General features: G+C 39.9%; 29 protein-coding genes, 1 long non-coding RNA gene and 2 other non-coding genes across 43 annotated transcripts; 19 read left to right on the plus strand and 13 right to left on the minus strand.

The window, feature by feature from the left end:
* Positions 1–261: 261 nt before the first annotated feature.
* On the minus strand, positions 262–58997 carry mybpc2a (myosin binding protein Ca). Of its 2 annotated transcripts, XM_072368813.1 has the most exons (28): positions 35572–35589; positions 33118–33132; positions 32436–32519; positions 32154–32302; positions 30288–30405; positions 30000–30048; positions 23907–23963; positions 23658–23827; positions 23264–23396; positions 20454–20578; positions 17594–17699; positions 15913–16082; positions 13079–13244; positions 12481–12587; positions 12341–12370; positions 10129–10268; positions 9731–9890; positions 9268–9372; positions 8937–9125; positions 8661–8795; positions 8280–8447; positions 7862–7950; positions 6755–6950; positions 5095–5234; positions 3807–3966; positions 1841–1977; positions 916–1102; positions 262–643 (listed from the first exon to the last, which is right to left on the minus strand). In XM_072368813.1, exons 3-28 carry the CDS (start codon positions 32491–32493, stop codon positions 609–611), a joined length of 3279 nt encoding a protein of 1092 aa, XP_072224914.1. In that variant the 5' UTR covers positions 32494–32519; positions 33118–33132; positions 35572–35589; the 3' UTR covers positions 262–608. The 2 variants fall into 2 exon arrangements, with proteins under 2 accessions (XP_072224914.1, XP_072224913.1); XM_072368812.1 differs by lacking the exons at positions 33118–33132; positions 35572–35589 and adding an exon at positions 58884–58997.
* An 8665-nt stretch (positions 58998–67662) lies between these two features.
* emc10 (ER membrane protein complex subunit 10) lies at positions 67663–73359 on the plus strand. 2 transcript variants are annotated; one of them, XM_072369166.1, is made up of 8 exons: positions 67663–67799; positions 67928–67994; positions 68788–68900; positions 69119–69232; positions 69675–69859; positions 70739–70832; positions 71634–71731; positions 73061–73359. In XM_072369166.1, the coding sequence occupies exons 1-7, from the start codon at positions 67707–67709 to the stop codon at positions 71718–71720; spliced, it is 753 nt and encodes a 250-aa protein (XP_072225267.1). In that variant the 5' UTR covers positions 67663–67706; the 3' UTR covers positions 71721–71731; positions 73061–73359. The 2 variants fall into 2 exon arrangements, with proteins under 2 accessions (XP_072225267.1, XP_072225266.1); XM_072369165.1 differs by lacking the exon at positions 71634–71731.
* A 12588-nt stretch (positions 73360–85947) lies between these two features.
* Positions 85948–94003, plus strand: LOC140273254 (tripartite motif-containing protein 16). Its single transcript, XM_072368773.1, has 5 exons — positions 85948–85969; positions 90418–90444; positions 90576–90638; positions 91898–92037; positions 93346–94003. Exons 1-5 carry the CDS (start codon positions 85948–85950, stop codon positions 93748–93750), a joined length of 657 nt encoding a protein of 218 aa, XP_072224874.1. The 3' UTR covers positions 93751–94003.
* Positions 94004–94224: 221 nt separating this feature from the next.
* akt1s1 (AKT1 substrate 1 (proline-rich)) lies at positions 94225–100759 on the minus strand. The gene is made up of 6 exons (XM_072368253.1): positions 100625–100759; positions 99396–100121; positions 99038–99305; positions 98756–98839; positions 98491–98663; positions 94225–96648 (listed from the first exon to the last, which is right to left on the minus strand). The coding sequence occupies exons 2-6, from the start codon at positions 99780–99782 to the stop codon at positions 96511–96513; spliced, it is 1050 nt and encodes a 349-aa protein (XP_072224354.1). The 5' UTR covers positions 99783–100121; positions 100625–100759; the 3' UTR covers positions 94225–96510.
* A 2470-nt stretch (positions 100760–103229) lies between these two features.
* Positions 103230–110875, plus strand: tbc1d17 (TBC1 domain family, member 17). Its single transcript, XM_072368819.1, has 17 exons — positions 103230–103333; positions 104071–104166; positions 104931–105008; positions 105107–105224; positions 105302–105485; positions 105651–105762; positions 105987–106157; positions 106269–106385; positions 106478–106581; positions 106741–106835; positions 106944–107060; positions 107837–107937; positions 108053–108152; positions 108287–108384; positions 108490–108606; positions 108683–108769; positions 110090–110875. Exons 1-17 carry the CDS (start codon positions 103271–103273, stop codon positions 110249–110251), a joined length of 1920 nt encoding a protein of 639 aa, XP_072224920.1. The 5' UTR covers positions 103230–103270; the 3' UTR covers positions 110252–110875.
* A 3905-nt stretch (positions 110876–114780) lies between these two features.
* Positions 114781–116235, plus strand: ccndx (cyclin Dx). The gene is made up of 5 exons (XM_072368010.1): positions 114781–114849; positions 114886–115038; positions 115150–115365; positions 115611–115922; positions 116086–116235. Exons 1-5 carry the CDS (start codon positions 114781–114783, stop codon positions 116233–116235), a joined length of 900 nt encoding a protein of 299 aa, XP_072224111.1.
* A 1998-nt stretch (positions 116236–118233) lies between these two features.
* On the plus strand, positions 118234–124727 carry nucb1 (nucleobindin 1). 2 transcript variants are annotated; one of them, XM_072368898.1, is made up of 13 exons: positions 118234–118316; positions 120249–120372; positions 120458–120565; positions 120653–120785; positions 121142–121245; positions 121381–121566; positions 121652–121742; positions 121828–121886; positions 122073–122165; positions 122249–122338; positions 123826–123996; positions 124113–124221; positions 124336–124727. In XM_072368898.1, exons 2-13 carry the CDS (start codon positions 120253–120255, stop codon positions 124407–124409), a joined length of 1338 nt encoding a protein of 445 aa, XP_072224999.1. In that variant the 5' UTR covers positions 118234–118316; positions 120249–120252; the 3' UTR covers positions 124410–124727. The 2 variants fall into 2 exon arrangements, with proteins under 2 accessions (XP_072224999.1, XP_072225000.1); XM_072368899.1 differs by having other exon boundaries at positions 124113–124215.
* A 1394-nt stretch (positions 124728–126121) lies between these two features.
* On the plus strand, positions 126122–132051 carry LOC140273631 (uncharacterized). Its single transcript, XM_072369252.1, has 8 exons — positions 126122–126442; positions 127545–127604; positions 127675–127758; positions 127853–127912; positions 127989–128066; positions 128156–128215; positions 128834–128890; positions 129010–132051. Exons 1-8 carry the CDS (start codon positions 126221–126223, stop codon positions 131239–131241), a joined length of 2853 nt encoding a protein of 950 aa, XP_072225353.1. The 5' UTR covers positions 126122–126220; the 3' UTR covers positions 131242–132051.
* A 5150-nt stretch (positions 132052–137201) lies between these two features.
* ppfia3 (PTPRF interacting protein alpha 3) lies at positions 137202–169971 on the plus strand. Of its 2 annotated transcripts, XM_072369235.1 has the most exons (31): positions 137202–137330; positions 138302–138981; positions 146647–146748; positions 146906–147133; positions 147218–147277; positions 150629–150757; positions 150876–150968; positions 151571–151623; positions 151714–151807; positions 151992–152126; positions 152893–152976; positions 153237–153368; positions 153986–154048; positions 154137–154216; positions 154728–154896; positions 156105–156298; positions 158049–158286; positions 159247–159371; positions 159462–159616; positions 159739–159838; positions 159923–160004; positions 160095–160295; positions 161562–161627; positions 162076–162102; positions 162270–162445; positions 162724–162821; positions 164377–164552; positions 166458–166526; positions 166620–166782; positions 167178–167239; positions 167483–169971. In XM_072369235.1, the coding sequence occupies exons 2-30, from the start codon at positions 138637–138639 to the stop codon at positions 167228–167230; spliced, it is 3690 nt and encodes a 1229-aa protein (XP_072225336.1). In that variant the 5' UTR covers positions 137202–137330; positions 138302–138636; the 3' UTR covers positions 167231–167239; positions 167483–169971. The 2 variants fall into 2 exon arrangements, with proteins under 2 accessions (XP_072225336.1, XP_072225337.1); XM_072369236.1 differs by lacking the exons at positions 162724–162821; positions 164377–164552; positions 166458–166526; ... (1 more) ...; positions 167178–167239; positions 167483–169971 and having other exon boundaries at positions 161805–162102; positions 162270–162372.
* A 240-nt stretch (positions 169972–170211) lies between these two features.
* Positions 170212–177213, minus strand: LOC140273732 (uncharacterized). Its single transcript, XM_072369383.1, has 2 exons — positions 176738–177213; positions 170212–172453 (listed from the first exon to the last, which is right to left on the minus strand). The coding sequence occupies exon 2, from the start codon at positions 172432–172434 to the stop codon at positions 171004–171006; it is 1431 nt and encodes a 476-aa protein (XP_072225484.1). The 5' UTR covers positions 172435–172453; positions 176738–177213; the 3' UTR covers positions 170212–171003.
* Positions 177214–178649: 1436 nt separating this feature from the next.
* Positions 178650–208060, plus strand: slc1a9 (solute carrier family 1 member 9). The gene is given in 14 exon segments (XM_072368774.1): positions 178650–178739; positions 180279–180340; positions 180342–180398; positions 185349–185359; positions 194278–194436; positions 195046–195198; positions 197025–197278; positions 198665–198770; positions 198895–199021; positions 200291–200524; positions 201276–201470; positions 206512–206646; positions 206788–207217; positions 207501–208060. Coding segments are annotated over 14 exon segments (2268 nt in total). The 3' UTR covers positions 207756–208060.
* Positions 208061–215443: 7383 nt separating this feature from the next.
* On the minus strand, positions 215444–220329 carry LOC140273300 (potassium voltage-gated channel subfamily A member 7-like). The gene is made up of 3 exons (XM_072368823.1): positions 220086–220329; positions 218819–219569; positions 215444–216626 (listed from the first exon to the last, which is right to left on the minus strand). The coding sequence occupies exons 2-3, from the start codon at positions 219518–219520 to the stop codon at positions 215700–215702; spliced, it is 1629 nt and encodes a 542-aa protein (XP_072224924.1). The 5' UTR covers positions 219521–219569; positions 220086–220329; the 3' UTR covers positions 215444–215699.
* A 1244-nt stretch (positions 220330–221573) lies between these two features.
* hsd17b14 (hydroxysteroid (17-beta) dehydrogenase 14) lies at positions 221574–226771 on the plus strand. Its single transcript, XM_072368830.1, has 9 exons — positions 221574–221874; positions 221962–221997; positions 222185–222282; positions 222416–222482; positions 222582–222673; positions 224207–224311; positions 224399–224466; positions 225688–225784; positions 226250–226771. Exons 1-9 carry the CDS (start codon positions 221793–221795, stop codon positions 226394–226396), a joined length of 792 nt encoding a protein of 263 aa, XP_072224931.1. The 5' UTR covers positions 221574–221792; the 3' UTR covers positions 226397–226771.
* Positions 226772–226977: 206 nt separating this feature from the next.
* On the plus strand, positions 226978–237333 carry bcat2 (branched chain amino-acid transaminase 2, mitochondrial). Of its 2 annotated transcripts, none has more exons than XM_072368824.1 (11): positions 226978–227093; positions 228581–228652; positions 229067–229267; positions 229586–229696; positions 230925–231044; positions 231164–231327; positions 233508–233650; positions 233761–233846; positions 234134–234274; positions 235142–235216; positions 237063–237333. In XM_072368824.1, the coding sequence occupies exons 1-11, from the start codon at positions 227076–227078 to the stop codon at positions 237102–237104; spliced, it is 1173 nt and encodes a 390-aa protein (XP_072224925.1). In that variant the 5' UTR covers positions 226978–227075; the 3' UTR covers positions 237105–237333. The 2 variants fall into 2 exon arrangements, with proteins under 2 accessions (XP_072224925.1, XP_072224926.1); XM_072368825.1 differs by lacking the exon at positions 226978–227093 and adding an exon at positions 227139–228427 and having other exon boundaries at positions 228876–229267.
* Positions 237334–239281: 1948 nt separating this feature from the next.
* Positions 239282–243352, minus strand: ifi35 (interferon-induced protein 35). The gene is made up of 10 exons (XM_072368826.1): positions 243287–243352; positions 242937–242963; positions 242705–242782; positions 242092–242250; positions 241884–242000; positions 241665–241809; positions 240438–240547; positions 240173–240356; positions 239942–240048; positions 239282–239844 (listed from the first exon to the last, which is right to left on the minus strand). Exons 2-10 carry the CDS (start codon positions 242949–242951, stop codon positions 239641–239643), a joined length of 1119 nt encoding a protein of 372 aa, XP_072224927.1. The 5' UTR covers positions 242952–242963; positions 243287–243352; the 3' UTR covers positions 239282–239640.
* A 1193-nt stretch (positions 243353–244545) lies between these two features.
* On the minus strand, positions 244546–247271 carry rpl27 (ribosomal protein L27). Its single transcript, XM_072369058.1, has 5 exons — positions 247189–247271; positions 246585–246667; positions 246007–246176; positions 244740–244850; positions 244546–244630 (listed from the first exon to the last, which is right to left on the minus strand). Exons 2-5 carry the CDS (start codon positions 246663–246665, stop codon positions 244582–244584), a joined length of 411 nt encoding a protein of 136 aa, XP_072225159.1. The 5' UTR covers positions 246666–246667; positions 247189–247271; the 3' UTR covers positions 244546–244581.
* A 1243-nt stretch (positions 247272–248514) lies between these two features.
* rundc1 (RUN domain containing 1) lies at positions 248515–254484 on the minus strand. Its single transcript, XM_072368796.1, has 5 exons — positions 253952–254484; positions 252612–252770; positions 251143–251341; positions 250934–251029; positions 248515–250787 (listed from the first exon to the last, which is right to left on the minus strand). Exons 1-5 carry the CDS (start codon positions 254336–254338, stop codon positions 249925–249927), a joined length of 1704 nt encoding a protein of 567 aa, XP_072224897.1. The 5' UTR covers positions 254339–254484; the 3' UTR covers positions 248515–249924.
* An 870-nt stretch (positions 254485–255354) lies between these two features.
* grna (granulin a) lies at positions 255355–265459 on the minus strand. Of its 2 annotated transcripts, XM_072368814.1 has the most exons (16): positions 265350–265458; positions 264618–264758; positions 263415–263552; positions 263204–263332; positions 262346–262427; positions 262145–262251; positions 261781–261934; positions 261565–261699; positions 260178–260275; positions 259849–260091; positions 259498–259740; positions 259153–259389; positions 258310–258663; positions 256954–257190; positions 256555–256812; positions 255355–256245 (listed from the first exon to the last, which is right to left on the minus strand). In XM_072368814.1, the coding sequence occupies exons 2-16, from the start codon at positions 264756–264758 to the stop codon at positions 256102–256104; spliced, it is 2700 nt and encodes an 899-aa protein (XP_072224915.1). In that variant the 5' UTR covers positions 265350–265458; the 3' UTR covers positions 255355–256101. The 2 variants fall into 2 exon arrangements, with proteins under 2 accessions (XP_072224915.1, XP_072224916.1); XM_072368815.1 differs by lacking the exon at positions 259153–259389 and having other exon boundaries at positions 265350–265459.
* Positions 265460–265807: 348 nt separating this feature from the next.
* Positions 265808–273658, plus strand: slc25a39 (solute carrier family 25 member 39). 2 transcript variants are annotated; one of them, XM_072368827.1, is made up of 12 exons: positions 265810–266030; positions 267049–267154; positions 267280–267339; positions 267481–267531; positions 268108–268217; positions 268315–268382; positions 270647–270771; positions 270853–271026; positions 271185–271294; positions 272210–272291; positions 272390–272464; positions 272543–273658. In XM_072368827.1, the coding sequence occupies exons 2-12, from the start codon at positions 267058–267060 to the stop codon at positions 272659–272661; spliced, it is 1071 nt and encodes a 356-aa protein (XP_072224928.1). In that variant the 5' UTR covers positions 265810–266030; positions 267049–267057; the 3' UTR covers positions 272662–273658. The 2 variants fall into 2 exon arrangements, with proteins under 2 accessions (XP_072224929.1, XP_072224928.1); XM_072368828.1 differs by lacking the exon at positions 267481–267531 and having other exon boundaries at positions 265808–266030.
* A 385-nt stretch (positions 273659–274043) lies between these two features.
* Positions 274044–277363, plus strand: rpl3 (ribosomal protein L3). Its single transcript, XM_072368023.1, has 9 exons — positions 274044–274112; positions 274522–274714; positions 274998–275166; positions 275506–275641; positions 275847–276033; positions 276118–276380; positions 276463–276558; positions 276679–276798; positions 277229–277363. Exons 1-9 carry the CDS (start codon positions 274110–274112, stop codon positions 277271–277273), a joined length of 1212 nt encoding a protein of 403 aa, XP_072224124.1. The 5' UTR covers positions 274044–274109; the 3' UTR covers positions 277274–277363.
* LOC140274368 (small nucleolar RNA U83B) lies at positions 275683–275775 on the plus strand. The gene has a single exon (XR_011908324.1). It is a non-coding gene; the product is annotated as a small nucleolar RNA U83B (small nucleolar RNA).
* On the plus strand, positions 277029–277161 carry LOC140274363 (small nucleolar RNA SNORA54). Its single transcript, XR_011908321.1, has one exon. It is a non-coding gene; the product is annotated as a small nucleolar RNA SNORA54 (small nucleolar RNA).
* A 9966-nt stretch (positions 277364–287329) lies between the features above and the next one.
* Positions 287330–354708, minus strand: cacng2a (calcium channel, voltage-dependent, gamma subunit 2a). The gene is made up of 4 exons (XM_072368829.1): positions 352438–354708; positions 312002–312085; positions 292076–292216; positions 287330–289464 (listed from the first exon to the last, which is right to left on the minus strand). Exons 1-4 carry the CDS (start codon positions 352661–352663, stop codon positions 288929–288931), a joined length of 987 nt encoding a protein of 328 aa, XP_072224930.1. The 5' UTR covers positions 352664–354708; the 3' UTR covers positions 287330–288928.
* Positions 354709–362439: 7731 nt separating this feature from the next.
* Positions 362440–368132, plus strand: apol (apolipoprotein L). The gene is made up of 4 exons (XM_072369174.1): positions 362440–362596; positions 365083–365676; positions 365762–365881; positions 366646–368132. The coding sequence occupies exons 1-4, from the start codon at positions 362583–362585 to the stop codon at positions 367592–367594; spliced, it is 1677 nt and encodes a 558-aa protein (XP_072225275.1). The 5' UTR covers positions 362440–362582; the 3' UTR covers positions 367595–368132.
* Positions 368133–373193: 5061 nt separating this feature from the next.
* Positions 373194–374494, plus strand: LOC140273221 (uncharacterized). The gene is made up of 2 exons (XM_072368733.1): positions 373194–373376; positions 373521–374494. Exons 1-2 carry the CDS (start codon positions 373282–373284, stop codon positions 374476–374478), a joined length of 1053 nt encoding a protein of 350 aa, XP_072224834.1. The 5' UTR covers positions 373194–373281; the 3' UTR covers positions 374479–374494.
* A 5151-nt stretch (positions 374495–379645) lies between these two features.
* LOC140273555 (uncharacterized) lies at positions 379646–381681 on the plus strand. The gene is made up of 3 exons (XR_011908042.1): positions 379646–379691; positions 380352–380518; positions 381450–381681. It is a non-coding gene; the product is annotated as an uncharacterized lncRNA (long non-coding RNA).
* A 3772-nt stretch (positions 381682–385453) lies between these two features.
* On the minus strand, positions 385454–393504 carry eif3d (eukaryotic translation initiation factor 3, subunit D). The gene is made up of 16 exons (XM_072368822.1): positions 393413–393504; positions 392213–392338; positions 392081–392126; positions 391747–391883; positions 391556–391641; positions 391368–391440; positions 390433–390554; positions 390215–390347; positions 389019–389166; positions 387376–387506; positions 387207–387292; positions 386999–387128; positions 386218–386360; positions 385950–386142; positions 385776–385869; positions 385454–385561 (listed from the first exon to the last, which is right to left on the minus strand). Exons 2-16 carry the CDS (start codon positions 392333–392335, stop codon positions 385548–385550), a joined length of 1659 nt encoding a protein of 552 aa, XP_072224923.1. The 5' UTR covers positions 392336–392338; positions 393413–393504; the 3' UTR covers positions 385454–385547.
* An 11689-nt stretch (positions 393505–405193) lies between these two features.
* sstr3 (somatostatin receptor 3) lies at positions 405194–428716 on the minus strand. Its single transcript, XM_072369545.1, has 2 exons — positions 428544–428716; positions 405194–410794 (listed from the first exon to the last, which is right to left on the minus strand). The coding sequence occupies exon 2, from the start codon at positions 410735–410737 to the stop codon at positions 409286–409288; it is 1452 nt and encodes a 483-aa protein (XP_072225646.1). The 5' UTR covers positions 410738–410794; positions 428544–428716; the 3' UTR covers positions 405194–409285.
* A 27068-nt stretch (positions 428717–455784) lies between these two features.
* cyth4a (cytohesin 4a) lies at positions 455785–464236 on the plus strand. The gene is made up of 13 exons (XM_072368641.1): positions 455785–455865; positions 456457–456539; positions 456795–456862; positions 457380–457446; positions 459183–459301; positions 459926–460006; positions 460151–460263; positions 460538–460686; positions 462051–462162; positions 462267–462343; positions 462429–462500; positions 462665–462813; positions 463310–464236. The coding sequence occupies exons 1-13, from the start codon at positions 455826–455828 to the stop codon at positions 463392–463394; spliced, it is 1215 nt and encodes a 404-aa protein (XP_072224742.1). The 5' UTR covers positions 455785–455825; the 3' UTR covers positions 463395–464236.
* Positions 461575–480736, minus strand: fam83fa (family with sequence similarity 83 member Fa). 3 transcript variants are annotated; one of them, XR_011908002.1, is made up of 6 exons: positions 480177–480736; positions 473622–473789; positions 471596–471717; positions 468341–469131; positions 468011–468145; positions 461575–461683 (listed from the first exon to the last, which is right to left on the minus strand). XR_011908002.1 is itself a non-coding variant. In XM_072368640.1 (5 exons), the coding sequence occupies exons 1-5, from the start codon at positions 480648–480650 to the stop codon at positions 468096–468098; spliced, it is 1605 nt and encodes a 534-aa protein (XP_072224741.1). In that variant the 5' UTR covers positions 480651–480736; the 3' UTR covers positions 467974–468095. The 3 variants fall into 3 exon arrangements, 1 of the variants encoding a protein (XP_072224741.1); XR_011908001.1 differs by having other exon boundaries at positions 461575–461686; XM_072368640.1 differs by lacking the exon at positions 461575–461683 and having other exon boundaries at positions 467974–468145.
* A 1100-nt stretch (positions 480737–481836) lies between these two features.
* On the minus strand, positions 481837–503399 carry grap2a (GRB2 related adaptor protein 2a). Of its 2 annotated transcripts, XM_072369229.1 has the most exons (8): positions 503174–503399; positions 493116–493277; positions 492936–493027; positions 492510–492629; positions 488059–488245; positions 483723–483815; positions 483243–483359; positions 481844–482720 (listed from the first exon to the last, which is right to left on the minus strand). In XM_072369229.1, exons 2-8 carry the CDS (start codon positions 493191–493193, stop codon positions 482541–482543), a joined length of 867 nt encoding a protein of 288 aa, XP_072225330.1. In that variant the 5' UTR covers positions 493194–493277; positions 503174–503399; the 3' UTR covers positions 481844–482540. The 2 variants fall into 2 exon arrangements, with proteins under 2 accessions (XP_072225331.1, XP_072225330.1); XM_072369230.1 differs by lacking the exon at positions 483723–483815 and having other exon boundaries at positions 481837–482720.
* A 4809-nt stretch (positions 503400–508208) lies between these two features.
* radil2a (Ras association and DIL domains 2a) lies at positions 508209–532945 on the plus strand. Of its 2 annotated transcripts, none has more exons than XM_072369102.1 (16): positions 508209–508838; positions 509715–510053; positions 510486–510721; positions 513280–513608; positions 515698–516393; positions 516538–516575; positions 517845–518014; positions 518098–518210; positions 521106–521325; positions 521642–521814; positions 524183–524327; positions 525369–525550; positions 525661–526039; positions 530962–531074; positions 531214–531353; positions 531443–532945. In XM_072369102.1, the coding sequence occupies exons 1-16, from the start codon at positions 508711–508713 to the stop codon at positions 531543–531545; spliced, it is 3504 nt and encodes a 1167-aa protein (XP_072225203.1). In that variant the 5' UTR covers positions 508209–508710; the 3' UTR covers positions 531546–532945. The 2 variants fall into 2 exon arrangements, with proteins under 2 accessions (XP_072225203.1, XP_072225204.1); XM_072369103.1 differs by having other exon boundaries at positions 525372–525550.
* The last annotated feature ends 24021 nt before the right edge of the window (positions 532946–556966 follow it).

Here is a 556966-nt window from a genome sequence, read left to right on the forward strand (position 1 = left end):
GAACCTCTTTAATCCCAGTTACTCCATGATGTCTTCCATGCCATACTGAATATTGATCCCTCCACTGAACCATCACAGAGTCAAGATGGGCCCCTGGCTCGCAAATATCGCACTTGTAACACAGCAGTGAGGCAGCAGAGGTGTTCAGCAGGTCATTCACACTGCAATGGTTTCAATGCTACAGCTGCATCACAATCATAAATTCATACCAAGCTATAAAAACCTCCAGGACACACAAAAAACAGACAACACAGGGAGCCGTAATGGATGAGAGGCCGGTTTATAAGTGTGTTCAATGGCAGGTCCACTTCACAGATAAGAAGGATCCATCTGTGTGTGGTCACAACAGGGGAGTGCTCCTACACCACTTATGTGGCGTCTCTCAGTAAGGATGTAACAGGGTGGCAGCTTACTAAAAGAATTATGGCATATTCCTGATGTGGCATTCGTCATAGCAGCTATGAAAGGCAAGCATATGGGGACGGGGGCAGTGGCTTTAGAACCTCACCAGTGATCTATTTTAATCATATTTATTCATGACTATCCTGTTATACATAATCCATTACTATTCGTGTTCGACTGTATCCTCTGCTGTTTCGTGCTGTCTCTCATTTCTTCGCTTCCTCTCCTTTCTCCTGTGCAACTGTGGAGAAAAAGAGAAATTTAATACAGCACGAGAGGCTACTAGTAGATCACTCTGTTTAAAGAAGCTACATCATGCAGAGTCATCTGTGGGTTTAAAGCTTTAACTGACAAATACAATAAGGTAATTTAAATGTGGCCCAGAAGAGCTCAAGGAGGAGATGAAGATTTGATATTCTGACATTTGACATTCTTATTGAGACTTGCTCTGACTCCTGTAGGGCTCTACCTAACTACTATGATGGCAAGGGAAGAGAAATTCAGACAGCACACCTCGAACCTCCAGCTTGCATTCCACCTCATCCTCCCCGAGTTCGTTGACGGCCTTGCAGGTGTATCTCCCCCCATCAAACAGACTTGGCTTGCGTATATTCAGAGTCAACACGCCTTGGTTGTTCTGCATCAGGAACTTGGGATCCCCCTCAATCATCATATTATTCTTCATCCAAATGATCTTTGGCTGAGGAACAGTGTTTTGGAGGAGGAGATAACATTGATGGGATGGAGGATAAAAGTGGAGGGGAGGAGGCGGGACGTATAAACAGAATGAATGATGTAGGGCGGGGAGCAGAAGGAGAGGTGAAATTAGGTCAACATTTGGGCTCGACAAATCTTTGCCGATTCAGTGGGATAAAAAAGAAATCTGTTTCTAAAGATCTTTCAGCTGCACCTCTTGTTCTAGCTTCAGACATAAAAATACATTCCTGCTGCAAAGGCATCAGAATCCTTTCATTGTTCTACACTCACTGTTTGACACTCTAAACTTGTACATTCTCTATAAAGGAGACAAAGCATCAAATCTGAGGCGTACCCTTGCAGCACAGCTATCAGGGGCCGATGCAGATAACGTGTATGCGCTGTAGTGCGTAGCATCTGTATTTGCAAGGCACAGTTTGGCATTTACTTCTGTGTATTCAATAATGACAGGAAAGTGTATTGTACTTTTCCTGCCTTAATTCTATCATAGTATTACTCTACTTTACCCTATGTTTAGATAACATTTATTCACTAATATGCTCAGTAAATATTTTGTATGATAATGTTCCAGTTTTCTATTCAATACATGTATTTGTACCTACATCTACATTTAACATGCTAATAGATATACTCTAAAATAAAAAAAAATAAACTAACTAATTGGGAGTGGAAGACAAATATATTGAGCTTAGCATTAACTCCAACTGAGCAAGTTAAATACCTTTGGGTAACCACGGACGGCACAACTTATGGCTGCGGAGTAACCTGCAATCACACTTCTGTCCATCAGAGGAGCTGTGAATTTTGGGGAAGAGCTCATGTCCTTCTCTTTGAACGGTGAACGATTATGAGTCAGACCTAGACAGGAGAAGAAGTCTTTCAGAAAGGACATCCTGCAGGTGCAAACTGCTGTGTGCCGCAATCCAAGTAAACGAAAATAAAATGTTTTACACAACTCTTTGCCATAACACTGTGCCTACTGCACCAGACTTTCAGCAACCTGGCGTGTTTTTCATTATCCTAACTCATGCTTCCTCACACCATCTCTCCTCCTGTGACCCAGAAGATGTTCTCCCTTTGGCATCCGTAAGGATGTTCAAGTCCCTTAGATAAACATTAAGGAGATGAGTACCAAGGAGAGAGAAGGCTTGTGAAGAAGCTCAGAAAAGGGAAACAGAACTCCTTGTATCACAAGGCAGAGAATGAAGTGAGAGAAGCAAGGAGAAATGATAGCACAGTGAAAAGCACCCATCGCCATATACCATGAATGTGAGAGTGGAAAAAATACCCCATTTATTTGCTTGTTTCCACAGTGGATATGAGACCTTATCACTCTTTTATCTATTTTCTGTAGAATATAGTAAAAAGACAAAAGAGGTTCATGTAGCTTATAATAAATGGGAAAAGTTTAGGGATGTATTTTAATTTCCACGTCTAAATTTAAATTTACATGGCCATCTTTCACATTTTGCTTTATTTCGATACTTTCTGGCTCAGTAAAGCACTTTGTGTGATAAAAATACAGTTGAAGCTTTCTAAATGAGAATTTATTGGAGCCAGAGTTGTTTTGGATTCAGCCTTAAGAATCTGCTGGTATTGCACTTTTTCTCAATCTGAACCCTATTTTTCTTTGTATTTCAGTGTGAAAATCTTTGCAGTTTCACCCTTGAGCAAAAGCACCATGAACAGCATCCACTAAACAGCTGCAATGTGCTATAACAGGGCGGATGTCAGCTAAGTCTAAGTTCTTATTTTGCAACGTACAACATAGAGTAGATTTCGGCTTAAGTCCCACTAAAGGAAAAGTCACCCGAGAGGAAGTTTTTACCCATATCATTACATTGTAGCTGTTTTGCAGTTAACACCCAAAGAGCAACACACGAGAATGACTAAATTTATGCCCCCATCTGTTTCTCGATTCAGAACCTGTGGCTACATCCATTTTTTTCTGTACAATCACACAGCAAGTTAAATTTGTACATGAAATGTGTGAAGCTTAATTAGTAACCTACTGTAATCACTCTCTGCTGTTCTGGGTTTGTTTTGCCTTTAACATCCTTTCCACATCCTGCCACAGTGGCAATTTATCTCGATTAGCAAATTGCCCTTTGAATTATCTAGGCAGGGGTCTGACTTTTGTTTTATCCTGAGGTTATGTGGGCACTATGATCAACGATCCTCACAATGTTATGGGCCAGACTGTTGTTGGGAACACAAAAGACAGTGGCTAGTGGTCTGAAAAATGTTCTGGTAGAGTAAGCAATTGCTACAACACAAAAACAGTGGCAACATTTGGCTAGTGGCAGGTGTTAATTTCCCAGACTGGTTGCTTGATCTGCAGCCAGTATTTCACTGCATTTAACACTTTGTCAAACAATATTTTATTTTAGTATAACAAGTGTGCAGTGATTTTACTTCAATATATGTTTGAATAAATAATCTGAATAAAAAAATGTTGTTAGCACATTTTGTGATGAAAGTTTTTTCAATTTTCACCCATTTCTGCAGGTGTTGTGTTAATCAGTACTCCTGACACTTTCCTCCTTTCAGTATCTGTACCATATGCTCGCTTTATGTTTCAATTAAATACAGTGTGGCCTACAGCTCTGCATACATTGTATTTTGCCGACTAGCAAAAGCAATACTATTATGTTACAGCATGCCATGCTCTTCAGGGATTTCATCACCTGTTTTGTTAATGACAGCTGTGTTCTTGCTAATGCCGGGATCGTCGCTGAGGCCACAGATGTTTTCGCTGAACACTCGAAAGGAATACTCGTTCCCCATGACCAGGTCAGACACAGTACAGCTGGGCCTGCGGTTGTGCTCATAAACCGTGAACCAGTCCTGATGTCGGAGAGCGAAAGAGAGAGGAGAAGGAGAGGTTCAAAGAGACTTATAGCTGAGGTTGAGATCTATAAACTTAAAGTATGACTGAAGTAAACCATGCTTTGTGCTCCAGCAGATGTTTGTAAAATGCAACATTTAACTAACCCAGCTCATGTGTTTAACCCTGCAATGAACTTAATCAGTAATTGCCTCAGCTGGCAGAAAAATCTGCCAAAATTTGCATCTCTACAGTGAAAGTAACTGCCTCTAAATTTGGAGAGAGTCCTTATTCTGACCTTTAAAGTAAATCAATTGAGGGCAGAGCAATCTGACATGCAGCTCCTTTCTGTCATTTCCCTGCTTCACATAAACAATCTTTTCAATATAAATGCAGAGAATTTTCAGAAGTTGTGACAAACTTAACTGAATCCAAGGAAACCAACTGTGTCTTAGCTCAAAATACATGTATGAATGTCACTTTAAGGGCAGCTAGTTTGATTACAGAGATTATTTATTTATTCATATATATTTATATTTATCTTTTAGGCCATATAATATTTTTTTCTCTAGATATATCACTCAGTACCATCAAGGTGCCGTTTTAACCTCCAAAGGTTTTCTGCAGCATGACCACAAGCCAGAATATTAATGAATAGAACCGACTTCACACCCACTCACATATGATTGACCTCTGCCTAATTTCATCAAGCACAGGAAGGGTTTCTACAGACAAGAACATTCCTGTGTGATGGGCTCCATGTGGAGGAATTAGAAAGCAGAGGGTTGAGTTTCTTCAACAAGTAACCACTGGTCCAGATGTGTGAATTTTAAAATCAAAGCTCAAGAGAAAGCCTCCACTTTCAGAAAAAAATCTCAACTTTGTGACAGTAACATCACCGCTATAAGGAAGGATATCAGGGGCTACAAAGCTTTTGAACAGTACAATGTACTTCAGTAAGGAAGCTGGAACTCTGAAAGCATTGAGGTTTAGCAGAAAACAACACAAACAGACCTGTACCTACATTTTGTGTCCCTCCAACCAGTTGAACATAAGATGTGAGTTTTGTTGAGTCCCATACCTCTAATTTGGCTGCTTGTGAGTTACTTCAAATTATCACCACCACCTTTACTCTCCTTGATGCATACCTTGGTCTTCTTGTCAGATTTCTGAATGGTGTAGCCGATAATCTCACAGTTGCCATCATCTTTAGGGGGCTTCCACTCCAAAGCAGCATTGAAGCCCCAGATGTCTGTGACATGCACATTGATGGGCGGGCCGGGCTTTTCTAGTAGAATTTGAGGAAGAAAGAGTCAACATAGAGCGGGAGGATTTTTTATGAAACTAGACAGGTTTGTTAGAATGCGTAGCTGGAGCGTGATGGAAAAAGTGTTCTACACACGCAGAGCTATCTTAGATAATGCTCATCCCTGCTTGGATATAAATGCTGCCAAGAGGCTCTTAGAGGTAGAGAAGGGAAGAAAGGTACAAACAGATCTGGAGCAGGAAAATCCCACAGAAAGAAAGACTTCAACACTCGCAGTGGTATAGATTTGACAGATTAGATAGATTGGAAAGATTGACAGATTAGCAAAGCAAAAGACAAAAGATGAATGAAAGGCGTGATAGCTGAATACATTACTCGAAAAACTGTTAGCATAGATCTGACAAAGAGATAGTCCGCTTTTAATAACTGGATTACAGAAAAGAAGAATGCAGTGTGCTCCTCATTGATTGTTCTGCGTGGAACCATGATACAACGTACAGAAATATTGTACAACATAGTCAAGTATTTGTCATCAGTCTTGCTCTGCACACCCTCCTCTGTGGAGTACAGTACCAAGAGTGAGCTGCACAACATTTCTTTTTTTTTATTATTCCTTCAGCTCAAACAGATCAACTGAGAGTGTGGGGGCTGATCAGAGCCTCTCATTAGCTCAACCTCCTCAGTAGCATAAGTGACAGAATAGCCCTCAAAATCCAAACTTAATCTGAGTCTACACACAAATAATCTCAGTGGAGCCCTTCTTAATAATCCACCCAGAACTCCGACCCACGGAGACAAGCCATAAGCTCAGGAATGAGCTGGCGGCCACAGTGGCAGTGCAGGAGCCAGGATTATGTTTGAGAGAGGAACAAGCTCTTTGATGATTTTGGTACTCTGAGCCGCAGATCCCGCGGGAAAATGAAATGAGGAATTATCATCAAATTCAAAAAAGGAAAAAAATCTTGACATGTCACAGATTTGAGCTCAAACCATCATCTATTTCCAAACAGGTTATTAATCATGTCCCCTGTGAGGAACATGAACATGCACAGTGTTTTAATCTTCATGAGAGAACATGCAAAGCAAGTCTTTTTAAGTGAGGATTAAGGCCAATTCATGGTTTCTGTATCCAAAGCTCATACAGGTTAAGTCAGCTCATTCCACATATGAGGTTTAGGAAGGAAAACTGGAAACTTCACAACAGCAGAAAGAGGAGCTCCTGTGCAGAAAAACAAGAAAATAATCTATGTTTTTTGCAGATCTGACCTTTTTACTAATGAATGATGAATTACTGTATCAGGTGAATCTCCTACCACCACCTTTCCTCAAAACAGGCCTCTTATACTCATGAAAAATAATATTCAAGTCACATTTAAAAACTACGGTGTTTTCGCATGCACAGTTGATGTGCTTGAAATCCATTCAGTGCACATGAGCACAAAAGTTACACTTCCCCACAACCTACAAAGTGTGTCCAAACATGCAAATACTGAAACCATGAACTGGCCCTTAGAGGGTGTTGGTATGATGAAGGGACTGACCTACAACCTGGATGTGTATGTCAGCGCTGTCAGACATGTTCTCAATCTGAACATTCAGAGTGTATTTTCCAGAGTGGCTTCTCTCTGCAGAGCGGATGAAGATGATGGTGTCCACCTCACTAGTACGAGTTCCCACGCTTTTGTCCTCCAGGAGAATACCGTCTTTGAACCAGGTCACAACAGGGCGAGGCTTTCCCTGGAGTGATGAGATGCAATCAACATGAATACAATATTCGAAGTATAGTAATGTGAAATGACAGACTAACTTGTAGAGATGCAATAAGTTGAGAAATTGTTCTTATGAAATCTAGTCAGGTTGAATGTGTCCTGAACTTTGGTTTCTCTTTTTCAGTGTGAAAACAGCTGCAAGATCATACTCTGTCCTGCTCTGAGATAAGATGAGAGAGCAGTAGATGTGCTTTTCTCCCAGGAGAACATCATGTCACTACATTTTCTATCTCAGAACCAGCTTTTCATCTTCCTCTTGAGGAAGCAGGGCTATGGCCCACTTTCTATGTTTTTATTTACGACAAGTGGTTCCCTTATGCTACTAGTGGTTAGCTTATTTTCACTAGTTCCATAATTTGCAAGTTGCTGTCAGATCCTATATTTTTCTCCCTGTGTCCTTTAAGCGCTTGTTGTCTCAGTTAAGGGCATCATTTACAAATCTGATTTGCATTCCAGTAGAAGAAAAAGGGATTTGTCAGACTGCAGCCATTGGGGAATCTTGGTACTTGGTTCTTTCACTATCCGAAGCACACAAGCAAAATACATTTTGATGTGTTATATAGACACGGGCAACAAAAACTGGCTATCCATCATTGTAAATGCTCCTATTTTTGGCCCAGTTGAGAATTTATCTCAAATAACTCCACATTTCACATGGAACATGTTTTATGTGGGGCATGACGTGGCTCCTTTGGCCTCTAACACAGGTAGGTTTAAGCAAGCCGGATTTAGCCTCTTAGAACAAGGTCAATATGAAACCCTCCTCAGTAATCTTTAACCATCGTGTCTTATTCTCACTGCTCCTTCAAATATAGTACGGTATATAGAATCAAAAAATCTGCATGAAGCATTGAATAAAAAAGCCATATTCAGACTAACCTGGAAGGGGATGAACAAGTTCACCTTCTCACCCACACGTGCGATGAGTCTAGATCTCAGATTGCGAGGCAGGCGGATCTTTGGATTCTCTGGGTGGTAGACAAAAGAGAGAGCAACACAGAACGGATTAGTGTAATTTGTGAAAGAGTGGGCGATGTGGGGAGGTACAGATATAAAAATATACAGCATGAACAGCTTTTATGTTACGTGTCAAAGATACATATTATCATTATGTAAAGATATAGAGTTGAATAAGTGTGGGTAAGAAATAATCCTAAACCAAAAGGTAACCTTCATGATTAAATTTAGATTATTATTTTTTTTTTTTAAATTCAGGATATTTTTTTTTCCACTGCCATACTGCCAAGGAAATTTATTAGATTAGAAGAGGAGCTTTATGGTAAAAGTTGTCTCTGACCCATGATCTCTCTGATGGTGACGGCCTGTGAAAGAGTGGCGGGGGGGCTTCGTCCAGCAATGTTGACAGCAACCACTCTGAATAGCATCTTCTCCCCTGCTGGGAGACCCTTGACCCTGTACTGGTTCTTTACCACTGGTTCGTCATTAGCCTGCACCCACTGGTCACCTGAAGGATGAGAGATCAGAAAATCACACACAATCTTTTTTAAGAAGTTAATCAGGAATGAAGTATGAATATATATGAATTCCTGCCTAATTGTATCCTCCCAAAAAATACAGCTCCACAAAGTGTTTTTGATGAACTAATAGAGTTAATTACAACTTACAAATCTTGTATAACTCCTTACTAATAATCAACACTTATATCTGATATATTTACTTCCTTCTTTGCAGTACTCAATGATGTAGCCATCGATGCCGCCTGCTCCAATTTTGTCTGGAGGTCTCCACTTGAGTGCACAGGTAGTGTCTGTCACATCTTCCACCATGAGACGAGTGGGCTCACTGGTGGGGGCTGAAAGAGAAAAGACCTAATTAATACGTTAATACTCCCTGTAAACGGTACTGGAAGGTGGGTTAAGCTGCCTCAGAATTGGTATTGTGTAAAAAGGCCTCTGTTAAATAATCATTCTGCTGATGACACGTGGCAACGCACCAATGGGCATGAAGGGTTTTGAGCTTTCACTGGGCTGAGAGATGCCGATGCCGTTGACTGCAAACACTCTCATTTCATAAAGCACTCCTTCAATCATCTTCTTAGCCTCATATGTGGTAGACTCATAAACATCAAAATTTAGCTTTGTCCATCTGGATGAGCCAACCTTCTTCCTTTCCATCAGATACCCTGCAGGAAGCAATATCAGCATACAGTGAAGTGATAAAAACCCATCATTATGGTAATAAACAGAGAAGACTTACAACTGCTGTTTTCTCCTGGGAGGAAGACATCAGATGTGAACATTAGATACTGTGTGTTTCAAAGGTACCTGTAATGGGAACTCCTCCGTCAAATGAAGGAGGGTTCCATGTGATCGTGGCAGTGTCCTCGCCAACTGATGTGCATTTGACATTCTCAGGAGGGTTGGGCACATCTGGAGAGGCAGGTTACAGTTGGAAAAAGAAAGCGATGAATGATGAAGCAGATAAGAAAATTAGAGAAGATGTAGGCATGAGAGCACGAGGAGATGTTCTGAAGTAAAAGAGTTTGCAGATGTGCTCTAAAGATTCACCTCTGATTGAACAATCCAAGAATTTATTGCATTTACTGAATGTCTAAATTTACGACTTTCTGTGGCTGTATCATGCATGGATGTGGGCCTGAAGTTAAACTGACAAAGAAAATATTTTCTGACCATCACTCAGTCTCAGTTTGATGATTTACAACTCTCAGTCTGCTTAAAAAAGAAAATAAGAAGAACTTAAAGAGAAAAGCGGGAAGAAGTCACTGACCCACGATCCTGACAAAGAGCTCAGCCTTATCCTCGCCTGCAGGGTTAGTCACTATGATAGTGTAGTAGCCCTCATCTTGTTTCTCTGCCCCCTCTATCACAAAACTGCTCAGGGTTTTCCTCGTCTCCACGCGGACCCGTCCCTCAGCCTCAGACACCACCTACCACAGGGGGAACGAAATGTAGTAAAAAGGTTACTGAAGAGCATGGTATCACATCACAAAAGCTGCCACAATGATGGGTGATTCAGCCCTCCCACTCTGCAGCACAGAATACGTTTAATTTTTCTTTTGTCCTGTTCGGTTGCTAACGGCTGGACACTCTCACAGAAACATGGAATGTACATGACATGTGTTCAGTTATGTAAGAGGTGAATGATGAGAGCTCATCCTTTCTCACTTGGTCTCCTCTCATCCAGCACACAACAGGAGCCGGATCTCCTGTGATCTCAACGTCAAAGCGAAGTTTGTTTCCAGCCACCACGGTGATGGTGTTCTTGTTGCCAGTGCTGCTGGTGTCCAGGTGGATTTTGGGAGGATCTTTCATGTAATCATTGGAAGAGAAATGGGAACAAAGAGATCATTTTAGTTGGGGTAAATATCCTATAATTCTACATAAAGCCTCTGAGGGGTGACATAAATTAACTTGAAGTTTGCAAATTCATGTCTTAGAATAATTTCAGACTAAAAAACCTTAAGTTTAACATCTGGATCATTTGCATCATATAAAATGAGTAATGCCACGCAAGCAAAGAACAATTAGCATCACCAACCCTAATTTTGACAACCTCAGTACGTTATTTTGCTTGATTATTTTCTTTTCTTCTAATAGGAACAGCACTAAGGGATGTTGCATGTCATGAGCAAAGCACACAGTTTTTAATAGAAATGGTTCTGAGTGACTCTTCAAAGAAGCTGGATTCTCATAACACTCATAAAAAAAATGAGCATGAAAGGATCCATCTTCCCAGCTATGTGTTTGTAGCTTTGGCTCAGTGGTGTCAGACCGATCAACATCCTAAACTATCAGCGAGTGATTCATTTTAGCTGCGACAACAGTCAGTAATGACATCTACTAAAGAGCTGATTATGCTCAATACATCAATCATTGCACCAGGAAATCGTGACATCATCACAGCACAATAACTCTCTACGCCGGCACTTAAAGCTTGCTGGACTCACTCCAGTCTTCATCCTAAAAGCTGGTGCTACTACTGAGAAAATGTTCCCACTACAATGCAGAAGTAGCACTAGTCATACAGGAAGTACATCATAAACATAAGCACCCACTTTTGACTTGCTAACTAAACTTAACTAATCTGGTTTACTTGAAGTAGTAGTTCAATGCTTTTTATAACATTCACAGTAATTGTACCCTCTTGGGTTTTAATGGGTCCTACAGATGCCTATGGAGAAGGACCTACTCACACACTTTTCCCACCAGCCTCTTTCTGTTTTTTAAACTTAAATTATACTAATGCGTCAAGCAGATGAGGTAGTGGAGCAATTTTTGTGCATGCGACAAACTAAACGGAATCAGTTGAATAAAAGATGTGACACATATTTTGTGCCTGGTCACAGCCTGGTTCATTGGCAAGCTGGGAAACAGACGTGACAAAAGATAACAAAACATTGTGCTTTCCGTCTTACCGTCAAGCACAGCTCTCAAAGTTTTTTTAAAATTTCTTTTCCTGCGTGCATCATGTTTGAATCAGACATGACAGGAATGATAACACCTAAAAGCTTTGAAATTTCTAAAATTTAGTGGATGTGATGAGAGAACTGTGCAGATTCTTCATTGTTGACATGAAATATTTGCATTTTTATAAAACTTATTTAAGAGTGCGGACTCTTTCAGTTCCTTGTAAAAGCAGTTGGTTTTCAGCTTAATGCAAACATGCTCTTTCTTTGAATTATGCAATATAGTCTAATCCTTAAAACTAATTTTAAATTTGCCGAATTAATAAGGTTTGTTAAAGAAAAATCATCACAAGCACACAAAATTTGTGCTTCTCAAAGGATCCTTAACAGCTCATGTTTCTAAGATGCCATGTCAATAAATCTCTCCAGAGGACCGTTCCTGCTTCAAGGATCCTTTAAAGGACTTAGTCCTTCATTCTGTGAAATTTGAAAGACGCTTCTGTGTGTCTTCTGTGTTCTCAAAACAGTAACAATCCTTTGCATACATTCAAGATGCCCAGACAGAAGTTGGATCAATGTTGGCACAATATGTACTTTAATACATTTTAGCCTATTTGTTTTCACTTTAAAATTGTTAGTATTGTTATATGCTCCATCAAAGCACAACAAAATATAAACTGCCAATATACAGTATATGGCTGTTAGGTAGCCAGCTAAAAGCAACTAGCTATATGACAGCCGTGTTAATTTTTCAACTGTTGGAAACTGTTCAAAGGTTGGAATTGACAATGGGACCATTGTCATAGTGTTTACCCTCTTGTTAGGGCTGTTATATTATGTGTTTTATGAGTACTGACTCGTGTCTATGAAGGAGCAACCGAAGAAGCATCCTTGATTTTGTGTGTCAGCCCATTCATATAACATTTACCCTAAAAACATTTATATTTTTCCAAAAAACAATTTTTTTTTACCTTGTCTGGGAACATAATCAATCTTGATCTCTGAGAAAGAAAAATACATAAATCAGCGTCATTCAAATGGTTGACATGCTAAGTTTATGACTGAAAAACGCATCAAATGCTTCATATTTTGGTTTGTGCAGTGCCCTTACCCAGGAAGTTGAGTTTGGCAGAAAGAGAAAGTGCATAGCCATCCGGGACAAAGGTGTAATCTCCTGCGTCTGAAGGCTTCACGTCATCAATCATCAGCTTGTGCGTCCTGGAGACGTTACCAGATGTTACCAAGGAGACAACACTTGATATAACCTGCATTTATGCAAAAGACAGTTACCCTGGCAACATGCTCAATGAGGCGATATTGTAGAGTGAGAAACATACTAAATGGCTTTCACCTTGTGTGACCGCAGTTGCCTTGGCATATCTCCTGCCAAAGGCCACTCTGATGGAGGGATTACAGAGAGAAACCCCAAACACCTCGGATGTGTATGGTGCATGTGAGTGTGTTTGTAAGTGTGTGTGGAGAGGTTAGAGCCTTACAGATTGCAGCCTATCTGAAAAATGGGTCAAATAACGAACAAAACCCTCTGGTAATGGTTTGCCAAGCCATGTGGCAGACAGTGCTTAGGATTGTGTGACTGTGTATCTGTGGGTTTGAATGTGTGAAACTGTCCGTGACAGATGGGTGGGCTTAAAACAACAACTTTCCCAAATCAAAACAGAGACCTACAGCAAGCTGATGTGTGGTAATACCTTCCGATGTGCGTCATTTTGATGCGATCACTGGCCTGGACTTCAACACCATCCTTAAACCATTTTCCTGTCACCTTTTCATCAGACACCTCACACTTGAATAAAGCCTGTTCAGCTGCCTTTACTGTCAGGTCAGCTATGTTCTGCAGAACCTGCAGTTCCTTATCTGAAACAAAAACACAGATAAATAAATACTGTGGCGTGCAAATATTTCACACTACAGCTTATTTCAAACGGTGTCCAGTGAAAACATGAAACTTCATTTGATTTAAATTTGAATTCGATGAAGTAATGTATGTCTTCAAATCTCCTTTTGTATTTTGTTGCAGACTAAGATGAGATGACTAACGTCCCTCTCATGTCTGAACACCATTAAAATGGCTACATCATCTGCATACAGTATGCAACTTTTCTTAAGTGCTTGTGTTATATTACTTCATAGTAGGTAACTTTTTTATTATCTTTACAGCACAGATGTGATTTTAACACGATAACAAAAGTTGAACTACTACTGGTAGATCAAATATGCTTGACTGTAAAAGTCCAAAAACAGAGTGTATGTATTTCAGACATACAGGATCTGGTGCTTTTGTGATGGCAATGATTCTTGGAAGATTTACAATTTACTTTCAACACTGAACAAGCCTGAAATGCATGCCATCACATTAACTAACAGACATGCAAAATAATGTGGGTCTTAATCTGACACATCATCTGCTTCTTGGAGGAATATGAAAAATTCTTATATTAAATTAATAGACAGCAGTGCTGATTATTATTATTATTATTATTATTATTATTATTATTATTATTATTATTATTATTATTATTATTATTATTATTATTTACCTGCTTCCACTATCCTGATTTCATATGGACAAAACATGCAGCACTGTGAGGCTCATGTTCTTTAACTTCCCCAGTGTTTCTATTACAATTCAGCCTGCAATGTCACATGATACATTTCAAAATCAGACTTAAGGGTTTTATTTCTAAGGAGGTGGACCTCAGCACATGAGCACTGCAGGGCACTGTATTATCTCAGTTTCTCCTCACTCTGTACACACTTCCAATATAACTCAGAGTCCTGCCATCTCCAGAAATAATTTGATGACTCTGCAGTTGTTGGGTATATCAGTGATGGGTACAGGGAACTGGTTGTGTGGGAACAATCAACTCATCTTGAATGTAAACAAGAAAAAAGAGATGATTGAGGACTACAGATACCTGAGAGTTTACCTGGACAACAGATTATACTGGAAAACCAACACTGAGGCTGTCTACAAGAATGGACAAACGAGACTACAGAAGCAGTTTAGGTTTTTCAGAGTCTGCACCAAGATGTTGCATTTCTTTCTTATTTCAATCTACTTTGCAGCCATCTGTTAGGACGCCAGCATTGCATTGGAGCCTCTGGAGCTGACTGTGGAGAGAAAGATGTTGGAAAGGCTGCTTAACATGAACGGACAATGCTGCACACCTTTGACATAAGGACCAAACAACGAGTACAGTGTATTCAGTTGGAGGCTTCTTTGTGTTCCAGGAGGTCATTCCAGCCCACAGCAATAATTCTAAACAATGTTTTTTTTTTTTTACAGCGACTAATGATTAATAACTGTTTTGATGCTTTTATTCAGTTCAGTTCATCCATCCATCCATTTTCTATACCGACAGTCCGTTAATCGGGTAGCGGGTGGGCTGGAGCCTATCCCAGCAGTCATAGGGCGAAAGGCGGGGTACACCCTGGACAGGTCGCCAGTCCATCACAGCAGTTCAGTTCAATTCAACTGAATTTGGTGCAGATCCTTGCAGGGTATTTTTATTTTCAAGTGTTTGAGCTTCTCTTGCACACATAACAGAGAGGAATATTCTGAGTGCTTATAGCAGCAACTCAGAGCACCTATATTATTGCTTGGATTTAAATCTACCAGCTTTTGGTCATGGCTTGATTTTACCATACAGACAGGTGGATAGTATTCATCTTCAAACTCATCAGACTTTTTACATGACACGAAATAAGCCTATTTTGGCTACTGTCTAACTACTTAATATACTGGTTGTAAGAATACTATGCTTTCATACATTTAGTATAAAGTCTGATAAGAAATAATTGGGTGTTTTTTAAATAAAGATGAAAGCGACACACCCAGTAGGGAATAATCTTAAGGTGTGACCTTGGGACGCACCACATACAGGTAGACTATTTAATCATATAACTGCAATGCAACATTTCTACTAACCGCCAGATTCACAGTCACTGTGGACAACTATGTTATCCGTAATCTTATCATTCAAGTGAGCAGGACAGACAGACATTTTCTCACACTATAATCAATTAGGAGACTCATCTGGCTTGCGAGTATGCAGCGACTAAGACAGCTTGATAGCTGATGCTAGATATCAGTGTTGGAGGTGTAGAAGAAAATTAGTGTGACGAATACTGCGAGGAACTACTGATACAAGGGACTAATTAAGTAATATTAATTATGACATGAGTAATGACTAATTTATTGCTTTTCATGCTTGTCAGAATGGAAAACATCAACATGTGCCGATTAAATTTTATTGAAGGTCCTAACAGGAGAGAATCTGAATTTTAGTAAACTTTAAACAGCAGCTGCATCCTCTGCTGCAGTTTGATTTTACTGTTCGTACTGATAGGATTGACTTCTTTTCTTAACTATTCAAGTCATTTGACATTGCCATTACCATTCATATGAGGCAATGCATAATTTTCATGTATTTTTTTGTTGTTGTTTGTTTCAAGTGCTCCCAAACTTATTTGTGATTAACTTTGTTACACTGGAAATAAGCCCAAGTCAGTTGACACGTACCTTCAACCTCTAGTTCTGCCTTCGACTCGCCACCGTTGGTGAAGACGTGGTACATTCCAATATCCTCTTTTGTTGCTTCAGTGATGATCAAAATGTGCCTCTTTCCATCCTTTTTGAACCTGTACTTTGAACCTGCAGTTTCCCTATTCAGCTCAACTCCATCTTTCATCCTGTGGGGAAAAACACAAGCGCATCAATTAAACATCACAGAGAAGAGAGGGGGAGCTACTGATTGACATGTCAGCAACATTCTACATGGATTCTACGGAGATTAATGGGTACGTTGATCCTAAAGCCTAAGTTTTACATGTCAAGAGGTGGCTCTCTGGCAAGATAATCATGGCTATTTATGCTGAACATATAACCTGCACCAAAGGATACATTAAAGCTGCTATAAAAATACTTTTACGTATTCTTTTACTCCTGATATTCTTTTACTCCTGATAACATGCAAACCTGTTGGGTCTTAATGCCACCAAATTAAGCCACATAGTTACAGTAACACAAACGGTAATGTGCTGTATCATGATGCATTCTGTTGGTGAAGCAAAAGATGCATACAACATAATTTTGTGGTGCTGATTTCCTGTCAACTCCATTTTTTACAGTGCTGTTGCTTTGAGAGTATACATTAAAAAACTGTTAAGCTTGCTGCTATCACAGAAAAAATCTGGTGAGTTAGATTAATTTTACCTAAATGTGATTTCAACATATCCTTTATTACAGTAAAGTTCTGTGATGTGCCGATTATAGCATTATATCATTATATCATATGAGGGGGCGGCCAGTGGTTAGAGTGGGTCGTCCAATAACCAGAAGGTTGGTGGTTCCATTCCCACTCTTGCCACTCAGAAAGATTGGTGAAACTGACAGCTGGAGGTGTCCTTGAGCTAAGCACCGTACCCCCATGCTCCACAGGCACTGTGAATGGCTGCCCACTGCTCTAGTGTATGGCATCTGTATCTATGAGTGTGTGACCCTGTGCACGTGTGTGTCAACAGGTGCCAACCTGCATGGGTTAAAAGCAGAAGACAAATTTCATGTGTATGCATGACGATAAATTTGACCTTAAACTTACAAATAAATGGCAGGCGTTGAGTGCACCAATTGTTAAAACAAATACCCTATGTTAACATACTTATTTGCACGCCGAACAGTTTTCTCTTTCCCTTAATGACCTTTTATATTCTTTACAGTTCTCTATAAAACAACTTCCTCTTGACTGGATCAGACCACACATGACCTGATGCATTTTGTGCAGATGAAGAGTAGAGGGAGTAGTTGTGTACATCAGTGTAAAACAAGAATTTGAAGTTACGGTTGAAACAGACACAGACTACTGCAAAGGTAGGAGGCTCCCTCTGCAAATTTAATATCAGTAATTTAATTCTGTTCAAATGTGACCATTCAGCCTTTCAAAATAAAGTGAAAACACATCCAACTTTAAACCAATTCTGACATCTTTCCATGGCTGTCCATAGTTGTTTTTAAATGTCTCATGAAAGGAGAGACACACGATTTGAGGATGTGAACATTGTTCACAGGTCTGATTGGGGTGTTAGGTTTTACTCTATTTAGACCGGTAACAGTTCAGGCTTGACTGACTACTGAATCTACTGTTTGAATTTCATACTTATATAATCAATGTCAGTGAGCTTACTTTAAGAGCACATGAGCTCACCATTTGACGTTGGCTCCTTCTTCAGACACTTCCACTTCAAACTCCACCTTCTCACCCACCACAGTATGAACATCATCCAGCAGCTTGGTGATGGTGATGGGAGGCTCTGAGGAAAAATAAACAGATATGAATCATTCATTGGCAATGTGTGAATATTATAATGTTCCAATAAGCTTGGAAGAGAATAACATAATTAAGTGATGTTGATATTAGCCATGTAGTACAGCTGCAAGAATGACAGAAAGAAACCGGACAAACCATAATTTGCTCTTGTATGGCACCATATGTTTCTGAAGTCCTTATCAAAGCTCCCAAACACCTCTGTCTTATGGAGGCGCAATGTAGCTCAAGTCTCCTGAGGTGATGGGAGTCACGCTTTGTAACCGCATGGTGTGGTGTTTGATGCTCCACTAGCCTTAGCTATTCGTCATCGTCAGCATCCAGTTCCCCTCCAGACATCACTATTCCCTCAGCTGGTGAGCCCACAAACTCCCTGAGCCAGAGTCACAGCATCAACATGAGCAATGTGACTGCAGGTTACAGAAGTTTGGTGTGATGAGTTTGATGTCTTCAGTGCAATTTATGGTTTGTCCACATAAAAACTGAAAAAAAAAATTTTTTCAGGACTACTCACAAGGAAAGGAAACGAGCAAGGAAAATGAAACTCTTGAGTAGCAAAGCAAGTATTGAGTGTATAAACCATTCCTGAAAGTCCGCTTCGTGGAAAAATTATTTTGGAGAGAAAAAAAACTGGAATATGCTGGGTCAGAATTCAAGTTATTTTAAGGTACTGTAAAGACTGACTGCTCATGCTGGGTCAAAGAGGCAGTCAGTGGTTCACTGGCTGCTTAAGATCTGCTTAGATAACTTTGGTCCAGTTATATTTTCATTATCTTTTTTACATACTTTGTTTTTTTTTCACATGTGCACAATGTCTACCTGCCTTCTGTGCATTTTTTTTAATGTATTTTTTGTCTTTTGGGACACATGCACAAACAACTTTATCTGCCAGCAAACACAGACTTATCAGGAATGAAGGTGGTGTGGCAGATGGATCAAACACATAAACTTTCAGCTATGAGGCCTGTGCTTGACTCCATCAAAAAACTGTTCTTTTCCTTTTATGTCCCTGTTTCAGCTTGTGAGTCCTGCTGTTGGCATTTTTACATTTTTCTGTCACATATGCACGTAAGCCACTTGCGTAAGTTAATTAAATACCTGCTTAAGGTTAAGGAAGTAAATACACGGTGTAAAATACCAACCAAGTAACCAGTAAATAAGGCATGCGTGCATAGCTTTATCAGCTAGAAAATACACACATGGAGATAAGTTTAAAAAAACGTTGGAGGTCTTTTGGCTTTATTTTTCTTTGTCTTTAGCTGCCACACTGCAGATTAATATCTAAACATTTTAATATTGGCTAGCTGGCTACCAACTCATCTTTTCTGTAAACCTGTGTTTTTATCTACCAGAGGAAGTGAGTTAGTTTTCCAATTTTTACACACAGAGGACTGTAAAGATGGAGATTGTTAAAATAAAGCATGGGAAATACATGTATAAATCGAAAAAAAATACAGTGATTTGATTTTATAATATACATTGTGAAGCTTACAGATCTAGCTTTACTTTTAACATACAGGGGTCAGAGTGAAAAGAACAGACACTGAAAGTAAAAAGATTTTCTGATGAGTAAACATACTGACTAATGAGGCTACTGAGGTTTCTACACTGGTTGTTTGAGGCATATAGATTGCACATATGACCTGATTTAACATGACAAAATACAAAATGCCATCACCCAAGTAAATAGTTTAAGAAAAGCAAATCTATGCAAGTTTGTGTATGTAACACAGATATTTACATACATCTACTTGTTGTCATTCATTACACAAAGCTTTGTGAGTGTCAGATTTTGGTGCTTTGTTCACCAGAGAATCATAATTGATGGGCAGCAAAGGCCTGAACTTTGTCCAAGATTTCTGCCTTTTTTCAAAGCAATTTTATTCACTGTCATCTGCCGAACTCCCTACTGCCCTCACTTATGCCAAGATGAATCAGCATTAAACCACTTATTACGTGTTTGCAAGCAGTTGCGTGAATTATTTTTCATAGACACAAACATAGTGCACACATAAAAAGCACACAGTTTTGCTGTATGGGAGCGGTGTCTGTGCTGAAAATTCTACCCTCATGTTTGGTCTCTGATAATGAGCAAACAGGATGGGCAGCAATGAGCACACAGAGTAAAGCATGAGATTAATTTAGAAGCAGAAGACCCAATTACATCTATTAAAAGAGACACTGAAGAGACATGACAGACTTGAAGCAGTTATTTTGATTACATAGTCTCTGCTCAATATAATATAATATAATATAATATAATATAATATAATATAATATAATATAATATAATATAATATAATATAATATAATATAATATAATATAATATAATATAATATAAAACATTTCCCACACTTATAAGCTACGAATATAATTCTACAAGAAACACTGAACAACCTCAAATCTTAGTATGAAATATTGATGTCCAGCACATCACATATCACTCAATTCTAATAAATATGTCAGCACATTAGTACGTGCAACAATGATACATGATAATAAACAAAGCATTAAATAATTCCCTCACCACACTCCCATTAAAAATGAGTGAGCACACAACAGTGCTGCATGATACTGTGTGACATAAAAGCCCTGAAATAAACTGACAACAACACAAACACATAAAGGGAACAGAGCTGACAAGTCTCTCAATGCTCAGATGACAGTATTTGCTAAACCAAGCAGAAAAACCTCCCTCTCCTGAAAGACGGATTCCTCCAAAGACAGTGACTCATATACCTTTGACAAAAACCTCGGTGAAGCTCTTCTCCTCCCCAACCACGCACTCGTATGCTGCGTCATCCGACAGGTTGCACTTGTTTATAGTGAGAGTCCGCTTGTTGCCCACGCTCTCAAATACATACCTGCACACACATGGATGACGGGGGAAGATTATACAACAACAAGGATAAATAATAATGAGAGGGACAGAGACAAAAATGAGTGTAATGAATAGCTGAATCCAACAAACCAGGCATAATCAGATGCACAGGGCCTGACGACAACAGTGACTCAACCTTTACGCTATGTATCCACACATTTTTGTACAGACCTTCAGATTTGTGCTTGTGCTCACACACACATGCATTCAAGTTTCTGTAAAACTATGGTGACAATAATGTAGGGGCTACATTGTCGTCACACGCAATGGAGGGCAGTGAGGGAAGAAAACTACCATGGTTACAAGCCGCCAGCATTCGCATCATCAGACAACCCAAAGTACATGAATAAGTGTAACTTCAATGAACATATCAAACGGTGATCCATTTTCTTTGTTTGACACTTTCTCTATTTTTCTAATTCATAATTAAGCTCCTTTTATTTTTTTTATTTTTTTTTAGCTGTGTAAATATTTCGGTGAATTTGTGACAATCATTGCGGCTGAGTTGTATGCCAGCTCAGCAGTGGGTGAAGTTTTTCTCTTATTCCTAAAATGCTAACCATGTAACATAGTTAACAGTGTGAAATTCCCCCCCAAAGAATTATATTTTCCAGCTTAAAACTCTATTGTTCTTTTTAGTCTGTAAAGTCTGCCAAATGAAATTTAAAATCACTGTCTTTTGATTTCAAACTGGTCTGAAAATCCAGTCTGCTTGATGGAAGTTGGAATAAAAATGACCTCCCTGCTGCTTGACATGAAATGTGCTTTTCGGTTTATAGTTTCTTTCATGCTTATAACACATTTGCACATTTTGCAAATGTATCACGACTTGTGACGCAAGCTGTTGTCATGCATGTACACCAGAGATTTTTCAAGAGAATCTGCAGGTAGTTTTGCAGGAGGCTTTCTCCTGGACATGCACCCACCCAGCCTAAAATACAAGGGAGACGATGTGAAAAAATGAGTGTCTAGAGCATGCAGTGGGCAGCATATGAAGTAGAAATGATTCTGTGGAAATCGCTGTGTTTCCTTAACAACACGTTGAGAATAGCAGTGAGGCTTCTTGTTGTGTTGATATGAGTACTGCATGTACTGCAAATGCTTGCCAGTAAACACAGCAGCAGCAAATGCTTTGGAAAATTTGCCAGAGTATTTGTCAACTTGCCCGGACATGTCTCCCCCACAGAAGTTCCGGAGAGTTTACAAGTAGGCTTCGTGGAAAATCTCTGCAAGAAGTCCGGAGCAACCATTGCAGACATTTGGGTTTTCACATGCATCATTGCATGTGTGAAAATGGCTCAGTAAGACAGAAAAAGGACATTTCTAACTGCTGCAGGTTAGTTAGGGCATTTTCTTAACCCATGCCATGTAGTTTGAAGTGCCTGAACTCAACAGTATGGTTAAGATGCCGAAACTTTATCAAACAGCAAGTGAAAGCAATACTCAAGTTTGAAATTTGGTGTAAAACAGACAATCGGGTGTAATGGATTGTAGCCTTGTGGGTAACATGCGATTTATGCTCAGTTTAATTAAGTAAACACTTCTTTTATGACTGTTTCTTGAACTTCAGTGTAACTTTGTTCTTTTACCTCTTCAACTCCAAAAAGTTTATCATCTGTTTCATGTATGAATGAGAAAGTCGAGCTGACTCCAGAATTATTTTTGTATTCTTTATACTTTACATATCTTCCAAGCTTTAATCAACTTTTCTCACATATTTTCACCTGTAAATGTCTGTTGTTCAGATTGTGCAAGGAATAAACCTATTATCTTGTTCTCACTGTTAGTTGATGAATATGAGCGATTCATATCAAGGTGTCTGCTTCTCTGTATAAGTGTTTTGGTTTTACATTTTAGCCTCAGCAGTCATTTGTTTGAAATGATGCAGAGACTACCAAGATTGTATAAGGCATATCCTAATCCCATTGTAATCTTGTTAGAGCTCAGTGGTCAAAGTGCACTGCCTCAACAGTTCTCCATAGAGGCTTGTTCAAGGCTAAATAAAAGTCTCTTCTTCCATACTAAACTCTTAATCATAACAGCAAGGGGACTGCCTTACTTTCTATGAACAGCATGAAGGTTCTCAAAATAGCAGATGGTGGAGCCATTGAAAAAATTGACACGCAACAGCTGTACCCTCTTCAATAAAACACCAAACGAAGCCTTTGAAGGAGGAGGGGAAAAGAGCATAGCAGAAGGGGATGTAGACACCAGATAAAGCCCGGCAGACTAAATGGGCTCAAAGCTAACATATATCTACTGTTAGACGTGCGCGAAAGTCAGAGTTGTTCCAGTAAAATTTTAATTTAGCCTGTTATAAAGTGACCCGTGCACAATCTCATGCAGGAACTACACTTTCCTGAACAGCTATTGTTGTAAAAATGTACTGCAACGGCTGAACAGTCACCCCTGAGAGCACTTCTTTGTACCCAATATTCAAGCAAACATGGCAAACAAAGAAATATTTTCTAGAGATGCCTGTTCACACATGTTCTGGCACTGCATTGCCTGTGCAATGTACAGTATATTCACATTTGTATATATATTTATATTCAAAAGAACTGGTTTCTTGAACTTCTCCTTTAAATACGAGGTAATACGTCAATTATTATATAAAGTCTGTGATTTAGGTTGACAGGAAAAACATAAATATGAAAAATAGGCTCACTTGGCTGATGGTTTGATTTCCTGTCCATTTTTTAGCCACTTGATTGGAGCGTTGGGGTCAGCCAATTCCACTGACAGCTGAATCTTCTTGCCCTTGTTCACTGAATAGGCTGATTCCAGCTTCGTCAGAAAAGCTGGCAAAAAAGTAGCATGTTAGGGAACCACTGCTTTATTAGCCAAATAATCCATAAGAGCAAACCTGTAGCAATCTAAGCTAATGCACACATTCCACCTGTAGTCCCAGCTATAAATGTTCTCTACCGAAGCCTTCAAGTGCTGTCAATATTTACTAGTGCATTAAAGAGGTCTTGTTTTCGCCCCCTGCTGTCTAACTCCCTATGCACAGTCTGCTTTTGTATTGTAACGTCTCTCCTAACTCTTCCTCTGCTCCTCACCGTCACTCTTCTTGGGCTCGGCCTTCATCTTTTTCAGTCTCTTCAGCAGACCCCTCAGGTCTGTGATGCCATATTGAAAGGCAATCTTCTCATAGTCACAAGGCTTGGCTCCCTTTAATATTTCCCAAACATCTACATCCTCTTTTGGCTCCTCCTGTTTCTTCTCCTTTCTGTAAGAAAGTGTTAAAAAGAGAGGATCAGATTTGAAAGCAATTACATTAGAGGATGCATCTTTAGAAGTGGTCTTACCTTTTCTTGAGCAGCGCACTGAAGTCTAGGTCACCAGCATCCTCACCTGCATCTCCACTGGAGTTCAAAGAGAGGAGAATTGTGGGTTTATTATGGTGTCTTTAATTTGTTTTACTGTATTCACTGTTCACTAATAGAGGTAAATAGGCTAGTGAGGAGACAGTATTAATGAAATATTGTACATTCATTAATACATCGCCTTTGTACAACATTACCACAAACTACAAATAGGCACAGATATTATAAAACACAATAACTACAAAGATAGTACATTTATGTCCAATGAATAAAAGCAATACATTTGTGTCTCTGGTTAAAGCTTACCCATTTTTCATCCTGTGCTCAAACAGACGCAAAAATAGGATGAGTAAGAACATAGAGCAGAAGCGTTTGATGAGGACTACAAGCTACCATCAAGCCCTAAATTCAAGTGACATATAAAAATCACAACAGACAAGCAACATAGAAACAGCAGACATGACATTAATAAGCTACTATATAAGCAGAATAAACATTATTGGTAGTAAAGACACTACATACTGCAGGAAGAGCTACAAAAAATCATTTTGTATAAGGAAAACACAGCAGATGCTTTGTCATAAAAGCAGTTGACTGAGCAAATAACATTGTATTACTGTATTTTATTATCACTGTCTGTAACGTTCATCAGCCAGGGGACACATTTAGTCTCTTTAGTTCATTTATTCATTTTGACTGCTGTGGTTTAAGTAAAAGATCTCAAAACCTCTAAAAGACAGTGATGAAGAAATATTATGATAACAAACAGGTTAGTACTGAATTAGTTAAGGTGATATTATAGGATCTTTGTGCACCTTTTTCCCTTTTTTTGAGGGTGAAATATTGATAGGCACAAAATTCTTTTAATTTCTTCTGAGGGAGAAGAGAAACTGTTAAATAACTGCAATGACATATTCATGATTCAGCTGTTGTTGAGGAGCTCAGTGCACCGTGATTTAAGAAAACAAGCAAACTGCATGGCCATGCTGCAAATTGAGTATCATCATCTTTTTGAGAACATGTAAACCCACGATACTAACAGACAGATATTGAACAAGTAGCACAAACAACAATGGAAGTGTTTTTAGGACAAAAAAAAGGGACAACCCAGATGGAACAGGCTCCTTATCCAACGCTCTGTTACATCTGAAGTGATTGATGATGTGATGTGGAAAAATTAGGTTGCTTTGTTTCATTGGCTGCCCCTAAAGCAGACTATTAGGCTTTAAAAAAATCAGGCATTTCATTTTTCAAACATCTGGAATGACACAAGTGAGACCAGAGGAATCTCAACACAACAAAAAGGAACTATAACAAGCCATATTTCTATGTTTAGCCCATGTTGGGAGTAAATGGGCTAAAATATGTCCCATATAGGACTGTCCGTGGTATCGTATTGGCCCAGTATTAACTGCCCATGTTGGTTTGATGAAAGATAATAGTGGGTGCTACATGGGCCTCGTTCATGTTTCCTCTATCAGTTGTTAAACCCAAACCGGCCCTATTTATGTTACCAATTTTGAGACCCTGCATACCTTTTTCCAGTGGTATTCTGGCTAGAACCTAAGGAGGCCAACTAAGTTGTCCATGTGGACCCTGCTCGGTTCTCCCCAGCAGGCCTTAGATAATGTTGTCATGTACTTATTATCACAATCTGAGTCCGTGACTTGCAAAATCAAGCTCTTCAATTATTTATTTGCCCTGTTGAATGATGTTTTAGCAGTTTGCAGCGATGACACGTTTGCCTTTAAGAAGAAAATGTGTCTGTGACATAATTAACAATGAATGATTTCACACACATTTAAGATTTAATTAGGTCTCACGTGGAGTCATATGATGAGATCAGTGGGGGAAACTATTTCCTTACATAATTCCCATTTGTAAGTGCTTACATGCACATTTACAAGTCTAACATGATGAAAAGAATTGTTACGTGCTGTTGAGTCATGAGTTACTCTCTTGTACTCAACACGGTGATAAATATTGTGTGTGATGACACCAGTAAACATATAAGGGACTGAGTGCCTGCTTTTTTCCAATATGAATGTCTTGGCAGCTTCTTTACAACCCACAGTGTCTTTCTGGCATGCTTGAGGGTCATTGAACTCTTCAGAGGCCAAGATAAATGCCGATAAATTCAAAGCAATTCTGGGTGATCATGCTCATCTTATGTATGAACATTCATTCAAGGATAACATCCATCCAGGTTTCCCTGATAGGAGTAAATTCTCCCAGGGCTATAATGCCTCCATTCATAGGGTACACATAACCACAAAATGGTTGAGTGAGCATGAAAAAAACGTCAGCTGTGTACTGTGTATTGTGTCCTCAACGTCTGAAATATACCAGCCAACTTGGGCTTTCTGGAGCACTGCGACCGAAAACCATCATCATTAAACTCCAAAAATTAATCTACCGCTTATCCGGGGGTCGGGGCAGCAGCGTTAACAGTGAAATCCAGGCGTCCCTGTCCCCGGACACACGTCCAGGAGGCGTCCTAACCAGATGCCCAAACCACCTGATCTGACTCCTCTCAATGCGGAGGAGCAGCGGTTCTACTCCGAGCCCCTCCCGGATGACTGAGCTTCTCACCCTATCTCTAAGGGAGAGCCCAGACACCCTGCGGAGGAAGCCCATTTCGGCCGTTTGTATTCGCGATCTCGTTCTTTCGGTCACTACCTACAACTCGTGACCATAGATGAGGATGGGAACGTGGATTGACCAGTAAATAGAGAGCTTCGCCTTCTGGCTCAGCTGCTTCTTCACAACGACGGGTCGGTGCAGAGCCCGCAACACTGCAGACGCTGCACCGATCCGCCCGTCAATCTCACGCTCCATTCGTCCCTCACTCGTGAACAAGACCCCGAGATACTTGAACTCCTCCACTTGGGGAAGGATCTCATTCCCAACCCGGAGAGAGCATTCCACCCTTTTCCGGCTGAGAACCATAGTCTCAGATTTGGAGGTGCTGATATGAAGCAGGGATGTTTTTCAAAAATATGTTTAAAAACCAGGTTAAAAGTTCACAATCAAAAGGCAGTCGAGCAGTTACTCTGGTGACTGTGTGCAATAGGGAAAAATATCCCAATTCTATGACAAAACTTTCAATTTAAAAATTGCCTCTTGTCAGAATTTAGAATGACAAACACAGATTAAGATTAAGATGCATTTACATTTGTGCAAATGCAAACCTTGAAGGGAACAGAAACACACTCTGTGTGGCTCAAATGTTTTCACTACAAGCTGAAACATCATTTTCTTCCTTGAGTTATGTTGCAGCAATGTAACCACTCTTCCTCAATGAAGTTAATCATCAAGTTAATGCTTTGAATTTCAATTTTCAGTGAATTTTAGCCTTAACTTTGTTCATTGTTTTGTCCTTCGTCTTTGTGTAAAGTTATCATGACATACAGACTAGATACTTAGTAATTATACTAAAAGCACTCCTAGAGTGCAGTGTCCACGTATGGTATGTATTCAAAAGGAAAATACCTTTTGAAGCCCTTTCAGTTGGCCCACCAATCAGTGAAGACACAACAGAGGAAAAAAATAGCATGATAAGCCCATGGCACTTAATGATGAGCATAGGCTATTTTAGACATGAAACAGATGGTAAAATCTGTTAAGTGAAAAAAGTCTACAGAACGCAGTGCTGACAGAGAAAATTCAAACTGTTATGTTTCAGACTCATCTTAAAAGTGTTTCAGTTAACTTTTTTCCTCATCAATTTGTTATATTTGTTTAGCAGAAGCTATGTTTTATCCAGCAAAATAAGTGAGGAACACATTGAGGGCAGTGTGGAGTCTTGTATCTTGACCGAGGACACTGCATGTGAACTGAGGAAGTTGCGGATTAAATCAGCAACCTTCCGGGTGGAGGACAGCCACTTTATCTCTTCAGCTGCAGGCACAGTTCTCTATAGCGCTAGTTTTGTTGCGGAACATCATTTGGCATGTCTGTGTTTTATAAATGTGTGGTTCAACTTTGTTCTGTCATGTGCCTGCACTTCACTCTCATTGGGTTTGTGTGTGTGTAGGAGATAGAGACAGAGTTTGAGTGTTTTCTGTCCTTTGTGACACATGTGGAATTGTGACCCAGGAACTGTTTTGTGTGTCGGCACACCTGTCCATGTGTCATCACACCAAGCAGCTTTGTGTTTTATACACCACAGCCATCACAACTCCAAATTCACAATTTCACTTGTGTTACATGGCTACATGGTATGATATTGCTATTTTTCTGGGACCTCCAGATTTGCAAGTTAAGCACTAGATTTTCCTCACCTGGATAAAAAAAAAAAAGAATAGAACTTCTGAAAAAAAATAGGTGTTCTCTCACATGAGAGATGGAGCGTGAAGGGCAAGGCTGCAAGCAAGCAACTAAAGGGAAAGGCAGAGGTAGAAGTGTTTTGAAATTGTTTTGATCCCTAAAAACTTAATCAGGCAAATGTGTAGAGCTACACGTAAGCCATTTAACGTATGAATGGGTTTAATTTGATCCATCCATTCATTTTCTGCCACTTTTCAGGGCCCAGCTCATTGGGGCAACAGTCGGATCAGAAATGGTGTACAGAAGGCATCCTGACAGGACATCCTAACCACCTCAACTGGATTATTTGAATGCAGAGGAGCAGCAACTCTACTCTGAGCTCCTAGATCACTAACTTGGCTATTTGACCAAGGCTGTAAGTTAGTTGTTTCAAACTTCCTTCTTTTGTGAAGTATGGAGGCTGTAATGCTTTTAGTTGCTTCAATTGCTGCAGAAATCTTCTTGTATACGTCACCAAATCTGTGCCTCGACACAATTCTGACTCACAAGTCCACAGACAACTCTATCAGCCTCGTGGCTGAGTTTTCTCTCTGACATACGCCATCAGCTGTGAGACTTCATATGGGCAGCATGTGCCTTCGAAGTCATATCTAATGAATTTCATTTGGCACATTCAAGGATGCACCAGAGCTCAATTAAACTGTCAAAACAAAGGGTCTGGATTCCTTTGTAAATCAGAAATTTCATTTTGGTTTTTTTATGTTTTTGTTTTGTCACTGTGAGGAATCGTGTGTAGACTGATGAGAGGAAAGTTAATTTAGTCTGAATAAGAAGAGTTTGAAACGATAAAATGCTGAAATCTTAAAAGGGTCTTTAAACTTTTCCATTACAGCTGTAATGAGTAACACAAGTAATGAGTATATTAGAGAGTGCAGTCAGACCTCATGTATTTGGTTGTAATATTGCAACACTTGTTTGGAGAAATATATTAAATATGATCTAATGCATGGCAGGCTGAGCTGCATGACCTCCAAACAATGATATATAGTAATTCAACACACTCATATATTATCTCTCCAGCAACACATTCATATTTTAACTAACATCTCACTTTTCATTTATCACAGCAGCTTCCTTCCCACACCCAACGTCTCTCTTAAATCAGCACTTTGTAAATGAGCACTCTGACATTCTGTCTAAACCATTATATGATGCTGTCTTTTTGCATGTTTCTCCTCTTACCTGCACCTTTCTGCTCGAGCTCCACTGAAGGAGGGAATTTTCTTTTTAAACACAAATTACAAATATAGAACTGACTAGTGTGAAGGTGTTGGGTGATTTACAGTCACACAGCACATATACTTACAGTATAGAAGCTGGGAGGACTTGAAATAAAAATAAAAAGTCACACAGTCACGAGTTGAACACAAAGACTCACTTCACACATGCAGAAGTGGAAGAGATAGGAATAGACAGTGAGATAAACAGGTACATATTGAAAAAAGGCCAAGTCTTTAAAGAGACTGTTGATGAAACATGTGACCAGATAGACAGCATAACCACAAGGGACTCCAGGTAATGTAAAACAGCAAGGCAGCAGACGCATTCAGATGTGACAGAAAGAGAGATATGGCAGTCAGGCTGACTTAAAAAAAGTCTGCTTCCAGTGAGAGATTGACAGACACATGGGCAAAGACACTCGTTGAGACTGACATGTGCCCAGAGGCAGCGATTTACAAAGGGACATATGAGAGACAATGTGACAGGTGACATGTTGAGCAGACCCTCACCAACACTGACACTCACGATCGTTTAAAAGCCTCCAAGATGTTGTCCTGCTGGTCCTCTTGTACAGCTGAAACCAGATAGAAGGAGAAAGGCAGGTGAGAGCTTAGCTAGGTTAATTCATTACACAGCAGGCTTGAGTAGCAAAGGAATAATGGACTGATGACCTCGTGAGGCCACTAAATGATAGGACCTAATGTGTATCGCACTGGCTGAGTTATTGGCTGACAAAGTCAGTTACATAGTAATGGTGGACATGCTGAATGGAAGATGACAATAATGTGATTAAGTGTCTGTCTCCAGACCTACCCTGCACAGAGACTTCAAATGTGCAGCTGTCGCACTTGTCTTTGGAGGTGACCTCGCAGCGGTAGCCACCTGCGTCTCCATCCACTACTTTGATGATACTCATCTCGTACGTGTAGATCTGACAGACACGGGATGATATGCTAAGAAAGCACGCAATTCAATGAACACCCAAGCACACACACCCACATGCACAGATTTGCAGTATGTGCATACAAACACACCTTCACAATTCAGACAATATCGTTATAGTGATATCAGTTTAAAGACAAAGCCATCAGGATGACTTTGGCTTTCATTAAAGTTACTCAATTCTTGGTTTACTGGACTTTATTCAACATTACATTTATCATTTACTATAATTTTGCAAATAGAAACAATGTTTGTTGTTTGTGAGCATATTTCATCATTTGATGATGTTGCTGTGATGTAAAGGATGTGATAGTAATTGCAAAAAGCCAACAGTACTACTGTCAGAGATTGTTGTTTAGAGTTTAACTGACTGCCCAAGCTCACATGTATAAAATAAATGTTGTCATATGGAGAATCTGATTATTTAATGAATGCTTCTGTATCGTTCTACTTTGTGTGCTGTTGATCTTAGCAAATATTGACTGTAATATTCAATAAATGTGGAAAGTATCCTCCTATATTCAATCCTTTTAATTGGATGGCTTCGTTAACTTATGTTATTTTTGTTAATCGCAGGAATTAATCTCTTTATTAAGACAACCAGTTTCTTATTTCATTTTGACAATGTTGCAATCAAATTTGCCTTGCAAATTTGTAACAGACACTTTGAATGAAGACGAGGATGTAAAAGTGGTTTCTGAGATTTAAAAACAAGAGTAAAAGATTAACATTTTTTCATTTGAGACATACCTTCGGCAGGCCAGTAGACTCACAGTCAAATAGCATCAACTCAATTAATGAAATTTTAATTCAATGCATTTTTCCCACATATGATTATGGTGTCATTAGCTAGATTCATAGCGGCTGATAAGTGGTTTGGCGGTCCTTTTGAAAATAGTTCTAAGGTGAACTAGACATTAGGCACCAAAGATTCATATTTTTGTCCAGTTGTTTAAGTATCTCTCTCTGACTTTGCCCAAATATTCCAACTCCAAAAAGACCAAGATGTTGATGACCAAATGCTTAGGTTTTAAAATAAAAATTCACAAACATGGGTCAAGTCATGCTGGCTATGCCCATCTTTATATACAGTTTATGGGTACTACAAGGGATCCTGCATTTAAATTAATGCACTAATACTAAATTTTGATGTTTGCAATGTAACTTTTACTTCTTAAGATAAGTGTACTAGCTTGCAAACACCTTCTGATTAGCACAACTACAGCTAAAGTTCATGGGAACTAAAAATGTGACCTGTTGATGACATTAAAGTAGAGGTCATGCTCATCAAAATTCATCATCTTCAAGATCTGTAGCAGTCATTTGAGCTGTTAAAATGTTAAGTCCATTTGACTTTTGCCGCTAGACAAAAAGTCAAGGAGACTCTTCTTTTTATCATGCTCCTTGTTCCAAGGTAGTCTTGGGCTTCAGTCTAATTTTTTAGTCTTATGACCCTCCTCCACCTCCCCTCCAACCACCTCACGAAGACCACTTTCATAACTGGTTGATGCGTTTGGTCTCGCCAACTAAAGTTATCTTCGAACACTGTTGTCAAAGCCATGGGCTTTGATTACATAGAGAATCTGGGAGTAACAATGGATTGTTGGGAGACCATAACTGTCTTTACAAAATACCTACATCTGCACATCAAATGGCTATCTTTCAACCAATTAAAAGTAAGCTACAGGGCCTTGCAAGTACAGCTAAGCAATAAACACACAAATGATAAACAGGTACCTTGGTGTTCCTGTCATAAGACTCTTTGAACTGCAGGTGTTTTCCAGCTTTGCTAGCCAGGTCAAGCCACTTCCCCTTCAGCCACTTCATGGCCGGTTTCCTAGTCAGGTTTGAGGAGTCCACTTTGGCCACAAATGTGATGTCCTTCCCTGCCATGACCAAAGATGAGAAGCAGTGATTAATTAAAGCAGATTAAACCAACCATACTCCAACTGGATTTTGGTGTGAAGTGACCACTCCTTTCACAGTGGATATGATTTATCATCTGTCATATTGCCATACCTTTTGTTGCTGTGACACTCTCTGGCTTCAACACAAACAGTCCAGTCAACTCAGACATCTGAGGACCCTCTCCTGGTGCATGTTCTGTGACGGGGGATTGATCAGAGAGGACAATTTAAAACAAGAAAACATTATCCTGCCACCACTCTGATAAATATACAGAAATAATAGACAACAACTGGAGACAAAGGGACCAAGCAAACAACAAAATTGTCTTCTTTGATAGGATTTTCTCATTTAAAAATTTATGAGGTCTCAAACCATGAAATTCTCTTCTCTTAGCTTAGTGTTTTATTCCTTTTGCCGAGGTTGTTTGAGGCTGAAAGAAACAGCCCGTTCTCCATTCAGAATGTTTGCATGCCTTTGCTATTACACTGCTTTCACTGTTATTAAGGACCCTCTAAGGAGTCCACTGGATTACACTGGCCTACGGGGAATAAAGAAGCTCCTCAGATCACCTTTGAAGACGTCATATTAAGGCTGACTCTATACAAGCAATCATCTGCCGCCCTGACACAAAGTAAGCTGAATCAGAACAGTCTTATCTTGGCAATAAAAAAATGAGCTGCTCTTTTATCTGCTTACTTATTTCTTTTTCAAATAAATTGATGTAACCTTTGCAAGATGTTTGCTTGTCAGTCGATACACTTTACAGAGATGCTAACATATTAATTTCTCTTACCATCAGGAGGCAACTCTGCACCAGAGGGGGAAAAGGAAAGAAAGAGCAAGGAACACAGCGTCAGTCTGTGCAGAATCTTTGCTGTGCTGTTATACACACGCAATAATTGGCCCAATGATAACCTTGACTTCAGGTGAGGAACACTCACTCATTAAATCAATGTGCTCTTACACTCCAAAAACAAAACTCACCTCTCTGTCTGTCTCCAACGTGACATTAATGAGTTATGTTTATAACACTCAAGTTCAAAAGTCACTTTAACTGTGCTGAAGTTAGGGAGGTTAACAGTACATTACCTACATAAACTCCCTTGTTTCTTTCATGATCTGTGTCAGACATACCGTAAGTTTTAGAGGTAAAGAAAGTTGACAGACAAACAACGAGATAAAAGCACATTGGACCTCCAGTCAAGGAGAGTGAGTAGGGCCCTGTGTGAGCATCCATTGGACAAGACCAGTTACTAAGAGAATGGATCCAGGGTCACGTGTCAAATAAGGTCATGCGCTTCCATAAATTCAGAGAGCCGCGCTGTCTGCGCCTATTCCTCTCTCTCTGCTTTTATGGGCTCAGTTAATTTGATCTTTTAATCAAAAGTACCCCTGAGGACAGATCCAAGTTCAGATGTTCAGAATGATTTAAAAGGTTTCAGTTAGAATGCTAAGTAGGAAGAGCTGATCCTAAAATGGAACCCAGGGGACACTTTTGAATGTTTACACTCTTACACTGTTACACTGGATACTTGCTGCGTTTGAGATGGAGTTTCTCCGTGATGTTAACTCCAGGCACTGTTCTTAGCACGTTGGGGCTTTAACTTTTGGACAAAAGCCTGCCTGGACTTTCATAGGGCCTATTTATACTTTGATCAGTTTATAACACATCTGAAAAGATCGGAAATGCTGTATATCTACACATAATTTCTCAGTCCTCTTGAGATGATCTCACTACTGTCAGTTAGCACCAGCAGTAAAGAAGCAAAGTGTCAGTCCTTCTAAACGCTTCACAACTCAACACGTTTTCTCCCAAACAACAGAACAAGTCAATTTTCAGTGGCTCCCAAAATGTAAGGCATTATTTTGCTGAAATGTGATTTATGAGAACTTCATGAGGTTACATTTGGAGGTAATAGGCATGATAGAGGCTCATGTCACATCAGGTTCAAAAGCTAGAACACTGCATAACATTATTGAATCATGGCCACGGGATTAGTAATACCAGGATGTGGCAATACTGTTTTATATCCATGTCTTAGTTCCTTGTTGCCATGCAGTGAGATATCTTCTACTCAAACTTTTGCAATACTAACTATATTTCAGAAAACAAACTCTTCCTCAATTTTCTCGGTCATGTAGAGTGACGACACTCCCACCTTTCTCATTTTAACACTATAAAAAATGGCCAACGCTCTCTTTTTACCTTTGTGGTTTGGCCTCTGTGAGGAAACTGCCTCTTAACAAGTCCTTAACAATGTTGTATCCACATCACGAAACAGATTCATGCTTCATTTGATAAATAATGTTATCCCGCTGAAACAAGGAAATGTCTGAAAACACCTCTGGAACGGCTCAATTCGCTGAATATTAAATTCACTTAATGAACACCATTTTTCATCCAATTGTACCTAATATCATTAACTGTATACCTGCCGAAAGATAAAAGCAATCCGGTGCAATGCTGCCCGACTAAATATCGGCTGAAAGAGTCTTGGTTATCATTATTATTGTCATTGTTATTATTATTTATCAATTTAAAAAAAGGCTTTAAAAATTGATTAAAAATAACTTTTTAGAACATTTTTTATATACAACTATAATTATTGCAATGTAATATTCTTCGCACACATCACACATACAGAGACAACATATATCCACCAGACATAGAGGTAGGATATATAACTTTTTATGAGTTCATTTCACTTATACAACACTCAAATGTTTGTTCGGATGCTTTGGTGGAAGCAATCTCACGTTGAAATGTCTTTTAATTGTCAGCCATGATAATCTTAACTGTTATCTGTTATATTTATATGTTTTATACTTTTTATAACCACTCCCTCCTTTCATCTGACAGTTTATCAGAATAATTTGCTATGACTTCAATTGTGTCTTTTCATCGTTTTCATACTTTTGATATTGGTTCCTTTATCTATTTTCTGAGGCATTTTGTCACTTTTGTTTGCTACATAAATTGTTATTGTTGTGATTAATATAACACACAATGTCCAGAAATGATCAAGGCAATATTCCCGGAGAGAGAAATAGACCTTTTCATCATTTGATGAAAGAATTGTTTTTATCTTAAGAAGCAATGATGGCCGTCACCAGAGCAATCTCAGGCTTCTGGGAGGAAGCGATTTAGCCTGAGGTCTACTAATTCAAAAAGTGGTTGACACAAAGCAAGCACAAAAAAAGAAAGTACAGGCAGGCTCAGATATACTGTGTTGTGTTGTTTCCTTACCATCCCTAGGCTCATTGTTGGCTAAATGAAAAGAGACAGTTTGTACATGGAAATCAGTTTAGTAGACAATGAGGGGTTAAAACATTTCCTACAATACCGCTCTGTTCTGCTCACTCTGCATAGATGTGTGTGTGGGTGTGTGTAAGTATGAATGAAAAAGATGTTCAACAAAGATCAGATTAAAGACAATGCACTGTGTAAGCCTATTCACTGAGACAACCACAATATCTTCAGTCAGGCCGGAGCTGTGTACTTCCACACACAAACATATACACTCCCACACGCTCACACTAATAATGACAAAGCAAAGCGCTTACCTACAGTAGGCTGGACATCTGTTAATGGAGAATAAGCACAGATTAAGCAGATAAAACAAAACAAATGAGTGATAATGCAGATATAATGTTCTGCAAGCATTCCACACAAAAGCAAAGTGCACCTACAAAATCTTGACATTAGTTATGTTGATAATTCTACATAAATAAACTTTAACTTTAACAGATGAATAAAGCTACAAGATGTACACAAACACATACACAAAACTGTCTGGCCAGGACAGTGCTCACCTCCTACAGCATGTGTACTGGGTTTTGTTTTTGTTTTTCAAAAATCACACAAAGTTACTGCTCTCATCATAGATCGTTCACTCTGAGGAATGTCACAATAACAGATGCCACAACAGATGCTAAAGGTGCTGGAGATATAAGATCATCAACATCAATGCGTGGAAGGTGAAGGTGCAGCAAGAATGCCTCCTATCATGCACCACAAATTACTAGTTATAATCAAATCTTCCCTCCTCATCATATCATGTTGAATTGGGCTATTTGGGGGCCACTGTCTTGGTTTCATGTCATATATTGATTATCCTGCCTGCACCAGGACTGACATTTGTATGAAGGGACCCTGTATACTAACTTTAAGGATCCTCTTTTAAGGTACACACTGTTGAATTAACTTCTAAAATCATGCCTCAATCTGTTTCTACTCCTTATTACTAAATGCTGAATATATCTGCCCAATATAAACAAACAAAAAAATTTTAACCAAGTTCTATGATGTTTTTAATTGAATAAATTAGCCCAAAAAAGGGGTTGAATTCTGATGGCTGTCAGATTTTAGACTGTGAAGTGGATCCACTCTGGCCCACATTGTACTTTTTATGTCCAGTGTTTAGAAATTTCAGCAGATAAACAGTGTTAGCAGTTCAGCGCAGCGTACGGGCACATTTGCATTTGGATTACTGAGAGAAAGTGGACATATGTGGCCAAGACCACCTCTGAATTTGGTGTCAGCTTTCAAATATCAATTGCTGTTCAATCCTTCCAAGGTGCATTCACATCCATGCATTGAGCAATCTAGCTGTGGTTTAATGCATTACATAAAACATTGTGAACAGACCATTGGACCTTACAGACATGCTAATATGTCATGTATACTAATCATCACATGTGAAAAATGTGAAATTAGTTTTGCTTGTTTCTGACTAGTCTCAGATCATTGAACTCAAAAGGAAGATGCTAACAAGCCATGAACACGTTGCTACATCTCTAGCCATTGCATAATGCATTTCTTCACATCTGCAGTACTGCCCCCACCTACAGATAACAACACTGGAGTAAACTGTCTTGCATCAAGCGTCACTGAGTACATGTTCTCTTCCTATGTGGGCTGCTTTAGCTGAATATCTATCAAATCAAATCCAACATTTTAGCTCTAACTGGAGCCAAACCCATAACTTGCTTTGTGACCCAGTAGCCCTGATCATCAGAAGATAACGCTAACATTACATCATATAGGTCAGAGTCAATTTCTCTGATCTACGTTGTTCTGCCAGCACTACAGTCAAATAAAGGCTGAATTCAGGCCAACAAAGCAGCAGAATTTTTTCAGGCCAGATCAGATGGAAATGACAACAGGCATTCTTGAAACACTGGTCGCAACAGAACAAGTACGGAGGGGAAATTAATAACTCACACTTAGTTTCACACTTTCAGCTGAATGTATAATCCTCCTGTGGATTACATTTGAAAGGTTAAACTTTTCAGACAACTTGGGAGCTAAAGTGGGAGGAATAATCTGCTGTTCTCGATCTGTCTAATGTTTCTCAAAACCGCATCATTTTGCAATCGACAGCATGCTGAAAAACACACTGACACTCTAATAACTAATTACAGCTGGAGTAGAAATCAGACGTGCTCAAATGAGCACAACCATTCGAGCACCACTGTACATCAGCGGTTTTAGGATCATTGTAGCTACTTAGTGTATTTCAAGTACTTCAGGGAATTAAACAAACTATGGTACTTACTAAATTTAGAAGGAAACGAGATTTTGCAGATTTTCATAGGAATTAAATATTGATTCACTGATCATAAATTATTGAAGACTTTATGTAGCTATATTACATTGATAAAATGCAACGTGTGTATCTGCATCCAAATGTCATATATCTGCAGGATCAGCTGCCTGCAGCTGAATGCTTAAGAAACCAATTAATTAATTTGAGGTTTAACGATTAAGTAGTGTTTCATGGTGTCACATTGGCATGGCATTGTATGAAAAGATTGATTTCATCATGAATTTTAATTACTAACATTAGATTAGGTACAAAAGAGTCAATATATATGCTGTCTACATTTTGAAAATCTGTTATTGATGTTCAGGTAAGAGGTTTCCTGAACATCGGTCCATTTTCACTCACATGATGTTACTGTTTTTCAGGATCCTCTGGTGTCACAGATAAAACAGGGAGTATTCTTCAGTATCAGATTTTTAGCCACCATTTCAGCTTTGTGAAACAATGCAGTTTAATCTAAAATGTATCATCTGTCCCTACCCGGATCAGAACAAGAAGAACAAGTGAAGACGAGATGGAAAAAGAACATAAGGAATTGGGAAGAAAACAAATTAGATCCCAGAAGGTCTTAGTTTCAGGTCTCACAATCGTGAGTCAGTTCCTGAGATTTTCGCTGCATTTGATAAACCACAGAAATGGGAAGTTTGACCTTGGCATTAGATCCTTTATGACGTCCACAAGTTCAGTGCACAAGGTGGGAAAAATCTTGGCTGTTATCATGTCTTGACTTCCATACTGGTAAACAGTTTCACTTAATTCAGTAAAAGAAATGAGAACAAAATTATGTAAACTACTTTGACTAATGTTTGATTACCATTAGATACTACAGTGAACAGTGGGCTACTCTTACATGAAATGTTGATAAAATACTCCAAATCAGTTCTTATCCCAGGGGATCAAACATCACTTAAAGCCGATGGCTTCACAGACAAGCAAACGAGGTGTACTTTAGTGTTGTAGAACTGATGCAGAAGCTGCAGCACCATTTGACTCTAAAAAGCTAAAGTGTCAATGTCATGCTGGCATTGTAATCAATAAGCGCATAAGGAGTTTTGAAGAGGGGCGGTGCAATAATGTTGCATTTGAAGGCAACAGAACAACAAAAGTCAAGAAAACCAATCAATGACATGTTAAAGATGTTGATAAAAAGGTCTCTTTCGACCAAGAATTACTGGTCAGTTGTAGATATTCTTTTGTTTTTTGAGTGCTTTTTTTTCCACATCCTGTTGTAAATTACAGTGATTTTTTTTCTCTTTTTCTGTTTGTTCAGTTTTCACCTGAGTTGGTCGAACACAGAAACTTTTATTGTAAGGTGACCAGACTTCCCCGATTTCCGGGAACAGTCCCGTTTTCAGTGTCCCTGGACAAAGCTGTCCCCGAAAATGTCCCCGATTTTGAGACTAAATTGGGGGGAAATGCGCGCAGACTCAAAGTAACACCAGTTATTACGGTAGCCATTTATCACGTCGCTCAAGAAGACGTCGTATGACGTATAAACACAGCAGCGTCAACAACAACAATCTAGAGGCGGCAAAAAGGAAAGAAAAGGAAACCAGCGGCCGCGATAAATGGTATGTTGTGTATTAACTTATTTATTTTGTGTGAACTGGCAGGGTTTTTTTGTTTGTTTGAGTTTTTTTTTTCACATTTTTCACCGCCTCATTGAAAATGTCCCCGATTTTCATTTCAGAAACCTTATTTTATTGTCAACCAGGTCTGTATCAGAATTACAGAATGACACATCAAGTCTGGAGAGATCTTTCAAGCCCAAATCTGTAGATTTTCTGTCTCATGTTTCCATCCAAAAGCGATTTCAAATCATTGGAAAATGCGCATTTAAAGAAATTTGAATCATGTGTGTTTCCATCAAAAGTACGACTTTGGTGAGTTTTTTAATTCTCGCGAGTTTTCCGCAGATTGGCATGACAACCAGCCTGTAAACGTTTTACCGGCTTCCCGACCCGGAGTGTATCACCGTGGAGAGAGGACTTGAATCTTTATTAAGAATCGGGCAAGTGGTGTTGGAGCTGTCAGCCCAGTTAGTCCTGGCGATTAGAGGGGCTGTCATGAGGAGAAGACTGCTAGAGGTGTTACTTAATGCCCTTAATTGCCCAAGCAGAGATCAGGGTGAAAGTGCACAACCTCAGACTTGATGCGAACACAGCTGTTTCCATCCCTTTCGAACCAACTAAAACCCGGCGCTAGTGAGGGTATTTTCATTTGTGCGAATCAGGGGATTTTAATTCGAATTATGGCATTTCCATCATAATTTTCCGATGCGATACTTCTCAATGCGCAATCCGGAATCCGCTTTAGAGTTGGCTGATATGAAGGGAGCAGGCTGCATGTACCAGTCTAACTCGGATACAAATAGAAACAGAAGATTTAGTCTCCAATTTTTATAATGAAAAACATAAAAAATGCTTAAAAACCTCAGGGGTGCACAATACCTAAGACTGCATTTACATTAATTTACCTATAGGCTAACCAGTCCCACATGTCAGGCTCAGAGAAACTAAATTAAATGATTTCAAAAAGACAAACTAATTAAGTTCTATTGGCTTTAAACGAAGGATGGAAGAATTTGGATCGTGGACACTCGTTTTCTTTGCACTAAAATTAGATGTAGGCCCACCTACCTCAAAGTGCTTCTACAGTGAATCAAACATCACAACAAATAGTTGGAAAAGATTACTTGTGCCACGATTACAAGCTTTAACTTCCATGTGTGATTTTTTTTGTGGCTTAGGAAAGCAGCAGCCAGTCTTTCTCATCACAAGGGAAATCATTTGAGCACACTCAAGACACAGGTCAGGAACATGGCAGCACAGGTCCTGTGGCTGCAGACTGTCTTTAAAATATAAGCAGAAATACTGAAAGCATTGTTTGATGCCACATTACAAACACATGACATTGACACTTGACACATTAACTGATCAATCTTTTTCTTTGATATGATGGCAAACCAAAAGGAAAAGAAACTATAAAAATGAAGTATATGGTTAATCAACCATTCCCACAAAGTTCATGCTACATTTTGTTCATCTTTGTAACTGCCTTTAATTGAACTGGGAATTGTACTGTCTAAAGACCTTAGCTGTTGTCTACGCCCACATGATTTAGCATTGCTCATTAAATTTTTTTTACAATGGTAGATGAAGGACAAATGTGAAAGATTAATTTGCATTCACTGTATGCATTAGCAGAATTAAGTATAGCAGAACTAAAATAGTTAAGTTAAATACACTGACAGACTCACATAGTGCCTGTTTGCCTATATACAGTGTGAGACTTACTCATAAATTAAACACCTTCTGCACTGCCTCTGATTTTAAAAGCTGATTTAATTTATGGAGCTAAAAATGAACTCTTGATGCTAAAGAGTTTATAGAAACAATGAGCAGTCACTCCTACAGTGTGTGTGCTTTTGTGACTTTGTGTGTGATGCATTAGCAGCAACACAGCGAGGATCATGCATCTCCACGCTCAGTCGTTTTACCACAGAAGTTTACTGCTTCTGTGTTTGTGTCATCTTTAAATCTTACCCTCCTCCTCTGCGGGCTTCTCTGAATGAGTGGAAATAAACACTTTATTTGGGTGTTGAGGATCATGATGATTGGAATGATAAGGACAATGAGTGTGTTTTCCTCACCCTTCTTGTCTGAAAATGAGAGAAACAAGAAAATACATTAGGAAGTTTCTATATCAGAATATATGTTTTCAGTAATCACTCTAGCTGATCCCACAGTAGCTCGTTACTATCTGCATAACTCAAACTTAAACAGGATCCTGGAGCACAGCTAGGTTCAGATTCAATGCCATGAAGGCACTTACCAGCAGGGGCTGCTGCAGCATTATCGCCTTCGGCTGCTGCAATGAAACAACAGTTATGTTAATTAATTTTTGTTTCCTCATTATTTCATATCATACAGCACCAGCAGCGCAGTGTTTGCACCAGCACTGCTTTAAAAGGCTGAGACTCAGCAAACTGTAAAGAGCCACATCTTGTGATCTGAATCCTCAAGAGACAATAACTGATAATCATTTCTTTACATAACTGAGGGGGTTAGTTTATTGCTCTGTGTATCTAAAATACTAGATATAATATATAAATGCTGTATATTTTTTCAGCTGTGCGTTGTGTACACATTCTTTCAGATGGGTTTCAGGAACCATGCTGCAAGCAGGTAAACACTCTGAATCTCCACAAATAGAGATCAGAAATGATTATTGATTCATCAAAGAGCTAAACTGTTTAATTTCAAGACCATAAACACACATTCACAAGATCCTGTTGAGGGAGCGCACATTGAGGCAACCCTGCTTGGTGCAGCTCTTCTTGATTTCTGTAGGGACCGCCTCTGGCACAAGAGAATATTAGATTTCAACAAGGGAATGCTGCATGATCCAAATAAGCCAGGTTTATACAGACAGTGAGGCTGAGATAAATATAAGTGAGTTTTTCTGAGATCATGGGGAATAATTGAGCTTTAAATTTTCTGAAAGGGGCAGCCTCAAGACAAATGTGCTTTTGATAGGATAAGTACATCAAAGTTCCAGGATCCCAAATATAGTTTACTTTAGAAGCTCAAGGGTGTCTAATGAGATGGCAGATTAGGAATGACTTTCTGTCTGCTAGACAAACTAAAGCACGCAGCTGCACAGTAATTATTTAGCTTTGGCAGCATTCACTCCTGTACAATCTATTTCAATAATTTCTCAAGTCTGTTCCCCTTATTGAGGCCATGTTTAAATGTTTAAATGTTTAAAATGTTCTCAGGGCCCTACTTTGCCAGGGATGTACAATTAAGACAGCAAATTATATTAAAAGGCTGAGCCACAAAAATGGATGAGGACATCATCTTGACAGCTATCATCTCTCCAAACCACCACCAACAAGCCACAACTGGAGCTGACGACCATCCCAGGAGTCTACTTAACAGTGGGTCTAAGATATCACAGCTTGGCCTTGGCATCCTTCTTGAGATCTGGGTCGGCACACTAAGTCTGGCACACTGGTGGGGAGGCAACACTTCTATTTTGGATAAGGTTTGTTTTTCAGACCACAATCTCTTAATGCCCCTGTCAGCACCTCAATCCAAGAGAGGATCTGTGACTCACCAGGCAGTAAAAAACTTTCCTTAGGTTCCTGCTGAACCATCTATTCCACGTCTTATTGAAAGCGAGAGGAAGGTCGTCACCAAAAGTCCGGTTATTTTTCTGGTCCTCGGTTTTTCAGAGCTGTTGATGTCAATGCTAGCAGGATTAGATTTCTTACTCAATGTTATACAGCAGAAGACAGAAGGAGGGTTTGTTTTTGAAAAACAATCCTCATCCTGCCAGACAACTGAGCCATTGAATAAATGTCATAAAATCACCATGGAAGCAACCCCCTGCTGCTTTCACATGTGTTTGATCAATAATGCAACCATTTTGCCAAAGACATCAAACATCTGAAATACAAAAAGTATCCGCTGCAGAGGCATCCCACTAGTGCCGCACTAATCCGAAAGGAATAAAACTGGAAAATTACATATCAAAGACAGCTCATAAATGCTAATAAAGCTTCTTAGCATTATATGAAAGTACAATAAAGTATATCTGCTCAAATCTCAATCTCTTGTCTCCAAAATGCTGCTACCTCTTACTGAAACTTGTCACTTTTTAAGTTTATTTAATTTTTTTTCGATGTGGAAAATGGTAGAACGGTGTGAGGACTATTTGGTGTCTTTCACTGAGCACATCCTTTCATCTCCTGTTACCCAGCACATACACATGTAATGACACTAATAAAACTAGGATGAATGAGGAAAGAATGATAGAGATGAATCTGAGATATATTCTTGGATTTTTCAACTGTTATAATAATCTGCACAATTTAATTCATTAGAAGTGAAAATGCTGCACATCATTGTAGGATTTCAAGTTAGAAATTTGGTGGTGGAGGGCTGATGATTTGGGCATGTTCTGCAGCCACAGGACCTGGACATATTGCAGTCATTGAGTCCACCATGAACTCCTCTGGATACCAAAGTATTCTAGAGTCAAATGTGAGGCCATCTGTCCCACAGCTAAAGCTTGGCTGAAACTGGGTCACCAACAGGACAATGATCCCAAACACAGCAGCAGATCTACAACAGAATGTCTGAAAAAGAAAAGAATCGAGGTGTTGCAATGATCCAGTCAAAGTCCAGACGTCCAGACGATAGAAATGCTGTGGTGGGACCTTAAGAGAGCTGTGCATGAACCACTGCTGCAAACCTCAATGAACTGAAGCAACGTTTGGGGCCAAAAGTCCTCCACTATGATGTGAGACTGATAACATCATACAGAAAATGATTACTTAAAGCTATTGCTGCCAAAGGTGTTTCCACAAGCAGATGAATCATGGGGTGAGCTTAGCTTTTGAAACGCTGCCTTTTTTCTCAGTTTTTGTTAAATAAATAATGATATGGTGTAACATGTCATGTGCTGTTGTTCATCTGAAATAGTTTCCCCCTTTTAAAACCTGGTAAGGACCAGATATTCTTTTTTTTATCTTGTCCTGATACATAAAAGTTAGAATTGAAAGAGGATTCACTTTTTTTTCACATGACTGTAGGTGGTGTGGCGACTTGCACAGCTATGGCTGATGCAAATCCTACTGTCTCAGTAATTAGTTGAAGCTTTCCTGCTCAGTATATGAACAAAGCAAATGTTTTGGTCACAAGTCAAACTAGTAATGCACATTTGAACTGACAACCTTTATCCTTACACCATAACCTGAAAATGATAAAACATCATAAGCTGGCTTTAGGATAAAAAAAAGCTCTCTCTACCCTGCAGGCGAGAGCTGTCAGACTGCAAAGGGGTGAGAGAGACTCTCTGCAATCAGAGCACATTTTCCTTCATTACTTCAAGCAGCTTTCTTTGTGCAGTAAAATGATTTCCCACAAAATAATTTGCAGACCTTCAAGGTCACTGCTACCTCATTTATGCATGGGTATGCAGAATGTGTATTTTTTCATGTTATCAGGGTTTGAATTTATATCTAATCTATAAGCTTCTGTACTCTCTATTGCTTGTTTCTTCCCATTTAGGTAGTTTGCAGTGACCTGAGTGTCTGGCAAATGCTTTTAGTATGTTCCAAAATATACCACAAGATCAACAATACCACACAAAGAAAATATTTATGGCTGTTCAAGGCATATTAGCAGCACCAACTATGAGAGATAAATATTTGAAAAAAATTATCATTTGAATACCTCAGAGAATGACGAGCAAATGACATCTAAAGCATTTTTATTTATAAAAGGGTGGCAAAGCGAGAGAAGTTAAAAGTCTCACGGGTTGGTGAATTGTGAAAGACATGCTTTAGGTGCTTTTTGTTGGATTATAGCTACATAACTTAAAGGGGAAGTTTGGTTTTTTAAACATGGACCTTATTTCTGGCATAAAATACATTCACCTACTCACCAATAACAGTTTGCTGAAAGTCGTGAGAGAACAGGGCAGAGACAATACACCCTCTAAATAAGGCATTATCTGTCTTTATTTCACCAATACTTTAAGACGAATGAATGAATGAATGTGTACTATTGCACTGTTTGTTCATAGCTGCCTTGTTGTTGTTATCGGGGGCTTATGGGGGCTTTCTACACAAGCGTTTACTGGAATGACGTCATCAACGCGCGCTGCTGCATCCTCCTTTCCAGGAGCTCCTCATCCATATACTCTGGCTCAAAACAGTAAGGACGTCCGTCGTACTCAAAGTCGTCCTCCACATTGCCAAAATCTGATAAGTGTTCTGCAATGTTGCAAAAAAACTAACAGTAGCAAACTCTGTGTGAAAGAAGAAAGCTGACCGTCACAGAGCATTGAGTAAATAAGCTTTGCATCGATTGAGTGATCTAAATAGCATCCAAAGGACACCGACTTTGACCAAACTGTTATCGGTGAGTACATGAACGTATTTTATGCCAGAGATAAGGTCCAAGGTTAAAAAAAAAAAACTTCCCCTTTAAGACAAAACATCTGTATCAAACTATTACAATTCTATCTCTGTGAGTCTGTACTTAGATGTTGATGCCTTGTAAAGATTTTTTTTTTTTTTTAATTTTTATGCAAATTATGGGAATCAAGGTATGCTTGAGCCCCTCTTTTCATTATTATAGAGACATTTCTCCGCAGTATCTTCAACAGATTAACAATCAACACTTTTTCTCTCCCAGCTGATACAGATTAATCACATTTCAACACACTGGGTACCCTTTCCTGTCATTTTTTTTTCACATGAAGGGTTGTAGGAGCTTTCATTATCATCTTACATGGTGAGGATTTCATGGAGTGGATTAAGTCATTCCAATATAGATAGTAAGATTTTGAAATGAGCTCTGCTTATCATACTGACAGGTCCACAACACTTGAACTAAAAATTGTACAACTTCATATGTCTGTCATTCTGTCCATCAGAAACAATGTTTAAAGCTGACCTTGCTGCTGTATCATGATGTACTTGGTACAGAATGAGGGATGATGTCTGCTGTAAATTCTCCAGACAGTCACCTGCTATATTTGCTCATGATTTCATGTGGAGATTGTCCAGTTTTAGCACTACTTATTCACTGGGTTAACTCCACAAAAAGATAAGTGTCTTCCTGGAATGCTTGTGTTCTGAAATGCAGCCCCTATAGAAAATGTCTAGAATATTGAAGGATTGCAGTACGTGTGCGAGTATGGCCAATAATCAATGATCCGTGAGCTACTTCAGAGCAGACGTGTTAAAAATCTGGACCAAAGAGATGAACCACGTGGCAAGCCTGTCTGTCAAGAATAAAGCTAAACTAAAAGTATATTAGCAGATTACATAAGCTATACATTGTTACAAAGAAATAGATGAATAAGGAAAGTAAAATGCTGAATTAAGATAAATAAAATCATTGATAAATCGATTGATAAATCTGTAGCATCTTAGTGAGTGATTGTTATTGCTGTTCTCTGTTGTAGCCTTACTTTGAAATGAATGCTTGTAAAATATATTCTCAAAAAAGAAAGATATATATCATGAAAAAGCCAAGTGTACCTGTAAAAAAGATTTCATCCTCCTCTAATTATCAACCACTTGTTGATAACCTGTTTCTCCTGTTTGAGATCTTCTCTGGGGTTGTTGTTAGCACTTCCTCCATCACAGGCCTGTTCATCCTTCTCTGTGAAAGCTGAGTGCAAGCTGCTAATTCTCCAGCAGGGCAACTGTGACCCTTGAACCCTCCGTGCTAATGCTGAAGGTAATGCACAGCTGATGAACACTCTGTCTGTGAGGATCCATCTTTGCTCTCATTATCGTCCACGCTTCGTTGACGGTCCTCTCTGGCCTAAATAATTTCACTCAGCAGCCGTCTGTTTCCTTGTCTTCCAGCTATCTGTTAAATGGTTAATGTCTCTTCCTTTTCATTTAATGCAAATCCTAACTCTCAGCGCTTTTGGTCCCACCATTTCTTTGTCCTGCTTTAATCTGATTCCTCTGTCCTCTGAGGAAAAAAAGAGCCAAATGGAGAGTAAAGAGGTGAAGATAGGAGAGAGAAGAACAATAAGCCGGGCCAACAGGGTTCAAGGAGTTGGAGGATTGGCTTCTTTCTTGGAGGAGATGAGATATAGGCTACACTATTTATATCTAATAACTACTGTGTATGATGGTAGTTGACGGAGATCATTTTTTTTAGTCACTTTTCACTGACCCCGTGACTGTCAATACTTTCTTTAAAAACACTCATTAATTCATCCTCAGTGCATCTATGATTCTAAACTTTTATTTTTTCTGTTTCTGAAAGCTTATTACTGGCATAATTTTAAACTCCCAGGGACTGTAATATGGCTCTGGCCATAAACTGATTAAGTAATAAGACTGAAGTCAAGACATAGAGGGAATATTTAAGCTTGGATAGCACAAAAAAGTACCGACAGAGGAAAGCAGCAGGCTCAGGGATTTGTTTCCCACCGCTGATACTAAAAAATATATGCGTATGTATTTGCTTCTTCATGGGGCTTTAGGTAAAAGAGTCCACTAAATAACATGTAATGTCCCATATATGGCACATTGTACATATTTTATTCACAGTTCTGCACTTAAAATGAGTGTAGTCTTCTGCTGTGACTCATGTACTGATAATGGCATAATACAAACTTCTCTAGATCTTCTTACACCTGGAATAACTGAAGCTTTTGGCAGGCAGTTACTTATTCAATGATCTACTGCACATTAGAACTCATTCATTTAGCTACCTTGCCAATATAATTCCCGAATAACTCCTTTTACCTCAGATTTCTGGCTACTTTTGTGGAAGTTAAGTCCACAGTGTTCACCAACCACTTACTAGAGCAGTGAGACTGAGCCAAAACAGAAGATGTGTGTGCTGAAAGCTAAAAATATAACATGAACAGTATCAATAAAAGCTCTCCAGAGTTGATGCAATGCACTCGATTAAAATTCTCCTCCACATCAATTGTAGTCATGGCAGCTATTGTCAATGTTAAAGATTAGCTGTTTTGGCCATTTCTATGACATTTTGGTGCCACAAGATTTTGTTTTGGTGAAAGCTCATGAATTCAGTAATGACTCCATACAAGTCTCTCAGATCAGAGTCTTAAGACAACAGTTTAAACTCAAATATAAGTTGCTCTGAATAACATTAGTACAGTACACAAATATGAATCCCACCAAAATCAGTGTATTTGGTGGTAGCTTTTTTCGCTCTTTTTTTTAATTCAGTGATTTCTTTGACATGATGAATTGATAGAAAGAAGAAAGCTTCAATCTCAAGAAACCACTCTTAGGAGTGTGTTTTTTTTAAGTCAGTATTTTAGAACAATCCATGATTTTCTCATCAAGGGTCTTGTTTACACATGGCGCTGTGTAAATATGAGTCAAATGGGTGCCCATATATTCCAATGAGGATCTTTGGGATATCGCTAAGTGTGTGAAACCCTTCATTCTATTTTTTCTATCCCAGAATTTGCCTTGGATCATTTTGACTTTGAGACATAGAATTGGCAAAGACTGCACTCTCTGCCAGGATGTTGGTTTGATTGGCTTGATTTTAACAGATGGGTGCTTTTAAGTTTATTTCACAAAACGTCTAAAGTCCGTTAATTGAGTTGAGAACCTGTGTGATTTGATATGTGTGAAAACAGATTTTTCTCACCCAGAATAGACTCCACGTTTGTTGAAAATTTTGAATTGAGAGGCCATACTGAGTGCCAGGAAGTTTGAAGGTCACAATATTGGTACTTTTTATGCTTTAGGCATTAACTTCACTCTTACCTTCCAGTGTTATGCAAACTGTAACAGGTAAAACCTGCCTTTTGTAAGTTGCTTTAACCTTCTTCAGACAGTTTAAATAAACCTTCATAAACTGGGCAGAATCAATATTTCTCAAATAGTAAAATCTTTTAATCTGCGTTACATTACTGCAAAGACTTAAATTTCAATATCACCAAAAAAACTTTAATGATGTTTTTGGACTCTCTGAAAACATATATCAGTATCTGTTTATAATTCAGAAAACAAGTAGATTAACAGCACACTGCTCTCTCTGGTTTGCTCTCTGTCTGTTTTTCCTTTGCTCTCTCCTCCCAACTTGCTTTTGAAGGGTAACCTCTGTGGAATGTGCTTCGTTAATCTCTCTTGACATTTCCCTGTCTTCCTCTGCTGCGTACGTCTCCTGCTTGTTCAGGCAGTTAAGCCAAAGGAGTCAGGCCAAGCAAACATTGAATCTTGAAATCTTTCTCTCTCATCACTGAACAAAGCTAAAAAGGGCACAAATTCCTCATGTGCATTAGTCTAAATGTGTGTTTTGATGCCAGATGCTGAACAGCTGTCACTTTAAACTCAGAGACTGATTTATCTATCACTGCTGCTGAAGAAAACGCTTCTTACTTGGTTTTGTTTCTGCTCGAGCTTAATGTTGAAGGACTGCAGGATACATTAAGTCACTTAAGCATGTCTACAACCATAAGCTATGACTAGAGCAGATGTGTTAACTACTGGGGCCAATGAGGCCTCCTCTTTGGCTGAGCATAACGCTAATTTGTAGCAATATATTCCGCAGCACGTGCTCCGTTAATGTAGCCTGCTGCCCTACACAAAGTAAGGCAGGAGAACTACTCCACATTTGACAGGTGTGTCAGTGAAAACTGAAGTTTTAGTTACCATGAGTGTTTGCGATAGTGTAAATGTATACACAGCAGATTCACTAAGTTCTAACTTACTTTTTGGAGTCAAGCTTCCTTTAAAGGAAAAGTTGTTTGAATTAAACCTGCCCAGAGAACCACAATATCTGTTACGATATATTTATGTACAGTGCATATAAAAAAGTCTAAATTCCCCCTTTTGAAATGGTAGGTTCTTTTTTATGTTTTCAAAAATATTAAAAATAGACCAATGATAAACCTTTTCCAAATTATAGGATATGTATAGATTAGATTCTGTATAGATTAGAGTAGCTATAGGTGGGCACTTTGTGACTTGGCAATATTCCCCCACTCATCCAAGGAAGAGTTATCTAGATCTGTAATAATGTGCCATAATTTAGAAGCTATTCATGAAGCTATTCATGAATCCCTCCACCTGCCACCACCACACTCCAACCTAAAGAAGGCGTCTTAGCTTGTTTGTTTTCATGCCATCAGTTCATAGCACATTTTCCACATTGTTTTGAAAGGTTGGATGTGTATTTCTGATTTTTTTTTACCCATTAAATCATGACCCAAACTTACAAGGACCACAGGAAATTATTGCACGTAGTGAGCAGCCGCAAAGCACTGCTGCACCTTTAAAGGGTGTCTTTTCATCAGTATTGAGGAGGCATCCTATTTTTAGGCAGCATCATGTCAGATGTTCTCCAACTGTCCATAAATCTAATTCCTTGATAATTATTTTTTAACTCTCTTGATTGATTTCTTTCTGTGAACTGAAATTTGTCGGTGAACCGTAGCTTTTGCAACCAGAAGCAACCAAGAAGTTACCAGGATCCCCTTGGAGTCTGATTAATTTATTGCAGGAGTAAGACTGCATTTTACCAGTTGATTCTGAACACAGCTACATCTGTGCACGGGGTGTGCACTTCTATGCAAAAAGAAGACTGTAACCATCTAAATTAGTTTTCCTCAGACAGTTTCTGTTTTGCTCTCACTTTCTTTGTATCGGTTACAATTTACACAAAACATGGGGGAAAAGGAAAAGTTCTTACACGAATGATCTTGTTTTCATATCGCAGTGTTAAAAGTTAATTCGTCAGCAGATGTTGATTCAGAAATCTTGTATGGCTAAAAACAAAAATGCAGATCTCAGTCATGCAGGAATTGTAACATCTGTGCATTTTCACAGATTTCACAATATCAAACCATCTCACATCAGTCAGAGCTCATTTTTTATAAAGTTTACACTTTCTAACGTGAGTTTGGAGGTTTTTCAACTTTAGGATCTTAGAAATTATTTTCATCTGATTATTCTTTAATGAAAGAGAAGACATGATGTGAGCACTTGTATGGCACATAGATATAAGACTGGTTATCATGCTGGGAACTGAGCTAACTATAAGATATCTTAAATAAATCACACGCATGCTTTCATGAGGGTTAGCTGAGAAAAAGCAACCATTATAACATGGGGTTTAGGCTGTCAGGCTATTTTGATGGGATACTGGTATCACTTTACATACCATATGTGGAGCAAACTTAGCCATGCATGATCCCTGTTTTAATTCGTAAATTGTCACTGTAAAGTGGAAATGTTGTGTATGAAAACTATCATAAAATGTAAAAAGAAAGTAAAATTATTGAATGCCACTTTGTTAAAGTTGATGTGCACTGAGATGACATCTTCACATTTCACCTTGAGCTCTGACATCGGTGCATTTCTTCACAGTGCAAATCATAGCAAAGATCATGTTTACCATATTTTGAGGAGGTTTACGAACTTTAATGTTTGCTGACTCTTTTAATTGATTAGTTTTAGGTAATAAAAAGCGTGGTTGTGGATAGCCATCACACCACGTGAACACAGGCCCGTACAAAGCAACTGACAAAATAAAGCTTGCAATTGTACAGCCTTTCATGTGACACTTCTACATGAAAAGATGTTGTTATTACACAATCTGAAGTGAGACTGGGTTGCACAGACAGAAATGATTTACCAATAGCATTGATTCATGAAAAAAAGGACTCAATTTGAATACAAGTCTGAGAGTGACATAATGGGATTTACTACTCATTTTAATAATGAATTCAGAGCTTGAGATTTAACTCAACCAGAAAGGTTACTTCTGCTTCTGAGTGTTTTTACAACTAAGACTCCACTCCTCCAGTATCTAGGCTACACAAAATATACATGTTATTCAACAGCAAATCTCTCAGTGCCTGTGAAGCACCTTAATCCTACTTTAAAATCAATTCACTTCACCATCACACATCATCATCACATAAGGCAGAGCCTTTGCATCTGTATTCAAACCGCATGATGGTGCAACTGAGAGTATTTCTGCGTTCGCATCCACATCTAGATATTTCAAAAACGCTGGATATTGGCAGAGGAGTATTTAAAAAGGAAGATTAATAGTCTATTAACAGTCTATTTTTAAACCTGAGTGTTTGCATGAGTATCAATGGTATTATCTGCATTTTGGCTTGCGTCCATGCTGGGGGCAGAGTGTGACTGATGGAGTTTCACCATTTTATGATGAGGATGGAGAACGATGCTGGCGGCAGAATCAGGGTACACTTAAGCCTCTGTCCTCCCTATTACTCAGTCATCTGCCAAGTTAATGTGACAGTTTTGATGATCTTACCAACATCTGTATAATGAACTGACTGTAGTGTCATTTCTTCCTGGAGGAGGAGTTCAAATTATCCATCCTTAGCAGTAGCTGAATGGTTGCTTAACATGCAGGCAGCAATGGAGTTTGGAAAAAATTAAATAAATATTCTATTGATTTCAGTGGTGAAAATGATCATCACATGCTGCAATGGAGCTTTCCATTAGAATTAATTCTAAATTAGGTCATCTTACATTTTTAATTTTTTCACTTATGATCATGTAACATATTATGTTAGTGATTCATTATTCTGGCACATTGTCTCAAATGAGTAAATCCCATAGACCATATCTTATTATTTCATTTCTTCTATACCACCTCCAGTAGTTTTTGGAGTGGATGGATGAAATGACACATCAGGAAGCGAGTTATTCTTCATGACAAACAGGAGCTCAGAGTTTTTAGTGGGCTGATTTGAACAAGAGAGGTCTCTGCAAATTCGGTTGACCTACTTTTTGTTTGTGGCTGCTGTGCTTCAGCTTAAAAAAAAGAGAATATTTTTAATATTTTAAATGGATATTTTTTTATTTATTTTCACCAGATTTTGTACAAGTTACTTTTCGAAGACAACATGTTTAACCCCAGACTGTCTCCTCAATCTTGTGCAGCTTAAATTCAAATTTTTGTTTTTGATTCCTTATTATAATTGCTTTAACAATCAGACATAGATTCATTACAGAGAACAGGAGCTCACTTCGTGAAGGTTTTAAGAGGTTCAGATGATTAATCGTGATGACATAAACTCACATTAGAGAACGTATTCCACAATTTGAGCAATGATAGTTGACAAATGAGGCTAAATAAATCTGCCACCAACCCCTCAGATATTCCCCTGGGTCAAAGATTCAGTCTTGAAATTGTTTTGCTTTCATTTTTTCAACAGACTTTGATTTATGTCTTGATTTATCATCACATGAACCTATTAAATTTCACATTTTCTTCTTACTCTTTAGTTCATCTTGACCTTAGAAGGCAGAATTGAGCTTTATATATATACTTTATAAGTTGATAAACCTGTGAAGGTGCAGACATTCCTGTGTTATTTAATGTTTATGCAAGCTGTAATGGTCATGCATTATGCCTGTTGCGGGTGAGGACCGAGGGATTAGGCACACAAGCACGTGGAAGGAATATGAGAGATGGAACGGCTGTATATAACACCGAGTGATGGTGATGATGATGAGAATTATGACTTGTTTGGATTCCAGGGGTGATGTCTTTCTGCCCCTCCCCTCCACTCTCTGCCACGCGTGAGGATGAAGATTTATGGTTGAATGAGGGAGGAGAAAGGAAAGGATTTGGTAATGGAGTTGAAAGAGGAATAAAGGAGGTGTGAAACTGAAGGTTAGATTTCATAGCAATGCTATAAACTTTTCTGACAATTTGAATGAATGGTCATTATGGAAAGAAAAGTGGCTAAGAAAACAATCGCTAAGTGCACTTGTAGTTTAGGAATGAGGAGTGTATAGTGTTCAGTAAACAAGGGCAGCTTTAAATTTTATATTAAGCTGTCATCCACTTCAGCTTTTCAGATTCCTTTTGTCTTCCAGCTCACGTCGACATAGCCTGTTCTCCAATTAGGCCAAGGGCTCTCTCAGATCACAGGCAAAGCTCTAAGAAATATCCGATCAATCCTGGTTGTGTGTCTACTGCACATCACATGGCTCAGGCTGCGTTTAGAGAGTCTTTGTTAATGCTATATCGGTTAACTTTTCACTCTCATTGTAGGACCTCATGGCACAGTTGCTTGACTCTGCATCTGTCTGTAATCCATCACACAGCGGGTGCATACCTGTGGGGACTTGATGATGGCCTTGGTATGAAGTAATGTTACACTGGGTCAGTTGTGATACAGATTTTCTTCTACACTGCAGCCTATAGGGGAGTTTTAACCTTTCACTAAACAACTGCTACTCTGTAAAAACAAGAGGATGCACTTGTAGATGCCCAGATTTTCTGGGGCCACTGCTAAACATCTAAATTTATCCATTGCGTGCATCTTGTTACAGCAGCTCTTGACTATATAAAGTAGGACATATTTGCACTGAATTCTCATAATATGAGTGAGCTCTGAGTAAGAGCATTTTAACTCCTATCACTCAGTAAAGAGTCTTTATTTTCTGGAAAAGCTGTTACAAAAAAAGTGAATGTCAATAACTGTTAACGTAGAGTCAGGCCTCTTGGAGCATTTTAAGCCAAGTCGGCTTGCTCCAAGTCTAATACAGAGGTATGTTTTCATGGCAGCGAGTAATGAGCGACTAATGAGCGAGTGATGAGAGCGCAGTTAGCTTTTGAAAATGCACAGCAGGGAGGACTGTTGTTTTCATTTGTCCAAGTAGCTTCACTCGGTCTAACTGAAGAGTTTAGCCGAAGTCATTAAGGAGATAAGAGCAAGAGGGAAACGACTGGATGATGTAACTTAGTCTCCCAGTTTTTAAGGAGTCTGGAAACACCCAGAAAACTGAAAGTCACACCTGAGAACTTACCAGCTTTATGTCACAGATATGTTTGTATGTAGTGTACAGATGTGAATGCACCCCTGTGAAATATCACAAGTCAAATAATTTGCATTTATTACCTCTAAGCTGAGTACTGTAAAGTCATAACATCTTTATCGTAATAATTTCATGAATTCTTTGCAGAAATTTCTGGAGAGATCTTCAGCTGTTCCTCAGCTACTCTTTGCTGGAGGCTTTGTGCTGCTTTCTCCTCCCCTTAAAAATATCCCAAAGGGTTCTGGATTTCAGGAAGGATTTGCAGCAGACAACCAGGCCAACTCGTTGTTTGCATTTTTATCTTCTGCGGAAACTCGTCTTATTTTACAAGTGTGATTTGGATAGTTATCATGCTGGGATATTCTTCTTCTGCCAAACTTGTGGAGACTGTGAGTCATCTTGTCACCCAATCTTTTAGTAATTCACGGCACTATCTATAAATATTATGTCCTCAACACATTTTGCACCCTTGCATTTTGCAGCCCATTAACATTACACGGCCACACCCATGCTCCACTGTTTGGAGTATGCATTCTCTGTGGCAGAGCTGGTCCACTCGCATAAAACATGCTGGAGCCTACCTTAATCTGTCTTGGTCTCATGTGAACACTGGAAGTTCATTAGGATTCCTTTCGTGTTCTCCAGCAAATTCTTGTGCTGAAAAGCATGCAAGGATTTTTTTTTTGACTGAACACCGCCGACAGAGGTTAACGTTATGCAGTGTCTTTTGCACTTTCTGAGCTGTCGCACTCACTCTGATTTCCACTGATAACCCCTATGCCAAGTCTGGAGCACATGGCCATCTGTTTTTTAGAGCTGGATTGTGCATTCATTTTAGGAGAATAGTCATTACGACTCTGGGCTCTGGGGCTCATTCTGTACCTCTGTATCTCCTGGGTAGTGCTCCAACTGTGTTTACTTTGGTTTTTAGTTGATTATTATGGATGCTCACAGATGCAGTTCACGCAGTTAGGTTATCTAGAATTAACAGATGTACTCAGAGTTGTTAGAATAATTATGTTTTTCTCACTCTGTATTTACTTTTCTTACACTACATTTCTGCATTGGGGCCTGTTTTTTTTATGTATAGTATTTCTAATGCAATTGCTCCTCATTAGTTAAATCTAAGCCTGCCTGTATGAAGGTGGCCCCTGCTCTGCTCCTTCCGAACAGAGGAGGGAGGGGTGTTTGGGTAGAGATGCTGACCTCTAGCAGTGTGAATGGTAATTAAAAATTAGGTTGTTATTTCTGCATCGCCAGCAAGCAGCCATCCTACAACTATTAGCACCAGCTCTGGTGCATATGGTCTAATTATTCTATGACTGGCCTGATCTAACACACCCATCATTTTATGAGATAAAACATCCCATAGTTTTCATTAGAAAGAATAAGTCTGGCTGGTTTTTCAGTTTGTGTGTATGAATTTTCACCCCTTTCTTTGGGTTAACCAGGGTCAAACCAGATGTCCCTCTCCAGAGACGTCTCTCCTTTTGTGGATCTGCAAGGCCACCACCGTCTCCTCACACTTGAGATCTATTCTTGTGACTGTTTATTGGGATACGTGCCTCCTCCGGATCACCATGGCTTCTAGAGTCCCAGGCAGCATTTCCTGTGATGAGCAAGATATGGCTGTGGGAGTCACACCAGCTATAACCAGCTGCTCGACAGGGGCAGAGGGACTCCAAAGCCGAGAAAGTGTGATGAAGTTCAATACAGGGGCAGCAATTTGGGATGGGTGGATACACAAGAACAAGAGGAGCCTGAGAGAAGTTAGTAATATGGTGTTAGGAATATAATATGTGTGATGTCAGGACACCAGACTGGCAACACATTGGTATGATATAATGAAATGCAGGGATGGAATTACTGTAGGGAAAAGCCGAAAGCATCTTTAGAGGGAAGAGACATCAAATCAAATGCATTCTATCATGCATCAGCAAAGACATGCATCTATAAATATGGGCTGTCTGGGTTTTTTTTAGCAAAGTACCTTTTTTGGCTTCATCCTTTTGGCTTTGCTAGAGCTCATAAACAAAAGAGATCTCTGAATTTTTATCAACTCAAACTGAAGAATTCTAAATCAAATTCAAGAAAAAAACTGGAGTTCTACCTTTCACTGATGGTGATATGAGGAACAGCATGCAGATTGGCTAGCAGAGATGGATACCAGCCGGGGTCAGATAGATTAGGTGTCTGAGGTGCAGAGATACCACGCAACGTAGTTACACCTGACTTGGCACAGGTCTCTCTAACAAATCATCCCGCTCATCTCTCCGCTTTTATCTGGTACCGACTCCTTTCCTCCCGTTCTCTTTTCCCACCTTGGCTCATGCTTTCTCTCATTCATTTCAAGTCACCAGATGATTTATGATACTTTGAGGTTGTTGTTGACAAAGGCAGCAGAGCATATTTCAGAACCAATGACTGATAGAAACATTGCAGCCTGTACAGTTTAATGTCACATACCACGGAGCGATGTGGTTGGATGATGTTTCAGTGCAGAGATTATTGAATGTTGAGCCGTATGTATTGTAATATCATACCACATTACTGGAATCACACACATGCAGTTTATGGTGCAATGAAAGGGCTTATTATCAGTGCTGAGGGAAGTAATTATTTTATTTTCATTTAACACCTCAGTATTCCTGTGATGTATACTTTGTATCTTAATGAAAGACAATAAATTAATAACAAATAATAGAAATACGCCCTCAGCTTAACTTTGAACCTTTTATCAGATATTACTGTAAGTGTACGGATTTTTGCCCAGTCAACATTCCTGCTTTTGTTCACTTAATGAACCTCAAGTACTGCAGAGGATTCCCTCTCAAACAACAAATTTGTTCCAATAAAAGCTTGTAGATCCATTATAACTACCATTAGGGGCTCCCTTCTCAAGCATTTCTATATGTATCTTTCAACCTCTCCTCATTTTGTCTCATTCTATTATTGATTACCTGCATTTAGTCAAATAAAAGCTGCCTACAATGAGCAATACAACCAATTTCATTATATTTCACTCTGAAAACATTATAAATGTTGACTATTAAAACAGATAAATCAAAGGCATGGCTATTTTTATTATGCGGTCAATGATATGTGTGGCATGTCTGAGCTTATTTGTTAAAAACAGCCAAGTTTGCCCCACATTAAAGACAAAGATACTTTAAGTCTGTACCGCAAGGAAATTGTCAAGGAAAGAGAAAGCAACACAGAAGTGATGAATAAAGAAATGAGCTTACAAGAAACAAACAAAAAGCCTAAACTTAGATTATTGAATAATATTGGGGTCAACTGCTTTGAGTAACATTAATCGTCTTTCTTTCTTTCTTTACACGAAACTGTGACACGATTTCCCTGAAAAACCTTAACATTACCTTTTTTTTGGTTTTTTTGTATTGAAAGAAATCAGTTACCATTATAACCCAAGCTGTGATGTATCATGATGCAATAACACCTTCTTTTATGCAGCACTCCAGCACTTTACCAAGAATCCTTTACAATAGGGGCTCCTTTTTCACATACTTAAACATTAACATTGAATCGTCAGCTTCCACTTTCTGATCAGTGGACTTTCCTATCATAATACCACAGGATGGACCGGCTTACCTGGCTTCTTGGGCTCAGGCATTTCTTTGTCTGTTTACAGAGATTCCTATGAAAGTGTCCTCCTTTCTGCCTCTCAGTGGATCTGCCTGTTTGTCTCTTCATCCCCTTTTATGACCTCACCCCCACCACCGCTACCACTGTCATCCTCCCCCAATTGGAACAAGAAAGGAGGAGAGCGGCAGAATGGCTGTCACTTGAAACCTTGGCAGGAGTTGCAAGACTTTGAGGAGGAGGAGGAAGACACCATTAGGGTAAAAGTGGTTTAGAGCCTTAAAGAAAAGTCCGGCCCTCAGGAAAACCTGCCAACTGATTAACTCATTAGGCCCCGAAAGCAGAACATTAACAAACTAACTGATGCTTATATGCTCTTCACAGTTTGACTAAGGTGTGCGACACACACCTGACTGCACAGACATGTTTACTGTTTGGAGAGAAGAGAATAAGTCTTTTCATTTGTGCCTACAAGCTATAAAACTAAACTAGAGTTTCTTGGTGGGGGAGGAACTGACCAGATACAACAGAACAGTTTATAAAAACAAGATGCATGAATCATAAAAAGCATGTTTAAGATAACAATTATGTTTCATGGATCTCGAGCAGGTCTACTATGCCAAATATGAAAATGGATCTAATGGGAAGATTAAATGTATCATGTAAAGTTAAGCTGATATATTGCTCATGTTCAGCTCAAATAAGAGTTTGTTTTGTATCACTTGGCTATGATTTACTCTACATCTAATGTGATCTGTAGATCATTGTTCCGTTAACGTATTTGAAATTTGGCTTAAGTAACAAGATTAGTGAAAAGAAGTTTCCAGCATTTTTCAAATATCCCTAATCCTTCACAGGGTGTTGCATTACTATAAAAGTTCAACCCTTCTGCCCAAACTAGAGGGGCTAAAATGAATTAATCAAAATGACAGCAAAGCAGCATCAGCTATGTAGTTCTATAGAAAAGGCTCTAACAATCCCATTTGCTCTTCGGATGCCACAGCTGTCGACACAGTGGAGTTTATGAGACGGTGAGCTCACACTCAGAGATGAGAGGAGCAAGGTCTAAGACATTAGAAGGAGGCTGTTGAACTTACGAGTTCCTGTAGACGCATAAACTTCCCGAAGCATGGCTGCAAACTTCCTCAGGGGTTTGTACAGTGGATGTGAGGGGTCTGCAACAAAGCAAGTTCAACACAGCCAGGCTTTTTTTGACAAAACTTAAAGCCAATCAACAGGCACTACAACTGTGGTTCTAATCTTTTTTTGGTAACACTGGCTCTGCTCTTCAGGCTGTGTTCTCACTCACGTAAAAGGGGGCATGATTTGACACTTCTGCACAAAATGAACTGATCACCAGATATTTCATTCAGTAAGACAAGTAGGTTGTTTGAATGGAGAGCTCTGAATGATATAAAAATTATTACAGCAAAACACTGATGCTAGTGAAAGCTTTTCGCAGAAAAAGGTTAATGGCACAAATTTGTAAATTAAATAAATAAAAGTAAATAAACCTGCTCCTTGTGTTTAACGTAACAGCTGTGAGTATGAATATTAAACTTTTTAACGTAATGCACAACAATAGCATTTAGCTCTGATATGGTCTCATACTGAAATGTAAGTGGAAATCTCTTTAGTTTCTGACCAAATCTAAATTAAATTCATTTTACTGCTTGGACACTTTCCTATCTTTTACCAGATCCAGTATTTTTAGTCTAAAACAGACCTATTCTTGTTCTGGTGGCAAGAGCATGTCGCCTGTCAATCAGAAGGTTAGCGGTTCGACTCCCGGCTTCCCCGGGCCGCATGTCGAAGCGTCCTTGACAAGATGCTGAACCCCACATTTCCTACGACTGCATCCATTGGTGTATGAATGTGCAAGATAGAGCAAAAAGCACTGTGGGGCCTGTAAAACCGTATAGACTAAAACATGCTGTATGAGTGTGTGAGTGCACTAGACTAGAACAGCTCTATATAAATGGTAGTACCAACTATTTAGAAGTCAGCTGAATTATCACTGACTGAAAATCTGACAATGATTTATCATTGAGCATAACAGGTTTCACTGCAAGACATCAGTATACATTCATTGCCTCACAACATTTGAATATTGTTGCAATCTAATATTGCTATCTGTCATATTGTCAGGAAAACAGTAAGTAAAAGTTTGGCGCTTTTTTCCTATTTGACGAGAGAGGAAGAAGTTATACATACAGCTTCAGTTACCATGGTAATCTAATCAGGTTAAAAGAGGCTCAATATTACTCACAAACCCATTAATCTCATTTCAAAGTCCAAAACATGACAACAAAGAAGATTAACAACAACATTTCAGCATTTCAGAAAACACAATAAACTGTAAAACATATTTTCTTTGTTGTCATTTTTTCTGAAATCAAACGTAGTTGTGTTTTTGTTCTTGGTGTTGTGGTTTGTCTCATATTGATGTGTTTTGCACTTCTATAAGTTCACCATATATAGAAAAATATATTATTTTCCTTGCAAAAGACCAAAAAGTGGCCTTTATACTCCTGCTGATTCTGAATGGCAATGCCATCCGCATACGGAAATGATAAACATCAGTGTTAAATTATGCATTTAATAATCTTTTCACTTTCCATTTATTCATCTATGTGTCCTTTTTCTGTATTCTGCACTCGCTGTCTTGTTGCCTAAATTGCCGAGGCAGCCATAACCTTGGCAATAACAATAAACATTCTTTTAGACTTTAATTTTACGAGAGAACATAAGTCAGAGAGAGAGGCAGAGATTGAGGAACAGCTATTTAAGGCAAGTGCAACTTGAGATTTGGATGTCCAAGGAGAACAAAATACCCTCGAGGAAGATTATGGAGAGCTGTTCGAATAGGACATAAAAGGTCCTTGAGTCATTACACTTACTGTACATCCTGTACAACTTTACATTTTTAAACTGAATTACCTTTAATAAATCCTTCTGATGCATGCACAGCTCATCAGTTGTGATTAATACTCTAACAAAAGCCTTTGAATTGATTCATATTAATCATATATTATGGATTTAAAGTGGATATAGGAGACTAACTATAGGTGTCCTTTATGATCCAGTGATCTGCTGTGGAGGATGACATCAAAGTTATTTAACGCTTTCATTAGTTAAGCCTCACTGAAGTGCACTCAAAGCCAACTGAAGCAGGTCCCCTCCACCCTCACAGCTGCTTTCCCGTGACACTTGCACACCTGTTTAGAAATGAAACCTGTGAATGGGCAATATTGAGCATCAACATGTAATATTATGAACTGAATTTATGAATGTTATGAGTTTGACTTTTTTCAAAACTACTGAGTCAACATAAGATTTTATGGATTGTGGAAGTGAAAAGAAAGAGAGAAATTCTGACAGTCCATTGTTATGGTGCAACAAAAGAGACACTTTGTCTTGAGTAAACAGTCGGGACTGATTTGGGCCAGTGGCATGCAGGCCTGGGAATATTTGCGTCTCGAGTGTCACCAAGTTGGTTTTGATGCCGTGTATCAAGAAAACACACAGACAGGATGTTAGAATGGAATTTTTCTTCCTCAGGGTGATACAGCACAGTGCAGAGTGTCTTTTACTTAGTGTTTACTGTCCCACTTATAGTGGTTTGCAAAGTTTTTTCAGAATTAAAACTGAAACTCTGTCTCTTCTTAAGCATATTTGAACATACGCAGGGTTTACCTCAAAGCAACTAAAATGAACCAATTCATAGTATGAAAAGATTAAAGGACAGTCCTCGTTTTGGATGTTGCAACATCAGTATCGGTATCAGAATCAGTACTCACAAAGATCTTGATATTAAAAGAATTACATATCAACATTGTATCTATAATACACATGATAATATTGCTGTATATGGAGTTTTAGTTTTTTTTTTTTTTTTTACTAATTTTGGTTTCTCTTTTCAGGTTTGTGTTCATTGCTCAAATCAGCATCACTTTTGAACACAGAAGGTAGAGGGTGTGAATGAACAGTGTATGTTGACATTACTTCCTGTGCACTAAACGACAATCAGTGTAATCTGTGGAACAGTGAGCAGCAAAATGAGCACAAAAAAAAGCTAAAAAGAGAGTGAATGTTGGACTAACATACAAAGACACCAAATCCAATGATAATGTTGCATCATATCTGTTAGATATTTCTATTGGCTAATATATTCACTACATGAACTAATTGAAGGTATTAGAGGCTGCTTGATAGTGAAGCTGCTTTTAACTTGTGTGCAAAAGTATTTTACTGTACCTGATGAAAATATATTTTGAACAATTTCGTGCGACAAACAATTTGTTTTCGTCAAACAGAAAAATCATTTTAAGTCCTTCTCAATAAACAAAAAAAACAAGTACATTTTCAATAAATGGTTGCTTTTTTATTCTGTGGCAGAAGCTACGTTAAAGCTACGTTTATTGTTATTTGCAATACAGCACAGGGTTGTGATGACCTACTGTTAATTAAACAAATAAAGGTTCCTAATTTTATTTGGGCGTCTAAAAGGATTGGTTTACAGGCTTTATTGTCAAAAAAACAACATTATCTTTCTTATACTGTACATTCCAGCCTCACCTCTTGGTCAGCTGAAAGGCTATTCTCTTCAAGATGTGCTAAACTGAACTTATATTCTTTTGCCTCAAATCTTCTGATTCTCTTCTCTTCACTTTATATCAACCCTCTATGACCAGCCCTAACCACCTTTTCTTTCAACTTGACCACTGTGAAGGAATGTTCATGCGATGACCTTTGTGTGGTGCATATGTGAAGGCTGGTTGTTGCTTAGTGCTCATACAGTGACATCATCATGCATAAAGCTCTCGCCGTTCCCTGAGGGAGAATCACCATGGATATACTTACATATATGACGATGACAACAGCAACTCTCACACCAAAATAAATGGCTTTACTTAACACACAGAGGACAAATGTGACAGCTGACATTTGTCACGCTTCTATTTGTTGTTGTAGCTGTTGTTGTTAAAAAAGCATGTGTTAATACATTGTATTCATATGAGTGATATTTTTTTAAAACATAACAGTTTTATCATGTTTTTAGCTACTATTCCTAAGCCACTCAACTCAAAGCAAGACTTGTAAGTAACCTTGAGATAAATGTTGTCTTTACTTAAAAATTTCAATGAATACAAGTGGGAGCTCCCTTCCAGCCTCTCTGCTGTGCTTCAGCTCAGCATCAAGACTTCTGCTTGACTTTCATGTATGTGCAGGCTAGTAAGAATCAAGAAAAACCAAAAATATGATGATTAAAATGATCATTATTCAGCCAGATGCTGTATCCACAGCAGTTCAGTTGTGACAGTAACTGACACCAGTCCACCTCAGGCATGGCAGATTCTTGCAAATCACATTAAAAGAAGGAGGATCCAGAGGAATGAGATTGACTGCTTCACGTATTACTATAAGGACAATTATCGCAAATATTACAAAACATCATTATTTCCATTCAAGAAACCAAAGCAGGTTTCTCCCAGGGGAGGTTTTTCTGAGATTCAGTTGTCACTGGAAGTTTTAGGAGGAAGCTCTCTAACACTAATAATGTATGAAAGAATCTTTCCTCACATCCTTTAATTGATTTAGTTCTTTATATTGTAACTAGGCTCATTCTGCTTGATAAGACAAAACTTCAATTTGATATATACATTTCCATTCAGAAATGTGGACACTCCAACTCATTCAAAGTAGATGTGTGTGTTCAAACGATTGACTGGCATTTTATGTGGAAATACTGAAAACAATCATTTCATCTTTATCCCTGTTCTTGTATGATTTATAGGATCAGATAGTAACCCTACAATATTAATGCATCATAATCAAAGACCATCTACACTGCACAGGCACAGGAGAAAGTGATTTTTCAGTCTATGTGAAACTCTGGACATGTTTTTTAAACATTTAATCAATTCTCTTCCTCAGTTTTCACACGACTCCACTTTAACAACAGAAACACAGACAGGACATGATAAAGTGAAAGCCCTGCTGTCATTTCACATCAACACATGGGCTTTCGTTTTTGACTAAGAATAGTAAGGTGACACTGTTGTTTAGGGTGGTGACAGAGAGTAATGGGCTGTCCCAGTAAGAGGGAACAGATACAGTTTAGGCCTGCATAGTTTGAGAGGCAGAGCCTGGGGGAATCACATGCCTCGGTTGCCATATGCTCCTTTCAAAGATCTGCCACCTTTACAAGAAGAAGGGACCCAGATTAATTCCATCAACATCATTTTATGTGGTGCTGTCTAATGATCAGTATTGTAATAAACACACAGCATATACATATGTCACTGGGTTATTGTTGACAGAATCTCAAGACAAGAAAGAGAAAATACTTTCCTTTATTTGAGAAAAGAAAACTCAGCCAGCAGTTATTTTGTATAACTGATGAATGACGTCGCCGTTTGTTTTAAAATCTTATTCATAGTTCAGGAGTCAAATTTTCTACTTGCCTCATTTCTTTTCTGTGTTTTGACTTACTCTATGACACTGCTGTCACTGTCAAATGTGTTTGCATTTTTACAAGTGATCTGTTAATATGAGCTAAACTGTCATTCTCACAACTAGCAGGACAGAAATCCCAGACGATAACTTTGACGAGAGTTCTGTGAACAAAAGAGAACAAAAGAGAGGTTAGAGCAAGTGGGTCTCCAAAAATAGTCTTCACCTCTTGATATTCCAAACTTTCACAGAATATTACTGTATTCAAAACTCCTTTTCAGCACTTTGATGCTGAAATACTGGCATTAGAAAAGATGGATGCCTTTCACTTCTATCCACAGTGAATTTATTGCACGTCAGCAGAATAACTCAGCCAAGAATAAGCATTGAGAAATAATTCACATCAATCACATTTGGCAGAGAGCAGAGGATGAGTTCTCTTCTCTCTGGTTTGATACCATTAGCTGACCCAAACTCTTTGACGGCATCTTCAGACCTAGTTAAATGAGCTGCTAGGGCCCAGCATCAATGCATGCAGGTCAGGAAAAGGAGAATGATCCATGAATTCTGGCTTGGAGGTGCCACATATCATAGTCTGTGTTCAATGAACCTGTTGAGTTGATGGAATGCTGCTAACAAACCAATGACCTTCAAATAATTTCAATTCAATTTAAAGACTGTTTAGTGGATTCATCCTGGAAACAACATTTTTCCCAGTTTGATGACAAAATGTTGAAGTTGTGCAGCTTTTAATACTGTTGTGATTGAGCCCAAACACCAATAAGAAAAGTCTGGAATTAATTTTCTATTCAGACAAAGTAGGAGTGTTGAACAGGGGCATTTGAAAAATGATAAGAAGAGAAGGGGCCAGCTAGGGCTCAAACTGGGGCATTTAATGGTATCTCAACCTCCTATATGCCATTAAAATATCCCTGCTGATATACTCTTTTACAAGCTTCTCTGCAACACTTGGGTGCAACAGTTGCGGCTACAGTATGTTAAACAATATATACAATGTTGAGGAGTCAGACACAAAGCATCAAATAACCCAATTTTCTTTTATTAATCAATCAATTAATTAATTGATGTTTCCCATAGATAAAAAATAAATTTTAGTTTGTCAAGAAAAGTAATCACAAACAGTCATTTGAGACTCATGCCAGATGTGAACAGCTGTCCACTGCAGCTTAACTTTGTTACATTCCCGTTAGAAAAAAAATCTGGGTCTTGAGAGAGCGGTGCAGTTTGTGTGATTCAGTACAGACTTTCTCCTTAAAAGGACATGTAGCTGAATAAAATCATGGATGAAGTAAAGCATCAAATGCTGACTAATGGATTTAAAAATATGAATTACTTTTTTCATCACAGCACATAAATATTTAGTATTCAGCTGATAAAAGTGGCACATTTAAGGGCTTTTGGAACAGTGCTGGGGTGAGAGAAAGGTTGATGCCTTTTCTGGTCTGTTGGCAGCCTCTGCTGGCTCTGGTTGTGTCAGTGCATACCGACATCGCATGGACGCCCATGTTTGAACTGATAGATATTAAACCACTGCTATTAAACTATCCATCCTATACATATGGAATGCTTAGCTTACGGATTCATTTTGACTCAATTTGTCTTGAAAGTAAATAATTCATGTTTCAACGTAAAACAGAATAAGAAGCAATGCTCAAGAGTTGACAGCCAAATATAGAAGTTAGGTTCTGTTGATATTTTCCAGGAAAATAAATTGCTGCTGACATGTCATTAGACAGCAGTGCAAATACAGGCCTAGTTAATTAGTTGCATTCTGTCAAGAGACGAGGAAACTTCAGTAAATATCAAAATGCTAAAAATATGAATTCAAAGGCAGAACACAAGACCTAAGCAGTGACAATGATACAGCAGGAGGTGACACGTTCAAAAACACACCTTGGTGAAAAGTAAGGCAAGCTGATGCTGTATTGTGAAGTATGCTTTGATAACATGCACACAAGTAGGTCAACATGTTCAACTCAATTCTGTCAGCGTGTGAGTGTGTCTGGGCTTTGTGTATTTTTTCTTTGTTACCTATATTATCTACACAAGTGACATAAATAAAGAGGTGCTAAGGGGTGTCTGGTGACAGCATCACTCATCACAAAAGAAATAATCTTGAATGATTAAGGTCAGAAAAAATTACTAATGAAGCCTAAATTAATCTTTTTTTTAATCAAATGTTAGATGAAAGGTGATGTTTATTAACAACCATATTTCTCAGTAAAAACACAAACATTGACAGAAGAAAAGCAGCCTAATTATTATTTTTAGACGTCTTTATTATGAAAAGAACCGGAAGTGCCATTGTCGTGGCGGTACTGCAGACGCTGACATCCGGTGCCGATTTCTGTCAAAATGGCACGTCTACTAACATTTGAAATTGCTGCTATTGTCACTGTTTTATTCTTCATGTGCGAGAATTTTGTGTATTGTAATAACGGCCGAAGGGTAAGAGTGTTATATTAAATTTAGCGTGTTAAATTCATCGAAGTGGAAGCTTTACCTGTTGGCTAAGTGCTTAGCATTAGCCTTTTTTGACGGGCTACAGACTAACTGTAAATTGATTCTATCCCCAGGTTGGCGATGCTTTGGAGACAGAATTGAGTGGTTTCTCTGTGCCTCTTGAGCATTCATTTGAAATCGGTGAGAAAATATTATCACGATGTGTCCATATATCTTGTTCTTGCTAATGCCCATAAGCTAACTGAGCACCTGGTGCGCATACAGTAGGATAACGCCATATCCGAATGGAATTACTTACAAGCCAAACTCTACACGGTTTCAAATTAAACTGCAAATTGTTCATAGCCACGTCAAATGTAGGAGCATAGTAGATTTTTATTTAATCAATAGGTTCTCTCTGGTCTTGCTCCCTTTGAGTGTTGCTTGTGATTGTCTTGTTAGAAGCTCATTCTGTAGACTCCATGATGTGACTCTCCAGAATCTTAGTGGGAATTATTATAATCAATCAAAAGATATGCCTTGCTTGTGTTTGTCCAATCTTGCACATATGAAAGATGTTGCATGCACACTGTGTCAGGCATGTCTGAATAAAGCTTTGAATAAATTACAAAAGTGATCAAGGACTGCATCCCGTCACCATAAACGTCTCATGAAGCAATATATTTTCCATATTTCATGTTTGGAAAGGGTATATGATTGACAGGTACTTATTTATTGGAATGTGACTGCCCTTTTCCAAACAATCTGGGAGAATTCCTTGAATTGCTCTATGAAACAAACTATCTGCAGCGTCAGGTGATCAGCCAATGGCATCAGTCTCATTTAAGTCCATAGAGGGAACTTAAGACCTGTCAACCAACCTCCAATACCTGAAGATTTTCTCAAAAAAGAAGTGGTCTGCAATCAAAAACATATGACTGTAGTGCTTCCTCTCCAGTCGTTCAGTGCTGTTTATTCTGTTTTCTATTTTCAGATGATGTCGCACAGTTTCAGGTGCGTGGAGCGCTGGTGTTGAAAGCTGGCAGGGAGCAGGGCTTCTCACTAACTCAGAACCAACTGTCAGAAGAGGAAAGAACCAAACTTAAGGTGAACCATGATCAACGGGTCAAGATATATTATTACTAGTGATTCATCCTGTTTGTATTTGTGGACACTTTCTCCCGGGACTATAAAAACACTGCTGCAAAGAGTTCTCCACAAATGTTGGAAGCATATTAGCACGCATTGGTGATATTTAGTCATTGATAAAGATTGTAGAGAAGATTTTATTATGGTTGAATTAACAGCGTGGTTTTTCTCTTCAGGAAGTAGCAGCAGTTGATGGTCTCTACAGAATTCGAGTGCCTCGTGTTTTTCTTCAAGCAGACAGACAGGCAGAGTGGCATATGGAAGGTTACCTCACAGCATTTGTTAGAGCGGTGTGTATTAACTCCTCATTTCTTATTGCAAGACCAAGTTATTGTTTTTAAAGGCAAACTGTAAAGACAACTTTTAAGCTAACAAAGAGGAACTCTAGGTCAAATCTTATCCAAATTTTTATATTTTTATCATTTTTTTTAAATACTTCTACCAAAATGAAAGTTAATTTAAGAGTATCCAGTGTATGCACAAAGACTCTTTTTAAAGGTAATGTGTAACAAAACAGCACTACTCCTCTTACTTGTATTACAGAAGAGGAAAATTATATTCAGACTCCAAGAATCTCAGATATTTCACTAGTTTTATTTCAGAGTTGCGGACTCTAATTCAGTGCAATCAGCATGAAGTGTGAATATTTCTAAGCAATGAACTCCGTCATATGATTCAGAGATGAAATAGTTTTAATGTTGGTGTGAACATGTATTCTCATGTGATCCTCAGTGTGCCATGGTTGAGTCCCACCTGAGCGACGTGATCACACTTCACACTGACGTCTCTGGATACCTCATCGGTGTCTCCATAGTGACACTCCCTGGAGCCTGCAGGGGCACTGAGGTTGAGGATGAAGTTGATCTTGAGGTTTTCAACACCACACTCAGCGTGATGGCTCCTGTCAATGCACCTGGGTCAGTTCAATTATCTGCTGCTTTGCTGCTATTATAAAGCCTTATATGATTAGTTTTCTAAATAAATGATGATAAATTTACACATGTAGGTGCTTAGTTATGGGAATGCACCCAGCAGATTTACCATGTGACTTGCTTTGACATGTGACCTGTAGATGAGACTGAAAAAAAATAGTAATATTTTATTATTATTTCGAACACAGTACCACAGATCACTGTTGCCAAAGTGGTGGCTTTACTTCTTTTGTATGGTGGTTTAAAAGCATGTTAACATCTTGTGTTTGAGACTTGCGTCCAGCACGGGATAAATGAGAACACGACAGCAGGGTCGGCGTACTACATTTTCAATGATGCTGCTGTCAGGGCTGCAGGAGTGGGCACAGCTCACCTTTTCTTTACAGGAACACACGTTCCTGCATCCGTTCCGTATCAACAGTATCGTCTATCAGAGATGCCCTGAAACTGATAGCAACAGCCCATTTTCTGTTCCTTAGTATGGGCTGATGTCCGGTCAAAAATAATAACTGTGGGTTGATTATCTCAGAGAGGTGTGCAGGTTACAGTGTAAAGCCCTTCGTTCGTGTTCTTGTGGTTCCAGTAAAATTGGAATTGGCAGTTCATGCCTATTGGAAAAAGAAAAGAGAAGAAAACTGCATTTGGTGAATCTCCACTTAGAAAGTTACCGTCCATATCTGTTGCCATGTTAGTATTTGTCAAATCCTATTTTGTGTGTGAGAGCAGCTTTTTCAAAAGCCTTTGATTTGGTGCTCTTGGTGATCTCTGTGCACCTTTGCTGCCTTTAAGGTGCACTTTCTGTTGTTGGGTTTGTTAACAAAATAAATTAATTAATTAACAGATTGATTGTTGTCTTTCTTCCAGACCTGAGACGGCTCGGTACGTTGAAATGATGGAACAAGAATCTGAGAAGAAGGGGAAGAATCCACAAGAGCAGAAATCGTTCTTTGCTAAATATGTAAGTGCTGATCGTGCGAACTGCTGGTACGGCTTGCAGGGTGTACAAAATGATCTGTTCTGCCATTAGTAATATGTGCTGTGTTTGGAATAACCTGTGTAGTCAGCAGGTTGAATGTCTCTTCCCAAACTCACCGTGGCTTTCTTAATGCATATAGCATGCATTAAGATACAGTAGGCACACTGTGCCAACATTTGTGGCCAACATGTAAAAATGTCCTCAAAAATTCAAAGTGCTCTTTCCTTGCCTTCTGTTTTGAACTCACTATACTAGTCTTTTCCATTCAAGGGTTCTTTTACCCATATAGTTTGGTTCATCTGTCTCACACTCAAGCAAAGGGATTGCCTTTTCAGACTGTCTTGCCCCCTTCTTTTTTATACTAGCCCAAACCCGGAGTCACCTGAACCAAACGGATTAGTTGTGAGTCTTTGTGATGGGTTTCAGACTCAGTTCTGTGCTGCCACGCTTCCCTGCGTGACATTTCCTTCAGTACAACTAGTCATGCAATATTAATCTTTTTACAAAGTTCACTTTTATACTTGAATAACAAAAAATGAGTCATCTCTTAATACCAGAGTCGAGATTTTGTTTGTCTTCTGACATTTCGAGTTGTCATTTGGTGTAAAACCGTTTCCATTCGAGACATATTTTTGGAGACATTTCCAGAGACAACCTGGTCCCGTGTCCTGTCGCTTGGCTCATCTGAGCTCTTTATGATCTCTCTGTCTTGTTTTGTTCTGTGGTGTGTGCCTTGCTGTGTTCAGTGACAGTGTGTTGACTTGGTGCTGTGCTGTGTTCCAGTGGTATTTGATTCTGGGAGGTGCAATCTTCCTCATGGTCTCCAATTCGGCACAGCCCCCAGCAGGGGGAGGCAGAGAGCAGAGCTGATTCCCACTGAAGTACAGTTTTCTTACTTGTGGCTCATTCTGTCCCCCTTTCTCCCTCCTCTGTCTGTTTGTCTTTAACCTTTGAGAAATGTGACTAACTGAAGCACATCCCTCGATCTTCGATTTGTTCTTACTTTTTCACTCGGGTGCTACCCTTCAGGTCCAATGCCAAATACTTTTCCAGCTGATGAATGCAGAGATCAAATTTAATTAAATCAGAAGTACCTCTTTTAGAAATTCGGCAGTATAGGTTAAATCAGTTCGGATATGTTTCGAATGTGTTTGGTGTCTGACCATGCGATCGCTACTCTCTTTCACCTATTTGAGTATTTTACTTTTTCTTGTGTTCTTCTGTTTTAATTTTAAAAAGTAACCTAATCTGGGAGCAAAACTTTTTGAAAGTGCAGCCATACGGAAGAGAAAGTACACCCTCTCTCAGCTCTAAAGTTTCATGTTAGAGGACATAATAAAAAAATCATCTGGTCCTCAGCAGGTCCCAGTTGAGTGTTCACAACCTCAGATAACAACACATGACTTATTACAGGGCATCATTATTGATTTAACAGAAAGCAGTGCGTGAAAAACTAAGTTCACCCCAAGATTAAACCGCTTGTTGAACCACCTTTAGCTGTAATAAGTTGAAGTAATTGTTTTCTGTATGATGTCATCAGTCTCACGTCGTTGTGGAGGACCTTTGGCCCATTCTTCTCTCCAGCGTTGCTTCAGCTCATTGAGGTTTGCAGCAGTGGTTTCTGCACAGCTCTCTTAAGGTCCTACCACAGCATTTCTATCAGACTGAGGTCTGGACTTTGACTGGACCATTACAACACCTCGATTCTTTTCTTTTTCATGCATTCTGTTGTAGATTATGACCAAACATCTCCACTTTGCTCTGGTCTGTCCAAAGGACATTGTTCCAGAAGTCTTGTGCTTTGTTCAGATGTAACTTTTCAAACCTAAGCTGTGCTGCCATGTTCTTCTTAGAGAGAAGAGGCTTTCTGCTGCAGCCCTTCCAAACAAACTATACTTATTCAGCCTTCAGAGCACCTGAATGCTCCAGACCAGCAAACCAAACAAAAATGTTGCTTTTATGGACTATCGTGGACCATTCTAATGGAGACCCAGTGTATTATGGCATGTGTTGTGATATTTATCTAATTCTGAGACCTGATAAGGGCCAAATGATTGATTTATTTTCATATATAGTTAATGTATGTGTTTAAAGAGGGTGTTCTTTATTTTTCTCATGACTGGACATGTCTGTGATGACAGATAATTTGTTATCTTTAAAACAAACATGTTATTGTAATTACATCGCCTTCTCTTCTTCTTCTCCTGCAGTGGATGTACATTGTGCCTCTTGTTCTCTTCTTGATGATGTCGGGCGCTCAGGACCAATCAGGAGGAGGTGGTGGTGGAGCTGCCAACGGAGGGGGCCGATGATAAACAAGCCAACAGTTTTTCTGGTGAACGTTCAGCGAATAATAATTCTCTTAGACAGTTTTTAAAGGCTGTACATAATGCAATACAGAGAAAGATAAACACGGCTTACACCTGTACAGTATAGAGTAGAGATTGTGACCCCCTGAAGACTGCATTTTTAATACTAATGTGAAAATAAAGTATTTATTACTTGAGAAGTCTTTTTCTCTTTGTCATTTTGATTTAGAGCTACGGATCTGTTTCCTCAGTCACATTTAGTTGTTGCAGTAGAACGGTGAAAAACGGTGTACTTCCTCCATCAAGCAGAAAAGAAAGATCCTGAGAGGCAACTCTCACAAAATTATAACCTAATTTCTTCTTCTTCTGAGTAGGATTTTCAAAGGTAAATGATATAATAACATGTTTGGTGCATTCTCTTTTTAACAGTGTTTAAAAAGTCTGTTTCATTATCGCAGGTGAATGTGTGAAATATGGAAAATCAAACCACTTTATGGCTTCAGTGAGTTTAGTTTAGTTCACATAGCAGCCAAGCACAAAGCTGATAGCAACAGCTGTCGTTCTGCGAACATGTAAATGCAAACAATACTTCTCAATGAAAACCATCAACCCTCAGAAAATCAATGGCTGTGTTCCAGATACCTGACAGCATTTACCACAGCACTTCCTGTCACCCTGTTCAACAACTGAAAGTCGATGTTGGGAGCTTATCAAGACACATAATGACAGATCATTAAAGCCATCTCTTCTGGAATGCATTTATTTTCCAACCGGGTTCTGTTCTGCTCTTCTGTGTCCCTCCAGCTGAGGCACAGACCACGACTCACTCCTCTCCCACAACAGCTCCGTCTCAATCAGGCCTGATCTTAAAGCGAGAGCCCCAACTGGTAACAGAACATCCTGATCACCCTAGTTTTGATTATAGTCCTTTTTTTTTGTCTGTGAGTCATCATTTTGAGATAATTTCTCATTCCAGAGACTTGCAGGATGTTTTTATTCCACATTTCAGCTGAAAAGCCTCTGATCAGCCCTTTAACCCTTTATAATTCAGCCTCAGGTTTATTAGAGCAGCAGCTGCCATCCCCCAGCCAGTGTCAGCTGTTGTTTAAATTAATTACTCATGCAGATTATTATATAGATATTTCAGTGGTTCCCTTCAAAATGTTTCAGTATGTTTCATGTGAGTGTTTGTATAAACTGCTTCCTGTTCTCAAGAGACTTATTTTTTTACTTTCTTCTGTGTTTAGAAGAGGTTTAATTACTAGGATAAGTGTATTTGAACACAATGGACTTCATCTCAGTGTCAGTGCTAAATTGTTTCTATGTGAAAGATGACTTGTTCTGAACATTTCTTTACATTTAAAAGTATTCATTGACACATTAAATATTAGAAATTTTAACCGAGACATTTTGTGATTTGTCTCATCAACTTAATTTAATTTATTTGTATATATACATTCTTGCATTTTGAGACCTGTAATGTATTGCAATTGGAAAGGGGCAATGTGTCAAACAGAATCGGTGCTAATAATGAGGTTGTTTTTTTTTTTTTTTACATATTCACAACACAATGAACAAAGATGGGTAAAAGCATCTTCATAATAAAACCATGCAAATGTTTTAAATCAATGTTCCTCAAAGAAATATTGGAAGAGATTTACATATTCTATCCCTCTGCAGTGCACACTGTCATTAAACCATTCAAGCAATCAGAAGGAATTTCAGTGTGTAAGGGCAAGAATCACACTCGTGATCTTCAGGCGCTGATCCAGAACTGTCTTTCATCAGTTGCCTACTTAAGCACATGGGCAAGGCATTACTGTGGGAAACCTTTGTCAAGCACTGCAATAAGGAGTAGCATTCATAAATGCAAATTAAAACTCACACAGAGTGGAAATGTGTACTGTGGTCAGACTGAGAAGGGATGGATGCCATGTGCTCCAGATCATAGAAAGGAGGATCCAGATTGCTATCGGTAACAATTTGAAAAAGCCAAACTATGACAGCATGGAGTTGTATCAGTGCTCCTTGGAAAGCTGATTTGTACTTCCAGTTTGGCAGCATTAGAACAGAATAAAGAGATTTTAGAGCAAAGGGCTGCCTTCAAGATGATGTTTTTTTCAGAAACAGAATGTATTTTCCAACAAGACGACACAGAACCACATTCTGCACACATTAAGATAAGATGAGACTCTATTGGTCCCACAATGGGGAAATATAAGTGAACCACCATGGCTGAGGAAGATGAGGGCACAGGGACTGGACTGCAGGACAGTCCTGACCTGTCACCAGTAGAGAATAAAAACAACCCCATTCCGCTGCACACCTTAGGATGTGTTAGCTGGAAAAATTAGACAAAACAACAGTTGAAAAGCTTCATCACTTGGTGCAAGAATGACTTTAAAGTGCTGTGAAAAGGACTGGCAACATCACAAAGTGATAAAAGTTGTTGTCTCCCAACTTTTTTGGGAATATGTTGCAGGCCTGAAATTAAAAAATTTGCACATCAACAAATGAACCGAAGCTGATGAGATAAAACATGAAACATGTTGCGTTCATACTGTCTGCAATTAATGAAAAGCCAATGTGAGAATCACTGTTGTTTTTTCAGTTTACATTTTCTATATTGTTTAAACTTTTTCTGATTTGTGGCTGTATTTGGAACCTTTTACAGCTTAACATTTTAAAGAGCAGATCAACTACGTGTATGCAAGCAGTCCTGACTCTGGATATTATTAGAAGAGAGCTCATGTAAACTTTTTCCTCTCATCTATCTCTGTATTTTTATGTATGAGTCAGGGAGCAAGATCCCAGCCTCAAAACAACATGGCCTTAAAAACAGAATGTCCCAAAATCCCTGTGTCAACATTGCCACTCCTCATCCTCATGTCAGTCATTGAGTCTGGCTGTTTTTAGTCAGCACCTCTGACTGTGAGGAATATCCTCTTACTGTGGGAGGCTGAGTGTTGAGCTTCAACTCTAAAGTGAACCTCGTCCATTCACCTGCAAGATCAGAATGACACACCCTGTCCTGCTCTCTGACTGTAATCATTCATCATTGTGCTGTCTCGTTGAAAAACATGAGGGATAAGATGGTGATAACAGCTGAGAGAAAGTAGAGATGGACTGAAATGAGCCGCACAACGAGTCATCTGAATGTAAAAAGATCTGCTCCTGTCAGGTGGGGGCAGAAGCTTGTGGATACATGTGATATCATCAGTAACACAATTAGCTGTGATTATTCACACTGAAATATTTCCTAACCACCAAGCTACTTGTTCCATCAAAGATCCCTGCCAAAGCTAATTCAACATTTTTTCATTTAAAGGTATTATTCATTTAATAGAGGCGAGCTGAAAACTCGCCGTGGCCATCGTCATAGTGATTATAGCAGATACTAATTTGCATTTACATTAAAACGATAAAATAAAAAGAGAAAAAGCTGAAAATAAACTCAGTCAAGGAAAATATTTAAAAGCTTGACATGTGCACAAGTTTGTAGCTGTAGTAACCGGAGCTTAACAGGTGTCTTACAAAGCTTTGTGTTCCAGATCTCTGCTCCTTTCACAGAAAGGCTATCTGAGCAGAAAATTCTCTACAAAATGAGACCTTACAGTTGCCACATGAAGCAGCTGTAGTAAATATACGGCTGTTCCGTAGGTCTTTAATACATTCACAGAGAGGTGGGGGAGCGTGTACATGTGTGCCAGTGAACCACGGGAGGCCTGTCAGCATCGAGGGTAATGTACGTCAGTCAGCCACGAAGCAGGGGAGCACTGAGACCACACATAAGCATGAGCTGCTTTCCACATGTGCATAACAGTAAGAAGAAAGTTCTATCACGTGTAGATTTGGAGTCATTCAGGCCTAAATCCTAAAAGCTTGAATAAGGGTAACTGGAGTTCTTTTTCTTGATTCTTGAAGACGTTGCACCCGTCATCCAAAAGGCTTCTTCAGTTCTAGACCAGTCGCTGGGGAGTTTAGGTTTATAAGTAGCTGAAAGACCAGTTACCCTTGGCGGATCATCAAGGTCATGTTTGTGTCATTTACTCACTTGACCATTGTGTGGGTTAAAGACGGCTACCCTGAGAGCTTGAATAAGGGCAGCTGGACTTCTATTTCATTTTTGCAGATGTTTCACCTCTCATCTGACAGGTCTCTGTAGCTCTAAACTAGTTGGTGGTAATACCTGAGCATCCATTAGGAATTCACTGGAACTTTGAAATGATTTTCCTGGGCATTAGGAATACCTACAGAACTACTTTCTTGTCACTGATGGGCCACATGCTGGTGTGCAAATGCAAAAATCCATTTTGATTAGTTGGGGACTAACCAAATCTTGTTATTGTCAAAGTTAAGAACCCCTCGAGGAAAAGATCAGTTTATTATTTTATGTAAGCACCCTTGCTCGACTCTACCCAGACTGACTTTATAATCTTGAGACTGTCTTGCTGCTAATGAGGCATACTCTCCACAAAGAATAAGCATGCTGCCTCCCACGTTGCTATTTTTGACAAATCAGCTGACCAGAAAAGAGTTTCAGGCAGTCTGAAAAGAGATATTGCAGCCATGTACAGTTAGGAAAAAATATTTATGACGAGCAAAATGTGAAAACCTACTCTCGTAGGTCCTCAACATAATATAGAGCGTTTGAATAAGTATGACTTGGGCTCTATGAAAATTAGCTTGTGGCTTTTCATGAGCCAGCCCATGGCTCATGTAAAAATTTAGCTATGAACGAACGTGGGTTTCCTTCATCTCACAATGTTCATAGGTTTTCCAAAATGTATCATGTATAAGATGTACAGAAAGCAATTAGTAGGTAAACAATATCAAATCCTACATCTGTGAGTTGTTGTTTCCATAGTAGAGTGTCCTGTTCCTCCTTTTTGTACAGCTTTTAGTCCTGAAACACTGAAGCTAAGATGTGAGTAAAGTCTGAGGGCTCATTGTTTAGGCGTTTGGTTGTTAAACTGGAACTAGGCCAAGATCAGATATCTGAGTCCCGAAACACTGAGCCTGGTCATTTGGAAGTTACATGACTTTAAATTACAATGAAACTTCCAGACAATAATTTAATCTAAATGTACAAAATTAATATAATCTTAAAGATACATTTAGATCCCTGATAAAACACAGATGTGATTTGAGAGGGACGTTGGCTTAAATAGACAACATAGAAGCTTTGTTCATATCATTAGCATTATTATCATCATGTGTTTCCCAGTATCAAACTGTTATCAAACAGGAGGAAACTTAATCTTTATTCATGTGTCTCATCTTCAACTTTACTGCAAGAATGAGAAACTTTCAGACTGTAAATCATTTTACAAATTATTTATTTATGTTTTTATTTTGTTTGTTTCAGACCTGGAAAAGTTCATTGGCACGTACACAATTTCAATAGCATGAAATAATAAAAGGTAAATAATGTGACATTAGTGCTGCAGAAGAAAAAAAACACGAGGGTAGAAAGGGGACACATGCAGGCTATAGCTTGCTTAGCAGTTCAAAACTCATAAATCTCTGTTGCTTTGAGACCAATGTCACCATGAGACTGTATGTCAGGCAAGACGTATCCTCTTCCTTTGACAGATCAAGATTTACTGACTGTTGCAAGGTTTATGTTGTGCTGAATATGTTGGGGGGACGGATTGGGACGCTGTAAATCTGCTCACTTTAAACCATGCACGCTCTATTAACTGCTCAGATGTTAACCGTGAGTGAAATGTGCAGCTTGCACACGGAGTCAAATTGTCCACTTGATAAAAGCAGCGTCTTCAGACTTGCTTTGCCTTCATTAAGGGAAGAATAGTCAGTGGTGGAAAGTAATTAAGTGTGATTACTCAAGTGTTGTGCTTGAGTTCTTCCTGTGCGGAAAACCAGGGCCATCACCATTTACCGTGTCAACAAAGAGCCCTTTGAATAACATTTTAACTGAATTTATGCAGCATTGTTGTACTTCAATTCAATTCAAGTATGCAGTTTTAAAAAGGGAAGAAGCAAAAATGTACATTTTTCCTGAGTTTATCTCTACATCTCACCGGCCCACTGATGTAGATAATGACACGTGTTTTTATAGAATCCTCCCAATTATCTTGCACAACCCCACTTCCAAAAAGGTTGGACATTGTTTAAAATGTATATCAAAACAGATTACAATGATTTACAAAAATGTCATAAACCAATATTTTATTCACAATTGAACATAAAACATATAGAAATTTAAAGTGAAATATTTGACTACTTCATTAGCCCATCCTGAATTTGATGGCAGCAACATGGCATCCGTTCTTCTACCGTCTGTAGATGTCTGGGAACTGACAACGCCAGTTACTGGGCCTTTGGGAAAGGAACATTGTCCCATTCTTGTCTGATATAAGATTATAGCTGCTTGACATCCTGATGAGCCAAATGTTTTCAGTCTGTGAAAGGTCTGGACAGCAGGCAGGACCAGTCCAGCACCAGAGTCTTCTACTATTAGGTCATGCTGTTCTAATAGATTTAGTATGCAGTTTAGCATTGTCTTGCTGAGATATGCAAAACCTTCCCTGGAAAAGATATATTCTGGATGGGAGCATGTCACTCTAAAACATGTATGTACATGTCAGCAGTGATGTGCAAATTTCCAGTTTCATAGACACAGTTGCACCCTTATAGCATCAGAGATGCAGGCTTTTGAATTGAGCAATCATGACAACCCAGATAGATCCTCTCCTCTTTATTGCTGAGACCACAACATTAAAGTGTTCAACTTCGCTTCACTTCGCTTCGTCCAGTGAAGACGACAGTGTTTCTGGATCATGTTCACATATGTCTTCTTCTTTGCATGATAGAGCTTTAATCTGTATTTGTAGATGGCACGATGAACTATGTTCACAGACTGTGATTTAAGGAAGTGTTCCTGAGCCCGTGCAGTGATTTTCAGGACAGAATCATGTCTGTTTTTAATGAAGTGCTGCCCGAGGGCCTAAAGATCAAGGACATCCAGAAATTATTTTCATCTATGTCCCTCGTACACAGAGATATCTCCAGATTTTTTCTTTTAATGATATTATGTATTGTAGATGACAAAATATAAGTCTTTGCATTAAGGAACAATATTCTGAAATTTCTTGTAGATTTTAGAACCTGTGCCCATTTTTACTTCAGAGAGACTCGGCCTCTTTCAGGTGTTCTTTTTATACCCAGCCATGTTACATGCCTGATGCCAATTATCTTAATTAGTTGCTCCAGCAGTTTCTTTTTAGTACCAAAAAAAACTGTACCGAAATTCAAATGTTCCATTTTTTGCAGATTTAGCAGATTCTTAATATTACACCTTCTTATTAGTCATCTCAATTTAAATGTTAGCATAGTTATGTTGGTTCGCAGCACAAAATGTTGCAGTTTAACAATGAATGCTCAAATATTGTGCAGCTAATACATTTCCTGACTATCTACCCTACATAATTTCAATTTGTTTGATTAGTCAGTATGTTGATGTTGTATATCTTGCAATATCTCTACTCATCCTCCATCACGTTTTACACATTGCACAATGCTACTTTTAGTTCCCTACTTTTCTACAGTGCTGTCACTCAGAAACCATTGGAGAAGTTAGAGTTAACACACCTGGCTAGGTCTGCATGTTATAAAATTCACGGTCAGACTTGTAAAAGTCAACATTGCTATGACTGATTGAGTGATTCTTATCATATCACTTGAACGCTGCCCACAAAAAAAAAAAAGTTGAGAGATATTTTGCATCTTACAATTTACATCCATGGAATGTGACACTAGTACATTTGGGAGAAGTGAACAAACATACGTATTAGCCTGGTTGTTTGCTTGTCAGCTGTTTCTTCATAATCTTCATAATAATAAAAAAATTTCTATATTCATTTATGTGGGTTTTTTTAAACTAAGACTTTAAGAGCGACCTGACATTCTGCCACAGGATGACTCGCAGACTCTAAAATGATCCCTCAGTCTCTATGTGACAAACATACTACGTAGACCTCACACTGAGAGCTACATACACAAGGAGAACACTGAGAAACAAGTGAGAAGATAGAAGCAGCTGCCCTGCCAATCATAGGAAAGCTAAGAAACCTAAAGGGGGTGACCTAACAGTCCCAGCAGGTCTTCGTAGATTACAGCCTTGCACATACTGTATCCTCTGCAGCTAACCATGCTGTACATTTCACCATTGTCCCTACAAGTTTGCATGTAATGAAGTAACATGATATGGCATTTAACAGCTAAACTGGGCAGTAACGTACACTAGCATTACATTGTGATCGATGGGTGCATAATTTAGCACCCACAAATGCACTCGGAGGTCATAGTACAATACCATTTAACCCTAGTCATGATAGCACTAAGCAGCAGGTGTTGAAATGTGTTTTCATGCCTCATACCGAGTGTATGTGGTAATACTGTGGCCGGCGCTAAGCGGGTAGTTACGCTTCATTAAAATTCTTCCTCTAATAACAGTGAGACACTTTCTCATGACAGGCAGTTATTTTCCATTAAGTTGTAACAATCAAGATGAGCCAAGAAAAAGTGTGGAGTTCCTCATGATTAGGCCACCACTGTAATTCAATTCAAAATGTTAAGTACACAGTAATGTCCTGCGGAGTGATACAAAGGGGCTTTCTGCCTGACAAATACTATATCCTCAGAGAGGAATTTGTACATTTTGTTGTTATTTCACTGATGATACACAGATTCCCACACAGTGTGAATGCAAATCTTACACTTACAACAGGGTTTATATTATTAGGGTCTTACTGCCTGAAATTCAATTAATCATTCTGTTTGCTCTTCTCAGGGTTTAATCATTTTCACATATCAGCAAGTGTTGCATTTTTAAGTTCTTACAAGTGAGATTTGTTGGATTGATGGAAAGATTGTGGATTAAGACATGCATGCAAGAGAATATTTAGTGTTTTTATTTTAGTGTTTTACTGAACTCTGAGTTATGGAGTCTCGGATATAGATTTTGGGGGGGGCGCAGATCTTACATTATATCGAGTAAATAAAAGCAAGTGAGGAAAAGAATGTGTTTATTTCACTCCCATCATAACCAAAGATCATGCTTTAATGAAGGAAGGAAACACATACGAATTCAGTTACATACAAGGTTTGACAAAATTTTACATCATGTTATATAAAAAAAGACCCCCCGCTGGTTGTGTCCCTCTTCCAAAAGTCAGATTATAATAGATGATTTCAAGTGTATGTTTGGCCAATAAAGCTGATAGAACATGAAGTTGTTGCCATGAGAGAATATAATGCTTCAAATATGGATGTTGCTGCAAAGCTACAAATTTTAAAATGACAAAGCTTGACACACATCTTCAACCTGACCAAGTTTCTTACACAAATATCACATATAATACATATTCTGGCATATGATTAAAAAATTAAAGGAGCAAGTCAAACTCCATTATTTGTAGTATAAATAAAAACTTTATTATTAAACTAACAGCTGCAGGCCATTGGTCTAACAACAACACACTGGTCTGACTGTAAAACTGTTCGATATTCTACAAGTGTTACTGGAGGTTTGACAATCCCAACCTCACATATATTCAGTCCTGACTGTTTATGGTTGACGCCAAAAGTTTGTTGCAATTCTTCATCCAACCAAATGTGAAATGTGATGACTATCTGTCTTTCTGTTTCTTAGTTATGGTGTTGAATAATAAACATTTTACACGAGGCATATGTGTAAAAAATGACTTTCAGTTCATCTGTAAGTCCATCGAAACATTTAGGCCACATTTAAAGTCTGTGTAAAGCATTAATAAACGTGTCTGTGACGCCACTAAAAAATAAGTTTTAATGATTGAAAATAATTCATATTTTTTCAAAAAGATGGCAAAAATACAAAATTTAGTTCCAGAAATCTCTGCTCTGAAATGTAGGCAGCAGATCTGCTGAAGACACTGATCAATGGATTCCAAACCAGCTCAAATAAACAGTAACACCAGGCAAACAGGACAAAATACTTTGTTTTCAATTAACCCAATAGATTAGATGAGAAAATACAAAATATCTTTATCATTTTCCAGCAGTGGACTTCAGCCCTGCTGGCCATGTTCATCAGTAGCAGTTGTTTATCCGGTAAACCCTATGGGTTCCAATGAAAGTTTGTAAAACATCAGGTTTAAAAGGATTGCTGCAAAGGCAAGCGTTAGTGGGTTTTTTTTTTTTCAGCTCTCCATCAATGTGGTTCTTCACAAAATCAATCCAGAAAGGGAAATCTGACTCTTTGAGAAAGGGAGTAGTCTGGAAACAATCATAGTACTGCTCACCAGATTGTCTCCTCACAAAATGAATCCATTTTCCTTTAATTTGTTCATTCAGAGGTCATTTTAACAAAGGCCTTGAGCTGTTCTGCAAATTTTAGCATCCAGGAAAGATGTGTTAGCATGAAAAAAACTAAAAGATTAGCTAACTAGATGTCAGGTCCATATCTTGACATAGTCAACATGCTAGACTAATGCCTTTAATATTGAATTGAATGCATTGACTCAATAAATACTTTATGAACCTCCTGTACTTTACCTCCTGCAGTGTAGCTGCAGAAGCCTCAGACTGAACACTTTGGGTTTTTTTTTTTTATCACTATGTTGTGTCGAAGGTGTGAAGCATTTTCCATGTTCCATGTTAAGTAGCTTTTGCAACATTCTTCATTGCATAATCATCTCCAGGGTTTCCAAAACAGAGCCAGACTTCTTTATCAGTTTGTTCAGTTTCTTTGAGTAACTGGTACTTCTGTTGCTGCTCCAACAGCTTATGGCTCTCCTAAAATCCACAATCATTTCCTTTGGGCTTGTTTATGTTCAAGATGAGGTGATTGTCCCCACACCGTGCCATGAAGTGGTGAAACCATTTCCCTGTGCTGAGCCTCTAATCCATCACTGACACACCCAACAACTGCACAGTCATCAGAGTATTTCTTCAGATGACTCTGAGTTGTTCTGGAAGTCTGAGGTGTACAGAGTGGAGAGAAATAGTGAGAGTACAGTCCTCTGATGTCCTCCTCTGCTGCTGAGCACCATCCCAGAAACATAACCTTTCATTTTCACAAACTGTTGTCTATTTCTCAGATGAGAGTGGGCTGGTTGAAGCAGGTAGATGATGGCATCTTCAACAATAAACTTAGGACAATAAGAAAACTGTAGATGGGTCCTAATAGATATTCACTTGCATACTTAGGTGAGCCAGTAACAGCTCTTTAGGACTTTCACAATGTGTGACATTAGGGTAAGTGGTCTGTCATCGCTGAGGGCAGATGGATGAGATTTTTTTAGATACCAGAACAAGGATTTCCACAGCACTGGAATCTTCTGCTGACTCAGGATAAGGTTGAGGAGGTGTTGTCGAATCCCCATAGGCCTTCAGGACCCTGGGGCTGATACCATGTGGATCTGCAGCCTTGTTGTGGTCCAGTCCCTACGACTGCTTCTTCACTGCTGGAGACGGATAATCTGGAGGGGGAGGAAGAAGAGGTCTGAATGTGCCCCGGTGTTGTGGGGTGTTGGTGAGGCTGTGTTAAGATCCATGACTCAACTGCAGATGACACTGTCGAGGTGTGACAGGGGAGCTCTGGGATCAGAGAGGGTGTGTAGCTGGAGGCATGGGATAAGAATGCTGAGCATTGCAGTGAGCTTTTTGTAAGATACAGTGTTAGGACAAGGTCATTTTTAAATGCAATCTCCACCTCACTATAGTGTCGTAATTCTGATCTGTCCAAAAAATGCCAAGCAGAAAAACTTTGTTTTAAAGATATTGCATCAAAGTCTCCAGGTGCGTCAAAGTCTCCGTTTCTGGTATCTATGACAATAAAGTAGTGGCAGAGATGTCGTTTCCTGAAAAAAATGTTGATTACGTAACCTGCACTTGGGGTTGCATACTTATTTTACAGCTAATTAAATACTTCTCTTGAATTTAAGCAGAGCTGATGCAGAATCACAAACAATGCCTGATCAGGTCAGTGCACGAATCAGTGCAGACTGGGCTTTTTTTGGGGGGAGAGGTGCTAATTTTGCCTTTTAATGGGGACTTTAAAGCAGTCTGAAACAATCGGAAATATGGACAGAAATAAGCTTCAGTGTAAGAACTTTAAAGCATCCATGGCTACATTAAAGTAAGAAAATCCAAGCAAGATTAAATGAATTTACTTGAGACAGCTGAACAGTCACAGTGGTAACATCTGCTGACATTTTGGTGACACGCCTTCAGCCTTGCACATGCAGTTTAGTACACTTTGCCCCCAGTTCCTTACACCAGCAGCTACTGATGGATGGGATCTCAGGTTGATGACAGCTCCCTGGTGAGAATCTGGCAGCGATCTCACATATTCATGGAACACACAGTCCATACAGAAAATAACACCTATCGCTTGTTTTGGGGACAGTGTAAAAATTATTGCTATTCATTCTGAATTCATAGAACCTCAAAGGACATTATAAAGTTTCATGTGAATATGCTGAATGATCTGTGCTGTGTACCCAGTGCACATGCTCAGTCCATGTTTATGCAAATATGTGTGCATACTTTGGATATACCGGGTACTGTCTGCATCAATCTGATCCCTTGAGGGGATCACGCGCTTCATGTGGCAGGACCGTCCATTTGGGTAGCTGTTCCACCCGAGCCGACCAAAACTTGTACATGTTCCCCCCTCCCCACTCATTTGGAAGTTAATAAAAGTGGCTTTCTGAGGACTACAGAGCACTAGCACAAGAACACCTCGTCTGATGCCAAACAGCACCGCAAACACAAAGAAAATCATGCCTGTGCCCAAGAAAGCAGGTAAGAAAGCATCACCATCTGAGGCGTTACTGGCACCTTTGAGGGAAATCATGCCCTGACCCCACTGTGTCAGAAGAATCAACATATTGTAATGTAACTTATTGGGATTTTATCAATTTAATTGATATTCTCTACTTCAGATAATTCAATAACATGTAAACATGTGTTTTTTTTCCTTCTGTCTCCCTCTGTAATGTCATCTGTGCAACTGCACCAGTTTCAGAGCCTAAAATTCATATTACACCATTATTATATCACCACTAATCACAGAGATGTAGTTGCTGTATTATTTCTCACTCACAACCTGTCACTGCTAAGCAGCTAAAACGTAACTGACTGCTTGTCACAGTGTTTTATTACTAGTTTATTATGTGCTTCCAATGTTGTTTATTTGATGTTGTCAAGTGTTCTCATGCTGACCATCCCTGTAAGTCAGCTCTGAGCCAAACATCCTTCCACACCTTGGGTTCTGCCAGATTTCTCAGGCCTATTAATCATGTCAACAAAGTGCACGAATGAACATCTCTCTGACAGTCTCAGTGCCACAGTCAGTTTCAGAGCACATATTTCTGTCTGTCTTCATAGTTTTTTGTTCTTTTTGGACAGAATTTGGGGCCTTTGGCTGTGCATGTGTTGCGTCATTTTTCAACTGTCTTACGGGTAGATAAATACGTTATTTTTGCTGATTCTTTAGGATATTTTTTACTCTGTGTATAACAGCTTACATGCCCAGGACATCACCATCCCCAGTTGTTGCTAATCCCTCCTCTGGCTGCCACAGTAATGAAGTGTGAAATGCTGCACATTTATTTAAGTACCAAAACGTAAAATCTCATATTGGTGTTATTTATGGCTGTTTGATTGTGGCATTTTGTAACAGAGCACCTCCGGTCTCAGCACAAGTCCCCTTGAGTAAATTATTGCATCAAAAGTTTAATTTGTCTGCAATGAATGTATGCAAAAATTTGGCAAATCTAATAAATTAAAGAGATCATCTGATGCATGATGCATGAAAATACACTGAAAAATTGAATTTGGAAACTTGCTGCTGAAGCCCACAGAAGTCAAAGCCAGCCTGCTCTCTGCTTGTTAACCATTTTAAAGGCCCCTGAATTCTACCTTTTTCCAGAGTCCTTTGCCCATCTTCCATGCCGTTTATACCCCTTGCATCTCTTGTATGTTCATCATTTGCTGGGCTTCCAGCCAGGAAGACTTGACGCTTGACAGGAACAAGGGGGATGAATATGGATCTCCCTCTCATCTTCTGATCTTGCTGTCTCAGTGGGATGTCTTGAACTTGATCTGCTCAGATAATGTCGCTCTGTCCTACTGAGAGAGGAATCAGGGAAAGGAAAGTCTGCCTTGTGACTGTCCAAAACAAACAGGTCTCATGAAGCATTCAGAGATCCATTGCTGACCTTTCAGCTGGACTGTGCTGAGCTGTTCACTTCTTTGAAGTTGCAACATGTCACCATAACAAAGATCTATGAGACAAGATGATATATCAACAAAAGCTATGTTACTCTTCAACCCAAATCATCTGTTCTTATACCCTGAAATTAGCCATTCATGTACATTTCACAGCAGGTTTTTCTGCACAAGCGAACAGCTATATTACAGCTACAAAATGACAAAGAGGAAGAGTACTGTTCTGAGGGCCACAAAGAAAAAGAACGTGGAAGAATTAATAGTGTTGTATGCTGTATCGTGAAAAGGTTTAGGGTACACATTGGAGAATTGAAGAATACTTATTATGTGTGACCTTGTCATAGGAGCAAACACATGAAGAGGCAAATTTAGGATAGCTGAGTGGCATTTACTCTGATATTGAAGAAAAACTAATGTTTGACGAGAGACAGAGTGTCCTGAAGGCCTGATCATAACTAATGATATGCCACAGTTGTTTTTTTCTCAACAGATAATTTAGCCTGCTGATGTGGATGCAGTTGGCATTTGTACTATCTAACTTGACCACTCGATATCAGCAATACTGTTCCTTTAAACATACAGATGACTGTTGTTGTTATTATTTAAGTTATTCTTAAATGTTGTTGAGTTACTTGCTGAAATACCCTCTAAGAAATGGCTTCATCCAGACATTCATCCATTATTCCTGACTTGATTCATGTGGTGTCTTGTCATGGACCTCCTGCCCTTGGATATTTCTTTGCTTCATACTTCAGTCTCACACCCCACTGTGTCCTCAATGTCTCTATTGCTGTGATGTCAAGTCATCAGTCTTTTTGAGTTTATCCCTGCGGGCTTTTACTGTTTATCCAGCTGGGCGTGGATGGCCATCCACAGGGGGTTGAACTGAAATATTTTCAGTCACCCAACTTACCAGCTTGATATCTCTCTCCAAATGTACCTAATGTGTTCACTCCTTTCCCTAGACATAGACACCAGAGATGTCTTACAGATTTGTGGTTTAACCACAGTCTTGGATGTCTCCAAATATCTTCCTCTAATCTGAATAATTCATGAACCTTGTACACTCCTGAGGGTTTTTCTTTTATCATGTCCCTCTTTCACCTGCTGTCTTCCTTGATTAAAAAGATCAGAGGTGAAGGGGAAGAAAGACTGATGAAGTGATCTGTCACCAGTGGCTCTCTGCTTGCCCATTTTCCAATGACGGCATCATAACCTTCATTCTATCCCTCTTCACCCTGCCAAATCTTTCCTCTTCGCCCCATTTGCTGTTTGCATTATGTACATGATGTAACACGTCTGAGCACTTCCTTCTGAACTTAAAATCAGTGATCAATATAGACATGAACCAAGCTTATGTCCAAACTCAGATTTAATCTTTAGTGAGATCCTATTATTGTCTGCAAACTCAGTCAATTCATCATATTTTCTGGTCTTAGTGACTTCAGTTGTACTTCTATGTGTCCTATTGGTTGTCCTGCTGCTGGCATCCTCCCAGCTGAGGGTCATTGAGGCTGGAGAGGTTACATTTCCTCTGGCTGGGACATGTCACTGGCCCTCCTCAGGCACATGCAGAGCCAGTAATGCTGAGATCAAAGACAAACTGTCATGTTTTGTAAAAAGGGAGGCTTTCATTAGAAATGCATACATTCATATTCATGTTTTAAAAATTCAGTTACAGCCACATATAAACAAAGCTTGTGAACTTTGTATTTGATCATTTCAAAGATCTAGTTGCATAATGTTGTGAAACATCCCATAGATAGCATACTTGTATGCTATTTATTGTAAATACGGACACGCTTAAATACAAATACATAAATATAACAAAACAATTTAAATTCATATACCAACAGTGATTTTAATAATGAAAAGTACAGTAATAAATGCCTAAATTGAGGTAATCTTAAATCTGAGTACATTCAAATATATGCTCTATTTGTCAGTTATGTTTACAGAAGATGCACAATGATTGTCTAATAAATGAACATTGACAGGCAGTTAAGGTTAGATTTGCCTTAGTTGTGGCAAGTCTCTGTTAAAAGATCATCCAAGCCTGTTAGAGGTATAGAAAATATATGGATAATTTTAATAATTAAATTAGGTCTGAACATTGTGTAAGATTTAAAACCCAGAAATGCTTCCTGCACTAAATCTAAAACAGCCTGAAGAGGACAATGTTTGGAATATAAGAGGGAAAATTATATATTTAACATAAAAAGCTAATATCATAGTTAATTATAGGGCCATATATCTCATTTTAAGAAGAGGAAGCCCATTCATACACCCAGTAATGCATTTACTTCCCAGACATGCCCACAGTTTGAAGCCATTTTATATAGAACAAGAAGAAGATCAAGTGACCGCAGCAATGTGACTGTCTGATGGGTGAACAAGAACAATATGGGTAATAATTCCTTGTGTGACATCTGAACCGGTAACTCAAGCACGGGTGATCAACGCAGACAGGTGACTGATGACGACCTGTAAGGAATCACAGCTTTCTCCAAATATCGACGAGAAGATGACATGACTCATACACTGGAGGAGGAACAAAGGAGCAGATTACACACCATCCCTCAGCATAACAAACACTCCCTCTGCGGCATTGCAACAGCATCTTATAGAAAGTATATTCTTAGAATGAGACCCCTGCTGTCAGTGTGTGTTATTAACAAATGTGGGCTCTGGCCTCCGGATTTCTTATGCTGAAACCCGAAGCTTGGAGGGCTTCGTGAATCAGTGCTGAGCTGACGTTGCACACATGCACACTCAATATGTTGAGAGCAGCAGGTGATTTACTGCAGATGAGTGGTGGTGGCAGGACCTTTGATGAGTGAGGAGCCTACAGAGAAAGATGAAAAGGTTCAGAGTAACCAGCAGTGCCACCCTGAGTGTTGTGCATTTCACTTCTTTGTTATCTAAGCTGATGTGAGCGGATTCTCTGAGCCGAAGCTGTGATTCTATGCACAGTATCTGCAGTAGATAGCAGTGAAATGACACTTCTTTTTCTTTTCCAGGGAGGAAAGGCAGCAATGCTCAAGAAGGTAAAGACCAGCATTGAGCATTTCTATGGAGAAGTCTTTGTAAATTGCTGAACAATGAGACCATCCAGGATGTCATCTTAATTACTGATAAAGCACTCTTGTTTAATGCATTTACTCACATCTCTCTTTAGAAAAACTGCCACCATATGAGCCAAATATCCCTGAGCCAACCACCAGGGCTGACTTCATGAAATGTAAGACTGTTTTACCTTCTTAGATTTTTAAATACATCATATAGTGTTTGATTTTACTGTGCGTTAATTACCCCACTGCAATAATTACAACAGCAAACATGTTTAAAACAGAAAATATGGCTTATTCCTAAAAAAAATGCAGTTCTAGACTGAATCTGGACTGACTAGAGCAACCAGCCAGCTGCTGTTTTATATTTTATTTTTTGTACATTTTATTTGATTGTAAAGTATTTTTGTCAGCTTATTAAATGTTTTCAAATGTGCTCTATAAATAAATTGGGCCTTGACTTCGAATTCTTGAAACCGAGAGTCTCAGTTAAATGCAAACATAACTTGTATTTAAGGCCAAAAATCAAACAAGATTCCCCATTTTTGCAAGTTCCAAACTATAAAGAAAATTCTTGGATTTTTCAAGATGGGCTCTGTTTTTCTTTATATTTATGTATAAAATGCTGATATTCAGAATAATCCTTTAGAAAAAAACATTATTTGTTGTATTTACAACTGACAGGTTCAAACTGTTATCATGAGATAACATTTAGTAAAGAAAGTTGAGGACTTCAAAGTTTTGCTTCCTCCAGTCTCAGTAATGCCACACCTTTCCTTTGCCTTGTTTTTCCACAGGGAGGTATGTTATATGATGGTTAGAAAAAGGAAAAGTCACACTGTTGCTAATCAGACCTGACATATTTTAGTTGTACCTTATGACAGAGGGGAACTGCTCACATTTATTTATTTGCCCATGACAGAGTGGAATATGTAGCTTATTTTTGACTGTTTGGATTAAGCATTTGAATTTGATGGCTATTCTCATTTATTTGTGCCAGATTATACAAAGCACAGCTCCAATAAAGTATAGAGAGGATGAGAAGGAATTTAAACTCCAAATAGTAGCTTTACACAGTCTTCAGCACATCTCTGCTCTTGAAACAGATTTTTGAGATTTCCCTTCCTTTAAACCATTCCATTATGCTGTCCTATAATCTGACTCTGTCAGTGACAAACACAAGTACTTTGATGTGGATGTTGATCCTATAATTTTTTCTTTCATGCTGAACAATGAGCACATTGTGAACATCTGAAACTTTTAAAGTCAGCTACCACTTTACATCGAGGTGAGCTCTGTTCTGAGTGTCCCTACCTTGACTATCTTGGTCACATTCAGTTATTTCAACAGAACCTTATTCTAGATTCTTGATCTAAAGTGTCTTTTTAAGACCATCAGTCTCCTGTTTGTATATCCCAAACAATGTTCTCAGACTGGTTCCCCCTCTCTCTGGATGATAAAACGGCCCAGAAGCTGTTGTGGATTTCTGAGGGTGGCTCCAAGGTGGCCCGTACGACTGATGCAGTCTGCCCATATCCCAACAGGCCTGAGAGATATGAAGACTCCCCACAGGTAGGCCTACGACTGGAGGAAAAGGCCCACTTACAGAGATTTGGACACATGATTAGTTTAGTTGTATGTGTTAGAATGAAATGAAGACCAAACCAGAGCTTTTCAGTGAAGAAAAAATGCTTCTGTGGCTGATTTATCACTATCACTTATCTCAGCGGTTGAGAAATTCACAGGTGTAACATGCTAAATGGCAGAAAAAAGGAGAAAAAACAAGTAAATTTGTATCTGAATATTTAATTTTTATCTCCTTTTTCAACGTTGAATCATTTTACCTTGAACTCATAGTTATGACACAATAAGTATCAATCCAAGACACGGCTTTTATCATAGTCAATCATTTCAACTATGCATTATGAGCTTCTTAAGACATTATAGTGAATAAAGTCTGGATTCAAGCTGGAATGTTTCTAGTAATAGATACTTGATATAACTGACTACATAACTGAGTAAAAACAAATGTTGAAAGAAACACGAAATGTTTAGGATTTGAAGCAAGAGGAGGAATTAAAGTTTTCAAGTGAAGGTAAAGGTACCATCATTTTAACTCGAGTACACATTCGTCCACCTATATATAATTTTCTGAGGTTGTTATATTTTTTTTAGAATGCGTAACTAGGCTACTAGGTTACAACTAGGTTAGGCTACAACTAATAGTTCTTTGCCTTATCTTTAACTTATCTGTGCTTATTATGTTAGCGACCAATCATTTCATTCCTTATATGAATACCTGTTATCTTACTGCAGTCTTTCAGACTTAAAACCTGATGATGTCTTGTTTTATCTGAGTAACACCAAACCTAAAGCATTACTCATCTTTCACTGTGACATGACTCAGCTTTTAGAAGCCAGAAAAAGAATCAAACGTGTTTTTGTTTGAGAAACTGCTTAAAAGATTCAGTGTGTAGGATGTAGTGACATCTTGTGGCATAAATTGCACATAGCAACCAAACACAAAGGAAAATGCTTAAGAGCTAGTGTGTGGTTTGTCCTTTCTGGACTGCTGTCTGAGTGTGATCTGCAGTGTCTTTTGATATAAATTACTCAAATTCCATGAAACCACACTGCCAAAAAACATAGTTATGTATTTTAGATTTAATTTCTGACTATAAATCCTTGTAAATGTCACATACAAAACAGATTCCTTCAGGAAGCCTTCCGACAACCTGTAGGTCACCTTGAAAACTCCAGTTGACCTCATTTTTAGTATTATTCACATTCATTTTATTATTCACATATATTCACATTAAGTGACTTTAAACTGTTGCTAGTTAACACTATTGTGTTGCTGTGCCACGTCACACCTTTCAGGTGCTGTGTAAGGAAGGGTTGCTGGGTTGTCGAGGCTACTGGGAGGTCGACTATGATGGCTGGGTGGTGATCGGGGTGGTCCTGGAAAGCACACCCCGGAAGAGCCAGGACGGAGCCTGCGGCTTAGGGGAAAATAGCAGCTCCTGGGGCGTCGGCTGGTCTGGCTCCTGCTACCAAATCTGGCACAACAGCGAGAACATAGAGTTCCAGCTCCCCTCGTCCTCCACCATCGGTGTCTACGTCGACCAGCCTGCTGGCATCATTAAGTTTCTCTTGGTGGAGGGGGAAGATGAGAAGGAGGTGCGACTGATTCACAAATTTAAAGTCAGCTTGGAGGAAAAGGTTCTTCCCGGGTTCTGGATTGGCTCAAATTCCTTCTGTCTTATTCATAAAAATGGGCAGTGACTCAGAAGAAGGATTAGCACAAGTGGGGAAAAACAGAAGGGTGAAATGTTTGGAACAAGTGTGGGAGGTGTGAAGCAGAACTGAAGCTTGTGGTGGCATCTTTATAGATTTTGTCTGCTTTCTATGAATATATGGAGGAAGCTTATTAAGTTTATATCAAACCCCAAATCCCTAAATATTTTACTAAATGTTGCCTACATGGAAATGTGCATGCAAGGTAGAAAAACATGTTAAGTATAGGGTCTATTTATTGCATATAGGACTTTGAATTAGCTGGAGTGCTTGTAGCCTGTATCTTTTTTATGTGCTGAATGTTGTCAGTAATTTCTGTTTTTTGTGCAATTAGACTGACAAAACTGAATTAATGTGTGGTGCCATGTTATTCTCCACTCACGGAGGCTGCTGAGACCCTCTAGAGGTCTATAATAATATTGCATCCTGAAACATATGCCAAAATGAGCACACAGAAGACTCTTCTCTTGGTGTTGCTTCTTTATTTAAAACATGAAAGTACTGAACTGAACATTTATTTTTATTTCTTTTTATGTCAGAGATGGACACGTTGCCTTTCAACTCAATTCCATCTTTGTCTCATTCACACACACTCACACACAGTCGCTTTCTCATCCATTCAATAATTTCAATGACAGAGCAAGAGAAAAGAAGAAAAAAAACAATACCATCCCCTAGAACTCATTATTGATATACAATCATTCTATCATTCACTCATTCATTGGCAAAATTAAAAACAGGCATGTAATGAGGAGGTGCTGGTGTCCTCTGCTCACATTTTGAAAAGCCTTAAGCTTCATGTTAAATCAACCTGGTTCCTACCCCTGCATAAAAAGGAATAGACCTGTTGGCCATTCATCTCACCTGGTACATGATGCAAGTTAACAGTTCAAAGTGACCTCATGATTCGTCTCTTAAAGCACATGTGACACAAATGTCATTTTTGGAGTAATGGTACATGGTCTCCTGCTAATCAAATCTGGACTCTGTCTGATACTTTCAAACATTCAAAGAACATTTTGGAAATTAGTTTTCTCTCCAACAGAATGATGAAAACAAGGATACTGCCGGCTGCGACATCTTTGCTTTATGTACGGATCCAAAGGGCTTTGGGCCAAGATGATTTTCTCCACACTGGGTTCTCATTTATAGAACAGTCTTAGGTAATTGATTTAGAAAAAATAACAGTTCTAACACCTTAATTTGATGTCGAAATGATCTCATATCTAAGGAAAGTCTTGGCTTTCGTGTCATTTTTCTGCTTGTTATATGAAGGTAACACAGGTTGGGTTACATAGAAATTTAAGCCTGTGGTGAAAGTTTGTATTTCTCTTCTTGGTTGTGGCATTTCTCTCTTACACCCTTTGTGCTGGTTTCTTTGAGGGGATATCAAAGCAGGTGCAGTCAAAATAAGACTAATGAGTATAGATTTTTTATGAATTGGATGGAAAGCACACCATCCGAAACAATCTTATAGACCATTTTATAAAGGGGAAACCCCTGCTCTGAGTGTTTTACAGTTTCTTGCTCCAACATGATGGATTCAGATGAATGAGTCTTTTGTAGAACTTGATGATGAGCAGACGCATTCAGCTGAATCAGGTGTGTAAGATCAGGGAGACATCTGAAACATGCAAGATGGACAGTGGGGCCTCAGGACCTGGACTTGGACTTGAGGGTTGGCTCAAGGGAAAAAACGCAATCCTCCAATTTCTGGCAGCAGCATCTTGGCCTTTCACAGTTTTTTAAGTTGAAAAAAAACAGAGAAACGCCATGTCTCCCACACCATTTCATCATCTGTGACCTGTGCTCAAGCTTGTTTAAAGCAGCCATCTGTTTATCTCATGTCGACTGCGCTTTGATAAGCATCTTTTTACAATGACTGTTTAACAGAATCACTGTGGAAAATTTGGATTTAGAACAGAAAAAAGGGAGATCAATTATTTATAGCAAAATGATGGCACTAATGCCACTAATATTATACTAACAGGGGCATAAAGAGACATCTGTGGCTACAACCAAGCTCCAAAAGTGCCAATTAATCAGCTTTAAGGATAATGATGTGTGTTTTTAAGTGAATGAAACCCAGTTTTCTTTGACCTTATTGATTCTAACATCCCATTTAACAAAGTTGGGGGCGACATCAATCTTTGGATTCAACAACTGAGAAGAAAGAAAATACATTTTTAACAAAAATCTTGCACTATTGCCACACATCTCTTGAAATTATGTAGCATTTAGCTTTCAAACAAGCATTCACTCAAGCAGTGTCTGCTGGAGCCATCAATGAAACCAGTACTGCTGTTTTTCCCAAAGATCTAATCACTTCACAGGTATGTTGACCAAAGGACAAACCTCTCAAAACTACTATACACACCGTTACAGAGTCCCCGTTGTTCGGTGCTGTGGGTCGCTATGCAGACATATTGATGCCCAATCCAAATGTAGTGTTGTTGTCCGTGTAGTAGCTATCAATGTGAGATGTTTCGTGACAAAGCGTGGGGGTAGTAGTGTTGAGAATGTCATTAGTGTTGATAACATTTCTTCACGACAGTTACTCCTGAAAGCATGTGTCGTTAATTTAGGTTAGTGAAAGATAAATGGAGGTACGAGCTTTCACACGGTTCCACTAACTGTACGTCACGTTTGCCAGAAAATCCAGGTCTCCACTCCTCATGGCAACTTCTCTCCAACTCTCTGCCTCTATCCCTTTCTGTTTCTCTCTCCTCTCTCATCGTTATCTCCCTCTCAGTGCTTGAGAGAGAAGTCCCCTGTGTTGAGACGGGGTCGTGGCAGAGCCCCGAACATCTCCGTCCCGTCAGTGGCTCCGGGGGCCAGCAGGGCTTTCATACTGGCAGCGATGTGCTCCAGGTCGGCACAGCCCACCTAAGAGTCAAACGCAGAGGAGACTTCGTTTTAAACCTTAAAACAAAGATTGTCTTTTTAGTCTGACATTCTGAAACGTTACTTGCCTCGAATGACCTCAGACACTTTTACGGTCACATGAACCGAAGAAGCCGCTGTGGCTGTTAGCTGGTGGATCAGTCGTGAGAACTGAATAGCGTCTTTGTCTTTGGACAGAATGAAATATGTCAGGATCAACTGACGCCTAAAAACAACAGTTTCCTGAAATAATTTTTTTCCGAGGACGTCAGTTTTTCAACTAAGTTAATAGACACACATTTTCCTTCTCTCAGGAGGATGTGTTTTTGTTAGATGTGTTCTTAAGAACCTCTGCCAATCTGACAAAGCATGTAACAACTCATCAGAATAAGTATGTTACCAGACCAGATCTGCAGCTCTTCTACTGATCTTACCAGCTATCGTGGATTATAATAGACTTCTTGCCTACTTGCGTAAACAGTTACCAACAGTTAACACCTACCTTTATAGGTGCTGGAAGTTTCTACTTTTAAATTGCTCCAGAAATGATTTCACAACAGGTCAGACTTATTAAATGACAGAAATCTGATAAAAGACATTAAGCTGGGCTCATGTTTCCATGCACTCCAGGTTCACCAGCTGTCACAAAGTCAGTGTAACTTGGTGTAGCTGTCTTTAGGTTGCCTGAAGATTATAGTCCAGATATGAAAGGGGCACATGGGCATATAATGGCAAAAGATGAAACCATGATTAAAATAATCCACACAACAGTTGAATCTCCAATAGTAAGGAGCAGAGGAAACACTAGTTGTAATATTCATCTCAACTAAGGTGAGGAATATTTTTCTTTAATAGTTCAAATGTTTTTAGTGTTCATGGATCTAAATAGATGTTGTCAAAAAACACAGAAACTAAACATGCTCTATGCAAGAAACGCCCAGAAGAAAATAACTGTACATTTAGCTCTATTTGTTTGAATAAAATATATATAGACATCATCTAATTGAATCCCAAACTCTGGTCATCATCAGGCACAGTGTGCTTTGACCGTAGCTGTTTCCATCCAGTTGTGAAGCAAATTTGATGCAAACTTTTGAACATTTTGCTTCGCCATCAGACTCATATCCATTACCGGGTTTAAATAAAAATAGGTTGGGTAGTGATGTTGGCAGGTGGCAACACAGGCTACATGAACAGAGTAGCCAGGCACAAAACTTCAAAGCAGAAGACAAACAGAAGTGGACAAGGGACATTTTTTCAGGGATTCTTTCACCTGTCGTAGTTTCATGTGCAAGAATCGGCCATGTTTACTGTCCAGAAGCAGAAAGAGATGATTTCATGTGGATGGTGTGTTCAGTCGAGTGAGTTTCATGTTCTGTGCGTCAGCATTTCCATCTCACATGATACACCACAACTCTTTATCAAAGAAAGTAGAAACCAAATCAACTGAGTGTGACAACCTTTTTGTTTGATGTCCAAATTTAGCGGTTTCCATCAACTTTCTCTAATGTGCGACTTCTAAAATGCCAATCAAAAGACATTGATGGAAACTATTGTTTTCAAGCCATTCTATGTCTGTGACATCTGATTCATACAAGTGCCCATACAGGCTCTTCATTTTCATTTCATGTCAGCATTTGCTTGCTCTGTCAGGATCCTGTGCATGATCTCATCTTCAAACAGTAGACCGAAGATGTCCTGACCTAAGCTGATTCACTGAACTGGGTTTGCAGCACAGTAAAAAGGTTAGCATGGCACTTTCCCATTTAAAAGACAAGGTAGTCCACTAATCTCACTTTGTAAAGCAGACACTGTGCAATCCTTCTGGAAACAACTTGTGCTCACCCGTTCACCACTGTTGCTGTCTCCCTGAGCTCTGCTGCCTTTGCAGCCCCACACAGGCACAGAAACGGGTAGAGAGCGGGCCAGAGCCATGGGGTGAGCGTGGCGGGCCGAGAACGCCGGCTGACCCATAGCCATGCCACGTGATGGCGGAGGGGCATCCTCGCTCAATGACCCTGGCGTAGATGGAAAAAGGAATGTGGAAATCCTCAAATATATATTTGTGCATCTTATAAATGAAACTTTCAGTTAGCGGCAAAACTCTTACCATCGGTGCTTTCCTCTTCTCCATCAGACTCAAAGAACGGCTCACAGTCCCGAGAAAGAGAGTCCTCGTCCATCGAGAAAACCCCTGAAACAACATCATAATCGAGACATAATATACTCGAATGTTTCCTGTAAGCCACCTCTCCCCTGTGTGCTGCATTGTAGGAGAACAGTGCCCACCAACAACAAACAAAAATCCCTGTGAGAACACGCTAAAACACTAAAAAATACTCACTTATTTCAATTTTGGATCACGTGAACAATTTACTATTCTATTCCTCACCAGCACTTTCATTGCCGTAGGGTCGTCTCTCATCCATATCGTCCTCCTCTTCCTCATCTTCACATTCTTCTTCCAAATCCACGATCCCAGACCTCTGTCTCCCGCGCTCAGCCTCCAGGGCACTCCTCTCCCGCTCCCTCTCTCCGTTACCGTTCTGCCCGCCACCCTGCCCACTCATAGCTCCTGAGCTGTAGATCGACGGGTAGCTTTGGGAGTACAGTCTACTATTGGGACTGACGCCACCCACACCACTGTCACCCGTAAAGCTCTGTAACGTCAACAGAGAACCAAACACATTATGCACGCAAACTTTCTGAGTGAATATCTCAGTGTGGCGTGCATTACAAGCAGTCCTCACCTCCCTGTGTCCGGGGTCAGAGGTCAAGTCAACCACAAGCTTGGTTCCTCCCTCTTCTCCGGCTTGGCGTGTGTGCTTTTGGGTTGTCAGCATGGTCGTGGAGTGCAGCACGCCAATGTCATCCATGTACCGACGTGCCGACTCAGCCAGAAATCCCTGACCCCACACGTTATATGAAAAGTCACACTCCCTTGGAAAGGCAGCGCTGCTCTCCCGTTTCTTCACTCCTTCTCCAGTCAACAACCGGAACTTCTTACAGGCTGTGAGTATGGCCAGGTCGCAGCCAGACTTTTGGCAATACGTCTCCGCAGCAGAGAGCAGCGCCAGCCAGCTCTCTTTGTGGTTGTCTGGGATCTCAGGCTCGGACATCTGCGTTATGGAGGCCATAATGGTGCTAAGTACTGTTTACAGAATCTTTAACTGGACTGGCTTGATGAGATAACTGAGTAATGCTGATGAAGTCTTTTGAGGATTAGACCCAGATAATGTCTGAATCGGGCACCAAACTTAAAGTACTGACTTTGGTAGGTGTGATGTGTCTGACTTGTTAGTTTCTTGCTGGTGTAGTTTGCAGACAGTTTTTGCACTAATGAAGATGCAGAGGAAATTAGGAACTTATCAGGTAAAGAGGCACTAGGTGACTTTAAGATATGGTACTTTGGGCGGTGTCCTTACACACTGGAGAGCCAGGGGAGAGAAGAGATGTTGCCAAGTTGCTGGTGATATCTGGAAAAATAATGCAAAATAAAACAAAAATAACGTCAACTGTGAGACTTTAAAATGTCAGAACCTTTCACTGAGTGCTTCTTCGTTGTGTAAGTTATGCTTATGGATCGGTAGACCGATTGCACACGTTTACATTTGTGTAGATAAACATATAAACCGTCTGTGTAGTGTCTGTCGCAGCCCCCACCTCCTCTGCAAAACACCAACTAATGCTAACAACTGTAGCTTCTGCAACGTTAGCGCTTTGTAGGGGCTTTATTCTCTACTGACTCCCTTCACTGCCGTCTTTTAAATCACATCAACCTCATTTAAAACTGCATGCTTTAGATTTATCAGCACGGCTGCTAACGCTGCTGCAGCTGTTGTTGTTTATCTTGTTGTTTGTTCAGTGTTGTGTGCAACCTCCTCATGATGGAACCACATTTCACCTCCATTTTCAGGCTTTAACAAAAACCGAGACACGGCACTAAAGATCACAGAAACGAAGGAGGATCTTCACTCACCCTTTCAGTTTCTTTCTTTCACGTTGCCAGATGATAATCGAGGCTAATCTTCTTTTAGTCATACGTATACTGCCCTCACCCACGGTTTCTCTCCCCTAGCTAGGCTTGACACCAGCGACAGCAAGCTAGATTGCAACAGTTATGGCGTTTCCGGGTGGAACTTTCAAAATAAAAGCACAATTTGACGCTGCTTTCTTTCTCTCTCTCTCTCTTTTGAATAAATGTTTTGCTCTGGTTTGTATTTAGATAAGAACTTTATTATGGATTAATCATTGTTTGATAATGAAATTGTCGTAAATATGGGATACTATTACTTAAAGTCAAATCTATTGATTCCAGATAGTTGCAAGCAATACTAATTCATGAGCCAGAGGGTCACTTGTATTAGTAAAAAAAAACGCTTCTAATGCGTGTCAAAAGACAAATGAAACGAGTTACTATTATTAAAATGTTTGTTTTCTGTGTAATTATTCAATAAAATAAATATCTGCTTTATCCGGTTTTGTCTCTAGCTTGACGTCGCTCTAACGTTGCCTGTTTACTGACCCACAATCAGACGCACGTCGTACACGTGATCAGAGTCTGTTGACGGGCACGTACTTGCCATGTCTTCGTGCACGTGTGGCTGACTGTTCGCTTATAAATTGTCTTTCAGGAAGCACACACCATAATGTTCCCTTTTATTGATCAAGTAAAGTCTTAATCTGAAAAAAAACAAGTTGCCTCAGCCCTAAGGTACATGTGGTGGAAAATCCTGTTGGATACAACTATAAGGTACTTATATTTAGGACTCATATCCTGGCGCTAATGTTAACGTATGAATAACAACTTGAATAACACTGATACTGTGATTTGTCCAATAAACCAATTAACAGCCCTGCCATGAATGTATTACCTATGTGAACTGCTGACTCATTAGAGATAAGTTTGACCAAGTTTTTGTGAGACACAAATAGTATGTTTTTAAGTGATGGGTAGATAGATAGATAGATAGATAGATAGATAGATAGATAGATAGATAGATAGATAGATAGATAGATAGATAGATAGATAGATAGATAGATAGATAGATAGATAGATAGATAGATAGATAGATAGATAGATAGATAGATAGATGGTCTGAACTGTAGTTAAAAATACAAGTTGAAAATATATTTCAACTCTTTTTTTATTTTTGAAAATGTGTATTGCATATATCATTAGGTTACTATCCAGAATGTTCATTCTATCGAGAAAGAATGCAATTGTGGGCATCTGAAAATGAAAACCCAACACATGTGAATGGGAAATGACAGGAGTCACAGCCTGTCTGCCAGAAACTCAGTCAAAGATATCAGTCAATACTTATTAAAAGAGTCCAAGAGAGGATTTCCACCTGATGTAAACATGCATCCAGAGTAACAACTTGTGATTGATGTTACTTTCTGACCTGAACAATATAATTACATTCAGATGCTCCTGAGGTTTTTAGATTCTCTGCAGTTTTCATCCTGAACCATCAGGTATGTAAAGACAAGCCCGAAAGCTTGTAAGCCCACCTGCTCACTCTAAAAAGTAACTGCACTGTAACTTCCTGTAATGCATCTAAGCGCCTCCCTCTGCCATCCTAACCTTTGGATCTGTGCGCTAATCCGTTCTGTTTATCGTCTCTACAGAATTTAACACAAACTAGAAGTGATGGGTTTTCTGTTCATGATACACCGTACATATTTGGATCATGCCAACAGAGAGTAAATTATTTTCTTAAAGACACTGTACTTACATGAAACCAGCATAGCAGAACCTTGTCACATGTGTGAAACAATTTCCTGTGACAGACTACCTCCGAATATGGTCTGAGCTATCTGAGTTTTTTCACTCCTCTACTAACATCTGTCCACTTGGGACCGGGTCATGCAGGACATCATGTTAATATCAAGTATAGGCAACGCCTAACTAAAAGTGCCAAACTAAAAGATTTAGAAATTATACTTATACTTTAATTTCTTTGTTTCTTTCTTTCCACAGGCTGCAGCAGAATGTCAACACAAGAGACACATTATCGTCAAGCAAATATGTAGCAATTAATCTAGACTCAAGTTTTTTTCAGCCGGCAAAGTTTCTCCATTTCTGACCATGCAAAATCTATAGAAGCGGGGGAGGGGGGGGGGACTGGTACAGTATACAATCATCTTATGTTACAAGTCACAAGTACTTAAATTATCACAAATAATATCACTTCTATAGCATCCAATTTGTTTCGGTGGTTATTGAAATAAACGTGACTAATGTAATTGTGACATTGATGGTGGTTATTAAGTACAACTTGAGCAATGTCACTGGCTGTAAAAGATTTATTCTAATGTAATAAAACAATATGAGTAATGTTAGCACGAGAGTTATGTCTTTGAAAGAATCTGAGAGAAAGTTTTCTGACAAATATTGGTCAATATACATTACTTGATAAATACTCAAGTTCGAAATACTGATCACTACTTTAAAGATGACAATTATATTAACTGTATAACAAAGTTTTCCTGAGTGAGAATTATCATGAAAAATCAACCAAACAGAATATATCCTGCAGTCTGATTGGCTGTTTTGTGGCGTTACGTTTCTTAGTGGGCGGGACTTTGCATTTACCGGAAGTATGACGTAACATTTGTTATGGAAAAACGGAGCAGCCACACAAGCGAAAGAAAAATGGAGGAAATCACAGAGGAATACAAGGTATTCTCATTTCTATGTTTCATTTTCAGTTTTAACTCGGACTGTTTTTGTTCCTAAGTGTTGGTCACCTGACGGTGGAATTTAGAGATAAACTTCTCCAGCTTGCTGTTAGCTGATGCTAAAGCTAGTTTTCGGTTGTCAATAACGTTCAATACAGTAAATCAGTACATTGTCCGCTTTACGTTGTCATCTGGCTGCATATAAGAAGTCAGATTCTGTCGTGTATACCTATATGTGTTGTCGTATATACACAATAGCTTGTTGACAAAGTAGTTAGATCAATATATAAAAGTCTTCATAAGTTTCCCAGTCGGATAGATAGACTCGTTTTCACCCACCGATCTGATCAACGAGTCACCCCATAATCATGTGATACGACGGTGTCATTGTCTCTTTGTCCTGTGACCATACCTGTTGCAGCTACAAGTTAGCCGTCTGAGGGGACATTGTATGCTCAGACCTGTTATATCTTTTGTTGCCGTTCATGCAAAAGTCGAGACGTAAAAAGTTAATAACAGAGTCAGTATGACCAGATGAAATCCCTCTGATGAAGTATTACTATGTTGTTTCTAGCTTTGTCATCTGTCAGTTTGAAATCATTCTTGGCATTTTCACTGTTTTCCGAAATGTATGGATGAAAATATCGAGAAAATAGTCGTCAACAGAAACCCTACAGTTATTACAAATGATATCTTAATTTTGGCTTCTTCGTGTGCGTGGGATTATTTTCTTCTCAGCTCATATTTGAGAAGGAGGGGGTGTATCTCCACACAAACGCCAAGAGGAACAACCAGGACACTTCCATCCCAGGGTTCATCCGAGTTGTGGAGCGGGTAAGCAGATTTGTGCTCGCTCGGTCTGCTCAAACACAAATAATAAGAAAAAAATCATAAACTCTAAGGAGTAGCTGTCAGATCAACCGAAGTTCACTTATAAAGCACATTTAAAACAACCAGAGTTGATCAAAGTGTAGTACACAACGTTATCACACAACAAACAATGCAGGATGGGCAATGATATGATGATTATATCTGTCATAGGACAGCAGAGAATGATAACAAATAGAGTAAAGCCTTGTGGTGAAATTAGTTCCTAAAATAAATGAAAGGCAAAAATGCTTCATTCACTAAACCCATTGAATTTAGTTAAAAGCCAATGAGAACAAATATGTCTTCAGTTGAGAAGTATTACACAGCTTTGAATCCACTTCTGAAAAGACATGATTTGCCTCACTAACTAATGTTGATCAGGGAACAGCCGAATACCGTTAATGAGAGCATCCAAGAGGTTCAGGAAATGTCCTCATGTGTCACCCTTGAAAACCTTTGAAAATGAAAGAATTTTAGAATCAGTTTTGCATTTAACTGGAAGCCAGTTTGGAGATGTTAGAACAGAGGTAAAACTATTCCTTTCTGCTACAGTTGGGAGTTTGGCTGCAGATCAGACAACAGAGACAAAAGTAACAAAAATCCAGCCTTGAGGTGAAGAAGGTTGTGATAACTGCCTTCATGTCATTGCCAGAAAGGATGGATTTCAGAAAAAACACCTTATCACCACAGAGTTTCACTGTTCGTCAAGCTAACCATGTATTTTTCAGGCTGGGCTGCCAGCTTTAGAGTGGAGCCCACTGGAGGATGACGGTCACAGTGCTCCTGCTGTACTCTACACCAAAAAGGTTGACAAACATTTGCTTATGACTTGCAAAACAAAACAGTATTTGTGTTTATTATGAAGCGAAATGTGCTTCTCACTGATTGATTTCTTCCCGATTAGGATGGTGAAGGAGGGGAGGAGGACACAAATTTTGACCCTGGATATGAACCGGACTGGGCGGTTATCAGCACTGTGAAGAAAGATCGTGAGCACATCCCTGTGAAAGATTCAAGTGCAGGTCAGGCTTCAAACTGTTTTGGAAAACATTTACATGCAGAAAAGATGTGAAACCAAATATCTTGTTTTCTCTTGCAGGTCAGTGGGCTTTCAGTCTGCCTCTGTCAGAGCTCTACTCTCTTCGGAGGGCCCGCTTCTCCTTGGGCCGAAACTTTTTAGTGCTGACCAGCAGAGGTGGGCACCCACTGCCTCCCCTGCACTTCCACAGAGGAGGAACCAGGGAACTGCTCAGGGCACTGCAGCGTTACATCATCCTGGACCAGTGAGTGTGACAGATTTTAGTAGCAGTTTGTGGCACTTTGTCACTGTAAGCATGTCAGAATACATCTCATGGTGGCTGATGTTACTGTAATTGTAAAGTTTGCATCTTTGTTTACGCATAAGACGAGAGGCAAAGACATCACAAGGTGTCTGTTGTTCTCATCAGGTCACCAGTTGATGGGCGGCTCTTCCTTGCTTACCCTCATGACTCAGGTGCTCTCTCTCAGTCCTTCGATAAGCTGCAACTCCTTGATGACGGAGGCTCGGATCTTGTCTCGGTAATTTTAGAAAATAGGGATGTTTTGACTAATTATTCATTTTTAAACTTCATTAGCTTCATGAAATATGAATTTTGGAGCTGTTTTTAACTTTTTGGTATAAATATGTACCTCTATCTACCCACCAGTACAGTGAAAGTAAATGGAATTTGGATCAACACTAATAATAGTTAGAGAAAAATAGTATTCACGTTTGTAATTCTGCTTTTGTCCAACTTGAATAGAGATTTATTCAGGACCCATATGCAACAACATTTGGTGGATTCTCTAAGGTCACTAACTTCTTCAAGGCAGCACTTCGACCTCCTGATTCCCCGGCCCACTCACGGACTGCTCAGGATCCCAGTCTGCACTCACAGCCTGATGATGAGCCTGGATTTGAAGTCATCACCTGTGTAAGTAAATTAAAAGAGAATGGCTTTGAGAGCACAGTGGTGTCTAATAGATGGAGCTTACAGATGGTTTTTGTTAATATCTGAGATTGTTTTTCCTCTCTGGGCATGTAGCTTGGTCCCCGACCAGATGTAACCAGGGGACAGCCTCTGAACAAATGGGAAGAGTTTCTGGATTCAGAGGGCCGAGTGAAGAACAAAGAGAAGATCAACGAACTTGTGTTCAGAGGGGTAGGATTGTAAAAAGAGAAATAGTACATCCTCTTTGTGGAACACCTGCACTCTCTAACGTGCATTTTTTATGCTAATCTTGTGCCTTGCAGGGCATCACACCACCACTAAGGAAAGAAATATGGAAGTTTCTCCTTGGTTTTTATCCATGGAACAGCACAGCAAAGGAAAGAGAAGACATTCTTCGGGTCAAAACGTAACTGTTTTATTTAATTATTATTCCCACACAAAGTTTGCTCACTTTCTCGCTTGTTGACTTTGGCAGCTAACTCTCAGCAGGAGTGCATGTTTTTCCTAAAATGTTGGACAACTCTTTTAAGCTAGCCAGCAGCTGTATTCTCCTCTGTGTCCACAGTGATGAGTACTTCAGAATGAAAGTGCAGTGGAAGTCAGTCAGTGAAGAACAAGAGATGAGGAACTCCCTCCTCAGGGGATACAGGAGCCTGATTGGTCAGTTTTGCAATCTGTTAAAAAACACGAGATCTGTTCATCATTTCAGTTTTCATGCTGCGTGTCAGATCTGCAGCACGTTGAACTGTCTTTGTTCTGTCGCGACAGAGAGGGACGTCAGCAGGACGGACAGAAACAACACATTCTTCTCTGGAAACGACAATCCAGGGTTGACTCTGCTTCATGATGTGCTGATGACCTACTGCATGTACAACTTTGATCTTGGTGCGTATGTACGAAATGCAAAAGCTGCATTTTAGAGTAATCAGTGCATTTGTATAGTTTACTTTTCATGACATCCTGCGCAGTTTCTGAAACAGGATGTAAAAAGAAATGAGTGAGACAATAACAGTCAGCAAATGCATAAATTATTCAATAATCTTCATGAAGTTGCAGTTGTGCATGAAGCTTAACATTAAGGTTTAATAATGTAGGGTTTGTCAAAAACAGAGAAAACGGAGCGTTCAGGATATTTGTGCACTTCACATGTACATAAAACGGCTTTAATCCACGCATAAATACTCGCATGTTGACAAATTTCTCTGAAAATGATGAAGTAATGTACTTTTCAGAAGCCATTCTGAGAGAGGAAAAGCATTAACCAGCAACAATTTGAGATTTATGTCACTATTTTAGATTTCTGATGTAAGAAACTAGTTGATCTGTCAGACTGTCAGATCAGTCATTGCAAACAAATGATTTCCCTTTCATTATACATGTGAGCAGGTTCCAACGTGGCCTTGTCAGTGTGTATGCAGATGCATGAGACCACAGCAGATACACACATGAGTACAGTGTGCCGCAGCAAAGACCTGCAGTACAAACCTGTATCATAACATTTGGTGAAGTTCTACAACTTTCTAGCTGTTTCATTCCATCACAGCAACTGAAGTTGATCTTAGTTTCTTTTATTTTAATTACGTTTTTTCTCCTATGCGCTCCGAGTGGATAAAGACGCAGACATCATCTCTGACACTTTGTGTCCTTTTCCTTTGGTCCAGGTTATGTTCAGGGGATGAGTGACCTCCTTTCTCCAATCCTGTTTGTTACCCAGAATGAAGTCGAGTCCTTCTGGTGTCTGACAGGCTTCATGGAGCTGGTGGTTAGTAAAAAGTTGTCTGTTCGCCATAAATCTATAAAGTAGGATATCTTGGGGCAGCAGTAAATTAAAAACTATAATAAACAAGTCATTTTTTCTCTCCAATTTCTCTCTGCAGCATCAGAACTTTGAAGAGTCCCAGGAGGCCATGAAGCAGCAGCTCCTTCAACTCAGCGCCTTGCTGAAGGCTCTGGACCCAGAGCTATGTGACTTCCTGGGTTAGTCAGCTTATATTTAGCCAGTCAGACTGAATGAGAGTAAAATAAACCCTGATGAGCCCTGAGGCAAAGCTGGGCATCCACAGGCTTCTATATATTCCTAAATATAAAACTTCTTTTTTTGTTTGGTGCAGACTCACAGGACAGCGGTTCACTCTGCTTCTGTTTCCGCTGGCTGCTCATCTGGTTCAAGAGAGAGTTTTCCTTTGAGGACATCCTCATCTTGTGGGAGGTTTGTGCTTTTTTAGTGCTTGGACGCTGTATTCTAAAAGCTGACATTCAGCGTTGTTTTTGGCTTCGTGATGAACAGATGTTTTCCTCCTGTTTTCTGCCACAGGTCCTCTGGACTCGTCTTCCTTGTGACAACTTCCATCTGCTGATCGCCTGTTCAATTCTCCAATCCCAGAGAGGGGAGCTGATTGGCTCAGACCACGACTTCAACACTATTCTGAAGGTATGTGCACGTGTGACATGACTCTTTATAGGTAAACATACCCATTTTAATCTTCTTCATCCTGACTGATCTGCAGCACATCAACGAGTTGACAATGAGACTGGACCTGCAGAGTATTCTGCGTGGGGCCGAGGCCATCTACCTGCAGCTGGTTCAATGCAAGGTAAGTCCTGCTTCACACCTCATGATTCAGCTTTGAATGTGTGGAATATTTCAGCCTAAAAAGTTGTGCATCCTTCCTGCACGTTTAAATAATAATCTCCAAACCCTTATTGGCACCAATTTCCCAAACAATAAATAACACTTTGACTTCATTAAAGAAGTAACAGGCCATGCATCTGTTTTTAGGACTCATTGTAGACTGAATGCATCATCAAGATATTCCATTTTAATCAAAAACTAACAGTCAGATATTTGTAGCTCTCTATGTGCGACAGATATGCATCATTCTCACACAAACTTTTTTTTTAAATCATTTTATACATCCAATCTCTTTGGCCACTGCTGTAATGTATACTTGATCAACTGCATATATTTCTTACTCGTTTTTCATATTTAAAACCCAGCGTGGGAAATCTGATACGAGATTTTAGGATATTTTAGATGACAGTTTGCAGCTGAGACGTTGCTGGGTTTTCCCTGATATTACAGAGCTTTTACTTTGGCAACACAGCCAGTTAAAGAGTGTTTGAAGTGTGTTTTAGGGATGGCTCTGCTTTAAAAAGTGCAGCATAAATGAGAATAGCTTCTTTATTCACGAAGCCCCTCAGTGTCAGTTTGGCTTATGTGGGAAGTGAAGCATTTTTATTTTACTGCCAGCTGGTGATCGTGGAAAACTTTGTCTGGTGATGGCATCACATATCTGAGGAGTCAGAATGAGAAACATGAAAGAATTACGTTTCTGTGCCAGTTTATGCCGTGTTTTATCAGATATTTGTACCTGGAAGGCGAGATCAACTTGTAAAGTTTCTTCAGACCGCTTTTTGTGGCTCTTTATTCTTTGTCTGAGTTCAGATCGTTTTTCACCTGAAATATTGTTTTAAGCCTATATAAATGATGTCTTTGATACAAGTCTGGCAAACTGATACGGGATTGTGTTGCAGAGCTTTTTCTTTTTTCCTCTTCCGCTTTCACGTGAAACTAACTGAAAACAGAGGAAGACGTCAGTTCCTGGGTTGTTGTTTTGTTGTGTTATATTAGAGTCAGTTTTTGGAAAGCCACTTAGTGGTAATTATTTACGAGCCTTTGATTTGTCAGTGCATAGTCCTTACCTCTTTGTTCTTTTATGTTCTCATAAAATAACTTTCACTTAGATCTGTGCTTTATGTTAAACCCAAAACAACTGCCCAAACAGGATGGAAACTAAAGTTCTCTGGTGATAAAGAACGTCATCCCCAGCACCTTGATTAAGCAGCAGATCTTGTGTAAATGTAGCTGTGTAACGTGATACTTTAGTCTCTCTGCCCTCCGCTGTCCGCCACAGGAGCTTCCTCTCCAAGTGCAGCGGGTTCTCGGCCTCTACGTCCCGTCCAGCTCCGAGGAGGACAGCCCAGACTCGCAGACCAGTGAGATGCAACGCCTCCCTGGCCGGTCACAGGCAGGAGCTGCTTCTTCAGATTTAACACATGTTCCCAGCTATCCTTAAATCTGTAGGTCAGCTGGTTGAGTGACAGTTATCATGAAATGTATTGAAGATATTTATAAATGAAGTGTATCCAAAAAAGGAATGGAATTTGGTGAAGACTGTTGTTCTGACTTTTCAGAGGCAGGGGGCACCGTTGAGGTTGTTTTTCTTTTAATGTAAGTCCATGAATGTTAAAGTCCAGGATGTCTGAACAGTATAGCCGTACTTGCAGTGGTGTTTGTCTGTGTGTATCCTCCTTTATCCTCACAGCTTGGCTTTTGTTTACCCGACCCGTGTCTCTGCCATTCTTCTCTTCTGCATCCTCCCTTTGCTGCTGCTGTTTTACTAATTATTAAACTGTAATCCCCTGTTTGTCACTGGCATACTATCAGTGGGTTTTTTTGTCTGTTTGTTCATGGTCATACCTCTCCACTGTATCTGAAAGGGAAGGAGATGAAGGATAAACTCATTGGCAGCGCCATGTTAGTACTTTATGATGCCATTCCAGCCCTATGCAAAGTTTTTGCATGCCTTATAGTTTTTACATGCTGCGCAGTAACGTTTTATGCCTTGTATTTATCTGTATTATGTAAAAGCATTTTCATCTTCAAATGATTATCAAATAAATGTATAAATCTTACCAAATCATGTATTCAAATGTGTACATCTCTTACTCATCTTTTGTTTTAGAAATGACACATCTAGTCTTTTTCAGTAACGGCTGTTTGTTTAATAGGAAGTAGCATTTTATTACACAAATGTACAGTTTTGATATATTTAACAAAACCAAAGATTGGAGAAGCATCAGAACTATGTAGCAGAAGTTTTTTTATTGTTTCATCACAGGTTTCGTCAATTTTCCTACAACTCCCAGATTTTTTTGTGGGAACCCTGGTGTAATGTAGATAAGTTCCTCTTACATCAGTAAAAGCTGCTCACAGTATTAACAGTCTAATACTATCACCTGGGCCTAGTATTTAATTTTTATTTTTTTGTACTTTAAGCACAGTTTCTTGACAATACACAAGTACTTACAGTCATTTTCAAATTATTGAGTGAGAATCTTTGGTGAGAATTTGAACATTTCTTCTGTGTCAAAAAGTACCTACAAGTGTTGAATAACTAATGGAAGTCCAGGTGTAATACCGCAGAATGTTAAAAGCCTGAAGTAGATGTTACTTTCCAGTAAGGACATGGACTTTGTAGATAAAATAAAACATTCTGTTTGATCAGTTAACACGAGATGAGATATGTAAAAATCAACTTAAGTTGTTAAGAGATATACAAGGCCTAAAATCCTTGATCGCTCTTATTGGACACCATCTTGTTTAGGCCCTAAAATACAGCAGACTGTCAGGACTTAGAGGGTGTATTACTCCAAGTTCTGTCAGGACAAGAAGGTTCATGGAAACGAGTTTGCATCTGTGTAAAGAAGATCGCTTGTATGTATTTTATTATGTATCTATATATCTGCTTGAGATTTTCCAATGAACATTTTCCTGTGAAAAAGAAAAAAATGTTTCTGAAACTATTTTCTTCACTGGTTTGGATGCTGTGATCCTGGAAAAATGTCTGCTATAAAGTATGTTATGATGCATAACCATGGCAACAGGAAAGGTTTTTGCATTTTAGCGCTGCGGATTGAGCTTTCCAAAGCCAAAGTTTTATTTTTTACATATTTTTATTAGTCATGTGATTTGCATGAGTCTTTTTTTTTTATTAGTGTTTATTATATTTTACTACTCAGGGAATGCTGCAACATCCTTAGTTATTTCAGTTACTTTATTAATAACTAGGATGACTTTGCAAGACTCTGAAATTAGATATGATTAAAAGAAAGCTGAAGAAGGAAAACTGTAATCTGTAATCACACCCCGAGAAAGTAATTCTTACAGTAACACCAACTTGTTGATATAGTGTCTTAACTTGTGAACTGGTTAAACTTTGGCCTCTCGCCCCTCCTCCCCCACCAGCCAGCAGGTGTCTGTGTAAGGGGAATGGTTGAGGGGAAAATAGGACCTCTGTTCTCCACCATCCAGGGAAATGAGCTGGAAAATGAGGGGCGGGCAGCCACACCTCCTTCTCAGGACCCGCTGCACTCCTCCTTTGGCTCGTCAGTGTCTCCTTCCCTCTCGATGCATGTTGTTTGAATACAGCTGCGGTGTATGAATTTAGCAGGCTGCTTAAACAGGCTGACGATCTGTCACTCTGTTTCTCCTTCACCCCCGCGCCCTCCCTCCCTGGCCACCCCAACCTGACCTCACTTGACTGGTAGAGCCAAACTCACTCACTCCCTCATTCAAACTCAATCTGCTTTCAGCTCCTTTCAAAGCCTGTTTTATGGCCGAAAGCCTTGTCGACAGCTTTAAACCCAATATTCTCTCACTAATGCAACAATCGACGAGGATTATGCTCTTCATATTGTCATCATGCAGAAAGCTGTTATCTGCATCATAGCTCTCCTCGCTGTGACACCTTGAGATTTCAATCTGTGATACTTCATAAAAAATGCTGATTTTACGTTTTATTTTCATTAATTCCACTTTTAAGTCACCCATACATCTCACTGTTTTATATTTTGCTCAAGTTTCAATCAAATAGTCAGAAAAAAATTAATTGTTTCCACTTATTTCAATCACAAACGAATTTCACCAAACTTTTTGGCAAAACTAACAACTGTGTGTATTTTAAACGAGGAACCAAAGAGTTTTATCACACATGGATGGATGGATGGATGGATGGATGGATGGATGGATTCAGAAGATCAAGACAAATCTCTGTACATATAAGAGACTGATAAATAAATGGAGCTCTATGAAATGGAAAATGTGACAAAGGAAGCCCCAAACTTTTACAGCAGAAGTTCTCTATCAAACGAAAATGGGAAAACTTTTCAAACTGATTTTTTTTATTGTATTCATTGTCACAAACAGAAACATTTCAAAATAACTTTATAAGTTGCTTTTTTTTTTTTTTAGTTAAGTTGGAAAAACTGGGTGTCATTTTTTTGATGAACAGAATGAATAATTGATGCTCATCTGAAAACAAGTACTGGGTATCACAGCATGGTGTCGACGCAGCCGTCCATTTAACTCCCATTTGAAACCCAACCTGCTATTGTAGTCCTAAATGTGTGAAAAGCCACCTGTAATGACTGTCAAATACAATCTGTATCTCCACTGGTGAGTGCGACCCTATTGTGACCATCACAGGGTTCCCTGGGGAGTATGTGAAAAGTGTGTCTGCCCCATGAATGCGTGAAGTGTGTGTTTGTGTGAGGAGCCAGCAAGCAGGCAGAAGGCCAGGGCCTGCTGTCTGACACTGATTTGTAAAGGGAGACAATACGGCTCATTGACCTGCCCGGCTCCACTGTCTGTTGCACATACCTCGCCCAGCCCTCTTTAAACACGGGCAGCAGATTGCCACAGGCACAGGGAGGAGAGGCTGACGGGACACAGGTTGCTTTGACAATGAGAAAAGACAGAGAGAGCCAAAACTTTGATGAACACATTCACAGACTAAAGTGTTTGCATTTTGGCAGCTTAGAGTTAGGATCATTCATGTTTCCATCTAATTTGATCAAAAAGGGTGAAAAGCTCACGTTTCTAAAATATGTAGGTAAACAAAGTCTGTTAGTGTCCTTCAGTCATCAGTTACCAATTAACCTGTAAACTTCTATTTCATTCATAAACTGACCAAGTTATTGTTCAGTTAATCCTGCACCCACAAAAGTTTTATATAATGCTGTTGAAGATTGTTCTGTACTGTTTTTCATATGAAATGACAGAAATGGTAAAGTATGCCTCATTTAAAAAACACAAGTAATGTCTTTGAAAAGCTTTTTTTTTGCCTGCACTCAAAATATTTTGCCAGCTGAATGTTAAAGTTATTTATTGGGAAAATAACGAAAAAATTTGATGCTGAAGATATTTCTCTAATACGAGTAAGGATGAATACAAGTATTTGACGTGTTTCCTTCCATGCTCACGTTGTAAACAAACACTCTCATCCCTTTGTCATCCATGCCCATTGTCAGACTCTGGAGATGACCTTTTCTCTCTTCTCCCTTCGCTGTCTTTTCTTTTCCTCCCTTCTCTTTTTCACTGCCGAAGACAAGCTGTTGCTCCGTCCCTGAGGGCCACTCCTTCTCTTGTCTGCTCCTCTTCGCTCCTCCCTGCCTCCTTCTCTCCCCTCTCCATCTTTCTCCCTCTCCCCACCTGTTGAAGCAATTGTTTTGCAGACCTTATTGTTTGTCTTCGTGTTATTTTGTGCCGCTCATGAGGCCCCCGCCCCCTTTCTGTGGCTTTTCCCCTTCCCTCTTGGTCACTCCCTCTTTCGCTCTCTGCTAAGTATAAAACTCTGAGCGAAGAATGAGGAGTGATATTCAGCTGAGCGCCTCATGAAGAAAAGCAGGGATCTGCAGGGATTATCCATCTTGCACTTACCTGGAAAACATACAGCATCCTCAAGAGACAGAGGGACGAAATCTTTTCCTTTTATTTCCCACTTGGACTAAAATATCCCAGCAGGCTGTGCAGATGGACAGAGGAATGTCTGTATCTCTTTGGTGTGAGGAGGTGGAGGACGACCAGAGCCAGGACCAGGAACAGAATGCACAAGTACAAGCACAAGGCCATATCAGGGGCTCTCCTCAGCTGAAAGCTGCCTGGGACCCCAGCGTATCGGGGCATCGAGTGATCCAGAGGCTGCTTCAGATGGAGGAGAGGTACATGCCCTCCCTGCTGTACGTCACTCTCATCCAGCGGGATCCAGAGCGCAGGGAGGAGCTCGCCAAATGGGCGCTGGAGGTACCAAACTCCCACTTGTTTTAGCATCTTGGTTTTTATCACAGTTCTGGGAGGATTATGTCATCACGGCAGCTGCATTGCTGATGTCTTCCTTCTTTTTTGTCTCTCCAGGTGTGCTGTGACTGTGGTTGTGATGAGACAGTCTTCCCCCTGTCTGTCTCTCTGATGGACAGGTTTCTGTCTGCATCTCTGTCTACACCTGTCTCACTGTACTGCCTGGCTGCCAGCTGCATTCTGATCGCCTCAAAACTCACAGAATGTGACTCTGTCACTGCTGACACTCTCTGTGCGGCAGCTGAATACAGCTTCCAGTCTTCGAACCTGCGGGTGAGTTTATTTCACAGCATCTTCTGACAGGTGTAGTTAACAGACAGCTTAGTTTTAAAATCAATGGGGTATTCCCAGGGGTCTTTTCCAAATGTGGGCTTCAGTTTTAGCACTAACTTTAATGCGTATGTAGCATTAAAGGGTAATCTAGATGAGCATATTTGTGTTTTTGTTTCCTTTTCCATGCTATTACTTCACAAGTTTTTGTCTTAAGTGTATTATTGTGTTTCCTGTCCCTCCACCAGGAAATGGAGCGTGTTATACTGGCCACCCTCCGGTGGGACACAGCAGCGGTCACTTCGCAGGACTTCCTCCCACATTTTCTTGCTACTATGGAGGAGACGTGGGACTCAGAGCGGGAGCTCTTCTCCACCCTTCGGCGACACAGTGACACACTGGCTGCTTTATGTGTGTGTGACTCCCGTTTTCTCGGAGCTCCACCTTCACTTGTTGCTGCAGCGGCACTTAACTGTGCTTTGCGGGGTCTTGGCAACAAGGGGTCTACTCAGCTGGCTTTCATGGGTGAAGCACTGGCAGAGTTATGCCAGACAGACGTGGTGAGTCTAAGTTGACTTTAAATGGTTTAAATCCAATTTATTGTTTAAAGTTCATGAGTTTTAAGATGATTTGAAGGCGCTTTTACTGTAAACTGATGCTAAATGCAAGGATATTGTTATATATATTCCAAAACTCATTTATTGTGTCTGTCTTGCTTCCCAGGCAGTGCTGCAGTGCTACAGTGAGATGATCGAATATGCCCTCAAACAGCGGCTGAGGAGTGGGCTGCAGCAAGGCCCCACAGAGAAGGAGGAAGAGGTGGAGAATGAAAGGCCTGGAACACCAACAGACATGAGAGAGATTGATTTCTAAACACTAAATCAACTGTATTGAAAGTGTAAATCAATCAATACCCTTTAAGTTCATCAGTAAAACTGATATAAATTGATTATGACCTCAACATGCAATGACATGTACTTATATAACTTTAATTATTTTATTGAGTAACTGTTAATTTATTTTTGTTTTATTTATTTGTGAAATTGTGTGCTCCATGTGCCATACTTGATTATCTATTTGAGTTATCGTTATTGTAGGCCGAGATGTTGTTTTGATACATTATATTTATATCCTTATTTATGACCACGTGCAATTGTTCTCTCTTTTGATGTTAATTTATTACAGAAAGCCATGATTTTGTTTTGTGAGCTAAATTAAAGATACAACAAATCTATTTTTCAAAGCAATTAAAAACATTAAATCATACTTGTACAGGTTTGTGTCCATGTTTTATTTGGACAGAGGATACCTTCAGGAGCTCATCATATACGTACTTCCCAAATCAGCATGATGGGCTACATCTTTAACACAAGTTTCTTGATAAATAATAAAAGAAAAAAGGTGAAATTTGAATACATTAATAAACTTGTACATGTTTATCATGGGTTTACATAACCTCAGCAATAACAATACATCGAGTTTGACATGCTTAGGGACAGCTAACTGGATTAGATACGTTACGTAGCTCTGTACTTTTCAGAGGCGTGGAGTCGAGATTCTATTTCAAGGAAGCATTCCCCAAGAAAAGTACAGTGAAATATAAGAACTATAAACACTAAAAGATTTCTAGAAATGGGTGCTAGCAGAGCAAATAGTTATGATAGTTCACAGTGTGAATTATGATACTATAAATAGAAATTTTATGAAATTCAGAGATCCAAATAAATAAAAAATTCTACAGAGCGCAAAAGTGGTAACTAGAACCAGGTCATTGGTATCTTTTTTGACAGCATAGTGTCCATGGCATAGTTGTTGGCAGCATCCTCCTTGCCAGTGGTCAGCTGCTGTGGCTGGTGGTAGGTCCTGTTGCTCACCTCATCTCGAGAAGAGAGGAAAAAAAGAAAAACAAAGACAGATATTGATTTCCTTATTACTAAAATTTATACACTACATTTTTCTTAAACCAGAGAAAATTATGAATGTGATGAATGTCTAACTGTTGTTGGCTTTTAAACATGCTTTGTGACTACAACTAGGCAGGACAAAAAAGGTACAAGCACAGTAATTATTGTCAGTAAATCTTGCACTAACAGATTAAAATACTTAAGAATTAGGTGCTTCAGCCTGTAACAGTCATTCAGCTTTTCAAAAGGCAACACAGACACCAACCAATTAAATCCGCTCACTGATTGCATGTTGGATCTCATGGGTAAATGTCCTACCTGGTAATAGCTAGGACATAGTAGGGCCCTAGTCTCTGCCAGAACAAGGGAAAATTTGAATGGAACTGATCATGACTGCTAACAACACTCTGTATAACAATAAAGCATGGTGCATTGATAGATTGATGAAATATAAGCATTGCCGACAGCCGTCGTTGCTTCCCAGCAAACATGCCCATTTAGGCCCACCATTCTAAATGTATTAAGCATACTTAAACAAATAAACTGTATTAATGTATTTCACAAAATTTTGTACTTTGTATTGCTGAAAGCACTCGTGAATTTTTTTTAATTATGTTTCATATGATAAACATAATCTCTGAAATATATATATGTATATATATATATATATTCACAATTTTATTATATTTTAAAGAAAGCAATAGAATGAGTCTGCAGTACAAGACCATACTTTCTCTGTTACCATGGACATAATGTCAGGTATATTTGCCTGTTGTGTATTTTTGATACTGGGAGAATCAGCCGTAAAATACAGAAATTGAGCTCAAACAGACAACGCGGCCTCCAGCTGCCATATTTTACAGACAATCACCTTTTGGCACAATACCTGTTGCCTGTTATTGTTAAGAAACACCGCACATTTATTTCCGAGTGTTCATGAAAGCAGCACAGTGAAAAAAAAGTACTGCATTGTGGTGACGTCATTTTTATCCGACGCATAAACAGATTTGTACTCAGCACATTGGATCAGAGTTTAAAAACCTACGTGCGGTAAGAAACGATGTATTTGAAAAGTGTTTCCAGTGTTTTGACGCATTTTGTTAGTGAGTTTAACATCGGCCAATATTTGACATGGATTTATTGAAAAATTTGGGGGTTAAATGGAGGCAACGTAGGCAGAATCGTGCTAGATTTTTCTATAGATGTTATATCACCTGTAAAAGGGCGTTTGTAAGATAAATGTGTCGTATAAGGTTGAAAAACCGAACATTTTTTCATACTTTACTCTTACAGACCTCTTACAGACAGTCTATACTATGCAAACATCCGTATATGTGCTAAATCCTCCTCACGCCTTTTTCCACATCCGCGTCCTTGCTGAGCTTCTTAAACCATTAGACATATAAGCAAAAAACGAATAACGCCAAAATCTAGATATTTTATTATACTCTTAGTCGTATCAACGAATAAGAAAGCTGAAATATACGCTAGATGAAAAGTGGAATATGATCAGGGTTGCTATCTCAGATGTGCTTTAAACTGGAGTTGTACCCCATCTACAGACACTTTGGGAGGCATATGACTGTTGCAATTATTTATATTTTTAGCAGCATGCATTAACTTTCAGAGAGCGTCTCCAGAAGGTTTCAAATCCTGTGGCCCTTAATAAACGTTTGGGGAAAGTTCACTAAAAGTTTAACCTCCAGGGAACCCCCGGGATCGTTTCCATGGATAATTTGACCTCAGCCATCACTATTTGGGCTCCCTCCCGTGCTCATTGTACACAAGTGACTGGATTTCACATTCCCAGAGTGTGAGGTTGTTCAAATTTGCCGATAGCATCACAGGAGTGGGTTTGATCTCTGAGAATGATGAAACTGCTATCAGCAGGGAGATTTTATTCCTGGTGGATCCGTGCCACTTAAACAACCTGGAGCAGAACGTTGATTTAAAAAAAATAAATAAATAAAGGTGATAATTGTAGATGTGAGAAGTTGGGAAGCCTATCTTCCCTGTATTGTCAACAAGAGAGTCATAGAAAAGGTGACTGGCTTCAAATGGGGATGACAGTCTTGTTTTGACACTGTTTCATTCAGTTGTGGAGAGCATCTTCACTTTTACAAAAACACTCTGGTTTGGAAATTTGTTAGTACTGAATGAGAACTAGTTTAACAAGGTGGTTAAACTAGTTTAACCGAGTTGGACCTACCACCTGTAGCAGAACTCTATAAAGCTAGACTTCAACTAAAAGACCTGAAGGTTTTAACAGACTCTTCTTACCCAGCTACAGGAACTGCCTTTTTTTCTCCCATCTCACGTCACATTTAAATGTAATTAAGATAAACACAACCAGATTTCAACAAAGCACGTATGTCAATGCTTTTTGCTTCCTTAATTATCTCAATCTTGCAGTTGAGGCTACTTATTATTGTTTTGATGCTATGTTAGCTTGCTATATAAGTCTTTCACTCTTTGTATCTGAAGCACCTTATTCAGATTATATTGGCACAGTTTCTAAACCCATCTTAGCGCCTTAAGAGTGTTTGGTTTTTTTGATGGTTTAATTTTAAACTTGTATGTTATTGTTTTTATGTATCTGATTTTACCATCTGTCACATTCTTTTATGCATTTTATATATTTTATGAGTGAGTGGTTAGCTCACCACAACAGATTCCATTAAACTGTGTTGACATGGCAGTAAAGTATTGAATCAGATGAGATGGTATTGATATTGAGTGCACTTAGTGGCCCGTGTGCATGTGAAATATTCCAAGGTGCAGTTGCTTTAAGTGAAAAGTCAGATTGGAGTTTTGTATTGGTCCTTTTTAATGGAACGAAGTGCAACTCGGTGCTTTAATTGGTTCACATGGATTTCTCAAAGGTCCTGATTGACATACTCATACAAAACTTGTATACCCTGCATTTATCACTGAGCCACAGAGTTGGAGAAGTGATTTGTTTCACTGATGTTCATATTGCAGGAGGATGAACTTAAATCCTGGTGTGCTGCTGCTCCTGTTCATCTCTGCTGGGGTGAGGTCAGTGCCCATCGATCGCAATGTAGGCAACCAGGAGCCTAAACAGGAGGTGCAGGAGGAGAACATGGTAAGCATGTGAAATGCTGTCTTGATATTAGATTTAGCTGAGAGTCAGTTTGTTATAACCTGTACTTTTCAACGCATGTTTTCAGGACACCGGCCTGTACTACGACAGGTATCTCAGAGAGGTGATTGAGGTTTTGGAGACTGATCCTCACTTCAAAGAGAAACTGCAGACAGCAAACACAGAGGATATCAAGGTTAGCTCCTACTTGTGCTGCAGCATGACTGTCACAGTTCTGTGATCTCTCATTAAACTCACCTGGTCATCTTGTGTTTGTCACCAGAACGGGCGTCTCAGTAAAGAGCTGGATCTGGTCGGTCATCATGTCAGGACCCGGCTGGATGAGCTGAAGCGTCAGGAGGTTTCTCGCCTCAGGATGCTGCTGAAGGCCAAACTGGACAGCACCAACACACAGAGTGAGTGGGCATGTTTTCCAACAGGCCACAGAGCACTATTCAGAATTGTTTTATCACTATACAAAGCCATAACTCAGTAACAAAGGTGAAACTGTGACTATGTTTTGCATTTGTTCACGTGGTGAACTTGAATCATGAATGGTAACTATAACTTGACATGCTGGCAGAAACCAGGGAGCTGTTAATCAAGCTGGCTTTTGAAATTTTTTATGATACATATTAATACATAATATTATTCAGTATAAATTCATGTGGATTTTTAGTGAATGCAGAGTTGTGCATGTGTGTTGGGTAAGGTATGCAGAACATAATATAAGTGCAGCATATGGTTTCTAATTAATGCATCTCCTTTGCAGGCCTTCAGATGGACCACGCCTCGCTGCTGAAGCAGTTTGAACATCTGGATCCACACAATCAAAACACCTTTGAGGCCAAAGACCTCGAGCTGCTGATTTCTACGGTAAGATGCCACAACAGTTAATGGATAAATCTCCATATGAAGATTTACATTTTGCCACAACTGACCTTGACTTTCACTTAAAGTCTTTAAAGTATTTTGAGAAAACAGCATTTGTCTCATCGACTCTTCATCTAGGCCACTAAGGACCTGGAAAATTATGACGCTGAGAGACATGAGGAGTTCAAGCGTTACGAGATGCTGAAGGAGCATGAGAGGCGGGAGTACCTGAAGGGTCTGGACCAGGAGAAAAGGGAGAAAGAGGAGAAAAGGATGCAGGAGCTGAAGGAGAAACACCGCCAGCATCCTAAAATTAACTCTCCTGTAGGCAACAGATCATGTTGAATTTATTGTAAAACAAAAATGAGATCATGTTTTAATTCTTTATTTTGCATTTTCTAAATCTCAGGGCAGCGTTGCTCAGCTGCGGGAAGTCTGGGAAGAGACAGATGGACTGGATCCTCAGGAGTTTAACCCTAAAACCTTCTTCAAATTGCATGGTGGGTAAAAACTCTGTTGTTTGTCACTTCATTGAGATGTGTTTTATATGACAAAAGTTTATTATTTCTTCTTTGCTTTTTGTAGATACGAATGAAGATGGTGTTTTAGATGAGCAGGAATTGGAGGCACTCTTCACAAAGGAGGTATTCGGTCCTTGGTTTTGCTATAACTGAGGGTTTAACAAACCCTGATGAGACCATCCTGGATGGATGGTCTGTTTAGAAATACAGTTGTTTTGTCTGTGTTAATCAGTTTCTGTAGAAATGAGGACAATGTTGACCTGATTGAACTGGAATAGCTTCTAACATCTGCTGTTGTCCGTGCTCCAGCTGGAGAAGGTTTATGATCCAAAGAATGAGGAGGATGATATGATGGAGATGGAGGAAGAAAGACTGAGGATGAGGGAGCATGTCATGAACAATGTAAGTCTTGGATATTTCACTTTGCTCTTGCACATTTTCCTTAGATTTGCTTTGTCTGATACAGATTCCCGCTCTGTTTAAAGGTGGATACAAACAAAGACCGGCTCGTCAGCCTGGAGGAGTTCCTCAAATCCACAGAGAAGAAGGAGTTCAACAGTCCGAAAGAGTGGGAGGTAAATGGCTCAGGAGTGGCCGGATGTGTGTTAGTAACAGGATAGTCTGTGGTTCAAGTCCCAGGATAACCACAGTGAAGTTAGATTAATGCTATCAGCTCTGACTTTAATTGGTTTAAATTTGTTTGGTTAAGTGAGGGTCTGTGAAAATCAGGATTCATTAGAAAGTAATGGGAATGTTTTCAGGGTGACACTGAAATGTACCCACACCCAATCCCTTCTTACTAGGATTGCTGGAGCGGTAACATTCCAACAAAGTGAGATTATCCATTCTTATCCTTGAATGTGTAGCTCACTTGTCAAAAGTAGGTCCTAGTTCCCCAACATCTGACACGGACATTGGGTGATGTCCGAGCTGGCATGGCTTCATTTCTGTGTCACAAGGTTGCTGGAGGTATGCCCTGACCGGGAATCAAACCACCGATGCTCTGTTCCACAGGCAGCAACAATAGAATTTGAATGCTGGTCAAAGAAGTCTTCGTGACGTTCCAGCAAATAATAGTGGAATGCAAGATGCAGACAGGTACAGCATACGTGGAACACCATATAATGGACAGGAACATCTGTGCCGAGTATGTGTTGGAAGTTCCAAAGTCAAAATGGAAGATGCCTCCAAAGGTGGTGGAGAACAACAGAGCTAAGATCCTGTTGGACTTCCTAATAGCAATTCCAAGTGACAGCAACACGAAGAAGAGGAAACACAATGCTCAAGAATGAACAAGGGCTGAAAGAGATGAAGTTGAAAAGATGTGCAAAGGGAAGGGAACATTGGTGCCAGTGGTAATCTGAGCACTCAGGATCGTGATGTCCAAACTGGGAGAGTGGCTCTAACAGATCCCAGGACCAGCATCAGAGATCTCTGTCCACAAAACCACAGTTCTAGGAACAGATAAAATACCATGTGGAACTCTGAAGCTCCCAGGCCTCGGTAGAAGACCAAAGCTTGAAAGGGCGTCCTCCCACTGGAGGGGCGAGTGCAGTTTTTGCATCTGCTATTCCAATAAGTTTTGCCTTTGGTACAAGTGCCATGGTTGACATGAAGAGAAACGTGAACACTTGAGAGTTTACCAGTTGTTAAGTCAAAAGACTATTTAAAGGAGTAAGCAGCATTGAAAACAGCCATTTAATTCTGTCAATATACCAACATTGGGTTTCTGCTACAGTACTCTTATGAGCACAAATTCCCCTTTAATACCATCAAATTCCAAAATTAAAGAAAATCATCATCATAACAAGTATTGATATATTTATTTTTTAATGCATCTGATATACTGATGCTAAAGTGTAAGGTGTACTGCTGCTTGTATGAAGTTAAGATATATATTTGTTATATATTTTGGCAGGTTTTTTTTTTTTGTTTTTTTTTTTTTTACTGCTTTCCTGATGCTTGCCTTATATGTGAGAAAAAAGCATGCAACCAAAAAGTATTTTCAGGCCGTCAATAGGGGTGGTAATCTGTGTATTACATACATGCCCCCGTTTCCCAGACTCTGGATGCCAACCCAGTGTACACAGAGGAAGAGCTGCAGCGATTTGAAGCCGAGCTCAGGGACAAAGAGGAGGAGCTGAAGAGGAAGGCAGAGACTCTTCGTCAGGAGCAGGAGCTGCTGAAGGAGAGAGGAAAAGCCCTGGAGGCCCAGAGGAGAGAGTACCAGCAGGTAACTGTTCCACATTACTGACAAACAAAAAGAAATTGGATTCTTTCAGTTTCATCAGGTTTCAAATTTAATCATTGTGTATGGATAGAGCCTAAGTGATTTTTATGTAATTCCAGGCTGTGCTAGAAATGTCTCAGAGGCAGAAAGAACAGCAGGCGGCAGATGGACAACCTCCTGCGGGTCCTAATGGAGAACTTCAGTTTCAACCACAGGCTGAAGGTAAAGGTGAACCATCTGAGCTGGAACCATCAAGCACTGTTGTTATGTTTGTTTCTATTAAGTGAATCTTCCCCTCTCTCTCTCTCTCTCTCTCTCTCTCTCTCTTTCTTTCTCTCTCAGTGGCTAAAGCCCCAGTTGAAGCCCAGAACAATCTGCCTGCTGAACCTCCACAGAATCTGCCCATACACACTTAATGCAGCACCCTCTGACAGCCTTAACACACAAATACACCCACGCACACACACAGGCTCGCACATTTTACCTTGCACTGAAACAGATGGGTTCTGCAAACTGAACGAGATGAACTGTGTGAATAAACTGACAGGACGGCTTGTTTATCGTTACATATTTTGCTGTGTGTTCATCTCTGTGGTCTATATTAGATTAAAGGTTTCCAAACACCAGCTGTTCGTACATGTTTGTTCAGGTGTCTTCAGTTTCATTGAAGCTTTCATTCATGCAGTGTCTTCAGTGTGAAATCACAAATAAAGTCCTAATTGAAAACCTCTGAACCAGACTTCTTGAGCTCAAATTATTTTTGGGAACTGATCAGGGAAACGTTTTTCCTTTCCTCCTCCTGCTTCTCATTCTACCCATTTATTTCTAGGGTTTAGGTTCAAGTTGCATGCACAATTGGAAAGATTTTAGAAGAAGACAATTATTTTACACCATGACTATGACTGGCTGGTTCCACTGTGCAGATATCCGTCAGAGTATCGTTTATAAATCAGCTCAGATATTTTCTAAATTGCATTTAAAGCTCAAGCATGAACAGCAGATATAACTGTACTTAATCATTCCTACTATAACCAACTGGTGCAAAACAGGTGGCATCTCTTAATTTAGATGTAGTATTCAGTATACAACCATTTTCTGTTTATTGTTACTGTATCCATTATCAGATGTACCAGAAATCTGAAAATAACTCAATATTAAGATTTACTGTTGAGCTTAGACATTTCCCCACATTGAACCGGAGAAAGGTTTAGTTTACTGTTGTTTTTACTTTTCATTAAACTGCACAAAAAAGAATAAAAAGAAAATCCTTTTTTTGTTTTTATTATTGAGCTGTTGTCATAAAAAGGTTATTATATTTCACTCTTTCTTATAGTCTTTTTTTTGTTGTTGATTGGCCAAACTTAGAACACTTTTAGGTGTAAGTTTTTGGTTTGTGACATATTTAATCGTTTCAAGTTGTGACTGAACCCTTCTCGAATGTGAGGTGAAACATGAATCAAGAAAAAAGAAGAATAGTTGCCCTTATTCAAGGTCTTAGAATGACGATAATACAGATTTCTTTCTTTTACTCTTTGAATATTGATATGTACAGTACGTCTCTGTATAATTATCATATTTTGGGCTTCTACTGGCCCAACTGAGCCATAAGAGCCAAATGTATACATGGATTAGGCCTGAATGTGTTGGGGTTCTAGCCTTTTGGTTCTTGACTATTGTAAGTAGGCTGTATAATATTAAGATCGATCAATATAAAATATCATTAACAAATCATAGAAAAATAGTTGTTTACAGATTATGGCAACTTGCCAAAAGACAATGGTAGTTAAGAATGAGGTTTTTGTTTTATTAAAAGACACTAAACTATTCTAATTTAAATTTCTAACTCAGCTTTTGTTATTTTCATTAAATTCCAGCTACATAAACTGAGATAGTCAAAAGAAAAAGCCAAATTAACCAAGTTTCAAATAGACATTTTTGTCAAGCTTAAAAAAAAAAGAACGGCTAAATAAAAAAATAATTGAAAATCGTAAAATTGTAGACCGACTGTTTCGATATATTTGTTGTATGAAATATTATGTAAGTAGTGTTCTCTGGACTCATGTTTGTATTTTGTAAAGCAACTGTATTCAGTAAAGTTTATGTATAAAAAACTCCAACTTCCGGTGCAGACCGGAAGTGAAAATAACGGTGTCGGAGTGCTTCCTTGTTGCTAAAAAAAACAACAAACAATAATAAATGTTTGGAGATATTAAAGGGTAGCGTTATAATGCCTCGCAGAAATGAGATCCCACAAGGTATCCGATCGACAGTTGTGGACTTGCACATGGCCGGAAAGGGCTATAAAGTGATTTCAAAGAGTTTAGATATTCATCATTCTACAGTTAGACAAATTATCTACAAATGGAAGCGGTTTAATACTGTGGCTACGCTGCCTCGAAGCGGGCGTCCCTCTAAGAAGACTCCAAAAACACAACGGAACCCCGGTGAGGTGAGAAACAGCAGAAAGCTTCATGGAAACACAGCTTCAGAACATCTCTGTCAGTCTGTCAAACTCAGCAGAGCTCTGCACACAAAACGGAGCTCTGCACACATGTCAGCGATGCTCATGAGCATGATGATCCGGTGCTAACATATCTGCAGATACAGTATGTTAGCACTGGATTTGTTTTTCAGATATGTTCATTTTCTCCTATTTGTTCTCTTCCTGTGTTGCCTTAAATATGTTTGCCATTTGCCCTTTTTCATGACCCTATTATTCACACAGTGATATCTCAGAATGTCTCTTCTTTGATATTAGTTTCATATGTTATTTAAGATGGGTTCTTTCTTTTTTAATAAATCCAAACCTTTTATTGGAGCACATGGCTCAAAGCTGGTAACAAAACTGAACGACCAGATGAACAACCAGCTATTATGACGGTATCGATAGGTGGATTTTGGTATTTTAGCTCCATCTGGTTTTCTGTCCTGTCATTTGAACAGGCACCCAGTCCAGAGGATTTTTGAATGTGCATGTCTACTCTTTGGTTTTCTGATGTTGCAAAGAAAACCCTGAGGCTCGCCTCATGTCTCCTCTGTCCTCCATCCTCCTGTCTGTGACCTGAAAATCAATCCAAGCTCAGAGTTTTGAAGGTTCTGTTGATTTGTCTTTATGTATGACCAAGATAACATCAAATGTGCAAGCTTTCTTGTATTTTCTTTAAGGATTCTTCAGGAATAGTTCTCCAGGCTTCTTGAAGGACATCCCAAAGCTCTTCTTTAGATGTTGGCTGCCTTTTGTTCCGTTCTCTGACATGATGATCCCCCACTGCTTCAACAATGTTGAGGTCCAGGTTCAGATTCATAGGTCCGTGTTAAGTAGCTTTACAAAAAAAAAAAAGGCATTCCTCTGAAAATAGTCAGGTACAGAGACTGGAGTGAGAAAACAATAGTTTTGATGATGCATCGGTGTCACACATTACATTTAGCCAACATCTGTTTAGCATCACAGATGATCATTTTATTTATTGCCTTTGTTAAAAATCTGCCTACGGTGAAGTTAGTACAAGTCATGCCTGAATAATTCTGATTCATGATTTTCCATCTCTTAGCCTGATGATGCCTCAGCTGGGCCAGCAGATGACAGAGGAGGAGATTTGGACCATGAAATGGTAAAATGTCTTCACTCAAGGATTTCTTAACTGAAGAAATTTCACTGATTGTTTTCCTGTTGAAATGCAGCAATATCGCAATGTCGTACCTGAAGCTGCCAAGAATGTTGGTTCTTCCATATCTGATACTGAAGCCTCAGATAAAGATCCGACGGTGTGTGAGCTAATCAAACATTTAAAACAAGTAGTTCCAGATACTATAAGGACCACAGAAAGATCCTAAAAACTGATCATCTGCTACCTCTTAGGCTGTTCGCGTGTCTGCTGGACCAGCTCATGTCAAAGAGGAAGACCCACACCCCGACACGGTAAAATATGTTCATGCAGGGATGGTTTAACTTCAGTCGGGGAAAATGTCCTCACTGTTTTCATGTTGAAATCCAGAGTGACTACAACATTGTCTCCGAAGTTGGTGAGAACGCAGAGTCCCCCTCATCTGATATTGATGAAGAAGATCCCATGGTGTGTGAGCTTCTTCTACACGAAACAGATTTTTTACAGATATTCAAATGTTTATGTCAAGATTCTTATCAGATTTATCTGTCTCTTAGGCCAGTTATCTGTCTGGGAGGCCAGCAGACAATACAGGGGGAGATCCAGACCCTGACAAGGTAAAACACAGTCGTGTGCATAGTATTTCCGACTAAATAATCTCTTGATCATAACAGCTAAAGATTATACATAAAGTTGTGTAGTTCTTGAGGTGTCATCATGCCAGGACCAGAGGAGCTCTTTGCCTTTAATGTCACCTTCATTAAAGGCAGATTTGAACACAAGCGCTTTATAGAAGAACTGATACTTTCTTATCCAGTGAGGGGAATGGAAGATGGCTTGGATAAAACACATGGATAAAGCAGCGCCTGCTTTGAGTTTTTTGAGTCGGTCTCTCGTGAATCACGGGGATCACTTGATGGATGTGTTGACATTTTATCCAAGAAGACTATAGGAGCTGATGGAATTTGTAAACTTGTTGGTGATTGCTTTTCTTTTCTCACCCTTCTATAGATCCTATCCCAAAGCATAATTTTGGTTCTTTATAGGACAATAAAGTCTGATTTCTCATGGCGAGGAGCTGAAATCATCCTCGACATTATATTTGTACTGTTTGAGTACATGTTATTTATCACCATGGTAAAGTGCTGCAATCCTGGCTTGGTGTAGAAAGGTCTTTGACTAACAGACTGGGGGTGCTCACCTGTCTGTCTGTCTGTCTGTTTCTTCTGTTACAGCGTAGAGGAGAGAGTGGCTCGGCTTCATCTGATGACGACACCACAGAAGATCCAATGGTTTGTTTTTCATTCAGGATATTCTTTCAATTGTTTATTTGGAGTAAGTTGATTTGAGTGTATCGTCATGGTTACTTTGTAAAACATATTTCTGCTCTGTAATGTGTCACCTGGAGCAGCTCTTTGACCCAAACTTTGACGGGGAGAGGAAGATATACGCTGGTTCTGCAGTCACTGTGGGTGCTCTCCTCCTCTTCCTCTTGACGTTCGTCCTAAAGCATGGCCTCTCAAAAGCAGCAACCAAAGACCTCCTGGACCTCCTAAATTTTGCGGTGCCTGGATGTGTTCCCAAGTCCCTGCGGTGTTTAAAGAAACACTTGACTGATTATAACGACAAGACAGAAATTCACTTGTATTGTCCCAAGTGTGCAAACTACCTTGGTGTTGAGCCTGGTAATGAGTGCGGAGTGTGTCAGCAGCGCTTGAGCAAAAAAGTTCTACTTGAGAAGGCTTATTACTTCCTTGTAATGCCACTCGAAATTCAGCTAAGAAACATTCTTGCACATGTCCACTCAAAGCTAGGGAAGCATTTCACAAAGAACTCTTCCGTTTCTGATGTTAACACTGGAAGCGCGTACAAGCATGATAAACAGGCCAACAGTATTACTCTCACCTTCAGATGTGATGGCTCCCCTCTGCTCAACACACCCAAGTTTTCTGTTTGGCCCATCCTGTGCACCATCAACGAGCTGCCGTATGTGGAGCGGTGTAAAAATGTTCTGTTGAACACGTTGTGGTTCGGCAGAGGAAAGCCACAGGTTCAGAGCTTTTTCACCCCGTTCATTAATGAACTTCATAAACTCTCTGGCGAGGGGTTCATTTGGAAAGATGAGACTGGCTCAGAACATCACACCCGAGTAAAAGCTAAAATATGCGTGTGTAATTCAGTAGCAAGGCCAATGGTGCAGAACTTTCAGCCATTTAATAGGGAGTTTGGTTGTGGGTTTTGCTACCACAGAGGTGAGATGGTTCAAAAGGGTCGGGGTTACACCAGAGTTTATCCCATACAGATTGACGGGTGTGACCTGCGACATATGGCTGAAACAGAGCAGCTGGCTGAGTTGGTGTTAGAAAATAGTTATGAACAAGGCCAGATGGGTGTGAAAGGTCCGAGTCCACTGCTCCTGTTGCCATCATTTGACATTATCAAAGGTTTTATACCAGATTATATGCATTGTTTTTGTCTCGGTGTTGTCCCTGAATTTGTCAATCTTTGGTTTAACCCTCTATATACCAGCAAGCGCTTCCATCTGACACCTCAGCATTTGAAAGACCTGGACAAAGCTCTCTGTGCCATTCAACCACCTAATGAAGTTAAACAAAGCCCTAGGCGTCTCAGTGAGAGGATGTATTGGAAAGCGTCTGAGTGGAGAGCTTTTGCTCTCCTCTATTCTCCAGTAATACTGAAGAATGCTTTACCAAAGTTGTACTACGAACACTGGATGCTTCTTATTTGTGCATTTCACTTCCTCCTCTCCCAGTTTGCTACTCAGGATGAACTCAGTTATGCAGAGTTATGTCTGGGTCAGTTTGTAGCACAAGTGCCTTCTCTGTACGGGCTTGAGCACTGTTCATTTAACTGCCATTTGTTGACGCATCTTACTGAGAGCGTCCGTAACTGGGGTCTGTTATGGGCCAACTCAGCCTTCGTTTTTGAGGGCACAAACAGCAGACTCTTGCAGATGTACTCCGGCACACAGTCTCTCTCCTCGCAGATTTTCACGCAGCTCTTTTCTTTTGAGGAGGTTATCAGAAAAGGAGGTGCTGTACTTCAGAATTCAAGCACAGAAATGAAAGACTTCTTTTGTTCTATGACCAGTTTTGATACTGTTTCTAAGTCATCAAATTACACAGGAGAACATGTGGTGACTTTAGGATGTGGATCCCAAAGATCTTTAACCTCAAGAGAAATAACTGCATTGCAGAGCAATGACACAAAATACCAGCAAAATCAGGGTTACGTCACTGAATACAAGTGTTTTGTTTGCAGTAACATGTTAGTCACCACTGTGGATTACAGTGTCACATGCAAGAGGAACAACTCTGCCATAGAAACAACCAGTGGCTTTGCTATCGTGGAGTCTGTGGTAGTTATACCAAAACCCTGCAGCTGTGAGGAAGCCTCCAACTGCTCCTGCAGACAAGTCGTTGCTTTCTGCAGAAAACTGCTGCGAACAAGCAGCCAGCCAACTATCTACGACACACAGATCAACACGAACGTAGCAAAATTCCTCATAAGAGTAAGGAGCTCAAATGAGCTGTGTGCGGTGGCGTGTGGAGACATTGTTGCTAAATGTTGTGTGATTGAGCAGGAGGGTCGGTTGTATGTGATGAGAATGCCTGTGTTTTAGACACCAAGTGTCTGTCTTTCTTACTGCATCTGGTTTATGTCCACTTTCACACAGCAGGATTGTGTGACACTGTATTCTGTAGGATGATAAAAACTTTTGTAAATTTCACCGTCCGGTTCATGTATTTTTTTTAGCCACTTTGGATTAAACTGAAAACCATCACTTATGTCTTCTTTATCACACTCTAACTTACCTCTGTATGATTTAAGTTTCCGAGTGTACTTTTCTGTTTTGCATTGGTTGTAAAGTGGGCTCAAAACGTCAACACTGATGAAACTCCCTTTTCACATTTGTTGAGCGGTAAGTTGTGGAAATTGAAACTCAGAATCTTTGGATTTAGCTGCTCTCCTCTTTCGGCAGTGACAGCAGCCGTAAATGTACTGTGGGTTTGAGGTTGGGTGGGTCTGTGACGGTTGGCCCTTCTTGGTGGTTAAGTGCTCATCCTTTGAGGCATGTTTGTTCTTAATATCTTGCATGGTGCAATATTTCCTTTTGAAATATTTGTGTCCTTTTGAAGAAGTTTTTTTCTCATAAGAAATGTGCCTTTTGTATTCTGGTTCAATTGCATTTCATGTCATGAAAAAATAAAAAAGCCTAATATTCTCACAGTGCCCTCCAAATGTTAATAAATATTCCCCGGTACTGCCTGTTGTACAGTCATATCTTGTACATACTGTGAATAGTCCACATAACTGCTCAGAAACAGTTGTAGGTATTGCTGTACCACAAGTACCATGTAATACCTTACGTATATCTCTGTATATAATAAGATATTTCATGTTGATAATAATAAAATTTTACAAATGAGAAGTATGTTACAGGCAGCCTCATGATTTGGAGGGAAGTTGAAATGAGACAGATCTGTCAGTCTCAGGAAAAACACATCAGTCAGGGAGTTTTTTTTAACTACAGAACAGAATATTTTCAGTGAAGGACAATAACCTGCTGTTGACATTTGTTCAACAGCAAGGTAAGACAGATATCTATCCAGCTGATCATTTCAACAGTTTAGATGGCTAAACAGATCAATGGCTAAATATGTACATTTAATTTTGGGGTGAGCTTTTCTTTTAATGTGCATTGAATCTGGTATAATCCAGTTTATGACTTAATGTACTGTTGTATGCTTGTATACATAACACATTGTGTTCTGATCCTGTTCACGTGTTTTTGTAAACCCAGCCGCCTCCTCCTCTCCTCCTCTAGCTCCCCGAGAGTCTCTGCAGACATTGGGTCTGTTGTCCACTGCCACAGCTCCCAGAGGACCTCCTCATCCTCCTTGTTGTCCGTCTGACAAGTTGCACCACCGGCTCTCAGGGCATTCTCAGGGCATTCCACTCACCCAACGACCTGTCATGACCCTGCAGGGCCCCTCCCCTCCTGGTGTCCATGCAGCTGCCACTACTCAGTCACGAGTGTCACTTCAGCCAAATATAGACATCTCAAGAAAGTTCTCTGGAGTTTTCATGTTTAGTGTGTGTAAATGCATTTGTTCTATCAAGTAACAGAGGATCAGCATGAATACTAGGGATGAACAAGGATGCTTTTAGGAAATATTTAAATGCAAAATGTTTTCATTTTTTAGCCAATTGTTCTGCACATATTCCCCAGTTAGTCAGATATCTTTTATTTGCTTTATTAAACCTTAGGTAAACTAATTCAAAATAATTAGACAACCAAGTCAAGTTGTTGAAAGTGTTGAAAACAGGAAATGCAGGAAGAAATCATCAACGTCGTGAAAACTAAAGTGGATGTAAATGTATTCAAGTATATTTAGACAAAAAAAAAAGGAAAGGTCTACGTCATGCGGCTGTCTGTTTGTTAATGTTTTAATGAACCTTTGTGTTGTCTCTGTTTGTCTGTAGAGGACATCTCACACACAGCAGCAGATCTGAGGTTAATCCAAAGCTTTCTGAGCAGAGGCAGCACTGAAGCTGTCGACACCCTGTCAGCAAGTCCGGTTAGTTAAGACGTCAGGGTCGGACGTCATCTGGGGTGTCACTTCACTCAGGTAGTATGAAATACCGTTACTGCACGATGCTGTGACACCTCACAATATATTTTACAACACTTAAACACAGTCACTAATTGTTACTTTGCTGAGCAATTTGAATGACCCATTCATACAAATTCTAATTAAATGTATAATAACGGCTCTTTAACTTTTAATACTTAAAGTAGATTCTTTTGGCAATGTTGTGTTTTATAGAGTTGCAAATGCTTGATATGAGATGTAATTTAAAAGCTGTAAGAATTGGATTTATAGTAATGTATGCTGTGTCTTTGATGGTATACTCTGATGTTAGCTGAATTTTTGTAACGCAGAGAGAAATAGTGCCAACCTGCAGGAGCTTCAGACTGTTCATGTCCAGACTGTCTTATGAAATGTCTGGTGAACAAACTGAATATATGTTATGCATATGTGTGTGTTTTTATGTGCAGGAAATAATTAAAAAAGATAAAGTATCTGAGCAGTTAAAGTATGGGGCTGTCAGTGTCCGTGGCATTACTTCATCTGTGTGATGGTACCACTGATCCAGAGGTGTGTATGGAAATTTTGGAAAGACATTTGCTGCCATCAATGTGGTGTCTGGTCCCGGGAGGTCTGTGGTTATTTCAGCAGGACAATGCCAGGCTTCATTCTGCCCCACTTCCAGCAGCGTGGCTTCATAAGCACAGAGTGTGTGTGTTTGACTGGCTTGCCTGCAGTCCAAAGTATTGGAGCATCATGAAGAGGAGAACCAGACAACAACCACAGACTATTGAGCAGCTGAACTCTTGGATTCAGCATGAATGGACACAGATTCCTCCTAAAAACTGCAACTCAGTTCCCAATGATCTAAAGTGAAGGATCACAATTACAAGCATGACTCTATAAAACCTTTTTTGTTTGTTTTACGAGTGTATTGTTGGCATCAAACTTTAAATTTGTTTAGATTTTCTAAATACAATTAAGTTGGTCATTGCAGATGCTGAAATAATTTATTTGCACTTAACTTGGAATGAATAAATTACAGATTTTATTGCATTTTAGAAAACGTTTAACTTGTGTGAAAGAATATCTAAATCATATCTGATTTGCTTGAACAAATTTACATACAGCACTTGAGATGCAGGGCTTTGACTTGTAACAGAGTAATTGTATAATGCAGTACCAATACTTCTACTTAAGTAAATTACCTGAAAACTTCCCCCAATGTTGCCTTTAAGAAAATTTTCAGGATCTGCATTGATGTCTATAGCAACATACAGGTCCTGAGTATTTCTGCCCTAACCCATCATCATGGTGCAATCCCCTGAAGAGGTACCGACACTGTAATTCTGTAAATGGAGACTCCTCCTGCTGCTGTTGTGCTGAGCTTTTAGTAACAGATCTCACTGAGGTGGTGTTGCCAAATCACAGTCTGCCTCTTCATCCATTTCTCTGCTGTCTTTCTTCCTCTTATGCTTTTACATTCTCAGGCAAAATCACATAAAGTTGTCATTCAAGGCTAATTTTCCTCTCGTGCTTACAGATCATGTTGAATTCTTTACAAAATAATTAAATTCTTAAGACTAAATCATCTCTCAGGTGGCTCTGATCAGTTTGATCAGTGATCTATTGGATTAAGACATGAGGCTTTTACAAACAAAAGCTCACATGTGCTTTTAACCACTATCTAGACAGGGAGTCAGATCTTGAAATCTTATCATCTGTATGTCTGATTTTGTTCTTTGCTTCCAGATTTGCAAACCGTGTCCGTGATATATGACCGCTGGTATGGAGATCTATTAATACTATTGTAAACAATATCGGGGAAAAAAAGTATCAAATCCTCTTTGTACTTTTGGTCTTTACTCAAATCTCATCTTTTCCCCCTTCCGTCTTTTAAAAAATACATTTTCAGATTTAATCTGGCTTCACTTTGAGATTTCTGTAGAGGCCATTACATCATCTCCACCACCTCCTCCCACATTATTACCTGGATGTTTACCCCCCAGCATGGGATGGGAGAACTTACAGAGAAAAAAGGTAAGAAATTGTCTAAGTACTTTAAATTAAACTTTTGATTATCTACAAAGATCCCACCAAAAAAAAGAGAAATAAAAAGAAAATAAACTCTGCAATTGTTAAAGGTTTTGACATTTTTTTAAAAAGTTGTTTAATACTAATTCCCACTTTTTAAGAGCTGCTTGTGTGACAAAAGTAATAATGGTTACCTGAAAACCTCGTAGGGAGCAGAGTGCTGCAGGTATCCGATTTAAACGCTAGAGGGTGGAATTGATCAATGGTGTTGGTAAGTTTGTAATATCACAGAAACAGAATAAACTGCTAATAAAATATTATACGTGACAGTTCTGATAAAGGGCTTTAGATGTGCAGCTGAATACAGAAAAAAGCTGCAAAAAAGGATCTGGAGGTGTGTATGAGGATGGGAGGTGAAAGCCGGTTATAGAGTTTTGTTTCTTTAAGACGCAGCATCTTCAAGAGGAAGAGAAAAAAAACGACTGGAAGTCGTAAAGTTACGCAGAAACCTGAGATACGCAGGCGGAAACAGCAGTGTTAACCTACAAAACAAAGTTTCTCCTCAGTCGTGTTGTTTCATCTGTTTTCCATGAGAAATTATATTTATTATGTACATATGTAAATAAAGGGCTTTACCTAGAAACTTTTAGTTTTTTTTTTTTAGATCTAGTTCATTCACATTAGGGACATTTGGAAGCTCATCAACAGTCACAAAATGAACAGTATAGAATAGCAATAATAAAATCAAATACACAACTATAATACTCTATAGAAAATACAGAAATAAACATTGAATAAGAGACTTATAATACTCAAGATAAGTTACAAAAAGACAACAACTTTATACATAGATTTGAAAGATTTGTCATGGGATTTTTGGAACTACATTTATTTCTAATTTTTGTTTTATTTGTTTTCTTGTTTGCTTTGGTTTTGTTGACACTAGTTACATGTATTGACAGTGTAGAGAAGAAAGAAAAGTGGACAGAGAGAAGGGGATGACATGCAACAAGAGCCACAGACCGTGACTCAAACCTGTGCCTACGGCGACAAGGATTTACTGCCTCTGTCCATGGGGCACCCGCTCAACCCAATGACCTATCCAGCACCCCTGAGTTACGTTTTGGTCCTTTAATAACAGTCCTGACTTTTTGAGACATTTTTACATTTTCCTAACATATGACTGCTGCAGTAAAACATGTCCATGTTGATTTTTTTTCCAGATTTAACGGCTTAATTCGACACAAAATACACATATAGATTTACAACATGAAGAAGTATCATATCACTACAATATCATCTGTAAGCTCCAATTGTACCTTGCTGTACCATGTTTTGGATCATTTAACATCTTTGTGGTCCTATTCTTTTCCCACTGTGTAAATTTGAGCTCACTTTACATTTTTTATTTCCATTGATTGTCTTATATAGGCCATTTTGTATCTTTTTCGTCATTCTTCAGTCCTTGGTGGCGTTTTTTTTTTTTTGTCTCTGTGGTTGTTTACATCTGAGTCCCTTTGGGGTAATATTTCATCATAACTGAGTCACTTTGGCTACAAGGAGAGGCAACACGAACAAAAATAGGTACGTTCTTTGCGTTATGATGGTGATTTGACATTTGCTCTTTTTACTCCTCCTTTTATTTTTCTTTTGTGTCTCATTCTAGAATATACATTATCTGTAACTGTTAAAAACAAGGCGTTGCTTGACTCCTTGAGCCCTGGGCCTATCGATCCGTCCAAACCGGGCGGATAATCTCAGGGGGGTTGATGTGAAACACAGTCACAGATGAAATGTGGTCCGTTGAGAAATGTATGGACAACAGCTGGTGTGAAAATTGTACTTTTCTGCAGCTGTTTATTCTGAAGTCATGGCCGGATGTAGTCCGTGCTCCCTACGCACATCTTGACGCAGCAGCTGATCCGTGCCGTCGCTCCCACAGCAGAGGGAGGGAGGGGACGGGGAAGGCTGGTAACCGGGCTGTAACGGGGATAACCTGCAGCCTCCGTCTCTCAGACGCTCTTATGGAGTGAACCGGGAAACGATGAGCGTTTATTTCCTCCCTCTGTCGATCATGGAAAGGGTAAGACACACAAGTGGTTTGGTGGCGATGGTAATCTGCAGCTAGTGCGGCACGCGCGGATATGTAGCCGTGCGTTAGACAGTCCAGCTGTTTTTATGGGTGGGGGCGGTGGGGGGCAGCGGGGTGTTGATAGGAAATAGACGCCTTACTGTCGGAATAAAGACAGAGCCGCGCATCGTTTGGCACCATTTAGGTTCAAAATACCACATGAAATAATCCAATTGTGTAACATCTTATGGTGTAATCTTGTTAATTAGGCTTGCATCATTTACAGGATGATTGGCACCTCCCACCATGATGTGATAGCGGTGTGAGGCTATCCTGTACAGCCGTCAATGTACTGAAACAGGCTGTTTTTCTCCGTTTGGGCCCTTTATTTTTTCAAGACAGCAATTAATTCTCTGACTCAACACCCCGAAGACAATAAACATTTTGAAATTTTTTATAGATGGGTTCCGGAGACGTTAAAAAGAAGCATGTCTTCTCTTGATACAGCCAGTAATTACAATTCATGATGACACCCTTTTTTCCCCTCCACATAAATGTAAGAAACCGCGCTGCATCCTTCTCCAACCTCCAGGCCTTGAGAATTCTTCTGTGTTTGCGTGACGGCGTTTTGTTGGCAGAAGCTGCTCTCATTTCCGTACATCATGCGCATTTATCGTTACCATTATGAGTGTGAACGCTCGGATACATAAAGCCGTGACATGCACATATTGATGAATTACTCCAGAGTATCGCGATGCAAGTCGGTGTGGTTATTTTTCCTGTGAGAATTGGAAAAATGCCCGAGAAAAGTGTATATTCCGTCGGTGCATGTATCTGGGGGATCCACATGAGTGAGGACAGAGAAGAGATCACAACCTGGAGGGCAGCACAGACTTCTGGCATCCATGCTCCCACAGCTGATCTTCTTACCATGTCTGGTTTGCTTAAAAACAAGACTTCTTATCTTCTTCTCCTCCCTCCAGGTTCATCTGGCTGCTCTGTGAAGCTTGGACCGAGGGGTCAGAGGTCACCCACCAAACCTGCACTTCTCCCTCTTATCCCTGCACCCCACTTCACCCCCTTCCCCAATCCCTGATCCATACACTGTTTCCCCAAAACCTCTTAGAACTGTCATCTTATTCCCAGTTTTCCCTCACAAACACCTGCCCTTTGCCTGTGAATCTCACCAAGTCATCTTGAGAGGAAACACCCCCAACAAACAAAATACTGGTTGTACTTTTCATGACGAGAGACCAGCTGCTCACCAGAGCCTCCTAGTCATCTCCTCAGATAACGCCTCTGACAGCCAGGCGTCAAGATGATGTGCGAGGTGATGCCCACCATCTCAGAGGATGGGCGCGGCGGAGGAGGAGGTGGCTCGTCTTCCCCGGCGAGTGGTGGAGGAGGCATGGGTGGCGGGATGGGAGGCATAGGGGGCTATGGTGGCCGGGATTCCCGCGGTGGTGTTGGAGGAGGGGGCGATGAAGGGGGAAGCACGGGCAACCTGGAGTCGCTGATGGTGAACATGCTGACAGAGAGGGAGAGGCTGCTGGAGAGCCTGAGGGAGACACAGGATAGTCTGGGGACGGCACACCTTCGCCTGCGAGAGCTGGGCCACGAGAAAGAGTCTCTGCAGAGGCAGCTGTCCATCGCCCTGCCACAGGTATGAAGACTAAGTGTCATTATGAAAGCAACAGCATGCATGCATTCTTCCAAAAGTATCGTTTTTATCCTGCATTGGATGTTAGACAAAAGACAGACTCAGGCTTAAGCTGGTTGCAACCAGAAGTGCAACGTTTTTGTTCAGTCATGACATTGTTGACACTGGTTCTCACACCACAGTAAAGTACAAGCTCACAGTGTGCGGCACACATGGGAGACAAATGGGTGAGACATAGTCTTGTCTATTTACAGTTGTTCTATATTTAGCTAACATTAGCTTTAGCTTTGATAATCATAGAGACTCTTGAGATGCACATGTTGTGTCTCTGTATGCTGATTTCACTCAGTCACTACGTTTACATTCGCAGTTAAGTCGTGGCATAGCTTGACTCGGCCATTTAATTGGACCACTGTCCTTCTGTCTCAGAAAACTGAGTGAAATCAGCTTATTCACTGAAGTATGATAGTTGCTGATATGGACCTGTTCCGTATGTTAGTATTGGGCTTTTTCTGGTTAACCTACGATGTCACAGACTACATCGATTGAGCTGGCAGCAAATGGGTACCGTGTTGAACTGTGATTTGTATGATTTATTTAGAAGAAAACTAAAATGCAGAGTATGTCTTTAACTATAACTGTGCAAGTGGGGTAATAAAGATCTATGAAACCTAGATACTGGTTACATATTTGGTTATTATCGGTTGGTTAATAGAGCTTATCACACATGAAGCTGTGACTGCTTAGTAGGTTTGTTATATCCGTCCACAGTGACTAAATTTGAGTTTTTTAAATATACATATCAGCATGATATAACATTTTCCATGTTTTTAACTTACAAAATTGAATGAAAATCAGTAAGTAAATTAAGCGAGTTACGCTTGATTTTGGAAATGTGGACGCGCTGCTGCGGTGTACATCAGCAGACAAAGAAGCATCTCGGTTTTCTATACTTATGCTGTGTTAGAGGGTTTAGTTCACTGTAGCACACGCACAAGTCTTATCTGAGCTTGCACCAGCAGTCAGAGGCTATATAAGGGGCCACATTTACAAAAAGAGGGGTCAGATCGTCCAGGTAGCAACATTGTCCAGGTTGCTTTGAAGCACTGTCTGGATTGCTACCCACTCCATGTAACTATTGGATGCAGAACTAAAGTAATGTAGATAGCCACTGTACAGTGTTCATTTGAATCCCTATGAAATTTTTTAGGTTTGAGTTGTATTAGTTTGTGAAAAATTAGCTTTTTTGTGGCCCGTTCTGTGTAGCTTTTAGCTTAAGGTCACTTGTCGGTAAAGCTTTGGCTTCTGATTGAATAAATTTTGAAATTATATATTTGCTGTAGCTACTTTTAATTCAATTTATTATCGAGGATCAATGTGCTCCTTCAGAAGTCATGCCTGCCAAAAAAAAATCTTTCACAAAGGATTGGTGTGACACTGGTGTATCCTTACTTGCTTCCTGTCTCCTCATTCCTCTCTCCTTTGGGAATTGAGATATCCTTGAAAATATTTGGCTGTGAAGGATTTCTGGGTCACAGGCAGGAGGAGACAAGGAGGCTGATTTAGATCCATGAGATGAACCTCAGGTCGCAACACTTACTGACTTCTTCTTCGACTTCTTCTTCGTGTATATTCTTTCTAGCTCACACCTCAACAGGGGAGCCTGTGCAGTGCCTCCGTCACTTTGAGGCTCAGTGATTTGGAATCAGAGAAAAAAAAATCATACAAGTTCTAAAGATTAGAATATGGTGATCGTAAAATGTGTACATAAAGGCGACAATTTTCTATCTCATGCATTCTAGCTAATGATATGTTGTACAGACTTAACACTGATAAAACACATGAACGCTGAGTATAGCAGGCATAGCTACATTAGAAAGGGAGCTAATTAGAAAGGGTACTTAAATACATACAATCACCAATAAAATCATTAAAAAAAAGACTTGTGTGAGTGATCGGTTATTGCGAGAAGGACCTTGTAACATAAGTAATGTTGAGGTTTAGCTATGTATTGCCTTGTTGCATGCTTTATTTAGCTGTTGAGGTATTTAACTTAAAAACAGTCTGAATAAATGTTATCCTACTTGACTGTAACAGATGAGTTGATCACTTATGAGTCAGATGACAGGATTGATCAGCATGGATAATCTTTGTGTGTTCTTTCTCTCCTATGACATAAGACTGCATAGCATTGGGTTTTTGGATGAATCAAGGTATCTATAGACATTGTAATAGACATTTAACATTATTTCATTACATACAGACCAAAATATGAATTAATCCAGAAAGTACATTGCTGATTTTAGGTTGAGATATTTCACAACCTTATCCCATTTCACATGTAATGTTTTAGCTAAAAAAAAACTTTACTCTAATATAGTTTCTTGGAAGAATTCTTGTAGAAAAGGTCTCTTTTAGCAATCTGAACCAAGCTGTTTTAATTGTTTTACAAGCCTCGAATTTAAAATTTGAGAAAAGATTGAGAATATTTTTAAACTGACAAACAGATGGAATATTTTGTCATCCAGATGGATAAAAAAAAGTCTTTCAGGATTCTGAAAATAGCTTTGAAGCTGCACAAAGTGTTAGCAGACCTTCCTGGATTTTTCAAAACGAAACGTTGAGGCCCAAACTGGAGCTACCTAAAACCTGGAGATGAGGGGCGAAATGCTGCATTCACCCCTGTAGAGCTAAAGCCAATATGATCCCACATCCCAGCACCAGAGAGCTAATCATGTTGTAATTCCACTCAGAATAGAAGGACTTAATTTTTATTTCCAGGCAGGAGTCATTGTCGGGTGCCTCAGGACACGATGATGCCGCTCCCATTATTTGTACCTATTTTTCGCCTAAAATATCAAAATGAAACAATCGGTGTAGCGGCAGTGCACGTCCTAACAGAGAGTGACCGGGCATTAAAGGGCTGTATTGCCTCTGTGAGAGGAGATCAATATGGCATGCACATCTGCTGAAACACACACGCACACACAGCAATGAGGGAACACATGGATTGCTGTAATACATAGATGAGTTCACTGAGTTTTCTGTGTGTCGATGCTGCCAAGAGAGGAAAACAGGAGAGAAGGATGGAGAGAGCGACAGCATGGCACTGAGAGAAAAAAACCTGGTGATATGAAACACACACAGACTAACAAATCAAGACCATTTGCATATTGCTGCATATTAATAAAGTGGCTTCTAGAGTCTGTTTCAGATGTTTGTAATGACAGGGGAAGATTAAAATGGAGGATTTCTGTGTAGAAGAAGAAAAGTGTACTGAACCGAAATTATGGCGACTGGAGGAGAGGAAAGTGTGTGTTTTCTGTGCTCTATCTCACATCTTTTACCAGAATTAATCCCAGTATTATGATATCCTTCGGGCCCAGAACAGGCCATCTGTACACAGCAACTTCCCTTTTAAAACAAGCGCCGTCCTTTCACTTCTCTTCACATCAGCTTAGACTGTACATGCTGTACTTTTTCATGCATTTTGGCTGAAAGAGGGTGTGAGCTCAGGCGCCTGTTTGCTGCCGTGTGGAGTAAACTGATCACTGTTAGCACAGAGCAAAGATAGCAGCAGCAGCGCCCCGCATGCATCAGTGCCCTTTAATGGCTCGTTTGCATAACTGCTTTTGAAAACACGCATGATGAGACACACGCGTGTTGGAGGATGTGCGCTGTCTCATATGTGCATCATGCCGTAATCGCACGCGAGTTGAAACAGGACAGTCACTGCGCTGTGTCCATAATTTGATTACAGAATCTCAGCAAAGCAGACAGCTGAAAGTTAAATTCAGTTCAACATAGTTGATCATGTCTTTGTTGATGTGTTGCTATAGATACCATTTAGTTAAAAGCAATAGATTTTAATTGTAACAATCATGTTGCTAAGCTCCCAATTAGACATGATTTGAGTAAATGACACAAAATCAGTTCAGCTGGACGACTTTCAGTTGTAAATAGAAGACATTACGATGCACTGGTCTGACTTCCATTATTCTCATGATTGTTTAACCTCCAGGTTTTAATGATGGACAACAGACCGCTGTGCTTATTGTACAATTATAGCAAATTCAGGTGCAACACATGCACCAAACACATTGTATAATTTTATATAAAGGCCTGGTTTAAGACTTCTGAATATGGCACTTATGGCACAGATTGTCCCGTAAGTGCTGGCAGGCAGCTTTACAGTGACTGGATTCAAGTGTGTTTAATGGAGGGAAGTCTGTGAGACTCATTTTGCTAAAGATTTGTCAAATTGTTTGCTATACTTAAATATGCTGTGGGTTCAGGGTAAATATTGGAAATATTTGTTTTTTGATGTTTTGGTGTTAATGAAAAGTTAGAAAAGCTTTAACATTGGAACCACCTCACTAATATTGTGAAGCACACCCTTCTGCTGCCAGAGTAGCTTTGACATGTTGTTGCGTCGGGACCTCCTGGGGGATTCTGTGGTGTCTGGCAGCGGGATGCTGGTAGCTGATTCTTTCGGCCCTGCAGGGTGGGGTCTCCGAGAGTCGGGCTTATTCTGGTGCACCCCACAGATACTCTGGGATCTGGGGAGTCTGGATTATTTCCCTCCAGTTGTTGCTGAGCAGTTTTAGTGAAATGGCAGGGTGCATATTCCAGCTGGGGGAGACTGTCGTCGTCATGGAGCGCTGTTGCCTTGTTTTTCAACAAATCTTCTCAAAAGTTTCCTACCAAAACGTTGCACCATAACTAAATGATCAGTGTTTTCCACTTCACCTCTCATTGCACCTGTTTCACTTCTGTTGGAGCTTGTAAACAGGTTTAGGTTTAGGTTGCTTTTGGGGGAGAAATCTGTTCAAGTAGAAATTCAAATATCAGTCCAATAAAGTTTTGCCTGAAACTTTCACTCCCATGTTGATCTTGAATAGTTGAACTAACCAGATTAACCAAATTAATACAGTAGTCTGGTGGTTTTCAGAAGGTATGCTTAAATCCAATCAAATCAATGAAAGCTGAAGCAGACCTGACAAGTTTAAGGAAACAAACAAAGAGCTAAACTAATGCTGAATGCTTAATCATTCTTGTTGAATCAAGATTTGTCTAGTTGTCCACAGATGTTAGTAGCATCTGAATCTGAACGAAAACAGTAAGGGCATTGTGGAATATTTTTTATTTTCTTAATTAAGGGTGTTTTTATTGTTATTAGTAATAGCTGGCTAAAGTTTAAGCGCTACAGTAACATCATGCTCACATATTTGCAAACAGATTACATCTGAGTTTGTTCAAATCTTCTGTAATCATGATTACCTCCAAGATGAAAATAAATTTCTTTATCATGATAGAACGCAGGATTCTTTAATGAAATTTTACTCCACATCACAAATGAGGATTTTTGCTTCCAGGAATGTTCAGGGTATATCTTCCTCTGTTGAAGATGCTGCCATGCTGTTGGGAATTATATGAAACGGCTCTTAAGGTCTCTTAAAAGTCTTTTCAAAATTCATTGTTTAATAAAAATACCCTGTTGTTTTGACATGTGATGTCAGTTAATTTTATGCCATTTCTGTAGGACTTTCATAGAGTTTCCATTTTGAGAAATGTAAACAGCAACAAAAAAGAATCTGAACACCAAAAAAGTAGGCATCCAGTAAAAAGAAATGTCCATAGCAGCAAAAAGTATTCCTCCCTTCAGCTTACCAGACAAATTTAGAAGATGCTGTAAGAATTCACTCTTCAAGGACGTTCATTCAGCTGTTTTATATAGTTTAAAAAAAATCTAACTCAGATATAACCCAAAACTATTTATATAACTTCTAAACATCCTGGATTTGTTAAACATACCTCAAATAGATATAAAAATAAAATATTTCTAAACAATGGCAGGGGTTTTTTTTTAGATCAAGTAGAGAGAAAAAAATGGAATTACTTAATTGAGAAAAAATAAATTGCAATCACCTTCAAATTTGCATTTCTAAAACAAATACCTGCATAAGCCTAAATATGCAAATGAGTCTGCAGTTAAAACAAAGTGCTTGTAAAGCTTAACAAGCTGCTGCACCTGGCTGATTGACAGGAAACGTGTCCCCAACTACAGAGCTGTCAGTGGAAACTGTGGAAAGGATAATAAAACTCCTTCAAGAAGGTAATTCAACACTGAGTGTGGCAAAGGATGTTGGCTGCTCCCAGTCATCAAATTTGGAGCAAGTACAAACAAAATGGGAAGGCTGTAAAAAGGAAACGTACAGGTCGACCAAGGAAGACTTCAGGATGGAAAAATCAAGGCAGAGTGCCTGAAAATAGAAAATGTACAACAAAAGAAATGGAAAACATGTGGGGAAAAACAGGAGTGAATGTTTGTGACCAAACTGTAAGAAACAGACTGAAGGAAATAGGATTCCCATCAAGAAAAGCCCAGTGTAAAGCATCATTAACACCAGAACATAAGAAAACAAGGTTACAGTGGGCTGAAGAGAGTCATGGACTGTTGATGATTAGATGAAAGTGATATATAATGATTAATCACCAGTCTGCATTGGACAAGGAGATGATGTACAGTGAGGATGAAGCACATTTCCACAATCACTGATGCTATGAGGTTGATGTCAGGTAAAGAACCAAGGAAGATGGCAGTCATTACTTCAACAGTAAATGTACAGGTGGACATTGAAAATATGGACATTTTTCTCATTCCATCGGTTTGGTGATGCTGAGGTCATTTTTCAGGATGATAATGCATCTTGCAACAGAGCATGAAGTGTTCAGATTTTTCCTCAAGAAAGATATTAACTTAAAGTAATGACCGGCAAATAGTCCGGGTCTCAATCTGAGTTTAGACTTACGGTGGAAATTGAAAATAATGGTTTATGACAAAGCTCCATACCGCCCAGCTGATCTGTCAACTGCTGTACAAGAAAGTTTGTACCTGACTGATGAAGAAAATGTATTTTTTATTAGCTATGTCCTCAAATAATTAAAGCTGTCATGAAAGCCAGAGGAGCTGTAACAAAGGTCTACTTTTTGGTTAATGATTTAGTTTTTGCCCACACTTTTCATGATCTGCTTTTAAATAAATATAAATAGTTTGTGCATAGACAGTGCTGTAGTCTGAAGTATGCTGGGCAGAGAAATAGTCAACAGTCCAAACTGAATCAATGTACTCTTATCTAGACTCAGTTGCTCCACTTGTGTTTGGTCCAGCTATACTTGGAGCTGGAAGGGTCTGAATCTCTGCCTTAGCTTTTATAACATTGATGAGTGTGCTTTTGTCTTATGTAATTACAAGTACTGTTAAAGTAAAGATTGCCTCACAAATGAAAATTTAAAAGAAAAAACGGAAAAATTGAGGCAACTATCTACCCCTGCATCTGCATTTCATACAGGAGCAATGTAATGAAGCCTTGAGATGTAAGATAGAGAAACCTACCCTCTACTGTTAGCTCCTTACTAATCCCTCCTTATATATAACCAGCCAGTAAATCAAACTATAATCACTCTGGTAAACAAAGTAGTTGGGAAATAAGGGATAAAGCAGTTAAAGTCTGTTTAGGGATCATACAGCACCTCAGTTCAGCAGGGACGGATGCAGTAACCATTACAATTTGATGAATGTGTGTGATCAGTGTGGATAAACAGTGCTTATGACCTCATGTACCAGCAGCACTCTGGCAATAACAGCACCCTCTTGTGACCCTGCAGGAGTTTGCAGTGCTGACCAAAGAGCTGAACCTCTGCCGGGAACAGCTGCTGGAGAGGGAGGAGGAGATATCAGAGCTGAAGGCCGAGAGGAACAACACACGAGTCAGTACCCCTTTATCTCTGTTCATGATAAATGTTCCACCCTCATTTTGGTGAGCATGTTCTTAAAGACCCCACATATGAAAGTGTAATCATCTGAGACAGTTCAGAGGCACATCTTGGAGGCGTTTTACAGCATGTGAACCACATATGTTGACAGCTGCTGCTTGAACATCTGGAGTGCCTGGTGTCCCGCCACGAGCGCAGCCTGAGGATGACCGTGATGAAGAGGCAGCCCGGGGTCTCCAGTGAGGTGGAGGTCCTGAAAGCCCTTAAGTCCTTATTTGAGCATCACAAAGCTCTGGATGAGAAGGTGCGGGAAAGGCTACGGGTGGCCTTAGAGCGCGTGTCGGCCCTGGAGGAGGAGCTGCAGTCGTCTTCCCAAGAGGTGAGTTCCTACTTCTGCTTATTTTTCTACAGAAAAAAACAGATGAAAGTTACAGCTGATTGATTCTTTTCTGCACTGCTACAGGTTGTGTCTTTAAGGGAACAAATCAAACGACGGCAACAAGGACTGGACAATGGCAAAGAGGTAATGGACAGCATTGGTGTCACCGTGAAAAATCCTCAACTTTTACAGCTGACATGTATCTGATGAGCGCAGATACATTTTCTAAATTTAGAAAAACTAGAAGTCTGAAAATACAAAACCTTTGCCACAGAAAAGGTGAACTTCTGAAGCATCATCCATAGGTAACAAGTCCGCAAGAGTTAAAATATTTCCTTATGTTCATTAACACAAAGTCTGACTATCACCAAATTCAATGGTAATCCGCTGAGGTAATTTCCTTCTTTTGGCAGCATAAATGTGAAAATGTTGTGCCTATCATTCCAAAATTTGTTACATATCAGGTATTATTGGGACCAAATTGTGGGACCCGCCAACTAAAAGCACAACTTGCTTCCATAGATGAAGGATGATTTCCATTTGTCAGTACAACGCATATGAACTCCAAAATGCTGCAGAGTTCTGTCTTCACTCTGCAGCTGGAACGCTGATCAGAGGCCACCGATTGCCAGAAGCTATTGCAGCTTTTCCTACAGTCTGCTGTATATTCCTGGATCAGTTGTGTTGCCATATGGCTTTCAGCCATCAGTGTCATTCAGCGAGGAGGAAGTTATGCACCGTCTTCTATTTTTATGGGCTTAGATGAAAACTTCAAACTTCAATCAGTTAGAGTGCATTGTGTTTTTGTCTTTTACATCCACCTGACTTGTGTTTATTTTTTATGCTACCTCAGTTTTAGCTGTTTTATATTTATTTGGAATTCTGTCATGAAGAGACGAGTGAGCACTAAAATGTGTCGTTCAGTCGGGTAACTCAGAGCTTAATATACAACATTTTGAACCTCAAAACAGGATAAAAAAAAACTGGTTGATATCTGTAGACTACAAAGTGTAGTGATTCTTAGCAGAGAGTGCATCACTCTGTGTGTGGGTGTGTGTGTTGTTATCCGAGCAGCTGGGTTCTGTGTTTTGGCTGCCGATCTGGTCACATGTGTATGTGTTTTTATGCGAGTCCCTGTAGCGTTCAGTGGACCAACTTCAGGTTTTTCACCACTGAGTGAACCACATGCTCCGCCTAAGAAACGATAATAAGATGAGATAGACAGGTCTACGAGCTGCTTGAAGGATCCAAAAAAGGCTCCCTTTCTGATTTGTCTCTGTTTGTGTTGGATTCTACTGCCCATACTAGTACAGTAGTCCTCAGTGATTTTACATGAGAGCCACACTGCTGAGACAAAAAATCAGTAGAGCTACCTTTACCACAAAACACAAACTACTCAGCATTCCTAACATATGTAATGCATCTCCTCTAATCTCGCTTTTTCTATCATTACATTAACAAGACGTTAACCATCAGCTGTCTTTGAATAGAAATAGATACATTTCTGTTGTTTGTGTCTTTAATGCTAGATAGCCTAGCATGCGAGGCTGCAATGGCTGAACAACATATGCACAAGTATGCTGTGTTGCTAGGTTGCTGGCAGTTTTTACCCATTGCAACATTAATTAGTTTCTGAAGCGGCCCAATTGTTTACAGGAAATAGTTGCATCCTTCAGCTGTAGAGCTTTGTACTATATACAGTACTGTACAAAAGTCTTGAGCTAAGCCTTATTTCTTTACATATAACTATTTCTGTCATTTCTTTAAATAGTCTTCAGGAATAGTTCTCCAGGCTTCTCGAAGGACATCCCAAAGCTCTTCTTTGGATGTTGGCTGCCTTTTGCTCCGTTCTCTGTCAAGATGAAGACTCTAGGCTCTGGAGAGGATTCATCCCTCCATAAGACCTGCTGCCACTGATTTTAAGTCCACTTCTTGTGTCATTTGGCATAGCTCAGCCTTTTCTCCCTGTTTCCCTTCCTTAAGAATAGCTTCTTGACAGTCATCTTTCCGTGGAGACCATTTCTGATGAGGTTTCAGTAGAAGGAGGCAGATGGCCACCGTTTCTGAATCCGGTTCTACAGGGGGTTTTGTCTTCCTGTTAAAAGGGAGTTTTCTTATCCACCATCGCCTCATGCATGCTCAGAGTGGAAGAGAAGATTCTCTGCGATTCATTGGTTTTGTTAGTGAATTTGCTTTTTATGAGTTAAACTAATTAGGCCTAACACTTCTTCTTTGTCCTTCATCTGCACACCATACTGAGATATGCCAGGTTTCCAGCTAACAGCCTCTTGGGAATCATCTGTCTGTTAAACTGTGTTTGACATTTCTTTAGATACAACTAAAGAAAAGAAAACAGTGTCTGAAGATACCATTTCAAATTGTATCTTTGCTAAGTTACACGTAGACAAAACACTGGTTCATCCCTTGAGTTAGGTGCCTTTCATACTGGAATCATACATAGGTCAGTGTTAAGTGGCTTCAGTAAAATACACATTCCTTTGAAAATGACTAGGTACAAGAACTGGACTGAAAATGAGTGAAAAAGCATCAAATGTTCAAAGAAAAACTTTGAAAAACCTTCAGAAAGTCTGCAGAGGTATTGATCAAGACCACTTTAAAAGATTACAAGATAGTCTTGCTGCTTGGAAACAAAACATAAAGAAATCGCCGTTATGGTGCTCCTATGAAGGCCACAGCAACTTTTACGCTTGAGTAGATCTGAGCAGGCTGTAACAGTTCCAGGTTTGTAATCTATACTGCCACCTTGTGTATGAACAGCATCGCTGCTTTGAATATTTTCAACAGGATTTTCGTATAATGATTTGCTTGAAAATTAAGCGTAAATTAAGACTTGGCAGGCAGCGTGACATTTCCAGCTATGCAACAAGTGGTTTTCTAGAGGTGTATATTTAATGTTTCACTGCGATTATTTTCTATGTGCAATAAGCCTTGGTGTGAAAAAATTCAAATCTAAAAGTAGCCATTGTTAACCATGCTAATTTAACAGTGAATGAGTGAATTTTTACAAAATAAAATCCTGTATTTAAAGGTTGTAACTAAATTAACATACCATAAAGCCTACCAATATCATGATGGCCACTGGGAGATGCACACATAAAATATTTATTTAAATGTACAGATTGTAAGCATGTAAAATATTCTTTATTAGTTTTTTATATGATATAATTGTGCATCCTCATATTATTCTATGGCTTTGTTTTATTTATAAGATGGGTCATTTCATTTTTAAGTTGCTATCTGCAAAGTAACTAGTTTAGCCCAACAAAAATGCATGTTGCACAGTAAAAAGTACAGCACTTACATTTTAGTTGTTTGGAGATGGACGAAGAGAGAAATGTTACGGGCCAGACAAATAATTGTAATCCTTTATTGAACTGAAAACACAGTCCTCAAACAAAGTACAACGAGTCTGTCACCAGAGACCCTCAAAGTACATTTTTTGCTCTATTAAATTGTGTAAATATTGTCACTCAGCGGCTTCCAAACGGACCATCCTCCATCTTGGATGACGGTGACATCGACCGGCAGAGAGAGGGCGAGATTGAGCGACAGAGGTCAGAGCTGGGGCAGCTGAAAGAGAGACTGGCCCTCATGTGCCGACAGGTACATCATTCAGTGGCTCTCATAGTCTAATGCTATCAGCAAAACAAATACCCCAGGCAGAAAATGACCTGTCCATGGTTCTCTGAGCCTTGTTTGCCACACTCTCATTTACTGTCAGGTTGGGGAGATTGAGGAGCAGCTGACATCCGCCAGGAGGGAGCTGGCCCGATCTGAAGAGACCAACCAGAAACTACAGAGGGATTTAAAAGAGGTGAGACTCTCTGAGTTGTTGACTGACAATTAACCAACACTACATGTGTCTAACACAGTGGCACAATAAGTCAGTTTTGTTCATGAGCAGAAATATTTAATCGTCTGCCTTTGATAACTATGCATTTGCCCACTTGGCAGCGGCAGCTGCTACTGTAAACTAAAGAGCCTCTACACTGTAGCCATGGTGATACTCAACAGTGGAGCTGCGGGTGTTTCTCCCATGATTCGGGCCCTTTTTGTGCTGGCAGCTGGTTGAAGGTTGTGTGGGGTGTTTTTGGATGAGTCAAGCCATTTTGCATAGCAAACCTTTTTCCCTCTGCATGTTTGCCATTCCTGACAGTTTCACCTCACTTCCTGCCCTTTTATCTTCTTCCACCCTCCATAGCTGTGTAAGAGGGTGCTTCTGAAATCTGTCAACAGCAGCTATTAACTAGTAATTATCATTCTTCAGCTAATAGCAGTTGAAGCCCAGTGAACACCCATTGAATACCAGCTTTTTGTAATCTTAATATTTGCCCTTTCCCTGCTCTTGTGTCCTGTCTTTCCGATTTCTGCCTTGAAGTCTTCACATACAGCTTCTTTGCCTCTTAATTCTCTCAGGCACTCTGTCAAAGGGAGGACATGGAGGAGAGAATCACCACATTAGAGCGCAGGTTTGTATTATTTCTCTGTGAGATTGTGTTATTTCAAAATGCTCTACTCATAGTGCTTCATCTTCCCTTTTTTTTAATTCTGGTTTGCAGGTACCTGAGTGCCCAGAGGGAGGCGACGTCTCTCCATGATATAAAAGATAAACTGGAAAACGAGCTGGCCAGCAAGGAGTCTTTACACAGACAGGTGGGAAAAGCCTCTTCTTCCCGAATTTTCTACTTCTGATTAGCATCTTGGCTATGCTTCACATTTGCACTCAGTGTGCTATCAATGCATCATTTTCCCTTGGTGGCTTTAATCATGTCAGCTGCTCTGGGCAGTCTTTGCTTTCAGTTTCAACTACACCTCCTGTCATCCCGTCTTCTTGCAGAGCGAAGAAAAGAACCGGCAGCTTCAGGAACGTCTGGATGATGCCAAACAGAAGCTGCAGCAAACCTTGCAGAGGGCCGAAACGCTGCCTGAGATCGAAGCCCAGCTCGCACAGAGAGTGGCGGCACTCAACAAGGTGTGTGTGTGTGTGTGTATGGGAAGGGCATCGTACAATCACTGTTGGTGCATCTATGAGTAGCAAAAGTGTCACACACCTCTTTGTCCTCATGTAAAATGGAAATACTTTCACAGAACAGCAGAATTATGAGCATGCAGCTGCTCTTAGACTGAACCCCTGTGCAGAGACATAATTGCATGTGTGTGTGTGTGTGTGTGTGTGTGTGTGGGTGAGCACGTAGGCAGGTGCAAGCATGAACATATGTGATTTTGTGTGTAAATGTGTGTGATTACATGCATGAGTGACACAAAACACAAGATGTCAAATGACAGATGAATACCATGTGCTTATATCAAACTGAAATCAGTAAATCATACGCATACAATCTAAGATGAAAGCGAGCTGAGAACAAACACTCACAGCTATTTTCTCCTTGGGCTCACAACATGTCAAGAACTGCTCTCCTCATAAATTCCACATTCAATTGTCAACCATTCCTGTAAGTAGGTAGTTTTTCCTCATGCCAAACTGCAAAATATTCACTCCCCTCCCATTAGTCAAACTTCTCACATTGCCATAGTTTCTCCTTACATGTTCAAACTGGATGGGATCTGTGGCAAGATTGTATTAGTGCTCTATAGTCAACTGTCCTGTTACACGGTGATCTGTACAGGCATGTAGCTAATTAGTCGACTCAGTCAACAAGCTTTTTCCTTTGTATTAATTTGAAGTAGTGTTGCAACATGGCGAGCACTCTAACCCTGCTTCCGCTCCCATCATTCAGGCAGAGGAGCGTCATGGCAACTTTGAGGAGCGGCTGCGACAGATGGAGGCGCAACTGGAGGAGAAGAACCAAGAGCTACAAAGAGTGAGTCATGCTTTCTTTTTCTTTCTCTTTTTCCATCCTCCCCCTTTTGTGCCATTTCTTTTGTCAAGATTTACTCAGCACAAAGCGCACTAATTTTCTAAACCCTCTATTTGACCGTTTGCATTCAGATAGAAATCTTTGTCTTGCACTTGCAGTCAAGCATAGTGCTTGTTATTAACTCTCCTCCCACTCTCCCTTCTCCCCCCTCCCTGTGTTGTTTTAATATCTCTCCCTGACTCGTCTCGCTGTCTCCCCTTCAGGCGAGGCAGAGGGAGAGGATGAATGATGAACACAACAAGCGGCTCTCCGACACTGTGGACAAACTGCTGTCTGAGTCCAATGAGAGGCTGCAGCTCCATCTGAAGGAGAGGATGGCCGCCCTGGAGGAAAAGGTGACCTGCTCAGTCCAAAGCAAGACTTTCTAACAACCCCATTTCCTAGCCTAAACTTGGGAAACTTTAATGAACAAGACCATGAAAGAAATTACACTTTGTCCAAATAAACCCCTTGTGTGTTTATTTGCCTCGTCTGTGTGTGAGGTGACCACTCGATTAAATTCTCAAGCCCTTGGTTTTCAGCTCGTCTGTGCCCTCATGAGTATAAATATAGAGTTTTATCATTTTTGAACACTTTCCACACACAAAAAAATGGTGAAAATCCTTTCAAAGTTAGACCCTTAATTGTGATTTGTCACCAGAAGCATTTCCTTAACATCGGGAAAAGAGGCTTAAACCAGTGTTTCAATAAAGTAAAGATTGAAATGATGAACTTCAGTTACGCTTTCATTTACAATAACAGCGTTGTTGTAACTCAGTAGTTCAAAGTTAAATACTCTTTTTATTGACTTTTTGCAGAATTGAATAGGTAACTTTGATAGTTATGGATAGTTTATTTGATTTCTGTAAGTTGCTCTGTCTTGACAAAGTTTTCTTTTTCATTTAACTGCATCATTTAAACCATCATTGCATGCATAGTTTGCCAGCTCCCTAAATGTATTCTTTCTGTGCAGAATGCCCTGTCTGAGGAACTGTCAAACATGAAGAAGCTCCAGGATGATCTGTTGGCAAACAAGGTGATCACTACTCCAGGCCTCTTTCTTAGCTGAGGCCAGCAGACCTATCTTCTCTTTTTCACCTACTCTGTCTCTTTTACACTTCCAGGACCAGCTGATAGCAGAGCTGGAGCGTATTCAGCTAGAGTTAGATCAGCTGAGAGCGAGGCCCGGGGGCTCTTATTCCAGGTTGGTACCATTCAGACAACAGTGCCACAGAATCCATTGTCTTTAAGACTCCTGCACGACTTTACTAAACTTTTATTGTCAGATTTTAAATTAAATCACTTAACATGGTATTTGCTTAACACTGTCAGCCTCAGTAAGTATTTTGATATGCATTCATGCTCACACCATAAACTCATAAGTGAACCATTAAGTGTCACTAACTAACATTAACATTAACTATGACTGGATGTCATAACATCAAAGAGAACCTCTTATGCATCCGTTCATGTGAATATGTTTTAATGTTAACCAACTGTTCTTAATCTATTTATAGTTTTTTGATAAATAGCACCTGTCCAATTGTATTTGTATATCTTTTCTTCTTAAGTTTATTGTTGTTATTTCAGCATTCTTCACTTTATTTCCAATATATTTGTTTTTGTCGTTGCCAGAAGCTTCCATAACCTCAGTCACCAGAGGGGTAGTTACTATTTCATTTAAGGTGGAGCTGTCTTTACTTTTATCTCTGCAGCCGCTCCCTGCCTGGCAGCGCCCTTGAGTTGAGGTATTCCCATGGAAGTGGGTCCCTCCCAGCAGGCTCCACCACTCACCTGGATCCCTTTGGTAATGCTTCTGCCGGGGGCATGGTCAGGCGAGGCCACCGGGCTCGCTGGAGCTCCGCCCGTGAAGACTCCAGCAAGGTAGACCGCCATAAAACACACAGTTTACAGACATTTGAAACAAATAGTTTTTTTTTTGTTAAGTGGTTTTGAATAAATTATACATGTTTTCTTTTTTTGTCGTGATGAAATCTTGTCTTCGGTAGAAGGTTATACAGCAAAGAGGAATAAGCTAAACGCTTTTAATAAGATCTATTTAGTGCTGGTTTGGGCCAATTTGTTGACTATGAGAAAAATAAACAAATGACCAAAGTTATACCTCATCAACGATTTGATTGCACTTGAATTAAGTTGCTCATTAGCCAGATCTAAGATCTGTACCATGCAAATACAGCCCCCAAAGTGATTAACATCGAACAAGCTGCTATAAAGTCAGATTAGAAATCTCTAAGTGCTACTGAAAAGAAAAAGAGTGTCTTACAATCTCATTTTGAGTTTTTATAACAGCCAAGCGCACAATTATAAAGGCATTAAAAAATTATTTTAGCCGTTTCTTTCACTCCTTGTTCTTGCTTGTTATTTAAGCGAGAGAGAAGATTCACTCTTTATATAAGGCACTTAAAAGTTTGCGTGTATATAGATATACGTAAACATATTTATCTATCTATCTATCTATCTATCTATCTATCTATCTATCTATCTATCTATCTATCTATCTATCTATCTATCTATCTATCTATCTATCTATCTAATCTATCTAATCTATCTAATCTATGCTACCAAACATGCATATTTTGAGTCTGAATAGGGTGAAAACAGACAACTATGGCTGTCATTCTATTATATATTTTACTATGCATTAATGTCAAAGCAGGATTCTAGTGATTCTAATAAATGGTATAAATTGATAAATCCTTTTCAGAAAAAAACCCAGCAAAATCTTTATTTGTAAAGTAACTGCTATCTAAAGCGCTCAGATAGATAAATTCATGCATCCCAAATTTATTCTATACTTCCGTGCTAGCATAAATATACTTTGCAATGCTAACCACTAACCCCAGTTACACTGGAATTTCATAGGTTTTGTGGATATTTGGTCACAAACCAAAAATGAAGAAATCAAAATTCAGCTTTAGTGTTGATGGTAGTTGTTTGAATTCACCACGAGGGGAACTTGAATGTACATACAGAACTTCAATGCCATCTGTGTGGTAAAAGTCGAGATTTTTCACTTTGGACAAAAGTGGCAGACAGTGTAGAAATTCCTCTGCTTTGCTCTTTGTGTGTAGTACCCAGACTATGAGAGTGGGGCTCTGCTCGTGACCGGGTACGAGCCAGGCCTGGACGTGGGCTGTTCTGATGATGAAGATGACGGAGAGCATCGTTTTACCTCAGAGCTTCTTTCCCCCAGTGGGCAGACAGACGTGCAGACCCTAGCAATCATGCTGCAGGAACAGCTGGAGGCCATCAACAAAGAGATCAAGTACGTAGGGAGGCGACAGTATAAGAAACACCTCACGTCACACTGAAGCCTGTAACACACCATCACCTACTAGAGTTTAGAGTTAGGTTTACAAGATTAACCTGAGAGGTCATTGGATGATTGAGGGCAGGAGAGGAACCTAATCTTCTTTTATTTAGTTTTTTTAACCTTTAATCTGGATTTTATCTCTATGGACTTGAGCCGGTTATTATAAATAACTTTCAGATTGGAAATCTGGTGGGCTCAACAGCTCACATCTAAAACGCAAGAAAGGGACCAAATAGACACTTCTTTTTGTGAGGGATAACAAGTCAGAGTTATTAAAACTCCTAGTTTGACTTGTGAACAAATTCCCATAATACTACTGTATTCTCTGAGCCCAAGCTCTTATACGATGGACTGGGGTGAAGTGGAAAACTCTCCTGTACTCTGACCAGTCAAAATCAAAAAATCTTTTAGATGAATAATGATCACTGCATCCTCTGACCTTAAGAGAACTGGGGCCATCCAGATTGTTCTCAGCACACTCTTACAAGCCAGCATTCATGATGATGTTGAGGTACATGAGTGCAAATCATATGTGCATCTTGAACATCTGTGAAGGCATAATTTATGTAAAGTAATTTATTGGTTTAGCATTGAGATTTTGGAACAACAAATACTGTGATCAAGATTTCTTTTGCAGGGCAGACTTTGCTCATTTCAGCAAGATAAATCGCATTAATTAAAGAGTCCAAACTGATGTTAAACTGATCTGCCTGCGGTCCAGACATGTCACCTACTGAAAACATTTGTAGCATTATACAACAAAAAGTTCAACAAAAACAGACGCTGAAATCTAATATCCAGCAAAAATGGGAAACATCTCACTTTTACTTTGGAAGTTGGTTTGATCAATTAAAAATCTGAAATTCGTACTTAATTTAAGAACTTGAACTAATTCTGCATGAGATAAAGAACATAGATCCATAAAATGGACTGGATAACTGGCCCTGATGCACTACAATCCACTCATTGCAAACTACTGTACATTTTTGGACTGAGTGAATGTACTTTGTCTGAGTTTAAAAGTTGCAAATATGAGGACAGGCTCTGCAAATTAGCTTTGGCTATAAATACAGTGGTGTGCAGTATTTGCTAATGCTAACACATGTCCCTATACAACTAAAGAACAAGCAACCAACAAACAAATCCAAGGAGATTCACAAGCAGTTTTTTGTACAGGCAAAACTGAAAAAAAAAATAATCTGATTTTGGCAAATCAGATTCCCTGCTAAATCTGAACTGCCTTTTTGACCTATTAAATAACGTAAACCAATTACTCGTTATACCATTTCCTATATCTATATATAGATATCTATATATAGATATATATATAAACCCAAATATTCAAAATTCAAAATTTGTTCTCTTATTGAGAGTTCAATCACAAGACTCTGTTGAGTCAGAGAAACTGCCATTCTCTGACTCAACATGTAATTAGTACGTTTATTAGTAGAGTTTCAGAGATGCTAAAAGGTGGATTTTATTACCTTTCAGTAAATCAAGAGGAGTTGTTTAACTTAATAATTGTGCTTTATGCTAAGCTAACTTGATGACATTTGTTTATATATTGTGCAGGTGTGAGAGTAATACATTTTTCATCTGGAAGAACACTTTTCACCAAACTCTCGAGCTTGAAATACTTAAGTGGAATGTTTCCTCTTTCTTATACAATGAAAATGTTGTTGTTTTTTTTTTTTTAATCCAGGCTGATTCAAGAGGAGAAAGAGAACACAGAGTTGCGGGCAGAGGAAATTGAGAGCCGAGTCAGCGTGGCTTTGGACAGTCCGCCCATTCCTCCCTCCTCTCTGGGGAGAGACAGCACAGGACGGGGCTTCATCCCCTCATCCATCACCTCCTCTACCCTTGCCTCTCCCTCTCCCCCCAGCTCTGGAACCTCCACTCCACGTCTGCCTCACTCCCCGGCCCGTGAGACTGATAGACAGGTAATGCTGGCTTGCAGAGACGAGCTCCTGTTTAACTTTACCTCACCTTGGTATCAGCCTCCCTGTTTATGCAAACAGCTCCTCCAGACAGACACAGTCACATAAAATAAGCACAAGTAAATCACATCGACAGAGGCCACAGCATGTTGGGCAAGATCAACTCAAAGGAATGTTTACATGTTGCAGAAATGGGTACCTCCTCTTTTTCACAAACTCAAATCTATCAGTTCAAACTTTATTTGAACTCATAGTTGAGAATGCCTCCAGTGAGAAAACAGACTTTGAGCCAAAGAAAAGAACGGGTAATGGAGCTCAAAGACGTAGTTACTGGAAACTTCTGAAACAAAAAGGTGAGGTGAAAGTTGGCATGTAGCCACTGTTATAATTAGAGAGCTAAGTGGGATAAGACACAGAATCCTGGTTTGTTTACTTCTAGTTTTAATGACTTGTACATGTGCTGGGAAATTCATTTTAATATTTGACAGGGCCAAGTTAGTGGTTTCCCTCTGTCTCTGATTGTGTTATGATAAGCTCAACTACTGTTTGCTATAACTGTTGACAGATACATGAGAAGCATCAACCTGAGTCCATTTTTCCCCATTACACATTCTACATTTAATATTTGGTTAAAAGCACAATAATAACCTTAATCAAAAAAAAAATTCAGTTTAAATTTTTTGGGCCAGATAAGAAATATAAATCTAAACCATCCTTGTCTATTTATTTATTTTGTTTGTCATTTTGACATCTTAAGAGATTGAACAGATGATAATACTGCTAAAATAATACATTTTCTACCAGGATAATGTTTCAAAAGGAAGAGCAATTCAAGTGAATCTCTAAGATCCGAAATCCAAGAATGATGTTTCATAAATGTCATGGGGTTCAAAACATAAGTGAAACAAATGACAATAAGAAAAATGGATGCATCTAATAATATGTTTACATTTCACATTTCAGAACAACAAAGAGGATGATCGATCCCTTGCTCTTCTTGACGCTACGCCTCCTCGTGCGCTACGATTGGACAGAATGACCCTCACCCATCCGGGGGCGATGCTGGATGATCCCCGGGAGTTTCGCAGGTAAAGCAGCCACCCAACAGATTCTCCACATGTAATGCTTCTGTGTGTATTTTTCTTTGTATGCCCTCTGATTTCTTTTGTCTTCTCCAGTCTTTCTGCAGATGGCAGTAGCTCCAACAGCAGCCAGGATTCCCTCCACAAATCCAGTAAGAAGAAAAGCATCAAGTCTTCCATTGGTCGGCTTTTTGGAAAGAAGGAGAAAGGAAGAATGGGCCAACCTGGGCGCGATGGATCTGCTTCTCTTGGTAAGCCGATGGGGAATAAGAGAGGAATAACACTGTGTGTGTGTGCTTGTGTTCGAACATGTTTCTCTGGTTCTGATTAGCCTTAGTTCCAGTAACATATGACCGTTCTGTGTCATTCTTAGCATCTACACCGTCTGAGGACCTATCCTCTGGAGATGCAATGGGAATGAACAAGACAGGAACTCTTGGTCCAGCGGATAAAGACCGTCGCAGCAAGAAGAAGTTGGTGGATTATATACTGTTTTTTTTTCCTTTTTTAACTCTCTTTAGTTCCACTAAATAATTAATGGTTGCTTGTCTTGTCAGGCATGAGCTACTGGAAGAAGCTTGTCGCCAAGGACTTCCTTTTGCATCCTGGGACGGACCTACTGTTGTGTCTTGGTTGGAGGTAGGCAACACTGATTAAGAAACAAAACCTGGATCAAAATGAAATTTTTAAATCTCCAACTATTCTTTATTTACTCTTGGTTCCTTTTAGCTGTGGGTGGGAATGCCCGCTTGGTATGTTGCAGCATGTCGTGCTAACGTGAAAAGTGGCGCCATCATGGCCAACCTGTCTGATACTGAGATCCAGAGGGAGATCGGCATCAGTAACCCACTGCACCGCCTCAAACTGCGGCTGGCCATCCAGGAGATGGTGTCCTTAACCAGCCCGTCTGCTCCGGCCAGCACTCGATCTGTGAGGCTCTTTGACTGCAACATACATTTAACATATTCATTCACCATGAAGAATGAATATGTACTCGTGCTATTTCAAAGAATATCACTTTAGAAACCTTAAACAGCTTCATATGTAGCACTTTCTTTGGGTGTTGATTCTAGGACCAAAGTGTTCTTCATGTTGTACATAGACTTTTTGCTGGAACTTCACAAATGTTGCATTCAAAATTTTTTGAATTAGCCGCAAAAACTAGTCACAAGGCATGAAAAAAGAATAAAAATATAATTGTGTATCGATGATATGAAATAGGGATAATGTAAAATAAATTGCAGGATGTGTTAAGTGGAATTTACAAGAGAAAAGGATGATAATTGTGCAATGTAATCGTGATATAGAAAGTAGAAGAATCAAAAGAAAAGAGAAAAATAAGAAATGCTGAAGAACACGTATTCTTCATGTAGTATGTGTCAAAATTATTAAAAGTATAAAGTCAATAAACTCCACTGGTACTGATAAAGTTCCACCTATTTTACCTAGAAAAAAGCAACAAAAATCTGCTTTGTTTTGATGTTGGAAAAAAAAGTATAGCATTAAGAAGGCTTTGCCACTGTTCTAGATGCCTCTGGCTTAATGTGCACATATAAGGGCAGGGAGATGAAAAAGATAGCTTTCAGGAAAGATAACTTTCTGCAAACAGAAAAAAAAAAATCAATCTTTCTGTCTGTCCAAACTGCTGCCAAAGACTGCTATGCTCCTGAGTTCCTTAAAGACAAACCTACAAATAGCTGAAAAAATTAATTTTAACCATTTTTGATGTGGAGTTTGGAACAAAAGCTACATTGTGGTTTGCCTTGGCATCCCTCTACATCAGGGATATCCACATCCATTCCTTGAGGGCCGCTGTCCTGCAGGTTTTAGATGTTTCCCTGCTTCAACACACCTGATTCAGTTCAATGCATCATTAAAAGGCCTGCGCAGAACTTAACAATCTTTTGAAGAGATCCATTTCATCTGAACCAGACATGTTGAAGCAGGGAAACATGTAAAACCTGCAGGACAGCTTGAACATATGTAATAGTTATCAGCGCACAGAAACCGGTTGAATCTCTTGTTCCTGGAAACAAAAGCCCTTTGCTTGCTGACAGCTCTTTATGTTGCTTTTCTTGGCAAAGGAAAAATACACAAATGTGTTTGTGCTTGGGACATGCAAGGAAGGATGTGGTGTTTTTTTATTCATTTTCCCTATGTCTCACAGCCTTGTTTCTTGTGTTTGATTCATTGCAGTCTACCAGTAATGTGTGGATGACCCACGCAGAAATGGAGTCTTTGAATGCTGCCACCAAACCTCCGGTTAGTGCCCCATTGTCCTGTCCTATGTCTCATGAATCCCTTTTTATGATTATTTCAGTCAGTTTTAAATAATGTTGAGCGTCTTGTCTGGTCTGAATCATGTTGACAAGTCTCTCCCCTTCCTCCCCTTCTCTTTCTGTATTTTCTTTTTATATGTCTGTCTCTCTGTGGGCCCAGGCCATAGTGTTGAGCATCTTCTCTCCCTGTGGTTGCTGTTTCAGTGTGAACTGCTTCCAACTAATTACCCGTTCACTAACACACTGTTCCTCACTTTTGTCCTCTTTTCCTGCTGCTGCTGTTGTTTCTCCCCCCTTTGCTTCTCCACAATCATCTCTCCATCCATCCACCCTGCCTTTGACCCCTGCTTCCCTTTCCCCCACCACCTCCACTTCACTCTCTCCGGCTCCGTCTTTCTCTTTCTACCTCTTCTTTTCTCTCTGCATTCCAGGAGTTAAAAGAATTCAGCTGGGATCAGGTAAGGATCAACTACACCTTTGAAAAGTCACATTAACACAACATGCTACATATTTATCTGTAATTTAATCTACAGTGAGACTATTTGCACTGAGTCATGAGTAGTCAGACATCAGATATCAAGCCAAGCGTGAATCAGTGTTGTTCATCTGTGCTTTTCCCCTCCAGATACTTGCCTATGGTGATATGAATCATGAGTGGGTGGGCAATGACTGGCTGCCCAGCCTAGGTCTGCCACAGTATCGCAGCTATTTCATGGAGTCCCTGGTGGATGCCCGCATGCTGGACCACCTGACCAAGAAGGAGCTGAGAGGACAGCTAAAAATGGTGGATAGCTTCCACAGGTAGAACTCTGCCTGCTCATAAAACTCAATGCTGTTTGTCAACTCATGTGTATTGTCTCTCATTCTTTACTTTTGTTTGTGTGATGTATGGAGATGTTACAAGACATTTTTGACACAAACTGATAACCTGTGTTTATCCAGGCCCTCTCTTGGCTTTCTTTTTGAAGACTCGTGTGGTTCAGAAATGTTTAATTGTTCTGAGTGCATAAAAAATGAAAACCCAGCCTCAGTCAATCTGCTTAAACTTTTTGACCCTCTGGCTTTTTGACCTCTCCCAGGGTCAGTTTGCATTACGGCATCATGTGCCTAAAGCGCCTGAATTACGATCGCAAGGAGCTGGAGAGGAAGAGAGAGGAGAGCGCCCACCAGAACAAAGGTGACCTCTTCTTTTTCTGCCATTTTCTCATCATTCCTGTTCTGTATGTCACACAATATTGTGCAGTTCATGTAGGGCCATTGTCTTACTCAGAGCATACTGTAGTGATTACTATATGCATCTTTCAATATGTATCTAGGACATTGATTTATGTAGTTTCTGTACGCAAAAAGAAAATGGCAGAGCCAGGATGAGGGGGTAATGTTCCTGTAGAAATGAATAAGAATGAATGAATAAGAATCATGAAGTTAGAAATTTGCCCAAAAGAAATATGGTTTGCATATCACCATTGTGTTGTTGCTCCTCTTGCACAAAAGCTCAGCATAATGTTTTCCACTCCGTAAGCCTGACTACCATTAATGTTTGTCAAGGTGTTGATGATTAGGATGATATAGTTGTTATGGGCTAAAAATAAATGTACATCTATGACTAAATCCAGTTAAATGATTTCATTGTGGTACCATCATCAATTCGAAGAGGGCAAAATATTTCTTACACAAACTTATGAATTTTTTAACACTTTGGGCTTTAGTTTATTACATCATTGTAATTTCACTTCCTTTTTCACTTTCCATGTGTTGAGACAATGTTAGGAACATACAATGGACTTAATCTTGAATTTTAATTAAATTAGTAAGCAAAATCGGTTGCCATTATAGAGGCCTGTGTTTTTGTTAAAGGATATTTCTATAAAAATAATATAGAAACTACTCAATAAGCCTAAATAACTCCTCTAAGTCATTCCTGTGACTCCATAGAAATGTGCGGTAGTGTATTTTACTGCAAAAATACTCCTTGTGGTTTTCTTTGCTTCTTCCTACTCTGCTGTCTTTTGGCTATTTTTGAGGTGCAATCTGTAGATAACAGTACAAAGCTGTTACAACTAAGAAAACATGATGGTCAGTTCAAGTTCACTGATCAGTTCATTGTCTGATCTGCTGTTAATTTGTGCTGTTGAACATGATGAGTATGATGGGTTTGTTTGGCTGTCATGTCAGTTAATGGAAATCAGGATGACAGTCATGTAATAGAGTGGACAGGAAATAAAAGTAGTTATATAAACAAGAAAGGAGAATACACAAATGTGTATTCTATGTATCTGTATGTATAGATATATATATATATAGATATAGATATATCCATCCCTTTAAGACCACAGTGTACATCTTCTGATGGCTACTTCCAGCAGGATAAGGCACCATGTCACGAAGCTCATATCTTCTCAAACTGGTTTCTTGAACATGACAATGAGTTCACTGTACTCCAATGGCCTCCACAGTCACCAGATCTCAGTCCAATAGACAATACGCATGTTATGCAAGCACTATGGGTAATCTTGGGGCATCAAAAAGCACAATCAGCAACATTGCACTGTTTATCTTGATCACTCATCACTACTGAAGGGCGTGTGTAGCCTGTTGTGATGAAAATTAATAGCACTAAAGAGACCTTCATGTTTATTCAACTTGAAATTGACCACAGCATTAAGAAAGCTTTATAATAACTGTTAACTGACGAATGCTTTCCCTGTCCCCTTCTTCTCTTTTCCTCCAAGATGTAATGGTGTGGTCCAACGAGCGCGTGATGTGCTGGGTGCAGACCATCGGTCTCAAGGAGTACGCCGACAACCTCCGTGAAAGTGGCGTCCACGGGGCTCTGCTTGCCTTAGATGACACATTTGACTACACTGACCTGGCCCTGCTGCTGCAGATACCCAATCAGAACACACAGGTAATGGACTGACTGTCAGTGACTTCTGATGAAAACCCTTTTCTGTTTCTGCTTACTGTTAAAAGAACCACCAGCGACACAATAAGCTATGTAAATTAGTATTAAAGAGCAAATGTTTTGGGCTTATTTTACTGTATATGTCACCTTGTCTTTTTGACAAGGGCCTTGTAAATATTTGCTGTTTTTGAAACCACTTACAATTTAAGCACTAATTTGTGCAATAATATTGATTTCAATGTCATGATCAATTGGACAGGTGGTCTGCCTTGTTTAGTCCACGATGCAAAGTGCTGCAACATTTATAACAGATGACGTCACAGTGATCAACCAAAAAAACCCCAAAACATTACCATTAAAGTAACAAGAGTTTCCCAGGAGAAGTTGAAGAAGTTGCTGAAATGATGCAGCAAAATGCAACTAAACAAGGATTCCTCCAAGTCCGATTGTTGTTAATATCTCCCAAATATAATCTACATTTACATTTATCAGTTAAACATGCCCTAATATCCTGTAAAATTAGTCAATTTTTCAATCTGGAACCAGTTTTAATTTGTATTTGGGTACTAGAATATTGATAGACACAACAATCTTTGCAATTGGACTAATGTTGAGCAGGCATATTGATGTTTGCCTTTAGGTTCTCCCTATATTCTGTACTTGTCCTTGGCCCGATACATTAAAACAGTTCCTGGCATGTAGGGAGCAGCAGTGAACGTCTGTGTCACACTCTGTGGTAGAGGGGCATGATGAGAGCTCGAGGACCCAAATGCAGAACGCCATGAGATGTCACAACTAACATTTTATTTAGAAATAAATTAAATGTGTCACAGATGTATCCAAGCAACCTGATAATCATAACACTAGATTGGCAGACCCTGGGCAGCCACGATGGCAAACTTAATACAGGGCTTAATTCAGGGGTCTGGCACTGAACAAAGGAAAGCAAGTGGTATATTTATACTGAGGGAGCTAATGTATAACAAAAGGCAGGCGGCGGCCATTTGTGAAATGAATCCAGGTCTAAACAAGAACAGGATGTAAGCTCAACAGAAACCACAATTCAATTCAATTCAATTCAATTTTATTTATATAGCGCCAGATTACAACAATTGTCATCTCAAGGCACTTAAGTAATATAGTCCAATTCAAGCCAATTGGAATTCAATTCATTGTAATCATAATCCAATTAATTCATATAGAGCCAATTCAAAAAATTAATATCCTAGCTAAGGAAACCAACAGATTGCACCGAAGCGTGTCTTCAGTCCAATCTCCCGTCCTGAGCGTGCCTGTGGCGACTGTGGAAAGGAACGACTCCCTTTTAACAGGAAGAAACCTCTGGCAGAATCAGACTCAGGAAGGGTGGCCATCCGCCTAGACCAGCTGGGGTTCGAGAAGACAGAAAAGAGGGAAAAGAGGGGGGAAAAACACCATAACGCCATTCAAAGGATATCTGTTGGAACAGGGAAACATACGTTAATAATCACAATAATGTCACATGTACATAAAATCAATTTTGAAATTAAACAGGGGGGGAAAGAGAGCAAAGTGAGGAAAGGTGTGACAGATGAGGTCCCCCAGCAGTCTAAGCCTATAGCTCAAGTCGGGCCAAATTTGATACGTATCCAAAAATGTTAAAAGGGACATGTTAGGGTTTAACTTCAGAAGTTAAAGGTGATTCACATCATATGTGGTTTGAGTCCAGATTATGAGCTCTGTCGTATCTCTCGGCTTCACTTGTTGTCACCTCTTTGCTGTCTGTAATAAATGTTTAACAAGTCCTTGATTAAAACAAATCTACTGTGGTATCCAAACCAAAACTAATGAGTCCAAGCAAAGCAGACTGAACATGTATCACCTGAGTTCAAATTAACATCACCGCTCTACATCACCCTTCTCCTGCAGGCCAGGCAGCTCCTGGAGCAAGAGTACAACTCCCTCATCTCCATGGGAACAGAGAGACGACCCGATGAGGTCAGCATGCTAATCTTTTTGAAAAAATAAAAAGCACAGTTTTGACACGGGAAGCCTTGTTTTGGTTCACACATGCACTGTCGTGTCTGTCAGGACGGAAGTAAGACGTTCACCCGCTCACCCTCCTGGAGGAAGATGTTTAGGGAGAAAGACCTTCGGGGCGTGACCTCTGACTCTGCCGAGACCCTGCCCGCTAACTTCCGTGCCTCAGCCATCTCCACACCCTCCGTCACCTTGACAAAGATTCAGAGTGATGGTGAGCCCAACCTGTCACCTATCTGACTTTGGCTCTCATCTTCACATATTCAGCTCCTTTGAGGCTGATGTGTGAAAATTTGCACTCTTATACACCATTGCTCACACGAAAAGCATCACAGGAACAAGGGCAAAAGTTTACCAGTATAGGGTGTGTGTTAGATAAGATGTAGCAAGTGAATCATAATCATAGGGTAGATGGTAGCTTGTTTGCATTCCACTGTAAGATTAGTTTGTCTGTTTCTTTTAACAGAGGAACTGCCAATAACAAGATTCAAGCTGTTTAAAGTACAGGGGAACACTATTAACCCTCATTACAATTATTATTACCTCTAGAAAGGTCAGCACTGTTGCGATAATAACCTGTCTGCGTCTGTTTCTCTGTCTCCAACGCAGCCAGCTCTGGTGCCCGGGGTGAATCTGCCTCAGTGAGGACGTACTCCTGTTGAGTGACTGAGGTGAGAATCCATCAATTATACTGTCTGGTTGTGTTCCACCCATGTGTGGGATTTTGCTTCTGTGCTGATGGCTTCCACATGTGCACATTTTCTTTCAACCTTGTTTGTTGTAGTGCATTGGTTTGAGTCTAGGATTTTAGTAGGTCCCCTGAGGTCTTAAAAAAGGTTGGTAGGGGATTTGGCTGCATTGAAATAAGGCCAACTGGCTCAGTGACGTGGCGGTAATACTGTTTCTCTTCTCAGGGCACAAACTGGATTGGGACAAGAGGATCCTGTCGCTCATCCACGGAGAAAGAGGCAATGAATATAACCTTTTCACGTAAAAATAAATCTATCCGTCTGACCATTCTGCAATAACAGAAGCAAAGGAATAAAGGGGAAAATGACTTGAAGAATGTATGAATGTATTCTCAGACTTGGAGGGTTGAATGGGATCAGCTGTTTTCTTTCTCTGTCTCCCTCTTCCTGTCCTTCTGTCTTTTCTCTCTAAGTATAACTGTGCTGTGGGGTGAGTAAAGGACGATGCCGGTATTGGTTAGGTCGGTGCCGGTTGTGCGGGATTCCTGTCTCTGTCTGCACACAGTCAGCAGAGTTTGCAATATCAGGGCTCATTTTCCTACCTTCAGAGGAAACCTCTTGCTGCCATTTATCGTCTTACAGTTTGAAAACAACTAAATGCGTCGCCTTACAACTTCTGCTCAACAATTTGTGCATTTCACAAGGGCCGCGGCAGAAGTTAACCTCATTATGGTTGGATTTAAAAACAAGAGGGCTGAGAGGGCGTCAACATTGTAAAGTGATTTGGAGTGATAGATAGACATGTCTTCTTCTTTCTGATGAAGAGTGGGGTCCAGTGTCAGCCATTGTGGCCCTATTGTTGACTTCTATAGTCCTGTCAGGGGTGTCCAGTGTCCCCAATAGGCTGGGGTGGTGTAGTAAAACATGTCCGAATTCAGTCCACTATTTAGCCCGACCACATCAGAGGGACCCTCCTCATGCTACATCTATTAGCACCTTGAAAGCTGATAGGCTGAGTAGTCTCTTTTGAAAGGAGTCCGTTATAGAGATCAAAGGCAAAGGGCTGGATGGGACGGGGTGGAGCAAGGCCACAGAGGTATTGGGTTCAGGGACTTCATGATGTCAGTGGCAGGAAATCATTTAAGATACTTTGTAATAAGGTGTCCCTAACAAGATTCTTTGTAAGTTTTGATTTTAGAAATGTTAAAAGGGTGCTTCAGGGATATTATTCCCTTCAAATAACTCATCGTGATGAGTACGACTCAGCCTGTCAAAACAGTTCCGCAAGAGGTCTGTGATTCTGGTTCTGATGGGAGCGTTTGAAAATAGAGCCGTGATTATGATGCTGTACTGAGGTGGTCTGGCTTGAAAATTCTGAATGGGAATTCAGCATTTTGGATGCAACACCCACACTGCCTTTTATGTGCAAATTCACCCCTCAATAATACTAAATAGTTGGAGCGATAGTTCAAATATATTTTATTTATGCTTTATTGATCAGGAAAGAGACGTTTTGGGCTGCATTGTTGTAAAAAAAATATGTTTTCCTTTTTTTTTAAGATTTTAACTACAGATCTGGTGGCTTAGTAGAAGATACGATCTAATGAGTTCCAACTTAGATAAGTTATCAAGTAAGTGGTTCAAACTAAAGTTTTTTTTCGTCTAAAGTATTTCTATATAAATATAAATATTTCCAGTGAGTTAAAGCACTAAAACAAAACAAAAGCTACAAATTTATTTTTAGAATCTTGCAACCCAAAAGTTCATGTGAACAGATAAGATTATCACTGGCTTATAAATTGTTCATAAACAGTGTTTGACAATAAAATGATTTCCAAATGATATTCCCTGTAAAAAGTATGTCTAACTAGCACGTTTTAAGCCTGTTAAGTAGGACACATTACTAAAGCCAGACTCAAACTCCTCAAGATACCTCCGCGAAGTCATAATTTCTGGTTCGTGATCATCAGCTCAGGGTCTTTGCTAATCCTGACGAGGGCAGAGCAGACAGAGAGACGAAACAACAGCTCCCAGGGAGGAAAGAAAAAACTAAAAGGATGGACAGAAGCCGGTCATTTTACTGCACACACAAGCCATAACAGAAACTAAGAGCTCTCTGAGGGGGAAGATTACTGCAAGGCAGCAAAAGAGGGCAGCCAGAGGAAGCCCAGGAAACAAAACCTTTAGCCTCTGTGTTTACGATGCATGTCACATAAACGACAATGACCTAAAAACATTTTTTTGGTAGTGACGATGATATGAGGTGTCGTTTAAAAAAAAAAAATATATATATATATATATATATATATATATATCTGTATGATAAACCTACATGGGGGAGCCTGGGGATCAATTTGTAAAATGTGTGTATTTTTTTCAGTTGTATTTCTTATTTTTTACGATAACTATTTATTTTCTTCAGGTATGTATTGGATAAATGTATGTACATGTTCCGTTCCTTCTTTACTTCATTTGAACTAATTTTAAAAGTAAATATGAAACGTACAAAAAAAGAAAAAAAAAAGGTAATTCAAATACGCTACTGTATGTGTACATTTTGAGAACAAATTGTGCAATGATTTAACAGATTTCCATGACTCAAGTGATAGTAATATAAACTGAAAATATCATCTGGAAAATAAATAATGATGGTGATGAAAATGGTGATGTAAAAGGGAAAAAAATAAAGCAATCCAGGCAGATCTGCTAATCATCAGAAACTTTCTGCTTTCTTCTTTTGAACTAAAATGTAACTTTCACATCGATGCAGGTCCAAATATTGTTTTTTGATGCTCAACTGCATTCATTTCAAAGCTCTATTACTTAAAAGAACTGAAGGCTCCTTCCATTGTTGACATTTATGTTTCTTCTAACTTCTTTTTACCAGCAGACTACAGCAGTGCGATACAGAACATTCTCTGTTGGGCTTTGAGAATGCAATTCATGAGAAAAAATGAATACAAAGATCCTTTATTACCATGCTTGGCAGGCCAGCCGAACAAACCGGAAGATGATAGCCTCTTTGGGTGTTTTATAATTTACACAGCACATGGTTTTACATTCATGACCCACATTTAGCAAAGTATCCTGCAACAAATCATCAGCCTGACTGACGTTGTGCTAAAATGTGCCCATGCTGTAATTTGTGTATGGGATACTGTTGCAACATTCATCCATACATTAAGAGTTGGGAGCAGTAAAAATAAAGCTCAGTAGGTGGCGCTCCTTGCTTTTACAACTCGAGCGGACCACAGGCTGGAATTATCATCAGACACTGGAGAGACCTACTACTGCATGAAGACGTCTTCTATAAATACACACTGATATACATAGCTTCATACATAAAGGTATACTGGTGTCATATTGAACACACATATAAAGGAATATATTAATATCAAAGACATACACATGCTTACATACTAATCAAAAATAACTTAGATTATGAAAGATAAATCATACAAAAACAGTACTTCTTAATGTAAAATCTCTATATGACAATTTTCCCTAAGATCTAGTATTGAGGTCTTCTTGTTTTTTGCAAAAGTCATCTGAAGCTGTGGTGGGGGGAGGGATAGAAAAACGAGAGGCATGTGAAGAAGACTGGACAAAGGCAGAGATAACTTCCACCATGTTTCAGGAGATGCCGCAAGCAGTGGAAAGTGCACACAGAAGGATGTCACAGCTGCTCTGCTCTGTGTTACTTTTTACTTATTGAAATCTTTCACAGCCTTCCCCCGCTTCCCGTCTCAGCCTCTCCCCCTTCTCGTCAAGACCTCCCTCCCCTGATTTGTTCTGGACAGCAGCACGCAGACACAAGACGAGTCTATTCGAATCCACCTCCATCCAGTTCTGTTGTTTGCATCTTTGGTGAGTGCTCGAACAAACGACTGCTTGGCCTTGCATTCGCTCTGCCACTGTTTTTTGTCCACGCCCAGGCATCCAGCCCCAGCTACACCTGTCCCCGTGGATCTCACGGCTGAGCCCTTCGTTCTGCCGGTGTTGAAGTGCTGCTCAGCCTCGCGGCATCGGGTCTCATAAAAGTACTGCTTAAGAGGCCCTGTTTGCGTCTGGATTTCCTGTAAGATGGTGACGTTATGTCCGTACGAGTCGATGGCAGTCTTTTTGTCAGTAACCCAAACATTTACTGCCTCGCACACCGACTTCTCCCCTCTCCTTCTGTCAACCAAGTGTGAGCGTTTATCTCTTTTAACAGGACGGACAGCCTTCTTACCAGTTACTTTGGAGTAGTCTGCCCAACTCAGTGTGGGGCTCCTGTCGATGGCCCGGTCGCCATGACCTTCTATGCGTCCGTCTGCATCCTCCTGATCCTCTACATCCCCATCTTCATCCAGTAGACCACTCTCCAGCATGAGCGGGAGGGGTGGGTGTTCTGGAGCCGATGGGGAGGGTGAGAACAGAACTCGGGGATGTGCATCCAAAAACATCTCATCTCCTTCCAGAAAGCTGTCCAGCCCTGCCCCCAGCCCCAAACCTTCCTCCATGATCAGACCCCCCTCAGTTGGACCTGCTGTCTTCCCCAGTGTCTGCTTGCTCCCAGTCCTTATTGTCGGTGCATCTCTCAGCTGCTCTGAGGAAGCAGTTGGTTCTGGTCCTCTTTGACCCTTCAGAGTAGTAGCAGGACTGACAAAATAGTGGTTTTCCACTGTGGAAACCTGTAATGGTGTATCTGTAGATTTCTGGAGTGTGTCCATAGAAAACTCCTCAAAACTGGAGTGATCTTGCCTGCTGCTGCTCTCCACTTTGTAGTCCTTTGGTAAAGAATTATCCTCGGAAATGTCCTCAGTCCTGAGAGTTCCTCTTTCAGAAGGAACACCCAAACTGTCGCTGGTTTTGTCATCACTGCCTGAGTTGCTATGTGATTGGTATGTTACTTGATTATCCAGTTTGAATGTGGAAGTCTTTACATAATCCTTATGGTTCTGTCTGTTGTTGTGCTGGCTAAGAGCCGCAGCTGTGCTGTAGTCCGTTTGTGAGGCATTTCCTCTGAGGCTGTAGTCCACAGGAGGAGCTGCGGGTCGAGAGGCTGGGTCACGACGGTGCTCTCTGTGGTTGTCGGAGCCAGGCTGTGCGGTTGTAGTAGCAATCCTGGACACGGGGTTGTGAGGGAAAGGCAGGGCCGAGGCAATCACCATGGCAACCAGGGGAAGCCAGTGCATCACTCCCAAGACTTATCAGCTGGTGTTTCAAAGGGAGCAGAAACACAGAGGAGAAACAATGTTATTTTAAACAATGCAAATTGTGGCTTTTATAGTCAAACAAAGTACCCCAATTAGAGTGTAAAATGAGCAGTTTTACTGGTGGCCTGCAGCTTTATGACGGTGGAGCTTTAACTGCTGAGGTATAGCTTTAAAATCTTGGCAGAACTCGTGGAAAAATGGAACCAATTACAGTAAGGTTTGCCCTGCTTCTTCACGTGGAGTTCAGCAATGAATGCTGCAGAGTCTGCTGTCTGAGGAGCTGACCTTCAAATGGAGACACTGACAAGCTGGTATGTATGCAAGTCCGAAATTATAACAACTAAAGAAAGTGGATTACAAAGATGTTGTGGTCTTGATCTGAGAATCTCTTTAAATCAATTGTAATTTGCATTATATGTATCAGTGAAAAGGGCACTCATTCACACACTCATTACAGGAAGGTATGTTTAGACAACATCAGGTAATCTTTCTGGTGAATTTTCTTTTCCTTTGAAAGATAATAATAACTGGTTGAATCTCACATAGTTACAGTTATAGAGTGATGACAACTGTCAACACTTTCCTGCCAAAACAAGCAGGCACCAAGCTTCCACTGGCTGTAACAGAATTAGAAGTTGTTTTTGGGCTGTAAAAAATAATGAATCATAGACTGAGGATAATTCCTTAAAGGGCTCAAAATGAACAGTAGGTTTGCAAAAGCAGATGACACTTAGGTTCTCAGAGGAAGGACACTTTATTACTAAAAATTTGTTGAAAATGTTAGTAAAAGGTCATTAAAAGTGTATCTAATCTATTATCTGACCTACACGTTTGACAAATTCCAAATGTTTTTAAGCAAAGATATCAAATATTTCCTATTTTCAGCCTACCGGATGGTTGATTTACTGAGGGGAAAAAAATAAACATTACTAGCTAGTTAAAGTTCTTATATATTAATCTAAAACAATTGAATTGAAGTAAAAAATTATTCAGACACAAACTGTACTTTTCTGGTTTTCAGAGTGATGACTGAAAGGTCGTGATAACACTTACACAACTACACAAAAATGTAAATATTTCCTGCCGTCCAAAAGTCTTTTCAGCTGAATCATTCGTATCATCTCTGACACTGCGTAACTACAAAGTAATGAGGTGAACATTGATGATTCAACTGTGTTTCACCATGAGGTTTCCCTCTGACTAACAGGACACATAAACCAATCGCCTGTCCCGGTGGTGGGTACAGTGGACCGGCTCATAGAAGCCTCAATAGCAGATATAAGTTTAGAATTTGTTTGAAAGCCAGGAGGGTGTTACTTGGAAACAGTTAAAATAAGAGGAATGATCAGAATGTCAGTGATGCAACATTACTGCTGAGGCTCCTTCAGGCTTTCTTCAGACAGTGAAAATAAAATCTGATCACAAAAGAGTGGCTGTGCACGCTTTTTTTGCTCATGTCAGTCTGTGTTTGTCTCCGCGGGTGTGTTAGGGGTGACTGAGCGGATGTATCATCAGTGAATATCATCAAGTGTGTTTGAACAAAAAAATCCCCTCTGACAGGAGCTGTACTCAACAGGGCCACACCCTGGACACAATGCAGCTGGCAAGGAGCGAGAAGGTTTGGTCGACACATCATTCATGCAGTCACCTCGAGTGCATTTTATTGCAGACGATAAACCGCATCAAAGTGTGCAGCATCCTGTTAGTTCAGGCTACCGATTCCTGCACAGAGTCTGTTTTAGTGAAAAAGGCTAAATTGCATGGTAAATCTGACTGCTTACGTGACACTAAATTAAGACAATCTCACAAATGAAAGCTGAAACAAGGTCAGCAGTTAACAGGAGAAGAGCATTTAAAGCTGAAGAACTGTGAGGAGGAGGTGGAAAATTCTGACATGTGAATGCTTTCTGGAGCATTCAAACATCTGATGGGAGATAGGCAGGCAGACGCTCCACAGTAAGTGGTGTTTTTGTAAAAGCGCAGCAGGAGCAGCACTTTGTCGCCATGCTCCATTTGATACAATGACATGCATCATTTGCCAGCAAGGCCAGAAGAGGACCGCGACATCCTTCTGCCCTCTGGACCAGACCTAAGCACCCTCGATAAACCCACAGACATAACCCGGCCTCTATGAAAAGTAAAACTCCACTCAACTCTACACACTTGTAATCCTAATCTCCGTATCCTGAAATTCTTCCAAATGAGAGCAGAAACAATACCCTAAAACCACAGGACAGGGCCTAAACAAACAGATGGAAACCAAACACCTCATCAAGCAAAACTCCATGAATAAACAGATTAAACTATGACACCAACCAAAAGGCCTCCGTGAACTACAACACTGATGATGACTACGTGTTAATAAGGTCGCTCAGATGCTTTGTGAAATTTTATTTTATTTCAACATTTAAAACCTTTTCTGTCTTTTCAATAATTCCTTATTAGACCTAGAAAATAAATCAATTCTAAACAGCAAGCCTAGGGCTACATTTTGGATAAACTGTGCATATAAAATTTGTAAAGGCTGAAATTAATTTCCATTTTTAAGCTATCGATTCATCTACTGTTTCTTTTGGAGTTATTCAAATAAACTTTGGTGAATAAACCAACAGAAAATAGAGGAATAAAAAAAGCAGTTTCCTAAATCCTGAGGTACAAGGAAATATAATTAAATATCTAGTTTTGTTAGACCAACTCTATTGTAATGTGAGACTTTTTTAGCTTTAGAAATTACAATAAAGTAGCCTCTCTAAAGCAGTTCTTCTTTTCTTGATAAAAACAAATAACTGTTAGTGTTTCACTTCAAATTTACATGAAAACAAATCCATCCGTTCTGTGTAGCTATGGCAGTGGCCTTACTAAAAGCCACAGAAGAACTTGAACGTACCGTACACCATAAACAATGAAGGCAAGCATTTCTTTATTAAATTCAGCACCTGGCGAAGGTCCGACTCCAGTTCTCAGAGCTGTCAGTGTGAACAACAGGGATTCAATCCAGATGAGAAGAAAGAGCTGAAGGGATTATCGTGTGTCTTACTTCAAGTCCCCCCTTACAGGAAACAGATGCCATAAAGCAGCTCCACACCTGGCAGTGGCTACTGTGCTATTAGCCTGTTTACAAAGTAATCCCCTCCTCATGCGTGGCTAATGTCAGGCATGTCAACCTGACAGAGAGATAATGGATTCCAATACTGTTAGAACTGTGCCCCGTCCCGTCTTAATCTGGCTTCTTTGAAGTTGTACAACAGGAGTGGAAGATCTCTGGAGGCAGGTTGACAGCAGGTTTCCCTAAAAACTTTGCACCTCCATTTGTATCTTTGGATGACAAGTTTGGTCTAGTCAAGAGGTTGGTGACATCATGTTACATGGAAAAAGTATCCAGGTGAATATTTGTCCTCCTCTGTGGAGGTAATGTGCAAGCCTAGGCCTCCCATGTGCTCATTTGCAACAGCCTTGCTTTCCCACTGTGCAAACAGCCCATTAATTCCAGCCCTGTGATTGTTTCCTACCATGCTAGGCCTGCAAGATTAAGCCCCCACCTCTGAAACTTTGGCTGTGTGAAGGGCTCTATCTGTAACACCGCTCATATAAATTGTATATTTCCCTTCCAGTGAAGAAGAAACTTCTAATGAAGTAGTCCATGACAGCCGAGAAGACTATTTTTGGGAGGTCTTCGCTTGCATTTTTGCCAAAATACCTCCCATACCCATCCAGTCCCTTAATCTGCTAACAATATCGACGTAAGAGATCAGTAGCAGATATGTTTAAAATGTTGTGATCTACCTGCGGGTTTATTTTGCTGTTCTCACCACACCTGAGTGGCTGCCAAGGAAAACAAAGTGTGAATGAAACAGCCTACAAGTGCCAGGCAATCCTGCTAAATGCACAACCAAAGAGGAATATGTGTGTGTGTGTGTGTGTGTGTGTAAAGTGTCTTTAGCCAGGAGTGACAAAAAGATAGTTTTAAAATCTGCATGAAATATGATCAAATTGATTAGGAAAAAAAAGGATCCATAAAATAACTAGCAGGCTATTCTAGCTGTCTACATGAATGAATGCAAGTTAATAAGTGAAAAGAGAAATCCTTGAAATTCATACAAAATAAGTAACATTTCCGTCGCCAAACTGGTTCATAACCTGACCTAATTATTGTTATTCTCGTTATCGAAAAGGCTGCATGTCTTCCCGAGTAAATGCATCAATTAATCCGTGCATATATCAATGTAGAAATACCAAAACAGCATTTATTGTGCACAGTTCGAGGCCTACATGTGTGATTTACCGTTTAGGTGAGATCCGGACCCCGCGTCCTTCCAGCTGACACCACATTGATTATAGAGTCCTGTCGCCAGTTGCTCAACTGGTTTAAAGAAATAAACGCAAAAAAAAAATAACAAAAATATACCCGTTCACACATCAAACACAAAACTAATCAAAAACATTTCTTTTTTTTTTTAACAGTCCGTGACATCGCATGTGCCCCGAAGAAACCGACGAGTAGGGAAGGGGGAGAAGAGAAGCTAAAGTGGTTACAAACCAGAAAACTATCTCCTGTCCGGGGAGCGCTTCCACTGGGAGAAAAATGCTGCGTAAAATAAGCCAAGAAAACGTTCACAGACTAACAGTGCTTCAAAATATAGATATTCCATGAGTTGGTGGACCAGGGAAAGTGTAACTCCGTCCAAATATGTGAACGAGTGGAAGGCTGAAGAAGTTTGCCAAATGTTTTATGTTCTGAACTCCGCCTGAAACGCGTAAAGTCGCGCTGTGTCAAGCTCACGTGAATCGGAAATAAAACTTCCGGTTACGACTTTCAAGATAAAGCTCACTTGCCAAATCTACCCCGCAACGGAAGGTTGAAGGAGTAACAATGCTTTCATTTTGAGGACAAATAGGATACCTATAGCGCACTCTCTTGTTAGCTTACGTCAGTTTGACACGTCTATGAACTCCGGTTTCTCATGGGAAGCGCAGGAACAAGGCGAGGTTAGAAGAGATATATAACATTAAACAAGAAATATTGATAGGACTCGTTGTACAAAAGACTTGCCTTTAAACAGAAACGTATTATATAAAAAGGGCAGGTAGACTTCTTTGAGCGAAATTAGCCAAAAACTCATATTTACTTTCTAGAAATAATTGGAATATTCAATTTAATGTGCAAGACGGAGATATTTTTAAAAGCAATCTGCCCCCCTTTTTAAAACCTCTGCCGCACACCCAAAAACGTCAGAAATGGGTGGCAAAGTGGTGCTGGCACGGATCTATGTTCTCATCTGTTTATTATGGGCTTGTTATCTTTGCAAAAATATTACAGGCAAATCTGTGGCGAAGCTGAATGGCGTAGTTCTTCAAGGTCCTCATCTGCAAGTGCAAAGAAGTGCAACATGACCCGGTTTGGCACAATCAAACCGGAGGCTGTAACCTTCAGTTTTAGTGCCAAATGTGAGACTGATTGCAGATTGCTTCCTGTTTGCTCGTGCCAGATTTTCTTTTGGTATGTAGATTTTTGTACGTGGTAAACGTGACGTCTTGTTTTTACAGACATACACCAGGACACATAGATGGGACATGAGATACAGATTTAGGACCAATAGAAGGACATTGTGTACTCTGACAAAGTTGTAGAACAACTTTGAATACACAGATCACATCAAATCCTGATTTGATGCTTTGATTTTAACAGGGATGGACTGCAAGATTGTGGGGCCCTTGGTGGTGGTTGACCCCCTGACTCCCAGCCCTGACCCATGTTAGTACAGCGGTGTGTAATAACCACGTAGACAACACACTTTTCAGTTGTAGCCTTGGATAAAACGTGTTTATATACAATTAAATTTGTTTTTAAGAATTTAAATAAGCAAAACATGCACGCATTAACCAAATAATTTCCAAATGTAAAATTAGATTTAAAAATCATTAAAGAACTGGCAGTGTTTTCCACTTTGAAATGCTTGGGAGGTGTCCTCCTCCAACACTGATTTGCAGAGCTCAAATCAACCACACTGATGGCTCAAACAGAACAGAGCTTGTTTTAACAGAGAAAAACTACTTTGATATGAAATCAGAGATGCACACAGCAGGTATTAGATATTTCTGTCACCCTCCAGCTCCAGCTGTGGACTAACTTATTAGCGTTGAATTGTTGAACTTGTGTTCCCAGGTGTGCATGTACTACTGACGATGCAGTCGAGATGTCGTCTGGTATGGCACACAAAGCAGAAGTTGAAGGCAGTCAATCAGGCTATGATCAACTCTGGCAGCAGTTCCTGCCAGCAACTCTGGTATTGACCTCAGCAGTATATAGTGAAAGCTGTGATACTTTCCATTTCCCTCAATCCACCAAGTAACCATCTGAAATTCTGCGCTGGTGTGTGGCCTCTCCAACATGTGCATCTCCAACATCTTTTTCATTATAATTGCTTGTCAGTTTAAGTCGACAGCCCAAGTTTTGCCACTTCTGGTGTCCAGGCATTTCTGTGAAGACAAAGCACATAGCTGGCTAGTTGGATGGTGCGAGACTGAAGGCATTGTTTTAGGCCTCTTTATATCATTACAGTGTTAGGGGCAGGGTTAATCTTTGCTTGCCTTGAATTATCTGGAACCTAAATATCAGAACTGGAAAAAATATTTCAACCCCAAATTCATTGCAACATTGTTCTCAGTTTTGAACATGTTTTAAGCAGCCACATGTGACATATATCTCTTCTGTCCTCTGAGGCTGGTGGTAGATCCAAGATCAGTACAGTACAGTTGACAACAGAACATTTCCACTCGTAGCTGGCTTCATCGGTCTAGAAAGATGGATGCAAGTGGGCAGGGTTCGGAGGTCGAGGCTTAGCAGAGGAGGTGGAGTGAACTTGATAAGCCACATCATTTCGCAATGAAAATCAGAACGTCTCTTTTAATGAGGAATTTTTAAATGAGGGGTCACTTAAAAGAATACCAGGGTTGTTTTACACTTGCTGGTGACTTCAAACACCAAATATATGTTCACAGAAAAAGGTGATTTTTTTCCATAATATGTCACCTTTAAAGGAAAGTAGCTTGTCTGGCATATCCATACACAGTCTAAAATGTGAATCAGCAAGCGGTCTATTTGATTTTTTTTTTTTTCATTTAAAGGGGCATAATCACCGAGCACCAGCAGGAATGCCTCTGGACGAAGCTGGAGTCAGACCAAGGGAATATTTGATGTTGCAAAACATGATGCCTCAGGGGCGCTATTGTCATCTTTTCTAACCTACGTCATTTTTATGTAAATGGTTGCCCAGCGAGGTTGTTTTTAAAATTTTGGAAGGAGAGTAGCGCTGCATTCTGTCGGATATAATTAAACATGAGCTTCCAGAATCATCTGGTTACCAGGCTGTGAAATGTTACTCTGCCAGAAAAGCTTTATGGGGATATTTTAAGAATTTCATGCAAATGTAAGTGTGCTAGGTCTCATCCCAAAAACCAACAGCCATGATTTATTATCTGCCATATAATCAATTATGAGGTACTTTGTTTTAAAAAAAGTGAAACTATGTGAGACTGCAGGCAACATGTTTGTACATTGCAGCACGTTCTCATCACACTGTGCATCTGCACTTGCTTTATTCCCATAAGTATGAGTTATGTGTGTGTGTGTGTATTTTTTTACACGTGTGTTTCCGCTATAACAACTAACATGGTCTAAACTTTCTTTTATGTTTACAGGCATCTCCACCATTAGTGTCGGTGGTGAATCACTGCAGTGTTATTTGGTTTGATCAAAAGTCTGCACAGATTAACAAGTTAGTCGGGTAAGTGCCGACAGGTCGGTACTACTTTAAAGTTAAAAGGTTGGACCTGGTGACTGGCTGCTCTGTGCACCCGCAGGTCTTTGGGGGAAAGTCAGTGAAGGAGACAGAGGAGAGGTCTGTGGAGGACACACAGGCCGGCAGACAGTTCAACGATCCTCGGTGCAGCAAACACCAGACGAGGGTTCACTGCTATTGACCCACGAGAATAGAGCGTCCACTGAGCCTCCCCACCTTGAATGGTCTTGTTGAAAAGGAGAGCCATAAACTGGCGGATGAGCAGAGAGGGGGTGAGACTCTGCCTCCCACTCCTCCTGCCTTCCCCCTTTCTCTCTCACTCTCTCACATGCTATCTCTTTCTTTCCTTTACCAAGTAGTGGTTTCCATCTCACCAAAACCTCTTTTCCCCTGAATGTTTAAAAAGATGAAAGGATAAGGAAAAGAATGGAGACAAAAGAGTGCAGGGTTGTGTTACAACCCTGCCCCTGAGAGACTGCTCATGAAAGAGTTTGGGGATGGGAGAGATAGGGACCAGAGAGGAGACACAGAAAGAGACGTGGAATCATGAAAAGAGGTTTTTCAAGCCGTTAAAACGGGTCACTTCTGTATTGAGAGACAGACTAAAGTGAAGTCTTCACTTTGGGACGGAGACATTTAACACTGTCAATACCCTCAGATGGAAGGAAGCGTTGATATACTTGCACTCACTGACTGATTGCACAAACACACACAATCACACACTCTCTGTGTCTCCTTTGCAGGATTATTCCTCCTGGCATTCACTGGCAGTCACTTGAAATCCTTGCAACCCTCCAGCCATTCTCCCTATCTCCTTCTTTGTCTGAACTTGCCCTGTGTGCACCTAAATATTTCTGCCTCAGGGTGCATCAATGAAAGTTTAGGTGAAAGACAGAGAGCAGGGGAGAGTTGTTGGCTTCATGAGGGCAGGAATGAGAGATGGCGATTAAAAGGGCAGGGATGTGTTTTCTTAGGCTATAAAGCTTCAGCTCTCCTCTCACTGTGTGAGCATAATTTAGCTATGCAAAAGTAACCACAACCATTTCACAATCAACGAGATGAAAGGTTATTTTTAAGAGAGCTGTTCACAGAACAAGTTTTACTTTATACTGAGACAGTAACACGCCACATTTAATGATTTCTTAAATCCTCCGGTAAAAGTCACAATGCATGGCAGGCTACGAACAGAACACAGTCCCTTTCTGTTTCCCATGACCTAAACAGACTTTTAGACTCAATAAAAAGTATTTTTAGAGCACAGACCAAGCATTAAAGGTTCCAGTGTAAAAAAACAGAGCAGACCTATGGCTTTTTTGCTAAAATAAATTAAATTGCTTAAATTGGCACGCAGCGGAAAACACTCATTATCAGGGATGGTGAGCTAGGACTTTTACTTTTGAATCACTGCATGGGTCAGAAGAAGTTGAACGTTTTCAGACTGAATCTGCATTTTTGTATCTTTTAAAGTTTTTACACAATTCTACCTCAAGTCTTAATATTCAGCACAAGATTTTGCCACTCGTGGTTTTAGAATATTTTTAATACGTCTTAAGGCTTCATTCAGTGCAGTTCAATTCAATTCAGTTTATTTATATAGCGCCAAATTACAACAGTTGTCATCTCAAGGCACTTAAATACTATAGTCCAGTTCAAGCCAATTGGAATTCAATTAATTGTAATCATAATCCAATGAAATCCAATTAATTAATTTAAAAATAATCCAATTCATATATATAGAGCCAATTCAAAAACAATATCCTAGTTAAGGAAACCAACAGATTGCACCGAAACTTGTCTTCAGTCCAATCTCCCATCCTGAGTGTGCCTGAGGCGACTGTGGAAAGGAAGAAACCTCTGGCAGAACCAGACTCAGGAAGGGTGGCCATCCGCCTCAACCAGCTGGGGTTTGAGAAGACAGAAAAGAGGGGGGGGGGGCGACGACAACACCATAACACCATTCAAAGGATACCTGTTGGAACAGGGAAACACAAGTCAATAACCACCATAATGTCACATGTACATAATATCATTTGGAAAATGTCTTCCTTGTCTGCCCCTTATCATCTCAACCCCCCCTTTGGCCCTGTATAATCCAAGAAATTGTTTAATCTCTCATCAGAATTTGGCAATCTCAAATTCTGGATTTTAAAGGACTAAAATGAAAGCAATTTTTATTTTGATAAGAACCCCCTGAAACTGAAACAGGAAATTACCAAAAATGTAAAGAAATTAGAATGATTTTTTTTTTTCACTATGAAAATACAAGCTCACAGATACTCTAATATGTTGAACAAGAACTCTGAAAGACCATTGTTTTTCAATAAACTATCCCTTAGCTAACCCCTGGAGCTTAGTTGTTTCATGTTAGATTTTTAAAATGAAAGTTTTGTTAAAGGATTATTAGAGCGGTGTCCATAAAAGTTAAATATCTCAACAGGCAGTTGCTGCAGTGGTGGATTTGGGATTTTTCCATGTTGAGGGCCATATAGGGGATACATTTTAAAAAAAAGAAGCTCAAGCATATGCTCAGTGTCCATTTCTTCAGCGGGGTGTATACATTTCGCTACCCTTTCATTTACTGCTTGCCTTATTTTCTACAAGATACAAACACTGCATGGCTATAGCTGAAACATGGCTTTTTAGCACTGCAGTTTGACATTTGTACTCGTCTGTAAAGAGTCAAGTCCGCCAGTGGCTGGACAGAGGAATGTTTTGGGCCAGTCAGATTTCAGCTGGGGTCAATGTCCCTCTAGCACAAACCTCCTGAATCCGCCTATGTTAGCTGCACTGGCATCCTTCAAAGTGCTTCAGAAATATTCTAGTTTCTATCATACAATACTGCCTTGTACGTTAGAAACTGCAGTCTCACTGGAATAACCAGATTAATCCACCTTTTGGACCGCCTCAGATGGCTCTTATTTCTCAATAAGAAAAAATACACACGAGCATTTTGAAGTTTCCAGATGTCACTTTTACTCCCACCGGACCCTCTGATGAAATCTTTCCCACAGTGAGTGCCATCATCCATCAACTTGTTGTTTTTGCACTGGACATCCTCCTTCAATTGAAACTGGGAACTGAGTGTAATTGGAAGGCAGCTATTATGCCAATTATTGCAAATAGTTGAGCTGAACTGTCAGAGTGAGACTAACAGTGTGTCAGTAACAGAGCCACCAAGTCAGACCTCAGTTATAGATCCCTTACCTCTCTAAGGTACCTGCTGACAGTCCTTCATCGTCTCCTCTTCCATCTTCACATCTCTCTGTCTGTCCTCTCTTTACTGTCTCCACTTGTTCCTTGTATTTTCAGACCTTTTCATTGTTCCCAATATAACTCTCCTCACTCACTAAACTCCACTTGTTCCACCTCTTCACCTCCAAAACAACTCTCTCCAGTGAAATTTGCACTGCCACCATTACCACAAACACACTGAGGTATAGCTCCATATGTTTCCAATTTCAGACGTAATGCTACTCTCTGCGCAATCTGACCCAATTAGCCCAAGTCCTCTGGAAATGCCACAGTCGCCAGACCTGGTGGCAAAGAGGTAAAGGGTCAGAGGTGAGGCCGTTCAATCGGGGGGGATCAGACTCTCTGATGAATGCGTCACCTCCTGTTTGCCTGTCTGTCTGGCTCTGAGTCTATCTTAGACATCGCCGGCTGCCGTGCTTTAGCTGCTGTCCAACTCACCCACAGACATGTTTGGCACAGGTGTGGGATTGTGCAGAAAAAGGAACCCAAGCCTGAAATTAAATTTCACAGCTTACTAAATGTCAAAGAGGATGAGTGGAGTTATGGGATCTGGAGCCAGACCACACATAAACACACATGCGCACTGAAGAAAAAGTATGCATACATATTCACGTGCACATACCGACACACGCTGCTCTGACAAACAAACAGCACATGCGCCTACAAGTCTTTCCTGCGTAAAACTGAAATTAGCATGTGGAATGTTCAACTTCGAGAAAATGGTTTGTGGTGGGGTGGGGTGGGGTGGGGGCATGTTATGAGCATTAGAGCTACAAAGCCCTCATTAGGGGAAGGAAGGATTTAGCTTGGTAATTTAATTTTGATGGTTTACTAGAAACAGGTTGGAATGGGTGAAATTCTGCCCTATTTTAAGTCTGTCTGTTTAGATTTTAAAATATGTGACATATATGTGACGCTGTCAGACACTGTCAGTTTCTGAAACAGCTTCAGCATGCACACACTTTGCACGTCTTGTTTACATCGTCTGCTCCGCTGTTCCCTCTCCTCTTACAGCACTTCACTCTTTCTCTCCCCAGATTACCTCTCAATCACTCCTCCTTGCGCCTTATCTGTCCCTCCACGGTGTCTCGTTGCAGGGCTCGGTCCACCTACAGCGGCTACACTTTCATTCACTCGCCGCAGATTTGTTGCACTCTACACACCCCCAACAGTAGACATGCAGCCTAAATGGTGAATGATCTATTTACAGTTATGTCTTCCATGTTGCCAGCACGGTCCACACCTTCCTGTGTTTCTCAGCATTTTTGCACTTATCCACCCCTGTGTCCCCTCACCTCCTCCTCCTTAAGCCACGTTTGTCTCTTTTCTTGCCAGGGAGGAAAATGTTACACATTGTAAACTTTACTCACTGTACAACACCCGCAAGATTGGATTTCAGAGGCAGACTTTGTGTTTGAACTGCTCTGGCAATTAGTAGGGGATAGACTTACAGCGCACCTACTGCACAATGGAGGCACCGGCTCCGTTGTACAAGCCCCTGTTCCCATTTTGCCCCTCTCCATCTGTCACTCCTGTGGGACCATGTGTGAGCTAGTGTGTGTGCATGGAGTTGAATGTTTGAATTCTTGTTTGCATATGTTTGTATGGAAGTTTGTGAGTATTTGTGCAGCAGTTAGCCAAATTCAAGTCCCCTAGCGCAGAATTTTAACCAATATAATAATAGCAATTAATGAATATGACATTTACAGGTGACTGTTGTTATGAGCAGGTATTTTTCTCATAACAATTTGAAATGCTATTTTCTTATAGGAGAATTGGTAAAGAATTTCAATTATTTTTTTGTGTATTTTCTTTGTTAAAATCTGCTTATACAGTCTTTAGAAAACAGGGAAGTTAAAGTAAAATATTCTGGTACTATAAATATTCTGTAAATATGTTCAGTCTGCCTAACTAAAATTAGGATGAACTCCGCAACCAGTGATCAGAATCTCACTCAGAAGGGGAGAGGGTGGGGGTCTTTTTTTAGTCTTTGTTACCAATATGCCAGTTTTCAGTTAATTTCATCCAGCTTAGTTTCATATTTCTGCCACACCAGCAAGAAGAAGGAAGTTACATATGAAGGAATGTTTTCTTAGCAGCATGCCCACATACCACATCATATATGACAGTTGAGACTTTGTGCCCATAAATCAATTGTGACTTAGTCACGAAGCCGATACACCTGCAGCTTTTATGACATATGTCTATGACATAGCCAAAACTCCTCAGGGCCTTTGTCTGTTTATTTCAAACTCTGTGTACTGATGAAGATGCTGTAATTGAAAATGCGAGAAACTTGTATGCCCAGTATATAACTGCTCTGCCCTTGGGCCTCCGAGCACTTTGAGGCCTCATGACTGACACTGATATCTGTCAGAGTACACCTCAGTGGGGAGCCTCTGTGCAGATTTCTCCTCACAGTACAGAGTCATAGCTCCCTCCTGTGGAAGGGAGGGTACTCATGCCCCCCCCCCGCACCAATACAAAAATATAACACACACATATTCTTGTTAAGTTTGTGCATGAAGTGAGTCTCTAAAGTCATCTGAAAGCTGCATTTCTCATCTCTCTCCTGACTTGCTGGAAGTGATTATCACTTTTCCTCAATCATCTACATTTTCTGAGTGAAATAGAGTGAAAGAAAGGGAGGGGAGGAGGGTGAGATGCAGAGGAGGGTGGGGGGCTCAGAACACCAAGCTGTTGTATTAATCTGCAAATTTTCTCAGATGACGCAAGGACTGTGACTTTGCCTCCTGTCCCCTCTGCCTCTTCATCTCCACAACCCTGCACTGTGGGTCTCTCCCGATGCCTCGCTCTTGTTGGACGGGAGACAGCAACACACAGCAGGTAAGCCTTTATTATTTGTTCACCTCAGTGTGCTGCCATTCATTCACTGCTTGTGCATGCACTTTACTCACACCACTTGCCCTCTTTGACAGAGTTGTTTTGATTTGATTGATGAATGATATGTCTTGTTTTGTTTTGTCTGAGACACTTATGATCATAAGCTCCCCAGCGGAAGGGGATATAATGCGTTAGAGATGCTATTTATGTGTGATCTGCAGTAATTCTGAGAGAGAGAGCATTAAAGATTGCAAACACGTGGAACCTGCACCGTTTTATCACTTATGAGCATCATACTTGGAGAAGAGTATGAGAGAGGTTTAAAGCAGGAATAAGGAGTTTCCAGAATGTCTGCTTGCCAAACGAGAAGATGTATTTACTGTACGGTGGAAATGAACTGTATGAAATTCAGTCCTGCTGTACTGAGGAGCAATAGAGAAATTGCGGCAACAGATCAAAACCGAAAAATGGGAAAAAGAGAGGTTATATATAGCAGGGCTTTACAAGGGTGAGGAGAGCAGATGTGATAGACAGTCTGTGCTTAAGGAGTTCAAACAACAGATTAATACACTGAGATTATCATCCCTGAGAGAGGAGGGGAGGGCTGTGTGAGTATTTGACATGTGTCACACACATGCAGACTCAATCATGCACACAAGCTCAATTGTTTTCTTGCACTCTCACTGCATTTCCATCCAATCTCAAATCTTAACACACACACACTCAAAAGTCCTTTTCCTGAGGGTATCTGGTAGCAGCGTCCTTGAGATTCTCTCTCAACGTCCACATTAATGAAAAGCGTAATGGATGAATCAATTAGTTAATCTCCCCCCAAAAAAGAATTGAATAAAGTCACAGGAGATTAAACACCTTTGTGGTTGGTTGCAAAAGATAAGTACTGGAAAGACCCAACAACACATTATTATAAAAAAGAATATCGCGATTATTCTCACCCACAGCTCCTATCTCTGAAGGTCTCTGGCTGCATCTTGATCTCTAATTCTCATCAGATCTTCATTTAATCCTAAAGGTAATGCTGATTAATTGATTTAGGGAGCTACATTAACATGCTTTGATGATTTTTTAAGGGTTTCATGTAATTTTCAGGTACAAACACCAAAGATTATATAATTATCTTTGAGATTTGGATAAAAATATATATGAGGACGTCACAGTGACTTTGGGCAAATAAAAACCAGGCCAAATTAAAGAAATATATTGAGAGGTTAATTTTGCATTTGGTCATTATCAAGTTTCAGCTAGTAAGATGTTGAGAGTGATAACTGATCTGCTATAATAGGATATTTGAAGACATCAAAATGAGCTTTGTGAAGTTGTGATGTGTATTTTTGACTCCACAGTTATTTCTTCACAATAATTAGTTGCAGCTTCATATCCTTTAGAGAGTAAGCCTACATCATTAAATAGCAGTTCCAGACAGGAAGGTTTGTGTCGCGGCTGTAGAGCAGTTGTCCACCAGTCAGAAGTCAGAGAAGCCATTGATTTCTCCATCCATACGTTCAACTGTTCTTGAGCAGTTTACTGAACTCCACATTGCCCCAGATGTGCTAATCCACTAGTGTTTGATAGAGGAAATTGTTGCATGAATGCAGAGTGAATGGGAATGTGGAATTGTAAAGTGCTTTGTTTGTTAAACAAAACTCAATGACTTGAAAAGCATTGTATGAACCAAGTTCTTTTGCCATCTGGTTTCACTCAGGCAACCAAAGCTAGCAGACACAAGTAAGATGTTTCCACGTCACAAAGGTTTTTGATCCATTAACTATACTTGCACATGCTGAACCTGTAGAGGGTCACAGGAGGCTGGAGCCTGTCCCAGCTAACTATGGGCGACAGACAGTGTACACCCTGGAAAGGTCAACAGTCCATCGCAGGCATATGACAAAGAAACAGACAACAACACAGCTTCAGTATATATAGAACGCTCAATTAGCCGTACATCCATGTCTTGGACTGTAGGAGGAAACCGGAGAGCCTGCCAAAAACCCAGCAGGAACAGAGAGAACATGCAAACGCTAAAGTTATTTATGTAACCCTAAAACAAACATCAGAAACTCTACAGGACGACTCAAATCCCATGTAGCCTAAAAGGGGTTAAAACAAGTTCAGAAGCTTGCTGACCTATGTGTGGTCATATCCAGTCTCTTGAGTGCAGACCTGATCTGATTGACACTGACAGTTACTGACAGAGTTAATATATACCATTTAACCCTCCAGCTGTAGTGATCTGGTAAAGCCATATGCCAGACACATGTTTGAATGCAGTTGTGCATATGTTGAAGGAATTAGTTGCTGCTGTGCTTTGAAGTGCAGATGTGTTTGTATGACGTATCCATACCACAGTGGTTAGGGTTCGACATCAGTCCCTGTAAGATTTAGTTAATTTTAAAAGCTTTAATTTACATAAGCTTAAAAAATTATTGCATATTTTGTAATCATGGCTCAGGTTTAGCTAAGGGACTACCTTAAAGTTTTCTACATTGTCTTACTATTTCAAAGGGAGTTTTACTATTTAAAATTTGATGAGAGATTTCATGAAATTAGATTTGGTAGTAGTCGTTGTTTCCCTGCTGCACTGTTGATGAATTCCAACTAGAGCCGAAATGATTTGCTGATTAATTGATTAGCTGAGCAATAAAAAGTGACTGTCTAACTAATTGTCTGTCTAAAAAAGAAAATGCATACTCTCAAAATAAAGCTTCTGAAATATATACATTTGCCACAATTTAGATTTTTATATAGAAATCTGAATATTTTTATGATTTTTGTCTGCTGTGGAGATTACATATTTAACAGTTCAAGTAGTTTGGGCTGATTTTCCACCATTTTCTGCTCTCACATGTGTAAAATGACCAATTGACTAATTGTAAAAAAAAACTGGCAGACTAAACAATAATAAAATATATATATATATATATATATATATATATATATATATATATTTATGTCAGTGGATGATTTATCACTAATATTGCATATCGATGGTAATACCAGTCGCCATGTTTTTTCACTCCTAGCTAGTGGTGTGTAGAGTTGTAGTGCATCTCTGCAGTGCAGCAGTGACCATCCTCTTTTCCTCTGTTGAACGAGAGCTGTGGAGGGGCGGGGTTAGGATTATATCTCGATCCCTTTGCAAAGCTCACACCAAACAATCAACTACTGGAAATAATCCTCTAAGACACAGACACCGGTACACACCCGTACTTACAAACAAACACGCATACAGATGTCTCCTAAACAATCTATTGCAACATACTGTATATTAATAGAACACATACAGACACGTGAGAGGGAATCTGCACATTGTGGCAACTTGTTTGTGCTGTTCACTGTGATCTTTGTAATTATGAACAACTCTAACGTTGGTGTAAATCAAAAAGGTTCCACTCACTGCATTTTAATGGGCGTTGAGCAACACTAAGACCGAAGTAGAAGGAAATGTGTGCGGTTGATTTATGGTTGATTCAACTAATTACTGTTATCACAACGTACATGAATATCAAACCCTGACTGGTCACAGCATTCTAAAGTATATGTTAAAAAAGACAACCAACAACCCTCCCATGTAAGATTCTGGAAATAGACTTTTAGCTTGAAAAATGACTGGAAATACTCGTTCATTTTCAAAATAGTTGCACAATTCATGTCTTGATCAGTCTCTGGAATCTACAGTCAAGCTCTTATATTGATTTTTAGAACAAATAACTTGTGTTGAGACTTGGCTGGAGACCTGGTTGGTTCTGTAATGCTGAAGACATGTAGTAGACACGCAGAGTGGGCTCTGAGGAGGAGTCCTGTTCTGATGGTCCGTGCAGCCTTGGCTCATTTATAGTAATCAAAACCTGCTCCTCTGGGAGATTAACTCTGTCAGTGACTGCAGCCTGTCGTCATGGAAACCAATTACAATTAAGGAGATGTGCCTTAAGAACATGGCCATGTGGAGCCTTATGGTGAAGGTTGTCACGCATTGTCTTTTATCACACACTGGATGAACTTCTTCTGTCTTTGCTCTTCTGCTGAAGCTGTCATTAGTAAAATGTGTTTCTAGAACTCTTGTAAATAATCAAAGGTATTCCCCCTTCATATTAAAAATAACCTCATGGTCCAGAATCTGCCTGGTAGAGTTGTAACATTACTGTCATGTTTGGACAAAATCCAGGATTTAAGGTAAGCTGCCTGACCGATCTTAACCTGCTGATTTTAACTGTATTGTATTACGGTTACAAAACTGTAATATGATATCACAGGACTGTCATTTCTATCCTGGGTATTCCTCTGACATTCTTAACAGCGTCTGTTTCTTCTTTTTTGTCGAAAACTTTTCAGGCAAAGAAACTTAAGAAGTCAAATAGTTTTCCTCATTTGAGCTGAGCCAACAGGACAGCAGACTAAGGACTGATTCCTCGAGGCCAGCTATGTTATGTCTTAAGCCAGCTCTAACATTTCCTGGAGCAGGAAAATAATCTGTCTGTTGGGGAATGAAGACAGATTTGCAGCACAGCTTCAGGTCTTTGAGTGTGTCCTTGGAGCTTACAGCCCTCATCATCAACCTCTTCAGTGAATGTATGCTGTTGCTTCACTCTTTCAGGGACTCAGTCTGCCTTGACAGTAAAAATACAGGCGCCTTTATTCTGACTTGTGTTCTTTAAGGACAAAACACCATGGACTATCCTGCAACCAGCAACACCCCAAAGTTGCTGTTTTGTGCCCAACTAGGCTCTTTTATGACTCCTCTGTGTTTATTTCTGCCTAAATCTTATCTGTCAATTATGATCTTAACAAACAACAGAAACAAGAGTCAAATCCATCATCTGACCACCTTTAATATATTTCATGAAAACAGCCTGTGCCCCTCAGATTTGTGTAAATATGACCATGTGGCCAACTGACATTACCAACCAGTGTTCATGCTAAGAATGATGTAAAGATTTAAAAGAGGATTTATGAAGACTATAACAGTGGAACCCCTCCCCCTCCTGTCCTCGGTACTCCATTCACTGAGGATTATATCTCTGCGATTGAAACTTGGCAGGACATTCTCCGCCCCTAAAATATAAGATTTTTCTGATCACACGGGCAGTCTGACTTCCTGTGCCTGGGGTAGCATCTGTTGCAGAGAGTAGAGAGGGCAGACATGGCCACAGGCAGCAGGAGATGAGAGGGTGGAGATGAATCCTTGAAAGCGAATAAACCAGTAGGTGACATTTTTTCGTGTTTCCCTCTTTTATTGTATTTTTGGTGAACGTGCACAACTGTACAGTACGGCTTTACTGCTTCAGACCATTAACTAAGCTGATTGATTATAATCATTTCTGATTGCGTGTCCGACTGTTAGTAAATTTACATTTGTACTTGTGACAAGGATTTGGCGTGACTGCTCTGCTTCCCAGATGTGTTTATGTATGATTGATGTTTAGAGATGGTGTTGTGCAGTTGAAGTGTCTCAGTTGAGAGGACAAGTGTGGTGTTACAAGGCAGCAGACAAATTCTTCTTGACCCTTTCTTTTGCCTTGGAGGGAAATTTGATTGCTTCCATAGCCATCCTGTGTTGATGCTCAGAGGGTAAAGACAGTGATAGTTATTGGTCGACAGGTGTTAGGTGAAGAGTTTGGATTTGCATATGGACTTTATCATTTTACACATTTAGCTGACTATTTATCACCACTTACTTGCATTCATTTATACACGGATTTCAAAATTTCAGAATAAATAATCAGATTTTTTAGCAACACTGCGTCACTTTGCTTAGCCTCTTTTGAATGGTTTGTCATGACTACACATGCAGAGGATGAGGCCTACTTGTTCAGGTGATTTCCCCTTTTCATTATTTTTCCACCATTTCAATCCTGTTTTTGATCTTTTTTAGGAAGTATCGAAACAACAGTGCAATTCTACTTATCAACAGATTAATCCGATCCATCCTCTGACGTTCTCTGTAGCAAAACCAGCAGCTTAAACTTTTACTTATCCAACAAGATATTTGTGGAGGCAGTCAGAGTTTCCAGAATTCTCAGTCCCAGTTAATTTGGTGAGCTGCGAGGCTCACCAAGTGAATTACTGCCCATTATTAAATAGGATGAACTTTGGGCACATGGCCCCTCGAGATGAACTGTAAAAACGTCCCAATCACCACCAGCAAATCAAAATTGTAATTTTGTCCGACAGTTTTGTTTATTATCTAATTCCTCCATGAGTAATATAATTTATGCCCACCCAGCTGTGTTTAGTATTAATAAGCAAATGAGTACATGAGGTGGGAAACAATGAAACCAGAGAGCTCAGAGCAATACAGGGAGCCCAATCAGTCATACCTCTGAAGAATTAAAATCATATAAATCACAAGTTATCTGCTGCTAAATGACTGATTGTAAATGTTTTCTCCTTGCACAGTGCCATTAGCTTCCATGTATCTGCAGATTTCACGTTCAAACAGATGTTAGGGAGTCTGTCCCCTTTGTCAACAAACGTCTTCAAGTGCAGAATGAGTCATGAACATTTTAAAATGATTTTCCAGGAAATTACAAAGTATAAAGTACAACACCAGAGGAAGATATTGTGCATCTTGTCTAATTTTTCCATTTTGTTACTTATACACTCAATAGTAAAAAGTATAAACATATAACATGGTAGAGCAGTCTCAAATTAAAAATGTGGATAATGATGACAACATTTGATCACAATCTACTTTGTGATCCGTTGTTGCAACATTTGACAGTTGACAAATGAACTCTTAACTAATAAATATAGAGCTGTTTCTTCATTGAATAAATTGACTCTCTATCTTGCCGTAGTAATCAATGCCCAAAAATTGTTTGTGATTGTTCCTTTTGATTCTATATTGATTCTATAAGAACAAACATGAAATAAGAGTCACAACCACATGTGTAAGGTGTCAAAAAGTTCACAATTTGTGTTCTGAAATAACTTCAACTTACAAACCATGGGTGAGCTTCCCACCTGGATGATTCTCTCTGAAGCTTTGAGTCACACAAATTATATTTAAGACAGATCTATCGCTATTTGAAAAAAATAGAAATAACTCTAAAGTATAACTTTTATTTGTATGGTGAGTTATCGGTGGCAACTGTAGAGGCCTGTTTAAAAACTGGTTGGAGGTTCATCTTCTTCTTTAATGCAGTCATGATGGTGACCATTAAAGTTGGGAAGATTCCAGTACTGCATTATGTGCAGATAGCACACTTGATGGTGGCATAGTTGAGTCAATAGCAAATGTAAGTGTATAAATATGCAAATTGATACATGTAAATAGATTCAGAGTTAAAAAAAGAAACACAATTCTATCTATACGGAGTTGCCATCAATCCTTTTACTCTTCTACTACTCTGTTATTATGGATTTAGCATAATTTACTGAAGCCTATGCCCAAGTAAAAAAAAAAAACAGTCCTATTATGTCACACAATGAAATAGCTCATAACTGACTCATCTTGATTACACTTATCTGCAAAACTTTTTCATCTCTCACCTCACAGCAAGTTTCTGCATTTTCCATTTAAATGGATGCACAGATCTCCTGAGTTGTTTCTTCATGTCTTGGTTTGCCAATGCCTGTTGTGTTTGGGTTTCCTTCAGTCATGCGTTTTTACTTCCCTCCGGAAGCTGAACCAAAATAATCAAAGTTAATTCATGTTGAGCCATAGCTGCCTTGGCTTTCCTAATCCAACTTCAAGAACAGAGACAGTTCACTACAGGAAAAGATTACTTTGCAAACCATACAAGCCACCGGTGCATCTTTAATGTTGCTGAATTGTATTTATTTTATAGGAAAAACTAATAGCACATATCACAACTTCAGAGTCTAACCTGCACCACGTTTGCAAGATGTTGACTTCTGGAAGGTGAATTAATCCAGTAGTAAACCCATCTCTCTCCCTCTTCCTTCACAGGCAGGATGACAAACCAGCCAACAGCCAACCAATCCAACACAAAAAAGGAGAAGGAGAAAGAAGAAACCCTGCAAGATGACAACAAAGACCTTGCATTTAAAGATGCTGAACACTGCAGCCACAGTAGCCACAACCTGCTACTGGGACTCACTGTTCTCGGTATACAGTGACTGAGAAGCGCAGGCTATGCTCTGAAGGTTTTCTGTGTTCAAGAAAAAAGCCTTGACTTTTGCATCTCTAATCCCCACATTCCCACTGATTAAATTTAAGAACAAGTTTATTGTTTTAGGAATGAAAAAAAATGCTGCAAATGTCGCCACACAGAAACCCAAATGTACACACTCCACGATCACTTTCCCATGAGACATCGTCGGCTTGTTGTTGTCTTTAGTCTGCTTCTGTAAACACTTTGGTATGTTTCACCATAGCAGTGTTCTTTGTCAAAGTTAAGAAGTGGGTTATTTTTGTCTGTAATTTGTCATTAAGATTTAAACTCAGATATGAAGCCGTTTACATTACAGTAGATGGCTATCATTAGTCAGAGTTCCACTACATGTCAGATGTAAAACAGCAGGCCTGTTAGTGCACTCAAAGACTATAAACTGAATATCAGTTTTTTCTGCTAAACATGTACATATAGTTGTGGGCGATGAGATCAAAACTTAAAAATTAACTTGATGTTATTTTAAGTGCATCTTTCTCAAACTAAGGATTGTAGTTTATGTTTGCACAAAGCACTTGAAGGATTTAACTATGTCTCCTTCTCAGGTGTTGTTATGGGGGCAGTGTTTGGGATGATGCTGCGGTACATGATGGTGAAAGACGGCTCTACCCTCACTATGGTTTCCTTTCCTGGAGACATTCTTATGAGGATGCTAAAAATGCTCATCCTGCCTCTAATCATTTCCAGCCTTATCACAGGTGAGTCACTTTGCAGTGGTGTGTCTGGTAGATTATGCAGTGAGGTAATCATCGTATAGTTTACATGATGAGTAGTACCAGATGGCTGCTTGTCTCTGGGAGTTATTCTGCATAAATATAACAGAGACGGCCCACTCACGATCCATTTCCTGTGTTGTGGGGTTTTTGCCTCTGACTCACCCTTTCAGAAGGCTATCAGCACGCCTGAATCTACTGATTCCAATGTACAAAGAATGTGAATGCTGAATGAGTCAGTTTTTATCCTGTTGTTGGTGATGCCTGCAACAGATGCAAACAAAATGCAACTTTTTGGAGAGGCTTTGATATTATAAGCAAAGCCTACAGTTGCGTCATGCTTCCCAATCAATTATCAACCATTTTTGGCAGTCCTTCACGTCTGCTATATGGAGATTCTTTATCATCAGGCTCTTTCAGGCTCTAGCAAATCCTCCCAGGATACACTGAACCCTTTTCTGGAAGTAAAGTTTTTGGTACTAAAATGCTCACGATTAGCTTTTAACTAATCTTAATAATCAGTTTATAACAATCTGATGACATGTGACTTGTTTTTTATTAATGATAATAATTCAATAATAGTTGAAAACATTAAAGGACCCAAGCTTCCTTAAGAAGTACAGAGTGTTCTGTCCCTTGTTGTAGACAGCCTCAATTCTACATTTCCAGTACAATCTGTTGTCCAGGTAAACTCCCATGTATCTGTAATCCTCTACAACCTCAACCTCTTCCTCCAGGATAGATAGATTTAGTGTTTGGCATATTCCTGGTCTGGCTACAATCCACAATCACCTCATATGTCTCGTTATTGTTAAAGCAATCATGGGAGCAATCATTTCACCTTTAACAATAATTAAAGGTGAAATGATTTCTACCACACCATGTCGCAATTTTATTGACCTGTTCCTGTCCTCAGCCTCTTGTCCATCTCTGATTCACCCCACACCTGCAGTCATCTGAGTATTTCTGGATATGGTATTATGTATAGATAATGGTTATATGATTCAAGCATTTGCATGTTGAGTGCTGTTTTGAACCAAACATCTTGTATACATTTCAGATACTGTACCATTTAACTGCTATTATAACTGAAAAAGGAAAAATAACTTTTTATGGCAGATCTATCCAAAGGATGAGCTGAAATGTGAGATTTTATAGAAGTCATGATTCTACCTCAACTTTGATTTCAAGTTCCTGCTACATGGGAAAGAGTCGTTGCTGTGATTCTCAGTTAGATTCAGCCCTTACTTGTAGTCGAGGCTTTCAAACAGTTGTCTTGATGAAGTCCAGTGGCCTCATTTATAAAACAGACTTATGCAGAAAAGATAAGATAAGACAGACTTTTATTCATCCCTCAATGGAAAATTCCAAACAAGGGGAGATTCCAAAATTCGAATTTATATATCATAAGAAAATTATTTATAAATAGTTTATATAAAATCTTATTTTAGCATGAAAATGATCTAACTGAAAATGTGTAAACATGACAGGGATTTTCTTTTGAAGGATTGTAGTTTGGGACATATCCAAGTACATCCAACCCCAGACTTTGCTCTTTAGTTTTACTGACAATTTATGGTCAGTTTAAGGTGTGAGGAATTAGTCAACTGACAGTTAAGAAAGTTAGACATTATTCTAAATTTAGAGAGACAATGCAAGCATTATGAAAAGGAACACTAAAAGGCAAGTGCCTTAATCTAAGTTGACTTTAGATGGAGCGCAGTGGATTTAGGATAACGTGGATTTCTGTGAATCCACTTTAATCAGCTGTGTGAGCATATCATTTCAAATCTGGCGTCTGTCTCCTTCAGGCCTCGCTGGTCTTGACGCCCGCTCCAGTGGCAGGATGGGAAGTAGAGCCATGGTGTACTACATGTCCACCACCATCATCGCTGCCATCCTGGGGGTCATCCTGGTGCTGGGAATCCATCCGGGGAACCCCAAACTGAGGGGAAACACTGCATCCACAGCACCCAGGAGCCAGGAGGTCAGCAGCATGGACGCCTTCCTCGACCTGATTAGAAACCTGTTCCCTGAGAACCTGGTGCAGGCCTGCTTCCAACAGGTATCTGCCTATTTGAACCCCTTGAACAGAATTGTTGTGATGTTACTCTGGCTGTTCATTTAATCTGTGTTGCTCTTAATTATTTATTATTTACTAAATTAAAATCTTGTTGGAATGTGGTTAATTAGGCAACAAATTATGTGAAAAGCTGGACAATTTGCTCAAAAATTCCAACAATTTTGTTTTTATTTGTCATTTGATGTATTATTTTTAGATATGCTCCCTTTATGTTTTTTTCCAGCTTATGCTCATGTTAGTTTGTGCTTCCTACGGGCATTGAGAAAAATATTTGATTCAGATCTCAGAGACTGGTCACCAGAAGGGTTTCCTGTTTGTTGATTAGCTAAAATTAAGAGATTCATCGTCTGAGATTTAAATCTCCATAATGGCTAACAAATGCACTTCAAGTTGGGGTTTTATGTAAAATATTGTAAATATTTGTTTGTGCTTTCAGTCACAGTTTAAATCATTACTATGTGTGTGTATAATGTATCACTGAGCAGTTTGATTTAAGGAAGGAAGAACAGTTGTTAACAACTGGTGGGTAACAACTGGTGTCCTCAAAAGCTCATACACAGGGCTCCGCGTGAAAGCCTAGTTTGATTCAAAGTATCTTGGAAAATTTGAATGAATACGTGTAAAACAGAGCTCCTCAAATAGTCTTTATTGATAGTCTTTGAGCAATATCCTTGTTTTGAACTGCAATGAAAAGATTGTTGGTATTTTTGCATATGAGGTAACAGTCAGTTTGTTAATGCTGGGAGTAGTGCGTGGAAAACTGTGGATTAATGTAAGTCTCAGTCATGATGCAACAGTGGCTTGTTGTCTGTCAGTATCCTGTTTTTTCCTCCTCTTTTTGTGCCATGCGTGTGTCTGAATGATTAGAAGTACTTGTATGTGTGCGTTTAACTGGGTGAGGGGTGAGGTCAACCTTTCTGCTACTGCTAATCTCCTTTACATCTGCACTGCTACATCTGCATTTAAAACAGTAAGGTATCTGCTGGTAAACATGACATTACAGACATGTTTGCTCTCTTCTTCTCCCTGTGGTGTTCCATCAGTTTTTTTCCCTTTTTTTATTATGCCTCTCTTCACATCTCAGCTTTACTGATTCTTTTGTTTGTACCCATTAGGGATTCATTGAAGTCATAAAAGATTAAAATGTTTTAACAGGAAGGAAACGTACTTCCCTCTTTCAACCTTTCTGTCTCTTTGTTGTTTTTATGTGAGAATATCTTGTTCCCTTGGTTAATTTTCCAGCTGCCAAGTCTTTGTTTGGTGAGGAACTGCAATCGTTGAAAAAGCAGAGTTTTGCTGTGTTGTTTGTTTTGTCACAGCACCCCTACACAACTGATCAATCTGATTGTCGGTCTGTGCTCATTTTAGGTTCAGACTGTGTTGAAAAAGGTGCCAGTGGCTGCACCCAATCAAACTGAGCCCTTAATAGTTAACAGAAAAAAATTGGAATACAAATGGGGCATGAACGTCCTTGGTAAGTGTAATATGTTTTGTGTCTTTTCATCTCATCATGTTTATTTCACTTTGTTTTTTGCTTGTGTTTTACTCCACTGCATGTTGGAGTGTATGCTGTCAAACTGCTTTGTGTCTTTGTGAAGGCTTGATTGGCTTCTTCATCACCTTTGGGATCTGCATGGGCAGGATGGGCGAGCGGGGGAAGGTCATGTGCGACTTCTTCAATGTCCTAAATGAAATCATCATGACGATGGTTTCAATGATCATGTGGTCAGTGTTTTGTATTCCCAGTGTGTATTTGTGTGTGCATGCACAACATGTGTCTCTGATTTTGCTCTTGGTCGCTAACGGCTGCATTGCTCAGACATTCTGGAGATACCACACACAAAGGCCAGCGACAGTGATGAATAAGGCGCAGCCTGTACACAGACAAATTGTGGGAACAGGCAACAGGGTTGAATAGCAAAGACTGAAAAGGAAAGAAAGAAGGAGGAAGAGGGAGAAAGTGTTAGTGAAGGACACAGACAGATGGAGAGAGAGAGCAGGTTTCCCTGAGACATGCTGGAGTCTGTGGTATGCTGGGGAGTAGCAGGAGCCGAGGCCCGGAACAATCTTGTTGACTCCCTGGGGAGCTGGGGTGGAAGAACTCCAAAATGTAATGTATCTGCCAATGAGAGAGGAGTCGCTTGGCAGCAGAGCAAAAAGCAGATGCGCACAGGAGCGATGTGGAAAGATGCGTGTGAGAGCATGCCTTCAGATTGCAGCGCATGCCTTGATGCCTCACAGGATCCCGAGTAGTTGTGCAGAGAAAGGAACTGTGGTGACACCCAGAGCAGGGATGGAAGGAAGTAGGGGGCGCTGGGCAGGCGGTTGGAACAGAAACAGCAAGATGCTTGTCTCATAGGTCTCCTAGGCCATCTACATGTGCAGCTGGGCACCAAAGAAATTGTGTCCTGATCGCATCACTCACTCAATGTAAACATATTACTCAGGGGGCCTATGCTATGGAGTTAGCCAAACATAAAGTCAAGTGTATACAGACACACACAGAAGTACATTAATCAAATCATATACACTACACACTCCACCAAACAACTGTCAGAGAGTGTCAGCCTCGGGCTGACCTAGAGGAGCAGGCTGCTGTCATGATGGGACAAACAAGGAGGTGGGGCTTATAAGGGAGCACTGCTTCAGTTCAGATCTCCAAACAGAGCAGTCTGTATTCAGGAATGCGAACAACTGCACTATAAAGCAGAGAACCAGAGATCAAGGAATGTGTCATTTGAGTAAAGATTGATCATGTATTGTCACAGAACGTTAATCTGATATCTCACTTTTAAACAAAATAAACGAACGACAAGCATGTCTTACAAATATAAAGAGTTGTGGTCACTTTTTTGGCACCTTAGATTTAAAAAATAAATAAATGGGATGTCACACAAGGGGGTTTGTGAATCAGGTTTATTTTAAATATACAGAATACATTTAATGTCAGTCTTAAAAAAAATCTAAATCATTATCTGTTAACTTTGTGTGCAGGTACTCTCCTGTTGGTATTGCCTCTCTGATAGCAGGCAAGATTGCAGCCATCGGAGACCTGGAGGTGGTGGCCAGGCAGCTGGGCATGTACATGGTGACTGTTATTGTGGGTCTGGCGATCCACGGTGGCTTAATCCTTCCTGCTATATTCTTCGCTATCACCAGAAAAAGCCCCTTAGTTTTTTACACTGGAATCTTCCAGGCATGGATCACAGCTCTGGGCACCGCCAGCAGGTACGTCCCCATATAGGTGTTTTATGCATTTGTGTGTGTGTACGCCCAAGTTTTCTGTTTGGTCAGGTGTTACCACATGTGTGTCACTTTTTACACTATCAATTCCTCGAGCAGCTGCTGATTACAGTGATGAACCGGCACCGCTTGCTACTTGCTGTCAGTTATTTTGGTTGAATCTAAAAGTCCTGATTTCAAAATTCTGTTCATGAAACTGCAGTGACAAATCAGGACCGCATAGCCAAATGTATGAGTGCTGGCTATCATTGACAAGTCCATGTCAGACAGATCCCAAGTCGTAAATGTGTAAGCCTTTGGATTTGTAGTCACTAGCCAAACCAGCCCCATTGTATCCTGCCTGGCTTGGCTTGGCTCAGCCTGTCAGGGATTCTGTTGAAACCAACTGTCATTTTGGCACATCACTGGGGCTTTAGTGAAAACGGGTAATCCCATCAACGTTTCACTAATTATATTATGACCCGAGTTTAACATGGCTAGGAATCAAATTCCTTTAATTCACATATTGGAAGACTGAAACAGTGGCCTACGCCAGCTGTTAGAGAAGGCTGTTGAACGTCTCAAATTTCTGCTGCCTTTTATTTGTGTCCTTTACCCCTTCACCTTCCTCCCAACCTCCACACTTATGTCTCTCACCAACTGTTTGCCTATTTCATATCCTGAAATAGACACTTTACTTCAGTGGACATCTGCATCCTTTTTATCTTACCTGCATCTTGTGTGGCCTTTGTTTCAGTGCAGGGACATTACCAGTGACCTTCCGCTGTCTGGAGGAAAATCTGAAGATTGATAAACGTGTGACACGCTTCGTGCTGCCCATAGGTGCCACCATCAACATGGACGGCACCGCCCTGTATGAGGCTGTGGCTGCCATCTTTATCGCCCAGATGAACGACATCTCCCTGGACGGTGGACAGATTATCACTGTCAGGTATGTGTATAAGCAATTAACAATGTTCTTTTATGCCTATCTGGTGCTGTTCTTTTTGAGCATTAGTGACCCTCGTCTTTCCAGATATGAAGGCGCCAGTGTACTTCCTCCCTACACATCTTTCCAAGAACGGATTTGTTTGATCTGTTTCAGTTTCTGTAGCTTTCACAAACCAGCAGTCCAACTTTTACACCCACTTAACACCATGTTTGGCCAGCTGTGCTGAGGCAAGAATGGAGCCAGAGTTAAAACTTTTCTCTCAAGCGATCTTTGTTAATTCTTCTCTCAACTTTTACTTTTACTTTTGGGCTTTAACAACTCATTTTCAAAGTTTGATTTTTTTTTAGAACCTACTAAAAGTGTTCCATTATTTACTAATTTTAACGGCTTGCCATTATTCAGTCAAGACTGATCAATCCATCTGCAGTTATCGTTTACTGTATAAAATTTTGGCCCCTCCACAAGGAATGCCTGAGGCAGAAAGCAGCAAAGACTCCACACATAACAATTCCACATTAATCAGCTGATGTGAGCTGGTGTTGAGAGTCAAAGATAAACAGAAATGTGGTTGAGCTTGGCTGTGTGTTCTGCCTGAATTGATACTATGCTTAGTGTGTGGCCATTTTGATTCAGTTTAATCACCCAGTGATACAGTATTGTCTTTGTCACAAAAGAAACACATATTCAGTTGTCAAAGATATAAATAAAAGGTTAAAGCATACATACAAAAAAGATTAAAATAACTATTTTTTTAAATCGCTTTTAATCACATTTTTTCCCATAGTTAACTCACAATTCATCTCTATATTAGAAATATAGAGTTAGAATCAAATATACACAAAAAAATATCTTTTATCTTTTATTTCTTCTTTCAAATAAAAAAGTGCATCGTAGACCCACTTGACATGTCTATTTGAAAAACACAGCACATAAAATGCCACAACAATGTGGTCTTAAAACTGAAGAGGTAGTAGACAACAAACGACAAATAGAACAGGGCCTGATGACAGTTAAATGAATGAAAAAATTCATTAGACACATTAGATTCAGAAGTCTGAACTCTTAGTGACTTTTCTCCTATTTATTAAGACAATTGCAAAGGTCGCAATTAACAGCGATCAAAAAAAAATAACGTGTTCATTTTTTAATTAATTGCATCGCGGTTAACGCATTAACTATGACAGCCCTACTTTTTTCACAAACCAATCCTGACTACATCAGGGGTGGTGCTGTACAGTTATACTGAGTGAACTGTGTGAACTCGGATCATGTTAATGGTCGTAGTTCACACCATTGGAAGTTCTGAAGTAAGTTCACAGTTCCAAAATAAACTAGTTCATGTTCATTTCTCACTTTTTATGACTTCCTGAATTCTCCTCTTTGTATGCAACATAATGCTATTGAGTGCTATGAGGTGCAGGAACATGTGTTCCACAGGCCTCTGAGCAGGTGTCTGCACATCTCTGCATTTATCTATTTTATTAATAGCCATCAAGATATCAAAATCAAACTGATTTAAAAGAAAACAAAGAATCATGTTTTAAGTGCATGGCCCAGTGATCAGCGCTTCAGCCTCTCAGTTATCGTCACATTAACACAAGGCAGCAAGTGAAAAACAATGCAAAAACTTACGGCAAAAGTAGAATGTCACATGCCTGCAATAAACTAAAGAAAACCGGCAAGCAGCTGTGTGACTAAATCCTTTGTGGAAGCAAACTTGAATTACTGCAGTTGAATTCTTGTTATTGTATATATTGTATTCATGTCTGTGAATGGTGTAGAAATCACTGCAGGGGTGCATGCAAACACAATTCAGCATGTCTTATTCATTGTCGACAAAGTCGTTGTTTATTTCCACAAAAGAGCTGTTCTCACCTCATGTTCCTGAGTTAAAAACTGCCTTGTTAAGTTAAAACATTTGTAGAAAATATAAACAGCACTCACAAAGACCTCCATTATTGCGTTCATACAAAGTATTGATTAGTTAGAAGGTTGCTTTGCTATGACTGCAGGAGGTAGTTTAACTAAGTCTACCAAGCACTTTCCTGGGAATGAGTATGAGGGACCTTCTGGAGTCGCAAGCTCCTGATCAAACATGTAGCTCCCAGCCAAAAGATCCCCCCGGCTCTGGAGATCCAGGGTCTTCACTGGGAGATAGCTTAGCTTTTCTATGACGTGAATACATTACTACTCTTATTTTTCCTCTTGCATGTGATCTTCGATACTTTGTCTTCCTCTTATTGGGATTAGCCCTCTGTTTCAAATTATTACGGTTGCATAACTGCAATATAAGCTAAATTAAGCAAAGAATAAAAGTAAACAGGAATGGCCACTTTCAGTTTCAGCTGATGGCAAGCAGAGATTTAGGTAGGGTTGATTAGCATGTACTGAATGACGTAAAAGCTAAGAGTTTGTTTGTTTGTTTTTTCAATTCAAATTGAGGGACATAAATCAGTTTTTATAGGAATTCACAAGTGCTGGAATGGGACTTGGTTAGTCTTTTTTCTTATTTCCTTTCAAGCCTGTCAACAAAACAGTACTGAATTTAATTTCTTTTTACATATCAAGAGCTTGAGAATGTAACAAAACATCTGCATGTGTATGATATTCCTTTCCCTTTTAGCTAACCAACACAAATGGAAACAGTTTAGGGATTTCTAAAAAGGAACCATGACTTTCTTTCATTTGACAAAATTCTTCAAACAAAGTCAATCCAAATTGTAAATAAAGACTTAAATCTTATTAACCATCACCAAGACCTGGACTTCCATGATAGTTTCTAATCTTTCTAAACTTCTCCGTCTGACAAGCTGTTTATTATTGGGGTTTTTTTTGTATTATTGTTGTTTACACCATAATTCAATTGTATAAAGGAGGTCTTAAGGTTCACTCAGATCAAAATGTGCCTGAAGAAATGTACTTGCATGCTGGGACCAAAAGCAGAAGGGAACAGGAAACTCTGTGGGTAGGGCTGTAAACACAAACAGCTGGACCAAGCATGACTCGCGGACTAACAACAACAATGCACAAGGTTGTAAATTATACAAATTACTCAGTTTTATCAAACATTTTACTCACTGTCCTTATCATCATTGCAACAAACAGCATCTCTCCTTATCCCCTTCATCTGGGAGGTCAGTTTTCTTCTCCCAAACTGGTAGGACATTGAAGAACCTCTTGATTTTGTGTCTAAGATCACTCAAATAAGCAAATTTGACCCCATAAACAGCAACCAACCCCAGATCACATTGTATATAAGTTTTTGAATGTATGTTGAATGTAGATCATATTTATTTTGCTGATTTTAACTGCTCATATATACAAACTATATTGTAGCTTATAAGTTTAATTTGCATCTACGACGTGCCACATGTAACATTGCCCTGATTGTGAATATGCACTAAATGTAGACAACAGTGTGTCGTGATATATAAAAAATAATGGGAGAAAGTGACTCTAAAACAAATGCAATGCAGAGGTAATTTTCCCATGTCTGCGGTTTTAGCGAAACATTAAGTCTAATTGGAAGCAGTCTACTTGGTTCAGACTCAGCTTGTTATTGCTGTGGGTTACAAATGATGTTCAGCACTTTAAAATTGTTTATTGTATGTCTTTCATCAGTGGATTTTTACCACCAAATTCCAAAATCTAATTTTCAAAACGTGCTGTATGACCATGGTATCTTACAACAGTAAATCTGTTGTCAAATATAATCCATATATAGTTTGTAAATCCCTTGAATCCCATTTAATTTCCCAGTCATAACAAGGGTAATAATTAGGCTGCAGATTATCAAAAGTAATTAACATGTAATGCAGAGCTCTGAGATTAGATGTACAGCATCACGGTCCAGAAGAGCATCCAAACTGCCCTGCAGTTACATGTGGGACCGACATGAATTGATAATTTCTTTAATTGCAGACATGTCATGACTAGCAGCATTCCTACATGTTTTGTTGTGTACAGAAAAACTGCGTCGTCTGTGTTACATTTTTAGAGGAGGAAAATAGAAACACAGATGCCAGGTTGTTAGGGCACTGTATGAGTTTTCATTGAAATGCAGAGGAGACATATTGTACCTTTTTTTTCCACAAGATGAAACAGTTTCCAGGATGTGCGTCTTTTAAGAGCTGCCCCACAGCTTTGAGCTGCCATGCAAAATGTAGATTAGGACACATTTACATTCAGTATTCTTTAAATATGCTATTACCATATGACAGAGAATACAGCACAGAACTAACTTCTTGAGAGTCAGTTTTATCCTCATATGCACACTTTTCCCTCGTCTGCAGGTCAACCACGGACAGTTCCATAAAACCCTTCTGGCTTCTGTCCCTCAGTGTATTTGTGCTTTAGTGTTTCACATACTCTCAGAAGTCTTTTTGGTAGTATTTAACTTCCAACTGGGAAACTCAAAGAATACCCCAACAATAAAAACTAAATCTGTCAAATAGAGTGGAATTTAAAATAGAAATATATGCATACTATGACTACTATTATCAGTGTTCAACTTTGTGATGCTGAAAATGTAAAATACCTATGATCTTAAAGTACTCCATACACTCAGCTCAACAGCAAACTTCATATGGTATTCAGTACCTTTATGGCTCCACTAATAGGGCTTTTTTAGCACCTACTCAGCTGAGCAAACATGCTGAATCAACAGCTAAGGCTCTCACAAGTTCAGTAATTTCCACTATTAAATGTGGTTTAACCTCTGCCTTATCTGGTGTTGCTGTTTCTTGAAATCCCTGAATATGATTTTTATATGGTGACTTTCTCGCATTCTTTTTTTTTTTGTCATAATGCAAAAAATGACCTCTTCACAACACCATTGCAGAAGAATTGTTTTTTTTTCTTGACCGGACACAAGTATTAAATTGTGACTTTAAGCTGTAGTCTTTGTTTAAGACCAACTTTTACCTGAAAACAGAAGTCACATTGGGAGACAAACCACTCCACCACATGACCTAAGTGTCAGTTAGTCAACCAACCAAACATCTGTCATTGCAGTGATTGAAATACGCCTTTTCCTCCATAGTATGACTGCCACCCTGGCCAGTGTTGGAGCTGCCAGTATTCCCAGTGCTGGACTAGTGACCATGCTGTTGATCCTGACGGCAGTCGGCCTGCCCACCCAGGACATCAGTTTGCTGATCGCTGTCGACTGGCTGCTGTGAGTCAGGTGTCTGATGAGCAGGGATAAGACATCACTGCTCTGCTGTCTATGTTGGGGTGTTATAATCTATGAGAGTGGTTGTAAAAATATTGGTAAAGTCTTCTTACTACCTGACACTTACTCTGTTTGTCCAATCAGTGATAGAATGCGTACTTCCATCAACGTGGTAGGCGACTCTTTTGGTGCCGGAATTGTGGATCACTTGTCAAAGGCGGAGCTTGCAGAACTTGATGCAGAGGTACAAATGCTCCAACCAGAGGAAGAGCTGGATTTCATCCCGCCGCCACCGATCCTCACAGAGATGGACCTGATCGATCCTTTTAAACCGCCTGAGCTGCCGCCCCGCTCACCACGCCCCCAAAAACTAAACCACCACAGCCACGTTGCCTCCCAGCCCATCACTTACTCCCCATCCCGTTCGGTCCGATCTCCATCACCACGCTCCGTCCGATCTCCCTCTCCACGCTCTGTCTGCTCCCATTCCCCCCGACCTTTCCGTACTCATTCGCCACGCTTCCTCCGCAGGACGGAGCCGGGCTATTGCGCCCTGCCCAGCCATGATAATCAGGTATCTACCCTTAGCTTCTTCTTGTACTGTAATGCCAAAGCATTCCTTTATGTTTTTCTGTGATAGAGCAATAACTTTGTGATCTTGATTTGTGATACTAAAAAGATGTAAGTTATCTACCTTTAATATAAGTTGGATTTTGCTCAGTTTTATTGTATATTGTGTGGTAAAACAACCAGTGTCCACTGCTGCAAACCCTACTTCTATTCCTTTAACATCTGAGAATGTTGAACAGTCAGCGAATGTAGTCTGCCTGATCTCATATCCTTTTCTTTGCACTCAGATTTCCACACTGCCACGCACTTACAGAGAGCGGGACAGAGAACGGGACAGAGAACGGGACAGAGAACGGGACAGAGAGCGGGACAGAGAACGGGACAGGGAACGGAACAGGGAACGGGAGCGACTGAGGCGAGAAAGTGAAACAGAGGAAGAGGAAGAGAGAGAAAGGGTTTTGTGTGAAGTGAGTGATGGCGAGGAGAGTGACGACACGGCTTATGATCGGAGGCACACCATCCCACCTTGCGACCTGCCGTGATAGTATTTTACCAGCAAAAAGCTTTAGTTAGTTTGTTTCCGTTTTATGACAGATTTTTCCTAGTTTCAGCTTTACTGTTTAGCAAGACTCCACTAAAGGGTCCGGACTGGATTTCTAGCTGGTTGCGCTGCTAATTTCTGACTGACCAGTAAGCTCACACAGAGTTCAACATAGATATTAAATATTGTAACAACAGCATATGAACCACCTCTGAGAACGCCCCTTTAAAACTCAGCCTGAGACTTGTGCTCAGTTTTATTCAGCAGTGAGCTGAAAGAGTTGTACCCCCCACCCCCCCACATCCATCGCTGTCTTGATTTTCTATTTCTAAACTTAAACCAAACCTTAAATGCTCCTGATCTGACTGCCTGAACTTCCTTGAATTTGACCAATGCCAGAGAACTGTGAGTCTGCCATTAATGATAAAAGCTGTTTAGCATGTTTCTTGGTGTTATTGCTGGCTTTTTAACGCACAAACAGATGTTATTAGCTACTTCATTTCTTGTCATAATCTCATTGTGGTCCTGTTTTACTTTTTCAGGAAATTTGATTCTTTTACATTTAAAAGAATAATTTGATTTTTTTTTTTTTTTGCAGGACATGTTAGATTAGCTTGGTACAAATGAAGCCTGGTTCTGTCCAAAGTTGATAAAATCCACCCTAAAGCCTCAAGGTTTAAATGACATGGAATCAAAGTGTTTTTATATGGTATGTCTTCCACTTCACATCTCTATTATTTCTCCATATGTCTGACAACAAAGTATTTTTGTAATTTTAAAGGTTGAAATTTCCACAAAAATTCTTCGAACATGTTGATGATTCATCATGCACCCGAGGGCGTAAACTAGTTGGTGCCTTCTCAGGCCAATCAGAGCAAAGTGAGAACCTGTTGAAGGAGCGCCCCCAGTGTTGTCAACTTGAGAAGTTTTCACACTTGGTTACCGGTAATGTTCAGGGGAATGTGCGGACAATTTGCTCCAGTCCTTTTCCGCAGTTGTTGTTCACACAAACACATCGCAGCAGGAGAAGAAGTGACTGGCAAAACGATTAGCTGTTTTTAAGATAATCATCCCCACTTCTGCCTTGAATGAGCAATATCTCTCCTGTTGCAGGAACAACTCTCTCTTTAACGTCCACTCTATTTGTTTAGTGGCTAAGAGGAGCAGCAGCACCTCTGGGCTGCTTACATACATGCAGCATTCTCCTTGTGGCGCATTAGGGGGCTGTGAACTGTGTGAGAAATCATTTTACATGATAATATAGATTAAATCGCAGCACGGCTTTTGTCATATGTGAATGATGGGTTTGCCAGATAATGCCAAGCTTATAAAATCTCAGTTTTTATCAGAACACAGCTACAATCTCAAATTGCTTTGATAGGGATTAACATGTTTTATGTCTTCATGGACCGCTTTTCAGTCACAATTGACAAAACTGTGATTGAGAATAGCTTTATTCAATATTAGACTGGATTAGCAAAGAGACTAGGAGTTATGCAGATAGATTTAAAGGGCTGGCACAAACAAGAGTGTAATGTCGTAAATATGCTAATTAGTGTCTAGCTTCATTCAGTATCTTTTGTTCAGCATCCTGAAGTCATATTTCTTTGCAAAAGCAAACATTAGGGTCAAGGCTGCTAACTGTTTCAGTTGGCATTTGTTCTACCTTTTTTGTTTTTCATATAAGTTTTTCATATAAGCTGAAGTGACACTTTTCCCATTCAATGGATGTTTTGCACTTGACTATGCTGAAAGCAATAACTTAACATCACTGGTTCTATCGTTGTTGGTCTCAGGTTACAAGGTTACAAATGTTTATTCTACACTTACAATTTTGTCTCAATTAATCAAAAACAAAAGTGGGGTTTGTTGGCAGATTTACCTCCTATTGGACAGAGTCAGGTTAGTGTTAATGCTATGCTAAGCTAAGCTAAGCTAACCAGCTTCTTGTTGCTGCCATACATATATGAGAGATTTTCTGTGGAAAATACATGTATTTTTTCAGTGTTAAACTTCCCCTTTAAATGACTTCAAGATAACAAGCACATTGTAAATGTAAATGGCATAAATATGAAATAAAGGCTACAACCACTAGGGATTAATTTTATACGCTTTTCTACCCTCTTTCACCTCTTTATTTTCATCCTTGGTGCTCTTCTTCCTCTCCCCCTGACAGAAACCACTGTTGATGTTAATATTGTCTATATTATTTATGGTTTGTATTTTCTTGTTGTGATCTGGTGTGTGGTATGATGAATATTAAGCAAGATGCTGTTTTAACTTTGTTGTAGGTTTTAAATTTTTTAGAAATTTTACTCTAATATGTAATTTTAACTTCTTAATTGCTGTAAAATAACTTTATCAGCCTCCTCTGTCCCACTGAATTGCCTTTCATTTGGAACTGAAGTCTATCAACTGCCTCCCTAAATCCTTAAGTCTTAATTCAAATTCACAGGTCCAGGTTGTGTGTATATTGTATGTAATAAAATCTTAGAGATTTATTTAAAGATACTGCAATTTGTCTGTTTTTTATCTGCTGCTTAAGTAACTTGTACAATCTGTGGAAGGATTTTCTGTCAAAAGGGGTCACGCGTCAGTGTTTGTGACTAAAGACAGCTGAAAATTCCTGCAGACAGAGATATTAGTGGATGGAGAATTTCAACAAACACAAAATGCACACATTACACACTAGTCTGCGCTTGCACATTGATGAGACAAAGACTCACAGAGATACAAACGCTCTTAATCCTCTCAAAGAATAGTTAGAGATGGGCGAGGCAGGCGAGAGTGATGGATGGGAGAGGAATCGTAGGGCAGCAGATGGCCAGAAAGACGTCAATCCTTTTCATTCTTCCCAGACAGCATAAGGGCACTGTGGGTAATTGCAAGCAGGGCTGACGTTAGCTTCAGGTCCCTGCGCCTTAGAGAGGAGAGCTGAGGTGGAGAGAAAGAGTGAGGCAATGGGTGAAATTCAGCAAGTTAGAAAATCTAAACTTGTGTTAAAAAAATTCCAATTTTGGATGATTGATTGGATGTGGCAGGCTGATGGTGTCATGAACGCAATGGAGCACTAATCTGCTGTGCAGCATGAAAAAAAGCTGGTCCTCCAACACATGACGTGGGGATATCTGAGGTCACAGGGGGTCACGAATTTAATCATTGCAGGCATCATTGCTGAGCGGAGTGTGGGTGTGTGTGTGTGTGTGTGTGTGTGTGAACATCATCTGCTCTAAAACCCTATACTTCAGCTCATTCAAGCATATTCTCAAGTCTTCGGTTATCATAAAAAGTGAACTGGAAAACAGTACAAGCTACAACTAAATAACTGGATAGCCTAGTTTTTATATAGGTAATATCTGCGTAATATTATATTGCATTAACTCTCTTCACCAAATTCTTTGGTCTGGTTCTAGTGTCATGATAATTTTACACCTGAAACCCCCCCCCATGAGCAGCATAAATTGTTAATCTATAAAATTGTGTAGGTGTTTGACGTTCCTGTGTCCTTTTCCTGTGGTCTACCAGTCTCTCATGAAAAAGTGTGTTATTTGTAGGAATTGTGACTTGGTAATAATTCCACATTAGTTTTGTATAGTGTAGCATTCATGCAATGTGATTCTGTCTATGTTTCCATGTATTTATTAACATTTAAGCCTAACCATGCATTTTTTTATCCGAAACCATGACTTTGTATTTATTGATATCTAACCCTAAACAGTCTTGAGTCGGATGGAGATCGAGCTCAGTTCTCTGTCATAACGGTGTCAAGTTTTAGCCATGCTACCTCCTCATAAGCACTTTCAAGCATGTTATAGTTGTGCATTGATACATTTAAGATTTATTTCTGTCGTGGAAAACAATATCTGAAAACTTGTACAGAAAAACATTGGTATGTAATGTTTTGGGATGCTGAAAATTTCAGTAATTTTACCATTTTTTGAGCCTCCATAGTGAAACCATTGTGCTTTGCGCAGTGGAAGAAAAAGTGTTCCACTGCGCAGAATATCATTTGCTAAGTAACACTGACTCTTGCAGTTACACTTCTGAATTGCAGATAACCCCCCCCCCCCAAAAAAAAATTAATAAATAAATAAATTCTTTCTAAAAAAGCTGTTAATCATCTGCTTATAAATGTCCTTTTATGCCATTGGAATGCCCCTGCGTACAGTATACAGGTGTTTTTCCAATGCAGTTTGCAGAATTGCGTCAAAGTGGAGCATATTTCTGTGCATAATGTGACAGCTAATACATTGGACTATACAGTTCCATCAGAACCCTGTTTCAGACTGAATGGAAAACCTAAAAATGTCTCATCCCCTGTCTGCTCTCTGTTCCGTTAATTTAATCTTTGTTCTCTTTAGCTTTGATTTAAAATTCCCCTAATTAGTGCAGACAGTATGAAAACTGTTAAATTTAAAGAGATAAAGCACCTTACAGCTCTTTCCACTGTTCATTAAAATGACAGTTATGTTTGATTGATTATTTGACACATTATTTCCAAAAGTAATCAACAAAATTCACAAGAGTGTCCCGGAGCATGAAACATTCAACTGCCTTGATGTACAGGTCATAACATGAACATATTCCATTTAAAATGGCTAGTACATTTTTTTTATGATTTATCAGTTGATTGATTGTTTTATAGCCCATTTAGAAGCTTCAGAGAGCAAAAGCAGGATTCTGGAATCCTCAACTTCTAAAGGAGCATCATGGCTTCACATAATGTTTCAAACATGATAAAAGGGTTCCTTCCAGCCCCAGAAACTAAATCTTTTTTGAACAATGAAAGTCACTGAGGATAAATCCTCTTAGTCATATGTTTTAAATGAGCAGGATCATTTCAAGATGACAGATGTTGTGTTTGGATACTCTGAAGTCTTTTGTGTCATTTTACTGTAAATCAAACCCACTGACAGCAGGAGTGAGACAGACATCCTGGTTTATGCTGTGCAGTCATTTTACAACCCAGTCTGACACCTGGGGGCAGGCTCAGTCATCACATGCAGTAGAGAGCAGTGGAACTGCATGTAATCTCACTTCTCTGAGCCGAGATTTCCAAACTTTTCTGATCAGAAAATGCCAAGAACCAGACACATACAGTTTCCATTATGCATCTGCCTCTGGCTTCATGACTTATGATGCTTTTTAAAAGCTGTTTAGATTTAAGTACACATCATCAGATTCTCCCAGAGTCACTGCACAGAGAGTCATGTGAAAGGAATTGAGAAATCCATGACATGAATGATAAAACATGATCTTTATTAAATAAAGAACATATACATAGCCACATCTGCCCTCAGTATCCAGGCCACACAACATCCACACAGTCAAACATGTTTATCCTTTAAAAGTTTCTTCAATGACTTTATAAGGTTCTCTTCTATTTTAAGACTTAACAATTTCTTCTTTAAGACTGAAAAATCTCTCTTAAAGGCTGCAATCATCTTGTAAATAAAATTATGACAAATGTCTTTCTAAAAAAGCACTCTATCAAACAGTCTTTGCATCTTGCAGAGATATTTTTAACAGAATGGGGATGAATAAGTTGTGCCACATTGTGCAAATGACCTCCTTAAAACCCTGAAGCTCTACCTGAATATATGAATAAATTAAAATGTACAAGAATCACATATGTGTCATAATATATTGTGCTTTTTTTAGATGAAAATTAATGAAAATGTCTGTGTTTTATCATTGTTTAGAGTATCACATGTATAAAAATGAACAACACTGAAGCAGATTATGTTGCAGGACTGGTCTAAGAATAGCTCTTCTGTGAAATCATGTCACTGGAATTCCTTGTGATGGATATTTTAATCGGAGACATATACTGTAAATCTCTGATCTGCTGTATTATTGCCATACAGCGACATACCGTAACGTCATGTAGGAAGAAGGTGCCATTATTTACACAGTAAACGTTGGACAGTGTGAGAAGGTGAAGGAAAAGGGTTTGATTTAAACTCAAGATCTTTTTATTACACTGGAAAAGTTTAATTTTGCAGCTTGAATTTTAGTTTGAGTTCTGGAGCATTATTGTTGCCTGTAATTATCAGAAACAATAGTCATCGTAGTTGTAGTGGTGGTTGTAGCGTGAATCTAAATCCAAGAAACATACTATAGATTCAAATATGGTTAAATATTGTAAACATATTGTAATTTCCTGACAAAACTGACATTATTATGCCCCTATACATTTACAAAATGACAGTAGTAACCTTTGTTAAATGATTAATAAATAAGTCTCAAATACAGAAAGAAAGTGTCACAGTGGACATTAAAGGATTAAGTAACAGTTTCACTGATCCAATAAACACCTACATGAACATTAAGTCAGTTGAAATCAATATAATAACTTAATGATTGTTTGATTTGTTTTTGTTTTTTGTTGATGATTGAATATTTTTAGCACAAATTTCAAGACATATGCAACTTGTAGATGTTCCAAAAAAAAAAAAACTGTCATTGATGAAATAGATTAAATAACTGGATGGTAACGAAAATTACTTAATTTCTGCCAATGTTGTGCCATATTCAAGCTTTTTTCGTTTGAACAAGTTCAGTCCTGAAGATTGTGAATGTTTGGGTAAAGAAACGGATTCGGGCTTCATTTAAATAACACATGCAGAGGTTGGCCAAGAAAGTTTTCAGTGATGAAAATGCTGGGATGTGTGTTCACACTAAAACTACTGTGAGTAGTTACAGCAGTAAAAGCTTCTGATTGTTTGTTTTTTGTGATTGTTGCATCAGCCTGAGGTAGTTTTGTCCTCACCTCTTTGAAATGTCAAGCAGTCCTGTCCTGAGATCAGCTTTTGCCCTACGCCTCTCTAAGCTGTATCAGTTTCACTGCGTAAGTGAGTCACACACAAACTGGCTCTGGACCAACCACATCAACTGTGTCTGCACCACCACCAGCTGATGAGCGCTCGCTTTGTTGTCCACGTCAGCGTGAGATTATGGCGCCACATTTCTGCCATAACTGTGACAAGAGCAGCATCAACACCCATTGCACAATTAGCTGCTGGGCAAGCACAGAATTGATCTTGTTGTGTATCTAACTTCCACAGATAGATACATAGCACCTCAAGTTGCAGCATCAGCAATCATTACAGTGTTTCCCAAGTGTCTCATTGTTTTCTCTCATGTCTTTTTAAATTTGAGACTTTTTCTTCTATTCATGTACGAAAATAATTACTAACTAATCAGTAAGAGACACGTGTGTTTTCCACAGTGAAAGAATTCTCACAAAAATCTCACAGCTTGAAATCATTTCCAGATACATCAGACCTTCTTCTGTTTACCTGGAGAGAAACACACTTTCAACTACTACCAACAGTGATGGGGGACAAAAATAAAACTTCTTGTGACACATTTCTAAATGTGACACTTTGTAATGTTATTTTTCACAATTTTAAATTTTGAAAATAGAAACAACTGTCAACCTTCCCAAGATGTTAATTATGTCGCATGATTTCATGCTTATTTGCATCTAAATTCAAAATGTGGGCATACTTGAGACATACATAAGAACTGGACAGAAAATGTGTGAAAAAGCAGCCAGTGTCCAAAGAAAAACTTTAAACAGGCCTTCAGAAAGCCTGGAGAATTATTGCTCAAGACCACTTTAATAGATTACAAGAAAATCTGACTGTTGGAAGAAAATATAAAGAAATGAGGGGTAGCTCAAGACTTCAGAACAGTAGTATAAGTTATATGAAAGTTCAGCTTATTTGTTGGGAAAGACAAAGCTTACTGTATAACTGTAAAATACAATCACACAAAAGCCTCAAATATTGAAACCACGGTCACAAACCTGGTTTGTTATGGTGCACTTTGTGTTTTCTTCTGTACCCAGTTGATCTTCGTTTCCTCCTTTTTTACATCTCAGCAGTATCGTCTTTCTTGATTTGTGGCAGTGTTTGAGTCAAAACCTGTCTGCTGTCCATCACACCTGAGTGACCAGAGGTTCTTGGAGATAAAATCTCTGATCACCTGCTGGCTGTCCTGCACAAAGCCCAGCTGGAAGAGTCCCATTGAGCGGAGGACACACAGGCCTGTTTTGCCCATACAGCGGAGCATAATCCCCTATGTATTCAGGATCTTCATCCATCCCATCCTCCTCATCGTCTTCTTCATCCTCATCTCCATCCTTTTCCCAGAGTGATGTGGCGACATGGTGGTACTCCCTGGTGTCCTCACACTCCATCTCTCGGTGGTAGAAGTAGCTGAAATTGGACACAATAACAGGTACAGGCAAAGAGATAGTGAGCACTCCGGCGATGGCGCACATTGAGCCCACCAGCTTTCCCCCAACCGTCCCTGGGCACATGTCCCCATAGCCAACTGTCGTCATGGACACCACTGCCCACCAAAAGGCCTCAGGTATGCTGGTGAAAAGCGTGCCAGGACTGTCCACCTCAGCAAAGTAGACAGCACTAGAAAAGAGTATGACCCCGATGAAGAGGAAGAAGATGAGCAGGGCGAGCTCTCGCAGGCTGGCTTTCAGAGTCTGGCCCAGGATCTGGAGGCCTTTGGAGTGACGAGAAAGCTTGAAGATCCTGAATACTCTCACCAGCCTAATGACCCTGATTAGGGCCAGCGACACGGAGGGCTGCGTGCCTTTGTCCTTGGCGAGCTCTGTTCCCACTGTAACAAAATAAGGCATTATAGCCAAGAAGTCTATGATGTTCATGATGTCTTTGAAGAAGTGCACCTTATTCGGAGCGCTGATGAAGCGCATGATGAGTTCAAAGGAGAACCAGCAGATGCAGATAGTCTCTACTATAAAGAAAGGGTCCTGGAAGGGAGTGAATTTAGGGGGGATCAAGATGGTTTCATTTGGGTTGGTGGGGTGAGGCATGGAGGTGTATTGCTGTAAGACAAATAATGAAGCACAGTTGGTCACACTCATATTTACAACTTATTTTCTGTTTGTCAAACGTGAGCTAGAAAGAGAAATATGAGAATAAAGGGGAAAGGTAGTGTGATAGTAAATAGCACCATGGAGACGATGTTGTAAACAGAGAAAACAAGGATGGGGCAAATGGGAGGGGGCGCAAGCAAGATTGTAATCAAAAGTTGTCCTCAGCACATTTCAAGTATGACATCTGTCATCAGGATCCTGTGAGCTGTGTGATACTGTGCTAACTTTTCTCTCCTCTCCTTTTTCACTCTCCCAGCTTTAATTTTTTCCACAGACTTTTATATAAATCACTTTCTCTATATTTAAACACAAATAAACATTAAGTTCATGTGACACTGGCTTGTGTTACAGGCATCTGATACTCCGTTTAACCCAGCTGTTTGCTTTTTTCTCAGACGAAGGCGCAGGTTTGAAATAACTGGGCATTCGTGTCTTTTAACAAGTTAGATAAAGTTACTGTGAGCGTTTGATGGCTTTGCAGCACATATTGTCCTTGTACGTACACACGGTTTCAATTTCATAAGTGGACCCTGGCTGAAAATGAATGTAGTTTAATAGAAAGATAGATATAACGTTGTGGCTCAGACTGTTAGAGAGGTGTGGATTAAACTCTGTGACCATTTTCAAGCTTGTGGGGTTTTTGTGGAGTGGGGTGGGGTGGGGGGGTTGCAATTCATAGATATTTTTATTACTGGCTCACCTTCAGATATAGGATGAACAAAATAATGAGAACTACATGTTCCAAAATGACCATAGAGCTGAACAAACATCTCCCTTTTCAACTCACATTATGACTGTCATGAGAGGAGGATTTATTGCGGGTCTTGTGTATTAAATTACATTAGTTTCAGCTGTATGGACCAATAAACTAGAAAAAGCGCTTACTTTTAATGTTACTTTTGTGTTCTTGAGTCTGTTTCTTTTTTAAAGTCTGGAGGCCTTTCTAACTTTTTTTTTAAATGAAGTTTAAGACAAACAGTGCTCACAGGGGTGGCCTGATTCGTATGATTTTTATTTTCCTGCTGTTTAGATTTGTTTTAGGATCTCTGAGATATCTGACTCTTGGATACTTTTAGTTGGACATCACAGCTCCAATAGCTCTAATGCTGACTTGGTCTTTTTACCCTGATCCAGACTGAAATGTCACATAAAATCAATAGCATGTATCCATCAAGAACAACCGTTTGTGCGTCACTTGGTCTGATCATCTACAAAATGGTCATATCTGAGTATATAATGCAGTATAAAACATCGGTACTATCTTCTCTGTTCCCTGAACTCGCAGAATCCGTCTCGTCTCTGGGCTACATGAGGCTAATTTCATTCTGTGGCTGTCATCAGAAAAGTTGATCTGCCACCATCTTTTCCATACCGTTCCCAGTGCCTGTGAGTCACAGCGTTTATTAATATGGACTTTGGTTTATGTGTTGATGCACTCTAAGGGTTGTCCTTCTATTTATAGCCCTCTAGGTCTCCAAGGTGTAACATGAGACAAGCTCTCTTTCCTTGCCTTCACACTTGCTTCTCCACTTCTAAGCCCCTTCATTCAGTCTCACATCTCACTAACCTTAAAGTATCTACTGCATCTAAATATTCTTGTTAGTCTGGCAGGTCTCAGTGAGTGGTCAGAGAGACATAGCATCTCCATGTGTCCCTCCTCTAAAAGTAAACCTCCATCCAACCTACTTTGACGGCTCTCCTCTCTCCTCTTGTTTTTAACTGCTCTCCTCATCCCTTCCATTCCTTTCCCTCAGTCTGACTGGATCAGATTTAATGACAAGTCCAAAATAATCTCAAGAAAACCTCACTCTTGCTTCGTCTCTCCGCTGCCTTTGCTTCCTCCTCCTTCAGTCTTGGTTCAAAGCACTTCGCTGACCTCCTATTTTACCCTCCATTTATCACTCAGTGCTGATAGAGAAGATAAAGATGTTTTCACCTTGTCCCATAGCAGCTGGTTGATGTCATGCAAGGTGACACCTGTCAGCACTGGTTGTCATCCTCTGCTCACCTCCTCACTTTATTGCAGTGTTAACCTTTGTTCTCTCTGCACCCCATAAGTGGCCTGATTGTTTCTTAACTCATCTGATTGTCTCCCTGTGAACCCTGGCTTTAGAAGGTGTCACCATGTAACCCATCCTCACCTCCCTCCGTTCCTTCTCATTTCTGAACTCAGGCAGAGTCTCCAGGCAGAATATGAGAATAGAGAGGATAATGACCATGACGCTGATGATGGCGATGATCCTTGCTCCACCAGAAGACTCCGGATACTCAAACAGCATCCAGATGCTCTGCTGCCACTTTTTGGCAGGTAAAGGTCGCTCCTCCTCCTTAGGGAAGCCTTCATCTTCTTTGAAGCGGTCAATGATAACCTCTCCAAGCTCATAGAAGCGCAGCTCCTCCATGAACATGTCCAGGGGGATGTTGGCAGGCCTCCTCAGCCTTCCACCTGATTGGTAGAAGTACAGGATGGCGTCAAAGCAGGTGCGGTTTCTGTCCAAGAAGAGTTCATTACGCAGGGGGTCGAAGTAGCGTAGGCGCCGCAGGGGGTCACCCAGCAGGGAGTCAGGGAACTGAGCGAGGGTTCGGAGCTGGGTCTCATAACGCATCCCTGACACGTTGATGGCGAGGCGTTCGGTCAGAGCACACCCGTTCCTCCAGTGACTGGGGCGCCGGTTCTCCCTCCTGGACCCGTCCCTCGGTTCCTTCTCGCTGCTCTCCCTCTCCAGTTTGTTCAGCTTGTCTTTGCTCTGTTTTTGTTCGTCGGCGACCTCCTCAGCTTTTTGTTTTTCTTTTGTCTGCTCTCCTCCTCCATCCGTACCTCCTCCCCTGTCTTGATTAAGCATTTCTCAGCCTTGGGTATTTTTCTTTCTTGCTACTTTTGTTGTGTTTATTCTGGAGGAGGAAAAAATCAAGGTTAAACCCACCATGAAGATACAACAGAACACAAAAGCATGCATAGATACAAATAAAAAAGTAAAAAATAATCAATGCCAGGCTAGTGATGCTCATATTTAGCCAAAATCCTGGAAATACAGTGTGTTTTACTCACATGCATGTCAGATATAAACACAGGAGCCAGGTTAATTTGTCCACAGCATCAAACAGGATAGGCTTTACAGGAGAAACAAAACCGTCGAGCACATCAAGCTGCTTAAACTAAATATTTCTCACAAAGGGAAGATTTATTGCATCATTAGTTTCAGTCAAGTGCATCCTATAAACTCTACGTTTATGAAAAACAAAATCTCACCTAAGGTCTCAATGCCACGAAACCAGGACAAGGTCTTTACCTTTTTACATTTTTTTCCCCTGGGTCTTCCATATTTTCATGTAAATTTAATCATATCAACACATATGCAAAACATCTCAGTACTTCACTGGAAGGCCACTTCAGACAAGACTTCTCACCTGTCTGCCTGCCAGCTCCCCTAATTCCAACTAATCACACCTCCAGAGAGAGACCATGACTCTCCTGCTGTACCTCCACCTCCAGGTGCCTCTTGTGCTGACTCTTACGTCCGTCTGCAAAACTTTCTGTATCAGTCCCCTCATCACGATGTCCAGGAAAGCCCTCCCAATTGTCCCTCCTTCATGAGCAGCAGGGAGGAGGCAGATGGCTCCTTCAGGGGCCACTGTGGTGTTAATCTGCAGCCCTGGGTGAAGTTTAGCCTGCTTGTAGGTCACTCACTGTCTTGACTTGCACCCTTGCGCTCTCTCTCTCACGCTTAGCGCGCCACCCAGGGAATGCTGCGGGGCCGAAATTCAATCTTTGACCCTCTCCTGCTCCAAGAGCGCTGCTGCCTCTTCTCCACCTTTTTTTTCTGTCCCCAACAAGCGGTCCTGCCTAAAAATGTCAACCTCTTCACCCCCCCACTCTTTCTTAAACATACTGTACATGTTTGCATGCATGTGCGCGCTTCAGTGTGAACTATCATGTATCACAAGTAGGAACATTTAAGAAATGAAAGATTATGATAAAAAATTAAAATACATTGCAGAATGGTGATGATTTACAGCTGAAATTGTACTGTATGTCTTTTTGCTGAATTATCAACTCATGGCTTTCCTCATTTCAATATTAAAATAAATGGCTGTGGTTATTCTGGACACACAGTGACATGCCTCCATGTGTGATAAAACTACAATTCCCAGAAGAGGCCATTCTAGCATTTTATAAACGTTGCCTTCATGTCCTCCGTGTCTGCTCCAGCTTTTTATGTTATGACTCTGCTAAATTCAATTCATTGTGTTTTAGATGTGTCATAGTTGAGAGTCTTACTGTAAACTTTTCGGATTATTGTCAGTGTTCTGTGCTTTATTTCAAAAGAACACCCCTCTTCTGTGTGGTATGATATTTTACTTCCTGGGTTTGTCTTGCTCGAGATCTTTGTCTTTGTCTGATTGCCTTGATTGTTTGCACTCGTCTTATTACCCCATCCCTCCGTCTTCTCTTTGTCTCTCCAGCACTGTTTTTCCCAGGAACATGTTCCAGGAATCTGTCTCCAGATCTACTTGTTTTTGTTATTTATTAAAGTAAGTTTTTGTTATTCTGTGTGATACATGTGTCTACTTTGAGCTCCCCTGTGATTTAAAAAGACTGGGCTGTGTGTAGATGTTTGTTTTTGATGATGAATATTTCAAATATATGGTAGCCTATTGTTCAAAGGTCAAAAGAAATTTCAAAACCCTTTATATTTCACCAGCATTTTCCCGATATAACATTTCCCAAGTAAATTGTGAGCATCAAATGCCATCAATTGAATTGAAATGCAGGTATATTCACATAGCCGTACTAAAAACCTGTACTTTTGAAATTACATTTTAAAACGCTCTGCTTTGTGGACAGTTTTACGGTTCACTGTGATTTCCAGTCGTCCTGACAGCACGTGAACGCAGCTAAACAAACTCCCTATTTGAACCTCTCAAACAAACTGCGGTGACATAAGGTGGTTTTTTGACAAAGTGGGATTGACAGAAACCTGCTGTGAGAACTCCGAGACTTAAATATGGAATAAGTAATCGCTCCTGACTGACTGGCGTGCGGTCAGGTCGCGCTGTTTGACAGCAGCGCAGCTTTGCGGGGTTTTCGACCAGATCAGCACATCCACCAACAAAATGTCCCTCCGCTACCACAACAAAGTTGTTATTGTCACTGGAGGATCCAAAGGCATTGGCAGAGGGATTGTCAAAACATTTGGTATGGTAATTATTCATATCTACAGTAAGCTGTAAACTTGTTTGATTGCAGCAAGAAGTGGAGCACTAAAACTTTTCTTTTTTTTAGTGGAAAATGGAGCCAACGTCGTGTTTTGTGCAAGAGGTCAGTCATATGGATTTAAATCCTGTTTCTTTATCATTTACTGTGGCTGAAAATGATGTAACGTCGAATTCAGTCAATTAAATCCAAAGAACAGATTATATTGACACTGTATTTTCTACAGTACATGCAACAAATGTGGCCTTTTAAAAATGCTGTACATTTCACTTAAATCATGCATGTCTTTTAGGAGCAGCTGGTGAGGCTCTGGAGGTGCAGCTTAACACAAGTGGACCAGGTTCATGCAAATTTGTCAGGTGTGATGTCTCCAAGGAAGAAGACATCAAGGTAAAGTGTAAATCTGGTGCTCATGCCTGCCTGGGGTGTGCATGGTTTACAGTTTGCTGATATTAACAAGACCTGTGGACTTCAGTGATTTAAGCTGGATCAGAGTTTGTTTTAATTAGTATTTCTGTGTCAGAAACTGATCACAGTCACGGTGGAGCACTATGGTCACATCGACTGTCTGGTCAACAATGCAGGCTGGCGTGAGTTTTGCACTTCTCTTCCTCCTGCAGATATAGGGTCATAAGGATTCAACTGCTGCTTAATTTAGCTTTTTTTTTTTTTTAAATCTTCTTCTTCAGACCCTCCTCATAAACCCACTGATGACACCACAGCAGAGGAGTTCAGAGATCTGCTCAATCTCAATCTTGTCAGCTACTTTTTGGCTTCAAAAGTAGGTTGGTGTACTTTGTGTGTGTGTGTGCAAATGATTTAAAGATGTATTTCTTCAGTTAATGTTGCCTCTAGAAAACACAAATCTGACTCAGTCAGACCATCCTGTAAACGTTTAAAGTGGTTTTCTTGGTTTTCTGTTTTCAGAGGAATGTGTTTTTTTGTTGTTGTTTTTATTGAAGCCACTTAAATTTTACCTATGACTGTTTCCAATATCAAAAAGCCACCTAACTCCAAGGATGACTCAGTGTTGCTTACACACAAGGCAGCTTGGCAAAGAACCCATTTTAAGGTGTATCTTTAGGACTTTACTAGCAGCCTGTCACAAAGACACAGCGTTTGTTCTTTCTTTAATTTAGTTCTACATAAGCAGATGAACAGTGTCTGAAAGTGATGTCCTTAAGAAAAAGGACAAAATCCAGCAAAGACCTGACACAGGACCTGAGAGATGCATGTGGACCTTCAGCTGATCCATCTACTGTTGGCCCAAGCCTCATCAGAAATGGTCTCCATGGAAGGGTGGCTGTCAAGAAGCCGTTCTTAAGGAAGGGAAACAGGGAGAAAAGGCTGAGCTGTGCCAAATGACACAAGAAGTGGACTGAAAATCGGTGGCAACAGGTCTTATGGAGGGATAAATCCTCCCCAGAGCCCGGACCTCAACATTACTGAAGCAGTGTGGGATCATCTGACAGAGAACGGAACAAAAGGCAGCCAACATCCAAAGAAGAGCTTTGGGATATCCTTCAAGAAGCCTGGAGAACTATTCCTGAAGACTCCTTAAAGAAATGACAGAAAGCTTGTCCCAGAGGGTTCAGACTGTGTTGAAGAATAGAGGTGCTCAGACCAAATATTCACTTTCAAGCTTATTAGATTTGTTCAAACTGTTTTTGCCTCATAAACAGGCAAATGTCTGCACATGTTGAATAAATAACTGCATCTGTTTCCTGTTTTCTTGGCAGTATACAAAGAAACAAGGGTTGGTTCAGGACTGTGCACAGTACAATACAATGTAAATGCAGCATCACTTCAATGTTAGGTGATTCAGATGTATCACCTTCCAGATGGAGGAGAATCACTGACCAAAGAAGAACGTTAATATAGCTGTAATTAGGCATTATAGAGACAGTATAGTACCATGAATCAGAGCTGAAGGGACCATACCGTTAAATTAATGTCCCTGATAGTTTGCTGTTTGCACAGTCTGCCTCTAAAGTAAAGATAAGGAAGTGCCTCAGACTTGGGATTGATAAAAGATGGCACACATGGTGTCCATGTCTGGTATAAACCTGGACAGAAATGTAACTGTGAATGCAGAGTCCTGACAGAGAAGCACAAAGAGAGGAGTGTGAGATGGGGCTGCATGAATGCACTAGGTTTGAGTCTGTCATTAAAAACAAAGTTTTGGAAAAATGTAATCAAACTAAAAAAATAAAAGCCTGAAAAGGAAGTTATTACAGGATGTTTTTTATTTGATACCACAGACTTTCTCCTCGTGCTCATCAACACTGTATTTCCAACCTTTGTCTTTCTACAGTTTGCATTACCATATCTGCGACAGCGTCAGGGAAACATCATAAATATTTCCAGTCTTGTTGGCACCATCGGTCAGAGAGATGCTGCACCTTACGTTGCTACTAAAGTAGGTAAATGTCAATGTAACATGTTTAATAGTTTCTTTAATATTAGCCCGAGAAAGACTCCTGTAATGTGATATTCTCTCCACCAGGGGGCGATCATTTCCATGACAAAGGCAATGGCTGTTGATGAGAGTCGATACAGAGTCAGAGTAAACTGGTAAGGAAGACTAGTTACTTTTTCTCTGGTTTCTTCAGTTTCACAACACTAAGAAAGAAAAAAGACATTGCATACAAATTATCTCTGCTGACATTGATTTCACCACATGTACAGTTTGTTTTTGTACACAGTGGAAATACATTCTTATGGTTCAAACAGGTTCAGGCTGTGAGAAGAGTAAAGATGCTCACATTGAATATTAACGCTCAAGCTCATTAGTGCTGTATAAACTGTTTTTCTTCTCTATATACTGTATTTTTATATCTGTTTCTACATGTTACAAGAAATCACGGCACCTATTTCCCTTTTTTCTTGCCAGTAAATGAATAAATGAGGATTGGTTCATGACTTTTGCACAGAATAGTATTTAATTACTGTTGTTCTTTGAGTTTTCCTTTAAATCTAAGCTTTTTACTTTCACCTGTTACAGCTCAACACAGATATCCATACTTTCGTGTTTAAATGAAGAGGCTTGTTACTTTAATTTTACTGTTTTTGATGAAAATTATGCGCTTTTCTAACATGAAGTTTGGTTGTGATTTACACGGATGGTGCCCACGGCTGACTGCCCTGTCTGTATTTTTTAATTATAATTTTCTTTTCTTTCAAATCAAAAAGGTTGGATATTCTTTATATGTTATTATGATGTTAGGCTCAGATAGCTCTGCATTGAAACAGCTGGAGGATTTCTCTTTCCAAAGGTTACTTTTTACTTTTTATGCTTATTTCAGAGCTTGTATTTTTTTCACTTTCACTTGAGTTCTTGACTTTTATTTTCTAAGTACTTTTCTTAAGTTTTTGAGTAAAGATTCTGTACTTCTTCAACAACTGGAGAGGTAGAAAGAAAAAATGACACAATTGTTTAGATTCACATTTTGACTTCATGTTTTCTCACATCTTTGCTTCTACAAATGTCCATCTTTAAAGATTCTGAAGTTTAGAATTAAAAATTAAACAATATAAGCCAAACTCATAAGCCAAAAAGATAGATACAACTAGTTTAGTCCATGGAAATGTTCTGTATATTATCTGCTGATGGGTCGATGGTCATATAAAACTTTGAAATGTGTCTGTTTCAATTGGATAAATGTCATATAAAAAAAAAAATACAAATTCTTTTTCTGAATATGGAGATCAGAAATGACATACCAACACTCTATGCCTTGTGCTTTTAATGCACTAACACTTTCTTTGGCTGATGATGTCTGACATCTGTTGCAGCATCTCTCCGGGTAACGTGATGACCCCTCTGTGGGAAGAACTCGCAGGACAGACGCCGGATGCTGCAGCCGCCATCAGAATGGGAGAAAATGCTCAGGTGAGCTCAGGAAAGTTTACAAGTAGAACAAAAAAACGTTAGAAACTATGAATTAGTCAAGAGTTTAGCAGCAGCGAGATGCCCTTGATGATCATGGGAAATTATCTTATAATCAGGTCTGTGTCTACAGGTGAGTTTTGAGTAGAGCTGAGTAAACAAAGCTGAGCAGCTAAACTGGAATGAAACAAGTCGTTATAGACTGCCGGTCGTTATCAGGCTACAGTTCTTACTGCGTTGTTGAACAAGAAAATATGGAAAATGTGGACCCTAATTTTATGCCTACATTGAATGAAGTAGTGTGTAGTCTTCTCATGTAGTAGTATGTAGGTTTGAGTAACATGAGAGCCAAGCTGGCTTTATGACTTAGCAGCTGTGAGAACAGCTGCATGCGTATGAACATGTGCGCACACACAAACACAAGAAAGTTACCAAACCAGTCACATGTGTTGTTTTTGCCTCAAACAGTTAATGGGTCGAATGGGGACAGAAGTTGAGTGTGGACTGGCTGCATTGTATCTGGCTGCTGACGCAACCTTCTGCACCGGCATCGACTTGCTGCTCAGCGGAGGAGCTGAACTCAACTACGGCTTCAAGAGCCAGATCCCAACCTGACTGTCCCGCTCTCCATAGTTTCCCCTTGGCTGTGGAGTAGCTGCTGTAACACATAGATGTGTCTAACACGGACATATGTGCTTGTTACATCACAAAAACACTAAATGCTTTTAAAAACTTGGAGATTACTCTTGTTGTATATTTAAGTGCTGTTTAATTTATTTAGTTATCCAAATTGCTCAGCTGGGGTAACATTTTGACATCTAGGCCAAATGCAACAGGATCTGCACCCTCCCCACTGATCAACCAATCAACATCAACCACTTTGACCTACAATAACCTCTTTTTCTCCTGGCCAGTCAGATACAAGGCTTTTGACACGCCTCGAGTGACTTCCTGAATAAGACTACTGGTTAATAAAACCGGTCAATCTAAGTAGACAACTATTTATTTATTTAAATCTCTTTTTTATGCTCTTTCCACCCACCCTTCTTGTCTTTGCACAGAACAATCAAAGTCATTTTAAAATTTAAACCAGAAGTTTTTTCAAAACAGTCACATATTATTTGAGAAGGATTATTAAGTAACTTTGTCAAGTATTTATGTGATTTTCCTGAAGGGAATTTTGTGTTCTCGTGGTTTCTAACTTCGCAGCAGCTGAGCGGAACTCGAGTTTACTGTGAGTGTTTGTTTCCACACGAACAAATAATCTCGGTTTTATCAGCACTACGTTGAGGAGATGGCAGCCCTCCGGACGGTGAGTTCATTGACAGAGTGTCTGCTGTTTATCATCTGTTTACACTGATTGTCCAAGTTAATCATTCACGTAACTTGTCGATAAATGTGCCTCTAATGAGGAAAAAAAGATAACGTCTCCTCCATCGACTGGTTCACGCACCCGGAGTCTGTCCCGCCAGCACGACTGGAAAAACATTACAGCATGGGAGGGACAGTAAACCGAACCTAATACAGAATTATGACATTAAAAATAGTTTATTTCGTACTGGCGAAAATTTACAATCCTAAAAGACCCAAAAATGCAGTAAATAAAACCTAAAGAGCTTTTAATATATTCTACTGGCCTGTAAAGTAAATACTTTTTTTAAATTCACGATTGATTGAATTTAAAGTTTTATGCGTGATACATCTCACCAACCTCCGGAGTCAGTAGTGTCAAACTAACATGTTTAATTTGTGTTTTTTAAGTGCATGTGAATGTGCCGAAGTGGAGAAAACATGCCACTGATAATGGCTCAGTCATGACTGTTTCTATGACCAAACAATTGGTCCTTATATTGACCTTCTACAGTGTTTCAACTGGTTTCAAATGTGTACAAGTAAAGCTAAGCGTATGCTTACTATATATTTAGATGTGTACTATATGTAACGAAAGAGGTTAGCAATGTCCCTCCTGGACCAGATGTTAGCCACGAATGCTAGCATTTGCTGATGCAATTTTGCTCCATTCCACTCCGTTAATCCACGGGTAGAAAACGGGATAACACGTCACTCATCGGCTTTATAAAAGCATGCCACATAGGTCACATGACAGAGGGTTAGAGCACACAGTGATATTAGCAGGAAAAACTAAACTTGCCTAATCTAATCCACAAACTGGACACATAGGCTGCGACAGCAGTCTGCAGCTTTTTATAGGTGATAATTATACTGTTCAAGCAAGCACATTCAAGCTATTCTTCTATATGACCTAAAGTTAGACTGGAAACACTGGCAATATAAATTCAGCTTATGACGCACGAAACATCTAATAATCACAAGACTCCTCACACAAAACCTGTTTCTGAAAAGCTTTCATATGATGCCACCGTAAATACCATCTGTTGCAGAATACCTTGAAACTAGCCAAACTGGTGGCATCAACAAACTGCTTTCCTTTCTCAACAGTCATTGTGTATTTGTTAGCTGTTACACGTCTGATTTTCTTGCTCTTTGTCAACAAGTGTCTCAACTTGCATCCCTCCTCCTGCAAAATAGCCTGCTTGATTCTATTTAGAGGACAACACTTAGCACCGGCTGCGTCCTACAGACGTGTTCAGTCAGGCATACGATGACGTGCAGACCAAACGATTGGTACAGAGTCACACACACCCACAGACCCATTGTTGAACATTATGTGCCCATGTCTTCATAGATAATTGTCAGCTGAAATTAACTTGTAGCTCCCTGTCGCCTGGCAACGTTTAAACTTTGGTCACATGTACAACTGTTTGGGTTTTTTTGCAGGCACTCCATGCACGACTTGTTCAAGCCCTCCCATTTTCCTTTGGCTCCCTGCGGTTCGCCAGCTCCTTCAAGGTAATGAGGAAACTGTTGAATTTTTGTCTTTCCTGGTCAGAACTGTATTATAGCCAGTCAATGTGTACTCTGACTGTATGTGCCTTGTTTTGTAGAGCACAAGATGTTTATAAAGCACCATGGAAAGAAGGAAGTAATATTCGTACAAGTTGGCTTGTATTTAAAGTCTCTTTCCTCCTTTTTCTTTCTCTTATTCTCTTTCTGTTGTAATTATTCAACTCAGTTTAATTGAACCTGATTAATTGACCAGACAAGTCAACATCTCAACTGTCTCTTTGTAACACCCCACTAAATGTGCTGAAGCATGCTCTGTCAATATCTATGATTTAAAAACAATCACTGTATTCGTGGCCTGCTCTGCACTCGTCTCCTCCACTTTTGTCTCTCCGGCTCGCTTGTCCGTCTCCACCTCAGGCAACAGATCTCACCATTGAACGCAGCTCAGCATGCAAGCCGAAGCCCGACCCCTCCACCTTATTGTTTGGCAAGCAGTTCTCCGACCACATGTTGACCATCTGCTGGTCAGAGAAGGACGGCTGGGAGGCTCCGCAGATCAAACCTTTCCAGAACCTGTCGCTGCACCCAGCCTCCTCTGCCCTGCACTACTCCATAGAGGTATGGGAGGCATCTACTGTGGCATCTTTTTCATCAGATGCAACGACTCTTTCTTTTCCAGTGCCACCGATAACTGAATTTTAGATAATACAGCTAAAGTTTAGTAGTAGGGATGACTGCGTTGTCACTGTGACACACACTCACAAGATGGACATTTGACAACCCAAAGAATAAATAAGCACAAACATCTTCTCAAGATATATTTTTAAATAATGCAAAATGTGACTGACAAATGTTGGTGAAGCATAAAAAAAACAATGCTTTTGTGAATGGTTGATCACTTTTTGCCGTATTGTGTATTTTACGGCATCTTTCCAGCTGTTTGAGGGCATGAAGGCGTTTCGTGGAGTCGACAACCACATCCGTCTGTTCAGACCTATGCTGAACATGGCGAGGATGCATCGGAGTGCGGACAGAAGCTGCCTTCCTGTGAGTTTTTCACGCCAAACCACATTGTACCATTGTGATCAGAGTGATAACGCGTCTGAAAGAAGCTTTTCGATCACGATGAAACAGCAAGGGCTTGTTCAGCATGTCAAAATGCAGCTGCCTCATTCATCTGAGTCACTGCATCAGTGCTGCCAAGTAGACTCGGATTTAAAAAAAAAAAAAAAAAAAGCTGATCCAGACAGAACTTTTACTGTAATACAATACAAATTATTCTGCAAGAGCCACTTGGGTGTATGTATGTGCTTGAATCATTTTAAAATCCTGTCTTGGAATATTACAGACCTCTTGGCAGCCTCTTAATTCTCACAAATCTGTCCCTCAAACTGGACTTACTGGATTATGTTTCATTCTGTCACTGGAGCATGAAACAACAGTGCCCCACCTATGCATGGAGATTCCCAGTAACACGAACAGGGAAATATATTCCACACGAAACCACTTGTTGTTCTATTCAACATCACTTTACTAGGCCTGCCGCTATTATTGCACAACTATTTAACTGTGATTGTATTAGATAAGTGTGATCTGCGCAGTCTTCTTCATTCACCTGTATGAAAACAGCAACGTGGAACAAACAGAAGTGTTAATGACTGATAGCCAACGCCTTTAAAGGCTTCAGCTTGTTGCACCTTCCCTCTGTTTAGATACCCTTAAAGATAAACGGTAAACTTTATTCATGTTTCCACTATTGATTTCCAACAATAGGTGAATTATGTGAATAATTAAGGAGGCTTATACTACAGTGGAGGCATAAAATGACCAAGTGGTGAAATCCAGTTGTTTGTAAGATAATCGTTAATTAATCTCACAATCATGGCAGCCCTACATTGATCTGGGGAATGCATTGGCATTTGGCCTGTTCAACATCACAGTAACAACTTTAACAGCAGTGAAAATATCAGATATTTTGCAGCTGTTAATAAGTGAAGATTATTCTTGCTGAAGAAGTAAATAAAGATGAGATTTGCTTGTCATGAATGGATCTATGGTAGTTAAATGTTTCTTTAGGGTACCGCATGCCCAGTCATTTTCACTTCAAATTCAGTGTGCACGAACATTCAGCTCTGGAGGAAAGTACCAGACTGTGTCTGCATATTCAACAAAGATGTATCTCAGTTGGAATGATATTTAAGATGTCAGACCATGAAATGGAAAAATCTCATATTGCACAAAATGAGATAACATAAGAAATATATTTTCCTTGCAGCTGTTTGAGAAAGTTGAACTCGTGGAGTGTATCAAGAAGCTGGTGGAGATCGACCAAGAGTGGGTCCCGTACTCCCAGGACGCCAGCCTCTACATCAGACCCACCTTCATAGGAACCGAGGTGAGCATCAGCCACATGACCCGTGCAGCTTCCCGCCAAAGCTGAGTCGATGAAATGATGGATACTTCTGTAGTGTTGCGCTGATTCCTTGCTCTCCGTCCCTCTCACCCCTCATCCAGCCATCTCTCGGCGTCTCTCGACCCAGTAAAGCGATGATCTTTGTCATCATCGGCCCAGTGGGACCCTACTTTACCACAGGATCCTTCAACCCGGTTTCTCTGCTGGCCGACCCGTCGTTTGTCAGAGCTTGGAAAGGAGGTGTGGGGGCGTACAAGATGGGAGGGTGAGTGGATCTCAGTTCAGCTCCTATGCATGGGCCGTTTGATTAAAATCACATCGCCCACTGATGATGGATTTTTTTTATCCTGCGTTTCTTCTGTTTGGCATCAAGTCCTAATGTCCATCAGTCAAAAACAGAGCTGATGTAGCTGTATCTGGGAACCCAAGTGGAAAGGGGAGGTGAACTATGTGTTAATTTTTGCTTTCAGCTTAATTTCTGTGTATGTATCCAACTGCAGATGCATGATCAGGGGCTTTAGTAGCTCCCCTGCGTGGGTGCAGACCTTTATGTTGTCGGTCACTATCAGAAGTTCTGTTTAAATCTTTACTATTGTCGTCTGTAAAGGTTGTACACACAAGAACTGGAACTATAAAAAGAGTATTGCTCTAATTCAAAGCAGATGAAGAAGGCCACATCACAGCGTAACAACAAGGAGGTGACAAATGATAACGTTGGAATTGTTTATGGACCAGTTTGGTAAATGATAAAGAATAAAACTCACATCCAGTCAAAACACAGCCAAGGTGACGTCCCCCTTTCCGCTGAAAGATGGACGGCTCCAGGTCTTTGCTTTACACGTTTCCTCATTTAGGTTCTATCCAGTGAGTGAAAACGTAGATCATCGTTGGCACGGATGAGAACATTTAGCTGAAGCAGATCAACGTACAAATGTTAACATGTTAGTCTGAGCAAAATCGGGTGAAATCGAGCTTTTCAAACCCAAATTAAGACGCCAAGATAATGCGGGAGGGGTGTCGGTCCACCTCCTTGTCATGGTGGAGGTGCCCTTGAGCAAGGCACTGTACCCCATGCTCTCCGGGGGCTGTGAATGGCTGCCCCCCCCCCCGCTCCAGTGTACGGCATCAGTCTCCACGAGTGTGTGACCCTGTGCGTGTGTGTGTTCAACAGGTGCCAACCTGGATGGGCTAAAAGCGGAGGAGAAATCTCGTGCATCACTGTATGCATGACAATAAAATCTGATCTTAATCTTAAAGTGATTTATCAGGAAGTGGTTAATGTTATGGGTCTCAGTTGTTGTAAATCTGAGTTTTTAACCACAGAGGTTGTTCAGCATCATTGATTTGACTTGTTCAACTCGGATGCATTAAAGGATCTGAGCTTGTTTTAATCAGATATTCTCTTCATCTTGAGCTGTTTTTCAGCCCGTTGGATGTAAAGATAATCCAACGATCAGGTGCAGAAACACTAAAGAAACCGCAGTAGCAGGGGAAGTGTGAATGAATAACACTAATAGCTGTTTGCACCACAGACTCTGACGCTCTGCTGTAATCTAATCAGCCATGATTCATTAGCTCCTGTGTCATTGGATCATCTCAATGAACACCCACTTAGATCACGAAGCCAAAAATGTGCCCTCCAAAGACGAGGAAACACTTCAACTTTGAAGCCTGATTTAGCAGCAGTAGTCAGGAGGAGAGTCATTCAGAGCAGCCGTTGGTTTGTTTGGGACTGCTGCACTAAGATGTTTATTTAATGTGCGTTTGTCTGTTAAAGCACACTGTTGCTGTTTGCTGCTTACATTTGACTTTTTGAAAGAAGTGATTTTGGAAGGAACCCCTGTTAAAAGGAATGTGACTTGAATATGTAACAGGTGTCCGCAGGTGTTGCCTGGCAGGACACCTGCCTAATTTCTCTGGAAGTTCGGTGCAGACTGACCACAGTGATCTGTTGACACTGATCAGACTTATCTGCAGGATTCTTCCCCCAATGCGTGAACATTTTTCTGTTGGTACATAAGACGGAAAACCACTTCTTTACTCTTCTGAAATACTTGTATTTCTGTGATGTTTTTCTTGGCTGTAGCCCTAAAGAAGTTAGCTGCCCAGCTGTGGTTACCAGCTTCAGAAATGTTGCTTGTGTCATAAATTCCATGAGTGGTTGTAAAGTAGAGTGGCGCTGAGAGGTGAAACAACAGGAAATGCGTGGATAAAACGAAAAATGTGGCAACAAGAAACACGTTTAAAGTTCAAAAAGAATTACATTTAAACACCACACGCAACTGAGAGCACACTGTTTTGCATCTGAAATACAATAAAATGTCAACTTTAACCTCCTGAAACCTGCTGATTGCTCTCATCAGAAAGACACCAAAGATAAGGCAGATAGATAGACAATAACGCTAGTATTTGTCTGTAGTGTATCTAACTGTCTTTTGTCTTCAGTAACTACGGGCCAACAATAGCAGTGCAGAACGAGGCATCGAAACAAGGCTGTCAGCAGGTCCTGTGGCTCTATGGAGAGAAAGAGGAGATCACAGAAGTCGGCACCATGAATCTCTTCATCTACTGGACCAATGAGAAAGGAGGTCAGACTTTTAGTTGCTCTCCGTTGGGTTTGTTAAAGGTCTTTTGTGTTTGTCCTGGTAGAAACACCTTTGTCTTTCGGTGCAGGTCAAAGTATTTTATGTGTTTGCAGAGAGGGAGTTGGTGACTCCTCCTCTGGACGGGATTATTCTCCCAGGAGTGACCAGACAGTCCCTGCTGGACCTGGGCAGAGCCTGGGTAAGACGACTGAACCAACCTCCACACAGTGATGCGTGCAAGTTCCAATTTAAGAAAAGGAGCCCCACATTTCTCTCTCCAGTGCAGCAGCTGTGAGCAGTGGCTTCGCAGAATGAGCACTAAGCTATTTATTAGTCCACTTACTGCATTTATCTGTGAAATGCTGGAGAATGTTACATATTCATCCCTCCACTCTGAATTCCTTGATGTGTTCTACCAGGACTCATTAACGGCTATAAGAGGTCATGTTCTCCTCTCCAAGTCCTTCTCTGTCTGTGTTCTTCCAGGGTGAGTTTAAAGTGACGGAGCGCACGATGGACATGAAGGAGCTGCTCGGGGCCCTGGATGCTGGAAGAGTCCTGGAGGTGTTTGGAGCAGGGACGGCCTGCGTCGTCTGTCCAGTCGGCAGCCTCCTCTACAGAGGAAAGGTAGCACCTCTGCCTTTTGGTCGTGTATCTAGATTGCGTAAATAAGATCCGCTGTTTTTCATCACTGCGAGATGCACTTTGTGTGAAAATCTACGTCACTACTTTGATTAAGCAGACACTTTAATCCAAATCGATTTATAAGTGAGGAGTGAAGAGTCGGGTTTGAATAGCTTTTGGGAGATATTAACAATGACTGAGAGCCACGGAGCTCTGCTCCTGTCAGCAGAGAAACAAAGATTGACCTGCAGAGTGATCCATACCTGTGCTTAATAAACATGTTTCACTTCAGTGTTTCCTTGTCACCATATAGTTTAGACTCGGCTTGTACAGAATCTCTGCTGAGGTAGTATCCAAAAAGTGTTTGAAGAATAAAAAAGGTGATCCGTGTCTGTATGGTACCGCGTATTGGAAAAGAGGCAACACTGGAGAGGCTGCATGCACCTGTCAGTGCAATTTGCTGCTTGTTGGAAGTGTCTGACCAAGGAGGAATAACCTGATGCAAAGATGGTTTGATATGCAAAGAGCTGACGGAAAGCTGGTTCCAGATCAGCTCCACCTCTTTGCTGGTTTATAGCCAAGAGCCATTAATATCAGGGTCAAAGATTTGGATCACATGATGCTAATACCAAAACTAAAACTTTGAGCACCATTTAGAAATAAAGTGTCTGGCATACAGTGAGCCTCATTCAAAGAACTGAAATTGAACTTTGTAATGTGTTACCTTGCCAGGGTGTGATTAGAGAGCTGATTCCAACGCGTGCATAGAAGGATGGATGAGAGTTTGATATATTATTCTCACGGTCTTTTATTTTTACGACATCTCGAACACTGTTGACCGTAAGTTCTCTCCGTTTTCTTTTTACTCAGACGTACCAAATCCCGACCATGCAGCACGGTCCAGATCTGGCAAAGAGGTTCTACAAAGAGCTTACTGATATTCAGGTGAGAGCACCGTGGTTCACTCTGCAGCACCTTACACTGAACGTCACAGCTTGCTTGAGTCTACGTTAACAGAATTTCAGTTCTGGTTGCTCAGATTGGCGGTAGAAGGGAAGTGACTGGATTATAGTCCCTGGTCATTTTTATCTTCAGCTTTTGAATAGTGACTTACAGCTTTTTATACGGAGAAAACCAAACACACCCGACAGAATAAAGATGTGATGTTGATGTCGATGACATGAGACTGTGTTTCATGTCCGTTTTGTATTTTCTTTTTCTTTCCAAAATCACAACACATTCAGCTTTCTGTTATGTACAACTGTGAAGCAGAAAAACACAACCTGGAGCTTAGAGGAGAAGTTTGTTCTTTTTAAACCAGGACCTTATTTCTGGCATAAAATACGTTCATCTAGTCACCGTTTGGTGAATGTCGGCGTCCTTCGGATGCTATTTAGATCACTCGAGATCCGAAACTTCACACGGAGTTTGCTACTGTTAGTTTTGTGCAACATGGCAGGATGTTTCTTAGATTTTGACGACTTTGCAGCTCGCATCGATGAAGTCATCCCACTGAAGTAACATAGCAATAGTACACGTTCATTCATTCATTTGTCTTAAAGTATTGGTGAAATAAAGACAGATGATGCCTTATTTAGAGGCTGCATTGTCTCTGCCCTGTTCTCTCCTGTTATATGGATAAATGCGGATCTCGAGTGATCTAAATATCTTCCAAAGGATGCCGACTTTCACCAAACTGTTCTGGGTGAGCAGATGAACGTGTTTTATGCCAGAGATAAAAAAAAAAAAAACTGAAGTGGTGTCATAGATGAACTATCTTGAGAAAATAATGAAGTCAAATGAGATTTTGGTTCATTTGATGAGTGTCAGGAAGGATGCATGAGTACACACTAAGGTCCTGTCCAAAACTAACGTTTTCTTCTGTGTTTGCACAGAAAAACGTAGACTTTTAAACACATTTTCCATAATAAAGATTTTTAAACTCACGGCATCTGTGTGTACAAGACAAACAGAGCTTTTGGGCGTCTCTGCTTACTTTGCACTTGCTCACTGTTGCTTCGTGTGAAGATCGTACTCCTGGAAACCGTAACAACGGTGACACCTACATGCCGTTTTTTCCAGTGTTCTCTTTGGCTTTTGTCACTTCACACTGTGAATCAACTTAGTCTGTCCCCACCAATAAAAAGCATCCTTTCGCCAACTGAAAGTGCAGGTGACTGGGCACCGACAGTATGTTCGTTCTCATCCAGACGAACATTCTTCTCTGATGGAAGGAAGAATAAGAAATATCTCATGAGAGGAAATCCCTGCTTCTCCTCACGATGATGAAAATAATTAAAGTCTGAGTAAATCTGCGTTTTGAGTTTAACACCAAAGAAAAATGCTCATTCTGTTGCTCGGGGTGGTCTCGCTGTCATGACTCTGCAGCATCATGACGTTGGGATCACACACCTGAAGTCTCTCCATTAACATGTTTTAAGCGGTAAAACGTGATTTTAGCTGACATTACAAGCTAATCTTCGACTTTTCTTTACTCAGACTTTAACCAGTTAAATCACAACAAGCCGCCTTATGTCAGGTTAATGAATAATGTTAAGCTTGGCTGTTCGAGCCTTAAAATAATAAATCAATATAATGAGATGGTTTCTGATTATATTGGCTTGCATAAGCTTTTGTTTTTCATCACTGTGGTGAAAACAGGCCTCTGTATACAGTAAATGCCAGCTGGATTTTTATGGTAAAGCTTCTTTCAGTGCTGCTTTAACTTTCCCACATTTTCTGCCTCTTGACTGATTTATATTCTCTTCTCTTGTTCCTGTGCTTCACCCAGTATGGACGCAAACCCAGCGAATGGGCACCACTGGTTGTTTAAACAGCCATTTTTGCACATGTTTCAGCAGTAGCCCAGTAATTCCAGTTCGGACGACCAGCAGCACCACCCCTCCCTCTCAGCCCACTAATGCACTCCTGCTGAACTCACCGGCCCGAGGAGACGGACGGCTGTCCCCGTCGGTCTGCTCGGGCAGCTTTAACAGACGTCCCCTTCTGTGGGGACTCGTAGAAAACCACTTAGTGGTTTGAATGCTTGCTTTGGAAAGCAATGTTAACAACTATATGCAATGTTCTAACACGTCAAGCAGGAGAGAAAATTAGCAAATCCAAGAAACTAGATGATGAAATTTGAAGAAAACATAAACCTCTAACTTTTAAGGCATTCAAATGTTATTAACTATGAGCAGCTCCTTCTGTGGAATGCGCTCGTTAACAGCACAAAGCTTCTTTCTCATCATTCTGACATTTAAGTCGGCGTAAGCAGATGTATCTCCGGTGATGTAAGTGGGATATTTACAAAGCAGCTACATATTTGGTGTTTAGGACTTTGATATTAGACAGTTAGCCTCTTGGCAGCATGCACCTTAAGTACTGTTTCTCATCAACAAATGTATTCAAATGTGTCTCACAGCAAGAAAATTAATAATGAACTGTAGAACAACTTGTTTTATCCAAAACTTGTAACTGTTACATGTAAGTAGACGTTGAATAGGAAACCCGTGTGGATGTTTCGTTACTGTTGTGTACATAATGACCAGAGCGAGTACTGCTGGAGATCTCATGGGGCCACGTCAGTTGACACCAGACTTTGCACTGACCTCGGTTAATGTTGGCTTTGTTGGAGAGGAGAAACGAACGGCTTTTACGTTTGACGGTTTTGTTTATGACGAACGCACAAAAACTAAAACTACACCTTGGAAAGTGAACGGCAGCGCGCACAAATGGTAGGACGGGAAGCCTACACGCTGTGGAAGAGAAATGACTGTTAGATGCCAGGAGTTACTGCACTAGTTTGTGTAATATCATGAGAACAATGTATAGTAACAGATGAAGTGTGTTATTTTAGAGGCTTTTAAATTATTTTATCCCTGTGTTGATGTGGAATTTGGCCAACTGTCTTCCAAAGTACTTGTCACCAGTGTTTTGCTTTATTTTCACTTTATGTCCTCTTCTCACTCTCTCTTTTCTCCTGTCTTTGAATGTATTTTATTGGTGCACCCACTGTACATCTATCTATCCCTTATCTAAGTGCCTGACCTGTCTGTTAGCTCGTCCTTCTGTGGATAAACACACAAATGTGTTTGTTCCAGTTTGTGCACTAGCTGATATAGCTGGATATGAGAAACGGTTTAGAATTGTTGTTTTTTTTTCTATTTTGAACGTAATGTTACTTTTATTCGTTTTACCGTTACGTTTTTACAATAAATCTGATCTGAGTTAAGTGTCGCTTTGAGTTTTTTTTTTTTTTTTAGCTCCTCACACCCTGTTTGGTGCCAGACGGGCTGGTCTGAGTGTGCCAGAGACTGCTGATCTACTGGGATTTTCATGCACAACCATCTCTGGGGTTTACAGAGAACGGTCCCAAAAAAGAGAAAATATCCAGTGAAAATGGTCAGAGGAGAATGGGCAGACTGGTTCCAGATGATCGGAAGGCAACAGCAACTCAAATAAGCACTCGTTACAACCAAAGGATGCAGAATACCATCTCTGAACACACAACATGTGGAACCTTGAAGGAGATGGGCTGCAGCAGCAGAAGACCACACCGGGTGCCACTCCTGTCAGCTAACAACAGGAAACTGAGACAACAGTTCGCACAGGCTCTGGACAATAGAAGATTGGAAGATTGGTTGCCTGGTCTGACGAGTCTCGATTTCGAATTAGTGGCATAAACAGAACGGAATGGAAATTAAATTTCCACTAGTTCCATTAACGGGTTAATCTGCGGTAATTTTGAGTGTCTGCACCAGTTAACGGAAATTTAACCTTTTAACGCAAAATCAACTTTTTAGGCGAGATTAACGTGCACACGTTCTATAAATATGTCAAATTTAATGCATATATTCAAAGATTTGTAAGATATATATATATATATATATATATATAGTTACAGAGATGAATACCTGGATATATGAAATAAAAAGCTGAACTGGAGAGTTAAACCATAAAGTCATTAGGAAAATGTACCAGGTTCACAAATGAAATGAGAAACCATAGCCTTGTGTCATTTTATTTTCCCGTGATAAGTTAATGTTACAGCAGATCATTGGTTTGTATTTTCTTCATTAAACTATCAGTTTTCTCAAGATATACGTGTTGAACACACCAATATTAACTGAGGTAAAGGCCTCACACTCAGGTTAAAGACTTCCCTCATCCAAAAACATTTTTCTTTTATCAAAATTGATTTTGTTAAAGAAAAATCACCCACCAATTTACAGATGCCAAAACAAGGTTAAGTATCTTTTCTGCTGAGTTTTACTGACATCAGTAAGAGAAAGTTTTCTAGATTTTTTTGCAGCATGGCTGCTGCATTCGCTTTTCTCAGTTTTTATTGAGCAGAGATGAAACCTCAGCTACTCCTCTGTGTTCGGGGATGTGCCGCCAAACACGGCCTCGGCGTGCTGACCCAGAGGGTTGTACAGGAAGGCTTCGATCTCTCCTCCGCCATTGCCGTTTTTCTGGAAGTGGATTTCTAGTATATCCTGCAAAGTTTCCTGTTCCATGATCTCTGGTATTCCCGTCAGCAGCACCGTCCGCGGACACATCGACATCTTGGTCTGATGAGGAAAAGCCAAAGACAAAAATCTGACTTCCAGAGCAGACGTCACAGATTTTAAAAAGTGGGACTTTTTGTCTCCTGAGAAGTGCGCTCACCTGTAGCTTTGTGATATTTCCATTCAGAAACGGAGTCACTCTCACTCTGTGCTTTGTTTGCTGTAGCTTCACTTCATGATACTCTGTTTTTGTCAAACCTTCGGCAACTGATGGGAGAAAAACACAGAAACATCCGTTAAATATTCACAAATGTTTCATGAAGCACAAACCCAGGTATCAACTTAAAAAGAAGCTGTGGGCCTACAGTAGATTAGTAACTCTAATGCTCACCGTTATTCTCCAAAAACGAAATGACCACAGTCCCAGAGTCGGACAGGAATTCACAGGTGTCCACCTCCCCGCCTCCGTTCTTCCTCTTGGAGAAGTGGATCTCCAGCTTGTTCACCAGGGTGTCCATGTCCATCTTGGGCAGGTTGGAGATTAAAACTCGGCGAGAACAAACCTCGGAGTCGATCTGCAGGACGGGGAGCAGCACAGATCACTTACAGGCTGCACTTGAAAGCTTGATTTCACACATTAGTTTGTGTTGCTTTACCTCTACCAGACTGGGAACCATCAGGTGCACTGGCCTGGCCTCCACAGTGATCCTGCACTCTTCTCCCAGATCCAGTTTATGTGTCTCCATCTTCAGAATATTACTCGCAACTGATGACGAAACACAAGCATAATAAACCATTTCCACTTTGATGAGGACAACAACCAAAGTGAAACTCAATGAACAGGCACGTTCACATTTCAATGGAAACATCAGAGCAGTGATGTCTGCAGAGGCTGAAACGTTTAGCTCATTTTGCCCTCTAGTGGCTTGTTCTGACAGTGCAACAAAACATTTCAAACAAAACAGTCTGTTTATGTGTTTTAGTAAAAGAAATAAGTTAACACACCAGCAAATTTAGACAAGAATAAAACCGGCGGCACTAAAAAATATTTTGAACATACACGTACGGTTCTATGGTTGAAAAGGAGTGCTGAAATTTAAGAATAAATTTGAGATAAATGTCCTATTATTTGTATTTCCTGTTACAAATCTATGAGTAATGAGAAGGGGCGGTGACTTTCTTTTAATCACAACAAATAATAATAAGAGGCTGGCCCAGCACTTCCTGACTTTAGGTATCGGTGAGGTCTTCATTGGGTGAAACCAAGTGCAGGCTTTTTCTCTGAGTAGTAATTTGTTTTGTGTGTTTGATTTCTTTTGAAGTTAAGTGTTAGAACTGGCTGTCTTTTTTTTTTCAACCATTTGATTTGTGTATGAGTTTTTGCTTTGGCGTGCCGTTTGATTTGTCTGAGTTAAGACAGCTTTTTTGGTTTATGGAACAGACTAAAGCAGAACAGGTGTTCTCCCAGTTCTGCATAAAGGCTGTTGGATTTTTGGACTCTGGGGGCTTGAGAGTTGACATCATGCTTCGCCATCTCTATATTGTGACCAACGTTCAATTGAAAAGGTCAACTCAAAGACTGCTGAGTTTGCCTTCTTACCATCTTTCTTCTTACTTGACACCAAGTCATAAGAATTCAATTCAAAATGAGAAAATGTTGAAGTTTCTCAGTATCAACATGTTCTTTTTGTACTACTTTAAATGAAATATTTGTTTTAAATGATTTGCAAAGAGTTGAATTCGGCTTTTGTTAAAATGTCATGTCAGCATCCCGACCCGTTTGATAGGTTGTTTGTAATTCTTATCCTTAAATCTCGTCTTAGTTTTTATGCAGCTGTAAATAAAAAGCTCACTTGCTCATCCATGCCCGAACACAAACTCACCTTCCTCCTCCTCAAACGTGATCAGTGCCGTTCCTCCTTCCATCGGGTAAGTTATGTGCGGCTTCATTTCAAAAGTCCTCCAGTCGTCTGCGTCTCCCGTCAGACCTTTGAAGACAAACTTCCTCTCCGGCATGGCGGAGAACACCTGAAATCCACAGACACGGGGTTCAGCAGGGAAATGCGATGGATGTGGGGGTGCGAGCTCTCTGATTAACGTACGTCCGTCTGTGCTCTCAGGAAGGCGTTCTGGTCCTCCTCTTCCTTCATAGCAGCCTTGATTTTCTGGATCTCCCTCGTCAGATCGCTCTCTTCCTGCTTCAGCACACCAAGCCTCTTCTAGAAACCCAAAACCAAAACAGCTGGATAACATCAGCTCAAATGTCCACTGTTCACACAGTGAGGCTCAAACATCAGAGAGAACACACACCTCTCCATCTGCAGTCTGCTCTCTGTACATGCGCTCATCCTCTTTCAGATTCTGGGTAATTTTCTCAGTTCGCTGCCTGAACTGCTTGATCATGTCCAGTTGGTCATTTTTGCTGTCGATCAGCTCCTTGTGCTCCCCCAGCAGCAGCTCATACTGTTTCTGTGGATGCAGCAGAGGAGCAGCATCAGAGGACTGTTTTTTCATCCAGCTCTCCGTTTTTCTACTTATTTTAATCTATCGAGAGTTGTTCCAGCAGCCTAAAACCTTAAAATATTTACAGCTGTGGGGAAAATAGTCTGCTACTTTTTCTTTTTGACTTTAAAAGAAAGTGCTGCTCCTTAAAAACATTTTAACAATTAATTTTGTATTTTTACACGTAAAAGCATCGCATTTTACTTCTCGTTTTGTTCCAAGGTTTTATCTAAAGCACGCACTGAGGTTTAAACTTTTAATATCACGATAAAGGGTTCATGGTGGCATTTTGAGGTAAATCTTTACAGTATTTTAGTGCATTTTCTTACCAGAAGAGCGGGATTTTAATCACTGTACAAATGTAGATCAATGACATTTAACTGTTATAGATTGTGTGGATTATGGAAGTGTTTTAGTGCACCTTGCAGGTGTTAATCAAAGCACTGACTCCCTCCAAGGTGTCCTCCGAGGCCTTGGTGTCTGTCACCAGAGAGAAATCCTGACACACAAGTTGACAAACATTCAGATGGAGAAATAAAACCCATTAATTCAAAGGCGCTGATATTTTTCTATTAGAATATGTGATTATCTGATTGAGTGAAAGTTGCGCAAAACAAATGAAAACAACAGGAAGAAGGATAACGACGTCTCACCTCGTCTGATGACATAGTGAAAGTGACCTGAAATGTTTAGGAAAACATAACCGCTTTAGCTTGTTGTCAGTCAACAAGTAATAAACCAAATTATATCAAACACTCGGTGTCAACAAGAAAAAACACAGCTAAAGAAAACTTTAGAACAATAAATCTGTCGAGGGCCTGGTCTCAGGTTCAGGCACAGCCCAACAAACTCTTATATAACGAAAGCTAATTTATTTTTTTAAAAATGGGGGGAAGCTGCGATATGTCTGATTTTAAATCAAAATTTTTAATTTAACGCAATGACTTAAGTTTCTTGGTAAAAAAAAAAAAAAGTTTTAAAAAGCAACTCAGAGAGGACTTACGTGTTATCTTCGATGTGCTCTGAAGTGATATGTATTCTTTCAGTTTCTTTTTTCAGCAAACGTTCTACGTCAAGAGGCGTTCAGGTGCTGTCGGAAATCTGTCTATTTCCGTGAAAACATGCTCGAAGCACCGCGGGAGAAAAATTATTAATAATACCATCTTAAGACAGTGTCTATCACGCTTGTTATGTTTCAGTTTAGTCATATATTCTGTATTTAATGCTATGTGATTGTTCTAACTACTTGATATTAACTAATTCTAGCTATTTGTTTGTGATTATGTAGCTACTACAACCTTTTCCTATATTTAAGTCAACGGTTATGACTACATTCAGTCTTTGGCTACAGCGAATCATCCCACTATCCATCCCACTCTGTCCCTTACATCCTCTTCTGTCACACCAACGCTCTGCCTGTCCTCCTTCACCACATCCATGAAGCCCCTCTGACGTCTTCTTCTTTTCCTCCAGCCTGGTAGCTCCATCTTCAACATCATTTGTCCAATACATCCACTATCCCTGCACATGTCCCAATCATCTCAAACTTTGTTTCCAAACCGCTCAACCTGAACTGTCCTTATGTAATCATTTCTAATCTTTTAATTATTTGGGTTGTATTTGAATGTAAATTTTTTTCAGAGCAAGCAAGTAATTTAGCTCAAAAGTCATACAAGATTTACTTCAATAGAAGCAACACTTTTTGTTATGTTGCGTTTATGTATTTAGCAGACGCTTTTATCCAAAGCGACTTTTTCTGTACAAGTACTACAGAAGTCCACCATGTAAATAATATGCCTGCACACATCTGATATATATGCAGTAATATAGATACTTAGGCCATGGCCGATCACAGTGGAAACTTAACTGCAGTTTATAGCAAATATTTGATCATTTTTGTGAATTTATAGTTTAAAGCACAAGTGACTCAAATTATAGTGAACTATTTTAAAACTGTACTCTTATTCAACTATTCACTTGATCTTTCCTCTTGATTTTTTGCATCGCTTTCATTCATCTTATATAATATGATGACCCACAAACCTGTTTGAAAAGAAAATATTCTTCACTACTTAAATCAAAATTAGTCATGCCAAGAGCAAGTTGTGTACGTAGAAATGAACAAAAATGTCAGCTTTTAAGGTTCCAGTTTTGGAAATCTGTTTTAAGACTTTACAAAGACCCCAATTAATGTTAAAAGGAAGCAGTTCCCTCATCACCTTAATCAAAATGAAACAAGAAGAAGTCAACAACCAAAATAACTCATTTTTAAACATTTATTTGTGAAACCGAGTGAAGTTAGAATCTGAGCTTCTGGAAGAACCACTTGTTCTTGCCCGTCTTGTACCTGAAAAGACAACAGACAGAATATCAGCACATTTTTTATTCAAACCCAAATTAATTTTGACAAGCAGCAGATAGTCTAAGCTCAATTATTTTTACATCAAGAGACTCACCTCTCCTCAAACTTGACCTTTGCCTCCCGCCTGGCTTTGCGTTTGAGAGCAGGATCCCTGAAGACATCCTTGTTGACAACAGTTTTGTCCAGAGGAATATCCACAGAGTATCTGCGGGTGAAGCAGCAAAGCAATGAAAATGTTTTTCAACAAACAAGGCGATGAGATGAGCTTTACTTTTAACAAATTCTTAACCGGACTGGCCATCTACCAGTTCTAAACTGATGTCAACATCCACTTTAGGTGTTTCAGAGACAAACATTTTCATGTTGGCAACAAACTCAGTGAAACAGAGACGCATTTTTGCTCCACAAACACTGAGGCAGCATATTTAGGTGAGAAGCCAATGATTGACCCAGGTTCTGTTTACTAAACATGCTTCAATTTTTTTTTTAAAATTCCACCTCAACAGCACAATATAGTAAGCGATAGATGAATACCACAAATAGTGTGATTGTCTGAGAAAAATGTAATTTATCCAAATGGTTTTGAGAAATATTATGGTCATTAAGACTCAAAACAACAAAAAAAGGGGAATTTTTAGTGTTTAATAGACTAAATCAGGGATGTCCACATCCTGCAGGTTTTAGATGTTTCCCTGCTTCAACACACCTGATTCAGATCAATGCATCATCAGCAGGCTTGTGCTGAACTCAATCTTTGGAAGAGATCCATTTTGTCTGAATCAGTTGTGTTGAAGCAGGGAAACATCTAAAACCTGCAGGAAAGCGGCCCTCAAGGACAGACTTTGGACATCCCTGGACTAAATGGTTCATGTAAGAACTAAATAAGTAAGTAAAATGGAGCTAAGTCAACACACTTTAAATCTAAACTGCATTCAGAGTATGTTTCCACTCGAGCAGTGGCAGATTCTAATCAATCTGTATATTTTAGCACCTGATGGACACCACATGGCTGTCTATACAATGTAATTTCCCCAAAACAAAGAGCAGAAGGGAAAACTGCTGACAACTGAAAGGAAAAAGTCAAACTAAAACAGGGTGATGAAACAACTCCAGAAATACTTCAAAGATTTGTAGGCACCTGTTACAACCAACTATGTATAATTTACACCTTAATTGTCACGCAGCCCACAGTGTTGCTCATGTAATTACCTATAAACTATGTCAAAACTGTTGCTCTGCCTGTCTGATAGAGCCTTACTTTAATCATTTCCTTAAAAAGTGAAGGAATTGATGTTGCCAGGCCTTCAATAGAGAAGGTCTCTCCCACAGAGGTACATGAGATGTGGATAAATGACACTGACCTGGTGGGCATGAGGTGGTTGTAGTTGAAGACCTTCACAAAGGCCTTGATCTTAGACCTCTTAGCAATCTTCTTCTTGCCCATGGTGGTGGTCACCTTACGAGGATAGCGGTCGATGCCTGCGACCAGAGCGTGGCTGTAAGGGCGGTCAGCAGTGCCATCGTCAATGTTCTGTAGAGAGATGAATGGAAATGACATCAGGTTGGAGATGGGTTTGTACCACAGCAACCTAATACACTTTTGTAAACAAGTATTTTCCTCTATTTTTCCACTGCAGGGACCTGAACAAGAGTTCAGCAGCAGTTTCAGAAGCTAGACTTAAAGTTGTTTAATATTGAAGTGATCAACATCTTTAAAGGAAACATTGCTTAACACAGCTATAAATCTAATTTCAAAGAGTCTTCGCTTGTGCTGCATTAGATGACGTTGAGAAGCTCCAAATACTGCATGTAAGTGGCTAACAAACATTAGATAAGCAACTGTGAGTATTACAGAATGTGTGCCGTTTTCGGTAGATTGAATACCATAAATCCAGCTGCATTAGCAGGATATAGTAGTCGCTCAGAGGCCGCTTTTTACCTTGACGATGACAGCTTTGCGCCCGGCGTAGCGTCCAGCTAGGACCATCACCACCTTCCCAGGCTTCATGAACTTGCCCATTTCTGATAAATAGAAAGGAATACACACGTTTAGTCGGCTCCCCTGTCATTATACCAAATTCAGAGACAAAACCAACCATACAAATGTTACTTCACACGAGTCAAACGCCTATAGTTTCGAGTTTTACCCTTGTTGCTGCATTAGCTTCCGGCTAAGGAGCAACTACAACAATAACAGTCTTTTACACACATTCAACTCTCATGTATGCTCGGTACATTTCAAACACTCATTAGGTTATAATGGAAAAAAAGGCTCGATATGTAGTACGAATGTGTAACCCTAAGCCTACGGAGAAGGTTCAAAGGCAGACTGCGCGTCTACATTAAGGGAGCTGCCATGTTGAAATCAGCACAGCGCAGACTTAACTGCTCGTTTTAATCAAATAATCATTCACAAATTTACAAAATAACAGACACCGTTTACAAAGGGGAAATATTGTCATCGATGTGTTTTGATAAAATCAACAGATTAAGGCATATTTGTAGTGATGGATGAAGATTGTTCGAAGGGAAATCTCACTCACTGATGCTGTTCTACGGCCACCGCTAACAGGAAAGGAAGTCAAGAAGGTTTTCGTCACCTTTGACCCCCACGTTTCTATACGTCACTTCCGTAATAAATCCTCTGCTTTGACACGTCGTGATAATCTTCAAATATCTTTATTATTCAGTATATTTATTTTATGTTGGAAAATAAAAACGCCAACACGAGCAGTTGTTTATACTTATTTATATTCATTTTGCATTTTGACTGTTTTCACGGGAAAAAACCCAACTCTTTTGCTTGAATGTCAGTTTTTTTTAAATCTCAATCAAAAAACAGTATCATTATTATATAATTTTTTGATCCTTATGTAAAGCTGTGAAGAAAATGAAAAGGAACACATAATGAATTGTATTTGGTAAAGTCACGTCATCAAACCTTAATCTCTCCTCTACTTAAAAACAAAATGTGATTATTAAATCTGTGAATTAAGTTTCTTTTGTCGTTAGAAAGTTTTCCACTTTATTATTCTGACAGGTAAAATAGCACAATCTTTGGAACCGTTTAGTTTGATATCAGTTGTTTGAGTTGCAAGTCAATGATTATGTTCATACTAGAGATAGTGATGGCACTATTAATATATATATATGTGTGTGTGTGTGTGTGTGTGTGTGTATAGATTACAAAAACCTCCAGTTCAAAACTGATTTCCTGCATCTTTAAACCTCCTGACCTCTTGGCTAATGTAAGTATTATTCCAGATTAGTTAAAAGTGAAGATGTTATGACAACCTGGAATACATCAAGAACGGTCTATGATGTTTAGATGAGGAAATTCTCAGTTAAAACACTTATTTATTCAGGTGAAATGTTATCTTATCAAAGCAATTTGTACCCTTTTAATGACAATTAAAAAAATGAAATAATTAGTTAATTATCCAAATATTATGATGAACACTAAGATTTAAGGGCTACTTTCTCAACACTCCAACACTAAGGTTGGCTCCAAAGTCAAATAAATCCAACAAAGTACCAACAATCTAGATGGATGAACCTACAGCTACGAGCTCTCAAACCCACCTGTTAACTTCACCATCTAAAACTTGTTAGCTTTCCTCAACAGAAAGGAAAAAAGACTCCTGTTTATTTTGCTTCCCAAGCCTTAAATGACCATGTTTATGTATGTACATATATTTGTACCCTATATCAATCCTGTCATTTTCTGTAGACCGCTCTAAGTGTGTGTGAAGAAAAGTTGTTAATGAAAGAATGTTAACAGTTTAAAAAAATGCTAATCTCCATTTTTAATTTTCTAACTTACTGCATTCTCAAAAACTAAAGAAATAAAGAAGCATAAGCAGCACAGCCATTCTTTCAGGGTTTAATTTGTTTGCAGGTACACCTTAAATATAATAAAAACCAAACACAGTTCATACATCCCAATATATCATCTTTGATTTATGATTAAATAAGAATAACATAAATATGATCATCTAAATGATCGAGTGAGTCTTGTTCCCCAAAAAACTGCTCCAGTTACAGCACAGCAGCTACTTTTAGCATGTTGATGTGTTTCACTTGCTTCACCAATAAGCTATTAAAATAAATAAACAACCGAACAAAACACAACAGGGAAAATATGACATTACACATTCTAAATGTAACCCAACAGAACAGAGGTTTGACAAAATACACTACAAAGGAATCAGGTTTTCATCACAGGAAATACAAATACAGCCAGTGGTTTGATACATACGTGTTGGTCACAGGAATACTGAGGGTTCAACGCCATAAACGGTAAGAAAACCTACAGCAGATATAAACTAACCTCAGTTAAACAGCATCTATGGTTTATACATTCAGTTGTTAAGGGTACGATCGGTGCCGTTTCTGGAAGATAAAAAGAAAATCTGGAATAAAACTTTTACATCCATGTTGAGTATGAGATATATTCGTATTAGATCACTCCTGAAAGAGGAGGAAAGCAGCAGCTCATACAGGGTCAAAATGCTCACACACCTGAAACACAACAACAGCTTTGATGGTTTAAAACAGAGTCAAGACAGAAGCCGAAAGCTGCATATTTGTAGGAAATCTTTCGCAACACCCTGACCTGTGGATACTAAAAGCTACTTTTCAACTTGACCTGAGTGCTTTTGTTTAGCTTTGCGATCAACCAACTTGCTACACACGATTTACCGGCTGAATAATTCCTTCTGTAACAGCAGTCAGTGCATTTTCTCCCTCAGCTCCTGGTTACTGTGTAAAAGCCACAGTAGTTGTACAGTTTCTGCTCACTTGTTTTCTTCTCGTACCATCCAAGAGAAAACACTTCCAATGCCGACTACTGTACGAGTCTTGCTTCTCCCACAGTGTTTGGTGCATAGGTCAGAGCACGATCAGGTACAACAGAGGATGATACTGTATGCTGGGCACAGGTCAGAAAGATCAGGAAGGCTTTACTAGAGGTGAGGTAATCTCAGTGTCCACTATAAGGCATGTTTACAGTACAAGTAGCGCTGTTTTCTTGTCAGTTTGGCATTTTTTTAAAACGTGTTGCGATATGCTGACGAACACAACATCCATGCATGTACTGCTGACATCACATACTTGCACTTCACTTCAAATGGGTCGACGCTTAAATAACCGTTGAACGGTTACATACTCAGAGACTTTGGTCCTGAATGCTAACAGGTAACAGCAGTGTGGTTTAAACTGATAAAATGCTTTAACGCTGAGATTCGTGTTTGTTTAATTTTCGCTGAATTCTTTCCTCTTCAGAACGCATCCTTAATGTTCTTGAGCTGCCGAACAGCCAGGTCCACTGGGAGGTTGAATCTAAGATGGCTGATGCGACCCAGGATGCGAAGCGCTCCTTCAAAGCCCGTCTGGGCCATGTAGCTCCAGGCCTGGTAGTGTGGGTGTATCAGAGTCCCAGACTTGCACAGCAGGTTGAGCCACGACACCAGGCGCTGCTCGTTCAGAGCCATACACACCAGAGCTTTGAACTCTGTGTCCGGTCCTCGCTTGTAGCGTCCATGCTCCTTCAGCACATGGTGAATGGCCCACAGCAGAGACTGCTTTGGGGTGATGGTCACCGGACCGCCGCCAACATGCAGACTGAAGGACTGTGAAAGCTGGCGGGCCGGTGACTCCACAAAGGCCTTCCCGTTTTTGGAGTGGTAGTACTTGATGAAAAGTTCCCATGGGTGCATTGTTTGTGGGGCTGGTCTGTAAGGCAGAAGGCAGGAGATGGGTGCCAGCACCAGGCTCATGGTCTGTGAGGGTGAAAAGAGGCCGTGAGACAACAAGTCTTTCAGAGCAATGGCCAGCTCTTTCCTCACAGCCATTGTCAGCTCGTCTCGGGCCCCGAGCATGGATGTGCTCGTGTAGCTGACCACATGATCAACAGAGGGATGTCTGCGTGAGCCCAACACTCGCACTTTCTCTACAGCTGCCTCCAGATGCTGCAGTAGCAGCCCATAGTCCTGCCCGCCCGACTCCTGAGGCCACATGCTCTGGGGGACGTGGCCGGTTGCGCAGCCAAACTGGCTGGCAGCAAAGATCTGCAGCACGGCGAGGGCCTTCTGGATCAGCTGCAGGCCGGTCTCTCGCATCCTCTGGGCCTGCTCTGGATCCACTGCAAGGCGAGGAGTAAAATCAGAAGATGGGGAAAGATTTAGAAACCCACGTTTGCAGAAGATGGACCATTTCAGAGCATATTCTATACAAAGAAAGGCATTAGGCAGTTTAATCAAAATAACCATTTGTTATAAAGTGACTGACTTCTCTTTTTCACACCAGGAGCTCTGGCATTGATCCCTGCTGCCTGTGGCTGCTGACTGTGTCCACCATCAGACAGCAGGGGGTTCCCCACCTCATCTTTCAGAAGAAATTAAAAAAAAAATATGAACAGACGGTCAAGCAAGCAGGCAGACACCGCATAAACAGTTCAGCTCTTAGCCTCTTCCACAACATCTCAGACGCCTACTTACCCTGGATGAAGTTGATGAACATCTCCAGGTCCCTGATCTGGGTTTTCAGCTGTTCCACCAGCTGCTCTTTGACTCTGGCTGGGTTGACTATCTGAGCAATGGCAGAGTCCACTCTCTGCCTCAGCTCCTCGGGCGACAAGTTCCCGATGTCCTCGTTCAGATTCACATCCAACTTCTTGATCAACTCATCAATGATAACCTGGAATATGTGACACAGACTGAAGGTAAAAGCTCTTGTTGGCGATTTCACTGCTCCTTTAAAGTAGTAGGAGCTTTCAGTCAGTGAAGGATTTTTATACAGTAACTGAGAAATGCAGTGTCCATTGAAGGAGAGCTTATTTTCCTCCAGAAAATGGAAGTAGCAAAGTTTATACTGTTTAAGGAGAATTTTCTGCTACTAGATTTGAATACAAACAGACGTGCTTTGAAGTCCTTTCCAATATAGACATGTTACTTTAACATATTTGGAAATTATCACAATTTATTATTATAGTTACACATTTGGGACAATAACATATAGGAAAAAAAACACCTCAGTGTACCCATAAGCACACGAGAAACGTAACAAGATGTGACAACACAGCATGAGTAAGCAGTTAAGAGCGAAACTGGGATGTACTGTCTGTGTCAGTAACTAGAAACATGGATCAAAGTGAGGTAGACAGAGCAGATTCAGACAGCAAGTTATTCAAAAACAGCAATGGACACTAATGAGAGCAGTAAGAGTGGAACAGAGCAGTAAAGTTGTGAGCAGCACAGCTACACAATGAGCTGTCACTCACTGTTAAGCGAACAGGAGCTCCAAAATAAGATGATAATTGTCTCTCGGGTCCATCCCTAACACTTTTCTTTATTTTCACACCATAAAAATCCAATTACAACCTCTTTAATGTGCTTGTGGAATTATCTGCTAGATCTAATTATGTGTCACACTCTTGAAGCGCACCACTTCCTGATCCTCAGTGTGTATCTAGAACGAGCTGTAAATTACGGTCAAACAACTGAGTGTCACACAACAAATCAGAGATTCCACAAGATGATGAAGTTGAACTTCCTTGAAAGCAATCTTCAGTTATGCAAACAAGGAAGTGTTGCTTGGTGCCAGGAAGAGTTTAAACATATATATATACACACATGCTACAACTTCTGCAGTTCACAAGCTAACTTATAGGAGGAGAGTAAAGATGAGACAGTGTCCAGCCAAGCTAGAAAAAGCAGGAATAAAAGAAACAAAGGAGGAAGCATTAATAAGGAATTCTAAAAAGAGATGTTTGACTTGTTACACCTGATCTAAAACAGTAAAAAAAAAAAAAAACACTTCAGGGGTTTCTGTAGCTTATAGTAGATGCGTTCTTTTAACATTAACAACACGTGATCACTGCTGGCTGACCAAAACCTGAAACTTTAATATTGTGCGTCGACATGTGACGGGACCGAAGTGTCGCATTTTTGCTTTTCTACACTCCCACCTTCTGTCTCTCCATGACGACAGACTGCGGCAGCGAGTCGTAGCTGCCCTCCTGATAGGCGAAGCGCTCGAGATCGTCCAGCTGCGTCTTCAGCTGGAAAATGAGATCCTTTTGTTTTTCCCTCTGAGCCTCCAGACGCTCCCTCTTCTCCCTTTCACTCTGACAAGAGACACACACACAGGGATTGTAATTTATGCAGACAGCGAGTGAGGAGTACCCACAATGAATATATTAAGACTGCAGGGGTGTCACGGTTGCTTCTAAAACAAATGTTCCCAGCAAAATAGATTGTTCCTGAGGATCAGGAGCTGGATACGTCATACTCACCAAATCACCCTGCAAGTGAAGCATGTGACAAGGGAGAAATAAGAACACACAGTGAGCTCTAATGCCGCGTTTCCTGCAGTTAATAATGACATGAGGCTGAAACTTCACTTCTGTGAGAACAACAATGTGAACAAAGCAGGGTGCTTCAACATCTCTGTGTACACAGAAGCCTTCATTACGCAGATAGTAATCTGCTGGAGGCGTTTACATTAGGCTGTGAGTCACACACACAAAGGCAACATTTTCCACCAAAGATAAGGAAACTCTGGGAACAAAGCACAGGTCGGTGAAGCAGCCCAGAGAGTGACGCAACAAGTGCACTACCCATTTAAATTAGACCGCTCACAACCACTGAATCGCTCTTGTTAATCTGCCTGTAACACTCACAGCATGCATCTAAATGAAAGCATTAACATCCTCCCTGATGACATTATAACGCTCATTTTCAGTAAGGTAGACATAAATCACACAACACATTGTTTTGATTATTTCATTTACAACCCAAATCTTTGTCTTAACACACAGACTTGTACTGTAAATTCCAGACTGTTGAAGAGAAATAAACCCAAAATAACTAAAGTTGACATGTGGATGGCATCTTTTGTTGTGTCAAAAAGGAGGCAAATCTTATATGTGTATGTGACTGCGTTATGTGACTGAGGATGTGTGAAGAAACTAAATTTAGTTAAGCTACAGATCTAACCTGATGGTCGAGTTTAAACCAGGAAATTGGTTTAAGAGCTAAAAATGTGACATTAATCATCAGATGTAAGGAGGCTGGAAATATAACTAAAATTATAACTTCATAGAATATTATACTATTGCCTCAAAACTGAGTAAATACAGGAAGTTTATTGACCTGACACCTGTAGCACTACTTTGAATCACTGCACCGTAGTTCTACATATATTTAAATTTCTAATATGTCCCCGGCATTTACACAGAATGTGTGAAGGATAACTGTACGATCGCGGTGTTTATATATTACGTGACAGCGGAACCAAAAAGCTCACCGAGTTCTCCAGCTGTGTGGCATCCTGAGCTCTGCAGCCCACGACGTGCGGGCAGCCCCTGAAGGCGAACTCCTCCAGCTCGGCCAGCATCCTCTCCTTCTCTTCGCTCTGAGCGTGAACTATCTGCTTTAGTCTGAACTGAACCTGAGCAAAGTGAGAGGTGAGGGCAAGCAGAGAGGAGTTCAGCAAATCCTGCTCCTCCTCAAGCTTCTTCAGCCGGACAGACATCACCTCCTCGGTGGCCGACGACGAGCCTTTCTGCCTTGTCTGACCGCCGCTCCCGGGTTCATCTTCTGGACTTGCTACGGCGCCCACCGGTGCCCATCGCTCTCCTGCGCCGGCGAGCACAGCCTCGCTATCCGAAGCTGACAGCTCCTCTGTGGACATTTTGGACGACAAGATTCACTCCAGTTCTTTAATAACTGTCTCCAGTTTACAAACACTGAGTTCCAGGTGGTTAATACCCTAATGTTGCGCAGATAACAAGAAAGGTAATCGCCAGACAAATAGATGCATCGCCATTTTGGGAAGGATGATTCATACGTCAGGGTGCGTAAGGACGTAAAGTTAATCAGACGTAAAGGAGAAGTACCGGAAGTTTAGAACGTTTGCCTTCAAAATTAAAGCGTTAAATCCATCTGAAAGGAAGTGTTAGTTGCAGAAAAATATTACATACTACTATAATCATTCTTCAAAACCTATTGTTGATTATGACTCTATATCTCTATGAGTATACAGTAAACATTTCAAGATTATCAGTTCAGCACCACTCACCACCTAAGCTTTAAGGTATCTAATACAACTGATTTATATTGTGTGATATTTTGTATTCATATACACCTTGCATCTTTTTTACTGTCTTATTATTATTTTTTTTACCTGCTCCTATACTCCTCTTTCACATAAATTTCACTCTCAGGAAGAAGTCCTACTGTTTTCTGTCTTATGTTCAATCACGAATAGGACAACGTTGCCCCTCGTACAGGTTTTTTTTATTTTAAAATAAGTAAGTTTAATAAGTAAATAAGTTTATTTCAGCACCTATCAACTGATACAAACCAAAACTGTCACTATTACTGTTACAATTAAAATGTCAGCATTTAAAATAAAAAAGGGGGAAAAAACCTAGCAAGCATAAGGAAGTAAACAATATATTGCCACATGACGTCTTTAACTGCTTTTTACTCTACAAATTCACCACTTCCTGAATGTAACAGATGTTCTCTTCTCAGCTTTATGACTAGAGCCTATTGTTCTATACAACCTTGGAATAGACAGAACTATATTCATGAAAAAAAATACATGTATGTTTTATTTAATATTGTATAAAAACCGCCAGTTTAAACAGCTCTGAAGACCTGGTGTTAAGTAAAGGCTGTTTTCTGTGACAGGAACTTCAGGGAGTGATGTGATACTTTTTAATGTTGTCATTTTCTGTATAATTTCTTCAATTGAAAACACAGAAACCTCTTCAGTCCTGAGAGGTTAAGTGGCACCAAACAGGCAATAATGGTACAATGAATACCATAAAATTACAGGTAGATGATTTATTAACAGACTAGAAATGATACCACAAGCAGATTCCCACATTCAAACCAAGTGATGTGGTTTTAGCAATGGATAAAGGTCTAACATTCAACATGAAATAGAATAAGACAGCGGTCGAAGTTTGTCACATTCAAAATCATAATAGTATGTTATTTATACCAGAAGATAGGAGTAATCATTGATTAAGAAGTGCATTTTTTAAACACAGGGCAGCTGCAGCAGTACACACAGATACAGATTATTGACAGTGGGTAAAATAATATTGCCTCTGGAGCGTTTCAGTTGTAGTCTTCTTGACGGAGTAGAGTTTCAAGTAACAAACTGTGTGTTTACAATGACAAGGATCTATCTTGATTTTAAAATGATTTACCTTCATGTTAACTAATGACAGATGTGAATGCATGTAGATAGAAACATACATCTGTTGTTCTCAACAGAACAACATTTGCCCCTTAAGTGCAATTCAGTTTTACAGTGTTGCCATTTACCACACATCTCTAAGAACAAATAATTTAAAAACATTTTTCCCTTATCAATCCCTTATCTTAACCCCTATTAGTACATTGCATTAAAAAAATTATGATAATGCATCGGGGTTATTTTCACACAATTAGAGCTCTTTTCTTGTTGGCGAGGAACACGTGCCAGTTGTGCCAGTTAAGCCCCATGTTCTGGGTGCAGGAGCCAGCGTCGGTGCAGGAGTAGCCGGTGGGACAGCAGTGCTTCATGTCGCTGCAGCACACCGCCTACAGGAAGGACAGAGGGAGCTTTAGTTATCCACTCACAACTCACCTGCACATTCTGAATGGTTATTAAAGGCTGAACCCTATGGTGGAAATCATTGTAGAACAGCTGCAGCAACAAATCCTAACTTTATAATAAGAATGTAAAAAAAAAGAAGTGTGGAGGTGTGTTTTCCTTTTCTGTTGTCAGACTTACTTGTTCATTTAGACACATTTACATTTACAACTGTAGCATATAGTTAAATAACTTTCATTAGGAAGGATGTAGCTGGAGGGAGTACACTGGACTTATCACTGTACTATATGACATACATTAGGAGATGGACAGCAGCCCCAGGTAGTGTCAGACGTTTTGCAGCAGGTTTCATCATCACTGCAACTAAACTGGTCATCACACTTGATCTCTCTGTTCTTTAATGGAGTGAAGGAAGGCTTGTAATCGGGTAGATACACTGGCGTCAGTGGGACCGTCTCCAGCTGCAACATGATGAGCTTGTGACATGACATGGAGGCAATGTCACAGGTGTAACCCTGCGGGCAGCAGTGCTCCTTATCTGGGCAGCACACAGCCTGCACACAACGAATGACACCTCTTATTTTACATAGGTAAATCCTGATGAAGCTAATGTAAACTGATAGAGCACCTTATATTTTCATGTCAGAGCTTCTTTGTCTAATCTCCCGCACACAAAAAACCCACACAGCACTCACATTTTGCAGCGGGCAGCAGCCCCACTGGCCCGTGAACAGTCTGCAGCAAGAGGTGTGTTCAGGACAACGATTCACGTTGTCGCACTGCACAGAGCTGGAATCAGCCTGGACGCTCGTGGTAGCTGTAATCTTGGTGTACCATGGAATCACCACTTCTCCTTTGATGCACGAGGTCTGTTTCTCATCACACTTGTAGTTGGTGGGACAACAGTGGTCTCCATCAGCACAGCACACCGCCTGAGGAGAAATGGGAGAGGAAGTGTTACTTTCACTTCATTCATTCTGTTTTCAGTTCTGCTTTTATCTGTTATGAAGCGCAAAAGTTAGTTACAGAAAAAACTAGATCAGTCGCAGACCATAACTGTTGCACAAATTTTCAAAGTGCCAACAAAAGGATGCACATTCTCTTGGGTGATTGCAGCCTGTAGTTGATTGATTTTGATGTTAACAACAGAAATGAGAGTTGAGATGCTAAATAATGAAGTGTGATGTAATGCAAAGTAGGGTCAAAACTGATTTCCAATTAATCCTCTGGGGCTTAAGAAGCATATAATTAGCTGTTTGCAGCTGACTACATAAATGTGTGACTACAGTGTGGGTGGGTTTTTTCCAATCAAGTAGAAACAGAATTGAAAGAACCTTTAAAAGACACAAATGTCAGCTGGCTATCTAACTGCTGAGATATCTGTGTGGTTTTGTCCCCATGCATAAGAACTAACTTCTTTTGTAGGAAAGAACAGTTAGTTTAGTTTTGCCTCTTGTGTGTTGTTTGTGTGCAGAAGAGCTTTCTGTCAACCATGTCATTAAAGTGCGCCACATTTCTTCTCATCTATTCTCCTCATTTTGTACTTTAATGTGTTTCTCCAGATTGAAATGTAACTGTTGTTATTTTTTGTGTCTCTTCTTTGAATAGAACCAGTTTGGATCCATATGTCAATAGAAAGTGTGAGACAAACGCTTTTCTCCGGCTACATAATCATCCCTCAAATGCATGCCTCAGGTTGTTGTAACCTGTGACAATACTGTGAGGCCAGATTGTCAGAAATTATCAAAATAATATCCGTATGTGCTATATTTGCGTTTTTTTGGAATATCAGTAAACTGGATCACAACTATGGAGCACAATGTTGCATATCGTATGTTTGTGGTAATGTGATAGTGAAGCTCCTGGGTCAAGAGAAACAATACAACTAATACTAAGACACTTCAATGAAAAACATCCCAAAAATCTATTTTCATTTTGAAATTTAGCTGAAATCACACACACAACCTGTATCGTTCTACAGACAATCCAACAAAACACTTCGGTGATAGAAGAGTGACTGCAGGTCAGTAAGGCTGTGAGGAAGAGCGCACCTTCGGCAGTGGACAACAGCCCCACTTTTTGGACGAGGCCATGAAGCAGCAGGTGGTGTGCTGAGGGCAGCTGGTGTGGGCATCACACTGAATCCTGCCCTCTACTTCTGTATTCTTCTCATCCTCCTCCTCATCAACATCTTCTTCCTCCTGGTCATTATCTGCCTCCTGTGCTGTCATCTCTTCACCCTCATCAGTCTTCTCTGTCTCCACTGTAGCAGTTTCATCAGAGGGAAACGCAGGAATCTTCTGTTGCATGGGCGTTGAGCCTGACGCGCCATTACAGGTGAGGGTGGCCAGGTCACAGGTGGTGCCAGTTGGGCAGCAGTGTTCATGGTCGTCGCAACAGACCGCCTTTTATACAAAATGACAGCAAAGCTTTCAATCACAAACATTAAGAGACATTTACAGCATCTATAAGTATCTGTAAAGCTCACATGTTTATTGAATCTAAACCAATAGAAAAAGCCACGTTTCCACTATTTGTATTCAGCTAAGATAGCTCCTGGTGCTAAGCTTTGCTGAATGACATCAGCTGACAGCATCATATCAATAAAATACACGACGGATGCCAATCGTTTCATTTGTCATTCTACTTCCTTAAATGTGACGCAGTTCCTTTAAAAGAGTGAAGTATGACAGTTTATTATGGACTTAAAACAAAACATTTTGTCATTCTAAACATTTAACACTTCATCTGTCTGTAAGATTCTTGTTGAGAGGGTTTGTTGGGTGTCTGGAGTATATTTAGTGCAAATTGTAAAAGAAATCAAACCGAATAAATCTGGGGAATGTTGTCTACAAACTGTCTCAACCATCAGTGGTGCATGTTGGTTTGTTAACCTCAGGCAGAGGACAGCAGGCCCAGCGACCATCTTTGGTTTTACAGCAGGTGGTGCCATCAGGACAAGAAGAGCTGCTGTCACATGACACATTCTGCATCTGTGCTCCCACCCTGGGGATTGACGGGATCTTTTCCACCCAGGGCAGAGAGAGCAGGCCGTCCTCACATTTCTGTGCCGCCAGGTTACATTTTTTACCTTTTGGACAGCAGTGTGTAAAGTCTTCACAACAAACAGCCTGGGGATGATAAGATTGGAGAGTTGGACACCATTAATACATTATTAGCACCTTTAACTCAAAAGTTTTAAACAGTGTAATTAGAACTCATTGCATTCATTATCTCACTTCTGGTAGAGGACAACAGGCCCAGCCGCCCTCTTTGGTTTTACAGCAGGTGGTGCCATCAGGACAGGCGACGGTGTCGTCACAGGGAACATCCTTTAGTTGAACCTGAACACTCTGCCTGGAGAATGGAGGTATCTTTTCCACCCAGGGCAGAGAGAGCAGGCCATCTTCACATTTCTGTGCAGCCACGTTACATTTTTTACCTTTTGGACAGCAGTGTGTAAAGTCTTCACAACAAACAGCCTGGGGATGATAAGATTGGACAGTTGGACACCATTAATACACTATTAGCACCTTTAACTCAAAAGTTTTAAACAGTGTAATTAGAACTCATTGCATTCATTATCTCACTTCTGGTAGAGGACAACAGGCCCAGCCGCCCTCTTTGGTTTTACAGCAGGTGGTGCCATCAGGACAGGCGACGGTGTCGTCACAGGGAACATCCTTTAGTTGAACCTGAACACCTTGCCTCGGTATTGTCTGTACTTTCTCTACCCATGGGATGGAGCATGTGTTGTCATCACAGGTCTGTTCAGCCAGGTTACATGTTTTACCTTTTGGACAGCAGTGTGTAAAGTCTTCACAACAAACAGCCTGGGGATGCATCAGATGGGAAACCATAAGAGCTTTACAGATTAAAAGAGGGATTTATTTTTTTATGGAAGATGGCGAATATGTACCTCAGGTAGAGGACAGCATTCCCAACTACCCTCTTTGGTTTTACAGCAGGTGGTGCCATCAGTACAGGCAGCTGTATCATTGCAAGGAACGTCATTGACTGGAAGAAAAACCAACAGGAAAAAAAACCTTAGTTTCACTGGGAAAAAAATTAACAGTTTCTTCCTTTTATGAGAAAAAGCAAAACGGAAGTAAAGATTTTGAAATATTAAAGTACCAGGGCATGATAATAATGCAACTTAATGGTCAATTTTTGTGGAGTAACACATTTCACTGAAATATTTAATCATTGGCTACATTTAGTGTATTTGGTCAAGAACAGGTGAGCAAGTGCATGTCTGGGCCAATAGTGCTGTACACTGTGGCTTCTGGGAGGGCTGGATCAGGGCTAAGGACCTGAAGAAAGACTGTTGTCTTTCATTTAAACCTCAACAGACCATCTCTGCAGCATCAGTTTAGTCTTAAGAGGAAATACTGTAACTTGTAACAACTTTAAGATGAGCCATTTCATCATGTATGCACTGACACAGCAACAAATTGTACAACATAAAACCCTTGACTTCTGCACAGAAGGGATCTGGTGTGGCTTTGTTATTCTTCAGGTGGACATTGGTTTGGGTCCTAAAGGAAAAGGACACCATAAATCAACACAAAGTTGTAATAAGTAGTAATCAACTTTATCTCAAGATGAAACATTTATATCCTTAAGGGAGTGGTCTCTTCTGGGATGACCACATTCACAACACATTTGGGGTCCCTGAGAAGTTTAATAATGTAAATCGTATATTGTGGCCCTCGCAGTCATAGAACTCAGCCTTATGACATATCTATGGGAGATGGTGGAGTGGAGCTCTGTCACACCAGGAAATGTGTAAGCGTGTTTGTCAACATCTCCTCAATGTAGCTGAACTAAAGCCTCATCAGAAATGGTCTCCATGGAAGGGTGGCTGTCAAGAAGCCATTCTTAAGGAAGGGTAGGAAGGGTAGAAAGGCAGCCGACATCCAAAGAAGAGCTTTGGGATGTCCTTCAAGAAGCCTGGAGAACTATTCCTGAAGACTTCTTAAAGAAATACAAAAAAAGTTCAAGAGGGTTCAGACTGTGTTGAAGAATAAAGGTGATCAGACCAATTATTATTTTTAGAAATGTGCCAACCTTATGCCTTTACTATATTCACAAGCATTTGTGGCCAGATCGACCGTGTGGAATATGTAAAGTATATTATCATGTAACTGATATAGCGAGATGTCGAGTTGGTAACTTTGTGCCTTAAACTTTGAGAAACTACTTCAAAATGTTGTGGTGGATAAACATGACATTGTGATATAAATTGTCCTTTTTATTTTTATGTATGCTTGTTCAAATACTGTGATGCATGACTGTGATCTAACCTGCTTCTGCCTCAGCAACAGATGACACTGGTACTTCCTCCTTGGGGAGAGGAACTGTATTGGCTGTTGTGACCTCTGGGTTTTTTCCTTTTTCGGTATCCTCTGCTGCTTTAGAAATCACTTCTGTCTCACCACCTTCAGTACATGAGTTTTAGACAATGATTGCTCAGTATGAGGAAGTATTTTGGGTTTTATGAGCACCACAAACAGGCTGACCTTTCTGGTTCTCCCAGTCTTCTCTTATCCTGGCAGGGAACTTGGCCCACATTGGCAATTCTTTTTTGGTAGATGGGGAAACACATTTCATGTGTCCAATGTCACATGTAGTGCCTTCATGGCAGCAGTGTAGCTTATCATTGCAGCACACAGCCTATTTAGACAATAAAGTCACATGGAGTATCACCTCAGAACCGTGCAGGATAAGACACAATAAAGACATAACTGCACTCAGAGACACCACATGCAAATCCACCATTTGACTTTTACCTAATAATCTCATTTATGATTAGAGTTGTATTAGCATGTAAATCTGTCTGATATGTATGTGTGTAGGACAAGAAAAAGATCAACCATTCTGTACCTTTGGCATTGGACAGCATCCCCACTTGCCTTCAAGAGTTTCACAGCAAGTTGTATCATCAGGACACTCCGACACTCCGTCATTGCACAGAACTGTAGTCACAAGCTCTGTCACAATATAACAGGAACATAAACTTTTAAAAAACTTGACAAATAGTGATTGTAAGGGAGTTTAAGATGAAAAAACTTGTAGGATTTCAACCTTTCTTGATGCAGGAACGGCTGTCAATGCTGCACTGGTGGCCCTCAGGACAGCAGTGTTTTCCATCAGAACAGGAGACTCCCTGACGAAATTATAAGAAAGAAAGTAAGTGAAAATGTATGGGTGTATTCAGTGATGTGAAACAAACAAAAACACTTTCAGACAGGAACTATGTAACATCTAACTGCATGAACAAAAGGTTGAAAGGTCTTGTGCTTATTAGTCAGGAAATTCAAACCTAAATGTAAAGCTGGTCTGCACTTATGTTAGACAGAAGTGGTGAAATTTTATGGTTTTTGAAGCCAGAGGCTTCTTCAATAATCTAATATACCTGTCAAACCGATAATAATGCATTACTTAATATTTCAATCTCATTCGAAAGTGTGAGATACACCACTGTGCACCGTGTAGAGCCACCCCTCATCGCTTAACATATTGCCAGGAAAACAGGAAATAGGCACAAACATGTGCAAACATAAATGGAAATAAAGTATATAAGGCTATATTTTGGCAGTGTATCATTTATACGTTTGGCATATTGGTGTGATTTCAAATGTACCTCAAGGCTAAAAGATGTTGGCAAAAGTGGAGGGTTTCCACATTCAGATTCTGGTTGTAAATATGTTTAAGGAAATTTTGAAAATACTTCAAATCTGGTAGAAAATATCACTTGTTGGGAGAGATACTATGGCCGTTCAAAAAAGAATGAAACAATATAGTTCTTGAATATAACTGGTTCAGTAAAATGCAACAACAAAATTCTTCAGGTTTCTGTGATCATCGTCTCAGCAACAACATGTTAAACTTAGGCAATACTCCCTGAAAGGCTGCATGTCAAATAAGCGCTGGTTAGGTTACCTTGGCTAGAGGGCAACAGCCAAACTTTGTCAAAGCCTTCAAGCAGGAAAACTCAGCAGGGCAACGTGACAGATCGGGACAGATGTTATCATCATCCTCACCCATGTATGTCTTGATCATCCTGAAAGACTGCAGGAATGAAGAATGATAGACAATCTGAATATTTAATCTTGGTTCATGAACTGTTTGGTACTCTGTCTGTCACGCTTACTTTGGAGACAGTGGGTTCATCAGCAGAGATCCTTTCCATCCATGGGATGGACACAGTGGCATTCACACAGCTGGACGTGGCTGTATTACATAGTGTGTCTGCAGGACAGCAATGGATGTGATCCTCACAGCACTCAGCCTGTGGAGGCAGCAGTAGTAGAGACACTTTGACTACCAAAGTTTCTGAAGGACTATCACACAAGCTGAATGGGGCTTGTGCTTTTATCTGGTTTGTAAAGTAGAAAAACACTACTGACAATGAATAGCACAATTGTTAGATAACTTTTCATTTAGAGTACGAGAGAATGGTTATCTTAGATGTCAATTTTACTATGATATGACTGAGGAACAATTAACACGCTGAAGCTAAAGTCTATAAGGACACAACAGCTGAACAACTTGGTTTATGATTAATAATAATAATAAACTAAAATCTAAAGTAATCTAAATTAAACTAAATGCAGCTGGCACACACATTCACAACTGAATTATTCTTAAAAATCTAATCTGATCCCAGCTAGTTTCCTTTTTAGCGGACTAATAGTTTTAGCTCTCTATAGTTTGTATGACTGAACGTATCTATGTTTGTGGAAATAATAATCAGTAATCAATAATTTAAGTATCTAAATAAAAACACTCTTTTAGTAAAAAAAAAAATTAGGTTACTTTAGCTATAGTTGATGCAAGCTGCAACTATTTCAAGCTAACTTTAGCTAGATTTGGTTCTGTAATAGCTCAGTATTAGACTGTTAGTTTGAAGCTATTTCAAGCTTCAAGTGCTGATTGGTATTTATATTTCTTTGAATAAACATGGCAGAATAAATGTTGTAAAGATCCTGGTATAATTAGTAGGGACTTCTTTTTTGGTTTTGTATGAAAATCTGCTTCAGTAAAGTTAAAAAGAAGCAAACCAACTGTATTCAAAACACCGGATACATTTTCTGAGATCAATAGATCTAGAGGTTCTGTTTTAAACAAACTTAACAAGATGATGCACATTTACTCATGAAAATGCACCCTGCTCCAGTTTTGTACAGGAAACAGGTGTACATATAAAACAACTAAGCATAATAGCACCATTCCAGCTTGCCTGAAGAATCAACTTGACCCTGGTACAGTGACAGTGAAACTTACAACAGGTATTTATGATTTCTTTGTAGAGAAAAATAACCACGGAATTTGGGTTGTGTGCGGTGGCATCTACCTGATCAAATGGGCAACAACCATAGCCATTTGTTGGGCTGTTGCAGCAGGTGTGTCCTTCTTGACATCTCCCTCCATCTGGACACTCTTCAGCACCCACCAGGGCCAGGAGAGCCCAACAGATCACAACCCACCTCTGCATCTGCAGGCAGGAACCACACACATGCAGAGGGTGTTAAAAATGGAAAGTGAAACCTATGCATGAGTAATCCCACCTTTCTACATATCTAACATAAAAAATGATGTTTTTTTCCTCATAAAGAAACTTTTGAATTCATAGAGCAACAACGATGCTATGGTATTTTCACAAGCCAACGGATAATTCTTGACCTTGGCACTGTGGCTACATAAAAATTTTGGCTTTGTTATAACATTAAGAGGGACAAACAAAAAACCAACACAAACACTGTCTTGCACCAACACGTTTTGTTTATTTCCTGGTAGACGAACAGTTCCTTTAATGAATGAATAAGCAAACACAATAAGGGTTAATATAAAATAACTTTCACTTTCGTTTAGTTTACACTTAGATTCAGAATAAACTGGATATTTGTCAAAAGAAACCTATTAGACACCATAAAGATTAAACCACCGTAATGACAGCAAGTTCAGATTTAACACTGTTGTTCAAATGTGTGAATCATCAAGTTTTAATAGTTCAGTGACGTGTATTCTTTATTTAGAAAACATTTTGGCAGTTAAGGGTAAAAGAACAAGATCAGATTGGTCTTACCTTTGTGAAGGACTAAAGAGCTGTTGTGAGCTGCCAGGTGTTTCACAAATGTCTCACCGCTACTCAGCCAAAGTGGTAGATTTACGTTGGCTTTAACCCGCCCCCGAATGGGAGGGTTAGGAAATAGGTGGTTTCCAGCTACCCTAAGAAGCCAAACGTCCTGCTTTACGTTTGATCTCTCCTATGAATTTAAGTTTCTAATTATAAGACTAGTTTGCATGACTTGTCTAAATTATAAGACTTGTCTAAATACGATTTATTTAGTGTCTACGGAGAAGCTCCGTGCTTCATTATAAAACAGAGGACACTTGTTTACACGCTGCAGCGCACTGCAGCTTCGTCTCCACTAGGCGGCACCACTGCAAAGCAGCGACCAAAGCAAATCGAATCCAAGCGCTGATCTACAAAGCATATGCACAGGCCGCTTCCGGCCATTCGTGACAGCCATCTTCGGCCGTCTTGGGGTGCACATGTTTGTGAAATCCGTTTCAATAGTACGTCAGCCTTTTGTGACATATTCCCCTGAACAGCCTTGGCTGCAAGTTTAGGCCGACTCCGATAACATATTGACGGGCTCTCTGTTATGAGACGCCCGAAAAAGCTGAGGCACAGCAGACTGGCTCCGAATAACATGGGTGAAGACACCTGTGTTTCACAAAGAGTCTGGCAGCCAAAGTAGAGGTGAGTGATGTTAGCTTAAAAAGGGGAAGTGGAGCACGAAAACAGCCCGCTAGTTTGTCAGCTAAACTGGGTTCTAATGCTGACAGTTTAAAGACTTTTTAACGACTTTGATCAATTAGACGTTTTTGTTTGAAGTCAATTGTTCCTGCTCACCCCTAGTGTGGCCTAAAATGTTCACGTTTTATTAAAAATTGGAGTTAGCAAGCTAACACTGAAAAAGAACACAGTGTACCAACGCTGGATTTCCTGCACCGTCTTTAGGCTGTGAGGTGTTTTCAAACTTAAAGCCTTAATCTAATATAAACTGAAGATAGCCTTTGTGTATTCTCATTTTATCGTGTATCCGGTCTCCATGAGTATCATGTTTGTTCGGGGTTACGTGACAACCTTCCCTGAGGCTTTGTGTAACGATGAAGGACCTTCTCATGTGAGGGCGCACGCTCACAGACGCATGTTCCTGGCTAACCCTGAGGGCCATGTGGCTGTAACTGCCACACTAAACTGTAATAAACTCCTGAAACTGGACACGTCAGGGGAATCAAAATGCAACCACACTGTCAGGACGACTAGTTTGAGGCGGTTGATCGTTGTTGAAGAAGTGGATCAGGAGGCGAGGCTGTCACTGGCTGCGTGGTGAGATTGGAGACCTGCATGGAAAAGATAAGCTATCAGAACATTTCAAGGACCTAGCTTTACCAACTCCACCTTGACACATCCCGTTCAGTTCAACTAGAGTCAGGCTTACTCCTCCAGCTTTGCCTAATGTCCTTTGGCACTAATTTGGGCATTTATGCGGCAGGTATCACTCACCTTTGATACATAACAGGACTTTGACTCAGCCACAAACTTGGTGTAAGGTTGCTCAGCCTTTGGGACACCGTCACGCCTCTTGAATTTTCTTTTACACAACAGTGGGACTCGGATACTGTTGACAGGATCAGAAGACGCCTCTGTGAAGTTTAGTGACTGTGCATGACATTCTCGGCGTGACCTGCTGTATTTTTCTTTGGTCTGACAGGTGGGCAGGATGGGGGAGCGGACCGTTGGCGGCCCTGTGGCTGCGATCTCTCCAGTGCAGCAGATGCTGGCCTCTGGCACTGGAGCCCTCCTCACATCTCTATTTGGTTAGATCATAGAAAAAAAAATTGGATTTTTTTTTCTTTTAAACAGAACTTTTAGTGTTTTTTGTTTTGTTTTTCCCATTTTGCTTGTTGTTATGCAGCTTGTTTACAGTTAAATCTGTTTTCAGTCACACCGCTGGACGTTGTGAAGATAAGGCTGCAGGCTCAGCAGACTCCCTTTAACCAAGGTAGGAAACCATGTCCTCTGTGTAATCACTGAGTTTGCTTCTATCTCAATGCTTTGCTCTTGATACTAACCTCACTTCACCTCTCTGCTCGGTCTTTATGCCCTGTCCGTCACCTGGCCCCCCTTTTGCTTCGTGCCCCAGCTTTAGCCCGTGAATCTGCACCATGGGGTGGTGTGAGCCGTGCTTCCAAGTGTGAGTATTGACCGGCCGCTGCAGTTCGCTGAAACAGCACTATTTTCTGTGCGTGGCCATATGCTAGATTAACAAACAGAAGAAGAAGAAAAAAAAAGTCCCTTCTTCATAACGATGATCAGAAACACAGACAGTGTAGCCCGAGCTTTTCTTTTGCGAGCTCTATCACTCACTTGTGATCCTGACCTCATATAAATGTTTTCTATGTGTAAAACCTGTAGGGGTGGTTGGGAAATGATTCTTTTTTTAGTCTTTTCAATAGTTAGTCAATCATCAGCCTTAAATAAGTAAACAGAGTAAGCAGTAACAAGGATGGCCCTGATGTTATCTTCTGAGTGGCTCTGCGGTCAGTGCCTCTGCCTGTATTATTAATGACTTTCCTCTCCCTTTTGTGAAGGCTTGTATACCTTAGTTTGCCGGCTCATATTCGTACTGTCAGACACAAATTGTCTGAAAAATATCTTTATTCATAGATAAACAGCTGGAAATCTTGGTCAGCTGGGGTTCATACAGTCGCTGCCTGCTTAGCGTTGGGTGTTATCTGCTTCTTTGACCGCTGTTTGTCCTCCTGTACAGGGAAGTGCTTCCTGTATTGCAATGGACTGATGGACCACATCTATGTTTGTCAGAATGGAACCAGTTGCACCAGCTGGTACAAAACACCAACACATTTCAGCGGGACTCTTGTGAGTGGCACCACATTTGCGGTTTTGTTGTTGTGTCAGTCTTTTACCCCAAAAGAAAATGATCCAGGATGTCTTTCTTGTTTTATTTGTGCGACAGGATGCGTTTGTGAAAATCACACGCCATGAAGGAGTCCGGTCTCTGTGGAGTGGGCTGCCACCAACACTGTGAGTGTCACCTGGAAAATGCATAACTTATAACACAGAGGGCATCGAAGCGGCAGTCTTTATAAGAGGTGGTAGATTTATCTGAGTACTAAGGAAAGCAGCTTCAGTGCTTCCTTTCCCATCTGAAAAACCAGAAAAAAACACACTGACGTTCACCATTCGTTTCATCTGCAGCACTCAAAGCTGCACTGACTTATATCTTACTGCCTTGGTAATAAAGTAATATTTTTACTCAAAGTTCCACCATGAGATCAGCATTGCAGCCTTGTGTGAGTGCAGTTAAATACGAACACACTGAACACATCTTTTCCCAGTTTCCTTGACTTCATAACAGTTTCCACCAAGGTCAAAGGAAAAAATGTAAAAGAAAACATAAGAAGTATCGTTTTTTGACTACTCAGTGGTGCCCTTGGTGTAACATACAAGGAGCAGAAGATGAGAGGCGTGTCAATCAAAACAAAATATTTCTTACAGTCGCAAACATCCTGCGAGTTAAAGCAACACCTGCCAGATGCTCATGAACAGATCTCTGCGTATGAATGACAAAAATGTATCCATGTACACGGTCGTGTGTAGAGCAAAACACACATTGGCTGAAATTAAAAGTCTGAAACCTTTGGTCTGTTTTTCTCCTTTACAATCTTATTTATTTATGAAGCCTACAAATATGACTGTTGCCCTCAGATCAGAGTCTTCAGTCTGAGACCGTCGGCCTCCATTCAGATCAAGTTTGGGGGGAAAAAGTCACCACAGCCTTGCTTTCTGGATGCTGTAATAATCAAGATTTTGTTGTTTAATCCCAGACATGCTTTGAAAGTGAGCCAAAACAACAACAAAATATTTGTGTTTAACATTTCCAGACCACACAAAATGCATAAAAGAAAAGTCAATTATCTTAAAACTAATGTATCAGACTCTTCTCTTGGTTTGACTGCCTGGACATGTATATTTATGCATTAACCCTCTGGGGTCTGAGCCCATTTTGGTCGTTTTTCAATACTTTTGCCTTTATATACCACAAAAAAATTGTTTGGCATACCCATGCTTGGTATCTTTTTTTTTTTCAACACAACTTCATCTATCTATCTATCTAATAGTTATTTTTTCACTTTGACTTACTTTATTAACACATTGAGCCCAAAAATACACAGAAATGATCAAATCCGAATTTAAAAAACATACTATTTATTACAATAAAAGACACAAACATGCTCAATGAACTGTTTTGGAACTTGAAAAGGGTAACATAGGTTGCAAATATGAACAAATAAATGTAAAATTTAAATAAAGTAATGTTCTTCTGTCTTCTTTCTTCTCCTCAAAAACATCCGCCGCTAACTGCCGCGGTTGGCTTCCGGTTCAGCGATTTTTGGCGCTCCCCGCATCCCGTGATCGATGTAAGATGTCTCTGGTACATTGGTTATGTAGAGTAGTATTAACAGATTCGACCACTTTTTCCCGTTTTCTAAAATCACAAAAAATGATGAAGACATGGAAACAAATGCAAGCCCTGCCCCTTTTTTAACGATCGGATAAATATTTTTTTACGACCAAATTGAAACCATCATATCTCCGGTTTTACGCGGTGTATCAAAGTCAAATAAAAACTAGGAGATAGTTTCAAATCTGTACTTTTGAATAAAGTTGATGACAGTGCTCTAGGTGACCTAGTTTGTTTTCTATTACGCCACAATGACGTCATGCGATCTGATCACGCCGGCGTGATCATAGACCTCAGAGGGTTAAGCAGACGCTTTTATCCAAAGTGACTATACTGGTAGGCAGTTAGGGTAGACCCCCTTACCTTGCCTCAGGTCCCCTACTGGAGGTGGTACCTTTCACACAGGGGACATGAACCCAGGTCACCCACATGAAAGGTGGCAATCTCACCACTACACTATCCAGTCCTCACATGCCTGACTCTGTCTTTCCCGCTTGTTTCTACCACCACTATCAAAAAGAAAAATGTCAAGAATTCACTACATTAAAAAAAAATCAACCCACATTTCAACAACATTTCCTCAAGTTCTTTAAAGTAATTAATGCAAGTACACTTCCAAAAATAACCGGACAGAGATGACGCCTGACGAATGTGGTTTTTCTGCAGGTTTTAGAGCAGAGAAAATGTGTTGAACACTTCTGACTGTGGAGTATTTAGTTATTTTTATTCAAAGAGCAGTTTATGTTTTTCCATTTTAAAGCTTTGCAGCACTCGCTGATTTCCAACACTGTTCATTTGTTTCTGCGTGTGTTTGTGTGCGCAGGGTCATGGCCGTACCAGCCACAGTCATCTACTTCACCTGCTACGACCAGCTGCGGGACTTCCTGAGGTTCGGTCTGGGACTCCAGGGCAGCCACGTCCCTCTTCTTGCTGGCGGCCTCGCCAGATGTAAGTGCATGAAAATCCCACACCAACCCCCGCTGTATTATGTGAGCAGTTTTCTGTAACTCGTGTTTGGGTTTATTGCAGTGGGGGCTGTGACGGTGATCAGCCCTCTGGAGCTGGTTCGGACCAAGATGCAGTCCAGACGTTTGACGTACAGCGAGCTGCGGGTGTGCATCCGCTCTGCGGTGGCCCAGGATGGCCTGCTGTCGCTGTGGAGGGGCTGGGGACCCACTGTTCTCAGAGATGTGCCCTTTTCTGGTGAGATACGTGAACATGTCGAAGGAAAATATACTTAAGGGCTGTTGTAGAGACACAAAGTCAATCCAGTCTATTGACCCAAACGGGCTGTTGTTTCTTCTTGATTAGCAAAGCAACAAGTTAGATTCCCAACTATCCCTGTTTGTGTGTATCTGCAGCTTTGTACTGGTATAACTATGAACTGGTGAAGGCCCAGCTCTGTGAACAGCATGGAATGCCTCAGGCCAACTTTTCCATCAGCTTTACTGCAGGAGCCATCTCTGGAGCTGTGAGTACTCATCAGCAACGCTAACACACACTTATCCTCTGTTGCTGCAATGAAGCAATGCTTAAAGTAGCATGTTTTCATAATAAGTCACTTACTAGATTTCCATCCAAAATGTATTCTAAAATCTAACGTTTGCATGTGTGCGTCCACGACTGTTCCACTAACCCAGTGTTTCTCAATTCCGGTCCTCATGACCCACTGCCCTGCATGTTTTCGATGTTTCCCTCCTCCACCACACCTGATTCAAATGATCAGCTCATCATCAAGCTCTGCTGTGGCCTGATAAGCAGCCATTCATTTGAATCAGGTGTGGTGGAGGAGGGAAACATCGAAAACATGCAGGGCGGTGGGTCATGAGGACCGGAATTGAGAAACACTGCACTAACCCAATTTTTTTGTTAGGAGATGAGTTATCAAGATAAGTTAAAGTTGATCCAATGTGTTTTTCCACAGTTGTTTGTGCAGTGTTGAAGAAGAGCTGTAGAACAGGGTAAAGGATGCAAATGAGTGCCAGTCAAAGCATGAACAAAGGGGAAAAAAATGAATGTGATGGAACGTCTGGTGACAGGGAACTGAAACTGAATAAATAAAACTGTACTGGAATGATGACAGCTAAGTGATCTGGCTCAACCCTTAGGATTTTTAAGGTTATTAAGGGACTGGGAAGCTCCTTTGTGAAAATGGAGGTTGTTCCATAGATTTAGTGCCGCCTGTGTTTATGACCTCAGCTTATCTGATATCAAGATCTTGAACAATGTGTTAAAATCACGAATGTGTGTTAATTAGGACAGAGTTTGACGCACATTCTGGTTGTAATGTTCGAGCAATAATTAAACAGCATTCTTATATAATATTGGGGGTTTTGAAGTGTAACTCATTGTATTGCTCGGGTAATGAGTGTCCTTGTCTGTTTAGATTGCTGCAGTCCTGACGCTGCCATTTGATGTTGTAAAGACTCGCAGGCAGATCCAGCTTGGAGAGATGGATACTCTTGGAGGTCTGTGCTTGTATATAAACTTAATTTAGACATATATGTTGTAGGAATGTGCTTACAGTGACTCATCATTATTCCTTTTTGTTATTACTCGCTTTCAGTAAAGAAGACCGCATCCACCTGGCACATAATGAAGGATATCTGGGCCGAGTTGGGCTACAGGGGCCTCTTTGCAGGTACGCTTCTATTCTGACTTATGTTCAAAAAAACATGCTGTTTTATTATGCAAAAAAGTGAAATTATGTTTTTTCCAGGTTTCATGCCCAGGGTGATCAAAGTGGCCCCGGCCTGTGCTGTTATGATAAGCAGCTATGAGTTTGGGAAGGCCTTCTTCCAAAAAATGAACCTTGATCAAGAGCAGCTGGCAACCTGAAGGCTGCCAGTGTGGCACTGGTTGTTGTCAGTTTGGAAAACATGAGGGTTTTATTATGAGGACAGCTGAAGATTAAGATTAAAACTTTGAGGATGGACTTATGCTTCTCCATGCAGATTTGCTCTCATGAAATGGTAACAAGAAAGACTTTGGACAAGCCTACAACCACAGCCACAAAAAGGAGCCTCAGCAAACCTGAACACTGAGGGACCACAGACTTTTATGTGTGTTTGACCTGACCTTCACAGGTTTAAAAGCAGAATTAAGTGTGTACGTGAAGGAACTCGCACTGACTTATTCCAAAAGTGATGAAGTCACAGATTCAGTCTGACCACAATCACCCATGATGACAAACCTGAGCCCACTCACCCGCTGTGCATGACAGTGTTGGAAGCTTAATGACTGCAACTTCATCTGTACTGTGGCATGAATTGTAGACGTTTCAGTCCTCCTTACAGACTCAAGATAAGCTGCTACCACTTGCATCACTGCATAAACTGAAAGGAATAAAGCATGACAATTTATGGTGATTATCTGCTATGTAGATGACTTAAAAATTTGTTTTTGTATGCAGGATAGATATGTTTTGATTTTGAGTTGCAACAGGAGAGCTGTGAAATTAAATGACAACAATAGTTTCTTGTGTTTTGTGGAATATGCCTCTGCTTTGTGGTCCTAGATCTCGTAGAAAGACATTTTACGACCACTTTACATGTCTTCATGTGTGCACGATGCATTTAGCAGTTAATACTACAGTTACATCAATTTCTGTGAAAAATCAGGATTTGCTATGAAGACTCAGGTAATGGTTGATGGACAAAAACAAAGGGTTTTCAAAAATGTACCGAGTGGCATTCTGGTGACAGTGCTTTAATGTTCCTATCCACACACAAAATGATCAAACTTAAAAACACTGGATCATAAAACAAGTTATTTCTGCCTTAATTTGACTGATGTAAATGTGTGTCTTGTTTTATATGAATAAAATCATATTAAACGGTGCCATAACCTGATTTTTTTTTTTTACTAAAGAAATCACATATTTAATAAGTATGCTGGTTTAAATGACCAAAATTTAAAAAAAAAAAGCAAACATCAGTTGCTTACATTAGTCATGACAGCAACATGGATTTGATATGTGACATTAAAAATTAAAAATGTACACTAATTTAAATTTGGTTTTAAAAGTTATGTTCAAGTCAAACTAAAGAAGATGCAAATAAGAGAGTCATAATTATTCTATTATAAAAAGTTATGTGTTGTACGGTATTTAAGTTACAAGCGGACAGCGACATCTAGTGGTTACAACGTTTAATATCGCTACGACCGGAAATATAATGGGCGGGACTTCTCAGGCGATAATTACGCCGGCTCTCGCGATATTTGCTCAAGTATATATTAACAGTTAGCCCGGTAGACGCTCTCTTTTCAATCGGACTGGAGACAAAATGGTGAGCTCACTTATCTTTAGCGTAGGAATCCTCTTATCATCTCTGACATCCGCCACGATTTGCTGTTTACGATTAAACAGATTGTGTTTATCAAGTGTTCTGATTATATTTATTTAAATATTTCCCAGATATTTCAGTCTGAAATGGCAGATTTCGTGGTGCATGCGTAGCCATACCGGCAACTGGTAGTCCAAAATGGCTGCTTGTCGAAGGCCGATACGCAAGTTTTTATTAAATTGCAATGCTAAATCATTACGAGCACATTACTTTTAACATTATGTGCAATTAATGGTTTAAACTGTAAACGTTAAAGTTCTCATTTTGTATCAACGAATGGCGAGAGGCACATTTACATTCACGGAGGTTGGCTTGCTAACGCTTTTACTCAAGCGGGTGGTTTTCTTTACAGTCCCACCGAAAATTTTCGGCTCCACGTCACGGATCTCTAGGCTTCTTGCCCCGCAAGAGAAGTCGCCGTCACCGTGGAAAGGTCAAGAGCTTCCCCAAGGATGACCCCAGCAAGCCCGTTCACCTGACTGCCTTCCTTGGCTACAAGGCTGGCATGACACACATTGTCCGTGAGGTTGACAGACCTGGCTCAAGTAAGCGGAAGTTCCTTAAATAAAATCATAGCAAATTCCTTCTGTAATATGGATTATTATGATGATAGATGTGAGTAGTTGCTTTTAGAGAGCAATATACAAGCTATTATTTTAAAACGTGGTGTTCTGCCTGTGATGAGACACTCGACGGGCGGACAGAATGGGTTTATACCCCTTGCTGAATGTCGAGCACTGAGCGCAGTCTAATCTATGAGTTCAGTCAATCATGCAGGATAAAATGCAGTGACAAGTTGGATAACCTGAACATGTGGTGTTGTGTCAGAGGTGAACAAGAAGGAGGTGGTTGAGGCTGTGACCATCGTGGAGACTCCTCCCATGATCGTGGTTGGAGTTGTGGGATACGTCAACACCCCCCGCGGCCTTCGTTCATTCAAGACCATCTTTGCTGAGCACATCAGTGACGAGTGCAAGCGCAGATTCTACAAGAACTGGTGAGTTAAAATTGAAAATCATACCAGATGTAGTTGAAGCAGATGTTAGTTGCCAGTGGAAATTAAAACAATGTTTTCACTGAGCGAGTCTAACATCACGGTGGCCCCTGTGGCAGCTCCTCTCAGGTGCTGCCTGCCCTGATGAGCTCCGGGCTCCTCTGGCCAGTGGAAAGTGCTTCTTAGAAACTGTGCCATGAGCCAAAATCTTCTTTAGCTGATACAGCCCTCCTTACCCTCATGAGAGGAGAGATGGCTGGCAGCTATGCACTGTGTTCTTCCGCTGGCCCTTTGGGGTTATGAAGGACCTGTGCCAACCATTTTGTCACTTCATGCTTGTAGGTACAAGTCCAAGAAGAAGGCTTTCACCAAATACTGCAAGAAATGGCAGGATGATGATGGCAAAAAGCAGCTGGAGAAGGATTTTGCTGCCATGAAGAAGTACTGCCAGGTCATCCGTATCATCACTCACACACAGGTCAGTATATTACATTCCTCAGATAAGAATTTGTCGTCATGTTCTGTCAGTGATGAGACCACGGAACCTGCGTCAGGCATGGCGCCCGATAGTTATGAGGATATCTTCCATGCTGCCTTCCTTCTGAGACTAGAGATCTGAAATGGTTATTTATCTGATGTGGGTTTCACTTGTGTTCGGTCCTGACCTGGTTTCTTCTTTACAGATGCGTCTGCTGCCTGTGAGGCAGAAGAAGTCCCACCTCATGGAGGTGCAGCTGAATGGCGGCACCATCTCTGACAAGGTGGATTGGGCTCGTGAGAAGCTTGAGCAGCTTGTGCCGGTCGGCAACGTTTTCTCCCAGGACGAGATGATCGATGTCATTGGCGTTACCAAGGGACACGGATACAAGGGTATGATCGCTAATGTAGTCCTGAACTCACAAAAGCAGCTTCAAGGGCACAATTGACTCTTACAAAGCATGTCTCAACTTTCAGGTGTGACCAGCCGTTGGCACACAAAGAAGCTTCCTCGCAAAACCCATCGTGGTCTGCGTAAGGTTGCCTGTATCGGTGCCTGGCATCCTGCCCGTGTGGCTTTCTCTGTGGCCCGTGCTGGTCAGAAAGGTTACCACCACCGCACAGAAATCAACAAGAAGATCTACAAGATCGGCCAGGGCTACCACACCAAGGATGGCAAGGTGGTTAAGAGTAACGCCTCCACGGAGTACGATCTGTCCAACAAGAGCATCAACCCCCTGGTGAGTGTCATTTGTGCAGATTAAAAACCATTAATGGTTCAACGGGGCAGCAGAGGTGACTCATCTCTTCTTGTAATTACAGGGTGGATTTGTTCACTATGGAGAGGTGACCAATGACTTTGTCATGGTGAAGGGCTGCGTCGTGGGGACCAAGAAGAGGGTGCTGACTCTGCGCAAGGTCGGTTCAAAATGCAACAATTTGTCTGTCATCCAGTAACTATTCTAACCTTTATTTTCAGTCTGTTTAAATTGACCTCTGAGCCACAATTTGTAAAACTTCTTTTTATTCCTTCTGCAGTCTCTGTTGGTGCAGAGCAGCCGTCGTGCTTTGGAGAAGATCGACCTCAAGTTCATCGACACCACCTCCAAGTTTGGCCATGGCCGCTTCCAGACCGTGGAGGAAAAGAAGGCATTCATGGTAAGGCGTGTTAAAAATGAAAGCTTGAGTCTCTCACTCTTTAAGGATAAATGGATTAATCTGTTCCAAACCTGGAACATGAATAAAGCTAATATTTCACCGTTTCTTTTATCTACTGATCTGAACCTGAGGCTTTGACTTAAGCAATTTCATGGGTACAAAAAAAACCTTCACGTGTAGTCAGTGCAGCTACAATTGTCCCTCAGCGGATGTCATAAGTTGCTGTTTCCCTGCACTGTTCGTAACCTGGTTCAGCTCTCAGTATGAACTTTGGGTTCCATTCCAGTGCCACAGTGATCTCCAGTGAGGCAGGGGAGCAGTGCCCATTTGTGCTAGCTCCCTGTTCACTCTCTGGAAACACCTGCTTTCCTCTGCTAAAAGCAGACCATTGGGTGTTGTCGTAAAACTCATCATGTTCTCTCTTCCACAGGGACCGCTCAAGAAGGACCGCATCGTCAAGGAAGAGACTGCATAAAGCCCCTGACTACAGATGTTGTCTCTGCAGTGTTAAAGATCACCATTGCTACAGTTGTGCAGAGTTGTTTAATAAAACTAAAAACCAAAACATGTCCTTGTATCAGTTTATTTGATATGGTGGTTGAGTGGAGTGACTTTTTAGGCTTTATGCTACAGTGAAGTTGATTAGAGGAAGAAGTGGACAAGTCCTTATTGGGAGCACTGGTAAAATACCTCATTTAGTCACTTGAAAGCTCACTATTAATGGAAAATGTAACTAAAAGTTGAGGCAGAGTTCTCAAAATCAGATAAATGCAGACGGTATGGTTGAGAAGGAGTCCTGGCATGTTCTGTTAAAGTATAAAATTACAGCCTCTATTAGATTTGGTTGCATTGAGCTAAACCTAAAAGCCTCCAGTTCTGCACCACAACTGAAAAGGTTGACATCAGCTGGAGGGAGGGCTGCCACCTACACACAACTGATGGACAGCAAGTCGCCACATTTAGCCAACATTGCATGTTTTTAACTGGCTATGTGTCCTTGAGCTGTAAGGTTTGCATTTGGCTGACAGAGCTCCAGCAGTCGCAGGATGGTAATTAAGCCCAAGCATAGTCTATTCTGACTCATCAGTGCCAAAACTAAGACCTTGGCTTCAGCGGGTAATGAGGAAGACCCTGAGAGGGCTCTGCAGACCGCTTAGATATCCTGTGAAACACCTGAGACATCTGCATAATATTCAGCTCTCTTAGCAGAAATGTGGATTTACAGTAAGGCTTTTCAAGGTCCCACCCAGCACACCTGGAGTTGCGGGGGTTGAAGGACAGCTGTTCTCTGTGGAGCAGCATTTTAAGTATTGGATATTTTCTCCACCAAAGCAGTTCTGCAATCAAGATATTCTCTAATATGCTGGTGCTAAAAGTGAGCTTGCTGCCCATGTTGAGGAAGCAGGGGGAGGCCTGTGGCTGGAGGACAGTCATGGGGATGGTTTTGCTGTTACTTAATCACCTCCAGAGGCTTTGACCCCTGACCCTCTGCGCACAAGCAGAGCTCGGCTTTACATAACACCCCCTTCCCTTCCCAATTAATGTGGCCATTAATTGCTCCCTCGGTCCCGTTAAGGTGAGGTGCATCTGCTCAAAAAGCATCTTTGTGAACCTTTCATGTGAGCCCATCTGCACCATTTCAGCCTGTTAGTCTGGTCGTCCATCATCCGTTGAGCTCTCAGAATCAGGCTGATGAAGGAATGACTTATGAGGAGGGGACAGATTTAAAGATGGGGGTTTGGATGATTATCTAGAAATATTTTAATACGTGTTAAGTGTCAGTTTGTGGTTACTTTGCACGAACTTGTTAAGTTTAACAGATCTTTATCCCTTTTTAGTTCTTGTGCATTAGTTTGTGGCCCTAATATATCTCAATATGTATTAATTGGTAGTTCTGCCTCCCCTTTGTGCCTCACTTTTTAGTTGTCTTGTGTTTTGTTGTCATTTTCTTCGGCTTTTCGATCTTTTGCATCAGTTTGTGGCTGTTTTGATTGTCTGTGGTAGTGGTTTTGTATTGATTTGTGATTTTGTCTTTTTTTAAACCTTAAAAAAACCTGCTGACTTGTTGGGTTATTTTGAGTAATTTCTATTGACCATTTCGTAAATGCTCATTTTGTGGGAATTATCGTTGCTTTGAATGAATTCATTCATCATTCACGAATGCCATTTCCAGGTTGTTTGTGCTGCACGCTTTACTTTTCAATCATTTTGCATTGATGAAGCTGCTGAAGGTATTTGTGCGGTTTTTGATTGTTTACCAGATTTTTGTGTATGTTTTGCATGTATTTATGGTAATTTTGTGACACCTTTTTAGTTATTTTGTGCATTTGTGGTTATTTTGCATGGCATGCGTTCCCCTTTGTTTTGCTTTGTTATTGCTGTTACACTTTCGTACATCTTAGTTAACATTCACTGTCTGTATTTACCTTTTGTCTTACTTTGTGGTCACATTACAATACGTTTGGTTATTCTATTTCCTGAACCAACGGAGGTTCAACACCACCTGTTGCCAGTCACATGGCTCTGCACCTGATGATTTATCATTTCAAATGACTTCTCTTAAAGGACAGCAAAAAGGATTCTGTATTGTTTGTGGCTCTTTAAAAAAAAAAAAAAAAAGTATAAGTCAGTCCATGTGCATGTATGTGTGCTACCATGCAGTGGAACCTCCAGTGCAGTGCTGTGGTAGCAGCTGTTGTTAGTGGGACAGCAGCCAGGTAACCAGAGTGCATGCTGGGACAGCAGAGCGGATGGCCAAGCGTTTGATTTATGTGAGTATGTGTGAGTGTGCACTTGCCTGCACATGTATGTAGGTGTGTGCATCTGTGTGTTGGTGTTCTTCCTGGCATTGTCGACATCCGGCTGGCACAGAGTCAGCAGCGTACCGTCCTGCTGAGTGAGGGTAGTGGCTGCGTGGTGCCGTGGCGTGGAGTCTGACAGGAGGACAGACTGTTGGAGGGGACGACCACACACTCAGGACCATTATTACACACGAAGGAGGCCACAGGCGACAACTGGTCCAACAGTGACCATCTCACAGCTTGACAAGTGTAAGGGACAGTTTTGTGGCTAAAATACCAGAAATTTAGATCTGAAATAATTTTCCCTTCAGGATGTAGTTTATCTACAACAAGTTTGTTCACTGAATAATCATTTAGATTAAAAAAAACTACATTTTCAGTCAGAATGAGGGCAATGTGCAGTAATGATGCAAACTGTAAGTTTTTGTTTCACAACATTTGAGATGACATTGAGTCTGACAATGATGAGTAATTAGTCGTAGGTCCATTGAAGTTTTTACAAGATAACCTGACTATTTTCAGATAAATTTGTGTTTGTAAAGCAACTTAACACTGACCTATGAATCATTCAGGCATACAAAAGGCACCTAACTTACACCCAACTTAGCAAAGAACCCATTTTAAATTGTATCTTGAGGCACTTTGTTACCAGCAGCCTGTTACAAAGACACATCATTTGTTCACATTTCTTTAGTTGTACTTTGAAAAATTCTAAGGATAACGGTCTGGCAGAAATAAGACAATTTTGCATATCTCAGCATGGTGTGCAGTGTGTCCTTAAAACATTTTATGAAACTGGTCAAGTGGAGGACAAAAGAAGAAGTGTCAAATCTAAAAAGCTATCTACAGCAGATGAACAGTATCTGAAAGACCTGACACAGGACCTGAGAGATGCATGTGGACCTTCAGCTGATCCATCTACTGTTGGCCCAAGCCTCATCAGAAATGGTCTCCATGGAAGGGTGGCTGTCAAGAAGCCATTCTTAAGGAAGGGAAACAGGGAGAAAAGGCTGAGCTATGCCAAATGACACAAGAAGTGGACTGAAAATCAGTGGCAACAGGTCTTATGGAGGGATGAATCCTCCCCAGAGCCCGGACCTCAACATTACTGAAGCAGTGTGGGATCATCTGACAGAGAACGGGACAAAAGGCAGCCGACATCCAAATAAGAGCTTTGGGATGTCCTTCAAGAAGCCTGGAGAACTATTCCTGAAGACTCCTTAAAGAAATGACAGAAAGCTTGTCTCAGAGGGTTCAGGCTGTGTTGAAGAATAATTCATTAATTCATCAACCCTGTTTTTACTTTTACTATATTTGCATTTATGTCTGCATGTTTTAAAAATGTTCTGTACCTATATCCTGTTTTTCTGGTAATACACAGTATATATCTATTAATACATATTTGTATATAGAGTATATGTATATTTATACCCCCTTAAGTTGCATTTATCAAAATGGCCAGGATGTCTGCCTTTCACATAGCCTAAGAATGGGTTCTTGAAGCTTGTATTTATCACACCTCTCTTGGCTAAACTCCCAGCATGAAAAATGTATCTATATTTCATGCTTCTTTTAGTGTGAAGAAGTCAAGACGTAATAAGTTAGATTTACTTGCGTATGATTTCTTTTCTTCCTGCCAGACTTGATAAAATTTTGGTGGAAATGTCTTCATCCATCTTTGTAACATTCATGCACCTCACTGACAAAATCTTCATGGCTTTACAAGTCAGTAGTTCTCTTTCTTTTCTTCTCATTCTGTGTCTGTGCAGGTGACACTGAATCTGAGTCTGGGGCCTTACAGACTGCAGCTCCTGCACCGTGGCATCAGTATTCCAGGCCCGTTCATGGACACAGCGTTCCCTGAGCTGAAGGAGGCAGCAGCAGCCCCGCAACTCATCTCCCATCACACCAGCAGAGGGCAGAGCATGGCTCCATTTGCTTCAAGCATCCAAGAGCACTTTGTGTGCTGTTGCTTTGGTTCCTCCTGGTTATTTCTCTTTTTAAACCGTCCTCCACTCAAAGCTGGATCTTAAAGTTTCATATGATTTAAAACAGCAATGACACAGCCCAGACTGTTCTCTGGTCCATAAAGATTCTTATGCAGGAAATGATAACACTTCTTTGCTGCTTGTATCAACAATAGTGATGATGCAAATATGTCGTTTGACTATTTTTGCTGAAAGATCTTTTTTTTCTTTTTCAGCTGGAGGACTGAGCTTATAGCTCTCTGTTGCCACTCCACTTTACATGACCCAAATATAACCTGCAGTGAGCGCAGTCAGCAACTGTTCTGGTCAGCAGAAACAACAGGCAGACACTCGGGCTTGCACATGCAGATTCAGTGTTTGCATGAACAGGAAAGAAAAAAAAAACTTCTGCACAGATGTCCTCATACACGCACATTTCAGGTTGCATTTGGTTTCCAGAGCTATCATCCTCAGGGAGTGAATGTTGGGGTCTGTAGCCTCTTCTTACCAACATAAAGTTGGCGGTGGATTTGGAGGCACAGCACCCGCAGGTTCCAGCCTCTCTGGCCCAAAACCTTGTCCAGTAAGGTCACAGAGAGGGCACTGGAAGGTTTGATGTGAGGTTATGTAACCTTGCAGCCTGCCAGAGGTGCAAAGCCAGGCTTTGGCAGTGACAGAGCCTGTGTGTTTTCTACTAGTATCCCCAACCGAGGCAGCGGGGGAGGCCTCATCTCCTCACTGCCTCGTCTTGATAACCCCCCATCTGTCTCTGGTTACAAAGCACTGTAGAGACACTTCGATTTCCACAGCAGGAACAGCAGAAAGGTAGGGAGGGATGGAGAATAACGTGGCTTAAATGCTGAAGAGACCTGATGATGTAGGCTAATTAGCAATCTAAGTTATAAAGGGAGGTCAAATTTGAGGAAGTTTTAATAACTTTGTCTTTTCTTTGCAGATATTTTGGACAAAAAAAATTTTTGGGACCAATTTGTGCAAAATCCTTGTCAAATTATTCATTTGCTACTATATTTGGATCGGCAGACCTGCAAGTTGAGGTTCAGTATTGATTTTATGGCTATGGCCATTGCTTCCAACAGTTATCATATGGTAACAACCTAAAGTTTAGCTGAATTATTTAAACTAACTTAAATAACCTACCTCTGACGATCGATACTGCGCTCCAGCAAATCTAGCTAATATGGTCTCACTGTACACCTCACTTCTCAGTCCCCTTATGTGACCTCATCCATCAGGTAGCTGCGCTCTGAGTCAATCAAACTTAAGTAAAACATAAGTAAACAGATTTGGCTATAGGTACAGACTAAACTTATTTCACTCTACAATCACTGAAGCACATCCTGATTAACGTAACATCTTTCCGCCTTTATTCAGCATCACCTACAATGCAAACTTTTTCAAGTGTAACGTTAAACAAAGCTGTGAAGTTGCAGTAGTAAGATAAAGCACATAAATTATGTATATATATGTTTTTCTAGAGGCAGGCAGAACGCTGCAGCAGCTCCGAACATACTGTGGGTTGTTTGCATCTTCTTGAGATTTTCTACTGCTCTTTTCTGTGAAAACACAGATTTCTGAAACATTTTATGCTGGCAATTTTTTGATGTCTATAATGCAGAGTAGGAACAAAATGGAGAAAAACATCATCGCTGGAAATATGAGATCACCGGAAGAAAATGTGGACAAACTTGGATCCCTGATGAGGACACAGCAGGAATATCAGGAAAGCAATATTCTTTTTTCTCTATCGAGAAATGGGAGCAGGAATAACTCCAACATTGTTCTACTCAGTCTTAAGACTATATGACAGACAGAGACTGCAGACAGAGATGTAAACGTGAAGGAGGGATTACAGAGCTTGTTAACAACAGATGGTGTAATCTTAGATATGATACTGAGAGGGAGCATCTCTGCCCCCCAGCTGATGATCTGTTGGCTGTGAGATCCTCTCCATGTTGCCTCCTGAGAGAGTTCATCTGTGTTACCTGCCAATGCTGCATGTGCACTCATCAGCTAAGTTTTTGGCAAGCTTCAAAGCTACTGTTTTTATATTTGGGACATATATATATGAATAGTTAAATTATAATATTTGGCCTTGTGCACATGTAAGATAGTAAAACTATTCAAAGTGCATCAACACAGACAGCTGTGACTCAAACAGTAGCCACTGTTAACTGGGCACTAATCCAAAATGCTGGATACAAAGGTTTGTGTTTGATATCCTTATGTGCTCATATTTAGTCTGCAAATATGGCCACACAACCCAGAATGCAGTAAGCCATAGCATAGCTTCCCAGTCTTCATGGTACTATGATAAGTGCCTCTCCATCAATCTGAACAGGACACAACATCAGTCCTAAATGTAGTACATTCCATGATAATATCTTAGGTATTGTGATAATCTGCCTACCATTGTGAGTTACACTTTTGTTTTATAGTGCCATATCTATTCAGGCTGCTATAAAAAACCTGAGAATACTAACATAAAAGCATAAAGTCATGAGATAGCATTTAACCATCTAATGGTTGATACAACTAATCTTTTTTTAATTACATATATACTGTATTACTGTAAGTGGTAGATCATGTACAAGTCACACACTGAGCCTTTTAAAGGCATTTTTGTCAGAAATTGAATCATGCTAACATGACATCTCAAGGAATTGTAACATTAGCATAAGATTAGTCTAGCCGTCTCTAACTGCTACAACACCAATACAGTCTAATGGCAGCTTGTTAAACAGTCACAAAACCTTCACAAAACATATTCTTGTTGATTTGTGTCATTGGATACGCTTCCTTTTACAGAGAGAAATGCAGTTTTAGCATTCCAAAAACATTCATAACATGAGTTTTTACCTGTTTCAACAGCTGAAAGAGTCAATATATGGAAGTTGGAGGAGTGTTGTTCATGTGCCTCAAGTTTGTTTTACTAAAAGTGAATTTATTACTTCTAAAGTTGTGCTCGAATAAAATAACTTTAGTTTTATGCCTATTACATAATTTGCCGTGAGCAGTTTTTGTCTAAGAAGATTAAGTCCACTATTTGCTAGAAACCTGAGATGGAAACCAGCTTTTATTTGTCTGTGTGAAAGTGAAGACCTACTTTAAATAAAAAAACTACTGACAATTTTAGAAGCCAAGGCTTTCATGGAGGCCTTGTCAGGACAGAAGTGTTACTTCTGACATATTATAGGTCAGTCCATTCAAAATTAACAATTCAGTATCATGTGTCAAAAGGAAAGTACTCTTTTAAAAAAATCACATCTGACAGTCTTGTTCCCTATATTAGAAATGGGGTTTTGAAACGCTTGTCACCCCTGAACCTGTGATGCCCATGAGTGTTTCTCTGACATTTGCAGCTGTCCACCTGCTGTCTGGAAATTCAATCTTACAGCAAACGTGCAACACGACAAGATATTTCCCTTGTAAAAGTGTAAGTCAGAGAAGACAGCAAGACAAAATGGAGATGGTATTCCTAAGAGAAGGTGAACATCAGACAGAAAAAAGAGAGAGACTTATTCAGTCTGAGAACACATTAAAAATGTGACATTCAAACAGCTGCACTGAGGCAGCTGCTGCTTTGTGAGGAAGCCAGTATCTCTGAGCCTTACCTCAAACACACGCACACTTTCTCTTTAATGCAGTCCAGGCCTGTAAAATGACTTCTGCTTATGAATTCTGAATAAGGAGGGCTATACATAATAAAAATCCGTATTCATTTAGACTGCTACGTTAACACATTTTCCCCTCAACTTTATGGAGAGTGTCAGTTTGTGTCCGTGAACCTGGAGAGTGACAAATAGGATCATCTTCCCAGATCATTCGCTGTGCAGTTTATAAATATATCCACAAGAGTTTTGTAGATTTTTCTGGGATTACCTCTCTGCTCACTGCACTTCCTTAACCACATATACTCGAAACACATTGTGACCTTTTTGTCTCACTTTGTCTATCAGCATACAGTATGTCAGTGTGAAGTCAGATGTAAAGTCCTGAAAGCAATGCTTTTAGTATGGTGGAGTAGAAAGGAGTTGGACATTCTCTTTGCAGGTGAACCTCCAGTAGAAAACAAAACTAGCAGTGTTATTACGAAAGCCACGTCCAAGCAAGATGTCACTATGGTGGGGGTCTTCCATTAAGCCTTCTCTGAGACTTTTCAGCGAGGTAGAGAAATAAAATATCCTCACTGGTTTAAAGAGTAGCTGTACTTTGGCACCAATGTCAAAACTACCATGAAGCGTCTTCTGCAGACATAAATTTTAATACATTTTTAGCTTGAGCTGCTTTCTATTAAGTAGAAGCACAAATATTCTCATTCGGCACATGTAGTAAACTGAGATATTTGATGGCCAGTACTGATATTTTTGGATTACAACTCCCAGTGGTCGATTACAGCGTGTTATCACCATTTTACAACAGCAAGCTGAAGCTGTGATTTCAGCAGAGCACACAAGGTTTTATGTCTGACAGCTCAGCTATTATTTTTATGGGTGTATGAAGGCTGATGCCAATATCTTTTGGAATGAACTCGCCAAATAGCCAATATTTTGTGTTGACATCCAGTGTCTGAAAAATAAGCCTTTTTCAAAACTCTAAGAGCCTCTCCTCTCTCAATGTCCTTGTCTGGATTCAATACACTCAGTATTTGTTGGATTTAACAAAAATAACCACGATAACACATGTTTGAAGTTTCCTAATATGACGTTTGAATGGGTGCATATATGACCTTCAGAAGAAAAAAATGGCTTACCATCTCATAAATGTGAGAGAGGCTCTCATAATTATGAAATCTGTATTGACAAAGTACAAGTAAAGAAATTAAAATGCTTTAAAACTGTGTAAAAATACTTAACTGACATTTTGCAGGCTTAAAAATGTTAATAGAAAATGTAAAAACTGTTGATAACATCTATGCCTGCCAGATCCAGGACCCCCATGAGTGCCACTGTTCTCATCCACGAAGCGTATACATTTATCCCACAAAGAGGCGCACACACACACACACAAAAAGTTGATGCATAAGAGACGTGAAATGTTTACAACATGACAAAAAGCCAACAAATAAGACAAAGCAATCAAAACGTAAAGTAAAGCAGCAACTAAAAAATCCCTTCAAAGATGAGGAAACTCACCAGAATAATGCACACAGTGACCTAAATGATCTTAAAAGGGACCGAGTGGCCAACAACCAAAAACAGATGCAATGTATAAGACCATAGAGTGGTTGACATTACAACCCAAAAGAGATAATTAAATGCAAAACAAACAGAGATGTAAAACAACTAAAACTGGCCCATCAAAATGCAGCAAAAAACAACCTTAAAGAGACGGAAAATGAGCACAAATCCAATTTGCATGGTTTGTGGTTGTCTTTTTCAGTGTGGATGACATAGGCTTTGTTTACATACAGCTATGTTTGATGTCCATAATATGCAGTCTGTGCTATCCATGTGCTTCAGCTATGCTGTGCTGAGCATCACTTCATCAATAAAAACATAAGGAAAATGATTTATGTCCATTTGTTCATAACATGGCTAAACCTTATGAGATGGGAGAAAAAAATGGACAATAGTTTCCTCCCTGTTTTTGTTATTTGACCCGTCCGGAGTTGGAAGGAGCCTTGCAGATATGAGGGTGTAACAGACAGACAGTGTTAGTACCGAACACTGACAAACAGGAAGGTGTTGTTGGGTAAAGTGTGTTAGAGACACGCAGTGAAACATGGTGATTTGTTCCCCCTAGGGTTCGTATTTTATTCATCAAGACTTGATGCATCCAAGTATAGGATCATTCGGTTTTGGCACCTTTAAAGATTTCATTTTCAATTTGAACAACACATTAAAAATCAACAGAAACAAAGAAATGACTAAGGCTGTGTGAGTTTTAAAAACAAAATAAATCACATACAGACATATATTTATATATTTATAAAGAAATCAACCAAACTGTTTAAAAAAGCAGTTTTGTTCAATGTAGATTGTTTGGTTTTGTCTCACAAATGTAATAAGATAAGATCAGCTAAATAAAAAAGAGAGAAACATAAGAAAAACACACATGAAAACGTTAATACTTTAAACTCTAGCGTTTTTGCTTTTTTCCCCTTATAATTATTAACCTTTAAAACTTAAGTTTTTCAAGAGCAGATTTGCTGTAATTTTATAGCATGCATTAATTTCTGAAATTGTGAGTCACTTAGCTTTTCTTGTTCTATTTAATTTTTAACATGTTTTTGTTTTTGTGTCTGGCGTCCTCTTCTTTTCCTTCCCCTCTGCTCCTTCCTTTTTATTTCGCAGAAGTCATGTTTGGAGTCTTTGCTTGGCGAGCTGTGACCCCTTTGCTTGGCTCTTTCTTCTGAGGGGTTCAACTCTCCTGTTACGACCCCCCCCCCCCCCACCACCAAAAAAAGAAAGAGAACAGAGACTGAGAAAAAGACGAGAAGGTTCTGTTAAAAGAATAGATATTATTCTACTGTTGACTGTCTGCGTCTGCCTCTGGTGGCAACAGTTACTGTACTGCTGCAACCTACAGGACCTTCTCTTGTTCTTGACCTTCAAATGAACAGATACTAAAAGAGTCTTTTCTCATGTTACCAAACAGCACTTGGTTTTGTTAACTTATTTCTTTTTTTTTTTTTTGCTCAGGTAAAGTCTGTTATCTCTTGATTATTAATGTAATAATTTATTTATAAAAGTAATATATATGTATACATATGCATACATATATATATATATACATATGCATACATATATATATACATACATATATATATGTATACATATATATATATGTATATATATATATTTAGTACCTTTGTTAGAGATTACAGATTGGGGTAATTCTTACTAAATCCCAAACTGTAACAATTCACAGTTTTAATGCAAAAAAATTAACAAATGAGTCAATAAATAAAAGAGGTGTATGTCTGAGTAGTGGGCTGGCTGAGGGGGAGCTTGACCTGTTGCTCCAACCAAATTTGTGGGGCAAAACTGTCAAACCAAAGGGCGATGAAATCATGGAGTCGATGATTTATCTCATAAATGCCCACCCCTTCCATCCCCCCTTTCAGTGCCCTGAACCTCATAAACAACCCCCTGGGCAAAAAAATGACAGATCTCCCTCTCAGGACAACCTGACCCATTCTCACTGTTCTGCCATTCAGTCCAGGAACACAGCAGACTTGTTGAAACTCTCAACAATGGTAATGGAAAAGTCATGCAGTCAAACAAAAAGAACAAATGTCTATAAACATGGAAATCCAGCTTCTCCTGGGGCGTACTGCACCCACAGGGGTTCCCGTGTCTCCTGATCTCCGCGGAGCTTGCCAGGCCTGTTTCGACTCCCTCATACAGGCGTGGTGCGGCGGTTCGCTGTGTTGGTGTGGCTTGAGTCTTTCAGGTCCTTCTGGATGCAGTTGTGGACTTGAAGGAAGTTGTGGTCCCTCTCAGAGTTGTAGGTGGCGGTGGGCGTACCAGAAGACTTGAGGGTGTCCCGGGGGAGCGTGTACATGGAGATCTCTGTGGATGGCAGCGCACTGAAGCCCTTTAGGCCCACCGGCGAGTTGTCGCGGGAATGTGATGGGTCTGTGGAGCGAGAAGAGGAGCGCGAACGGCGCCTGTAGCGGTAGCGGTAGCTAGGGATCCGCGTTATGGCTGAGCCTTGGAGGTAGTCAGCTGCACGTGCCCCTATTCGCAGCTGTCGATGGCGGTCGATGAACATGTGCACGGCCAAGACGCCCACCATCTCAGCCATTATGAAGGAGAGGGCACCAAAGTAGAAGGACCAGCCGTATGAGTAGCTATTTTTCTTCGAGTCGCTTTTTGAAGGGTCCCCTGAATTGGCTGATATGTACACGATGATCCCGATAATGTTGCTTAAACCTTGGAAGATGCACGGTGGTGGCATACAAGAGAAGAGTGTAGGATAAAGTATCCAGGGGAAAAGAAGATGGAGGAAAAGGACAAAGAGAAAATACATAAGTATCAGTTGAGATGAACCCATAGCAGTATATATTTTCTTATTATACAGTATCTGTATCAGTATCAGTAATCCTGTCCAGCTCTCCATCCAACATGACAGTAGACTTAATCTTTGCCCTTGCAACAAGAAAACAGGGCAGCTACATGTCTTGTTGCAGATCATTTGGGACAAGGCATAAAGTAATCCAAAACTGTGTTCTGTGTTAGAGCTCATCATACACATACAGCACACACTGTAGGCTTTGACTTGTTAGTTTAGTCACACACAGAGAAATTTTGTGTCATAGCATATCTTGAAAGATGGATCATAGGGAAAGTGTGTCAGGGACACCATATTTTTAGAGTTAAATCCCAATGGGTGACTTTTAGCCCAGCAACAGGATCAAGAGAAAAGACAAAAGAACAAGTGGCTTATGGGAGATATATCTGCAGCGTTCAATCTGAACAATACATTACACAACACAGGCTTTAAAGCTAGTTAAGACTGTTTTAGACGTTTTAATTTATCATGTGCTATATTTTTATTCTTACAGCAGTGGGAAGGATAACTACTTAGGGGATTACTTCAACATTGTGAGAGGAGGTTGAGGCTATTAAAGCACTTAGAGAGCAGTAAATATGAAGATCATGTTTGTCAGATTGAGGCTCATTCTATCTCCTGTTTCAAGCCTTCTGCTGAGTTAAAAAGTTTGAGGCTGTAACTTTATTGTGCTTCAGAAATGAGAGTGGCATATTTTTTATTTCCTAGTCTATGTCTCCAACAGAAATGATAAATCAATCATATAATTCTTACGTAACAAATGAAGACAATAGACCTGTACATTGCAAAGAAGTTTTTTGTTTGTTTTAGGTAAAAACACTGACATAATGTTTATTAGGCCATGTAATAACTCACTTAGAAATATGACATCTAGCTCAGTCTGGGACAGTGGCTGGAACTTATTACATTGTTAGCTAGTGCCGCATAGTTTGTTTTGATAAATCCATCATCATGCACTGCTTCAGTATTTCACTTCAGTTTGTAAAGAGACAACAAAGAAACCCTCATGAAAATATGTTGAGATATTGAGATCCTCACACTATTCTCGACTGAGGTGTCTTGTATAGTGTAATTGAAAAATTGAAAAAACATTGAAAAATCAAGCAACGTCATTCAGAAATGTTGTCAACTTAAATTGTCCACTAGTCTATATTAAAACTTTGAACTATAAAATAGCATTTTATGATTGATTAGTTAATCATTGTGTCAACAACAGTTTACAAATGATGAAAATGCATGTTTATTGCAAAAGTTAATTACAATGTTATAACTGCCAACCACGATTTTGCCATCTGAATGCGAATGCATCCAATAATTTTTGTATACAAGAAACCTGTCTATAGGTAGGGGAAGGCTGACTAAACTGAATGTCCCTGGTTTATTCTGGCCATGGGTACAAGCATGCTAAATGGTGACCAAGATCAGAACATACCTGTTAACATGTTTGCCAGCATGATAGTAAGATTAGTCATCATTGTTCTTATGCTTTGTGTTTCTGCTACCTATTCACCTTTAGGTATTCGGATTGTATCGATATGTTTATTAATACAATGTTCTTTGAGTTGCTTGTGCAAATTAGCCATGAGCTAATTGGGGCATTCTAGTCTTATGAAAGCTGATATGGTTAAATTGTCCCAGCCTTGTGCACCATGCTACATGTTAGCAAGTCTCTTTGCAGGGCATAAAGAGCACTCTCCCTTGTTCTGAAGGTCTGTGTTTGTGCTGTCAGGTTTTTGATATTCACATATTGAAATGTTTAATTATCATTGTACTTTGTGTTACTTATGTTAATTAGTCTTGAGCTAATTGGAGCATGCTAGACTGGTGAAAGCCGAAGGTACAGGCTCTGTAAGCACAAGTAAAGCTTTTATTCACACTACAGTTATCATACCTACGGCAAAAGCTAATGCCCTCCCATAAACCAAACAGCCAAAATAAAGAAAAAACAAACAAACAAAGCTGTCAAAAATCAACTTCTGAACCTTTGGAGTAGCGTTACATTTAAGGTTGCTGAATTAATTTCAGAATCCCTTGTTTTGGCCACTCCAACAACAATTGCAATTTGGCCGACTGCACAGATCGACCCACTAATGTTGTGGTTGAGAGTCAAAGAAATTTTGACACAAGTCTGTTTTTTATTCACATCAGAAAAGGCTAATGTAAAGTATTTAAAATCAAAATATCTTGAAAATAAATAAATGTTTAGTTGTGTTAATTTTTTTCTTGTGTCTTAAATTAAATGGGAAGATTGGAATAAAGGAGAATATAGTGACCTGTGACTTAAAAGAATATGCTACAGAGTCCTAAAGTGGGAGTGCCAATGGCCCTTTGGCCTTCCTTATTCTGGCACCATTGGTCGACAGCCCTAATAGAAAGGCACCCATTACCTTACATTACATTTTAAATGATTGTCTCTGATAAGTAGCAAATGTTGAAAGAGGTGGTAAAATTAAAAACTTGTGTTTGACTCACCTGCAGACACAAAGAAGATCCCTGCACTGAGGATGATGTTGTGGCGTGACTTGTAGAACTCACTGGCAGCTATACACAGGCCTCCCATGAAGAGAAGGATGACACTGAGGATGGGGAAGATGCTGGAGGCTCGCACCGCACCTGGAAGTCAGTGGAGAACATGAACCATGAATAAAAAGGAGGGAAGGAGGTGATGGAAGAATGGGATGTGATTGGGTGTACACACAGAAAGGACAGCCAAAGGGGCAACAAAGAAAGAGGGGAAATGAGAGGGAGTGACAAAGACAGAAAAGCACATTAGGATCCATTTCAGCATCTGGTCCTTGTGGGTGAGCATATCCTAATCAACACCCCATCAGGCCAGTGAAAGACTCCATCAACACTGTCTGTTGAGTGTGTATCCCCACAGCGAGCCTGATACCCAAACTTATGTAATCACACTGTTTGACTGTATCTCTGTCTTTGCGCTGATCACTAATCAGAAGTAACTTGCTTTACTTTACTTCATGTGACAAGCAGTCAACAAAAGTGCTTTAATGCTCTGGAGTGTGTATTAGCCTGGCTGCAGTGCAGAGAGAAGCTGTCAGTGTCCTTGAAACAAAACAACATTCTCACAGCCAATTATCAATAATCAGAAACTTTAAGTGGGGTATGATGTTACTGCCGAGGTCAAGTCAGGGTCAGAGAAAGGCTGCTCGGCACCCCGAGGTGTCAGGTGAAATTAGTCATGTCAGAATAGTCATGTCAGAAGTACGAAAAAGACCGTTGTTTGGGCCATGCAGGAGAAACAATGAGAAAATCTCCAAAAACAGTCAGCCCCTGCCATCCTGCAGACTTCCTCCCCCCCCAGTCTCTTCTATTTAACATGCACACTTAAACTTTCATCAGGCTGGTTAAATTTTCACCACTTCACCTCATCTCCCCAAGTGGTTGCCATCTCAGCACTTTTCCCCACTTTCTCCCCAAAGTGCTGACACCAGGTTGGGTGTCTCTCTGCTGAACTTGGCTGCCTGTACCTCCACAGGGACCGTCCGGGGGTCCCAGCGGCCCATCTGCCTGCCTACGTGCTGCCATTCATCATTGCCCTCACCCCCTTGCTCTCTATCCTGCATTCGTTTATCCCTAACACCTTAAGGCGGCTGGATGGCTCGGAAAGTCACCCTGAGCCAACAGGCAAACTGAAAGGCAGCTGTTAACAGCTGCTATGACAACCAGTAGCCACAGCTGGCTGGATGCTCAACTCTCTATTAGGCAGTCACCATAAACAAAATTAGTGACTGATGAGGCTTTGATGCTGCTTGGTGCCTCATGCACTGATATATGACATACAACAGCTATACAATAGCTACCATAGCTATTAGTCTGTGTTGCGGCATCCTCTGCTACATGAAGGGACTGTGGAGGCAGAACTGAAGCACAGCAGAGAGGGAAGTGGAGGGATGTGTAAGTTCTATTCATTCAAATTATCTGCATAATTCCACCTTCTTTTTATGGTTGCTAAGTGCTGCTTTATGGCAGTATCAAACGGTGTATGAAGCCAACGAGAACTGACAGTTAAAATGTTTCATAATGCTTATAATCTTTTATACTTTTGGAATAGGACGTTCAGGATGTCTTGGTTCCTCAGGTTATAAACCTGCTGGCTGGAGGGAAGTACTTAAAAGGGCTTAAAAAGCTTCACAGTATTATTATTTTTACAGGTTGCCTGGTGACCTTTTGATTGATTAACAAAAAGCTTGAAGCATAAGCCTCATAACGAGAAAGGGTTAAAAATGTGATAAAATTGCCCTGCTGCTAATAGATTGTTTTTCTTTTTTGAGACCTCAATGAACAATATTTGTTTAGTGCCTTTTTGTGTTCGATACTAACCATAAGTTAACTTAAACTCATGGTGGGCCTATTACATCGCAGCAGGAGCACCAGTTAATTACACCCCCCAGCCATACAAACATTGCAGCAGAAAGTGAGTTGAGCTCAATGAGGTCCTTTACTGATCTGTGTTTGTTGGAAAGCGTATAGCCAACAGAATCAGGGGTAATTCAGACCGTGACCTCACTACAAATAATGATGGTGTGACAATGCAAAATGAAATATGAAAAAAATTCAACAATATGCAGTTGAAGAAATGTTGGATATAAATATGTCTGCATTATCCCCCTAAAAATATTTTTCATCTGGTTCCACATCATCATATTCTATGTTTGAAAGACTTAAAGCAGGGAGGCTGCTTGTAGAAAAAGTAAAAACACATGAAGTAACACACACATCGCACTGGCAGCACATAAGAGGAGGAACATTATATGAACAATAGTGTCAGCTTGTTTGTCCGGTACTTCCTGTTTGAAGCAGATATTTTAACCACTAGTGTCCAGATTACCTTGGAATTTAGTGACGTATGGTCCACAGAGGGTGGATGATAATGATGTTGTTGACCCAATGACCCCATGACCTTTTTGCCATCATCAGTTCAAAAGCTTTCACTTGGACAGAAGAACATATTGAAATTTAATGTGACCACACAAAATCCTGAAAGGATCTTGACACTTAATATGTCTGTATAACATCTTCTTCTAGCATTCAAAAGAAGTTTAAATTATTTGAAAGATTCTCCCCCTTCCACCTCATGCTCTCTTCTTCCCACAGCTCCTACTCTTAGCTTAAGTATTTTATTCAGATGTAAAAATGAAGGCAATAAACAGTAAATTGCTTACCCCAAACTATCCAGTGCTAACTGTCAATGTGCATCTTTAGTTAATGTTGTTGTCAGTATTTAATGTCAAAACAGACGTTTTGTGGTGGGTGTAAAATGTTAATAAAAAATCTCTCTTTGATACCATTCGGCTGCATTTATCTACTCTGAGTGACATTCTGATATCCTTGCTGAATATCCTGGTTAGGTGGCATCTCTGTTTAATCCTAGCATACAACTTGATGTCATCCACATAGTGGAAAAGGCTTATGCTTGCTGCGTTTGTAGGCAATAGCAATGACCACTTGTAATGGTGATGTGGCTGAGGGGGTTCAAGCTGATCCCGAACATCACAGTTGATGGAGTCTCTCCTTGGTAGATGCTCCACTTGATGGTAATTTGTGCAACTGGCTTTGAATTTGCTTCTAGGGTTTAGTTCTGCAGTCCCATTGACCTGTCGATCAGGTTCCTGGTGTCCTATTGATATTGTTGAGTTCCAACCATTCCAGTATCCACGTATATGGCACTGAGTTGTAGGCTTTCTTATAGTCAGTAAAGGCGGTGCACAGATTTGTATGTCTGATCGTAATTTTTGTGGTGACAGGTTTGTTTAATAGTAGCTTGTATTTAGCTTCTCTGGTGTTGCATCCTGTTCCCTATGGGCTCAGCTCATGTTTTGAGCCATCTTATTTGCTATAATGCCTGGCAGGAGCCTCCATGTTTTACAAAGCAGGCTGATTATTAGCCAGAAGTTGGATGAAATTCCCCACTTCATGATAACGACTTTCTGACCTTGAATTAACCATTCTGGGTGGGTTCTGCTTGGCATTCAAAATTGGTGTTGTGTGATGCTTTTTTTTTCTCCTATATGGTCTTTCAGTATTATTCAGTTTCAGTCCTGGGTCTATTCTTATCTTATCAGCCTACCACTGAGAGTACACGTTGGATGGTTTGGTGGAGTACATCCTATTTATTCTCCCAGCATGTGGGTAGCCAGAGTTTTTTAAGATAATAATGCAACAATCATGGGCACATTTGTTAATGTATTGATCAGACACAAGAATTTCTCTTCCTGTCTACCTATATTTATTATGTCATTGAGACAGCCTGACCACTGAGCTCAAATATGCGATGAAGAAGACTTTAATGATGCTTTTCACCACCTCCTATTTTTCTTTCACCTGTCTGTTTCTGTCTATTGCACATAATCGCCTCACTGCTTGTGTCACCCATCGAACACACCCCAAATCCACTGTCTGTCATTTTTTTCACCTCTCACTTAATTCCCACTCAATCAAAGACAGTTTAAAAGATAAAGTGTCATCTTACCCTCCTGTCCTCATTTCCCCCTTGTCTCCTTGCTTGTCCAGTGGGAATTGTGGGGTTTAGGGTTACCAGGGAGGGGAGTTGATTAAATATTAAGTTGTCCTAAGAGTTGACCCTGCTCCTGTGTCCTGGTACAAACCCTCCAAATATCCTATGTTTTGCCTTTTTCTGTGCATCCTGTTAATTGCTAAAGTATTGACATGGCCATTCACAACACATTATGTGGGAGAGGGCACGAGGACTCGTTTTCATCCATCAGCTTCATATGCTGAGACAAAAGAAGGATAGAGGGCCAGCTAAATTTATTGATTGTTGACAGTGGGGTTGTTTAATTGTGCAGAATGTCAAGGTGACATGAAAGTTGGAGAAAGAGGCTTAGATGCAGACAAACTTAAAAAACACAAGGAAGGGGATTTTCTGTTCCACTGCTCAATTCCGTTACACTATATTGTCATAATGAGTAGGCTTAAAGACTGTTTTTGATTTAGAACTAAATGACAATAAGTGTTAGAATCTTCCTACAATCCTACAAGTTTCAAAAAAGCTTAGAAGGCCATATTTCTTGCTCTTAGGATTTACTCTTGGTATCTGCTCCCAAAGCCTGTACTGATCTGAGGAAAAAGGCATTTAAATCTACTGCTTTCTTTGGTTGGAATCAGGATCAAAACTGAGTTCAAATAAGCTAATCTCATAGTGAGAACTGAAAGCAACTCTATGTAACTTAGAGGTAGACACTTTCAGATTTAAATGTGATATAGATTAAGACTTTTTAAAGATGTATTAATTTATTTTACCATTCTCTATTTTGTGTAAAATTGTATGTTTGTCGCAAGTTGTTATGGTTATATTTAGGGATGCACCAACACCAACGTTGAAAATAATCATTTGGCTGATAACAGAAAGTATATAGCCAATAAAGATTGTTTTAGCCATTTTTTCTTCCTTTAATATAATTGAAACAATAAACTATACATTATGAAAAATAATGGACCAGTTAGTATTTCAGCCCTTTCATACAAATGTATTAACAAAACCTTTATTATAGCCTTTCACATGAGAAAAATAATTTTCAAACAGTTTCAAATGCCATTTGTTTTTGTTGAGCTATCACCTGCTCAGTGACTTTTCAGTACTTGTTTAGTCAAACAAAATGTGCTTTTGACAAATAAATTCTTACTGTCAAATTAGGTTGCCACTTATTGGATATTTGATGAATCTGCAGCTGCAAGCCAATCTTGTCAGTTTAAGGGCAAAGTCAGTGCAATATCAGATAAACCTTTCAACTTCAAATCATTCATTGATCCTCTTTAAAACTTATAAATGAGTTCATTAACGACATGCTTGTATGTGTAAAAGTGTGGTATTATATCTGTATTATTTAAACCAATTAACTTCATCAAATATGAGGCACCATGACACAGAAAGCTTGGCTCAGAAATTAGTTTACTTTCGGAGATGAAACAAGATAGAATGTATGGTAGCTCATACTTTATCATGGAGATCCACTTTGACACTCTCGAAACTTATAGCAAGTTTATTGATGATCTTGTCATGCCGGCCTGCGTCTAGTACAGAAATCATCACAAGGTCTAAGTCAACATTACACAAATCATTCTAGACAAGGATGCTTCCAAATGTTGCAAGAGAGACTAACACTCACCTCCCGTTCATGAGTTAACAACAGACTCATCAGGTCAAAATGAATAGAAAATATGTGACATTTATGCACAAGTCTGATAGCACAGTTATCTTAAAATTTCAGGGAAATATTGAAAGCAATGAAAGGAATATGATGCTGTAGCTTTCTAAGATGAGAAGATCCGACTGATTTGCATGGCTTAAAGCCTTAGCTAGTCTGCAGTGCTTTTTCAGTCCAAACCGTTCTCTGCATTAACATCTATGTGTAGCAGCGCACTGAAGAGTGCAGTGACCTTCACAGTGACCTCCCAGCATGCAGCTTGCCTTCACCGGGATCGGGCTGCATTTTGCTGCGCCAACATGCCCCTGGGTTTGGCTGACCACGCTCTCCCTCAAAAGGAAAGGCTGAAGTCCCTGTAGATTTTTCATGCCAAGATGCACTCTGTTCTCCTGCATAATACCAAGTGTGTCAGTACTCACTTAACGTTTGATGAAGCTCAGAGAGCCGTGTCTCCAAGCAGCTTTCTGCCTGCAGCGAAGGCAGAGGTTGGGAACTGTTGTGGGACAACAGAGCAATAACTATCCCCTAAGGCAGTGAGGCCAACTATTTACAATCAGTTGCTCTTCACCGCCTTCCAAAGGTTACACATCCTCACGTTCTATCTTTTTAGAACTGGCCCTGTCAAAGATTTGGATCCTGCCTGGAGGGATGTTTAAGCATCGCAGCATCCCTGGGGGGAGGCAGGTAGAGACACTGACAAGCTGACACAAAGTCTGGGACAAGTTCCTGCTGTGCAGAATAAAAGCAGGACAACAATGCACCATTTTCTTGGTCCCTTTTTTTAATGTTGCCAAGTTATGTCAGACATCATTTCTCACTTATCAGAGATGCTTAAAAATGTAGTTTTTCAAAACGAATTATACTCATGATAACTTCAAATTTAGAGTGAAGTAAATCCCATTAAAAGCAAAAGAAAAAAACTTTCAGAAAACTTTTGGGTTGTCAAGGCAACTTTGGTGAAGGTTAAATTCACCCAAGTCATTTCACAAATTTCTCATTCAGCATTACAACCTGCAATAGGTAATACTTCCCTGCTTGTTTTGGCCACATTTGTCAAATTAATTGCTTTTTCTTAATAGCAGACAAATTTCGATCCTTTCCTGAAGTACTCCAAAAGGAAATCATTAATATTAGTAAAAACTACTTAGAATATCAAATTTAACTGTACTTGTAAGACCCCTAAAAGCCACATATCTCTAAATGACATCATGACACTGCATAATGTCATTTCTAACGATGCTGATGCGCTAATGCAGTGGAAGTTTACTGCAGCAAAAAAGCAAGGTGAATATATAAGTACTTTAAGTCTTATTCAAACAAAGGAAGGTTAATGCCAACTTCTGCTTATTGTTTTTTGTGCATTTTAACCAGAGGACTAAATTGCCATGAACATCACGTCATCAACCTCTCAGAACAACTGTGATGCTCATTAGCTGTACATCTGTTACAACTTCACAGTGTACGAAGGAGTCCTGCTGAACAGCTATTATCTCCACCAGGGTGACATTATTTTGACAGAAGGTGGCTGGGATGGCTACAGTCCTGGGACACAGTGATAATGTATGGTAAAATGCTGTCAATCTCTGGCTACTAGAAAACAAAATGAAAGCTTTGACCTCCGTCTTAATAGCTAATGACAGCAGCAACCTTCACAGCATCTTGTGTTTTTCAAAGGCAGCGCTTCAGCCCACATGAAAGGATGCTCTTGGGAGGCCTGTGATTAGCACTGAGGTCACTGATTTGATTTGGGCTGAGTTCACAGTAACACACATTGGGTAATCTTCAGTTTTTCCACCCCACAACTGACACATTCATGTGAGACAGGGTTGGGGAATGTTTCTGGAGCTGAACACGCAACAGCTAATATTCTGGGCACTGTTACTTGTTTGTCATAGGACGTACCATGTCAATATTGTTAGAATGATGGCCTAAAAATGCATTGATTTAGTTTTTTTCATTGCAGAAGTTGACACTGTTTTTATGGGAGTCTATGGCAGCCAGTTTTGGAACTTTTGCCTGTCAGTTGTATAGCACCATAATGCATTGCTGCACTTCTAATTCCTGGTAGCTATGTCTGTTTTTTTTTCTGTTTCTTTTGCTTGTTTTATCGTTAGCTACCAGATGACAGGAATTCTGAATTTTGTTTCACAGACTGGATGTGGATCGTCCGCAGTAGAAACAGTTTATAAAGTAGAAAATTACTTCTTGATTTGATGAATCATCATCATCTGCCAAAGTCACGAGTAAACTGAGGCCACATATGGAAAACTTGGTAAGATGGATTTTCATATGACTGTATAGAGAAGAAGAGAAGAGTGTTGTTTCCATGGACTAAGTTTCTTAGCCTGTGCAACAATAAATATTCATCTACATGTATTGTTTATCTACATCACTGAAATTCCACTTAGGTCTGAGTTTATTGTACGTATGATATGGGATATCCCACCCATAAGTGTCCTGGGCATGATATTCCATACTATATATGTACTTCTTGTTCCTCACCCTCAGGGAACAGAAGTTATAAAAAACATTTTTTGTTAGCCAATGAAAAGCAAACATTTGCATTTTTCTTAAATTCTCGCTCCTCTTTTCACTGACTGGTGACTGTTTACCTTTGCAATGAATGACGCTTTGCGGTTTCCTAACACTATCACTGGTTGTTTTCCTGGCACATACAGTAAATTTACTTTTCCCAGATGGAGTAAACCTCACAAATTTTGAGTTTATAGAGCCAGAATGCTGAATTTAATTACTATTTGGTTCCCCTGATCCCTCTTATTTGCAAGTGTGGCAATGCAAAAGTAGGCTAAAGAGGAGTGTGAAATTACACCACAGTAATGAGTCATATTAATTATCCCATGCATTGAGTAACACTGGCTGCGGTGTGCCTTTTCTCTTTCTTGCTTTGCCCAGCCTGTTGGCGGCTGCATCAGGACGGGAGTGATGGAGGCTGGTTAGCTCGACCCGTCCTCGCCGTCCTGCAACCATGCGTGCCAACCTGCTCACAGAGACACAGGGTGGGAGCGGATACTGTGTGTACTGTATTGATTGGCACGGCTGCAGCTCAGGCTGGTGTCCGCGCGCTGGCACTCCTCTGCGCTGGCTGACAAACAACTTAATGAGACTCAACACCCACGCAGGCTCTTGGCTTGGTGTCAACGGGACCTGCTTAAACGGAACGGTGGGCTTCACACATGCAACTTTGTACAAATGGTAAAGACATATAAATATCTAGAGCTCATGAGCAGCAATGTTAAAAGTTAGTTTCTAATAAACTCACCCAGTCCTTACCACATCTCTGAACACTGTGTCATTATCAACTTTACAAAAAGTAAAACAACATGCAGAAGCAGTGTGTGAAAAACCTGCCTCTTACTGATCCAAAAGGAATTAGGGGATAAGTAGCAGTCAGGTGCTGCTAATCAGATGCACTGATTAATTGATCATCAGTAAGTGTGAGAACCTCTATAAAAGCAGAAGTTTTGTGTGGTCTGGAGCATTCAGTTATGTGTTAATCCATGCCAAGGAGGAAATACATCATTGATGCTGAACATCAATCTGGGAAGGGCTATAAGGCCATCATTCTACAGTAAGAAAGATTATTCACATGTGGAAAATATTGAAGACAATCATCCCAGAAGCAGACATCCCAGCAAGTTCCCCCCAAAGTCAGAAAAACAAAGTTCAAGACTTCTGGAGCAATGTCCTTTGGACAGATGAGGCCAAAGTGGAGATGTTTGGTCATGATGCACAGCAACACGTTTGGAGAAAACCAAACACAGCATATCAGCACAAACACCTCATACCAGCTGTCAAGCACGGTGGTGGAGGGCTGATGATGTGGGCTTGTTCTGCAGCCACAGGACCTGGGCACCTTGCAGTCAGTGAGTCCACCATGAACTTCTCTGGATACCAAAGTATTCTAGAGTCAAATGTGAGGCCATCTGTCCGACAGCTAAAGCTGGGCTGAAACTGGGTCATCAACAGGACAATGATCCCAAACACAGCAGCAGATCTACAACAGAATGTGTGAAAAATAGAAGAACCTCAACCTGATTGAAATGCTGTGGTGGGACCTTAAGAGAGCTGTGCATAAACCAATGCTGCAAACCTCCATGACCTGAAGCAACGTTGTAAAGAGTGAAACGTTGTAAATTCCTCCACAACAACGTGAGAGACTGATAACGTCATTCAGAAAACGATAACTTCAAGTTATTGCTGCTGAAAGTGGTTCTACAGGCTGTTGAATCATGGAATCATGGAACACACTGCTTCTGCATTTTGTCTGTTTTTGTTCAGTAAGTCATGACACAGTTTAATGTGTCATGTGTTGTTGTTCATCCAAGGTTGCATGTGCCTCATTTTAGAACATAATGCTGCTTTTAAAATTGTATTTTGATACGTAAAGCCTTGAACAAGGGTTTACTTACTTTTTCACATAACTGTACATGAGCATACTGTAAACATGTAGAAAATCCTCGTCATAAAGGCCTCTGTCTTTACCTTCCATCCTTTCCCTCTTTCTGCATCCCTTACGCCATCCCTCTTTCCTTCATTGACAGCACTGAGAGGAAATTAGCATTGGCTCTTAATCAGCCTCCCCCAGCCCTGAATGTGCTGATGTGCAGGACGGGGTCATGCTAATCAGGTGCCTCAGCTCCCAGGCACATTGATTTAATACTACAAACGCTTATTAATCCCCTCCACACCTCCTCCCTTTCCTTAAGACAGAGCCCTTGCACTGTCCTCGAGGATGGCCAAGAGGATTGTTGCCCCTCTCACCCCTCCCCATCATACTGGCATCAAACAACACACATTTAAAAGAAAACGAAAAAAGCTGCAGGAGTGTCAAAACACACAGTGTGAAACAATGTGCAAAGACAATGGAAATTAGCTTTGGTGGCTAAATTTAAAATGTGCAAGAATGCTCATGCTGCTTTTTGAACAAATCAAAAAGCTTATGACAACACAGCTTGCAAGCAGAATCCTCTGTGACTCAAGCTGATTGGAAAATAAATGAAGCTTTCACTCACTGGCATTTATAAAGTAGCACAGGAGCAAGAGCTGAGATGTTTAGATTGGACGTTTAAGACACCTCTAGTAAAACTCTGATGTTTACTAAACTGAAAAGGATTATCAATGTTTAATTAGTTAATCTGATGTTTACTTTTTCTACTTGATTCCTTTAAACAAAACCACCAACCCCTCATTTGTAAATATTTGCATATTTTGCAACTAGTTCTCAATATAGATTTAATTAGCAAGCAGTGAATGTATATTCACTGGAATATATCAATAAATGTCACAATAGGCTCATATAAAGGGCTCACAGAACAATATGTATATTCAACAAGTTATTGTTCACCGTGAATGTTGATTTTGTCTGTAATGGATGTGTAAAAAGGTTCCTTCTTAAAGGGATTTTCCTGCATGCAATGGGTTTGTTCGCTGCCATTTACCCGCTCTTGTGATGAACAAAAACTGAATAGAAGTCCATTGTAGACCATGTGGGTCCCTCATATGTAGTCAGGGACAAGCAAACATCAAGGTTTTCCTGCATGTAATAAACCACATTCTTTGGCCAAAAAGAGGTTACATGCATTTGTTGCACATTTAAAAAAAGATGCTAACACACTCTGGAGATGTTCACAGCTGTTGTAATTACAAAATGAAATCATTTAACATGCAGTTTTTTTTATCTTGATCGTCCATAAGCATATAAACTAAGTACACAATCGTTCTGTCAAGCTTGTGGTGTGTTTGACGAGCACTTTTTTTCAGATTTTGCATAAAAATTCATTAAAATAGATAAATTCAGTTTTACAGTTTTTAGAGTGGCCAAAGTGGCACATCAAGTTCTCCAGGTATGTAGATAAAAATAAGGTAAAACCAGGGAAGAGGACACACCCGATAATAAAATCTGTAAGTGCGGCTTACAGATTTTGGAAGCCATCAAAGATCTTACACATACAAATAACTGACTGTCAGTTCTCTGACTGATCCTGAGCTGTCATATCAACATCACATCACACAGAGATGGGTCAGTGGTACACTATAAGTGTAAAATCACCTTAGATGAAAGGTCTGCTTACATAGTTAAACTTCCCTCCACAGAACACATTTCAATTACTGTAATTACACTCCAGTTCACTGCTGTCCCCACAGATCATGCTGAATCTGTGTCTGACAGCAGCTCACTCGGAGCTTAGCGGGACCAACAGCACACACCAGCAGGGAAGAACATAATACTCAGGTGATAACAGCTAATTGATAAATATCATTGTTGCTTTTCTTTACCCGAGTCACGTCCTTGAAAAACATGCATAAATATGAACTTTGGCCATAATTCACACTAATATACAGGCTGTTCCTTGTAGTTTACAATGTAAGATGAACTTCACAGTAGCAATGAGAAAAGCTAATGTTAACAATTTAGCATGCAGTTTTATGGAATATGTGCATTGTATTATCGCACCTGAATGAGACTGATAATCCAAGGGCAGAGGCCAGTCAAGAGAGAATGATCTGCTTGGATTTTTATGACAGATGTTAACAGACATTTTTGTGCTTTGTATGTGACACAACTGCCTTCATCCTTTTAATGACAATGCTGACAAATACAACAATGACATGTGTTCAAGACACAGTTAATAAACAGAGAACCTCAGACAAACAAATTACAGACAAAATAATAAGTGTTTAAATAATATGATTAAAATGGCTAAATCAGTAAAGGAAATTGATGATTAAATGGCAAAATATTCGCATGAAAGTAAATGAATATGAATTTGTTGGCGTATTAATTTATTCATTGAGTTATTTATATATTTTCTATTTATTTTAGATTATGGCTGTTTCAAGCTTCCATAGGTACCGACACATTCAGTGAGCTGTACAGACTGTGTGAGTTGTGGTGAGGGAGGGACCAGCAGGTGAATGAAATTAAATGACTTTAAACCACTTTATCAACAACTTTCTTGGGGAAAACTTTCATCAGTGTAATGCTAACCTAGCAGCCTACAGGGCTTAAGCATTTGGGAAATTTGGTTGGATACTAGTGCTTTCTTAGCTCAGTGCAGCATCTCTGAATCAGTTAAACATAAAGAAGTGCACACACATTTTCAATTGAATTGAAAATCATACCTTTCTAAATACTCTAGTATACCGTGCTGCCACCCTAGCCTGCCTTCTAGCAATACCATTGGTCAAAAACTCCACAGGGAGCTTAAAGATGACTTGTATTCCACTCATGTAAGACCAAACTGATGTATCACAGACAACTAGCACAGAGTAGGCCCACTGGTGAACAACAAACAGTGGCTCAAACTGAATTGCTTGAAAGTATTCTACAATGTGGACAAATTGGAGAAAATCAAAACACAAAAATCTTTTATCCCTAAAATAAGTCAGTCTGCGACCTTGAAAGCAAATTTCTGTAACGAATCTCAAACAGAATTTATTCCTTGAAAATGAGACCTCTTTGTTTGAATGTGGATCTACTCTCCCTTTGGCTTGCAACACTCAAATTGTTCTTGCTTTGATTATGTTTTTGCACAAAAAAACAGCAAACTGTCAAACTTGGCTCTTTACGCTTTGAGATAAAAAGGACACAAGTTCATCATTTTCTCTCAGTGCTGGGATTTTTCAGGCTCACAGCTTTTGAATAAATGCATGCATGTTAAACAGGTTAGATTGTGCCCCAGTGACAGCCATACACTGCGGCTTGTCCTGTATATTCTAATCTCACTTTAATATGAGGACAAACTCCCTTAGCTCTATGTTTCCCGAGCCGTGCTGCCTCTTTTTTTCCCCTTAATATGATATAAAGTTAGACGACTGGCGTTCACTCGGTCAATCAGGGCAAAAATGATTAGCTTTTAATTCACTGGCCCACGTCTGTGTTTTATTTCATCAGTCAATGGATTCCTTATTTGTAGCTGTGGATAATGCTTCAATTACATGATGGCCAAGGTCACTATGCGGTGAGCAAACAGGTCATTTACTGAAGCAAATGCTGAGCTGGTAGTTAACTTCGATGCCAAGTGTTAACACATCATATACTCCTGACAGCCTCCTCCCAGTCATGTGATCCCACCCATCACCCTCCTGACGCACACTCTATGTTACTAGAAACTCAATGCATTGGTCGGGTAGCTGGTTTTGTTGCCACCCCCTGCCTCTGCCCTACAAGCCCTTGCCCCAGACCCATTGATTTTATCGGGTGACACCAAAGCCAGCTCAGGCCGGCGTCCAGTCTGCCGCGAGGCCCCAGGGTGTCACAGGCTGTGGCAGGCCGGCCTCATCAGTGTCAGTGACTACTCTCAGTTCAACTCATGCAAACAGCACAGACGCAGCAGAAAATTTCAAGAGACAGATAATTGGAGCTAAGAATGAGAATCATTTTACTTTTGCATTTCACTTTTTCTGCACTGACTCGACATTCTGAACCTTCTTGCCTGTGGGCCGCTGTGAATATGTGACTGCTACGTTCACACTGAGGTGCACATGAATGTGGGGTTCATCATTAATAAGGTGATATGTGGCAAAAATAAAGATGCTGCTCAAGGAAGTGAAAATTACAACACACGAAATGCTAATTAAACTGAGCTAAATAAAACTGAAAATAAATGTTACTCTCAATTGTTTAGTTTTAACTTGTTTAAGCTAATGTTTTGTCCACTTTGTGGGCAAAAGAAAGAATCTGTGAAACGGATACGGCAAACATTTCAGTGAAAAGATGCTTAATTGCACCTCCAGTGACAATATCATTGTCAGATTTATTTAATTTTCTATGTAACTCCAACTGCTTTTGGACTTTTAGAGTCTGCCTCCTCAAATTGCTGTGCGGGCTGATAAGTTATTTCACATCCAGATATTCAAAAGAACCATAATTTGATATAATTTACTAACAGGTAATCTAAACATTAGCATTTTTTTTGTTGTAAAAAAACAGTAACTGAACTGATTAAAAAAAAAAGTCTACTATATGAGCTGCCAAACCGTTGTTTACACTAATGTTCAAATTTAGTGTGTTCTTGTGTCGGCCTATGGTATGGAACTGGGACACAGTGGGGGGACAGGGGGATTACAGTAGGCTGCTGGCGGAGAAGAACAAAGTGGCTTTTGATGTGTAGCAAGCAAATATGCCGCCTGAAGCGGTAGAAAATATCGGTGCAATGTTGCCAGGAGTACGAAAAAATGCAAACCTCACAAAAAACTATTGCTAAAAACACAAGACAGCGAATCTGCCACACAAGGTTAAGACCAGAATCTGACTTTTTGACCCCAATGAAAAAAATGATTACATAATCAAATGTTTATATTTAGTCACCAAGCAGCATGGAAATGAGCAAGAACTAAACAAAGAAGGCTGAATTTCTAAAAGGTCCCGCAGATTTTAGAACCTTTTCTTGTTTCCTAAAATAGATAATGAGCTTAGATTGGTTTTGTATTATACTGTCTATATACAGTCTATGTAGTAAATATTAAAAGCCTGTCTTTGGTAAAATTCACATGATTAAAACCCATTTACAATCCACTGAAGTCGCATATTAGTCAAACTGCAGCTCTAGAGAGCTACTTTAGTAAATACTAAATGTACTTGGTTAAGGTTCATAAGACATCATGGTTAGGCGTTAAAATATGCAATCAAATCATTTCATGGCACCAATGGTGCTTTTCTTTTATGGAAAAGTGGAGGATTCATGGGAAGGTTTTCTTTCTTGGGTTAACTGTGTTTTGTATCTCTGAATGTAAAAACAACTGGATAAAGACCCAAAACTGCCTCTACAGTTTATAAAGAAAACAATTAGAAATAGAATTAGGAACCTGTTAGTTCCAGACAGGAGATTAACTAACAAGTAATATTTAAAAATTGATAAAAACCACTAAAGTTCATATCAAAAGAATGAAATGTCTGCATGTAAGTAATCAGCGCTCATCTATGGAAATCAGATCCATATTGCCTGACACGGCCTTCTCATCTCCATACCAAAGTGAAGTCATGTCTTGCATTTTTAGTCTTAGCAGCTTGCATAACTGGGCGTTTTCTTCTCTCTCAGCTGCTTAGCGCCCAGTAGAGCAGTGGATGATGGGAGCTCCAGCACGGCATGATCTAAAAACCCACTGGCGCTTTAGTGTGCCTCAGCTGGCTTATATAACCCAGTGTAGATGTGAAAACTGCCTTGCTGTTGGGAGAGCTGAGGACACACAAAGCACACACACAATCACACAAACACTCAAAGAGCAGCTACTGATATGTGGTGTGTTTGTATTTATAATTGTGTGGATGTTTGGCATGAGGACAGCTTGTCAGTGTTTGTGTGGTGTAGCAGGGCTGCACGCCTTGTAGAATAAAGTTGAATTTGTGTCTTTTTCTGCTTGGCAACCACATCACCACATATCCTTTTCTTCCTTGGTACGCTTTCTGATGACATCACGAGTGAGTCCCCTCAGATTTGAACTGCCAAGCTCCCCAGTGATGTCACTTCCGCTGGGTCTTTACCTGAAGTGACATAATTTCTGTTGCATAACTCTCCGTTGCCTGCATGTTAGAGCAGATTTTCTCTGGTCTCTGTCCACCCAGAGGCACCGTGTAACTCCTCATTATGGAAATACCAGGTGTGTCCGTGATAAAGAAAAAAATCACCCAGCAAGATGCTGCATCCCTTGTGATCTCAACATGCACCCGGGGACAAATGTTTAAGAAGTGTAATGCACTGAATCATCGTGGCTGAGATGACAATCAGTGCTGTACAACTCCTGACATGCAATAATACGGGTGTGAGGGTGAAGAGATGCAGAGAAAGACGGCAATCAAGAGAGGCCTGACCTATATAAGAAGGAGGCTGAAATATTTATGGATGTGAATGTCCTAATTGGCAAGCCACTGGGAGCACTGCGGCCTTCTCTTCCAATCACAGCATGAGAAGGGATTAAAACACACTCAAAAACACACATGTGGAGACGAGTGGCAATGGTGCGACGGCCAGAGTGTGACCTCTACCCCTCAACTGTCATCCCCAGCCTGAAAGATGCCTCATTATGAATCTGATCTGCCTTCACCTTGGCTTCGACATAGTTAGAATCATTAGCAGAGCAGTTATCATAACCGTTCTCTGTGGCACAGACGGACGGGAACAACCGCTCAGAGCGCTGAGTCAAACACAGCCTAATTGGCTGGGCTTAATCTTCAGCACTGGCACGCACTACTCAGCTCTCTGAGAGCTCTCGATTGTTGTCCCCCACAGACGGTGATGAGGAGATGGACAGTTTCTGATCACTTTGCTCTGCAGCGGGGCAGGGCAGAAAGGAGTCAACTAGGACTCAGGACATCAATGGGTTAAAACTGGAAGCTAACATGGCTCTTTATCTAATAAATGATGAAATCGATGTAATAACATTTACGTGACTTATTTCCAAATTTCACATGACGGATTTCTGCCAGTCTTTTGATTTGATATGGTGCTGAATGACCTGCTAAGTGTTCACTAATACCCTAACCATATTAAAATTACAGGGTCTTCTCCAAATAAAGTGACTCCAACAGCAGCACCACGGGTATCTTGTGGTCCCCGGTTCAATTCTATACCTGTAGACCTCTACTGTATGACATACCCTTATATTATCACCCTTGTTTTCCTGTTTGTTTCTCCGCACTGTCTTATAAAGAAAAGATATGTTTAGAGACAATCTGAAGATCCATTTCCCACGGAACAAGAAAAAAGGTCACTGATACCCAGTCATTTTGTCTTCTGTGGTAACAAATAAAACATACCTATACGTTTCTGCCCTGATCAATGGTTTTCTGAATGGGACCTGGGGCTGCGTGAGTAAGCAAGATAAGGTCTAAAACCACATGTTTATCTGCTGAAGAAGGATCTTCTACGAATGATAAAAGTCTTGGATAAACAGAGATGAATTGGATCCATTTCACCAGTTTACACCATGGCAGGCAGCTTAAACCCTGTCCTTAAGATGTACAAGTTTGAAATGATTATAAGCATACAAATTTGAAAATGAAGAACATAATTTGCGTGTGTGGAGTTAAAAAGAGGTGATTTCTTATCGCTGCTTAAATCTTCAAGCTACACTGGTTGGGCAAATCTCTGAGAGTTGCATCAAGTTGCTTTGTGTGTAAAGGTAGACACCAGGCTTTCACAAAAAAAAAAATCTAGGTGGACTCTAAATGTGTTAATGCAAAAAAATACATAGATATACAGTTTGAAGAGGTCTGGGCTGGGTGTGATTACAGTATTGTAGCAGTGTGACCAGGAATGTGTCCTGTGACATAACAATGTACAGCATTATCAACTGATATGCCTCCTTTGAGCAAAAAACTACACATTTTCAGGAATCAGGTGTCATTAGCCATCTACATAACACTGTTGCCAAACTTTGTAGATAAAAATAGGAAAGCACTTTAAAATGAGAGCTGTGCAGCCTATATGTTTAATCACAGGTTGGGTTACAGGAACTATAGTAACTGGGTCACTTCTGGTGATGATGAGGGTTTCCAAAAATAGTTATGTGCAAGACTGTGTTTCTTTGTCTTACTTGCATATTGAGAGGGGAAGTGAGGTCTACTGGCAAGGCATGTGAAGACACTTTCTAATGCTCTCAGGCAATCTTTCAAAGGTCTTAACAATATTTCTCCAGGCTTTCTGAATGTTTTTTAAAGTTTTCCTTTGGGCATTTGCTGCTTTTTTATATATATATACATACATATATATATATATATATACACTTATTTTCAGTCCAGTCCTTGTACCTGACCATTTACAGAGGAATGTGTTTGTGTTTTTGTTTGTCAAACAACCTAACACTGACTTATGAATCATTCAAGGCTAAAAAGGCCCTTAACTCAAGGGATGATCAGTGTTTTGTCGACACATAACAGACAACTTAGCAAAGCCCCTATTTTAAATTGTATCATTTAGCACTTTGTTACCAGCAGCCTGTCACAAAGACACAACGTTTGTTCCCATTTCTTCAGTTGCATCTATGAAAAATGCCAGAGATAACACAGTTTGACAGACCTTAACTGGTATTTTTGCACCAACAAATAACTGATATTTCTCTTCATGATGTGCGGTGTGTCCTTACAATCTTTGAGGCAACTGGACAAGTGGAGGACAAAAGAAGAAGTGTCAGGCCTAAAAAACAATCTACAGCAGATGAACAGTATCTGAAAGTGATGTCCTTAAAAAAGAAGAAAAAAATCCAGCAAAGACCCGACACAGGACCTAAGAGATGCATCTGGACCTTCAGCTGATCCATCTACTGTTGGCCCAAGCCTCATCAGAAATGGTCTCCATGGAAGGGTGGCTGTCAAAAAGCTGTTCTTAAGGAAGGGAAACGGGGAGAAAAGGCTGAGCTATGCCAAATGACACAAGTAGTGGACTGAAAATCAGTAGCAACAGATCTTATGGAGGGATGAATCAGAGAACAGAACAAAAGGCAGCCAACATCCAAAGAAGAGCTTTGGGATGTCCTTCAAGAAGCCTGGAGAACTATTCCTGTTGAAAAGTTGTAAGTATTTATAAGTGGTTTCAAGTTTCTGAATCATATTTCTGTTTCCCTGTAAGATATACAACATGAGAGCAGAGCTGTAACCATAGAAACTTATTCAACTTACATAAGTTGATACACTCTGACAATGGCCATAGAAACGACAGTCTCCACCATCATAGTGTCATAAATGAAGATAACTATTCATTGAAGGGACTGTTAACAATCGAAAGCGACATTCAGTAAAAAAAAAGAACACCAACTGTCTGTTATTCACAGAACTCACAACTCAGACACATGAACTGAAATATTGACCAAACCATAGTAACAGTACATGATGAGCTCCGAGTCATTGTTGTGATTTTTAGGATTAGTAAGCAAATGGGTTTGACAAGCATCTCCATCTTGCTTGCACAAAGGAAAAGGGAGCAGAAATCAATGGGCTGTGTTTACAGGGTACACAGTCAACTGTAACACTGCACGTTATGTTACACACAGCCAAGCAGTAAAAACAGACGAGCTGCTTGGCAAGGCTCAGCCTGGACCGCCTCGTGCTAAAATCAGGCAGGAACAGCACTGACACGCGGTCCAAGAGCAGCTATTGGCAACACGCTCCAGTCTGAGCAAAAAGTGGGACAAATATCCCAAAGAAAATTGTGACATGATTTTTTTTACTTAGAAAGTAAAGAGGGATTATACTCACGTAAGAAGTACTCAGATGGGTCAGCTTCATAATCTGTTTCCTCTGGAAAGTGGTCTATCTGTTTACACATCCCTTTGAAGTTTCCTGGAGGGAAAAACAGAGTTTGTGTAGGATGACACTAATAAGGCAAACAGTCAACCTATAAATGTCCTCCTTATAGGAGCTGGAAAGATTGATAAGTCAGTTAATAGACAGAAAATAACTTATCATACATGAAGTGATTGGTCACAGAAATTCAGAAGTTACAACCCATAAAAGTGAATATTTTCTGTTTTAACTGTTTTTTTGCTCTTTGTGGGCGTGGTCTGAATATTTTCAGGTTCAATAATTTCAATGAATCATTCTGGAGGCAGCAGTTTCTTTAACAGTCAGCACAGACAGTATCAAAACCGTTGTCTTTGTTCAGAGAGAAGACATGCAGCAGTTGGCGGCTTGTAAACAAGAGCGGTGCAGCTGGTGCGACCTGGAGCCACTCCAGCTGGTGTGCACAGGGAACCTCATCTCTTAATGCTTGTTCATTTGGCTGACACCTTGCCGTCCAGATTCTCCGTCCATTCAGGAAGCAGCACCCTCTCCCCCCTCCTTCCTCTCACTATCTACCCTCCAATGTGAGGAGTTCTGGATCTGATGAGGTCAGTCAAGGTGGCGTTGGCAGGGGAGGTGCCCATAAGGCAGCCATTACTGTGACCTGCTGCTGCGGCAAGCGGGCAGATGCCAGGGCGTTTGATTGGACCAGATTAGCGTTTCATTAACTTTTTCATCTTATCTCCCTCCAGTATCCCTCTAATTAGGGGAACAGGTGTTGGTTACCATGGTGCCAGGTGTTTGAGTGGAGGTTTTGGCACAGAGGCATGATGGGCACAGCAGGGTGCAGTTATTACTTTGTGAACGAGCCACATGCAGCTTAGAGGGGGAGACCCTGCGGTGCAGACCACTCAGACATTAGAAAGAGTGACACCTGAAATAAAAAAGGCATCAAAGCTCTGCTCTCCCACAGATGTTCAGAGTTCATGTACCGATCTGTGGGCTTGTGACTGCTATTACCTGTTACAAGACATAGACTGGGGAGTATTTGTTCTACTTTCTTAAAGTAGATTTTCCATTTTCTATCTTAATGGTGTGCACATTTTTACTGAGCATAAAATAAATGTTTCTATATTTTACTAATTGCCCTGAGCAATATAATAGCTTTTTGAAAAAATATTAATCTGAAATTTGATCCCAGTTATACATTTCACCTCACCTATTCGCAGGTTTATGAACTGAAAAGAGTAACTGCTTTTCTTTTGAAAGTGAGATACTTTCACATTGTTAATACAGGATTTCAGCTGCTCAAACAGTGCAAAGTCTCTTTTATTTTTAATCTCATAATGTGGTCTGGGCTGCAGGCAGGCCAGTTTAGCATTCAACTCTTTTAGTACAAGGTTGTACAGTTATAATACGAGCAGATAGTAGTTTATCTTTGTTTTGCTGAAAAAAGCAAGCACTCTTCCTGAGAATGCAATGTACACTACTGTGGTACGTCATACTGACTTTTGAACTGTGCGGTGGTCCCTCTGTTCTTTAGCATGGGAGATGGATCCACCATGATTTCCGAATTAAAGATTCTATGAAACTTTAGGCTCTGCAGGTAATTTTGATATTTTATGTGTATCCATCCATGCATTTTCTGCTCCTAATCTGGGTCCAGGTCGTGGAGGTAACAGTCTAAGCAGAAATCTCAAGACCTCTATCCCTAGCCAGCTACTATGGGGGGGACATCGAATCGATCCCAGGCCAACCGAGAGATATTGTCTCTCAAGCAGTTTATGAGGCCCAGAGGCCTTCTTTTGGTGGGACCTGTCCGAAGCACATCCTGACCAGATGCCAGAACCACCTCAACTGGCTCCTTTCGATGTGGAGGAGCAGCGACTCTACTGAGCACCTCGCCTTATTCCTAAGGGTAAGCCTAGCCACCCTTCAGAAGAAGTTATATTCTGCTTTTTGTATTTGTATTGTCATTCTTTTGGTCGCTGCCCACAGTTCATGGCCATAGGTGAGGGTTGGAACGTAAATTGAGTGATAAATTGACAGCTTTGCTTTGTGATTCAACTCTCACCACAATAGACCGTTACAACATCCAAGTCACTGCAGACGCTGCCCCAATCCATCTGTGTAACATTCTGCTTAAGTTACTCAGCTATTTCTACAAGCAATCTTTGACAGAGTGATGGACATTTACACATATTTACTTCTGATAGACTCAGCCTCTCTGAAATGTTTTTATATCCATCATGTTATTACCTGCTGACATTTAACCTACGGTAATTAGTTGTTTGATGTTTATCAAGGTGTTTTTCTTTTGGTATTATTCATAGTCTTTTGTTGCCCAGTTCCAACTGTTTTTTATAACATGTTCCTGCCATTTTTCTCATTTTCAACATATTTTCTTTAAACTGTTTCATATTAGGTAAAGAGCTTAAATGTTTCCAAAATAGTTGCATTCTGCTTTTGTTTACAATCTACAACAGCATGTAATTGATTTAGGAAATAGTGTTGTGATTGATTTGCCACCTTTTTCAAATGTAGGCCTACAAATTATGAAAATTTGAGTTATTTTTCAACACACTTGCTGAGTTCAGGATGGGAAACAGCATTTTAGGATGAGTGTGGGAACCTTTGCTCAAATATACCCACTAATCCTCCTTAGACACAATCCAATGTACCTCTCATTTTTGCTACTGACTCAGCTCTGGCACATAATCAAAAAAACATTGATTTCCATCAACAGATTCTGTGGCAATTAGAACAATTGTGAGGGAAAGATAAAAAGAGATAATCATTGAGAAAGTCAAGGTAATGAGAACAAGAGGTAAATGTACAAAGGGTTGGTAACAGAGGTTTTGAAGGACAGCAAGAAGGAAGATGGAATAATAGGTGAGCTGAGAAAAAAACTAGTTTTAACTTGTTGCTCTGATAGAAGTTCCTCTTTCAGAGGCAGACTGGAGATTGGAAGTTTTTTCCAGTCAGCTGGAAGGTGATCTCTGTTCACTAAAGCTAACTAAAGCTCAGCGCACATAATCCTCCTCAGCTTTGTTCGCTAACTGTTTCTTGGCAGTTTTCAGGAGTGAGCTGGTGTATACTGTAGGTGTAACCCCTCTGCCTCCTGCCACAACTCCTTCAAGACTGCTGCTGGAAATAACAATTTGCTCCTCTTCAACTTGCCTGCTTAAGTCAACTTTAAATAAGTTGCATCTCCAGGAGAGAAAGGAGGGGAATGCACCCTTGTGTCTGCTCTCATAGCATATTTCCTGAAAGATGACTTGTGTTTACATACGACTACGTTACACACTCCCAGTGGAGCTGTCTGGGCAAAATAGCAGCAGCAATCCACAGAACACCATGTGTGTGTCTTAACAACATTATCAAGCTGGTGTAAGATTTGGTTTGCAGCTGGCCGACCCATCCACACTTGTGCAATTTGTAATACCAGCTTTGGAGAGGGGCCCATTGGGGGGATCTCTTCAATTAGCGTGCTGGAAGATTTATGTGACACTTAATGGCTCCAAACGGTTCTTTTCTTGTATGACATGTAAGCTTAGCAGGCTAGTAAATGTTTTATAATAGAATTTTCATTTCAGAGACCTCCCCACTTGAGCATGAATGCAGGGGCATGGAGTGAAGAGATCTGTTTGGCTATTAAGAGCTCTGGCAGGCAGGAAAATGTTGACTGAAGAGGTGTTACTGAAGGCTCAGGTGTGCAGTTGGTTAAAGCACTTGTCACTAAAAGAAAAACACCTGTGTGTGCCGAGCAGTACACTGAACTACAAAAGAAAAACTCAGTTATTTCTGAGTTGGTAGGATTCTTTCTCCGAAGCAGGATAAAGAAGCTTTCAAAAGACCCCAAATGATTCTTAGCTTTGCATTATAGAAATATTTAAAAATGTACTAAATAAAAATTATTTCTGAGTTTGCTGTTGATACAGATGGTGCTAGCGCAACGCCTCAGAAAACAGTGCTAAATTTTAGGAGAAGCTCATCTTTGTGAAGGTTAATCACAACAGATTTTCAAAGATGGCATTGACTGACAACCAAAGTCACAACATATGTTGGTGCACCGTAAATAAAGTTGCAATACAGAACGTCAGAAAAAACACTGGGCATATCACTACAGGAGCAGTGGTATGATCTTAAGTCTGATCTTAAGATACATACAAAAATTTGTAGCAATATCATAACAAAGGTTTAGAAATTGTACAATATTTTTTCCTGATCATGTCCTGATGATTACTTACTTTTCTACTTCGCTCTCATCCACTAAAGGTTGGGGTTAGGAGTTACAAGTAAGTGGTTAGAGTTAGAGCTAATGTACGGTACATAATTAGCTTTAGATGTTAAATACATGAGGAACAGTGACACACACTACGTAGTTTAAAAATCATTGGTTGCAGTTCCCAAACACCTGCCATCCAAAACATTGTCCTAACACCATTTTCGGTCCACATTGTGAAACTGCTACATACTGGACATGGGGACAAATGTTCTTATTTCACAGTTTCTAGAGAGACTGGCATTAGAAACTAAAAACAAACTCTGGTTGACTCTGTTCTCTTTGCTTGCTCTGTCCATGACATGTGTCAGTTAGAAACTTGTACGGAAAACCAGCACTCACTGACATATTGTCCAGTTTAATAAGGGACAACTTATTAAATAAATAAATAAATAAGGGGAAAATAAGTGAAACTTGAACATTTGTATTAATGAGTTAACAGCTTAGAGTGCAATAGGACAAAGATCGTGCCACTTAATTATCTAATGAGTGTCATGTGTATAAGTTTATCATGTTTTAGGTTTCTGTTTAGTCTTTACTTTTGTCATGTTTTTTTCTCTCAGTCACTCTTGCCCTGGTTCATCAGCTTCACTCACATCACCTGTGCTTTTCCCCTCAGATGCACTCACTCACCAATCACCTTCCCTTTGTATTTGGTCTCCAGGTTTTTCCATGTTCCATTGCCAGATCCTCACTGTCATCCATGTAATTGTCACTCATTTTATCAGGTTTGTCCTTGTTATCCATGTCAGGTTTTTCACAGTTCTAGTCAGGTTTTTGTTTTTCATAGTTAAGTTTTTGTATACTGGCTTACCTGTGTTTTTTGTTGGACTGTTTAAATAAATCAAGTTTTCACCCCCATCCAGTATGACAGGAAGGATGAACGAAGATGAGAAAATGTTTTACATTTCTTAGACAGCTGGGCCTATTATTGTAGCTTTTAATCACTGTTTTAATCTCAAACAATTTCATAACACATACAACTTAACACAACAAATATAAATTAAACCAAATCAAGAACAGAGTTCAGTCTATCCAGACAGTATCCACATCCTGCTCTACCTGAATGAATTGTATAAATCAAGTGGTTTCCATGCTGGGATCAAACTATCTCCAAATTTCCCAAACCCTTAGCTGGTGTCCGGTTATGTGTTATAGGGTAGTTTTATCCAGACTTACTCAGTCAGCCCAGCTGCCACAGGCCAATGTGCCCCTATGTTGTAAGAATGAGCTATGGGCTAGCTCCATGCCCCCTGCGTCCCCTCCTGTCCTCTGCAGCCATAAAGTACTTCATTACCACAGGGCCTGGAGAGAGAATCACTCAAGAGTGGAGTGCAGTGGAGAGGACAGCTTGTTGTGGCAAAGAAAGGGGAGGTTAGATTTATGGTGGCCCAACACAGCAAGGCTCTTGGTCTGGTCCGGAGGGAGCAGGGTTTATTTGATCAGCCCATTTTCAAACTCCTCTGGCACAAACACACAACCACAAGGATAAACTTTTCCCGGCCTGGTGATGTCACTGTGTTTCTCTTTATTCATGTTCTTGAAAAGTAAGCTTTCGCCGAGCTGTTAAGTTAAGTGCAGCTTTAAGATCAGCTTCAGCCGAGGTAGAGCTCTGCGTAATGTGGAGGTTTTCCAAGGTTTTGGTGTTGACTGGTTAAAAGAGGCCTGTGTTGCTGCTGAGAATCTTTTTCTGATAATACCCTGGCCCTTGGTCAGAAAGAGCAGGAAAAGAAAATGCTCATTTTGTCTCATCCCATCTTTCTCTGGGAAAGCGGACAGTTTTCTGGCCTTTTGCAGATGAATTTCTGCAACCTTTAAGGCAGAAATTATTAATCTCTGACATGAGTACCAGTGAATTTCCACCTAACTACCATTATAATCAAAGTAATAGATTTGCGTAATATTTTCCTTGACTTTTTTCCCCTAAATTTAATGATTTCTAAAGACTGTAGTTTCTTGAGATGACTTAAAATTTGATAGCTGACCTCAGAAGACCAGTGAAGATTACAACCAACATATTTCACTGTAGACTTTTTGCAGACTACTGAACCTCTGCCCATCTTTACTTCTGAGGGACTCTGCCTGTCTACGTTGCTCTTTTTATACAAAATAATGTTACTGACCTGTTGCCCGTTAATTAGTTGCAATATGTTCCTTCACTTGTTTCTTTTAAGTACAACTTACATTTCCAGCTTTTTGTTGCCCTCCTTCCAAACTTTTGGGTCTTGAAACTTTTTAGAAATAAGATATTGGTTTATAAGATTGGTTGCATTTAGTTTTCATCTATATTTTACACTGCATCACAACTTTTTTTGGATTTGGGGTTGTATTAGACATAATCAACAGGATATAAGGATGTAAGGAATAGATTCCGGCTATAAAAACTTCTTGTTTAACTTAAGAAAATGATTTAAGTTATTTGCTGTACGCTGCCTCTGTTTCACCTTTGTACTGACTTGCAGTGCCACTGTCACAGAGAGCCTTTTATTCAGGCACAGTGCATAAACAACTCTAACACTAACATTGTATTCATAGTGGTTATCATCAGACTGCCCATATCTGCAAGCAGGAAACAAGCAAAACCAGCCAGTTTCTTTGTGGATGCTAGAAGAGAGAAACATCCGGGTCAACTTGCCCACACATGACACCCTCTAACAGTGATCAAATGGGCTTGCAGCTGCCACAGCTCTGCAGACAGAGACAAAGGTTTGAAGAGACACAAACATGTAGGAGGTCCACGGTGGAAAGGGGAGGGTTGAGCGATAGGAGGCTAGAGAAGGTCAGGAGGACTTGACTGAGTAGGAGGTGCAGTTTAAAAGAGAAAGAGTTAGAGACAGAGATTCAAGCCCACTTTTGATTCGTCTGTGGGCGACATTCTCGAAAACTTTCCAGGCAGCCACTCAGTGCGTCAGCATCCATAAAACCCCCACCTCCCTGCTCTCCCCAAGTCCTACTCCCACCTTCATTCTCAGTCCCAACATCCGCCGTTGCCATGTGGACATCAGAGCTGTTCACTTCGGTTGCCATGGATATAGCTATCTGGGCCTCTACAAGGGGGAGGATCACATGGACAGAGCTGGTGATGTGTCTTTAACCCCTGGACACACAACAGCTTCAGTGACACAGCATGCAGTGTTAGTCAGCAGCTGTTACCGTACCAGCACGGCAGTCTGTAAGCTGGTGTTAACTCAGATATGCACTCAGAAACCTAAAAAGGAAGTTAGGTATGCTGGCAGTCGTCTGGGTCAGACAGTATAGCCACAATACACCCCCAGGTGAAGGAGATTTATTGCCAACATGGGTCATTTAACTGCAGAAATGAACACAAATGGTCACCTCTGGTCAGGAGCTTTACTGTTGCAGCTTCCCAGCATGCATACATGCACAGGTGTTTGCATATAAATCCCTTGTGGATGGAAAGGTAATGGGCTCATGTATGTTATACGATGACAACTTCTCCCTCCTAATGAACGGCCACCCCAAAGGAAGTGACAAAAGGCCTAATCGCCTTATTCATCTTCATAATCACACCTTATTCATCCTTGTAATCACGATATTCATCTTAGTAATGACCCTGTGAAGGCAGGGAGGCCCTTATGCACCATTGCTCTTATCATACACATAACAAAGATACAGGGGAGCCTTTTTTTGGCTGTCGAATTTTTGATCATCGAGGTCAGACACACTGAAGGACAGTTGGAGCATCTTGAGCTTTAATAATGGGACACATTTTAAAGTGGGTAGAACATGTGAACTGGGTAGTTGAAGTCATGGAGAAATGGTGAAGCGATTTGAGAACTAGAAAGTAGGCTGGACTTCAAATCTCGATTAAACCATCTATTCAGCTGTGTAGGCCTTTTTGCATCCACCCACACCACCATCACCCACACTGCACTTCAACTACAACCATTACAGAAGTTAAAAAAGGCTTTTGCTGAGATATAAAACCCACACCTCCAGCCAATGTGGAAACTTTAAACATAGAAGGTTTTATGGAGAGACTGACATAATTTCCTGTATGGCTTCTGTTCCTGTAAATGAGTTTATGGGGTTTACTTTTGATATTTGATATCCCTTTTCTGACTGGTTAAAAAACCCACAAGCATCAGCTAACACCCAGCTTTTGTGAGCAGTGGGAAAGTGTTTAATATGCATCCATTACAACATCAGATGGCTCTGCAGTAGTCGAAGGTACTTATTGGTTCCGGGTCCAATTAGCATTGATGGAAATGCAATACTCAGGTGTACACACTAAATTTCAATGAGGGTTCTGTGCTCAGGGCTGCACTTTTTCTTTACAGAAACACATTTGCCAGCTCTAACTTCTCCTATCGAGGCTCTGAAACTGACAGCAAAAACTCACAAATAAAAAGAGAAGAGGTCGATCAGTTTTACCTGACAGCTGCAATCTCATTTAGTCTTCTTGTGTTGGGCTGACATCCATGGTCCAATAAAAATTAATAATGTAGCCTCTAGAAACTCTTTTCTGATTATTTTCTGGCTTGTCCCCTGAAAGATCGTTGTGTTTACTGGACTGATTCTGTATACACTCTATTCCCAGAGCACTGATGGTAAGCGTGCAACTGCTGATAATTGGAAAGGATTTAACTGGCTTGTTTTCACAAGTGTGTTTAAAAAATTAAAAACTGAAAGCTTTGTAAGTTTTACAGCTTAAAACAAGACAGCATCTCTGAGTCAAATAGAAAACAATTGGTTGTGGAATCTTCCATTAAATATGGAGAAAATGGAGAGGAATTTGATTAAAAAGAAAAGGAAAACATGTACCACAAGACAAATTAAAGTCGGGTCTCTACTTGAAAGGAGCAAACTATGAAATAGGAGCAAAGCAGTATGAGCCACCTGGCAAATAAAGTAGCATCTTACGGGCTAAAAAGTGGGCAGGTATGTAACACAGCGACTGGCTGCAAACGATTGTGGGAGGCAGACAAATGGAGGCAGCGAGGTGCCGTCAGGTTTTGGCTCATTGGAGGATGACTGACAGATGTTAGACAGTCATTTGACCTCCCACGACTCGGCTCTGAGCACTTTCCAAACAAAGACGCTCCTCTCTGCTCTAAGCGGAGGGATGTGTGCTGTTTCTGATCTCAAATGCCACATCTGAGTCTTTCTGAGAGTGACTGCAACCCTGTGTTGGTCTGTTTATTCATGAACTGATGTGTTAACGGAAAAAAGGAGATGTGAGACTCTAGCATAGGAGCAACAAAGGCATACATGGACAAAGGCAGACTCTGTCCATCATACTTGCTTTTCCACGGTGCTTTTTTTTCTAACACCTCATCCTGTGGACCTTTTGCATGAAAATAACTTAACATGTGCTCTTAGATTCTGCTTTTGTTTCCACTGTAGTATTATGCAGGACATGAAACACAATAGATTTTCTTTTATCAATTATTCATCATAATAAGTTCCAAATAGGCCCCTCATTAACTAATTTTTGGAAGTTAAGTGGTGTAATACAAAATCTCAGTGCTTAAGTGTCAAAAGGTTTTGAAAGGCTGTATTTTATACCAAAGCATGATCTTTACCTAACACGAACTCAGAAGTTTTGGTGCCAACCAGCTTTAGCTTAAGTGCTGAAAATGAACTGAAAATGTGCCATTACGAGCATTTTCAAGAGGTTAAACCAAATTTTATGTTTATTGTCACTCAAATCCAGAAAGGAAAACATTTCATTTAAATGTTTTAGCCAGTTTAAAAAGTTCAGAACCTTCAAAACTGGGTGTGACCACATAAAGGACTAGCATATGTACAATAAAATTAAAAGAGACTTGTCTAAAGACATAACTTACCCGGCATTTGTGCTATATGTGTCCTTAGATAATTATCTATATTCAAAGAATGCTAAATACGTCTGACGCTTCCTAAATTTAAAGTTGAAACAAAAGGTGTGCTTTCATTTGTTGTTTCGATTTCCGGTCTTGGCCAGTGCAAAGGTTTAGTCCTGGTTCACTTTGTGTTTTGCTTTGTTTTTTTGGGCAACTTCTTTATGTTAAACCAACAGATACATAATAATAGACAAATGGGTAAGGTCACAACCTGATTTGAAGGCTTCTTTGAGGTATGTGTGTGTCAGGATAAAGGTGCTCAATGGATTTGTATAGGCTATATGTCGTAGTACTTCCTCTTCCTCAGATGATATAGGCAACGGTACCAGAGTTTGTTTAACTATACCTGTCAAGTGTAAATGCATCTTAAGTTAAGCAAACATCACATACTTGAGTCAAACCCCAGACTCCTGGATGTATGTCCAATGATCTATTTCACTGCCACCTCTCCAACCTCCAAATGTGAGGTTGTTTGCTGACTGACACGGATAGTGCAGGATGAAGTATGTTCATATTACCAGAGGGTTTGTTAAGAGACTGAAAGATGAAATATAACTTTGGTTTCTCGAAGTCTAAAATCACAAAATTCCCCAGGTTGGGAGGAGATCAGGGTGTATGGAAGGGCTAACAACACGTTGGACTCCTGAGAACGATGTTTGCTTCCCAGTTCCAACCAACAGTCTCTTTTTTTTAAATTTACTCATTTATTATTCTAAACAAGATAATAAAGATGCCTTAAATTTAACTTTTTTTTTCTTACTAAAGCTAGACAATATTAAGCAAACTATCAAGTCTAAATGATTTAGTACCAACACTGTAGTGACAGACAAATTATGTCATCCTGCAGTTAGATTGGAGCATTTTTATAAGTTTATCCTTTGGGTCATCTGGTTTGTCCATGAAGTCAAAATATTTCACATCAGACTTTCTGCCTCTGCTGTACTGAAAGCAAAAATGAGATGAGAACCACTACCCTGAGCTGGGGACACGTCTCAGAGAGTGGGAGGGATTTCTCCTGCCTGTGGTCCATCTGTGCGTCTCAGCTAAGACGTGTGGAAACACAAGGACATGTGAGGTCCCCAAGCAGTGCAGGGACCACAACAGAGGAGAGGATGAGATTTCACAGATCCCGGAACAGGAGCACCAGTGAGTCACTGGCGCCACAGTGGAGTGCGTCATGGCCTTCTGGTCAGTTCTCTCAAGAAACCCTAAGCAGCACCCACAGGGAGAGGCATTCCCAGAATGTAAACATATAAAGAAAATAACAGCCGCAATCAATCTACAACGATCATGTAATCTGACCACACTGGTTTGCATCCAGTGATCCTTTGGCAACGCTCAGATTGATTGACATGAATTCAGCGTCAAGATAGAGGAGTTTGAGTAAAAAAAATAACAAAAATAAGCTCAAATTCAATCAGAGAAGAAGAGCGCTTTTTGAGTGCTTAGCGTTGTGAGAAAACACATTTGGAAGCAGAAAAAAATGCATGACCTGGTAACAGAGCAATGCTTTTGCTGCAGGAAGTGTGCCGTTTTGCTGATGGAGTAAAATTAGTCAAACTGGAAGTGAAGACAGTTTAAGTCTCAACTGTGAAAACTGCCTATTAACTACAGGCAGGTATGTGCTTAGTACACTGAGCACAGGAAAGCAAAGGCACACTTGTACAAACAGACTAGTAAACATGATCATACATTTCTTATTCAACGCCAAATGGCAGAGCTGTGTGTAAAATTGAGAAAATTCAGTGTCAGAATGAAATTAAGATGCTCTGACCAGGCCTGCACTGACTCATTCAATGCTGATGACATGCAAATTCCTAAAGATATCATCAGTTTCAACAATTAGTCTCAACACCATGTTCTTTGTCCAGCACCTCATCAATCAGTCGAATTCCAAACTCAACCTTAGTTTGTTTTAAAGATTAAACATGTTTGTCTCTCTGGCCTCAGCTGCTTTTTGACTAAGTTTTCTTAAACCAGACATAGAATGATCTCTCTTTTTCTTATTTGGCACCTTTTGGGCATAAACACATTTAAACTTTGTGTTTAAACACCACATGGGAAACTGCTCTTAGCTGCATATTTAGCAATTATCCATCAGCAGCAGTAACTGATGCTCCAATAATATTCTATATCGTTTGCTTATCAAAAAAACAATGCATACCACATGAGAGGTCAGAGGAGAGGAGGGAGATAGTTGACTGAGTCTCAAGGATGGAACTAGTGTTCGAGACCAACCTTCAGAGATCTAATTTTCACTTCTTTCTTTTAATTAATTTTCGCTGCCGTTGGTCTATTGTGCATTAACATACTTCATCGAGGTTAGGCATGTTAAAATACACAATGTCATAAATTTGACTATCGAAAGCTTTACCAACCATTTTCATGCTGCCATGGCGACTCATATTATGATTATTATTACTTATTGTAACATGATTGTTACTTGATCCTGACCAAGCATTGCTATCCCCCTCCTGTCCGCTCTGGTGGCTTTTATGAGCGTTATCCATTACCTTCGATCCTGTAAAGCAGGTAGGACACAATCCAAATCTCAATCCCCTCCTGTGAATCATCTCACAGACGTATTGCTATTTCTGGCAACAAAATACAAGACTGATAAGAAAGGCATAGAACTATCTGTTTTAACATAATTAAGCCTATTTCATTTTGACATAAAATGAGCATGAAGCCACAATTAGAAAATAATATATGTTTCATTAGCCTTATTAAAATCAGCAATAAAAGTAAGTAAAAAGTATACTGGCAGTAAAACAGCACGCATCAACAGCTATGGATGCACATTAACATGAGACAAAATGGTAGTAAAGTCTAAAAGCATGTAACACATGAGGGTTTCAGTTAGTGTCAGGCTGCATTTATGCAAATGTCCACTGACTTTTTAAAAAGCAGCATGATCCGTACATGAGACATCTATCTTGAGAAATCAGAACACATTTTGTGCTTTATTCTGTCAGTTAAACAATTCAGCCCAGAATTTTTTTCTACATCAGTGGTATGATACATGTGCATATGACTGTAGCAGTAAATGTTAGTTATTGTCATATCAGATCATGAGAAAACTCAACCAAAAAACAATGTCCCGAGCCAAAACTGATTGAATTGTGAGCCATTATGGACTGATGAAAATTGTTCCAGGTCTTTTTCTCACACAGTGTAAACAAGCAGGACACACACAGTAGCAAATCTCTCAGAGCTCTTGTTGAACTTAAGCAAAAAAGGGCTGAAGGGTTTGTTTGTGCAGTAGGCAGTGCTATGAAACAAGAGTTAAACTCACCATCAGGTGTACTTGCCATGCCGCTTTAGGACCTAAAGAGTCCTGCCTGCAGCACAGCGCTGCAGCACAACAAACTGTTGCCTAATCCCTCAGATCGGAATTAATGGACCGGCATGAGCTTAAAATTTCATCCAGTCGAGTCCATAACAACATGCTAACAGGCTAAAAGACTCCACTTTACGTTTCAAATCATATCTGAACACCGCATGATTATTCTTTATAAAGCAATGATATGCTGCAAATGTATGACTGCTGGTGCTGGACAAGAGGGTGGTTCAATGCCAAATAAAAAATAAGCTTTGTTTATTCATTACATTACGAGCAGTGGAATAAAGGGGGAAAGACGGGGAATGACAGATAACTAATCAATTACTAATCAGAAAAAATGCTGAGGATGAAACATAGGAGGAGCAGAAACATAACTGAGAAAAAGGAGGAAGTTTAAATAATCACTTTCCTTGTTGATCATGGGAAGTGTGAGATCTCTGGTGGATAAAATGGACATACCTACACACCTGATCAGGGTTTAACAGGAATATCAGGAGGGCAGTATTATTTTTTTCTGAGACATGGCTGCAATAACAAGTCTAACACATCTCTACTCAACTTTAAGACAATATGGACAGACAGAGAGGTAAAAGAGAAGGAGGAAGAATTACAGTGCTTATTAACAACAGATGATGTAATCTTGGACGGGTCACTGAGAAGGAGTGTGTCTGCACCTCAGTTGTTGAACTGTTGGCTGTGAGTTCCTCTCCATGTTGTCTAAAGAGAGAGTTCACCTGTGATACCTCTCCATGCTGTGCATGCACTCAGCAGATAACTTCTTAATGGGGATCTCTCACGATTTCCACCACACGTCTCTCTGCTTTACTTCAACTTTCTGAATGTTTGTCAACTGATTTTTATTCAATTAAATTTAATTTTATTCTTATTTTGTTATCATGTCAGTTAAATCTGAACACTGTGCCTTTAATCCCCATGAAACCAATTTCCTAATTTAGGTTTAGAAACAGATGTATAGGTGTAAAGAAGAGCATGTATTAAAAATCTAAAACATTGTATCATCTTCCGTGTTGTACACTTGCACAAACCGGCTCCAGCTGCAACAAATGACATGTGATAGAGGCACTCTACAGAAGATCTTAATACATGCTTACATCTATGCTCAGATCAAGATGCAGCACACAAAGAAAAACAAGCTAAGACTAACAAGATTGCTCTGAACAAACCACCAGAAGAGAATCAGTATCGCTCTTTGAGCATTTTAAATTTCCAGCTGAAGATTACCGGTTAGTAAGTTAGTGTTGCACTGAAACAAAGGTGATGTAATGCTTTTTGTCCGTTTGAAGTTCTCTTACTTTGTCAGCAGTGAGGCTTACAGCTATGCAGGAGAACAAAGCGTCCTTTAAACTTTCTCACCTCGGGTTTATACCCACAGCCTGGAAAACGTCACACTCAATTCAGCTCAGTTTAATACATTGGCAGCAGCACTGAGGTATCTCCCCGTGCTAGTGATGATGATGTTGTAGCTGATGCTCTTTGGCTGTAATGAAATCCTAAATGATTTGACCCGCTGCTGCCCTTTTTCTGTGATTTACACCGTACTCCCTGGAAGTGAGCTCACGGTATCAGCGCAAAATCTGCACACTGAGCACAGCAGGATGGTTGCTGGCTGTTATAAATTCCCTCTTAAAACAGCTGCCCATTGATCTTACAAACGTGCCACACTTTTATTTAAATCAACTGGATTCCCGACCGCCATTAATAACAGCAGGAACTCTATGGGATGGATCTAAGGGGTGGGGGTTACTTTTACTGGTGACTATAAAAGATCGCAAATCAAAGGCAGTCGATGCAGCTGTTTCAGTAGATTATAATGATTACTTTATGAGTAGTGAGCCACATACTGAGACCTGGGAGGAATAACAAAGAGCTGCTGCTGTTAGTGTTAGTGCTGTTAGTGTCCCTATTTTAACACAAAGCAATAACCAACTGTGCATCAGAATAACATCTCTGTAAAGAAGACAAAATATCATCACATGCATTTAATCAGAGCATCCCATACAGTCATCATGTCATGGGAATGTTACTCTAAACTGTTCTTTTTTATAGGAAAAAAAAGGTGTTGTGTTCAAGTTTTAATTTGTTTCTATTTCTTATCAATGTAGACGATTAAGATGATCAAATGATCAAGATTAGCTGCTGTTGGTAGCTTCTCGAATAAGATGGACAGATCAAAGATCAATGACTCAACAACCTCACTGGAGAGAAGAGGGTCAAAGATTTACTCAAGTCAGGAATCATCTGTAGGTAGTATTGTGAGGAGTAGCCACCCTTCCAAGGTGTGGGAGACAACCTTAAATGTCACCCTCACCTGAGAGGAAGCTGGTTCGATGGTCAGAAACAACTGAGAAACCACCGTGGCACAGAAAAACAGTGTTGCAGTCTACAGGTAACTATAAGGGCTCCAAAATAAAGACTTGGACTTGGACATGGACAAAGAAAAATCCTACTGAAGAAACCTCAAGTGAAAGGCACTTGACACTTAGCCTCAACCATACAGAAAATATGCAGACTGTCCTTTACATTCAGTTATGTTCCAGGTAACTAACTAGGTAACTAGGGTCATAGTCCATAAGCACGGCAGTAAAATCAAACATGTGATCCTGATGGTGGCGCTAGAGAAAGTGTCAGAGGATCACTGATGTCCATAAGATTGATCATCTTCAAATTTGGAGAGATTTCAATCACACCAAAGACTTGGACAAAAACCAGAAGCATATTCTGACATGTGAATGGCTCTGCATGTATGTGTCTTGTTTACAGTATATTATCATGCTGCAGGCTTGTTTGTACTGTGTTGAAATGATCAGGACTGTGGCCGATAGCACAGACTGACTCACTTGTGTGTTTGCAGGACGTTTGGGGCCCTGATTGCGCTCCCAGACTGTGAAATGCTTTTCAGAGATGTTCGTGGGAACGCACATGCAGTCTCTGTCTTTATAAAATAATTTTTTAATACAGTGTAGAGTAACAGGTACACCACACCTGCATGAAAAACACCGTATTCAATAGTTTTCTATCTATTACACGTCAGAAACAATTTAAACAAAGAGGATGTCCAATCCTTTTTCCTCAGTAACGATGCATCCAATCACATCCAGCTGTCAGCTGGATGTGATTTTCAGCGGCATCCCTGAACTGTAAACATACACAGCTGTGCTCGGGAACACAAGCACCAGTTGCACCAGCAGTGCATCAGGTTATAACTACACAGCAGCCACAGCAACACCACCTGATAGGACTTCAGGACACAGAAGATGGTTTGCTGTTGTTTTTGTCAGATAACACATCTCTTCACTTATTTAAAAACATAAAAAAATCAGATAGAGCAGAAAAGCACTGAAACATCATCTCTGCTGGTGCCGTGGTGTGTGTTTAGGTGAGCTGTAAATGCTCTGCAGCCCGTCCGAGCATCAATCCATGATTCCAGCCTGAATATCAGAACCATGATCATATTCATTGAGAGGGGGAGTGAGAGATACTTTTTACAGTTGGCTGCTTTTACAGTGAGTATGACTCACTTCGTGTTCATATGTCTTTCTTTGCAGTGAAAACAGGATGTTTTATGTTCCATTTCTTGCTAATAACACAATGATCATCATTAGGAAAAGGTGCAGTTACACCACATACTCGCAACTTGGAGGGATAGCAGTATGATCAGCGAACTCATGCAAGATTTTCAAAGTTCTCTGTCTGTTTATGGGCTAAGTGGCAGAAGAAACAAACAAATCTGTTGGAATACAGCGAGGAAGACTTCAGCGCCTCAAACAAACACTGGCACAAGAACAGATTCCTTAGTATTTGACAAATTCAATATATTGAACTATTTTATTGGAATATTTACTGCCAGCTTTGTGTGACTTTAGTTCTTGGCAACTGACCATTTTGGCATTTTGACGATTTTGGATAATTGCAGAAAACAAAGCTCTCCCCTCTCTAACTTTTCTTGACTTTCAATTTTCAGTTTTGCGTCAGAGCTTTATAAGGTCACCTCTTATGCATCTGTCTTTCTGCAGGAGTTTACTGGAGGATCAGAAAGGCAGACCAAAAAACGCTGTTGTGTTGTAATTAGTTATGCAAAAATTATACTTTCAGTCAGGGACATACTGACCTCCAACAACTTGAGCAGGGGATCATTGTGTAAGTGCAGCCAAATTCATCTCACAGATGCCATCTTTAAGTTACCTGACTGGTTATTTTGTCCGATGATGTTGCAGTCCTAAAATCAGGATTTTATTAGAAGAGAGAGACATACTGGAAATACTTTAGGCGCCTGCAGGTAGACACATAGAACTAATACTAACGGGCTGATTTTCAGACACTCGTTTTTATGTTTCATTAAAAAATATCTCATTAAAAAATATATAACAAAAATATTTGAATGGGAGCAGTTTTCTTGGGAATTCATTTGTATTATCATACACATGCGCTTTACTGGTTTTACAAAAAAATTGAACAGCACCAAGTTCCATTTGAGTGTAGTTGAGTACATACATGTAGGAGTGAGTGGACTCCCAAACTGGACTCAGAGTTGCTCAGATCCTTATGTTTGTGCATTTTACTGCTTAAAATTTCATGAACTGATTCTTCATTTAGTGCCCCTCAGCTTAACAGGTGCCATTATAACTCTAAGATATTCCCTTCACTTTTTTTTTTATTGTAGCTCACTGATTTCTGGTGTTTGTAACAAACTAGGAACCTGGAAAATCAAATTGACAATCAGCTGTATATATCAGTTGTATATTTTTCCAGTTGTGGATAGATCGTCTGTCCTGACACATTCATCTGAAGGCACAGCAGCACCATAACAAAGTGGCAACAGCACTTCTAAGGCAATCTGGACCTCTTTATGATTTCAAAGCCTAATGTGCTGTAAATTTTTGAAATTTGCTAAAGATTTTCAGTGATGAAGTGAGAAACTTCTGCCTCGTCCTTCCAGAGGCTGCTGATTTCGTTTAGGCTCCTAAGAATTTGTGTCTCTGCTCTCTTTGCTTCCACCTGGTCGCTGATCTCCGCACAGCATTTGATTTTTATCTTAACGACCTTCGCTCTCATCTCTTATGCAAAATGCCCTCACCTCTTTTTCTGTTTTCTGGTCTGGTTTCCAACCACCGCTGACTGTGTGAGTAAAGGATTTGCCTCAAGCATACAAAGTACTTGTCTTTTTAAACCGAATGAGAACTGTTAGATGACGCTCCCTTATCAACACATGCTTAAGGTTTAGCCAACAGTTTGAATTGTTTAGTACTACTCGGTATTTAGAAGAACCACTTATCCATTGCTTTCAGCAGATTGTTTTAAACTGCTTGGTGACTAGTTCTTATGCACTGTCACACCTTTTGGTGTCGTTGAAAATGACATCTAACTCAATTTTTGCATTTTCTTTTCATCAGATAATTTCTTCTGAGATGCATTCAGCAACTTCATCTTTTCTCACGCTTGTCTCTCAGGAAAGGATTTCAAAAGATTTTTCACTCAATTTGAATAATTCCATCAGCGTCCTCTTGTTCCTGAAACTGCAGTCATCAGCAGTAGCAAGCAGATAAGGCTATTGAGGAAAGATAACAAAGTCTGCAAAAATACAAGTGGCAAAAAAGCCAAACTCACAGCAGTAATTTCCAGTAAAAATGAGGTGAGATGAATGCTGTCCCGTGTGAGTAGGGTGAATATGATGTCAGGAGTTCAGGCAGCTATAGAGTTGACTAATTCTGATTTACTGTAAACGCAAAAGGCCTATCACATGCCCATCTTACACATTTTGAGATGTCCTGGATATTTCTCAAGTGGATACATTACTCAGTTTACAAATTCACATGATTCCCATGGACTTGGAAAGGCTGATCAATATTTGTGATCATGAACCCCTCTCACTGTGAGCCAGGGAGTTTGATATGTCATCAAACTGGAGCTGTTCCAGCGGCAGCAAATGCCACACTGACTTTGATGATTCTTCCAAAGGATATCGGAGCTTTTCCACTGAAGCCAAGCTCCAATTTAAAAGCTGAGATAACGGTTAGGAATCAGAAAATGCATGCTCACACTGTCAAAGTCACCTTTCCCATCTCTGCCAATTACAATAAGTTGTCTGAGGTAGCTCAGCCCGACATCACACATCAGCAGGAGAGACAAATTCCAGCACAACGAGACAGCTGCTTTCTGCCTGGGATAACAAATTGAATTGTCTGACAATATATCTGCACACTAAAATGCAGACTTGTTCACTTTTGTTTTATGAAGTCTCAGCCCTCATTTTAAAACAAATCAAATGCTGTGTCATAAAGTAGAAGTGCTTTGGAAAAACAAAAATGAAAAGTGACTTATGTGCTTCTACCAGCCTTGAGAGCTTGAGGGGTTTTTGTTTCACATGTCATTGTTGTTCCAAAATTACCTCCAATGTCCCTCATTTGGTTTGTGCGGAGGACATTGGTGGTGTGCTCAATACTAGTCCCAGCCTGCTTTGTCTCAACATGCTAAGCTGCTGGATCACACATGTTACATGTACTGAAGATTGTGTTGAACTAACTGAATTATTTTTACTGTAGAAGTGGGTGAAGGAAGCAGATGGTTTAAAAAATTATCCTGAATTTAAGTCAATGAATGCTAATGTTCGCTATGTAAACACTGTACACCAAAACAAGGGCATTTTGATAGCTTCAGATTCTCACCTACTGCTCACATCCAAACTCAGGTTTGGGTTCTGAAACCAAACTCTAACAGGGTTCTTCATAGATTTTCACTGTTACGTTTAGTTGTGGACTGGTTTGCGACATCATATTGTGCAACACCATCTTTTTGGTTTAATGTGAAAATATTAACCAATCTCTCCTTTGTCTACATGGCAATGGCAGACCAAGCCAAGATAGTGCTGGTGCAATCCTTGCTAACAAGACTTTTTACGTGTATTCACAAAAATCTACAGTTACTTGCTGACTATGTTAAGAAACAGATGCATCAGTTGTGGAGTACATAAAACCAACATCCAGCAACACGCAACCTGATGCTAACATTTTGATTTTGGACCAGACCAAGTCCGACCTCAAATTTGTTGGACAACAAGCTGATTTTTGCTCATAAGTGGAGAGAGACATTGCTGTTGCTTTGGACTGAACTGCTTCATCCCAACATTGAACAGTAGAAACTCTCAGTCGTGTCAAAAAAGTTGCATTCTCACTATAGTTCTTATCTTCAATTGTTTTTGTGTTTTAGAAAGTTAGGAGTTGTTAGGAGTTAAAATGCATAACAAATGATATTTCAATAAGGAAAGCTTGGCCAATATACTTTTCCATGCTGCCATGATAACATGGCCAATAACCGTCATAGTATCGGCTAAGTCCAAAAGCGATGCTTCAAGGTTTGTGTTCAGAACCAATGCAGTGGACTCAAGCATCAAAATGTGATGAATTGGGAGGGTACTGTGAATCACCCCATAACTAATCTTTAGTATACAGCATCTGTACACTACATTTGGTGTACCACATGACTAGTTTGTCGTGCACTATAAAGTAGATAACAGTTGAAAGTTTTACCCCGAAATAAAGATATATGGATAATAGGGTGACACTGGGCAGAGCTTAAAACTTGATTGGACAAAATGTCCAATGTAGAATTTATTTCACAACAACAAGTGGTCAGAAAATGTAGTTAGCCAAAGACTCCATAATGAATTGTAAGGAAATCTTTACTTTTTTTTGTTCAGGAGATAAGATGGGGGTTAATGAGGAGTTTACGTGAGTTTGAGATGCCTTTTTAGCCCTAGTGGCTGTCAGTGGTATGACACCCCGAGGCACTTCTTTAACGGCTTTACCATCATCAGCTATGTCCATTTTTTACATGCAGTCTATGGTCCTATTAAAATTTGTGACCCTTGAACTTTCACTGTACCTACTATTAAATCAAAAATATTACTTTTAGTAACCTGGCACCAGGCCGGACATAAAAAATCTCCCTTGATTTAATGATTTAAATCTCACCCTTGACAGTTAAATTGTTTCAAACACATGTTCAGAGCTCTGTTGATTTGGTTTATTTGCTCCTAGTGCAGTGCGTATATGTAGTACCAAAACCAAATTTTCTTAAAATCTTGAGAAATGTCCCTTAATACCTTTCTATAGCTCTCTACCCCCCCCCCCCCCATTAAACAACCTCCTCTCTTGGTCTGCCCATAGCAGAATGATTAATTTGTGGCTATTGATTTCTCCTCCTGTGAGGGAGACAGAGATCGAGAGGGAGGGAGAGGGTGAGGTGGTGTGAGAGAGGGTCAGAGACGCAAGAGGGTGAGGAGGAGAGGTGTATGTGTGTTGAGTAAGGAGAGGGGGGGGCACATCCCGTATTCAGTGTAGTGCCTCTCTGCAGTTCTTTTTTTCTAATCTTTAATGTAGAAAAAAAAAAGCCAATGGTTGCAGTCGGGATGCGTCAAACCACCCCTCTCTCGGTGGCGATTGGCAATTCACTGAGTGTCCACATGTCATCTCTTGCCCTGCTGCAGCGGCGAGCAGCACAGCATGCTGGGAGGAGGATGGGGAGGAAAAGCGGGAAAGGCGGCAAGGGAGGACAGGCAAGATGGCTAGATGGATGGAGGCAGGCGTTCATCCATTTCCCTGTTTCATTACATCTATGTAAATGCTGCTGGGTAAATGTGCGTGTGTTTACAACCCACTCCCACACCTCACCTCCCTCCACCTCTCTTCATCTCACAGCCTGATATAAGACAAACATCGCCCTGCACACCGTTTTCGCCACCACCGATTCTTCACTGCCTCTTTCGATACCTCCTCCAATCCTTCCTTACGTCTTCCTCTTCAGTTAAATCCCACGCAGCCACTGCTAACAAAACTTAATACTGTGGCCTCTGCGAAGCAATTGAAGGGGGTCGGGTTGGAGAAGATGACAGGCTGTCTGATCAGTAGTTAATTCTGTTGGGTAATCATTTTAATGAAGCTTGTATGTGGCCTGTTCGTGGTTAGAGTTTGCACTGACGAGCCTGTCTCTCTGCTCACTACAAGCACATTTCTGACAGATGACGTTTGGAGATGAGTGTGACCTACATTTCCTGTTTGAGAATCACACACACAGCACGTCTGATTCCAAAGTGAGAGCAATGAAATATGTACAACGATCAGCAAATGTCAATTTTCGGCAAGTGATATTTCAAGGACATGTAAACAGCAGCGGGGTCAGACAATAAAATCAAAGAAGCACAAGCAAAAATGCTCTGTTGTAAATATTTGCTTTTGTTCCAGTTTACAAACCTTAAATGTACCATCAATTATATCATGGCCCACAATGACAAATTACTGTAAAACAAAATACTGAGTTGAAAAATCCCCTGAAATAACCCCAAAACAACCCCAAAACAGGCACTTTTGACAGCAACGGTGTCCAATCAAATCTGCGCTGTACTGAAGGATAAAATAGGAGAATGAAGTACAAATCAATAAGTGGTGGCTGTTGTAAATTTAGTGAATTTAAGAATGGAAAGTGAGTCAAAGGCATTGTGTCATAATGGTCAAAATTAATTAAAGTGAGCCACTTTTAACATCCAGCTGTTGTGCACTGCATACTTTGATGCTTGAGGTCCGTTCATTATCAAAAAAGGCCACTAGAGACAAAGAAAATTGTAACAGCTCCTAAAATTAGAAGCCAAACTGCTTGGGAGGATTTTGAAATGATTTTTTCCTTGTTACCTTGATGCTCGAGATGGTATAATTCTCACAGTCTTGGAAGTCTTATATCACGAGCCAAACCATGGGGCCTGTCATTGAAAAGGAGCTGCTTTAGCTGACTGTCATAATATCTAAAACCTGCCAGTAGCTTTCAGTTCAAGACACAGATTGGTGAATGTCCAACAATTTTGAAACTTCCTCATCTCTTTCATATCACAATCTATGCGTTTTGTCACTTTAGTCCAAGCATATTATGAAAATGATAGCTCTTGTTCCCATGTTTCAAATGTTTCATCAAAAACTGTCGACTTGTGAATGAACATTTTGTATCCAAAGCCGCAAACTGCCACCCTCGTCTCTCATCTATTCCATGTCCCTATAGCAGCCCGTAAGGACAAACCAAACATCAAATTTCTTTTTTTTAACCCTTCAACACTCCAACAATTCCATTTCCATAAAAAGATAGAAGCAGCCCAGAGGGGCAGAATACACAACATTTCAAAAGTCATATTTTCTGTTTTGTTGCTGCTTTGTCCCAAATTATTGAGTTTTATATGCTAATATGTTCCTTTTTTCTGTCTTAGTTTTCTCTACTTTCTGTTTGTATTCGGTTGAGTTTTACCTACTGCCTCTCCACCTGAGTTAAATGCCTAACAGCCCTGCACCTGCGTTTCATCAGCTGATTATCTATGCCAGCATGTAGGCCCCCTTTAAAAATGTTTTCCAGTTCACTGCCAGATCAACTTAGTGTACGTCATCCCGTTAGTTTGTTCCTGTTCTGTTCTGCTTGCACCACAGTTTGGATTTAAGTTGGATTTGCAATTTGAACCAAACTTTGACTATCACGCCCTGCTGTATATGTCATTATAGATGACAGAAATAATATTTTGCAGCCTAAAGACATTTATAAAAGGTTAACTGTTTAAAATGGTGCTCTCGAGTGTTTAAACAACAAGCCACATTCATCTTTTCACATATGTATGTTCACAGTGTTTTTTTTGGTTATATTACACTGTATATTGAGTGACTATCTTTACCCCACACACACACTCTGCTGAACACATCAGAGGCAATGTTGGGTTTAGTATCTCGCCTGAAGGCACTTTGACATGTGCACTAGGGAAACCAGGGATCGAATCACTGACCTTCCGATTAGTGGGTAATCACTTTACTTCCTGAACGAACTGTAGCAGTGTTATGATAGAGCGTGACAACTTGAATAAAAAAACTTTTGTCATGTTTCCTGAAACTGTCACTGTCCCTGAATAAAAAAAGAAAGGATAAAAAATAAAAAAGGAGACCATCACTGATAAAAATCTGCTTTCTCTGGCTCCTCCCAACTGTTCTAAAGCAATTTGCAAGAATCCACAGTGAAAACAGCCAGTCAGTGCCAGGATGAGTCTCCATCCAGTGTTAATCTCTGCTACTTTTACAGCTGCCATGGTTACTCGCCTCTGAGCACACGATAGCCCTCTCTGTCGAGAAGGGTTTCTAAGTCAGAGCTTAAGCATGGCCAAGAGAGAGGGAGATGCCACAAAATGCCTTGTGCTTGAATTCAAAAAGCTACCAGACCACCCTCAAAACACAACAAACATTTTCACAAAAACGTGTCAACACTCTGTGGAATAGGACTCCCAAAAGTCTCATATTAATATAAATTTACAAAGATTTCAAATGATATCCACCCTTGTGTTCAGCTTCTTCTTTTAATTTCTTAGTAATCTTTCTTTCTCACCACATACGACCAACATGGAACCTTCATTTCACTGTGTGTGCACTTTTTTACCTAATGTAACCAGGCCGATTAGCTAATTCTCCTCATTTTGTTGTCTTTATTAAACTCAAACCAACATGAATCCATAAAAGACAAATACAATTAGATTTTATTCAGTTATCAATTCACTCATGTGGTTTGGAAATGGACCCCTTTCGACTATATTATTTCAGTTTTCAGATGTGCGGCCTTCAACGCTAAAGCATTCTGGGATCACTTTATGGCCGAGCTGCCCTGGAGTGAGTGGTATGAGGGACACTGTGGGGAAATAAAAGATTCAGTTTTGCAACTTGTCCATGCAGTCATCCAAAGGACCGGCACAGTGTAGGTCCTCATGGTGGTGATGTAATGGCGCGAGACACACACACACAATACAAGACCGCTTACAGACACACAGCTGCGAGCATCAGTGTCACTCAGACCAACACTGCAGAAAAGAAAGTTGAAAAATATGTGTGTGCACTCAACATCTGCATGACATCTGCAGTCATTTCCAGGTGAAAGTGTGTTTGTGCGTGAATGTGTGTGACTTTTTCTCGCCACGCGCTGCCTGTGTGCATGCTGCTATGATCATGAGAGACACCCTGTCCTGGAAAGCGATCTGAGAGAGCAAAGAGATGCCACGCTGCTATTCATTAAAAATTCATCCTGTTCCTCACTGCTCTCAAAGATCCAGAGACATGAAGGTGAGCGCTCACATACATGCCTACACACACATTCTCTCACACACACACACACACACACACACACACACACACACACACACACACAGAAACAGGGCAGAAAGGGGGTGGAGGGAAGCAGCATGCTCCACTGGAAATTACATCATCCTCCTCAGTGGACTTAGCAACACCTTATCCTCGCCCACATCAGGATGTAATAGCAGCAACTTCATTTTGACAAATTCCCCGATTCGCTCAGATCAGTAGATTAGCGAGGCGTTGTCTTTCATTTTTTTCTTTCCCAGCAAAAATCAGCAGCGGCGTCAGCAGTTCGGCTGAGGCTTTGTCTAACAGTCAGGGTACGCTCCGCCACAGACATGAATAATCGAGTGTCAGCCTTTCCCCGACACTGGGTTTACATCATTTCCTGTAGGAAGCCTATTAAATCATCATCCTTCAGGTTAAGCACCCAAGTCACTTCATCACGCTGCTCAGGCTGGACATGTGAGTGATAGAACAAACAGTATCTAAATCAATTAGATACATTCAACATCCATTCAAAATGCACCAAAATACGTCAAAGCAAAATGTCAAAGGTGAAATGCTCTTGGATTAACCTCATCAATGAGCGCACCTCCCTAACTGAACAACCTTTAGCCTTTTTCTTCCCCTTTGCATCCTCTAGTGTTTTGGGCTGAAGCGGTTTTCAGCAGTCTCATTGACAGATACAGTCTCATTACAACTGTTTGTTTTCCCAACAGCACCATTTGCTGTGACAGTGGGGTCTGCCAGGCCTGTCGACTGCAGTAAATATTCACTCTGGAGCACAGTAAACATGGCCATCTGAGCAGCGTTACACTGACAGGCGGTTCTGACGTCCCCAGAATCACAAAGGCCAGAGTGGTGCCAAGGGGGTTACGCTTGAACATGGACACCAAAGGACATGAAGACAATGACCCTGCAGTTCACCACTGAATTATTATTAGAAGTGCTCATATCCTGCTGATTTACAAATCTTACTTTGGAGTTCTACTAGAATAGATTTATATGCTTTAAAGTTAACAAACTTTAGCAAGCTGTTGAAATGACCCACTTTAGCACCTGACTCCTGAGGCTCAGTCTGCTTGGGAACTGAACGTGCAACTGAGCCACTCATTCTGTGTTTAAGGCATGCTACACGTTTTATGGAAATATGTTTTATGGTGATGTACATACAATATAACATGTTTTGATCAATGTCACAAAAAATGTAGATCAGTACCATTTCCTTTAAATTAGATTAAATTAAACTATAAATTGTATAAAGCAGACAAATTAAAAGTTATTCATTGTTATAATGCTGCACGTCGATGTCATCCTTTATTCATTAGAGTATGTTGATATTAGCAAGATTATCTAACTATAAAGCTTCAGCAATGTTGACAAATAAAAAAAATTTATTTTATGATTTGACATCAAAATAGCACTCTATTAAGCTCTCACAAGGTGAAATTTCACTGCATTTTGTGCCCACTAGAGTATTTAATCAACTTAATGGGAGCTTTTGTTTCCAATTTTCTTTTTTATTCTACAGTTTATATTTTCCTAATGGAAACTTTGAGTTGCCTGAACTGAGGCCATGCAGTATGTAACAAAAACACAGCTTGTTGCTCATTCAAGAGCAAGTAGAGGCTTCCTGGTAGAAATCTGATTTTTAATGGACGCAGCATTGTTGTGCTCTATTTCTACTCCATGAAATTTGTTACAGTTGTCCTCGAGAATTTTTAGAACAAGTTCAGTTACGTCAGTGCTCAATGAGTCATTGTTATATGTGCCAGTTATTCACTCACTAATTTACATAAGTAAAAATGTCACTTTTAGCTGCTTCTTGATGCAGGTTTTCAAATTCCTTTTTGGCCTGGTAAAAAAGACACGGTTGTTGTGTTTCTGAATTCTCCTACGTGTTCATGATCCTTAGTCAAAGGTTGTTTATTTTTGGATTTCAGGATCTTTTCTTAGGATGATTAGATTCAGTCTTTGTGATATTATTATTATTTTGTTCATAGTGAGCTACAGAATGAAGTCACAAGCCAATAAGAGCAAGACACAACCTGTTACTGTCTCTGTCCTGTTGTGCCGCTCTGTCCAACTGTTTCAGTTCAGTCTGTCTGAAAGTACAACACAGTCTGGTTTCTTTGCATTATTGCACAGAAAATAAATTATTCATATATGACAATCAAACGCTGAAGATGTCTGATATCAAACCCAAAAGAAGCCTTGTATTTTCCTTTCAAATGCAGTAACATATATGCAATTGTGGTCCATTTTAATCAGACAACCTCCATCCTTTCTCATCTCTAACATCACTGTAGCGCTACAGCATGCTATCTGCTGCCTTCCTACTCTTTATTAGCCCCTTGTTCACTTCTCCATCTGTCACACTCTGACTCTGCCCTGCTGGCACTACCTCCAGCCGCCCTCCTCTGTCCTCCACCCGGCTCTGAGTGGTGACCCGGGAACCTCCACTCCCCCGCTCGCCTCAGTCCAGGCCTGGGACTCTTAGTCTGGAGCTGTTTTTGGCCTCCACAATGATCACAGAGCTGTCAGCAGCTCTCCCACTGGGTGCTAAGAGGGCTTTGCAGAGGTGGGAACATCTCTGTCCCCTCTTTTCAGTTCTGGTCTGTTTTTTTTTGCTTATCGAGAACAGCATCGCAGCAGTTGTTTATTCCAGGGTATCAATAAAATCTTCACGTGTTGACTATACAAATCAAAGTAACTCTATCTAGAATTACAGTACATCACATTTACAACATTCCTAGATTTTAGTTAGTTCAAAGGAAATGATCAGTTCATGACTTGTCTGATCATACAAAATTTGACAATTGCCCTAAATTTACTACATCATACTACATGATGAAAAAAGAATAGTTAGAGAAATTATTTAAAATGAGTTGTTTGGGTTTGGATTTTGTTCTTTGGTTTCTTGAGTTTATGTCTGTTTCCCGGTTAGGTTAAGTCTTAGTTTCCTGTCTTTTCTTCCTTGTGCAATCCAGATAGTTTTTCTCCTTCCTGTTCTGAATTTGATTGATGAATCCATGGTTCAGCATCTTGCACACCTTGTCATCTGTCATCAGCGTTTGTCATCGCCTCATTATACTCCTTGGTATAATTTGTCGAATGCTAGCTCATTGTTGTCACCACCCCTTCGGTTCCTGCTCATTATTCCTCATGTTGGATTTAAGTGCTTTCCTGTGTAATCACTGTTGTTCCTGCTCAGCAGTGTTTTTCTCTCTTCTTCACATCAATAAGTCATGATAGATTATGATAGATTATGTTTGCGTTTTAATTTGCTGCCTTTCCGTCCTGTGTCCACCACCTTTAACCTTTCACCTTGCTCTGTCATGGGTCATGACACTAGTCATATCTACTGCAGGTAATTTGACAGAAAAAAATTGTGACATCAAAATGTCATAACAAGACAAAATTTTGAATCCTTACAGATGATTTTCTTTCAGGTTATCAATGATCTTTATTCAGAAAAAGGCAAAAACTAGTGAAAAATACAATATTACAGAAGTTATATTTATCTTGTCAGACCAACATCCCGTAAATGTTGTAATAGGTCAGTGATCCATCTGTTGCAAATATTTTATTATTGTATTATTATTATGTTCTGGTATCCACATCAGTGTCCTAATAATTATGTTTTATTGGGTCTGATTCCATTCAAATCAGACAACAATTGTCACAGAGGTAACCATTGCGGGGCGTCCAAAACTGCCCATATGTCAGTTTTTGAGATTTTAGTGAGCTGTCCCTTTAAACGTGACTCATGAAAGTACAAATCAGCTTTAAAGTAGAATCCTAACTGCCCACATATTGTAGATTCATTTCATAGTCATTACTGTTATGGTGATAGTTATTACATTAATATCCGTATCAGCAGGCACATCCAACTCTCTGTGGTGAAGCCGCCAAACAGACCCTAACTCTGCCTCGTGCCTTACCCCAACTCTGAGATGATGCAGTGTGTTTGGGCTGCATTCTGACACAAAGCAAATACACTGTAATAGATTGCAAATGAACTGCGCCAGGGACACCACCAATTAATCAAAAGGCAGATTGCCGAGCTTTCTCTGTGCCATTGCAGAAAAAAAAGTGAATCGCACCTCCTTAAAATGAATGGATTGTATCTGCAGTTAATTATCATTTACCACAGGGTCTCTTTGGGATGTTTCCACAGTTTAAGGATATGCCCGGCGAGGTGGAACGGAGAGGAGCTCTGCTGCGATGGAGTCAGAGATTGGCCTGCTGATAATTACACTTTCATTGTGAGGGGATCAATTCTATGTAATCAAGAGTGCAAACGCACTGAAAATCGAGTGGTTATTCAAGCCACTTTAACATGGAAAATTTACATTTTCAAGGGGACAGTATGTGTTGGATAAACAGTTGCTGAGAGAAAATACAGAACAGGTGTTGTGGTTTGACTGTGTTGGAAACTGATGAGCTTTTTCACTAATTATGCTCTTGATCCCCAAATGCCTTTGATATTTGTTTGGAAGGAAATTGAAAATGACTTCTGAATATTTTTGCTAATTTTCCTCATCACAGAATATAAATGAAACTCATATTTTTCCCTTTAGACCATGTACACCCCTTTGTGGCATCTATATTCTCTGGCAGTCACTCATTTAGTAGCATGACACTGAACACAATGTATACACTCTAAGGGTGGTTTAAGGAACACAAGTTAATGTTGGTTTGACCTCCAACTTCTCCAGAATTCAGTTTGTCGAATCAGTGGAGGTCCCTTCTGTCAGCTTAAAGGCAAAACCCCCTCTGACCAGAGCAGAGATCAGTGCAGAGGTTGCCCACTTCATCACAATCTCACAAGAGAGCTGTCGTAAGTTTGTCCTCACATTCAAAACTAAGGATCGTCACAATAAAGAAAATAGCGAGATGGAAATGTTTTTCATTGCATGTTCTATAAAGGGCAGCTTTCTGGCAGCATGATGCAAATCCTGTTTAAGCCTAAATCGAACCTTTCATCTTATTCTTTTAAACCAACTGACAGTGAAGTCAAAGTTAGACGATACTAGGTCAGATGGGACTAAAACTTGGTTGTTTTGTGTGACAGAGTGTGGTGCATGACCCTTCCCCTTCCAATAACTGTTTTTGAACATGTAACAGTTGTGCAATATAACATTTGTGACAGTTTTACATAACGCAAAACAGAAGCATGCCACAATATGCAAGTAAAAAAGACGTGATGCTTTTAGAGCCTTGAAAAAGTAATGATGTTACAATTTTCGAGCATGTGTGACAGTGTTATGGAATGTAAAATGCAAACATGTTGTGATTTTAAAAAGCAGACGCAAGCATAACTATTTTGTAGCTAACATAGACCGACCTAACCATTACACATTCTTAGTATCAGATTTCAGTGCAGGTATTCAACCAAACCAATGTAGCTCTTCATATTTACTGTACAGTCTCCTCGAGAAAGCAAATAAGCACAACCTCTTGACCCTGTCTGCTTGCTACTTAAATCTTCACTGGGATTTTAATTATCATTATTTACATCTTCTCCTTTAAAATGTGTTTAACTTCTCTTAGAATACACCTCACAGAGTAATATACCAAGCTTAAGCTTGTCACTTCCTTTTTTTAACCCTTAGATTTAATAAAGAAATATGTTGTTTAACAAACAGCCACATAATTGCCTGGCATCAAAACATTCAAATTCTTTTCAGAGCTATGAGCCGTATATCAATAACATAGATATTTATTTGCAGCTGCATGTATCCAAGCTGCATTCTTTAATGTAATTAAGTTGAGCTAGAAGCATGATAACATGAAAACATGTTCATATACTGCAGGCATTCAGCAGTTTCTATCATGCTCTGGTGAGTTGTTGTGCCACACTGTACGCTTATACAAATATTGGCCCAGGGTATGTTTCGTATTGATTTGTTCTCTGGTCATGTAGGATAAAGATAGACCCCACCCAACAGGACCAACTACAGCTAAAAATAACACGAGTAAATCAAGGCTGGAGCAGCACAAATACACACACATGCAGTCCTGCTCTGCTGGCTGGGATGATGAGAAGGTGTCAAAGTTCGGAGCAGGCAGTTTTCTAGAATGTAAGTATCTTTTCTTTGATGCATGCCCCATCATTAAAGCTTTGCTTTTCATTTTTGTGATTCTTATATACAGCCAAGACCCTTATTCTTTGGTGGGGGTCATTTATGACATTTATGAGAAAGCACCACCGAAGTTTACAACCCTCTACCATTGATCGAAGCCGTCAGAAGCATAAATCATACACTAAACCAATTACCATGCCATCACACTCCTCTGCTGTCCCTCTAATCTCAGACTGTCAAGAGAGCCAGACACCACTTCATAAAGCTATAGGGCAGGACTACTAATATACAAGCGAGGAGTCATATCTACTGTGCACTTTAAACCTCCATTGTCATGTCAATGTTGGCCTCTGAGTATGACGGGAGATGTAAAACTATTGACTGGTCTCGTCTTAGGCACAGTTGATGTGCCTTCATGCCTTCCAAATCCTTTTACCTTTTTCCAAATAAGAAATCAAACCTTCAAAACACCTTCAGATTCAGCCTGCAGCAGCAGCTCAACTGTTAGATTAACATAAGCAATCTTAGCTTTTGAGAAAGACAAAGGTTTCTTATCAGCAGATCAGAGGGAAATATGGAGAACTCAAACTGATGTTTTTATTAAGATTGTAAATGTGAATCTAATAATTCAATCCCACACAGTGCTCTTAATGCATCCGTGAAAAACAACCAGTAATGGTGTATTTAGACCAAACTCAAAGTGAAATGCATGCACATTGCAATTACAACTAAAGACAGTGGAAGAACGCGGACGGGCGTTGCATCAGGAAGTACAAGTGGACACGAATACACGGTAAAAGTCTTTAGCAAACATTAAGCTGATTATTTGTTGCAACAGCCTATCAGCATTCAGATTCTTCTTTCTTCACCAGAAGCGAGAATCAGTAAAGTTATGATGGATGTGTAGCACCACCAGGTAAACTATAAAATGATGTATCTTTTACTTGGTTTCAGGTATCGGTTATACTTTATCACAAGCCAGCGTAGGACTAGAATCAACTAGACATGATGGTGTTTTTCGCAATTTGTGGATTTCAATAGTAGGTATGAGGCTGTAACAGAAGTTAATGGTGAAAATAATCATTGATGATGCATGGCATTTATTGAGGTAGCTCCTTTCCCTCCTCTCCGAAGGGCAAATATTAGCTTGTTGCAACAAGCAATCCAGTGGCAAGTAATATGAGGCAAACATTAATTTCACATTTGGAGGCTTTGGAGGCAGAGCAGAAGCATAGCAGAGAGGGAGGTGGAGGGGCCTCCATAATGTGTCATTAGATTTCTGATCTGCACTCAGTTCCTGTCATCAGTGCTGCTCCTGAATACTGTACATCTTGCTATAAAGCTCTAAATAAACAGACAAATGTAGAGTAGTCTCCAGGAATTATTTTCGGCTGGACATATTGTGATAGTTTTATATCACTGGATTAGAGTACTGGCCATGTCTATGGAGATCAGTTGTAAAAGTTTAATGTTTGCTGAGTCAGAAAATGTTCTTTATTTCCACTGCTTAGTTAAGTTGGACATTTACCTTTTAACAATGACCACAAATGTGTAGAATGTGCAATATTTTATTTATTATTTTAAACACATTTAAAACACAAGAGACATACTTTAGAATGAATATAGATGTAACACAACATACTGCGTGGGTCTAATAGGCAACAATACAAACTTGAAGCTGCTCTCAGATTAAATCAATGAACTTTATACTGATACCTGAGTCTGTTTGCTGTGGCTGAAAGAATGATAACAAATGGCAGCTTCACCAGCAACACGACCAAAGGCCAGAGTCCTGCACTGATCTTAGTGTCTCTTGCTTGTGCTTAATTCTGTAATGGCTGGTCTGTAATTTGGCCTTAGTGGGCAATAGAGGGGGCAAAGTGGAGAGCAATAAAGCAGTCATGTTCGGCAGCGACTGTGTGCAGTCTCAGTTGAGCCCCAGTGGAGGCAGATGAGGGCAAAATGAATCCCATCCATCGCGGGCTGCAGGGCAAAGTGACAGTGCAGTGTAATGGAGCTCAGTCACTTTACTCAGGCTGTTATCAGATGAAGGAAGAGGCAGCCCTGAGGACTGATACTGACACAGGAGACGAGTCTCCGTTTCTTCTCCAACAAGTAGCCTTGACTTTGTTTTCCATCCATGTTGCCTTAAACTAGTAACTGTAATCCGGCCTGTGGAGCTGGATGTACAGTGGATCCGTGTCATAATACAGTGTAATGCCACTTTAGGGCTGGGACATTAGCCTGGGTGGGCGAGCTCCAGCTGGGTAATCCTTATCTGATTGGACTATGAGACTAATCCTGCTCTTTTCTGCCGCTTTGCTCTGCTATCTGCTTTTATCTCATTCCGCCTTTCTCACCCTTCAAACATGCGCACAACATACTCCCACGTGTATTTTCTCATGCATGAGAGAACACTATATTGTTGCTCCCACATGCTTATACATAAAATCATGAGGCAGGATGCACGAACTGGGATGTGTGGTGATCAACAGTAGCTATTTGAGGCCATAATGAAGTCATAGCCATTTCGTTTAGCCGAGGAGGGTTCGTTTTCTAAATCAGCATTTCTTTTTCTTAGAAGAAACTAATGGGAAAAGACCTGCCTTAAAACTTAGAGGATATCTAATGAGTGAGTTATTGACATCAAACAGGCAAGCATTCTTCATTTGTTATTACATTTAGGTGCAAAATCACTAAAATATCTCAGAGCTGTGCCCTCTCTACAAAAGTAACAGATGAAAGAAACCACAGAATGGGAAAGAAAGGCAGATATATCCACCTGAGTTGCATTTCTCTCTTAAGAGAACTCTAAAACCGAAGGCAACATATAGATTGGTAGACAACCAGCCATGACCAAATATATTACTTGCATCTGTAAATTATTTGAATTATTTTAATGATTATATAATATAGAAACATTGCTTCATAAAAGACATCAGATGCCTCTGTGGCCCGTCCTTCATCAAGTAGTCCACCATTTCTCTCCAGCACATCCTATTCAATGATGAAGCCTGAGGGTGGGGCTGTAATGAAGATGAATGTCTCAGCTTAGCAGAGCAGCACACCTGGGGGGGGCATGGTGGTGGCATCTCAGATTGGACGGAGGAGGGACAGCCTCTGTGGGCCAATTCATCCGCAGCACACATGTTTACTGTGTTCCCTGCTCATGCCTCATCAGCTGAAGCTCTCTCTGCACCCACTGTGGGTGCAGCCACATCTGTACTTGTGGAACAGAGTCTCTGAAGTTTTAATACCGGTTCAAGGATCCAAGGCTGAGCAGCAGAGGACCGTTATGTGTTTAAATAGTAAAAGCTACCTTCAAGATAAGTTTGTAAAAATGATACCAAGAGGAAAGCCCACACAGAGCAAATAAAGATGTAAGCTTGTGCAGCAAAGCCGCTCAAAACATGACCACATTATGTGATCAAGGGCCATAATTAATGATTATTTTCATAGCTAATTATTCTACTGGATTTTTTCAGGAGGAATAGTTCACAAAATGCAGTAAAATATTCGATTTTCACAGAAAGCAAGATACCATCTTCAAATATCTCGACCAAACACCCCAAAAACAGACTTTTTAAAGGGGTGTCTGATCTCAAAATATGATCACTCAAGCCCACATTTACTTTCTTCATTGTAATAGTTCAGTCTATGGATAGCTCACATTTAAAAAAGAAAAGATAAGTAAATTCTAATTGTCTAAGGCCATCTTCGAATGTGAGTTTAAATCTGATCGGCAGCCTTAAGTGACACAAAATAAAGAACCCGCTCTTGGTTAAAAAATAATAATTAAACTAATGTTACAAATCATTGCAGCTTGTAAGAGGACATAATAGATAATTGAGCAGTAATGTGGCGGATAGTTATGACATTGCTCCTGTTTAAATGGTCTCCTTATGGGCTCCTATAAAAATCATCTAATATTGTTGTAGCCAATCAGGAATCTTGGGACAAATGGTCCCTCAGAGCTTTTTTCTGAGTGATTCATGCCAATGTACCCTTCTCCTTTGTGTCTGTATGACTGTTTGATAAAGTTAATATTACTAAAAGACTAAATGTATTTTGTAACTATTAAAGCAAATTAAGTAACTTATTTGATGTTTGATGCTCATTTAAGTGGCAAAACACTGATGTTTTTTTTGCTATGCCACTAAAAGTGCATCTGCATTTTAGACTGTTGAGAAAACTTAAATAAGATCTCTGAACAGTGAGATGTGAAAATAAGTTTGTATTTCTGAAAAGCTCACTTTTATTAACACCTCTTACAAAGAGGTTATGTGGCTGGTGGGGTGTGATTGCTGGCTTTTCTGTCTATGTTTGTTAGGAAGATTATTTCCAAAATTATGTTTTATCTAAACTTAGAGTTGGCAGATTTCCAGAGGTGAGATCAAAAGTGAATGTATATCATGTATTAATTATATGACAAACCATGAATATATTATATGACTAACTCTACAGTATACCTGTGGTTTACACTGTAAGGAATAACACGAAAACTGTGTAGTTACACAGAGGTGAGATTAGTTTGTTGCTCTGAAATGCAGTGAATGAAGTGAAGGTCACAGTGTTGAAGCATCAAGTGTGGGTATTCCTATTTTGCTGTTTCACAGGTTCTCCGCTCTGGTAGCTGGTTACACAAACACAAAGCATCGCCCACCTGTGTCCACTCTGCGAGCAGGATGTGTGGGCCTGCACTGTCAAACACACAGTCTGTTCTCAGTGCTGAACGACCGTTTCATCCGTTTGCAGCCTTAATCTGCAGCCTGATGACCAGAAAGAGTTAATTTAAGAAGAGCCGGGGGAGAGATGAATACTAGTCATCCTAGCACTTGGAATTAATAGGACTGAGCTGCAAACTGGAGCCTAATTAACATCTGAAATGTTAAACTTGATATGACTCTCTATGAGCTGAAACAAGGCAGGGTTTGCAGCAAAGCAGCTTGCTTATCACTGCTTTACTCCAGCTGCATCCGCTCCTCTGTACTTTTTTCAATTTGTGGTTTAAAATGTTCAAACTACCTATAATTAAATGTACTCGCTTCTTAAGACCCAATTTCCTGAGCAGGAAGTCATTTGAATGAGAATTTAAATGAATCTGACCCCGGTAAGTAAATGCAGTGCCCCCGTTTTTCCACTCCCTTGCCTCCTCTGGGCTGAGGATCATTCATGAATCACAAATGACAAATCTGGGTTTATTTCCTGCCATTTGGATCCTCGATTCAAAGGGAGAGGTTCATTGTACTGATACAAAAGCAGCACATAAACACACCAAGCTGAAAGTGTGAAGTGTTTTGATGTCATCTTGACTCTGTCCTGTTTTGTTTGCCAATTAAATAACGGCCTGGCAAGGATAAGAGCCAGTCACTGTCACAATTACACCCCAGCTGTGATTAATCCTATGTAAAAGAGCTCAGTCACCCCTCCCTGATGGATAAGAGAACAACACTGAATTCTGATCGAGTGCTGCAGTTATTACAACATCTAGTGTTGTTCTTTTATCCATCAGGGAGGGTTTTTTTCCCCCTGTAATAGCTGCAGCACTCGATCAGCATTCAGTGTTATTCTCTTATCCATCAGGGAGGGGTGACTGAGCTATTTTCCCAGAAACACACTCATTTGAAGCCTGCCAGGTGAAGTCACACTTTTCTGTTGTTGGCACCTGAGCAGCTTCTCAGGTACAGCTGAGGTGTAACTGCTGTGATCAGACTGCTAATAAAGCTGTTCTGTTACAGGTGCTGATGTGATTTTTTTTCTCTTTGCCTACTTTGAACATTTGTATCTGATAAAGTGATACATTTGACTGAATTTAAAAGAAATTCAAATCATCCTATAAGTTACTTCTCATTCACAGAGACAATATTCTTTTTGTTGAAAACACCATCCACCATTTCAGTATGCATCTACTTTAGCATGCCCTCACAAATATGTACTACTTTCAACTACTGCCAACAAGCCTAATCATTGCATCATTTTGGCATTTGTAAATCATTTTACATCAACAGCTGGCAGTGATAATGTCAGCCGAGGACTTCATTCATCAACTTGCTGCTCACTACTGAGGGAACTATTGATTATCCATAGGGGATAGGAACTGAGTGAAAGCATTTAAAGCCAATTCTTGGTACTGTAGCAGCATGTCCTACAGTAGATTGTTTTTTCCCCATCCTGTCACAGGACCTATAAGCAGGAAATATGCCACAAACTGTTAAAAAACAATATCATGATTTCCGTTCAAAGTAGTTTGTTAAGGTTAAAAGACCTTCATTGCCATGATTACAACAATAAATATAATCATGGTGAAAAAAACATGCCGACTATCAGCTTGAAACAGAAAATATTCATCAGTCTTTAAGTTCAGTGTTTTGTCAGCCCATTCATCCCCCACCCCACGACTCCTCCGTATATGACTTTGTAGCTCTAAGACACTGAAGTTTCACATATCCTGACTCATCTCTATAGCACTCTGTCATAGGTGGACATGTACAACCTCAATATTTTGGTGCAGGGGACGAAAATGCTTTCGATCAGTTGCATTTCTATTAATCAATCCCAATCCTCCGGGGAACGGTGTGCTAAAATCCTAAAGCAGCAGATGCTTTGGTCAACAGAGCCACTTTAGAGGTCCCTTATGGAAGTCAGTTGGGTAGGCACTTCAAAAAATATACTGGATGAGGCGTCTGTGTATCACCAGCACAAAGGAACCAATCAACAGTCAGTGAATAGGAGTTGTGGTTGTCTAAAGTCATCACATTAAAACCCAGCTGTGGCAGTCCAGTATGAGACTCTGTTTGGTCTGAGCTTTTGTGCACAAGTAAAAAAAAAAAAAGAATAGATAGTTCGGAGGCCAGTGAAATTTAATCAAAGTCAGGATGCCTTGCAAGGTAACTGCACAAAGCCCGTGATTTACTGATAGTTACCAGCAAAAAAGTTTTTTTTTAAAAAAGCTTATTGTCTGAAAACAGCCTGACTGTGATTGGACCCCACAGCTAAACAACGAGGCGATATACAGATTAGAGCTTTCCAAAGTCTTTTTTTAAATTTTTAAATCATAGTTATTAGAGAAATATTGTTAAAAGCTATGTTAAATTTTCTATTTAAAGTCAGTTATCAAGCTTTGAACAGAGAGAGCGATCCTGCTTATCACAGGAGCCTCGGCAGCATAAAGTCAGACACTGCAGCCTTTCAGGATCGTGGCTAAGACGGCGAGCAGATTTGCAACGCTCTGCGCCCTCGCAAGGTTACAGCGCCTCCTTCTAAATCAGCACCCAATGCCTCCACTGGGGCATGACAGGAAACACACTGCCAGCGTCTGACAGGGACGACACCAGAGGTCGTTTAGAAACCTAGGCTCAGGACGTAAGGCTGTTTGGCATCTCAGAGAGTACAGAGCACAGACAGGTCAGAGGTCACAGCGCTGCCACCTTCAGGGTTGGCAGGCGGGTCAAGGTGGCTGGCAGACAACTGCACTTCTACCTTGTCTTAACTTTTGGGTTTTCACACACTGTCCAACCTGCTGGCGTGGAGTCACATTCCCTTTAAAGGTACTGATCACCTGCAGCTTCCCTTGGTTAGAGATAGTCAATATATCAGGTTCATATATGATAACAGTCCCCCCCCACAATAGCGTTTGTATGTGTTAAAGTTTTACTATTGAAATTCAAATGTCTGACTAAACAAACTCCTCCGGATTGGTGTGGGGGACGTTTATGCAACCAGACTCCTTCACACCTTCTAAACATCTAAAATTAACTTAATCAGGTTTTAAGCGTAGTCAGTCTTCTCTTTGTTTTGCCTGTTTTTGTTTGTTTATTTGTCTTGTGAAAAAATAAAAAATAAATAAAATAAAAAGTATTTTCTTTGTCAAATTGTGTCATTAGAGCTTTGAAGAAGTACAACCATGTACTGTTTATTAAAGAAAATAAAGAAGATGTGACAAAACTTAGAAGACTTCATCTAAGCTGTTTGAAGAAGTAGAACTTTTCTTCTTTCCGATGAGCTTCAGAAGCTTCTGGTCTGTTAGATTTGACTTTGACGAACGAGACGACAACTTAAGTCAGAATTTGTACACAAAGTTTATTCTTGTTTATCTACATCTAATTTTTGCTGGCATTGTGAGTCCTTGAAATGAAGCAGTCTTCCTGCTTCAACCTCATCACAAGTTGCATGCATCATATCAACCAGACATGATGGTTCTTTCTTCATTAATTCACTAAAGGCTCAAAAGAGTAAGATAAGTATTGAACAAAAGAAAAGATTAGATGAGAGAGCAGTAAAATATAATGAATATTTGGCTTAAACATTTTCTTCTGGTGAGTTTGGTAAATGTAAAACTTAACTTGGGGACCATCTCAAAGATTTAGATTTAGATTATTTCATTAAAGGAAGAGAAAAGCTCTCAAAAGTTTTGAGTCCTTTGATGGGGGTCCAAAACAGACACCTGAAGGACAACACCAGCTAACTAAACTTGAAAAGTATCAGTCAGAGCAGATATGACGAACCACTTCATATAACACCTACTCTTTTTACTTAAAACGCTAGTTTTCAGTATTTCATTTACATGGAAGCATGGACTTGAAAAGTACACAAGTGTTGGTCCATCAACACGTGTTTTGAAGTAATTCTGACGCCTGTCAGCTTCAAACGAAACCATGTTGGGAAAGTTTGAGCAGTTTGAGCTCCTCTTACCTTCCAAGCAGCACGTCCTCCACAGGCCCGAGTGGGTCATCACCTCCTCGTTCTTCTTGCTGGTCTCGTTCTCGCTCATGGACTTGCTCCTGCAGACGCCGCGGGAGTACAGCCAGTAGTCCGTGCCGACCGCGATGGTCATGAGGCTGAAGGCCGCGAAGGCGCCCACCGTGGTCAGCAGCATCTGGACTCCGCGGTCGAACAGACCCATGTTTCCGCATTCCATGAAAGGGGGACCCCCTTTCCTCTTGATGTACAGGAAGTAAATATTTGAAAATTTGCGGGACCAAACCAAACCGAAAAAACGGGATATACTCGAGCGGAAGGAGAGGGAAGAAGGAGAAGGAGGATGCGGTAGGAACCTTATGGTTGCGTTTGGGTGAGGACCACAACAAGAGAAAAACTGGGGATGAAAGGCAGTTTTTGGAGCGGGAAGAGGCAGAGACAGGAATGTCTCTCCTCTTTGTTTGCTTTTACTTTTCCACCAAAAGGAAACAAAAAATGAAAATAAATCAGGGATGCAGAGGATAGCAGCACCTCAGCAGGCCTGTAGCTGCAGATGTAGCCCACACTACAGCCACTTGCAGCAAGGAAAGCTACTAATGTGAATAAAACACTGAGCTATCAAGGATCAGTTCAAGCCTGAAGAGGCTGGGCTGAGCCTTAAAATGGACGTGGGATTCACTCTTTAAAACAACCTGTTTGTTAAAGGTTAGGGTCATACACAGAGCTGAATTTACATGAGCTCAGATAGAGCAAAGAGGGGGCTGAGGGGTAGCGATGTTAGAGTAATGGCAGGCTTACAGTTCAATATGTCTAGTTACTTTAATCAGAGGTTACACCGCGTTTACTTTTTTACTAGAATCCAGGAGTATAGCTATATCCAAGGCTATTCTAACAACTAGTATTATTAGGCTGTTATTATTCTAGAAGGTTTCATTAGTTAAAAAGGGGAAAAGCCTGTAGACTGTAAATTGGAGAGGAAAACGAAATACAGCAGGGAAATCTATCATCTTAACAGAAGAGAGTAAACAAATGGACCGATTCAAGTCCTGCGGCGAGGAAGTAAAACCTATTCTCTGGGTGTTTTATAAGCCTACTGTGAGGTTAAAAGAAAATCTTAACGCTGGTTTCTCACAAATCAACCTGGTGGAATGGGGAAATAAAGGCTCAACGATTAAATTAATTAATTAGCAGGTGAAAAAAAATTCTCTCTCTCGCTCAAAAAAAAGAGACAGAACCCGCTTAAAAGAATGCAGAAAATCAAATCAACAGCTTAGATTTTCCTTTTTCCTAAAATTTTGATCCCCAGTTTCCATATGTAGCCCTATAGCTCTGGGAAGGTTTCCGCCGAAAATGGGGGTCTGCGGTGAGAGGAGATTCGGTCGACGATCCGGAGAGAGCGGGGAGCATCCAGCAAGGCAAGCCGACCATCACTCGACATAGAGCCGGCAGGAGCAGGACGAGGAGTCGGTGTGGGCGCCTTCGGAGCCGAGGATTCTTCTTCGGGGGCTGGAGGAGGAGGATGGTGCTGATGCTGCCGCCGCCGCCGCTGCCGCTGTATCCAAATTCACCGAGGCAGTATCACACCCAGGACGGTCCCGTTTGTAAATTAGCCCTTGCGCCATGTAATAGGAAGAAAAATGAAATCAGATGAAAGATGCAATGCCCCTGTTTTCCCCTCCTCCTCCGCTTCCTCTGCTCCTTCCTCTCCCTGCGCTCTCGGATGCAGGTTTAGCAGCTTTGCAGGAAGAAAAAAAAATCTTTATTACACAATCAGGAGAGCGAGTCGCACAGATCCACAGACAGCGCTGGTGTTGTCACGATTTCAGAGTGAGTGGAGCCGTACATGCATACGTCCACTCCAGCCTTCCTCTGCCTTTACACGGATGCTGAGTGATGTGAGTGTAAAGAAGCTGCTCTTAGTTCTACGGCTTAGTTTTCTTCTTCCTCCTCCTCGTCTCTGGCGGCGTTTAAAGGCCCCGCAGTGTATGTGTGACTATGTGTGTGTGTAAGTGTGTGTGTGCTCGGCGCTGCAGTAATGGAGGTTTGTTGCTGGAAAGATATTAAAGATTTTTAAATTCCGTTTCTCAGTGGTGGAGGGGGCGGAACGAGGAGGGTGTTGCGATGGTGGACTGTGCCTTGCTCTCTTTTCTTAAATGTTGGATTACTAAATTGCACTTCTGTGCACAGGGTGAGATTTATACATTTATGGCTCGTTATTATTGACTGATCCAATTGTTGCAGCCTCTCCAGTCTCCCCTGCACTCCTCCCTGAAATAGTTCCACTGAATATCCGACTTCACTTACGTTCTTTTAGCTCGTTCTCGTCTTGAAAATCTGGGATTTTTAAAAAATGTTTACAGCTTACAGCTTTAAAAGCAGACATCCCTGCTCTGAATGGACGATTCTCCATGAATGACAGTCAGCAGCGAGGATGGACGACGCTGGACAGACTCCAGTAGTTCAAGCCCAAGGTTGGGTTTAATCACGTTGAGGGGTTTGACTATCTGATGTCAGCTTTAGATTATGATACATCTTTAAATGACAGACTCCTGTGTAATTATGTGCTGTATTAGCACAGAGAGGAGTGTGAGGCTGTGGTGCTGAAAAGACAGCTCCCTCCAGCGCTTCTCGGCCTCAGTGGAGTTTGTCTCCCCCTAGTGTTCAAACGAATTGATTGCAGCTAGTAAAAACTCCGTTTCTGAACACAGCCAACGTCTCTGCACCTTTGAATGCACTTTTTTTAACAGTAGTTAAGCAAAGATGCAAACACCTCAACCGCTCAATACAAGATGCTTTGAATAATTCTGTGTTCTGCCACTCTCTGTGTTTTTACAGTAGAAATGTCCCAGTTAATGTCAAAGTGGGTTTTAAAAAGCTTTTTTTGTGGGGTTGAGACCCCAATGTCAGCTCCAATAATGGGGATGAAAAGTATCTTTCAGCTGCTCACATGTTCAGGCCTCCTAGTGGAAAAAGCCACCACCATATTTCTCTCAGGCTTCAGGCCCACATGTCAAATATTGGATGAACAGATTAATATAAATGAGCCCCTAAGTAGCTGCATGTTGAAGCATGGATGAGACTTCAAATGAACAGTGAGAAGAATGTTTGATAAAAAGGGCTGAAAGAAGTTCTCAAAATAATTAATTTGACTGCAATACAAATGAGTATCCATTCAAAACATCTAAGAAGAGGGGTAGAGTCCAAATGCGGATGCAAAAATGTTATTGTTTTTTGTTCCCAAATGGGTTTGGACTGGTTTAGAGTTTCAACAGACACGGGTTACAGGTCATGTTAAGTGAAACAGCAGGCCACAAATTATGGGAAAGCATCCAACTGATGGAACAGAAAGTGGACGTAATACATCGTATACACTGGTCACCAACTGCCAAGATTAAGGAGAAGAGATTTGGAATAAGGTATGAAAAAATACATCCTATATTCTTTTTTTCATTTTAAAACATCATGAGGTGTCATAATCCACGGTTTTCATGATTCATTATTTTTGTATTTTGATTTTTCCTTGTCTTATCTCTGGTGTAATCATTTCTTATTCTTGCGGTTCTGTGTTCTTAGTTGACCTTTATACTTTGTTGTAGATTCTTGTTGTGGTCATCACCCCTAGTATCCTCAGTTCCCCTGTTTGGGCGTCATCTCCACTTTCACACCCGTTTTCACTCAATCAGACACAGCTGCAGCCACTTCCTCATTGTTTCCCCTCAGTATATATACTCCTTTGTGACACTCACTCCTTGTCACATCCGTACTGCTGTTTATTCATCTCTGTTTTCTGGTTCCTCACTGCTCTTGATTTTTTCCCCTCCCCTCCCGTCAGGTGTTTATCACTTAGTCTTTCGTGTTCTAAGTTTTTTTTTTCCTGTTTGTTTTATGATGAAGGAATTATAATCATCCGTTGCCTTTGGACTGCTGCTCTCCACATTTGGGTCCTCCAAACCATTTACCTCGGATATTGTGACATGAGGTCAAGAAAAGATGGTAATGATGGGAATTTGTAAGAACTGAGATAAAGACAATCGTGCTACAGCAAGGATCCACCTGCACTTATTTTAAGTTGTAATGTGGGTTTGCTGAGATCTGAATACAGCAGTTGAAACAAAACATTTGACAAAAAGAACATCAGATACCTAATTCTACTCTGGTCTTATCCTGTTGTTTCACTATGAGGCTATGTTATATAAAGTTTAATATTCATTAAGATTTTACTTAATCACTGAGTTTTGGAATTTACAAAAGGAAAGAAAATGTCATAAAAGTGAAAGATATCAAGCACACTGACAGGACACTTAAAAAAAAAAAAAAAAAAAAGAAAAGTTGTGTAAAATGTATGTCAACAACTGAACACACACAGAAAATGCAGTTGGGGGGGGTCACATCACTCTTAAATGTAAATACTCAGCGATATTCAAATGGACCTGGGCGACCCGATCCATCTTTTTGTAGAAATAGTCAAATTTAAGTGTATTTTAATACAGCCAAATTCCTAAATGAAGCTGTTCTAATTCACATATTTTCTGTTTGTTTTGTCAGTCAGCCTGTCGCTCTGCAACCTCTTCTGACAAAATCTTACTTCTGAATGACCCATTCATGATATTGTTAAACCAATAAGTTGTGACTTGTTTCTGCGCTTCTTTCTTTTTAATACTTGCTTCTCCAGACTTTTGCTCTGTTGCTCGTGTCTTTTTTTTAAGATGTGCTGCTGCCATCGAATTCAAGATAAGCTGATATTTTTCATGAAACTGTAAAATGTCTCTCTTGCAGCATTTGGTATATTTTCTATGTTCTGTTGTGAATAAATTATTGATTTGTGAGATTTGTAAATCATTCCATGCTTATGATTCACATTCTACACAGCGTCCCAGCTTTTCTTTGGAAATAGTAAATATTTATTATATAAAACCTTAAAGGAAAACAATATAAATGGGTTATGCAATCAGATATGACCTGGTCTCAAAACAGGAACCTCTAGGTTGAGTTATTTAACGCCGCTCTTTCGTTCTACAGTAGAAAACGGTAAACTCTGAGAGCAGCAGAGCTTCTCCTGCAGATTCCATCACTTTTCCCTAAAGAGAGACCTTGAGCTCTGACTAAAGACCTCTCTGATTCTTCTTCTCTGCCTGGATTTGGGACACTGTTCGCTTTCATTAAACAATTATCACTGACAGGCGAAGAGGGTGCTCAAATCAGGTCCCAGGACTGTAGCTGCGATGGTCCACGTGGACTCTTTATGCCAATCTGACATTCACCCAGCAGGCTGTAAATCCAGCCCTAATTGTGGGCTTGTTAGCACGCCCCTTGCGCTTTGGCTCAGGGAGTGTTTTTATATGCTCTGGAGTAAAAGAAGGGGGGGGGGGGTCTTTCTTAAAGGTGGTCGGACTTTGAACATTTTTCTTCTGTTTTCAGTAATTGAACCTGATTAGAGGGATTTCTGGGAGAAGAAGCACCCATGGGCACTCTGGTCTCTGGAGTTGAAACATCTCTTTCAATCATGAAGGCAAATCCGACAGCACAGTTCGAAGGGGTAGAAGTTCAGAAATTTCTGAAAATATTTTAAAGGACAACTAAAGAAAGTATTAAAACGTGTACAATTTCAGTTATAATCTGTGAAATATGATCTCTAATGTGTATAAAATTTACAAATGCTGAGAGATACTGAAAGGATTCATTGTTTATTACCTAGATAACTAGTTTATAACTAAACTTACCTAATTTACCTTGTACTTCCCTAAACCCTCTATCTCTGCACTTTATCTTTCAGTACTTTCCTCTATCCTCTATCCTCTATCTCTATTCTGTCACCTCTGACAGAGTCGGACTAGTGAGTTCCTTCTATGTAGTTTATTGTTAGCTTTTTATATAGCTTGTTATATCTTCATTTGTAAGTGGCTTTGGATAAAAGCATCTGCTAAATGCATAAACATAACTAGCCTTAAAAGTGTTGGTGAAAGCAGCCACTCCACTCTACATTGCCCAAAGATTAATATAAAAAAATGTATTGATGGCTCATTTATGACTGAAGCGTTTGCCAATTCAAGATCCCGGTTAACTCTGAATCCTGGTTTGCATTTCCATAGTAACACTCACTGACACCTGCTGTCCAAAATGAAGTTGGTATGACTCTGTACGTGGCATGTTGATAAGATGATGTAATGGGCTACATTTTCCCAATAAAACATTCAAAGTAACTCCTAGTTAATCTCTACTGACTTAATACACGGCAAAAACTACACACTCACCGTCCACTTTATTAGGTACACCTTGCGAGTAAAAGGTTGGTCGCCCTTTTGCCTTCAGAACTGCCTCAATTATTTGTGGCATACTTTCAACAAGGTGTTGGAAACATTCCTCAGAGATTTTGGTCCATATTGACATGATAGCATCACACAGTTGCTGCAGATTTGTTGGCTGCACCTCTATTTGAATTCCCCCCACTGAGGGATGAATAAAGTTTTTTTTTGTTTGTTTGTTTTCCATTCTATGACGCCAATTTCCCGTTTCACCACATACCACATGCTCTGTTAGATTGAGATCTGGTGACTGTCATTGGAGTACAGTGAACTCATTTTCATGTTCAAGGAACCAGTTTGAGAAGATATGAGCTTTGTGACATGATGTATTATCCTGCTGGAAGTAGCCATCATAAAGGGATGTATATATCTATATATATATATATATATATATGTATATACAAGGGCTGTCAAAAATGAATTCATTTATTGTAAATATTTATATACACACACACATATAGATAAATAGATCTAGATCTATATAGCCGTTAACGCATTAAATTTGACACATTTACAGAAGGTGCGCACATATAGAACGTGCACACATTAATCTTGCCTAAAAAGCTAATTTTGTGTTAGAAGGTTACATTTCGGTTAATTTGCTTTAATCAAGAGACCCTGAAGGGGTTAGATTATTCACTGATATAACTGTTTTAGTGCTTATTTGAGTTACTGTCTGGCACCGACAACAATGCCACGTTCAAAGTCAAAGTCACTTAACCTGTGTGACTGACAGAGATGTGGCAAAAGGTGCTTATGAACACAATTAGAGATCTGGATTCTGTACTGAGTCTGAACCTTCCCTTTGAGATAATTACAAATAGTGTCAGAGATTAATTGGAATGTGTATAGCATCTCAGAAAGATAGCCCATGAATACCCTTGAATTGATGAAATATCTCAATCCACACGATCCCTCATAATCATTTTTTTAAATCATAATTTATGATTAATCTGAATCATATTATTAATAAAAATGCATGAAGCAGATGCAGGGAAAATTCAATTTCAGTCACAAAATTGTTGCAGGAAGAGGTGTGAAGTAGCATGAAAAGATCTCAAAGCTACACCTTAGTTATGCACTAAGTTACTTTCCTCCGGTGCGGCTGTGTGTTCTGCCGATGTTTCACAGCGTCTCGTGTGTGAGGACACTGCCGTGTCAGCAGCGTTTCCGCCCTGATCCCCGGGTGTCTATGCTGAGCTGAGTGCAGCTGAGTGAGCATTTTGACATGAATGTCCCTGTGCTGCCAGCACACACACACACGCACACACACGCACACATACACACACTCTCAGTCCTTCGTCCAGCTCCACTACATGCATGCTGCAGCTGCTCCTTAAAGATGACAGCCCCTGGGTTCAGTTCTGGTTCAGTTTCCGCGTGCTTTTCTGACAGTCTCAGCAAAAAGCTCTGAGAGAAGCTCACCTTGCTTCAGGTAGAACTGCATTACCTGTGTTTTAACATGCATTTTTAATTCTGCGTGTGTGATAATGCACATGTAATAATTTTGACATCTGTAGCCACTCTTTCATGCACTTTTTTCAGTTACAAATAGTTTTTTTTCTCCTGTTTTGCCCCTTTTTGATAACCCCACAACAGTTCCACGATGTTTTAAATCTGAGCCATTCAATCACCCTCCATTTCTTCTTTTTGAACCACTTTTGGTGGATTTGTTAGTTTGCTGAAGGTCCTGTTAAAAGCTCCGCCTTCAGTTCAACTCCAACCTTCAGACGGCTGGTCCCAGATTATCTCCAGTCACTCTTTATTTTAATTCAAGGTTGAATTAAAAAAAGTCCAAACATTAATAATACTGGTACTGTGGAGTGACGTTCTTACCATAAAAAATAAAAAATTATGTATAAAATTTGTGAGGCCTTAGTCAAACAGCTCTATCAGTGAATAATCTAACCACAGTACATTCCTCCAAAAGGCTTCGTCTTGGCCTCTATGTTCTACTGTTCAGCTTAAACGCTATTTTGACACAGGAAAGACTTCTCCTGGCATGCAGGTCAAAATGATGCACTTTTGCACCAACAGCTGAGAAGTGCTGGCAGATCCTATAAGACTTTTTTAGGAAATTTTCTGCTCTTAGTCCTGATTTTGCCGAAGTGGAGAATCCTCAATGAACGGCCAGGTTTTGAAAATGAAAACATTTCTGGACAACTTTCCTTGCAATGGAATGATTTTCTTTTTACATGTATTCAAATCGCTTATTAGACTTATAAGGTTCCATCTCTCTTCTTATGGCCTTAGGGAGCTCTTAAGATCATGGCATGATGAAACCACATGTACAAAGAGACCAGCAGCTCAAAATAGTTTAAGAAGAATTTACAGTTCTTCTCAGCTCTTTGGAGCTTTAAGGTGAATTTCAGCCTGCTGGTTAGTTGTCCAGCTACAAGTTTGCTGTTTCTTTCATTTTTATAGCTCCCTTACTGTTGTTTTAAGTGTTTTCTTTTTTATAGAAATACCACTGTAAGATCTCGGTACACAAGCTGCTCAGCACCAAATGAAACACAGACACAGTTGAGACTCTTTGGTGATAAACATATTGTGCATGGATGACCTCAAGAGATGGTAGAGACCAAAGTACGAGTGATAGAGATATATCTTCATCCTGTGGACGCAAGAAGGAAGTAGTTTAAGAACTTTTGTTGAGCCACATGGTTATAAGCTGAGTTTCTGAGGGGAGTCTTAGCTCCGGTTCCAAAGGGAAGGCTTCTTATAGGTGCTGAACAGGCAGTATGCTGAACAGGCTGAGCAGACGGCTGTATTGTCCTCAGGGCACAAACACACACAGGTACCTTCTGTGAGTGTGACTGAAAGCATCAATCACAGCTGATTTTAATGTCACTGTCACACTGCTTTCGTTTTGTTTGTTTCTTTATCACTTTGTACTGATTTTTTTTGTTTGCTTTACTTCCCTGACTTTCAGCACTATGTATATTTTCTTTTTCTTTTAGGTCCTTTTCGCTCTCATGTTTGCTTTTAGCTTTTAATCCTTTCTGCTGTCATTTTACACTCCCTTGCCTCCATTTCATTGTATTGCGTTTTGATCATTTTGTATATTCAGTTGTTTTTTTGTCTCTTTCGTTGCTAATTGTCTCTTTTCTTGTCTCTTTCTAAGCGAATCAATTTACACAGAGGAAACAAAATGCTTTCAGATAAACTGTACATAATTACGTTTAGAAAAAAGGTAAATAAAGCAGAGTAAAATGTACAGTAAACTGAAGGAAATTAATCACAGTCCCTCATTTTAATTCAATAAATCAAATGCAGTGGCAGGTGTACGGTGTACAAAGGGGACAGATGCTTTTTGTCGTATTTCAGCGGCGGCATCCCTACAGAAATATAAACAAAGTGAGTTTTTCCTACAGCCCGTGAATGCATTTTCAGGAAACCGGCACTGAAAAAATGACAGCGCGTTGCTGTTGACGTTGTAATAGATCGGTTGAACTGAGGAAGTGAGAGGAATGCTCTGTAGTGATTGGTTGTCTGAGATGTGGCAGCTCGGATGATTGGTGTTTAGGGCTTAGAAAGGTTGGGATGTTCCGCACAGCTGATGGAATCTGCGCTGTTTACGCCACCAAGCTGCTAAACAAACAAAACTCAACTGACTATGAAGGCATTCCTGTGAAAAAATGGGTGTGGTGCAGCTGGTCGATGTAGGGAAATGGAAAAACGAAACTAAACTTTCTCACTGGACGTTCAGACCGAAGTTTCCAACACAGCAATACATCGACTGTCCATCGAGTATCCCTTCTTTATTATTTTATCATATTAATATTATAATAAACTTTTCCAGGTAAAGGTGAGGTCCCGGAGCAGCTGAGGACAGACATGTCTGCAACAAGGTAAAACCTGAATGTGTTCACCTGCTCAGTAAAAGAAAGGTGCGGAAACGGTCTGAACTTCGATAAATAACAGAGGCTGTTACTTTCAGATTGTAGTATTTAGCTCTTGATTCCATCTGCTTTTCCTTTCTGAGCTCGCGCATAAAAATGAAAAACTGGTCCTCTTTAATCCTTTTGTCTTCGTAGGTATTCCAGGCCAAATAGGCGTGAAACATAAAAGCCCAGATATGTAGAATATATTGCAACTCATACAGATTTGTGTGCAGTAACTTTGCCTCACAGAGTTCCGGCTTCGATTCCCGACCGCGGCCTTTCTGTGTGGAGTTTGCATTTTCTCCCCGTGTATGCAACAGATTAAACAGTTATTGCTACACATGCAAATTCATGTAAATGATCAGGCTGTGCATTATAATCAGTCACTCAGGAACAATCTTATGTGGGCATTTGTGCTTTGGTGATGCCTGCAGGTCAAATCAGAGAACTGCTGCAACAAAAATCTAAAAAGCAGTGATAGGATATCTGTTCTGAGCAGATGATATGATTTGTAAAGCTAAGCAGCGTGTGACTAATGCAAATTAAAGACGGCTGCAGGGTCTTCATGTGTGCTTCTCCACCTGCAACAGTTTGAACCTAAAACAAAATAAGTTGTTGGCTTGTAAATACTGATAAGAGTCTGCTTGTAGGTAAATCTTTCAGCATTAAAACTGAATGTTGTCAGTCAAAATGGCGTTCATGACATGTCTTTCAGTGTGTTTCAACATCAGATACAAAAAGAAAGATACCATCTGCAGCAGGATGCAAAACAAGAACGACACCACACAAAATGCTGTGTCATCTTCATGTACCTACCTGTTCAAAACAGGAAAGGAGGATTGCTTTTAACTTTTAAGGCTCTGCCATGAAGCTGAAACTTGGTGCAAACCTGATGCTGCTGGTTTAAATAATGAACATGATCCAGTTGAGATCTCTGCAGTGGAGAGTTGTGCGTCCCATCAGTAAGAAATAATATGAGGCTGTAGTTTAAAATAACATGCAATGGAGGACTGAGACTGATATGATCTGAAATAGATGGGAAAATGTATAAATGGCTTAATTAATATGTTTGTAGTATGAGAAATGCTACTGAAATCAAGTTAAACATTTATTTATGTGATAGTAGTTGTATAGAGCGTTAATTTTTCATTTTCATTTTCAACTGCATTCATCATTTAAGCTTTATTCATAACTGTAAGTAAATAAACAGCATTAACACAAACTTTAATTGATACACTTGAAAAGCAAGGTGGAAAAATTAATATCTGTGGCATAAATGATTTTCTTACTTGTATTATTTTCTTAAATGTATTAATTTAGCTGTTAATATGTCTTCGTATCTACTTCAGATTATAGAAGTTTCAGTACTCCGTATTTACAGGCGTGCTGTTGTCTCAGGAGTGCCTTTAATGCCATTGTATCTGCATATGTACAGCGGGATTCAGTGTGCAGGACCGTGCTACATGAAATTAACTCAGAATAGATATCTTTCTGTATATGAAAAAAGTACTGCATGACGCAGAACGTGCACTTGGGAATCCTCAGATCCATCACTGAGCAAAGGAGCTTGTACGTGTATGGAGTTGTGATTCTAAAGTGTAGCATTAGCGGGTAGTTGCTTTATGATTAACATTGGGGTAAAACACACGGGGTACTCATTTAAAACCTAATCTCGAAGTCTGTGCTGTGCAGCAGATGTTCCAGAGGTTTATTGGAGGCTCCTCAGTCTGACAGCGTGGGCTCTGGTGCACCAATAGCCCCATCTGTTGGAAAAGGTGGTGCCAGGACGGAGTAGGTTTTATAGCTGAACAGGTGAGTTTTACTTTATCCAGCAAACTTCCTGTTGGCAGTCTGTAACGTCCAGGAACTTGACACTTGACACAGTTTATCTCCAGAGAGAAAGCTGCTTGTTCTGGCTGGCGTTCAACTCTCTGTTAATCTTTGTGTTCAGGGTGTGTAAGAATGGTCAGAAAGGCAGGTAGCGTCCACTGTGGATCTGTTTGTGTGACATGTATTCTCGTGGGCATCAAGAATAGCATCATGGTGATCGAAGTAGCTGAACCTGGGGGCAACATCCTCTGCTCTCAGTGGATTCTGGACTTTATTGTTAATTCAGGCTGGAAAAGCATTTGTTTGGGTCTCTTTGTTTCAGTTTTTTACCCGTTTGTCAGAAGTTGTTTTCTTTATGGAAGTAAGTCATTGTATGTGTGTTGTGAACTGTGTCTTTCTACAGTTGTTTGTCTCTAGTCATGACTGGTGTTTAACTCGCACTGGAGATGAAGAGAGGCTTTGTGTTTGCTTTTTGCGTCTTCCTTCCACAGCAGATCTACTCTTTCTCTCCTCTTTACAGACATTGTGCCAAATAGTACAGAACACATTACAAAAGTGTCACAGGAGGCATCGAAGAATGTTCTTTTTTTTATCTCACCACTGTGTGATGCTCCGTTTTACAGAGCAGAACTGCAGGACGCCCTGCGCCGCTACACTTCAGATACCCTCTCCTACATCCACACAGTGAGGGGTTTCTGTGAGATGTTCTCTAAATGGATGCTCTGGAGGGAGACCGAGTTGGAGATGATGATGGACATCAAAGACAGGGTTGACCAGCTCAACCTCAACATTAGTGAGGTTACCAAGTCAGAGAACAAAGGTACAGCCTTATGGAAATATGTGAAGAACATGTTCGCCCAGCCAACAGCAGACAGCAGGCGTGCAGAGCTGGAGAAGGAGCTGGATGAAGTGTTAAATGACACTCTGGAAGGTTTGGAGAAGCTCGACTGCTTCCTGGATGCGGTGGAAAAGCTGGCTGTCACCTCTCTGCATGTGTTCACTGAGAACCAGGTATTATCCCTGCCCGAAGAGATCAGCCACGATTACGTTCAGGCTGTCATCACAGCTGCACGAAACATCTGTCCACTTCTTCTGGAGTTTAAAAGGGAAGCAAAAGCCTTCTTCCTTCCCAGACTTCAGAATGTGGAGGTGCTGGCACATCAGCTGGACAAATACATTCAGACCTCTAAGAACATCTGTGAAAAGATGGAGAAAAGGTAAAACTGACATGAGGTTAACAAAATAACATGCGTCATTGCAGAAATAGAGTGTCCTGTATAATGAATTCTGTGTCTTTCACAGCTGCTTCAGTGACTTTTGCCTGAAGATTACCAGTGAAGCTGTGATAGAACTCAGTGTGGATTTGTCTGAAAATGACATACAAAGAATGTTTGATCACATTAATCAGCTTGATGAAATCAGGTGAGTTTTACCAAGGTATGGGACTGAGAGAAAGTCTTAGTCACCCCCTCATTTCTTTATATTTTGTTACCATGGAGCCACACTTGATTGTAACCTTTAAAAGTGGTCTTGAGCAATAGTTCTGTAGGCTTCCTGAAGGTCTGTCAAAAGTTTGCTACTTTCTCACTCGTTTTCAGTTCAGTCCCGCTTCACTCTGACTTATGAGTCATTCAAGCATATAAAAGGCACCTAAGTCAATGCATGAACCAGCAACAGGGAACCATATTTTCCTGGTAACATGTAAAAACATGAGTGGTGGCTCAAGGTTTTACAGCACTGTAAGTGTTTGACTATATGTCTTAGAGTGACTGACACATGAAACAACATACATTTGCTGGTTTTAAAAAGCAAATCTTGGATGGATTTCCATTCAGCACAGATATGCTTTGTTACCAGATGATAAACTACTGACTCAGAAGATCACCTGTCTTTTCTTGTTGTGACATTTAGGCCCAATTCTAATTCTTCCTTATCCCTCAGTTTTGCAGGGACGGGGTGCCCATTTTCTTTTGGGATATTGGTCATTAAACTATCCAGATGGTATCCAGTTTATCACTGCTCCTTGATCCCTAAAAGAAAAGCGGCACCATATCCATGTGAAATGGAGGGGAAAGCTGTTGGTGCAGGGGGTGGCAATGGGATTTAGAGATTTAAGCGAAATGCCTCATCGTATAATCATTGAAATATTGCAGCTATAGAAAAAACTTCCTCTTTTATCCTCTCAGGATGGATCCACACTTCCGGATGGTGTTCTTGTTCCAGGAGGAATCCTGCTCTGATTTCATTAAAGAGTTTGATGAGCGACAACCCAGAATGCTAGAGTTTCTCAACCAGCTGGAGGAGACTGCTGTTCAGCTGGACAGGATGAATAAAGGGGCAAAGATCTCCAGTGTAGCTGGGAGCTCAGTGGGGGCAGTTGGAGGTGTGCTCTCCATTGTTGGTTTGGCACTAATTCCTTTTACAGCAGGAGTGTCTGTGGCTCTGACGATGACTGGTGTTGGGCTGGGAGTTACCAGCGGAGTCAACAGCATCGTCACCACTGCCACAGAGGTTGGGGTCAATCGTACACAGCAAAATAAAGCCAGTGAAGTCTTCCAAAGCTTCATGGAGGACGTGACGAAACTCCAGGATTGTCTGGAGGAGGTGACCAGACAAACAGTTGCCAAAATGGAAGACAATAACATAGGTATGGCCGTGGGAATAGGCAAGGCGCTTTGTAAAGTTGGCACTGTTGGAAAAGGCATCGATTCACTTGTTGATCTGACTTCGGCTGCTAAGCTGTTAAAAACTGAAGAGGTCGTTGCAAGTGCTGGTAAAGTCATCGCTCAGGAAGGAAAAGCTTTACGCAACATACCCAGGGTGGCTTCGGATATCCCAGATGTTGGTCAAGCCGCAGTTAGAGGGTCTCTGGCTGCCTCCAAGTCAGCCAGAGCTGGTTTTATCGCTCTCAATGCTCTCTTCCTCGGCATGGATATCTTCTTCATCTGTAAAGACAGCATCAGTCTGGCCAAAGGAAGCGAGACCGAGGTCTCACAGTTCATCAGAGCCAGAGCTGCACTCTGGAGCTCTGAGATCGACTCATGGAGGAAGAGCCGTGACTCTCTGAATGAAGGCCTGCAGACATCAGAGAAAAGGGAAGCTGTCATGGAGACGCCATTTTATCTGGATAGTTAGATGGAAAAACACACTGAAATCAGATAAGACATGTATTTTAAGTGGTTGAACCACAAATACAAATTTGCCTCAGCTTTTTGTGCTTTCTCTTCAACTTTGACAATCTGTGTGTGTGTGTGTGTGTGTGTGTATTCATGAATAAACATTTTGTACAAAGCCAATTTTAAAATGTAACTGATCACTAGCATCATTATGTCGAGTATTTCAAAACTGATAATGCGGTACGAAAAAGCAAGATAAATCGAATCCCTGTGGTCATAATCACTGCTTTATGTAAATAACAAAGAAATCGTGCAACATAGTTTTATGTTTTTTTTACAGAATCTGATATACATGTGTCCCTTTTGCACTATGATTGTACAAAAACAAAGTATATTACCAATTACATGCAGTTCCATCATGTGCTGGCATTATATTGCTTTCCTTCTGATTTTGCTGCTATTCAAATCACTGACATCTTCAAGGTTTTGCACATTCGTCATTTTTACTTTAGTCGTAACGTTTTATACATTTGATCTTTTTTGCCTAACATTTTTTGAAACGCTTTTCAACTGTACTCCATTTTTGCACTTCTGTGGATCAATAAAGACTTCAGTCAGCATGTGTTGTAATGCATTCTTCAAATACTTATTTTACAAATAGATATGAGACGACACTTAACTTTTCACAAAATAGCTCTTTATTCAGCAATTATCTGTAGGTGTTTTAAGCATCTGTGGGGCAGTTGTTACTCCTCACTGCCTATACAGACCGCTCTGCTGTTAGGCATCCTGCACACATTTGATGGAAAGCTGGAAACAAACGTCGCACTGAACTTTTGGTTATACGACATCTTCAGTCACAAACTTTAAATTATTTTGTTATTATCTGTTTATAATGTACATGTAAAGTTGAAATATCTAAATAATTACATGTCAAACCACATAAAATTAACCTATTTTACTAGAAAAGACAGAAGTTCCCTCTTCCAACTCTATTGAAGAAAGAAGAAACTTGATGATCTGAAGTATGTCGAAAGAAATATGAAACTTCCCCATATTTACAAGAGTACTTAGATATGATCTGACGTGTAAACTAAAACAAAATAATAAACACAGCTCTTTTCAGAGAGCTAATTCTGTCTCTGGCGAAGGGAAAATGTAGCAGTAAAATGGTTCCTGGTTTGAGTCCTCGCTCGGGCCTTCCTGTGTGGTGTGGTTCCTTATATGTGACTTCTCTCTTTGTGTTCTACTTTTGGTTTCTTAGCTTGATACCTTGTTTTGATTAGATTCTCTGGCTTTCATTTTGTGATTAACTCGGCTGATTTTCTTTGAATAGTTCAGTTGCCTTTGTGTTTTTAGGTAGTTATCTGCTTTACCTTTTCTGGATCGTGTCTTCATCGTCCTTCATGCTCCTTGGCTGTCATTGTTCTTTGCCAGACCTTCAGAGTCAGATTCTTGTCTATCCTGCCTTAGTTTGCTGTCATAGCTCAACCCATCAGTCAAGTCAGTGCTGTTTTTTTCTCCTGAGTTTGTTTCTTGTTACTTTTGAGTGTAGTACTTTGTTATTCCTGCCATGGCATGGCTTTTTGATTGACTATAATAAATCCACTGGTTTTTTTTGGGTCCAAATCTCTCCATATTCACAGGAGTAATTAAGCATAATTTCACATATGTGTAAAATAAAGCATGATTTTTTTTTTAAAACACTGCTTTAAAGTAATGGAATCAAACAAAATGTGACTCAAATAGTAACCCTGACAAAAACTTCAACATTTTTACAAGAATTTATCTGAATTATGTGCAAAATAGGGCTGCACGGCGGTGTGGTGGTTAGCACCGCCTCACAGCGAGAGCGAGAGGGTTCCAGGTTCAACTCCCAGCTGGGGCCTTTCTGTGTGGAGTTTGCATGTTCTCTCCATGTAAGCGTGGGTTCTTTCCAGGTGCTCCGGCTTCCTCCCACCATCCAAAAGCAGGTTAGGTTAATTAGTGACTTGTCCTTAGGAATGAGTGTGAGTGAGTGTGTGTGGTTGTTTGTCTCTGTGTGGCCCTGTAACGGACTGGCGACCTGTCCAGGGTGTATCCCGCCTCTCGCCCAGCCCCCTCTCAACCCAACTGACGGATATAAGGGAGTATAGAAAACGGATGGATGGATGTGCAAAATAAAGCATGTGATGTTTGAAAAAAAATATTGCACATCATAGAGAAAGAATAGTAATTATGTCAGAGTATAACTTTTAAAACTGACCACATTTCCACCAGGATGTGTTCCCCCTGCATTAATGGGTGGAAAGAAGACATGTATTTATTGTGAGGGAAAAAGTTATGTTTTAAGTGATTAAGATAATACCTTAAAACCTGTGTAAAAATTATCTCATTCTACAATTCAGATTTTATCTTGAAATTCTAATTCTTACAACATATCAGCTGAAAAAGAAATAAACGACATATGATTAGGAACAAGGCTGATATATTTAGCCAGGACAAAATGTATTTGTATGAGTATACATTTCCCCATTAAGTCTGCGCTCAAAGTGAAAACTTTTCTTTTTTCTTTAACAAATCTTTATTGACAATTAAAGAACATTACAATCATGAGGTCAGACAAAAAGGAATTGATTTCATGAAATAAATGTCATGACACCAAGAACTAAATAGTAAAAAAAAAGTTAAAATAAGTTAAATAAATAAAAAATAGAAATAAAAATAAAAGGTACATACATTGGTCACGCAGAGAATACGAAGTACATAGTGCATTCACTGATAATAATAAAAAAAAAATCATATAGTTATTAGATATTAAGGTTATACATTCATCAGGCTGTCATAATATTGAAGAAAAACTTATCCATAAACTTTGATAGCATTGCATTGCAAGGGTAGATTTTGTGTTAAATGTTAAAGTGTATTTCTTTAATCTTACTAGAGATACAAAATTTATAAGGCAGCAACCATGCTTTTTTCCAGTTAACATCATCAATTAACTCATCCCAGTAGAATTTCCCTTGCGGAAAACAAAATGTTGTATAAAGATTTTAACAGTTTCATTATTATTAACCATAACACTTCCGAAAGATTTTGTATCCACAGAGGCGTTCGACAGGGATGCCCCATTTCTGCTTTTCTTTTTATTCTGGTGGTGGAGCTGATGTCTATTGGTATTCTGAATGACACCCTTATGAAAGGCATCTCCATTTTTAATAAGGAAATTAGAATCTCTCAGCTTGCTGATGACACTACACTGTTTTTGAAAGATAAAGACCAAATTCCTTTTGCTCTTAAATCCATTGAATATTTTTCACAAGCCTCTGGTCTATAATTAAACTTGAAAAAATGTGAAATTCTCTGTCTTCATAAATCAAATGACCAAATCATACGTGGTATACCTGTTAAAGATTCTGTCAAATATTTAGGTATTCACATCTGTAAAAACCAAATTACATGCCAAAATCTTAATTTTCTTCGTAGGTTAAACTTAACAAAGAGTATTCTCAACAACTGGCTTCAAAGAGATCATTGGCAGAGTTCTTCTCTCTAAAGCAGAAGGTCTCTCTCGTTTTGTATATCCAGCTTTATCTTTGTACTCTTAAGAGTCCACCTGTAAAGCTATTAATGACAACTTTACATGGCGTAAAAAACAGTATAGATTAAAAAAAATCCGTTCTTTCAAATAATAGGTCTGAAGGGGGTCTTGAAGTCATCAACTTCATTGACATCAATAACACCTTCAAAATTAATTGGTTGAGAAGATGTTTGCTTAATGGTGAAGATTCTTTATGGTATTTCATTCCCTGCAATATCTTTAAAAAATGCGGTGGTTTACAGTTTCTCTTAAAATGTAATTATTCTCCCTCTACATTACAATAAAAAACAAATCCATCTTTCTTCCTTCCTGGCATTCAAAGGGCATATCTTTCATTATTGACTTATTTGATAAACATGGTAACCCGCTTTCTTATAATGATTTTATAAGTTCTTTTGAATTTCCTATCAGATTTAAAGAATTTAGTCTTGTATGCCAGGCAATTTCTTCTGGTACCATACAGTTGATGAAATATCATCTTTCACACAGCACAAGTGCAAAAAATTTACTCCAAACTAATTATTGATGGCTGTCCTCTCCTGGATAAAAAATGTGATAATAAATTCATAAGGAATGCTATCCATGCTAAAAGTGTTGTGTACCTACGTCACATTATCTGTCACCGCTAAAGACAGCAGTTTGCTCAGAATATTCAATTAAGAAAATCTTTCACAGAGTTTTCAGTCTGCTTTCATGTTCTTAAAAAGAAAAAGCTGTTGAAAACAAGCTCTGGCTTGCACACTTGCCGACGTAGGGCCGTGGTTCCGGCGCAGTACGTCGGGAACGACTTTTCAGCGAGCGCGCGCATCTTACGCAGCGCGACGCGTCTCGACGAAAGACTTCAATTTCTAGACTTGCTCCTACTTAGAGGCAGAAACCGCAAAGACATGTCAAAGTAAGTGAAGTTGTTATGTTTTAGATTAATTTTAAAGGCTAACATAGATAGCGTGCACGAGGACATCAGTTTTGGCACACATGGAACTTGTTTTGAGTTTTAACGGTAAATGACGTAAAACCAGAACACGGACCTGGACACAGCACAAGAGGAGAAAGGCTTGACTATCATAACACCAATTTCTGCTTCACACCTTCACACTATCTATTTACATGGCAGTTTGAAGCATTTTGAATGGGAGAAATAAATGGGAGCGGTATAAGGAAACTGCTAGAAAGTAAAAGGCAACCAAATATGTGAAAACGAAAGTAAGATGTTCTTCATTTTTCAGGAGGACAAAAGGAGCACCGAATTGGTTAATAGCCTAGAGATAAAAAATAGAAATATGAGTTTTGTAATCCTGGAATGTCACAATGACAGCATGTTTTTTTTTAATAATATATTATATATATAATATATATATATATGGCAAGTCAGACATGGAAGATGCAATCTTAAGTTGTCCCAGTGGTAATAATTGGCTGTGAGTTCAGTAGATGTCAAGTACAATATCTGAGGTCTCTGTCCAGAAGACACCAGTCCCAGGAACAGATAAGATATTGAGCAGAACTTGATTTGTTCGGACAAAAACATTTTGACAATTTTATTTGTGTTACAGAGAAATGTTCCAGACAGCGATGTGCACATACGTCACAGATACCTTTGGTCACATCAACACAGTGAGAGAATTCTGTGAAAAGTTCCCGACATGGAAGAAGGAAAGGAAGATGGAGTTGGGAAAGTTAAGAAAAAAAGAGAAGGTGGATGAAGTGTTGAGGGACACTCTGGGAGGTTTGGAGAAACTCGACTGTTTCCTGGCTGCAGTGGAGAAACTGGCTGTCACCTCACTGCACGTGTTCAATGAGAACCAGGTGTTAGACCTGTCCAAAGAAATCAACCTTGAGAAAGTTCAGGTTGTCATAATTGCTTCACGACTGCTCTGTCCTCTCCTCCTGGTGTTTAAAAGAGATGCAAAAGTCTTCTTCCTTCCCAAACTTCAGAATGTGGAGGTACTGGCACGTCAGCTGGACAAATATATACAGACCACCAAGACCATCTTTAAAATGTTTGAGAAAAGGTAAAACTGTTTTGTTTTCACTGAAATGCAAAATAAACTATTGTTTTTATTTCCAGTAAAAAAAATAACCCAAACTGTGTCATTAACAGCCATATCAGAGATTTAAGCAAGAAGATGAACAAAGACGTTCTGGTAAACCTAAACATGAGTTTTCCTGAAGGTGATGTACAAAAGATGCTTTGCCACCTTAACCAGCTTGATGAAATCAGGTGGGAATCTCTTTTTGGGTCATTATTAAAACATCCAAAACAGGACTTTGTCAGACAAGCTCTTTCTAAAACATATTTTGAAATATGAGGCTGTTCTATGGAAGTCGGCTTAGATTCTATCTTTAAATCTTCCCTCTTTATCAGGAATAACCAGCACTTCCGGATGGTGTTCTTGTTCCAAGAAGAATCCTGTTCAAGCTTTATCAACGACTTCAACAAGCGACAGCCCAAAATGCTTCAGTTTCTGAATGAGATGGAGGAGTGTGCCGTTCAGCTAGTCAAGATGAAAAAGGGGGCACTGATTTCCAGCGTGGCAGGCAGCTCGGTGGGAGCAGTTGGAAGTGGTCTGTCCATTGCTGGTTTGGCCTTAATTCCATTCACAGCAGGGTTGTCTTTGGGTCTGACGATAGGTGGTACAGTGATGGGAATCACCAGCGGAGTCAACAGTGCTGTCACCACATTCACAGAGATGGGGGTTAATAGTAAATACAGAAACAAAGCCGATGACATCATCAAGAATTTAATGAATGAAATGCAGAATCTTCAAAAGTGTCTGGAGCAGGTGATCAGTCAACCAGTTACTCAGATAGAGGTGAGTTATTTCCTTTCAAAGGCTACGTTCAAAGGCGTCACAAATGTTTTATCAGTTGCATGGAGCTTCCGTTCACTTTCCAAAGATGTTTCTGATATTAAGTTGATCAAAAATGGGAACGTGATCATACGTGAAGGAAAAGTGGTGGCAAAAGAAGGAAAAGCGTTGCGCAACATAGCTGAGGTGGCCACTGAGGTGGCCACAGATGGAAAAGACGTTGGTCAAGCAACAGTTAAAGGGACTCTGGCTACCTCCAAGTCAGCCAGAGCTGGTTTTATCGCTGTCAATGCTCTCTGTCTCGGCATGGATATCTTCTTCATCTGTAAAGACAGCATCAGTCTGGCCAAAGGAAGCGAGACCGAGGTCTCACAGTTCATCAGAGCCAGAGCTGCACTCTGGAGCTCTGAGATCGACTCATGGAGGAAGATTCGTGACTCTCTGAATGAAGGCCTGCAGACATCAGAGAAAAGGAAAGCTGTCCTGGAGACACCATTTTATCTGGATGGTTAGATGGAAAAACACATTGAAATCAAATAATAGATGTATTTTAAGTGATTGAACCACAAATACAAATTTGCCTCAGCTTAGTGCAGAATGCTTTTGGCTGTAAATCTCCTGATTTAACAAGTTAATTTTTCCTTTTTTCCCTTGGATTGTGTGTATGTATTGTTCTTTTTTAATTAAAGCATTTGTTCTATTTTAGTTAAAAGTTGACATTGTTAGGATTTTGCTTAAACATGAGCCCATTCTACATGATTTGTAGAATGCTGTTAACAAGCATCTAACTGAGTTAAGCGAAATAAACTGATCTCTTCAGTCCCCAGACTGGAAAACTACAAGCCAAGTTAACATCCACGCCCTGAGAGCTTTGAGGTGCCTCCAGTGCTGAATTATGGTAACAGCGCCCTCTTGTGGTGGCCTATCTGCAGCACTTTGGACTGTAGTCTATATTTTTCCAGTATGTTTGTTGTTGTGACTTGAATGTAAAGATAACTATATATATATAACTACATATGTTAACTTTGGGTATGTGTTTTTGTTTTGATTATTTCAGCTTGTATATGTTAAACTTAATCAAGTAAATAAAATAAAAATGATAAAATCATTCAGCTTTTAGCTTTTAGAAGTGCAGTGTCCTAATATGACCAGAAGAGGGGGCAACTATGTGTGTGAATGTTCAGCTTTGGAAAGGCCTGAAACTGAACAACTGCCTAATTTATTTTGTTTAATCTTTTTTTTGTTGCACAAAATATTTGTGTATCGAGGAAGAGCTGACATTTAATCTGGCAAAGGGATTATCATAACCTTAAATCACTGCCTTATTGATTTTGAGGTCTTTGTGGATGTACTTGAGTGTGAATTAGAAGCATATGATTAAGCACTTTGTAGAGCCACCTGAGAATGAAAGGCTTTATTTAGGAGCAAACCATTTCCAAGGACAGTTGTGTTGTTGTTGTGCTGCAGTGTTTTAATAACTTCCAGGTTCCCCAAATTTCTGACATTCTTTTTCTATGTGAAGCATAACAGGAAATATATATATATATATACCTCGGCCCGCTCTTACATAGTCAGAAATCAGATCAAATAAAGTTTAATTAAAATGCACACTTAAAAATGCCACAGCGGACTAAAGGTCTATACACAATATTAATGCACAATGGAAGCAAAGCAAATCAGCAGAATAAAAGCATGAAAAAGCAAAAAGAGAGAATGTAAAACATAACCAAGTAATAAACTGATTTCTTAAAAGAATAAATGGTTAGAAGAAAATATAATACTGACAGCATTAAAAGCAATTAAAAGCCAAGTATAAGGCTGTTTCACTGCTTTGGAGCTGACACTACAAAGGCACAATCTCCCTGACTAAGTTTGATCAAAGAACAGCTAAAAGCAGATGTTGAGTGGATCTAAGAGGTCAGCAGTCAGTCTAAGGGACATCTTATAACTACAATGGACAATCTTTATTGTTTAAGCACGTGATTTCACTACATTGCAAAACAGATCTTTGTCCACTTTGACATTTTCTTTTGCACAGCAGAACAAAGCGAAGGGACCAACAACAGCATCAACATGACTAAAAGCAGCCCACAGCTCTGATTACTCCACCCATTTATGTCTGTGTCAGAAAAGTGTCCCAAGCGTCAGAAAAAGGCTATAACATGTGGTCATGTGTTTGCGAGGCACCAGCAGAGAGCGTACAGGGAACTATATTCTATAGTATATATTATATTATATTATATAGTATATATTATTCTATAGTATATAGTATCTGTTTGTCAAATTTCAGATCAGAATCAAAGATGTCACCCAGAGTTCTGGCATGAGCCCTAAAAGGCTTGCTAATGCCTCTGAGTTATAAAAATATCCAATATCAAACCTTTTTATGACTCATCTCACCTCCCGAAGGCAGTTTTGGGTGGAAGATACAGGTGTGCCTTTTCAGGATTAAAGGACAGGTGGATTTGAGTATCATCAGCAGAGCAGTAGAATGAAATGTTTTGACCTATGGAAGATAAGGTCCAAAGGAAACATAGAATCTGAATGAAAATGACCCCAAAAATGGATCATTGAGGAACTCTGCAAGCAGCTGGGGGTGAGAAGAAATTCCCCATTTGAAAAGAGAAAGATTTGTTTGTTAGATAGCAGCTAAACCACTGGTGGACAGTGACCTAAATCCCAACCTGGTCCCTGAGAACATTGGAGGAATTTTGAGGTCAACCACATCAAAACCTTACCTTTGCAGCAGATTCTGTGCCTAAGAAAGACAGAAGCTATGCATAGATATATTTTTTCATTGACACAAATCTTTGACACAAGCAGGAGTTGGAGAGCAGTTCTGTAGTTTTTCAGGTCTGATTTATCTGGACTGGACTTGAAGGGGAGGGTTATTCGGTACTGAAAACAAGATGGTGTTGCGGCAGATCCAGTTTTACATGATTCAGGTGTGACATGTTCATACAATCTGCTCATCAAACAGCTGGGAACAGTTTGGACAATAATAGCATGAGTATAAAGTGCACGGCATCATTATCAATGAAATCACCTCCGAAGCGTCCAGTTCATACTGACGCGAAGGTTTTTTGTTCAACTGTAAATATTTAGAATTGATTCTGCGTTGCAGGAGTTAATATAAATAAAATACCAAACAACTCTTAAGTTGTAAACCAAAAATACACTGCAGATGCTTTTCATTTATAATGTATTGTTTGTTTTTCTGTCAGTGGCAAAGACAGCTTGTTCTGTCTTCTTGTATCAACATTTTTTACTTGTGAAGGGCTTGCAAAGAAAAAAAATCCCTAAAACTGTACGAAGTGCAAAAGCAATGGCAGTGGTTGTGTGCTTTCACAGTCTGTGGCAAGAAGGAAGAATTTAATCTAATCTAAAAATCAGGATGGAAAAGAAACAAGTCTGATGAGATTTACTGTAAAAAATGAGTCCAGCCATGGTTGATGAAAATTAGGAATTAATTAAATGTAGGCAACTTGTTTTATCAATGAGCTTTATATTTAATCTATCAAAGTGTTTGTGTGTGAGTGCTTTGGTTTACAGGCTCCTTGTGGAAGATTGTATATGTTTAACTATTTTTGTGATTACAGCGTCATCGCTAAAGTTAGCACACAAAGAGCTTCAGTATTCAAGGATCAAACTGATTCATGAAATGAATCTGCAGAATCTGACAGAAAACCAGTCTGATGACTGGCTCCTCCCAGAATAGTCACAGAGTACAGTAAGACATGAGGAAATCAATCCTCTTTCCTGGAGCTACTGCAGACAAAAAGAACAGTAGGTGTGGCTTACACTTAGTGGACGGGCAGAGAAAATGCTGTGAATCAAAGTAAAGCAATGTGCTTCATGTGAAAAACATTATAGAAACAGAACTGAACTACAGTGATGCATGATGATACATTGTATTCTAAAAAAATGGTCTCAAACAGTCACAAATTTACACCCACAGGACCCAAGGAACACATGAGTGACTAGAGATCTCAGAGATGGAAAAACAAAGTTACATCAACTGTGTGGGAAGATGGAGGTGTTCTTCTGCAGTCTGTGCTCAGGGTCTTTTATGGTGCAGCCAGAACACATTTTGCCTCCCATTAAATGAAGAAAGGGAGACACCAACCTCTTGTGTAGGAAGGTCCATTGACATTTATGTTTTATAACTGCAAATTAAATCATTCAAGTTGTAGGAAAGGATGCTACAGTTCTTCATGGTAACACATGGTCTTCATTGGGATGTCAAGCGATTTAGACAATTTAGTTAATCAAGTTGAGCTGTGAAGAATCCAGTCTGAAACACTTGGAAATCCATTCTTGTTCACGAAAAGATCACAGAAAGTCTAAGAAAGGCTTGTAGAAAATGAAGGAGGAGGAAATGGAGTTTGAAAGAAACAATCAGCAACACATCTGTTACTTCCTGCATGCCAAAACTGCTCTGGACAACAGGAATTTCACAGATGACGCATTAATTAAGGTTTAAAGGTTTATTTTTACTATTTAGCTTTATTAACTAAAGGCACAGGGGGTGAAAGTACCAAACCTCGTCAGATCAAACTAGTAAAAGTCCAAAATACAAAAAACTGAGTTGCTGAGGTGGAAGAACTACAACCGAGTTTAAGAAGGACAGGGATGGAATATGCTGACAGAAGATATCTTGTCCACCCCATCAGAGTACTATAATATTATCTGAACTACAAAAACCATCCATCCATAAGCAATCTATAATTCATATAAAATAAAACATAAATACGAAACTAAGTCACAGCAGAGTTACAAATGAATGTCTTAAACTCAGATTGTATCAATACTCAATCAGTGTTTTATATGAAACTGTCAATCAAATGAAATGTGATCATTTTTATCACACTATACAGTTTATGGTGGTTGGTTTGGCACATTATGAAAGAATACATTTGAAAAATATGCTGGTTAATAGCAGTAAAACGTTGAAAAGATAAATGGGAAACCACTGTATATGTCTTTGTAGGATATGCTAATCTTAAAGTGAAGTTTATGGAAACCAAACTGGTTCTGCTGGAACTTGAGATCATTTTCATTGTTACCTTTCTGCTGCAGACTTCCTGGAATTAACATGTGTGGTATCTATTCACTGTTGGCACATTACGTTTAGATTATGACACAGCAAAAAAATCAAAAACCCAGACAAACTATTTAGCCTCTCTGCCAGCAATTGTTTGCAAGTATGTTTGCGCAATAAGTTAAAAAGTTGTTTTTTCTCTATCGTTGTTTGCAGTATTTACTGCTCCCGCTCCATCAAAGAGCACCTGTTGAATCAGCCATCCAACCCACACAATGGGGCCTCCCTTCTTGTTGTTTTATATGATTGCAAGTGTTTTGTCAGCTGTTTTTAAGCACAGGGAAACACTGAGGCTGAACTTAACAATGTTAATAGCTTGGTTCATTTACAGGACATTTTGTGTGACTGCAGAACCAAATGAATAAAATCAGTCTGCCATGTTTTACACAGACTTACATAGTGTGTAACATACAATACTGGGGTCTTTGATACTTTTGTGGTTTCTTTTAAAACAATGAAAATAGCTTAGTGCATTGCTTTGTCCACTTTTAAAATGTCCTTCTTCCGTAGAGGAAGGAATGCAGAAGCTATGACGATAGTAAAACTGGTTGGTCCATTGGCTGATGTCATGATATAAGGCTGTGAAGACCTGATTTCCCATCAGTCTATCAAGTGGACGGACGAGGTAGGACTCTTCATTTTATTACTGTCATCATTATTAGCATAATTAGTATTTTGCCAGTGCTGCTGTTATTATAGTTAAGGGCAATGTGGTTGTTTGTTAAACAGCTTGTTTGAGCATTTGAGTTTTCCTGATTAAATTGTACAAACTGATAATCAAATTTGCAAAAATATTTAAAATTCAACTTATTTTTCGACCTTTTTTTCCAACTAACAAAAAGAAGAAAACTCTTGTTTTTCTTTCTTTCACAAATTTTGCAGGAATTATTATAATTGTATTAGAGCAGAACAGAAATCACTACCACAGCCACACATTAAACATATTTTACATGTTTTAACTTGAACTGAAATTAAGTAGACATCATAAATACATATTACCAGAAATAATTCTTCAGTCTTAAAACACAGTATAAATCGATAACTCTCGGAATAAGATGCTTGTTTTACAGTGTTAGCAGCGTAGTAACATCTTTTTTTTTTTTTAATAAAAACTGATGCCTTATGGTCCTTATATACTGTGCAAAACACCGAGGTCAACCAGGACAAGCACAAAAATCTTTTACAATGTCAATCAGCCTATCAGTACTTCCTACTATTTTCAGATTAAACCACTTCCAATCGTTCTTCTTTGATCACAGCAATGGTTGTATTTTCCTACAGATAGTGTTGACATGAAGCTGGGGTTGCTGGTAGTGTTGGCTGTGGCAGTTGTGCTGCCCAGCATCTCTGAGAGCCGGACTGTCACCAGATGTGAGCTAAGAGAGAAGCTCATGAAAACCATCAGGCTGCCCAGAAGGTTGGCAAGATTCAGGGAGGAGGTTGTGGCAATAGGTGGGTCTGACTAAGTCATACACATGAACCATATAAATCAAGGGACTTTACATTACAACAACTCTGACGTATCTAACTACTGATTTGCACTTTAACTCTACTAATACAGTATTTAGGGACAAATAGTGCACTTTTTACTCCGCTGTATCTGTTTGATAACTTCTGATACAGTCAGCTTTGAGGCTGAATATCCCATGAATAAACGTAAAATAATTTCAAGAATTCATTTATGAGGGCATGGTAGCAGTGTGGAAATTGAATCATCATCAACTGTATCAACTATAACTTTAAAGTGATGTGCACATTAAAGGACACCTTAACCATTTTTGGGCAGAGTGCAACAAATACTCTAATGAACAGATTTAATTTCTGTTATGTTACGTATATTCTAATGACAGCAAAAGAAATCTAATGCTTTACTTTTACTTGTAACAACTATCCTGTGCCATAGTTACCTTTTATCATCTATAATTTAAACGGTGTAGTTTCTATTTCTCCAAACATGCAAAAGCAGTATGAAGCAGTTTTATTTTCCCAAAATCAGAACAAAATTTGGTCCACTTGGTAGAATATTCTTTTTTTTAATACTTTGATGTGATAAATCACTTTAAAATATTGTTATGTTCATCATGATCACTACTTTCTTGTAATTCTTATTCTGGATGATTCTGCATCGAACAAGTGATGTCACATCCCATCACAACCCAGTAAGCAAGGATTACTTCAGGGACATTAATTCTGAGAACCCACAATGTACTAAAAAGCTACTCAAAAATTAAAAGAAAGGAAAGAAAAGCACTTGTCTTACACTACGTTCTGGATGTTAAAGAAAGGCAGTGGCTCACATTGTTTGGATGCTGATCTTTTGATCTTGCTCTTGTTTTTCCTTGTTGGCTCTCTGCCCTTTGCTTGCATAACTGGTTTGCTGCAGTCACCTGTGAAGTTGCGAGGAGATCCCGTTTGGACACCAACCGGGTCAAGATTTTTGGTAAACGCAAACTTACAACCACAGCCAAGCCAACAATTCCAACAACAGCTGCAGGAAATGAAACACAGTCACCTGACGTAGCCACCACTGTATCAAAGACCAAAGCACCAACTACCACCACCACCACTACAACTACCACCACCAAAGCACCAACTACCACCACCAAAGCACCAACTACCACCACCAAAGCACCAACTACCACCACCACTACTACAACCACCACCACCAAAGCACCAACTACCACCACCACCACTACAACTACTACCACCAAAGCACCAACTACCACCACCAAAGCACCAACTACCACCACCACCACTACAACCACCACCACCAAAGCACCAACTACCACCACCAAAGCACCAACTACCACCACCACCTCTACAACTACTACCATCAAAGCACCAACTACCACCACACCAACAGCTACTACTGCAAGAGCTCCTACTTCTCAATCAGTGACCAGAAATTCAAACAGCACAGTTGATGGCGGCAGGAAAAAACGGGCGGCTTCTTCAAGCAAAAACAACATGGAGTTAGACATGTCCCTGGAGCAGATGCTGAACGAGGAAGAAACCAAGTTTAACGAGGAGGAGATGGTAGAAGATGATGATCACCTGGAAAGCGATGAAAACAGCAGCGAGGAAGACACAGAATCCCCATACATGGATGGTAGACGTAACAGACGATCACCTCATCGGCGGAGGTCCAAAAAGAGGGTTTTTTGGTCCCTGGGCTTCTATGGGCTCTTCCAGCTGTCTGACAGCCACTTCTGCAACTCAGGTTATCGCTGGTCCAGAAATGTGTGCCGTAAAAGCTGCTCAGGTGAGCTCTTGCAAAAAATTATTAACAGCAGAAATACTAATCGCCGATCATCAACTGATGGAGATATTCTGCATGTTTTTAATGATTCTTCCCCCCCCCTGCAGCCTTTGTTGATGATGACATCACTGATGATGTAGCTTGTGTCGCAAGGAGTGGTTACTGGAGGTAAGTCCCAGTCAAAAATCAAATCATTGAAATGATGAATAAATATTGTGTTTTATCTTTGACTGATTTGATTGTTTATATGTGTGTAAAGACGACGTACACTGAGCCAGCAGGGATGCAAACACCCCCACCTCCTGGTGACAATGATGCAGTGTTAGTAGACTTAGTTCACTTCCATTATGGAGCCAATTCAAGTATCTATTTGCAGATACTTCTACATCTTCACTTGATTTATATGTACAAACAGCTCAGACGAACAGGGTCACACAGTTGTGTTTCTACAGTATCCCTGCAGGGACAAACCAAACACTGGCTTTACAGGCTCCACAGTTTCTTCCACTTGCTGGAAAGTAAAGGTGAGGCAGGGAGTGTTCAGTTTGTTGCAGTCTGCAACATCTCCATTAGAATCACAAATTCTTAAGCACAGCTCCTTTAAAAAATTAACAATACTAAAAGTGAGGAGAACAATCTGGTGGTATGCTGAGCCTCTTCTATTCAGCAGAAGTGTTATCTGCTTCTTTATCCACCTTATTTGTATTGATCTGGATAAATATTACAAACAGCTCCCAACATAAGGGAAAAAAAGTTCAATAGAAAGACAAATGACTGACTTTGCAGTTGAATGAACACTTCTTTAAAGCCATCTTTTCTGCCTTCCATAAATGTTTCCTGTTCTCAGTGAACATGCAAACACATGCACTTGATAACTAATGACTGCTTTTTAAAGAGAAAATGCATTTTTTCACTCAACAGATATTTACTGAGGGTGGCCCCTCGCCGTTGTTATCGTACAATGAGGACCTACTTTAATGAATGTAAATGAGCGGCTGCAAGATCACAATCTCTACCTACAGAAGCTCATCGATCACCATCATCAGCTATCTATCTTCTAAGCCCAATGAAGCATTGCTATGTTTTTCAAAATTTTTTGAAAATTCGATTTCCTTTCTAAAATCATTTTATTGAAATTAATTTGAAGGCATTTTTGCTTTCCAAAATCACCAGAGCTGTCATTTGAATCGTTTTGTTTTGATGGTTTCTAAACTTTACAGTGATGGTATTGTTGACAATAAATAGTAATCCTATAATTCTATGAAAATATCCTTCTGTCTGTGATCTCTCAATAAATATGTAGCGCTTACCTGTGTCTTAGTGAACATGTTTTCAAAGTAACACAGACTGAACAACGACAAATAAGAGAACATGACAAGGTTTCCGAAAACTCACAAATATACCTAGTTTTTTAAAGATTGGGAAACAGTTAGCAACAACAGTTCCTGTGATTAGCCAAAACACAAGTGCCTTGCAATGGGTCGATGCAATTTTTCACTTTTTTCAATGTTCTTTGTAAATGTGGACTATCATCTGTCACCCTCGACAAAGAACACTTGCAGCTTTTCTTAAGTCTTTTACATCACTGCCACTACACACACTTCCAAAACCAGTTTCCAAGAAGGTAACATCCTTGTAAAGTGTTTTAATGACACTGCCTTGCTGTCTCATTTTTGGTTCAGGTAATATGTTTTAGATCTGAGACAACAAAATAGAAGAACTGTCAGAATCTTTCTTCTGTGTGTGGCAGAATATCAACTTGAGAAGACTTTTGATGGCTCTAATCTGGACTGAGGTTATGATTTGTTTTGGCCCAGATCAACCTTGTATATCTAAATCCATTGATGTATCCATGGATGGATGTATCCATGTACGTATGTATCCATGGATTGATTGATGTGTGCATGCATCTATGTATGTATGCATGGATGGATGTATGGATTGATGGATGTATAGATTGATGTATCCATGTATGGATAGGGAGTTGAGAGAGGGTGTTGAATGCCCTGACAGTCTCTCAGTTGGCTGGTCCTGGTACGGAGACTCTGCAGTCTCCTCCCTGACGGCAGCAGGTTGAAGAGGCTGTGATGGGTGGAATTTCCCACAATACTGATGGCTTTGCTGGTGAGGCAGGCTTTGTACAGTTTTTGGATTGGATTTGGGGGGGGGGGGGGGTAGAGAGGTGCCTATAACCTTTTCTGCTACTGTCACGATGTGTTGGAGGGACCGTTTCTACATATATTCATAGATATATCCATACACTAAATAATATATTCATACATTTTTAGATGCATTGCTATATACAAACACCATTACATGCATTTATACAGACATTCGTTACACCCGTTCATAGATACATAAAGAAGCATACAATAGAACTCCTTAATAACGTTAATCCACAGGTTAACGTACTAGCACCAGCAGCAGAACCACTATATGACGTCAAGCCAGGTGAATGGCCAGGTTCCCATCTGAAGTTGTGAAAGTCGTGCATGTCACATCAAGATGATGTTACCATCCCATGATCTCCATCTGCATGTGCATGATGAGGGCCAAAGAGGGTGAACAGTTAAGCAAAGCACTCCATCCCAACTGGGTGAAAAGGCAATTAGAAGAATTCATTCAAACAAGTGGCCGGCAAACTTTCAGCAATCTATTGCCTTTAAACACTGTCAAGAACATTTATCTGAATTTATCTCCTGAATTGTTCTAAAATTAGATTAATTAGGGAAAAGGGGGTGGTAAAGACCCCTTTAAGGAAGTGAAGTGCTTGCAACCTCTCCTTCCTAGCTCACTCTTGTGTTACAGGCTGCTGAACTGATGTTCAGCCAGATGAAGAACAGTAACCTACTTGCAACAGGATTGGACTGGAAGAGATTGATTTTCTTATTTCTCTTTGAGAAATACTTAATGAGATCATATGTTCATACAAATGTGTAAGGGTTCAATGTTGTGTATTGTTTAGCATTTTATGTTTCTTCCATTCATCTGTCAATCTGGGAGGCTGTAAGATAAATCCAACTGCTCTTTTTTTTTCTTCACAACACACACCTGCAAGAAACAATCTACAGTTTCTTAAAAGATAAATCTGAGAAAAGTTTAGACTGAGAAAATTATACACGCACAAACACCTTGTCCAATCTGTTCTTTATTGAATGTCAAAAGGATTAACATCGTGTTTCTTCCAAGTATGTTGAGGGCTTTGGTCACCAACTTCACACTTCAGTTCTCTTCATCTAAAATAAAAGCAAGGAGAAGACAACAAGAGAACAGGATTAAGATGGAAGCTGTCAACAGAAAACAAGTTTAGGTCCAGTTTCATTCAACAGGAGTTTCTGCTTTTTTGAACTGACATGCTGCTTCAGAGCCTCTGAAGCAGATCTTCAGTAGTTTAAGGCTGTGACATGTGTTTAAACGTGGAGAAACTAGCAGCTGACAACCTAATCATACCTTCTTCCTCCTCATCCTCTTCATCTTCCTCTTCCTCCTCCTCTTCATCAGAGCTGAAAGTCCCATCAGGCAGGCTGTACACCCGAATCACTTGCTGTTTACAAGAAAAGAGAGTATTAACCCACCGGCCCCAACAACTAAACAGCTGCCTCTGGTTCTTCTGTGACGGCTCACCTTGTTGGGGTCCTTGAGGATCAGGTACTTGCCCTCGTCCAGTTTGCGGCAGATATCGATGACACAGCGCAGGATTCCCCAGGCGTTCTCCATGCTCAGGTTGATCTGGCTGGCGAACTCGTTGGGTTTGAACTGCTGAGTTCCCAAGATGACGTGGCGAGCAGAGTCCTTCACGTGATACCGAGACACATAGCTGAAGAGCACGCAGTCTTATGGTTAATCCATCTCCTTCCACAAACGGAGTATAATGATGGGTTGTGCTACTCACCCCAGTTTGAGGTACTCTGATCCAGCTAACATGGCACAGCAGGTCCAGCGGGCCAGTTTGTAGCTGTTGTTCTTCAGCTCAGTGGCCAGGACGGCTCCTCTCTGAGAGTCCAGCTTCTGACGCCAGTCCACTCCATTACAATACTGACAAATAAAGCACAGCAACAACCATTTCATATCTTAGTAGATATTTAAGGGTTAGGTGCCGCTAACAAAATGAGTTGATATCTCCTGTTGTGATGTCAAACCAATCAGACGCTGCAAGCTAAAACCCTGAATACTCCGTACACATGGACACATTACAGTCTGAGTCAGTGAAAATCTCCACCCTGGAAGTAGTTTCCCTCAGAACTTCAGTGGTCACCATAATCCCACATCCAGTTTTATTACAAAAGTGGTTGACGATGTTTAATTTCATAGCTTATAAAAATATTTCATGACTTCACTGTCTGATAAAAAGGTGAACGCCAACTCAGCGGCCTCATCTGGTTGACAACTAGATTCCCTGCATCTTCATTTAGAGGTGTATCATTGCTATATTTGTGTGTTAAAGGTTAAAAAAAAAAGTTTGAGAACCATGGCTTCCTCTAGTGGAAATAAAGGCCTATGACCAAAGATTGTTGCTAAGCTCAATGTAAAACTTTTCTTGAATTGTCTTGAAGTTCCCGATAACGAAATGACGCAAATATCTGGTGTTTTTATTGACTCAAACAATAACTAATCAAGTAGCCGTTAATTATACATTTGTAGCAATGGACATTTTAATTATAAAAGCCACTCACCCTGGAATCCCACTCGTTCAGGGTCTTGATGTTGACGAAGGACACTTCTCCGTTGGCGCCGGTCATCACTCCATCATGCTCACAGCGGATAATCAGATCAATGTCCTCCCCAAGCTTCCAGTGACGGTACCTGAAACGAACAACTCATGAGCTGCAGAGGAAGCAGTTTCAATATCCAGCAGCACCAACAGATGGTTGTGTATCCTACCTGTAGGCTACAGATGCCACCTCACTCTTGTCCATATCTTCCTCCACAAATGGGTTGGGGTTTGGAAACTTGTGCCGCTCCGCACCCTGAATCGAAGACGACATGACTTGACACATCCTGGAGGAGAGCCACTAATCTGGATGGTGTGTACTCATGTGCGTTTGCTTACCATGCGTAAACACTGCTGGCTGAAGTTGTGGTTTATATAAGTGGCCTCCATTGCAAGATTGCGAGGAGAGTTGAAGGAGTTGCCTTCATCCTGGGGAGGCTCGTTGGCTGTCTCACTCACAGTTAGCAAATCTGAGGACAACGGTCACAATGAGTTGAACAAATAAAGAATTATACCCAGAAATCTGGATTTAGTTGTTCTAAAGTCTTAATTTCCACTGTATGTCACCAGGACTTCCATAAATGTCATGTTTACTTTCCTTTGAAGACCGACTGACACACTTTAACTGTATCATAATGTTGTGCTTCTGCTGCAGTTATGACTGGAGAACAAACACCACATGAGCAGGCGGAAAGGCACTAATATATGAGTTCAATGTTTTACACCTCTGGTTCTGCCTCATGGTTAAGTCTTAGATTAGTTTTGGTCTTTTTACTAAACTGTAAATGCTCAAGTCGGTCACCATAATGCCACTTCCAGCCCCTGGTAAACTGTTCTAACAGACAGAAAAGCAAAGACTTGATGCTGCTGTGGAACCAGATGCAGAGAACTGGTTCGACATTAAGCCTCGGCTCTGATCCAACACTGGAACCACGTTAGCCTAAACCTGCATGTTAACACCTAATGTGAACATCTGTGATAGAATCAACAGAATGCTGACTGGCTTCTAACAAGCAGAGCAGAATATTTAACTTCTCAGTTTAAATCAGCAGCCGACGTCTGTAAAAATGTTTTGTCCTCTTTACAGTACAGACGAAAGTAGAGATAAAACCAAAAATCTCACCAGTCAAAAAATAAAAGTTTCATAGAAGCATATATTTATGCTTTTATGAAATCCTCTCGATCAGTTTATAAACTGTTAGTTGAAACTTATTACTATAATCTGTCAAAGCAAAAAACAGAACGACGGAAACCCATCCTAAGCACCAAAGTGGGTTCTTTAAAGGTTGTGTCATCCTTGAAAGACGGGTTTTATGAATTCATTTAAAATCATGCTGATGACACAGCACACCGTACTTGCAGAAGCATCACAGTAGGTTTTGTCACCTATAATAATTGGACAAATCTGTTGAAATTGGACCAACATATCAGTCATCACACAGTCAGCAGAGCAACAGATAGATACACTTCAGACTGCTAAACAACTGCTGTGGCCTGTTCTGAGTGCATTCACACCTCTGTTAACTCATGTCCACTCCTGATTGGTTCACTCAGGACAAATCCTGATGCCAAATGTAAACAAGGCCTAAAAGGGGTATCATTCACAGGAGATGTGGGTAAATTAAATCCTTTTTCACATCAACTGCTCGACTGACATTTTCTTGGTAAACGTATTCATAAGAGTAAGACATTACAAACACCGTCCAGCAAACATGCAGCAGTTCTGAGACAGTTGGGATTGTCGGGGAATCAGAAGCTTTCAAATTAAATCAACCGATGACGTCCTAACTGCTGCAGATTTCCAACAGGCCACCGCACTCAAACAGCTCATCAGTAGTTGCCCTACGACATAACCTGCGACTGTGGCGCTCAACTTATTTCATAATTTAAAAAAAATCAAATCATTAACTTAACAATTAGTCTTCGGTCATTAAAGTGCAGCTCAAATGTGTTGGTGAAATCAGCCCAACTCTCAGACTCACCGAAGTCAGAGTTGTCTCTCTTGTCGAAGAACAGCTTGTTGCCCACTCTCTGCACAATGATGTCCCAGGAGTTGACTGAGCGTGTGCAGCACATCAGGGTGGCCAAGATGGCATCGGTGGCGAACACATTGCCCTGGGTCTTAGCCAGCTGGGGAGACAGAAAATTAGACTGTTGATACAGGGTTCCTACTGGTTTCTTCAAGTCAAATTCAAGTCTTTTTAAGACCTTTTATATAAAAACTTGATACCTATTTCACAGACCTACCGGCAAAGAATTATTTTTTTAATTTGTTCATTTATTTCTCAAACAAATGTTAAAATGTGGACAAAAAAAAGTTTAAGCAGGCCACACAAAAGTTTGACTAACACAGTTCAGTTCTTTTTTAACATTTGTTACATCAGCTAGCTACTTATTCCATGCTGGGAATATGGGGAGTAGAGAGAGTCCTGAACAATTGAATCCACACCAACGATGAAATGAAACTTTCATGTGGAGCCAAAAGCTGCGCACAGATCCACTCTAGTTGCGGTGGCTGGGGGGGCTGTAGCGCTAGCAGCTAGCTGGTTTACGTTAGCTGCTTCAGGCACATTAGCAGCTAGTTGGCTAAAGTTAGCAGGTTGAAATACTCCAGCAATGGAAGGAGTTTGATACTTCCCTTTGGTTGACTTGATGTGCTTGGACGACTTGGCATGAGACTCTAAAGCCTTCATGTCCACCGTACCAAGCTGACTGATTTTTTTGCATACAGTGCAAAAAGCCTGGACTACATTGTTGTCCACCGGTTTTAACCAGTGACAAAATGCTTGCATTTCTCACCAAGGGTCGTTAAATTTACATTTCCCCATAAAACATGAAATGGGTAAACTAACGCTTCTGCTCGGCTTGTTGCCTGTGGTCCGTGTCTGTGTGGTGGCCCGTGCTGTCGCAAAGTGACGTGTTCAGACCCGGAGCAGCTGCATTCTCAATTATTGGTTCCACCGCTCTTTATTTAGCCTAGTTACATACTGCACAAGTTTTAAGACCCATATATAAAAATTCAAGACATTTTCAAGTCTTTTTAAGGTATTATTTCCAAATTCATAAATTCAATGCTTTTAAGACTTTTTAAGACCCCGCGGGAACCCTGTTATAAGAAATCGCCCTGCGACAGCAATGCTTCTGACTGGAAGATCTTGTTTTGTGAAGAACTTTCTACCTTGCGGATGACTGGATCATCGGTGGTGGTAACAGTGTGGAAGATCCTCTTGATGCTTTTCAGCTGCTTTTCGTTGCGGGTGGTGATCCGATCAAAAGCCTTATCGTAGTACTCCAAAGCGCCACAGCATTCGCTGCAGGAAACAGGTAAGAAATGTTCACTGACGTCTGGATTTCCCTCTGCTGACTGATATCTAACTGCAGGTCAGCTTCACTTACATGTCAACGGGGTCAGACACCTCCATGTATCTCATCTTCATCAGTCTGGGGAAGTCCATCTCCTCCTTCACCTCCCAGTCACTCCTCACCTCCACAGAGGAGTCCCTGGGCTTCAGCTGGGCCTGTGATGAACAGAGAGAACACATGTCACCAGAAACCCTCTGACAAAAGCTCATCTTACAGCCTTTATTTCTCTTTTTAAATTCCGATGCATTACAAGTTAAGACAACAGATATAAAATGAAAAAAAAAAAAGGTGAAGTAAAGCCGGTCACTTTTACAGTTAATAACGGGAATGAAAATTAAAGCAGTGAAAATGATAGTTTAGGCAAAGAGAGACTACAACTATAAGAAGAAAGTTGGTTCAGAGCAGACAGACAGTTCAGTGTTTGTCCCATTTTCCTGCAAACCGATGCTTTCACCTCACCAGTCTAGTTATTTTAAGACTTTGTAAAAAGCAGTCTGTATTGTCGAAAGCTCTTTGTTACACCACTTATCAATGAAGATGTAAGCGAGACCTGTGAACACCGGGTGGGGACATTAAAACACCCACGTGGCTTTAAACACTTCTGAAGTCAATGGAAAATATTAAGCTCGTGGAAACCAAGAACATTCACGTTCTTGCACTGCAGAATGACACTCTACTTTAAACCAGCACCTGCTTGAAAAGGTTTTAAATTTTTATTTATTTATTTTTTAAAAAGAGTCGCTAATTACAGCCAACTGAGGACCCCCGACCACGGTGCCCATAACAAAGCACACTGCTGTTTGTTTTGTCCCTTTATAAAATGTAATGATCAACATAAGTGTGAACTGTCATCACATTTCATGAGGGAAAACATCCAAATTGTTTTGCTTTAAAAATTGCTTTATCAATAATAAACAGATATTTTTTCCCTTTAAACGGCCAACTGATTAATCAACTATAAAAAATACCTGAGATTTCTGGTCCCACTTCTGACGGACACCAAACTGCTTTTGGAACTTCTTCTGCAGTCGCATACGATCCCTACAAAAACAAACAAAAAATTACATTAAGCCAAATCTTTAGTTGTCGGTGCGTAATGTGCAGATCTATTCTCCAGCTGGGATCCTTCCTCTCGAGCTCAGAACAAGGATCTCACCTCTCCTTCTGCTTGGCGCTCTTCGGGAGCGTCTGCATGTTAAACTGAGTGAGGTTCCTGCGGTCCTTGTCCCTGCGGAGGTTCCTCTGTGGAAACAAAGCCCCAATTTCAAACAGCACTAATGACAGTATGATGCACAACATTCCCATGTAAACACAGCTGGCTCTGAGTTCTTCGATGATCTTCTGTACCTGAGCAAACCTCATGCGGTTCCTCTGGTAGGCCGTCTTCTGAGTCTTGGCGGTATCCACCAGCTGGAAGCTCGTCTCATCCTCCTCATGGAAGTAGGCATACTGACTGCCACCTCCGAACTGAGAGGAATACTTATCTGAAGAAAAAAAATGACATAATAATCATGACATAAGATATAAGTAAGAAAAATCAGAAATTTTCTAAAAACCTACTAATGGCTTCTATACGTAAAATAATTTACATACAAAAAATTATTTCAAGCATATTTTCTTAACATTCTGAGTGAGTCCCACCAAAATAAATGCACTCAGAAGGCACAGCTTTCTCACTCACTTGTGTATCTCTTGTCTTGGTAAGTTGCTCCGGTCCAGTCAGCAACCTGTCAGAACCAACATGCACAAAATTAGGAAACCGTCTCCACACAACTTGGATCTGTTCATGTGGGACTTGTTTGAGAGAACAAACCTTTCCCAGTCGGTCTCCTTTACTGAAAGGCTGATAGGGCATGTCTTTGAACTTCTCTGGGACCGCACACGGACCCCATCCAGACGGGTTGTCCTGGATTACAGGGGCGTTAAACTTCGCCATGACCTGAGGTTGGAGTGGAATAGAGATCAAACATTACAGCGTCGGTACATCCAGATCCAGGAGAAGCAGTGTCTTAGTTGCAGATTTCTGCTTTATGCACAGGGTCTCAGGCAAAAAGCAGCACTGATCTCTCCAGCAATGCACTCATAGAAATGGGCATTGATCAGCTTGCGCAGTGGGCTAATCATCACAGACCCCTGAATCACATATTGGTACAACTCCATATCTTAAAGCTTTGGCCACAAATTACTGTCAAAGCTGATTCAGCTGGAATTTACTTTATTATTTACAAATAAAACAAGAGCAAAGCAGGAAATGACCACATCTCAGACAGTACTGACAGTAATTCAAAATATATCCGCTTCAGCTGACTGACAAATCAGTAATTAAGCATATAAGCTACAAACTGGATTTATAAACACAAGGACATCTTTGTGGATTTAATAACTGTCCTCCTGACTGAGACCCATGAAAATAGGGAGGCACAAATGGAAGTAAAAACATTAAAACATTAAACTTCATTTAAAAAAAAGTTTTTACTCATATTAAGGTTGTTTACAGCAGGGTCGAATTTAGATGACTAACAAACATGGTCGGAAAGTTGTCTGTCCAATACTGTATTGGATTGACACATTATTCTGTAGGTTTTGATAACTTTTTGGCACGCAGACATTGTACTATCTGCGCGTTTCTAACACATACTTAACGCTGGGGCTACATCAGCTAACAATAGCGTACAAACCTTCACTAGCTAAATATCAAGCTAACAGACGCTGCTAATATCAGACCAATCCTTACCGAGAAATGTCACTTCACATGTACTGGAATTTAACATTTGATGTTCTTAAAATATGGTCAACTAACGTAGTAATAAGCTTACACATTTCTTGTCTACTTTGACTCTTTCAATCGCAGCTGCTAACACGAGTCATCCTGCCAGGTGGCCGCGTTAGCAAGGCTAAGCTAACTAGTCTACAAGCTTCTAACAAGTACACAAGTTTATCTTCGATTTATCTTATATGACAAGATGACGCAGATGCGTTTTACAAGTCGGTATACATTTTATTGTAACCTTACCTTGATTGATGTGATTCTCCGTCGAGTTTTTAATTCCAAACGGTGTTTCTACGATGTAACGCCCCGACGGAGCGCCGGTAAGAGAGGAAGTGACGAATGTCGCTAGGACGGAAATTACATAAAAATGAACATTATTTGCGCTATAGTCTCATTTCTCTTTTCCCTCTCTAATTTTATCGCACATGCTCATGTTAAATGTTTAATCTTGTCTCTTAACCCGGTAAAAGGCATCACTTGCCATTTTAAATATTGCATAGATGAAATGTGGTGAATTTATCATCTCCAGGCAGCAGATAAGTATAATTCAAAGTTAGACACCGTCTTTCTATTAATGAAAAAAGTTTTCTCTCCCTTTAGACAAAAACTGCTAAATCAACATGTCTGATCAGAAAGAACACATCAACCTAGACAACTCTAGTCACTCTTGAAAGAAGAAGCTAATAAATTATATTTGATCTTAATTATTTTTCCATTTCAAGAGTCAAATGAGTGAGACATGAGGTACAAATTCTTGTCCAACATAAATTGTACATTCAAGGTACAAATGCCAGTACAATTAAGTTCCAGTAGTCAATTTTGCAACTGAATTTATTTTCATAAATACAAAAATATAGCCAGACAATACAGAGCCCTGCATGTGCCAGCAGGAGTGAAAAAAAGAAAGAAAAAAGTGCAAAACCGTGCACATATCACTATTAAACAGTACTGACGGATTATTAAACTGTCCCGCATAGGCGTAGGAGCTGGGGTTTGATTCCAGCAACAGCTAACGTTAGCTTACAAGTCTTTCTCGTTAGTTGTCTGTTGACTGTTATGTGACTATTTTCGGCTTCCAATTAAGCTTTTTTAAAACTGAACATATTTTCAAAACCATAACTCAACATTAATTGCCATGCATACATAGAAATACACGCATTTGTCAGTGGTGAGTGAGGGTAATGAAGGAATTCAAGCTCTGTCTGGATATAACTTTCACAAAACAGCTGTAGATTTTTTTTATTGTTGCTAGAGAGTACATATGTATTTTTTTTAACATGGTTTGTATTAATCTTTCAAACAAATTTGTAAATGTGTAAAATGTCACATACTTTAAGTCAGCATTTGGATAAAGATTTACAATAATAAAAATAGAAGAATAAATAAAATAGGTCTGATAACCAAAACCTGCTTCTGTTATGTGCCAATGAAACTTTCTTTTTTCAATCTCCTGACACAGCATGGTTGAAAATTAGAGCACAGCACATGTCCAGTCCGATACTTGTGACTCTGTTATGTATTTCAGGAAAGATTTATGATGTTCTATGGGCTGTCAGACATGTATGAATACGTTATCTAATAGAAAGGCCCAGTGTATAGGTCTGTTGCTAAAAATAAGAACAGTTAGTAATGGACAATTTTTTAGGAATTGCAATTTAACAAAAAAAAAATATTACAACAAACGTACGATTTGACTCAGCGACACAAACATATTCGTGCATCATAACTTTTAGTCGAATACATTTATTGTTGATTTGGGTGTTTTCAACAGCTTAAGTAAGAAATTCAGAATTCGATACCTTCTATTGTAATAAACATTGTAATAACAAGCTAATAAATGGAAAAAGTAATGATTTATTTGCAATAAATAGCTCAAGATTATGTATTGTTGGTTATTGTATTTTATTGTTCTACAGTGATATTAATCATGTTTAGCCATGGAACTTTGCATACCGTGTGTGACAACAGTCTGCTCTGTTGTTGCACACTCAGTGCATGTAAAGCTTCTTTTACAGTAGAATTTAATTGTGTAGAACCAAAGGTTATTTTTTTTTAATTGAATCAAGTATGTACTGTTGAGTGTGTAGTAAAAGCTAATTGTAGTACGGTGAGTGTTTTCACTTCTCTGACAAATAGCTCCAGGAATGGATGGAAATCGGAGGTCTCTAATAATTACCTGCTACTCTAACCACATTTCGTAGTCCGTACTTTAGGAAATGCTGTACTCACCAGTTTGTGTGTTGGAGTCTAAGTGGGTAGCAGAGCTTTTGACATCTTTTTATGTTCCAGATATGTTTTTGTTTGAATTGGTTCAAACTTCAACTCCTTGTCCTGCGTTCTGAAGAGGCTGTTTAAACTCCTCCATACGCCATCAGGACAAGCTAGTAGAAGTTTGAAGTTTTCTAGCCTAACATTGTTGCAACGCTGTTGCGCTCATGATACCGTCTAATGTAACGGGTCTGCTTCGTGGACATTCTGGGCAAAGGTTGATTTGTTTGTGAGCAGTTGTAACCCTGGTCCATATTGTCTAAAACAATAACATTTCCTCTATTCCTTCTTTCTAAAATATCTGCAGTCTTGAAGCCGGCACTTGAGAGAAGTTCAGTCTGAATGCTTTGCTGGACTTGTCTGTCTCTCTCTGCGGACTGTCCTGTAGTCTTTACTGCAGCCCACTGCTGGTCCTTTTTCTTCTGCTCAGCATGTTTGGCCAGAAAAAAATTGGTGTTGACAACTTTGATTTCATTTTCCATTTTTTTCTCAGCTTTTTCCTTCTCTCGCATGGCACTCAATAATTCAGACTTTCTATTGGCCTCAATAAATTCCAGGTCTCTCCTCTTCTCTTTGATCTTCTCCTCTTCCTTCCTCTTTATCTGGATCTCCCAATATTCAGAAAGCCCGTGCCTTGTAACTCTTTTATCCTTTTTCTCGCTCTGCAGCTTTTCCACCAGGGATTCTACCTCATTTTTCTTCTCTCTTAGAGATAGCATGGCAGCCTTTTCCTTGTGAATGGCTTCTAATTTCTGTGCCACTAAATCCGAACGACGCTGACGCAGTTGTATCCTTTCATGTGAGTTGCTTGATCTTTTGTATTGTTCTATGCCTTGCTGAAGACATTTTATGTGTTCGTCCTCAGCTTTTTGGCTTTTCTTTTCCATTTCTTTCTGAAGCCGATTTTGAGAAATATCCTCAAGATTTTGCAATAAGTTTCTTCTCTTTTTATCTGCATTTATTGCAGCTTGTTTTTTCATGTCAAGCATCTGTTGTTGGGCCAGAAATCTTTGTTTCTCATCTTCCTTCTTCTCTTCTTGTTTTTGCATTTCCATTTGTACCTTCTTCTTTCTGATCTGCTCAGTCATGTCTTTACAAATAGCCTTTTCTTTAAGTTTGCGCTGTTGAGCCTTCTCCAGCTGCCTCTTTTCAAATTCAGCCAGGATGCAATATGTAGACGCATCAGCCTGTCTGTTGTATTCTTGAATTCTTCTTTCTTTTTCTCTTTTGAAGGCAATCATTGCTTCATTTTCATGGTGGACTTGTGCCACATGGATCATGTGGCTTAATTGTCTACCATTTTTAATGATATTGTCATACGCATTCTGCTGTTGTCTCATCGCCAGTTTCTCTGCAGCCAGTTTGTCAAAATATTCCTCTGTTTTTTTTACTGAGTACCAATTTGATAGTTTAGGTTCCATGATTTTTCTCTTTTTGAGCTAAATAATCATATCCAAGGCAAAAACAGTAACAGTAGTATTATCCTGAGTAGTTATCCTGATCTATTTTTATCCTGACAGATGCCAGAGGCAAGAATCTTGAGTGATGATGTCAGTATGATGTCACAAAGGAAAATGGCATCATCAAATATGTCGGCGGGGTGGAGATTAAGTCAATGGGGCGGGGTCAGTAGTTTAAGCCCCACCCTCTTTAGCAACAGTAAGGGTTTGTTTCTAACCTAAAACAATACAGGGATTTGAGATCTCTTTACATCTCTGGGTCCTTCCTTAAAGTATTTTTCTATTCTATTCTATTCTATTCATAATGTGGTTCCACTACTTCTAATTCTAGAACCTCCTTCAAAAATTCTGATTCCGATACTGCAGCTCACTGCTCTTTTCACAAACCTTTGGTGTTGCCAAGCAACATAGGCTATCTAGGCCCTGTCTTATCCCAGAAAGTAGGAGAACCCTTGCCAACATTTGCAAATAGCTTTGAGAAATAATAACTGTTTTCTTGTCCAGAAATTCATCTCTTGTCCCGTTTTTTACGCTTTGGGTAATTGTGACAAAATGTCATCTGTTCTCTTGTGCATTGCTTGTGTTTTTGTGAAAACCTACACACATCACTGGTAAAGAAGGCAAACAATTTGGCAAAAGTAAGAGGAAGTGATGGTGGTCCAACAGACAGGATTAGGTGCCTAACTTTTCAAACCAGTTTATCTTTTTAATTCTCAATATTTCTAGAAAAGAAGAAGGAAAAAACCCCAAAACAATGACAAACATGACTGACCCCTCACAGTCATGTCTAATAACCTATTAGAAGTGTTTAGTGGTGTTTTTTACCTTTGAATGTTGGCATGTGCTGTGAACAAATGGGCTGGAGGCAAATTTCAGTATTGAAATATCCTATTTAAGTTGCAATGTACTTTTACATTTTTTTCCACTGACTTTGTCACAGACACTGGTCTGCCCATTACCTTCAAACAGGTTCCACGTCTTATTCTGTATACTGGGTCTTTCTGAGACTTCTGTTAAAGAAACTACTCACCGTCTTTATTCAAGACAATATATTGATGTATTTTGCATATGGTTTGGCTAGTTTGACCATGTTCTCGGGCCCAATCAGTTTCATATTGTAGTAACTGACACCCTATTTTCAGGGATTTAGGGACTCATTTCCTGTTGACATCTGCTGCCTCACAGACACTGTGGAGGATGCAGCAGGCTTGAAGAGAGAGATAATGGCATGGTGCCTGTTGAATCTTTCCTCCATGTGGCCTGTCCACAACAAACTGGAAATGTTTGACTCACAGGAACCGATGTAACAACGTGTAACAATGTGACTGTAGGTAAAATGACCAGTAGATAATTACTTTCTTGCTATGATTTGGGGTAACTATGCAGACAGGGTGCTGTAGGGAAGGGTACCCTCCCATCTGTCAACAGAGAAAAGCTTGCTCATGGATCCAGGGCCTGTTTATACATTGGTGAGCGTCTCAGGACAAATGCATCTTGCACAGAACCTGCATTTCCTACATACACATCAAGAAAGGCTCCTTGGCCATCACAGACACTCTACTGTCTGATTGAGGGGAAAAAGCTTCCTGTTGATATATGATTTCTTCTGTGAATCTGCTGGAGGAAGAATGCGGATGTGGCATCTGTTACTGGCACCAGCAGAACGGCAGAAGCCCTCAGGGCCATCAAGGCATCCAGAGTAATCACCCACCCACCTCCATATCTCCTTTTTTGGGGAAATGAATGGAGGATGTTCATCATTTCCTTCACAACATTGCGGGCAGTCCTGCAGACAGCGGCAGTTAGGGTTAGGGTTCTTGTGCTTAACATTACAGGGCATTTAAGACAGATATTCAGATATTAAAAACAGAACTAGACCGAGCATTGCTGACTATTTTATTGAAAATATTTTATTTTATTGTGAGGTTACAGGTAAAGATAAAGATAACATAATAATAACATGATAGCCGAGTTTAGCTTTGACATCATCAAGTACGCTGCTGTCTCAAATGCAGAATAACTGTACTGCGTCCTCACCGTCCCAAGCTTGTCATGTACGTACTACCTGGACCACGTACTTTGTATTGAGAAACGGTTGAATAGCTTATCACACATATTCATGTTAAATGCTCACTCCTGTCTCTTTACTCCCTTTCATAGACTTAAGTAGAAATTTGTGAAACAGTTTCTAAATTCTAAGTTTCGACAGCAATTCTGAAAGGATTTACTAAAGTTCTTCTAAACAGTCTCATCAATCCCATTGTGTTGCAGGTCTCATCTGCGGCCACAAGAGGGTACTAAAGAGCTGCTCTTCTATTTAGTTGCTCAATAACACAAACTACAGATAGTACTTGGGTTTAAAAAATGATGTCAGAATGAGAAATTACAACAATTTGTTCACTGGTTTAAAGTGGCATTGTGTGACCACAAGGCAGCACAGAGTGACGTTCAGTCACATGTCTGGGATTAACCTTTAAGATAAGATAGATACCTAAACTAAGGTATATATTAGAAATGATGGTCATCATCAGCTGTCATTGGACGAGAGGCAGGGTACACCCTGGACAGGTCGCCAGTCCATCACAGAGCCACACAGAGACAAACCAGACAAACAACCATGCATGCTCACACTCACTCCTCCGGTCAATTAACCTGACATGCATGTTTATGGACGGTGGGAGGAAGCCAGAGTAATTTTGGTGTCGATTTATTACAAAGATTGCTGCTGCCATGAAAACTCAGATGAACAGTCTATTTTCTGTTTTTGCGTTTGTTGGCAAACACGTTTGAAACTGATGGTTAAACCATAAACAATTCAACAATGAAACTACAAAAAAAACATGAAAATGGCTGAAACCAGTTAACTAATTCTTACCTTTAATTTTCAGCTTATTGTGTTCACATTCATTACATTTTGTGGGACATATTGGACACTTTACTGCTCTGCTTTTATCAGAGAGTTGCAGTTCTTTTGTTATTTTGTAGATTATATCTACTTAACTGAGAAAAACATGCAAATGGCTGAAAAACTCAAAGCGTTGCTTTGGATGGAATACATTTTTCCAACCTTATTTGGCTTGTGGCCTTAAGGTGCCCATCTGAAGTATGTTGCAAAGTCTTTGAACTGTTGGCAGTATCTACTTTTCCAGATGTTTTACTTGTCATTTTATAATGTCCTTCTATCACACTGGTTTCCAAGTCTTATCCACCAGATATTTCAACTTAGTGAGCCTTTAACATACATTTGTTTACATGTTCAAAAGATATATCACTGTCTGGGTATTTTAAACCTGGCTCCACTTTCCCTTCCTTCCACTTGTTTTACACAGCAGGTATAAAGACTCATCGAAGCTTCATAGTCAGTCTGATAATAAATGAATGCTGAGTTCTGTAGGTATCCAACTAAATCTCAGACACATTTCTATCGACAAAGTTTTAGAAATGTAAATCAGAGACAAGTTTGCTTTCTAAATGAATCTAAGTGATAATCACTTGCTCGCTGCAGGGTCAGGAAGTCTACAGATGCATCACTCTGGTGATGAATGACGCTGCCATCATTGCACATCTGGCATTTCCCACGTCTCTGCTAATGTAAATTGCATTTGATCAAGTCAGAACAAACCATAGATCCTCTCTGTATATAAGACAGAAACAACATCAAATAGAAATCAGATATTTTTCATGTCTTCTCTGCTGTATCACCGCCTGGCAGCCGGGCTGTGAGTCATATCAAACATGTCGTCTTTCAGGGATTTCAGGACAGCAGATGGTCTGCACAGTGTGTGCTCAGTGATCTTTATTAAGCATCTTAATGGGGATATGACTGCGACTGATTGTTTCTGTAGACTAAACAGAATCGTTTTCACACTCTCACACTGAGGTGAACATGAACAGGTGGAGAGCATGGTGACTGCTTTGGTGATCCTGACTGTCCCTGTAGTGCCACCTCCATGTTGACTTTGTGATTTTGAGCAATCTGCTAATAATATTTTTTGTTTTTAACAGATCTGTGACACATTATAAACAGGATTTTTAGACTTTTCTTCATCCGTCTTTCCTCACAGCACAGATTATCTTCTATCTTTAATCCGTCTGTTTCAAAAATGCTTTTTAATGTGCTGATGTTCTGAAGCTGTGAATCTTTCATCCAGTTATCATCGTTTTGGACTTTTTGGAGGCATACAGGATGTGCAATGAGTGGCTCTGACAGCGAACCTGAGAGCAATCTACACGGAGTTGCAGCCATGATATTTGCCCGTCATCCAAAGCAGCCAAAGCTACAATAATGCAAAGCTGTTGTCGGGTTTGATAATACAGTCTCTGCTACTTTCAAACCTAAGACCAGAGCCCCATGGCACAGTATTATCCCCTTCTTTTTAAACTACTACGGACTACAGACCCATAGGATTCTTGTTTGATGCAGAAATACTCAGATGACAAAGACCGGTGGCTTTTCTTAAAAAGGGAAATGAGTCTTTGTTAACAGATGTGAGGGGGAAAAAAAGTGAATTGATAGATTTTAGGCAGAAAAGAGATGATGTGTTGGAAGACAAAAACAGGGTCAATGAGTTGATCAAGAAGACTGGCTCAATCAGAGCCATGTCGACATGGATTGCCAGAACTTTCAGGAGCTGCGTCTTCTTCAACTTCCTTTACTGTGGACTTGGGAATTTAAACTTACAGAATACTCTAAGGCTTAGCTTTCATGCACCACTTCCCAGTGCTTAAGATGGTTGCCAGACTTGACTTTCTGCCATTTAGGATATTTAATTAATCCTCTGGAAGTACATGGAAAGACTTTTATCCCGTTTTGCTCACCACAAGCTACAGTACAAAAACTGATAACAGATTTTACATACATTATGTGTTTAGAGAAGCATCAGTGATGGCGAACATTTGGGAGTTTCCTGTCCAAGACCGGCCGACTTCTTTTCAAAGTGGAAAGATTTTATTACTGAATAAACAACAGTTCTTAGTTTCCTCTGGTTTTCATTTGTAAACCGTCACTGATATTTGACAACAGCTTTATTTATTACTGTTTTGTTGTTAGTAGACAAAAATGAAACATCAAAAGTTAAGTGCAGAATAATTACGGTAGTTTATATATTAGAAAAACTAAAAATGATCAAACTGACTCCAACAGACCTCTGTCATTTGTATCTAAAAGGTGCAACCGATATGTGAAAGAAGCAAGTACAATCATGCCCTTCTTGCTGTGGTGACTCATATATACTTCATCTTCATCTCAAGGCTGACAAATTCTGCCCTAACCTTCCTTTCATGTTTGGATAAATACACATGTGGTTATCTTGTGTGATGTAGAAATTGGCAGCATGTCCTTCAGAAAGGAATTGAAAAATATTTAACGTTATAGTGGGACGAAATAGAAGAAATAGAACTGAGTAAATTTACACCACAACAGAGACACACAACAATCTGAAGGATTTCCATGTGGTTCAGACACTCACATTTCACCCTGGATAAACTCTATGTATGTTAAATTCCAACAAAACAATTATTTCTTCTTAGTTCCAGCTGATTTTGAGCTGATTGTTTTTCAAATCATTAAAAAAAAAGAATGATGTGGTAAAATTGGTTGGGAAAAGTGAATGTCTTCTTACATTCAAGGACAGTGCATAAGGGCCATAAGATAGTTTATGTCATCATCAAATATTCTTAATTTAGAGCAACAGAGTGTTTGTCCAAAGTAAGTGTTGCTTTATTAGTTATTTGTAGGCTTAATTTCACACTAACAAGTGTTTCAGGCTGTTTGTAGCGAACCATTCATCCCTGACAGTCTTCGGTTATCCCGATTAAACAAGCAGCAGCCTCGGAATGCTCCTGTAACCTGTTTTGCTGCCACAAAGGAAATTAGTTTCCACCTGAATGCTGTGGAAACATGGCTGCCACTGAGAACATTTTGATAATGGCACATTTCCAGAAAGTCTCTTTTGCAAGGAGGTTACAGTGCCATCAAATGTTTCTCCCAGCTAACCACAGAAACTGAGGACGACTTTTTTCTTGCATCTGGTTTGATATGTAAAACATTTTGTCATCGTAAACATCATTTTGCATCTTTTAAACATGCAAAAAAAAAAGCGAGGAGCTGTACTCACCATTTAATATATTCATCAAAGTAACATCAGACAAGTGATAAAGTGGCTCCATTATCTCAGCCAATTATGGAGGGTAGTCACAGGTGAGTTTAACGATTTAATAATCAAACGTAGTCACATTTGAAGATATTGATTAGTTTCCTTCTTTCTCTCTATGTGAAGCGCTTCAGCAATAAGTCTTAACTGTCAGCAGCACTGACACATGTTGCTGTGATTAGTGCTAATTATGAGAGCAGAACAAATTGAGGTTTTCTCCATTAGCTTTCCCGATGTGCTTGTCAGACAAAGCTGGAAGATTTGTGTCTAAATATTTTATTGATGTTCACAGAAGGCAGACGGCTGCATGGAAGGAATACTGAACAGGCTTGTTGGGCACAGGTTCAGGGAGCCAAGAAACTATTAACATTTCTTGTTGGAAGGTTAATCAAAGGGCCAGGACACAGGTACCATAGACAAGGAGATGCCAATTAAACAGCAGGCAATAAATAATGAGCAAAAAAGGACAGGCCAAATTATCACAAAAACAAAAATAGACCACAGAGACATGCAAGATGATCACAGAGACACAAAGACAAATAGTTGTGAGGAGACTCAATGATCACAGACACAAAAGAAGATACCGAGACGTGAGGGGTCATGTGTTCAGTCGGCACTGTCACATGCAGGCTGGGGAAGCTGGGGATCGAACCAGTGGCGCTTCAGCCACTTCTAAAAGGATGGAAAGATTTCCATCAAAAGGCACAAACCATTTCATAACCATTTGAGGGACTCAAAAGAACTATGACAACCATAAAATGAACTGAACAAATTCAAAACGTCCAAAATGACAACCGAATATCTACAGGATTTCAATGACAGTCAAAGCATCTATGACAAGACTAAATAAATAAATAAAAGACTGAAAACAACTGCAAAAGTCTTAAAATAATCAGAAATAGTCTAAAAATGAAAACAAACGGATTGAAAATAACAACAGAAACAACCACAAAGAGTGTTCTTTTTGTTGTTATGCTAAACTATTACACAAAGAGTCAAAGCAACCATTTGTTATTGTAATTATTCTATTAAGAAACTATTAAGAATGCAACCACATAAGACCCAAACTTAACAACAAGAGATGCAAAATGATCACTAACTGATGCAATACACACTGAACAGACTTCAAACAGAGCTGGGAGATGGAGTTTACCTTCCAGCAAGCGCTGCAAGAAAATTAAAATTACCATAAAAACGAAGCCTGAAAAAAACCGCGATGCGACTTAAAACAAACAGATTAAAAAAGACCACAAACAGAAGCAAGATTCACCACAAATGCATGAAAAATGACTGATTCTCAAACATGTAACTGTGCTTACCGGACTTCTTTCTGGAGTCTTCAGTCGGACAGAGCAATCATGGGCAACTGATATCTTGACTCAACAAAGATATGAGTAGCTATAGCCGAATTTATGATATCAGGCCACCGCGGGCGACAGCTTCCATCAGGCCAGAGCTTAGTCCGAGCCAAAAAAATCTCTGTATTTCAACTTTGTGCCTTGAGATGACATTTGTTGTGATTTGGCGCTCCATAAATAAAACTGTGTTTACCTACCCACAATATAGTGCGGCATTGTGCACGCCACTGTTCTGTGTGGGTCTGTGAAAAGGGTCATTTATGTACCCAGACCAGTCGCCACTCGTCAGATCAAAACACTGTGACACGAATTGGAGGTTTTTAGTCCCAGATACTGAGGTTTTTATCCAGTGAAAGCTCAAGTTGTTTAAATTAAGATATTCTTGGGGAGAGGGATGTGAACATGCGTCATAATGAACCTACCACGCAGTAAAGATGGCGTTGCACACTGCTGAGTAGAATACAAAACAGATATCTTAGCATGACATGTCAGCATCCTGTGGCTCTACAAAACAGGTGCACACAAAGCTGAAATATAAGACCAGCTACCACTAACTGCAGCATATTCTTATTTTATTTAATTTTTGGTTTTAGACACAAACATTCAGTCTAATCATTAAGTTGAAAAACAAATCAGGTGCAGAAAAGTCAGTGACTGATTCTGGTGGCTGAGCCACGTCCCAGGTGGTCTGTCCACCTTTGACTACTGACTACAGAAATCCAGAGTTCTGTGTCAGTAATCCCTTCTTGCACTATAATTATGACAGAAGTCAACAGTTTGACAAAAACTTATCTTTTATTTAATCATTGCTGAGGTTCTAAGTAATATGATCAACAACAGAGCTGGCATTAAAAACACTGAAGCTGCAGCAGCACAACTAGAAAACAACAAATACAATGTGCAATATACAAAATCTACACCAGCAGGCCTCCAGTAGAAATATGTGACCCCTGATGGTGCCATGCAATCTGCTGAGAAAAGATGCAAAACGTGACACTACTGCAGCTACGTTTGTATCGCACTTGGAATCTATTCCTGCACTTAAATCAACACTGCAGCTACAGCAAGGGTTTATTTCTGAATATATAAAGCAATGAAGACTCCCACGCAGTTTGCATTAGCAGCAAGATGATTTTAAAAGCCTCTGCGCGTTAAGATCACACTCTGGCACAGATGGAAAATGCATGTATTATTCTACAGACAGAGTTGTTTCAAATTTGCGGCAGAAGAAGCTTGTTTAACTGAGATGTGTCTGTTCATGAGTGGACCTTGTTGTACCCATCTACTTGAGCTGATGGCAGTGTTTGCTCCAAGTATCTCCTGCCAAAAAAACTGAATAACAACCAATAACAGTTAACTCAAGACTTGGTCCATATCGTATGTGGGTGAGAGTCTGTAGGCAGACGATCACAGTTCATAGCAAAGCCACCAGCAGTCCCATCATCTGTTTATCACCTCTCTGTGGACGGTAAGGACAGGTGGGAAGCCCCAGTAAGCATATATATATATATATATACATATATATATACGGTATTCATAGTCAAATGCACACACAGAACACGCAGTAGTAAACAGTTTACTCACAGACACACACAGCCCTTGCCAGCTCTACTTGGCCTGAACAAATCTCTGCTTCTCATCAAACTGCAAGCTTCAGGAGTCTAACAAATAAAGTATGAGGAAGGCAAATCCCTTTTTAATGTGCCTTTAATGACGGCTCAGTGCTCCTCGGTGGATCGCTGCAGAGGGGTGTGTGTAGGCGTGTGGGCGGAGGCCCACTGAGCAGTAGCAGCATCACTCCAACATCAAGCACAAGTATTGTTTCACTGTATTTACAGGCAGCTAAATATAACATGCTATTGGAGAATGTAGTGTGTTTGCACTCATGAATGAACAGCAGGATGGGGACATTTTGATGAATGAATGATGTAGAGCTGTCTCATTGGAGTTATTAAATAAAATCACAAAAGAGCCTAAATACCGATAGACTGAGGCATCAGCGCTGCCTGCAGTGACTTCACGCAGTTATCTGTTAACACAAAGAAAGTGTTGAAAAGTTGTCACAAATAACAAGGGGATGAGGAATGTCCCACGTTTAAAATGTATGTCTTATTTATAGCCTGACAAACAGATAACTTTCCCTCTTTCAAGCCTCAGTTAAACTTGCAGCTTCGTGCCATTTCAACACACACACTCTGAACAGAGTTTAGCTGATGTCATTAAAGTCATGACTGATCAGGAAGTGCAGGGTTATCAATTAAGGTTCATTAGCTGTTTTGTGCATTGAAGACTAATTATTGTGTGTGGACTTAGTCACACTGTGTGCGACAATAAACTATGAAATCTTTTTTAATGATAAACAAAAGTGGAAACCAACCTGGACACACACACATATACGTATAGAAAACAGAGTAAAAAAATGTCATAATCTGTACAGCTTTTGAACCAGCAACATTTTGGACTAATGTAAACTGACTCAATCTCTTTATACTGGACTGGACAAGTATACTGGACTATTAGCAGCCCTCAGAGTGCCCAAATTTAAAAATATACAGAAGTCACAATAAGTCCAATGATTTTGTCACAATTTCTATATCGGCTTTCTAACTAAGGGATGCCTATTCCTGAATATATTCAAAGAACTGCTGGCATCCACTGATGGGTTGCACTGTCGCCTCACAGCGAGAAGGTTCCATGTTCATGTCCATGTTCTCCCTGTGCATTCATGTTTTTTTTTTCCAGGAACTCCAGCTTCCTCCATCAGCCCAAAACATGCATATTAGGTTAATTGATGATTCTAAAATTGACCTTCAAAGTGAGTGTAGATAAGCTGACAACCAGTCCAGTGGCTCTTGCCTGATGGTAGCTGGGATAGACTCCAGCTCCCCACCAGCCCCGGGGTATGGAAAATCAAAGTATGTGTGAACCTCTCCTTTTGACAACAATTACTTTCTGAGCTAAGAAAATGAAGACCAGTGTAGTAATGTAGATGTTTTTATGTGTGCCCATTTAAGTTTTTGCCAACAGTGACATGTGTTTGTAATTCATGGCTGCTCAGTCTTTGAATATGCTGAGGTTTGACTGCGTAACAATGTCAGTCACGTGTGTTGGTTTTTATTCTATAAGGAAATTAAACACAAAATTGCTAGATTTGCACATTCCTGAAAAGGTGTATCGCCTGTGTGAATAGTTAACTTTACAGTTACAGCTAGAGTTTGTAAGAGAAAATTTAGTTTCAGTTTATGCAGTTGCTGTTGTAATGTTAAAAAATTGTTATGTCTTGTTTTTATGGACGAAACATCAGGCAGAACATGAGTTCATAATCTAATATGATCAGTAATGTTGTCACGAAACTGAGCCAAAATAACACATTCTCAAAGGCCAAAATATCAGCTGCAGCAAAGATAAATTTCAAATAACACTCGTTTAAAAATCCATCAACAATCTTTGTGTTTATCAGATGTGAAATCATGCAACTCCGTCTTTAAGCAGTGATGTTATCTGCTATGGCAAAGAGGTTCTGATGGAAACCTGATATAGCCTGATAAAACAAGTCTGCTTAAACTGCCAACACACAGACAACAGAGTTAAAGAGGCTTTAAGGATTAAAAAAACAAATATTAATTCCATTTTTACAAAGTGGATGTGGATGAAAAGCTGTTATCTGTTTCTTTCAAGAACTGTAGCTTCAAAAGAAGCTAATTCAGCCAATTCATAATATCTTTTTTCTTTTTTTTTGCTGAATTTGAACGTACTCCAGTGGAGCATCTGTAATATGTTTCACTGCTTGAATTAAGCTGCGCAGCCTGAACTCAAAGCCTGAACAAGAGAGGAGGTATGTGATTGTTGCTGTCTGTTTGATATTAAGATGGAGTTCATGAAACTTGTTGAAGAGTTGGACCGATGGGTGAAAGTTTCATGCAGATTAGGATTACATTGATGAGTGTTTATTTGTTTGTTAGTGGGATCACTCAAAAAGCTAAAGTTATGAATAAGTGTTCTACCAATAAATGTTACACATTGGAAATACATATAAATGATGTATGATTGAAATAAACATCTATTTAAATATTAGTTATATTTATACACATTTAGGTTGATATCTAATCTGTGTTAACAGATTTACAAGCAGAATATCAATGGAAAAGGTTATTTACACAATGCACTTTGATTTATCTGAGGTGCTATGTCGTCACAATCAGAAGAGTCACATCAGGAGACGACTGGGATGAAAAAACAGATAGCAGATGAAAAAGATGGAAAAATGGAAAGTGGGCTATGCAATTATTCACTGTAGGATTAGTTTATATATATATATACAGACATATGTGGGTGTCTTAAAGTTGTTTTGTTACAGTGCAAAAAATTGTGGTGGCCATTACCTCAGATTTGGTGTGTACCTACCCTGCCTACATTTATTTATGCAATATGTATCTGAATATCTGAATCCAGTGTATATTGAAGTGCTGCTCTGGAATAGATCAGCAGCTGCCTGCCCCTATATCCTACAGAGTCATCTAAAAAGTGAATATTATACATTAGATGAGTGAGGGAATGACAATCAAAACACAGCCTTGGAGATGGAGTTGCATGCATTTGATTTGAATCAAAAATAATATTATACCATTAGTGTCATTTTAAGACAGTGACTGAAGCTTGAACACAGCCAAAGCAGCCTGAGCAGATGACTGGCACATTACTGAATACTGGGAAACCAATATGAGTTACAATTAAATAAAGGCTTGAATTTGTACATTCAGATATACACATTTACACACATTATAAACAGCCATACTTTTCAGTACACTGATCAGGCCCGCTAGAATTTTTTTTAAAGTGTATATTGGTGGGTTTTTAGGTTTATGTCCATGTTTTACACTACAAATAACTGATCTCTAAGGAGGTGCTCTGTTCCATATTTTCCTCGGGTAGAGTTTTGACGCTCCCATTCTTGGCACCATTGAGAAGCAGCGGAACAGTCAGTGAGGACCCAGTGACGGGATCTTTCCCTTTTGTGTCCCCAACTTTCCTGTCAGGGGACGATAGCTCTGTTGCTCCCGGCGTGGCTCCTTTCTCAGAGAACAGCGGCTGTGAGCTCTGCGCCTGGAAGCTATTGTTTCCATTCTGGGTGATTCTGTAGATCTCAGTCATTTCAGAAACATCTTCCTCATCGTCATCCTCTTCCACCCTGATGGCTCGTCTCAGGCTCTCCCTGGGCATGAGCGCCCTCCTCCCCTCCTCCTGTTGCTGCGGGTGCTCAACGGGGTCTTGGTTCTCCACCCTCCTCGTGGAGCGGCAGAGGGCTTTACGGAAACCTCTCTTGAAGTTGTCTGACAAGAAGCCATAGACGATGGGGTTAGCGCAGCTGTTGGCGTAGCTAAGTACCACAACAAAATAATAAAGGCCCTGGTACTCTGAAGGCAGGGAAACCAGAAGGTTGATGATGTTGAGGGCGTAGAAAGGCAGCCAGCAGAAAACAAACACAGCAACAACAATCACAACCATTCGTGTCACCTTCCGTTCTGACTTCCTTCGCTTGGTAGAGGTGGCATGGACCTTTTTGCCTGAGCTGCGGATCTTGAAGACGATGAGCAGATAACAGAGGCAGATGATAAGCAGAGGGCAGAAGAATCCAACTGTGGAGGTGTAAATGATGAAAGCAGCTCTCCAGATGTTAGCTGGCTTGGGCCAGGCGATGTTGCAAGTTCCTCCTGCCTTCTGGATGTTTGCAAAGATCACCACTGGCAGAACAACAAGAAAGGAGAGAGCCCACACAGTGCCATTCACCATTTTGGCCACCTGAGGGCGACGCCACTTAGAGGAGCGAATGGGGTGGACCACAGCGAGGTAGCGGTCGATGCTCATCACAGTCAGGCAGAAGATGCTGGTAAACTGGTTGATGGAGTCAACAGTCATGACCAGGCGGCACATGAAGAATCCAAAGGGCCATGACTGGAGAGTGTTCTGAACCGCCAGGAAAGGCAGGCCAAGCATGAAGAGCTCGTCCGCAATGGCCAAGTTAAGGATGTAGATGTTGGTCACTGACTCTATCTTTGAGTAGTGCAACACAATGTGAATTACCAAAGTGTTTCCACCCAGGCCGATGACACAAACAATGATGTATATGAGTGGGATGAGGACTCCAGCCACGCTGGGGCCTGAGGAGACTTCTGGGAAGGTGGAGTTGGTGGTGTTGAACAGCGTCTCATTCAGATCTGTGTCGTTGAACATGAACAGGAACAGAGGGACACCAGGCGAGGGGCTGGCCATGCTGCCATTCTCCCACGCCTCAGCCGACATCTCCACACCAGGAAGCAGGATGTCAGCCATAGATGTGCTCTTCCTGTTGCTTTGTCCTTCTGCTGTTTCAGCTCCCACCCATCTGTTCTGTTGGAGGGGGGAAACAAGTCATTAAACTGAATAGCTGACAGTTTCATGTTCACATTATTTCTGAGGAGACTGCAAAGAAAAGACAGGAAAAGCAAGACATCTTGGTTTTCTGAGGACACAAGAAAGCTTTTTTAAACAATAGTTTTCATCAGGTCTTTATGTGCACAAGGCTTCAAAAGAGTGTTGGTTTCTTTGTTGGAAAAAAACTCATCACTCAGCTTTACAGTGTTTGAGATCCTTTTGGCTGAAATTATATTAATGCAATAATCTGTTCAAATTACAAACACAAACCTGGTCTTATTATGACAGAAATGGGCAAAATCACCACGCTTAAACAGGATTTCCTCTGCCTTCATTTAAAGGATCATTTATATAATTTCTTGGCTTGTTTTCTCTTTGTATCCTGTTGAGATTTGCAGAAAAAACCTGCAAAAACTTTTCCAAGCCTTTCTTTTACAAGAAATAAGAAACCTTTCTTATCTAATAATTGCAACATTGCTCAGCACGCTGCTGGATTTTAACGACTTCACATCAAAATCAAATAATCTACTATCCTGAAAAACAATAACTACATACAATTCATGCTGACATCTGTGTATGATGTTGAATAAGAATCCTTTTTAACTCCAGTAAATTCTACATTTTCACAAAATGATGCAGCTTTTTATAATTTAAAATAACAATAAGCTTATGTGCAGGTAAATGTGAATACATAGAAGCGTTTTAATGGGAGTCGAAAACGAACTGTGATGTTGAGGTGTTCATTTGCAAACCCGACATGAAAAACACTGATTTTAAAAAACGAAAGCCGATGGGTTCGACGATGTTAGCAGATGAGTCACACAGGAAACCATTAAAACGAGGCTGAGGATGGATATTTTCAGGGAGATTGATTTCACCACAGCAGATACGTTTGGTTCTTTTGACTGAGCACAGCAGGCATTCCCACATGTAGATAATGATGATAATTGGCGTTTAATTTGCAACTCAACAGCACTCTGATTAACATGAATTGTGAACATACAAGGAAGAGAGAATCTGCTTGAAGTCTGTGAAGTTTGGAAGTAGTTAAACAAAACTGACCAACTACTTGAGTGAAAACAGCTGCTTGCTCCTCTCACCCACGCAGACTCACACTCACGTTCGCTCAGAAATGACATAGAAACAAAAAGATTAAATACTGTTCAGGTGGACATTGTCCTGTTAGTTAGTCCAAACTAAACTGATTTATTGAAGTGTAAGGAAGAGTGGGTAAGTTGACTCAATTTTTATTAGTCAAAGTAAAATTCTGACATATCAGATGTAACAGCTGATCACTCATTTGCACTGGTTTACTGGTTGTTGCTGTTGATTTGGGTCCAAAAGGAGAAATAAGGACATTCAACTTTGGCTGAATCATGCCAATGTCATTATGGGCGGCAGTTTTTGAATTAGTTTTAGACTAAAATGTTTATTAGTTTCAGTGACATTTATTTACTCATTGTTCTTCCGTATTTATCTGATTTTATTCAACAATCTCTCTTTTTTTGGATAGATTTACAACTGTAACGGAATCCTTTTGTTAGATTTGTGCTAAGTTGTCTTTAAGAAAAGAAATACGACTATTTCTAAAATAAAAATACAACAGTAAGATGAAAGCTGTGTTTAAAGTTTGTCATGGGTTTGATTTAATTTTAATTAGATGGACAATTTACCCCCAGATGGTGCAACTCACCCCTAACCTGAGGCAAATTCAGCCACACGACCACTTTTTCATAAGGAGTCATATTCTTAAAAGTCTTTCTGTCATTGATCCATTCTTATTAATTGGTTTAATAAGACACATCTTAAAATTTGGTTGGAGGCGTTATTTAATTGCAGCCTTATTATCTCTTTTCTTGATGGCCACATGAGTAAAAAAAAGGACCAAAGCACCAACTTCACATAAAAGAGAGGACAAGTCATTATATATGCCCCAGTGAGCCCCAGAGTCTGGAGATCATTTGGATTTTTTAAGAAGGAAGGGACATTGGAGAAAACCTTTAGAGCATTGATTCAGGTACAGGGTCAGCACTTTTACAGATTCATTATTTTTGTGGCTGTCCTTTAATGATATAGTTAGCATGTTAAAAAGCTAAAAGCCACAGTCACAGTGTCTTTGTTAGCCTTGGCTTTGTTTGATTAATTTCATCCATAACAGGCTCTGCCCTGGCTGACACACCAAAACAGTGTATTCCTACAGACAAACAGAAAATTAAACACACCTTTGCTTGTGGTGCTGAGAAATGTAGAAGTAGACAAAACAATGTGACTGTTTTCCACGTATACCAAACAACAATTTACCAAACCACGGGGAGTAGATTCTGCTAATCTGAAATACAATGGATATGTGAAACTCCCCCATAACCAGATGGTGGCAACTGAGACCGGTGATGGAGGAGCCACCTCCAGCACTGCCGACAGCGACGAGGCACGACTAGGATTCAAAGTGAACAAGCTGGCCAATTCACATAACCAGTGACCGATGATGGGGGGGGGGCTGGAGCCTTTCCCTGCTGTCATTGGGCGAGAGGCGGGGTGCACCCTGGACAGGTTGCCAGTCCATCACAGGGCTGCAGCAGTCATGAGTAGGAGGCAAACCACTTATTACTTTTTCAGCAATTGTGATTTCTCTCCCCTGCTTGGCTTGCTCTCTCCTTTTTCTCTACCTCTCCTGTTTGCAATCAATGCCTTTAAAGGAACCGTTGAGGCTACCGATATGTCACCTGAAGCCTTACTTATGCCACTGTTAATTGCATGATAGTAGTTGCAGAGAAGGGCAAGGCTTTTCCTCATTGCAAACCAAAAATGGCCAAAGAAAATGTCTGTTTTAGTGGACAATTCTACTTTGAGCAGGACGAAACAAATACACCTTCATAACTAACTTAGTTCCTGCAAAAACACTAAATATGACCGTTGTTGTTATCATTAAACTTATAGTTGTAATAATGTCTAACAAATTTTCAGGATGAATAAATAGCATCAAATATCTGCTTGGAAGCATAAAATATACTTATTTTTGTTGGCCAGCCTATATTTTTCCAGGCTTCATGTTGGAAACGCATCTTCAACAGTTAATGTGTTACCTCAGCAACCAGCTGCTTGAATTAGCTTCATATTTTAAATATATCGATATGAGATATGAGGGATTTATTCATATTTCATCAATATGAAGCAAGAAAATATCAAACTCAAATTCCCCAAAATGCATTTTTAAGATGATACACGTAAACAGATGTTGCAAAATCAACATGAAACATAATGAAATGCCTATGAGGCTTGAAGTTCAATTTCACTCTTCATTAACTGCACAGCTGTACCACGCGGTATTCAACATCATATAAAAACAGAAGGTTTGTGAGCATCATCACACAGAAAACCATCTCAAACGTCTTTCCTTGCTTTTTGAAAACCAACAGTAAGAACAGCACAGATGTGCTCTGAGCTTCTGAGTTCATCAAATAAACAGACTGAGGGGTTATTGTTGCATCCGGGACGACAGCTGTAGAGCCCATAGAAAAGGTCTTTTTGGTGTAATTTGAAAGAAACAAAAGGAAAACACAATTAGACATGAGAAAAACAAGAAAAACAAAGCAAATAAACTGTGAATACATAGAAGACTTGAGTAGTTCTTTTGATTTTGAGCACATTGTCACATTAATCATTTTTCAATATCTCCAATTCCTTGTGACGACGGACATTTCACGTTAAATTTGCCAAATTTGGGTGCCATGGAAACCAGAGAAGGAGAGAGCCTTGGGATCAGGATCGTAAATCACACAGAACCAAATTAAATTTGGATGGATTTCTTTTTTCTTTTTCCTCCCCCAGCAAAACTGGTTCAAAGAGAAAAAGAAAAAGTGCTGTTCTTCTGGGATTTGGTGATGAGAAACAAATAAATAAATAAAATCCAACACTATGAAGAGCTCATGATCAGCCTGAGCCTGGTGCTTTCTGCTGCCGATGAAAGGCCGTATATACTTCAGGTTAGATCCACACCCAATCAACCACCATATTAAAACCACTTCCGATGGGTTTTTGGGAGTTTAGAGGCCGGTTGAACACTTCAGACTCTTTATTATGTTTTTTAGCTCCTCCTAAGCAGGATGCCCCCACTTTCCTGCTACTGTAGGGGAGTGTTGCTGCCATGCCTGGGTCGGGTAGGTAAGCAGAAATGTTTCAAAGTAAGTGTCAAAGTAACTTTCAGGACAATGCTTGGATGCAGGTTTCCCATCTGAACAAGATGAGCAGTGTTACTTATGCTACCTGTCAGTGGTTTTAATGTTGTGGATGATTGGTGTATATTGGCTTCACAGCACATTGAACTGATAATGTTCTCTAATAAATCTGAGATATTGACTGAATTCAGTGACTTTAAAAAGAAAAAAAATGTTCTCCCCCGCTGTTTTTGCCATCTTGCCCCCACGGGGCTATGTTGACTCACTACCAATGTGTCCCTCTGGTCTCGTTATCTGTCAGGATGTTTGCCACATCCTCTCTGGTCACTAGATCATCATTAACCAACAATGAAGATAAAGCTTTTTTAATATAGCTAACTGCTTTGTTTTTGGCTGCATTTGATTGCACAGAGGTGTTGTAATATTTATGTATTCTGTCACTACTTTGAGTGAACCGTACAGCTGTATCGTGTTCAGCTTAAAACACCTTTTTACTGTAATATACAACCACAGCAATCCTGTTGCTTTCTTTGTTTGTAAGATTATCTTCAATCAAATATCCTCTAATTATTACTTTAAATTTTCTAATAAAATGCCTGACAAATAAAGTACATGACAGCTGAGGCAATTCGTCAGCTCACATCTCAAACTGACACTCTTTCCTCCAACATTTTCCTCCATCATTCCAGCTTTTTTTACTCTCATCAACCATTCTTAAAAGAGGACAGCATGTTCCGTGCAGTTTTGGGGTAGGTGGGGGTAGTTTACCCACCCCATGTATCTGCAACCGTGCACTTTTACTGTCATTCAATCATTCATTGAGGACATCTCTGTCAGACTACAAAACAAGAAGCACAGGGGAGGAGTGATAGGCACCGATGTTCTATTTTTGGCTTGTTAAAGTTCAGTTTTAACATGGCTGCCACATTAAAGCCAATTTAACCAGGCCTAAGAGTTTATGTTGAATATTGGTGATTTGCTAAAGTATTAGCCCAAACCATTTTCTCTCCATTGTGATAGATATGGGCGAACTGAGCCAGGCTGGAGAGAAGAACTCACATTTCACCTTGACCTTGATGAATGGAGTGTTTTACAGTCATTTGAACTCTTAAAGCTGTAGCCATTGGTTTGTATGCAATGCACAGAAGTGAATAAGCTTCCATTCAGTCTTATTCAACAAACTCTGTTTAGGTTGTTTGTGGGAAGGTTCCAACTTTAGTGTTTCACAGATTTTAGAAATGCAGACAGGTACTAATATTCAAAGTTAATTTGTTTAGTTTTATGTTGATTCAGCTAAATTTAAGGAAAGAAATATGAGTATTTGTAAAAGGAAAATTGATAGTTAAATCAAATTCAAAGTTCAAATGAGTTTGAGGCAGATTGAAAGAGATGTTCAGGTCTGGCTCTAACAAAACAAGCTATTTAAAGATGTTACCTTGGGCTCTGTGAGCTAGTGAATATGCATGCTGTAAGATTTAATGGACTGAAAGCTGATAACTGCAGGTAATGACTAGGTAAAGAAAACCTTTTCAAACTCTAACTGTTTTGCAGCTGTAGCATCATTTTGCATTTCTTTAAGAGCAGGATCCCTAAAGAAAATCAATTTAAGTTGCCTGTCATATCTCTCAACTAAAGCACCGTGAAATCTCCCTAATATCTGCTTTGTATTTGTCATATTTCATTCTGCCTCATTAATCTTTGCTCCAAACGCCTCCAGGACCTTTCAGGTCTTTCAAACTTCCCTGAAACGGAAACCCATTCATGTTGTAAACTGAGGTTCACACAGGAGCGAGACATCCTGTCTTTTTTTCCTTTTAATGACACCAGGTGAGTCGCTGTGCTTTTATCACACCCAATCATAAGACATCGTGTGTAAATTCAGTTGGTAATCATAAGCTTTCTGCTGCAAGACTTTCAGAAGATAAAAACACTGAAAAAAGGCTAAGATGACGTGATTTTTTTAATCATTTGATTTCTACAGCCTGGACGGCCTAGCCAGTATCGAGGACTGATCGCTTGTGGTCATGCTGGGGACACATTTTTAGTAAAAATGTAATGTGGCCTGGTGACCTTTATCAGGTACTTAGCACTTCTTGTAGACAGTTCCTGCTCCTTAATAGTAACAACTGGTGGTGTGTTTTGTAAGCAGTTTGCTTTCAAGGTAGCATGAAGAAATTTAAATAAACGACTGGGTATTTCTGTTTTGCTTGATGACAATTTATCGTTTAGGGCATTTAAAATCTTCAGTAACAAGTGAAAAGCTGCAGAAGTTGTGTGAAGACTGCAACTCTTTTATGGCGTCATATCAAGTAACATGAGAAAAAGACTAATTACTGTGTTAGTCAGACCAAGAACAAATGTTGTCCAGACCAGAATTTCACAAAATCCAACTACGGAAAGCCTGACAAACATAGATAATGTTGTTGAGAGTCGATATACTCCTGCATGTATTCGCTAAACTAGACCAAAGCTGGCTTGTTCCACAGTTACTTCCTCTATTGTTATAGATTTATGGCATCTTAGTGGAGCGTTAGAGCCACAAACTGTTACTTTTGAGGCAGTTTACTTCTAATATTCCCATTTATGGGTTCATTTTGGTTTTAACCCAAATACAAAAGTTTTGTTTTTAAGGCACTAATATCACTAATATTAACAATACTCTTTAGGATTATACTTTAATGCTGGCACAGCATTCCCTGAAAAGACAAATTTTTCAACATGATCTGTATGGGTGGTGATTCTACACTAATTTTCCTTCTCACCAGATCCTGGCAGTCATATTCTTCTATATCTACTCGTGTAGAGTTGAAACATAGTTGAAGGGGGAACCCATTACATGTTGGAGCCAACTGAAATCACTGACATGACAGACAAGGGTTTTCCAAGTACACTTCTAGTTTTAAAGCTCCAATGTGCAACATTTAGGGCAATCTACTGGCAGAAATATGATATAACATTAATACTTATATTTCTATTAGAGTAGAATTGCACAAAGATTAGATATGTTAGAACAAGTCATTTATATCCCAAACTGCTGGTATAAAAGGGACGAACCAAACACTAGAGGTTCTAGATGAGCATTTCATGTTTTTTTTCCAGCCACTATAGTATCAAGATGGGGATGATTATACGGAGGTCGAATGAAAAGGATTAAATGCAGGATGTCTCTATCTCCAAAAAGTTGGCATTACTGTCCTCTAGACAAGATAGATTAGATAATCCCTAAAAATAGTCCCATTTACCATGAATAAATACAAAAACTTTAGCAGGAAGTTTTGAAATAGATATTTGAACTCCTGAGAGTAATAATACATTTCATCCTCTCAGCATTAGTTGTATGAATCAATATAAAGGCAGCCTGTTATCAGATTATGGCTTTAGTTGGAGAAGGCAGATACATACAGAACCATATGTAGGGAAACCGAGTGCTGCTTTGTCTGCCATTGTTATTTTGATGCCGTTATTTAGAGTTTTCTGCTTTTGTCAAAAGACTGAAGCTCTTTTTCTCCTGTTCACAAGTTAATTTACTCATTTAATTATAATAATTCTGACAAAAAAAGCTTGAGATCACAAGCTGATTATCATCACTGCCGTGATAGTTGGGGGAGGATCTATAACATTAAGCCAAAGTATGCACGTGTAACACTGTTTAGTAACTGTCTGCATTTGAGCGCAGACAATGGTGTCTGTGGGTGTAGATAATGGAAAACAAACCTCACCACACCAAACTAGCACAATATATCAACACGTTATCACGACAAAACAATCCTTGTTATTGCAAGATAATTACCTAATTAACTGGTTATCCCTACAAAACGAGCTTCTTTATTTATAGATAATGAGGTAATTAACCTGTGATCTTGTAATAATGATGTCAGAAAAATGTTCAAGCATGGTCCCGCTCAGCTTCCATATTTATCATCTTCTTTAGAATCCATATTGTACGCATGTGCTGGAATAATATTGCTTATTGCTTTACACTGGAGATTACAATCAATCATAGACCATGCAAAGGAACTCTGCCATGATTTACACCCAACTAACCCTCAGGTAATTAACCTGCGCTTTAAATAAGAAAATAACAAGCCTGCAGCTTTCAGAGTTAAATTTCCTGAAACACAAATTACAGGTAACATGATACGGTTTAACAAAGGGTTCTGTTTGTGCTGGAGGCATTATGCACACACCATCGTGATAGAACATTGAAATACATATTTACAACTTACAATGAGGAGCTACTTTGAATGAGGAGTTGAAGCTGAAATCGATTTTTACAGTCTAGAAAAGGAAAGAAAAGGCAGTACAGTGTCCAAAAATATTTGGTAAATGTGATTTACATCATAATATTTTACATTTTGTTTCTTAAATTTAATGTTGAGGGATAGAGATGAGGGAGTAACAAAGCCGAATGATAAGAATTAAGAATTTAATCAAACTCATATCTGTAATCTTCTAACGCCACCCACCTAAAGTAAAACAGCATTGCACTGCCTGTATGCTTTGGTGCAGATACATACAAACATAGAAACAAACAACATGTTATCTAGTGATCATTTTCTTTATCTTACAGTGTGTCCAACATTTTAACCGTGGGCAGCGTTGAACCTGAAGCATGTGTTTTAGAGTAATCCATCTTTTAGGAGAAGTTGCTTCTTTAAAGGAGACAGCAGCAGTGAGAGCTTCACAGCTTTGACCTACTAGAATGAAAACAAACAGGCAGAATGAAAAACGGATGTGTAAAATTAACTGAAAAGGTGTCACACACACATGCTGATTTCACACAGCTGCAGTATTTGCTCTGCATTGATGTTGCTCTGCATTGAGCCATTTTCTGGATTAGTCCCGTGTGTTTTTGCTTTAATGAGTACGTAATACACAAATAAATTCCTTATGGCATTCATCAACAACTTTGTTGTTGTTGTTTACATATATTAGATCTTCAGTGTGGTACTAACTAATACAATTCTTGTTCTCTTTTTATCAAATTTTCCTCTCCACTGAAATATTTTTTCCTTTATCTGTATTTCCTTTAGAAAATAAACTTGGTTTCTTGGTACTTTGAAGTACCAGTGGGAAAGAAAATGTCTCTCTGCTGCACACAAGTCTACAAAAAACCATGTAGCAACAAAATGTCCTTGTTTCCAAGCTGAAGTCAAACAGAGGTTCTTTTTTTCCCTTCTTGCCTCTCACTGCAGAGGGTTGAACTGCAGCTCTGTGCAGGAACAAATACCAACAGTTGTAGCTGTTGAATGCTGCTGCACTGCTGAGCTGAACTGAGTTGAGCATCCATCAAAAAGGTCAGAGTCTGACAACTGGAGAACTTTAAAGGTTCTGAGTGTTTCAGGGAGGAGAGTCGTCATCCTGACAGCTGAACAGCAACAGCACCAATCAACAGAAGCCGTCAGGTACACTGAGTGCACAAGGTGGACCCATTTGGCTCCAGATGTGCACAAATATGACTTTAAATTCCTCTTTATGCAAGTTCTCCACGACAATTCAAAGCAACATAACTGTTTTCTTCTACCCGACAACATATCAAAGCCTCAGAAAAGCCTAAATTATTATTAATCAACCCAGTAAATCTAGTTAAAATGCTCAAGGCAACTAGAGGGGATAGATGTTGTTGACTCATGACATGAATAATTAATTTAAAAAAACATAAAGGTGTATCTGCAGTAGAACCACTGTACATTCAGCCCAGTACAAACACCAGTTCAGTTTTATCATTTAAGCCCAAGCTGGTCTGAGTTTATTTAGCTGAACATTTCTTCTACAATCCCAAAGAGCTGGGATGTTTTGTAAAGTGCAAATAAAAACAAAATGCAATTTATTCTGATAAAGTAAATAGTACAGGTGTTAGCTTCACTTCAAGCCGACATTTATGATTCTACAGATCATTCTGATAAGGTGGATTTTAAAGAAATTTAAGCTTACTAATGTGTTCAATGATCAACTTGGAATCTCATGTCCTACTTTTTGTCAATGCTAACTTATAAATAAGTTTAGATACAAGTTGAACGTTCCAAAAACGCTTATGACTTTGATCATGATTCAATACTATGACCACAGACCTACATACCTCTCAAAAGCTCCTGGTAACTTAACGCAAGCAACAAGGCCAGCATGAATACATCTCTGAAACCATTATAATTACAATAAGTCATGAGCTGATGTTAGCGACAAAGACCTGAGAAGTATTTTGATCTAATTAAAGCCAGGATGTGGAGAGCAGCTTTTAATAATTGAGCTGTTTACCACATGCAAGCACAAAGGTAATCCAACATTTTTATCAGTGGCAGATGTTCTTGATATGATGCATCTGTAAACCTAGTTTAAGTCAGCACGTTAAGGTAGATTTATCTGCAGGTAACCATAGCAACCCTAAGCGTGGGATAACAGCAGATTGAAGGATCTTCCCTGTCTATAAATGGCTCTTGCAGCCGATTCGTGTGATTAGCTGAACACATGTACACCGACAGTGAATGCTGAGATATTTGGGGTCATCACAGTCAAGAGTCACACCCTTCGACAGAAATTATTCAGTGTGAGTGCAACAGTCTGGAGGTACAGCTAAAAAAAAAGAAGAAGAATCCACCAGTAAGTGCACGCTTGCTCATGATTGAAATGATTAAACTACATGATGTCTGTCAGCAGCATAAGAGGAGATGTATCCTTTAATCACAAGTGTGAAAACTTTTAATTTCTTAAAAGTGCTTTCTAATATAACAACTCAGTTGTGAGCGCATGCACAGATGAGATCTGTATAAAACTGAACATAACTGCTTGAGTCAACCACGGACCAACTGCTTTCTCTCCTTGCACGTCATGCTGTGTGCAGATTTGCTTTGTGCTTTTTTAAAATCATACATCTGTGCTCAGATATGCTGCAGCTTGCACAGATTTCAGACGCTCCAACTTAAACCTTCCTCCTTGCTCTCAACTTACTTCTGTTGTCAGTTCTCAGATCGGATCATATCATACCATAAGGACACATGGCCCAGAGCAGTGAGCCCTCAGTTCATTTGTGATGGGCAGATGTGACTAGCAAAGTGCATCTTGAGACAGTGTATGGAGACAGACACCACTATGAAGCTTATTCTCATTTCCTGGGTCTATATTTATATGGCACTGATCATATATACACAGCTGCACGAGAGACAACAATACAGTAACTGTTCCAGTGAAACTGACACTAATCTAAACAACGCTGAGTTCAGTGCCATTATGAAACAGGTACCAGGTAGTATTGTATGCTTATTTCAAGGGGGTGGAGGCGTTAGGGTTGTTTATTTGTTTGTTTGTTTATACTGGACCGATTGCAGCCCGATGGTTGGAGACTTCTGACCTACACAACAACATTTATCTTTTCAAAAGTTATATCTTAAAGCCGTTTCCAATCACCAAGAACAGGCTGCTGTGGTCCAAAGAGTAATATGAGGACATGTTGCCTGATGATAAATCATATTGGCGTAAATAAATACATTTTTCATTTCTAACGCAAATCTACATCATGTGTTCATTGATTGTAATGGGACAATCCAGCCTGAAGCTTTGAGGGAAATCATCCCCCAAAAATCCAGATCAGAGCACCTTTAATATAAACCAGTAAAAATCTTCTATTCCACATTCAAGAAGCTGTCTTGGGAATCAGTTGACATTTGCGCTCAAAAATGAATTAATTAACAAAACTATCGGTGGTTCATTTTCAGTTTGAGGTTCCATCTCAGCTCCATAGCACAGTCTTAGTCAACCCCCCTGCTGTTGTCACAAAAACATGCACTTTCTATAGGTCTGCATGTGTGACCACAGAGTCTATATCTGCGTGGGAGGTGCTTGTCAACACGTCGAAAAAAGAAAAATCAAAGTTGTTCGCAGACTTTGTGTTGTTTGGGCAGTTTGTGTGTGGGCTCTTTGCTGCGGATTACTGGTGAGTCTCTTCCTGCTTATAATGAGCAGTGCTTGAATAAATTGGGAGCTCATGCCTCTGCACATTGATCAATGAATATTTAACGGTGATGTCCTTGAGGTTTTTCGTGTGTGCTCTCTTTTTTTAACTCAGCAGGAGGCCCTGAGGATGCTGCTGCTGCCACCTCTCTGAGGCTTAAGAGGTATGAGGAGGCTTCTCCTCTGGGCTCGGTGAGTCACACGTACTTAATACACTTGGAAAATTCACATGCAGCCTGACTTCCAATTTTGCATTTACTTTTAAGCTCAGCTGACCTTTTTATGCCTTATCTAGGTGCCAATTTTAGCTACTAAAAGTAAAAAATAAAAGCTCAGAGCAAAAGAATACATTTCCCTGGCAAGCTGTTCAGAATAGACAATAAAATCTATTGTTTTAATAAAAGATATCACACTTTCACATATTGGACTTTCATGTAAATAAGTCAGTAATAAACTAACATTTACACAAGCCCACTATTGTTTTAAAATATAAAACTTTTAAGTTTGCAATAAAAAATGTCAGAAACTATTCACACGGTACACTTTGAAATTAGATATTTTTTTTATTAAGTGTATCATGACAGTGAGAGGCTTTGTCTTGAATTCATGATCCAGGATTTTAATCATTTTTATATATCCCAATTTTATAACCACAAAGTCTCTGCACACAAAAGTCTAACACTGCAGCTGTGCTGGAAGTTTGACTTAATTTAGAAATTAAAATTCACTCAGAGAAAATTGAAAATAAAATGTCTTAATTTTCTCTCTCACACAACTTAGGTCTGAACAAGTGTACACAACCCCCCTCATGGGTGTTGTTGTTCACTCCCCACTATGACTGACTCAAAGAAATATGGAAAAAAAAGCACAAACTCTTGATGTGTCGCTGCGCGTGGTGGTGACGCCTTATGTGTTGAGATGACACGCTGGCACTTCAAAAGCAAAAGCATATAAAGTCAAACAGCAGATATATGATGGTGGATATATAATAGTTGTTGGTGGTGAAATATGAATTCCCTCTCTCAATCAAAGGAATATTAAGACCTATAGCAAGACCTATTAAGACCTATTAAGACCTATAGCGAGGTAGGACTTGGTGAGACTTGGTTTGGGGGGGGGGGGTTAACAAGGTTGACAAATCTAATACCATGCAGTGTGGCAGAGATGAGGAACCAAACTAAAAGACGGGGGGCAGTAAGTTAGGAGAAACCTTTGAATCTTAATAGCTTTTTGAACTGAGGCAAAAAATTACAAGTACTGCTGGAACATGGAAAACAATGCAATCTGTAAAAAGGGAAATGGTTTGCAGTCCTACAAGTTTCCAAAACTACAAGCCAGACACAAGAAGCAGGAACCACAAGAAACAAAGGAACATGTGCAAAATATACACTGAAAGAACTAATGACTAATGAAAAAAAAAAACAGGCATGTCATTCAGAAACTGAAACCCAGGGTCCAGACAAATAGTCAAAGAAAAAATGACCGCCTATCATCTTTTCCTAAGCTCTTCTTCTTGATTTTACTGGACGACGTCAGTGGTAAAGGAAAGGTGGTCAGAAAAAATCTTAAGGACTCTTAATGAAAAGACTGCCAGGTTGCTATGAGAATTCAAGCGCACTCACACTAAGCTGCGTTGTGGCTCTGCGGCACTGAAAGATGAAAGACTGGATGAAATACTAGACTATATCCTATTAGTATGAGAGGATATATCACTTTGTTCTTAAGGACTGAATTGTAAAAAGGAAAGAAAAAGACACAAATGTTAAAGATGTTGTTGCTGCCGGCTGTTCAGACTCACCCTCCTGTCCTCATATTTACCCACACAAATCACAATATCAGTGGATCGAAATAATTGACTGTTGGTTTGAAAGTTGCAGCTGTAAGGAATTATCTCCTTTGGTAAAAGAAGGTCCTGTTTTCTAAGCTAAAGGATATAATCAGAGATGCACTGAAGCTCCTTTTCTTGGTATTTATAGAATTCAAAGAGCTATTATAATGGCTCCTGCTCAGATACTTTCAAGTTATTTGAATTGCCAGGAACCTTCCTAAGTAAAAAAAGGCTGACAGGACTCCAGGTGTATGGCAAGTTAGATGAACTGTAATTAAACAAAGGAACAGGGTCTACTAAATAAAACAGGGTTTGAAACTCAACACGAGGAAAATACTAACTAAACCCAGAACAGGGTCTTGACTCAAGGAATCAACACAAAACCAAGAAAACCAAGATGAATCTAACAAAATCAGCAACAAAACCCACAGGCAATGACATCTAGCAGATATAAACCCAACCCACAAATAATCAAACAGCTGAATGTTCAGAAGCTGTCACAGGAGATGAAGATGGACCCAAACGCAGGCCCAATGAGCAGCACGGGGGCAGCCAAAGACAAACATAAAGCCCTGCAGTAGCAGGAGATCCAAGAATCGAAAGAATACACAACTTAATGACAAAAAGAAGCTACAACAGCAAACTAAGGCATGATTGACAAGGCCCTGGCACTGAACATAGAAACACCTGGAGAATTTATACTGGGGGAGATGATTTAAACATGGGATCAGGAGTGGCAATCGGTAAGTGAAAACCAGGTGTGAAATGGTTCAAACATGCCAAAAAGTCTGTCCAATCTGAAAGCCTCAGATGCCAAGAGAAAGGAACAAAGTTTGTAAGCTGATTCAGTTTTATCATCAAAGCTGTACTATTGGATATCAGAGTAGCACTGGACACAGCAGCAGACCCCAAAACAGTCCAAACCAAAAGTGTCTCCTCAGTTGGATCCCATATGATACCTCAGTGTCTTTGGAAGAACCGACTTCTGTGGACTTAGTTTTTACTGTGGTAAGAATATCAATACATTACTGCATCATCACATGGCAAGTAGGAAGGGAAAAGAGCCACAATTGTCTCTAAATTGTTGTAGAGAAGGATAAAGTAGCAGAAGATCAAACACTTGGAGTGCAACTAACGTTAACCTTCTCCACTTCTGGTCTCTGTTGTGAAAAAGTCCTCCGTTATTTATATACGAAGCAGAAATACACACAAGAATTCAAAGTCAGAGACAGAGAACCGTAAAAGTTACTGTACTCCAATGGCCTCCACAGTCACCAGATCTCAATCCAACAGAGCACCTTTGGGATGGGGTGGAACGGGAGATTTGCTGAACAAATCTGCAGCAACTGCATGATGCTATGTCAAAATGGACCGAAATCTCAAAAAATGAGGAATGTTTCTTGTGTTCTTCGGCCGTGTTTCTCGTATTTTTATTCCTCAAGAGTAACTGTTACAAAACTATTTCCTCCTCAGGGATTACTAAAGTTGGTTTATAGTCTCAAACACCATCATTTTGATGAAACTAGTAATCTTAACATTCCACAGCTGAAAACAACACGAGGCCAAATAAATCACTAGGATCTCTGATGAGGTACACTAAATACGATGTTTTCTTTCAATAGAGAAGCAAATTGTGAGATGTAACAGATTCTCCCTCTTAAAAGGCAGCTCTACCTGAAATTCTGCTATGGGTTTGCTGATTAATCCAGTGGAAACGGTGTGTGTGGGTGAGTGTTTAAATGTGTGTGTGATTCCCATTAAATAGATGGACAGATGATAGCATCATTAACCATTAAAGTGTGAATCCATTACAGTTAACTTCCAGGATCACACACTGAATATAATGAGCCTCTTACCCCTTTAAATGTCAAATAGAAAAAAAAATTAAATGTTTAAAAAATGCAGCGTTTTAAATTCTAAGTGGTTTCTCGTGGAGTTGTTTTCTTCCTCCGAACTGAACGGAACAAATCAAGTCAACTTGTAATCAGGCACAGACTTTGATAAACACAATGAGGAACTCTTTTCCTCAGTTCTCAGAGAAGGATACTGTGAGCATGAATAAATTCTACCATATGAATCCAGAACAAAACCAGTTAGACTGCTCTGGTCAAACAGAAGTTACTGTGATGCGTGTTATAGAGATGTTGACTGTGCTCTAATTATCCATCTCTGGTGGGATGGTGCCATGTTCAAGACTTTACTCCAAAATCAGCGTGAAACATTAAAACAGAAATATAGCTGTGATCTTTTAGATAAGCTTCTTGTTTTGTTTGCTGTCATAATGTATAAGAAATTAAACATTCTCCTGGTTGTTGTCCTCAAATCAGCCGTTTTAATGCTTTGCTGTTAACAGCATCGTTCCTAAAATATGTGAAAATGAACTGTAAATATATACAGTTCAGGTACAGCGTTAAAGCCACTGGCAGATGTAGCAAATAACCATGGAAACGATGGGTCCTGGCATTCACATGCACATTTCTTCGACGTGCACCACACACCTATATATTGTTGCAAAGACATGTCACCGACACCTGCTGCTGGCAGAAATAGGGCACTGAGTCTGCGGCAGTTCAGGCTCCTGTGCTTGACTTGTAACCTTATAAATGACATCACCAGTCCAGCAGAGCGCCTGTGACTGTGGGAGGATGCAAAATACTGGAAAAGGTGGGACTACTGGGCCTATCATAGGGCCACTTTGCCTCTTATGCGTTATTACATACATATTTAAAAAAAAAAAAAAAAAAGGTCAGCCACTGCCGGCCCATTATTGACCGGCCCGCTGGGAAAACTCCCTGTACTCCCTATGGCCTATCCACCCCTGTGACAAGCAAAAGGCCAAACACGAGGTATCACATTAGTAATCTACCAACAAAAGAGTAACATCACAATGACACCAAATTTAATTGAAACAGACGACAGATATAATTCAGATGGACCAAAGACCTTAGATTCCTTCTGCTTTTCTATTATTTTAAGTAATGAGGTACTTGTCAAAGAAAAACACATTCAGCTGGAACCTCTCTCCTAAGACGGGTTTTATCTATTTATTTAGGCAAACTTTAGAAGAAAAAAAACCCGGAGACCACTTAATTATCCAAAGGGTTTATAAGTTATAAGTAATGGCTAATTGATTGATAGTTAATTAATCAGCCACAAACGGCAAAAACGAGTCTTTGGTTGCCGCGTTGCAAAAAAGACAAAATGACTATATATGGACAAAAGAAAAAGACTAAAGAAGAACTAATGAAAAAGATTAAAGAAATCCAAAATGACAAAAAAAAAAAAGAACAGCTGAATGCTAAAACAACAAGAAAGAGACACACAACCAAAAAAACTATGCAAAAAAAACCCAGACACAGAAAGTCCACATTAAACACACACAAAGAAGTCACAAAACAGCAAAAAGAAAAAGAAAGGGACAGATTATGTGTTATAATCTCATGTGTCTTTGAGTCTGGGGTGTTGGTCCTCCGTAGGGGTGGAGACCTGCTGTGTATCCATGTCGACTCTGGAGATATTTAAATCAATTTATATCAGAACATTTAAAGTTATTTTGCATTCTCTAATTAGTAATGTTCAAAGTGATGTTAAAACACAGTTTTATTCACTGCAGGAATGCGTCTCCTTCTTTGAATCAGTGCTCATCCTTCAGAAGTTTCTAAATCATGTGCAAATGATCTTTTAGTTTTGGCTGAGATGAGCAACAGCACAAACAACCTCTCATCGTCCTCACAAACACTGCTTACTCTAAAACGAAACTACAGTTCATCCAACTCACCTTTTAAGGATATAATCAAAGAAATTAGACTTTTCAGACCGCGACCCTCCCGAACTCGTGGGTCCGGAGTTTAGGATTTATGAAGGAACGCGAGAGAAGCGGCTGCACTTCTATTATGCAGCCAAGCTGCATTTCATCGTCATCCTGCGCCGTGAAAGCAGCCCGCTGCGCTCCTCCGCCTGCTCCCAGAATGACTGATGCTCTCACCGCAGCAACATTATAACAGAAGCGCAGGTCGCTCAGACTCCAGCTTGTAACTAGGTAACAGCTCCGATGCTGCACACGGTCAAGTAGGAGGTGTTAAAGAATCCTTTGGTGTGTGAGGCTCCCAGGCTGTGCCTCCGTATGATACTCTGCCTCTCAGGTGGTAATACTGACTGAAGCCTGCAGCATATAGTACCCCCCTTCCTTTATTTTCATCCAGCTACATGGAAAACATCAAATCAATTTGTCCGCTTACTGGAGTCTGAAAACTGGGAAAAACTTTTGCAGAACATAGCTCATTAACTATCAAATTGCACCCTTTTAACAGAAAAGGGAATAAACTATTTCCTAAAATGTCCTAAAGTAAAGATCTATTGTTGCTGGGCTATCGCTATATACCTTCATTTTCAGATTATGTAGGCTACAGTCAGGGCAGACAGCTCTCAAACTGCATCCATCCATCCATCCAGTATCTTCTACTTACCTGAGGTTGGGTTGCAGAGGCAGTAGATCCTGGAGGGAAACTCAGACATTCCTCTCCTCAGCCAAACTCTTCGGCTCCTCCTGGGGAATCCTGAGTTGTTCCCAGGCCATGTGGGATATGTAATCAAGACAAAGGGTTAAAGAAAGATGATCGTGGGAAATTACGAGGATGTGAAAAACCACCATTTCCACCTGTACTTAAACTCAGTCATGATATTAGTCTGTTGATTGAAAGATAAAAGCAATAAGGACATTAGATACTTCTCTCTGTGCAGTGTTGTTGGATTTAGGCTACTCATGTGGACAAATCAGTGACGTATACCTTCATCTAAAACAGTAAAAAAAAAGAGAAGGAAGTGAAACAATAAGATAAGATAAGATAAACTTTATTGATGCCACAGTTCACTGTTACAACAGCTCAAAGAGACAGGGGTATAATGATAGTTTAGATTTTAAATGATATATACAATATAACTGTACAAAACAAAATATGTAATACAAAAATGATGCAAAAAAAGACATTTCAACATGAAGTTTGAACAGATTATTGCATGTTTGTATGGTTAGAGTGCAGCATCATACAGTCTGATTGAGATGGAATGAAGTGGAAAACACTCCTTCTTACACTTGGGGTGTAACAGTCTGTTGCTGAAGGCACTGCTTAAAGCACTCACAGTCTGATGCAGAGGGTAGGAGGTGTTGTTCATGATGGCGGACAGTTTGGCCAGAGCTCTCCTTTCCCCCACCACCTCGATAGAGTCCAGGGGACAGCCACAGACTGAGCTGGCTCTTTTTAACAGTCTGTTGAGTCTGTTCTTATCCTGCTCGGAACACCCCCTCTTCAGCAAGCCACAGATGCCACCACAGTGTAGTAGAAGGTCCTCAGAAACATTGCTCACATGCACGCTCCTGTCCTCTGTGCTGAACAGAACTGTAGCGTCACATTATATTCTTTCCCTCCATAACAGATGATCGATTGGTTACTTTGCTAAAGGAAATAACAAAGGAAGCTCCTCTCCTTTAGATTTATAGAGTTCCACCTGCTCTTTACATGTCAGCAGCTTACACATGACGCTTCCAGGTAATTTCACTCAACAAGGAATCTTTCAAAGCAAAAATAATAAATAAAAAATACATAATACCCTAACCCAGGAGTCTTTACGTGGTGTGTTAATTGTCTTAACTATCTGCACCTGTGAAGATGATGAAATGTCACAGGTGCCACAGGTGTGCAGGTCTCCAGCTATTGCATCTGCAGCTCAGCATGCACATTTAGCATCATCTTTGTTTTCTCTTTTCAAGTACAAACCACTTGTTCCTCGAAAATCTGTGTCAAGTCTGTGCTTTATGCTGTTGCCAGTGTATCTTCAATGCAATAAACACCTGAAAGTGTCATATATTACCTGGGAGATGTCTCTGTTTGCTGCATTTATAGGCATGCAGTGCCATCGAAATTGCCTTTTAGAGATATTAAAACGACAATTTCCATCCATCCATTAGAGAAAACAGTCTCAGAGCAGAGATCCACAGTTCTTCTAATACTCTGTTACTCAAAGGCATAGTCTACCAATATATTAAACAAAGCTGTCCTTAACCAAAGTCCCTTAATGGAATGTCTGTGCAGAAACATCAACAGCATCATTGCCTGCTGGATGTTATGTTTACATAGGCTTTTACCAATTCATACAAAGAGATCTAATTACACAGCAGCTTCAGGGGACACAACAAACACACCAATATAATACATTTCCCGGAAGCTTTTCCAGGTAACATCAAAGCACATGCCATAAAAACAGAACCTCTGACTTTAATCAGCCATTGCTGCCTATGACACCAAATATTTCAAATAACACCAGAAAAATTGGTTCGGTGAAATCTGGATTTTCTCGCTTAACTAATTTGGTACTCTAGTTATTTGTCATCATCTGAAAAAAGAAAAACATCTATTGGAGGGTGGTTATGAATTTAGAATTGCTGATGTGACACCAAATCCAAGCACAGCAATTACACAAAGGTGCTGAAAGCAAGACATGAAGCAGCTGATGAGCCATAACAAATCGAAAACCCCTCACCTGATTCGTCATGTTCCAGGCTTTCCAGACACCAGATAGAGTGACTTCATTGACCATAGCAAGCTGCACGCATTCATTTAGAATTTCAGATGAGAGCTCATTACACTTTATTGGACTTAATGAGTTGTATTGATTTCAGAGGAACTCAGGTGTTTTCTGAGGGAACACATCTATAATGTGAACATTATGCAGCACACATTTTAATGATCTGTTGGAAGAGTTTCAGGACACTTTGCCTACACACAAAAATATGTTTTTGCATTTATTTACACATTTAGATGTACTCATTTGTCATAAAATTGTGTTCTTTATTAGTATACCTCAACCTTTTCTAACTAATTCGGCACATTGACCATTGGCCCAAATTTACTGACCACATTAATGCCTAATAACAAAATTTGAAAAAGGGGAAAATTGTGTTTTCAGTCCAGCATGGAAGAATAGATGTGGCATCTTTCCTGCTGGAACCTGGAAATCTATGAATTCATTTGGTAATCAATTAAGAATTATATCTTCGTACAAAATGTATCCAGCAAAACAAATAAGTCCATGTGAAGATCAGTTCTAGGCCACAAGAGTCAGATTTCCACAGAGACCTAGAAAGACCTAGTTTTCAGCATCACTCTTGCCTTTATGCAGACGGAACAGAAATTCTGTGAAGAGTTAACCTGTGGAGATGCAGGAGTAATTGTTTTTAAATATAATTACAAATGGTTTACGGGACATGTTGAGCCCTTTTTACACTCCTTTTAAACTCCTTTTGTCACATTACAGAAAAATGTGTGATCAAGCATCCAATCAAACATGAAAAATTAAAACAATCATCAACCAAATAAAATAAGTTTAAGATTATCTTAAAAAGCAGGATACTAACGAACAGATCTCAGATCAGCTCAAATGAACCGCACTGATGGGGCGAACTGAGCATTGTTTGTTTTAACTGAATCAAACTGCTTAGACCTGAAATCACAAAGGTACAAAGCAGATGTTAAATATTCTGGTCACCTTTCAGCTGTGAAATAAGCTGCCAACATTGTTAAATTGTGCAGCTTTCAGTCTCATGGCAGGCTGATGAAGCAGCCAAGTCGTTGGCCACAGTGAACAGTGGATCACGGAGCTACTATCGCTGTGGCTCTGCACAGCATCAGCCCACTGAGTGTCCACTGACTGTAGTTACTTCTGTGTGCTTATCAGACCTCAATGGTGCAGCGTTGGCTTTTAGCAAAAGTATTTCACAGTGTCAAACTACAGGAAATGCACATTACTCTTCCTTTAGTCCACCGAGCGGAAATTTAATTCTATGAGCTGACGTCCGTACTGCCTTGTTTGAGTTTGTCTCTACACCAAATTAATCCTAATAAAATTATTCTTCATCTTGATATTACTTGGCAAGTTAAGTAGACAGTGTAACTTCTGGAAAATCTGGCATCCAGGTAACACAGGTTTTTATTCTGAAGGCAGTCTAACTGATACAGGTGGCATGGTTTGCTACTCTGAGGTGTTGTCCCTACTTAAATTCTCTTATTCAGCCCTGATGTGAACTGCCTTAAAAATCCTTATTTGGATACAATTTTTTTTTCTAAAGGTTAAACCATCCAATACCATGATTCAGTTCAACATAATTCTATTGTCGCTACATATAACATGTTTTATTGCTTATCTCTGGTTTGCTTTTTGAAGTTTTTTTTTTAACCTTAAAACTATGAACTTCCGATTTGTTTTGAAGTACACTGACTTTTGTTATGTACATTCCTGGGTGTGAAACTGCCCTAAAGCGCCCAGGGGCTGAGATACCGCAGTTCACTTTGGTTCCCATCCCAAACCTTTTTTTTGCTTTAACGTTGCTTGTGTATGGCTGTACATTTGCAGGACTCACACAGGGATGACAGTGATGTTAAATCATTGTAAGGGGAACCAAAGAGCAACAATTTGCCAAATTCTCTAGATTTATCATATTTGTTATGCATATAAACTACTCTATACTACATAACTGCTATCATAAGTATATTCTTTCCAAATACACTGCATCAAATCCACTTAATCTGGACTATCAGAAATATTTTAGTTCTGCCACAATGGACCTTTTACAGTACATGGACAAGTTGTAAAGATTTATCAAACTCTCATCTTTAGACACTTGTTATCTATGTTTAAGCCAAACGCTTTGTGTTCCTTTCTCCGGAGAGAAGCCGATTCTGGTCAGCTTGCGTAGGTCTTTATTGCTTACATGTATTGTGTAGCTAAACACGCTCCAATAAGTCCAAACAGCTGAAGACGACAGTGATCATAAGCAGTAAAACTCGAATCTGCGGGCAGTTTAGTGTTAACAGAAAGACTTTTTTATGACCCTAAACAGTTTTAGGCACATAAACTAATTTCTTTTACCAAATCTATCCGGCTGAATTAGGTTTAAACTAGTGTTACATAATGGTCCTTTTGACTTTAAGAAGAAGCAAAACAAAACTGATTTCTATAAATGCTGCCTTGAGGACAAACCTTCCCAATCAGGTCATATTAGATTGTGATATTTGTCCTTTTCAACAGCGCCTGTTGTCACTGATGATCTTTATCTTGCTTATTGAAAATGCAATACATTTTAGATATAAAACTGAATTTAGCCCTTGTGATATATTTGTGATATATATTTATTTGGTTCTCCTCTTTTTTTTCCTGCAGACTGCAGCTTTGTGGCTCAGTCTGATTAGTGCCATGCGGCTCACGTAGCAGATGTTCGTCTCAGGTGCTGGATTGAGAAACTGGGATGCAACAGATCAGTAGATTGTTATGCCAAATGCGACAGATTACGGTAACACTTTTTCTGAGACACTGTTATCACGCCTCTCATGCTTTCACAAAGAGGCTGTTCCGTGCTGTAAAGAACCTTTGCTGTTTCTGTGTTTAAATGGTCATGCCAACAGGGATGATAAGCCCATCTGTTGCTGCAACAGTGTATGAATGTGATTGTGGTCAAAACAGACGGCGATTCACATTTTACTGACATTTGATATTCCATAATTCATATCGTCTGCAATATCCTCTGTAAACAAAAGAGGAGAAACTGTGTTTCTTTGCACACAGGGAGAAATTATTAAGGTTCAGAAATCAGAACTATAGATTTATTATTTTTTGCCTGAGCAGAAAAAAGACCTTCATGACCGGCTGATTAACATGATTTTACAAGATGAAGGATTAGATTCGGTTCCTCGACATTATTCTGACAATGCGTTGTATGAATATAAAAACAAACCCACTGAATAATACAGTGGCACAAAAGGGACACTGCAGGGCTTTATTTTTTTAATTTTTTTTTTTTAAATCAAAGGCAGTTGGATGCTTGTGATGTTTAAGCCTTTACAGAACGTAACATTTTCCAAAAACTATACAACCAGTAACTACATACTCTGAAGAAGTAAGGTGGCTAATTCAGTTCAAAATAGGTGAACTTTGTCCATGACCTTCACCACGGACAAAGTGGACACGAGAGTGAGTGCATGAAAAAAACATTGCAAATTCAGATATGCAGCAAACAGAATAACACATTTGTGCAGGATGGGGGACTGAATAAAGGCGAAACTTTGATGTAATCAGTTGGTTTCCCTTGCCAGGCTACTTTTTATGAACTGGACTAAATTGGATTACACTGAATTGTACTGCATTGCACTGTAGCTTCTTAGTGGCTTGAGATGACCTTTGTTGTTAAATGGCACTCTGTGAATAAAACTAAATCGAATTGAATATTGAAAATGTATCTAAATAAAGAGAGTTCAAGTCAAGACAACTGCCTCAGTAGGTGAGTTTTCCCCTCTCTGATACAAGGTGATTAGCAGTATGAGCTAAACCTGAGTCCTTTCTTGTAGTGTAGTGTGTCTGCCCATGTAGATTGGATATCAGCTCACCACATAAACCTTCAAGCATCCCCACATAACTTACACTACTGATACTAATTTCCATATGTTAACATTATATTTAGTAGTAGTTAATTAGATTAAGTAGATAATATTTTCCACTCATATTTGCCTTCCCTTACTATTGCAGTTTTTTATCCAGGATGTAATAAAGCCCGGTGATTAGAATCTAATTAATCATTATGACTGATCTGTTTTATGAACAAAGGAAAAGGACAGGGTAGGTCTCTCTGGAGTCTACACATTGATGGTGATAGAAGAGTTAGCAAGAGGCTGAGATTTTTGGATGAGACTCTTGAGTTATTATGAAGAGGTGGAGATGAGGAGGAGGAGGGTTTCACAAAAAACACTCTGAGGAAGTATGACAGAATGAAGATGAGATGTAAAAACAAGGATCAGGTGGAAGGGATCATACAAAAGCTGGCAAAAAGATTGTTGGACAAAATTAGCCCGATCAGAATTATGAATGAGGGCGAGATTAACATCGTGGGAAAAGTTATCAAAGCCTGGGTTAGGAGCATGTGAAATGAATAAGATCTTTAGTTTAAACCAGTTTAACAAAATTATCTGCTCCCCATTTATTTCAGAATGACCAGTCAACATCTGCTGAACATTTGGACAATCAAAGACGTGTAGTTAGAGAGGTGTAGAAGAACTATTCTTTCTGCAGATATCATGACATAAACTGACTTCATATCACTCCATAACACCATGTTCCATATAAAGAGGAGCATTCACTGTCAATTCAAGTTTATTTCTATAGCATCTTTAAAAACAATTAGAGTTGTTCAAAGGGCTTGACAATCAATGAAATGAACAGCCAATAAAAAAGTAATTTATACAATATAAAAACTATAAAGCACAATAGATAGAAATTAAAAGGAGATTAAAGCACAATAGAACATAAAAGAGGAGATGCCAGGGAGAAGAGATGAGATTTAAGCAGTGATTTAAATTGATCTACAACCTGTATATGGAAAGGTAGATTGGCTGCCACTGCAACAGCTCTGTGTATTAATCTGGATCTTAGAACATTTAAGAGAAACTGGCTGGTTGACTGCAGCCCTTGTAGTTCTAACAAGGGTGTTGAGAAAACCTGTTGAATAAGATGGTGATAATCCATTTAAAACTTTAAAGTAAGCAATAAAATCTTAAAATCAATCCAGAAATGTACAGTGAGCCAGTGAATCGGAGGTATGAGCTCATGCCTCTTCGAACCAGTTAAAAGATGAGCTGCTGCATTCTGAACAAGTTATAAAGATTTGCAAAGAAGACTGATCTGGACTGATATACAATGCATTATAGTGGTCAAATCAAGGGGTGATAAAAGCATGAATAACTTTTTCCAGGTCTTTAAGCGAGAGGCAAGGCTTTACTGTGGCAATCACACTAAGTTGGAAAAACCTAAGCTGCTAAGAGCTGTCAAAAGTCATCAAACAGCAGGCTTAGTAATGCTTGCAGTGGATTGCTGCTGCCTAACTTGACAGGCAAGTAGACCTGAATGCTTGTGAATAACAAGCCACTACCCAATAAATGAGCCCATGTTTCATGTTTCTCAGTCAGGTCCTTTACTTACTTTCAACTTCCAGTTTCAAGAACTGCAGCTTTGGCACTTCTGCTTTAACTTCTTTTTTCAACTCCACCAATTTGCTGCTTTGATAAGAAAAAAAAATCTAAAATTGTAAACCCAATAACAATAGAAACAATATGTAATCAGGATAATTTAAGCCCCAGTGAGACTCACTGCAGTTTACAGGATTAAACTACATGTCGCTGAATGAAGACAATAATAAGAGAAAAATTAATTATATCAAAGCAGATAAAAATAGTTATTTGGAGTAGATCTAATAATCAATCTGTCATTATTTTCACAGTTCCTGTTTTTCAGGAACTCACACAAAAAGCTGAATTAAGGCCATCCAACCATTCATTTGGTTATGAATCAGCTAAATAGATAACATTACAGTAGATGTCGTGTTCCATTCGGTTTATTACATGAGTTGTTTACCACCGGTGTGTAGACTGGGAGCCGCACAATGCCACAGGGAATGGACTCCCACAGCTTCAGAAAGGTCACAAACACTGCCCACATCCTTCCTGTCAGTTTCATCGATACAAATAACATCGTCGTAAATGGCAAAACACGTTCCCTAAAGGATATATAAAAAACAAACAGTGGCTCCAGATGAAAGTGTTAGATTAAACCATCCTGTGAATGCCGTCCTAACGAGAATGTCACATTCATTGTTTCATTCGGGCTCATCACCACATGAGATGTGCAGGCATGCAGGATGTATGTGAGAGTTTTGGATTTAATAATATTCGTTAACAATGCATCACTCTGACATATAAAGCATCATGCATAAGAGTGGGAGAGAATTTTTGACTTTTTGCCATTCGGCCATTTGTTTGAAAGCTTTGCAAAGACTTTGATGAGTCAGAAATGAAAGATGATTGTGGGTGAATACAGCGCCCAAACAAAGAGGTCTTAATAAGATTCCTGCAACGTCCATTTGAACTATTTAATGGTTTTCAAGGCTGCAGCAATCTGTGAGCTGTTTTTCACACTTTCTACAATTCAGTAAAACAAAGGTAAAGAGAAATGCAAAAGCTTCTTCTCAGAGGTGGAAAAAGGCTACTGTAGTTAAAAGTCTCTTTCATAGATGCAGAATTTGTGAAATGACAACTTAGAAACATTAGGATTGTAATAAAGTAGTTTCTGGGAGTGACGAAGGTGAAGAAGATCAACTGCTGAACAGGCAGCGCCATTTGGCATTGATTTCTGCATGCTTAAACCCAAAATAGAAAGTAAGGCTTGTCTGATATCAGATCACATTTTGAGCTTGTTACACTACGTTTCCAGCTCCAGTCTGATACTGCTCCCACTCAAACCGAGTTCTGTGTGGGTGGGTGTTCTTCTTCCGCTAACCCGTCACAAGAGACCATCTGCCTGAATCCAACGTCATTTCACTGTAAGTAGACAAAGATGCATGTGCATGTCAATATATGTTGACATATGAAAAAGAAAGAATGTTGCCCAATTAAAAATTGCCTAGCTTGACAAGGGTTAGTCCCACCCATGGCAGCGATTGGTTAATTGTTAGTGTTCGAGGAAACTCTGTGGAGCGACAGAGGTCTGAACCCAGGCAACAGTGAGGCACGAATCACACAAAGCAATCTTATTGAAGTGACACAACAGCTTATTTGTTGGTTTAATGCAAGAGAAAACTTCCAGTTTTGAAGCAGCAACAGTGCAGGAACCAGCTGGCCAAACAACACGGTTGATATTGTGAATGATCATTGCTATATCCCACAGAACTCAAGCATAAGTGAAACGTCATTCCAAGGATGCGCGAGGAGTGTTGAGAGTTAATTTAGTTCAGTAACAAGCATTCTTTAATGTGAGAACCAAGTATTTGACATTTGCAACAACCCAAACCACCTGCCTCCACGGAAGTGTTGGAGAAGAGTTTTAAAAAAAATATGTCTGAAACATTCTTTGTTGTAAAGCAAGATTTACAAAGAAGCTTCTTCCAAGTGCTCAGACATCTCTGAAAGACAACGGGAAAGTGTCTCAAATGAGAGTTGCCACTGTATCAAATGTTGCATTCACTGACCACAGGGAATGTTTTAGATCATCCAAACTCAGACAGGAGGAAGTCCAATTTTAAACTCAGCAATGTGGTTACGGTTAGTCAACCTTAACTTCCGTATTTTCATCAACTTCATATAAATCATGAATAGATAATTAAATGACAGCGGTAACAAACGCCTGGAAAAGTACCGTAAGTAGTACAAAAAACACCTAGAGAAACCTTTTGCAACTAATCATGTTGACAGGCAACAGGTGAGTAACACTACTGGGTACAGAAAGAGCACCTTAGAGAGAAAGACTATCAGAAGGAAGGATGGGCAGAGGTTCTGCAATCTGCACAAAACACTTTATCTGGAGGATTTTCAGAATAATGTTCCCATACATGAAATTGCAAAGAATATTTCATCATTAACTAGACATAATGTCATCAAATAAAACAGCATGGCTTCACAGTAGAAGAGTCCAGGCACTGGCCTCGCCTTTCACCAGGTGAAAGCATTTGCCAAAGGATATTTGCCAATCATTGCATGAACAACAAAACTGAACATTTGATGTTTGTATCAAAGCAACAAAGCTAACTTTGAGGCAGTCGTGCTATTTTCCCCACTATGTAAAAATTACATAATATTTTTTTTCAACTTCCCTCATCTGTGGGACCTTTGGAATGCAGCATGAGATACAGCTAGATCAAACTATTATGGGAATTAAGAGGGATCCACACTTTTTAGAACGGACCCTAACCCCTGCAAGCCTTTGTTTCCCTTTGTGAATAGAACACATAGTTTCAACCTGTATGAGACCAGTCAAATTCTGCAACATGCTGCTATTTGTTGTTAAAAAAAAAAACACTTCTTGCAAACCTCACAGCACTAAAGACGCAGGTGAAAATCATAAAGAATTGAACAGATGTTAATTATTAGTGAGAATGCATGAAAATAAAAATAGTTGTGATTTCATCACATTAGAAGAAGCATTTTTGTTGCTCCAAAAACTAATTAAGATATATAACAAATCCATTTGTTTTCTATCTTGAGTTATTATCACTTGTTGTTGACCAAATATGTGTAAATAATATGCATTTATAAAAAATAGTGTAAAGTAATCCGTTTACAAATCAATACAAAAAATAGAATGCACCAGATGTTGTCATTAACATGCATCATTAACAGTAGGATGTTCCAGTATGGAATAAGGACAAATTCATGGGAACATTGAACATATACAGAAAATGTGATATACAAAGACCGTGATCCTGAGCACCGTAAGAAGTCATGTATGGTACACCCCGTGTACAAAGGGTTTTTAATTGCTTTTTACCTAATTGAAGAGATACTTCTTCAGCAGCTGAGCAGAAAGTGCAGCAGAGAGCACTTCAATTTAAAGTCTGCTGAGGAAAGCTGGAACAACAGGCTGCATCCTTGACCTCTCTATGAGAAGAGGAATGAGAGAAGAAGACACTTGATTTGACATTCAAGGTGTGAGTTGTCTTCTCTCCGAGTATCTGAATGAACCCTCCAATGACAAAAACCGGCATTCAGTAAATCCTGCAGACTGGGAGGAAAACAAAAGAAAGTGTGAAACTAAGGAAAGTCAATTATAATTAGATTTAATTAAATATCATGCCCTTTGTCCCAGAGAAGAATAACAGCAAAAAGAAATAATACAAAGCCATTTTTGTTTGGTGTGCCTTTTTCCATCTCCTCGTCTAATGGATTTTTTCCTCAATTCAAAGAATAACAATAACCTGAGGAAAGCCTTTAAGATTGACCAAAATGCAACCTTGTACTCTCTGAGGCATCAGAGCTTCGTATCTTTCCTCATTTTGGCAAGAGGTAACTGGCCTGGCCATGTATTAGTGAAAACAATGTCAAAGTTTCATGATTCTGTTCCACTACCAATTTATAACTTTGTAGTTCTTGACTGAGGGATTTTTTCAAACTTGTTCAAATCATGGTATTGCAGCTTATATATGTAGAGCTAGTTCAAAATATGAGTCATCTCAGAGCACTTTACCTGGTTAGGTCAAAACTGTAATATCAAGAGGATTATTTTACAGAAAGCACTGACATTAGTGACATACTGACTCAGCTGCACCATTAAGAGCCAGTTATGGCTTTAATGATGTGTAAATCTATAATCTAAATGTATAATTTCCTTTTGGGATAAATAAAGTATTTTTCATTTGTTCATTTCATTCATCTGTTGCTGGGAGACCATATTCAACACTTTCTTTGCCATCAAGTTTTGTGAAACTTTGGAGTTGGTATTTTTTGGATAATTGTGACCTAAAACATCACTACACTCACACACAAGTCCCAGGAGAAGATAAAAAGAAACCAAATGAACGAAAGAGACAGAAATGTTAGAATTAGTCATTTATTTGCTCACAAAACTGTCAGTATCTGATATAGCCCTTTGTTCAGCAACAGCCACAACTCGTCTTTTCCACTGTTTGTCAGTCCAGCTCTTTAAAGGGAAGTTGGTCTATACTTCTGTGCAAAACAGCATCAGCTCTGGCATGTTAATGAGTTTCCTCATTTCTAACGGAATATGATCAGGGGCTTGGTGCATAAAACTGTGTCTAGATTCATGACTAAAGCTATATGTAAGGTTTTCTTTAAAGTGGACATGACATGATCATTTCCAAGCATTTAGTTATTAATCTTGGGTTCCTTTAGGTATGTTGCAATTAGGTCAGAATAAAGGAGAGCTTTCTCTTCGAGGAGACCCCCTTTTGAGAACCAGAGGATCTGGATAAAGTGTCTGCTGGAGGTTTGTCGAGCGGGCAGTGAAGGAGATGACAGTGACTCATGAACGTGCACCAGCTGCTGGTGAGGAAGCTGTGACAACACATTATCAAGATAACACTTTGAGAAACATGCAACGTTTTCAAGCATGACAACGCATAAGATTCAGAAGTATCCAGAATTGATTCAGAACCGTCACGACAAAGATGTGTCTGATAAATAAGCTCTGTTCCTGCAGTTGTGCAAATTGCTTGCATTAAAAACTCTGTGTTTCTGATTGGTTGTAGTGGCAAGTGGAGGCCAAACTACTTACTGTTTTCAGCTGTGTATTATTTTATCAAGATAAAGTACCGTTAGTCTCCTTGTCTTCCTTTTCACTCAATGTAAACGAGATGTTTGAACTAAAATGTGTTCATACGTCTAATGCCGACACAGCAGAGAGCTCTGAGACGGTTTTACTCAACACTCGAGGTTCAGACTCGTGCCCTGTTTGTATTGGAGCAGCCTCGACTTTTAGCTTCAGTTTCCCCATTAAGTCAGCGCCAAACTGGGCCTTATTCATAAAACTGTAACACATGAAGTGCAGCAAACACATCCAAACCTCTTCCCAACTGTGTTGCTGGCCAGGAAAAACAAACCACTGAACCAAGACTGCCAGGTCTCTGGGGAAGCTGGTGAGGGTCACTTGTCCCCCAAAAAACATATTTTTTAAGGACATCTCTGAAGAAAAAAGAAAGTACCGTGCTCTTAAAAGTTCAAGTGGATTACTCGCTCCCTGGGGCTTGATAACTTCCACTTTTAAAATGCTCCCGGTGGAGAAATTTTACCTCAAATCCTGGCTTTCAGTCACTGTAATGTATAAGTGAAAAGGTTAGACATGTTCCTTCTCCATAAAAATACTAAAACATGAGTATACCTCTTTGGATGATGCTTCTGGTGATAATACATCATTTTCAACACTGTAGATAAGCCAGTAAACATGGAAAAGCATGCCATGGAACCTTTAATAAATTTCAGTCAACGATAAACTATATGAACAATATTCTGATTTTTAGCCATGAATTTAGAACACACACTTATTTATCATTTGCAGTCAAGACATAGTTTGCGCCACAACCATACAATCATGATATTGAATGCAACAATAAGAAAGAAGCACTGTTTTACCGATTATAAAGAGGCACAGTTGATTTTAAAACTGTGACACGGGATCTCTGTTCCAACAAGACAAAAAACTGGATTAGAAAAGCGTAACAAGGAATCAGCTCTGTATGTTCAGAGCAAAGAAACCTACAAAGGTAAAAAGAAAGGGTCCGATTATAATCAGAGGAAATCATTCCAGACTGTGTGGAGATTATCAAAAGGGATACACAGACAGTCAAAATGATCACTAAATATTAATTTTCCTTTTAAATTCACATTAGAGAAGTCCTCCACTGCCATTACACATGACACAGTTATTTATGACATGCAAAAATGCTGTTAATAAGAATATATAGGGAAATGAATGAGAAGAAAATCACAAAATCATATTCATAAATCTCTACTACTCTCTCCATGATATGTCTCCACAAATTTCTTGTGAAGACCAGACTCTGAAACATCCTTTTTCCTTGGAAAAAACAGGGCTCCCACTCACACCAAACTGTCAGGACACTGACTAAAATTTAGAAAGATTTACATGCAGCCCAGTAGATTAGCTCTCAAACACAGAAAGGAGCAAGTTGATGATTTGGTCTCTCCGGATATCTCCCAGAGCCATTTCCTTCTGGGAGGAGGCCTCAGGGTATACTCCATGCTTATTGTTTTTGGGCTCCCCAATTTCTGCTAAGGCTACTGCCCCCGAGACCTGGATAAGACCTGGATAAGACCTGGATAAGACATGGATAAGACATTGATATGACCTGGATAAGATCTGGATAAGACCTGGATGAGACCTGGATAAGACATGGGTAAGTGGCAGATGATGGATAATAAATATAGCACTTACATACTGAACATGAAGTTATCATGAAATGAGGCTTTGCAAAAGTAGAGGTCATGGCAGAGATGTGGTATGAAATTCCATCAGATTTCACAGGTGTTCAGGTAAAGCCGATGGTGTGCGTGTCTATCACATTTTCTGTTAGATAATTTGATTCCAGTAGTATATCAGCCTTAAAAAATCACAGCCTCTTCATGGTTGAAAACAAAATCAGAGCTCCATTATGTGTGTGTGTTGAGGTGTGGCGGCGGCCTGTGCTGAGTGCTTATCACTCGCTGCTCTAAATGAAAAATTGAAGCAGCTTCCCATGTTCCTCTTACCCACTCTGACAGAAACCAGCTGCTACTCTGATTAGATAAGTGCTTTCTTTTCAGGCTGTCACCTTCACAGAGCTGCTTCTGAGTTTAATTTGATTCCTGCATTCTCGTTAATTTCTCTTTGGACAAACCCTCTGCTGCTCTGGCAGCTCCGAGGAGTTCAAAGTCTCGAGATGAAGTTCCACAGAGAAAAACAAAATTAGCGGATTGCTATAAATCGTGTAGGTTAATTGGATTTTACTTCCATTTTATCCTCAAAACGCAGTGAAGCCGATTTCACATATTCAGACTTTCATCAATCAATATTTAATACGTCTAGATGGATTCATGTTGATGCTCTTAATGAGTAATACGTCTTTAAAAATGATTATTTGTGACTGTTTTTCCATGAAAAAGCTAAAACAGAACAAAACAAAAAATCTAATTGTATTAATTTCTTCACTGCAGAGATGATTAGGTGTGTTTCTCTGTAATTCAGACAGCACTATGAGGGGGTTGGGTCATCTTCCTCTCGACCCAAACAGCCGGCTGAATTGCAAAAAGTGTCAGAGAGACACGTTCTCACTTTTATGCCCCTGTTATCATGACTTTATTAGCAATGCAAAGGTGGAATTACCATCTTGTGGCTATCCACGAAGCAGACCGGTCTGCTTTGCATGTTTTATCCCAATCAAAGTAACATCAGGTGTCGTGGCTGAGCTCAGGCTTTATGTATTCTCATGAGTGCAACTTCTCTCTATGAAGCAGAGCAACTCTGTTACTTTTTCTATTATCAACACATCCTAAACTCCAAAGTAAAGGCTGCTGCAACAAAGCAGCTTAAACCAATGTTTACGGGCAATTTAAGATATTCCAAGACATATGTTATATTTCTTTTGCGGGTTTTTCTTTTTTTAAACATATAATATAACACAGAACTTTGCCAGAAGATAATGTGAAAACATCCTGGTAGTGTTTCTCTCGGATGAAAGTCCTTTATCTGAGCTGTACCACCACACCAGCTGGTTCTTCTTTTTTTTCTAAATTTAATTTTCTCACCCCCGCAGCGATATTAAATGATGAAAGTGAATACTGTAAATGTCATTATGTAATGTTTACTTGTATTTTGTCATTCAATCAAAATAGGGGGAATGGGATGACTATATCCTTCTATATGACTGAAATAAGGCCAAAAAGCACAATAAAAGACATTTCTGACATGATTTTAGTGATCACACATAGCCAAATTAATTTTTTCTTTCTTTACTCTGATTTGAGGCAAACTGTTATTGTATGACTATGAGCTATTTTCTTTTTATTGTTGGGGTTTAATGTTGCAAATGTTTGGGGTTAGATACAGTTAATCAGCTTCAAATATTTAATGTTCTAGTTGTGTTTTCCATGATAGTTTTGTCATTGTGCATTACAGCTTCTGCCTTCTTTTATTTCCACGTGTTGCATCAGTTAAATCAGTTCATTAGCATCACTCAGCTGCTATACGCCCCGGTTCTTTCTGAGCTTTTTATCTTCACAATCAAGCTTTCTTTCCATGATTGGTTCTCTCTTTTCTTTTCATGGAACTTTCCATGTTTCTGTCTAAAACAAGCTTTATTGTATCATGTTTCTATCTATCAATGTGGCTCTCTTTGCATTCAGAGTTAACAGAGTGAAGGATTGTGAGAATTAAGCCAATGCAGAGGCGATGGACAGGTTGCATGAAGTCCTAAAAGCTGATGTTGGTGTGTTGGTGGGTGTAAATGCTGGTTGCTCAAGTTAACTTGAACTAATATAAAGTCTATTTCACCATAAAGAGGAGGAAACATAGAAAATAATTACTAATGAAGAAATACAGTAAAAGGCTGAACTGGGCATTTATTTTTAACACAGTTTCACTCAGTAAATATGATTTCTGTGTGTCCATGGCAGAAACACAGCAGTCCACATTTCAAGTTGTCAGAACTCAGAACCACGCAGTGACCCCAAAAATCCACATGCGGATTTGTCGATACTGTTTATTACACTGACTGCCTCTTAGTGTCTTCACTGGATTTTTGGACTGCAACCCTGCCTCTTGTGTTGTGCATGTTACGCTACCATTAAGATTTACACAGACCTGGACTTTTATGTAGCCTCAAACGTCACCAATTGGTGAAAAGAGATCAGCTTTAATGTGTTGTCAATATTTCCCATAGATCATTTGGCCTCTGCCATCTTAGTAATGATTAATCTATTGCATTAAGTATCACACTCAAGGGTCCTTTAGCTTGGAGAGCAAAACAAACAAAAACAGACATTTATGTAATAACGTTTAACAGACTATGTTGTGTACGTGTGTTTGAACATAAGATTAAAGGTTGAGTGAGAACCTAATGAACACAGTGACTACACACTAATGTTTAATTCTGCAAAAAATGCATTGCCATGACTCTGCATAGTCTTCACTTAATCCCTGAAACACCACAAATTAAAGATACAGACACAGATATGTCTGTATCTACACAACTCAACACTGTAAACAGTTCAACAAAAAATTCTGGGTAGGTAATTTGAGCTGTCTGACTGATGGTATAACAAGTCAACTCCTAATGCAAGATAGTTAAAGGGGGCCATCACAGAGCATCACAATATTAATGCTTTGATCCATGGTAGAGGTGTAGATGCAAACAGGCCAAAGACAAACTATTGGTGAACTAGAGAAATCGTTCATGATAATGAAAGATAATTCTTTCTGAACTGGTACGTCTACAACCTTGTGAACAGCTGACTGATGCATATAAAAACAGCACAGCTTGTGGACGCATACTTTTATCTACAATGAGTACACAGAGATGGGAAAACGTCAAACAGGGAGCCACAAGTTTCCATCACAGGTGAAACAGTCTGTGCCCCTATTATGCACCGATTTGCACACTGACATTCAGCAATATGAGCATGAACTTCTACGTTTTCACCTGTAAAAAATATAGTGCTTTGCTCTGTCATTGACAAATTTTCCAGGATGAAAAAAAGCTGAATTATCCTTTAAATGGTAATACCAAATACACCTGTAAGTTTTTAAGCTTTCCTCACTAAAGACACAAACTATGGAGTGGTGTTCAACTCCAACAGTGTTCAACTTTGCCCTTGGCTTTTTTTAACAACCAGAGGGTTTTAAATTTCCAATTCTATCTTGATAAACTCCCTTTTTCTGAAAAAGAAAAAAAGGATAACAGGCCAAACTGTAAACAAGGACACGGGAAGAGTCGATCAGACAAAACACAAATGTGCTCCCAAAGTTTTGTGTCTTTTATACACAGTGGTTTGCTCGTTTCTGGAGGGGACAGCTGAATACCCACAGCTTTGACAGTGCTGAATCATTTATTATGAGTTGTGTAGCATTTCAGCGACTTCAGAGGCAGTAAACTATCTCTATCATCAGAATATTATTTCAGATTGCCTGTAAATTACGTTGAATATCTTGTCTTGGTTGTCGATACAGACAACAAATTGTGCCAATTCTTTAAAGATATTCAAGATTATGTAATTAAACATAAACATAAAGCTCAATTTGGGCACAGGCCCTTCATCACCCAAATAACATTTCATAAGCATATGAAATGTGCAAATTGACATGTTATATTAACTTCTCTTGCTATTAGTTCCTATAGTTTCACCTCTGGGATGTGGTCTCAGCTTTTGTCTTGTTTTGTTCTGAGAGTTCAACTTCTTCTCCTCCTTGTCCTCCAGCTTTGGATGAATAATGACTAATTGGCTATGTGTCATCACATTGTTCTTGGAGATGGATGAATTCAATGTTGTTGAAGATACATAGGAGAGTTTTTCTTAATCATCCAACATTGAGCGCAGAATAAACACACATAGTACATCTGTTAGAGGAATGGGAGCTGATCAGAAAATAATTTTATTGGTTGAGTTTAATGTCAACCGGGGTGGACACATGCGGCTGATGTTACTTGTTGCTAAAGCCTGTGATCTAAACATCCATATACCTGAAGGTCATTATCCTTAAACTCTGATTCAACAGTAACTGAGGTACTAAAATCATGGTGTGAGCTGAAATAAGTACTCTTATTGGGGTATCAATTCAGTTAATATAAGATACTGAATATATAAAGTCTGACATTTTGTCACAAGTATCAGACCAAGAGAACTCATGGCGAAGTCAGTTTAATTAACTCTCACCGGGAAAAAATCCAAGCTCTTTCTACCAGGCAGATATAAAGTGCTTCAGATAATAGTATGAAAAAAAACATGGAAGTATGATGACAGGTAAAGAGTCAATAATCACAGGCTGTTTTAATATGCACACTCAGCCAGTTAATTATCCAGACACTATCCAGTGTTTATAGATGACCAGATTTAAGATTCAAGTACTTCTTACTGGAGTGGTCGGTCTCAGTAGGTTAGAATGGTCCTCCTGGGAGGTTGGTAGTTCAATCCTCAGCATGTCAATGTGTTGAGCAAGAGGCTGAACATTGCCTCCAATATGATATTCTGTGTGTGACTGTAGAGATAAGCTGCAGCAAACTGCCTACAGAGAACATACACAGTATCTAATAAGGGAAAAAAGACGTCAAAGTCGTCATAGTTTCAGAGTTCATTGCAGGTTAGTTGATATCTCAGGCTTCAGTGGATCAGTTTGAATGATAATATCTGATCCTATTTGATTTTACAGTGTCCCACTGGTTGTAAAATGAATCTTGTACAGCGAAAAACTTATATTTGTTATGATACTCCCAAAATAACATTAAATTGTCCCAAACCAAGCTATGCTAATAGTGGAAAAACAATTTTTTGTACTTTAGTTCTTATTGGAGGCATTGTATAATAATTTAAATGTGAAAAAATGTTGCTGCCTGGTAAGAATGATTGTAAATTTACCTACGACCTCATCCTTATGGAATAGATTATGCAAATATGTTTCACTGCAAGTCTTTTAATAGAAAAATACCACATTATTGTAACTAGACTATACTGAAATAAGTTTATGTCTCACTGGAACATGACATGATTTACAGTCATGGATCTAAAGAAAAGGTTTTCATTTATTTCGCTCTACATATATACTGTGGTGTTGTTGACATTTGTGTGAAGTTTCTGCAGGTTCTTTCCCACATGTAATGGCAGCGTTACAAGCTGTTGCTTTCGGTGCAGATTGTTTATCTTAGATAAAATGTTGCTTCAAAAGGAAGGTCCCTCCCTGTGCATATACTTTACTGATATACTGTCAGAGACCTTCCAGCATTGTGAGAATGAATAATGTATGCATGACCAGGCACATCTAAACATAAATCCTGCTCTATCTGCACACTGCCCACATTTCCCTGCTGTAAATAGACCTGCATGTCTTACCGAAAGCTCTCTAATCTTACAAAGCAACATTTGCATTATGGATAGCAGGTTACCATAGCAACTGAACAAAACACCAGGACCTCAAATCACTCACTAGATGCTTGTTACAAACCAAACTTTCCCAGAGGAAGTGTGCCAGGCTTTGGTCGAGTGAGGAGGAAAGTCGCTGCTATTAGACACCTGATGATGAATCAAAACACTTAGTACACCTGGTTGAGCAAGCGGAGAGATCCGAAATGACTTAAATTGGAATAGATGGCACCTCAATAACTGAAAATATCAAGGACAATTTTGCCTCTTCTCGGTCTCAACGTGCGCACCTGGATACCACAGCTGCCGGAACATTTGCTTTCTCAGAGTCTTTACCTGCAAACTGCTTAAACTTCTGTGTGAAACACTGACGCTGACGTCATGACAGTGCTGCTTGTCACAGGCATTTTGTTGGTTTTGTGCCTGTTGTGTCTCTGAAGTACAATCTGTCTCTTTGTGGACCTATTGTGAAGTAATTTGAATATCTCTGGTTGGTTTGAATGCCTTTGTAATCTAGTGAGCCAGCTTGTTGCAACATGAAATCGGGACTGAACAAAGTAGTTCAGAAAAAGCAAGGGTCATGATTTCTTATTTATGCATCTTCACAAGTGCAATTAATGAAGCATAATGGAACTTTTAAGGCCTGACACCACCAAGATTACCAAGAGTAATCACTTTCACAGTACATGACACCAGAAAAACATTAGTATTGGTATCAGCATTAGCTACCAGTGGTATGAAGTGCTGATTTTAAAGCTTTCGTGCTTGTTTTTAAGCCATTAATTGGCCATTCCCCAAACTTATTTGTCAACTTTTTCATCCCTTATGCCCTCTTAGATCTGCAGATCAGCTGCTGCTCATTGTCCCCAGGGCAGGGCTGGAGACAGAGGGCAGCAGAGCATTTACAGTCGCAGCTCCAGATCTGTGGAATAATCTTCCACTGAGAATTAGACAAGCTACTTATAATTAGACACGCAGTCTCTGCCTCATCTTTTAAAAACTCATGTTGTACTTTACTGTATTTGATTTTTAGTTGTCACTCTCTGTTCCAGGGAATGCATGTTTTTATGACTGTAAAGACATTTGTAAACTTTGTATAGTTTGTAAAGTGTATATCAACACAGCTGAAGTCTGTATAAAGCTACTGTCATTTACATGTTCTTCTGTTTCTTTTGGCCAAAAACCCAGCCCTTAAAGAAGTTCCAGACTGTCGCTCTGCTCTAATAAAAGTCAACATTCAAGTAACTTAAAGTCGACGTCAGTGCAGAGAATTCAGCTGTACTTACATGTGCGATGATCTCCCACAGAGAAAGTTAGAAGAGGCAGGGTGTTTCGAATGTTTCTCACACAGTCTACAGCATCATAGCTTCGGACATACTTCAGTCAGTAACTGGACACTGCTCCCATGCGTGTGAACAGGAACAAGGACGGTGGTGCAGTTACAGTGAACGGCCAAGTCGAGCTGTAACTGTATAGTTTTCCAAACACTTAGAACAAAAATGTAAGACATGACCAACAGAAATACTTCCTGCCATTTCCATTCAAAGAAAATTCAAAAGCCAATTCTAACTAATTCTATGTCTATGTTTTGTTTATCGTCATTTGATAGACTTTGTGTTTTTATTTATGTTTTTTTATGTTGTTGTACATCTCATGTTGCTCATTTTGCATAAGTTTGCATTTGTTTTGCGATTGTTTTGGTTATTTCCCATCTCTGTGATCAATTTGCATCTCTTTGCATCAACTTAGTGTAGCTTTGGGACTGGTATGTGTCTCATTGGTGTAATATTGTGACTATACCCATCATTTTGTGTCACTATTTGGTCACTTAGTTATCATACATCACTTAAAAGTCATGGTGTATCTCTTTGTGCATATTTTGAATCTTTTTGTGGATGTTACGTGTTTCATTGTAGTTTTGTGGGTTACTCCAGTTCTGACATGTTCACACTGACATTAAGACCCTAGTCTCTTGACCCCCTGGGTTCTCGAGGATATATATAGATATATATCCAGATTTTGTAGCAACTGGCTGATATTTTAAAAAACCTTTCTTTTTACAAACTTTCTTCCTAAACATGGAACTGTGAGAACAAAGCATTGTCATTATGTACCAGAGAATACAACGACAGAAACCATTAACGCTGGATCAAAGCCTAGCACACAGAACAGGCTGCAGCTGGCAGATTACCACATCTTATAACAAACCCTCCTGATGATTGGCAGCAGGTAGGAATGAGCTTAATTTGACAAAGGTCAACTCTGAACAATCCGTCTGAGAACACGTCGACAGGAGTATTTATGCCAGCTGCCCTTTTCATATCTGCAATGAAGTTCTTTGTGTCTTCAAGTTGGAGACAAGTTGTTTCTGTCCCTCTAATTTTAAAGTAATATCACTCATGCTGTGGCATTCAATGTATTAACCATGCAGGGCATTAAGTGGCCTAAAATGTCCAGGCACCTACATAATTACTCTACCTGCAGTAGCCTGGACTGTTGACAGGTTTGTATCACAGTTTCAAGCAGACTGTGCCAAATTGGTTCCTCAGCAGAAAGAGAGGTTCATCAGACCAGTTTTGGTTGGCACAGTCCCTCTGTAGCCTCAGCAGTAAACTGACTAACAGGTGTGGAACTGGCATAGTCTTTTTCAGTCCATCCACCTCAAAGTTGTTGCTTGTTGAGCTGCGTTTCTGCAAAGCACAGGTGGATAACTTATGATCGCCTTTCTGTCAGTTTAAACCAGCCAAGTGTCAGATTTTTCTTCAGAAAGAGATATTTGTCTGTGGCTCAGTGGTATTAGGGTCTGGCAGTTGCCTCCCTTTCCTTATGTTCCAGTTTCCCTTTTTCCCTTTGTTTCCTGTGAATCCTTTTTGCTATTTTTAGCATTTTTGTCTTCTTCTCCTCCCAGGATTATGACCACTGAAGTCAATTTTATTCACCAGCTTTTACTCACCTAAACAACTTGCAGCCTGCCTCAGATTCCTGCACATGGGAACTCAGTAACTTACCACTTCAGAAATCTCTCCCACAGGGAAACAATCACCACCCTGATCATCCCACCAGAAGAATCCAGAGGATTCTGTTCATGACTACTCACAGTCAGTTGAAGAATCCTTTCTTTCCTGGTGAACTGACCTGTCACTGTCACCTGTTGAGATTTGCCCACAGAGCCTCGAAATAGCTTTGGGAAATGCTTGAATCTAATGAATAAACCTTTTGAAACTACTTGCTGTGAGAGTCTCTGCTTTAAGGGTCCAATCTCTGTCTCACACCATAACAAATGGATGCGTTTTGTTCCTCATGTTTCTAAATTATTCTGATCAAACTTTAGAAACTTGTGTGATGAGAATAAATTAGATCGGCAAAGTCAGAAATTCTAATGATATCTGGAGTATTTAATATATGGCACTACTGCCGTTTGATTGGATGAGTTGTTTTTCCTAATGAGTGTTTGGTTAGGGTCTAAACATAGAAAACTGGGCTGGTAATTACAATGTATTTATTGTGAAGTGAAGCAAAAAAAGACATAACCTATACTCCTACAAAGTGAGTCAGAGTAAAAACACACATACTTGCTTATAAAGTTTAAAAATATCTGAACTATTACATGGAACAAACCCCCATACGCGCATGATTGATGACTTGCTTTGCCAAAAATCTATTTAAAACGTAAAAATGTGTTTCTTTAGTTTAATCCCCTAAAAGCTTTGCAGTCTTTATGTCCAAAGTCATGGCAGTCTTTGTAAGCTGCTGAATGCAGACAAACAGTAAAATTGAATGACCTCTTGATTGCTACTGATTGAACTGTCATGATTACAGATCAGTTAATTAGACTATCGTTCCATAAAGAACATCCTATAAATACTTTAAGGGATATGTTGTAAGTTTTCTACCATTTTTTATTTTTTATAATATTCACACACAGTTGTCTGTTTGCAGACTTCACGAATAAGTAAAACATCAGTGTAAAATAGATAAAACACAGTGATTATGTATCCTAAAGGTAGCATTATAAACTAAATAATGGGTTCAGTAACTAACCCTGAGGTATCCCACATTGTATTTAATTTATTAATTATCTTCACTAAGTCTACAAGACTAAAAGCAGGAAGTAGTAATTTGATTGAAATGACACCTAAACACTAAATTCACGGTTACTATTCCTTTCATCACCTCCACAGCCTGATTTAGTGTATTTCATCCGTTTATCCAGTAACAAACTATTTCAGCTGTAAATAAACTGAACTACTGCGTCTTTAATCCTGAGACTGTTAAGAGCTCCACTGCTGTCTAAAGAGTCTCAAAAACTGAGTCAAACTGACCTTTATTACCACAAACACACACTCATGCACAGCGTTTTGTTTCGACTCATTTGACAACAGGAAATCAACCGAGCACTAAATCAGCTGGCTTCACTTCCTCTGATCTGATTTAGTTTAAAACAACAGAGTCGGCAGTTGTTTTTGTAAATGAGCTTCTTTCTAAAAAATGTGAGCAGCTTTCATAACCGATAAGAGAACGACAGACTTGGAGCTGAGAGATGCTGACAAACCTGGCAGAGTCTCAAAGCAATTCTATAGACTAATAGACTAATTGTATAAACAAAAATCAGCATATGACTGCACAATAGGCTGAATGATACCCACAAACACAGCCGGACTGTTTCACTTGTACAAATATGAAATAAATGTACAAATTAACACAGCATAACAACAACAACGGTCTCTGTGTGCCCCACTAGGTGGGGCCTCATATTCAGAAATCCAATCTGACAACACTATGCAACCTGTTTTATTAACCAAACCAGCTGAGGTAATCTGTATCAAAAGGATTAAAAAAAAGGAACAGTTATAAGATAATTTGACCGATAATAACTAAGGGGAGGATTCTTTGAAATTATTCTCTCTTCAGAAGTACAGAAAGACACAATCAAAGCTTTAAATGGAGCTTTATTCATGCAAGAGCAATTCTACCCTGTCACGGACCACATGGACACAGGACACAGATGCGGGGTCGATTTCAAGGCAAGAAGGTTTATTTGAAATAAACAAGTTGAGGATCTCCAGACAGAGCAAAAACAAGGGCCTGTGAAAATCCTAACCACTCTCCTCAATAACCATATATGAGGATGGTGCAGCTATGAAAGTTATCAAAACAAAACTCCCTCTAGGAGGAAAACAGAACAGGCTATGAACGATTACAAATAAACACTCACGCTCTCCTAATGAGGCGGACTAAAACAAAAGACGCTCACCTGATAAACGGGGCAAAAATACTCAAGAACAGAAATCGCTCCATGAAGGGAGGCTCTATCAAACTTTAACAATTATCACTAAACTCTCCTTTAACGGAGGCAAACAGGATATACTAAAACTCAAACACAAATTCACTCCACTAGAGGAGGAACTATGAAACTTAAATGCTTAATCGACGCAACACTCCTCTAACGGAGGTTTCTATGAAAAATTGACTAATCAAAATCACTCCAAAAAACGGAGGAACAAAACAGAAATAATAAGAAATCTTATCAAGGCTACACTAAGGCTATGGAAAAGCTTACAACAAAAGTTAGCACTATAGGAGGATGCTCAACTACAGGCTCGTGGGTTCAAGGCTGTGGATACTGTGGGACAAGGACGCTCAAGACAGGTTACAACATGGGGAACAGGTGGAAACACTTTGGAATCAGGGAGGACACTTTACACAGGAGGAAGAGCCAGGTACCTGAAACAAGAGGGAGGTTATTATTTCAAAATAAAACAGGAAATTACGAGACAAGACACGAATCAAAACCTAAAACGTGACATACACAGAGCTGAACAAACATCCTCCAAGCATATAGGGTTGCAAATCAATCACATGGCTTTCATATGTGGTTAAGGTTTTTATGCCCGACTCGTCTTCCTTATTGAATAACACTGACCAGACTTATTTTAAATAACTAGCTACCATATATCGGCTCAGTTCCTTTTATACATTCACAAGTTCACACAGACTCTGCACCAGTTGTTGCTGCCCTCTATTATTGCTGTAGCGGCATTTACATGCATTATAGTACAGTTTCATTATAACAATAATCTCAACTGTAATTAGGACATATTTTCTTGCAACTGTCAAGCTCTCCAGATCCTGTATTTTGAACTCTTATAACAGTGAGATCTTTTCTTCCACCTCTTGAACCACCTCTTGGGCTGTTTAGGAGTATTATTCAGTCGTATGATCACAATCAACATGTCATGACCAAGTTCTCACATCTGATGGTATGATTACAGCTCGAATTTAAGTAAAAATGTTCTATTGCTTTAATAATTGTTGTAGCACTGATACTGGTTGTAACAGATCTATTTAACTGGACGTGAACTGAATGAATTACTTTTTGTGATCTGGTTATATACTGTATTGATAAACTGAATTCTACTAGTTGTGGCAATGTTTGACATTTTGCCTTTTTTAACATCATCAGAAGTGTTGAAAGCAGTGCTGAGCTGTTTGGTGAACTCGGAGTGTGTCAAATGTCACATTCGTGTCTCAGAATGGCAGCGCCGGCCCTTTTTTCACTCTGACACTCAGTTTGTTTCCTGTGCAGCCGTCAGTCGCTCTGCACCATCAACAACATGGCCGTGCGAAGGAAAGACAGCTTCCTCTGGGGGAGAGGTATGCATATGAGTTCTTCACTCTTAATCTTTAAATAGTTAAGAACAAAAAGTAGAAAACAAAGTTAATTCAAGGTGATCTAGAGAATTTTGTGATTACTGTTCGTGCGATTTTGTCTGGGCCTCATTTAAACTGCTGCTGCTGACTCTTGCTGATGTGGTTTTCTGTAGAAATATAATGAAATGTGGGGTTGCAATTCTGTTATTCACCTTTTCATAATTTTAGTCATGTCATTCGTGGTGTAGTATATGAAGATGTGTTTACTGAATAGTGAAACTGAGCTTCATACACTCTATGACATCTTCCTGGACAAAATCCTCCACAAATGAGGACGAAATGTGCTTTAATGGCTTGAAGGGCGCTATAAATCAACCCGACTTATTAAAAAGAGGAAGAGACAGAGGTATTTTTAGCTTCATTCATTGACATTCATTGTTTCATTGAAAACTGATCTGTGAGTTCGAGCATCGGTGTGAGGGAGCTTGTCAAGACACTGCACAGTGCTGTACATGCCCTAATCAGTATGAAGTGTTACGTCAGTACTCTCAATTATTACTGCCCTGCATGCTGAGGCTTTATTTTACCCCACAGCTCCACTGAAACTCCCCAAATCTGAGAAGAAGCAGGGCGACAACTTGAAGACACGCAAGTTTGAGCTGCTAGATGATATTCAGGTACTGTGGTGAAGCTATCCTGCCAAGGTCTTCCAGCAAAATACCTCGTTATTCTCCTACATTCACCCACTGCTGCAACAGCACACAAAAGGCCTTTTATTCCCAAACTTTTGATTGCAATATAAAGGATTTGAAGGTTATTTTCTAACAGTAGTGGAAAAATTGTCTCTGAGTCACCGACTCTGTGGTTAGCTGTGATGTAACTCCGAACCTTGGTCCCTCACTAACATCATCTCTCTCCACCTCCCCTAATAGAAGCTGAGGCTGGAGATCAGTCACGTCATGCCTGATATCCACAACCCTGAACTGAAGCAGAAGAGCATGTGAGTATGGGCACATTTTTAGGGCGGCTCCTCTGTGATCAAGCACAATTTTTTCCTTTTGCTTCTCTGACACTTTGATGCTGTTCGGCCTCCCACACCGCACATAATGCCCAGTTTGCCCAGTTATGCATGTTTGTTCAGATTTTTGTTGAAATTAGTTAAAAGTTAGTTGATGCCTCTGCTTCATCATCATCATCATCATTAGTTAAGTACCACAATCCAAAAGCTGTCAAATCCAATCGTCAAGGTACATTTCCAGTGTAATTATCACTTTAAACTTCAATAATTTTTTTATCATGTCTACAAAAGGTGTAACTCTGACCGGCCGTACAGTTATATACATGAATAGTTAATGCTGGTTAACAAGGATCAAGACCACAGTGCAAATATGTCAAAATATATCTAAAATGTATCTAAAACAGAAATATAGCTTAGCTAAAGTATTGTTGCTCACAAATATCAAGAGCAAACACAGAGGGGTATATTTTCATGATTTTGTGTCTTTCTTTTGCTGCAGAAAGAATTCTGTGAGGAACAGAAGATTCCTACGTGGGAAAAAGAAATTTAATATGGACCCAAATTTGGTGAGCTTATGTTGCGTTTTTGTGTGCACCCACCGTAAGGGTACATTAATATTGACCTCGCATTTAGAAAGACGACTTTCTCTTTTCTTAAACACTAGCTTTTCGTCAGTCGGTGAGTCTGAGAGAGACGCAAAACTTCTGGTTTTGCATCAGTGCCCCGATACCCCAGTAACAGCAATGTTCACAGAAGATGCTCTGACACCATCCTGGAGTGTTTGTTAACCAAAAAACTTAAAAGTCCTTTAAAAAAGGCCTCAGAGAAGATTCTACGCCCTTTCTTGCAGGGCGGAGAATCTCGACATCTCGGTGCACTGTTTGCATTTAACTTTTATTCATTTATAAGCAACGACCTAAGGTGAACTTGGGTGAGACACTGAACCTAACATTGCCCCTAATTTTGTAACCTGGGGAAACCAGGGATCAGACCAGTGACTTTCCAACTGATGGATGACTAACTCTTCCTCCTGACATCTGTTTACTATTGGTTTCATTGGGTTTTCTGTATTAAAACTACATGCTTTGTTCCAAAAAAGTTGGGACACCATATAAAATATTAATCAAAACAGAACACAGCTATTGTAGATCTCATAAATCAATATTTTATTTATATTTTAATATTTTAAACGTTTCAAATGTTTTACATTTCATGAAGAGGCACAAGCTTATGTTGAATTTGATGAGATGCACTTGCACTTGGTCACACATCCACCAGAGGTCATATCCTGCAATATTTGTATAGGTCATTCAACAAACCCTGTTATTTAGGGGTCTAAGTTAGCAAATAGAGTTCTGAATGGCTGGCTGAATGGATCAACAAATCATTTGTGAGAATGAAGATACTTCAACCCTTACAATTTTTTTTATTTAAGCAAACCTCATCTTTTTTGTGCATATACCTATATACAACAGTTACTTTTGATTTTATCCATGTCGTATAAAGCAGACTCCAGTGCATAATACCAAACGGGAAGAAGAGAAGCTTTCTTACAGTATTATATAATCGTTTAGATTGGAGAACTTGATCTGTGTACAGTTTACATTAAAACAGCTTGGAGGCACAGTTGTGAAATTTGAGCTCATTTGGATGTGATGGTCAGCAACTAGATAACAGCACAGACAACTCCAAACACACAGCAGATGTAAATTTGAGAGAAGTGTATGATGATGCTTGGAAGTGCAACCTGTGCAAGCACAGACACATATGCAGAGGATGAGCAAGAGCAAGAAAAACCACATCCTGTTCGCTGAAGTGATGCAGAGGCGTCACTTTACCACACTGACCTCGGTTTTTTTTCGATCCTTCCTCTCTGGCTCCTCGATTGAGACAGAGTCCCTCAGTCTGTGACCGCTCTGCATTGAGGCCTGAGAATAAGTGGGCGGATGTGAAGATGCAAGACTTCTCGGAGTTAAGGGTCTTTTAGTGGAATTGATTTGAGGAACTGCTTCGTAGTTGCTCTTGCAGATTAAGAGTCATATTTTGAAGAAGGGCCTTTGAGATGAAGCGGTGTTAGAATTCAAAATGACCTGAATACTTCACATCTTATGTGCTGCTGAAAGATGACACCAGTGACTCAAAAGGAGAAGAAAAAAACCTTATATGTATGATAAAAATTTGCAGTGCTGATAAGACCCAAGTTGTGACCAATTTTTAACATAAAGGACTAAATGTGTCCTCTGAGGAGAAAACACAGATAAAACAGATAAAAGTCTGACTTCCCTCTCTTCTTCTACTGCAGGGTATCCATTACCTAGTTGAAAATGGCCTTCTTGAGTGGGAAGCAGAGCCGGTGGCAGAGTTTCTATACAAGGAGGAGGGGCTAAATAAGACCGCTATCGGCAATTTCTTGGGAGAAAGGTACAGTATGTGGGATTAACTGAGCTGGGATCAGACAGCAGGGCGGGATGGGATGGAAATTGTAGCTATATTGGATTGAAAATTGAAAACACAACACTAGAAGCTAGTTAGGTTAGCGTAGCACAAAAGAAAGAAAGAGAAATGGTGAGCTTGGCTCTGTCCAACCGAGAACAAAATGAGACTGTAAGCAAAATGTAAATATCAACAAACAACACACCTTTCCACTTTTATGAATGTATATGCAGAGTAAAGTGAAAAGAGGTAAAAATGTGGGAAGTAGTAAACAATTATCCTTTGCCCTCAATCTTCACCTTTTAAATTGAGTGCAGTTAAGATGGATTTGGGTCATCGAGATAAAGTTGGACGCTAAGAGTTATTTGTAATAAAAAGGCAAATGACCGGGTAGCATTCCAGTGAAAGCATTTTGTAATAACTGAATCCACTTTTTAAGATTTCTTCTTCAATTTGTTCAAAATTACAAAAAACATATAACACTGTACAGAAACTTTCATTTGGTGCAAGCTGTCTGTATTTAACTTAATAAATCTTAAGTCGGGATGCACTGACTGTCTGTTTATCTATTATTTTTGTATCTTATGGCCCATATTCCTAACTGTCCCACAGGGAGGAAATGCATCTGGAGGTACTGAAATCGTTCGTGGACCTGCACGAGTTCTCTGACCTGAATCTGGTGCAGGCACTGAGGTCTGTCAAAGTCAACATGAATTCTTCAGGCACCTTTACTCTAGTTTCTCTGAGGATATGGAAATCCTCTTCCTCCCTAACAGCATGTGCTCTACTTTAAGTGTTTGGTTGTGATTTTTATTTTACATCTCTGCTTTCTGACAGGCAGTTTCTGTGGAGCTTTCGCCTCCCAGGAGAAGCTCAGAAGATTGACAGGATGATGGAGGCGTTTGCAACTCGCTACTGTGACTGTAACCCAGGGGTCTTCCAATCCACAGGTAAGAGGCGGATTCAGTCTCTCATACAGTCCAATTAAATAGCAATCCTGCTTCTTTGATTACACAGCTCTGTACAAGACACATTACAGCAAGATGAAAGCCACGGAAATGCTTCATTTCTCCTTCTCTGGCCAGGGCAAACTGGTTGTTCAGTTTTTCCTCCTGCAGCGTTCTCACAAACGTATTATTCTTAATTGATGCAGTTACACAGCTGAGGCAGGGATAACAATGCTCAGCTGAAAGTGAAAGACTAAGCTGTGTTTTTATGTAACAGACACCTGCTACATCCTGTCTTTTGCCATCATCATGCTCAACACAAGCCTCCATAACCCCAACGTGAAAGACAAACCCAGTCTGCAGCGGTTTGTTTCCATGAACAGAGGCATCAACAACGGCGAGGACCTGCCCATCGAGCTGCTCACGGTCAGCTGGTTTTCATTTTTAAGGCTGAATCAAGCCAAACATCTTGTTCAGTTTGCATCTTATGGTGGCTAAAAACAAGCAAACAGTGACAGCATTAGAAATGACTTCAATACTTTTGTGTCTTTTGTTATCCTGGGCTTTTGGAGTATCTTGGAAAGGTTATGAAAAATGTTATTGAAATTAAAAGCAATATGAAGTTTTTTAGGCCCTTTTAATACTTTCAAACTAATACCTCAAACAAAAAAGGAGGCTGATTGTTAGAAGTTTCATTTTCTTGTTATCAGGAAAACATTAATAAATCTAAAGACGTCAAAGCAGTTTCCAAAGATCTGGAAACCTTGGGTTTCAAAATGAGAAATGTTATCAAGAGGTTTCACAGTCTTAAACAATGATGACGCCTCCAGGATGTGGTGCTAAGTGATTGCAGAGGATTGAGGTATGGTCTGAAGCAAGCCGTGTGTGGTTCAGCCTGTACCACCTCACTGAAATGGCCAAGGAAAGGAGGAAGGGACAGATGGATGAGGGAGAGGGAGGGTGGAGTTAAGAGAACAAGACAAACAGGTGCTGAATGCGTTTGCCAGGTATAAGCTTTTCTAGGCGTGACCCTGCCCCTAAACACAAGTTAACAACCTAACATCATTAGTTGCTGTGATTAAATTAATTAATTAAATTCAGTTCAGTTTATTTTTAAAGCGCTAAATCACAACAAATCTCAAGGTACTTCAACGCAATTAAAGCCAATTATAATCCACTTCCTTCTAATCTCATTATAATCCAATAAAATCAAATTGATTCAATTCCAAAATAAGTCCAATTCATTAAATATCAATTTAAAAAAAAAAAGGTTGCCTTGCTAAAGACACCAACAGGTAACTTCTTTCTCCCTCCTGAGCGTGCACAACGTGATGGTGGAAACAGCCATCTGCCTCAACCGGCTGGGGGTTGAGAGGACAGGAAAGAGGGAACAACAAGCACCATAACACCAGGCCAAGGATACCTGCTGAGACAGAGAAACACAAGTTGATGACAACAATAATGTCATGTGTACATGGAGAGTATAAGAGGAGGTAGGAGAGATGCATCATGGGAGGTCCCACAGCAGGCTGGGCCTATAGCAGCACAACTATGGGATGTTTCAGGGTCACCTGAGCATCCCTAACAATAAGCTTCATCAAAAAGGAAAGTTTTAAGCCTAATCTTAGAATTAGGAGATGCCTGCTTCGTGAACTCAAACTGGCAGCTGGTTCCACAAAAAGGGCCTGAAAACTGAAGGCTCATAGTCTCATTTTTTTTCACACCCTTAAAGGCATTTCAAACTTCTGAAGATGAACCAGACTTTGCTTTTGTTCTCAAATGTATTCCAGAAACTGTATGCGAGCATCCGCAGCGAGCCATTCAAAATCCCAGAAGATGATGGGAACGACCTCACGCTGACGTTTTTCAATCCAGACCGAGAGGGCTGGCTCCTAAAAATGGGTGAGCTGAAGATGTTAACACCGCACAGCAAACACTGAGTTGACCGTGGGTCATCACAGTGTTTCTCTGTACTTGTTTGAAAGTTCTCTTCATCCTTGTTGAAGGTGGTCGGATTAAAACCTGGAAGAGGAGGTGGTTCATTCTCACAGATAGCTGCCTGTACTACTTTGAATATACCACAGTAAGTTTCCTTCTCTGTGCCGCTACATGACAAAGGGAACATCAAACATCCTCAGTCTGTTTTTGACGTCCGTTTGATCTTACAGGATAAAGATCCAATTGGGATTATTCCCCTGGAGAACCTTAGTATCAGGCAGCTACACGACTCAAACAAACAGGTAGAGTTTCATTAATTCTTTCATTCATTCATGACTTTAATGAATCTTACAACAGCTGCTATATTTCTAACACAAGTGGTCAAAATATTGAGTCAGATGTCTATCAGAGGGCTAATAAAATAAACAGGAACATCCACTCTGTGTGTCTGCTTTTGTTTGAACAGTACTGTTTGGAGTTATATAACCCCAAAGGACAAAAGATTAAAGCCTGCAAGACAGAGAACAAAGGCAGAGTGGTGCAGGGTAAACACCAGTCATACAAGCTCAGCGCAGCCACCGCAGAGGAGCGGGACGACTGGATCGACGCAATCAGGTGAGGGTTGCTGGTGCTGTGGGGAAAACTGGAGGCCACATCATCTGGGCCTTTTGTAATCTCCACTTGAACTCTGCAGCTTGATCATACATGAGCTTATGTACAGAACTGAACAATGGTTTCCTGTGGTCTCAAATGGGTGCCTAGCAACCATTCAGAGCCAAGATATGGTCTGAAATGTGAACGATAACTAGTCGTTGTGACACCTTTGTGTTAATGAAGCTTTACGGTTAACAGGCTGTTGAAGATTCTGATCAAATGATTAGAAGTTAATATTAAGTTAAGGGAAGGACACATCCCTTCAACATGTTCTGGTTTCTATTGAAATCAAACAATTTGAAGACCTTGGGTGCCAGCAAAATATGAGAAATTCTTCACTATTAAACAATACTTTTTGATGCAAGGATCCACACCAGGGTACAAAACAAAAGAAAGAAGAAGAAAAAAAACAGGCTATTCTTGAAGGCTTCAAACTGAATCTTAATTGTTTTCTCAGGGCGAGCATCACCAAGGACCCTTTTTATGACCTGGTGTCTCTACGCAAGAGGAAGGTCACGAGCAACGTTTCCTCAAAGGATTGAAACAGCTGATGTCAGTGCATCTTGGATGAGCTATTAATAACCGCTCGCATAACAAAAAGTCGATCACATAGCATTTTCACATAAATGTACAAACTGGGAAGTGATACTTGCTCTGTAAAAAGCTCTTCGCATTACTTCTTCAACTTGCACCCACTACTGCTCAGACTTCTGGGGCTGGTAATTCCTACTGACAAACATCTGCTGTGGGGTGGGAAGATGAAGGTTACAGGTCGATGGTTTGTAAGGATCTTGAGGGATTTATTGAGCTGGCATAACATATGACTTTAAAACTCCCTGGGAAGTGACTGAAGTGATAGATTGTGCTGATTGGTCCTGCTGAATGATCACAAACAGAAGCAAAGTGACCAAAAAAAAAAAAAAAGAGTACAACCCTGGAAATGCCACACGATTAAAATGGGATGCAAAACAACTACAAAAATACACACAAACTGAGACAAAATAATCATAAAGAGAAGAAAAAAAGGAACTACAAAGGCACAAAAATAAAAACTGCATTAAAACCATAAAGAGACGCTAAATTATTAGTATAGAACCACCACAAATAGGTAACAAATGGAAGCAAAATGACTAAATAAACCCAAAAATACCACAAAGAGATACAGAATTACCGAAGAGACAAAAAAAACCCAAAATGAACAGTGAGAAGCGGAAACAATCACAAAGACGCAAAAAAAGGACATGAAAAATGCAAAACAGCTAAGAGGAGACATGAATTATCAACAAAGAAAGACTGTCCAGAAAGAAACACAAAATAACCATAAATACAAGTTAAAACATATACAGAATGAGAACAGAAACAAAACGATAGCAACAGAAACTCATATGAGTTAGACTCATAAGACTATGGCTGCAGTTCATTTGTTGCTCATTTTTAATAACTGAATATTTAAAGTTGTTTGTTTGAACTCACAGTGTAACAATGACAACTGGAGTTTATCAGTCAGAGAGAAATATGTAGCATTTTTCTTTCCTGCTTGTAGATAGTGTTACAGAATGGTTTTATTACTGATAAAAAGGTGTTCAAATATTTTGTCTGTTTTAACTTATGAATCTTTGCAACTGTACAGTATATTCTATTTGTCTGTTTGTTTATGCGTGAATAATTTAATGACTTATGTGATAACTACTTGTACAATAAACTACCTTTTCTTCTTTGCTGAGAGTTTGTGTTGCTCTTTCTCCAGCAGATGGCGCTACATTACTGCATGTTGTTGACCAGTTAACTTGTGATCACGAGTTTTAATTGACATTATTACTGGAATCATGATGTGAACTTAGAAGCTGTGAGAAAGTCTTGCCTTGTTGTTTTTTCAGTAGTGTAATCATCAGATTAACTATCTGGTATCTGGTGTGCTAAGGCTTTTCCTGTGCAGTTCCTGTATTTGCGAGGCTGTGATAGTGAGTTGTGGTTTCCTGGAGGCACAGAGCCGCAACACTTCTCCATTTCACACGTGCACCTGAAGAAACAAACCTCTTCAGATCTCTTTTTAGGTAGAACCAGACAGATTTGACCTGTGCACTTTCTTATATTAGCTTTGCCTCCTGATTGACTGTTTTACCCCTCATATTTCACAGCTATTTTTATTTATAGGGCAGCTCAGCTCACACTCCTCTCTGAGTTTAGATGGACGGATGAGGTATCTGCTGCAATTTTGGCGGGAGCCTTTTTCACTGACGTGGTAAATGATTCAAACGTTAAGACTAGCTGGGGTATTACTGGATTCCTAAGTAAGAAAATTATTGCAAAGCAACTTTCCTGTTTACAGTGAAAATATGTGAGAGTTGAATTCTCTCTCTCTCATGTGATTTCCATGCTCTGGTTCTGCTTGTAAATGATGATTCCTGAATGGTATAAAAACTGATCCTTCACCCCATAAACCATCATGAAATTGGGACAACTACCAAGTAAATATGTAACAATGTCATTTGTCGCTAAATTGAAAATGCACATCAGGCATATTTAACCTAAAGGCATATTTCATGTATTTACTTTTCAAAGTGGAAGTCGTGTGACGCATTTGAAGCCTTCAGAGCGCTCTCAGTTTGGAGATGCGGGGAGACGTGCTAACAGGTGAGCTAAGCTGAGAGCTGCTCAGAACCAGGACAGAGGAAGGGGAAATTTCGTGCTAAATTACGAACAGTCATTTATACATCAACACGACATTTTCTTAACCAAAGGATAGCTGCGCTGTGTCAGTAACATGCAACCACTGTCCAAGCAGGGATTGAGCAGTGGCTACGTTCTACTTGTGCAATACTGATGACCCTCCAAAGAAAAAAACATCCAAATTTTTAGATGTTTTAGTAACAAAAATGAGCTTCTCTGCTGTTTTTCTGTGTTTAAAGTAGCTGTTAGCTCCATTCTCCAAACTGACAGCGCTCTGACTGCCATCTCCCGCAGGTCAGACACAGCTGCCACTTTAGAAGAAGCAGGCTTTCCTTTTCAGAGTGAAAAAAGCTCCTCTGTGTGGTGTCGTTAGAAGGTAGCAGTGTTGGGGAAGCTATATTTGGCTCTAGTGGCCTTTATGTTGCAAGTAGCTTGACAGGAAAGTGGGCAAAGAGCGGTAGTGACATGTACATGGGAGGGATCTGCTCAACCATAGTTCCCAGAAGATAAATTTAACTGGAACTTAGCTTCCAAATTGGATTTTTGACTCAGTGGAACCAAATATGAAGTTGCTTCATATTTGGTCTTCTGTCCAGTTTTAATCATGAAAATCAGCTTCACACAACAGACGTGTATCAGTACACATAATACCAGAGTGCTTATAAACACAATATGCTGTGTAATATCTGTGCTGTGAGCTGGTATTTCTGGTACATCAGAAACAAGTCTCGTGGTAATTTATCTGAATCAAAACTTTGATGTAAAAGGATGGTCTTCATCAATTCTTTCATGTCAGCGAGTACCGGGGATGTTTATTCTGAAGGAACAGCCGAATGTCTGTGTGAGTGAAACGCTTACTACGTCCAAATTTATTCACAAAAACCACCTCAAAAAGAGCGAAAAAGCTTTTTTTGTTAAATCGTTGACTTCGGTTTAAAATGTGTATAAAGTCGTTTTAACAGTGAGACAACACTGCCACCACCAGGCCAAACTTGTCTCTTAATACTTTATCTAATATCATAAATATTGTTTCACAAATTTTTAACACTGAGGGACAAAAGTAAGACGAAATAGATATATTGTATAAGGTTCAACAGAGTTAATGATGATTCAGCCTCAACTGATCGTTACAGCTTTTCAGAAACAATAGCTAAACAAAAACAATAACATAAGAAACATCTGGACACTGAAGTACCTGTTTCATACTTTATTTGAAAACGGAAAGGTTCATTTTTTTAGATTAACAGGCTTGTTTGTATACAAAAAACCCTCACAAACTAGTATTTGCTGATATTATCAATTTCTGCTGCATTTTTGTGATTATTTGCATCTCAAATTATTCTCAAAGAGTTTTCTTTCATGCAATTTTCATCTGCATTTAAAAAAAAAGGTCCCAAAGTGCCTGCACACAGGTCCTTGTGCATTATTCACAGCCTGTACAATGCAGGCTGATGAAAGCTTACTGTTACCACGGGTCCACAGTAAGGCAACACTCGAGCACAACACTGCAACTGATCACTTTTCCTGTCCCCATAGCAACCAGAGTAAGTAACAGGTATGATGTACACACATCTGCACCCCGTCTGTGGTGAATAATTTAATACAAATATGTAGAAAAACTGGAGTAATGGCAGTAAATGAAATCTCCCTCTTGGTTGGTGACATGGTTTACTCTGGGGATGAGCGAGTACAGCATTATCTGTATCTGTTAACCATATCAATTATCTGTATCAGTATCCGTACACGAAGTGGGCGGGGCCTAACCTGGAAATGGGCGGGGTTCTTTAACCAGTATGTTATTTCAAGCATGAAATTGATAGGGGTTGATCAGAAATGTTTATATTTATTGCTGATTAGAAAACTATTTACAGGACAGCATCAGCATTGAGCTTCAGATCAATGGTTTTGATCATGATAGCAAACAAACTATTTACAGAACACGTTTTGCAACAATGAATACAACACATGCGGTTGCAATTATAAAGTAAAATGTAATGAACAAGGGTTTTCATACTTTTCACATAACTTTTAATATTTTTTATGAAAAAAAAAAATCTGACAGGCAGAGACGCAACGCGAGTCGCATTCTACCAAGCACCACATCTGACCACGTTCACCAGAACTCTACTGGTTATAAGTAACTACAAACCGAAGTAAAAACAAACTTGAAGCTGAAGAAACCCTAAACGTTAATGGAAAAGACCTGAGTGACAGGGAGAGACAGAGAGCTGTTCTGTGTGTGAGTGAGCAGAGCGGTGTGTGTAGGGGAGAGGCGCTGTGACGCTGTGTGAGGATTCTCAATCAATCCGAGCACAGATATTGACTCGTATTAGTCGTATAATACTCATACTTGGCAAAAGTGCTTTATCTGTACCGGATAAAGCCGAGTATCCGGCTCAACTCCAGTTTACACATTCCGGTCTTCAGTGATGACCTCCACTGTAGACTGATGCAAACACTGAACTTGCTGCTGATAAAGTGGCGTCACCTGGTTACAGTTAGTTGATACTGTGACTCAGGTACTCCAGCATGTTTAATGATGGGATCCTCCTGATGACGGGCTGATTTCAACCTCATGACTGGATGCAGTTCTTCTTCTGATGCCGCCGTTGAGATTTCAGTCCTGTTAAAACAAAAGAAAAAAGATTAATTCATTTAGAGCCAGAATGACCTCAAACACTTTTCAAATGGGAAACAAACGCTTCATTTAAAGTCTAAAGAATCAACAAAGTAAAAAACAAATAGTTGGAATCAAAAGCTTTTAAGAATTTCTGAGATAATATTTGAAGCTATAACTCAAGCAAACAACATCACACACCATCTGCGTCTCCTGTGTTGATGGTCTGCAGAGACATGCTCCTCTGAATAACTTTAGACGGCTTCTTAGTTTTCAGTGATTTCAGTGGTCCTGGTTTCACAATGATCTCAAATGAGTCCTCCAGCTCATTTCCTGCAACACCATTGGTCTCTGGCACTTTAGGAGTGGGGGCGGGGCTCTGAGGAGTGACCACACCTTCCTCTATTGTCTCTGTGCTGTGATTGGCTCCTCTGCCTTTCAAGAAGTGCCTAAAGGAGCTGCGTTGCTTCTTCGCAAAAACACCCTGGTTCTTCTTCTGACCTTCATTTCCCTCCTCTGCAGGCGAAGTTGGACTTGGTGAGAAGACTCGGTCCACCTTTTCCTTGCTGTCCCTGCTGGTATGAAGAGGACTGTTCTGCACGCCGTTCCTCTGGCTGAACCCACCAACCAGGGAGTCCCTCTGAGTCGACAGGTCTTGCAGGGAACCCGTCAGTCCCAAACTATTCCCAAAAACCAGCGAGTACTTGGGATTATGGTACTTATGTGCAGGTACCTTTAGGTCCATTTGTCTCGAGTCCCCGACAGATACCTGAAAGCGAGACGTGGATGTAGGTAGAGGGCGGATGTGCTCCACCTTTGGCTTCATTATGGGTGTTGGAAGAGGCGGCTTGGCGATGTTGAACTCCCTGTGCAGGTCCACCTGTTCAGATATGGCGTAGAGCTCCCTGAAGTCATTGTCAAAGAAGTCCACAGTATGCCCAGACATCACAGTAATCACATTCCTATCCATCCGAGACGAAGTCCAGGTGAAGCTGCAGGGAAGAAGAGGAGAATGAATCCAAACTATGGTGGAAACCATTCTTGGAATAGAATGGTGAAACAAGTGCCCTCCAATGTAATCAGGGGAATGCAACAGTGTGTAACACTGAAAGAAATCTGTTGGCACAAACGTATATAATCTTAGTTGTCATTACCATAGAATGAGCAATGTATACCCAGCATAGCCCTTGAGCAAGGCACCGTACCCCCATGCTCCCCGGGTGCTGTGAATGGCTGCCCACCGCAGTGTACGGCATCCGTCTCTGTGAGTGTGTGACCCTGTGCATGTGTGTGTCAACAGGTGCTAACCTGGATGGGTTAAAAGCGGAGGACAAATTCCATGTGTAGGACGTGTATGCATGACAGTAAATCTGATCTTAATCTTCATCATCATGGGTCACCTTCCTCGCCCCTCCACCATGGGTATTGTACTGCTATCTGCTGTGTTAGTAGTACAACACCCCAGAAAGGACATACCCAACACTGGCTTCAGAGCTAACCATTAGTGTTTTTCATGTTTTTTTGTAGACACCACAGTTTGGAGAAGGGGATGACCTCCCTTTCTGTTTGGTTGCAGTTCCAAATTTGTGGCGGTGGTGACGGGGGTGATGTGCCAGAAGGAGCGAAAGACACTTCGCTCTCTCACCTCTGTTTTTTTTTTGTCTTTCTTCTTTGATTTATTCACTTACTCAGTATTTCTGCTTAATCAGTTTCAGTCTCGCCAGACTTACATTAATATCTGTATTTTGATATTTGAAATTTCAGGGGATTTTGATAATAGATTATTAAAGTTTGTTTGCGAAGCTGTGGGCCTAAAGTTTTTTAGGGCGTATTTGCGCTGGCATATCATTAGTGCAAAATGTTTTGGGTAAAAAGTAGGCTATTGAAATGAACTGTTGGAATGGCAGTATGTTAAAAAAAAAAAACATACTGCCATTCCGACCATCGGAGGAAAAAAGTGTCGGAATGACGGGACGTTTGATAAAAAATTAAGTGTTGCCATTTCGACATTGGCCTCCAATTGTAGGAATGGCAGCATGTAACCCATTTTTTAATGTCAGTCCTAAGAAGATACTTAAACAGTTTAAGACGGAATAATCGCCAAGACAGCAGTCAGATCCGGAGGTGGAAGCGATTTTCTTCACGTAAACCTGTAGTCATAATGCGACATCACACATGAGTCAAAGCACGACTGATGTCATTTTACATCACACAAATCAATCATACCACAGTTTAGTCTTTAGTCCAAAATGTTAACGGGGGGACTGAAAGCCACTTCACCACAGATGCGATCTGTAATGTGATTTTTTTTTTTTTACATGGATTTCTAGAAAGCTGACATATGGAAACATGTAATGTGTAAACAGACAGAGCCACTGTGTACATGAGTGCAAAGCAGATTGTTTCTGCATGGAGGTGTGGTTGGAATTTTTCCTGTTTCAAGCAAGGATAGTTTATATAAGGGCATATTCAGTGTCTATACAAACATTTGATTATCTTCTGAAAACACCTTTAACTGTAAAGGAATTATTTTAACATGTATACATTCCTAGGATCACAGCCTGTTCTCACTATAAAATCATATAACAAGTGTTTAAAAAGTGCAGGTGTAATCATTTGTCTGAAGCTGGTTAATCATTTTAAAGAAGCACTGGCGTGAAAGCTTTTTGCTTCCTCATAATAATCTCACAGGTTTTATAGGCCAGGCTCAGTCAAAAATCTTAAAGAACAACGTGTCGATCAACGATATATTTCACCTCTGGACTTTACTGCTGTGATGGTAGATAAGCAGAGCTGTATTTCAAAAAGGATATCATATAATTCTGTGAGTTCAATGTGCATCAGAGAGTTTCTCAGGAGTTATTGGTGTAAGGGCATAACAGGTTTTTTGTTGTGTTGACTGTTTTGCAAAAGCATCCGAAAATAACATCATGAGCTAGCACACAATTCACAATGTCACTTTTCATGACCAAAAATTAACCAAAAGATACATAGATACATCTACATAGATGACAGTTCAACAAATCACCAAACTTAAAGTTGCTAAAGGTTCTGAGAAGTTGCTAAAGGTTCTGAGAAGTTGCTAAACCTAGCAACCATTTGGTGCTAATTTGGCACCAATGTTGTTAATTAGCTTAGAACTGTGCTATAACTTAGCTCAATGCTACTATGGGGAAAAGTTTCAAGAGGAATGATGCCCAACCTATGTAGAGTATAATGGTTTTTCAGACACATTTTCAGGGATTCACAGACATTTGCTACTCGCATCTGAGTTAAGACCGATTCTGTTTGTATGAGTTAATGCACGAGGAATATTAATACGACACTTCTATGACAACTGTCGATCCATCCCCGAGCATTTTTTGTTTTGACAATTATGTCTTTTATAGTTCACCAAGCGTGCCTCTTGAAAAGACTGACCAAAAAAGAAACTGTGTTGTATTGATGGATATTCACCTGTAGGACCCAAACATGACTTTCTCTCCATCCACCAGCATGTATTTGGAGCACAATGAGCCGGAAAGCTTTCCAAAGGACAGGGCCAGCCCTGCACCTTTCACCATACGCACACGGAGATTCTGTAAAGAAACACCCACTTAATTACACATTTCAAGCAACTTGGCATCACGCAGGTAATCCTGAGTAAACGCTCCTGACCTCAACTACCAAATGTCTTCAGCTGCGTCATACATGACATGTTGATTTACACAGATGCCAAGTCAAACTGAGCTGTCAACAGCTCGTGACATGACTCACCTTACACAAGAATTAAAGACAAAAAAACCCCCCTCAAACCCTGAAGCCAGGTATGTTTACTTACAGGGAAGTGAAAAGAAAAAGGTAACAGTAAGTAGATGTAAATACAGAGTGAACCAGTTTGGAGGAGGCTTTCCTCTGCTGCCAGCACCACCATGGAGGCGACGCATCAGCTTACCCTCTTTGGATCTGTTCTCAGGATCTATGAATGCTCATTTGTCAGAAGTAAGAGTAACAGAGCCAAGTGCTCTGAAAAGACCTTTCACGGCATATCAACTGACACCACTACAGGCAGCTATTCCAGTGCCACAGTTATTTAGACTGTAAAACTGCACACAGAAAGATAAGGCCGGGTATTGTGTCCCAGTAGAGATAGGATGACAGCATGACTCAGTCTGCTACTGTTCACTCATAATCTACATCAGCACTTACTGCCATTTCTCAGGCTCTGCAACACTCACATAAGGTTTAAATATTAATTCATACAGGAATTCAACCCAGATGGGCCTTCTTTGTGGTCACTTGGGTTGTTTTTTTTAATCCTTTACTTACTACTTTTTTTATCCTTTACTTAACCATGAAAAGTATAATTTGGATTAAAAATCTCTTTTACAATGGCTTACTGTCCAACATAGTGGCATTATAAGCAACCATTTAGTTTCATAGATGCGTACACAGGTGTGTCCAAGCTTTTGACTGGTACTGCAAATACATAAAAGATTTTCACAAAAAAATGACATAAAAATGGACATTAAAGGAAAACAGTGACAGGAAACTTAATCTTGATGTGTTTTAAACAGATTTAAATGTATTAAGGTCCGTATGAGCCCAGGAAACAAAGCATAAGGAATAAATCCTGAGAGCAAAAACGATACCTTTCACAGCTTTTTTAAAGGATTCAGGTCTGTAGACATAAACTGTGCCAACAAAGAACAGAGACATAAATAGGAACAGGTTCCTGATAAAGTTCATGGGGCGGCAAGGCTGAACATCCAAAATGAACATGACGTGCTTCAATCATCTGATGCGGACTGTATCCAATAATTCAGGTCATGTACAGGACCAATGACATGTCCAACTAATTTTGTGGGGTTTTTTGTAGTATATCAAAGTATCATCAACAAATACCACCCAGATGCTGGATTCATGCCATGTTTATGGTGTGTCAAAGGAAACTCAAAGAGTAAACCTAACCACAAAGTATCCAGGCCTCAATGAACAATTGGAATTTACTGCTTTTCTGTTAATACTTCACATAGGTTTGGTATCATTTTTGTTTCTTTTCTTATAAATGTTCTATTACCAACAATCTGCATCTGCCAACTGTAGACGGATGATATGTCTTGAACAGTGACACCTTTCTTGGAAAGAAAGGGTGGCATTTCCTTTGTGTGTTGTGTTGCTATAAAGGCAGTAATATCAGTAGAAGTGGGAATGAACCTGAAAGTAACCTGTGGTAGGGTTAAGTGGAAATGTATGCAGATTTTTGCTATCTGGGTGCACTGACCCAGATATGAATCTTAAACGTTTTAACTGGATCAGTTAAGATTTTGTCTTTTGTCAGGAATTTCCTAAAAAGCGCGACATGTGTTCCCTGTTATGTTTTAATCTGTACTCATTGATGCAGTCAATGCAACAGGAGCTGATGTCACTGCTCCACAGTGTTAGTGAGCCTCCTCCCTCTGCAGCTCTCTGTAACGTTCTGTTTGCTGAGCGCTCTGCTCACCCGCAGATGCATCGCATTAATCTGCAGCCGAGAGCACATATCCAGGAAGTGGGGAACTCCCCTGGCCTCCAGCACAATGTAGATAGCCACCCCGCGCCGTGACGAAGCATCCAGCAGGTCCTGGAGGATCTGCAGGTCTGTCAGGAGGTCCATGACGATGGCCACCACCTGGGAAACACAGAGGGGGAGGCTCAGTTTCAGCCACACAAGTGCATCTATCTAACCAACCTTAGAGTGCTTTACTGCTGCATAGAAACTTACTCTTGTAATGAGCCACATTTATTTTTCAAAGGCAGCTACGATCTAAATTAACAAACAACTTCATGTTGCACTTCTACAGTAATAATTTGTGCTGTAATATTGACCTGGTTAAACATAAGCTTTGAGAATAAGTTTGAGGACAATGTGAAACATCCTCGTCATATAAACAATTAGCACAGCCCAAAGAAATATACAGGGACCATATTGTCAGTAATTTAAAAAAAAATAAAGAGTGCTATTTGCATATTTTGTCAATTCTTTGAGAAATAGACAGAATCCATAAACAACTAATAGATAGATCATTCATAATTCATCTGTATTTATGTGACGCTCTAACATACGCGTACAAATATCTGCAGAATCCATTATTAGACGTACAGTTCTGTGAAAGCTGCAGCTCAGAAACCATTGGGAGTTTCTGCATTAAGTCCTTTTATTTCTAATACTTTGAATCAATCTTTGATCAAACTTGGATTGAATTCATAACTTCTTCCTATTAAGGAGCATTTTCACTGCATGATGCTAGTTATTTTACTTAATCTAAGGTTGAATGTGTTCCACCACTGATCGAGACAGAAATATTAAGTTCAATTTGGTAAGGATCGATTGAGCATATGCTGCCATAACAGAAGATTAGGATTGATATCAGTTGATTGTTTGGTTACTATTCACTCTAATGAGGATAAAAAATTGGATAAAATATCTTTTACACACAGTTTGAGGTCTGACGCTTAATATCCTATACTTTTCACATTTTTATCAAGACTTATTTTATTTAAAAAACGGGCACGATGAATTGTGTTTAACGCATTCTTTCAAAATACCATGAATACATATAGTTTCAGGGTTTTTTTGTCTTTTAGGAAATCAAATCACTCAAAATAGGAGGTAAGTCTATAATGTTTTTATTCTATTTAATAAGCTAGGGTCAAATTATGACATGATCATACAATATGTGGGCAACATTATTTCATTGTTTTAATATGACAGTTATCACTAACACCAGTATATTACTGCAACCGAGACATGATGTCATGACCAGCGAGGTCACAAACACCTCTACTGCTTTACTACAATAAAATCAATGTACCTAAAGTACAAGTAAAGTTGTGAAAATTTCAGGTCCATGAAGGCAACTGCAATATTTCTGGTACCTGTCATGAATCATTTAGCTTATATATCATCCACAGTAAACCGCAAAGCTGAAATCACTTGAACTCTTTTTCAGCTTTGTTGTTTTTTCAGCTCAAGCTCGACTTTAAATTTTAAACATTAAGGCTCCTAAATGTTTCTCAGGCTGCCTCTGCCAGTTTCCACAGTGGCTCTAAGGCTAAGTTTAAATCGATCATTTCCTGCAGCAGTATATACACCTCAGGAAAACTTGTTTTCCAAGGTGCTTAGGAGGGTTTTCCCAACGGTTATGATTCATATTCTCCACTAATCATTTCAACAGATATTTGCCTTCAGGATCTTAACACAGCATTACAGGATCTGAGATTCTCTGAGTACATTTAATGTATTACAGAAGCACAATGGCTGTGTGCAGTCAACTGTTTACAGCTACACTGGGTTTTTATATTCTTGAGAGGCATTTAAAGCGATCACGTGATTCAGCTTCGCTGAATGCGTGTCTGAGCCCAGTAAAGCAGACTCTGAACAAGTTCAGACAAACAGAAGCTTAAATGCCACGAACAAAGAAGTGTGCGTCATTAAATAACCAACTGCTGCAAGGAGGCTTAGCAGATTGTGGATAGATTTCAGTAATTAAGAGACACGGTTTCCTTTCTGGTTTACTGCATGTTGAATGAGATACACAATTCACAGCTGCAAGATCTTCATCTAAGTCACAATGAAATCCAAATATAGTCCGCCTGAACAGCACATAAACACGTGTGCCTTTCATGTTGATATGAACCACTGCCAAGGCTGAAAAACTGAAGTTAAAACCAGTGCTGTCAACTTCTCCAAAAGCTTCCTGGAGTCACATCTTCTCACTGAGGGGCTGAGATTGGAAGAGATGGTTGTGGAGGTGGCTCTTTCTGTTAATAGAGACATAGAAAGTCTGCTTTTCTAAATAAAATAAAGGTCTACGTGAGGCTTTGCCTCGATCATAACGACTTTCAAGGAGCCTTTCACAAGAAAAACTACAAAAATACTGTACACAGCGCATGGGTTAGGGGCCACATTAACATTTCTGAAGAGCTGGGAATACTTCAGTTCAGAGAGATGAACTTTCCACAAATGAGGGGAAATGCAAATCTGTTGCCACAGGTGCAGGCATCCTGCAAAGATCACACAAAATGCACAGCAAGCGATCTTGACAGAAATGAAAAACAACCAAAGGGTTGCAGCTAAACAACAGCAGAAATGTCTGCAACGATTCCACATGAGACGAAGACTGAATGAGAAGAAGGGCGTCAATTATGGTTGCTGTTGTACTGTACAGGAAGTCTGACATCACCGAGCAACATCTACATTTCTAAAACGGCTTCATTAGCGGAGGAAAACTGCGTTTCGGCTATAACACGTCTCTCAAAATGTCCCGAGAGCACATAATACATCCTCAACAAGACCAGTCAGCATCAGATCAGGAGTTGTATTATTTGACGACGCCAACGGACCCAGCAGGTTAGATTCACCACATGGACAACACTGGGATATAAAACAAAAGATACCATTAAAATCAAAAATATTCCAAATCCTTAAAAACACACGGTCTAACTGAATATGAGTGTATCGAGCAACAATTTTTAAAGTAGTGGTCTTTTGAAAGCTGTAGTCGTTCAAGACGCGAAAGGTTTGGTCTTTCTTTGGGGCATAAGGTGAGCTGCTTTTGTGTGCGCCTGTGGCTTTGCTGTCAGTCTTGATGTGGGATATAAAAGGAAAACCCTCCAGACTGACAGTTTGGAACAAGTATAAATACCTCAGCCTTCTGATATGGTCGGATTACATCTGATGCAAATTATTTCTCCCCCAGCAAACCTCAGCTAAGTTCTTGTTAGGACACTGTTGCAGAGCCCTTTTTTTTTAGCCTGCATAGTTTTTGGTAATCTAAAATGTGATTATCTCTCCTGAATGGTAGTTTGACTTCAACCAGAGACAGCTGAAGTCCCCACCCGCCACAGCTGGGTCTCTTTTTTTGACAAAATCATCTCATATGGTCGTGTCGCGCCTCTAATATCACCATAGGTGGATGTGACTAAAGGAGCCACGGTCTGAGCCTTGGGGTAGTGGAGCTCAGAAGGACGCTTTCAAGTGTCTGGCAGTGTTTTAGGAGCAGGTGATTTACTCACCCTCAAGGGGAGAAATCTTAGCTTTTGACTGGTTATTTAGACTCTCGGGTCCTGAGTACACTTCAGTAAACACGTCATAAACAGGTTTAAATTACGTGTTAAATTCAAGTTCTGCAAAAGGAGCTCTGGTGAGCTGCTCTGAAGACGTTTACTGTCCCTCCTCATGTCAGTTTGAATCACTCTGTATCCTGCGTCTGCAACCTGTCAGACCAATCACAGGTGAGGCTCCCTCGCTTTAAATTTGGCGTGCACACCCGGGAGCTTCTCAGCCAATCAGGACACGGTAGTAATCTGTGAGAGCATGAGAGAAAATTATCGTTCAGGCTCGTTCAGTACCAACACCAACCCGGGCTAAGACATTGTGGGGGAGGTTTAATCTCTCTGCTGCGTGTCCTGATGTGAAGATGACATTTACAGCAGCCCTCTCCAACTTCACCACAGATGACTCAGCTTGTTAAAACCTGCACATGACTTTTCATTTAATGTCAGCTTTGTAACTTCTACCTGGCTGGTTAACCTTTCCCGGTTTAAAAAAGGGAATAAAGGTAAGAGAGGTCAAGAATGATTACGGTGTACATGTGTAGGGTTTATTTTCTTAAACTGTACCTCATTTAAATCAATTCCACAGTAAAAGAAGCACTTAAAAAGGAGTTTCTTGAATTTTTAACTGTTTTGAACTGTTCAGAACATTTTACTTCTCAGGGTCTGAGGAAACTATTAATATGAAATTAAAACTATTTGAGAGGTTTTTTCAGACTTTTTCCTTGTGTTTATTTTCATAAATTGTGTTTGATGATTGAAAAGAAAGGCACACGAATCTTCCATCAAGTCATAATAGGTTAAGATAAATGATGACTTTATAATTTAAGTAGTAATACTTGATCATTAGTTTAGTTTAGCGATACAATACTAACTAGGCTGACCAGGCCAGCTGATATTTGGATTCTCCGCTGTCTGAAGTGTCTATGATGCTTTATTAATAGCTATATTTAGTTCCATTTAAACCTCACACAGACACTACATATTCAAAAGAGAGCAGTTCAATTCGGCATATCTCCACCAAGGCCGAATATGAATTGAGATCGAGATCAACACGCAGCTCATCTGGTAAAGTTTTCTTTTGAATTCTGTCCATTTTCTTTTTGAGTGCTCACAAACACTCAAACCAGCATCCTGCACCAGGGCCAATGATGTGTTGTTTAACTAAAGCGTATTTGCTTAGCCTGCGATCCAACCTTCCACCAACTTTCATAGAATTTGTCTTGGTAGTTTTGGTGTAGTCCTGCTAACAGACAGACAGCCAGCCAGAACACACACAAAAACCTTTATGAACATCAGGTCAACAGTGCAAACCGAAAGGAAAGCAGCTGCTCAGATAGTTTCGGGTTATAAATCCTGACTGTCACATTTAGAATTAAAGCAGAAAAACTTATCAATACAAACTCATTAAACCTGCCTCAGGCTTCTGTTATGTAATGCCAAATTCACTGTAATCTTGGTTTCTATCAAAATTACAAAGAATAGATCTAAAATCACATGACTCAGTCCCAGAGTAAACCATGAAAAACACATACTTATTCATACTGATGGATGCAAATTGTGCTTTTTTTGTGACACCTGGCATGACTTTCAAAGTAATGTATAGCAGCACATCTGTGCTGGAATCTTCACCCTGTGAGCCAGAAAGAAAAAAAAAGACATTTCTAACATCTTTTCCTAACCGGGATGTTTTAATCATCTAAATGGAACCAAACAGCAACAGAAAGGTGGAGTAAATATGAAAAGTGGCGTCGTACTGCAGACAAACTCAGGTGTCCTGGCAACAGTCGTAAAGATTTAGTTTATGGAGTGAATAATGAAATTAGACGTAGTCCCTCCGCCTCATCACAGACTTTGAAAAGAGCCCTAAGATCACTTTAGTCTTGAATTATTTGGATGAAGTAAACTGAATGGAATTAATTAATCAGATTGACACCCTAGTTCAATGCGCTGTAATGGATTATCATCATGACTCTATACAGGTTAAAATAATAGTTAAACTGTACATTAATTTACAGATGGTGTAAAAGATTGCAGGACGTGATCAGATCACATGATGTCTGGTTGTTTAGTATAAAAAATAGTCCACAGAACATCAACTAACTGTTTCAGCTTTGTTTCACACTTTAAAACATGGACATTTGTAAATGTTTGGTACTTATTTCCAATAAGTTACCAATCATGTTCAGTTGATCAATTAATCAGCAGTTCTGGGTAAAAGAAACACATGCTTAGATTCTAAAGTAGAGAAATTGGGGGTGTTTTCAGCTTGAAAAATGACTCAAAACTACAAATGATCCAAAAAATGTTACCGACAGTTTTCTGTTTAAGCATTAATTGACTAATTGTTTCAGTAAGCCAACATTCCCACTAATGTTGAAGTCAAAATAGTTAACAGCTATTATTAATCATAATAATTTAGCATGATCTTAATCAAATCTAATAAATCATGTGCTACTTTAGGCCTCCTGAAAGCGATTCAAATAAAACTAAAACAATCATCTATTGCAGGCTGATATCATTCATGAAGTCAGGACACATTTAGGGTGAATTGCTCAAAGCCTTGAGGATCTTTGTCCCTTTCATAGACATGTGATCACAGTTTATTAAACCAGCTGTGGGACAAGTATGTCAGGGACTTTTCCTTGTCATGACACTGCAGTCAAATCAAGATCATTCTGTAAACGTTGACACATAAACTGAAGCTTGGAGGTTCCGTAATTCCAACTATCTTTCCAATCTGTTCTTACTCTGGAAGTCTGTGTGACATTCCAGAGGATGTCACAGACAAAGACAAAAGTTTAGTTTTAAAGGAACCCTAACCCTAATAAAGAAAACGAAAACTTTCAAGCACTTAAATGATGTCTGGAAACAGGAGAAAATGACTCTACAATGAAGAATAGGAAATAAACTGTAAAATGGCTTTTTCTCTTCATGAATCAAAAGTTGCTTAATCATTTACCTTATGAGAGCCCTGTATGAGTCTCCTCACCACCTCCTTGATGTGCGGCCCGGGCCCCTTGGGCGGATGGGTGTGCACGGACACCCGGGTCACCCCCTTGTAGACGCCGCTGCTGCCCGGCCAGCCGATGTCCAGAGACGGCACCTCGGTGTCGGACATCTGCGGCCAGTAGGTGGAGTGGACCCCGGAGTCCGCGCTGGAGGCCTCTCTGGGCTTCTCCTGCTCGCTGGATTCCGAGTCGCTGTCCGTGTCATACTCCTGAAACGTTTTTCGGATGACTTTTACCTCCCTGGCGCAGAGGAAGTCCTTGATGTTGTCCTCCTTGAGGCGCATCTTGAAGGCTCCGTCGCCGTTCCGCAGCAGCTGCTCCAGGGCGGCCCGCTGCTCCTCGCTGTAGTAAAACTCCGGTTTGGACTCCGGTACCTTCTCGTTGACGTGCTCATCGTCCATGCACATCAGCTGGGACTCCGCCATGACCGAGGAAAGCTTCCTCCTCTGTCGATGCTGGTACAACTACCACTTGTTCAGCAGGACCACGTTACCTGAGCCGACAGGTGTGGGAGGAGCTCAGGTGGGAGCAGGAGGCGGAGCCAAAAAGCTACCATAAAGCGCAAAACATTTTTATAGCTCTTCCGTCTGAAAAACCTTCAGAATACGACGGTGGGATATTTGTGTTTGAGGTACGAGTACAAAAAAGTGCTCAAGCAAACCTGGAAATGCCACACTGGAAATACCCCCCAACAAGTGGAAGTACTGCATTAAAAACTTTACAAAATGCCAAGCAATAATGGCAATGAAATACTCCATAATTACAGTCTTACTTAAGTAAAAGTGGCAACACCACACTGCAAAAGCACTCGACTAAAGGTAAAAATACTGCATTCAAAATCCCTTTTGAAATAGAAATACAGAAATTAGTATACGTGTTGCATTAGTAAAGTAAAAAATGTCATGAAAAACTTTCTGATAGTTCTTACTGCAAACGACTTCCTGCAAACGTACTCCACAAGTAAAAAATATACTGCATAAAACTTTTTTTCATGAATCTCCATTTGTGCTGTTATAATAAAACATGAAAACGGGGTAAAAATTAATTTGTTTTACTTTTTTATTGAGATTAAAACAAAAGTTTAATAATAAACAAAAAAAATAAACCAAACAATTAAGCAGAGGAAGAACCTAAATTTTGAACTATTATGTGCAGTACCACCCGACTCAAGATGCAAGTTGATCAACAGCAGGCGTGTGTGCAGCTTTTATTTTGAAGGCCAGCTTTCCTTACTTATGTTTTAGTTTTTGCTGATTTTATGAAGATGAGCAAAACTACAAAATATACAAACTAGCAAAAAAAAATACACCATTTAAAAAAAAAAAAAAAACAACAACCACACAATACCAATTGAAAAAGAAAGAAGACCCACCTTCAAATCAAAGATTTGACCATAAGGACAAAGTATTTCTTACAAGGTCCTCCAATTAGATAAGTACAACCTGAGAAGAACAACAGCACATGTCCCACCGTGTCATTATTTAGTGAACAAAAACTAAGACAAAATGCAGAAGCAGTGTGTCCACCCTTACTGCTTCCATAGGAATTAAGAGGGAAAGTAATCAAATGAACTGATCATCAGTAAGTGCGAGCACCTCTATAATAGCAGAGGTTTTGTCACTTTGGACTATTCAGGTGTGTGTTAACATAATGCCAAGGAGGAAAGACGTCAGCAATGATCTTAGAGAAGCAATTGATGCTGCCCTGATGATTTTACCTTTTTTTACAATGTACAAACATTATAACCTTGAATCTGAAGAAGGGGCGAGTTTCTTTTCCAGCACACAAAACGAATATCAAGGAGCATCACGAGTCAAGTGTGACGAAGGTGAACAAACCAAATATAAACGGAAGCAAGTTTTCTTTCAGAGAATTTACCCAGAAATCTATCACCGCTGGTTTTAAACATGAGATAGTGACAAAAAAAAAAAAAAAAAAAAAACGAATTTTTTTTTATTTGCATGTCAGAAAGCTGCAAAAAGGCTAGACATCTGCTAGTTTTTTTAACATGAGCAGAAAGAATTGGTAAATCAGCAGCCTGGACAACAAGCATTTGGTAAATGAATGTGAAAACATTCCCCTGTGAAGTTCCTGGATGTGGGTCTCTGCTCCTCTGTATATAAATGTTCAATAAAACATGAACAAAAACATGCTGGGTGGCGGTGCATGTGTGAACACAATGACAAAGTCCTCTGCAGTGCTGATTAGAAGCCTGCGTGGCGTTTCCTTCCAGAAACGCATCGAGCGCTGGAGCATCTGCAGATCAAGTGTGTGAATGTGTGCAGGCACAGTAAAGGCATCGCCGGGGTGTTCCCTCACAGCTTCATTGTGTAGTTTGCAGGAAATAACCCGCTATTCCCCCTCAGCCTCCCTCTCCACCATGACGGGTCAGAGTGATCTAGCACCTCGATGATGTCACCGGCACAGAAGCCGAGCTCGTCGTTCTCCTCCGCGGCGAAGTCGTACAGCGCCTTCACCTGCACCGTGGAGGCCCTCTGTGGGAGAACAAACACAGATCAATGCTTAAAAAGGGACAGGATTTAAATATCCCCTTCAGAGTAACCACCTTTTACATGCCAGCCTTCCTCCGTGATAATTCACATATCTGGGAACCATGAATTCATCCCCAACAGTTCTATGATCTCCCAGAGGCACTTTTATATTTTTCAATGTGTCACTGGCGAGCAACATCTGCTGTGTCTGGTTTATAAGCAGCTGGAAGGAAGGACGTCAAAGCTGACAGTGCTACAAGATCCACAGCTTGATTGCGGCACTTTGCATTAGGAGTCTGACATATTAAAAGTTTTAATACCCCTCTGAAATTAATCGAGTGCCACATTATCAGTTTTACCATCGTTTTCTGTTGATCTTCCAAAACAGTCACAGATTTAAACTAACGAATTCAAACTAAATACTAACGTCAGTGTGCTGACATGCCTCTGAGATTATGCGGCTGGTTGTTGACTATGTTAACCACCTTCCTGTAGGTTATCATTATTAAAGGAGAGCAGGCTGACCTGAGGCACAGGCATGATCTCAGATGTGCGGCGGGAAGGATGAGCAGAGCTGATGGGGCTGCTTCTGCCTGTGTGGCCGATGGTGGAAGCTCGCTCCTCCAAACCAGGTCTTCTGGCCTGGGAGACAAGATGTAGCATACCTATTCATATTGCTATAACAGCCTTAAGAAGAAATAATAAAAGGGCCCCATGTCTTGTGTGGATCTAGGATTTAACAGTTCAATTGGACTTTTGGGGCCCATTTGAATGGCTAAATGACCACTTCTTTTTTATAAAAGAGATGGGGCACCTTTTCCCTGTAAAACTAAGGGATCTGGCCAAGAGGCAGAATTAGGACTGTGCCTACAAGAACTTTGCTGTTTTGACAGTAAGCATTCATGAACAAAGCCTTTAAGACTGTATTTATAAAACATTTACTTATTTCTGAGATCAAGATCTGTCTGTCTCAGACAAAAATACAACAAAGACAGTAATGTGTACCATCTGGCTGTGAGTCTGGTCTGAAGATCTGCGCTGCGACGCAGTGACGGGTGCAGCTGAGCTATGCTGTTCAGGCAAACTTCCCCTCTTTACCTGCAGGAAGGATGCAGACAGGAAACAGATAATGAAGCGCAGCTGATATATGTACATCAGGGGATATGAGTAACAAACCAACCAGACAACTCTCGTCTCTATCTATGTGTTCAGAAAAAAATCTAATGATTTTCATGTTAAGTTTGACTGTGTGGTTTTTCTCGTGAGAGAAAAACTAAGAAGTCCTATTAAACCGAAACGGTGATTGAACCTAAAGGGGAAATATTGAAATTGTGTCTCCTCGTTACACAGTAAACAAACAAGCCAAAAAAATGCGTCGTATTCCCTTCATCCCCTAAAATTATCTAACTGAATGCACCGATCTGCAAAGCTCATAAACCAATATTTTATTCAGAATAGGACTTTGAAAGTGAGACATTTTACCATTTCATGAAAAATATGGGCTTATCGTGCATTTGATGGCAGCAACACGTCTCACACAACCCAAAAAAGTTGGAACGGGTCCATGTTCACCACTGTGTAGCCTCCCCTCGGCTTTTAACAACAGTCTGTAAACATCTGGGAGCTGAGGAGACCAGCTGCTGGACGTTTGGGAGAGGAATGTTGAATCTTCTTGTCTAATAAAGGATTCTAGCTGCTCAACAATCCTGGGTCTCCTTGTTATATTTAATGTTTTCAGTTGGTGAAACTCTTCTACAGTGAAGCCATGCTGTTATAATAGATGCAGTATGTGGTTTATCATTGTCTTGCTGAAATCCCTTGCTGAAAGGCGTTTCCTGAAAAAAATATCATCTGGATGGGAGCATATGTTGCTCTAAAACCTGTATATACCTCTCATACAGCCTCTTCTTTGTATGATAGAGTTTTAACCTGCATTTGTGGATGGTACGGTGACCTATGTTCACAGACAATGATTTCTTGAAGTATTCCAGAGCTCATGCAGTGATTTCCATGAGAGAATCGTGTCCGTTTTTAATGCAGTGCTGCCTGAGGGCCAGAAAATCAGGCATTTTTATACCCAACTATGTTACTGACTTGTTGCCAATTGACCCAATCAGTTGCAACACGTTGCTACCAAAAATACAATGTCAATATTTGATATTGTTTCTACAGTAAATACGGGTTTATGAGAATTACAAATCATTACATTCTGTTTTTATTTAGATTTCACACAGTGTACCAACTTTTTTTGGAATTGAAAATGTGTATGAATCAGAGGGATTTCTTGTGTAAAAGAAGTGCCTTTAATGTTAGAATGGATGTCTATGTATGAGTCACAGTGACTCGAGTCATGGTAATCCTAAAAAAAATTTAAGTGCTGGGGAATCCCAAAGCGTCAGAACAAATTCGGTGGAATTAAGTGTAACTTCATCAAGAACTAAAAAAAGATGTTGAACAGTCCATTTATTTCAAATAAAAATGCAAACATTTCCAACATGTTCTTGTTGTAATTTTTTTTAGAGTAAAACAAGCAGTCAACACAACAACTACTTATTTCCACGTTTGAACTGTAGTGCACTAATGACAGTCTCCATATCACAGATTCAACAAAACCTGAGAAACCAAACCCATAACGCCTGCAGGTTAGGCTTTATTTTCATAGGTGGCAGCCTGAACCAAGGTTTATCAAATGGCAGCATTTAGCATCACATTATTAGCTCTGTGCATTTGAATATGACCAAGTAGCTGCTCATATCATTGAGAGAGTCTCTACCACTGTTTCACTTCCCTCTTTCTGGACCATTTCCTGCAAATTTGTGTGCATGTATGTTTATAAATTATACACAGCTCATTATGTGTCTCCTCTTATCAGTGTATCCCTTCTCTGCCATTAATATAGACACATGGGGTGCCATAACTCTAGAGCAGAGTATATTTTCCATGCCACACAGCTACAAATATTGAGTCGAATCAACAGATGCAGACATATAAGCAGTGAGGAGAGGTGGCGGAGCTGACGATGTGACAACTCGCCACAATACTGTGAAACAAAGCTTCTCAAAAATGGATTTCCGCAGTTAAAACAAGTGTTAATCTGTCAAAACAAGGCCCCCGTTGTGTTCCAGTAGCTTCTTATTCAGAAACTAAGCTCTGGGTTATTCTCTCTGTTAAGTTAAGTCTGATGTTAACTTATGTCCAAACTATTTTTAGGAATGGAGGCATAAAAAACCCCCAAAAAAACTAACTGTAATGACAAAAGTTCAGTATCCATAAGTGTAATCAATTCCTAGAGAAAGACTTTAAGCCTTTAGTAAATATTCACAGAAACACCCGATTTTAGAAAACGCAAAACAATTATTAATTCAACGATTATGAGAAAGGATCGTGTTAAGTAAAGAGAAACAAACAGTTAGTAAAAGGGAAAAAAGAGATGAGAAATGAGCCAATTATCATAAGATCAAGATCTTGATCGTAAAAAAAGTCATTATCATTAGAAGAGCAGCTCAAATTCCAAGAAAAGCCCTCATGAATACAAAATACCACACAAGAGCTCAAAAGAGCTCAGATATACTTGAGAAGTTGACAGGATTTGGCGAAAATAACTGCAAAATCTGTCATTTCCAATTAAAATGTTCTTTCTTTTTATCAATACGATGCACTTCATTATTATCAAACTTGAAAAAAAACTTGAGAATCTCATAAACTAAAGATCAGACTGATAATCATTCACTGGCAGTTTTTATCAATATAGGACAACATTTTCTGTACCTTCCATTGGTGTTTTAGCTGTCAGCGCACTTCACTTTATTCAAGTAGGTAAGAATTTGCTGTGGTATTTTGGTGCAGAAACACAACCATAAGCAGATAAATCAAAGTGAATAAAGATAGATAAAGAAATCAAACGACTAATGAACAAAGAAACAATATGTTGGTGAGAGGCAGTGCAGGTGGGAAATAGAAGTATGAAAAAACTGTGGTCAAATTTATGGGAAATCTGGACTTTTTTGGGTGTTTTTTTATGCTTATTTTCTACCAAAAACATACAGAAACATGTAAAAATCTACATTACTCCTCTCCCACATGTTGCTCTTCATGTCACTTTGATATTTGTTCATTTAAATAGGTTCAGGTTTCAGTTCCTATTCGAGCACTACTGATCTGTCACTTCGCCCGTCATCACCGGTAGTTTCGGATCATTTGGGTGAATTGAGAGACTGTTCTGCAGCTGCTCGCTACTTCCTCATTTCAAGATCTTTGAAGGTGTCTGAAACTAGAAGAGCTGCACCGATACAGCATTTATTCTGCAAGATCTCTGACGATGGTAACAAAAGTTTCACTTAAACTCCCAAATAAAAGTCTGCTTGCAGCGTGGGATAAGAGAAGCTTTTTTTGTTGGGTTGTTTCTTTAAATGAGACACCTGTGCTGAGTTTAAAGAAGATGGATTAAACCACAGAACACATAATGTGATCAGACTTCTGTGTGCAGAAGTAATTATCAAGCTACATGTGGAGTCAACGAGAGGAAGCAGAGTGTTTTAGAGTAAAATAAAGGTTTAAAAATGTGGTTAAGTACTGAAATTATTAGCTGACAACACATTCATCTACAACTATTATTACATTTGATTAATTGTTTAAATACTTTCTTTCTTTGATCTACAATAAATGTCCTGAGGCTTTGAACTTTTGGTCACACATTGTTTATTATTTCCTGGCATTTCATTAAGTAAATGATCGATTTATTTCATCAGTAAATTTGGTGGTTATCTAACAGTATCACAAAAGAACATTTAAGCAGATTTAAAGAGTAATCGTCATAAAAACTATGGCTTTTATTCTCTCAAGGATTCATACTCTCAATTCTTACTCCTTCAATTTTAAATCATGCTTTTTATTTCTTCTGTTTTAATGTCTCTGTAAAGCACTTTGAATCACCTTGTCGTTGAATTGTGCTCTACAAATAAACTTGCCTTGCCTTCAAAGGACACAATTCCAGCAGACGTTTATACAAAATCCCTGCTGCCAATTACATAAACTGATACTAATAGTTCACAATTTTAAAAATGTAAATAGTTCTAAATTAGAGGAGCCCCTTTATTGTAATAAAAGTGAAACTTTAAACAAAATTATCTTTATGTGAGTGTGTATCAAAATGTTGCTGGTTTCAGATTCTTAATTCAGAGGATTTCTTGCTTTTTTCTTGTCTGACTTCAGATTGTAGAGAGAATACCTGGTAGATAAGTCAATAAAGCCTTAAAGTGTTCTCTTATTTCATGGCATAGTCATTCATAAATGGTTTTCTTCTTATTAAGAAATTAAATAAACCAAAAGTGCATTATTCTACCTGGGCCATGGGGGGGTTCCTGCTGTCCGAGCTGCCATCGTTGAGGAAGATCTGTCTGGTTTTAGAGATGGAGTTGGCTTTGTAGAACTCCACCAGCTTGTTCAGAGAGGTGAACTTCTCAGACCACAGGAAGTACTGGCCTTTGTTGTCCCTCATCACTTTGAAGTGCTGGACGTCACCTTCATGCCTGAGGTAAGACGAAGAGTCAGAGAAACTTCACGATCTGCTGCTCACACAGAACATGCATCTACTAATAACTGCATTGAAATTAGAAAAAATTAAATGAAGAGGCCTATTCATGCGAGTTCTCAGCCATTTCCAGGTTATTTGTTTTTATTTTAAATCTGGAGTGTTGGATCAGGTCCAGCTTCCTTTCTGAGGAAGTCTGTTTTTAAAAAACAACCACAGTTTAATGAACGAGGAGAAGCCAGAAACAGTTTAAAACCTGGCAGTGGGTTTGAAATGCTTTTTCACCAGGAAGAAACTAATGGGATTTTGCATGTAAGAGCCTGTTTTTTATGGGGAGTTTCACTTCGTATGGTCACCAAGCGTCATTCCAGTTGCCAGATGTTCAGAGAACTCACAACTAAAAGCAAGTCACTTCCAGGATGACGGTGATTTAAACTTTTTCTTTAAACAATTCCTATATTTTCACTAAGTTTAAAAAATGTGTAAATATAAGTTTGACCTGTCCAGGGTGGTAGCTGGGATAGACCCCAGCACCCCCTCTATCCTGGATACGGTACAGCCGATATGGAATAAATGAAGGAATTAATCGATACTGTTTGATCCAGACATGACCCCTGAGGGGCAAAACATTGAACATGGTTGTCGCTGTTAGTTGAGGGATTGGGAGTGCACATCATCTTAAATCTGATCTTAGCAACCTTCCAAAGAATCATTGGACCACAGATGTTAACATCTGTCCAGAAATTAGGTCTCCTAATATTTATATGTGTCTCATTTCTACGTGAAATGAGGTACATGAGGAAAAACTTCAAAGAGGGATTAGTCAACGAAATTAAGGTGACTTCGACTCCTTTTGACATTCTGGTTGTACACAGAGATTCAAAGCCCCCTCAGTTTTAGAACACTGGTAAAACATTTGACTTGTGAACCTGGGGATCAGGATTAAGCCATCCATCAACACCCAAATAATAAAGTTAACAGAATTTACTCGTTAATATCACTCTAAAGGCATTATGACCAGCTAACATCTGACCCTCATCCACAATGCAAAGTAAAAGAAGCGTTGATACAGAACAGAGACACTAAACAGCCCATCTAGGTTGGTGAAAATATTCTACAATAATGATTTTTTTTAAGCCATATTTTGAGATGATGCAGGTTCATCTTGGTTTACTTTCTATTTCAGTAGAATTCATATTACATTTGTCACTAATCAAATCAGGCCAGAAATGGAGTGGACTTGAGGCCCACTGGGCAGTCTTTGTTGATATGAGATTCATTTCAATCCATTTACTGTGGTCAGTGGATCAGTGGTTGTTGTTAACTTTCCTTTGCATGCAAATTTAGAGCCTCTTTTTCAGACATCCTGTTTCCTTCCCTGAGGCTTCAGCTGTTTCCACAGCTGGATTGTCCTCTGCTGGTCAACGTACAAAACTACAACATCACAGTTTACGGGACACATACTGTAATGATACAGCATGTACAAATGCACAAATAATCCGAAAAGCGCAACTGCTAATGTGTGCAGTTATGGTGCAAGCAACAAGACACCACATCAGTTTAAGGGTCACGTTTTGGACACAAATTCTGTACTAGTTAAGAAAGCTGTCAAGTAACTCATCTGCATCCTCAGACAGACACTGAAATAGCAGTTTTGAAAATGTCAGTGTAGGTGACTGTCTTTGTTTCCTTTCAGTCAGATTGTTAACAAAGAAAAGGACTCATGTACAAATCACATTTTCAGGAGTATTAAAGTATTAGTATTAAAGAAATCAGACAATTCTGACCTTGAAAACAAAACAAAACATAAGAACAAATCTTTTCCGTGGGAACAGTTTGCATAAATACAGACTCTGTAAGGTCTTGTGATTAGAGCATGATCACTTTTATTATTTACAGCCAACTCATGAGACGAGTGGACACGTCTCCTGAGAGTACGCTGAGCTGGTGGTCTGACAAACAGCCACCATGTTAAAGTAAACTGACTTTATGCCTTTGTGCAGTTTACTCTGCAGCTGCCTTTGGCTGTAAATACAAATCATGCAGTTTGCAGTTCATGGGGGAAGCTGAAAGGGTGAGATGATGAGTCAGAGTATATTTCTTCTTTTAAAACAACATACTGTAAACCGATGGGCGTCTAGGGGAAATATTTCAACTAAGCATTTAACAGACTTTATTCACACTTCATAAACAGACAAAACTAAGTAAGATATAATTCAACTCTGTTGGTTCTTCATCATTTAAATTGTTTGTTGTTTTATGAACTCAACTTTTCCTGCTTGGTTTGGAGGGCAACTTTCTGTATTTTCAGAGTTATGGGGAATAAATTCTTGTTAACTCAGCCGTGGCTTGAAAGAATTCTCTAAAAATGACCATAGAACAAGGAATCCTTGGTGGGGCATCCTCAGTTTTTCAACCATCAGATTTTTCTGTTGACTCGGTGACTGCACTGTGATGTTATGTGTAAAAAAAAGCCACAAGTTACACATTAACTGGAACCAATTCTTATTTCTGGTTGAGTCTTTACCAAAATAGGAAGAAGGAGGAAGTTTTTCACAGAAAGTTCATTCCAGAAAATTCTAATCCAAGTTTGAAGGAAACAATAGATAGAGCCGACATGATGCCTGAAACTAAGCATCAACTGCTTAAGTCCTTTCCTGCATACACACAGACACGCACATACAAAAATATCCACTAGATTGGATGCCAGCCCCAATGACAGTCAACAAATTTCCAACTCGTGATCATAGCTGCCGAATTCAGCTTGAACATATCTTAACCGAGGAGCTATAGAGGCTATAAAAAAAGCCGATTTAAAATGATTTACATGACTTACTGTCATGGTCAAAGAATATATAGATCCATGTTTTAAAGAGTCTTCTATGCACAAATGTAAAGTGGAGTGATTCTGGATCTGGAAAAGATCATTGTGGTTGTGTGGCAACACTGCTTTGAGTGACAGGTGTTTGACCCAGTGGACGTTTGGCTAACAGTTGTAGGGCAGATCCTTTCTTTCTTTGATCACTCTTATGTGCTGGTATGACCGCCGTGTCGAAGCACACCGCGTTTAAGTAACTATGCAATAACAGTTGTGAGAATCTTACATTTAAAGTACAAAAAATAACTACAAATATGTATTGTTCAGCTCGGTTTGAGTAATTGATCATTAAACTATGAATGTAAGCTGGTTTAATTTCATCAACCTTTTTGTATTTTTGTTTTTACACTTTCGTTTTGTTATTTTATTATGTGGTTTATCTGTTTATCTAAAATTAATCTATGTCTACGGTCCAATAGAAGCCTCTGAAGATTTGAAAATATCACACTTTTGCAATGAGGAAGCAAAACCTATGAAATTTATGATAGTTTGGGGCTTTTTGGTCATTTTATTGTTTTGTTTTTTGTTTGTTTAAACATTCAGAACACAATCCCTTCATGCTTTGGGCTTGCAGGTGGATTCTTGCTAAAAAGGCATCCTCACAGGTCACTCTTGGCAGCATACACCCATGATGGCAACAGCAAAAGTTTAGTTTACACTTGAATGTCAGGCATATAGACGGTGCCATAGCTTCCCTGTAGCCTGACGTGTACTTCCTAGAAAATGCTCCACACTGCAGCAACACAGAAAACATCAACTGTGATGAGTCTGCTTGCTTTGTTAAAATCTAATCAGAATTATAAGATATAACTGTATCAACAACCAGTATTCTACCAGTCCAGGTATAGTTTAATCAGTTACAGATGTTATCTCATCTGACAGAAGCCCTCTCTACAGTGTTGAAGTAATTTCAGTTAAAATTAGTAACATTAAAAATGTTTTCAGTCAATATCATTTGAAGCAAAAGCATAAAAACTCCACCACCTGATAATCATTTAGGGTTAAACTGATGCACAGAAGTATCAGTCTAACAAAGAAGCATAAACCAAGCGCATATCATGGTGGCTATGTCCATCTTTTATATACAGTCATTGCTTCAAACAGAGTTAAAAACCTAACATGTAATCTAACAAAATAAAGCTTAAAACAATAGGCACGGCTGGTGAACCACTATGCCAGCTTCCTCACAATAGCTCAGGGCAAATTAGGCAAATGGAGAGATGGGGAACATGTACTTCATGTTGTTATTATGCATTGTAAAGAGCTGGTGAACATAGAGCCCTTTCCCATCACATAAGATGACTCCCTCATAACTGGTGAACTAGAAGCCACCTTTGACATTGTCACGGCAACACCACAGTTTCCTGAAAACCGTTTCACCTACTTGACAGAGATGGAAAAGTCTCCAGGAGAGCTTTGGCATCCGCGGATCACAAAGTCTCCCACATCTTTGTGCCTCAGGAGCTCCTCTGCAGCGCTACGACTGGAGTTCTCCCGAAACCACCTGAACAGAGAAACTTCTTCATTATCTTGTGTAAACATACTCTACACACACGTGACAGGCAGTGTTACAAAAAAAAAAACAAAAAAAAAACGGTAGCATGAAACTTCCCTGTTTCTCACCCAAACAGACAGAGGCACCAACATTGCTTTTTTTTTTTTTAAAAAAAAAAGCTCTTTTTCTCATTTACACCATTTTATTGTTTAGCTTTGTCTGCGCTCATGTTGCAAAATGTCTGTTTCACCATCTGCACCAGCAGTATTTAAAGCATGTATGCTTTCATTTGACTTTACTATAGCTGTTTCTTACCCTGGAGTCTGCATGTCAATGTAGTTTTTTGGTACATATCCTTCCTGTCCATTCATCTCAGACTTACACCAATCATCTTCGAGGCTTATAATCTGTCCAGAAATGGAGACAGGAAAAAAAGAGGAGTCATACAGTAGTATGATTGAAGTGAATGATTTCACGATGTAATAATGCACTCACCTTTAGTATATCACCCTTTCTGAAGCTGAGTTCATCATCCGCTGTCGCAGAAAAATCATACTTTCCTCTGGCTTCCATTGTGAGCAGCTCAAGTGTCAAATGAGTTTTAAAAAAAAAAAAGGGGATTAGAGCGATCAGATGAGGTCCACAACAAGCGCTTCTCTGCAGGATGGAAGAGAAATACAAGATGTTTAACATAAAAAGTTCAAAAGGGTAGATTTATGCTCAAGCATCTCGGTCTGTAAAACCATGTCAGTTAAAACCTGTTTTCTGATAGCAGAGAAACGTTTCCATCTGATGAATAAAACCTTTTTTTTTTTTAAGACTGAAAAGCTTCGCTTTATGTTGAGATCACAAGATATAAAAGCTGTGCAAAATGTACTTTTAAGACTTTATCACAACGTTAATGCATTGGCAACATCCAAATAGAGACGCGCAAGAAAATACACAAATACATTTATTCACAGTTATCCGACATATTTGTCAAAAGCTAGTTTGTCTTTGTTTACTTGTTTACTTGCATGGAGTTGTGAAATTTATCTGGCAAACAAAACATTATTTAGCAAAAAAGAAACAAAAGCTTAAATAACTTAGTGGATATCCATCCATCCATTTTCTATACCGTCAATCCGTCGGTCGGGTAGCGGGTGGGCTGGAGCCTATCCCAGCAGTCATTGGGCAAAAGGTGGGGTACACCCTGGACAGGTTGCCAGTCCATCACAGGGCCACATAGAGACAAACAACCATGCACGCTCACGCTCACTCCTACGAACAATTTAGCTTCACCAATTAACCTAACATGCATGTTTTTGGACAGTGGGAGGAAGCCGGAGTACCTGGAGAGAACCCACGCATACACGGGGAGAACATGCAAACTCCACACAGAAGGGCCCCAGGAGGGGATTGAACCTGGAACCCTCTTGCTGTGAGGTGACGGTGCTAACCACCACACCACCAAAGAATATCACATGTGTATAATCAAATGTGTTCACAAGAAATTTTACAAATAGAGACTTTACAATAATTTTCCTTTAAACATTGTATATCTTCCATGCTTTTATTTTAAATGTTAGCTACCACACTAACAAGCTAATGATAGTTATGCTAGTCTGGCAGCTAATGCTAACACAGAGAGGTAAGCATATGTTTGATTTTCAAAGGTCTGTTTGTCCACTGCAGTAACACACTATCAAGGCTTGATTACACAATTAATTTAATTATCACAGCTATTCTTTTTATATCGAACTACCTTTCCCCTACAAAAGATACTTTATAGTCAAATGTTTGATGTAACAAAAGGTAAATCTGCCTTTAATGTTAAATTTCTAAAATAAATGAACCAAGCACACATTCTGTTTATTCCTCCCCTTCTTAGACTTGACTCATCTCACTTTTGTGGTAAAGTCCTAGTTAAATTATCACAGTGGCTGTTTGTTGTTGTACCCAAAAGAAACAGTATTAATACCCAAAACAAATCTCTGCACTGTACAATATAATTTTCATCGTATATCAAACAGGTTGTGTTTTTTAAATAAGAAAGATATGCCACCGAACCCATAACATCTAACTTTGTAGAAGTAGACAAGCATTCATTTTGAAAATTTGTTTAAAAACCATTGACTGTCATCCAGACAGGCAAACTTAATTAAATGCTGAAATTGTGGGTAGATAAATCATATCTTGCAATAAAAGAACAAGCCCTGTTTTTGTTTACCTGCTTTACTGTAAAAAATGTGTTATTGTAATGAACAGCTAAAAAGAATGTGGGATCAGGGCCACAAGTAGTTTGGTTTTAAAACAAATTGTGAGTAAACCGTTTCTGCTTCTTCACAATACGTTTGCAGATCATCTTTTAATTCCAAGTGGAAAATTAGCCCTTCAGATAAAGGCTTATATCAGGTTTGGGTCATTTACAAATCTGAGTAGACTTTAATACTGTACGTTTAGAACATACAAAGAGCTTGTTCCACATATCACTTTTGCCACTATCTCTAAACTGCTCAAACAATTTGTAAACCAAGAAAATGGATAATAATTACTGCATTATTCATTTCAGTTTGGTTATTAGTTAAATAAGTGGGTTTTGTGTTAATCCACTCAACTGTTAAAATCTCACTTCCTGATAATTCACAGCAGGAATGAGAGGGTGCGGCAGCAACATGCGGACCATAAAAGGAACTGGAAAACTTCAATTGTAATGTATTTTTGAAATAGGAAGAGACACACATACCATTTCTCTATTTGAATGAAATTTACAGATAAACGAACATCATGTCAAGCCGGTCACAACGTCATTAGATTAAATGTAATTCTCCAGTTAAAAGCTCTGCTACATGCATCAAAGGTGGAATTGAGGGATCTGAATCCCCTGACAGCAGTTACTGCATCGTGGCCGTTACATTTTCCCACAAACTTGAATAGAGGCTTCATTCGGGTTGTGGTGATTGAGTGGAGGATGTGGTAGGCTTATCGTGAGAGAAAAAAAAAAAAAAAGGCTTTGCTGTTGCTGCATTTGTGCAGGTGTGGCTTTGCAAGTTTACAAGTTTCTTCTTTGAGCTCAAGAACATGAGGAGCAGAGCTGTAAAAAGCAGAGGGTGCCTAAACAGATCCAAGAATCTTAAGAGCCGAATAAACACTTTGCTAAATAGATAGAAAGTGCCAAAAACTGTTCTGTCACTGCTGGCTTTCAAATCCTGGAGGCATTTTTCTAATCAAATGACATACAAATGAGAAGCAGAGTATTGATGAGTGGCACTACAATCTTTTTGTTGATATCAGTCTGGATGAAGAGAAAGAGATCCTGAGAGAAAACCTTTTTCAGAGGATCACAGGTTGCAGTAAAGGTTTAGATTTCAATAAGACAACAACCACAAGCATAACACCAAGAAAACACAGAACTGGTTTCAGATATCCAATGCCTCCTAGACACCAGACAACTCTGAAAAAACTTGAAAAACACCCTCTCGCATCTGTGACATATCACAGCGTTTTGGGTCAACATTTGTAAGACCACAAGTCGATTTTTTTTCTGAGATCATTGCACAGCTTGCACCTGGTGGGCATTCTCAACAACAATTTTAGGTGCAATGTTGGAAAACAGCAATAAAGAGAAAGCAGCAGAGACATTAGTGATTTTATGTTCTGTGTCATAGCTGCTCCTCCTTTCATACGATCCTATTGAACCGGAAGTTTTTCTGCCTCATCACTATGTGGACTCTCAGCTTCCCCTGCTTCCTGTTTGGAAGGGACAACAGTGCACGCCACAACCCTCGTGGGATTCTTCCAGATTTCATTTGGACTGGAAAACTGTCTTTGAAATCACTTGAAAATGTTAAAGACCCAGAATGAGCCATCCAGAATCTGACCTGAGCCAAGGAGGGCATCTATCCATTGATTACGCAAACTGACACCGAGTTTGAACAAAATATTCACATATCTAACTTTGAGACCCCTAAAAGACAAACAGCCCGTTGTTTTCTATAAGATATCGCTTCATACTCAGGTGCTGTGCACAAGTGGATCTCCGTGTGACGTACTGTGGGAAAGCTGAGAGTTTTGCGACTCATTTGATGTGAAAAATTTTACAATATAGTGACCACAGTGGGTACAAACACAAACAAACAAATGGAAGCCACAAAACAGAGGCAACTCATCTAAAAAGACACTTTCCTATAAGTTTAGTTTTCATGTAAACATTCTTGATGCGGAGATTTCAGAATAAAAGGTCTTTAACTTTGGATTTACTCCTTTCATGAGCCTGCAGAAGCTCCCATGTCATGTCCTCAGGCTTTAATGGACAATATTAATTCTTGGAAAATACATCAGACTGTGGTGTGATTTTGTCTTTTTTTCTAATAGGTCACATCTACAGTCATCTCTTAACAAAAAGTAGGATGTAAAAAAAAAAACTTTTATTTTGTGTGAGAGTGTAACTTAATCACAATAACACACCTAGTAGAGATTCTGACAGTTTAGGAGATGAGAAAATGTGCGTTTGCTATAAAAAAAAAAAAGATCAAAATCAAGCATTTACTCCATGTGGTTCTAAACAGGGCTCAATCGACTTTGGTTTATGCAATTTGTAGGTATCTTCCCATAATGGGAAGGGGTTAAAGGTGACTTTCATGCTCCTTTAGGTATATTTCTGACACAATTTAGAGTTCAAAGCTTGAAAGAAGAGTAGAAAACACATCTTTAAAATAATAAAAGTCACATATGTTAGAGGAGACGGTGCAACTGGATTCTGTACAAATTCTGTGAATGAGAACATGCACAGCAGTTCCACAACAGCTCCCATAAATTGAAAAGAACACGGTTTTGATTAGCTAATGATTTACCATCTCAGATGTACAGGCTGAACTAGATATAATTTCATGAAGGACAGCAGATGCCTTTGATTATGTCTTTGCCTCGTCAGCCTATGTAAGTATATGAAAATATCTCCAATATAAATTATATAATTAAGCCAGAACATGTCATCCTGTATGAGAGTATGCAAAGCTAGCCAAGCAGAACAAACACACACATTGACACATACAGATAGAAAAGGTCTGAAACAAATGGCAGCTGTTAGCAGGCGTTAAACTTGGTTTTGTGAGGATCGGGGTATACATGTGCACTGCAAACTGCAGAACTGGGTGCTAGTTTATCAGAACAGAGTAGCAAAATGAATAAATACTACTCTCATTATGTTGTGTAAATGTGGACCATCCAGAGTAGCAATCGCTCTTTTTGTGGGGCTGCAGTTAAATTTTCTCGATGTATGTTTGCCATAATTCCCATTAATCAAATGAATATGATGGAACTTCTTTACACTGACAGAATGAAAGGATGCACTGTAACTTGCAGCGTTAAACCTTGAGTTCAATATTTTATTTTTGATTAATTTCAACGATTAGGCAAGTTCCCGCTTGTGGTTAAGCAAATACAACGTGGAGGAAGCATGAAGGAAGCAACCATAAAAACTCTGATGGTGAACATGATGCACCAGAAAACTGATTATGCATTTCTCAAGAAGAGAAGAGACTCTCATCTGGACTTTTGCTGAAAAGAAAAACTGCTGAATTCCCTCTGATCGCGCCTTTGTTGCTTTCTGTATGAAGGATAACTTCGTGCACAACAGCTCAGCAAATAGTGAGGCCGATTGTGGCTGCAGCGGTCCGTGGATATCAATATATTTACAAAAAATGTCCAAAAGCTGGGTTTGCATTATGTTGAAGCCACTGGGCAACCATAAAAAGCAGCATAATAATACATTTTATTGTATTATTTTTGTTAAGAATAATGGGATAAATCTGTTTTCCAAAAAACCTGGTTCATGTCTCATGAATTTAAAGTGGCTTTTTTTTTGCATTACAACTTCTGATTTAAATGGATATTTTTTGAGGAATGTTATGTAATAGAAATATATGTGAAATTAGAATTAATTCAATTCAATTCTGCTTATTCACACAGCACGAGTTCACAAGAAAAATACATTTCAAATCACTTTAAAGAAAATGTAAACAAGTTCAATACAAGTCCAGTTATAATAGTATTCATAATATGCCAATTCGTTAAAGGTTGCCTTGCTAAGGAAAGCAAAGCATGGCATTCCACTGGGAAATTCACTTCGATGTTTAATCCCACATCCTGAACCTGCACGAGGCAGTGGGCGACAGAGACTTCCAGTAAAAACAAACTCAGGCCGGCTGGAGATGCTAATCAGCTCTTATTGTCCACGTAATTACAGGATGTAACCAAGACCGTCAAAGGATCAATATGACTCTTCAATGCCATCAAATAGAAAATCTTTGAGACTGCCAAAGGAGCATCCCATAGCCACTCTGTGCACACTAATTAACCATACCAGTGTGGGTTGAGGACACTCACCGCTGTCACACGTCAGTATATTACTGCTTATTCCATCTAAATGAGCAGATGCAGTTCAGGTCAAGAAGTGTAACAGCTTCCAAGCATGAGGCTCTAAAAGTTTTAATCATCACAAAAATAACTATTATCAAACTTCTGTTCAGGCACTATGGGAACAGTGGCATGTGCCAAAGTTAACGCCATGATACCGGGCACGCCAGGCGCTGTGGTGTCGTTTTTGTAACCTGCTGGGTGCAGCCCGACTGGTAGGTCCATCTCTGCAAGCATGGGTACGACCGATCAAAAACCCATGACGGTATTCCCGCCGTGTAGCGGAGTCTTTCTTTTCAGTAGTGACACCTACTGTTTGTTGTAGGAATCTCCTGCTTTGAGCTTCTAAAATGGAAAGATTTGGTAGTTTCCTTTATAATCTGTGACTTGGACAAGCAGTTGGCCAAAATGTGGCATCAATAATCATTTTTCTTTTTAAAATGTGCTCAGAAAACATCACGTCACAAATTGCTTGTGCATACAAGTAGCGACAACAGTGCTCAATCCAACAAAGACATGATGGGAAATATCAGATTCATCAAACTATTTAAAAAACACTGTATTAAAAAGCACCCCCGACAGCTTCTGACAGGTTACAAAGTCGATGATTTTTCTTGTATGTTACTCACTGCATGTAGTTGTTGTGAGATAATTAACCGCCTTAACTGCACAACAACTTTGACTTAGCTTTATTTTTTTGTGCCATTCTTATGCGTTCCCACAGCCTTACACCTATGACGCCAACATGCTGAGCAGCTGAATGTTGTATGTAGTAAGACAGTTGAAAAATATATTGGTTGAAGCACAAATAACCGAGAATCTCAGGATTATTACATAATAAGCTAATCACAGTTATTTGAGCGTTACAATCATCTCGATACACCTGCATAAAACAGCTCAATGCGACGAACAAAACCGTTTCACATCACTGTGATAGTGTCGGTTTTCATAGCTCAGGGTTTGACGGCTGCTCCTTCAATGGGCATCATCTTCTTCTGCTGTGGTTTAACAGCACCTGAGAGACGAATGATCGCCACCCGCTGTTTGTCGAGGAGAAATTTTTAGATTCCAACAGCTCCCATTGATCCTACTGTTGTGGACTGAGATCCAAACCTAATCATAGAATGACTGTGGGCACGTCTCAGTTTTAACTTAGATGAGAAAAATAGCCCAATAATATCAAAGAGGAGGTGATTTTATAGGATTCGTTTTTCATATAGCATTACAGTTCTGAAATGGTTGGGATGTGAGAACACAAGCATCCCCTATATTTGCCTCTAACTTCTTGTGGTCTCTTACCTGTCAGCTGTCTAGTAAAGTCTGGGGCAGTTCTTGGAGCATGACATCATGCAAATGTGTCATTTAATGGAGCATTTACTGTAAAGTGTGCACTGATAAGAGTCTCCAAACTCAACAGATGTTAAGTGTTTTTACAGCAGAAGCCAATTGAAGGAAAGTCTGGGTCAATTTTGGTACATCACACTGTTAATGTGTGACCTCAGAGTTTTGTCTCTGATCTAATCTGAACGTGAATGTGAACAAAGACTCTCTGTGCCAAGTAATAAATTGCTATTTTGCAATTATGGATGCAGACAGCAATCAGTCAAACTGTTCTGCCATTTAAGGTTTTCTAAGTTGAGACCATTCTGATTTTCTGTGGTAGAAGTCCTGGGTCTCCAGTTTGATTCAGGAGGTCCTCAGAATCCTGTGTTATGATTATCATTGTGCAGCTTTATCACGTCTGATGTCCTGTCGTCTTTCTCTTTTATGGAGCTGGTCAGCGTATCAGCAGAAAGACACAAACAAAAGGGTTTCCTGTGTTTCTAGCTTTAAAACTCAGCCTAATTGTGTAAGACTTTGATTCAAAATGTGTCTGTTTTAAATAAGATAAAGTGAGGTCAAGCTGCACCATGAATATTTATCTATTTTCTCCATCAGTGTCAGTTGTTTTAGTCTACAAATGTCTAAAAACTTAAGAATAAATAAAGAATATTTTACAGTTAGATGATCAACGAATATAAAAATGTCCCACTGTCCTCTTTGCCCAACCAGTCACTTTCAGACAGTTTTGTTTGATCAAGAAACCACGGAATTGCTGCCGCTCTTATCAGTATTTTTCAGAGCCAGAAACAACAGGCTGCATGTTATAGTTTCAGCTGTATGAAGCGTTGCTTGTAGTGTTGCGTGAACTTTCGTTGCAGTGGCTTTTTCTGCCTCATGCTGATGCACCTGCATCATTAGCTGCCTTGTGTGCAGAGACCCATGCAGATGCACGACTTCAGCATGTTTGACACCTGCTGTTACTGATATCTTTTTATTAAGTGAAAGCATTTCAAAGATTTTCAGGCTACTGCGATACTTCAGTATGTTGGTTAGACAATTGTCACATTCAGAGGCATCAGCTAGGACTGATGGGCTTTTTCTGGACGATATTATCAAAAGAAAACAACAGTTAGGACATGATACGGCAGAATAGGTGGAGGGATGGCAGCATGGATAACTGGCAGCTGAGGTGGCACTGACAAAAATCATTAGTTGCAGACAAAATGCACGTTTTTGTCATTTTATTGGCAAAAATGTTAAAAAATCTACTGCTTTTAGTTTCCTAAATGTTTTCTTTGTAGTCTGAGATTTGGACTTTTAGTTGGCCAAAGTGTGACATTCAAAGAGGGACTTTCTGACATTTCACAACAGCACAGTTCCTACAGTTGCATCTCTAAGCAAAAATTAATCATTATGTGATCATTTTCATGTAAAAACACACACACAGAAAAAATGTTCTCCTCAGCTGCCGCCTTCCTTTCTCTTCAGTGATGGCAAATTAAATACTGGAGGGACTATGTTCAAACGTTTTAGCCATCAACAGATAAAATAACAGCCACATTAATCAGTAATTAGGATTTCTTTCAAATATCCCCAAAAATGGCATCTATCAAAAAAGATCTGCACTGATAATCAAGCATGTAAAAAGATACTCGAAAAAGGACAAACAGCAAAATATCTCCTAAATAATTTGCGCACATCACATCTATCTAAGCAGTATTTTACTTAAGAAAGAGCTCCAGTAGTTTCACCGGCATCAACTATCGAATAAACAGTGCAGGAAAAGCACTTGGTTCCAAACGAAAAGTAGAGACAGATATGCAATCAAGATCTCTACAGACATTAGAAAAGAACTATTCTGCAACACAAGCAACTCTTTGTGATGAATTATTACTAATTCATCTGCAGGATACGTTAATATTTAATGTCAATTTTAAAAAAGTGCAGAAAAAGCAAACTAAAAATGGAGATAAAATTACTTGAAAAAAAAAAAGGCCCAGTCAAGCACTACTCTGGCCCACAAACTGAGTCTCTTTTCATTTCCAGCTACAGGTCAACTAACTACACCAGCTGGTAAATCCTTAAAACGAGCTTTGACGTGTTTAATGGTTACTGGAGAAAATATTTAGTCTGATAGTGAGTTTGAGGCTGACGATGGACGACCCAGCCCGCATTGCTGTCTCCACCACAGGGTGCAGATGTGTGTGCGTGTGCATGGGCGCGCGCTGCTCGGGCACCGCAGATGACCACACCAAACGCTCTGCTGGCAGACGTGCCACTGGTTCAGAAGAACACCGGCGAAATACCACACCGATTAATGTCTTGATCTGTTCGTTTTGACCTGCGTTAACCACTTTCTATTTCACCAACAACCACTTCCACAAGTGAGGGGCATAAAAGCAGGCAGCCGCGGACCAAACGAGCCAATCCAAACAGCAAATAAACGATCATGTAACCAAATGAACACATCAGCGGATTAACGTTTGAGCTGTTTTACAGCTGCGATAAACAATAACTGCAGGATATCGGAGCTCTGATTGAGGTGCAGCCTTAAGATGAAATCTGTGAAAATACCTTCATTTGAACTTTTGAGGATGCGCATTTGCGCAGGAGAGTTTTCTACAAGAGCTTAATTCAAGTTAAAATAGCCAATATATTCATTATAACAACCACTCAGTATTACGATAATGTGCTGTGTAGAGATTAGGGACAGAGAAGTGAGAAACGACAAAAAAAGAGAAAGAGGAAGAGAAGTCAACTGGTCCTAAAATCAGTCATTCTTACGCGGGCGTTTTGTGTTGCTTCTTCTCTTAAATCAATATTGCTCAACTCACCTTTCCTCCTCTCTGGGCTTCAGCTGGACGTAAATTAAGTTTACTTTAAGCCCGACAGCTTCTCCCTCCGCAGTGTGACCGCAGTCGCATATTTGGGACTCAGAAATGTTTGTAAATGGAGTCAGTGTCCAGGTTTGAAGTGAAGGATGACGATCCGGTGAGGCGGTGACTGGAAGAAGCCGAGAGGAGCCTGCAGATGACTAAAGTCTCGTCTTCATGCAGCCTGCGGTCTTACACGCTGATGCATGAAGAGAACCGCCTATGTCCAAATTAAAATAGCTAACTTCCGTCTGTGTTGTCAAAATTAAAAGCTCTGCACAGCACCCTCTACAGTTTTCCTAAATGTGGCGTTTAGATGTTACAAACTCTGTTTGAACTGCATTGGGATATCACTATAGTGATTTATAGGCGATTGATATTTTGAGGAGCATCTTTATTCCATTATATTCTGACATATCAACCGTTCACAGATGTATTTATGCTCAAAAATATTCAAAGCAAAAAAGAAGTGTAAAAATAAAAGCATTGAAAATAACCTCCCAACCCACCATTCCAGCTTCGATCCCAAGGAAAGAAAATTAAATCAATAAAAGAGGCTGGAGATCATAGACGGAGCTACCATGTCAGACCTGGCAAATCATACATCTAAAGGTTTGCAGTGGAGAACACAAGAGGCAGGTAAACACATTTGTAAATGAGTCTAAAATCCTAAAAGGTTTATGTAGGAGCCTAAATATAAAAATAATGAATTAAGAAAACAATATGAAAAGTATAATTCCTTTACAGGCAACTTTAGGGTTAAAATAAATAGATTAAACATAAAGTAAGACAATTAAATGAAAGGGAAGTTTTTTTCCTGATATGAAACAAAAGCATTTGATATACTTATAATTAATTATTAAGACTCAGAGTGGAGGATAACATTTGTCAAACTTTCAATAAATATACTCTCTGATATAATCAAAAACACATTTTGTCATATGTGACACGCCGAGAGCTGCATACACTGTAAATGAATCAGCCATAACATAAAGACCACCTGCTTAACATTGATTTTGTTCCCCTTTGGATACTCTGCTGTGGTATCTTGCACTAAGCCGTTGTGAGGTAAAGCCTCTATGGCCCACCACATCCCACAGGTGCACAACTGGATTAAGATCAGGAGAACCTGGAGCACAAGACAACACCTTAAACTTCAAACCACCTCAAACCATTTGCGAACCAATTTTTTGCAGGGTTATCCTGCTGAAAGAGGCATCGATCAAGAGGGAATATCAATTCTTTGAGGCAGTATACTTGGTCAGCAACAACGTTCAGGTAGGTGGTTTGTGTCAAGGTAAGATCCACCTGAATGACTAAATGCCACGGCTTGCCTTCTTCCCATAATGCATCCTAGCGTCATTTCTTTATCGTGCAAGTGAAACAGAACTGGCCATCCACACGATGTAAAAAGAAATGTGATTCATCAGACCAGGCCAACTTATTTTATTGCTCTATGATCCAGTTCTGATGCTCACATTTCTATTTGCTATGGGTCAGCACAGGCACTCTAACCCATATTCAATAAATCGTGATGCATTGTGTGTTCTGACACCTTTCTATTGGAACTATCATTAACTTTTTCAGCAATTTGAGCTACAGCAGCTCTTCCGTTTGCAAGGCAGTCTGTGCTCCCCACATGCATCAGTGAGCCTTGGCCACCAAGTTCACCTGTTTCGTTTCCTTGGACTATTTTTAAAGATTCCTGGCCACTGTGACTGTAGTTGATGATGACCACTTCTCACTATAGCTGCTGTTGTTGAGATGCTACAGTATGACCCAGCTGTCCAGCCTTCGCACTTCAGTTCTTGTCAACATCTCTCCAACCTTGTGCTTTTTTCTGCTTCTAACACAACAACTTTCACGTGGTGTCTAATATATCTCAACCTCATATATCTCAACGGTCATGATATCATGGTTCATGGGCGTATAAACAGTTTAAAAACATTAAACCAACTCGTTGTCATTGGTATCATTGAATTTAAATTGTTTAAAGTTGTATAGTCTGACTGTTCAGTAGTATTACTCTAAAAATATTTACACATTACCAGAGTCTTTGTGGAACAATAGATTCACTAAAACTGCGCTGGAATTTTAGAAATCTATCTAATTATCTCCCTACCTAATGCAATGCCTTTCTATTTACCAACACCAGCAGAGCATATGTATGTCCTGATGAAAAATGATAGAAGTAAAACATGGATTGAACCTGCTGTGAAAATAAGTTATATTAAGTTAACTTTGCATTTCCTGTTATGTAAAATACCTTCTCTCTGTCTTATGCTCCTTCACTTGGTTTGATATTACATCATTTTATATATTATTGTACATCAATGCTTCACATATCTGCTTGTTTCTCTGTATATGGAAAAAAGTGTCATGACAGAGCAAAGCTCAAAAAAAAAACTCAACTGGGCAGGTTCATTCCCTACCAAAAAGACTGAGAGAGAGTCTAACTGGTCTTACAGATGATAGACAGTCAGACTGAACACATCCTGAGCTGCACTCTGCTTGTCAGCTCAGGCAGTTTGCATGAAAGTGAAGATGTGTGTCTGACCTTAATCTCCAAACCGCTTGCTGTGCACAGCAGCTGCAGGTGGATGGCTCACATCCGCCTCTAGCCCTTATACTCATTACCACAAGATAAACACTTATCTCTGTGTAAAAGAAAGAGACAATAAACCTGGGCTTGTGGGGAAGCTTTGCAGGTGTAGTTAGTGGCCAACTGTTCACATATTAACTTACAGTATCAGCTACATTGGTGTGCTTTATCTACACTCATGTTTAGATAACTTACCGTTATTTGAAAACTGTAATGATTAAAAGTACGTCATATCAAAGTAATTAGATCCATGTCAGTCATTGTAGAAATCCACAAACATAATCATACCCAAACATTGACTGTACTGCCACTTTCAGTTATACTTTCTCTCAGTGGCGTGCACAGACTTTTTGAAGGGCAGGGGTGGAAAGAAAAAATAGGGCACATATAGCACGTCCTCCCCACTGTAGAGGGCACTTTAGCATGCATTTTTGCCTTCAATAAGTCATTTTAGCAAGTTTTGAGGGCACTTTAGCATGCGTTTTGGCTCCCGAGAGGGCACTTTAGCATGCATTTTTCGATAGTTCTTCTTTTACTGTGCTTAATGGTTATTATTTTTATGATCTATTTATGGTATTTTCTGCAGTGTTTAAGATTAAACAGCTTACTAGCATATAAAGTAGCTCCCAAAGTAAAAATGTCAGACATCAATGGTTAAAAGCCTGTTGTATAAAAATGAGCAACACTCTGCGAACTGCTTCAGTGCACACTGAAGGTCTTGACTTGAAGAAGCCAACAGAACCAAATCATCTGCAAAAGGCAGATCCCAAAAAAGGCAGATCCCAAAAAATTACTTAAACCAGCCTATAACACATTTGAGCCTCTTTGATAAAATGTCTTATCTAATACAGCTTTGAGATGTAACATAACATGTCAATCAAAGGCCATTATCCATTATCAGAGGCTATAAAGAGATCATTGATAACTTTCCTCAGTGCTGCGATGTGCTCTGAATCCGGATTAAAATGATCATTTCTGTAAAAAAAATTGTCTTATACTGCAGTTGAATTGCAACAGTTTTATTCAAGTAGAGTCAAATGTAGCACATTTAAGAACTAAAGTTGAGTGCCATACAGGCTATAGAAGAAGAAGAAGAAGACGAAGAAGAAGAAGAAGAAGAAGAGTTTGAAATTGATGGGAACTCTAAGCAGTTCCAGCAGAGGGCAGCATTACTTCAGACAAGCTTCTGCAGCCTTTTTTTTCTTGGACACGTCAGTTCAGTATATTAATGCATAATAAAAACAATAAATTCAGCTGGCGGGTAGTTAACTTACTGTGGGCAGCAGAGGAAGTAACAGTGGAAATACAAAACTTCATTGTCATGATAATTAGGAAAATGTACTTAGAATATCAAAATCAGAAGTGCCACTAAATTATTTAAACTGTTGCTTTAACGTGTTCTACTGCTAATCTATATGCTGCTAGAACAAAGTTTAATATATATTTTGCTTGTGAATTCTTTAACTGCCAAGTAACTTCAACTTTCAATTACATTAAAGAAAAAGACCATGAATCAAATGTTTCTCTTACTGTGTTGAGGTTCTGTTGCAACGCTTTTGTACCACTAGATGGTGTCCTTGAAGCACAACTCTAAGCACATCTGGAGGACTGAGGCATCAGGGTTTATTGTCTGTTAGGTTCATACACAGTTCTGAAGACATATTTTGAAATATTAATAGTTAGTACAAGGTATGAAATAAAAGAGAGACTTCTAGATTTTGCAAGAGCAATATTTGCTTCCAAAATCTCTTTGGTTGAAACTCTGTCTGTCGAATTATATCTCTATAATAAAGATAAGAATAAAGATAACATTGCTTTAATGTGTCAGACAGATGTGGAGGCGCAGTTATTTGTTTTTAAGGATCAAACTGAGTTTCAGATCCAGGGAAGCCGTAGATATTTTAGCTCATTCTCATATCTTTAGAGGTATGTTCGGGGACAAACACTTCGTTTTGTGGCTCATATTAGATTAGTTTTTCGTATGGATCAGACTAAGGAGTTCTCATTTGGACAAACTATAGCTCGATACGCCCATTGTTTTGACATTTCTGCAATGTGAGGACTTTTTGGCCAGTCTACAAAACTTCAACAGGTCCTCATATCAATATAAAGACCAATTTAATGTACATATCCTTGTAGAGCCCCTCTTTTTCAGGGGTTCAGACTGTTTTGGGGTCAGTTTATGATCTGGTTAAAGTTTGGTTTATCATGAGACACTTTGCTGCTTTGATAGAATTCAGTATAAGAGGCTAGGGACCGTACTATGTCAACACAAGTCCTCGCAAATGTAGTAGTGCAATGATAAACTTGTGTTTGATTAGCCCCGCCTTCTCAACGGCTACGCACGTGACGTCGCTCTGCCATAGCTCGCGCTCTCCTCCGCAGCAGGTTGATTCATTCAGTCCGCCCTGCGCTCCCTGTTGGAGTTAACGGGTCTCGGAATGGACCGGGCTATTACTTTCGTGGGTTTTCATCGTTCTCCACTCAGAAATGGACAAACTGCGTCTGAGAGTGTCTCCTCCTCATATTTTTCTCCAGAGCCTTCATTTCAGTTTGGATTTTATCCTCAAGAAGTCTTAGGCTTTTGAGTCTACTGGCGCTCCTTTGGTTGTCCTTTAACTTTTAAGGGAATTTAAACTTTTCTCACCGAGTGAACAGTTGATATAAAGGAAGTAAATTCTGACTAACGGATGCGGGGGCACAACTTGAGAGTTTCCCCTGCTTGTTGTGATTTGTTCTGGACGGTGAAAGTGGACTTTCCTCGTGGAAAACTCTTCTTGTCCTGGAAATGTCCCATCCTTTAAGTTAGCTAGCAAGCTGCGCATAATGCTATGTTGTGGTCACCTCTCCTGTCTTGGTAGTTTCGTCGTGTTTATGTAAAGGCTGAAAACAGAAAATGATTTCGGAGGAGAGAAGCAGCCACATAAATAAACAAACCCTGAACTTCCCTGTGGGTTTACTCATCCGCTCTCCGAAGAGGCGCCTCGCCAAACTCGGAAGGAAACCCAGCAATGGATCTGTACAGTAAGTTTGCCTGTGACTTAGTGGATATTTGCACTTGTGTTACATCTGTTTTTAGAATATAAACATCAAACTGAAAGTGTAACGCACTGCCGTGTTGTTGTAAGTATTCAGGGTTTATTACAGTGGTAACGTCTCAAATAGCGATGCCACCTGGACAATTTCCTCTTCGTACATGTGTCATTCCTTATATTTAAACAGCAACATCCACTCATTTGTGGCCAGAAAAGTCCTCCTTACATCCACGAGATAGTGTAAAAATGACCTTTTTTTGCTTGCTTATTTTGTAAGTTTGATAAAAAACAAGGAATGCACATGTTATAAATGTTATTTCAGCTGTATACAAGTCCATGTTGTGTCTTCTTTGTCTGTTTTTGTTGTTGTTGTTGTTTATAAGTTTCAAATCTCATGTGTCAAAAGTAGTGGAGAGGAAACCCAGTTAAGCAGCAGATAAAACAGTTTTCTTTCCTTCACACATATTTTCCACTTGATTATATGTTTTGAGAGGTAAATTAGAAAGGGAAAAGGAGAAATTAGAGGAAAATTAATGTTTGTGTCTGTTGGTGTGATGCTTTTGATATGCTTAAAGTAATCGCTTTAGTTATTTTTAGAGGTCTTAATCTGCACTTATTTTGTCATTTAATTCCTTTCAGGTTCATGAAATGAGTAAACAACCTGCTTTTCCTTGTGTTTAGTTTTTTTTTTTCTGTTTCTGTGGCAAAAATACTAGTAAGTTGCAGGCTTAAATCAGTGTCAGCACTGACAGCCTTGAAAATATTGAAAATATCTGAAAACTTAATGCGGCTCTGGATAGACAGGGGTCACCTATGTGGTGCATGTGCAGTATGTCTAATTATTCTCCCCTCTGTCTCCTCTCAGGTCCAACAAATCTGACAGCAACGTGCGCTCCAATGAGAGCGTGGGTGTTCGGCAGCCGGCCAAGAGCAAAATCCGCCGCCACAACAACAGGCTTTCGACTGTTTTCAACCACAGCCCCAACCTGCGGGACAGCAGCCACCGTGGCCAGACGAGGGGCAGCGGGAGCCTGGCCGGAGACCTCCAGGCTGCCGACGACCCGGCTGAGCTGTCCAGCCAGATGTCTGTCCCGGGCATCCTGAAGATCTTCGGCAGCGACATCTGTCATGGGACCCACTACAAGAGTGTGCTGGCCACCACTCAGTCCAGTGCAAAGGAGCTGGTGAGGGAGGCTTTAGAGAGGTGAGAGGTGCCTAAAACAAGATTTAACTGTTAGCAGAAGAATACTGTGCAGTATGTTTTGTACGACCACCTCCGAGCTTTAAAGTTTTAGCCATAAAATGCATGCCTCTGCAACAGCTTGGCCTATTTATGAGCTCAATTATTAGCTGTTTTTACAGCACAAATGTCTAAATTAGATTTTAAAATGTAAACATTTGTTGCATTTATCACTTTAGTGACTGTAAACAGGACTCTAAAACTGTGCTTTAAAGTGTTTTTTCACTATCTTCAAAAATTCTTTAAATCATGTCATGCTAATATAGCTGTTCATGACTACCTAAAAGGAAAGTATAAAAGGTCCAAAACCACAGAGTAAACTCAGTCCAAGAGCACTTATCCTGCTCCCCCCACTCCCATAATCCTCCTGCCTGAATTTCGGCCTTTGTCGTTCAGGTACTGTCTGGAAAAAGAAGACGCCAACGACTATGTGCTGTGTGACGTGATTGGTCGGACGGGTGCTGATAACCAGTGGAGGAGGGAGTGCTTCAGAGTTGTGGGCGACAACGAGAGGCCCCTCATGCTGCAGTCACTGTGGAAACCCAAGGAAGGCTTCTCCAGACGATTTGAAATCCAGCTGCGAACAAGTGTGGAAGAGCAGAGTTTGAAGGATAGAGACACAATCACTGCAGGTACGCATGCCACCTGCATGCATTTTCATCTTCAAAAATCCAGGACTGTGCCTTGTTCAGAGATGCAAAAACTCAGTGACCCTACCTTCCTTCCGCCTGGGTAATCAATCACTCAGTCTCTGCACGGGGAGGCTTTATCCTGGTCTCTTACTGCGGCCTAACAGCTTTCATTGTCCAGCTTATCACCAGCTAAAACAGGGGAGATGGCAAGCATGTGAGAGAGGTCAGGAGGAAACAAAAGCTGCAGTGAGGGATAGAGGGGGTCCGAGCAACCCGGCTCTTATCTTTGTTTTATTTCAAGGGCCCATCAGGTCCCTGTGAAGCATCAAGGCACCGGGCAGCTCTTCCCACCGAGCTCCTAGCAGCCAGAAAATGGCCTCTCACTGCTGTGTTATTCTGTCTATCGCAGCTCACTTCTTGCTGTGGTCCTCGTCAACACGCTGCTTTGTTCACACTGGCTTGGAGAAGAGTGTAATTTTGTATTAGATTACAGTGATTATTGGTAATTATTATTATTATCTATATTTTTTAGGGTGCAATTTGTTGGAATCGGCATACTTGATCAATTGTGATATGACAGAAAGGCAGCAAGAGTAGGTCCATAAGCCCCACCCTGACAGCACTGGGTACTCTCAAAAGTGATACCTCCTAATTAAGCCCATTTTGGGTAAATTATCTTTACTTTGTTCAGCCTCTGGTCACTGTGGTGCCAACAAATGACCCTCCAGAAGTCCCTGTTTCTTGGTAAAAACTTCCTGTGGTAGAATAGCTTCTTGTGTACGATATCATTGCCATTTTTATTGCTTTGAATTAGTTTTAAAAGGTACATATTGTATTTGTTTGGTGCCCTCCAGGTTTGAAAATATCTCATTCAGTGAGTTGTTGACTCTTGAAAGTCAGAGTAGAATATCCCAGCCTCCTGATATTCATATCCACCCAACTTCAAGTCAAAATCACACTGCATCGGCTGCACCTTGGAACCTTTTGTTCTGTTTTTTCCTTTTGCTATTAGCATCACATTCTCGTCTACAGTTATAAAGTTGAGAGATGAGATAATAACTCTCCACCATGTTTTTAGTTTTATATCCCTGACATCTAAGAGGTGATTTCAGAAATTTGATATTACAATTTCTGTTTTGTTACACGTGGTTATTGAGCATTGCTGGTCTGAAAAGAAGCTGATCCTGTGAAAGAGAGCGGCACAGTGCAGTGAGTGGGTCACCCCACACCTTAAAACAGGTGCCTTCTTTCTTTCTGTGGTTTCTTTTAAATGTTTCAGTTATATTAATCACTGACTGTGCACATTTGATCAAGGACAGTATAAAAGTTGTCATAGAGCTGCTATAAAAACAGAAATATTCAGAAAAAAAGTTATGTGTTAATTAGTGGGTTTTATTATTGTTAATAAGCAGCTATTGTTACCACAGAACAGAGCCGGTCTTTGTGCTTGGCTCAGGCTTTATAGTCAGATGATTTGTGATGCATAACAGATCTACCATTCAAACTCACAGAGTATTATAATGTTCATAATAATGATTAACTTTATTATAGAGTTCATAATGTTGTGTAATGTTGTGTTCCGCCATCAATAGAAGGACATTTGAGGCAAACATGGACAGATTGCATATTAAACAGGAAAAAGCAGCTAGCAAAATCTCTGCAGCACGAAACTTCACCATTCAGGGGCCTCTATCAGTCAGTCCCTGCTGCAGTTCTCATGGCTCTGTTGTGCTTGATCCACCCTCCTCATCCTCCTCTCATTGACCATTGACCGGGGGAAGCTGCCCTTTACCTCCATGGGTTTTTAGGCACAGAGCCCAGTCTGTCAGAGCGGCGCTGAACAATGTGGAAAACACCCATTTCCACAGCTGATAAGAGCAGCAGAGCGCCCGGCGTGAAGCCCGGCTCTCTGGACATTCCACTGTGCTTAATGGCTCCAAATGAGCTGAATGGTGTTTGTGTTACGTCAGGTCGATACGGCGGCTGTTGGTATCAGATAGAGGTGGCCACATCGCACTTTCCCTGCAGATTTACCACGTTTTCCTCTGGTTATGTTGCATTTGACTTGGCGCCAAGGCAGCGGACCATTTTGATGGGGTCGGTTTGGTTTACCAGACTGATTTCAGGGGGAATTCTCATCACTGTAAACATAGACTTATGAACAAAAGCTTTCCTTTTTCTGTTTCTGTTTTCCATGGCATTGAAGTAGATGGCGTTAGATGATCCAGAGCTAAAATAACCCATCAAGTGATAACAGCTCATTTTCAATAGTTTCTTTGCATTCTTTTTATGCATTTGTTTGGCATTCTGTATATTAGGTAATTAGCTGATTAATGGAGACTAGCAACATGATGCTGTCATATGCAGGGATCAGAAGAGGCAATAACTGATCATGAAATTCACTCTTTTCCTTCAATGTTTTAGCTGCTACAAAGCGCAGTCTCAGGTGTCCAAGGCTCCATTATTATAAATACGCATCAGTTCATTATTGGTGTTTTAAATGATAAACTGTACCGTGCAGTCATAGACAGTAACACGCTGTTTCTTTGTCAACCCAGGCATCAACGCTCAGGCTCGTAAGCTGCAGAAGAGCCGCTCAAGAGTGACCTCCCTGTTCGTGGACAGCAGCAGCGAGGACGTGGATGGACTCGGGTTCTGGAGGAGCCTGAGTGAGATGGATCTGTCTGCGATGGGGAAGGAGGCCAGCCGGGCCCAACAGAGCACGCTCAGAGAGGATCCTGAGGCCGAAGCCGACAAGGAGGTGCTGTGTCTCGGTATGGAGAAGGAGGAGACGGAGAGCAGCGATGACAACACCACGCAGTACTCCATCCACCCACCCTTCGACTTCCCTTACTTCCTCCTGTTGCAGGGCTACAGTCACAGACAGGTGAGCACGTGCTCATCTAATCATCTCTCACATTACATAAAGAACATGATGTAATCAGGTGTTTTGTCAGTGGTTTTTAAACAGAAAATGAACCAAAGAGAGCTCTAACAAACAATGAATTATCCTCTTAAGACAAATACCAAACATTAGCTGGTGTGAGCTTCTAGATGTGAGCTGTATCTGTTTTTTTTATTTCATGTCCTTACAGATCTGTAAGCTCGCCTCAGACTGATGAGTCTTTACAGACGTATCCACAGACTGTTCCCACCACACTGACAGTGTGTTCCATGTGGGTGTATGTCAGTTTTTCAAACAAAGCAACATGAAACATAATTATTGATATGTCTTGATTACTTCAGCCATGTGTTTTGACGATTCTCGTCACTCAAATATGTATTACTGGAAAATTATAGACATGCTATTTGAATTACATTAATATTTAAGAGACTTTGTTTGTAAAAAGCACTCAAGTTAAATGTAAAATACTGGAGAAATTTAGTATATTATTCATGGTCTAAGTGGAAGAACTTACTAATATTAATAGACAGTAAACAAATTACGTGGTATTTTTAGAATATTTAAATGAACAGTTTCTCTAATGTATCTCTTATTTAAACCTCCTCTTCGCTCAGACCTCATCAGCTCTCCTGATAGTGTGTTAGCAGACAGAGGACACGAGAGTATCGGATTGATCGTATTATGTTAAGAACTTGAAGGAGAAAATCCCAGAGTGAGAGAATCGGGCTCCTTTGAGTTTTATAACGGGACTTATTGGGAGGAATCACTCCATGTTTCAATGCTGATTTCTCAGAATGAGCTCTTGAGGTGAACGACAGAGCTGTGTTAGGAGCAGGTGATCTTAACCAGCCTCCTCAGGATGTTGCATTAGCACTCATATGTGTGCTGTAATCAACATTTCAGTGTACTTGATGGAGTTTTTAAATCATGTCTTGTTACCTAGACTCCAATGTTGAATCCCTTGCTTACACAGCTCATATTTCATACAAAACCAGAGAGGCAGAGTGTGACTTTAGCTCAGCTAATTCCCAGGAACGGGAAGCTCTTTCTCGCTGTGTTTTCATCCCAGCTGGTGGAGATTGCTGACTGTGCAGGATACCGGTAGCACTGCTGCCTGCTGAGAGCTGCAGCAGGCCTAATCTTACTCTTAACAATAGGTCAGCCCAAAGCCAAAGCAAAGAAACAAGGCGGCTCTGTGGTGTTTCACTGCTCATAAAACGGGAACCGAAAGCTGATATTTGTGCTTATTATTGAGACCATGTCATGGCAGGTCAACTGAAGGATAACACCCAAAAGAGGGCTGTTGCTAACTATTTTATTCAATCATTGCTATCTAACATTCAGAGTGAAACATGCCTGTTGAAGTCCCCTGGAGCAGAACTGTGTTTATCATGCAGTTTAAGAGAGAAAAACCGGTAATCTTCACATTTGAGCAGCAAATGTGTCCATCAGGTGCCTTTTAGTAGAATTATTTTTAATAAGAAAAGACTAACAAGCAGTTCAAGATAAGATAGGACTTCTCTAAAGGTCTTTTGTTTAAATCAGGTAACTATAATAGTGTATGTGACCAGCACAGATGATACGCTATCATGACCTCACTAATAGTCTTAATGTGGTGACCCTGAGCCCTTCCATTCTCGTCTCACCTCATGCTGCCAGTACAGGTGGTATTTTTACCAGCTGAGCCTGATTCAGGTGTCATGCACACTGCTGAATCATTTCCAGTGTTATGCAATATATCCAATCCCATCCCACACATTGACTGGCTGTGTTTGTTTTAAGGTAAATGTTGAATAAAGAGGGGGGGTTGTAACATAACCATGATTCGGGACATATAAACAACAATGGCTTCCAGCTTCTTCACTGGAAATTGGTTGTTTTTCCTGTCTTGTGCTGGAGTAAAAACAAACATTTCAGGAGCATTTTTCCAGCACTTTATCAACCAAATGATCAGATGTTTTCTGTGTTAGTTCTGTTTGTTGTGATAAACTGGGTATCTTTTGGTTTTGTCTGTGCTAACATGACATATTCTGCACCTTTAATTTATAGTTCAATTTGAAACATTTTGCAGGATTTTGTCATCTACCTGATGAGTGGGACCACCACCATCTTTGGCTGCTGCAGGGAGCACTGCAACGGAGAAGACGAGGAGAGGTTGAAGGTGGACATCCTTCTTTTTGCTCCTGACGTGTTGCCTCAGCACTGCTGCGTCAGACGCCTGGACCCTAATAACCAAACCTCCACAGGGGAGCACAAAAAGACTTTGACTATGCTGAAGCCCCTCCACGGTGCTCCAGTGACCAGAAATGGTTTCCTTCTTAAAGAGGAGGTAGAACTGATTCCAGGAGACTTGGTTGGCCTGGGGAAACATTATCTGTTCATGTTTAAGGATCCTACCAGTGCGACAGGATCCCTCTACACACCTCCTTGGATGACCAGGCTTTGTCCAAACTCTGACTCAAAGACATCATCCTCTTGTTTGTCATGTGGCTCTTCTGTGGCCACAAAAAGGTTCCCGAGAAAGCTGTCACCTCCTCGTTGGAGAGATCTCGAGGGCACAGAGGCTTCAGTAAGCTACACGCTGGAGCAGGAGGAAAGAGTCCTGCAGGAGATTCTGGACATGGTGGACCCCAGTGGGAATGAACCAAAGCTGACACCTGCTTTCCTGCTCAGCCTCTGCATCCAGCACTCAGCTTCCACATTCGAATTGACACAATTCAGGCAGCTTTTGCTCCGGATAGCCAGCCAGATCCAGCTTGTTGCATGGGTAAAAACTCAAATAAGACAGGTGTTCACATCTTTACTGAACACTATGTTCCTCAGAGTGTGACGGAAAATAAAAAGTAATTAAATATTTACTGAGAATGCATGCATGAAATTGACATCTGATTCATGTGTTTTAACTTTTCAGGAGAAGACAAAGGAACTTGCAGCAATCCAGCCAGAAACGTGAGTCCTCAGTCTTTTGACAGTGTCCCAGAAAAATATGATAATGATCAGCTACTGCCTGTATATAACATTCCACCCACAGAGATCTGCCTCTTCAGAGCACAACAAGCTCCCTTACGTCCACATTTTGCAGTGGCACAATTTCCCACTCTGTCTTCTCCAGTGAACTAGATAAAGCCATGAGTTTTCACATGGCCTCAAGGCTTACAAAGCGTGCCGTGTCATCACTATCAGAGGAGTACATTATGTCGGTCTCAGCAGGTGAAAAAAGGCATTAATGGGTAACAAACTTCTCTGGGTCGCAGTAAAAGTTAACTGGAGAAAACTGTAAGGAACTGTAATGCAGCGTTATTCTTTCCAAAGAAAAATGTAACAACTTCCGCTAAATGTAGCTTCTGTACAAAGAAAATACTCACAGAATCCAACAGTAAAGTTTACAACTGTATCTGCATTTAAGAGAGAAAAGAAGCAAATCTACACATAAAGACTGCAGATAAATTGTTCAAATGATCTGAATTGTTCAAACTTCAGTCAGTGAGCTTATCATTTTAGTTTTACAGAGTTTAAATATCGTCAGTTGCTGTTGCAGGATAAAAAAAACATGGTTTTGTAAGATTGAGTGGGAGGTTGCTGTGTTTTACTGAAAGAAACATTTTGCTGATTTGCTGAAATAAGAAAGGAAGTTAGGTTAAAGAAGGCTATTTATACAAGATTTATACAAGAGTCCTCTTTTACCAAAATAAGCCATCTGACAGAAGTCAGATTTATGACTCATACATTATCAAAAAGGATTTTTTGTGTTTAGATGATATTGAACAGCACGATTTTAAGTTTGGTTTGTAGATTGTTGACAAATTTATGGTCTTTAAAAGTGAAAAAGACAGAAATCGTTGATTGATTGTCCGAGTAGTCGCAGATTATTTTTCTTTTTATTCGACTGAACGACTGATCAACTAATCATCAGCCACACTGCAGCCTGCTAGTTATTTCCTGCTGTAACACACTGTAAATGTACAGCAACATCAACAGCAGTGAGGCTTGGAGATCAGAAGAGCTTAAATGATAATGAGAAGAGATTTGAGATGACTGGTTATCAATCATTTAAGTTAACTCAAACACAGCTGTGGACTTAAAACTCTCATTAAAGCTTCCTGCATTTAAATGTTTTTTTTCCAAACACAGAGTAAACTGTGATTTGAAGGACTTGCAGGTGAAAGATCTGCCAGAAAACATTGTTTTTCAGCACTAATCTGTCATTGGTCTCATCAGGAGATCCGGTGACGGACAGCCTGAGCATCTTCGGCTGCTCAGCATGGATGAGCTGATCCCAGGTCTGCAGCCGCTGGTGCAGTGGATGGCCAACTCTATCGAACTGCTGCACTTCATCCAGCATGAGGTGCCTCAGCTGCTGCCCTGGAGGCAGGATCAGGACGACAAAGGTGTTTATTGTGTCCGTCATGCTCCCAGTTCTCAGACCTGCTGCGTGTGTGGTTTATCGAGACGTGCTTTTGTGTTTTCTCAGGTCTGCTGGCCTCTGAGATGTCATCCACTCGAACAGCCTGTGAGGAAGCCATGACGGTCCTGGAGGAAGTAATCATGTTTACCTTCCAGCAGTCTGTCTACTATCTAACAAAGGTTAGCTCTCACACACAAGCATAAGGTCTTCACATTATAATGGCATCCCTTTTGACCTGTGAAACCTGAGTGTCTTTCACACACGAAGCAGGAAACCGGACTGTGTAAACACAATATTCTGTTTTCACTGAGCATATTCCAGACAGAAAACACAATAACTGAATGGAAACACAAACTCTAAGTCAGGAAAGGCCCGTGAGATAGTGAGCGGGGCGTCTTTTCCACTCACTGAAGTATAAACACTCACAATCTTGTATCTCGGGGTTGCAGCGGTTTGAATAACAAAATGTTCGGTTTGATGAGAACCATGATGTGAACATCTGAAGACCTTTTACTGTCAGACATTTCAACCAGTGTTGACCAAAGCGGCAGCTAAGCTCACTGTGAATTATGGATAAACTATTAAGACACTAAAGAAATTGCCTTCAAATTCCAATGTGTTACTGTGACTTTGTTTATTAGGTTTATCAACCAAAACTAACGCAGTCTGATCCAAAAGTTCTCCCTAATGTTCAGTTTTATGTTGTTTGAGCTTTTGGGAATGCTTGATACAGCAGCAAGATTGTATGGTTAAGCTCCAGGAGGCGTTTTAGCCCAGCTGTGCAGCATTCCTGATGTTTTGCTCATCTCAGTCATATCAGTCAGGGTAGCCTCGATGACTGAAGCATCAGTCAGTGGGAGGATGTACAGATGAGTCAACACTGTATCTTTAACTTTAGCCGTGCCAGTGAGGAAATCTAACGGCACTGAAATGGACCTAAAATGGAAGAACTCCACAGGATAAAGAAGTGGGAGAGACTGATTTACAGTATGTTGAATGTGCTTATTGTACAAAAACTTGGACACTGCTTGATCTGGACACTCACTTTGATTTAAACCTTTCAAAGTCTGAAGATTCATCTGAGTTTGCTTTAGCGCATGTGGATGTCGGCTGTTTTACAGCCTGAAAAGGACACTCCCAAGCTGAATTTATGTGACTTTCCAATGTTGAAGCTGCTCATTAAGACCATCTGGTTTGTACCAAATAACCGCCGGCATCACAGCTCAGACATGTTGAGTCTCCAAAATGCGTTTGATTTACGGTTTAATGTTTGGTCTTTGCTTTGAAAAGTGATTTAGGTGCATTATTTATCAATGAAATGAAAGTGTTCTACATAAATCTGACTTTAATACATCACAACTAATTTGGAAGCAACTCAAAAAGTTGTTAATAAGTATTCTTTTAAACCGTAAATAACTGTCTTTCTTTGTTAGAACCCAAACCAGACAGCAGTGTTTTTATTAGTCTTAAACATGTGGGACGTAGCGGGTATTCGTGGCTGCAGGAGCACCAGCACCCTGCACAGTGACTGTTCAAGGAAGGTGGGGAAGGAAGCAGGAACAGTCTGTTCTGTTGTTGTGAATACTCACAGATAATTCTGATGATTTTGCAGCAAAACATGTAATAACTGAACAAAATAGCAGTTTCATTCATGCGTCATTCGGTCTTCTCCCTCTGTTTGTCAGTCATTTGTTGGTTACTCTAAACTCCAGTTTTATTCACAACGGTGACATGTGCTGTGATTTCTCTCTTATTTATACTGTTTGGGCTTCCTGGTGGTAACATTCTGATTAAAATAAAGGGAGGATTGGCAGCTATGGGCTGCACTCTGTTTCCTGCAGACGACAAACTGTCATCGGACAAACACCCAAAAGAGGAAAGCAAGGGAGGAGGAGTCATTCCCTAACTTCTTATTTCTCTAGCTAGACTTTTTATGATAACAGAAATGAAACTGGGTTCCCGAATAGCAAAAAAGAAAGTCACGTTCATAGTTTCTCTGTCTATAAAAATCCTCCACCATCTGCTGTCTGTCAGCATTCGGCTTCCATGATAACACCTGCTGAGCTTCACTGTAAACCATCAGCTGACCTACAGCCTCAGGCATGTGGGGTATTTCTGACCTTGTGGCCTTTTTCAGTTTGTCCGAAGACATTATCTTAGTCATAGTGTGTCAGCGAGGGTTGTGTGTGTGGACCCAGGGGTTGATGTCACAGATGTGAGACAATGGCAGAGCTGTGTCAGACGATGAAGTGAAAAGAGCTGACAGTAAGAGGGCGTTCAATAAAACAGCTCCCCAGGTGATTCTTCACTGTTTGCAGCACTTTGTTTTATCTTTCTGTTGTGTATACGAAGCTGAAACAACTGACAGAATAGCACTCGCACATTAAATGAGTCTTTCATTATCCTTAATGATATGTTGGCTGTTTTAAAAACCTCCCACTCGTAACATGAGCCAAATGCTGACACCAGTGATCTTTACAAGGCAGAAACTCATCATTAAGATAACCACTAATGTCCATGAAGGCGACACTACATAACCTCTGTTGACCAGTAACTATCAACTCTTACACAATGACATTGAGAGTTTATGGTTAAACGTCAGTGGATGCAGTCAGTGATGTCAGTCACAAGGCCCCGTCAACCTGATCGTAGCTCAAATGAGCACATAGAGGTTAACGTAACTACTTACTTTCATTTTTTAGCAACTGAAATTAAACAAATTAAAGTGTAACTACATGAAAGCATCATTCCTTCACCAAAGGTGGCCATTGTGTGGTGAAACAAACTTTTCTGAAAGGTTTCCTGTATCCTCTGTGAACGCCTCGCTCTCTGAAACACTATGTCATCACGTTCTGTTCTCAGGAGCACCATTTCTGTGCCTCTAACATTTACTGCATTGTATAAAACCAGGGATCATGCCAGAAAAAGCTGTGTCTATGTATTATATATTATTAATGCTTGATCCCCATGTTGCACTTGCAGTGGTGGTAGTAGAAGAGGCCATTTTAGATTGCAGAGGTCCTCTTTGTGCAGCATCCTGCAGCAGTATGAAAAGCCGCCTCCTGTTCCCACAGAGCATGTATTCGGCCCTGTCTGGTCTGCTGGATGGGAACCCGTTCTCAGAGAGCGGGCAGCTGCGAGTGCCCGACGGGCTCAGTGGCATCCTGGAGGTGCTGAAGGAGGCACTGAAGCTTCTCACGGCCTTCCAGGTTCACCCAGACATCTCCTTACAACTCTGTGCATACCTGTTCTTCTTCATCAACGCGTCACTGTTCAACGCCCTCATGGAGAGAGGTAAAATCCCAGCTCAACCATCCAACATCAAGATGTTTACCTTTATTATGGACGTTCACGGACATTTGTTGAAATTTTCATCTCACTCAACCATTAAATGGGGTTGAAATATCTCAGCAGCTATTGGACAAATTGCTGTTTATGTCCCTGCAAAGCTGACATTCCCATGAGCCTCCTCTGTAGTATTTGTGTTGTGTTAATTAATCCCTGATGAAAAGTGCCGTACAGATAAACCTAACGTGTCTGTAAAGCTATAGCCTGCAGATAGAATATCTGCTATATAAGACGCTTCTCTAATTTAAGATTTACCTTCCAGGATCTGTCGCTGGGTTCTATCAGTGGTCTCGTGGTGTGCAGATCCGGGCCAATCTGGACCTGCTGTTGGACTGGATCCAGAGCATTGGTCTGGCTGATCTGGCCACCGAGTTTTTCCAGAAGCTCTCCGCTGCTGTCAATCTGCTGGCCACTCCTAAGGAAACCCTGCTGCAGGTCAGAGGACATCCGTTTCTCCTTTCCTGTTTGTCTTACCGCCGCCGGGTGTAGCCTCCTCAGCCAAGTCTCAGTTACGTCATTCTGAGTGTTTTCATTGACTTCAAGGTGTCAGTACAACTAATCTAGTATTGGATGTTTATGCATTAGGTGTGAAACTTCCCATACAGAAATGTAACTCTTTTCTTCACCTTGTGATAACCATGAATTCTTATGAGAGAATATTGGATGTGGAGGCAAGTTACTGGTTTATGGTTATAGTACCCTTAAAGAACAAGGAAACAGCCGCCAGGAGCAGAGGTAGTAAATACAACCAACTGTTCAAATCATGACATCAGGGTTTTAACCAAGGTGTGGCCATTACTTCAGACCTGTGTCTGTACTGTTAGCGGGACTAATATGTAACCTATTACCAGCTCAAACCCTATTCATTTTTATTCAAGAGCATAAATGACAAATCCAGTTGTTACAGTAAAAGCATCTTGAAGTTTTTTATATCCTGCGATTCAGAGTATGTTCAGGAATTACACACGACAACACTTAACATAAAAGCACACAGTTTATATTTGTTCGTGCTTGTGTTCAGAAGCTTGCCAACGTTCTCTTAGTTATCCATTCAGATCTTATTTACTCTTTACAGAAGGAAGCGTCACACTTGACTTGTTATTAAACACTGTCGTAATGGAGGGAAAAAACCCAGGTGTGAAGCGAAGATCTTATTCAACAGGTCATGCAGACCAACAAAACTACAAAGCTTGAACTGAGTCACAGATTTACAGCACCTGAAGTAGGCATATGCTACTGTTGGCTGCACACATGTACTTTATTTAACCCCTGGATGTGTTTTTTGTTATGGCATTCCACACGAGGCTTTCAGATCAAAGCTTGCGTGTGAGTCTTTATCAGCCCTACAAGACAGATGGGTTTAGGTAATGGATTTATTTAGCTGATGTGGAGTGTGCAACACTGAGGGATTACTGTAAGTCAGAGGGACATTACTTAAGAACAGAAAGATGGTGTGGGTGAGTGTGTTGTATTATACAGCAGTTGACTGAAGTTTATGTGTAAGAAGGTTCTTCTTTCTTGTGAGGAACTGGGTTAAGTATGAGGCTTAGTTCCACACTGTGAGTATGACACCTGTTTTTACTGTGTGACTCACAATCATAACACTCTGCACCAGCTCAGCTGCTGAGGGCTCTGTCTCGTCTCTTTGTGGAACAGGATGGTTGCTAAGAGGCTGCTGTTTTTTTTATATCCCTGCCCTGGCATGAGGTCACTTTGTGGCCGCTACAGAACAGCACACACCCTCGACAGATTTTTATTTTTCCATCTGTGGCTGTGGGCTTCTAAGAGCTGAAATTACTCGCTGGCGCAGTTGTAAATTACACCAGAGGGATGTGGCGTCCTTGTTTTGCCAGCAGTTTGGAACATACACAACATGAGGGGATATTTTAGGAGAATATGGCTGCCAAACTTTAAATCTCAGACATAACAAACAAGAGTTTCTGTTGTTTAGAAGCAGAGTTTAAACTTAACCTTCTGGTGGGCTCCGTGTGTGTTTTAAGAGGACGACAGGGACCCAACTACATCCATCTTGTAGTTTTGTGCTTTGGCCCCGGCAAGTCTGGGTAAAGTCTGACTTCCTCCTATTCAACTGAAAACATACTGAATGAACTAAGTTGTGTTTGTAATGTTTGTGTTGCAATAATCACATGAATGGTGCTGGCAAGTGACCCACCTGTTTCCTTATCGCTGATCTACTCTCCACAGTCATCATAAGATCAAATATTGTCTAGAAATGGTTGTGCGAGAGCTGATGTAAGACAATAATCATATGTCATGATGAGGAGTTTCACAGCAACCTGAATGGAGAGCGATGGAAAAGATGGGGCTTCTCACGGTGCACAGAACATGGATGGTGTTTCAGCACGTATCTTTGATTACAGTGAGCAAAAAACACAGGACAAGCTGCAGTGAGCTCTGACTGACGCGCAAAGTGCCGCTGTAATCACCGCCATTACGTTCGGTGTGAGAAAATTTCCCACGAGGCTTTGTTACCACATCCGGCCAACGCGACGACAGAGACAAAAACTGTTTATTCATCCCATAACTGGTTTGAATACTTTACATGTAAATTAGTAAATTACTGCTAGCTTATGGGAAAACGAGCATCATGGGAAAATACTTGTTTCTGACACTGTCTTTCTCACAGAGACTTCAAAGAGCTTCAGTGGCTCATTCTTAAAGCTAAATCAGCAGTGAAGTGTTTTCACAGACCCGCGTTTTAAGTCTGCGATGGGGTTCAGAATTAGCTTGCTTCGTGTTTCTCAGTGTTCTGTGTTCTCTTTGTTGTTAAATGTTCATCCAGGCGTCCTGGGCTTCTCTCAGGACTGAGTTTGCTGCTCTGAAACCTGCCCAGCTTCACCACATGCTGAGTGAGTACAGCGCTGGGAAGGCCTGCCCCAGCGGATGGAGCCCATCGCCGAGTGATGCGGAGGGCGCCATCAGGACAGGTGAGTTGGGTTGCAGTCAATCGTGTGGCTGGTTTTCTGAACAAATTAGAAAAAGACCACTGTCTCTGTCATAATCTGCTGTCTTTGGTTGGTTTGTGTTTGTTTGTCTTTGATTATATCAAAACTAAAGATGAATATTGTGAAAACTCAATGACAGTCAGACCAATGAAAATGAATCAAAGCAACATTTGAATACAGAGAAAGGCTCCCTGAACGTGTTGTTCTGAGCCGTTCTCTCCTCAGGATGACCTTGTTTACAGTAAACTGCGGTAACCAGTCTCCTTGGTTCTCCTCAGAACAACCTATTGTGTAACATGCGTGTTCAAACTTGACCGTCAGCTTGCTTGACTGAACATGACTTCATGACAGATAACAGGGACTGCATCAAGTTTAATAACAGGATGATAAAAAGAGAACAAGCTGATGAAAGCTCAGCCTTGGCTGTGCTAGATGCTGTTTTGTATTTAGGATGATTCTCCACAGTTTGTTATTAAGTTTCACAGTTGAAAGATGCTGCTTACTTGTGTCTGTTAGGCTCTATAAAGGTTTTTTAAGCTATTAAATTATATCACAGTCTGAATACAGACCAAAGTTGTATTTTAAGATTTAAAATGTCTTTGTGAGCTCAGAGTCTTCAAGGGAATAACAAAAATGAAGAGCTAAAAAACAGAGGAGGGGGGAGAACGTTTGCAAATTAATCAGCTTAATGTGGACGTACTGTGAGTATTCCTCTAAAGTAATCCTTTCCTGTGAGCCTGTCTCCACCAATCAGCTTCAGTCCAAAGTTACCTCTCCCAGCGGGACAGCCGCCATCTTGCTGTCACGTGTTTTCACCCATTATCTCACTCACATAGGCTGCTCCCTGCTGGACGAAACACGAGAAACTGATCTGGATCCAGTCTTAATTTACTGGCCTTAATAAGCCGTTAATCCAAACACAGCAGCTTTTCTAAATGTGTGGGCTTGAATTTCATTAGGGAGGCAAACTGAGAGTCGGGCTGGTTGTGATGGATGAAAACAGTCTATGTCTCCTCTCTGCAGCAGACATCTTGGAGAGCTTCGACAACCACCCGCCGCTCATCCTGCCCAGCAGCTCGTTCCACCTGGAGCTGGGCAAACCTATCGTGGAGCTGACTCTCTTTGAACAGCTCGCTCATCTGCAGGAGTTCATTCGCCATCTCTCCCGCAGTGAAACACGAGCTGAAAGCGATGTGGAAGAGCAGGTAACAAGCTCTCTGAACCAGCACGAGTAAAGGCCATTGGAAGTCAGGAAATGAGAAGATTTGATGGTTGTACATCTGTTATTGATTAACCTCATATTGCCCAAACTCAGGCCTCTAATGGGACAAGTACAGACAGCCAGTCTGTAACCTCATCCTCCATAAGAGTCCTGCAGGATCCTGCTCATCAGGTGGTCTCTGAACCTTCTACTTGTGCCTGCCCTGAGGCAGACCCCAACTGTACCTCCCCTGCAGAACCAGCGCAGGCCCGAGGATCTCATGGTGACCTGAGCAGCTGTGAGGCAGTCCTTGCACAGAAGCTGAAGAGCCTGGAGCTGCAGAACACCCTCCCTGGACGGGCTGAAATGGGCTACCACAAGAGCCTGGCACTAGACCCGTCATGCCTGCTCACCCCTCCCAACACCCCACAAGGTATGGAGCTGGCTGAGCTGGAGGCTGATCTGCAGGAGGGCGCCCGCCAGTTAAGGAGAGGTAACTGACTGTCTTTACCTGTTTTTGTCAGGTGCCTTCCTAAATGTTTGTTTTTCATATTTATCTTGTTTGATTGTCCTGGTATTTAAAGACAGAGGTAATTTCTGGGAAAGTATAAGCCATAGGCCTCACTACCAATGGGAAAATAACTAAATGAATAATGGTGACACTGTTAATGAATGAGAACAAAACTATAGGTTTGCACCACAGTTTAAACGTAAATTCTTTCCCTGGCATCACAGATTTTCTAAAAGTGGCCTTTTGAAGCCTCTGTAACAGCTGAAACTCATTATCTGAAACCTGACTACAGCAAAATGGAGCGCAAGAGTGTGCACAGCACCAAGAAACAAAGAGTAAACCACACAAGATGACAAACCAACAGCATCTGCAAGGCCTATTCATGGCTGCACTTGTTTGATTCACATCTCAGACCTCTTCCCCTGTTACTAACTTTGGAATGAAGTCACCAGCGCTCATTCCTCCCCAGAACTCCTGTACCTCCTCTTACTAACTGAAGCTATTAAAGTATATAGTGACTTGACCTTGTGGACCAGCTGCATATTTGTCCCCGGCGGGTCCAGGTCCACATAAAGGTGCTCAAACTTAAAAGAGAAAGAGCGCCTTCATCCTCCTCCCTTCATCTTTTACTAACTCTGCAGGTCAGGAATTTCAAGTGGAAGGCTGCACAGGGTGGGTTTCTGCACAAAGGAAAGGCCGCTTCCTCTCCCACCCCTATTGTTTATAGACGCCTCCGTCATGAGGTCATCTTTGGGAACGAGAGGGAGTCATAAGAAAACCGACTGCTTCAGAATCAGGTGTCTTTACTCTCATTGGTTCTTGTTGTTTCGCGTTTTCTCTCAATGCTTCAGAATGGAATTTGGACATTTCAGGCTTTTTGTGTGAGGGAATCTAAACTGAAATACTGCAGCCTGCACTGAAGTCATGTTTCAGCCAATGTTGGACCTTTCTATGGAAACCAGACTGTGTTTCTACTGGCAGTGTTTGACTGACCTGATGACCAGTGTTACACCCATAGACTATAAATAAAGATGAACAGTGTGACAGCTTCCCAGAGGTGAGGTCAAAATATCTCAATCACCCCCTGCTGGTTGGTTTCAGTTAGCTGACGAACCAATAAGTTAAGTGTATTTGTTGTAACTTGGTCCAATCTTCTGGTGACTATTTTTTTACTATGTTAGAAGCACCCGATAATAACAGGATACATAATTTGCTTTTAATTTCCAGTTATGGGTCAACGCACACAGAATAAAAGACAGACCCTCTGCATGAAACCTTTCTGTCCACTGGAAGAGGAGGTTTTGGAGTCTTCATTCAAAGTTTCACTTAAAGAGACGAGACATTAGCGGGACAATTTGTGCTCATTTTTCCCTGCTTTCTGTTATGTTGTTGCATCTCTGTGAGAAGCAAACGTGGGAGTGAGGCTGGGCTGAACTACGGGAGCCCAGGGGGAGCAGCAGCAGGTGGACATTAAGGTTTTTCCTTCAGAAGCAAACATCCTAAACCACAGATTAGCTGAGAAATTTCTTTCCCAGTCCTCAGATTTAGTCTTTATTACGGACATTGTTGTTGACACGGTGAGTTAAAGTGTCCCACAGCAGTGAAGTCATTCACAGCACAGAAAAAAACATATAACTCAGTACTGAACAGTAAAGATCAACTGTACTGACTAACATCCAGACAGCAGACTTTTAGTTAATCACTGGTTACCATCATACTTTTCTCCTTTTGTTTGCCCTCAAATAGCATTTTTCAAACCTTCGCTAAAGAGGAAATACACATTTTTGTACATAGTTCCTCCCTTTTTCCTTTGGTTACTGTTAATATGAGTCATTTGAGCAACATTTCCTGTATGAAATCATCATTTCATTCTTTAACTGGCTGTACAGTGATGGTTTATGGACCTGTAACAAAGCATTTCTGGCGCTATCTCGTTTTTTAGCTGAATGGTATCGTATGGTACGATACGGCTCAGCTCACTGTTTTCGGGTTATTGTATATCTGTACAGTTATGTGGAATCACTGCAGAGGATTGGTTGTTCAGAGAGGAGCAACACCTGCAGGCATGAACAAAGTCTCACACTTCCTTTTTCCATGAAGTCACTTTGAAAGTCCGGCTTCACATGTCGTGTTCATTATTAATGAATATTGGCCACGAGTGTGGATTTATAGATTGATCTTTGTTTCTCTGCTGATAGGACATGAGCTCTGTAGCTCTCAATGATCTGTACTCCTCCACAGTTCTCACTTGTATGTTTCTTTGGATAAAAGCATGTGCATCATCAATGTTGTGTCACTGAGCAGCTGATCCCTCCCACAGTGAGGAGATTCTGTATGTGATGCACAATGAAGCTGTCGCTGTCCTCTCAGAAGTTGGAAAAAAGATGAGGTTGGAGTTGGAGAGTGATTTCTGAGACGTAATTAAGTAATATTTATGTAATTATGAAGTTATTTTCAAAGTGACCGTCAGCACACTGATCAGAAAGGGAAGCACAGTGTTAGATAACTGTATATAAATGTGGTTCATGTGCCTTATGATGTCACCTCTTCAGAGGGCAGCCAAGCCATCCAAAACGAGCAGCGTAGGCAGCTGGTTCTGTGTGTGATTACGTAGCAGCGACCCATGCATGTCACCTGGTATTTTAACAAGGCTGGGATCTTGTTGGCATCTGTCCTTTTGAGACATTTGTTTTCAGTCAGTGAAATCTGTGCTTGGAAAAATGAACGAGGCTGTTGTGCTGTATGCACACAGCAGATGTTTGTAATCTGTCCATTTACTGAACATTTGGCTCTCTGTTTAGGTGCCACTCTGACTTACATGTATTCTTCTGTCTGCAAACAGAGACACAGAAATATATGATGTTTGCTGCAGTAAGAAACAAATAAGTGAGTACAGAGGTGAAGAGTAGAAGAGGTGTAGTTAGCATCAGCTATCAGCAGCAGCAGCAGCAAACTAAGCATCACCCATGTTTGTATGAGCCAAAGCTAACATCTTTAACTCTGACCAAATACATGCAAAAGCCAGAACAAATCCAAGGACACAGTGTTTATGATGAATATTGATTATTGATGATGATGATTATTATTATTCTCATTTTGTTCTGAAGCAGTTGTGCAGTGGATTCGGGGCAGAGGACACCCCGTGGTGTTTAACGAGCCCTCAGATCTGAGCCAGACCAACAAAACTACTTTTAGTCCCATGTGATTTGGGGTTCACCCCCACACTAATGCGCTCCATGACAGGCCCCCTGCGTGGCTGTGCGCCCTTACACGAGTTTAAGCTGCAGGATTTTGTTGATCTTAATCAGGTGTCTTTACTCTCATTGGTTCTTGTTGTTTCGCGTTTTCTCTCAATGCTTTTTTTTATTAAAAGCAATTTGCTTAAATGCCTGGAGGATTACACTGAAACCAAGCCATCTGGCAGTCTCTGCCCGTGCAGCAGGTGATTCTACGCGGTGTAAGCCGTACACTGTGCAGGTACACCTCTCAAATAACTGGTTCATTTAGTTAATCAGCAGAAAATAAATAGGCGGTATTTGATTGTTTGGTGACGAATGTCCTGCTTTCAGCCTCTCATGTAGGAAAAGTTTGTCTCTCTTTAGAAAATGTGGTCGTTTTATTAGTTTAAACTATTAACTGTTTTATCAGGATAAATGATAAAGACATTACTTTGTTGTTGCTACAAGATATTAAACCTTAACCTTATGATAAAGTAACTTAAATCTACTTTAAGTGAGTAAAATGAACAGTATTACACCAATATTACACTATAAGTTAAACGCATTTTCTCATCATTCTTCCCTGAGAAACACAAGCGGTTGGATGATGATCCTGTGTCTTAATAAGCGTGACTCTTCACAGGTGACCTAATGACGCAGGTGGTGTTAACATCATGCAGCGGTCTTGTTGGACGCCTCCGCTACATGCTGCCTCTGTGCTTCTGGCCCGCGGGCGAATGTTATTTTCAAAGTAATCCTTTAATCTGTCCAGAGGAGTTACAGAGAGGTGGTGATGTCAGGAGAGAAAAGAGCAGCGGCCGATCCGTCATGGGAGTTTACAGCTGGGTTGGTGCGGGGAATCTTAATCGGCAGCTGCATTGTTTGGGGCAGGTCCCGCGTGGGGGGGCAGACGGGCTGCATGTTGGGAAAAAACTGAGGGAGCTGCTGGGGTGGGAACAGGTTTGTTGGGACGACTGTTGCTGCTGATGCGCGAGGACCGAGGACATGAGAGAGGCTGACTCCACACCCGCCTGCAGATGATTCAGATTTAATATAAGTTCATTTATTTATTTAGAGGAGGGCTTTGGAGGGTTAGTCACTCAGTAGCACCACTTTAAATGTACAAATATACTCCTGTTAGCTTCTGAAATGTTTGACAGTTACATGTTCTGTCGCTGCGGCGTCATTTCGATGAGCTTCTGCAGAGTCACAGGATTTATTTTTCACAAAGATCTTGTAGAGAGTCGAATCTCTGCGTAAAGTCTTCCTCAGTACATCCTGGAATAGGCCGTGATGAAAGCAGAAAAAAGGTTTTAGGCACATAACCTCAGACCAGCTGGAGCATGAACATTCTTCTCCTTATTATTATCATCATTTATTTATTGAGTTGTTTCATCCACTAACAACATATACATGTAGTTATCGGACTAAATAAGACTGCTAATGACTGTTTTATGAGCAGAAATATAAGCAAACGTGTCTTTATGTGGCAACTTTTAGAGGAAGCAGCAGTAGAATCAACATAAACAATCTTGTCCAGTGTTAATGATGTTACTGGGGCTTGGATTGTTACCATAGTTTTACCAGACCCAGCTGCATCACTGTGGGAGCTGACTTCCAAACGTTTCCCTCCTCTCATCGGTCAAACACGTCTTTGATCCGCTGTGTTTGTGTGTCTTTGTTCAGGGAGTGGAGGCGCTGAGAGGAAGACGGAAACACAAGAAGACAGAGAGGAAGTGTTCATCGTGGAGATCCACAGAGGGCCTCATGGTCTCGGGCTGGCGCTCGTAGATGGAACGGTGCGGCACGCGATCAGCATTCATGGCACAGTGGTTTAAAATGAGCCGATAAAGAGCTGTTCATGAACACACCGATCCGATCAGATGGTAAACTGTACCTCAAAATGAAATGTTTTTGTCGTGTCTTTCCATTATATAGAAAACACCGCTGAAAATGAGCGGCGTTTACGTGAAGTCAGTGGTTCCCAACTCTCCGGCGGCTCAGTGTCAAAAACTGAGAACAGGCGATCGAATCCTGGCTGTGAACGGCATCAGCCTGGTGGGGATGGAATATAACATGTGAGTACAGAGGAAATCAGTTCATTTAGGAGTGAAAGCATTGGGAACGTTGTTGCTTTCAGAGGTGACACATCGCTTCTTCATTTCAGAGGAAGAGAGCTGATTCGCTCATCTGGAGACTCTCTCAGGCTGCTGGTTGCCAAGATGGACTCAAAAACAAGCAGCAAGTCCTCAACTACCACTAAATGCTGAAGGAAGAGCTGCTAAACCATCAAGTGCAATTGGGAATACTGGAGGACGTGAGGTTCATCCTTCCTGCTGCTTCCAGAACAGGATGGATTCCCCAACCAAAGGAAACACACTTCCTGCTCTTTATTTCCAACTAACTGTGGATCAGAGCTGTTTTTTAGTGTTTAAAGGGCCTCGAGACAGTCAACCAAAGCCACCGTGATCTAAAACCAAACACACACTGCGGCATTTCTCTGGCAGACCGAGGGCAACGTTTTTAGAAGCTCCTTTCTGCTGTGGCTGCTTCTGTCTGGCCTATAAACGAACTCCGCTCCGTACTCGTAAACAACGAGGGGAAAACAGGCGTCTGTGGTGATGAGCGTTTACGTCTGAGGACCCAGTTTTCTGTGTGAGGAGCATCACCGAGCTGCTCTGGGATCACACATGCCCAGCTTTACCTGAAACTATTCACAAACTGATTCTTAAATGTCTGAAACTGTGAAACTATATATTCTATTGAAGAAAAATCTACATTATCTTCTTATTTAGTCTGTGAGAAAGCCGGTAAAGTTAAAAAAGTGGGTGTTGAGGCATTATTTAATCCATCATTTTCATTATAGATCTCAGAGCATTACAAAGTGTTCATTTATTTCATTTCATCTAAATCATCTTCCTGCTGCTTTGACATCTGAATATATAACAGAACACTATAATATCAGCATCAGTATACGGCTGAATTACCACAACTCATCACAAATATATAACCTGAATATGTAGAATTTTATTTATTTTTCGACACAAGAAAACTCGAACAGTCGCGTTCTGTGTTCAAAGTTGCAGCCCAACGACTGGCAACGAACAGAAGAATCGCTCGAGTGCTTTTGTGGTTGTTCGTGACTGATGGGTTGAAATCAGAGGAAGAAGTTAAATGACGGCTGGCAATAAACGCCATGTGCACGCCCGAGGAGTAGATTTCTCATCTTCTCAGATTCTCAGATTTCTGGTCACCATGGTAGCTGCAGTCGTGACGATTACAGTGCAGCCATTTTCTTTTTGTCATTGTAGATTCATTTGCAGGTTCAATTCTTCCGTTGTGATGTCATAAAGCACAAATCAAATCTATACCCATTTCTCTGCCTGTATTTTTCTACATTTAAAAAACGAACAACAGTTTTTGGTTTATTTTTTTAGATTAAACATATTCCCCTGTACATATGAATATGTTCCTCTTCAGACTGTTGGCTGAACACCAACCTGAAATGAATGAAAGCTGCTCTCATCTTTAAACATCTCACTGATCTGGAAGCAGCTGGCGCAGCTAAAACCGCTGCATCGACCACGACTTGTAAACAGTGTTAAAGTCCCCATAAAGTATTGTTTTGTCTTGTGTATATTACGCCGCATCTTTGAACCTTTGAATAAATATTATTTTGTCTTTGAAAACTTTGCAGCCCTGTCGTCAGTGAGTGTTTGTGAGCAAACTGCAGCAGCAGGGCTGGAGGCGTGTTTGGATCTAAAATCACGGCTGGGTGGAGCAGCAGGGAAGCTGCCGGGTGTGTCGGCTGCATGGCACGCTTTAGCGGCCGCCGTTTATAGCTGCTCTGTGGTTTCCACTAGCCAAGCACTTTCCACTGACTCCAGCAGGGCACAGCTCAGCCTCTGTGGCCCCCCTGAGGCCTCCATTCAAAACGCTGCTCTATGACGGTGTAAAGATTTATGCTCTGACTTTAATAACATCCGGGAGTGAAGGCAGGTCACAAGGTGCTGATTGTGAAGCTCCCCTGCTGCTTTCAGACCTATGAATAGCTCTTTAAACACTGTTTATTGCGGTATGTTTCTGTTTAATCTGCAGGGGTAAAAATGCATCTGGGGCTGCAAAAATGATGAGAAACGACACTTTACAGACCGTTCACCGTGTGTCTGGCAGCAGAGTCTGGTTTTGACCTGAAGTAGTGGTCACAGTTGAGGATCGGACAGTCTGTAAACAGCAGTGTGTAGTCGTAGTACACCGTGGCCTCTGCAGGACTTTCCTCAGGCCCTCCTTTGAAGCCACACTTCTCCAGGCAGCTCTGTGGAGGCAGGCGTGCCGCCTCTGTGGGTATCCTGCTCCTGAAAACCTCCACTTTAGAAGTCTGGATCCTGACGCGGTCCTGGATGGTCCAGATGAGGCTGAAAACTCTGGTGCTGCTCGACAAAACCACCTGAAAGTTTCCTGGATGGGCCGCGGCCGAGTCCAAGTGGATCAGCCTGACGCTCAGACGGATGAAGCTGCAGGGCGGTGACAGTAAACATGTCATTTTAGATATTATGGCCTCATTGTGTGCAGTAAACACCACCGCCCGCTACAATTTACACTGAGGCCGCTGTTTGCTGAGCTGTTGTTGTGTCTTCTTCTGTCTGAGTTGTCATTTTGGGCGTCTGATTGCAGTGAGGTTACAGAAGGATGATTTACTGCTTTTGAGCGCTGAGGGTCAGGAATAACTCTGCCTGGTTAACCTCACCCATGGAGGTTTGCTCTGAATGTCACCACGGCCATTTGAGTTCGTCATCAGGTTCCCAGTTTGTTCCAGTTTAGCAGCAGTGACAGTTGAAACCACTTTTCTTTGGGACCTGTCTGACTGTCTGTATCATATTTACATGAAGTAAAAGGCAGCTGGATGCTATATATAGGAGTTCAGGCACTGGAATACTATATTTAACTAGTATGCGCAGTGGGGTTTGTGTCACATTCGATAGAAATTACAAGTTTCTGTCCACATGCAGATCAAACTGTCACAAATCTATCAGAAGAAGAAGTTTTCAGGGAGTTTGCATCTTCATCCACAACCACTGCATGACGACGATGACCACGAACTCAACAACATGACTTATTTTGATGTATAAAGTAACTTCTGGCTCCATAAAGCAGAAATAAACATGTCAAAAGCCACACTGTCGGTGGAGTTCTCCATCTCTTCTGGCACCAAAACTCACAGCTTCATAACAGTGGTCCACAAACCAGTGGGAGGTGTCACATTGACCAAATCCATCTTCTACAGCAAATGTGCATTTTTATGAAGAGGAAAAGTAAAGCTGTGACAGTAAAATGAATCAAACTCTACAAAAAGCAGAATTTAGACATTAAAATTGCATGTGTCCGCCTGCCTGTTTGCATCCATTCATAGAAGCAAATGCAAATGTTGCTTTTTGTGCAACAGAGCCCGTCTTTCACCCGTGGGGATGCATACCTGTGGTCCTCAGGGTTTTTCGCTGATGTTGACTTTGGTAACAGGAGGCGTTCTCAGTCTCAGCCTCTCCTCTGCTTTTTAAGCAGTCTTCTGATATCTGAGCGTGGAGCTCCGACCTCACACAGAGGATTAAAGATTTAAAAAAAACAAAAACATACCTCAGTGTTTGCATTCTTCTGCAGAGGTCGCGATGAGTTTGGGTGTTGTTGGACGTCTCGGACATCTGAGTCGGCGTGTGGAGCTCAATGTGCCGACAGGGGACGCCCAGCTTCATCAGACCTACCAACATTAATCAGAAATGGTTTATGATGGCAGAAATGTGTAACATTTACCAAATTGTTCATTTTCAGATGGAAGTTTCCCATTTTGAATCATCATTTAAACCATAAAAATAAAGTGTAAGTGATTTTTGTTTGTTTGTTTGAGGTGCTGAAAGAGATGAAGCCGTGACGCTTGTGTGTCTCCCCGTTAATCGGATCACCTCAGGAACTCTTTCTTACGGTCTAATCTTGCTGACTAACTACCAGGAAGAACGATAAGAGCTGAGTCATCCCTTTGTTGGTCCTCAGTTTCAACTGAGTGCTGATGACCCAAAGAACCGGTGCCGAACCTCCCCGAAGGATACCAGAGATTAAATTAAACAGTCAAATTTGCATGAATGGTTGAGTTTTGCTCTTTTACTTGTAGGTTTTGTCAGAGTTCAAACTGCTGTGCGATCCTCCAGGTCGGAGCTGAAATCGCCTCATAATCCCTACGATTCACAAAAGGACCATTGTGGTGGTTTATTTCCCAGAGTCAGCCACTCTTATCTGTAAGAGAGGAAATGAGGCTCTGCTCATATTACCAAAATGTATGATTCACCTCCATGAATACCTGAGTGCAACCACACTGTAGTGTTTGTGTCGCATATCTCTTTCTCCTGCAGGATAATCTCTGTCTGACATTCAAAGCAGCTTTAAAAGAAATGAAAAAATAAGATCCAGCTTCCCCCAAACTTTCCAAACAAAATTATCATCCCAGAAAATACCATTATTGCCTCCAAGATAAGAAAATGAAGGGCAGTGGGAAATGTTTCCCACGGAGCAGAGATGGATTATCCGGCTCACAATCCTCCACATCGACTGATCCGCTCCTGTCTGCGTCACCGCTGCTGAAATGCTGATCAATCTGACGCTGATGATCAGAAAAGCGCCGATCATTTCATCCAGGAGGCGCCCGCTTTGGTCCACGGAAACCTTTAACCAGATTTGATATAATGACACTGTAAGTGAGAACAGGACTGGTAGTTTTGCAGGTATTCAGTCATAAACAAGCTTCAGAACACACATAAAGTGAAGGTTTTCCTGAGATATTTGATTATAAATTCAGACATTTACAGTCATGCTGACTTGACTAAGAGCTGCATGGAAAGCTCTCCTTCTGGTGGTTAAGTGGAATCAGACTCCATAAACTCTTACAGTAGTTTTCATTGCGTTTTTTTTAATTTATTCAAACAGTTTAAACATCATCTGTACAAAATTTCCATCAACAAAATAAGAAATGATCCCACTCTGGTGTCTATTACTATAATAATTCCTGTAAATGTTGAGACTAACTACTCTGTCTTTGTATTTGTATGCAACAAACTAGAAACTTTGTGGAATTTTTCTTTCCATGAGACTCACCACTGACGTATTGTTCCTCTGCTAAGGGAAGAGCTGGGGCTGGCACGTGTTTTCAGTGTTTTTGGCTGTTTGTTGGTCAACACCTGTGTCCAAAAAACATGAGGTAGAAGGTGTTAACCTCTCTGAAGAGGGGTAGATGTTTGGCACAGATCTTTAAAGGTGACACATCACGGAAATCTACTTCTTCTGTTCTTGAAAGCGTATGTTAGAGTGTAAAAAGGCCATTTTCAGTGCCCTCTTGTTTGAAAGTTCCTCATTTAACGAGCAATTTTAATTTTAAATTTACTCACTCCTCCAGTTCACTCCACCTCCTCTGCTAAGCCCCGCCCACTCACATCCACCCTGCGAGACGGATGAAGTCAGTTTATGGTAGAAATGCCCGGTTGTCAGCCGTGCTGAGGAAATAATTTATCACAGTTTTGTTTTTGTTTTTATTTATTCCTTGTACGTGCTCGCCTCTGGTAATTTAAATGCAGGCCTGCATTAGGACATAAAGACCTCGGTGAACAGAAATAATTAGACCTGAGAAACATATAATCCAATCACCCAGTAAATCTTGATGGCTTTAGCTTGGCTTCCAGGCTCAGACTGCATTCTTTCACCTGCACGGCATAGTTCAGGTTAGAAACATCTGGTCTTAGGTTGATGCCGACAACCCTGTGCATGCATTTGTTGCTTATAAGCTGGACTGTTGAAACTCATTATTATCAGCAGCGAGAGTACTGACAGGAACCAGCAGGAGGGAGACCACATCTAACCCTAACCCTCCTGTTCCTGTAGACCCAGCAGCCAGTTTGGGTTTGGGGGGGGCGAACGCTGGCTTTTCTTTGAGGTTAGAGTAAAAACTTTCCTCTTTGATAACTGGTTACAACAAGGCCTGGCTTCACCCATTCACATCTTCCAACCAGCACAACTGCCAAATTCCTGGTCACGAAAGATTCTGGCTCATTTTCTCTGCTTTCTTTCTCTCTTGCTGGTCTCTTAACTTACGACTTGCTTTTGTGTGAAGCACTTTGGTCCACATGCCAGAAGAAAAGGTGCTACATGAATAAACTTCAAGTTATTCACTACTCACTACTAATTGTCCCTCTGTGACTGGACGGACAGCATTAAAATGTTTAGGACCCCTGACTGTGGGTAAATGATTCAAAGGCAGCTGAGAGTGCATCACAGCAACATACTGACAAAAGGAAAGAATAACCAGGATGGTTATGTGATGGCTCATCCTTCCTGCTCATCTTGAACAATGAAGGCAGGAAACAAAGTCACGGTGACCAGTTAAACACGGTGCTGTCCCTGGCATCCTCACTCCCAGTACCAGTCCCAGTATCTGCACAGGACTGGGACCTAAGATTCAGCCCCTCCGTCAAACACACAGGAAATCCTGTCTGGAGACAAAGGTGCACAAGGAAAAGCTGAGCTGCAAGACAGCAAAGATGGTCTGAGTGTGAGTAGTTTGATTTACGAGCAGCGGTGAAAGATCGTCTCAGAGTAAAAGTGGGAAAACACAAAAATAAATGCTTTTTTATTGATTAATGAAATTATCCAGCTTCTATACAGTCAGATTGATGTTATTTTATATGTTTTCTAAGACACGCCATGATAAAATAACAAAATAACATGATAGAGATAGAAGAAAAACAGTATTTAGCCCTACTTATTATTGATTTTACAGATTATTACCAGTAAAATGCACCTTAAGTGTTCATCCAGCAACACACTCTACAGGAGCTGGGATAGTTCACTGTTCTGTTCCCTCATCTTCCGTGTAATGACACTTTTTAATGGTTTAGGAACTAAAGATACGTCACAATGGCATAAAAGCCAAAAGAATGAAGAAGAATTTTCACATTATATTCAATAAATAAGTAGCAGAGACATTAAAATAAACAGAAGTAAAACACAGGTATCAGAAGTTGTTTACATTAAGACAGCAGAGAGCTGAGAGCCTTTAAAGGCTGTGAGTGCTGTATGACATGAAGTGTGTGTAATCCCTGCTTATGTCGAACACACAGGTCACGTCTGCAGCACAGACTCCTGCTGAGCTCCTGTGGGTTTCCAAATCCTCTCAACGGTGTCTGAGCGACGACTGAGCTGCTGCAGCTCATCGTGGCTGCCGGTTCTGTCAGTTTATACCCGCCATGGCTGCATGAAACAGTCTGTAAAAGACTGCATGGCACACAGATACCAAGGGTCCTCATTACGTGTTTGGCTAGAGCGCCCTCTGGTGGGCTGCAATAAGAAGTGGAGGTAAGAGGAAAGTTCAGCTCTTATGGCTCTTATTATACCTCCTCATGAGCGCTGCTGCTGGGTTTCAGTTAAATCTTTAAAGTATCACCATCTAACAGATCTGATACATTGTAACAGCTCTTTTATTACTGTGCTCCTGCAGGTAATCTGATTTTTGTTGGCCGTATTTTCACCACAGCCTGGTTTTCTTTGAATAATAGTAACAATTAACATCTTAATTATGGGGTCCCCAACCGGCAGCATTTGGATACCTGCGAGTGGTCCAGCAAATAAAGACAGAATGAAAGAAATAGAGTACCTTGAAACAACAACAAACACTCACTGTGCTGTAATGACATTGAAAACAGCGCAGTTAAACCTACTTCATACACAGGCAGGAAAACTGGAGCTGTGGGGATGGCAGGTGGACATATTTGACATTTTTTCCAGGCTAAAGAATTAGGGAAATTGGCACCTGCTTCACTGTCCGTTGGATTTGACAGATATTTCCTGACCACATATGATCCAAGAAGTGCAAAGGAATAAAACCATGAAAAGATCCCAGCTAAGTTTGCAAATGTTGTTGGACTGAGATGTTTATTTGAATCGCTGCTGGAGTTCTGAATGAAAGTCGTAGCTGAATATAATGAGAAGGCCACTGAAAACTGTTAGTCCCTTTCATAGAACATAACATGACTCTGCAAAGTCTGAGTTTCTGCACTGCAGCTAAAACTAAACTGCAGAATAAACTGAACATTGTTCCCAAGATGCAAAATGTAGCTGCATTGAAACAAGTCAAGTGCTCCTACTGATGCCGGAATATTTGTGAGCTGGTGTGTTTTAATTAACTGAAATAGATGTGTTGTACAATTGTGACATTTTCCTCCCAAAAGTTAAATCAAATGGAAACGTTATCAGCATTAACTATAATTTATATAAGTCAAATTTATAAGTCAAATTTCAAAATGGTTAGGATGCTGTAACGTGTAAATCAGATCATCTGACAAGCCAATGTTCTGTAACGAAAAGAGAGTCGAAATCTTGTGAAATGTGAATTTGATGGCAGCAACACATCTCAAAAAAGTTGGGACCGGGGCAACGAAAGGCTCGAAAAGTAAAGTGATACTGAAAAGAAACAGTTGGAGGAAGATGTTACAACTAATTAGGTTAATTGGCGGCAGATTAGTAACACGACTGGGTGTAAAAAGAGCACCTTAGGGAGGCAGAGTCTCTCAGAAGTAAAGATGGGCAAAGGTTGGTCTATAAAGGGTAGAATTTCAGAATAATGTTCCTCAATGTAAAACTTTGAGGACTTTGAATATTCCATCATCTACAGTTCATGACATCATCAAAAGATTCATCTCTGTGTGCACAGGGTATGGTTTAAAATCATTTTCAGGTCCTCAGGCAGCTCTGCATTAAAAGCAGACATGATTCTGTCATGGAAATCACTGCATGAGTTCAGGAAAACTTTCATCATCTGTGAACACAGATGATGATTCATCCACAAATGAAAGTCAGAAAGAAGAAGCCATATGTGAACATGAACCTGAAACGCTGCCTACTTCTCTGGGCCAAAGCTCATTTAAAATGGACTGAGGCAAAGGGGAAACCATGGACGCCGCAGCCTCCTGAGTAAAAAGAACAGGGACCGTGCAGCTTGCTATCACCACTCAGTTTAAAAGCCTGCATTCCTGATAGTATGGGGGCGCATGGAACTGGCAAACTGCACATCTGGAAAGGCTCCATCAATGCTGAAAGGTGTATACCGGAATTAGAGCAACACATGCACCCACGCAGACGTAATTTTAAGGGAGGGCCTTGTTTGTTTCTGCTAAGATGATGCTCACTGAACGCAAAGGACAAAGAAGACCCAGGACTGCTGAGCCGCTCGAGTCCAGTGTCAGACAAGAATGGGAAAACATTCCTCTCCTGGACCAGGAAATGAGTCGAGGCTGCTCATTTGTGGTATTGCACTTAAAGGGTTCCTTAAAGGCTTGAGTTCTAAATTTGAGTGGCTATAAGTCTACATCTTATGCAAAGTCTTAAGATTCATCCTACAAGGTCCAGAAGCTGAGAGAGCGTTAAATACGACCCTGCTCAACTGCCATCAAATCCAAAACGGGCTAATATGTTTCATTAAATGGTAAAATGTCTTCATGAAATGTCTTCCATGTTCCATTGTCAATAAAATATTGATTTATAATCCATGCATTCTCTTTTACATTTCACCCAGCGTCCCAAATGTTTTGGAATAGAGGTTGGATGAACAAAAGTTGTTGCTGATGTAACGTTTCACTCTAACTAAAAAGTTACTGTAAATTTAAATATTCAAGTATATGTACAAAAGTAAATGCCATACAAGTCATCAGCAGTAACTACAGATCATAATTTCTTGAATAAAACATGAGCTACTTCTACTAATTTATTTTTAAATCCAGAATGTGGTGCGTTTGGGGCACAGAGTTGTTCAGAGAAACACATTTATAGTTGTTACAGCATTATAAAATGCTCAGAAGCTGCTCATCAAATGCTATTAAGGTTCACAACTTGAACATATTACTTACAGCTTCAGTTTAACAGTTTAATTTAAGTTTTTGATAAAATAGGATACATTTGTAGACTTTATAACTGGATTATAGAACAAAAAAAAGGATAAATCGGCATCAGTTAAAACAATCAATCTCTTTAAAGGATGCCTTCTAATATTTGATGATTAAACTTAAGTACTAGTAACAGAAATGTTGGACTTACCCTAAATATGACTCATTTTCTATTAGTTTTCAGGGCTCCTTCTTCCTCCTCTTCTTCTGTTTTTAAATCATCTTGTTACCTTGGTCACAGTGTTGACCTGTTGCCACGATAACCGGTCACTAGGAAGGTCGTCTGAGTGACAAAAACACAGGAAAGGAGGCTTAACACAGACACCGGCGGTTCCTCTTTAGTTTGAGGTCATCAGCAACAAAACTAAACTCCACTCTAGACGTCCACTAGATGTCATTAATCACCTGCTGCTGCGCACAGCTTCTTTATGTCAGTTACTGAATATGTGAATGTGTGCAAAAATGACAGCTTTTCAACATGAATATAAAGCTCAGTCTCAGGTGTCAGGCTCTAAGTTTGTGTACATTTACATCAACATATTACTGTATTTGTTTGTACATTTATGTATCTACCACGTGGTTACTCATTATGGCCGGAATATATATATCTTTAAATGTACTCTAAACCGGTCATTTAAAAAGTCTATCACTATATAGGTAAAATAGTATTATTTCTGTCCAAAATTATAGAGAAATATGCTAAATTTATAATAACAAATATGGAGTACATTTGGAATCTATATTAAATAGATTATATGCTTGTGAAATTGTAAAATATAAATCCTATAAAGAATGAATACATTGATGAGTATTTATTAAAAAAAAGACATCTTTTTGTTTGATTTTATTCAGGTGAATTATTTTCGACTGCCACATTTATTCATGAGCTCTTTTCATTGTCATTTTTTAAGTTGACATGAAGAGACATAGTTATCTAACCGAGTTGTCTCTGGGTGGACGTTGCACATCATTTAAACTGTGCATCAGCTGGTCCTAATGTCATATGACCTGCTCAGTTCCAGTGATGAAAGCGGTGTAAACTCCCACCCTGTATGGATGATCCAAACACAACAGGGCTGTGTTGATGCCAACACAAGTGTAGCCTTAGATGAATGAATAAAGTCAGTTAGTTTCCTGAATTTGTCTGTGTGGCATCTTTATCTTTATCACTGTGACAGATCCAGGCTTTTTAAGGAAGACCTCTCATTGCAATAGCAAATATTTGTGTCACCGTTTAAGGGTTGTGATCAAAAACACTGAGAGGAAGTGCTTTTTGTTGCTTCAAGTCTTACTCTCTGAGACTCTCGTTTGCATTCCCGTCCTGTCTTCCTGTTTGTTTGCTCCTGTGAGGTGTTGTTGTCCGGCTCAGCCTGGCCTCGCTGGGTGTTCCTGCGTGGTCGGACTGGTGAGCAGGGTGTTCACGGTCTCCCTGCACTGGCCAACCGCCAACTTCCTCATCAACTGTCCCACTGTTTGTTTACTTTGTGTGAGGCTCAGCGCAACTCCCATAAACGCCACAAAATATCCTACCAGATATGGCTCAAATTTGTATTTTCTGTGGGAATGTGGGCCACAACTGGCATTCCATAACCTAATTAGGCCCAGCTCAAGTCGTCTAGGCAACATCTGACTTAAAGAGCTCTTCTCAACATCATAACTTTCAATACCAAAAGTGTCAAAAGTGGCCAAGATTAGCCCCAAATATGTCCCAAATATGCTCCCTGTTGGGCCAACACTCCCATTATGATGAATGCAGCTAGAAGAGAGCAGAGACATTTCTGCATAAACAAATTCCCAATAATAGTGCCATCATCTTTTCTCATCATTTTTACATCATCAGTTTCTGTGTCAACAATTCAGCAGTCAGTGAGGTTTATCCTCACACGATTATGAATGACTGTACAAATTACATACACAGGTCTCTTATGGTGGCCCTGAAGTGCAAAAACCAGGGGCGAAAGACATCATGTTCACTAATTAAGAGGTTTAAAAAAACACTGAGTTTTATAGAAGAGATGAGAAGAGCAGCTCAGGTCCACTGCAAGAGGTTTCTGTAATGTTTCTGACAGTGAGACTTCTTGTTTCCTTGAATACTTAAATATGAAATAGTGTAGCACAACATTAGCATTAACTCACAGAGACACAGTAGACACATAATGGGAAATCCAGATTGCAGATTTGCCTTATTATTTCTGGCACAGTGATACAGTAGATGTCTATACACTTGGAAAAAAGTGTGTTTCTGGTTCTCAGCTTGGACCTTTCAGAAAGTGGGTCTGCTGCAGTGCACAGAGACCGGCCCTGCAATTCTGAACAGGATTAAGTGGGTGTAGAAAATGAATGGAAGGTGAAGGGTTAGATAAAAAAAATCCTGCTCATTTTATAAGCACTTTACCTTGAAACGTGAGAGAGGGTTGCCAAACTGTGGACACAACCATACATCAGCACATGGAATGCATCATCTCCAGGTTTTTTTTGCAAACAGCAGGTGACTGATCAAAAAAAGCAGCACTCGATGTACAATCTGTAGCTCTTCTTGTCCTTTTTTTGGTAGAAACCATCATCCCAAGTGCATTTTTCTAATATCAAACCAGAGGCTTTCTGATCATTTAACGTGAAATATCTCACATGGCAACTCTGTGCTCCATTTGAAGCTTCCAACTGCCAAAACCAGCCATGACATTTTCCTCCTGTGAACTTCAGCCAGAGCAGAAACATTAACAGTATCCACTTTAGTGGTGGACTGATCACAACTCTGCAGGAGTCCTGAGCAAACAAACAGCTCATCCATCTCAGTTGTACTGGATTTATGAGGCATAGAAAAAGGCTGTCATTAGGCTCTACTGTCAGGAATAATTCAGCCTTTTATCTTGGCCCTGCTGCTCTACAGCTTCAGGCATTAATTTATGCAAAAAGAGAATGGCCTTATGAAATACAGAGGATGCTCCCTGAGCACCTAAACAGCACAGGCTATGAATTTACATCAGTTTCCATCAATGCTAAAAGATATTCTGACTGGCGTTTTTATGTGCTGGGAGATTATTCTGAAATGATTTGTGTAGCAGTCTTCATGTCTAACTGAAAAATATGCAGAGATTAATATCACCTATGAATCTTAAATGTAAGAAACTGATTATTATTCCAGTAAAAAAATGCATTAGTACACTTAAGTGCGGAGTTTTGTTACCACTTGGTCAGGAATACTCAAAGATTCGGGGATTCAAGGATGATTTATTGTCATTTTAACCATGGCCAAAAGACGTAAAAAGAGCGAGCAATGGTCTTAGTACCATCACAACATGATTCTGCATCAATGAAACAAACTGTGTGCAACAGTCTTACAAGTCTGAAAAACATTCACACATGTAGAAAATTATCTAAATAAAAACATTTTTCCACTTTTGTATTTTTGTCAGTCCAATATATTTCCCAAAGTGGATTTCTGCCTTCCATCTCCATTTTGCAAACTGTATTAGAAATCTCCATCAAAAACAACATTATCCTTTAATCAAGTTCTTTTGAGTTGTTAATCTTGTGTGTCTATAATCTATAATTGATTATAGAGAAAGTCTTGAATACATTTTGTTTCACAAACATTATCTTCAGCTTTTTTATTTACAAGAGTTACTCATCGGTGACTCATCAAGGCAAGGCGAGTTTATTTGGAGAGCACAAATCGTACACAAGGCAATTCAAAGTGCTTTACAGCTACATAAAATCACAAGAAGGCAAATAAAATCATTCCATAAAACATAAAAAATAATCATTAATTAATTAAATTAAAAGTGAAGAGTGCAGATAAAATACTTTCAGTTGTCATTTGCACAGCTAAATAGAACTGTTTTCAGCCTGGATTTAAATATTGTCAGAGTGGAGGCCTGTCTCACATCTTCTGGAAGACTGTTCCAGATTTTAGGAGCATAAAGCTGAAACGCAGCCTCACCTGGTTTAGTCCTGACTCCGGGCACCAGCAGGAGACCCCTCCTTGAGGTTCATCAGTTATTGGACCATTACTGATTATTTTCTCACTCTTACTTTTGCATGAATTAAGGATTTTCTTTATAAATCCAGATAAACTAAAGTGAATCTACAGTGAAGTGAACATGAACCAGTCTGCTGTGAGTTTTAACAGGGCCCATCGTCTCCCCATTACCAGCAAAATCATTACAAAATCCACATTAGCTGTCAGCATTAACTTTTATTAAGTTGTGACTCATGTCCCTGTTACACCACCAGACGAGACAACAGGTTAGTTTTAAAGCTGCTGAACTCTTTTTTTAGATAAATGCGAGTGGCCTTTCGCTTAACATTTGCTTTTGTAACAGCTGCATTCTGACTCACTGGCTGTGGCACAAAGATGCTCCTCTGTCGTTATCACACTGTGTTGTGTAAAGCTGACGACCTTCACCTGCTCCTCAACAGAGCTGGGAACACTTGAGGAGTTGATTGAATGTGACGAACATGTGACAACGAGTTCTCACCCAACGTTTTCTTTCATTAGAGGAAAGGCATAACCTCTTAGATAGGTTTGACTCCTTGAATGTACAACCTGACTGACCACGAAGGAAAGAAATATACTCAATCCTCCTCCTATTGACACAGAAAACGAAAAGTTTATCTTTTAGAAGGTAATTTCTGAAATTATTCATTTGTTTAGGTTTATTTAGGCCAAGCTCATTTTCAACCAGTAAATGGAATGACAATAATGAAGGAACCTGCAGCTTTTTTCTATCAGAACTTGAACTCCACAGAAAATTACGCAGCTGAAATAATTCAGGTAAAGTTATAATTGCATTGAAGATTGACAAAAGAAGAAATATAAAAAATGAGCCAAAATGCAGCAGCAATTTGTGAAAAATTAAGTTCACCCCATGATTCAACAGCTTGTAGAACCACCTTAAGCTGCACTAACTTGAGGTAATTGTTTTTGTATGACGTAATCAGCATTTCTATCTGACTGAGGTCTGGACTTTGACTGGATCATTGCAACACCTCGATTCTTTTCTTCTTCAGACATTTTGTTGTAGATCTGCTGCTGTGTTTGGGATCATTGTCCTGTTGGTGAGCCAGTTTCAGCCCAGCTTTAGCTGTGGGACAGATGGCCTCACATTTGACTCTAGAATACTTTGGTATCCAGAGGAGTTCATGGTGGACTCACTGACTGCAAGGTGCCCAGGTCCTGTGGCTGCAGAACAAGCCCAAATCATCAGCCCTCCACCACCGTGTTTGACAGCTGGTATGAGGTGTTGGTGCTGATATGCTGTGTTTGGTTTCCTCCAAACGTGCTGCTGTGCATTATGACCAAACATCTCCACTTTGCTCTGGTCTGTCCAAAGGACATTGTTCCAGAAGTCTGTTCAGATGTAACTTTACAAACCTGAGCTGTGCTGCCATGTTCTTTTTAGAGAGAAGAGGCTTTCTCCTTCAACCCTAACAAACAAGCCATACTTGTCCAGTCTTTTTCTAATTGTGCTGTCATGAACTTTAACCTTTAACATGCTGACTGAGGCCTGTAGAGTCTGAGATGTAGCTCTTGCACAGTCTAATATTGGGGTGATCTTGCTGGGACATCCACTCCTAAATATTTACCACTTGTTAATAACCTTCCTCACTGTAGAATTATTCTCCAGATAGTTTGGAAATGACTGTATAACCCACAAAAAATGCCTTTCAGGGAATCAACACCATGTGGAGGCTGGTTTATAACAAAACTATTCAGTGCAGCTTTAAAGTTGGAATCTTCAGCTCTAATTTACCACACTTGCCAGAGTTTTAACACCCCAGAAAAATACAGCTTGCGTCTTTACCCTAAAAACAACAGGAGATCAGATGGGGCTTGTAAATAAAGCAGCTTCGACAGACTGTCCTCAGCATATCCTTGTTTTACTTGGCTGATCCTAATCTTTCTGACTCCGGCTATGAGCGAGCTCATGTAAAAAGGATTGTTTCACCAGATGACTAAACACAAACATGGATCTGAAGCCACATATTTATCACAAGAAGAACAGACAATAATCCTAAGCCAACATGAGGAATTGGAAAATCCAATACAGATTAAAAGCAACAGTTGCTGCAGCCAAAGCCAGAAAGGAAAGCTGTGAAACTGCAGACTGTAAATACACTTGTTCAAAAACCAATGCTAATGCTGTTATTCTCCCTTAGTTCTGTATTTGTCTTCTCCACCTTCTCCTGACTCGAGTACAGTACCTTGCAAAGCCTAATTTTTGTTGCCGTTTTTTTACCCCTTTGAAGTTGTGATATTTTAGAGGGGGCATTTTTCTAACTACCCACTGGGATAATTGCCCGTCCTTCAAGACAAAACTGCCCTAAACCTTGAGTGGTGTTGTTGGTATACAGAAATCTTTAATTCATACCACAGATTCTCCATGGACAGAGGTCTGGACTTTGAATAGACATTTAAAATCTTTCCTTTCACACCACTCGAGTGTTGCTTTAGCAGAATGCCGAGTTAGGCTCTTTGTCATTCTGAAGATGCACCTGGAGACTGAAATGTGTGTTCTTGCCTATATTTTACATCATCTATCATTCTTTCAATTCTGGTCAATGCTTTACTGTGAGGATTGTACTCTCAGAGAGACAAAAGGTATTGAGTTCAGTGTTTAGCTCAGCTTTAGTCCTTATAATAATGCAGCTTCTTTCAAGTAGAAAATCCCTGTTTTTCTCTTTTTTCTTGAAGTAATGACATTTTTCTGGACGCTCTTTCATAAAAAGCCCAGCTTTGTTTGGTCTACAGGTTTAAGTGGTCCTATGAACGGAATAATCTCTACAGTGAAGCTTTACTGTTCCTTCAATTTAACGTTTAACCTCCATGTTACCTCTCAGAGTGATGCCCTTCTTGTTTGTGAATTTTCTGTGCCACTATATTCCATTTTATTACTGTGGATTTTAGGAATGTTCAGAGTTTTTTTTGTTTTTTGCCTATTACCCAATCCTTTTCTGTACCTCTTGAGCACTTTGTCCCTTTATCTGTTTGGAGAGCTCCTTGGTATTCATTGTGCTGCTTTTTTAGGGATGTTGCAGCCTTTCACAACAAGTGTGTGCAATGATGAAATCATGTGATTGCACACAGGTGGACTTCACTGAACTAATTCACGATTTCTTGAGGTAGTCGACAGTTCTAAACCGTAATTTAGGGCTTGAAAACATATATGCAGAGTACTTTATCTTTTTTCTTAAAAAAAAAAGGCCCAGTTGAAGTGGGTCGAATTGAATTGAATTGTAATTCAACTTCACCAACTTGGACTATTTTACAGAGATCTGGTGCTTAAAATCCAAAAAACATATCAATGCTGTAATCTGTAAAGGAGAAGGATTGCAGATCTATTTTGATAGATCTATTTTATTCAGTCACTTTGTCTTAAGATTGATACATCATATATATATATATATATATATATATATATACACATATTTATAGCTGCCTCATGTGCTCAAACAAAATAGCGTCTGCCTCCCAAAACTTCTCGTGAAAATGTCTGTCTGGAGATTGGTTTTCTTGCTATTCTGTCCACTCAGAGGAATAATTCAGAGGACACACTAACAGCTCAAACAACAGAGCGTTTTGACATACAACTGGATTGTTAGCACAGTGTGGTGGACAGTCTTTGTGTCTCTGCAGTCTGCTGATAATCAGACGGTGTTAATATTCTGAGCGGCGTGCTGCAGAGTCAGGAGGAGCCGTGAGCATCCTGTTCTGCACGCTTCACCAAATTTAGGAGATTCTCAGTGTTTAAGAGGAAAATCACATGAGTGTGTTCGTGCACATGCATTAATTACACACTCTGCAATGCAAAGGTGGAATACTGAAATACAGGACATGCTGAATTATACTCATCTCTGACTTTAGGGTAGCGATCAGCCATGTGCCTCGGTCTACTGCAGCAATAGGGCAGAAAATGAGGTAAAGCTGCTATACAAACATTCAGATTTCTCTAAATGTGGAAGTGAACCGATGACACAGGAGCTACTCGCTCTGTAAGTCAACAAGTCGCTTTTCCAGCTGGATAGCTGACAGCATTTACAGGTTTGATCTCCTTCTTAAAGTCTTAAAGAGCAGCCTGTGACAACACTATATTTAACACTGAACTATCTAACAAAACTCTGACAACAAAGGAATATTCCATCTTATCTCTAATAGATTTACATGACATAAGTTTCATCGAACAAACAGGCAGAGATGGTCGAGGTAGCTTTATTAAATATTTAAAGGCAGGAGAGGCAGGATAAGCTAAACCTGTTAAAGAAAAGCTACAACAACAAAACAAAAGAGGAAACACCAGAATAACTGAACAAGGAAATATTTGAGAACCACTGGAAAAACAGCAAAGGAAAAGCAGGAGAATATATAGTGAAGGAGCGATGAGGGGATTAACAACAGGTGTTAGAAAAGCCTGTCCAAGTCAAAAAGGAAACCAGCCCATAAGAAGCAAAAATCTCAACAACCAAACTATTTAGTTCCTTGAGGTGGAGGGGGCAACGTTAGCATGAAACTTAATACATAAAGCACTTTGCTTTAGATTTATCTTCTTTTCTAATCATGTAAAGTGGTCACATATCTCAGCAGGGTGTGCGGTATGTTCTTAAAGATATGAGGAAACTGGACAAGTGGAGGACAAAAGACTATTTAGCTAATTACACTTGTACAAAGTTTGTTTCTGCCTTATATACTATATTTTCATTTATGGTTTCACATGTTTCAGTAGATCACTGCAGCTATTTCCCATTTCCTGGTTGTATATAAAGAAATGAGAGGTGACATTAAGAGGATGTACTCAAACTAAAACAAAATATCCTTTAATATTTACTCTATTCAGTGAAATAGAGATGATTTAATGATATCAGGAAAATTAGAGCATCCAAAAAATGTAACATTTAAAACTATCTTAAATACATAATCGATAAATATAGAATAATAAGGGAAGAGGGGAAGTTGATCGACCCACTTCAGACACTATGTGTGAACTTCTTTCTTCAATCGATCACCTCCCAGAACAGCTACGAGCTCTGTGTGTGAAGCTGGGTTGATTTACTGTTTATCGCCCCGGTGTATTTGCCGCCAAGAGAGGATTTCCATCATTTTAATCCTTCTCATCTTGATGCTGTAACATGAAAACAACCTGAGATATTTATGTTTTTCTTCCTTAAATGGTATTTATAAACCACTTGCTTCAATTAGCGGGATGGTTTTGGACAAAGAGAGGCACTTCGGTGGACAGGAACACTGATGACAGTAAATATTCTCTTCACTGTTGTCAAAGGAGCACTCAGGAAGCACGATTTATTTTCCTTCTGTACACGTGTCCTGGCAGTGTTGTGTCTGCTGCTCCCATTTGTCCTCTGTGGGGACGGATGCTTTCTCTGCTGGTGAAAAGCTCACACGCCACCCTTCACCTGCCTTTACTTCAGTCCTGTGTCCTTGTGCAACAACAAGAGGCAGCAGAGCAGGGGGGAGGGTTTGACCCGAGAGGCTGGGAGACAGAAGGTTTTCTCACCAGCTTTATTTCATAATCCAGCAGAGATACTGACATATACTGAAGATTAGAAACAAAAAAGCTACTGATTCATGATCATGATTCTTATGTGAACATGGACACATTTTACAAAGCTGTTCAGAATGATGGACAAATTTCAGCATATTTCATTCTTATTCTTTAGAATTAAAACATTTCAATTAAATATCCAGTTAAAGATGTTTAGAGACCGCTTGGTCATCTTAAGAGTTTTTAGGTAAAACGCTTCTGATTCCTCACTCATTTTTTGAAAAAGACACTTGGAAACAATTAACCCTTTTTAACGCAGTAAAATCATCGTTTATTGACCTTTTTTATTGAGTTTAATGAGCTAATCTAAACTCCTGCATTCGTTCTGAAGTCAAGGTTACATTTAAACTCTGTGTTGTTGTTCAGCAACTTTTTAACATTTGATCAAAAATACTCAGATCTGACATTATTGGTTCATTTGCATTTATTGCTGCAAATATTCAAAATTCTTTGCTTGAAATTTCAGAGAGCAACTAACAACTTGGTTAAGGTTGAATATCACGTTGGTTAAGGATCAGAAAAACATGGTGGACTGTGTAAAGACTCTTTATTATGAGGTTTTTTGGGTTTCTAAAGTGACAAAATGTCTTACTTTCAAATTTGGACTGGATGTGTCAATCTGCGACAGCAAATTAATTCTTATTTTGTCTCTATTTAACAATTCACCCTGACAGCAGACTGAATTATGAATAAAAAGGACAGGCAGAGGTGGGAGATTTTAATCTGAATATGAATGATGTAACCTCTTAAAACCAATCTGATTGTGCTAATGGACATGAGCTGTGCTTTTTTGTTTGAATAAAACTCTGAGGTAATGTATTTCAGTGAGATCTTTCTTTTATGCATGCACCGCATCTTTTACTTGTGTAGATGGAGCCGGGACCAGAATGGTGGGATTTCTACCAATTTGGAAGATATAAGAGGGTATATTTTGAGGCAAGTCTGGAAGTTTTCCAAACCAAGTAGTTTCTCATTGCTAAATCTAACCAAACAGAGAGCTGCTGAAAACAAAAGTGAAACAAACAGAAAGTTTCGTGTTGAACGGGAGATGGTTCAGATTGCGTTTGTTTGTTCAGTCAAGCCTGAACCTTTACTAACACTCCTTTTTGTGCAACTAAGCTCCTAAATGGGAATATTTTCTAAGAATTAAGCCACATCCAGTACTTTTGGTGACAGTTTAACAAACTGAGACTCTGGTACAAAGGTGCCCGAAAAAAATGCTGATTTGTGTGCAAAGTTTAACACTTAATGTGAGTCAGTAAAAATGCATAAAAATAGTTCTGCTGCTTGCATGAAGAAAAACTTCTTTAAACTGACAGCATTCATCAACATCTGGGCAAATGCAGAACTGTCAGGGTGAACATCTTATGGAAAATAAGACCAATTACCTGATAAATATCTGAGGTTTAATGGACTTAAACTCATTGTCTGATACTGCTCTAAATTGTTGTGTTCTTTTCTGAAATCAGTTGATAGCAACGCAACGAACCACTGCTAGTAAGAGCAATTCTACTTACTTACTATGCAAACGCAACATTTAAATTAATTGCCGTAATCTGTTACCCGATCTTTGCCTCTGCTCCGGCCTGCCGGCGCACTTTGAGATTATGATCAGGCTGGGAAATTGAATCTGGTTATCTGAGGAGAAGCTCCAACAGACAGGACTGTAACCGTCTCCCCTTCGTCTGACTCCTGGTGAGATTAAAACCACTGGAAGTCAGCCCAGGAGGGGGATTCATATCACAGTGTGGCATTCTGGGAGATTGCAGCTGTAACCTTGATTGAAGGAGTCCCAGCTGTTCAGTGGATATTTATTTTGTCTGGCGGTAAACAAGGCGGGAGTGAGTGTAGACCAAATCCCTCCTGGATCACAAATGCTGCACTTTTCAGTGAAAATATAATCCATATCACTGAGGTTTGTTTCACCTGCTGATAGATTGTGTGTTTGTTTGTACTAATTTGGGGCAGCTACGTCTTGCCAGTGTTTCCACCAAGCACTGGGATCTCATTATTCCTGCCCTGAAGAGAATTGATCAAACATGACGGTACAATAATGAGCCAACAGCGAGCTAATTATCCGCTGCTAGACCTGCAACAGGAAAACCACCTCAGCTGTCTGATCCCGAGCGTATTCCACCTCAGTTTGTGTTTAATGTCAGCCAACAGCAGCCATAAAATGAGATGTTCTACCGCTCAACAGAAAATGACAAACTATGGTTTACTGTCAGGCTGTTTATGTGACAAAACATTTAATAAGGAATATTATATGGTTAAAAATCTTATCTGGACGTTCAAGTTAAAGGATTTTTCTGGACCTGGTTTGGTTCTGGACAAAATTACAATAAGTTAATTATTGAATTGGTTGGTCATCTACATCAAAACAGAAAGAAAAATATTAAGTTGTCTTCACTTTCTATTATAAGGTAATCTGCAATATTTTAGAGCCATTGAGTCTGTTCAGATAAAGTCCATGAGATGTGAAAAAGGTGGTTTCAAGCAAACATCTAGAATTTTACAATCCAAGTCTTTCTCAAAGTGACTTTTTTCTCATACTCTGGGTCAAGAATCTCCACTCCAGGAACACTTACACAGAACAAACTTATTAAGATCTATATATTTAGGATTTTTTAGAGACAAGTTTGTTCATTTTTCATTCATAGCTTGAAATTAAAGAACATTTTACCTAAAAAATGTGATGAAAATTTATGTTTTTTTGGCTGCTGACAGTGTTTTATCATTTGTGAAGTGATAAATAGAGATTTCCAAAATCTTAATGATTCTTAATGTAAGTACTAAAGTGGAAAAATCTGGTTATTTTTCTTGATGTGACACCACTTCTGTCAAAACTAATCGGTATCTGAGTGCTGTACATGCACAGTTGTGCCCATGAATTTGTTGTCATGCTGAACAGATTGACAAAGACATCTCCAGAGGCCACCAAAAATGTCAAGCAAAAAAAGGATGTTACAGGACCTGACAGGAATAAATCTGCATATTTTCATAAACTGGGATATACACCGATCAGCCACAACATCATGACCACCTGTCTAAGACAGAGTGTGCTCTCCTCATCCTGCCAAAAGAGCTCTGACCAGTCAAGACGTGGTCAAAGACCACCTGAAGGTGTGCTGGAGCGTCTGGTACCAGGACCTTAGCAGAGGATCCTTTGGGCCCTGTGGGTTCTGGGGAGAATGTTCGTGTATTGGGCTTGCTTCCCACAGATGCTATCGGATCCCATTAGACAGGTATCTGGAAAGTTTAGAAGTCAGGGGAGTATCTCTGGCTCTTTGACATGCTTTTTAACTCTTACTAAGCTGTTTTTGCCACGGCTCAGTGCTGTCCCTCGACAGAAAGCTGCTCATTAGGCTGCCATAATATATGTGGGGGGTGGTTGGTCTGCAGAAATGTTTGGGCAGGTGTCAAAGTGAACTCCATGTGAGTTCCAGGATGCAGGTTTCCCCAGCAGAACATTGTACTGGATCAAGATGAGAAGTGCTCTTTTTATCTGTCAGTGGTCATAATGTTATGGCTGATCAGTGTATGGGATGAACAGAAATGCTTACAAAAAACAGAACAAACTATTATGTAGTTTGCGTTTTCTGATTGACGTTTTTGAAGGATTTGAATTTTGGGCAGTGCAGTTCATGTCATATATATTAAAGGTGACATATTTTACCCTTTCTAACAATTTGACACAATTTTCTGAGGTCTTATTGAGACGTATGAGACAGGCTTCGGTCATAAGACCTCTTGGTTTAAGCACAGTGCCTCTGTCTCAGGGTGGAGCACTTGCTCAGTCTCTTTCTGGTGAGGTCTGCAGCTGCTCTAACAAGGCTTTACAGAAGAGGTGGAGGGAACTTAAGAAGAGATGTCTCTTTTAAATGAAAATGAGATCATGTCCTTACATGAGGACCTTTAAATCAAAGGGGCACTAAAAAATGCCAGGGTTGTGTTTTACACTTCCTGGTGACTTCAGACATCCTGATATGCCCCCAAGAACAGAAAAAAGTGTTTTTTCCATGGTATGTTACCTTTAAAGTGACTTCCAAACTTCCAAGACTTTGGCATGAAATTTATAAGAACTAAAGCACATATTTCTGTTAGTCTGACACAGAACTGAGGTTTCATCTGTGATGCCGAGATGATAACGATAAAGTTGTAAGTTACATTTCTATCTATGATATAAAGAAACACTGACTTTGTAATACTGTATATTTCCCCTTCCGCTGTGATACCGAGCACCTACGTAAATATCTGGAGTATCTAAACATGTTTCACTGGTTTTATGGCAGGAATCCCAGCTTCGGTCTCCTGTGATTTACATCCTACACAGAAACATAAAAGTAACATTGTTACTGACAGAGCCAAGCAAAACAAGAGAGCTAAGCAGTTATTACTTACCAGTTCAGTAGCAACAAAGTTAATCTGCATCTGTTTGCTGTCCTGTTTTGTCTCTGAGCTTGCTCAAGCAGTAAAATCCAATCTGATGTTTGTTCCTCTACTGTTGCCTTCCTCACCTCTTCTGGTAGTGTTGTTTTGGGCCTCTTTGCTGAATCTGCCACGGTGTCTTCTTTTTTTGTTTTCCCAATAATATGGTAATGGAAACAATATCTTTTTGTGTGTGTGTTTGTATCATTCATCATGGCAAATGTGAGTTATTATCGGGGTGTTGGTGCGAGATGGGCTGGAAACCAAAGTTATGAACTGAGGTATCTCAACAACTGCAGGCATCAGGCCCGGGAATGTGCATAACAAACCTTAGTGTGCTTCAAAATGAGTCAGAGGCACATAGTTTTACAGTTCACACATTTTTCAAGTGTTGCTTTTTGTAAAAGAAGGACAAACTGGAATACAAGTGAGGCATTTTAGGCTGTGGTGGGCGAATAACTCCCTCTGGTGACTTCAGGCTTTGTAACCTCCTAGATCTCTGACATGAATAAAAAAATATGACACCAGCAAAAACTCAAAGCATATCAAAGACTCTTTATTATGTTGAAGGGTGACAGCTGGCCCAACTCTGTCAAAGATAAGCAAGTGGCAGCTCCGTAGCTTTAAGGCTAAAACAAATATCCTTCAGCTCAAGACGACAGAGAGACTTGAGATATAACCTGGTAATCTGTGAGACTTTGAGGTGCTAAATTCAGTTATTAGTCTGTCATTTGCAGTTTTGTGGGTAATCTCACTGATCTTCTGTCTCATTGGCTCTTCTGTAATTACTAACAGCTAGGAAACTTGTCCCTGAAGAAAGTCCCCCGCCCCCCCGCCTTGTCTTTTGGGATTTGTGGTGTTATGTAAGCTGTTTTCAGCTCATCAGTTTGTACAGAAGCACCCATCCCAGCTGGCAGGCGGACAACAACATTTAGGATGTGACGAATAATTTAAGACTTTAGCTTTTTTAAGAGGCTTTCAAACAGATACACTGCTAACATGTTCATGATTAACTCTGGAATGAATTCATAGGGGAAAAAAAACAGATCAATGTGTTTGCCATCAACGTAGCTGCTTGTTTCCCCTTTTATATCGTGCTTCTCCTCTGGGACTAATTCCTTCGACTGCAGAATAGCAATCTGCCACGGTGACGCAACCCATGAGTCAGTGAGCCGTGAATTAAAATGATGGTCTGACTATGTGTTGCAGACTGAGTGGGCCATCACAGGTGAGGACGGCGGCAGAATAATCAAACTGCTGCCGCTCTGTCCTTCATCCTCCTGCTTTCAGGTCCACGTGGAAACGTCTGTGTCTCTCTGACACTGAGACATAATAACAAGGTCCTTCAACACAGTACAATCATCTGTCCTCTTGGTTTAGATGTCTACATTAAACCTTTAACTGTGTTTGTCTACAACCTCTTTACTTTGAGTAAATTTTTATTTTGTGGTCTTACTTATTTATGTGCATCATTAATATTTCTCACTGCCAGGTTTGAACTTACAAGCAAAAGCTGAACTAAAAATGAACAACACAAATCCCTGGAAGAAAATGTTCTCCTGAGGACTGATTTGTTCATGCTTTTAGTCATTAAAGCTGTCAGACAAATTGTGGAGACAGAAACAAAAAAATAAAAAATACACCTGATATACAAAGATGTAAGCAAAGATCTCCCATTACCTCCTTTAAGACCATTGTTTACTGGTTAGATTTAATTTAGTTTTAGCTAAAAAC

This window comes from Leuresthes tenuis, unplaced genomic scaffold, assembly GCF_036924035.1.
Source record: "Leuresthes tenuis unplaced genomic scaffold, fLeuTen1.0.hap1 SCAF_17, whole genome shotgun sequence".
Lineage (NCBI taxonomy): Eukaryota > Metazoa > Chordata > Actinopteri > Atheriniformes > Atherinopsidae > Leuresthes > Leuresthes tenuis.

Coding starts and splice junctions, on each gene's coding strand:
- slc25a39 (XM_072368827.1), top strand. CDS start 267,058: ATGGGGGAGCGGACCGTTGGCGGCCCTGTGGCTGCGATCTCTCCAGTG. Junction 267,532..268,107: donor TGTGAGCCGTGCTTCCAAGT/GTGAGTATTGAC, acceptor CCTCCTGTACAG/GGAAGTGCTTCCTGTATTGC. Junction 268,218..268,314: donor CACATTTCAGCGGGACTCTT/GTGAGTGGCACC, acceptor TTTGTGCGACAG/GATGCGTTTGTGAAAATCAC.
- cyth4a (XM_072368641.1), top strand. CDS start 455,826: ATGGCCGTGCGAAGGAAAGACAGCTTCCTCTGGGGGAGAG. Junction 462,344..462,428: donor ACTACTTTGAATATACCACA/GTAAGTTTCCTT, acceptor TTGATCTTACAG/GATAAAGATCCAATTGGGAT. Junction 462,501..462,664: donor TACACGACTCAAACAAACAG/GTAGAGTTTCAT, acceptor TTGTTTGAACAG/TACTGTTTGGAGTTATATAA.
- ccndx (XM_072368010.1), top strand. CDS start 114,781: ATGTCTGTATCTCTTTGGTGTGAGGAGGTGGAGGACGACCAGAGCCAG. Junction 114,850..114,885: donor ACCAGGAACAGAATGCACAA/GTACAAGCACAA, acceptor GGCTCTCCTCAG/CTGAAAGCTGCCTGGGACCC. Junction 115,923..116,085: donor AGTTATGCCAGACAGACGTG/GTGAGTCTAAGT, acceptor CTTGCTTCCCAG/GCAGTGCTGCAGTGCTACAG.
- LOC140273732 (XM_072369383.1), bottom strand. CDS start 172,434: ATGCACTGGCTTCCCCTGGTTGCCATGGTGATTGCCTCGGCCCTGCCT.
- LOC140273254 (XM_072368773.1), top strand. CDS start 85,948: ATGCCTGTGCCCAAGAAAGCAG. Junction 85,970..90,417: donor GCCTGTGCCCAAGAAAGCAG/GTAAGAAAGCAT, acceptor TTTCTTTTCCAG/GGAGGAAAGGCAGCAATGCT. Junction 90,639..91,897: donor CAGGGCTGACTTCATGAAAT/GTAAGACTGTTT, acceptor CAATGTTCTCAG/ACTGGTTCCCCCTCTCTCTG.
- tbc1d17 (XM_072368819.1), top strand. CDS start 103,271: ATGGAAAAACGGAGCAGCCACACAAGCGAAAGAAAAATGGAGGAAATC. Junction 105,225..105,301: donor TGTGAAAGATTCAAGTGCAG/GTCAGGCTTCAA, acceptor TTTCTCTTGCAG/GTCAGTGGGCTTTCAGTCTG. Junction 107,938..108,052: donor CAGGCTTCATGGAGCTGGTG/GTTAGTAAAAAG, acceptor TTCTCTCTGCAG/CATCAGAACTTTGAAGAGTC.
- grna (XM_072368814.1), bottom strand. CDS start 264,758: ATGCAGAGGTGGGTTGTGATCTGTTGGGCTCTCCTGGCCCTGGTGGGT. Junction 258,664..259,152: donor CCTGCTGTCCTCTGCCTGAG/GTTAACAAACCA, acceptor TTTGTATAAAAG/GCGGTCTGTTGCGACGACCA. Junction 256,813..256,953: donor GCTGCTGCCCGCTGCAAAAT/GTGAGTGCTGTG, acceptor CGTTGTGTGCAG/GCTGTGTGCTGCCCAGATAA.
- akt1s1 (XM_072368253.1), bottom strand. CDS start 99,782: ATGGCCTCCATAACGCAGATGTCCGAGCCTGAGATCCCAGACAACCAC. Junction 98,840..99,037: donor CTACGGCAATGAAAGTGCTG/GTGAGGAATAGA, acceptor ATGTTGTTTCAG/GGGTTTTCTCGATGGACGAG. Junction 98,664..98,755: donor AGAAGAGGAAAGCACCGATG/GTAAGAGTTTTG, acceptor CATCTACGCCAG/GGTCATTGAGCGAGGATGCC.
- eif3d (XM_072368822.1), bottom strand. CDS start 392,335: ATGGCGAAGTTTAACGCCCCTGTAATCCAGGACAACCCGTCTGGATGG. Junction 389,167..390,214: donor ATGATCCAGTCATCCGCAAG/GTAGAAAGTTCT, acceptor CTGTCTCCCCAG/CTGGCTAAGACCCAGGGCAA. Junction 385,870..385,949: donor TCCTCAAGGACCCCAACAAG/GTGAGCCGTCAC, acceptor TCTTGTAAACAG/CAAGTGATTCGGGTGTACAG.
- LOC140273221 (XM_072368733.1), top strand. CDS start 373,282: ATGAACAAAGACGTTCTGGTAAACCTAAACATGAGTTTTCCTGAAGGT. Junction 373,377..373,520: donor AACCAGCTTGATGAAATCAG/GTGGGAATCTCT, acceptor CCTCTTTATCAG/GAATAACCAGCACTTCCGGA.
- nucb1 (XM_072368898.1), top strand. CDS start 120,253: ATGAACTTAAATCCTGGTGTGCTGCTGCTCCTGTTCATCTCTGCTGGG. Junction 120,786..121,141: donor GGACAGCACCAACACACAGA/GTGAGTGGGCAT, acceptor TCTCCTTTGCAG/GCCTTCAGATGGACCACGCC. Junction 121,887..122,072: donor AGGCACTCTTCACAAAGGAG/GTATTCGGTCCT, acceptor TCCGTGCTCCAG/CTGGAGAAGGTTTATGATCC.
- apol (XM_072369174.1), top strand. Junction 365,677..365,761: donor TGTGAAAAGATGGAGAAAAG/GTAAAACTGACA, acceptor TGTCTTTCACAG/CTGCTTCAGTGACTTTTGCC. Junction 365,882..366,645: donor AATCAGCTTGATGAAATCAG/GTGAGTTTTACC, acceptor TTATCCTCTCAG/GATGGATCCACACTTCCGGA.
- rpl3 (XM_072368023.1), top strand. Junction 274,715..274,997: donor GGTTGACAGACCTGGCTCAA/GTAAGCGGAAGT, acceptor GTGTTGTGTCAG/AGGTGAACAAGAAGGAGGTG. Junction 276,034..276,117: donor CAAGGGACACGGATACAAGG/GTATGATCGCTA, acceptor CTCAACTTTCAG/GTGTGACCAGCCGTTGGCAC.
- ppfia3 (XM_072369235.1), top strand. CDS start 138,637: ATGATGTGCGAGGTGATGCCCACCATCTCAGAGGATGGGCGCGGCGGA. Junction 158,287..159,246: donor CCCGTGAGACTGATAGACAG/GTAATGCTGGCT, acceptor TTCACATTTCAG/AACAACAAAGAGGATGATCG. Junction 159,617..159,738: donor CGATGGATCTGCTTCTCTTG/GTAAGCCGATGG, acceptor TGTCATTCTTAG/CATCTACACCGTCTGAGGAC.
- LOC140273300 (XM_072368823.1), bottom strand. CDS start 219,520: ATGCTTAATCAAGACAGGGGAGGAGGTACGGATGGAGGAGGAGAGCAG. Junction 216,627..218,818: donor ATGAGAAGGAACGGAGGGAG/GTGAGGATGGGT, acceptor TTTGTCTTACAG/CAATACACCTCCATGCCTCA.
- fam83fa (XM_072368640.1), bottom strand. CDS start 480,650: ATGGCGGAGTCCCAGCTGATGTGCATGGACGATGAGCACGTCAACGAG. Junction 471,718..473,621: donor TTAATGCGATGCATCTGCGG/GTGAGCAGAGCG, acceptor GTTTCTTTACAG/AATCTCCGTGTGCGTATGGT. Junction 468,146..468,340: donor CAACACAGGAGACGCAGATG/GTGTGTGATGTT, acceptor TTGTTTTAACAG/GACTGAAATCTCAACGGCGG.
- bcat2 (XM_072368824.1), top strand. Junction 229,268..229,585: donor CCCTGCACTACTCCATAGAG/GTATGGGAGGCA, acceptor GCATCTTTCCAG/CTGTTTGAGGGCATGAAGGC. Junction 234,275..235,141: donor GCCTCCTCTACAGAGGAAAG/GTAGCACCTCTG, acceptor CTTTTTACTCAG/ACGTACCAAATCCCGACCAT.
- emc10 (XM_072369165.1), top strand. CDS start 67,707: ATGGCACGTCTACTAACATTTGAAATTGCTGCTATTGTCACTGTTTTA. Junction 69,233..69,674: donor TCACAGCATTTGTTAGAGCG/GTGTGTATTAAC, acceptor TGTGATCCTCAG/TGTGCCATGGTTGAGTCCCA. Junction 70,833..73,060: donor AATCGTTCTTTGCTAAATAT/GTAAGTGCTGAT, acceptor CTTCTCCTGCAG/TGGATGTACATTGTGCCTCT.
- rpl27 (XM_072369058.1), bottom strand. CDS start 246,665: ATGGGCAAGTTCATGAAGCCTGGGAAGGTGGTGATGGTCCTAGCTGGA. Junction 246,177..246,584: donor GCAAAGCTGTCATCGTCAAG/GTAAAAAGCGGC, acceptor ATCTCTCTACAG/AACATTGACGATGGCACTGC. Junction 244,851..246,006: donor AACCACCTCATGCCCACCAG/GTCAGTGTCATT, acceptor CTTCACCCGCAG/ATACTCTGTGGATATTCCTC.
- mybpc2a (XM_072368812.1), bottom strand. CDS start 58,905: ATGCCTGAGCCCAAGAAGCCAG. Junction 12,588..13,078: donor AAAATGACGCACATCGGAAG/GTATTACCACAC, acceptor TAACGTCTCCAG/GACGCACAAGCTGATGATTG. Junction 1,103..1,840: donor CCGTCCGTGGTTACCCAAAG/GTATTTAACTTG, acceptor ACTGTTCCTCAG/CCAAAGATCATTTGGATGAA.
- LOC140273631 (XM_072369252.1), top strand. CDS start 126,221: ATGCCTCGCAGAAATGAGATCCCACAAGGTATCCGATCGACAGTTGTG. Junction 126,443..127,544: donor CACAACGGAACCCCGGTGAG/GTGAGAAACAGC, acceptor TCCATCTCTTAG/CCTGATGATGCCTCAGCTGG. Junction 128,067..128,155: donor TTGATGAAGAAGATCCCATG/GTGTGTGAGCTT, acceptor TCTGTCTCTTAG/GCCAGTTATCTGTCTGGGAG.
- hsd17b14 (XM_072368830.1), top strand. CDS start 221,793: ATGTCCCTCCGCTACCACAACAAAGTTGTTATTGTCACTGGAGGATCC. Junction 221,875..221,961: donor AGGGATTGTCAAAACATTTG/GTATGGTAATTA, acceptor TCTTTTTTTTAG/TGGAAAATGGAGCCAACGTC. Junction 225,785..226,249: donor GAATGGGAGAAAATGCTCAG/GTGAGCTCAGGA, acceptor TGCCTCAAACAG/TTAATGGGTCGAATGGGGAC.
- grap2a (XM_072369229.1), bottom strand. CDS start 493,193: ATGGAAGCCAGAGGAAAGTATGATTTTTCTGCGACAGCGGATGATGAA. Junction 492,630..492,935: donor ATTGACATGCAGACTCCAGG/GTAAGAAACAGC, acceptor TTCTCTGTTCAG/GTGGTTTCGGGAGAACTCCA. Junction 482,721..483,242: donor AGATCATGCCTGTGCCTCAG/GTCAGCCTGCTC, acceptor GTTCTCCCACAG/AGGGCCTCCACGGTGCAGGT.
- cacng2a (XM_072368829.1), bottom strand. CDS start 352,663: ATGGAATGCGGAAACATGGGTCTGTTCGACCGCGGAGTCCAGATGCTG. Junction 312,086..352,437: donor GAGGACGTGCTGCTTGGAAG/GTAAGAGGAGCT, acceptor TTTTCCCTCCAG/GAAACTTCAAAGGGATGTGT. Junction 292,217..312,001: donor CCCATCTGAGTACTTCTTAC/GTGAGTATAATC, acceptor ACTGACTTCCAG/GTGCGGTGCGAGCCTCCAGC.
- sstr3 (XM_072369545.1), bottom strand. CDS start 410,737: ATGGCTGACATCCTGCTTCCTGGTGTGGAGATGTCGGCTGAGGCGTGG.
- ifi35 (XM_072368826.1), bottom strand. Junction 242,001..242,091: donor AGCAGACTGCAGATGGAGAG/GTGTGTGTTCTC, acceptor TTGGGTTTCTAG/AAGAGGCTTGGTGTGCTGAA. Junction 240,548..241,664: donor CACGTTTGAGGAGGAGGAAG/GTGAGTTTGTGT, acceptor TTTCGTCATCAG/TTGCGAGTAATATTCTGAAG.
- radil2a (XM_072369102.1), top strand. CDS start 508,711: ATGATTTCGGAGGAGAGAAGCAGCCACATAAATAAACAAACCCTGAAC. Junction 516,394..516,537: donor AGATCCAGCTTGTTGCATGG/GTAAAAACTCAA, acceptor TTAACTTTTCAG/GAGAAGACAAAGGAACTTGC. Junction 531,075..531,213: donor TGGCGCTCGTAGATGGAACG/GTGCGGCACGCG, acceptor TCCATTATATAG/AAAACACCGCTGAAAATGAG.
- rundc1 (XM_072368796.1), bottom strand. CDS start 254,338: ATGTCCACAGAGGAGCTGTCAGCTTCGGATAGCGAGGCTGTGCTCGCC. Junction 252,771..253,951: donor CCACACAGCTGGAGAACTCG/GTGAGCTTTTTG, acceptor GTCTCTTGTCAG/AGTGAAAGGGAGAAGAGGGA. Junction 251,030..251,142: donor GTTCATCAACTTCATCCAGG/GTAAGTAGGCGT, acceptor TTCTTCTGAAAG/ATGAGGTGGGGAACCCCCTG.